Source organism: Podarcis erhardii (genome assembly GCF_964252035.2).
Source record: "Podarcis erhardii genome assembly, chromosome: 5".
Classification (NCBI taxonomy): Eukaryota; Metazoa; Chordata; class Lepidosauria; order Squamata; family Lacertidae; genus Podarcis; species Podarcis erhardii.
This window is the reverse complement of record NC_138509.1, coordinates 12379870-12878674: the sequence shown is the minus strand read 5'-3', so window position 1 is coordinate 12878674 and position 498805 is coordinate 12379870. Positions and strand designations below refer to the sequence as shown.

General features: G+C 44.0%; 5 protein-coding genes and 3 long non-coding RNA genes across 44 annotated transcripts; 3 read left to right on the top strand and 5 right to left on the bottom strand.

Annotated features, from left to right (window-relative positions):
- The first annotated feature begins 139302 nt into the window (after positions 1-139302).
- HELLS (helicase, lymphoid specific) lies at positions 139303-173890 on the top strand. The gene is made up of 22 exons (XM_081864269.1): positions 139303-139411; positions 142227-142348; positions 145689-145811; positions 147247-147303; positions 148032-148062; positions 148152-148216; positions 152497-152538; positions 153059-153283; positions 156270-156452; positions 158204-158347; positions 160173-160369; positions 161653-161749; positions 162968-163129; positions 163544-163689; positions 165623-165761; positions 167308-167391; positions 167475-167594; positions 168427-168543; positions 169663-169822; positions 172297-172393; positions 172577-172653; positions 173393-173890. The coding sequence occupies exons 1-22, from the start codon at positions 139363-139365 to the stop codon at positions 173485-173487; spliced, it is 2532 nt and encodes an 843-aa protein (XP_081720395.1). The 5' UTR covers positions 139303-139362; the 3' UTR covers positions 173488-173890.
- Positions 173891-174827: 937 nt separating this feature from the next.
- PDLIM1 (PDZ and LIM domain 1) lies at positions 174828-212501 on the bottom strand. Of its 2 annotated transcripts, XM_081864381.1 has the most exons (8): positions 212345-212501; positions 199733-199884; positions 188091-188175; positions 183334-183404; positions 181425-181730; positions 177631-177785; positions 175994-176108; positions 174828-175288 (listed from the first exon to the last, which is right to left on the bottom strand). In XM_081864381.1, the coding sequence occupies exons 1-8, from the start codon at positions 212441-212443 to the stop codon at positions 175102-175104; spliced, it is 1170 nt and encodes a 389-aa protein (XP_081720507.1). In that variant the 5' UTR covers positions 212444-212501; the 3' UTR covers positions 174828-175101. The 2 variants fall into 2 exon arrangements, with proteins under 2 accessions (XP_081720507.1, XP_081720508.1); XM_081864382.1 differs by lacking the exons at positions 181425-181730; positions 183334-183404 and adding an exon at positions 183625-183824.
- A 2977-nt stretch (positions 212502-215478) lies between these two features.
- LOC309343216 lies at positions 215479-302016 on the bottom strand. Its single transcript, XR_014157194.1, has 2 exons — positions 301709-302016; positions 215479-215743 (listed from the first exon to the last, which is right to left on the bottom strand). It is a non-coding gene; the product is annotated as an uncharacterized lncRNA (long non-coding RNA).
- Positions 277573-429023, top strand: SORBS1 (sorbin and SH3 domain containing 1). 34 transcript variants are annotated; one of them, XM_081864151.1, is made up of 36 exons: positions 277573-277759; positions 313588-313643; positions 319769-319840; positions 323723-323818; positions 330059-330181; positions 334499-334525; positions 334647-334759; positions 342370-343158; positions 343736-344143; positions 348293-348440; positions 350660-350689; positions 354612-354775; positions 356956-357019; positions 359457-359531; positions 359842-359904; positions 364600-364647; positions 364876-365005; positions 365398-365512; positions 371781-371864; positions 378822-378887; positions 379379-379474; positions 381957-382006; positions 386058-386233; positions 389238-390677; positions 391436-391521; positions 394665-394832; positions 396973-397019; positions 399473-399587; positions 400476-400601; positions 402738-402932; positions 408645-409361; positions 412010-412126; positions 420881-420940; positions 422567-422757; positions 424075-424187; positions 426402-429023. In XM_081864151.1, exons 2-36 carry the CDS (start codon positions 313634-313636, stop codon positions 426467-426469), a joined length of 6390 nt encoding a protein of 2129 aa, XP_081720277.1. In that variant the 5' UTR covers positions 277573-277759; positions 313588-313633; the 3' UTR covers positions 426470-429023. The 34 variants fall into 34 exon arrangements, with proteins under 34 accessions (XP_081720277.1, XP_081720258.1, XP_081720264.1 ...); XM_081864149.1 differs by lacking the exon at positions 277573-277759 and adding an exon at positions 306291-306713 and having other exon boundaries at positions 343802-344143; XM_081864122.1 differs by lacking the exon at positions 277573-277759 and adding an exon at positions 306291-306713 and having other exon boundaries at positions 422699-422757.
- On the bottom strand, positions 409489-413533 carry LOC309343196. The gene is made up of 2 exons (XR_014157173.1): positions 412283-413533; positions 409489-410662 (listed from the first exon to the last, which is right to left on the bottom strand). It is a non-coding gene; the product is annotated as an uncharacterized lncRNA (long non-coding RNA).
- A 2658-nt stretch (positions 429024-431681) lies between the features above and the next one.
- Positions 431682-481421, bottom strand: COG3 (component of oligomeric golgi complex 3). Its single transcript, XM_081864278.1, has 23 exons — positions 481243-481421; positions 473012-473158; positions 472325-472386; positions 470612-470777; positions 469887-469961; positions 467845-467937; positions 466542-466667; positions 465161-465241; positions 464334-464377; positions 463110-463236; positions 462517-462608; positions 461013-461152; positions 457936-458096; positions 455668-455773; positions 447609-447733; positions 446295-446384; positions 445080-445200; positions 440001-440089; positions 439758-439892; positions 437321-437396; positions 436229-436356; positions 433715-433813; positions 431682-431872 (listed from the first exon to the last, which is right to left on the bottom strand). The coding sequence occupies exons 1-23, from the start codon at positions 481387-481389 to the stop codon at positions 431843-431845; spliced, it is 2460 nt and encodes an 819-aa protein (XP_081720404.1). The 5' UTR covers positions 481390-481421; the 3' UTR covers positions 431682-431842.
- Positions 481422-484032: 2611 nt separating this feature from the next.
- On the bottom strand, positions 484033-489002 carry CBY2 (chibby family member 2). 2 transcript variants are annotated; one of them, XM_081864408.1, is made up of 2 exons: positions 488872-489002; positions 484033-485167 (listed from the first exon to the last, which is right to left on the bottom strand). In XM_081864408.1, exon 2 carries the CDS (start codon positions 485110-485112, stop codon positions 484150-484152), a length of 963 nt encoding a protein of 320 aa, XP_081720534.1. In that variant the 5' UTR covers positions 485113-485167; positions 488872-489002; the 3' UTR covers positions 484033-484149. The 2 variants fall into 2 exon arrangements, with proteins under 2 accessions (XP_081720534.1, XP_081720535.1); XM_081864409.1 differs by having other exon boundaries at positions 488868-488990.
- A 39-nt stretch (positions 489003-489041) lies between these two features.
- Positions 489042-498242, top strand: LOC309343153. Of its 2 annotated transcripts, none has more exons than XR_014157111.1 (6): positions 489042-489110; positions 489781-489859; positions 491890-491988; positions 492634-492726; positions 496493-496906; positions 498149-498238. It is a non-coding gene; the product is annotated as an uncharacterized lncRNA (long non-coding RNA). The 2 variants fall into 2 exon arrangements; XR_014157110.1 differs by having other exon boundaries at positions 489043-489110; positions 496493-496885; positions 498149-498242.
- The last annotated feature ends 563 nt before the right edge of the window (positions 498243-498805 follow it).

The following is a 498805-nucleotide window of genomic DNA, read 5'->3' as shown; positions in this document are numbered from 1 at the left end:
GCCAAACCTCTCAGGGGAGCATTTGCAACCGTTTGTAAACATTTTTGAGTGAATGGCCGAAAGTCAGATTTTTAATGAAATTGTGTCCCCAGGGCTTAGGGATTTTTTCAAAAAAATCTTTTTCTGCCGGTTAAGTTGTCGAGGGCTGATTTCTTTTCCTGTGATAAAAAGCCTTCTGTTTCGACCGCCAAACCTCTCAGGGGTGCATTTGCAACTGTTTGGCACCATTTTTGAGTGAATGACCGAAAGTCAGATTTTTGATGAAATTGTGACCCCGGGGCTTAGGGATTTTTTCAAAAAATAAATTCTGCAGCTTAAGTTGTTGAGGGCTGACTTCTTTTCCTGTGATAAAAAGCCTTCTGTTTCAACCGCCAATCCTCTCAGGGGAGCATTTGCAACCGTTTGGCAACATTTTTGAGTGAATGGCTGAAAGTCAGATTTTTGATGTAATTGTGACCCCGGGGCTTAGGGATTTTTTCAAAAAAATCTTTTTCTGCCGGTTAAGTTGTCAAGGGCTGATTTCTTTTCCTGTAATAAAAAGCCTTCTGTTTCGACCGCCAAACCTCTCAGGGGAGCATTTGCAATCGTTTGGCACGATTTTTGAGTGAATGGCCGAAAGTCAGATTTTTGATGAAATTGTGACCCCAGGGCTTAGGGATTTTTTTAAAAAAAAAATTTCTTCGGGTTCAATTGTTAAGGGATGATTTCTATTCCTGAGATAAAAAGCCTTCTGTTTTGACCACCAAACCTCTCAGGGGAGCATTTGCAACCGTTTTGCACCATTTTTGAGTGAATTGGAGAACGTCAGATTTTTGATGAAATTGTGACTCCGGGGCTTAGGGATTTTTTCAAAAAAATATTTTTCTTCCGGTTAAGTTGTCGAGGGCTGATTTCTTTTCCTGTGATTAAAAGCCTTCTGTCCTGACTGCCAAACCTTTAAGGGGAGCATTTGCAACCCTTTTGCACAATTTTTGAGTGAAATTCCAACAGTCAGATTTTTGATGAAATTGTGACCTTAGGGATTTTTTCAAAAAAATGTTTTTCTGCCGTTTAAGTTGTTGGGGGCTGATATCTTTCCCTGTTATAAAAAGCCTTCTGTTTTGACCGCCAAACCTTTCAGGGGAGCATTTGCAACTCTTTGGCACAATTTTTGAGTGAAATTCCAAAAGTCAGGTTTTTCATGAAATTGTGACCCCGGGGCTTAGGGATTTTTTCAAAAAAATCTTTTTCTTCCAGTTAAGTTGTTGAGGGCTGATTTCTTTTCCTGTGATTAAAAGCCTTCTGTTTTGACCACCATACCTCACAGGGGAGCATTTGCAACCGTTTGACACCATTTTTGAGTGAATGGCCAAAAGTCAGATTTTTGATGAAATTGTGATCCCGGGGCTTAGGGATTTTTTCAAAAAAATCTTTTTCTTACGGTTAAGTTGTTGAGGGCTGATTTCTTTTCCTGTGATTAAAAGCCTTCTGTTTTGACCACCAAACCTCTCAGGGGAGCATTTGCAACCCTTTGGCACAATTTTTGAGTGAAATTCCAAAAGTCAGATTTTTGATGAAATTGTGACCTTAGGGATTTTTTCAAAAAAATCTTTTTCTACCGGTTAAGCTGACGGGGGCTGATTTCTTTTCCTGTGATTAAAAGCCTTCTGTTTCGACTGCCAAAACTTTAAGGGGAGCATTTGCAACCATTTGGCACCATTTTTGAGTGAAATTCCAAAAGTCAGGTTTTTGATGAAATTGTGATTTTTTCAAAAAAAAATCTTTTTTTCCCGGTTAAGTTGTTGGGGGCTGATTTCTTTTCCTGTGATAAAAAGCCTTCTGTTTCGACGGCCAAACCTCTCAGGGGAGCATTTGCAATCATTTGGCACCATTTTTGAGTGAATGGCCGAAAGTCAGATTTTTGATGAAATTGTGACCCCAGGGCTTAGGGATTTTTTTTTTAAAAAAAATTTCTTCTGGTTCAATTGTTAAGGGATGACTTCTATTCCTGAGATAAAAAGCCTTCTGTTTCAACCACCAAACCTCTCAGTGGAGCATTTGCAACCGTTTGGCACCATTTTTGAATGAATGGCCGCAAGTCAGATTTTTGATGAAATTGTGACCCCGGGGCTTAGGGATTTTTTCAAAAAAATATTTTTCTTCCGGTTAAGTTGTAGAGGGCTGATTTCTTTTCCTGTGATTAAAAGCCTTCTGTTTCGACTGCCAAAACTTTAAGGGGAGCATTTGCAACCGTTGGGCACCATTTTTGAGTGAAATTCCAAAAGTCAGGTTTTTGATGAAATTGTGACCCCGGGGCTTAGGGATTCTTTCAAAAAAATCTTTTTCTGCTGGTTAAGTTGTCGGGGGCTGATTTCTTTTCCTGTGATTAAAAGCCTTCTTTTTTGACCACCAAACCTCACAGGGGAGCATTTGCAACCGTTTGGCACCATTTTTGAATGAATGGCCGCAAGTCAGATTTTTGATGAAATTGTGACCCCGGGGCTTAGGGATTTTTTCAAAAAATAAATTCTGCAGCTTAAGTTGTTGAGGGCTGACTTCTTTTCCTGTGATAAAAAGCCTTCTGTTTCAACCGCCAATCCTCTCAGGGGAGCATTTGCAACCGTTTGGCAACATTTTTGAGTGAATGGCTGAAAGTCAGATTTTTGATGTAATTGTGACCCCGGGGCTTAGGGATTTTTTCAAAAAAATCTTTTTCTGCCGGTTAAGTTGTCAAGGGCTGATTTCTTTTCCTGTAATAAAAAGCCTTCTGTTTCGACCGCCAAACCTCTCAGGGGAGCATTTGCAATCGTTTGGCACGATTTTTGAGTGAATGGCTGAAAGTCAGATTTTTGATGTAATTGTGACCCCGGGGCTTAGGGATTTTTTCAAAAAAATCTTTTTCTGCCGGTTAAGTTGTCAAGGGCTGATTTCTTTTCCTGTAATAAAAAGCCTTCTGTTTCGACCGCCAAACCTCTCAGGGGAGCATTTGCAATCGTTTGGCACGATTTTTGAGTGAATGGCCGAAAGTCAGATTTTTGATGAAATTGTGACCCCAGGGCTTAGGGATTTTTTTTAAAAAAAAATTTCTTCGGGTTCAATTGTTAAGGGATGATTTCTATTCCTGAGATAAAAAGCCTTCTGTTTTGACCACCAAACCTCTCAGGGGAGCATTTGCAACCGTTTTGCACCATTTTTGAGTGAATTGGAGAACGTCAGATTTTTGATGAAATTGTGACTCCGGGGCTTAGGGATTTTTTCAAAAAAATATTTTTCTTCCGGTTAAGTTGTCGAGGGCTGATTTCTTTTCCTGTGATTAAAAGCCTTCTGTCCTGACTGCCAAACCTTTAAGGGGAGCATTTGCAACCCTTTTGCACAATTTTTGAGTGAAATTCCAACAGTCAGATTTTTGATGAAATTGTGACCTTAGGGATTTTTTCAAAAAAATGTTTTTCTGCCGTTTAAGTTGTTGGGGGCTGATATCTTTCCCTGTTATAAAAAGCCTTCTGTTTCGACCGCCAAACCTTTCAGGGGAGCATTTGCAACTCTTTGGCACAATTTTTGAGTGAAATTCCAAAAGTCAGGTTTTTCATGAAATTGTGACCCCGGGGCTTAGGGATTTTTTCAAAAAAATCTTTTTCTTCCAGTTAAGTTGTTGAGGGCTGATTTCTTTTCCTGTGATTAAAAGCCTTCTGTTTTGACCACCATACCTCACAGGGGAGCATTTGCAACCGTTTGACACCATTTTTGAGTGAATGGCCAAAAGTCAGATTTTTGATGAAATTGTGATCCCGGGGCTTAGGGATTTTTTCAAAAAAATCTTTTTCTTACGGTTAAGTTGTTGAGGGCTGATTTCTTTTCCTGTGATTAAAAGCCTTCTGTTTTGACCACCAAACCTCTCAGGGGAGCATTTGCAACCCTTTGGCACAATTTTTGAGTGAAATTCCAAAAGTCAGATTTTTGATGAAATTGTAACCTTAGGGATTTTTTCAAAAAAATCTTTTTCTACCGGTTAAGCTGACGGGGGCTGATTTCTTTTCCTGTGATTAAAAGCCTTCTGTTTCGACTGCCAAAACTTTAAGGGGAGCATTTGCAACCATTTGGCACCATTTTTGAGTGAAATTCCAAAAGTCAGGTTTTTGATGAAATTGTGATTTTTTCAAAAAAAAATCTTTTTTTCCCGGTTAAGTTCTTGGGGGCTGATTTCTTTTCCTGTGATAAAAAGCCTTCTGTTTCGACGGCCAAACCTCTCAGGGGAGCATTTGCAATCATTTGGCACCATTTTTGAGTGAATGGCCGAAAGTCAGATTTTTGATGAAATTGTGACCCCAGGGCTTAGGGATTTTTTTTTTTAAAAAAAATTTCTTCTGGTTCAATTGTTAAGGGATGACTTCTATTCCTGAGATAAAAAGCCTTCTGTTTCAACCACCAAACCTCTCAGTGGAGCATTTGCAACCGTTTGGCACCATTTTTGAATGAATGGCCGCAAGTCAGATTTTTGATGAAATTGTGACCCCGGGGCTTAGGGATTTTTTCAAAAAAATATTTTTCTTCCGGTTAAGTTGTAGAGGGCTGATTTCTTTTCCTGTGATTAAAAGCCTTCTGTTTCGACTACCAAAACTTTAAGGGGAGCATTTGCAACCGTTGGGCACCATTTTTGAGTGAAATTCCAAAAGTCAGGTTTTTGATGAAATTGTGACCCCGGGGCTTAGGGATTCTTTCAAAAAAATCTTTTTCTGCTGGTTAAGTTGTCGGGGGCTGATTTCTTTTCCTGTGATTAAAAGCCTTCTTTTTTGACCACCAAACCTCACAGGGGAGCATTTGCAACCGTTTGGCACCATTTTTGAATGAATGGCCGCAAGTCAGATTTTTGATGAAATTGTGACCCCGGGGCTTAGGGATTTTTTCAAAAAAAATCTTTTTTTGCCGGTTAAGTTGTCGGGGGCTGATTTCTTTTCCTGTGATTAAAAGCCTTCTGTTTTGACCACCAAACCTCTCAGGGGAGCATTTGCAACCGTTTGGCACCATTTTTGAGTGAATTGGAGAACGTGAGATTTTTGATGAAATTGTGACCCCAGGCCTTAGGGATTTTTTCAAATCAGCCCTTGCCAACTTAATCCGGTTAAGTTGGCAACGCTGATTTCTTGTGGTGTGATAAAAAGCCTTCTGTTTTGACCACCAAACCTCTCAGGGGAGCATTTGCAACCCTTTGGCACAATTTTTGAGTGAAATTCCAAAAGTCAGATTTTTGATGAAATTGTGACCTTAGGGATTTTTTCAAAAAAATCTTTTTCTACCGGTTAAGCTGACGGGGGCTGATTTCTTTTCCTGTGATTAAAAGCCTTCTGTTTCGACTGCCAAAACTTTAAGGGGAGCATTTGCAACCATTTGGCACCATTTTTGAGTGAAATTCCAAAAGTCAGGTTTTTGATGAAATTGTGATTTTTTCAAAAAAAAATCTTTTTTTCCCGGTTAAGTTGTTGGGGGCTGATTTCTTTTCCTGTGATAAAAAGCCTTCTGTTTCGACGGCCAAACCTCTCAGGGGAGCATTTGCAATCATTTGGCACCATTTTTGAGTGAATGGCCGAAAGTCAGATTTTTGATGAAATTGTGACCCCAGGGCTTAGGGATTTTTTTTTAAAAAAAAATTTCTTCTGGTTCAATTGTTAAGGGATGACTTCTATTCCTGAGATAAAAAGCCTTCTGTTTCAACCACCAAACCTCTCAGTGGAGCATTTGCAACCGTTTGGCACCATTTTTGAATGAATGGCCGCAAGTCAGATTTTTGATGAAATTGTGACCCCGGGGCTTAGGGATTTTTTCAAAAAAATATTTTTCTTCCGGTTAAGTTGTAGAGGGCTGATTTCTTTTCCTGTGATTAAAAGCCTTCTGTTTCGACTGCCAAAACTTTAAGGGGAGCATTTGCAACCGTTGGGCACCATTTTTGAGTGAAATTCCAAAAGTCAGGTTTTTGATGAAATTGTGACCCCGGGGCTTAGGGATTCTTTCAAAAAAATCTTTTTCTGCTGGTTAAGTTGTCGGGGGCTGATTTCTTTTCCTGTGATTAAAAGCCTTCTTTTTTGACCACCAAACCTCACAGGGGAGCATTTGCAACCGTTTGGCACCATTTTTGAATGAATGGCCGCAAGTCAGATTTTTGATGAAATTGTGACCCCGGGGCTTAGGGATTTTTTCAAAAAATAAATTCTGCAGCTTAAGTTGTTGAGGGCTGACTTCTTTTCCTGTGATAAAAAGCCTTCTGTTTCAACCGCCAATCCTCTCAGGGGAGCATTTGCAACCGTTTGGCAACATTTTTGAGTGAATGGCTGAAAGTCAGATTTTTGATGTAATTGTGACCCCGGGGCTTAGGGATTTTTTCAAAAAAATCTTTTTCTGCCGGTTAAGTTGTCAAGGGCTGATTTCTTTTCCTGTAATAAAAAGCCTTCTGTTTCGACCGCCAAACCTCTCAGGGGAGCATTTGCAATCGTTTGGCACGATTTTTGAGTGAATGGCCGAAAGTCAGATTTTTGATGAAATTGTGACCCCAGGGCTTAGGGATTTTTTTAAAAAAAAAATTTCTTCGGGTTCAATTGTTAAGGGATGATTTCTATTCCTGAGATAAAAAGCCTTCTGTTTTGACCACCAAACCTCTCAGGGGAGCATTTGCAACCGTTTTGCACCATTTTTGAGTGAATTGGAGAACGTCAGATTTTTGATGAAATTGTGACTCCGGGGCTTAGGGATTTTTTCAAAAAAATATTTTTCTTCCGGTTAAGTTGTCGAGGGCTGATTTCTTTTCCTGTGATTAAAAGCCTTCTGTCCTGACTGCCAAACCTTTAAGGGGAGCATTTGCAACCCTTTTGCACAATTTTTGAGTGAAATTCCAACAGTCAGATTTTTGATGAAATTGTGACCTTAGGGATTTTTTCAAAAAAATGTTTTTCTGCCGTTTAAGTTGTTGGGGGCTGATATCTTTCCCTGTTATAAAAAGCCTTCTGTTTCGACCGCCAAACCTTTCAGGGGAGCATTTGCAACTCTTTGGCACAATTTTTGAGTGAAATTCCAAAAGTCAGGTTTTTCATGAAATTGTGACCCCGGGGCTTAGGGATTTTTTCAAAAAAATCTTTTTCTTCCAGTTAAGTTGTTGAGGGCTGATTTCTTTTCCTGTGATTAAAAGCCTTCTGTTTTGACCACCATACCTCACAGGGGAGCATTTGCAACCGTTTGACACCATTTTTGAGTGAATGGCCAAAAGTCAGATTTTTGATGAAATTGTGATCCCGGGGCTTAGGGATTTTTTCAAAAAAATCTTTTTCTTACGGTTAAGTTGTTGAGGGCTGATTTCTTTTCCTGTGATTAAAAGCCTTCTGTTTTGACCACCAAACCTCTCAGGGGAGCATTTGCAACCCTTTGGCACAATTTTTGAGTGAAATTCCAAAAGTCAGATTTTTGATGAAATTGTAACCTTAGGGATTTTTTCAAAAAAATCTTTTTCTACCGGTTAAGCTGACGGGGGCTGATTTCTTTTCCTGTGATTAAAAGCCTTCTGTTTCGACTGCCAAAACTTTAAGGGGAGCATTTGCAACCATTTGGCACCATTTTTGAGTGAAATTCCAAAAGTCAGGTTTTTGATGAAATTGTGATTTTTTCAAAAAAAAATCTTTTTTTCCCGGTTAAGTTCTTGGGGGCTGATTTCTTTTCCTGTGATAAAAAGCCTTCTGTTTCGACGGCCAAACCTCTCAGGGGAGCATTTGCAATCATTTGGCACCATTTTTGAGTGAATGGCCGAAAGTCAGATTTTTGATGAAATTGTGACCCCAGGGCTTAGGGATTTTTTTTAAAAAAAAAATTTCTTCTGGTTCAATTGTTAAGGGATGACTTCTATTCCTGAGATAAAAAGCCTTCTGTTTCAACCACCAAACCTCTCAGTGGAGCATTTGCAACCGTTTGGCACCATTTTTGAATGAATGGCCGCAAGTCAGATTTTTGATGAAATTGTGACCCCGGGGCTTAGGGATTTTTTCAAAAAAATATTTTTCTTCCGGTTAAGTTGTAGAGGGCTGATTTCTTTTCCTGTGATTAAAAGCCTTCTGTTTCGACTACCAAAACTTTAAGGGGAGCATTTGCAACCGTTGGGCACCATTTTTGAGTGAAATTCCAAAAGTCAGGTTTTTGATGAAATTGTGACCCCGGGGCTTAGGGATTCTTTCAAAAAAATCTTTTTCTGCTGGTTAAGTTGTCGGGGGCTGATTTCTTTTCCTGTGATTAAAAGCCTTCTTTTTTGACCACCAAACCTCACAGGGGAGCATTTGCAACCGTTTGGCACCATTTTTGAATGAATGGCCGCAAGTCAGATTTTTGATGAAATTGTGACCCCGGGCCTTAGGGATTTTTTCAAATCAGCCCTTGCCAACTTAATCCGGTTAAGTTGGCAACGCTGATTTCTTGTGGTGTGATAAAAAGCCTTCTGTTTTGACCACCAAACCTCTCAGGGGAGCATTTGCAACCCTTTGGCACAATTTTTGAGTGAAATTCCAAAAGTCAGATTTTTGATGAAATTGTGACCTTAGGGATTTTTTCAAAAAAATCTTTTTCTACCGGTTAAGCTGACGGGGGCTGATTTCTTTTCCTGTGATTAAAAGCCTTCTGTTTCGACTGCCAAAACTTTAAGGGGAGCATTTGCAACCATTTGGCACCATTTTTGAGTGAAATTCCAAAAGTCAGGTTTTTGATGAAATTGTGATTTTTTCAAAAAAAAATCTTTTTTTCCCGGTTAAGTTGTTGGGGGCTGATTTCTTTTCCTGTGATAAAAAGCCTTCTGTTTCGACGGCGAAACCTCTCAGGGGAGCATTTGCAATCATTTGGCACCATTTTTGAGTGAATGGCCGAAAGTCAGATTTTTGATGAAATTGTGACCCCAGGGCTTAGGGATTTTTTTTAAAAAAAAAATTTCTTCTGGTTCAATTGTTAAGGGATGACTTCTATTCCTGAGATAAAAAGCCTTCTGTTTCAACCACCAAACCTCTCAGTGGAGCATTTGCAACCGTTTGGCACCATTTTTGAATGAATGGCCGCAAGTCAGATTTTTGATGAAATTGTGACCCCGGGGCTTAGGGATTTTTTCAAAAAAATATTTTTCTTCCGGTTAAGTTGTAGAGGGCTGATTTCTTTTCCTGTGATTAAAAGCCTTCTGTTTCGACTGCCAAAACTTTAAGGGGAGCATTTGCAACCGTTGGGCACCATTTTTGAGTGAAATTCCAAAAGTCAGGTTTTTGATGAAATTGTGACCCCGGGGCTTAGGGATTCTTTCAAAAAAATCTTTTTCTGCTGGTTAAGTTGTCGGGGGCTGATTTCTTTTCCTGTGATTAAAAGCCTTCTTTTTTGACCACCAAACCTCACAGGGGAGCATTTGCAACCGTTTGGCACCATTTTTGAATGAATGGCCGCAAGTCAGATTTTTGATGAAATTGTGACCCCGGGGCTTAGGGATTTTTTCAAAAAATAAATTCTGCAGCTTAAGTTGTTGAGGGCTGACTTCTTTTCCTGTGATAAAAAGCCTTCTGTTTCAACCGCCAATCCTCTCAGGGGAGCATTTGCAACCGTTTGGCAACATTTTTGAGTGAATGGCTGAAAGTCAGATTTTTGATGTAATTGTGACCCCGGGGCTTAGGGATTTTTTCAAAAAAATCTTTTTCTGCCGGTTAAGTTGTCAAGGGCTGATTTCTTTTCCTGTAATAAAAAGCCTTCTGTTTCGACCGCCAAACCTCTCAGGGGAGCATTTGCAATCGTTTGGCACGATTTTTGAGTGAATGGCCGAAAGTCAGATTTTTGATGAAATTGTGACCCCAGGGCTTAGGGATTTTTTTAAAAAAAAAAATTCTTCGGGTTCAATTGTTAAGGGATGATTTCTATTCCTGAGATAAAAAGCCTTCTGTTTTGACCACCAAACCTCTCAGGGGAGCATTTGCAACCGTTTTGCACCATTTTTGAGTGAATTGGAGAACGTCAGATTTTTGATGAAATTGTGACTCCGGGGCTTAGGGATTTTTTCAAAAAAATATTTTTCTTCCGGTTAAGTTGTCGAGGGCTGATTTCTTTTCCTGTGATTAAAAGCCTTCTGTCCTGACTGCCAAACCTTTAAGGGGAGCATTTGCAACCCTTTTGCACAATTTTTGAGTGAAATTCCAACAGTCAGATTTTTGATGAAATTGTGACCTTAGGGATTTTTTCAAAAAAATGTTTTTCTGCCGTTTAAGTTGTTGGGGGCTGATATCTTTCCCTGTTATAAAAAGCCTTCTGTTTCGACCGCCAAACCTTTCAGGGGAGCATTTGCAACTCTTTGGCACAATTTTTGAGTGAAATTCCAAAAGTCAGGTTTTTCATGAAATTGTGACCCCGGGGCTTAGGGATTTTTTCAAAAAAATCTTTTTCTTCCAGTTAAGTTGTTGAGGGCTGATTTCTTTTCCTGTGATTAAAAGCCTTCTGTTTTGACCACCATACCTCACAGGGGAGCATTTGCAACCGTTTGACACCATTTTTGAGTGAATGGCCAAAAGTCAGATTTTTGATGAAATTGTGATCCCGGGGCTTAGGGATTTTTTCAAAAAAATCTTTTTCTTACGGTTAAGTTGTTGAGGGCTGATTTCTTTTCCTGTGATTAAAAGCCTTCTGTTTTGACCACCAAACCTCTCAGGGGAGCATTTGCAACCCTTTGGCACAATTTTTGAGTGAAATTCCAAAAGTCAGATTTTTGATGAAATTGTAACCTTAGGGATTTTTTCAAAAAAATCTTTTTCTACCGGTTAAGCTGACGGGGGCTGATTTCTTTTCCTGTGATTAAAAGCCTTCTGTTTCGACTGCCAAAACTTTAAGGGGAGCATTTGCAACCATTTGGCACCATTTTTGAGTGAAATTCCAAAAGTCAGGTTTTTGATGAAATTGTGATTTTTTCAAAAAAAAATCTTTTTTCCCCGGTTAAGTTCTTGGGGGCTGATTTCTTTTCCTGTGATAAAAAGCCTTCTGTTTCGACGGCCAAACCTCTCAGGGGAGCATTTGCAATCATTTGGCACCATTTTTGAGTGAATGGCCGAAAGTCAGATTTTTGATGAAATTGTGACCCCAGGGCTTAGGGATTTTTTTTTAAAAAAAAAATTTCTTCTGGTTCAATTGTTAAGGGATGACTTCTATTCCTGAGATAAAAAGCCTTCTGTTTCAACCACCAAACCTCTCAGTGGAGCATTTGCAACCGTTTGGCACCATTTTTGAATGAATGGCCGCAAGTCAGATTTTTGATGAAATTGTGACCCCGGGGCTTAGGGATTTTTTCAAAAAAATATTTTTCTTCCGGTTAAGTTGTAGAGGGCTGATTTCTTTTCCTGTGATTAAAAGCCTTCTGTTTCGACTGCCAAAACTTTAAGGGGAGCATTTGCAACCGTTGGGCACCATTTTTGAGTGAAATTCCAAAAGTCAGGTTTTTGATGAAATTGTGACCCCGGGGCTTAGGGATTCTTTCAAAAAAATCTTTTTCTGCTGGTTAAGTTGTCGGGGGCTGATTTCTTTTCCTGTGATTAAAAGCCTTCTTTTTTGACCACCAAACCTCACAGGGGAGCATTTGCAACCGTTTGGCACCATTTTTGAATGAATGGCCGCAAGTCAGATTTTTGATGAAATTGTGACCCCGGGGCTTAGGGATTTTTTCAAAAAAAAATCTTTTTTTGCCGGTTAAGTTGTCGGGGGCTGATTTCTTTTCCTGTGATTAAAAGCCTTCTGTTTTGACCACCAAACCTCTCAGGGGAGCATTTACAACCGTTTGGCACCATTTTTGAGTGAATTGGAGAACGTGAGATTTTTGATGAAATTGTGACCCCGGGCCTTAGGGATTTTTTCAAATCAGCCCTTGCCAACTTAATCCGGTTAAGTTGGCAACGCTGATTTCTTGTGGTGTGATAAAAAGCCTTCTGTTTTGACCGCCAAACCTTTCAGGGGAGCATTTGCAACCACTTGGCACCATTTTTGAGTGAATGGCCAAAAGTCAGATTTTTGACGAAATTGTGACCCCGGGTTTTAGGGAATTTTCAAAAAAAAAAAAAATTCTGCAGGTTAAGTTGTCGAGGGCTGATTTCTTTTCCTGTGATTAAAAGCCTTCTGTTTTGTCCACCAAACCTCACAGGGGAGCATTTGCAACACTTTGGCACAATTTTTGCGTGAATGGCCAAAAGTCAGATTTTTGATGAAATTGTGACCCCGGGGCTGAGGGATTTTTTTAAAAAAATATTTCTCTTCCGGTTAAGTTGTAGAGGGCTGATTTCTTTTCCTGTAATTAAAAGCCTTCTGTTTCGACTGCCAAACGTTTAAGGGGAGTATTTGCAACCCTTTGGCACAATTTCAGAGTGAAATTCCAAAAGTCAGATTTTTGATGAAATTGTGACCTCAGGAATTTTTTCAAAAAAATCTTTTTCTGCCGTTTAAGTTGTCGGGGGCTGATTTCTTTTCCTGTTATAAAATGCCTTCTGTTTCGACCGCCCAACCTTTCAGGGGAGCATTTGCAACTCTTTGGCACAATTTTTGAGTGAAATTCCAAAAGTCAGGTTTTTGATGAAATTGTGACCCCGGGGCTTAGGGATTTTTTCAAAAAAATCTTTTTCTTCCGGTTAAGTTGTTGAGGGCTGATTTCTTTCCCTGTGATTAAAAGCCTTCTGTTTTGACCACCAAACCTCACAGGGGAGCATTTGCAACTCTTTGGCACAATTTTTGAGTGAATGGCCAAAAGTCAGATTTTTGATGAAATTGTGACTCCGGGGCTTAGGGATTTTTTCAAAAAAAACTTTTTCTTCCGGTTAAGTTGTTGAGGGCTGATTTCTTTTCCTGTAATAAAAAGCCTTCTGTTTCGACCGCCAAACCTCTCAGGGGAGCATTTGCAACCCTTTGGCACAATTTCTGAGTGAACTTCCAAAAGTCAGATTTTGGATGAAATTGTGACCCCGGGGCTTAGGGATTTTTTCAAAAAAATATTTTTCTGCCGGTTAAGTTGTTGAGGGCTGATTTCTTTTCCTGTGATTAAAAGCCTTCTGTTTTGACAACCAAAACTCACAGGAGAGCATTTTCAACCGTTTTGCACCATTTTTGAGTGAATGGCCAAAAGTCAGATTTTTGATGAAATTGTGACCCCTGGGCTTAGGGATTCTTTCAAAAAAATATTTTTCTGCCGGTTAAGTTGTTGAGGGCTGATTTCTTTTCCTGTAATAAAAAGCCTTGTGTTTCGACCGCCAAACCTCTAAAGGGAGCATTTGCAACCGTTTGGCACCATTTTTGAGTTAATGGCCGAAAGACAGATTTTTGATGAAATTGTGACCCCGGGGCTTAGGGATTCTTTCAAAAAAATCTTTTTCTGCCGGTTAAGTTGTCAAGGGCTGATTTCTTTTCCTGTAATAAAAAGCCTTGTGTTTCGACCGCCAAACCTCTAAGGGGAGCATTTGCAACCGTTTGGCACCATTTTTGAGTTAATGGCCGAAAGACAGATTTTTGATGAAATTGTGACCCCGGGGCTTAGGGATTTTTTCAAAAAAATATTTTTCTTCTGGTTAATTTGTAGAGGGCTGATTTCTTTTCCTGTGATTAAAAGCCTTCTGTTTCGACTGCCAAACCTTTAAGGGGAGCATTTGCAACGCTTTGGCACAATTTTTGAGTGAAATTCCAAAAGTCAGGTTTTGATGAAATTGTGACCCCGGGGCTTAGGGATTTTTTCAAAAAAATCTTTTTCTGCTGGTTAAGTTGTCGGGGGCTGATTTCTTTTCCTGTGATTAAAAGCCTTCTGTTTTGACCACCAAACCTCTCAGGGGAGCATTTACAACCGTTTGGCACCATTTTTGAGTGAATTGGAGAACGTCAGATTTTTGATGAAATTGTGACCCCAGCCCTTCGGGATTTTTTCAAAAAAATATTTTTCTTCCGGTTAAGTTGTAGAGGGCTGATTTCTTTTCCTTAGATAAGAAGCCTTCTGTTTCCACTGCCAAAACTCTCAGGGGAGTATTCGCACCCGTTTGGCAACATTTTTGAGTGAATGTCCAAAAGTCAGATTATTGATGAAATTGTGACTCCGGGGCTTAGGGATTTTTTTAAAAATAAATTTTTCTGCCGGTTAAGTTGTCGAGGGCTGAGTTCTTTTCCTGAGATAAAAAGCCTTCTGTTTCGACCGCCAAACCTCTCAGTGGAGCATTTGCAACCGTTTGGCACCATTTTTGAGTGAATGGCCGAAAGTCAGATTTTTGATGAAATTGTGACCCCGGGGCTTAGGGAATCTTTCAAAAGAATCTTTTTCTGCCGGTTAAGTTGTTTAGGGCTGATTTCATTTCCTGATATAAAAAGCCTTCTGTTTCGACCGCCAAACCTCTCAGGGGAGTATTTGCAACCGTTTGGCACCATTTTTGAGTGAATGGCCAAAAGTCAGATTTTGGATGAAATTGTGACCCCGGGGCTTAGGGATTTTTTCAAAAAAATATTTTTCTTCTGGTTAAGTTGTTGAGGGCTGATTTCTTTTCCTGTGATTAAAAGCCTTCTGTTTTGACCACCAAACCTCTCAGGGGAGCATTTGCAACCCTTTGGCACAATTTTTGAGTGAAATTCCAAAAGTCAGATTTTTGATGAAATTGTAACCTTAGGGATTTTTTCAAAAAAATCTTTTTCTACCGGTTAAGCTGACGGGGGCTGATTTCTTTTCCTGTGATTAAAAGCCTTCTGTTTCGACTGCCAAAACTTTAAGGGGAGCATTTGCAACCATTTGGCACCATTTTTGAGTGAAATTCCAAAAGTCAGGTTTTTGATGAAATTGTGATTTTTTCAAAAAAAAATCTTTTTTTCCCGGTTAAGTTCTTGGGGGCTGATTTCTTTTCCTGTGATAAAAAGCCTTCTGTTTCGACGGCCAAACCTCTCAGGGGAGCATTTGCAATCATTTGGCACCATTTTTGAGTGAATGGCCGAAAGTCAGATTTTTGATGAAATTGTGACCCCAGGGCTTAGGGATTTTTTTTTAAAAAAAAATTTCTTCTGGTTCAATTGTTAAGGGATGACTTCTATTCCTGAGATAAAAAGCCTTCTGTTTCAACCACCAAACCTCTCAGTGGAGCATTTGCAACCGTTTGGCACCATTTTTGAATGAATGGCCGCAAGTCAGATTTTTGATGAAATTGTGACCCCGGGGCTTAGGGATTTTTTCAAAAAAATATTTTTCTTCCGGTTAAGTTGTAGAGGGCTGATTTCTTTTCCTGTGATTAAAAGCCTTCTGTTTCGACTACCAAAACTTTAAGGGGAGCATTTGCAACCGTTGGGCACCATTTTTGAGTGAAATTCCAAAAGTCAGGTTTTTGATGAAATTGTGACCCCGGGGCTTAGGGATTCTTTCAAAAAAATCTTTTTCTGCTGGTTAAGTTGTCGGGGGCTGATTTCTTTTCCTGTGATTAAAAGCCTTCTTTTTTGACCACCAAACCTCACAGGGGAGCATTTGCAACCGTTTGGCACCATTTTTGAATGAATGGCCGCAAGTCAGATTTTTGATGAAATTGTGACCCCGGGGCTTAGGGATTTTTTCAAAAAAAATCTTTTTTTGCCGGTTAAGTTGTCGGGGGCTGATTTCTTTTCCTGTGATTAAAAGCCTTCTGTTTTGACCACCAAACCTCTCAGGGGAGCATTTACAACCGTTTGGCACCATTTTTGAGTGAATTGGAGAACGTGAGATTTTTGATGAAATTGTGACCCCGGGCCTTAGGGATTTTTTCAAATCAGCCCTTGCCAACTTAATCCGGTTAAGTTGGCAACGCTGATTTCTTGTGGTGTGATAAAAAGCCTTCTGTTTTGACCACCAAACCTCTCAGGGGAGCATTTGCAACCCTTTGGCACAATTTTTGAGTGAAATTCCAAAAGTCAGATTTTTGATGAAATTGTGACCTTAGGGATTTTTTCAAAAAAATCTTTTTCTACCGGTTAAGCTGACGGGGGCTGATTTCTTTTCCTGTGATTAAAAGCCTTCTGTTTCGACTGCCAAAACTTTAAGGGGAGCATTTGCAACCATTTGGCACCATTTTTGAGTGAAATTCCAAAAGTCAGGTTTTTGATGAAATTGTGATTTTTTCAAAAAAAAATCTTTTTTTCCCGGTTAAGTTGTTGGGGGCTGATTTCTTTTCCTGTGATAAAAAGCCTTCTGTTTCGACGGCCAAACCTCTCAGGGGAGCATTTGCAATCATTTGGCACCATTTTTGAGTGAATGGCCGAAAGTCAGATTTTTGATGAAATTGTGACCCCAGGGCTTAGGGATTTTTTTTTAAAAAAAAATTTCTTCTGGTTCAATTGTTAAGGGATGACTTCTATTCCTGAGATAAAAAGCCTTCTGTTTCAACCACCAAACCTCTCAGTGGAGCATTTGCAACCGTTTGGCACCATTTTTGAATGAATGGCCGCAAGTCAGATTTTTGATGAAATTGTGACCCCGGGGCTTAGGGATTTTTTCAAAAAAATATTTTTCTTCCGGTTAAGTTGTAGAGGGCTGATTTCTTTTCCTGTGATTAAAAGCCTTCTGTTTCGACTGCCAAAACTTTAAGGGGAGCATTTGCAACCGTTGGGCACCATTTTTGAGTGAAATTCCAAAAGTCAGGTTTTTGATGAAATTGTGACCCCGGGGCTTAGGGATTCTTTCAAAAAAATCTTTTTCTGCTGGTTAAGTTGTCGGGGGCTGATTTCTTTTCCTGTGATTAAAAGCCTTCTTTTTTGACCACCAAACCTCACAGGGGAGCATTTGCAACCGTTTGGCACCATTTTTGAATGAATGGCCGCAAGTCAGATTTTTGATGAAATTGTGACCCCGGGGCTTAGGGATTTTTTCAAAAAATAAATTCTGCAGCTTAAGTTGTTGAGGGCTGACTTCTTTTCCTGTGATAAAAAGCCTTCTGTTTCAACCGCCAATCCTCTCAGGGGAGCATTTGCAACCGTTTGGCAACATTTTTGAGTGAATGGCTGAAAGTCAGATTTTTGATGTAATTGTGACCCCGGGGCTTAGGGATTTTTTCAAAAAAATCTTTTTCTGCCGGTTAAGTTGTCAAGGGCTGATTTCTTTTCCTGTAATAAAAAGCCTTCTGTTTCGACCGCCAAACCTCTCAGGGGAGCATTTGCAATCGTTTGGCACGATTTTTGAGTGAATGGCCGAAAGTCAGATTTTTGATGAAATTGTGACCCCAGGGCTTAGGGATTTTTTTAAAAAAAAATTTCTTCGGGTTCAATTGTTAAGGGATGATTTCTATTCCTGAGATAAAAAGCCTTCTGTTTTGACCACCAAACCTCTCAGGGGAGCATTTGCAACCGTTTTGCACCATTTTTGAGTGAATTGGAGAACGTCAGATTTTTGATGAAATTGTGACTCCGGGGCTTAGGGATTTTTTCAAAAAAATATTTTTCTTCCGGTTAAGTTGTCGAGGGCTGATTTCTTTTCCTGTGATTAAAAGCCTTCTGTCCTGACTGCCAAACCTTTAAGGGGAGCATTTGCAACCCTTTTGCACAATTTTTGAGTGAAATTCCAACAGTCAGATTTTTGATGAAATTGTGACCTTAGGGATTTTTTCAAAAAAATGTTTTTCTGCCGTTTAAGTTGTTGGGGGCTGATATCTTTCCCTGTTATAAAAAGCCTTCTGTTTCGACCGCCAAACCTTTCAGGGGAGCATTTGCAACTCTTTGGCACAATTTTTGAGTGAAATTCCAAAAGTCAGGTTTTTCATGAAATTGTGACCCCGGGGCTTAGGGATTTTTTCAAAAAAATCTTTTTCTTCCAGTTAAGTTGTTGAGGGCTGATTTCTTTTCCTGTGATTAAAAGCCTTCTGTTTTGACCACCATACCTCACAGGGGAGCATTTGCAACCGTTTGACACCATTTTTGAGTGAATGGCCAAAAGTCAGATTTTTGATGAAATTGTGATCCCGGGGCTTAGGGATTTTTTCAAAAAAATCTTTTTCTTACGGTTAAGTTGTTGAGGGCTGATTTCTTTTCCTGTGATTAAAAGCCTTCTGTTTTGACCACCAAACCTCTCAGGGGAGCATTTGCAACCCTTTGGCACAATTTTTGAGTGAAATTCCAAAAGTCAGATTTTTGATGAAATTGTAACCTTAGGGATTTTTTCAAAAAAGTCTTTTTCTACCGGTTAAGCTGACGGGGGCTGATTTCTTTTCCTGTGATTAAAAGCCTTCTGTTTCGACTGCCAAAACTTTAAGGGGAGCATTTGCAACCATTTGGCACCATTTTTGAGTGAAATTCCAAAAGTCAGGTTTTTGATGAAATTGTGATTTTTTCAAAAAAAAATCTTTTTTTCCCGGTTAAGTTCTTGGGGGCTGATTTCTTTTCCTGTGATAAAAAGCCTTCTGTTTCGACGGCCAAACCTCTCAGGGGAGCATTTGCAATCATTTGGCACCATTTTTGAGTGAATGGCCGAAAGTCAGATTTTTGATGAAATTGTGACCCCAGGGCTTAGGGATTTTTTTTAAAAAAAAAATTTCTTCTGGTTCAATTGTTAAGGGATGACTTCTATTCCTGAGATAAAAAGCCTTCTGTTTCAACCACCAAACCTCTCAGTGGAGCATTTGCAACCGTTTGGCACCATTTTTGAATGAATGGCCGCAAGTCAGATTTTTGATGAAATTGTGACCCCGGGGCTTAGGGATTTTTTCAAAAAAATATTTTTCTTCCGGTTAAGTTGTAGAGGGCTGATTTCTTTTCCTGTGATTAAAAGCCTTCTGTTTCGACTGCCAAAACTTTAAGGGGAGCATTTGCAACCGTTGGGCACCATTTTTGAGTGAAATTCCAAAAGTCAGGTTTTTGATGAAATTGTGACCCCGGGGCTTAGGGATTCTTTCAAAAAAATCTTTTTTTGCTGGTTAAGTTGTCGGGGGCTGATTTCTTTTCCTGTGATTAAAAGCCTTCTTTTTTGACCACCAAACCTCACAGGGGAGCATTTGCAATCGTTTGGCACCATTTTTGAATGAATGGCCGCAAGTCAGATTTTTGATGAAATTGTGACCCCAGGGCTTAGGGATTTTTTTTAAAAAAAAATTTCTTCGGGTTCAATTGTTAAGGGATGATTTCTATTCCTGAGATAAAAAGCCTTCTGTTTTGACCACCAAACCTCTCAGGGGAGCATTTGCAACCGTTTTGCACCATTTTTGAGTGAATTGGAGAACGTCAGATTTTTGATGAAATTGTGACTCCGGGGCTTAGGGATTTTTTCAAAAAAATATTTTTCTTCCGGTTAAGTTGTCGAGGGCTGATTTCTTTTCCTGTGATTAAAAGCCTTCTGTCCTGACTGCCAAACCTTTAAGGGGAGCATTTGCAACCCTTTTGCACAATTTTTGAGTGAAATTCCAACAGTCAGATTTTTGATGAAATTGTGACCTTAGGGATTTTTTCAAAAAAATGTTTTTCTGCCGTTTAAGTTGTTGGGGGCTGATATCTTTCCCTGTTATAAAAAGCCTTCTGTTTCGACCGCCAAACCTTTCAGGGGAGCATTTGCAACTCTTTGGCACAATTTTTGAGTGAAATTCCAAAAGTCAGGTTTTTCATGAAATTGTGACCCCGGGGCTTAGGGATTTTTTCAAAAAAATCTTTTTCTTCCAGTTAAGTTGTTGAGGGCTGATTTCTTTTCCTGTGATTAAAAGCCTTCTGTTTTGACCACCATACCTCACAGGGGAGCATTTGCAACCGTTTGACACCATTTTTGAGTGAATGGCCAAAAGTCAGATTTTTGATGAAATTGTGATCCCGGGGCTTAGGGATTTTTTCAAAAAAATCTTTTTCTTACGGTTAAGTTGTTGAGGGCTGATTTCTTTTCCTGTGATTAAAAGCCTTCTGTTTTGACCACCAAACCTCTCAGGGGAGCATTTGCAACCCTTTGGCACAATTTTTGAGTGAAATTCCAAAAGTCAGATTTTTGATGAAATTGTAACCTTAGGGATTTTTTCAAAAAAGTCTTTTTCTACCGGTTAAGCTGACGGGGGCTGATTTCTTTTCCTGTGATTAAAAGCCTTCTGTTTCGACTGCCAAAACTTTAAGGGGAGCATTTGCAACCATTTGGCACCATTTTTGAGTGAAATTCCAAAAGTCAGGTTTTTGATGAAATTGTGATTTTTTCAAAAAAAAATCTTTTTTTCCCGGTTAAGTTCTTGGGGGCTGATTTCTTTTCCTGTGATAAAAAGCCTTCTGTTTCGACGGCCAAACCTCTCAGGGGAGCATTTGCAATCATTTGGCACCATTTTTGAGTGAATGGCCGAAAGTCAGATTTTTGATGAAATTGTGACCCCAGGGCTTAGGGATTTTTTTTAAAAAAAAAATTTCTTCTGGTTCAATTGTTAAGGGATGACTTCTATTCCTGAGATAAAAAGCCTTCTGTTTCAACCACCAAACCTCTCAGTGGAGCATTTGCAACCGTTTGGCACCATTTTTGAATGAATGGCCGCAAGTCAGATTTTTGATGAAATTGTGACCCCGGGGCTTAGGGATTTTTTCAAAAAAATATTTTTCTTCCGGTTAAGTTGTAGAGGGCTGATTTCTTTTCCTGTGATTAAAAGCCTTCTGTTTCGACTGCCAAAACTTTAAGGGGAGCATTTGCAACCGTTGGGCACCATTTTTGAGTGAAATTCCAAAAGTCAGGTTTTTGATGAAATTGTGACCCCGGGGCTTAGGGATTCTTTCAAAAAAATCTTTTTTTGCTGGTTAAGTTGTCGGGGGCTGATTTCTTTTCCTGTGATTAAAAGCCTTCTTTTTTGACCACCAAACCTCACAGGGGAGCATTTGCAACCGTTTGGCACCATTTTTGAATGAATGGCCGCAAGTCAGATTTTTGATGAAATTGTGACCCCGGGGCTTAGGGATTTTTTCAAAAAATAAATTCTGCAGCTTAAGTTGTTGAGGGCTGACTTCTTTTCCTGTGATAAAAAGCCTTCTGTTTCAACCGCCAATCCTCTCAGGGGAGCATTTGCAACCGTTTGGCAACATTTTTGAGTGAATGGCTGAAAGTCAGATTTTTGATGTAATTGTGACCCCGGGGCTTAGGGATTTTTTCAAAAAAAATCTTTTTCTGCCGGTTAAGTTGTCAAGGGCTGATTTCTTTTCCTGTAATAAAAAGCCTTCTGTTTCGACCGCCAAACCTCTCAGGGGAGCATTTGCAATCGTTTGGCACGATTTTTGAGTGAATGGCCGAAAGTCAGATTTTTGATGAAATTGTGACCCCAGGGCTTAGGGATTTTTTTTAAAAAAAAATTTCTTCGGGTTCAATTGTTAAGGGATGATTTCTATTCCTGAGATAAAAAGCCTTCTGTTTTGACCACCAAACCTCTCAGGGGAGCATTTGCAACCGTTTTGCACCATTTTTGAGTGAATTGGAGAACGTCAGATTTTTGATGAAATTGTGACTCCGGGGCTTAGGGATTTTTTCAAAAAAATATTTTTCTTCCGGTTAAGTTGTCGAGGGCTGATTTCTTTTCCTGTGATTAAAAGCCTTCTGTCCTGACTGCCAAACCTTTAAGGGGAGCATTTGCAACCCTTTTGCACAATTTTTGAGTGAAATTCCAACAGTCAGATTTTTGATGAAATTGTGACCTTAGGGATTTTTTCAAAAAAATGTTTTTCTGCCGTTTAAGTTGTTGGGGGCTGATATCTTTCCCTGTTATAAAAAGCCTTCTGTTTCGACCGCCAAACCTTTCAGGGGAGCATTTGCAACTCTTTGGCACAATTTTTGAGTGAAATTCCAAAAGTCAGGTTTTTCATGAAATTGTGACCCCGGGGCTTAGGGATTTTTTCAAAAAAATCTTTTTCTTCCAGTTAAGTTGTTGAGGGCTGATTTCTTTTCCTGTGATTAAAAGCCTTCTGTTTTGACCACCATACCTCACAGGGGAGCATTTGCAACCGTTTGACACCATTTTTGAGTGAATGGCCAAAAGTCAGATTTTTGATGAAATTGTGATCCCGGGGCTTAGGGATTTTTTCAAAAAAATCTTTTTCTTACGGTTAAGTTGTTGAGGGCTGATTTCTTTTCCTGTGATTAAAAGCCTTCTGTTTTGACCACCAAACCTCTCAGGGGAGCATTTGCAACCCTTTGGCACAATTTTTGAGTGAAATTCCAAAAGTCAGATTTTTGATGAAATTGTAACCTTAGGGATTTTTTCAAAAAAATCTTTTTCTACCGGTTAAGCTGACGGGGGCTGATTTCTTTTCCTGTGATTAAAAGCCTTCTGTTTCGACTGCCAAAACTTTAAGGGGAGCATTTGCAACCATTTGGCACCATTTTTGAGTGAAATTCCAAAAGTCAGGTTTTTGATGAAATTGTGATTTTTTCAAAAAAAAATCTTTTTTTCCCGGTTAAGTTCTTGGGGGCTGATTTCTTTTCCTGTGATAAAAAGCCTTCTGTTTCGACGGCCAAACCTCTCAGGGGAGCATTTGCAATCATTTGGCACCATTTTTGAGTGAATGGCCGAAAGTCAGATTTTTGATGAAATTGTGACCCCAGGGCTTAGGGATTTTTTTTTAAAAAAAAAATTTCTTCTGGTTCAATTGTTAAGGGATGACTTCTATTCCTGAGATAAAAAGCCTTCTGTTTCAACCACCAAACCTCTCAGGGGAGCATTTGCAACCGTTTGGCACCATTTTTGAATGAATGGCCGCAAGTCAGATTTTTGATGAAATTGTGACCCCGGGGCTTAGGGATTTTTTCAAAAAAATATTTTTCTTCCGGTTAAGTTGTAGAGGGCTGATTTCTTTTCCTGTGATTAAAAGCCTTCTGTTTCGACTGCCAAAACTTTAAGGGGAGCATTTGCAACCGTTGGGCACCATTTTTGAGTGAAATTCCAAAAGTCAGGTTTTTGATGAAATTGTGACCCCGGGGCTTAGGGATTCTTTCAAAAAAATCTTTTTTTGCTGGTTAAGTTGTCGGGGGCTGATTTCTTTTCCTGTGATTAAAAGCCTTCTTTTTTGACCACCAAACCTCACAGGGGAGCATTTGCAACCGTTTGGCACCATTTTTGAATGAATGGCCGCAAGTCAGATTTTTGATGAAATTGTGACCCCGGGGCTTAGGGATTTTTTCAAAAAATAAATTCTGCAGCTTAAGTTGTTGAGGGCTGACTTCTTTTCCTGTGATAAAAAGCCTTCTGTTTCAACCGCCAATCCTCTCAGGGGAGCATTTGCAACCGTTTGGCAACATTTTTGAGTGAATGGCTGAAAGTCAGATTTTTGATGTAATTGTGACCCCGGGGCTTAGGGATTTTTTCAAAAAAATCTTTTTCTGCCGGTTAAGTTGTCAAGGGCTGATTTCTTTTCCTGTAATAAAAAGCCTTCTGTTTCGACCGCCAAACCTCTCAGGGGAGCATTTGCAATCGTTTGGCACGATTTTTGAGTGAATGGCCGAAAGTCAGATTTTTGATGAAATTGTGACCCCAGGGCTTAGGGATTTTTTTTTAAAAAAAATTTCTTCGGGTTCAATTGTTAAGGGATGATTTCTATTCCTGAGATAAAAAGCCTTCTGTTTTGACCACCAAACCTCTCAGGGGAGCATTTGCAACCGTTTTGCACCATTTTTGAGTGAATTGGAGAACGTCAGATTTTTGATGAAATTGTGACTCCGGGGCTTAGGGATTTTTTCAAAAAAATATTTTTCTTCCGGTTAAGTTGTCGAGGGCTGATTTCTTTTCCTGTGATTAAAAGCCTTCTGTCCTGACTGCCAAACCTTTAAGGGGAGCATTTGCAACCCTTTTGCACAATTTTTGAGTGAAATTCCAACAGTCAGATTTTTGATGAAATTGTGACCTTAGGGATTTTTTCAAAAAAATGTTTTTCTGCCGTTTAAGTTGTTGGGGGCTGATATCTTTCCCTGTTATAAAAAGCCTTCTGTTTCGACCGCCAAACCTTTCAGGGGAGCATTTGCAACTCTTTGGCACAATTTTTGAGTGAAATTCCAAAAGTCAGGTTTTTCATGAAATTGTGACCCCGGGGCTTAGGGATTTTTTCAAAAAAATCTTTTTCTTCCAGTTAAGTTGTTGAGGGCTGATTTCTTTTCCTGTGATTAAAAGCCTTCTGTTTTGACCACCATACCTCACAGGGGAGCATTTGCAACCGTTTGACACCATTTTTGAGTGAATGGCCAAAAGTCAGATTTTTGATGAAATTGTGATCCCGGGGCTTAGGGATTTTTTCAAAAAAATCTTTTTCTTACGGTTAAGTTGTTGAGGGCTGATTTCTTTTCCTGTGATTAAAAGCCTTCTGTTTTGACCACCAAACCTCTCAGGGGAGCATTTGCAACCCTTTGGCACAATTTTTGAGTGAAATTCCAAAAGTCAGATTTTTGATGAAATTGTAACCTTAGGGATTTTTTCAAAAAAATCTTTTTCTACCGGTTAAGCTGACGGGGGCTGATTTCTTTTCCTGTGATTAAAAGCCTTCTGTTTCGACTGCCAAAACTTTAAGGGGAGCATTTGCAACCATTTGGCACCATTTTTGAGTGAAATTCCAAAAGTCAGGTTTTTGATGAAATTGTGATTTTTTCAAAAAAAAATCTTTTTTTCCCGGTTAAGTTCTTGGGGGCTGATTTCTTTTCCTGTGATAAAAAGCCTTCTGTTTCGACGGCCAAACCTCTCAGGGGAGCATTTGCAATCATTTGGCACCATTTTTGAGTGAATGGCCGAAAGTCAGATTTTTGATGAAATTGTGACCCCAGGGCTTAGGGATTTTTTTTAAAAAAAAAATTTCTTCTGGTTCAATTGTTAAGGGATGACTTCTATTCCTGAGATAAAAAGCCTTCTGTTTCAACCACCAAACCTCTCAGGGGAGCATTTGCAACCGTTTGGCACCATTTTTGAATGAATGGCCGCAAGTCAGATTTTTGATGAAATTGTGACCCCGGGGCTTAGGGATTTTTTCAAAAAATATTTTTCTTCCGGTTAAGTTGTAGAGGGCTGATTTCTTTTCCTGTGATTAAAAGCCTTCTGTTTCGACTGCCAAAACTTTAAGGGGAGCATTTGCAACCGTTGGGCACCATTTTTGAGTGAAATTCCAAAAGTCAGGTTTTTGATGAAATTGTGACCCCGGGGCTTAGGGATTCTTTCAAAAAAATCTTTTTCTGCTGGTTAAGTTGTCGGGGGCTGATTTCTTTTCCTGTGATTAAAAGCCTTCTTTTTTGACCACCAAACCTCACAGGGGAGCATTTGCAACCGTTTGGCACCATTTTTGAATGAATGGCCGCAAGTCAGATTTTTGATGAAATTGTGACCCCGGGGCTTAGGGATTTTTTCAAAAAATAAATTCTGCAGCTTAAGTTGTTGAGGGCTGACTTCTTTTCCTGTGATAAAAAGCCTTCTGTTTCAACCGCCAATCCTCTCAGGGGAGCATTTGCAACCGTTTGGCAACATTTTTGAGTGAATGGCTGAAAGTCAGATTTTTGATGTAATTGTGACCCCGGGGCTTAGGGATTTTTTCAAAAAAATCTTTTTCTGCCGGTTAAGTTGTCAAGGGCTGATTTCTTTTCCTGTAATAAAAAGCCTTCTGTTTCGACCGCCAAACCTCTCAGGGGAGCATTTGCAATCGTTTGGCACGATTTTTGAGTGAATGGCCGAAAGTCAGATTTTTGATGAAATTGTGACCCCAGGGCTTAGGGATTTTTTTTAAAAAAAAATTTCTTCGGGTTCAATTGTTAAGGGATGATTTCTATTCCTGAGATAAAAAGCCTTCTGTTTTGACCACCAAACCTCTCAGGGGAGCATTTGCAACCGTTTTGCACCATTTTTGAGTGAATTGGAGAACGTCAGATTTTTGATGAAATTGTGACTCCGGGGCTTAGGGATTTTTTCAAAAAAATATTTTTCTTCCGGTTAAGTTGTCGAGGGCTGATTTCTTTTCCTGTGATTAAAAGCCTTCTGTCCTGACTGCCAAACCTTTAAGGGGAGCATTTGCAACCCTTTTGCACAATTTTTGAGTGAAATTCCAACAGTCAGATTTTTGATGAAATTGTGACCTTAGGGATTTTTTCAAAAAAATGTTTTTCTGCCGTTTAAGTTGTTGGGGGCTGATATCTTTCCCTGTTATAAAAAGCCTTCTGTTTCGACCGCCAAACCTTTCAGGGGAGCATTTGCAACTCTTTGGCACAATTTTTGAGTGAAATTCCAAAAGTCAGGTTTTTCATGAAATTGTGACCCCGGGGCTTAGGGATTTTTTCAAAAAAATCTTTTTCTTCCAGTTAAGTTGTTGAGGGCTGATTTCTTTTCCTGTGATTAAAAGCCTTCTGTTTTGACCACCATACCTCACAGGGGAGCATTTGCAACCGTTTGACACCATTTTTGAGTGAATGGCCAAAAGTCAGATTTTTGATGAAATTGTGATCCCGGGGCTTAGGGATTTTTTCAAAAAAATCTTTTTCTTACGGTTAAGTTGTTGAGGGCTGATTTCTTTTCCTGTGATTAAAAGCCTTCTGTTTTGACCACCAAACCTCTCAGGGGAGCATTTGCAACCCTTTGGCACAATTTTTGAGTGAAATTCCAAAAGTCAGATTTTTGATGAAATTGTAACCTTAGGGATTTTTTCAAAAAAGTCTTTTTCTACCGGTTAAGCTGACGGGGGCTGATTTCTTTTCCTGTGATTAAAAGCCTTCTGTTTCGACTGCCAAAACTTTAAGGGGAGCATTTGCAACCATTTGGCACCATTTTTGAGTGAAATTCCAAAAGTCAGGTTTTTGATGAAATTGTGATTTTTTCAAAAAAAAATCTTTTTTTCCCGGTTAAGTTCTTGGGGGCTGATTTCTTTTCCTGTGATAAAAAGCCTTCTGTTTCGACGGCCAAACCTCTCAGGGGAGCATTTGCAATCATTTGGCACCATTTTTGAGTGAATGGCCGAAAGTCAGATTTTTGATGAAATTGTGACCCCAGGGCTTAGGGATTTTTTTAAAAAAAAAAATTTCTTCTGGTTCAATTGTTAAGGGATGACTTCTATTCCTGAGATAAAAAGCCTTCTGTTTCAACCACCAAACCTCTCAGTGGAGCATTTGCAACCGTTTGGCACCATTTTTGAATGAATGGCCGCAAGTCAGATTTTTGATGAAATTGTGACCCCGGGGCTTAGGGATTTTTTCAAAAAAATATTTTTCTTCCGGTTAAGTTGTAGAGGGCTGATTTCTTTTCCTGTGATTAAAAGCCTTCTGTTTCGACTACCAAAACTTTAAGGGGAGCATTTGCAACCGTTGGGCACCATTTTTGAGTGAAATTCCAAAAGTCAGGTTTTTGATGAAATTGTGACCCCGGGGCTTAGGGATTCTTTCAAAAAAATCTTTTTCTGCTGGTTAAGTTGTCGGGGGCTGATTTCTTTTCCTGTGATTAAAAGCCTTCTTTTTTGACCACCAAACCTCACAGGGGAGCATTTGCAACCGTTTGGCACCATTTTTGAATGAATGGCCGCAAGTCAGATTTTTGATGAAATTGTGACCCCGGGGCTTAGGGATTTTTTCAAAAAAAATCTTTTTTTGCCGGTTAAGTTGTCGGGGGCTGATTTCTTTTCCTGTGATTAAAAGCCTTCTGTTTTGACCACCAAACCTCTCAGGGGAGCATTTACAACCGTTTGGCACCATTTTTGAGTGAATTGGAGAACGTGAGATTTTTGATGAAATTGTGACCCCGGGCCTTAGGGATTTTTTCAAATCAGCCCTTGCCAACTTAATCCGGTTAAGTTGGCAACACTGATTTCTTGTGGTGTGATAAAAAGCCTTCTGTTTTGACCACCAAACCTCTCAGGGGAGCATTTGCAACCCTTTGGCACAATTTTTGAGTGAAATTCCAAAAGTCAGATTTTTGATGAAATTGTGACCTTAGGGATTTTTTCAAAAAAATCTTTTTCTACCGGTTAAGCTGACGGGGGCTGATTTCTTTTCCTGTGATTAAAAGCCTTCTGTTTCGACTGCCAAAACTTTAAGGGGAGCATTTGCAACCATTTGGCACCATTTTTGAGTGAAATTCCAAAAGTCAGGTTTTTGATGAAATTGTGATTTTTTCAAAAAAAAATCTTTTTTTCCCGGTTAAGTTGTTGGGGGCTGATTTCTTTTCCTGTGATAAAAAGCCTTCTGTTTCGACGGCCAAACCTCTCAGGGGAGCATTTGCAATCATTTGGCACCATTTTTGAGTGAATGGCCGAAAGTCAGATTTTTGATGAAATTGTGACCCCAGGGCTTAGGGATTTTTTTTAAAAAAAAAATTTCTTCTGGTTCAATTGTTAAGGGATGACTTCTATTCCTGAGATAAAAAGCCTTCTGTTTCAACCACCAAACCTCTCAGTGGAGCATTTGCAACCGTTTGGCACCATTTTTGAATGAATGGCCGCAAGTCAGATTTTTGATGAAATTGTGACCCCGGGGCTTAGGGATTCTTTCAAAAAAATCTTTTTCTGCTGGTTAAGTTGTCGGGGGCTGATTTCTTTTCCTGTGATTAAAAGCCTTCTTTTTTGACCACCAAACCTCACAGGGGAGCATTTGCAACCGTTTGGCACCATTTTTGAATGAATGGCCGCAAGTCAGATTTTTGATGAAATTGTGACCCCGGGGCTTAGGGATTTTTTCAAAAAATAAATTCTGCAGCTTAAGTTGTTGAGGGCTGACTTCTTTTCCTGTGATAAAAAGCCTTCTGTTTCAACCGCCAATCCTCTCAGGGGAGCATTTGCAACCGTTTGGCAACATTTTTGAGTGAATGGCTGAAAGTCAGATTTTTGATGTAATTGTGACCCCGGGGCTTAGGGATTTTTTCAAAAAAATCTTTTTCTGCCGGTTAAGTTGTCAAGGGCTGATTTCTTTTCCTGTAATAAAAAGCCTTCTGTTTCGACCGCCAAACCTCTCAGGGGAGCATTTGCAATCGTTTGGCACGATTTTTGAGTGAATGGCCGAAAGTCAGATTTTTGATGAAATTGTGACCCCAGGGCTTAGGGATTTTTTAAAAAAAAAAATTTCTTCGGGTTCAATTGTTAAGGGATGATTTCTATTCCTGAGATAAAAAGCCTTCTGTTTTGACCACCAAACCTCTCAGGGGAGCATTTGCAACCGTTTTGCACCATTTTTGAGTGAATTGGAGAACGTCAGATTTTTGATGAAATTGTGACTCCGGGGCTTAGGGATTTTTTCAAAAAAATCTTTTTCTTCCGGTTAAGTTGTCGAGGGCTGATTTCTTTTCCTGTGATTAAAAGCCTTCTGTTTTGACCACCATACCTCACAGGGGAGCATTTGCAACCGTTTGACACCATTTTTGAGTGAATGGCCAAAAGTCAAATTTTTGATGAAATTGTGATCCCGGGGCTTAGGGATTTTTTCAAAAAAATCTTTTTCTTACGGTTAAGTTGTTGAGGGCTGATTTCTTTTCCTGTGATTAAAAGCCTTCTGTTTTGACCACCAAACCTCTCAGGGGAGCATTTGCAACCCTTTGGCACAATTTTTGAGTGAAATTCCAAAAGTCAGGTTTTTCATGAAATTGTAACCTTAGGGATTTTTTCAAAAAAATCTTTTTCTACCGGTTAAGCTGACGGGGGCTGATTTCTTTTCCTGTGATTAAAAGCCTTCTGTTTCGACTGCCAAAACTTTAAGGGGAGCATTTGCAACCATTTGGCACCATTTTTGAGTGAAATTCCAAAAGTCAGGTTTTTGATGAAATTGTGATTTTTTCAAAAAAAAATCTTTTTTTCCCGGTTAAGTTCTTGGGGGCTGATTTCTTTTCCTGTGATAAAAAGCCTTCTGTTTCGACGGCCAAACCTCTCAGGGGAGCATTTGCAATCATTTGGCACCATTTTTGAGTGAATGGCCGAAAGTCAGATTTTTGATGAAATTGTGACCCCAGGGCTTAGGGATTTTTTTTTAAAAAAAAATTTCTTCTGGTTCAATTGTTAAGGGATGACTTCTATTCCTGAGATAAAAAGCCTTCTGTTTCAACCACCAAACCTCTCAGTGGAGCATTTGCAACCGTTTGGCACCATTTTTGAATGAATGGCCGCAAGTCAGATTTTTGATGAAATTGTGACCCCGGGGCTTAGGGATTTTTTCAAAAAAATATTTTTCTTCCGGTTAAGTTGTAGAGGGCTGATTTCTTTTCCTGTGATTAAAAGCCTTCTGTTTCGACTGCCAAAACTTTAAGGGGAGCATTTGCAACCGTTGGGCACCATTTTTGAGTGAAATTCCAAAAGTCAGGTTTTTGATGAAATTGTGACCCCGGGGCTTAGGGATTCTTTCAAAAAAATCTTTTTCTGCTGGTTAAGTTGTCGGGGGCTGATTTCTTTTCCTGTGATTAAAAGCCTTCTTTTTTGACCACCAAACCTCACAGGGGAGCATTTGCAACCGTTTGGCACCATTTTTGAATGAATGGCCGCAAGTCAGATTTTTGATGAAATTGTGACCCCGGGGCTTAGGGATTTTTTCAAAAAAAATCTTTTTTTGCCGGTTAAGTTGTCGGGGGCTGATTTCTTTTCCTGTGATTAAAAGCCTTCTGTTTTGACCACCAAACCTCTCAGGGGAGCATTTACAACCGTTTGGCACCATTTTTGAGTGAATTGGAGAACGTGAGATTTTTGATGAAATTGTGACCCCGGGCCTTAGGGATTTTTTCAAATCAGCCCTTGCCAACTTAATCCGGTTAAGTTGGCAACGCTGATTTCTTGTGGTGTGATAAAAAGCCTTCTGTTTTGACCGCCAAACCTTTCAGGGGAGCATTTGCAACCACTTGGCACCATTTTTGAGTGAATGGCCAAAAGTCAGATTTTTGACGAAATTGTGACCCCGGGTTTTAGGGAATTTTCAAAAAAAAAAAAAATTCTGCAGGTTAAGTTGTCGAGGGCTGATTTCTTTTCCTGTGATTAAAAGCCTTCTGTTTTGACCACCAAACCTCTCAGGGGAGCATTTACAACCGTTTGGCACCATTTTTGAGTGAATTGGAGAACGTCAGATTTTTGATGAAATTGTGACCCCGGGGCTTAGGGATTTTTTCAAGAAAATCTTTTTCTTCCGGTTAAGTTGTTGAGGGCTGATTTCTTTCCCTGTGATTAAAAGCCTTCTGTTTTGTCCACCAAACCTCACAGGGGAGGATTTGCAACACTTTGGCACAATTTTTGCGTGAATGGCCAAAAGTCAGATTTTTGATGAAATTGTGACCCCGGGGCTGAGGGATTTTTTTTAAAAAATATTTCTCTTCCGGTTAAGTTGTAGAGGGCTGATTTCTTTTCCTGTAATTAAAAGCCTTCTGTTTCGACTGCCAAACGTTTAAGGGGAGCATTTGCAACCCTTTGGCACAATTTCAGAGTGAAATTCCAAAAGTCAGATTTTTGATGAAATTGTGACCTCAGGGATTTTTTCAAAAAAATCTTTTTCTGCCGTTTAAGTTGTCGGGGGCTGATTTCTTTTCCTGTTATAAAATGCCTTCTGTTTCGACCGCCAAACCTCTAAGGGGAGCATTTGCAACCGTTTGGCACCATTTTTGAGTTAATGGCCGAAAGACAGATTTTTGATGAAATTGTGACCCCGGGGCTTAGGGATTTTTTCAAAAAAATATTTTTCTTCTGGTTAATTTGTAGAGGGCTGATTTCTTTTCCTGTGATTAAAAGCCTTCTGTTTCGACTGCCAAACCTTTAAGGGGAGCATTTGCAACGCTTTGGCACAATTTTTGAGTGAAATTCCAAAAGTCAGGTTTTGATGAAATTGTGACCCCGGGACTTAGGGATTTTTTCAAAAAAATCTTTTTCTGCTGGTTAAGTTGTCGGGGGCTGATTTCTTTTCCTGTGATTAAAAGCCTTCTGTTTTGACCACCAAACCTCTCAGGGGAGCATTTACAACCGTTTGGCACCATTTTTGAGTGAATTGGAGAACGTCAGATTTTTGATGAAATTGTGACCCCAGCCCTTCGGGATTTTTTCAAAAAAATATTTTTCTTCCGGTTAAGTTGTAGAGGGCTGATTTCTTTTCCTTAGATAAGAAGCCTTCTGTTTCCACTGCCAAAACTCTCAGGGGAGTATTCGCACCCGTTTGGCAACATTTTTGAGTGAATGTCCAAAAGTCAGATTATTGATGAAATTGTGACTCCGGGGCTTAGGGATTTTTTTAAAAATAAATTTTTCTGCCGGTTAAGTTGTCGAGGGCTGAGTTCTTTTCCTGAGATAAAAAGCCTTCTGTTTCGACCGCCAAACCTCTCAGTGGAGCATTTGCAACCGTTTGGCACCATTTTTGAGTGAATGGCCGAAAGTCAGATTTTTGATGAAATTGTGACCCCGGGGCTTAGGGAATCTTTCAAAAGAATCTTTTTCTGCCGGTTAAGTTGTTTAGGGCTGATTTCATTTCCTGATATAAAAAGCCTTCTGTTTCGACCGCCAAACCTCTCAGGGGAGTATTTGCAACCGTTTGGCACCATTTTTGAGTGAATGGCCAAAAGTCAGATTTTGGATGACATTGTGACCCCGGGGCTTAGGGATTTTTTCAAAAAAATATTTTTCTTCTGGTTAATTTGTAGAGGGCTGATTTCTTTTCCTGTGATTAAAAGCCTTCTGTTTCGACTGCCAAACCTTTAAGGGGAGCATTTGCAACCCTTTGGCACAATTTTTGAGTCAAATTCCAAAAGTCAGGTTTTTGATGAAATTGTGACCTTAGGGATTTTTTCAAAAAAAATCTTTTTTTGCCGGTTAAGTTGTCGGGGGCTGATTTCTTTTCCTGTGATTAAAAGCCTTCTGTTTTGACCACCAAACCTCTCAGGGGAGCATTTACAACCGTTTGGCACCATTTTTGAGTGAATTGGAGAACGTCTGATTTTTGATGAAATTGTGACCCCGGCGCTTCGGGATTTTTTCAAAAAAATCTTTTTCTTCCGGTTAAGTTGTTGAGGGCTGATTTCTTTCCCTGTGATAAAAAGCCTTATGTTTTGACCACCAAACCTCACAGGGGAGCATTTGCAACTCTTTGGCACATTTTTTGAGTGAAATTCCAAAAGTCAGATTTTTGATGAAATTGTGACCTTAGGGATTTTTTCTGTTTCTTCTGTTTCGACCGCCCAACCTTTCAGGGGAGCATTTGCAACTCTTTGGCACAATTTTTGAGTGAAATTCCAAAAGTCAGGTTTTTGATGAAATTGTGACCCCGGGGCTTAGGGGTTTTTTCAAAAAAAACTTTTTCTGCCGGTCAATTTGTCGGGGGCTGATTTCTTTTCCTTAGATAAAAAGCCTTCTGTTTCCACCGCGAAACCTCTCAGGGGAGTATTTGCAACCGCTTGGCAAATTCCAAAAGTCAGATTTTTGATGAAATTGTGACCCCTGGGCTTAGGGATTTTTTCAAAAAAAAAAATTCTGCAGCTTAAGTTTATAGAATCATAGAATCATAGAGTTGGAAGAGACCACAAGGGCCATCGACTCCAACCCCCTGCCAAGCAAGAAACACCATCAGAGCACTCCTGACATATGGTTGTCAAGCCTCTGCTTAAAGACCTCCAAAGAAGGAGACTCCACCACACTCCTTGGCAGCAAATTCCACTGTCGAACAGCCTTTACTGTCAGGAAGTTCTTCCTAATGTTTAGGTGGTATCTTCTTTCTTGTAGTTTGGATCCATTGCTCCGTGTCCGCTTCTCTGGAGCAGCAGAAAACAACCTTTCTCCCTTCTCTATGTGACATCCTTTTATATATTTGAACATGGCTATCATATCACCCCTTAACCTCCTCTTCTCCAGGCTAAACATGCCCAGCTCCCTTAGCCGTTTCTCATAAGGCATCGTTTCCAGGCCTTTGACCATTTTGGTTGCCCTCCTCTGGACACGTTCCAGTTTGTCAGTGTCCTTCTTGAACTGTGATGCCCAGAACTGGACACAGTACTCCAGGTGAGGTCTGACCACAGCAGAATACAATGGCACTATTACTTCCCTTGATCTAGATGCTATACTCCTATTGATGCAGCCCAGAATTGCATTGGCTTTTTTAGCTGCCGCGTCACACTGTTGGCTCATGTCAAGTTTGTGGTCAACCAAGACTCCTAGATCCTTTTCACATGTACTGCTCTCAAGCCAGGTGTCACCCATCTTGTATTTGTGCCTCTCATTTTTTTTGCCCAGGTGCAATAATTTACATTTCTCCCTGTTAAAATTCATCTTGTTTGTTTTGGCCCAGTTCTCTAATCTGTCAAGGTCGTTTTGAAGTGTGACCCTGTCCTCTGGGGTGTTAGCCACCCCTCCCAGTTTGGTGTCATCTGCAAATTTGATCAGGATGCCCTCGAGTCCATCATTCAAGTCGTTGATAAAGATGTTGAATAAGACCGGGCCCAAGACAGAACCCTGTGGCACCCCACTAGTCACTCTTCTCCAGGATGAAGAGGAACCATTGATGAGCACCCTTTGGGTTCGGTCAGTCAGCCAGTTACAAATCCACTGAGTGGTAGCATAGTCAAGACCGCATTTTACCAGCTTCTTTACAAGAATATCATGGGGCACCTCGTCAAATGCCTTGCTGAAATCAAGGTAGGCTACATCCACTGCGTTCCCTTCATCTACCAGGCCGTAATTCTGTCAAAAAACGAGATCAGGTTAGTCTGACATGACTTATTTTTCAGAAATCCATGCTGACTATTGGTGATCACAGCATTCCTTTCTAGGTGCTCACAGACTGTTTGCTTAATGATCTGCTCCAGAATCTTCCCTGGTATTGATGTCAGACTGACTGGGCGGTAATTATTTGGGTCCTCTCTTTTCCCCTTTTTGAAAATAGGGACAACATTTGCCCTCCTCCAGTCTGCCGGGACTTTGCCTGTTCTCCAGGAATTCTTAAAGATGACTGCCAGTGGTTCTGAGATCAAATCTGCCAGTTCTTTTAATACTCTTGGATGCAGTTCATCTGGCCATGGAGACTTGAATACATCTAGACTAGCCAAGTATTCTTGTACTATCTCCTTAGTTATTCTGGGCTGTTTTCCTCTGCTGAATCATTTGCTCCAAATTCTTCAGGTCGGGCATTGTTTTCTTTATCGGAGAAGACTGAGGCAAAGAAGGCATTGAGGAGTTCAGCCCTTTCTGTGTCCCCTGTTTGCATTTCACCATCTTCTCCTCTGAGTGACCCCACTGTTTCTTTGTTCTTCCTTTTGCTACGAACATACCCATAAAAGCCTTTTTTGTTGCTTTTAACCTCTCTAGCAAGCCTGAGTTCATTCTGTGCTTTAGCTTTTCTGACTTTGTGTCTACACGTGCTGGCTATTTGTTTGAATTCCTCTTTGGTGGTTTCCCCCCTTTTCCATTTTTTGTACACATCCTTTTTTAATCTTAACTCAGTTAAAAGTTCTTTAGATAGACACCCTGGCTTCTTTAGGCACCTTCCATGTTTCCGTCTCATTGGTATTGCCTGAAGTTGTGCTTTTATTATCTCCCTCTTAACAAACTCCCAGCCATCATGAACTCCCTTTCCTTTTAGTATTACTGTCCATGGGATCTCACCCAGCACTTCCCTAAGTTTTATGAAGTCGGCTTTCTTAAAGTCAAGAAATTGAGTCCTAGTATGCCTGGCTGCTCCTTTCCGCTGTATAGTCAACTTCAGAAGAGCATGATCACTCGCGCCTAATGATCCTTCCACTTCTACCCCACTAACCAGGTCATCAACATTGGTTAGGACCAGATCTAAAATGGCTGTTCCTCTTGTTGCTTCTCCCACTTTCTGGACAATGAAGTTGTCTGCAAGGCCAGTGAGGAATCTGTTTGACCTTATGCTCTTGGCTGAGTTTGACATCCAACAAATATCCGGGTAATTGAAGTCCCCCATTACTACTATCTCCCTTCCTTTTGCATGCTTGGCCATCTGTTCCAGGAAGGCATCATCTATGTCCTCCGTTTGGCTTAGGGATCTATAGTAAACTCCCACAATGAGGTCCCTGCTATTCTTCTCTCCCTTAATTTTGACCCAAATGCTCTCACTTTGGCTTTGAGGTTCTAAATCTTGGATATCTTCACAGGTATACACATCCCTGACATATAACGCCACTCCTCCTCCTTTCTTGTCTGGTCTGTTTCTCTGAAATAGATTGTATCCCTCCATTATTACATTCCAATCGTGGGACTTATCCCACAGCTGATTTCTCTTCCTGTGATAAAAAGCCTTCTGTTTTGACCGCCAAAGCTCTCAGGGGAGCATTTACAACCGTTTGGCACCATCTTTGAGTGAATGGCCGAAAGTCAGATTTTTGATGAAATTGGGACCCCTGGGCTTAGGGATTTTTTTAAAAAAATTTTTAAAATTGCAGCTTAAGTTGTCGAGGGCTGATTTCTCTTCCTGTGATAAAAAGCCTTCTGTTTCGACCACCAAACCTCTCAGGGGAGCATTTGCATCCGTTTGGCACCATTTGTGAGTGGTGGATTAGTAGTAAAATAGCTTTAAAGTAGTAGTAAAGTAGTAGAAAAAATGGTAGTAAACTAATAGTAAAATGATTGTAAAACAGTAGTGAAGTAGCAGTAAAGTAGTAGTAAAAGGGTAGTAAAGTAGTAGTAAAACGGTAGAAAAGTAGTAGTAAAATGGTAGGAAAGTAGTAGTAAAGCGGCAGTAAAGCAGTAGTAGAGTAGTAGTAAAACAATAGTAAAGTAGTAGTAAAGTAGTAGTAAAACAGTATTAAAGTAGTAGTAAGAATGACCTCAGAAGTGTTCGTTGTACAAAAAGGCGCCATGTTGGTAGCCTCAATCAAGAGGTTTTTCCAATTGTTTCCATATAAAGTAGTGGGGCGGGGGGAATGGCTTCTCAGTGTTTGTATGTTGATCCCTGTTTACACTATTATGTTAAAAAGTACACCAGAATTTAGTGGCGTTGGATATTTTGGGTCCCAAAATGTCCCCGCCAGCAGTGGCTGCATAAAATCCTTTAGTCAGAACTGAGCGATGGGCAACACACTGTCGTGAGTCAGGAGCTGTGTGAGGAGCCCGTAGTCAAAACTGAGGTGAGGACAAAAGCATACCCTCCAACATTTCTCCGATGAAAATAGGGGTGCCCTGTTCTGTAACAACAATTTTACTACAGTGGTACCTTAGGTTAAGTACTTAATTCGTTCCAGAGGTCCGTTCTTAAACTGAAACTGTTCTTAACCTGAAGCACCACTTTAGCTAATGGGGCCTCCTGCTGTCGCTGCGCCGCCGGGTCATGATTTCTGTTCTCAGAAGCAAATTTCTTAACCTGAAGCATCTGTAACCCGAGGTACCACTGTATTTATAGCACATCCATCTGCCTGGGTTGCTCTAGCCACTCTGGGCGGCTTCCAAAACATATAAAAAGGTAAAAGAACAGTAAACATTAAAAAACTTCCCTATGTTGTTGTTGTTTAGTCGTTTAGTCGTGTCCGACTCTTCGTGCCTCCATGGACCAGAGCACGCCAGGCACCTCTGTCCTCCACTACCTCCCGCAGTTTGGTCAAACTCATGCTGGTAACCTCGAAAACACTATCCAGCCATCTCGTCTTCTGTCGCCCCCTTCTCCTTGTGCCCTCCATCTTTCCCAGCATCAGTGTCTTCTCCAGGGAGTCTTCTCTTCTCATGAGGTGGCCAAAGTACAGGAGCCTCAGCTTCACCATCTGTCCTTCCAGTGAGCACTCAGGGCTGATTTCCTTAAGAATGGATGCGTTTGATCTTCTTGCAGTCCATGGGACTCTCAAGAGTCTCCTCCAGCACCGTAATTCAAAAGCATCAATTCTTCGGCGATCAGCCTTCTTCATGGTCCAGCTCTCACTTCCATACATCACTACTGGGAAAACCATGGCTTTAACTATACGGACCTTTGTTGGCAAGGTGACGTCTCTACTTCTCAAGATGCTGTCTAGGCCTGTCATTGCCCTTCTCCCAAGAAGCAGGCGTCTTTTAATTTCGTGGCTGCTGTCACCATCTGCAGTGATCACGGAGCCCAAGAAAGTAAAATCTCTCACTGCCTCCATTTCTTCCCCTTCTATTTGCCAGGAGATGATGGGACCAGTGGCCACGATCTTCGTTTTTTTGATGTTGAGCTTTTGTGCTCTCCTCTTTCACCCTCATTAAAAGGTTCTTTAATTCCTCCTCACTTTCTGCCATCAAGGTTGTGTCATCTGCATATCTGAGGTTGTTGATATTTCTTCCGGCAATCTTAATTCTAGCTTGGGATTCATCCAGCCCAGCCTTTCGCATGATGCATTCTGCATATAAATTAAATAAGCAGGGAGACAAAATACAGCCTTGTCGTACTCCTTTTCCAATTTTGAACCAATCAGTTGTTCCATATCCAGTTCTAACTGTAGCTTCTTGTCCCACATAGAGATTTCTCAGGAGACAGATGAGGTGATCAGGCACTCCCATTTCTTTAAGAACTTGCCATAGTTTGCTGTGGTCGACACAGTCAAAGGCTTTTGCATAGTCAATGAAGCAGAAGTAGATGTCTTTCTGGAACTCTCTCGCTTTCTCCATAATCCAGCGCATGTTTGCAATTTGGTCTCTGGTTCCTCTGCCTCTTCTAAATCCAGCTTGCACTTCTGGGAGTTCTCGATCCACATACTGCTTGAGCCTTCCTTGTAGAATTTTAAGCATAACCTTGCTAGCGTGTGAAATGAGTGCAATTGTGCGGTAGTTGGAGCATTCTTTGGCACTGCCCTTCTTTGGGATTGGGATGTAGACTGATCTTCTCCAATCTTCTGAGTTTTCCAAATTTGCTGGCATATTGAGTGTAGCACCTTAACAGCATCATCTTTTAAAATTTTAAATAGTTCAGCTGGAATACCATCACTTCCACTGGCCTTGTTATTTGCAGTGCTTTCTAAGGCCCATTTGACTTCACTTTCCAGGATGTCTGGCTCAAGGTCAGCAACCACACTACCTGGGGTGTACGAGACATCCATATCTTTCTGGTATAATTCCTCTGTGTATTCTTGCCACCTCTTCTTGATGTCTTCTGCTTCTGTTAGGTCCTTACCACTTTTGTCCTTTATTATGGTAATCTTTGTACGAAATGTTCCTTTCATATCTCCAATTTTCTTGAACAGATCTCTGGTTCTTCCCATTCTGTGGTTTTCCTCTATTGTTTGCATTGCTCGTTTAAGAAGGCCTTCTTGTCTCTCCTTGCTATTCTTTGGAAATCTGCATTCAATTTCCTGTATCTTTCACTATCTCCCTCGCATTTTGCTTGCCTTCTCTCCTCCGCTATTTGTAAGGCCTCGTTGGACAGCCACTTTGCTTTCTTGCATTTCCTTTTCATTGGGATGGTTTTCGTTGTTGCCTCCTGTACAATGTTACGAGCCTCCATCCATAGTTCTTCAGGCACTCTGTCCACCAAATCTAAATCCTTAAACCTGTTTGTCACTTCCGCTGTGTATTCATAAGGGATTTGACTTAGATTATATCTTACCGGCCCAGTGGTTTTTCCTACTTTCTTCAGTTTAAGCTTAAATTTTGCTATAAGAAGCTGATGATCTGAGCCACAGTCAGCTCCAGGTCTTGTTTTTGCTGACTGTATAGAGCTTCTCCATCTTTGGCTGCAGAGAATATAATCAATCTGATTTCGATGCTGCCCATCTGGTGATGTCCATGTGTAGAGTCGTCTCTTGTGTTGTTGGAAAAGCGTGTTTGTGATGACCAGCTTCTTCTCTTGACAGAACTCTATTAGCCTTTGCCCTGCTTCGTTTTGATCTCCAAGGCCAAACTTGCCAGTTGTTCCTTTTATCTCTTGCCTCCCTACTTTAGCATTCCAATCCCCTATAATGAGAAGAACATCCTTCTTTGGTGTCACTTCTATAAGGTGTTGTAAGTCTTCATAGAATTGGTCCATTTCAGTTTCTTCAGCACCAGTAGTTGGTGCATAAACTTGGATTACTGTGATGTTAAAAGGTCTGCCTTGGATTCGTATGGAGATCATTCTATCATTCTATTCTATGTATAACTCCATACCATCCAACATTTCTCCCATGAACATAGGGACGTCCTAAGGAAAAGCAGGATAACATCAGAAACCAGGACAGCTTCAATAAATCTGGGACTGTCCCGGGAAAATTAGGGACAACTGGAAGGTTTGCAAAAGTGGGGAAGTTAAGATCAAGGAACAAGAGAGAAGTCATGAGTGAAGGACAAGCCAAAGGAGAGGTTGAGGGAGGAGGCTTATTGGCTTGTTCTTGTTCTTGTTTTTATTGTGTATTTTGTGTTTTTTACCTTGCATTTTTAAGTTGTAAACCAACCTTAAATCTATGGATGAAGGGCAGTATATACAATTAATAAAATAGTAACAATAGTATTTGTTACTATAGACAGGCATGCCATTGTTCAGGAAGGTCTACTGTATAAATAGGGGTATAAATAGTAAAGTAGGATAAGTAGTATAAGTAATAAAGTAGCAGTAGTAAAGTGGAAGCAAAGTGGTAGTCAAGCAATAGTAAACCAGTAGTGAAGTAACAGTTAAGTAATGGTAAAACAATAGTAAAGTGGTGGAATAGTAGTAAAATAGCAGTAAAGTAGTAGTAAAACAGTAGTAAAGTAGTAGTAGTAATACAGTAGTAAAATAGTAGTAAAATGGTAGTAAGGCAGTAGTGAAACAGCAGTAAGTAACTTTAGTAGTAGTTCTAGTAAAGCGGTAGTAAAATGGTCCAATAGTAAAGCGGTGGAAAAGTAGTAAAATAGCTTTAAAGTCGTTGTAAAGTAGTAGTAAAGTAGATGTAAAGCAGTAGTAAAGTATTAGTAAAAGGATAGCAAGGTAGTAGTAAAATGATAGTAAAGCGGTAGTAAAGCGGTAGTAAAGTAGTAGTAAAGCTGTAGTAAAGCTGTAGTAAAGTTGTAGTAAGGCTGTAGTAAAGTAGTAGTAAAGCTGTAGTAAAGTATTAGTAAAGTAGTAGTAAAGTAGTAGTAAAGTAGTAGTAAAGCTGTAGTAAAGCAGTAGTAAAGTAGTAGTTAAGTAGTAGTTAAGTAGTAGTAAGAATGGCCTTGGAAGTGTTCATTGTACAAAAAGGCGCCATGTTGGTAGCTTCAATCACAGAGGTTTTTCCAGTTGTTTCCTTATAAAGTAGTGGGGCGGGGGGAATGGCTTCTCAGTGTTTGTATGTTGATCCCTGTTTACACTATTATGTTAAAAAGTACACCAGAATTTAGTGGCGTTGGATATTTTGGGTCCCAAAATGTCCCCGCCAGCAGTGGCTGCATAAAATCCCTTAGTCAGAATGGAGCGATGGGCAACACACTGTCGTGAGTCAGGAGCTGTGTGAGGAGCCAGTAGTCAAAATGAGGGATTTGACTTAGATTATATCTTACCGGCCCAGTGGTGTTTCCTACATTCTTCAGTAGGCACCATTTTTGAGTGAATGGCCGAAAGTCAGATTTTTGATGAAATTGTGACCCAGGGTCTTAGGGATCTTTTCAAAAAAATCTGTTTCTGCTGTTTAAGTTGTCGGGGGCTGATTTCTTTTCCTGTTATAAAAAGCCTTTTGTTTCGACCGCCCAACCTTTCAGGGGAGCATTTGCAACTCTTTAGCACAATTTTTGAGTGAAATTACAAAAGTCAGGTTTTTGATGAAATTGTGAATCCGGGGCTTAGGGATTTTTTCAAAAAAATCTTTTTCTGCCAGTTAAGTTGTCGAGGGCTGAGTTCTTTTCCTGAGATAAAAAGCCTTCTGTTTCGACCGCCAAACCTCTCAGGGGAGCATTTGCAACCATTTGGCACCATTTTTGAGTGAATGGCCGAAAGTCAGATTTTTGATGAATGGGATTTTTTAAAAAAAATATTTTTCTTCCGGTTAAGTTGTAGAGGGCTGATTTCTTTTCCTGTGATAAGAAGCCTTCTGTTTCGACCGCCAAACCTCTCAGGGGAGCATTTGCAACCCTTTGGCACAATTTCTGAGTGAATTTCCAAAAGTCAGATTTTTGATGAAATTGTGACCTCAGGTATTTTTTCAAAAAAATCTTTTTTTGCCGGTTAAGTTGTCGGGGGCTGATTTCTTTTCCTGTGATTAAAAGCCTTCTGTTTCGTCTGTGAAACCTTTAAGGGGAGCATTTGCAACCGTTTGGCACCATTTTTGGGTGAATTGGAGAACGTCAGATTTTTGATGAAATTGTGACCCCGGGGCTTAGGGATTTTTTCAAAAAAATCTGTTTCTGCCGTTTAAGTTGTCGGGGGCTGATTTCTTTTCCTGTTATAAAATGCCTTCTGTTTCGACCGCCCAACCTTTCAGGGGAGCATTTGCAACTCTTTGGCACAATTTTTGAGTGAAATTCCAAAAGTCAGGTTTTTGATGAAATTGTGACCCCGGGGTTTAGGGATTTTTTCAAAAAAATCTTTTTCTGCTGGTTAAGTTGACGAGGGCTGATTTCTTTTCCTGTGATTAAAAGCCTTCTGTTTGACCGCCAAACCTCTCAGGGGAGCATTTGCAACCGTTTGGCACCATTTTTGAGTGAATAGCCGAAAGTCAGATTTTTGATCAAATTGTGACCCCGGGGCTTAGGGTTTTTTTCAAAAAAAATCTTTTTTTGCCGGATAAGTTGTTGAGAGCTGATTTCTTTTCCTGTCTTAAAAAGCCTTCTGTTTCAACCGCCAAAACTCTCAGGGGAGCATTTGCACCCGTTTGGCACCATTTTTGAGTGAATGGCCGAAAGTCAGCTTTTTGTTGAAATTGTGACCCCGGGGCTTAGGGATTTTTCCCAAAAAAATTTTTTTCTGCCGGTAAGTTGTCGAGGGCTGATTTCTTTTCCTGAGATAAAAAGCCTTCTGTTTCGACCGCAAAACCTCTCACGGGAGCATTTGCAACCCTTTGGCACAATTTTTGAGTGAAATTCCAAAAGTCAGATTTTTGATGAAATTGTGACCTTAGAGATTTTTTCAAAAAAATCTTTTTCTGCCGGTTAAGTTGTCGGGGGCTGGTTTCTTTTCCCGAGATAAAAAGCCTTCTGTTTCGACTGCCAAACCTCTCAGGGGAGCATTTGCATCCATTTAGCACCATTTTTGAGTGAATGGCCGAAAGTCAGATTTTTCATCGATTTGTGACCCCGGGGCTTAGGGAATTTTTTTTTAAAAAAATTCTGCAGGTTAAGTTGTCGAGGGCTGATTTCTTTTCCTGTGATAAAAAGCCTTCTGTTTCGATCACCAAACCTCTCAGGGGAGCATTTGCAACCGTTTGGCAACATTTTTGAGTGAAATTCCAAAAGTCAGATTTTTCATCAAATTGTGAACCCGGGGATTAGGGATTTTTTCAAAAAAATCTTTTTCTGCCGGTTAAGTTGTTGAGAGCTGATTTCTTTTCCTGTGATAAAAAGCCTTCTGTTTCGACCGCCAAACCTCTCAGGGGAGCATTTGCAACCGTTTGGCAACATTTTTGAGTGAATAGCCGAAAGTCAGCTTTTTGTTGAAATTGTGACCCCGGGGCTTAGGGATTTTTCCCCAAAAATTTTTTTCCTGCCGGTTAAGTTGTTGAGGGCTGATTTCTTTCCCTGTGATTAAAAGCCTTATGTTTTGAGCACCAAACCTCACAGGGGAGCATTTGCAACTCTTTGGCACATTTTTTGAGTGAAATTCCAAAAGTCAGATTTTTGATGAAATTGTGACCTTAGGGATTTTTTCTGTTTCTTCTGTTTCGACCGCCCAACCTTTCAGGGGAGCATTTGCAACTCTTTGGCACAATTTTTGAGTGAAATTCCAAAAGTCAGGTTTTTGATGAAATTGTGACCCCGGGGCTTCGGGATTTTTTCAAAAAAATCTTTTTCTGCCAGTTAAGTTGTCGAGGGCTGAGTTATTTTCCTGAGATAAAAAGCCTTCTGTTTCGACCGCCATACCTCTCAGGGGAGCATTTGCAACCGTTTGGCACCATTTTTGAGTGAATTGGAGAACGTCAGATTTTTGATGAAATTGTGACCCCGGGGCTTAGGGATTTTTTCAAAAAAATCTGCTGCTGCCGTTTAAATTGTCGAGGGCTGATTTCTTTTCCTGTGATTAAAAGCCTTCTGTTTCGACCGCCAAACCTTTCAGGGAAGCATTTGCAACTCTTTGGCACAATTTTTGAGTGAAATTCCAAAAGTCAGGTTTTTGATGAAATTGTGACCCCGGGGCTTAGGGATTTTTTCAAAAAAATCTGCTTCTGCCGTTTAAGTTGTCGGGGGCTGATTTCTTTTCCTGTTATAAAAAGCCTTCTGTTTCGACCGCCAAACCTTTCAGGGGAGCATTTGCAACTCTTTGGCACAATTTTTGAGTGAAATTCCAAAAGTCAGGTTTTTGATGAAATTGTGACCCCGGGGATTAGGGATTTTTTCAAAATAATCTTTTTCTTCCGGTTAAGTTGTTGAGGGCTTATTTCTTTTCCTGTGATTAAAAGCCTTCTGTTTTGACCACCAAACCTCACACGGGAGCATTTGCAACCGTTTGACACCAATTTTAGTGAATGGCCAAAAGTCAGGTTTTTGATGAAATTGTGACCCCGGGGCTTAGGGATTTTTTCAAAAAAAACTTTTTCTGCCGGTTAATTTGTCGGGGGCTGATTTCTTTTCCTTAGATAAAAAGCCTTCTGTTTCCACCGCGAAACCTCTCAGGGGAGTATTTGCAACCGCTTGGCAAATTCCAAAAGTCAGATTTTTGATGAAATTGTGACCCCTGGGGTTAGGGATTTTTTCAAAAAAAAAAATTCTGCAGCTTAAGTTTATAGAATCATAGAATCATAGATTTGGAAGAGACCACAAGGGCCATCGATTCCAACCCCCTGCCAAGCAGGAAACACCATCAGAGCACTCCTGACATATGGTTGTCAAGCCTCTGCTTAAAGACCTCCAAAGAAGGAGACTCCACCACACTCCTTGGCAGCAAATTCCACTGTCGAACAGCTCTTACTGTCAGGAAGTTCTTCCTAATGTTTAGGTGGTATCTTCTTTCTTGTAGTTTGGATCCATTGCTCCGTGTCCGCTTCTCTGGAGCAGCAGAAAACAACCTTTCTCCCTTCTCTATGTGACATCCTTTTATATATTTGAACATGGCTATCATATCACCCCTTAACCTCCTCTTCTCCAGGCTAAACATGCCCAGCTCCCTTAGCCGTTTCTCATAAGGCATCGTTTCCAGGCCTTTGACCATTTTGGTTGCCCTCCTCTGGACACGTTCCAGTTTGTCAGTGTCCTTCTTGAACTGTGATGCCCAGAACTGGACACAGTACTCCAGGTGAGGTCTGACCACAGCAGAATACAGTGGCACTATTACTTCCCTTGATCTAGATGCTATACTCCTATTGATGCAGCCCAGAATTGCATTGGCTTTTTTAGCTGCTGCGTCACACTGTTGGCTCATGTCAAGTTTGTGGTCAACCAAGACTCCTAGATCCTTTTCACATGTACTGCTCTCAAGCCAGGTGTCACCCATCTTGTATTTGTGCCTCTCATTTTTTTTGCCCAGGTGCAATAATTTACATTTCTCCCTGTTAAAATTCATCTTGTTTGTTTTGGCCCAGTTCTCTAATCTGTCAAGGTCGTTTTGAAGTGTGATCCTGTCCTCTGGGGTGTTAGCCACCCCTCCCAGTTTGGTGTCATTTGCAAATTTGATCAGGATGCCCTCGAGTCCATCATTCAAGTCGTTGATAAAGATGTTGAATAAGACCGGGCCCAAGACAGAACCCTGTGGCACCCCACTAGTCACTCTTCTCCAGGATGAAGAGGAACCATTGATGAGCACCCTTTGGGTTCGGTCAGTCAGCCAGTTACAAATCCACTGAGTGGTAGCATAGTCAAGACCGCATTTTACCAGCTTCTTTACAAGAATATCATGGGGCACCTCGTCAAATGCCTTGCTGAAATCAAGGTAGGCTACATCCACTGTGTTCCCTTCATCTACCAGGCCGTAATTCTGTCAAAAAACGAGATCAGGTTAGTCTGACATGACTTATTTGTTAGAATTCAGGCTCGGTCAGAGGTATGTGCCTATCTGCAGGCACCGGCTGAATTCCTTTGACCTCCCTCCGGCGACTCCCGGCAGGAAAAAACACACGAGGTCCGTTCTGGCGATTTTCCTCAGGCTGTGAGAAAAACACACCAACTGCTTCTCCTCCTTCTCCTCCTCCCTGCATATATCCCCAGGGAGGGGAATCAGACTCAGACAGAAATGTAACTACATTGCTTTTATTCCTGTCTATAGCAGTCATACAGTAAAGATGTCTGCTCTCTTCAACAAACAGAGAGAGACTCCAAACTCCACCTATGTACATCCTGTACAGGTCATATGTCACATACTGAGCTCATATCCTGTGCTCAATAAGGATGGACTGCCCCTTCGTTTCCATGGCAGCAGTCACACACATCCTGTTTGGCTTTCCAGCCACTAGCAGCTGTCTGAGCTGTTAGAGCCTTTGCTTGCTGCAGCATTGCTGCTTTAGAATAACATACTCCCCCTAAAGTATCAATGCGTGCTGCGAGCAAAGCGTCATCCAGAGAAGAAAACAAACAGTTGTTATACTTATAACACTCCCCTGTTGTTTCAGTTCCACCCTTGGAACTACCCGCCACTGGTTTTACCAATGTACCTCTCTGGTTGTGTGACTTCCAAGGAATGAGTGCATCTGCATTACCTTGGTTAACAACTCCCTGTTGTGCCTTTGTCTCTGACTCAGACAAGCTTCAATCTGACCTTGGTCGTTTACAATGGCAACAGCTAGGTTAGCAAACTCCTTTGAATACCTCTTGGGTGGTACACCCTTCGTTGCTCTCTCAGACCTACGTAAGAAGTGCTGCTCTTCTTTGCTTTCTGGTTCAGCCTTTGGACTCTCTGGAGAACCAGTACCAATCGTAAACAGTGGTTCGTCTTCCTCCTCTTCTGAGGGTCTAGTCATTACGTGAGATTTCCTCTCAATGACTGTGACAACTGAGCTGTCTGAGCTATCGCTGTCATCAGTACTACTGAACTCAACAAAATCAATATCATCATCATCATCATCATCAGAATCATCATTACCTGTGGGAAAAGTGTGAACAATCACTCTCTCCTGTTCAGGAGCACTCTCTAGAAATTTTGTGAGAATCACCTTACCAGATTCAGACAAAATTACTCTGTAGAGACCCTTTTCATAACCCACAAAAATGCCTCTGGCATTCTTTACTCCACCCGGAGCTTCTGTTCTCACATGAGACCCAAAAACCTTGAAATGGGCAACAGAAGGTTTTCTGTGGAACAGTTTCTCAAAAGGAGAACTTCCCAACTCTTTTGAAAACTTTCTCAACCACGTATAACAATATGACATTAGCAATTCAGCCCAGTACTCATGTGGCAGATGTGAACTAAGCAATTGCGCTTCCATTCCCTTTTGCAATTCTTTGTTCACCCTAACACAGACACATCTGTTCCAAGCTTCTTCTGAAGCTGCAATTTTGTGTCTTATCCCTTTCTTCTTCAGGAACCTCTGGAAATCCTGTAAAAGAAAAATTGGCTTCTCATCTGTGCAAAGACAATCTATGTCAGCATCATGCATATTTTTAACCTTGTCACAAAACTCCTTAAACCTTTCTAAGGCTTCTTTCGGTCTCTCCAAAAGATAAATCCAGACAAAACCTGTGAAAGAATCAACACATATTAGGTAATACTTTGCATTGCCTCTAGAAGGTGCTAGAGGACCAATCACATCAGCATACACCCGCTGAAATGCCCTGTCGACCCTCGAGGTGACCTGGTTGGCGTTCTTCTTGGCTACACCTGCAAAAGAAATCATGTTAGAATCACAAGAATTACATTCCATGTAATCACTTTGATCAAAAGTCAACAAATATAGTCCATCTTTCTCTTCGGCAGAAAGATACAACTCTCCATCTTTGTAGATCTCGCAGTGTTGATCATCATAGGACAGTTTTAGTCCCTTCTTGGCAATCTGCGAAACGCTGAGCAGATTGTACTTCAACTCTGGAACCAAATAAACATTGTTTATAGTCAAGTTCTGACTTTTAAGATACACAGTCCCAATTCCGGTGGCTTTTAGCTCTTGACCGTTGGCTTGTTGTACAGCGAAGCTTTGCTTCTTAAACGACGAAAACAAATCCTTACGATGGGTCATGTGAAATGTACACCCAGTGTCTATGATAAAAGCGTTCTCCACATCTGGCTTGGTTCCTTTCGACATCAAAGCCTTTGCAGGCTTCGCCTGTGACTTGGCATGACTTCTGCCTGACGCCTCAGACTTCGTGGAGCTTCCCTTGGCTCCCTTGTTCTGACGTGGCTTCTTGCAGTACCGCTGAAGATGCCCAGTCTGTCCACAATTGTAGCATTGGACAACGTTCAAAGCTACAGCGTCTCCTCCAGTAGCTACAGCAGTGGGGGTGTCAGAACTCCGTTCTTGTCTCCCCCTGTCCTTGACTTCCAGGGCGGCAAGTCTGTCATGTTCACAAAGAACCACGGCAAAGACCCTCTCTGACGTTTGATCAGCTGCTGGGAGGGACCCCAGCTGACTGGCAACTGTTTTGTAAGTCCGATTCAGACTGTTGATGACCATGAAGCAAAACACTTCCTCCTGCAGACGGAAATTGCGTTCCACCATCTGTTGACGCAGAAATTTCATTTCCGTCAGCTGCGCTTGGACATCTCCATCAGGCGCAAGCCTCAGGTTGGTCAGCTTCTCAAAATACAGCAACGCTGAAGAACCTGCATCTCTCTGATGTGTCCTTCTCAGCGTGTCCCAAACATCTTTCGCGTGCTGTAAATCCTGTATATGAATAAGCTGAGAGTCTGACACGCACAGAATTATAGCAGTTCTGGCCTTCACATCCTGTGACTCCCATGCAAGCGTTGGTGCTGCAGGGATGGGGTTCTCAATCACCCCAAACAGTCTCTGATTCTGCAGCAGGGCCTTCATCTTAATAGACCAAGATGCATAATTGTCACTGGTCAAAAGGGGCGGAGAAGGCAGGGCTCCCCCCTTCTTAGCATCCATTTTGAGTCCTTGCATTGACTCTCAAACACAAGCCTCTAAAATCCAATAGCTGGCTTGTTTACACTCTGTGCACCTGGCAGCTTTAACACTTGCTGCTTGCAGAGTCGTTTTCAAGAGTTTCTTTCTAAGGGCCTAGTCTAAACACTTCCAGCCCTTATCTTGAAACTGGCCTGTGTTGCTAAGCAACTGCATTCCTTTTCCTTGGACAGGAAAACCACAGGAATGTTTGGAATGCAGAGTTCTCCTCTCTCGGAGCTGTTTTTCCCAAACCTTGCTCCCTCGAAGCAGAGAATGAATCAATCTGCATTCACACTTCTAAGCCCGAAAATCTCATACCTGGGATCCGTAGCTTGGCTTTCAGCTTCTTCTGGTCAGCTCCTGGCTGCAGAGAAATAGCCTCTCACTTCAGGCTTCCATGGAGCAATGGAAACAGCAGCTCTGCCACTCTTTCTGCAGAGGTCTATGGATCGAAACCATCCTCTGCTACCACTGTTAGAATTCAGGCTCGGTCAGAGGTATGTGCCTATCTGCAGGCACCGGCTGAATTCCTTTGACCTCCCTCCGGCGACTCCCGGCAGGAAAAAACACACGAGGTCCGTTCTGGCGATTTTCCTCAGGCTGTGAGAAAAACACACCAACTGCTTCTCCTCCTTCTCCTCCTCCCTGCATATATCCCCAGGGAGGGGAATCAGACTCAGACAGAAATGTAACTACATTGCTTTTATTCCTGTCTATAGCAGTCATACAGTAAAGATGTCTGCTCTCTTCAACAAACAGAGAGAGACTCCAAACTCCACCTATGTACATCCTGTACAGGTCATATGTCACATACTGAGCTCATATCCTGTGCTCAATAAGGATGGACTGCCCCTTCGTTTCCATGGCAGCAGTCACACACATCCTGTTTGGCTTTCCAGCCACTAGCAGCTGTCTGAGCTGTTAGAGCCTTTGCTTGCTGCAGCATTGCTGCTTTAGAATAACCCTGTGGCACCCCACTAGTCACTCTTCTCCAGGATGAAGAGGAACCATTGATGAGCACCCTTTGGGTTCGGTCAGTCAGCCAGTTACAAATCCACTGAGTGGTAGCATAGTCAAGACCGCATTTTACCAGCTTCTTTACAAGAATATCATGGGGCACCTCGTCAAATGCCTTGCTGAAATCAAGGTAGGCTACATCCACTGCGTTCCCTTCATCTACCAGGCCGTAATTCTGTCAAAAAACGAGATCAGGTTAGTCTGACATGACTTATTTTTCAGAAATCCATGCTGACTATTGGTGATCACAGCATTCCTTTCTAGGTGCTCACAGACTGTTTGCTTAATGATCTGCTCCAGAATCTTCCCTGGTATTGATGTCAGACTGACTGGGCGGTAATTATTTGGGTCCTCTCTTTTCCCCTTTTTGAAAATAGGGACAACATTTGCCCTCCTCCAGTCTGCCGGGACTTTGCCTGTTCTCCAGGAATTCTTAAAGATGACTGCCAGTGGTTCTGAGATCAAATCTGCCAGTTCTTTTAATACTCTTGGATGCAGTTCATCTGGCCATGGAGACTTGAATACATCTAGACTAGCCAAGTATTCTTGTACTATCTCCTTAGTTATTCTGGGCTGTTTTCCTCTGCTGAATCATTTGCTCCAAATTCTTCAGGTCAGGCATTGTTTTCTTTATCGGAGAAGACTGAGGCAAAGAAGGCATTGAGGAGTTCAGCCCTTTCTGTGTCCCCTGTTTGCATTTCACCATCTTCTCCTCTGAGTGACCCCACTGTTTCTTTGTTCTTCCTTTTGCTACGAACATACCCATAAAAGCCTTTTTTGTTGCTTTTAACCTCTCTAGCAAGCCTGAGTTCATTCTGTGCTTTAGCTTTTCTGACTTTGTGTCTACACGTGCTGGCTATTTGTTTGAATTCCTCTTTGGTGGTTTCCCCCCTTTTCCATTTTTTGTACACATCCTTTTTTAATCTTAACTCAGTTAAAAGTTCTTTAGATAGCCACCCTGGCTTCTTTAGGCACCTTCCATGTTTCCGTCTCATTGGTATTGCCTGAAGTTGTGCTTTTATTATCTCCCTCTTAACAAACTCCCAGCCATCATGAACTCCCTTTCCTTTTAGTATTACTGTCCATGGGATCTCACCCAGCACTTCCCTAAGTTTTATGAAGTCGGCTTTCTTAAAGTCAAGAAATTGAGTCCTAGTATGCCTGGCTGCTCCTTTCCGCTGTATAGTCAACTTCAGAAGAGCATGATCACTCGCGCCTAATGATCCTTCCACTTCTACCCCACTAACCAGGTCATCAACATTGGTTAGGACCAGATCTAAAATGGCTGTTCCTCTTGTTGCTTCTCCCACTTTCTGGACAATGAAGTTGTCTGCAAGGCCAGTGAGGAATCTGTTTGACCTTATGCTCTTGGCTGAGTTTGACATCCAACAAATATCCGGGTAATTGAAGTCCCCCATTACTACTATCTCCCTTCCTTTTGCATGCTTGGCCATCTGTTCCAGGAAGGCATCATCTATGTCCTCCGTTTGGCTTAGGGATCTATAGTAAACTCCCACAATGAGGTCCCTGCTATTCTTCTCTCCCTTAATTTTGACCCAAATGCTCTCACTTTGGCTTTGAGGTTCTAAATCTTGGATATCTTCACAGGTATACACATCCCTGACATATAACGCCACTCCTCCTCCTTTCTTGTCTGGTCTGTTTCTCTGAAATAGATTGTATCCCTCCATTATTACATTCCAATCGTGGGACTTATCCCACAGCTGATTTCTCTTCCTGTGATAAAAAGCCTTCTGTTTTGACCGCCAAAGCTCTCAGGGGAGCATTTACAACCGTTTGGCACCATCTTTGAGTGAATGGCCGAAAGTCAGATTTTTGATGAAATTGGGACCCCTGGGCTTAGGGATTTTTTAAATTTTTTTTAAAATTGCAGCTTAAGTTGTCGAGGGCTGATTTCTCTTCCTGTGATAAAAAGCCTTCTGTTTCAACCACCAAACCTCTCAGGGGAGCATTTGCATCCGTTTGGCACCATTTGTGAGTGGTGGATTAGTAGTAAAATAGCTTTAAAGTAGTAGTAAAGTAGTAGAAAAAATGGTAGTAAACTAATAGTAAAATGATTGTAAAACAGTAGTGAAGTAGCAGTAAAGTAGTAGTAAAAGGGTAGTAAAGTAGTAGTAAAACGGTAGAAAAGTAGTAGTAAAATGGTAGGAAAGTAGTAGTAAAGCGGTAGTAAGGCTGTAGTAGAGTAGTAGTAAAACAATAGTAAAGTAGTAGTAAAGTAGTAGTAAAACAGTATTAAAGTAGTAGTAAGAATGACCTCAGAAGTGTTCGTTGTACAAAAAGGCGCCATGTTGGTAGCCTCAATCAAGAGGTTTTTCCAATTGTTTCCATATAAAGTAGTGGGGCGGGGGGAATGGCTTCTCAGTGTTTGTATGTTGATCCCTGTTTACACTATTATGTTAAAAAGTACACCAGAATTTAGTGGCGTTGGATATTTTGGGTCCCAAAATGTCCCCGCCAGCAGTGGCTGCATAAAATCCTTTAGTCAGAACTGAGCGATGGGCAACACACTGTCGTGAGTCAGGAGCTGTGTGAGGAGCCCGTAGTCAAAACTGAGGTGAGGACAAAAGCATACCCTCCAACATTTCTCCGATGAAAATAGGGGTGCCCTGTTCTGTAACAACAATTTTACTACAGTGGTACCTTAGGTTAAGTACTTAATTCGTTCCAGAGGTCCGTTCTTAAACTGAAACTGTTCTTAACCTGAAGCACCACTTTAGCTAATGGGGCCTCCTGCTGTCGCTGCGCCGCCGGGTCATGATTTCTGTTCTCAGAAGCAAATTTCTTAACCTGAAGCATCTGTAACCCGAGGTACCACTGTATTTATAGCACATCCATCTGCCTGGGTTGCTCTAGCCACTCTGGGCGGCTTCCAAAACATATAAAAAGGTAAAAAAACAGTAAACATTAAAAAACTTCCCTATGTTGTTGTTGTTTAGTCGTTTAGTCGTGTCCGACTCTTCGTGCCTCCATGGACCAGAGCACGCCAGGCACCTCTGTCCTCCACTACCTCCCGCAGTTTGGTCAAACTCATGCTGGTAACCTCGAAAACACTATCCAGCCATCTCGTCTTCTGTCGCCCCCTTCTCCTTGTGCCCTCCATCTTTCCCAGCATCAGTGTCTTCTCCAGGGAGTCTTCTCTTCTCATGAGGTGGCCAAAGTACAGGAGCCTCAGCTTCACCATCTGTCCTTCCAGTGAGCACTCAGGGCTGATTTCCTTAAGAATGGATGCGTTTGATCTTCTTGCAGTCCATGGGACTCTCAAGAGTCTCCTCCAGCACCGTAATTCAAAAGCATCAATTCTTCGGCGATCAGCCTTCTTCATGGTCCAGCTCTCACTTCCATACATCACTACTGGGAAAACCATGGCTTTAACTATACGGACCTTTGTTGGCAAGGTGACGTCTCTACTTCTCAAGATGCTGTCTAGGCCTGTCATTGCCCTTCTCCCAAGAAGCAGGCGTCTTTTAATTTCGTGGCTGCTGTCACCATCTGCAGTGATCACGGAGCCCAAGAAAGTAAAATCTCTCACTGCCTCCATTTCTTCCCCTTCTATTTGCCAGGAGATGATGGGACCAGTGGCCACGATCTTCGTTTTTTTGATGTTGAGCTTTTGTGCTCTCCTCTTTCACCCTCATTAAAAGGTTCTTTAATTCCTCCTCACTTTCTGCCATCAAGGTTGTGTCATCTGCATATCTGAGGTTGTTGATATTTCTTCCGGCAATCTTAATTCTAGCTTGGGATTCATCCAGCCCAGCCTTTCGCATGATGCATTCTGCATATAAATTAAATAAGCAGGGAGACAAAATACAGCCTTGTCGTACTCCTTTTCCAATTTTGAACCAATCAGTTGTTCCATATCCAGTTCTAACTGTAGCTTCTTGTCCCACATAGAGATTTCTCAGGAGACAGATGAGGTGATCAGGCACTCCCATTTCTTTAAGAACTTGCCATAGTTTGCTGTGGTCGACACAGTCAAAGGCTTTTGCATAGTCAATGAAGCAGAAGTAGATGTCTTTCTGGAACTCTCTCGCTTTCTCCATAATCCAGCGCATGTTTGCAATTTGGTCTCTGGTTCCTCTGCCTCTTCTAAATCCAGCTTGCACTTCTGGGAGTTCTCGATCCACATACTGCTTGAGCCTTCCTTGTAGAATTTTAAGCATAACCTTGCTAGCGTGTGAAATGAGTGCAATTGTGCGGTAGTTGGAGCATTCTTTGGCACTGCCCTTCTTTGGGATTGGGATGTAGACTGATCTTCTCCAATCTTCTGAGTTTTCCAAATTTGCTGGCATATTGAGTGTAGCACCTTAACAGCATCATCTTTTAAAATTTTAAATAATTCCGCTGGAATACCATCACTTCCACTGGCCTTGTTATTTGCAGTGCTTTCTAAGGCCCATTTGACTTCACTTTCCAGGATGTCTGGCTCAAGGTCAGCAACCACACTACCTGGGGTGTACGAGACATCCATATCTTTCTGGTATAATTCCTCTGTGTATTCTTGCCACCTCTTCTTGATGTCTTCTGCTTCTGTTAGGTCCTTACCACTTTTGTCCTTTATTATGGTAATCTTTGTACGAAATGTTCCTTTCATATCTCCAATTTTCTTGAACAGATCTCTGGTTCTTCCCATTCTGTGGTTTTCCTCTATTGTTTGCATTGCTCGTTTAAGAAGGCCTTCTTGTCTCTCCTTGCTATTCTTTGGAAATCTGCATTCAATTTCCTGTATCTTTCACTATCTCCCTCGCATTTTGCTTGCCTTCTCTCCTCCGCTATTTGTAAGGCCTCGTTGGACAGCCACTTTGCTTTCTTGCATTTCCTTTTCATTGGGATGGTTTTCGTTGTTGCCTCCTGTACAATGTTACGAGCCTCCATCCATAGTTCTTCAGGCACTCTGTCCACCAAATCTAAATCCTTAAACCTGTTCCTCACTTCCGCTGTGTATTCATAAGGGATTTGACTTAGATTATATCTTACCGGCCCAGTGGTTTTTCCTACTTTCTTCAGTTTAAGCTTAAATTTTGCTATAAGAAGCTGATGATCTGAGCCCCAGTCAGCTCCAGCTCTTGTTTTTGCTGACTGTATAGAGCTTCTCCATCTTTGGCTGCAGAGAATATAATCAATCTGATTTCGATGCTGCCCATCTGGTGATGTCCATGTGTAGAGTCGTCTCTTGTGTTGTTGGAAAAGCGTGTTTGTGATGACCAGCTTCTTCTCTTGACAGAACTCTATTAGCCTTTGCCCTGCTTCGTTTTGATCTCCAAGGCCAAACTTGCCAGTTGTTCCTTTTATCTCTTGCCTCCCTACTTTAGCATTCCAATCCCCTATAATGAGAAGAACATCCTTCTTTGGTGTCACTTCTATAAGGTGTTGTAAGTCTTCATAGAATTGGTCCATTTCAGTTTCTTCAGCACCAGTAGTTGGTGCATAAACTTGGATTACTGTGATGTTAAAAGGTCTGCCTTGGATTCGTATCGAGATCATTCTATCATTCTATTCTATGTATAACTCCATACCATCCAACATTTCTCCCATGAACATAGGGACGTCCTAAGGAACAGCAGGATAACATCAGAAACCAGGACAGCTTCAATAAATCTGGGACTGTCCCGGGAAAATTAGGGACAACTGGAAGGTTTGCAAAAGTGGGGAAGTTAAGATCAAGGAACAAGAGAGAAGTCATGAGTGAAGGACAAGCCAAAGGAGAGGTTGAGGGAGGAGGCTTATTGGCTTGTTCTTGTTCTTGTTTTTATTGTGTATTTTGTGTTTTTTACCTTGCATTTTTAAGTTGTAAACCAACCTTAAATCTACGGATGAAGGGCAGTATATACAATTAATAAAATAGTAACAATACTATTTGTTACTATAGACAGGCATGCCATTGTTCAGGAAGGTCTACTGTATAAATAGGGGTATAAATAGTAAAGTAGGATAAGTAGTATAAGTAATAAAGTAGCAGTAGTAAAGTGGAAGCAAAGTGGTAGTCAAGCAATAGTAAACCAGTAGTGAAGTAACAGTTAAGTAATGGTAAAACAATAGTAAAGTGGTGGAATAGTAGTAAAATAGCAGTAAAGTAGTAGTAAAACAGTAGTAAAGTAGTAGTAGTAATACAGTAGTAAAGTAGTAGTAGTAATACAGTAGTAAAATAGTAGTAAAATGGTAATAAGGCAGTAGTGAAACAGCAGTAAGTAACTTTAGTAGTAGTTCTAGTAAAGCGGTAGTAAAATGTTCCAATAGTAAAGCGGTGGAAAAGTAGTAAAATAGCTTTAAAGTCGTTGTAAAGTAGTAGTAAATTAGTAGTAAAGAAGTAGTAAAGAAGTAGTAAAGTATTAGTAAAGTATTAGTAAAGTATTAGTAAAAGTATAGCAAGGTAGTAGTAAAATGATAGGAAAACAGTAGTGAAGTAGCAGTAAAGTAGTAGTAAAAGGGTAGTAAAGTAGTAGTAAAACGGTAGAAAAGTAGTAGTAAAATGGTAGGAAAGTAGTAGTAAAGAAGTAGTAAAGTAGTAGTAAAGTAGTAGTTAAGTAGTAGTTAAGTAGTAGTAAGAATAACCTTGGAAGTGTTCATTGGTAGCCTCAATCACAGAGGTTTTTCCAGTTGTTTCCTTATAAAGTAGTGGGGCGGGGGGAATGGCTTCTCAGTGTTTGTATGTTGATCCCTGTTTACACTATTATGTTAAAAAGTACACCAGAATTTAGTGGCGTTGGATATTTTGGGTCCCAAAATGTCCCCGCCAGCAGTGGCTGCATAAAATCCCTTAGGCAGAACGGAGCGATGGGCAACACACTGTCGTGAGTCAGGAGCTGTGTGAGGAGCCAGTAGTCAAAATAAGGGATTTGATTTACATTATATCTTACCGGCCCAGTGGTGTTTCCTATTTTCCTCAGTAGGTACCATTTTTGAGTGAATGGCCGAAAGTCAGATTTTTGATGAAATTGTGACCCCCGGCTTAGGGATTTTTTCAAAAAAATCTTTTTCTACCGGTTAAGTTGTCAAGGGCTGATTTCTTTTCGTGTAATAAAAAGCCTTCTGTTTCGACCGCCAAACCACTCAGGGGAGCATTTGCAACCGTTTGGCACCATTTTTGAGTGAATGGCCGAAAGTCAGATTTTTGATGAAATTGTGACCCCAGGGCTTAGGGATTTTTTCAAAAAAAAATTTCTGCCGGTTAAATTGTCAAGGGATGATTTCTATTCCTGAGATAAAAAGCCTTCTGTTTCGACCACCAAATCTCTCAGGGGAGCATTTGCAACCGTTTGGGACCATTTTTGAGTGAATGGCTGAAACTCAGATATTTGATGAAATGGTGAACCCGGGGGCTTAGTGATTTTTTCAAAAAAATCTTTTTCTGCCGGTTTAGTTGTCAAGGGCTCATTATTTTCCTGTGATAAAAAGCCTTCTGTTTCGACCACCAAATCTCTCAGGGGAGCATTTGCAACCGTTTTGCACCATTTTTGAGTGAATGGCTGAAAGTCAGATTTTTTATGAAACTGTGACCCCGGGGATTAGGGATTTTTTCAAAAAAATGTTTTTCTGCAGGTTAAGTTGTCGAGGGCTGATTTCTTTTCCTGTGATAAAAAGCTTTCTGTTTCGACCGCCAAACCTCTCAGGGGAGCATTTGTATCCGTTTGGAAACATTTTTGAGTGAATGGCCGAAAGTCAGATTTTTGATGAAATTGTGAACCCGGGGGCTTAGGTATTTTTTCAAAAAAATCTTTTTCTGCCGGTTTAGTTGTCGAGGGCTGATTATTTTCCTGTGATAAAAAGCCTTCTGTTTCGACCACCAAATCTCTCAGGGGAGCATTTGCAACCGTTTTGCACCATTTTTGAGTGAATGGCTGAAAGTCAGATTTTTGATGAAATTGTGACCCCGGGGCTTAGGGATTTTTTCAAAAAAATATTTTTCTGCCGGTTAAGTTGTCAAGGGCTGATTTCTTTTCCTGTGATAAAAAGCCTTCTGTTTCGACTGCCAAACCTCTTAGGGGAGCATTTGCAACCGTTTTGCACCATTTTTGAGTGAATTGCTGAAAGTCAGATTTTTGATGAAATTGTGACCCCGGGGCTTAGGGATTTTTTCAAAAAAATATTTTTCTGCCGGTTAAGTTGTCAAGGGCTGATTTTTTTTCCTGTGATAAAAAGCCTTCGGTTTCGACCGCCAAACCTCTCAGGGGAGCATTTGCAACCGTTTGGAAACATTTTTGAGTGAATGGCCGAAAGTCAGATTTTTGATGAAATTGTGACCCCGGGGCTTAGGGATTTTTTCAAAAAAAAAAAATTCTGCCGGTTAAATTGTCAAGGGATGATTTCTATTCCTGAGATAAAAAGCTTTCGGTTTCGACCACCAAACCTCTCAGGGGAGCATTTGCAACCGTTTGGCACCATTTTTGAGTGAATGGCCGAAAGTCTGATTTTTGATGAAATTGTGACCACGGGGCTGAGGGGTTTTTTCAAAAAATAAATTCTGCAGCTTAAGTTGTTGAGGGCTGACTTCTTTTCCTGTGATAAAAAGCCTTCTGTTTCGACCGCTAAACCTCTCAGGGGAGCATTTGCAACCGTTTGGCACCATTTTTGAGTGAATGGCCGAAAGTCAGATTTTTTATGAAATTGTGACTCCGGGGCTGAGGGGTTTTTTCAATAAATAAATTCTGCAGCTTAAGTTGTTGAGGGCTGATTTCTTTTCCTGTGATAAAAAGCCTTATGTTTCGACGGCCAAACCTCTCAGGGTAGCATTTGCAACCGTATGGCAGCATTTTTGAGTGAATGGTCGAAAGTCAGATTTTTGATGAAATTGTGACCCCGGGGCTTAGAGATTTTTTCAAAAAAATCTTTTTCTGCAGGTTAAGTTGTTGAGGGCTGATTTCTTTTCCTGTAATAAGAAGCCTTCTGTTTCGACCACCAAACCTCTCAGGGGAGCATTTGCATCCGTTTGGCACCATTTCTGAGTGGTAGTAAAATAGCTTTAAGGTAGTAGTAAAGTAGTAGTAAAATTGTAGTAAAGTAATAGTAAAATGATAGTAAAACAGTAGTGAAGTAGTAGTAAAGCAGTAGCAAAATGGCAGTAAGTAGTAGTAAAAGGGAAGTAAAGTAGTAGTAAAATGGTAGTAAAGTAGTATTAAAGCGGCAGTAAAGCAGTAGTAAAGTAGTAGTAAAACAATAATAAAGTAGTAGTAAAACAATATTAAAGTAGTAGTAAGAATGACCTCAGAAATGTTCGTTGTACAAAAAGGCGCCATGTTGGTAGCCTCAATCAAGAGGTTTTTCCAATTTTTTCCATATAAAGTAGTGGGGCGGGGGGAATGGCTTCTCAGTGTTTGTATGTTGATCCCTGTTTACACTATTATGTTAAAAAGTACACCAGAATTTAGTGGCGTTGGATATTTTGGGTCCCAAAATGTCCCCGCCAGCAGTTGCTTCATAAAATCCTTTAGTCAGAACTGAGCGATGGGCAACACACTGTCGTGAGTCAGGACCTGTGTGAGGAGCCCGTAGTCAAAACTGAGGTGAGGACAAAAGCATACCCTCCAACATTTCTCCGATGAAAATATTGGTGCCCTGTTCTGTAACAACAATTTTACTACAGTGGTACCTCAGGTTAAGTACTTAATTCGTTCCGGAGGTCCGTTCTTAAACTGAAACTGTTCTTAACCTTAAGCACCACTTTAGCTAATGGGGCCTCCTGCTGTCGCTGCGCCTCCGGAACATGATTTCTGTTCTCAGAAGCAAATTTCTTAACCTGAAGCACTATTTCTGGGTTAGCGGAGTCTGTAACCTGAAGCATCTGTAACCTGAAACATATGTAACCCGAGGTACCACTGTATTTATACCACATCCATCTGCCTTGGTTGCTCTAGCCACTCTGGGCGGCTTCCAAAACATATAAAAAGGTAAAAAAACAGCAAACATTAAAAAACTTCCCTATGTTGTTGTTGTTTAGTCGTTTAGTCGTGTCCGACTCTTCGTGACTCCATGGACCAGAGCACGCCAGGCACCTCTGTCCTCCACTACCTCCCGCAGTTTGGTCAAACTCATGCTGGTAACCTCGAAAACACTATCCAGCCATCTCGTCTTCTGTCGCCCCCTTCTCCTTGTGCCCTCCATCTTTCCCAGCATCCGTGTCTTCTCCAGGAAGCCTTCTCTTCTCATGAGGTGGCCAAAGTACAGGAGCCTCAGCTTCACGATCTGTCCTTCCAGTGAGCACTCAGGGCTGATTTCCTTAAGAATGGATGCGTTTGATCTTCTTGCAGTCCATGGGACTCTCAAGAGTCTCCTCCAGCACCGTAATTCAAAAGCATCAATTCTTCGGCGATCAGCCTTCTTCATGGTCCAGCTCTCACTTCCATACATCACTACTGGGAAAACCATGGCTTTAACTATACGGACCTTTGTTGGCAAGGTGACGTCTCTACTTCTCAAGATGCTGTCTAGGCCTGTCATTGCCCTTCTCCCAAGAAGCAGGCGTCTTTTAATTTCGTGGCTGCTGTCACCATCTGCAGTGATCACGGAGCCCAAGAAAGTAAAATCTCTCACTGCCTCCATTTCTTCCCCTTCTATTTGCCAGGAGGTGATGGGACCAGTGGCCACGATCTTCGTTTTTTGATGTTGAGCTTTTGTGCTCTCCTCTTTCACCCTCATTAAAAGGTTCTTTAATTCCTCCTCACTTTCTGCCATCAAGGTTGTGTCATCTGCATATCTGAGGTTGTTGATATTTCTTCCGGCAATCTTAATTCTAGCTTGGGATTCATCCAGCCCAGCCTTTCGCATGATGCATTCTGCATATAAATTAAATAAGCAGGGAGACAAAATACAGCCTTGTCGTATTCCTTTTCCAATTTTGAACCAATCAGTTGTTCCATATCCAGTTCTAACTGTAGCTTCTTGTCCCACATAGAGATTTCTCAGGAGACAGATGAGGTGATCAGGCACTCCCATTTCTTTAAGAACTTGCCATCGTTTGCTGTGGTCGACACAGTCAAAGGCTTTTGCATAGTCAATGAAGCAGAAGTAGATGTCTTTCTGGAACTCTCTCGCTTTCTCCATAATCCAGCGCATGTTTGCAATTTGGTCTCTGGTTCCTCTGCCTCTTCTAAATCCAGCTTGCACTTCTGGGAGTTCTCGGTCCACATACTGCTTGAGCCTTCCTTGTAGAATTTTAAGCATAACCTTGCTAGCGTGTGAAATGAGTGCAATTGTGCGGTAGTTGGAGCATTCTTTGGCACTGCCCTTCTTTGGGATTGGGATGTAGACTGATCTTCTCCAATCTTCTGAGTTTTCCAAATTTGCTGGCATATTGAGTGTAGCACCTTAACAGCACCATTTTTTAAAATTTTAAATAGTTCAGCTGGAATACCATCACTTCCACTGGCCTTGTTATTTGCAGTGCTTTCTAAGGCCCATTTGACTTCACTTTCCAGGATGTCTGGCTCAAGGTCAGCAACCACACTACCTGGGGTGTACGAGACATCCATATCTTTCTGGTATAATTCCTCTGTGTATTCTTGCCACCTCTTCTTGATGTCTTCTGCTTCTGTTAGGTCCTTACCACTTTTGTCCTTTATTATGGTAATCTTTGTATGAAATGTTCCTTTCATATCTCCAATTTTCTTGAACAGATCTCTGGTTCTTCCCATTCTGTGGTTTTCCTCTATTGTTTGCATTGCTCGTTTAAGAAGGCCTTCTTGTCTCTCCTTGCTATTCTTTGGAAATCTGCATTCAATTTCCTGTATCTTTCACTATCTCCCTCGCATTTTGCTTGCCTTCTCTCCTCCGCTATTTGTAAGGCCTCCTTGGACAGCCACTTTGCTTTCTTGCATTTCCTTTTCATTGGGATGGTTTTCGTTGTTGCCTCCTGTACAATGTTACGAGCCTCCATCCATAGTTCTTCAGGCACTCTGTCCACCAAATCTAAATCCTTAAACCTGTTTGTCACTTCCGCTGTGTATTCATAAGGGATTTGACTTAGATTATATCTTACCGGCCCAGTGGTTTTTCCTACTTTCTTCAGTTTAAGCTTAAATTTTGCTATAAGAAGCTGATGATCTGAGCCACAGTCAGCTCCAGGTCTTGTTTTTGCTGACTGTATAGAGCTTCTCCATCTTTGGCTGCAGAGAATATAATCAATCTGATTTCGATGCTGCCCATCTGGTGATGTCCATGTGTAGAGTCGTCTCTTGTGTTGTTGGAAAAGCGTGTTTGTGATGACCAGCTTCTTCTCTTGACAGAACTCTATTAGCCTTTGCCCTGCTTCGTTTTGATCTCCAAGGCCAAACTTGCCAGTTGTTCCTTTTATCTCTTGCCTCCCTACTTTAGCATTCCAATCCCCTATAATGAGAAGAACATCCTTCTTTGGTGTCACTTCTATAAGGTGTTGTAAGTCTTCATAGAATTGGTCCATTTCAGTTTCTTCAGCACCAGTAGTTGGTGCATAAACTTGGATTACTGTGATGTTAAAAGGTCTGCCTTGGATTCATATCGAGATCATTCTATCATTCTATTCTATGTATAACTCCATACCATCCAACATTTCTCCCATGAACATAGGGACGTCCTAAGGAAAAGCAGGATAACATCAGAAACCAGGACAGCTTCAATAAATCTGGGACTGTCCCGGGAAAATTAGGGACAACTGGAAGGTTTGCAAAAGTGGGGAAGTTAAGATCAAGGAACAAGAGAGAAGTCATGAGTGAAGGACAAGCCAAAGGAGAGGTTGAGGGAGGAGGCTTATTGGCTTGTTCTTGTTCTTGTTTTTATTGTGTATTTTGTGTTTTTTACCTTGCATTTTTAAGTTGTAAACCAACCTTAAATCTATGGATGAAGGGCAGTATATACAATTAATAAAATAGTAACAATACTATTTGTTACTATAGACAGGCATGCCATTGTTCAGGAAGGTCTACTGTATAAATAGGGGTATAAATAGTAAAGTAGGATAAGTAGTATAAGTAATAAAGTAGCAGTAGTAAAGTGGAAGCAAAGTGGTAGTCAAGCAATAGTAAACCAGTAGTGAAGTAACAGTTAAGTAATGGTAAAACAATAGTAAAGTGGTGGAATAGTAGTAAAATAGCAGTAAAGTAGTAGTAAAACAGTAGTAAAGTAGTAGTAGTAATACAGTAGTAAAATAGTAGTAAAATGGTAGTAAGGCAGTAGTGAAACAGCAGTAAGTAACTTTAGTAGTAGTTCTAGTAAAGCGGTAGTAAAATGGTCCAATAGTAAAGCGGTGGAAAAGTAGTAAAATAGCTTTAAAGTCGTTGTAAAGTAGTAGTAAAGTAGATGTAAAGCAGTAGTAAAGTATTAGTAAAAGGATAGCAAGGTAGTAGTAAAATGATAGTAAAGCGGTAGTAAAGTAGTAGTAAAGTAGTAGTAAAGCAGTAGTAAGGCTGTAGTAAGGCTGTAGTAAAGTAGTGGTAAAGCTGTAGTAAAGTAGTAGTAAAACAGTAGTAAGGTAGTAGTAAAGTAGTAGTAAAGCAGTAGTAAAGCAGTAGTAAAGTAGTAGTAAAGTAGTAGTAAGAATGGCCTTGGAAGTGTTCATTGTACAAAAAGGCGCCATGTTGGTAGCTTCAATCACAGAGGTTTTTCCAGTTGTTTCCTTATAAAGTAGTGGGGCGGGGGGAATGGCTTCTCAGTGTTTGTATGTTGATCCCTGTTTACACTATTATGTTAAAAAGTACACCAGAATTTAGTGGCGTTGGATATTTTGGGTCCCAAAATGTCCCCGCCAGCAGTGGCTGCATAAAATCCTTTAGTCAGAACTGAGCGATGGGCAACACACTGTCGTGAGTCAAGAGCTGTGTGAGGAGCCAGTAGTCAAAATGAGGGATTTGACTTAGATTATATCTTACCGGCCCAGTGGTGTTTCCTACATTCTTCAGTAGGCACCATTTTTGAGTGAATGGCTGAAAGTCAGATTTTTGATGTAATTGTGACCCCGGGGGGGCTTAGGGATTTTTTCAAAAAAATCTTTTTCTGCCGGTTAAGTTGTCAAGGGCTGATTTCATTTCCTGAAATAAAAAGCCTTCTGTTTCCACCGCCAAACCTCTCAGGGGCGCATTTGCAATCGTTTGGCACCATTTTTGAGTGAATGGCCAAAAGTCAGATTTTTGATGAAATTGTGACCCAGGGGCTTAGGGATTTTTTCAAAAAAATCTGTTTCTGCTGTTTAAGTTGTCGGGGGCTGATTTCTTTTCCTTTTATAAAAAGCCTTCTGTTTCGACCGCCCAACCTTTCAGGGGAGCATTTGCATCTCTTCAGCACAATTTTTGAGTGAAATTCCAAAAGTCAGGTTTTTGATGAGATTGTGACTCCGGGGCTTAGGGATTTTTTCAAAAAAATCTTTTTCTGCCGGTTAAGTTGTCGAGGGCTGAGTTCTTTTCCTGAGATAAAAAGCCTTCTGTTTCGACCGCCAAACCTCTCAGGGGAGCATTTGCAACCGTTTGGCACCATTTTTGAGTGAATGGCCGAAAGTCAGATTTTTGATGAATGGGATTTTTTTAAAAAAATATTTTTCTTCCGGTTAAGTTGTAGAGGGCTGATTTCTTTTCCTGAGATAAAAAGCCTTCTGTTTCGACCGCCAAACCTCTCAGGGGAGCATTTGCAACCCTTTGGCACAATTTCTGAGTGAATTTCCAAAAGTCAGATTTTTGATGAAATTGTGACCTCAGGGATTTTTTCAAAAAAATCTTTTTTTGCCGGTTAAGTTGTCGGGGGCTGATTTCTTTTCCTGTGATTAAAAGCCTTCTGTTTCGTCTGCGAAACCTTTAAGGGGAGCATTTGCAACCGTTTGGCACCATTTTTGGGTGAATTGGAGAACGTCAGATTTTTGATGAAATGGTGACCCCGGGGTTTAGGGATTTTTTCAAGAAAATCTTTTTTTGCCGGATAAGTTGTTGAGAGCTGATTTCTTTTCCTGTCTTAAAAAGCCTTCTGTTTCGACCGCCAAACCTCTCAGGGGAGCATTTGCATCCGTTTGGCACCATTTTTGAGTGAATGGCCGAAAGTCAGCTTTTTGATGAAATTGTGATTCCGGGGCTTAGGGTTTTTTTCAAAAAAATCTTTTTTTGCCGGATAAGTTGTTGAGAGCTGATTTCTTTTCCTGTCTTAAAAAGCCTTCTGTTTCGACCGCCAAACCTCTCAGGGGAGCATTTGCATCCGTTTGGCACCATTTTTGAGTGAATGGCCGAAAGTCAGCTTTTTGTTGAAATTGTGACCCCGGGGCTTAGGGATTTTTCCCAAAAAAAATTTTATCTGCCGGTTAAGTTGTCGAGGGCTGATTTCTTTCCCTGTGATTCAAAGCCTTATGTTTTGACCACCAAACCTCACAGGGGAGCATTTGCAACTCTTTGGCACATTTTTTGAGTGAAATTCCAAAAGTCAGATTTTTGATGAAATTGTGACCTTAGGGATTTTTTCTGTTTTTCTGTTTCGACCGCCCAACCTTTCAGGGGAGCATTTGCAACTCTTTGGCACAATTTTTGAGTGAAATTCCAAAAGTCAGGTTTTTGATGAAATTGTGACCCCGGGGCTTAGGGATTTTTTCAAAAAAAACTTTTTCTGCCGGTTAATTTGTCGGGGGCTGATTTCTTTTCCTTAGATAAAAAGCCTTCTGTTTCCACCGCGAAACCTCTCAGGGGAGTATTTGCAACCGCTTGGCAAATTCCAAAAGTCAGATTTTTGATGAAATTGTGACCCCTGGGCTTAGGGATTTTTTCAAAAAAAAAAATTCTGCAGCTTAAGTTTATAGAATCATAGAATCATAGAGTTGGAAGAGACCACAAGGGCCATCGACTCCAACCCCCTGCCAAGCAGGAAACACCATCAGAGCACTCCTGACATATGGTTGTCAAGCCTCTGCTTAAAGACCTCCAAAGAAGGAGACTCCACCACACTCCTTGGCAGCAAATTCCACTGTCGAACAGCTCTTACTGTCAGGAAGTTCTTCCTAATGTTTAGGTGGTATCTTCTTTCTTGTAGTTTGGATCCATTGCTCCGTGTCCGCTTCTCTGGAGCAGCAGAAAACAACCTTTCTCCCTTCTCTATGTGACATCCTTTTATATATTTGAACATGTCTATCATATCACCCCTTAACCTCCTCTTCTCCAGGCTAAACATGCCCAGCTCCCTTAGCCGTTTCTCATAAGGCATCGTTTCCAGGCCTTTGACCATTTTGGTTGCCCTCCTCTGGACACGTTCCAATTTGTCAGTGTCCTTCTTGAACTGTGATGCCCAGAACTGGACACAGTACTCCAGGTGAGGTCTGACCAGAGCAGAATACAGTGGCACTATTACTTCCCTTGATCTAGATGCTATACTCCTATTGATGCAGCCCAGAATTGCATTGACTTTTTTAGCTGCCGCGTCACACTGTTGGCTCATGTCAAGTTTGTGGTCAACCAAGACTCCTAGATCCTTTTCACATGTACTGCTCTCAAGCCAGGTGTCACCCATCTTGTATTTGTGCCTCTCATTTTTTTTGCCCAGGTGCAATAATTTACATTTCTCCCTGTTAAAATTCATCTTGTTTGTTTTGGCCCAGTTCTCTAATCTGTCAAGGTCGTTTTGAAGTGTGATCCTGTCCTCTGGGGTGTTAGCCACCCCTCCCAGTTTGGTGTCATCTGCAAATTTGATCAGGATGCCCTCGAGTCCATCATTCAAGTCGTTGATAAAGATGTTGAATAAGACCGGGCCCAAGACAGAACCCTGTGGCACCCCACTAGTCACTCTTCTCCAGGATGAAGAGGAACCATTGATGAGCACCCTTTGGGTTCGGTCAGTCAGCCAGTTACAAATCCACTGAGTGGTAGCATAGTCAAGACCGCATTTTACCAGCTTCTTTACAAGAATATCATGGGGCACCTCGTCAAATGCCTTGCTGAAATCAAGGTAGGCTACATCCACTGCGTTCCCTTCATCTACCAGGCCGTAATTCTGTCAAAAAACGAGATCAGGTTAGTCTGACATGACTTATTTTTCAGAAATCCATGCTGACTATTGGTGATCACAGCATTCCTTTCTAGGTGCTCACAGACTGTTTGCTTAATGATCTGCTCCAGAATCTTCCCTGGTATTGATGTCAGACTGACTGGGCGGTAATTATTTGGGTCCTCTCTTTTCCCCTTTTTGAAAATAGGGACAACATTTGCCCTCCTCCAGTCTGCCGGGACTTTGCCTGTTCTCCAGGAATTCTTAAAGATGACTGCCAGTGGTTCTGAGATCAAATCTGCCAGTTCTTTTAATACTCTTGGATGCAGTTCATCTGGCCATGGAGACTTGAATACATCTAGACTAGCCAAGTATTCTTGTACTATCTCCTTAGTTATTCTGGGCTGTTTTCCTCTGCTGAATCATTTGCTCCAAATTCTTCAGGTCGGGCATTGTTTTCTTTATCGGAGAAGACTGAGGCAAAGAAGGCATTGAGGAGTTCAGCCCTTTCTGTGTCCCCTGTTTGCATTTCACCATCTTCTCCTCTGAGTGACCCCACTGTTTCTTTGTTCTTCCTTTTGCTACGAACATACCCATAAAAGCCTTTTTTGTTGCTTTTAACCTCTCTAGCAAGCCTGAGTTCATTCTGTGCTTTAGCTTTTCTGACTTTGTGTCTACACGTGCTGGCTATTTGTTTGAATTCCTCTTTGGTGGTTTCCCCCCTTTTCCATTTTTTGTACACATCCTTTTTTAATCTTAACTCAGTTAAAAGTTCTTTAGATAGCCACCCTGGCTTCTTTAGGCACCTTCCATGTTTCCGTCTCATTGGTATTGCCTGAAGTTGTGCTTTTATTATCTCCCTCTTAACAAACTCCCAGCCATCATGAACTCCCTTTCCTTTTAGTATTACTGTCCATGGGATCTCACCCAGCACTTCCCTAAGTTTTATGAAGTCGGCTTTCTTAAAGTCAAGAAATTGAGTCCTAGTATGCCTGGCTGCTCCTTTCCGCTGTATAGTCAACTTCAGAAGAGCATGATCACTCGCGCCTAATGATCCTTCCACTTCTACCCCACTAACCAGGTCATCAACATTGGTTAGGACCAGATCTAAAATGGCTGTTCCTCTTGTTGCTTCTCCCACTTTCTGGACAATGAAGTTGTCTGCAAGGCCAGTGAGGAATCTGTTTGACCTTATGCTCTTGGCTGAGTTTGACATCCAACAAATATCCGGGTAATTGAAGTCCCCCATTACTACTATCTCCCTTCCTTTTGCATGCTTGGCCATCTGTTCCAGGAAGGCATCATCTATGTCCTCCGTTTGGCTTAGGGATCTATAGTAAACTCCCACAATGAGGTCCCTGCTATTCTTCTCTCCCTTAATTTTGACCCAAATGCTCTCACTTTGGCTTTGAGGTTCTAAATCTTGGATATCTTCACAGGTATACACATCCCTGACATATAACGCCACTCCTCCTCCTTTCTTGTCTGGTCTGTTTCTCTGAAATAGATTGTATCCCTCCATTATTACATTCCAATCGTGGGACTTATCCCACAGCTGATTTCTCTTCCTGTGATAAAAAGCCTTCTGTTTTGACCGCCAAAGCTTTCAGGGGAGCATTTACAACCGTTTGGCACCATCTTTGAGTGAATGGCCGAAAGTCAGATTTTTGATGAAATTGGGACCCCTGGGCTTAGGGATTTTTTAATTTTTTTTTAAAATTGCAGCTTAAGTTGTCGAGGGCTGATTTCTCTTCCTGTGATAAAAAGCCTTCTGTTTCAACCACCAAACCTCTCAGGGGAGCATTTGCATCCGTTTGGCACCATTTGTGAGTGGTGGATTAGTAGTAAAATAGCTTTAAAGTAGTAGTAAAGTAGTAGAAAAAATGGTAGTAAACTAATAGTAAAATGATTGTAAAACAGTAGTGAAGTAGCAGTAAAGTAGTAGTAAAAGGGTAGTAAAGTAGTAGTAAAACGGTAGAAAAGTAGTAGTAAAATGGTAGGAAAGTAGTAGTAAAGCGGCAGTAAAGCAGTAGTAGAGTAGTAGTAAAACAATAGTAAAGTAGTAGTAAAGTAGTAGTAAAACAGTATTAAAGTAGTAGTAAGAATGACCTCAGAAGTGTTCGTTGTACAAAAAGGCGCCATGTTGGTAGCCTCAATCAAGAGGTTTTTCCAATTGTTTCCATATAAAGTAGTGGGGCGGGGGGAATGGCTTCTCAGTGTTTGTATGTTGATCCCTGTTTACACTATTATGTTAAAAAGTACACCAGAATTTAGTGGCGTTGGATATTTTGGGTCCCAAAATGTCCCCGCCAGCAGTGGCTGCATAAAATCCTTTAGTCAGAACTGAGCGATGGGCAACACACTGTCGTGAGTCAGGAGCTGTGTGAGGAGCCCGTAGTCAAAACTGAGGTGAGGACAAAAGCATACCCTCCAACATTTCTCCGATGAAAATAGGGGTGCCCTGTTCTGTAACAACAATTTTACTACAGTGGTACCTTAGGTTAAGTACTTAATTCGTTCCAGAGGTCCGTTCTTAAACTGAAACTGTTCTTAACCTGAAGCACCACTTTAGCTAATGGGGCCTCCTGCTGTCGCTGCGCCGCCGGGTCATGATTTCTGTTCTCAGAAGCAAATTTCTTAACCTGAAGCATCTGTAACCCGAGGTACCACTGTATTTATAGCACATCCATCTGCCTGGGTTGCTCTAGCCACTCTGGGCGGCTTCCAAAACATATAAAAAGGTAAAAAAACAGTAAACATTAAAAAACTTCCCTATGTTGTTGTTGTTTAGTCGTTTAGTCGTGTCCGACTCTTCGTGCCTCCATGGACCAGAGCACGCCAGGCACCTCTGTCCTCCACTACCTCCCGCAGTTTGGTCAAACTCATGCTGGTAACCTCGAAAACACTATCCAGCCATCTCGTCTTCTGTCGCCCCCTTCTCCTTGTGCCCTCCATCTTTCCCAGCATCAGTGTCTTCTCCAGGGAGTCTTCTCTTCTCATGAGGTGGCCAAAGTACAGGAGCCTCAGCTTCACCATCTGTCCTTCCAGTGAGCACTCAGGGCTGATTTCCTTAAGAATGGATGCGTTTGATCTTCTTGCAGTCCATGGGACTCTCAAGAGTCTCCTCCAGCACCGTAATTCAAAAGCATCAATTCTTCGGCGATCAGCCTTCTTCATGGTCCAGCTCTCACTTCCATACATCACTACTGGGAAAACCATGGCTTTAACTATACGGACCTTTGTTGGCAAGGTGACGTCTCTACTTCTCAAGATGCTGTCTAGGCCTGTCATTGCCCTTCTCCCAAGAAGCAGGCGTCTTTTAATTTCGTGGCTGCTGTCACCATCTGCAGTGATCACGGAGCCCAAGAAAGTAAAATCTCTCACTGCCTCCATTTCTTCCCCTTCTATTTGCCAGGAGATGATGGGACCAGTGGCCACGATCTTCGTTTTTTTGATGTTGAGCTTTTGTGCTCTCCTCTTTCACCCTCATTAAAAGGTTCTTTAATTCCTCCTCACTTTCTGCCATCAAGGTTGTGTCATCTGCATATCTGAGGTTGTTGATATTTCTTCCGGCAATCTTAATTCTAGCTTGGGATTCATCCAGCCCAGCCTTTCGCATGATGCATTCTGCATATAAATTAAATAAGCAGGGAGACAAAATACAGCCTTGTCGTACTCCTTTTCCAATTTTGAACCAATCAGTTGTTCCATATCCAGTTCTAACTGTAGCTTCTTGTCCCACATAGAGATTTCTCAGGAGACAGATGAGGTGATCAGGCACTCCCATTTCTTTAAGAACTTGCCATAGTTTGCTGTGGTCGACACAGTCAAAGGCTTTTGCATAGTCAATGAAGCAGAAGTAGATGTCTTTCTGGAACTCTCTCGCTTTCTCCATAATCCAGCGCATGTTTGCAATTTGGTCTCTGGTTCCTCTGCCTCTTCTAAATCCAGCTTGCACTTCTGGGAGTTCTCGATCCACATACTGCTTGAGCCTTCCTTGTAGAATTTTAAGCATAACCTTGCTAGCGTGTGAAATGAGTGCAATTGTGCGGTAGTTGGAGCATTCTTTGGCACTGCCCTTCTTTGGGATTGGGATGTAGACTGATCTTCTCCAATCTTCTGAGTTTTCCAAATTTGCTGGCATATTGAGTGTAGCACCTTAACAGCATCATCTTTTAAAATTTTAAATAGTTCAGCTGGAATACCATCACTTCCACTGGCCTTGTTATTTGCAGTGCTTTCTAAGGCCCATTTGACTTCACTTTCCAGGATGTCTGGCTCAAGGTCAGCAACCACACTACCTGGGGTGTACGAGACATCCATATCTTTCTGGTATAATTCCTCTGTGTATTCTTGCCACCTCTTCTTGATGTCTTCTGCTTCTGTTAGGTCCTTACCACTTTTGTCCTTTATTATGGTAATCTTTGTACGAAATGTTCCTTTCATATCTCCAATTTTCTTGAACAGATCTCTGGTTCTTCCCATTCTGTGGTTTTCCTCTATTGTTTGCATTGCTCGTTTAAGAAGGCCTTCTTGTCTCTCCTTGCTATTCTTTGGAAATCTGCATTCAATTTCCTGTATCTTTCACTATCTCCCTCGCATTTTGCTTGCCTTCTCTCCTCCGCTATTTGTAAGGCCTCCTTGGACAGCCACTTTGCTTTCTTGCATTTCCTTTTCATTGGGATGGTTTTCGTTGTTGCCTCCTGTACAATGTTACGAGCCTCCATCCATAGTTCTTCAGGCACTCTGTCCACCAAATCTAAATCCTTAAACCTGTTTGTCACTTCTGCTGTGTATTCATAAGGGATTTGACTTAGATTATATCTTACCGGCCCAGTGGTTTTTCCTACTTTCTTCAGTTTAAGCTTAAATTTTGCTATAAGAAGCTGATGATCTGAGCCACAGTCAGCTCCAGGTCTTGTTTTTGCTGACTGTATAGAGCTTCTCCATCTTTGGCTGCAGAGAATATAATCAATCTGATTTCGATGCTGCCCATCTGGTGATGTCCATGTGTAGAGTCGTCTCTTGTGTTGTTGGAAAAGCATGTTTGTGATGACCAGCTTGTTCTCTTGACAGAACTCTATTAGCCTTTGCCCTGCTTCGTTTTGATCTCCAAGGCCAAACTTGCCAGTTGTTCCTTTTATCTCTTGCCTCCCTACTTTAGCATTCCAATCCCCTATAATGAGAAGAACATCCTTCTTTGGTGTCACTTCTATAAGGTGTTGTAAGTCTTCATAGAATTGGTCCATTTCAGTTTCTTCAGCACCAGTAGTTGGTGCATAAACTTGGATTACTGTGATGTTAAAAGGTCTGCCTTGGATTCGTATCGAGATCATTCTATCATTCTATTCTATGTATAACTCCATACCATCCAACATTTCTCCCATGAACATAGGGACGTCCTAAGGAAAAGCAGGATAACATCAGAAACCAGGACAGCTTCAATAAATCTGGGACTGTCCCGGGAAAATTAGGGACAACTGGAAGGTTTGCAAAAGTGGGGAAGTTAAGATCAAGGAACAAGAGAGAAGTCATGAGTGAAGGACAAGCCAAAGGAGAGGTTGAGGGAGGAGGCTTATTGGCTTGTTCTTGTTCTTGTTTTTATTGTGTATTTTGTGTTTTTTACCTTGCATTTTTAAGTTGTAAACCAACCTTAAATCTACGGATGAAGGGCAGTATATACAATTAATAAAATAGTAACAATACTATTTGTTACTATAGACAGGCATGCCATTGTTCAGGAAGGTCTACTGTATAAATAGGGGTATAAATAGTAAAGTAGGATAAGTAGTATAAGTAATAAAGTAGCAGTAGTAAAGTGGAAGCAAAGTGGTAGTCAAGCAATAGTAAACCAGTAGTGAAGTAACAGTTAAGTAATGGTAAAACAATAGTAAAGTGGTGGAATAGTAGTAAAATAGCAGTAAAGTAGTAGTAAAACAGTAGTAAAGTAGTAGTAGTAATACAGTAGTAAAATAGTAGTAAAATGGTAGTAAGGCAGTAGTGAAACAGCAGTAAGTAACTTTAGTAGTAGTTCTAGTAAAGCGGTAGTAAAATGGTCCAATAGTAAAGCGGTGGAAAAGTAGTAAAATAGCTTTAAAGTCGTTGTAAAGTAGTAGTAAAGTAGATGTAAAGCAGTAGTAAAGTATTAGTAAAAGGATAGCAAGGTAGTAGTAAAATGATAGTAAAGCGGTAGTAAAGTAGTAGTAAAGTAGTAGTAAAGCAGTAGTAAGGCTGTAGTAAGGCTGTAGTAAAGTAGTGGTAAAGCTGTAGTAAAGTAGTAGTAAAACAGTAGTAAGGTAGTAGTAAAGTAGTAGTAAAGCAGTAGTAAAGCAGTAGTAAAGTAGTAGTAAAGTAGTAGTAAGAATGGCCTTGGAAGTGTTCATTGTACAAAAAGGCGCCATGTTGGTAGCTTCAATCACAGAGGTTTTTCCAGTTGTTTCCTTATAAAGTAGTGGGGCGGGGGGAATGGCTTCTCAGTGTTTGTATGTTGATCCCTGTTTACACTATTATGTTAAAAAGTACACCAGAATTTAGTGGCGTTGGATATTTTGGGTCCCAAAATGTCCCCGCCAGCAGTGGCTGCATAAAATCCTTTAGTCAGAACTGAGCGATGGGCAACACACTGTCGTGAGTCAAGAGCTGTGTGAGGAGCCAGTAGTCAAAATGAGGGATTTGACTTAGATTATATCTTACCGGCCCAGTGGTGTTTCCTACATTCTTCAGTAGGCACCATTTTTGAGTGAATGGCTGAAAGTCAGATTTTTGATGTAATTGTGACCCCGGGGGGGCTTAGGGATTTTTTCAAAAAAATCTTTTTCTGCCGGTTAAGTTGTCAAGGGCTGATTTCATTTCCTGAAATAAAAAGCCTTCTGTTTCCACCGCCAAACCTCTCAGGGGCGCATTTGCAATCGTTTGGCACCATTTTTGAGTGAATGGCCGAAAGTCAGATTTTTTATGAAATTGTGACCCAGGGGCTTAGGGATTTTTTCAAAAAAATCTGTTTCTGCTGTTTAAGTTGTCGGGGGCTGATTTCTTTTCCTTTTATAAAAAGCCTTCTGTTTCGACCGCCCAACCTTTCAGGGGAGCATTTGCAACTCTTTAGCACAATTTTTGAGTGAAATTCCAAAAGTCAGGTTTTTGATGAGATTGTGACTCCGGGGCTTAGGGATTTTTTCAAAAAAATCTTTTTCTGCCGGTTAAGTTGTCGAGGGCTGAGTTCTTTTCCTGAGATAAAAAGCCTTCTGTTTCGACCGCCAAACCTCTCAGGGGAGCATTTGCAACCGTTTGGCACCATTTTTGAGTGAATGGCCGAAAGTCAGATTTTTGATGAATGGGATTTTTTTAAAAAAATATTTTTCTTCCGGTTAAGTTGTAGAGGGCTGATTTCTTTTCCTGAGATAAAAAGCCTTCTGTTTCGACCGCCAAACCTCTCAGGGGAGCATTTGCAACCCTTTGGCACAATTTCTGAGTGAATTTCCAAAAGTCAGATTTTTGATGAAATTGTGACCTCAGGGATTTTTTCAAAAAAATCTTTTTTTGCCGGTTAAGTTGTCGGGGGCTGATTTCTTTTCCTGTGATTAAAAGCCTTCTGTTTCGTCTGCGAAACCTTTAAGGGGAGCATTTGCAACCGTTTGGCACCATTTTTGGGTGAATTGGAGAACGTCAGATTTTTGATGAAATGGTGACCCCGGGGTTTAGGGATTTTTTCAAAAAAATCTGTTTCTGCCGGTTAAGTTGTCGAGGGCTGATTTCTTTCCCTGTGATTAAAAGCCTTATGTTTTGACCACCAAACCTCACAGGGGAGCATTTGCAACTCTTTGGCACATTTTTTGAGTGAAATTCCAAAAGTCAGATTTTTGATGAAATTGTGACCTTAGGGATTTTTTCTGTTTTTCTGTTTCGACCGCCCAACCTTTCAGGGGAGCATTTGCAACTCTTTGGCACAATTTTTGAGTGAAATTCCAAAAGTCAGGTTTTTGATGAAATTGTGACCCCGGGGCTTAGGGATTTTTTCAAAAAAAAACTTTTTCTGCCGGTTAATTTGTCGGGGGCTGATTTCTTTTCCTTAGATAAAAAGCCTTCTGTTTCCACCGCGAAACCTCTCAGGGGAGTATTTGCAACCGCTTGGCAAATTCCAAAAGTCAGATTTTTGATGAAATTGTGACCCCTGGGCTTAGGGATTTTTTCAAAAAAAAAAAATTCTGCAGCTTAAGTTTATAGAATCATAGAATCATAGAGTTGGAAGAGACCACAAGGGCCATCGACTCCAACCCCCTGCCAAGCAGGAAACACCATCAGAGCACTCCTGACATATGGTTGTCAAGCCTCTGCTTAAAGACCTCCAAAGAAGGAGACTCCACCACACTCCTTGGCAGCAAATTCCACTGTCGAACAGCTCTTACTGTCAGGAAGTTCTTCCTAATGTTTAGGTGGTATCTTCTTTCTTGTAGTTTGGATCCATTGCTCCGTGTCCGCTTCTCTGGAGCAGCAGAAAACAACCTTTCTCCCTTCTCTATGTGACATCCTTTTATATATTTGAACATGGCTATCATATCACCCCTTAACCTCCTCTTCTCCAGGCTAAACATGCCCAGCTCCCTTAGCCGTTTCTCATAAGGCATCGTTTCCAGGCCTTTGACCATTTTGGTTGCCCTCCTCTGGACACGTTCCAATTTGTCAGTGTCCTTCTTGAACTGTGATGCCCAGAACTGGACACAGTACTCCAGGTGAGGTCTGACCAGAGCAGAATACAGTGGCACTATTACTTCCCTTGATCTAGATGCTATACTCCTATTGATGCAGCCCAGAATTGCATTGGCTTTTTTAGCTGCCGCGTCACACTGTTGGCTCATGTCAAGTTTGTGGTCAACCAAGACTCCTAGATCCTTTTCACATGTACTGCTCTCAAGCCAGGTGTCACCCATCTTGTATTTGTGCCTCTCATTTTTTTTGCCCAGGTGCAATAATTTACATTTCTCCCTGTTAAAATTCATCTTGTTTGTTTTGGCCCAGTTCTCTAATCTGTCAAGGTCGTTTTGAAGTGTGATCCTGTCCTCTGGGGTGTTAGCCACCCCTCCCAGTTTGGTGTCATCTGCAAATTTGATCAGGATGCCCTCGAGTCCATCATTCAAGTCGTTGATAAAGATGTTGAATAAGACCGGGCCCAAGACAGAACCCTGTGGCACCCCACTAGTCACTCTTCTCCAGGATGAAGAGGAACCATTGATGAGCACCCTTTGGGTTCGGTCAGTCAGCCAGTTACAAATCCACTGAGTGGTAGCATAGTCAAGACCGCATTTTACCAGCTTCTTTACAAGAATATCATGGGGCACCTCGTCAAATGCCTTGCTGAAATCAAGGTAGGCTACATCCACTGCGTTCCCTTCATCTACCAGGCCGTAATTCTGTCAAAAAACGAGATCAGGTTAGTCTGACATGACTTATTTTTCAGAAATCCATGCTGACTATTGGTGATCACAGCATTCCTTTCTAGGTGCTCACAGACTGTTTGCTTAATGATCTGCTCCAGAATCTTCCCTGGTATTGATGTCAGACTGACTGGGCGGTAATTATTTGGGTCCTCTCTTTTCCCCTTTTTGAAAATAGGGACAACATTTGCCCTCCTCCAGTCTGCCGGGACTTTGCCTGTTCTCCAGGAATTCTTAAAGATGACTGCCAGTGGTTCTGAGATCAAATCTGCCAGTTCTTTTAATACTCTTGGATGCAGTTCATCTGGCCATGGAGACTTGAATACATCTAGACTAGCCAAGTATTCTTGTACTATCTCCTTAGTTATTCTGGGCTGTTTTCCTCTGCTGAATCATTTGCTCCAAATTCTTCAGGTCGGGCATTGTTTTCTTTATCGGAGAAGACTGAGGCAAAGAAGGCATTGAGGAGTTCAGCCCTTTCTGTGTCCCCTGTTTGCATTTCACCATCTTCTCCTCTGAGTGACCCCACTGTTTCTTTGTTCTTCCTTTTGCTACGAACATACCCATAAAAGCCTTTTTTGTTGCTTTTAACCTCTCTAGCAAGCCTGAGTTCATTCTGTGCTTTAGCTTTTCTGACTTTGTGTCTACACGTGCTGGCTATTTGTTTGAATTCCTCTTTGGTGGTTTCCCCCCTTTTCCATTTTTTGTACACATCCTTTTTTAATCTTAACTCAGTTAAAAGTTCTTTAGATAGCCACCCTGGCTTCTTTAGGCACCTTCCATGTTTCCGTCTCATTGGTATTGCCTGAAGTTGTGCTTTTATTATCTCCCTCTTAACAAACTCCCAGCCATCATGAACTCCCTTTCCTTTTAGTATTACTGTCCATGGGATCTCACCCAGCACTTCCCTAAGTTTTATGAAGTCGGCTTTCTTAAAGTCAAGAAATTGAGTCCTAGTATGCCTGGCTGCTCCTTTCCGCTGTATAGTCAACTTCAGAAGAGCATGATCACTCGCGCCTAATGATCCTTCCACTTCTACCCCACTAACCAGGTCATCAACATTGGTTAGGACCAGATCTAAAATGGCTGTTCCTCTTGTTGCTTCTCCCACTTTCTGGACAATGAAGTTGTCTGCAAGGCCAGTGAGGAATCTGTTTGACCTTATGCTCTTGGCTGAGTTTGACATCCAACAAATATCCGGGTAATTGAAGTCCCCCATTACTACTATCTCCCTTCCTTTTGCATGCTTGGCCATCTGTTCCAGGAAGGCATCATCTATGTCCTCCGTTTGGCTTAGGGATCTATAGTAAACTCCCACAATGAGGTCCCTGCTATTCTTCTCTCCCTTAATTTTGACCCAAATGCTCTCACTTTGGCTTTGAGGTTCTAAATCTTGGATATCTTCACAGGTATACACATCCCTGACATATAACGCCACTCCTCCTCCTTTCTTGTCTGGTCTGTTTCTCTGAAATAGATTGTATCCCTCCATTATTACATTCCAATCGTGGGACTTATCCCACAGCTGATTTCTCTTCCTGTGATAAAAAGCCTTCTGTTTTGACCGCCAAAGCTTTCAGGGGAGCATTTACAACCGTTTGGCACCATCTTTGAGTGAATGGCCGAAAGTCAGATTTTTGATGAAATTGGGACCCCTGGGCTTAGGGATTTTTTAAATTTTTTTTAAAATTGCAGCTTAAGTTGTCGAGGGCTGATTTCTCTTCCTGTGATAAAAAGCCTTCTGTTTCAACCACCAAACCTCTCAGGGGAGCATTTGCATCCGTTTGGCACCATTTGTGAGTGGTGGATTAGTAGTAAAATAGCTGTAAAGTAGTAGTAAAGTAGTAGAAAAAATGGTAGTAAACTAATAGTAAAATGATTGTAAAACAGTAGTGAAGTAGCAGTAAAGTAGTAGTAAAAGGGTAGTAAAGTAGTAGTAAAACGGTAGAAAAGTAGTAGTAAAATGGTAGGAAAGTAGTAGTAAAGCGGCAGTAAAGCAGTAGTAGAGTAGTAGTAAAACAATAGTAAAGTAGTAGTAAAGTAGTAGTAAAACAGTATTAAAGTAGTAGTAAGAATGACCTCAGAAGTGTTCGTTGTACAAAAAGGCGCCATGTTGGTAGCCTCAATCAAGAGGTTTTTCCAATTGTTTCCATATAAAGTAGTGGGGCGGGGGGAATGGCTTCTCAGTGTTTGTATGTTGATCCCTGTTTACACTATTATGTTAAAAAGTACACCAGAATTTAGTGGCGTTGGATATTTTGGGTCCCAAAATGTCCCCGCCAGCAGTGGCTGCATAAAATCCTTTAGTCAGAACTGAGCGATGGGCAACACACTGTCGTGAGTCAGGAGCTGTGTGAGGAGCCCGTAGTCAAAACTGAGGTGAGGACAAAAGCATACCCTCCAACATTTCTCCGATGAAAATAGGGGTGCCCTGTTCTGTAACAACAATTTTACTACAGTGGTACCTTAGGTTAAGTACTTAATTCGTTCCAGAGGTCCGTTCTTAAACTGAAACTGTTCTTAACCTGAAGCACCACTTTAGCTAATGGGGCCTCCTGCTGTCGCTGCGCCGCCGGGTCATGATTTCTGTTCTCAGAAGCAAATTTCTTAACCTGAAGCATCTGTAACCCGAGGTACCACTGTATTTATAGCACATCCATCTGCCTGGGTTGCTCTAGCCACTCTGGGCGGCTTCCAAAACATATAAAAAGGTAAAAAAACAGTAAACATTAAAAAACTTCCCTATGTTGTTGTTGTTTAGTCGTTTAGTCGTGTCCGACTCTTCGTGCCTCCATGGACCAGAGCACGCCAGGCACCTCTGTCCTCCACTACCTCCCGCAGTTTGGTCAAACTCATGCTGGTAACCTCGAAAACACTATCCAGCCATCTCGTCTTCTGTCGCCCCCTTCTCCTTGTGCCCTCCATCTTTCCCAGCATCAGTGTCTTCTCCAGGGAGTCTTCTCTTCTCATGAGGTGGCCAAAGTACAGGAGCCTCAGCTTCACCATCTGTCCTTCCAGTGAGCACTCAGGGCTGATTTCCTTAAGAATGGATGCGTTTGATCTTCTTGCAGTCCATGGGACTCTCAAGAGTCTCCTCCAGCACCGTAATTCAAAAGCATCAATTCTTCGGCGATCAGCCTTCTTCATGGTCCAGCTCTCACTTCCATACATCACTACTGGGAAAACCATGGCTTTAACTATACGGACCTTTGTTGGCAAGGTGACGTCTCTACTTCTCAAGATGCTGTCTAGGCCTGTCATTGCCCTTCTCCCAAGAAGCAGGCGTCTTTTAATTTCGTGGCTGCTGTCACCATCTGCAGTGATCACGGAGCCCAAGAAAGTAAAATCTCTCACTGCCTCCATTTCTTCCCCTTCTATTTGCCAGGAGATGATGGGACCAGTGGCCACGATCTTCGTTTTTTTGATGTTGAGCTTTTGTGCTCTCCTCTTTCACCCTCATTAAAAGGTTCTTTAATTCCTCCTCACTTTCTGCCATCAAGGTTGTGTCATCTGCATATCTGAGGTTGTTGATATTTCTTCCGGCAATCTTAATTCTAGCTTGGGATTCATCCAGCCCAGCCTTTCGCATGATGCATTCTGCATATAAATTAAATAAGCAGGGAGACAAAATACAGCCTTGTCGTACTCCTTTTCCAATTTTGAACCAATCAGTTGTTCCATATCCAGTTCTAACTGTAGCTTCTTGTCCCACATAGAGATTTCTCAGGAGACAGATGAGGTGATCAGGCACTCCCATTTCTTTAAGAACTTGCCATAGTTTGCTGTGGTCGACACAGTCAAAGGCTTTTGCATAGTCAATGAAGCAGAAGTAGATGTCTTTCTGGAACTCTCTCGCTTTCTCCATAATCCAGCGCATGTTTGCAATTTGGTCTCTGGTTCCTCTGCCTCTTCTAAATCCAGCTTGCACTTCTGGGAGTTCTCGATCCACATACTGCTTGAGCCTTCCTTGTAGAATTTTAAGCATAACCTTGCTAGCGTGTGAAATGAGTGCAATTGTGCGGTAGTTGGAGCATTCTTTGGCACTGCCCTTCTTTGGGATTGGGATGTAGACTGATCTTCTCCAATCTTCTGAGTTTTCCAAATTTGCTGGCATATTGAGTGTAGCACCTTAACAGCATCATCTTTTAAAATTTTAAATAGTTCAGCTGGAATACCATCACTTCCACTGGCCTTGTTATTTGCAGTGCTTTCTAAGGCCCATTTGACTTCACTTTCCAGGATGTCTGGCTCAAGGTCAGCAACCACACTACCTGGGGTGTACGAGACATCCATATCTTTCTGGTATAATTCCTCTGTGTATTCTTGCCACCTCTTCTTGATGTCTTCTGCTTCTGTTAGGTCCTTACCACTTTTGTCCTTTATTATGGTAATCTTTGTACGAAATGTTCCTTTCATATCTCCAGTTTTCTTGAACAGATCTCTGGTTCTTCCCATTCTGTGGTTTTCCTCTATTGTTTGCATTGCTCGTTTAAGAAGGCCTTCTTGTCTCTCCTTGCTATTCTTTGGAAATCTGCATTCAATTTCCTGTATCTTTCACTATCTCCCTCGCATTTTGCTTGCCTTCTCTCCTCCGCTATTTGTAAGGCCTCCTTGGACAGCCACTTTGCTTTCTTGCATTTCCTTTTCATTGGGATGGTTTTCGTTGTTGCCACCTGTACAATGTTACGAGCCTCCATCCATAGTTCTTCAGGCACTCTGTCCACCAAATCTAAATCCTTAAACCTGTTCCTCACTTCCGCTGTGTATTCATAAGGGATTTGACTTAGATTATATCTTACCGGCCCAGTGGTTTTTCCTACTTTCTTCAGTTTAAGCTTAAATTTTGCTATAAGAAGCTGATGATCTGAGCCACAGTCAGCTCCAGCTCTTGTTTTTGCTGACTGTGTAGAGCTTCTCCATCTTTGGCTGCAGAGAATATAATCAATCTGATTTCGATGCTGCCCATCTGGTGATGTCCATGTGTAGAGTCGTCTCTTGTGTTGTTGGAAAAGCGTGTTTGTGATGACCAGCTTCTTCTCTTGACAGAACTCTATTAGCCTTTGCCCTGCTTCGTTTTGATCTCCAAGGCCAAACTTGCCAGTTGTTCCTTTTATCTCTTGCCTCCCTACTTTAGCATTCCAATCCCCTATAATGAGAAGAACATCCTTCTTTGGTGTCACTTCTATAAGGTGTTGTAAGTCTTCATAGAATTGGTCCATTTCAGTTTCTTCAGCACCAGTAGTTGGTGCATAAACTTGGATTACTGTGATGTTAAAAGGTCTGCCTTGGATTCGTATCGAGATCATTCTATCATTCTATTCTATGTATAACTCCATACCATCCAACATTTCTCCCATGAACATAGGGACGTCCTAAGGAAAAGCAGGATAACATCAGAAACCAGGACAGCTTCAATAAATCTGGGACTGTCCCGGGAAAATTAGGGACAACTGGAAGGTTTGCAAAAGTGGGGAAGTTAAGATCAAGGAACAAGAGAGAAGTCATGAGTGAAGGACAAGCCAAAGGAGAGGTTGAGGGAGGAGGCTTATTGGCTTGTTCTTGTTCTTGTTTTTATTGTGTATTTTGTGTTTTTTACCTTGCATTTTTAAGTTGTAAACCAACCTTAAATCTACGGATGAAGGGCAGTATATACAATTAATAAAATAGTAACAATACTATTTGTTACTATAGACAGGCATGCCATTGTTCAGGAAGGTCTACTGTATAAATAGGGGTATAAATAGTAAAGTAGGATAAGTAGTATAAGTAATAAAGTAGCAGTAGTAAAGTGGAAGCAAAGTGGTAGTCAAGCAATAGTAAACCAGTAGTGAAGTAACAGTTAAGTAATGGTAAAACAATAGTAAAGTGGTGGAATAGTAGTAAAATAGCAGTAAAGTAGTAGTAAAACAGTAGTAAAGTAGTAGTAGTAATACAGTAGTAAAATAGTAGTAAAATGGTAGAAAGGCAGTAGTGAAACAGCAGTAAGTAACTTTAGTAGTAGTTCTAGTAAAGCGGTAGTAAAATGGTCCAATAGTAAAGCGGTGGAAAAGAAGTAAAATAGCTTTAAAGTCGTTGTAAAGTAGTAGTAAAGTAGATGTAAAGCAGTAGTAAAGTATTAGTAAAAGGATAGCAAGGTAGTAGTAAAATGATAGTAAAGCGGTAGTAAAGTAGTAGTAAAGTAGTAGTAAAGCTGTAGTAAGGCTGTAGTAAAGTAGTAGTAAAGCTGTAGTAAAGTAGTAGTAAAGTAGTAGTAAAGTAGTAGTAAAGTAGTAGTAAAGCAGTAGTAAGGTAGTAGTAAAGTAGTAGTAAAGTAGTAGTTAAGTAGTAGTAAGAATGGCCTCGGAAGTGTTCATTGTACAAAAAGGCACCATGTTGGTAGCTTCAATCACAGAGGTTTTTCCAGTTGTTTCCTTATAAAGTAGTGGGGCGGGGGGAATGGCTTCTCAGTGTTTGTATGTTGATCCCTGTTTACACTATTATGTTAAAAAGTACACCAGAATTTAGTGGCGTTGGATATTTTGGGTCCCAAAATGTCCCCGCCAGCAGTGGCTGCATAAAATCCCTTAGTCAGAACGGAGCGATGGGCAACACACTGTCGTGAGTCAGGAGCTGTGTGAGGAGCCCGTAGTCAAAACTGAGGTGAGGACAAAAGCATACCCTCCAACATTTCTCCGATGAAAATAGGGGTGCCCTGTTCTGTAACAACAATTTTTGAGTGAATGGCTGAAAGTCAGATTTTTGATGAAATTGTGACCCCGGGGGGGCTTAGGGATTTTTTCAAAAAAATCTGTTTCTGCCGTTTAAGTTGTCGGGGGCTGATTTCTTTTCCTGTTATAAAAAGCCTTCTGTTTCGACCGCCCAACCTTTCAGGGGAGCATTTGCAACTCTTTAGCACAATTTTTGAGTGAAATTCCAAAAGTCAGGTTTTTGATGAAATTGTGACTCCGGAGCTTAGGGATTTTTTCAAAAAAATCTTTTTCTGCCGGTTAAGTTGTAGAGGGCTGATTTCTTTTCCTGTTATAAAAAGCCTTCTGTTTCGACCGCCAAACCTCTCAGGGGAGCATTTGCAACTCTTTAGCACAATTTCTGAGTGAATTTCCAAAAGTCAGATTTTTGATGAAATTGTGACCTCAGGGATTTTTTCAAAAAAATCTTTTTTTGCCGGTTAAGTTGTCGGGGGCTGATTCCTTTTCCTGTGATTAAAAGCTTTCTGTTTCGTCTGCGAATCCTTTAAGGGGAGCATTTGCAACCGTTTGGCACCATTTTTGGGTGAATTGGAGAACGTCAGATTTTTGATGAAATTGTGACCCCCGGGTTTAGGGATTTTTTCAAAAAAATCTGTTTCTGACGTTTAAGTTGTCGGGGGCTGATTTCTTTTCCTGTTATAAAATGCCTTCTGTTTCGACCGCCCAACCTTTCAGGGGAGCATTTGCAACTCGTTGGCACAATTTTTGAGTGAAATTCCAAAAGTCAGGTTTTTGATGAAATTGTGACGCCGGGGCTTAGGGATTTTTTCAAAAAAATCTTTTTCTGCTGGTTAAGTTGTCGAGGGCTGATTTCTTTTCCTGTGATTAAAAGCCTTCTGTTTCGACCGCCAAACCTCTCAGGGGAGCATTTGCAACCGTTTGGCAACATTTTTGAGTGAATAGCCGAAAGTCAGATTTTTGATCAAATTGTGACCCCGGGGCTTAGGGTTTTTTTCAAAAAAATTTTTTTTTGCCGGATAAGTTGTTGAGAGCTGATTTCTCTTCCTGACTTAAAAAGCCTTCTATTTCGACCGCCAAACCTCTCAGGGGAGCATTTGCATCCGTTTGGCACCATTTTTGAGTGAATGGCCGAAAGTCAGCTTTTAGTTGAAATTGTGACCCCGGGGCTTAGGGATTTTTCCCAAAAAAAATTTTTTCTGCCGGTAAGTTGTCGAGGGCTGATTTCTTTTCCTGAGATAAAAAGCCTTCTGTTTTGACCGCAAAACCTCTCACGGGAGCATTTGCAACAGTTTGGCACAATTTTTGAGTGAAATTCCAAAAGTCAGATTTTTGATGAAATTGTGACCTTAGAGATTTTTTCAAAAAAATCTTTTTCTGCCGGTTAAGTTGTCGGGGGCTGGTTTCTTTTCCCGAGATAAAAAGCCTTCTGTTTCGACTGCCAAACCTCTCAGGGGAGCATTTGCATCCGTTTAGCACCATTTTTGAGTGAATGGCCGAAAGTCAGATTTTTCATCGATTTGTAACCCCGGGGCTTAGGGAATTTTTTTAAAAAAAAATTCTGCAGGTTCAGTTGTCGAGGGCTGATTTCTTTTCCTGTGATTAAAAGCCTTCTGTTTCGATCACCAAACCTCTCAGGGGAGCATTTGCAACCGTTTGGCAACATTTTTGAGTGAAATTCCAAAAGTCAGATTTTTCATCAAATTCTGATCCCGGGGATTAGGGATTTTTTCAAAAAAAATCTTTTTCTGCCGCTTTAGTTGTTGAGAGCTGATTTCTTTTCCTGTGATAAAAAGCCTTCTGTTTCGACCGCCAAACCTCTCAGGGGAGCATTTGCATCCGTTTGGCACCATTTTTGAGTGAATGGCTGAAAGTCAGATTTTTGATGAAATTGTGACCCCCGGGCTTAGGGAATTTTTCAAAAAAAAAATTCTGCAGGTTAAGTTGTCGGGGGCTGATTTCTTTTCCTGTGATAAAAAGCCTTCTGTTTCGACCGCCCAACCTCTCAGGGGAGCATTTGCAACCGTTTGGCAACATTTTTGAGTGAATGGCCGAAAGTTAGATTTTTGATGTAATTGTGACCCCGGGGTTTAGGGATTTTTTCAAAAAAATCTGTTTCTGCCGTTTAAGTTGTCGGGGGCTGATTTCTTTTCCTGTTATAAAATGCCTTCTGTTTCGACCGCCCAACCTTTCAGGGGAGCATTTGCAACTCTTTGGCACAATTTTTGAGTGAAATTCCAAAAGTCAGGTTTTTGATGAAATTGTGACCCCCGGGCTTAGGGAATTTTTCAAAAAAAAAATTCTGCAGGTTAAGTTGTCGGGGGCTGATTTCTTTTCCTGTGATAAAAAGCCTTCTGTTTCGACCGCCCAACCTCTCAGGGGAGCATTTGCAACAGTTTGGCACAATTTTTGAGTGAAATTCCAAAAGTCAGATTTTTGATGAAATTGTGACCTTAGAGATTTTTTCAAAAAAATCTTTTTCTGCCGGTTAAGTTGTCGGGGGCTGGTTTCTTTTCCCGAGATAAAAAGCCTTCTGTTTCGACTGCCAAACCTCTCAGGGGAGCATTTGCATCCGTTTAGCACCATTTTTGAGTGAATGGCCGAAAGTCAGATTTTTCATCGATTTGTAACCCCGGGGCTTAGGGAATTTTTTTAAAAAAAAATTCTGCAGGTTCAGTTGTCGAGGGCTGATTTCTTTTCCTGTGATTAAAAGCCTTCTGTTTCGATCACCAAACCTCTCAGGGGAGCATTTGCAACCGTTTGGCAACATTTTTGAGTGAAATTCCAAAAGTCAGATTTTTCATCAAATTCTGATCCCGGGGATTAGGGATTTTTTCAAAAAAAATCTTTTTCTGCCGCTTTTGTTGTTGAGAGCTGATTTCTTTTCCTGTGATAAAAAGCCTTCTGTTTCGACCGCCAAACCTCTCAGGGGAGCATTTGCATCCGTTTGGCACCATTTTTGAGTGAATGGCTGAAAGTCAGATTTTTGATGAAATTGTGACCCCCGGGCTTAGGGAATTTTTCAAAAAAAAAATTCTGCAGGTTAAGTTGTCGGGGGCTGATTTCTTTTCCTGTGATAAAAAGCCTTCTGTTTCGACCGCCCAACCTCTCAGGGGAGCATTTGCAACCGTTTGGCAACATTTTTGAGTGAATGGCCGAAAGTTAGATTTTTGATGTAATTGTGACCCCGGGGTTTAGGGATTTTTTCAAAAAAATCTGTTTCTGCCGTTTAAGTTGTCGGGGGCTGATTTCTTTTCCTGTTATAAAATGCCTTCTGTTTCGACCGCCCAACCTTTCAGGGGAGCATTTGCAACTCTTTGGCACAATTTTTGAGTGAAATTCCAAAAGTCAGGTTTTTGATGAAATTGTGACCCCCGGGCTTAGGGAATTTTTCAAAAAAAAAATTCTGCAGGTTAAGTTGTCGGGGGCTGATTTCTTTTCCTGTGATAAAAAGCCTTCTGTTTCGACCGCCCAACCTCTCAGGGGAGCATTTGCAACAGTTTGGCACAATTTTTGAGTGAAATTCCAAAAGTCAGATTTTTGATGAAATTGTGACCTTAGAGATTTTTTCAAAAAAATCTTTTTCTGCCGGTTAAGTTGTCGGGGGCTGGTTTCTTTTCCCGAGATAAAAAGCCTTCTGTTTCGACTGCCAAACCTCTCAGGGGAGCATTTGCATCCGTTTAGCACCATTTTTGAGTGAATGGCCGAAAGTCAGATTTTTCATCGATTTGTAACCCCGGGGCTTAGGGAATTTTTTTAAAAAAAAATTCTGCAGGTTCAGTTGTCGAGGGCTGATTTCTTTTCCTGTGATTAAAAGCCTTCTGTTTCGATCACCAAACCTCTCAGGGGAGCATTTGCAACCGTTTGGCAACATTTTTGAGTGAAATTCCAAAAGTCAGATTTTTCATCAAATTCTGATCCCGGGGATTAGGGATTTTTTCAAAAAAAATCTTTTTCTGCCGCTTTTGTTGTTGAGAGCTGATTTCTTTTCCTGTGATAAAAAGCCTTCTGTTTCGACCGCCAAACCTCTCAGGGGAGCATTTGCATCCGTTTGGCACCATTTTTGAGTGAATGGCTGAAAGTCAGATTTTTGATGAAATTGTGACCCCCGGGCTTAGGGAATTTTTCAAAAAAAAAATTCTGCAGGTTAAGTTGTCGGGGGCTGATTTCTTTTCCTGTGATAAAAAGCCTTCTGTTTCGACCGCCCAACCTCTCAGGGGAGCATTTGCAACCGTTTGGCAACATTTTTGAGTGAATGGCCGAAAGTTAGATTTTTGATGTAATTGTGACCCCGGGGTTTAGGGATTTTTTCAAAAAAATCTGTTTCTGCCGTTTAAGTTGTCGGGGGCTGATTTCTTTTCCTGTTATAAAATGCCTTCTGTTTCGACCGCCCAACCTTTCAGGGGAGCATTTGCAACTCTTTGGCACAATTTTTGAGTGAAATTCCAAAAGTCAGGTTTTTGATGAAATTGTGACCCCCGGGCTTAGGGAATTTTTCAAAAAAAAAATTCTGCAGGTTAAGTTGTCGGGGGCTGATTTCTTTTCCTGTGATAAAAAGCCTTCTGTTTCGACCGCCCAACCTCTCAGGGGAGCATTTGCAACCGTTTGGCAACATTTTTGAGTGAATGGCCGAAAGTTAGATTTTTGATGTAATTGTGACCCCGGGGCTTAGGGATTTTTTCAAAAAAATCTTTTTCTGCCCGTTAAGTTGTCGAGAGCTGATTTCTTTTCCTGTGATTAAAAGCCTTCTGTTTCGTCTGCGAAACCTTTAAGGGGAGCATTTGCAACAGTTTGGCACCATTTTTGAGTGAATTGGAGAACGTCAGATTTTTGATGAAATTGTGACCCCGGGGTTTAGGGATTTTTTCAAAAAAATCTGTTTCTGCCGTTTAAGTTGTCGGGGGCTGATTTCTTTTCCTGTGATTAAAAGCCTTCTGTTTTGACCACCAAACCTCTCAGGGGAGCATTTACAACAGTTTGGCACCATTTTTGAGTGAATTGGAGAACGTCAGATTTTTCATGAAAGTGTGACCCCGGGGCTTAGGGATTTTTTAAAAAAAATCTTTTTCTGCCGGTTAAGTTGTTGAGGGCTGATTTCTTTTCCTGTGATAAGAAGCCTTCTGTTTCGACCGCCAAACCTCTCAGGGGAGCATTTGCAACCGTTTGGCACCATTTTTGAGTGAATGGCCAAAAGTCAGATTTTTGATGAAATTGTGAACCCGGGGGGGCTTAGGGATTTTTTCAAAAAAATCTTTTTCTGCCAGTTAAGTTGTCAAGGGCTGATTTCTTTTCCTGTGATAAAAAGCCTACTGTTTCGACCGCCAAACCTCTCAGGGGAGCATTTGCAACGGTTTGGCACCATTTTTGAGTGAATGGCCGAAAGTCAGATTTCTGATGAAATTGTGAGCCCGGGGCTTAGAGATTTTTTCAAAAAAATGTTTTTATGCAGGTTAAGTTGTTGAGGACTGATTTCTTTTCCTGTGATAAAAAGCCTTCTGTTTCGACCGCCAAACCTCTCAGGGGAGCATTTGCATCCGTTTGGAAACATTTTTGAGTGAATCGCCGAAAGTCAGATTTTTGATGAAATTGTGACCCTGGGGCTTAGGGATGTTTTCAAAAAAATCTTTTTCTGCAGGTTAAGTTGTCAAGGGCAGATTTCTTTTCCTGTGATAAGAAGCCTTCTGTTTCGACCGCCAAACCTCTCAGGGGAGCATTTGCAACCGTTTTGCACCATTTTTGAGTGAATGGCTGAAAGTCAGATTTTTGATGAAATTGTGAACCCGGGGGCTTCGGGATTTTTTCAAAAAAATCTTTTTCTTCCCGTTTAGTTGTCAAGGGCTGATTATTTTCCTGTGATAAAAAGCCTTCTGTTTCGACCACCAAATCTCTCAGGGGAGCATTTGCAACCGTTTTGCACCATTTTTGAGTGAATGGCTGAAAGTCAGTTTTTTGATGAAATTGTGACCCTGGGGCTTAGGGATGTTTTCAAAAAAATGTTTTTCTGCAGGTTAAGTTGTCGAGGGCTGATTTCCTTTCCTGAGATAAAAATCCTTCTGTTTCAATCGCCAAACCTCTCAGGGGAGCATTTGCAACCGTTTGGCACCATTTTTGAGTGAATGGCCAAAAGTCAGATTTTTGATGAAATTGTGACCCCGGGCTTAGGGATTTTTTCAAAAAAACTTTTTCTGCCGGTTAAGTTGTCAAGGGCTGATTATTTTCCTGTGATAAAAAGCCTTCTGTTTCGACCACCAAATCTCTCAGGGGAGCATTTGTAACCGTTTTGCACCATTTTTGAGTGAATGGCTGAAAGTCAGATTTTTGATGAAATTGTGACCCCGGGGCTTAGGGATTTTTTCAAAAAAATGTTTTTCTGCAGGTTAAGTTGTCGAGGGCTGATTTCTTTTCCTGAGATAAAAACCCTTCTGTTTCGACCGCCAAACCTCTCAGGGGAGCATTTGCAACCATTTGGCACCATTTTTGAGTGAATGGCCGAAAGTCAGATTTTTGATGAAATTGTGACCCCGGGGCTTAGGGATTTTTTCAAAAAAATCTTTTTCTGCCGGTTAAGTTGTTGAGGGCTGATTTCTTTTCCTGTGATAAGAAGCCTTCTGTTTCGACCGCCAAACCTCTCAGGGGAGCATTTGCAACTGTTTGGCACCATTTTTGAGTGAATGGCCGAAAGTCAGATTTTTGATGAAATTGTGAACCCGGGGGGGCTTAGGGATTTTTTCAAAAAAATCTTTTTCTGCCAGTTAAGTTGTCGAGGGCTGATTTCTTTTCCTGTGATAAAAAGCCTATTGTTTCGACCGCCAAACCTCTCAGGGGAGCATTTGCAACGGTTTGGCACCATTTTTGAGTGAATGGCCGAAAGTCAGATTTCTGATGAAATTGTGCCCCCGGGGCTTAGGGATTTTTTCAAAAAAATGTTTTTATGCAGGTTAAGTTGTTGAGGGCTGATTTCTTTTCCTGTGATAAAAAGCCTTCTGTTTCGACCGCCAAACCTCTCAGGGGAGCATTTGCAACCGTTTGGCACCATTTTTGAGTGAATGGCCGAAAGTCACATTTTTGATGAAATTGTGATTCCGGGGCTTAGGGATTTTTCCAAAAAAATCTTTTTCTGCCGGTTTAGTTGTCAAGGGCTGATTATTTTCTTTTGATAAAAAGCCTTCTGTTTCGACCGCCAAACCTCTCAGGGGAGCATTTGCAACCGTTTGGCACAATTTTTGAGTGAATGGCCGAAAGTCAGATTTTTGATGAAAATGTGACCTCGGGGCTGAGGGATTTTTTCAAAAAAATGTTTTTATGCAGGTTAAGTTGATGAGGGCTGATTTCTTTTCCTGTGATAAAAAGCCTTCTGTTTCGACCGCCAAACCTCTCAGGGGAGCATTTGCATCCATTTGGCAGCATTTTTGAGTGAATGGCCGAAAGTCAGATTTTTGATGAAAATGTGACCTCGGGGCTGAGGGATTTTTTCAAAAAAATGTTTTTATGCAGGTTAAGTTGATGAGGGCTGATTTCTTTTCCTGTGATAAAAAGCCTTCTGTTTCGACCGCCAAACCTCTCAGGGGAGCATTTGCAACCGTTTGGCACCATTTTTGAATGAATGGCCGAAAGTCAGATTTTTGATGAAATTGTAAACCCGGGGGGGCTTAAGGATTTTTTCAAAAAAATCTTTTTCTGCCGGTTAAGTTGTCGAGGCCTGATTTCTTTTCCTGTAATAAAAAGCCTTGTGTTTCGACCGCCAAACCTCTCAGGGGAGCATTTGCAACGGTTTGGCACCATTTTTGAGTGAATGGCCAAAAGTCAGATTTTTGTGAAATTGTGAACCCGGGGGCTTAGGGATTTTTTCAAAAAAATGTTTTTCTGCAGGTTAAGTTGTCGAGGGCTGATTTCTTTTCCTGTGATAAAAAGCCTTCTGTTTCAAACGCCAAACCTCTCAGGGGAGCATTTGCATCCCTTTGGAAACATTTTTGAGGGAATGGCCGAAAGTCAGATTTTTGATGAAATTGTGACCCCGGGGCTTAGGGATGTTTTCAAAAAAATCTTTTTCTGCAGGTTAAGTTGTCAAGGGCAGATTTCTTTTCCTGTGATAAGAAGCCTTCTGTTTCGACCGCCAAACCTCTCAGGGGAGCATTTGCAACCGTTTTGCACCATTTTTGAGTGAATGGCTGAAAGTCAGATTTTTGATGAAATTGTGAACACGGGGGCTTAGGGATTTTTTCAAAAAAATCTTTTTCTTCCCGTTTAGTTGTCAAGGGCTGATTATTTTCCTGTGATAAAAAGCCTTCTGTTTCGACCACCAAATCTCTCAGGGGAGCATTTGCAACCGTTTTGCACCATTTTTGAGTGAATGGCTGAAAGTCAGTTTTTTGATGAAATTGTGACCCTGGGGCTTAGGGATGTTTTCAAAAAAATGTTTTTCTGCAGGTTAAGTTGTCGAGGGCTGATTTCCTTTCCTGAGATAAAAATCCTTCTGTTTCAATCGCCAAACCTCTCAGGGGAGCATTTGCAACCGTTTGGCACCATTTTTGAGTGAATGGCCAAAAGTCAGATTTTTGATGAAATTGTGACCCCGGGCTTAGGGATTTTTTCAAAAAAACTTTTTCTGCCGGTTAAGTTGTCAAGGGCTGATTATTTTCCTGTGATAAAAAGCCTTCTGTTTCGACCACCAAATCTCTCAGGGGAGCATTTGTAACCGTTTTGCACCATTTTTGAGTGAATGGCTGAAAGTCAGATTTTTGATGAAATTGTGACCCCGGGGCTTAGGGATTTTTTCAAAAAAATGTTTTTCTGCAGGTTAAGTTGTCGAGGGCTGATTTCTTTTCCTGAGATAAAAACCCTTCTGTTTCGACCGCCAAACCTCTCAGGGGAGCATTTGCAACCATTTGGCACCATTTTTGAGTGAATGGCCGAAAGTCAGATTTTTGATGAAATTGTGACCCCGGGGCTTAGGGATTTTTTCAAAAAAATCTTTTTCTGCCGGTTAAGTTGTTGAGGGCTGATTTCATTTCCTGTGATAAGAAGCCTTCTGTTTCGACCGCCAAACCTCTCAGGGGAGCATTTGCAACTGTTTGGCACCATTTTTGAGTGAATGGCCGAAAGTCAGATTTTTGATGAAATTGTGAACCCGGGGGGGCTTAGGGATTTTTTCAAAAAAATCTTTTTCTGCCAGTTAAGTTGTCGAGGGCTGATTTCTTTTCCTGTGATAAAAAGCCTATTGTTTCGACCGCCAAACCTCTCAGGGGAGCATTTGCAACGGTTTGGCACCATTTTTGAGTGAATGGCCGAAAGTCAGATTTCTGATGAAATTGTGCCCCCGGGGCTTAGGGATTTTTTCAAAAAAATGTTTTTCTGCCGGTTTAGTTGTCAAGGGCTGATTATTTTCTTTTGATAAAAAGCCTTCTGTTTCGACCGCCAAACCTCTCAGGGGAGCATTTGCAACCGTTTTGCACCATTTTTGAGTGAATGGCTGAAAGTCAGATTTTTGATGAAATTGTGACCCCGGGGCTTAGGGATTTTTTCAAAAAAATGTTTTTATGCAGGTTAAGTTGTTGAGGGCTGATTTCTTTTCCTGTGATAAAAAGCCTTCTGTTTCGACTGCCAAACCTCTCAGGGGAGCATTTGCAACCGTTTGGCACCATTTTTGAGTGAATGGCCGAAAGTCAGATTTTTGATGAAATTGTGACCCCGGGGCTTAGGGATTTTTTCAAAAAAATGTTTTTATGCAGGTTAAGTTGTAGAGGGTTGATTTCTTTTCCTGTGATAAAAAGCCTTCTGTTTCGACCGCCAAACCTCTCAGGGGAGCATTTGCATCCATTTGGTAGCATTTTTGAGTGAATGGCCGAAAGTCAGATTTTTGATGAAAATGTGACCTCGGGGCTGAGGGATTTTTTCAAAAAAATGTTTTTATGCAGGTTAAGTTGATGAGGGCTGATTTCTTTTCCTGTGATAAAAAGCCTTCTGTTTCGACCGCCAAACCTCTCAGGGGAGCATTTGCAACCGTTTGGCACCATTTTTGAATGAATGGCCGAAAGTCAGATTTTTGATGAAATTGTAAACCCGGGGGGGCTTAAGGATTTTTTCAAAAAAATCTTTTTCTACCTGTTAAGTTGTCGAGGCCTGATTTCTTTTCCTGTAATAAAAAGCCTTCTGTTTCGACCGCCAAACCTCTCAGGGGAGCATTTGCAACGGTTTGGCACCATTTTTGAGTGAATGGCCGAAAGTCAGATTTTTGTGAAATTGTGAACCCGGGGGCTTAGGGATTTTTTCAAAAAAATGTTTTTCTGCAGGTTAAGTTGTCGAGGGCTGATTTCTTTTCCTGTTATAAAAAGCCTTCTGTTTCAAACGCCAAACCTCTCAGGGGAGCATTTGCATCCCTTTGGAAACATTTTTGAGGGAATGGCCGAAAGTCAGATTTTTGATGAAATTGTGACCCCGGGGCTTAGGGATTTTTTCAAAAAAATGTTTTTATGCAGGTTAAGTTGTAGAGGGCTGATTTCTTTTCCTGTGATAAAAAGCCTTCTGTTTCGACCGCCAAACCTCTCAGGGGAGCATTTGCATCCATTTGGCAGCATTTTTGAGTGAATGGCCGAAAGTCAGATTTTTGATGAAAATGTGACCTCGGGGCTGAGGGATTTTTTCAAAAAAATGTTTTTATGCAGGTTAAGTTGATGAGGGCTGATTTCTTTTCCTGTGATAAAAAGCCTTCTGTTTCGACCGCCAAACCTCTCAGGGGAGCATTTGCAACCGTTTGGCACCATTTTTGAATGAATGGCCGAAAGTCAGATTTTTGATGAAATTGTAAACCCGGGGGGGCTTAAGGATTTTTTCAAAAAAATCTTTTTCTGCCGGTTAAGTTGTCGAGGCCTGATTTCTTTTCCTGTAATAAAAAGCCTTCTGTTTCGACCGCCAAACCTCTCAGGGGAGCATTTGCAACGGTTTGGCACCATTTTTGAGTGAATGGCCGAAAGTCAGATTTTTGTGAAATTGTGAACCCGGGGGCTTAGGGATTTTTTCAAAAAAATGTTTTTCTGCAGGTTAAGTTGTCGAGGGCTGATTTCTTTTCCTGTGATAAAAAGCCTTTTGTTTCAAACGCCAAACCTCTCAGGGGAGCATTTGCATCCCTTTGGAAACATTTTTGAGGGAATGGCCGAAAGTCAGATTTTTGATGAAATTGTGACCCCGGGGCTTAGGGATGTTTTCAAAAAAATCTTTTTCTGCAGGTTAAGTTGTCAAGGGCAGATTTCTTTTCCTGTGATAAGAAGCCTTCTGTTTCGACCGCCAAACCTCTCAGGGGAGCATTTGCAACCGTTTTGCACCATTTTTGAGTGAATGGCTGAAAGTCAGATTTTTGATGAAATTGTGAACCCGGGGGGGCTTAGGGATTTTTTCAAAAAAATCTTTTTCTGCCTGTTAAGTTGTCGAGGGCTGATTTCTTTTCCTGTGATAAAAAGCCTATTGTTTCGACCGCCAAACCTCTCAGGGGAGCATTTGCAACGGTTTGGCACCATTTTTGAGTGAATGGCCGAAAGTCAGATTTCTGATGAAATTGTGCCCCCGGGGCTTAGGGATTTTTTCAAAAAAATGTTTTTATGCAGGTTAAGTTGTTGAGGGCTGATTTCTTTTCCTGTGATAAAAAGCCTTCTGTTTCGACCGCCAAACCTCTCAGGGGAGCATTTGCAACCGTTTGGCACCATTTTTGAGTGAATGGCCGAAAGTCAGATTTTTGATGAAATTGTGACCCCGGGGCTTAGGGATTTTTTCAAAAAAATGTTTTTATGCAGGTTAAGTTGTTGAGGGCTGATTTCTTTTCCTCAGATAAAAAGCCTTCTGTTTCGACCGCCAAACCTCTCAGGGGAGCATTTGCAACCGTTTGGCACCATTTTTGAGTGAATGGCAGAAAGTCACATTTTTGATGAAATTATGATTCCGGGGCTTAGGGATTTTTCCAAAAAAATCTTTTTCTGCCGGTTTAGTTGTCAAGGGCTGATTATTTTCTTTTGATAAAAAGCCTTCTGTTTCGACCGCCAAACCTCTCAGGGGAGCATTTGCAACCGTTTTGCACCATTTTTGAGTGAATGGCTGAAAGTCAGATTTTTGATGAAATTGTGACCCCGGGGCTTAGGGATTTTTTCAAAAAAATGCTTTTATGCAGGTTAAGTTGTTGAGGGCTGATTTCTTTTCCTGTGATAAAAAGCCTTCTGTTTCGACTGCCAAACCTCTCAGGGGAGCATTTGCAACCGTTTGGCACCATTTTTGAGTGAATGGCCGAAAGTCAGATTTTTGATGAAATTGTGACCCCGGGGCTTAGGGATTTTTTCAAAAAAATGTTTTTATGCAGGTTAAGTTGTAGAGGGCTGATTTCTTTTCCTGTGATAAAAAGCCTTCTGTTTCGACCGCCAAACCTCTCAGGGGAGCATTTGCATCCATTTGGTAGCATTTTTGAGTGAATGGCCGAAAGTCAGATTTTTGATGAAAATGTGACCTCGGGGCTGAGGGATTTTTTCAAAAAAATGTTTTTATGCAGGTTAAGTTGATGAGGGCTGATTTCTTTTCCTGTGATAAAAAGCCTTCTGTTTCGACCGCCAAACCTCTCAGGGGAGCATTTGCAACCGTTTGGCACCATTTTTGAATGAATGGCCGAAAGTCAGATTTTTAATGAAATTGTAAACCCGGGGGGGCTTAAGGATTTTTTCAAAAAAATCTTTTTCTGCCGGTTAAGTTGTCGAGGCCTGATTTCTTTTCCTGTAATAAAAAGCCTTCTGTTTCGACCGCCAAACCTCTCAGGGGAGCATTTGCAACGGTTTGGCACCATTTTTGAGTGAATGGCCGAAAGTCAGATTTTTGTGAAATTGTGAACCCGGGGGCTTAGGGATTTTTTCAAAAAAATGTTTTTCTGCAGGTTAAGTTGTCGAGGGCTGATTTCTTTTCCTGTGATAAAAAGCCTTCTGTTTCAAACGCCAAACCTCTCAGGGGAGCATTTGCATCCCTTTGGAAACATTTTTGAGGGAATGGCCGAAAGTCAGATTTTTGATGAAATTGTGACCCCGGGGCTTAGGGATTTTTTCAAAAAAATGTTTTTATGCAGGTTAAGTTGTAGAGGGCTGATTTCTTTTCCTGTGATAAAAAGCCTTCTGTTTCGACCGCCAAACCTCTCAGGGGAGCATTTGCATCCATTTGGCAGCATTTTTAAGTGAATGGCCGAAAGTCAGATTTTTGATGAAAATGTGACCTCGGGGCTGAGGGATTTTTTCAAAAAAATGTTTTTATGCAGGTTAAGTTGATGAGGGCTGATTTCTTTTCCTGTGATAAAAAGCCTTCTGTTTCGACCGCCAAACCTCTCAGGGGAGCATTTGCAACCGTTTGGCACCATTTTTGAATGAATGGCCGAAAGTCAGATTTTTGATGAAATTGTAAACCCGGGGGGGCTTAAGGATTTTTTCAAAAAAATCTTTTTCTGCCGGTTAAGTTGTCGAGGCCTGATTTCTTTTCCTGTAATAAAAAGCCTTCTGTTTCGACCGCCAAACCTCTCAGGGGAGCATTTGCAACGGTTTGGCACCATTTTTGAGTGAATGGCCGAAAGTCAGATTTTTGATGAAAATGTGACCTCGGGGCTGAGGGATTTTTTCAAAAAAATGTTTTTATGCAGGTTAAGTTGATGAGGGCTGATTTCTTTTCCTGTGATAAAAAGCCTTCTGTTTCGACCGCCAAACCTCTCAGGGGAGCATTTGCAACCGTTTGGCACCATTTTTGAATGAATGGCCGAAAGTCAGATTTTTGATGAAATTGTAAACCCGGGGGGGCTTAAGGATTTTTTCAAAAAAATCTTTTTCTGCCGGTTAAGTTGTCGAGGCCTGATTTCTTTTCCTGTAATAAAAAGCCTTCTGTTTCGACCGCCAAACCTCTCAGGGGAGCATTTGCAACGGTTTGGCACCATTTTTGAGTGAATGGCCGAAAGTCAGATTTTTGTGAAATTGTGAACCCGGGGGCTTAGGGATTTTTTCAAAAAAATGTTTTTCTGCAGGTTAAGTTGTCGAGGGCTGATTTCTTTTCCTGTGATAAAAAGCCTTTTGTTTCAAACGCCAAACCTCTCAGGGGAGCATTTGCATCCCTTTGGAAACATTTTTGAGGGAATGGCCGAAAGTCAGATTTTTGATGAAATTGTGACCCCGGGGCTTAGGGATGTTTTCAAAAAAATCTTTTTCTGCAGGTTAAGTTGTCAAGGGCAGATTTCTTTTCCTGTGATAAGAAGCCTTCTGTTTCGACCGCCAAACCTCTCAGGGGAGCATTTGCAACCGTTTTGCACCATTTTTGAGTGAATGGCTGAAAGTCAGATTTTTGATGAAATTGCGAACCCGGGGGCTTAGGGATTTTTTCAAAAAAATCTTTTTCTGCCTGTTAAGTTGTCGAGGACTGATTTCTTTTCCTTTGATAAGAAGCCTACTGTTTCGACCGCCACACCTCTCAGGGGAGCATTTGCAACCTTTTGGCACCGTTTTTGAGTGAATGGCCAAAAGTCAGATTTTTGATGAAATTGTGACTCCGGGGCTAAGGGATTTTTTCAAAAAAATCTCTTTCTGCCGGTTTAGTTGTCGAGGGCTGATTTCTTTTCCTGTCATAAGAAGCCTTTTGTTTCAACCGCCAAACCTCTCAGGGGAGAATTTGCAACCGTTTGGCACCATTTTTGAGTGAATGGACGAAAGTCAGATTTTTGATGAAATTGTGACCCCGGGGCTTAGGGATTTTTTCAAAAAAATCTTTTTCTGCCGGTTAAGTTGTCAAGGGCTGATTATTTTCCTGTGATAAAAAGCCTTCTGTTTTGACCACCAAATCTCTCAGGGGAGCATTTGCAGCCGTTTGGCACCATTTTTGAGTGAATCGCCGAAAGTCAGATTTTTGTTGAAATTGTCACTCCGGGGCTTAGGGATTTTTTCAAAAAAATCTTTTTCTGCCGGTTAAGTTGTTGAGGGCTGATTTCTTTTCCTGTAATAAAAAGCCTTCTGTTTCGACCGCCAAACCTCTCAGGGGAGCATTTGCAACAGTTTGGGACCCTTTTTTAAGGAATGGCTGAAAGTCAGATTTTTGATGTAATGGTGACCCCGGGGCTTAGCGATTTTTTCAAAAAAATCTTTTTCTGCTGGTTTAGTTGTCGAGGGCTGATTTCTTTTCCTGTGATAAGAAGTCTTTTGTTTCAACCGCCAAACCTCTCAGGGGAGCATTTGCAACCGTTTGGCACCATTTTGGAGTGAATCGCCAAAAGTCAGATTTTTGATGAAATTGTGACCCCGGGGCTTAGCGATTTTTTAAAAAAAATTTTTTTCTGCTGGTTTAGTTGTCGAGGGCTGATTATTTTCCTTTGATAAAAAGCCTTCTGTTTCGACCGCCAAACCTCTCAGGGGAGCATTTGCAACCGTTTGGCACCATTTTTGAGTGAATGGCCGAAAGTCAGATTTTTGATGAAATTGTGACCCCGGGGCTTAGCGATTTTTTCAAAAAAATCTTTTTCTGCTGGTTTAGTTGTCGAGGGCTGATTTCTTTTCCTGTGATAAGAAGTCTTTTGTTTCAACCGCCAAACCTCTCAGGGGAGCATTTGCAATCGTTTGGCACCATTTTGGAGTGAATCGCCAAAAGTCAGATTTTTGATGAAATTGTGACCCCGGGGCTTAGCGATTTTTTCAAAAAAATCTTTTTCTGCTGATTTAGTTGTCGAGGGCTGATTATTTTCCTTTGATAAAAAGCCTTCTGTTTCGACCGCCAAACCTCTCAGGGGAGCATTTGCAACCGCTTGGCACCATTTTTGAGTGAATGGCCGAAAGTCAGATTTTTGATGTAATTGTGACCCCGGGGCTTAGGGATTTTTTCAAAAAAATCTTTTTCTGCCGGTTAAGTTGTCGAGAGCTGATTTCTTTTCCTGTGATTAAAAGCCTTCTGTTTCGTCTGCGAAACCTTTAAGGGGAGCATTTGCAACAGTTTGGCACCATTTTTGAGTGAATTGGAGAACGTCAGATTTTTGATGAAATTGTAAACCCGGGGGCTTAGGGATTTTTTCAAAAAAATCTTTTTCTTCCCGTTTAGTTGTCAAGGGCTGATTATTTTCCTGTGATAAAAAGCCTTCTGTTTCGACCACCAAATCTCTCAGGGGAGCATTTGCAACCGTTTTGCACCATTTTTGAGTGAATGGCTGAAAGTCAGTTTTTTGATGAAATTGTGACCCTGGGGCTTAGGGATGTTTTCAAAAAAATCTTTTTCTGCAGGTTAAGTTGTCGAGGGCTGATTTCCTTTCCTGAGATAAAAATCCTTCTGTTTCAATCGCCAAACCTCTCAGGGGAGCATTTGCAACCGTTTGGCACCATTTTTGAGTGAATGGCCAAAAGTCAGATTTTTGATGAAATTGTGACCCCGGGCTTAGGGATTTTTTCAAAAAAACTTTTTCTGCCGGTTAAGTTGTCAAGGGCTGATTATTTTCCTGTGATAAAAAGCCTTCTGTTTCGACCACCAAATCTCTCAGGGGAGCATTTGTAACCGTTTTGCACCATTTTTGAGTGAATGGCTGAAAGTCAGATTTTTGATGAAATTGTGACCCCGGGGCTTAGGGATTTTTTCAAAAAAATGTTTTTCTGCAGGTTAAGTTGTCGAGGGCTGATTTCTTTTCCTGAGATAAAAACCCTTCTGTTTCGACCGCCAAACCTCTCAGGGGAGCATTTGCAACCATTTGGCACCATTTTTGAGTGAATGGCCGAAAGTCAGATTTTTGATGAAATTGTGACCCCGGGGCTTAGGGATTTTTTCAAAAAAATCTTTTTCTGCCGGTTAAGTTGTTGAGGGCTGATTTCTTTTCCTGTGATAAGAAGCCTTCTGTTTCGACCGCCAAACCTCTCAGGGGAGCATTTGCAACTGTTTGGCACCATTTTTGAGTGAATGGCCGAAAGTCAGATTTTTGATGAAATTGTGACTCCGGGGCTTAGGGATTTTTTCAAAAAAATCTTTTTCTGCCAGTTAAGTTGTCGAGGGCTGATTTCTTTTCCTGTGATAAAAAGCCTATTGTTTCGACCGCCAAACCTCTCAGGGGAGCATTTGCAACGGTTTGGCACCATTTTTGAGTGAATGGCCGAAAGTCAGATTTCTGATGAAATTGTGCCCCCGGGGCTTAGGGATTTTTTCAAAAAAATGTTTTTATGCAGGTTAAGTTGTTGAGGGCTGATTTCTTTTCCTGTGATAAAAAGCCTTCTGTTTCGACCGCCAAACCTCTCAGGGGAGCATTTGCAACCGTTTGGCACCATTTTTGAGTGAATGGCTGAAAGTCAGATTTTTGATGAAATTGTGACCCCGGGGCTTAGGGATTTTTTCAAAAAAATGTTTTTATGCAGGTTAAGTTGTCGAGGGCTGATTTCTTTTCCTCAGATAAAAAGCCTTCTGTTTCGACCGCCAAACCTCTCAGGGGAGCATTTGCAACCGTTTTGCACCATTTTTGAGTGAATGGCCGAAAGTCACATTTTTGATGAAATTGTGATTCCGGGGCTTAGGGATTTTTCCAAAAAAATCTTTTTCTGCCGGTTTAGTTGTCAAGGGCTGATTATTTTCTTTTGATAAAAAGCCTTCTGTTTCGACCGCCAAACCTCTCAGGGGAGCATTTGCAACCGTTTTGCACCATTTTTGAGTGAATGGCTGAAAGTCAGATTTTTGATGAAATTGTGACCCCGGGGCTTAGGGATTTTTTCAAAAAAATGTTTTTATGCAGGTTAAGTTGTTGAGGGCTGATTTCTTTTCCTGTGATAAAAAGCCTTCTGTTTCGACTGCCATACCTCTCAGGGGAGCATTTGCAACCGTTTTGCACCATTTTTGAGTGAATGGCCGAAAGTCAGATTTTTGATGAAATTGTGACCCCGGGGCTTAGGGATTTTTTCAAAAAAATGTTTTTATGCAGGTTAAGTTGTAGAGGGCTGATTTCTTTTCCTGTGATAAAAAGCCTTCTGTTTCGACCGCCAAACCTCTCAGGGGAGCATTTGCATCCATTTGGCAGCATTTTTGAGTGAATGGCCGAAAGTCAGATTTTTGATGAAAATGTGACCTCGGGGCTGAGGGATTTTTTCAAAAAAATGTTTTTATGCAGGTTAAGTTGATGAGGGCTGATTTCTTTTCCTGTGATAAAAAGCCTTCTGTTTCGACCGCCAAACCTCTCAGGGGAGCATTTGCAACCGTTTGGCACCATTTTTGAATGAATGGCCGAAAGTCAGATTTTTGATGAAATTGTAAACCCGGGGGGGCTTAAGGATTTTTTCAAAAAAATCTTTTTCTGCCGGTTAAGTTCTCGAGGCCTGATTTCTTTTCCTGTAATAAAAAGCCTTCTGTTTCGACCGCCAAACCTCTCAGGGGTGCATTTGCAACGGTTTGGCACCATTTTTGAGTGAATGGCCGAAAGTCAGATTTTTGTGAAATTGTGAACCCGGGGGCTTAGGGATTTTTTCAAAAAAATGTTTTTCTGCAGGTTAAGTTGTCGAGGGCTGATTTCTTTTCCTGTGATAAAAAGCCTTCTGTTTCAAACGCCAAACCTCTCAGGGGAGCATTTGCATCCCTTTGGAAACATTTTTGAGGGAATGGCCGAAAGTCAGATTTTTGATGAAATTGTGACCCCGGGGCTTAGGGATTTTTTCAAAAAAATGTTTTTATGCAGGTTAAGTTGTAGAGGGCTGATTTCTTTTCCTGTGATAAAAAGCCTTCTGTTTCGACCGCCAAACCTCTCAGGGGAGCATTTGCATCCATTTGGCAGCATTTTTGAGTGAATGGCCGAAAGTCAGATTTTTGATGAAAATGTGACCTCGGGGCTGAGGGATTTTTTCAAAAAAATGTTTTTATGCAGGTTAAGTTGATGAGGGCTGATTTCTTTTCCTGTGATAAAAAGCCTTCTGTTTCGACCGCCAAACCTCTCAGGGGAGCATTTGCAACCGTTTGGCACCATTTTTGAATGAATGGCCGAAAGTCAGATTTTTGATGAAATTGTAAACCCGGGGGGGCTTAAGGATTTTTTCAAAAAAATCTTTTTCTGCCGGTTAAGTTGTCGAGGCCTGATTTCTTTTCCTGTAATAAAAAGCCTTCTGTTTCGACCGCCAAACCTCTCAGGGGAGCATTTGCAACGGTTTGGCACCATTTTTGAGTGAATGGCCGAAAGTCAGATTTTTGTGAAATTGTGAACCCGGGGGCTTAGGGATTTTTTCAAAAAAATGTTTTTCTGCAGGTTAAGTTGTCGAGGGCTGATTTCTTTTCCTGTGATAAAAAGCCTTCTGTTTCAAACGCCAAACCTCTCAGGGGAGCATTTGCATCCCTTTGGAAACATTTTTGAGGGAATGGCCGAAAGTCAGATTTTTGATGAAATTGTGACCCCGGGGCTTAGGGATTTTTTCAAAAAAATCTTTTTCTGCCTGTTAAGTTGTCGAGGACTGATTTCTTTTCCTTTGATAAGAAGCCTACTGTTTCGACCGCCAAACCTCTCAGGGGAGCATTTGCAACCTTTTGGCACCGTTTTTGAGTGAATGGCCGAAAGTCAGATTTTTGATGAAATTGTGACTCCGGGGCTAAGGGATTTTTTCAAAAAAATCTCTTTCTGCCGGTTTAGTTGTCGAGGGCTGATTTCTTTTCCTGTCATAAGAAGCCTTTTGTTTCAACCGCCAAACCTCTCAGGGGAGAATTTGCAACCGTTTGGCACCATTTTTGAGTGAATGGACGAAAGTCAGATTTTTGATGAAATTGTGACCCCGGGGCTTAGGGATTTTTTCAAAAAAATCTTTTTCTGCCGGTTAAGTTGTCAAGGGCTGATTATTTTCCTGTGATAAAAAGCCTTCTGTTTTGACCACCAAATCTCTCAGGGGAGCATTTGCAGCCGTTTGGCACCATTTTTGAGTGAATCGCCGAAAGTCAGATTTTTGTTGAAATTGTCACTCCGGGGCTTAGGGATTTTTTCAAAAAAATCTTTTTCTGCCGGTTAAGTTGTTGAGGGCTGATTTCTTTTCCTGTAATAAAAAGCCTTCTGTTTCGACCGCCAAACCTCTCAGGGGAGCATTTGCAACAGTTTGGGACCCTTTTTTAAGGAATGGCTGAAAGTCAGATTTTTGATGTAATGGTGACCCCGGGGCTTAGCGATTTTTTCAAAAAAATCTTTTTCTGCTGGTTTAGTTGTCGAGGGCTGATTTCTTTTCCTGTGATAAGAAGTCTTTTGTTTCAACCGCCAAACCTCTCAGGGGAGCATTTGCAACCGTTTGGCACCATTTTGGAGTGAATCGCCAAAAGTCAGATTTTTGATGAAATTGTGACCCCGGGGCTTAGCGATTTTTTCAAAAAAATCTTTTTCTGCTGGTTTAGTTGTCGAGGGCTGATTATTTTCCTTTGATAAAAAGCCTTCTGTTTCGACCGCCAAACCTCTCAGGGGAGCATTTGCAACCGTTTGGCACCATTTTTGAGTGAATGGCCGAAAGTCAGATTTTTGATGAAATTGTGACCCCGGGGCTTAGCGATTTTTTCAAAAAAATCTTTTTCTGCTGGTTTAGTTGTCGAGGGCTGATTTCTTTTCCTGTGATAAGAAGTCTTTTGTTTCAACCGCCAAACCTCTCAGGGGAGCATTTGCAACCGTTTGGCACCATTTTGGAGTGAATCGCCAAAAGTCAGATTTTTGATGAAATTGTGACCCCGGGGCTTAGCGATTTTTTCAAAAAAATCTTTTTCTGCTGATTTAGTTGTCGAGGGCTGATTATTTTCCTTTGATAAAAAGCCTTCTGTTTCGACCGCCAAACCTCTCAGGGGAGCATTTGCAACCGCTTGGCACCATTTTTGAGTGAATGGCCGAAAGTCAGATTTTTGATGTAATTGTGACCCCGGGGCTTAGGGATTTTTTCAAAAAAATCTTTTTCTGCCGGTTAAGTTGTCGAGAGCTGATTTCTTTTCCTGTGATTAAAAGCCTTCTGTTTCGTCTGCGAAACCTTTAAGGGGAGCATTTGCAACAGTTTGGCACCATTTTTGAGTGAATTGGAGAACGTCAGATTTTTGATGAAATTGTGACCCCGGGGTTTAGGGATTTTTTCAAAAAAATCTTTTTCTTCCCGTTTAGTTGTCAAGGGCTGATTATTTTCCTGTGATAAAAAGCCTTCTGTTTCGACCACCAAATCTCTCAGGGGAGCATTTGCAACCGTTTTGCACCATTTTTGAGTGAATGGCTGAAAGTCAGTTTTTTGATGAAATTGTGACCCTGGGGCTTAGGGATGTTTTCAAAAAAATCTTTTTCTGCAGGTTAAGTTGTCGAGGGCTGATTTCCTTTCCTGAGATAAAAATCCTTCTGTTTCAATCGCCAAACCTCTCAGGGGAGCATTTGCAACCGTTTGGCACCATTTTTGAGTGAATGGCCAAAAGTCAGATTTTTGATGAAATTGTGACCCCGGGCTTAGGGATTTTTTCAAAAAAACTTTTTCTGCCGGTTAAGTTGTCAAGGGCTGATTATTTTCCTGTGATAAAAAGCCTTCTGTTTCGACCACCAAATCTCTCAGGGGAGCATTTGTAACCGTTTTGCACCATTTTTGAGTGAATGGCTGAAAGTCAGATTTTTGATGAAATTGTGACCCCGGGGCTTAGGGATTTTTTCAAAAAAATGTTTTTCTGCAGGTTAAGTTGTCGAGGGCTGATTTCTTTTCCTGAGATAAAAACCCTTCTGTTTCGACCGCCAAACCTCTCAGGGGAGCATTTGCAACCATTTGGCACCATTTTTGAGTGAATGGCCGAAAGTCAGATTTTTGATGAAATTGTGACCCCGGGGCTTAGGGATTTTTTCAAAAAAATCTTTTTCTGCCGGTTAAGTTGTTGAGGGCTGATTTCTTTTCCTGTGATAAGAAGCCTTCTGTTTCGACCGCCAAACCTCTCAGGGGAGCATTTGCAACTGTTTGGCACCATTTTTGAGTGAATGGCCGAAAGTCAGATTTTTGATGAAATTGTGACTCCGGGGCTTAGGGATTTTTTCAAAAAAATCTTTTTCTGCCAGTTAAGTTGTCGAGGGCTGATTTCTTTTCCTGTGATAAAAAGCCTATTGTTTCGACCGCCAAACCTCTCAGGGGAGCATTTGCAACGGTTTGGCACCATTTTTGAGTGAATGGCCGAAAGTCAGATTTCTGATGAAATTGTGCCCCCGGGGCTTAGGGATTTTTTCAAAAAAATGTTTTTATGCAGGTTAAGTTGTTGAGGGCTGATTTCTTTTCCTGTGATAAGAAGCCTTTTGTTTCAACCGCCAAACCTCTCAGGGGAGCATTTGCAACCGTTTGGCACCATTTTTGAGTGAATGGCCGAAAGTCAGATTTTTGATGAAATTGTGACCCCGGGGCTTAGGGATTTTTTCAAAAAAATGTTTTTATGCAGGTTAAGTTGTCGAGGGCTGATTTCTTTTCCTCAGATAAAAAGCCTTCTGTTTCGACCGCCAAACCTCTCAGGGGAGCATTTGCAACCGTTTTGCACCATTTTTGAGTGAATGGCCGAAAGTCACATTTTTGATGAAATTGTGATTCCGGGGCTTAGGGATTTTTCCCAAAAAATCTTTTTCTGCCGGTTTAGTTGTCAAGGGCTGATTATTTTCTTTTGATAAAAAGCCTTCTGTTTCGACCGCCAAACCTCTCAGGGGAGCATTTGCAACCGTTTTGCACCATTTTTGAGTGAATGGCTGAAAGTCAGATTTTTGATGAAATTGTGACCCCGGGGCTTAGGGATTTTTTCAAAAAAATGTTTTTATGCAGGTTAAGTTGTTGAGGGCTGATTTCTTTTCCTGTGATAAAAAGCCTTCTGTTTCGACTGCCATACCTCTCAGGGGAGCATTTGCAACCGTTTTGCACCATTTTTGAGTGAATGGCCGAAAGTCAGATTTTTGATGAAATTGTGACCCCGGGGCTTAGGGATTTTTTCAAAAAAATGTTTTTATGCAGGTTAAGTTGTAGAGGGCTGATTTCTTTTCCTGTGATAAAAAGCCTTCTGTTTCGACCGCCAAACCTCTCAGGGGAGCATTTGCATCCATTTGGCAGCATTTTTGAGTGAATGGCCGAAAGTCAGATTTTTGATGAAAATGTGACCTCGGGGCTGAGGGATTTTTTCAAAAAAATGTTTTTATGCAGGTTAAGTTGATGAGGGCTGATTTCTTTTCCTGTGATAAAAAGCCTTCTGTTTCGACCGCCAAACCTCTCAGGGGAGCATTTGCAACCGTTTGGCACCATTTTTGAATGAATGGCCGAAAGTCAGATTTTTGATGAAATTGTAAACCCGGGGGGGCTTAAGGATTTTTTCAAAAAAATCTTTTTCTGCCGGTTAAGTTCTCGAGGCCTGATTTCTTTTCCTGTAATAAAAAGCCTTCTGTTTCGACCGCCAAACCTCTCAGGGGTGCATTTGCAACGGTTTGGCACCATTTTTGAGTGAATGGCCGAAAGTCAGATTTTTGTGAAATTGTGAACCCGGGGGCTTAGGGATTTTTTCAAAAAAATGTTTTTCTGCAGGTTAAGTTGTCGAGGGCTGATTTCTTTTCCTGTGATAAAAAGCCTTCTGTTTCAAACGCCAAACCTCTCAGGGGAGCATTTGCATCCCTTTGGAAACATTTTTGAGGGAATGGCCGAAAGTCAGATTTTTGATGAAATTGTGACCCCGGGGCTTAGGGATTTTTTCAAAAAAATGTTTTTATGCAGGTTAAGTTGATGAGGGCTGATTTCTTTTCCTGTGATAAAAAGCCTTCTGTTTCGACCGCCAAACCTCTCAGGGGAGCATTTGCAACCGTTTGGCACCATTTTTGAATGAATGGCCGAAAGTCAGATTTTTGATGAAATTGTAAACCCGGGGGGGCTTAAGGATTTTTTCAAAAAAATCTTTTTCTGCCGGTTAAGTTGTCGAGGCCTGATTTCTTTTCCTGTAATAAAAAGCCTTCTGTTTCGACCGCCAAACCTCTCAGGGGAGCATTTGCAACGGTTTGGCACCATTTTTGAGTGAATGGCCGAAAGTCAGATTTTTGTGAAATTGTGAACCCGGGGGCTTAGGGATTTTTTCAAAAAAATGTTTTTCTGCAGGTTAAGTTGTCGAGGGCTGATTTCTTTTCCTGTGATAAAAAGCCTTCTGTTTCAAACGCCAAACCTCTCAGGGGAGCATTTGCATCCCTTTGGAAACATTTTTGAGGGAATGGCCGAAAGTCAGATTTTTGATGAAATTGTGACCCCGGGGCTTAGGGATTTTTTCAAAAAAATCTTTTTCTGCAGGTTAAGTTGTCGAGGGCTGATTTCCTTTCCTGAGATAAAAATCCTTCTGTTTCAATCGCCAAACCTCTCAGGGGAGCATTTGCAACCGTTTGGCACCATTTTTGAGTGAATGGCCAAAAGTCAGATTTTTGATGAAATTGTGACCCCGGGCTTAGGGATTTTTTCAAAAAAACTTTTTCTGCCGGTTAAGTTGTCAAGGGCTGATTATTTTCCTGTGATAAAAAGCCTTCTGTTTCGACCACCAAATCTCTCAGGGGAGCATTTGTAACCGTTTTGCACCATTTTTGAGTGAATGGCTGAAAGTCAGATTTTTGATGAAATTGTGACCCCGGGGCTTAGGGATTTTTTCAAAAAAATGTTTTTCTGCAGGTTAAGTTGTCGAGGGCTGATTTCTTTTCCTGAGATAAAAACCCTTCTGTTTCGACCGCCAAACCTCTCAGGGGAGCATTTGCAACCATTTGGCACCATTTTTGAGTGAATGGCCGAAAGTCAGATTTTTGATGAAATTGTGACCCCGGGGCTTAGGGATTTTTTCAAAAAAATCTTTTTCTGCCGGTTAAGTTGTTGAGGGCTGATTTCTTTTCCTGTGATAAGAAGCCTTCTGTTTCGACCGCCAAACCTCTCAGGGGAGCATTTGCAACTGTTTGGCACCATTTTTGAGTGAATGGCCGAAAGTCAGATTTTTGATGAAATTGTGACTCCGGGGCTTAGGGATTTTTTCAAAAAAATCTTTTTCTGCCAGTTAAGTTGTCGAGGGCTGATTTCTTTTCCTGTGATAAAAAGCCTATTGTTTCGACCGCCAAACCTCTCAGGGGAGCATTTGCAACGGTTTGGCACCATTTTTGAGTGAATGGCCGAAAGTCAGATTTCTGATGAAATTGTGCCCCCGGGGCTTAGGGATTTTTTCAAAAAAATGTTTTTATGCAGGTTAAGTTGTTGAGGGCTGATTTCTTTTCCTGTGATAAGAAGCCTTTTGTTTCAACCGCCAAACCTCTCAGGGGAGCATTTGCAACCGTTTGGCACCATTTTTGAGTGAATGGCCGAAAGTCAGATTTTTGATGAAATTGTGACCCCGGGGCTTAGGGATTTTTTCAAAAAAATGTTTTTATGCAGGTTAAGTTGTCGAGGGCTGATTTCTTTTCCTCAGATAAAAAGCCTTCTGTTTCGACCGCCAAACCTCTCAGGGGAGCATTTGCAACCGTTTTGCACCATTTTTGAGTGAATGGCCGAAAGTCACATTTTTGATGAAATTGTGATTCCGGGGCTTAGGGATTTTTCCCAAAAAATCTTTTTCTGCCGGTTTAGTTGTCAAGGGCTGATTATTTTCTTTTGATAAAAAGCCTTCTGTTTCGACCGCCAAACCTCTCAGGGGAGCATTTGCAACCGTTTTGCACCATTTTTGAGTGAATGGCTGAAAGTCAGATTTTTGATGAAATTGTGACCCCGGGGCTTAGGGATTTTTTCAAAAAAATGTTTTTATGCAGGTTAAGTTGTTGAGGGCTGATTTCTTTTCCTGTGATAAAAAGCCTTCTGTTTCGACTGCCATACCTCTCAGGGGAGCATTTGCAACCGTTTTGCACCATTTTTGAGTGAATGGCCGAAAGTCAGATTTTTGATGAAATTGTGACCCCGGGGCTTAGGGATTTTTTCAAAAAAATGTTTTTATGCAGGTTAAGTTGTAGAGGGCTGATTTCTTTTCCTGTGATAAAAAGCCTTCTGTTTCGACCGCCAAACCTCTCAGGGGAGCATTTGCATCCATTTGGCAGCATTTTTGAGTGAATGGCCGAAAGTCAGATTTTTGATGAAAATGTGACCTCGGGGCTGAGGGATTTTTTCAAAAAAATGTTTTTATGCAGGTTAAGTTGATGAGGGCTGATTTCTTTTCCTGTGATAAAAAGCCTTCTGTTTCGACCGCCAAACCTCTCAGGGGAGCATTTGCAACCGTTTGGCACCATTTTTGAATGAATGGCCGAAAGTCAGATTTTTGATGAAATTGTAAACCCGGGGGGGCTTAAGGATTTTTTCAAAAAAATCTTTTTCTGCCGGTTAAGTTCTCGAGGCCTGATTTCTTTTCCTGTAATAAAAAGCCTTCTGTTTCGACCGCCAAACCTCTCAGGGGTGCATTTGCAACGGTTTGGCACCATTTTTGAGTGAATGGCCGAAAGTCAGATTTTTGTGAAATTGTGAACCCGGGGGCTTAGGGATTTTTTCAAAAAAATGTTTTTCTGCAGGTTAAGTTGTCGAGGGCTGATTTCTTTTCCTGTGATAAAAAGCCTTCTGTTTCAAACGCCAAACCTCTCAGGGGAGCATTTGCATCCCTTTGGAAACATTTTTGAGGGAATGGCCGAAAGTCAGATTTTTGATGAAATTGTGACCCCGGGGCTTAGGGATTTTTTCAAAAAAATGTTTTTATGCAGGTTAAGTTGATGAGGGCTGATTTCTTTTCCTGTGATAAAAAGCCTTCTGTTTCGACCGCCAAACCTCTCAGGGGAGCATTTGCAACCGTTTGGCACCATTTTTGAATGAATGGCCGAAAGTCAGATTTTTGATGAAATTGTAAACCCGGGGGGGCTTAAGGATTTTTTCAAAAAAATCTTTTTCTGCCGGTTAAGTTGTCGAGGCCTGATTTCTTTTCCTGTAATAAAAAGCCTTCTGTTTCGACCGCCAAACCTCTCAGGGGAGCATTTGCAACGGTTTGGCACCATTTTTGAGTGAATGGCCGAAAGTCAGATTTTTGTGAAATTGTGAACCCGGGGGCTTAGGGATTTTTTCAAAAAAATGTTTTTCTGCAGGTTAAGTTGTCGAGGGCTGATTTCTTTTCCTGTGATAAAAAGCCTTCTGTTTCAAACGCCAAACCTCTCAGGGGAGCATTTGCATCCCTTTGGAAACATTTTTGAGGGAATGGCCGAAAGTCAGATTTTTGATGAAATTGTGACCCCGGGGCTTAGGGATTTTTTCAAAAAAATCTTTTTCTGCCTGTTAAGTTGTCGAGGACTGATTTCTTTTCCTTTGATAAGAAGCCTACTGTTTCGACCGCCAAACCTCTCAGGGGAGCATTTGCAACCTTTTGGCACCGTTTTTGAGTGAATGGCCAAAAGTCAGATTTTTGATGAAATTGTGACTCCGGGGCTAAGGGATTTTTTCAAAAAAATCTCTTTCTGCCGGTTTAGTTGTCGAGGGCTGATTTCTTTTCCTGTGATAAAAAGCCTTCTGTTTCGACCGCCAAACATCTCAAGGGAGCATTTGCAACCGTTTGGTACCATTTTTGAGTGAATGGCCGAAAGTCAGATTTTTGTTGAAATCGTGACTCCGGGGCTTAGGGATTTTTTTTAAAAAATGTTTTTCTGCAGGTTAAGTTGTTGAGGGCTGATTTCTTTTCCTGTCATAAGAAGCCTTTTGTTTCAACCGCCAAACCTCTCAGGGGAGAATTTGCAACCGTTTGGCACCATTTTTGAGTGAATGGACGAAAGTCAGATTTTTGATGAAATTGTGACCCCGGGGCTTAGGGATTTTTTCAAAAAAATCTTTTTCTGCCGGTTAAGTTGTTGAGGGCTGATTTCTTTTCCTGTAATAAAAAGCCTTCTGTTTCGACCGCCAAACCTCTCAGGGGAGCATTTGCAACAGTTTGGGACCCTTTTTTAAGGAATGGCTGAAAGTCAGATTTTTGATGTAATGGTGACCCCGGGGCTTAGGGATTTTTTCAAAAAAATCTGTTTCTGCCGGTTAAGTTGTTGAGGGCTGATTTCTTTTCCTGTGATAAGAAGCCTTTTGTTTCAACCGCCAAACCTCTCAGGGGAGCATTTGCAACCATTTGGCACCATTTTTGAGTGAATGGCCAAAAGTCAGATTTTTGATGAAATTGTGACCACGGGGCTTAGCGATTTTTTCAAAAAAATCTTTTTCTGCTGGTTTAGTTGTCGAGGGCTGATTTCTTTTCCTGTGATAAGAAGTCTTTTGTTTCAACCGCCAAACCTCTCAGGGGAGCATTTGCAACCGTTTGGCACCATTTTTGAGTGAATGGCCGAAAGTCAGATTTTTGATGAAATTGTGACCCCGGGGCTTAGCGATTTTTTCAAAAAAATCTTTTTCTGCTGATTTAGTTGTCGAGGGCTGATTATTTTCCTTTGATAAAAAGCCTTCTGTTTCGACCGCCAAACCTCTCAGGGGAGCATTTGCAACCGTTTGGCACCATTTTTGAGTGAATGGCCGAAAGTCAGATTTTTGATGAAATTGTGACCCCGGGGCTTAGCGATTTTTTCAAAAAAATCTTTTTCTGCTGGTTTAGTTGTCGAGGGCTGATTTCTTTTCCTGTGATAAGAAGTCTTTTGTTTCAACCGCCAAACCTCTCAGGGGAGCATTTGCAACCGTTTGGCACCATTTTTGAGTGAATGGCCGAAAGTCAGATTTTTGATGAAATTTTTACCCCGGGGGCTTATGGATTTTTTCAAAAAAATCTTTTTCTGCCGGTTTAGTTGTCAAGGGCTCATTATTTTCCTGTGATAAAAAGCCTTCTGTTTCGACCACCAAATCTCTCAGGGGAGCATTTGCAACCGTTTTGCACCATTTTTGAGTGACTGGCCGAAAGTCAGATTTTTGATGAAATTGTGACCCCGGGGCTTAGGGATTTTTCCAAAAAAATGTTTTTCTGCCGGTTAAGTTGTTGAGGACTGATTTCTTTTCCTGTGATAAGAAGCCTTCTGTTTCGACCGCCAAACCTCTCAGGGGAGCATTTGCAACTGTTTGGCACCATTTTTGAGTGAATGGCTGAAAGTCAGATTTTTGATGAAATTGTGACCCCGGGGCTTAGGGATTTTTTTAAAAAAATGTTTTTCTACAGGTTAAGTTGTTGAGGGCTGATTTCTTTTCCTGTGATAAGAAGCCTTTTGTTTCAACCGCCAAACCTCTCAGGGGAGTATTTGCAACCGTTTGGCACCATTTTTGAGTGAATCGCCAAAAGTCAGATTTTTGATTAAATTGTGACCCCGGGGCTTAGGGATTTTTTCAAAAAAAGCTTTTTCTGCTGGTTTAGTTGTCGAGGGCTGATTATTTTCCGTTGATAAAAAGCCTTCTGTTTCGACCGCCAAACCTCTCAGGGGAGCATTTGCAACCGTTTGGCACCATTTTTGAGTAAATGGCTGAAAGTCAGATTTTTGATGAAATTGTGACCCCGGGGCTTAGCGATTTTTTCAAAAAAATCTTTTTCTGCTGGTTTAGTTGTCGAGGGCTGATTCTTTTCCTTTGATAAAAAGCATTCTGTTTCGACCGCCAAACCTCTCAGGGGAGCATTTGCAACCGTTTGGCACCATTTTTGAGTGAATGGCCGAAAGTCAGATTTTTGATGAAATTTTTACCCCGGGGGCTTATGGATTTTTTCAAAAAAATCTTTTTCTGCCGGTTTAAGTTGTCAAGGGCTCATTATTTTCCTGTGATAAAAAGCCTTCTGTTTCGACCACCAAATCTCTCAGGGGAGCATTTGCAACCGTTTTGCACCATTTTTGAGTGACTGGCCGAAAGTCAGATTTTTGATGAAATTGTGACTCCGGGGCTTAGGGATTTTTTCAAAAAAATGTTTTTCTGCAGGTTAAGTTATCGAGGGCTGATTTCTTTTCCTGAGATAAAAAGCCTTCTGTTTCGAACGCCAAACCTTTCAGGGGAGCATTTGCAACCGTTTTGCACCATTTTTGAGTGAATGGCTGAAAGTCAGATTTTTGATGAAATTGTGACCCCGGGGCTTAGGGATTTTTTCAATAAAATCTTTTTCTGCCAGTATAGTTGTCAAGGGCTGATTTCTTTTCCTGTGATAAAAAGCCTTCTGTTTCGACCGCGAAACCTCTCAGGGGAGCATTTGCAACCGTTTGGCTCCATTTTTGAGTGAATGGCCGAAAGTCAGATTTTTGATGAAATTGTGACCCCGGGGCTTAGGGATTTTTTCAAAAAAATCTTTTTCTGCCGGTTTAGTTGTCAAGGGCTGATTATTTTCCTGTGATAAAAAGCCTTCTGTTTCGACCACCAAATCTCTCAGGGGAGCATTTGCAACCGTTTTGCACCATTTTTGAGTGACTGGCCGAAAGTCAGATTTTTGATGAAATTGTGACCCCGGGGCTTAGGGATTTTTTCAAAAAAATGTTCTTCTACAGGTTAAGTTGTTGAGGGCTGATTTCTTTTCCTGTGATAAGAAGCCTTTTGTTTCAACCGCCAAACCTCTCAGGGGAGCATTTGCAACCGTTTGGCTCCATTTTTGAGTGAATGGCCGAAAGTCAGATTTTTGATGAAATTGTGACCCCGGGGCTTAGGGATTTTTTCAAAAAAATCTTTTTCTGCCGGTTTAGTTGTCAAGGGCTGATTATTTTCCTGTGATAAAAAGCCTTCTGTTTCGACCACCAAATCTCTCAGGGGAGCATTTGCAACCGTTTTGCACCATTTTTGAGTGACTGGCCGAAAGTCAGATTTTTGATGAAATTGTGACCCCGGGGCTTAGGGATTTTTTCAAAAAAATGTTCTTCTACAGGTTAAGTTGTTGAGGGCTGATTTCTTTTCCTGTGATAAGAAGCCTTTTGTTTCAACCGCCAAACCTCTCAGGGGAGCATTTGCAACCGTTTGGCACCATTTTTGAGTGAATCGCCGAAAGTCAGATTTTTGTTGAAATTGTGACTGCGGGGCTTAGGGATTTTTTCAAAAAAATGTTTTTCTGCCGGTTAAGTTGTTGAGGACTGATTTCTTTTCCTGTGATAAGAAGCCTTTTGTTTCAACCGCCAAACCTCTCAGGGGAGCATTTGCAACAGTTTGGGACCATTTTTGAGTGAATGGCCGAAAGTCAGATTTTTGTTGAAATCGTGACTCCGGGGCTTAGGGATTTTTTTAAAAAAATGTTTTTCTGCAGGTTAAGTTGTTGAGGGCTGATTTCTTTTCCTGTCATAAGAAGCCTTTTGTTTCAACCGCCAAACCTCTCAGGGGAGAATTTGCAACCGTTTGGCACCATTTTTGAGTGAATGGACGAAAGTCAGATTTTTGATGAAATTGTGACCCCGGGGCTTAGGGATTTTTTCAAAAAAATCTTTTTCTGCCGGTTAAGTTGTTGAGGGCTGATTTCTTTTCCTGTAATAAAAAGCCTTCTGTTTCGACCGCCAAACCTCTCAGGGGAGCATTTGCAACAGTTTGGGACCCTTTTTTAAGGAATGGCTGAAAGTCAGATTTTTGATGTAATGGTGACCCCGGGGCTTAGGGATTTTTTCAAAAAAATGTTCTTCTACAGGTTAAGTTGTTGAGGGCTGATTTCTTTTCCTGTGATAAGAAGCCTTTTGTTTCAACCGCCAAACCTCTCAGGGGAGCATTTGCAACCGTTTGGCTCCATTTTTGAGTGAATGGCCGAAAGTCAGATTTTTGATGAAATTGTGACCCCGGGGCTTAGGGATTTTTTCAAAAAAATCTTTTTCTGCCGGTTTAGTTGTCAAGGGCTGATTATTTTCCTGTGATAAAAAGCCTTCTGTTTCGACCACCAAATCTCTCAGGGGAGCATTTGCAACCGTTTTGCACCATTTTTGAGTGACTGGCCGAAAGTCAGATTTTTGATGAAATTGTGACCCCGGGGCTTAGGGATTTTTTCAAAAAAATGTTCTTCTACAGGTTAAGTTGTTGAGGGCTGATTTCTTTTCCTGTGATAAGAAGCCTTTTGTTTCAACCGCCAAACCTCTCAGGGGAGCATTTGCAACCGTTTGGCACCATTTTTGAGTGAATCGCCGAAAGTCAGATTTTTGTTGAAATTGTGACTGCGGGGCTTAGGGATTTTTTCAAAAAAATGTTTTTCTGCCGGTTAAGTTGTTGAGGACTGATTTCTTTTCCTGTGATAAGAAGCCTTTTGTTTCAACCGCCAAACCTCTCAGGGGAGCATTTGCAACAGTTTGGGACCATTTTTGAGTGAATGGCCGAAAGTCAGATTTTTGTTGAAATCGTGACTCCGGGGCTTAGGGATTTTTTTTAAAAAATGTTTTTCTGCAGGTTAAGTTGTTGAGGGCTGATTTCTTTTCCTGTCATAAGAAGCCTTTTGTTTCAACCGCCAAACCTCTCAGGGGAGAATTTGCAACCGTTTGGCACCATTTTTGAGTGAATGGACGAAAGTCAGATTTTTGATGAAATTGTGACCCCGGGGCTTAGGGATTTTTTCAAAAAAATCTTTTTCTGCCGGTTAAGTTGTTGAGGGCTGATTTCTTTTCCTGTAATAAAAAGCCTTCTGTTTCGACCGCCAAACCTCTCAGGGGAGCATTTGCAACAGTTTGGGACCCTTTTTTAAGGAATGGCTGAAAGTCAGATTTTTGATGTAATGGTGACCCCGGGGCTTAGGGATTTTTTCAAAAAAATCTGTTTCTGCCGGTTAAGTTGTTGAGGGCTGATTTCTTTTCCTGTGATAAGAAGCCTTTTGTTTCAACCGCCAAACCTCTCAGGGGAGCATTTGCAACCATTTGGCACCATTTTTGAGTGAATGGCCAAAAGTCAGATTTTTGATGAAATTGTGACCCCGGGGCTTAGCGATTTTTTCAAAAAAATCTTTTTCTGCTGGTTTAGTTGTCGAGGGCTGATTTCTTTTCCTGTGATAAGAAGTCTTTTGTTTCAACCGCCAAACCTCTCAGGGGAGCATTTGCAACCGTTTGGCACCATTTTGGAGTGAATCGCCAAAAGTCAGATTTTTGATGAAATTGTGACCCCGGGGCTTAGCGATTTTTTCAAAAAAATCTTTTTCTGCTGGTTTAGTTGTCGAGGGCTGATTATTTTCCTTTGATAAAAAGCCTTCTGTTTCGACCGCCAAACCTCTCAGGGGAGCATTTGCAACCGTTTGGCACCATTTTTGAGTGAATGGCCGAAAGTCAGATTTTTGATGAAATTGTGACCCCGGGGCTTAGCGATTTTTTCAAAAAAATCTTTTTCTGCTGGTTTAGTTGTCGAGGGCTGATTTCTTTTCCTGTGATAAGAAGTCTTTTGTTTCAACCGCCAAACCTCTCAGGGGAGCATTTGCAACCGTTTGGCACCATTTTTGAGTGAATGGCCGAAAGTCAGATTTTTGATGAAATTTTTACCCCGGGGGCTTAGGGATTTTTTCAAAAAAATCTTTTTCTGCCGGTTTAGTTGTCAAGGGCTCATTATTTTCCTGTGATAAAAAGCCTTCTGTTTCGACCACCAAATCTCTCAGGGGAGCATTTGCAACCGTTTTGCACCATTTTTGAGTGACTGGCCGAAAGTCAGATTTTTGATGAAATTGTGACCCCGGGGCTTAGAGATTTTTTCAAAAAAATGTTTTTCTGCATGTTAAGTTGTTGAGGGCTGATTTCTTTTCCTGTGATAAGAAGCCTTCTGTTTCAACCGCCAAACCTCTCAGGGGAGCATTTACAACCTTTTGGTACCATTTTTGAGTGAATGGCCGAAAGTCAGATTTTTGATGAAATTGTGACCCCGGGGCTTAGGGATTTTTTCATAAAAATGTTTTTCTGCAGGTTAAGTTATCGAGGGCTGATTTCTTTTCCTGAGATAAAAAGCCTTCTGTTTCGAACGCCAAACCTTTCAGGGGAGCATTTGCAACCGTTTGGCACCATTTTTGAGTGAATGGCCAAAAGTCAGATTTTTGATGAAATTGTGACCCCGGGGCTTAGGGATTTTTTCAAAAAAATGTTTTTCTGCAGGTTAAGTTATCGAGGGCTGATTTCTTTTCCTGAGATAAAAAGCCTTCTGTTTCGAACGCCAAACCTTTCAGGGGAGCATTTGCAACCGTTTTGCACCATTTTTGAGTGAATGGCTGAAAGTCAGATTTTTGATGAAATTGTGACCCCGGGGCTTAGGGATTTTTTCAAAAAAATCTTTTTCTGCCGGTTTAGTTGTCAAGGGCTCATTATTTTCCTGTGATAAAAAGCCTTCTGTTTCGACCACCAAATCTCTCAGGGGAGCATTTGCAACCGTTTTGCACCATTTTTGAGTGACTGGCCGAAAGTCAGATTTTTGATGAAATTGTGACTCCGGGGCTTAGGGATTTTTTCAAAAAAATGTTTTTCTGCAGGTTAAGTTGTCAAGGGCTTATTATTTTCCTGTGATAAAAAGCCTTCTGTTTCGACCACCAAATCTCTCGGGGGAGCTTTTGCAACCGTTTTGCACCATTTTTGAGTGAGTGGCTAAAAGTCAGATTTTTGATGAAATTGTGACCCCGGGGCTTAGAGATTTTTTCAAAAAAATGTTTTTCTGCATGTTAAGTTGTTGAGGGCTGATTTCTTTTCCTGTGATAAGAAGCCTTCTGTTTCAACCGCCAAACCTCTCAGGGGAGCATTTACAACCTTTTGGTACCATTTTTGAGTGAATCGCCGAAAGTCAGATTTTTGTTGAAATTGTGACTGCGGGGCTTAGGGATTTTTTCAAAAAAATGTTTTTCTGCCGGTTAAGTTGTTGAGGACTGATTTCTTTTCCTGTGATAAGAAGCCTTTTGTTTCAACCGCCAAACCTCTCAGGGGAGCATTTGCAACCGTTTGGCACCATTTTTGAGTGAATCGCCAAAAGTCAGATTTTTGATGAAATTGTGACCCCGGGGCTTAGGGATTTTTTCAAAAAAATCTTTTTCTGCCGGTTTAGTTGTCAAGGGCTGATTATTTTCCTGTGATAAAAAGCCTTCTGTTTCGACCACCAAATCTCTCAGGGGAGCATTTGCAACCGTTTTGCACCATTTTTGAGTGACTGGCCGAAAGTCAGATTTTTGATGAAATTGTGACCCCGGGGCTTAGGGATTTTTTCAAAAAAATGTTCTTCTACAGGTTAAGTTGTTGAGGGCTGATTTCTTTTCCTGTGATAAGAAGCCTTTTGTTTCAACCGCCAAACCTCTCAGGGGAGCATTTGCAACCGTTTGGCACCATTTTTGAGTGAATCGCCGAAAGTCAGATTTTTGTTGAAATTGTGACTGCGGGGCTTAGGGATTTTTTCAAAAAAATGTTTTTCTGCCGGTTAAGTTGTTGAGGACTGATTTCTTTTCCTGTGATAAGAAGCCTTTTGTTTCAACCGCCAAACCTCTCAGGGGAGCATTTGCAACCGTTTGGCACCATTTTTGAGTGAATCGCCAAAAGTCAGATTTTTGATGAAATTGTGACCCCGGGGCTTAGCGATTTTTTCAAAAAAATCTTTTTCTGCTGGTTTAGTTGTCGAGGGCTGATTCTTTTCCTTTGATAAAAAGCCTTCTGTTTCGACCGCCAAACCTCTCAGGGGAGCATTTGCAACTGTTTGGCACCATTTTTGAGTGAATGGCTGAAAGTCAGATTTTTGTTGAAATTGTGACTCCGGGGCTTAGGGATTTTTTCAAAAAAATCTTTTTCTGCCGGTTTAGTTGTCAAGGGCTGATTATTTTCCTGTGATAAAAAGCCTTCTGTTTCGACCACCAAATCTCTCAGGGGAGCATTTGCAACCGTTTTGCACCATTTTTGAGTGAATGGCTGAAAGTCAGATTTTTGATGAAATTGTGACCCCGGGGGGGCTTAGGGATTTTTTTCAAAAAAATGTTTTTCTGCCGGTTTAGTTGTCAAGGGCTGATTATTTTCCTGTGATAAAAAGCCTTCTGTTTCGAACGCCAAACCTCTCAGGGGAGCATTTGCAACCGTTTGGCACCATTTTTGAGTGAATTGCTGAAAGTCAGATTTTTGATGAAATTGTGACCCCGGGGGGGCTTAGGGATTTTTTTCAAAAAAAAAATTCTGCAGGTTAAGTTGTTTAGGACTGATTTCTTTTCCTGTGATAAGAAGCCTTCTGTTTCGACCACCAAATCTCTCAGGGGAGCATTTGCAACCGATTTGCACCATTTTTGAGTGAATGGCCGAAAGTCAGATTTTTGATGAAATTGTAACCCCGGGGCTTAGGGATTTTTTCAAAAGAATCTTTTTCTGCCGGTATAGTTGTCAAGGGCTGATTTCTTTTCCTGTGATAAAAAGCCTTCTGTTTCGACCACCAAACCTCTCAGGGGAGCATTTGCAACTGTTTGGCACCATTTTTGAGTGAATGGCTGAAAGTCAGATTTTTGATGAAATTGTGACCCCGGGGCTTAGGGATTTTTTTAAAAAAATGTTTTTCTACAGGTTAAGTTGTTGAGGGCTGATTTCTTTTCCTGTGATAAGAAGCCTTTTGTTTCAACCGCCAAACCTCTCAGGGGAGTATTTGCAACCGTTTGGCACCATTTTTGAGTGAATCCTCAAAAGTCAGATTTTTGATGAAATTGTGACTCCGGGGCTTAGGGATTTTTTCAAAAAAATCTTTTTCTGCCGGTTTAGTTGTCAAGGGCTGATTATTTTCCTTTGATAAAAAGCCTTCTGTTTCGACCGACAAACCTCTCAGGGGAGCAATTGCATCCGTTTGGAAACATTTTTGAGTGAATGGCCGAAAGTCAGATTTTTGATGAAATTGTGACTCCGGGGCTTAGGGATTTTTTCAAAAAAATCTTTTTCTGCCGGTTTAGTTGTCAAGGGCTGATTATTTTCCTGTGATAAAAAGCCTTCTGTTTCGACCACCAAATCTCTCAGGGGAGCATTTGCAACCGTTTTGCACCATTTTTGAGTGACTGGCCGAAAGTCAGATTTTTGATGAAATTGTGACTCCGGGGCTTAGGGATTTTTTCAAAAAAATGTTTTTCTGCAGGTTAAGTTATCGAGGGCTGATTTCTTTTCCTGAGATAAAAAGCCTTCTGTTTCAAACGCCAAACCTTTCAGGGGAGCATTTGCAACCGTTTTGCACCATTTTTGAGTGAATGGCTGAAAGTCAGATTTTTGATGAAATTGTGACCCCGGGGCTTAGGGATTTTTTCAATAAAATCTTTTTCTGCCAGTATAGTTGTCAAGGGCTGATTTCTTTTCCTGTGATAAAAAGCCTTCTGTTTCGACCGCGAAACCTCTCAGGGGAGCATTTGCAACCGTTTGGCTCCATTTTTGAGTGAATGGCCGAAAGTCAGATTTTTGATGAAATTGTGACCCCGGGGCTTAGGGATTTTTTCATAAAAATGTTTTTCTGCAGGTTAAGTTATCGAGGGCTGATTTCTTTTCCTGAGATAAAAAGCCTTCTGTTTCGAACGCCAAACCTTTCAGGGGAGCATTTGCAACCGTTTGGCACCATTTTTGAGTGAATGGCCAAAAGTCAGATTTTTGATGAAATTGTGACCCCGGGGCTTAGGGATTTTTTCAAAAAAATGTTTTTCTGCAGGTTAAGTTATCGAGGGCTGATTTCTTTTCCTGAGATAAAAAGCCTTCTGTTTCGAACGCCAAACCTTTCAGGGGAGCATTTGCAACCGTTTTGCACCATTTTTGAGTGAATGGCTGAAAGTCAGATTTTTGATGAAATTGTGACCCCGGGGCTTAGGGATTTTTTCAAAAAAATCTTTTTCTGCCGTTTTAGTTGTCAAGGGCTGATTATTTTCCTGTGATAAAAAGCCTTCTGTTTCGACCACCAAATCTCTCGGGGGAGCTTTTGCAACCGTTTTGCACCATTTTTGAGTGAGTGGCTGAAAGTCAGATTTTTGATGAAATTGTGACCCCGGGGCTTAGAGATTTTTTCAAAAAAATGTTTTTCTGCATGTTAAGTTGTTGAGGGCTGATTTCTTTTCCTGTGATAAGAAGCCTTCTGTTTCAACCGCCAAACCTCTCAGGGGAGCATTTACAACCTTTTGGTACCATTTTTGAGTGAATGGCCGAAAGTCAGATTTTTGATGAAATTGTGACCCCGGGGCTTAGGGATTTTTTCAAAAAAATCTTTTTCTGCCGGTTAAGTTGTCAAGGGCTGATTTCTTTTGCTGTGATAAAAAGCCTTCTCTTTCGATGGCCAAACCTCTCAGGGGAGCATTTGCAACCGTATGGCAGTATTTTTGAGTGAATGGTTGAAAGTCAGATTTTTGATGTAATTGTGATCCCGGGGCTTAGGGAGTTTTTCAAAAAAAACTTTTTCTGCCGGTTAAGTTGTCAAGTGCTGATTTCTTTTCCTGTGATAAAAATCCATTTTTTTCGATGACCAAACCTCTCAGGGGAGCATTTGCAACCGTTTGGCACCATTTTTGAGTGAATGGCCGAAAGTCAGATTTTTGATGAAATTGTGACCCCGGGGCTTAGGGATTTTTTCAAAAAAATGTTTTTTCTGCCAGTTAAGTTGTTGAGGACTGATTTCTTTTCCTGTGATAAGAAGCCTTCTGTTTCGAACTCCAAACCTCTCACGGGAGCATTTGCAACCGTTTGGCACCATTTTTGAGTGAATCGCCGAAAGTCAGATTTTTGTTGAAATTGTGACTGCGGGGCTTAAGGATTTTTTCAAAAAAATCTTTTTCTGCCAGTTAAGTTCTTGAGGGCTGATTTCTTTTCCTGTGATAAGAAGCCTTCTGTTTCGACCGCCAAACCTCTCAGGGGAGCATTTGCAACTGTTTGGCACCATTTTTGAGTGAATGGCTGAAAGTCAGATTTTTGATGAAATTGTGACCCCGGGGCTTAGCGATTTTTTCAAAAAAATCTTTTTCTGCTGGTTTAGTTGTCGAGGGCTGATTATTTTCCTTTCATAAAAAGCCTTCTGTTTCGACCGCCAAACCTCTCAGGGGAGCATTTGCAACTGTTTGGCACCATTTTTGAGTGAATCGCTGAAAGCCAGATTTTTGATGAAATTGTGACCCCGGGGGCTTAGGGATTTCTTCAAAAAAATCTTTTTCTGCCGGTTTAGTTGTCAAGGGCTGATTATTTTCCTGTGATAAAAAGCCTTCTGTTTCTACCACCAAATCTCTCAGGGGAGCATTTGCAACCGTTTTGAACCATTTTTGAGTGACTGGCCGAAAGTCAGATTTTTGATGAAAATGTGACCCCGGGGCTTAGCGATTTTTTCACAAAAATCTTTTTCTGCTGGTTTAGTTGTCGAGGGCTGATTATTTTCCTTTGATAAAAAGCCTTCTGTTTCGACCGCCAAACCTCTCAGGGGAGCATTTGCAACTGTTTGGCACCATTTTTGAGTGAATGGCTGAAAGTCAGATTTTTGATGAAATTGTAACCCCGGGGCTTAGGGATTTTTTCAATAAAATCTTTTTCTGCCAGTATAGTTGTCAAGGGCTGATTTCTTTTCCTGTGATAAAAAGCCTTCTGTTTCGACCGCGAAACCTCTCAGGGGAGCATTTGCAACCGTTTGGCTCCATTTTTGAGTGAATGGCCGAAAGTCAGATTTTTGATGAAATTGTGACCCCGGGGCTTAGGGATTTTTTCATAAAAATGTTTTTCTGCAGGTTAAGTTATCGAGGGCTGATTTCTTTTCCTGAGATAAAAAGCCTTCTGTTTCGAACGCCAAACCTTTCAGGGGAGCATTTGCAACCGTTTGGCACCATTTTTGAGTGAATGGCCGAAAGTCAGATTTTTGATGAAATTGTGACCCCGGGGCTTAGCGATTTTTTCAAAAAAATCTTTTTCTGCTGGTTTAGTTGTCGGGGGCTGATTATTTTCCTTTGATAAAAAGCCTTCTGTTTCGACCGCCAAACCTCTCAGGGGAGCATTTGCAACTGTTTGGCACCATTTTTGAGTGAATCGCTGAAAGCCAGATTTTTGATGAAATTGTGACCCCGGGGGCTTAGTTGTTGTTAAGTTGTTGAGGGCTGATTACTTTTCCTGTGATAAGAAGCCTTCTGTTTCGACCGCCAAACCTCTCAGGGGAGCATTTGCAACTGTTTGGCACCATTTTTGAGTGAATGGCTGAAAGTCAGATTTTTGATGAAATTGTGACCCCGGGGCTTAGGGATTTTTTTAAAAAAATGTTTTTCTGCAGGTTAAGTTGTTGAGGGCTGATTTCTTTTCCTGTGATAAGAAGCCTTTTGTTTCAACCGCCAAACCTCTCAGGGGAGCATTTGCAACCGTTTGGCACCATTTTTGAGTGAATCGCCAAAAGTCAGATTTTTGATGAAATTGTGACCCCGGGGCTTAGCGATTTTTTCAAAAAAATCTTTTTCTGCTGGTTTAGTTGTCGAGGGCTGATTATTTTCCTTTCATAAAAAGCCTTCTGTTTCGACCGCCAAACCTCTCAGGGGAGCATTTGCAACTGTTTGGCTCCATTTTTGAGTGAATCGCTGAAAGCCAGATTTTTGATGAAATTGTGACCCCGGGGGCTTAGGGATTTCTTCAAAAAAATCTTTTTCTGCCGGTTTAGTTGTCAAGGGCTGATTATTTTCCTGTGATAAAAAGCCTTTTGTTTCAACCGCCAAACCTCTCAGGGGAGCATTTGCAACCGTTTGGCACCATTTTTGAGTGAATCGCCAAAAGTCAGATTTTTGATGTAATGGTGACCCCGGGGCTTAGGGATTTTTTCAAAAAAATCTGTTTCTGCCGGTTAAGTTGTTGAGGGCTGATTTCTTTTCCTTTGATAAAAAGCCTTCTGTTTCGACCGCCAAACCTCTCAGGGGAGCATTTGCAACCGTTTGGCACCATTTTTGAATGAATGGCTGAAAGTCAGATTTTTGATGAAATTGTGACTCCGGGGCTTAGGGATTTTTTCAAAAAAATCTTTTTCTACCGGTTTAGTTGTCGAGGGCTGATTATTTCCCTTTGATAAAAAGCCTTCTGTTTCGACCGCCAAACCTCTCAGGGGAGCATTTGTAACTCTTTGGCACCATTTTTGAGTGAACGGCCGAAAGTCAGATTTTTGATGAAATTGTGAACCCGGGGGCTTAGGGATTTTTTCAAAAAAATCTTTTTCTGCCGGTTAATTTGTCGAGGGCTGATTTCTTTTCCTGTGATAAAAAGCCTTCTGTTTCGACCACCAAATCTCTCAGTGGAGCATTTGCAACCGTTTGGCAACATTTTTGAATGAATGGCTGAAAGTCAGATTTTTGATGAAATTGTGACCCCGGGGCTTAGGGATTTTTTCAATAAAATCTTTCTCTGCCGGTTTAGTTGTCGAGGGCTGATTATTTTCCTGTGATAAAAAGCCTTCTGTTTCGACCGCCAAACCTCTCAGGGGAGCATTTGCAACCGTTTTGCACCATTTTTGAGTGAATTGCTGAAAGTCAGATTTTTGATGAAATTGTGACCCCGGGGCTTAGGGATTTTTTCAAAAATATCTTTTTCTGCCGGTTTAGTTGTCAAGGGCTGATTATTTTCCTGTGATAAAAAGCCTTTTGTTTCGACCACCAAATCTCTCAGGGGAGCATTTGCAACCGTTTTACACAATTTTTGAGTGAATGGCTGAAAGTCAGATTTTTGATGAAATTGTGACCCCGGGGCTTAGAGATTTTTTCAAAAAAATCTTTTTCTGCCGGTTAAGTTGTTGAGGGCTGATTTCTTTTCCTGTAATAAGAAGCCTTCTGTTTCAACCGCCAAACCTCTCAGGGGAGCATTTGCAACCTTTTGGTACCATTTTTGAGTGAATGGCCGAAAGTCAGATTTTTGATGAAATTGTGACCCCGGGGCTTAGGGATTTTTTTTAAAAAAAAAATTTCTTCTGGTTCAATTGTTAAGGGATGACTTCTATTCCTGTGATAAAAAGCCTTCTGTTTCGACCACCAAATCTCCCAGGGGAGCATTTGCATCCGTTTTGCACCATTTTTGAGTGAATGGCCGAAAGTCAGATTTTTGATGAAATTGTGACCCCGGGGCTTAAGGATTTTTTCAAAAAAATCTTTTTCTGCCGGTTTAGTTGTCAAGGGCTGATTATTTTCCTGTGATAAAAAGCCTTCTGTTTCGACCACCAAATCTCTCAGGGGAGCACTTGCAACCGTTTTGCACCATTTTTGAGTGAATGGCCGAAAGTCAGATTTTTGATGAAATTGTGACCCCAGGGCTTAGAGATTTTTTCAAAAAAATGTTTTTCTGCATGTTAAGTTGTTGAGGGCTGATTTTTTTTCTTGTGATAAGAAGCCTTCTGTTTCAACCGCCAAACCTCTCAGGGGAGCATTTGCAACCGTTTGGCACCATTTTGGAGTGAATGGCCGAAAGTCAGATTTTTGATGTAATTGTGATCCCGGGGCTTAGGGAGTTTTTCAAAAAAATCTTTTTCTGCCGGTTATGTTGTCAAGGGCTGATTTCTTTTCCTGTGATATAAAGCCTTTTATTTCGACGACCAAACCTCTCAGGAGAGCATTTGCAACCGTTTGGCACCATTTTTGAGTGAATGGCCGAAAGTCAGATTTTTTATGAAATTGTGACCCCGGGGCTTAGGGATTTTTTCAAAATAAAATTCTGCAAGTTAAGTTGTCGAGGGCTGATTTCTTTTCCTGTGATAAGAAGCCTTCTGTTTCAACCGCCAAACCTCTCAGGGGAGCATTTGCATCCGTTTGGCACCATTTCTTAGTGGTAGTAAAATAGCTTTAAAGTAGTAGTAAATTAGTAGTAAAATTGTAGTAAAGTAGTAGTAAAGCGGCAGTAAAGCAGTAGTAAAGTAGTAGTAAAACATTAGTAAAGTAGTAGTAAAGTTGTAGTAAAACAGTATTAAAGTAGTAGTAAGAATGACCTCAGAAGTGTTCGTTGTACAAAAAGGCGCCATGTTGGTAGCCTCAATCAAGAGGTTTTTCCAATTTTTTCCATATAAAGTAGTGGGGCGGGGGGAATGGCTTCTCAGTGTTTGTATGTTGATCCCTGTTTACACTATCATGTTAAAAAGTACACCAGAATTTAGTGGCGTTGGATATTTTGGGTCCCAAAATGTCCCCGCCAGCAGTTGCTTCATAAAATCCTTTAGTCAGAACTGAGCGATGGGCAACACACTGTCGTGAGTCAGGAGCTGTGTGAGGAGCCCGTAGTCAAAACTGAGGTGAGGACAAAAGCATACCCTCCAACATTTCTCCGATGAAAATAGGGGTGCCCTGTTCTGTAACAACAATTTTACTACAGTGGTACCTCAGGTTAAGTACTTAATTCGTTCCGGAGGTCCGTTCTTAAACTGAAACTGTTCTTAACCTGAAGCACCACTTTAGCTAATGGGGCCTCGTGCTGTCGCTGGGCCGCCGGAACATGATTTCTCTTCTCAGAAGCAAATTTCTTAACCTGAAGCACTATTTCTGGGTTAGCGGAGTCTGTAACCTGAAGCATCTGTAACCTGAAACATATGTAACCCGAGGTACCACTGTATTTATACCACATCCATCTGCCTGGGTTGCTCTAGCCACTCTGGGCGGCTTCCAAAACATATAAAAAGGTAAAAAAACAGCAAACATTAAAAAACTTCCCTATGTTGTTGTTGTTTAGTCATTTAGTCATGTCCGACTCTTTGTGACTCCATGGACCAGAGCACGCCAGGCACCTCTGTCCTCCACTACCTCCCGCAGTTTGGTCAAACTCATGCTGGTAACCTCGAAAACACTATCCAGCCATCTCGTCTTCTGTCGCCCCCTTCTCCTTGTGCCCTCCATCTTTCCCAGCATCAGTGTCTTCTCCAGGGAGTCTTCTCTTCTCATGAGGTGGCCAAAGTACAGGAGCCTCAGCTTCACCATCTGTCCTTCCAGTGAGCACTCAGGGCTGATTTCCTTAAGAATGGATGCGTTTGATCTTCTTGCAGTCCATGGGACTCTCAAGAGTCTCCTCCAGCACCGTAATTCAAAAGCATCAATTCTTCGGCGATCAGCCTTCTTCATGGTCCAGCTCTCACTTCCATAGATCACTACTGGGAAAACCATGGCTTTAACTATACGGACCTTTGTTGGCAAGGTGACGTCTCTACTTCTCAAGATGCTGTCTAGGCCTGTCATTGCCCTTCTCCCAAGAAGCAGGCGTCTTTTAATTTCGTGGCTGCTGTCACCATCTGCAGTGATCACGGAGCCCAAGAAAGTAAAATCTCTCACTGCCTCCATTTCTTCCCCTTCTATTTGCCAGGAGATGATGGGACCAGTGGCCACGATCTTCGTTTTTTTGATGTTGAGCTTTTGTGCTCTCCTCTTTCACCCTCATTAAAAGGTTCTTTAATTCCTCCTCACTTTCTGCCATCAAGGTTGTGTCATCTGCATATCTGAGGTTGTTGATATTTCTTCCGGCAATCTTAATTCTAGCTTGGGATTCATCCAGCCCAGCCTTTCGCATGATGCATTCTGCATATAAATTAAATAAGCAGGGAGACAAAATACAGCCTTGTCGTACTCCTTTTCCAATTTTGAACCAATCAGTTGTTCCATATCCAGTTCTAACTGTAGCTTCTTGTCCCACATAGAGATTTCTCAGGAGACAGATGAGGTGATCAGGCACTCCCATTTCTTTAAGAACTTGCCATAGTTTGCTGTGGTCGACACAGTCAAAGGCTTTTGCTAGCGTGTGAAATGAGTGCAATTGTGCGGTAGTTGGAGCATTCTTTGGCACTGCCCTTCTTTGGGATTGGGATGTAGACTGATCTTCTCCAATCTTCTGAGTTTTCCAAATTTGCTGGCATATTGAGTGTAGCACCTTAACAGCATCATCTTTTAAAATTTTAAATAGTTCAGCTGGAATACCATCACTTCCACTGGCCTTGTTATTTGCAGTGCTTTATAAGGCCCATTTGACTTCACTTTCCAGGATGTCTGGCTCAAGGTCAGCAACCACACTACCTGGGGTGTACGAGACATCCATATCTTTCTGGTATAATTCCTCTGTGTATTCTTGCCACCTCTTCTTGATGTCTTCTGCTTCTGTTAGGTCCTTACCACTTTTGTCCTTTATTATGGTAATCTTTGTACGAAATGTTCCTTTCATATCTCCAATTTTCTTGAACAGATCTCTGGTTCTTCCCATTCTGTGGTTTTCCTCTATTGTTTGCATTGCTCGTTTAAGAAGGCCTTCTTGTCTCTCCTTGCTATTCTTTGGAAATCTGCATTCAATTTCCTGTATCTTTCACTATCTCCCTCGCATTTTGCTTGCCTTCTCTCCTCCGCTATTTGTAAGGCCTCGTTGGACAGCCACTTTGCTTTCTTGCATTTCCTTTTCGTTGGGATGGTTTTCGTTGTTGCCTCCTGTACAATGTTACGAGCCTCCATCCATAGTTCTTCAGGCACTCTGTCCACCAAATCTAAATCCTTAAACCTGTTTGTCACTTCCGCTGTGTATTCATAAGGGATTTGACTTAGATTATATCTTACCGGCCCAGTGGTTTTTCCTACTTTCTTCAGTTTAAGCTTAAATTTTGCTATAAGAAGCTGATGATCTGAGCCACAGTCAGCTCCAGGTCTTGTTTTTGCTGACTGTATAGAGCTTCTCCATCTTTGGCTGCAGAGAATATAATCAATCTGATTTCGATGCTGCCCATCTGGTGATGTCCATGTGTAGAGTCGTCTCTTGTGTTGTTGGAAAAGCGTGTTTGTGATGACCAGCTTGTTCTCTTGACAGAACTCTATTAGCCTTTGCCCTGCTTCGTTTTGATCTCCAAGGCCAAACTTGCCAGTTGTTCCTTTTATCTCTTGCCTCCCTACTTTAGCATTCCAATCCCCTATAATGAGAAGAACATCCTTCTTTGGTGTCACTTCTATAAGGTGTTGTAAGTCTTCATAGAATTGGTCCATTTCAGTTTCTTCAGCACCAGTAGTTGGTGCATAAACTTGGATTACTGTGATGTTAAAAGGTCTGCCTTGGATTCGTATCGAGATCATTCTATCATTCGATTCTATGTATAACTCCATACCATCCAACATTTCTCCCATGAACATAGGGACGTCCTAAGGAAAAGCAGGATAACATCAGAAACCAGGACAGCTTCAATAAATCTGGGACTGTCCCGGCAAAATTAGGGACAACTGGAAGGTTTGCAAAAGTGGGGAAGTTAAGATCAAGGAACAAGAGAGAAGTCATGAGTGAAGGACAAGCCAAAGGAGAGGTTGAGGGAGGAGGCTTATTGGCTTGTTCTTGTTCTTGTTTTTATTGTGTATTTTGTGTTTTTTACCTTGCATTTTTAAGTTGTAAACCAACCTTAAATCTACGGATGAAGGGCAGTATATACAATTAATAAAATAGTAACAATACTATTTGTTACTATAGACAGGCATGCCATTGTTCAGGAAGGTCAACGGTATAAATAGGGGTATAAATAGTAAAGTAGGATAAGTAATAGAGTAGCAGTAGTAAAGTGGAAGTAAAGTGGTAGTAAAGCAATAGTAAACCAGTAGAGAAGTAACAGTTAAGTAATGGTAAAACAATAGTAAAGTGGTGGAATAGTAGTAAAATAGCAGTAAAGTAGTAGTAAAACAGTAGTAAAGTAGTAGTAGTAATACAGTAGTAAAAGAGTAGTAGTAAAAGAGTAGTAAAATGGTAGTAAGGCAGTAAGGCAGTGAAACAGCAGTAAGTAACTTTAGTAGTAGTTCTAGTAAAGCGGTAGTAAAATGGTCCAATAGTAAAGCGGTGGAAAAGTAGTAAAATAGCTTTAAAGTCGTAGTAAAGTTGTTGATATTTCTTCCGGCAATCTTAATTCTAGCTTGGGATTCATCGAGGCCAGCCTTTCGCATCATGCATTCTGCATATAAATTAAATAAGCAGGGAGACAAAATACAGCCTTGTCGTACTCCTTTTCCAATTTTGAACCAATCAGTTGTTCCATATCCAGTTCTAACTGTAGCTTCTTGTCCCACATAGAGATTTCTCAGGAGACAGATGAGGTGATCAGGCACTCCCATTTCTTTAAGAACTTGCCATAGTTTGCTGTGGTCGACACAGTCAAAGGCTTTTGCATAGTCAATGAAGCAGTAGTAGTAGTAGTAATACAGTAGTAAAATAGTAGTAAAATGGTAGTAAGGCAGTAGTGAAACAGCAGTAAGTAACTTTAGTAGTAGTTCTAGTAAAGCGGTAGTAAAATGGTCCAATAGTAAAGCGGTGGAAAAGTAGTGAAATAGCTTTAAAGTCGTAGTAAAGTAGTAGTAAAGTAGTAGTAAAGCTGTAGTAAAGTAGTAGTAAAGTAGTAGTAAAGCTGTGGTAAAGTAGTAGTAAAGCTGTAGTAAAGTAGTAGTAAACCTGTAGTAAAGTGGTAGTAAAGTAGTAGTAAAGTAGCAGTTAAGTAGTGATAAAGTAGTAGTAAGGTAGAAGTAAACCTTAAGTTGTCGAGGGCTGATTTCTTTTCCTGAGATAAAAAGCCTTCTTTTCCTGAGATAAAAAGCCTTCTGTTTCGACCGCCAAACTTCTCAGGGGAGCATTTGCAACCGTTTTGCACCATTTTTGAGTGAATGGCCAAAAGTCAGATTTTTGATGGAATTGTGACCCCGGGGCTGAGGGATTTTTTCAAAAAAAAATTCTGCAGCTTAAGTTGTTGAGGGCTGACTTCTTTTCCTGTGATAAAAAGCCTTCTGTTTGGACCGCCAATCCTCTCAGGGGAGCATATGCAACCGTATGGCAGCATTTTTGAGTGAATGGTCAAAAGTCAGATTTTTGATGAAATTGTGACCCAGGGGCTTAGGGATTTTTTCAAAAAAATCTTTTTCTGCAGGTTAAGTTGTCGAGGGCTGATTTCTTTTCCTGAGATAAAAAGCCTTCAGTTTCAACCGCCAAACCTCTCAGGGCAGCATTTGCAACAGTTTGGCAACATTTTTGAGTGAATGGCCGAAAGTCAAATTTTTGATCAAATTGTGACTCTGGGGCTTAGGGATTTTTTTAAAAAAAAAATTCTTCAGGTTAAGTTGTCGCGGGCTCATTTCTTTTCCTGTGATAAAAAGCCTTCTGTTTCGACCGCCAAACCTCTCAGGGGACCATTTGCAAGCGTTTGGCAACATTTTTGAGTGAATGGCCAAAAGTCAAAGTTTTGATGAAATTGTGACTACGGGGCTTAGGGATTTTTTCAAAAAAATATTTTTCTGCCGGTTAAGTTGTCGAGGGCTGATTTCTTTTCCTGTGATTAAAAGCCTTCTGTTTCGACCGCCAAACCTCTCAGGGGAGAATTTGCAACCGTTTAGCAACATTTTTGAGTGAATGGCCGAAAGTCAAATTTTTGATAAAATTTTGACTCCGGGGCTTAGGGATTTTTTTTTTTAAAAAAAATTCTTCAGGTTAAGTTGTCGAGGGCTCATTGCTTTTCCTGTAATAAAAAGCCTTCTGTTTTGACCGCCAAACCTCTCAGGGGAGCATTTGCAACCGTTTGGCACCATTTTTGAGTGAATGGCCGAAATTCGGATTTTTTATATAACTGTGACCCCGGGGCTTAGGGATTTTTTCAAAAGAATCTGTTTCTGCCGGTTAAGTTGTCGAGGCTTAATTACTTTTCTGTGATAAAAACCCTTCTGTTTCAACCGCCAAACCTCTCAGGGGAGCATTTGCAACCGTTAGGCACCATTTTTGAGTGAATTGCCGAAAGTAAGATTTTTGATGAAATTGTGACTACGGGGATTAGGGATTTTTTCAAAAAAATCTTTTTCTGCCGGTTAAGTTGTCGAGGGCCGATTTCTTTTCCTGTGATAAAAAACCTTCTGTTGCGACCGCCAAACCTCTCAGGGCAGCATTTGCAACCGTTTGGCAACATTTTTGAGTGAATGGCCGAAAGTCAAATTTTTGATGAAATTGTGACTCCGGGGCTTAGGGATTTTTTCAAAAAAAAAAATTCTGCAGGTAAAGTTGTCGAGGGCAGATTTCTTTTCCTGTGATAAAAAACCTTTTGTTGCGACCGCCAAACCTCTCAGGGGAGCATTTGCAACCGTGTGGCACCATTTTTGATTGAATGGCCGAAAGTCAGATTTTGTATGAAATTGTGAACCCGGGGCTTAGGGATTTTTTCAAAAAAAAAATTCTGCAGGTAAAGTTGTCGAGGGCAGATTTCTTTTCCTGTGATAAAAAACCTTTTGTTGCGACCGCCAAACCTCTCAGGGGAGCATTTGCAACCGTGTGGCACCATTTTTCAGTGAATTGCCGAAAGTCAGATTTTTGATGAAATTGTGAACCCGGGGGCTTAGGGATTTTTTCAAAAAAATCTTTTTCTGCCCGTTTAGTTGTCAAGGGCTGATTTCTTTTCCTGGGATAAAAAGTCTTCTGTTTCGACCGCCAAACCTCTCAGGGGAGCATTTGCAACCGTTTGGCAACATTTTTGAGTGAATCGCCGAAAGTCAAATTTTTGATGAAATTGTGACTCCGGGGCTTAGGGATTTCTTTTTTTAAAAAAATTCTTCAGGTTAAGTTGTCGAGGGCTCATTTCTTTTCCTGTGATAAAAAGCCTTCTGTTTCGACTGCCAAACCTCTCAGGGGAACATTTGCAACCGTTTGGCAACATTTTTTGAAAAAATCTTTTTCTGCAGGTTAAGTTTTCGAGGGCTGATTTCTTTTCCTGTGATAAGAAGCCTACTGTTTCGACCGCCAAACCTCTCAGGGGAGCATTTGCAACCGTTTGGCACCAATTTTGAGTGAATGGCCGAAAGTCAGATTTTTTATCTAATTGTGACCCCGGGGCTTAGGGATTTTTTCAAAAAAAAAATTCTGCAAGTTAAGTTGTTGAGGGCTGATTTCTTTTCCTGTGATAAAAAGCCTTCTGTTTTGACCGCCAAACCTCTCAGGGGAGCATTTGCATCCGTTTGGCACCATTTCTGAGTGGTAGTAAAATAGCTTCAAAGTAGTAGTAAAGTAGTAGTAAAATTTTAGTAAAGTAATAGTAAAATGATAGTAAAACAGTAGTGAAGTAGTAGTAAAGCAGTAGCAAAATGGCAGTAAAGTAGTAATAAAAGGGTAGTAAAGTAGTAGTAAAATGGTAGTAAAGTAGTAGTAAAGCGGCAGTAAAGCAGTAGTAAAGCAGTAGTAAAGTAGTAGTAAGAATGACCTTGGAAGTGTTCATTGTACAAAAACGCGCCATGTTGGTAGCCTCAATCACAGAGGTTTTCCAATTGTTTCCATATAAAGTAGTGGGGCGGGGGGAATGGTTTCTCAGTGTTTGTATGTTGATCCCTGTTTACACTATTATGTTAAAAAGTGCACCAGAATTTAGTGGCGTTGGATATTTTGGGTCCCAAAATGTCCCGGCCAGCAGTTGCTGCATAAAATCCTTTAGTCAGAACGGAGCGATGGGCAACACACTGTCGTGAGTCAGGAGCTGTGTGAGGAGCCAGTAGTCAAAATGAGGGATTTGACTTAGATTATATCTTACCGGCCCAGTGGTGTTTCCTACTTTCTTCAGTAGGCACCATTTTTGAGTCAATGGCCGAAAGTCAGATTTTTGATGAAATTGTGACCCCGGGGCTTAGGGATTTTTTCCAAAGAATCTTTTCCTGCCGGTTAATTTGTCGAGGGATGATTTCTTTTCCTGAGATAAAAAGCATTCTGTTTCGACCGCCAAACGTCTCAGGGGAGCATTTGCAACCGTTTGGCACCATTTTTGAGTGAACGGCCGAAAGTCGGATTTTTGATGGAATTGTGACCCCAGGGCTTAGGGATTTTTTTTATAAAAAAAATTCTGCAGGTTAAGTTGTCGAACTGGCAGAAATGACCGGCAGAATCCGAGATCAAGGAGACGAGTTGGTGGAAGAAGATTGGAAGAAGTTTAAAGCTTATCTACAAAAACATTGTAAAATTTATTAATGTTAAGGGCATTGTAAATGAAATGAAGGGGTTCTAGTGATTAAGATAAGTAAGAGTATAAAGGGAAGGATAAAGGATGAAAACGAATATGAATGAGCTTGCTCGAAAATTTTTTAAAGTGGAATACAAGAAGGGAAGGCGGGAGGAAGTAAGGAAAATAAGGTTTTGAAGGTTATTAAAATGAAAAAGAGTTTTTAAAAACTTTTTTATTACTCTTTTTTTCTCTTTATGATTCTTTGTTTTTGTTTGTATTTTTGATGTTTGTTGTTTGTTGTTTCTGTGTTTTTTGTGGACTGTTAATTTTCTGTAAAACTTAATAAATATCATTTTTTTAAAAAAATAATTTGTCGAGGGCTGATTTCTTTTCCTGAGATAAAAAGCCTTCTGTTTTGACCGCCAAACCTCTCAGGGGAGCATTTGCAACCGTTTGGCACCATTTTTGAGTGAATTGTCAAAACTCAGATTTTTGATGAAATTTTGACCCCGGGGTTTGGGATTTTTCAAAAAAAACCTTTTTCTGCCAGTTAAGTTGTCGAGGGTTAATTTATTTTCCTGTGATAAAAACCCTTCCGTTTCGACCGCCAAACCTCGCAAGGGAGCATTTGCAACCGTTTGGCACTATTTTTGAGTGCATGGCCGAAAGTCAGATTTTTGATGAAATTGTGACCCCGGGGTTTAGGGATTTTTTCAAAAAAATCTTTTTATACCAGTTAAGTTGTCGAGGGCTGGTTTCTTTTCCTGTGATAAAAAGCCTTCTGTTTCTACCGCCAAACCTCTCAGGGGAGCATTTGCAACCGTTTGGCACCATTTTTGAGTGAATGGCCGAAAGTCAGATTTTTGATGAAATTGTGACCCCAGGGCTTAGGGATTTTTTTCAAAAGAATCTTTTCCTGCCGGTTAAGTGTTCGAGGAATAAAAATTACTGCATGTAATGCTTTGCAAGAGAATGTGATGAAAATGATGTATAGATGCTATATAACACTAGTGAAACTAGCTAAAATGTATAAAGTAAGCAACAAATGCTGGAAATGTAAGGATGAAGAACATACCTTTTGTCATATGTGGTGGGAATGTAAGAAATTGAAAAGCTTCTGGGAAATGATATACAACTGACTTTAAAGGATGTTGAAATATACATTTGTTAAAAAACCAAAAGCATTTCTACTTGGAATTGTAGGTACTGAAATAAATAGACAAAAAAATATTTTTATATGCAACTACGGCTGCAAAAACATTATTAACACAGAAATGGAAACAAGAAGAATTGCTGACCAAAGAAGAATGGCAGATGAAATTGATGGATTATGCAGAACTGGCAAAAATGACAGGGAGAATCTGAGAACAGCGGAACCAGAAGTTCCTGAAAGACTGGAGTAAATTTGTAAATTATTTGAAAGACAATTGTAGTCAAATGACTAGGTTTGTAGAGTTACAAGAAGTTTTGTAATGATAATTATAAGAAATATTGTTGATGAGATTTAACAGAATTGATTAGAGGATTTTGATGACTAAGCAATAGTTATGAGATAAAATGCAGGAATAGGAGATGAATTTTGAAAATCATTAGGAGGGATTGATGGAAAACATAGGCTAACAATAGCCACCAATGTATAAGAAGAGAAGGGGTGGTTGTTTTGTTTGGAAAGTATGTTAAAACTAATAAAAATAAAATAAAATAAAATCTGCACCTTTTCAGAACCCAAACCTGCCTCTGACATGAGTCCGTCTTTGGTAGACTATAGAGGCAGAGTAAGTTAGAAGTCATCTACCGAACAGAATGGAGAGCCAAAAACCACCTCTGCCCAAGACACACGATCAAATACAATAGGGTGGCAAGCGATATACAAGCTACACACAAATTAAATACAGCCAAGTTGGCCAGTTTAGAAGGAAAATAAATCCAAATTAGGGCAACGGACTTATTAGGTCAACCAAAATGTGACAAGACAGCGTATAAGTTCTCCAGAAGACTAAATAAGACTAAATAAGCCAAGTGGAGTAAGGGTGGAATCCTTAAATGAAACAGGTTGTGAAGGAAGTAGCAAATATTCAGATGAGACTTGGTTGGGTGCTGTGCAGGTTTGGGAAGGCAAAACATATAATGGTTTATTACGCATCTTTAGAAAAAACCAAAATCTTATATGCATGTAATTACATTTCCATACCCTCCAACATTTCTCCGATGAAAATAGGGACATCCTTCCACCACTCCCAAGAACAGCAAACTTGTAACTTTAAACATTTTCAAAGGATAAGCTTTTGTAGACTACATTCCACTTCATCAAACTGTTACCCGCAGCTGGCAGGGGGTAACAGTGGATTTTTGGAGGAATGGCACCAAACTGCAATGAAATGCAAAAAAGGCGGGAGGGGGGGTGATTGTGACAATTGATGTAAAACTCAAGATAAAGCAACTATTCACAGCTGCACTGACTGGTGGTAAAGGCACCATCCCAAATTTGTTATGTTAATTAACACCTGCAATGAAACGGAGAGCCAACATCTTTATCCAAGCTTCAAAGGATACATTTCCAAGCTGAGCAGCTAAATTAAATTTCTAATTTAGCAGTTTCAGGCTAATCTCCCTCCTTTTGAAAAGCAAAGCTGGAGGATGCCGCAACATTTTTATTGGCAGGGGTTCCTCTCTCTTTTAACAAACTGAAATTTGTTAAATTTCAAATTTAAATTCAACAAGAGAAGCTTTTCAACCACCTTGGTTTAATCTTCCTGCTTGGAGAGGCTTTACTTATCTCTGCCTGTTATGCAAACACATGAACTCTGTGAGAGGAAAAAAGTGAAGAAACCTGTAAAAGAGTTGATGTGAAACAGGAAAGAAGAGGTAAAATGTGCAAGGCAGGGAGGGATGAAGATTAAAATATTTTTTGCAGGGGAAGCCTTAAAATTGCTGCATATTATTTTTCGCTAAAAAATAGAAATGGATTTATCAACATTTCTTTCCCCTCTTGCGAAGCCTTCACCCTGTACTTGTGAGGAGTGCGGGAACTGCAGTGGGCAGTGTTGGTGCAAAGGAAGGTTTGCGCACTTCTTTCACAGAATCTGGGAATGGGAAGGGACCCTGAGGGTTGTCCAATCCAACCCGCTGCAACAAGAGATCCCTTTCTGAGCAGCAGCAGCAGAGTGCATTTAACCTGTAAGGTTTAAGTGCTAAGAATCAAGGCAGCAGCCACAGGGAAGGAGGGTCGGGGGCTGTGATGGCAGAGAAGGGGACATGGCAGGACCCAAAGGTTAGAGCATGGGTAGGCAAACTAAAGGGACACGGGTGGCGCTGTGGGTTAAACCACAGAGCCTAGGGCTTGCCGATCAAATCCCCGCGATGCGGTGAGCTCCCGTTGCTCGGTCCCAGCTCCTGCCCACCTAGCAGTTTGAAAGCACATCAAAGTTCAAGTAGATAAATAGGCACCACTCTGGTGGGAAGGTAAACGGTGTTTCCGTGCACTGCTCTGGTTTGCCAGAAGCGGCTTAGTCATGCTGGCCACATGATCTGGAAGCTGTACACTGGCTCCCTCGGCCAGTAAAGCGAGATGAGTGCCGCAACCCCAGAGTTGGCCACAACTGGACCTAATGGACCTTTAGGCAAACTAAGGCCCAGGGGCCGGATCCGGCCCAAAGGCCTTCTCAGTCCGGCCCACGGTCGGTCCAGGAATCAGCGTGTTTTTACCTGAGTAGAATGGGTCCTTTTATTTAAAATGCATCTCTGGGTTATTTGTGGGGCATAGGAATTCGTTCATTTTTACCCTCAAAATATAGTCCGGCCCCCCACAGGGTCTGAGGGACAGTGGACTGGCCCCCTACTGAAAAAGTTTGCTGACCCCTGGGTTAGGGCTTCTATATCATTATGGTTCTTACTGGCACTGGTTGGAGTGCAGAGACATAAGGAAAGATCGTATTCCCTCCTCCAAACCCACCCATGTCCTGAGATCTTCAGAAGAGACCCTTCTCTCCATCCTGTGCCCTCACTGGCATGCTTGGGGGTGGGCGCGGGAAAGGGCCTCCTCCCACACAACTTTGGAACTCCCTGCTTAGGGAAGCTACGCTGGTTCCTTGCTTGCTGCCTTTCTGCAGACAGTGGAAGATCCTTCTCCGTCCACCTGGCTTGGGGAAACTGACTACTTCTAGTGAAGGGGTTGGGGGTGTGCTATATCGATTGCAATTCTCTGCGTGTTTTTAATATTGAATATTCTATTTTAGAGCCCCCCTTTCTATGATCAAAATATATATTTGATATTTATTTCTTCCCTTAACTGTTCTTATTTTTAAGCCACCTATACGCTGCTTGAGTGTAAAAATAAAATAAAATCAAAAACTCTGAAAGCAGGTATTTAACTTTAAACATGCGGCTTTGATTTTATTTTTAATTTTGCTTTTGTATCTGGCGACCAAACCACCGGTGTTTGTTACTGTCATATACAGTGGTACCTCGGGATGCAAACGGGATCTGTTCTGGAGCCCCGTTCGCATCCAGAAGCAAATGTAACTAGCGATAGCACGTCTGCCCACATGCGCGTCGCTTTTCGCCGCTTCTGCACATGCGCGTGACATCATTTTGAGTGTCTGCGCATGCGCAAGTGGCAAAACCCGGAAGTAACGCGCTCTGTTTCTTCCGGGTTGCTGCGGAGCGCAACTCGAATGCGCTCAACATGAAGCATATTCAACCTGAGGCATGACTGATATATATATATATATAGGCAGAACCCGAATATATTTCTAATGTAGTTGTTTCAAGGGAAACTGCATTGTTGTTATTGCTGCTGTTATTTTTAAACACACACACAAATTATCGGTCGTTCTTTCTAAACAAATATATCTATATATAATTAATATATATAATCTATATATAATTATATCATCTATATATAATTATTGCTAGTTATTTTAAATAATTATTGTGTGTGTGTGTGTGTGTGTGTATATATATATATATATATATATATATATGTAATTGTTTAAAATGACTAGCGATAATTATATATATATTTGTTTAAAAATACAGTTACAGATAGGTAGCCGTGTTGGTCTGCCATAGTCAAAACAAAAAAATTCCTTCCAGTAGCACCTTAAAGACCAACTAAGTCAGTTCTTGGTATGAGCTTTCGTGTGCATGCACACTTCTTCAGATACACTTCTTCAGATACACTTCTGAAGAAGTGTACACTTCTGAAGAAGTGTGCATGCACACGAAAGCTCATACCAAGAACTGACTTAGTTGGTCTTTAAGGTGCTACTGGAAGGAATTTTTTTGTTTTGTTTAAAAATAGCCATTTTATATATAATATGCAAAATGTGTGTGTGTATATCTATCTACCGTTACTTTTAAACAATTTTATATATGTGTGTGTGTGTGTATATATTTGTTTAAAAACAACAGTAGCAAGGACCATAACGCAAGTTCCCCCTGAAACCGTTACATTAGAAATATATTGGGTTTCTGCCATTTCGCCTTCGGACTGACTCTTGCCCAAGGCAACTCCCCGGAGCCGTTCCCCTCGAGAAGCCCGCAGCGCGTCCCTCTACCCTTTTTCTCCTCTGCTATCTCTCTAGGGATTTGTTGCCTCGGGAGTTTCCCGCGAAGGCGCCGCTTGCTCCCCTCTTCTCGCGATATTTGGAAAGCGCGCGGTTTTTTTTTTTCCTCCCCCCCTGCCCGCTCCGCCGGAAGCGAGGCGCGAGGCGTTCGAAACCCGGCGCGAGTCAGAAGCGGCGGCGCGATGCCCGTGGAGGAGGAGAGCGGCGGAGCCTCGTCCGGGAGCCACGCAGGTGGGGAGCCGCCAAGGGAGGCCGGGCTGCCTCCTCAGGGTCCGGCGGCGGGGGGGCGGGGGGCGGGGAATGTTTATTGCGGGCTGAGGGGTCCCCTGAGCATGTGCAGAGCGCTCTCCGCCTCGCCCGCCCGCCCCCCCCCAGCAGCAGAAAGCCCGGGAAGAAAAGCCCAGCAGCAGCAGCAGCAGCGCCCTTCTTTTTATCGCTTATTATGGAGGCGAGGCTGCCTCCCGCAAGGTTGCCCCAGAGCATGTGCAGAGTGCTCTCCCCTCCAAAAATAATAATAATAGCAAAACAAAACAAAAAAAACTCGAGAAACTATCCGAGCATCGGCAGCGCACTTATTTTTTCTCATTTATTGTTCTTTGCACGCCGCCAAAGCTTTGGCTCGATGGTAGCTTTGGAAGCCTGGAGGAGCTATATATATATATATATATATATATATATATATATATATATATATAACTATATATATGTGTGATAGGAATTTTATGGTCTTAGATATATGGCAATGTTCATAACCGCACATACATGGATCAGCACAGGAAGGCCAACCTGGAACCATTTTTTTTTTTTTTTTATAAAATATTTATTAGGGTTTTTTATAAAAGAAATACAAAGATAATAAACAGCATTGCTTTGTTTTAACAAAATTTCATAACTTCTTGGGACTTCCTCGCGTCTCCCGCTCTCACTTACATCGTTAATAAATTTTTCCAAGCAAATTATCATCTTATTTGCAAATTTATAACCACTCAATTCAATATAGTGTAACAATTCTCCAACAAATTTTTGTTTCTCTTAATCTCATTTATCGTCAATTTCCGATCCAATTTAGTGATGGCCAATTATTTATAACCAAGCATCCTTATTAACATTCCTCTAAATCACAATATTTTTGTAGATGGACCCACCAGATGGAAGCCTGGAGGAGCTCTCTCTCTCTATATATATAACTATATATATGTGTGATAGGAATTTTATGGTCTTAGATATATGGCAATGTTCATAACCGCACATACATGGATCAGCACAGGAAGGCCAACCTGGAACCATTTTGATTCCTAAACTGAGCAAATGTTTCGCTGCATGGTCAAAATGGAAAAGCCTCCCCATTGTCTCTTCCTTCACGAATCCTGTCTTAGTCTGTGTTTGAATAAAGGTGTGAGCCTGTGACCTGGCCCAGGAAATAAGTATTTTACCACTACAAAAGAATGGCCAGGCTCCCCAGGCAATCCAATCAAGTAACCTGCCAGACAGGAGATAAACAAGGACAAGAGAAAAACAACATTTAAATTTCTGTGATGTAGGTGGGATGTATCTGAGGGGTGGTCTTAGGTTACACCCCTTCTGTGATGTATGCATAATATTTCTGGGGGTGGTCTTGAGGATGGGAATTTCAAAAGTCTTTATAAGCCCTTGCACAGCAATTTTGGGGGTCCTCCTCCTCTCCTGCGGGTGAGGGGAGCACCCTGTTGCAACAGATCAATAAAGATCAAGCTTACTAGCTGCCTTGCTTCTCAATATTCTCTGGTTGGCCTCTGTTATTTTCTCCTACCAATAGGGAACCTATGTAAGGACTCTATATGGGCTCTTGGATAACTAACTTAACTGTGTGTGTGTGTGTGTGTGTGTGTGTGTATAATATAAATCTGTATCTATATCTAAATATATCTATATATCTAAATATATTATAAATATATTATATATTATAGTAAGTATATTATATAAATATATATTTATACTATCTATATATTAAATATAAACATATATCTATATAGATATGCGAGAGGGGGGAAGTCAGAGAGGTGAAAAAAATACGGGGCTGGTGTTGGTTGGTGGGATTTTAACCTCCTTCATGAGGATAAGTAAGAATTTAGCAAAGTAGGGTGAAGCTTTCCTCCCCCCCCCTCCAAAACACAAACAAACAGAGAAGTTTGTAGCACTGATCCTCAAGCCAAAGTACAACTTTTACTATGCTGCTATTATTTTCCACCTCATTTCGCTTTGTAGCTGGTGACCGGTATCCATTACTTGTTGTTTGTATTGTTCTTCATGAACACTATATTATAAAGAGACAACAATGGAGGTCAACGGAAGAATTTGGGGAAAAGATGGTGGCAAAGGGATGGAGGTCTTTTAAGATAGAGGATTCAGGAGCTAGAACCAACAAGTACTGTGTTTTATGTATGGTGTGTGTGTCTGTGTGTGTGTGTGTGTGTGTGTGTGTGTATAACACATAACAAGAAGCAACAGGTACTGTGGGGGGGGGGGTGTATACACACACACACACACACACACACGGGTGGCACTGTGGGTTAAACCACAGAGCCTAGGACTTGTCGATCAGAAGGTTGGCGGTTCGAGTCCCCGCGACAGGGTGAGTTCTGTTGCTCTGTCCCAGCTCCTGCCAACCTAGCAGTTCAAAAGCACGTCAAAGTGCAAGTAGATAAATAGGTACCGCTGCGGGGGGAAGGTAAACGCCGTTTCCGTGTGCTGCTCTGGTTCGCCAGAAGTGGCTTAGTCATGCTGGCCACATGACCTGGAAGCTGTACGCCGGCTTCCTCGGCCAATAAAGCGAGATGAGTGCCACAACCCCAGAGTCGGCCATGACTGGACCTAATGGTCAGGGGTCCCCATATATATATATATATATATATATATATATATATATATATATACACACACACACACACACAAACACACACTCTGCTGCCCCCTCCCCCGGCCTGCTTTTATTTTTGCCCAGGTTAAATTGTGCCCTAGACCCATGTTAGCGGTTTCCTAGTCATGCTTGTCTTGTGTTTTTGCTCAGGACACCTGCAGGAAGACATGGGTGCAGAAGCTGGAGCCACCGAAATCACAGCAGCGATGTTGCAGGAGGAGAAGCAGCTTGAGGCAGAAGGAATAGAAGAGGAGAGGCAGATAATGGAGAAGGTAAAGTGTGTTTGCTGCAAGTTGACTGAGGAGAGTTTGGGTTTAAGGGGGGTGGAGTATGCAGTTATTAATAAACAATAACTAGAAATCCTTTTATTTGAAGTATTTGTGTCCTGCCATTCCTCGTAAAAGGCTTCAGGGCAGCTCGCAGAATAACCCAAGACATAAACTTTATACAGTGGTACTTCGCAAGACGAACGCCTCGTAAGACGAAAAACTCGCAAAACGAAAGAGTTTTTCGTTTTTTGAGTTGCTTCGCAAGACGGATTTCCCTATGGGCTTGCTTCGCAAGACGAAAATGTCTTGCAAGTTTGTTTCCTTTTTCTTGCAAGTTTGTTTCCTTTTTCTTAAAACCGTTCATTCACTTCGAGGAGCAACTCATAGCACGCGGTGTGGTAGCCTTTTTTGAGGTTTTTGAAGACTTTGGTATTTTTGAAGCTTTTCCAAAGTCCGTGCTTCGCAAGACGAAAAAATCGCAAGACGAAAAAACTCACGGAACGAATTAATTTCATCTTGCGAGGCACCACTGTAATAAATAAGAAACACAGCTTGCGTGGAATTAAAAGCAGTCACAGCTGGCTTTGTGACTATGCTGCAGTCCAAACCAAGGTGATTTTTAGATACTTGTTTCAACTTGTAGGTTGAAAAATTTGCTGTAGGCATTGGAAGTGAGCTCCCTTCTACCTGGTACTGGCTTGTTGAAAAATTCCCATAATCTGTTAATCACTTAAGAACCCAAGAAGAGCTGGATCACACCAAAGGCCTCTCTCCCCTATCCAGCATCTATTTCCCCCGCAGTGGCCATCCTGAGGCCAGTGGTAAATCATGCCCTTAGTTATCACTTGCATGATGGAAATACAGTGGCACCTCGGGTTAAGTACTTAATTCGTTCCGGAGGTCTGTTCTTAACCTGAAACTGTTCTTAACCTGAAGCACCACTTTAACTAATGGGGCCTCTTGCTGCTGTGATGCTGGAGCGTGATTTCTGTTCTGATCCTGAAGCAACGTTCCTAACCCGAGGTACTATTTCTGGGTTAGCGGAGTCTGTAACCTGAAGCGTATGTAACCCGAGGTACCACTGCAGTGGGTCATATCTAAGGCTGTGTGCTCAGAGCTCGCACAATGGGACTTGCATTTTGTCTCTTCCCCCAACCCTCTCAAGCAGATTTCGAGGATGTGCAGGGGGCTTCAGAGGAGAGATGAGGAAAGTTCTGTTGCACATGTAGAATTGGAGCATTTGATACAGCGTAAAGTTCTAGGTTATGGGACGCAGGTGGCGCTGTGGGATAAAAACCACAGAGCCTAGGACTTGCCGATCAGAAGGTCGGCAGTTCTAATCCCCGTGACGGGGTGAGCTCCCGTTGCTCGGTCCCTGCTCTTGCCAACCTAGCAGTTTGAAAGCACAACAAAGTGCAAGTAGATAAATAGGTACCACTCCGGCGGGAAGGTAAACGGCGTTTCCGTGCGCTGCTCTGGTTCGCCAGAAGCGGCTTAGTCATGCTGGCCACATGACCCAGATAAAGCCAGATGAGTGCCACAACCCCAGAGTCTGTCACGACTGGACCTAATGGTCAGGGGTCCCTCTACCTTTTAAAGTTTTAGGTTACTTAAGAAATTTTAAGAGATTAACATAAAAGTGTAGAATGGAGTACCATCTTGTCCCTTCGAACAGCCCCATTTACAGCTACCTCTGAATGTTCTGGTGGGTCCACCACACATGCTCCAAGCAGCCTAATTCTTCAAGCCACTCTTAAATTGAGGATTTTCTTCCCTTCCTGTTCAAGGCAGTGAATGTAATAGAGCTGGTTTAGCAATGTGACCATAACTTACCCAAAATACAGAACCAGAAAAATAAAGGGGCATCGTAAGACATTTTTCCAAGGACAAAATTGTCACAGCCTTTCATTTTCTTAAGATTTTTTGGGACATACAGCCGATATAAATACAGTGGTACCTCAGGTTAAGAACTTAATTCCTTCCAGAGATCTGTTCTTAACCTGAAACTGTTCTTAATCTGAAGCACCACTTTAACTAATGGTGCCTCCCACTGCCGCCACTGCGCGATTTCTGTTCTCATCCTGAAGTAAAGTTCTTAACCTGAGGTACTGTTTCTGGGTTAGCGGAGTCAGTAACCTGAAGCGTCTGTAACCCGAGGTACCACTGTAGTCTGTAACACCCCCCCCTCTTTTTTGACTGAAGTGTCTAGTGCTTAATATAAATTATTTCCTTAAGAAAATGGGTTACTCTGATGGTTCCCCTACTTTCTTGGGCCCTTTTCTCCAAGGATGGAGGAGACGTTTTAAAGAATGGGAATAAAATGTATGGCATTTGCGGTTTCCCTTAAATTTGAAGCCTGGCTAGTAAGCGTGTGTTCAGATGCATCCTGCTTGCTAGGGCTTCCATCATTTAGATTAAGGAAATGTTGAGTAGTGTAATCTGGAACTTTAAAAAGGCCCTACATAAATTGATTGAGACAGCTCTTCCATCATGACTAGTGCTGTCCCAGAAGGTGATGTTGATTAATCCTTGCACTATGGTTGATGTTGTGACCCAGGTACAATTATTGTAAAATACCGCATTTCAGATTTAAATTCTTTGGGGCAAACTCTCCAAAGATCCTTTGAAAAAAAATTTGGTTGTGATGAAAGACAACAACCAGGCAGAGGGCCTTCTCGGTAGTGGCGTCCGCCCTGTGGAATGCCCTCCCACCAGATGTCAAAGAGAAAAGTAACTACCAAACTTTTAGAAGGCATTTAAAGGCAGCCCTGTTTAGGGAAGCTTTTAGTGTTTAATACGTTATTGTATTTTAGTGTTTTGTTGGAAGCTGCCCAGAGTGACTGGAGAAGCCCAGCCAGATGGGCGGGGTATAAAAAATTATTATTATTACTATTATTATTATTATAGCAACAACAAGGTTCATCCCTTTAGAAAGAGGAGGAAAAGGCGTCCAACAGCAGCACTAGCTGCTTTCATCTTATTAAGGCCTATGGTTAAGCTGACAAATGCAAGCTTCCCATACTCTGTTTAACCCTCCTGGTCCCTTTGGATCTCTTGTTTGTATTCCAAAGGCAGGGAATTTAGAGCATAACTACAGCAGGTGCAAAACGAGTAAAACCATGGCTTCTCATCAGGAAACTCTGTGGGCAGTTTAGTAGTTTGAATTCTCTCAGGTTTAACACAGGTATATTTCCAATACTTCTTGGGGAAAGCTAAAGAAGAGTTGAGTAACCTCGGTTTAATATTGGTTTCACTTTCTATTGACAATGTGCTGTGCATTTTAATGGCTGCAATAATACCACACCAAGTTACTGCTGATAATGGCTTCTTGTTTGTCTCCTAGGCTCGTATGTCCTGGGACAGAGACTCAACTGAAATGCGCTACAAGAGGCTTCAACACTTGCTTGAGAAAAGCAACATCTACTCGAAGTTCTTGCTGACCAAAATGGAACAGCAGCAGCTGGAGGTAAGTGTGCTCTAAAGTTGGAAGTGAAGAAGTTAGACTTGTGTGTCTGATAAAGTACATTTAAAAAGTAGTCTGATGTGAGCCTCAGGTTCACATGCCTGCCCCTCTGGCTGTGAAGAAGGGTTGAGAACCTTCCAGTTGCCTTTATGATTAGCCGCAGTTTGTTTTTTCCTGAATTGAACAATGGTTAGTTTTAAATATTGTTTGTTTGAAACAAGCCTTCAAACAATGGGTTATGAAGCTGGCTTATTGCAGCAAACCATGGTTAATATTTACCAAAGTTTAGAACTCGGGCGTTGATGCAGTTCTCAGGACATCTTAGCACAGCCATTGAGAGGTATCCGTAACATTTTGGACACTCAGCATTCATCATAATAAAAATGAAGCTATTTCTATATTTGGTCTCCTTTTTTACTTGTGTAGACTCTTGAAAGTTCAATTCTTACGCATAATTTCAACAGCATTCATTTAACACTGGCTCTGAAAGTTGCAAAACAGTACATGAAGCAGGGTAGATTTAGAGTGTTGTTTTAAACTTTTAAGGGGCGCGGGTGGCGCTGTGGGTTAAACCACAGAGCCTAGGACTTGCAGATCAGAAGGTCGGTGGTTCGAATCCCCGTGACAGGATGAGCTCCCGTTGCTCGGTCCCTGCTCCTGCCAACCTAGCAGTTCGAAAGCATGTCAAAGTGCAAGTAGATAAATAGGTACTGCTCCAGCGGGAAGGTAAACAGCGTTTCCGTGCGCTGCTCTGGTTGTCCAGAAGCGGCTTAATCATGCTGGCCACATGACCCGGAAGCTGTATGCCAGCTCCCTCGGCCAATAAAGCGAGATGAGCGCCGCAACCCCAGAGTTGGCCACGACTAGACCTAACGGTCAGAGGTCCCTTTACCTTTAAGCTTTTAACAAGTCTGCTATAAGGTCATAGAATGGTTTGTTTCCCAGTATCACATTTAAATACGTTAAATTTGTTTTGCTGTCCAAACATTCCCTTCTTTCAGATACCCACCTGCCTGCACTATTTCCTCCAGTATTTACAGAATATAGAATGTAGATGCACTGTCTCAAAATGCCACAGTAGTGGTTGAGGCGTAAAACATGCTTGCCTCTTAGTGTAAAGAAATAAAAGGAAACCAATTCTTATTTGCAGAATGGATGTTTCACAGCCATTGGGTGGCAAGTGGAATATTTCCTTAACTTGGTGGCAACTTTCAGATCTGGACCCTGGATATAAACATGTCAACATAAAATGCCTGTATTGAGGAGTTTAGAGTCTTTTTACTTGCAGTTAATAAGATTGGTAAACTGTTGTGTGCTTTCACCCTTGTTCTTAGGGTGATTGGACATTTAAATCTGTTGCGGTATTTTTCGTCCCAGTTTTAAAATGCTTGAGAGATTTGGTGGATAGAAACATGTGTGTTCTTTTTCTTTCTTTAAGGAGCAAAGAAAGAAAGAAAAGCTAGAAAAGAAGAAAGCATCACCAAACACTACAAAGGTAAAATAATTTTCATTTGGGAAATTCTTTTCTTTAGGGAAAGGTTTCTTGGGTGATAGTGGGAGAAAGTTAAATCCCTGGGTTGAAGGAGATATGAGGGCCTTAGTTACCCAGGTGGGAAATGGGTAATTTGACCCTGTTGTTTCTTTTGGAAGAACCACAGGGGGCTGGAAGAGTCCATAGCCTGTGGGCTCTGCTTTTCCTAACTGTTCCTGGGTTTTAAGCTTGTTGCTGTAGCTGGACTGCTTCTTAACAGCTTCGGTTGGCTAAACCATCTGCTGGAAGATAGAGACTCTACTACTTGAAGACTTCTAGATATGTTCTGTGTGGGGCTGACTTTGAGAAAAAAGTATTTCTGAAACCCTTTGGCTATGCAGCATTGGTCATGCACAAGAGTAGACACATTAAAATTAGTGGGTTGATACTAATTGGCCCTACTCAGAGTGTGATGCTAGGTTTTTAATTTTGTTTGCATTTTATTTTTTAAATAGGTCAACTACTGTTTGATACAGTGAAGCAATATTTGTTTTAAAACATTTATATTAAAGAGAGACCCTTGTGTGTACATAAAATTCTGTTGCAAATGCTGGTATGTCCTCTAGTTTCTGACCATACTGCAATACACTTGTAGTGAGATTGTTGTTGTTGTTGTTGTTGTTGTTGTTGTTATTAAGTCTTATATAAAATATAAGCTTGTTAATGGTTTTGTCCTAAACGCTTTGCTTCAGAATGAAAATGATGGAAGAGAAGGCAAATTGGGTAAGACTTATCAAATTCTTAAAAAAAACCTGTTGTGTTTTTGCTGTTAAAAGTTCAGCTGCTGATTCCTGTCCAATATTTTGTTGCAGCTGCAAAAAAGAAGAGAGCCAGAGAAGACGAAACCTACAGTATTTCGGAAGTCATATCGAAAGAGGTAAATAGCTAGGGTGAAAATCCACCAAGGTTATTGAGTGATTTTCATGGCTATGTGGATATTTTTCCTGGTGCAAGTCTGTCCAGTAATCAACTCTGAATTTTCAGTTAGGTAACATCTTTACAATATCTGTTTTAAAGGCATAATGAGTTGAAAGGGGAACCCATGTTATCAAGGAGATATCACCATTTATTTTAATACAAGGTGCATTCTGATTTGGGTAGAAGAGCTGGCATTCTTAAAATACAGGCATAGCTGGGATTTGATCCACTTGCCTTAGGAGGTGGTGTCTGTACCTGGAGGGAGCCTAAAATTCTATTTTGTTTCTTCCTTCCTACCTGCATGCACGGGCATGTTCCCAGGAAGCGCAACAGGATGTTGAAGCTATGAGCAGCCTGGGCATGCCTCCATAAATCTGTCACGGCCTCCCTTGCTATTCCCTGTGTCCTGGAGCAACCTAAGCTAAGCAGAGAGAGAAAAGTGGATATGGGAGATGGAGGAGGAGGAGGAGGAGTAATGATGATGATAATAAATTTTATTTATACCCCGGCCAAGACCAGGCTCAGAGCGGCTAACATCAAAGATATATTAGCAGTCACCCCCCCCAACTGTATTACCTGGGTTATGAAGGCGCCTTAAAGACGTTAAAGCAAAGATTATGGGATAATGCGCACAGTGACTTGCGATCTCAATCACACGCAGTCTAATCACACCGGCCTAACTACTGATCTTATATGAGCCTGTGAGAAAAGTTGGGGGGCCACTTTCATACAAGTTCTTATAAGGAGAGAGGGGGAGTCAGAATGGACCCTGACCAAAGGCCTGGCAGAACAGCTCCGTCTTGCAGGCCCTGCAGAAAGATGTCAGATCCCGCAGGGCCCTGGTCTCTTGTGGCAAAGCATTCCACCAGGTCGGGGCCTCTTCTGGAGAAGGAAAAAAAAAACACCTTGGGAGAAAGTGACTGCTTCCAACAGGTTCTGGAGGCAAGGTTTGTTCATTGGCTTCTTGTCTCCTCCGGTAGCTTGCCAGTTCTTGTCCTGCATTCAACAGGAGAGAAAGTGTTTGGATGCTGTGCAACCTCTCGTTGTACCCTTTTTGGCTTTTTGTTCTCAACATGTCCCCTGCGCCAGGCAGGTCATCTCTCAGAAGGGAAGATTGGAGCCCAAGTTCGTTTGCTTGGTTGCAGAGAGATTGAGCAGAGGGATCCACTATCTGCAAACCTGGTGGAGGAGTGGAGATTCAATATGCATTCCCTTCTGGGAAGCTTGCACCTTCGACTCTATGGTCCTTGAGAGCCATGCTGGATGTCCACAGCACCCTTTGTTCAAAGTGTGGCCGCTGATGGCAGTTGCCTTGCCCATTATCTGGTGCTTCTGGCCCTTCACTGGATAGCTCAGTTGGTTAGAGCATTTGTGCTGGTAACGCCAAGCTTGCAGGTTTGATCCCCACATGGGACAGCTGCATCTTCATTCCTGCATTGCAGGGGGTTGGACTAGATGATCATGGGGTCCCTTCCAACTCTATGATTCTATATAAAGAAGAATCTTTGTTTGCATTAGCCACTAGCCATAGCAATAAAATAAAATAATAATGTACTGAAGATAGAGGTAAAAACTTAACTATACAAAATGCATTTTGGAGGTTTACATCAATAATCAAATAATAGATCTTATTCTAATTGTCCCTGCTTAAAACCTTGCAGTTTTGCTGTCACCTAATCATCTTGATCTGCTAAAAGAAAAGACACAGTAGCAATGGTTTAGCAACCCGACATGGACAATAATAGAGGGGTAATAACCTGACTCCTCAAATCTTTATAAAGAGTGCAAGCCAGAAGCACATGAGCCACTGACTTAATGTTGCCATCTCCACAGGGACATAACCATTTCCCCAGTGGAATTTTTTGAAATCAACCCTCAAGTACAGCCAAAGGCAATATAGTCAGTCTTGCAAAAATGAAAGCGCATCTGTATTTTGGAATTGTTAAATTTCGCAAATAGGGTGTCAAAATGACTAGGTAGAAAATAATCATACCATGGTCAACATTTCCTTATTGTGGCCAGATAATTCTGTCACTCGATATCATATAGTCTAGTTAAATTATTTGCTTTACTGAAGCCCAGTGTTAGTAACTGTTGTGGTGATAAACCAGAAAAGTAAAGCTTTTGGTTGACAATTTTAGTCCCAAGCGCTCTCATGACAACCTGGCAATACTAAGGGTAGTACAGTGGTGTCTTGCAAGACGAAAATAATCCGTTCCGCGAGTCTCTTCGTCTAGCGGTTTTTTTGTCTTGCGAAGCAAGCCCATTGACGGATTAGCGCTATTAGCAGTTTAGCGGCTTTTAGCAGCTTAGCGGATAAGCGGCTTAGAAAAAGGGGGGGGGGAGGAAAAAAAACCCGCAGGAACTCGCAAGTCATTTTTGTCTTGCGAAGCAAGCCCATAGGAAATTCGTTTTGCGAAGCACCTCCAAAACGGAAAACCCTTTCGTCTAGCGAGTTTTCCGTCTTGCGAGGCATTCGTCTTGCGGGGCACCACTGTAGATCAGTGGGGTTTAAATTTAGGCGAAGCCAATAATTAAATGTCCTACGCCAAATCTGTAATTCGACAGAGGGGAGGTTAGCCTCTAAGTGCAATGAAGCATTTGGAAGACAGGATGGAACAGAAAAAAACTGCCCTATATAAAACAGTAGGATCGCTGTGGAGTTTGGGGTACAGGAGTGCTGATGATGCTTTATTCTTCTCATTAGTCGTCTTGCACCTGGCCTCGCTGGCCACAGGCAGATGGCTTCACTTGCAGAACAGGTTTTTCTGAACCCTTTAAAACACTCTGCTTATCAGGAGATGTCCTTCCAGTAGCTGTAACCGCACTGGCAGCAGCAATAACTGCTTCAGACGGCACAAGAAAACCGATGGTACTTAGCTCCGCATGCAGCGTTTGTATTTCTGAGAGAACTTTTTCGGAGCGCTTTAGGCCAGAGCTTTCCAATCTGTGTGTCACGCTGCAGCGTGTGGATATGTCATGCGAGTGTTCCCCACACTCCTCCCAGGGCTGGAAAGGGTTTAGTTTAACCTCTGGTTTGCTAATAAAACTGAATCACCGTGTGGCGAAATGCTGCGTGTGTCACGTTTGGAGAGTTCTGCTTTAGGCCTTCTTACAAACAGGCACAAGCCCTTCTCATCGGAGGTTTAGAATCTGTGTTCCATATTTGCAGACCAGGCAGTCTCCTTTGTCTGGTGTTCCTGGGGGGATACTATTGTCTTGTTGTCCTTCTATCTCAGGGGTCAGCAAACTTTTTCAGCAGGCGGCCAGTCCGCTGTCCCTCAGACCTTATGGGGGGCCGGACTACATTTTTAAAATAAAAAGATGAACAAATTCCTATGCCCCACAAATAACCCAGAGATGCATTTTAAATAAAAGGACACATTCTACTCATGTAAAAACACGCTGATTTCCGGACCACCCGCAGGCTGTATTTAGAAGGCAATTGGGCCGGATCTGGCCCCAGGGCCTTAGTTTGCCTACCCATTTTCTACCTGTTCCACAGGGATGAAGTTAGTCCCACTTTCATGTCATTTCACAGGTGTATTTCTCAGCCTCTTCAGAGGTCTTCCTGTGTGCACCCCTGCCAAGTGAAGGGAGACAGAAGTCCTTCTGATCAATGTCTTTTTTAGTGTTCCAAACAAACAGGTTTTGCAAACTAAGCTGCTGATTAATTGTTTCATCTGCCAGAAAGGAGACTTTTGTGCTGCATTTTCATGTGTGGGTTTTTTAAAAAACGTTTGGATTTTAATAGTCATTTTTACTCTGTTTCGTAGGGTGCCCAGGACCATATAAATTTAGTAAAAATAACAATGCACTCCTCCCCTTCCCAGATTTTAGCCAAGGCTTAATGAAATTTTGCTTCCATGATCTAGGTTAGGGGCACAGTGTCCCATAGGAAGACAAACACTTGTGACAAAAGTATTGGCTGGATGTGGTGAGTGATGAACACCCACATTCTTTCTGATTTTTTGCTAACTGGCATCGTGAGTGCTCGCATGGAGTAAATATTGTAGATGTGCATTAGCATGCTCAGCAGTGATTCTATATATTATACTGTATATGGATGGTGTGTGTGAATTATATTCATGTTGTGTTAAATGTGTGTGCCCTTCATTTCCTTCCATCTGGCCTTTTAATATCCTTTTTTGTTAATGCACTGTGGAATTTTATGTTGAAAAGTTCATTTAAAGTTGTCAACAAATGATTTCAGAGTTGTACTTTTTCTTTTTTTGGCAGGAAATCTTGTCGGCAGCAAAGAAAAGCAGAGTTGAAAATCAGGTATATCAGCTTTGCTTAAATCTTGTTTGTAAATACTGATTGCCTTGGAGTTACATGTTTCGTATCAGAGCCTCATGTTTCGGTACAGAAATGAGCATGGCGCAGCAGCCTTTTGCTTGTTTCTGAAATTTCCTTTAACAACTGTGAAGATGGATTTATTACATATCAAAGAAAAGTAGCTAGAGGAGAATCTAAACTGCATTATTTTTAAGCTATTTGGTCTAAAGACATGTCAATACAACAGAGAAAGGAACATAGAAACTCCACCCTTCCAATGGTTCAATTAAGTTTGTGGAGAGGATATATTTTAGAAGATTCGGATAAAGTGACATTTTGATGACTTGGATTGTGATGATAAAAGATGCAGCACATGAATTCATGCCTATTCCCTTTTCTTTATCCGTTTTAGTTTTCCTCCTCCCATTTTGTATCATAATGTTTGATGGCATTTGTATTTTGCCTTTATTTATAAATTTGTAGTAAGTTTGTGGAATATTTGTCTATCAACGTCCTTCTGCAGCATGAAAGCTCTCCTCCAAAACTATGTACAGAAGAACTCCAGAATAACGGGGACTCAAATAGCATCATCAAGGACAGACTGGCACAGGCGGTGCGTAACACCGCCAAGCAGTTCGTCGACCCAGTACGGAAATTTAACGGGCAGCCCGTGCCTTTTCAACAACCCAAGCTCTTCACTGGAGGAATAATGAGGTGGTACCAAGTTGAAGGCATGGAATGGCTTAGGGTAAGGATTTAACTCGACTCAAAAACTTATTCGTTGTGTTATAGAAGAGTAAAAGAAGCCATGTTTCCAGTTGGCTAGATCTTTGGTGCAGTCGCTTGCAATTAGCAAGTACTTGTGATACTGATCTCAAACATTACAGTGGTACCTCGGGTTACATACGCTTCAGGTTACAGACTCCGCTAACCCAGAAATATTACCTTGGGTTAAGAACTTTGCTTCAGAATGAGAACAGAAATCGTTCTCCGGCGGCGCGGCAGCAGGAGGCCCCATTAGCTAAAGTGGTGCTTCAGGTTAAGAACAGTTTCAGGTTAAGAACGGACCTCCGGAACGAATTAAGTACGTAACCAGAGGTACCACTGTAGTCTGATCCAAAATCAGTCATACGTGGAATAGATCCATTGAAGGCAGTGGGCTTAATTTTAGTGGATCTACTTCTGAGTTTGACTTAGCTGGATAAAAAGGTAAAGGACCCCTGGACAGTAAAGTCCAGTCAAATGCAACTGGGGTTGTGGCACTCATCTCGCTTTCAGACTGCGGGAGCCGGTGTTTGTCCACAGATAGCTTTCCAGGTCATGTGACCAGCATGACTAAACAGCTTCTGGCGCAACGGAAGCAAGAGCGCATGGAAATACCGTTTACCTTGCCGACGCAGCGGTACCTGTTTATCTACTTGCACTGGCGCGCTTTCGAACTGCTAGGTGGGCAGGAGCTGGGGCAGAGCGACGGGAGCTCACCCCTTTGCAGGGATTCAAACTGCCAACCTTCTGATCAGCAAGCCCAAGAGGCTCAGTGGTTTAGACCACAGCGCCACCCGCACCCCTTTTTAGCTGGATATCACCCATTTCCTTCACGGCTTCACTTTTTCTGTCCCATAAGCTGCTTAAATCTGCCTGTGACAAACTGTGGGGCTCTATACAAGGGCAAAATTTTGCGCACACACCCCTCAGCTCTTGAGCTGTCTTCCCAAAGGCGGTTAAAGAGGTGCTGGGCTTGGGGAACCCAAACTGCGAAAGCACTAACTAGGCTTTGGGAAGGAGGAGAGAGGACTCTAGGACCCTTCCCAGATTGTGCGCAATGCTCTTGGTTGTTTAGTCGTGTCCAACTCTTCGTGACCCCATGGACCAGAGCACACCAGGCACTCCTGTCTTCCACTGCCTCCCGCAGTTTGGTCAAATTCATGCTGGTAGCTTTGAGAACACTGTCCAACCATCTCGTCCTCTGTCATCCCCTTCTCCTTGTGCCCTCCATCTTTCCCAACATCAGGGTCTTTTCCAGGGAGTCTTCTCTTCTCATGAGGTGGTCAAAGTATTGGAGCCTCAGCTTCAGGACCTGTCCTTCCAGTGAGCACTCAGGGCTGATTTCCTTAAGAATGGATAGGTTTGATCTTCTTGCAGTCCATGGGACTCTCCAGAGTCTCCTCCAGCACCAGAATTCAAAAGCATCAATACACCGCCCTAAATCCGCCCCTAACTTGACCACAATTCATGCACCATTCCCCACGATGCCTAAGAAGCTTTTAACTGAGGTTTGATGGTAGTTCCTGACTTAACAGTAATGGTGGCTGTTCCATTTCCGGCGGATGCCGCTTCTAGAGACTTGGATACAGTGGTGCCCCGCAAGACGAATGCCTCGCAAGACGGAAAACTCGCTAGACGAAAGAGTTTTCCGTTTTGGAGGTGCTTCGCAAAACAAATTTCCTATGGGCTTGCTTCGCAAGACGAAAATGTCTTGCGAGTTCCTGCAGGGTTTTTTTCCTCCCCCCCCCTTTTTCAACGGCGCTAAGCCGCTTATCCGATAAGCCGCTAAACCGCTAATAGCACTAATCCGCTAAGCCGTCAATGGGCTTGCTTCGCAAGACGAAAAAACCGCTAGATGAAGAGACTCGCGGAACGGATTCTTTTCGTCTTGCAAGGCACCACTGTATTGAGTAAATGGAAACTGAAAGCAGCTAAGCAGCTCTAAAGCATGGTTTGCCTGTACATCGGAAGCTCAGTCCAATAATCACTGTTACCAATTGTCAGAGCTGCCTCTAGGTCCCAGCTCACAGAGGACCAACGCCAGGCTGATGTTATGTACAAAAGTCTTTATTGAAGTTTAATTTCCATTTCAAAGCCAGAGCGTGCAGCCCTACGTCTAGACTCTAGATCGGCGAAGTCCCGTCTGAGTCTCCGCCCCTTCCACACCAGTTTAAGATCCTAGCCCTGCTCCACCTCCTGCGCTGCTCTCTTCTCCTCTGGGTCCTCCTGCCCTCTGGGGCATTGCCCTTTCTGGACTCTTCCGACGCTGAGTCGCTTAGCTCCTCCCCCTGCCTCCGGCGTGCTTTAGGACCCGGTTCCCAATCCTCACTCTCTGCTGTCCCGCGCTCCTGTACATTTGAACTTGCTTCTCGCGCCAACCCAGTGACCTTTCTCCTAACCGTTACACTACTTCTATCACTGCTTCCCTCTTCCGTGACACTGGCCGGATCTGACCTCCCCTCCGTTGTCCGACTCTCCGAGGGAGGCGTGGTAGACTCTGCCTCGTCTCCTCTCCCTGGTGGGGAAAGCACTGGCCCCGATGCCTGGGACTCTTCCCCCCCACTCTGCTCTGGTGGGGAAGCTGGTCCTGATTTCCAACTACTGCTCTGGGAGTCCCTGCTGCCCCCTTGCTCCTGGGGCGTTCCCCTTGGGACCCCCCTGCCCCTGGCCACTGGCGCTCCCTTCTGTGAATCTTCCGATTTGCTGGAGAGGCTCATGGAATCCCTCGGACCACTGTCCCCTCCTACGCTCCCTTCGGATTCCTCCCCCTCCCCCTCGCTCTCCATCTCCCATCTTCCCTGTGCCTCAGCTCCTGAGCCCCTGACACCAATATTAAGTAATTCTTGAAAACAGTAGGCTACACTTGTGAAAGAACATGAACTGGATTGTAAATGTTGGGCAAGTCAAATTTCAATGATATCCATTAATCGGGTGTAAAGAAAATGTTTTTCTCTCTCTCTTGTATGCAGATGCTCTGGGAGAACGGCATCAATGGCATTTTGGCTGATGAAATGGGCTTAGGAAAGACAATCCAATGTATCGCAACAATAGCATTGATGATAGAGAGAGGGGTCACTGGGCCATTTCTGGTATGTGGGCCCCTCTCCACGCTTCCTAACTGGATGGCAGAATTCAGAAGGTTTACTCCTAAGGTAAAAAAATGACTTTTAAAGTAATGGAACAAACCTCTTTTTTATGAGAGAACCACATCCTGCATTGCAGGGGGGGTGGACTAGATGACACTTGCGGCCCCTTCCAACTCTACAATTCTGTGATTTCCCGGGGGAACTTTTAGCTACTTCCAAGGCTTCTGGAATTGGTCTGTATGTGTGTGTGTGTTAAGGAGCTTTGCCAAGCAGTTGCAATGATGGGATAAGAACTGGGTTTGCTTAAAACGACAGTCTTGGAACAAGGTCCATTCATTTCAAGATCTTCCAATCCAACTATTGTATTGCAGTCATAGACCAGCAGTTTTTTCAAGATCTTAATAAAAAAATTTTGTGCTAGTTCTTAAGGCAGGCATATCCAAAGTCTGCTTTGGGGCCCAATTCGGCCCTCCGGCCGGTTTTATCCTGTGAACTGCCCCTGTGGCAGTTCATTTATTGCTGTCAAATCCTTTTAAACAGGTCAATAAACCTTGGGGGGAAATCCCCCAAAAAGCTCTTCAATCCTTAAAAAAGCTCAACTTTGGTTGGCCCTCATGCATGTTCACTTCCATCAAATCTGGCCCTCTTTGAAAAAAGTTTGGGCACCCCTGTCTTAAGGGCTTTAAATGTCTTACCGTAATTTTCGCCCTATAGGACGCACCCGACCATGGGACGCACCTTGTTTTAGAGGGGGAGAACAAGAAAAAAAATTATCCCCATCTCTGCTCAGCGCCCCTTCAGCGAAGCGGCAGGAGAAACGGAGCCCCTTCCATTTCTCCTCCTGCTTGGCTGAAGGGGCGCTGCGCAGCTCTCCCTCTCTACTGAAGCCAGGAGAGTCTTGCTCTCCTGGCTTCAGCAAAAGGGACCCGAAGCCTTCGGAGCGTAGCGCGAGTTCCCGCTGCACTCCAAAGGCTACAGGGATAGCCACCTGAAGCCTTTGGAGCGCAGCGGGAACTCGTGCTGCGCTCTGAAGGCTTCGGATTCCTTTTGCTGAAGCCTGGAGAGCAAGACTCGCAGAGGGAGCGCTCCCTCTGCACTTCGGAGGCTTCACGTTGCTATCGCTGAAGCCAAGGAGCCTGCATTCGCTCCATAGGACGCACACACATTTCCCCTTAATTTTTGGAGGGGGAAAAGTGCGTCCTATAGAGCGAAAAATACGGTATTTGTTAATGAGGATGTCAGGGGCAACAGAGGAGGTGTTGGAGACACGGAAGAGGACCGTAACATTTAGTCAAATTAATTAAACTAAAAGGCTGACTAAAATATCCCCCTGATTGGACAGCACTTTGAAAATGCTGACTTTTAAAAATACTTAAAAACTGTAGGTGATAGGTACCATCTTAACGAAGCATCGCCTTCTGTATTTCTTGCTCTGTGTTACCTGCTTTTATTTGCTATTGGTACTGATGGCTGTTGCTTTAACCCTGTTTCCCAAACATATGGAGAGAATGTCTAAATAAATCTTACTTCCAGGTGCCCCTGAGCTGTTTTGGGGAAATTGTGTTGGGAGTTCCCCTTAAGGGTTTTTCTTGTTTGTTTCTGCAAACCTCAGGATTCCTCTCAGCTTGCTGATACCTCCCTCATGCATAAATGTGGTTTGGGGGGGGGCGGGTTGGCTACATAAGCAAATTACATTCACATCCTGAACTTTGGATACGGAGGAAGTGTTGGGGGAATTAATGGCATTTTAATACTGTACCCATGGGGTCTACATAGGATTTGGTTGACACTTTTGTTTTTTAAAAAAATAATTTTAGGTTCCTATAATGCTGTATCACGGGACCCAGCAAGAACGGCGTTCGTTGGTTCATAAAATCCGAAAGAGAGATGGGGCTCTAAATGTCCATCCTGTGGTCATTACCTCTTTTGAAATCGCTATGAGAGACAGAAATGCCCTTCAGGTGCGTAAGAAAATGCTATTTCATAAGTATGGTCACTCTTGGTCCTTGACAGAACCACAGCGGATGCTATGTGTGAATTAGGAGGGGTCATTAAGTGTTGAAGGCTCAAAGTTATCAGTCTTGTGGAAGGTGGACAGAATGAAATGGCACCATTGCAGTGGCGTAGCGTGGGGGGTGCAGGGGGGGCCGGGCGCAACATCTGGGGGGGTGCGCTCGCACTCGCAGCTCTCTGCCCCTACCTGGCTCAGTCTCTCTCACTGCTGTGCGAATCCGATCCAAGCCGCCGGGTCGCCGCCCACTGTGGAGGGGGGGGTGTGCCAGGCGTGCGGGTTAGGGGGCGCAAATTACTTGCCTTGCCCTGGGTGCTGACAACCCACGCTACGCCACTGACCATTGCACCAATAAAAAAAAAGTAAAGATAGAGGACCCCTGACCATTAAGTCCAGTCACAGATGACTCAGGGGTTGCGGTGCTCATCTCGCTTTACTGGCTGAGGGAGCTGGCGTTTGTCCGCGGACAGTTTTTCTGGGTCATGTGGCCAGCATGACTAAGCCGCTTCTGGCGAACCAGAGCAGCGCACGGAAACGCTGTTTACCTTCCCGCCGGAGTGGTACCTATTTATCCACTTGCACTTTGACGAGCTTTAGAAGTTCTAGGTTGGCAGGAGCAGGGACCGAGCAATGGGAGCTCACCCCGTCTCGGGGATTCAAACCACTGACCTTCTGATTGGCAAGCCGTAGGCTCTGTGGTTTAGACCACAGCGCCACCCATGTCCAAAGCTACTAATCAAACGGCATGTATGGCAAATGATGAGTTGTGTTGCTACCTGTGGTAATCAGTGCAGCAGTGCAGCATATAAACTACAGACACACTGAGGACAAAGTTTAAATTTACAGCAACTGTTTATAGTGAAAGACCGCCTCACCTTATGTGAACATGCCAGGTTCTGAGTTCTTTGGGGGAAGCCTTTTTCTTTGTCACCCCACCCTCACAGGCGTACTTGGTAGGGATGTGGAAGAGGGCCTACTTGGTGGTGGCTCCTCCTAGATTACTTTAGACTCCCTCCCTGGAGAAGCTAAACTGGCCGCCTCCTTGTTGTCTTTCTGCCAGCAGGTGAAGGCCTTGGTCCAATAGGCTTATGGGAACTGACTGCTTTTAATGAAAGGGCTGTTGCCATGCTGGTTTTATTGCAATTATCTGTATGCTTTTAATAGAACTTACATATTCTATCCTATTAATGTTTAATTGTTTGTCAGTGATAGGGGAAAACAATGTTTTTATTTGTTCTGGCTTTTATCTGTAAGCCGCCTTGAGTCCCTGTCGGGGGGAATGGCGGGGTATAAATAAATATATAATAATAGAGGCTGTCTCTGTTAGTATTATAACATGCTAAATTACGTTTTAATTGCTCTAAGTAATGAGTCTCATGATTTTCTCTTTTAGAAAACAGAATAAAGCAATATAAAAGCTATGGCAAATTGCTAATATATCACAGCTAACTAATGCAGTCACTATCCTTTTTTGGGAAAGTGTGCAATGGACAGATTGACACAAATGAAAAGTATATTTTAAAAAGTATGTTTTTTTTCCCTTTGCTTGTTGGAAATTTTGAATTTCCACTTCTGCTGGAGGGGAATCGTCTCTTAACACAATACACACAGTAAGAGAGAATGATGATGAAAAGTTATAAGCCCTGTTTGACATCTATTAGCTTTTGGTGGAAAAGAAGGGCATATGGATGGGTGGTTGTGTGTGTGTTTGTGTTTTTGTTTTTTGTTTTTTTGTTTTTGTTTTTTTGAGGTAACCAGTGACTTCTCTTCTCCAGAACTTGTACTGGAAATACTTGATAGTGGATGAAGGACACAGGATTAAGAATATGAATTGCCGCCTTATACGGGAATTAAAACAGTTTCGCACCGACAATAAACTTCTGTTAACTGGAACTCCCTTGCAAAACAACTTATCTGAGCTTTGGTCCCTGCTTAATTTTCTGCTTCCTGATGTGTTTGATGACTTGAAAAGGTAGGCAGTGAACTCTCCCTGCCCCCCCCCCATGTTAAAATATGATATAGCAAATGTCTGAAGTTTGGTAAATGGCCGACAATCCCAGACAAACTTCTAGTACCGGAAAATAAATATATACCTTCAGCAAAGCAGGCTATTCTTACATAGATTGCTCCCACCGCTCTTTCCAGCAGACGGGGTTATGTTAGGAGGCACTTTCTGTAGGAAGAAGCCCCTTCCATTTTTGGTCCTGTTTAGCTCCAAAGCACAATGGCATTTTGTCACATGGCAAAGTATCCTGGCTTTCCCTTTCCACCCTTCTGTGGAATAGTTGATCGGCTGCCCTTGAAGACTAATCAGTAACTTCATTTTGTCCAGAATGCAGCTGGCAAATTACTGACCAGGATTCTCATCCCCCCCCCCTTAAAACAGCTGCCCTGGCTGTCACTTGGTTTCCAGGCCCAATTTAGCATTCAAAGCCATAAAGAGCCCAAGTCCCAAATACCTGAAATTCTGCCCCCTTCCCTACAGACCCTGTCAGGTGCGGAGATTGGCAGAGACAGACCCCTTTTGGTAGTTCACTCCTGCGAAGACATTCCCTTGACGAACCATAATTCGCAGATCCCGAGCTTTCATTTAAAGACAGGCAGACTTCCTGGTATTTATAGGACTTTAGGTGTGAAGTTCTGTTTTAATTCCTTGCGGAAAAACTAGCCTGCTTCCCTGTTTCAGTGCTTTATTTGTCCAGCTCCCTAAAATAAACAAATTCTGCAGGTCCAGGCATTCAGAGATTTGGGAGCACAGTATAAACTTATCCTGAAATGACCTTATTATGCATGTTTGGTTTTTTCAACGGGGAACGTTAAGCTAATATTTTATCCAATAATTGCAGGTTTTGCTTCACATAGGTTTTCAGGAAATGTACTTTCCCCATCCTGAAACTCTGGTTAATGCTGTACGCAGGGAATTGGGTGTGTAGTGGATTTTCTTCCGGAAGGATATATTATTGCACTTGCAGGGGATTTAATTTTCGGTGTTGAATTCAGTTCCTTGCTTATCAAATTTCTAGATTTTAAGAGGTGTAGAAGCTTTTATTTCAAGGAAGGGGTGAGGATTGAGCAGTTTCAGCTCCCCGCATTCCTCTTTTTACCTCCCTTAACAAGCCGAGTAAATTAAGGCAGCAGCAAATACGTTCAAATTTGGATAATCTATACAGGCCTTTGCTTTCTTCGGCACAGAACCCACCTGCACATCTCCCCAGTTCTTAAATTTGTCTCCCAATTTTGTTTTCTTCACCACAGCTTTGAGTCCTGGTTTGACATCACTAGTATATCGGAAATAGCAGAAGACATTGTTGCTAAGGAAAGGGAACAGAACATCTTGCATATGCTGCATCAGGTCTGTTCCGATTGCGAATCGTCTGAATGGTAGCCTGTTGGGTCTGTTGAAGCAAAAACATCTTGTGGCATCTTTGACAAACTTCCTACAACACACAAATCCAAAAGCAAATGCCACTATAACTGTTAGTCTTTGTTGGGCCTCAACTTTGGACTAGCCTCACTAAACAGATTCAGCTGGTACTGACTTTTGATTGCTTTTGGACACTACGAGTATGAAATTTTCTAAAACGTTTGGCTTTAATGGTACATTTTTACAGTTGTACTCATTGTTGATGTGTGCTTGTATTGCATCTTTCTTTTGCCTTAACCTTATGTTTGCCTACATATGTATACAAATTTTGGGAACCTGTGGGGGTGGAATCGGCCCATGGATTGTGGGTTTGTAACCCCTGACTAATAATAATAATAATAATAATAATAATAATAATAATAATAAATTATTATTTATACCCCACCCATCTGGCTGGGCTTCCCCAGCCACTCTGGGCAGCTTCCAAAAAAATATTAAAATACTCTAATACATCAAACATTAAAAGCTTCCCTAAACAGGGCTGCCTTCAGATGTCTTCTAAAAGTCTGGTAGTTGTTGTTCTCTTTGACATCTGGTGGGAGGGTGTTCCACAGGGAGGGTGCCACTACCGAGAAGGCCCTCTGCCTGGTTCCCTTGCCAGAACTTAAAAGTTCCTTGCCAGTCTCTTCGCTTTTATTTAGTGTTGATCATGTCTACTGGGCCCCATGGGATGTAAGATCATACCGGGGTACAAGTACAACCTTTTCCTGCAGCTACCCATAATACATACTTCATAGTGCAGTGCAGGACATGATACCCTTTGAAAATAGTCATCTTTCCCCTGTTTTCTTTCCCTTCATAGGCTAAAAATACTTGTTGCGTTGTGTGGGCTGTTATTATAATGGTGAATAAAGAGGAGTGCTTCACTTTACCAAGGGAGATTTAGCATACGGTTAAACTTGCGTTTTATATTTATCAAAATCAGAAGTGCTGTGCCTTTTAAAGAAGCTTTTTGAGTATTATGCGTCATATATAAGGGATCTGCCCAATGCCATTATCGGACAAACAAGCATAACACTGCACATGGCAGTGTGCAGAAACCCCGCCTTTGTATATTGTTGCATTTCCCTTTCAAGCCAGCAGCGTTCTATTATTTAAGCTTGAGTTGTTGGAAACTTTCATCTTTGAAACTTTTTTCAACTCTAGATTTTGACCCCTTTCTTGCTGAGACGACTGAAATTGGATATCGCTCTAGAAGTTCCTCCCAAACGTGAAGTTGTGGTCTATGCGCCCCTGGTAAAGAAGCAAGAAACTTTCTACAGTGCCATTATAAACAAGACCATTCGAAAGCTGCTGGGAAACAGTCAGGTGAGTGCTGTGATGTCCAGGTTATCCTAATCATATCAACCTACATTTTGGCCTCGAATCAGTTTATTTTGGCCTCTGCAACTGCAGATGGGATGCCTTTCTGTTTCTGAAGACATTAATTTTTTTAAAAAATATTGCATATGACTGTGAAATTTGAGCAAAACACTAGAGCAAAGGTTCTCAAAATAAGAGAATATGAATATTGTGTGCATTTCTGCTCAAGAAAAACCCAAATGGTGCTTGTTTTCATCTATTATATGGAACGTTCAAAAGGTTTGTTATTTTTTTTGTCACTGAAGAGAGAGTTAGAAACAAGTTCGTTCGGAGTACGTGACCTATTTTCTTATCACAGCTGCTTTTTGGTTTTTCTCCAATGCATCACAGTGAACTGTAGCAATGTTTTCCGCTATTTAGGAAGAAGCTGTTGAGCTGAACTCTACAGGCCGGCCAAAGCGGCGCAGTCGGAAGGTGGCTAGTTACCGTGAGCTTGATGAAGATGATTTTCCTGATCGACTGGAGCAGATGATAGCCGAAGTGCAAGAGGAAGTTGAAAAAGAGAGGTACTTCTCTAACCATGGCTTGTGTATTTGCACTTAAACTGGTGGCATATACAGTGGTGCCCCGCAAGACGAACGCCTCGGAAGACGAAAAACTCGCTAGACGAAGGAGTTTTTCGTTTTCTTAGCCGCTTCGCAAAACGCATCTCCCTATGGGCTTGCTTCGCAAAACGAAGCTTGCTCCGCAAGCTCCGGGGATAGCGGGGAAGCGCAGCGTGTCTTCCCCGCTGTCCCCGGACCTCTTTTGAAGCAAGGGGCGGCGGGGAAAAGATCGCTTCTCCCCGTTGCCAGCCCCGCAATCTCCGGGGACAGAGGGGAAGGCGTGCGTGCCTTCCCCTCTGTCCCCGGACCCCTTTTGAACCAAGGGGCGGCAACAGGGAGAAGCGATTCTCCCCGCTGCCCCTTCCCTTGCTTTAAAACAGGTCCGGGGACAGAGGGGAAGGCACGCGGCACTTCCCCTCTGTCCCCGGAGATTGCGGGGCAGGCAACGGGGAGAAGCAATCTTCTCCCCGCCGCCCCTTGCTTTAAACAGGTCCGGGGACAGAGGAGAAGGCGCGCGGCGCTTCCCCTCTGTCCCCGGACGGTCTCCATAGGAACGCATTGATTGATTTTCAATGCATTCCTATGGGAAACCATGCTTCGCAAGACGAAAAACTCGCAAGAAGAAAAAACTTGCAGAATGAATTAATTTCGTCTTGCGAGGCACCACTGTACAAAGAACCGTCACAGTAGAGAGTTGGAGAATAAATTGTCTCTATAAAATGTGGTGTTGTACAGATGAATGAGCAGTCCTTTACTTACCTTACCTCTGAATCCAGAGATAGTATCACCAATACAGTGGTACCTCGGGTTAAGAACTTAATTCATTCCGAAGGGCCATTCTTAACCTGAAACTGTTCTTAACCTGAAGCACCACTTTAGCTAATGGGGCCTCCTGCTGCCGCCACGCGATTTCTGTTCTCATCCTGAAGCAAAGTTCTTAACCCAAGGTACTACTTCTGGGTCAGCGGAGTCTGTAACCTGAAGCGTCTGTAACCCGAGGTACTACTGTATCAGGAAGAACTTTCTGACACTAAGAGCTGTTGTGGTGTAGTGGTTAAGAGCGGTGGACTCGTAATCTGGGGAATCGGGTTCGCTTCCCTGCTCCTCCACATGCAGCTGCTGGGTGACCTTGGGCCAGTCACACTTCTTTGAAGTCTCTCAGCCCCACTTACCTCACAGAGTGTTTGTTGTGGGGGAGGAAGGGAAAGGAGAATGTTAGCCGCTTTGAGACTCCTTAAAGGGAGTGAAAGGCGGGATATCAAATCCAAACTCTTCTTCTGTTGGGATAGCAGAACGGACTCCCTCGGGAGGTGTTGGCTATCCTTCCTTGGAGATTCTTAAGCACAGGTTGGATGGCCAGCCACCTTGAATGATCTAGTTGAGATTCCTGAATTCCAGGGAGTTGGGATAATGTGCACATTTCATGCTAGAGGTTGCGGTCTTGAATCCAGGAGAGAGCCTCTCGTCCCACACAACCAGGGGCACCTGAGCTCAATGTGCAGACTCGCTGCATGAGCCATCCAGCCTTTTCAGACCACCCTTTCCCCAAGCAAGCCACCTGACCAGTCTCCCCTGCTATTGGCAGCAAGGCTCAGTGTCCTTATTTCACGCCCAACATCCATCCCAGCTTCTCTCTCCATCCCTCTTCTGCAAGCACACTTTGTTTCTGTGCTCCCAGCAGAGGAAGGAAGACCAGTCTTTGGCCTGTTTGATGGAATGCATTTTTTGCTATCTTGCCAAGAGGCTGGTATCTCTTCACTGTGGCTCCATGGCCATTGTGAAAACACAGGCTGCTAGCAGCGCAGCATCTTTTGTGGGTTTAGCTAGATTCCAGCTGTAGTTTGCGTTGTCGTTTGATTCCGTCATGCTTACAAACTTGCTTGTCGTTTGCAAGGCCAGTAATAGAAATGAGTACGCCGTTGGATTCAGAAATCAACCTGAAGTTGCAGAACATTATGATGCTACTGAGGAAGTGTTGCAACCACCCATACCTTATTGAATACCCATTGGATGCTGCCACCCAGCAGTTTAAGGTAATTCCTCCCATCGCTTACTTAGAAGGCCTTTTGTTCGTTCCAGTGTTGTTTGAAGGGCTTCGCCTGATGGCATCGCAGTTTGATTTGCATTGAACAGTTCGCCCTCGTGAATGAAGTGGATGACGAGCAGTCAAAAGACTCATGTCAGGACTTTGAAAGGGGACAGGAGAGCTTCCTTACATCCCACAACTTCTCTCGTCTTCCAACCACCTTTGCACACTATGCAAAGAATTGCTGGCGCCGCCATTAGTCCAGCCACAAGATTATTGCACGCCCAGCAGGTAGGGCAGTCTATAGAGGAGGCTGTTGCACTGGTGCCCAATTGAAAATGCCCAAGGCCACTGTTTGAGGGAAGGTACACTATTGTATCGCTCCCTCTTATTTGCCAGGAGATAATAGGATCCTAACCTCACTGGAGCAGTTTTCTATAACCCAGAACTTTGCCCTAACCTAGAAACTGTGTGTGTGTGTGTGTGTGTGTGTGTGTGTGTGTGTGTGATCTTCCCACCCATTTTTTTAAAAAAAACAGAACCCAGAAAATCAAGACACGCTGACTTTGATTTATTGTATTGGAAGGTTCAAACATCTCAGCATTTAACTTTGAGTCCAATCGGTTGTCCTTTCGATACTTTCTTCAACATTTCTTATAATTTTGGGCCCATTACAAGAAAGAAGAACACTCAAACAGTGCACTGTGTTTTATGCATAGCTTTTATTGGTGGTGGTTTAGACTTCAGAGGCTTTCTTTCCAACTCCAGGCTCTTTTCCTGGTGCCATTCTTGAGGCCTGCCAACAAGGGGACAAAACCTTCCGGGGTAAATAACCCTGGAACCACCAGGCAAGGGATGGGAGTGGATGGGGCAGTGAGTTCAAATTGTCCTTTTTAGCCCTTCACCGATGATGCTGTTGTTTGATGAAATGTTTTGGAAGAAATGAAGGCAGAATATTTACAAACATCATTGCCGGAAAAGCATGGAAAATGTTGTGTAAAGCAGAGTTGAGGAAGCTGTGGCTCTTCCGATGGGCTGCATCTCCCATCACTCCTGCTGTGCTGATCAGGGACCATTGCGGGTTGGAGTCCAACAAGTGACTAGAGGGCCACAGATTCCTCGTGCAAAGCTAATGCAAATATGATTTAATTAAGAGGTAAAGGTGCCCCTGATAGTTAGATCCAGTCGTGGATGACTCTGAGGTGGTGTGCTCATCTTGCTCTATAGGTCGAGGGAGCCGGCGTACAGCTTCCAGGTCATGTGGCCAGCATGACTAAGCCGCTTCTGGCAAACCAGAGCAACACACGGAAACACCGTTTACCTTCCCGCCAGAGTGGTACCTATTTATCTACTTGCACTTTGACGTGCTTTCGAACTGCTAGGTTGGCAGGAGCAGGGACTGAGCAACAGGGGCTCACCCCGTCGCGGGGATTCAAACCATCAACCTTCTGATCAGCAAGTCCTAGGCTCTGTGGTTTAGACCACAGCGCCACCCGCGTCCCTATGATTTAATTAGAATGTCCTAAATTGTACGTGTGTGTTCTTGCATCAAGGTCGACGAAGATCTAGTGAAGAGTTCGGGCAAATTCTTACTCTTGGATCGCATGCTGCCAGAACTAAAAAAACGAGGACACAAGGTATTGTTAGTTTGTGGTGTTACCAGAAGTTATTTGCCTGGACACATGAGTTCAGATTATTGAAGAATCTTTGCTCTGTTCAGGTGCTGCTGTTCTCGCAGATGACAAAAATGTTGGATATTCTGATGGACTATTGCTATCTGAGGTCGTACGAGTTCAGTCGCCTAGACGGGTCCATGGCGTATGCAGAGAGGGAAGAAAACGTAGGTGATAAATTTATTGGATGCTGGTTTGTTTAACTCTTCTGAGATTCCCTTTGCATCGCAGCAGAGAACTTTTGTCAGCAATACATAAAAAGGAAGCAGAGTTTAAGGAAATAAACAGCTATCCTATCTTTAAAAGACATCTGAAGGCAGCCCTGTTCAGGGAAGTTTTTAATATTTAACGCTATACTGTTTTTAACACTTGATTGGGAGCTGCTCAGAGTGGCTGGGGAGACTCAGCCAGATGGGCGGGATATAAATAAATTATTATTATTATTATTATTATTATTATTATTATTATTATTATTAATTGAGATATCAGCAAGTTCTGGCTTAGTCTATGAACTCACTAGCCTGAGAGCCTTACCACCCACTTCAGTGCTGGGATTTCTCAAAGATGATGCTTGAAAAGAGTGATTTATGTACTGCTTATTATCAGTTGGTAGCTTGCGCCTTAAAATGTATTGATGACATGTTTAGGTAGAGGCTGTCCTGACTAATTGAGGCGGTGATGAATATTGCAGTTGAAATTAAGTCTTACACCAAACATTTGTAGTCCTCTTTGAACATGTGCTTCACTTATACGATAGTCATTGTGTGACATAGAGTCTGTGGATGCACTGGCAAGCCCTGTCCCCAGGGCTCAGCGCTGTGGCCATCCTTGCAGCCCTTCATGACTTATGGGGATTGTTTCTGAACTGGGGAATCTCCACAGTTCGTGGAGGCTCCCTGCATGCTTTAGAACCCTGTTGGTTCACTGTTTAGTGAGTATTTGGTTGGCACCATAAAGGTACATTATTAACCTAATGTGTTTACCGTTTGTCATTTGCAGATAAATAAGTTTAACACAGATCCGGAGGTTTTTATCTTTCTGCTGAGCACACGGGCTGGAGGTCTTGGCATTAATTTGACGGCAGCGGACACAGTAATCATTTATGACAGTGACTGGGTATGTTTCGCATGTTGACGTGTATAAATTGCCATGGGCCCTAGTCTCAAAGGGCTGTATGCTGAGTGGCACACATGGGGAGGGGGGCTTCAGGGATCAGAGTTGGAAAGGATCCCGAGGGTAATCTAGTCCAACCCCCTGCAATGCAGGAATCTCAGTTAAGTGTTTTATGGTGGCAGCCCTCATCATTGCCCAGCAAGCTGCCTCCAAAGCCTGGTGCATTTGCAGAAATAGTTCTCCAGGGAAGCATGATGAGAGGAAGATTTATATTTTTGCCCCTCTTAAATTCAGGTTGTGTGATCTGCTATGAAGTGCCTGTTCTTATTCTGCCAGAGCATGCCAACTTCTAAACAGCTCACAGGAATGGCATGAGGCTTAGAAGATTTTGTTTCAGAAATTCCAAAGTTCAGTCAAGCAATTATGTATTTTTGATCTCTGTATCAACTAAACCAGGCATAGGCAAACTCGTCCCTCCAGATGTTTTGATACTACAATTCCCATCATCCCTGACCCTGTTAGCTACGGATGATCGGAGTTGTAGTCCCAAAACATCTGGAGGGCTGAGTTTGCCTATACCTGAACTAAACAACTCTGGTTGAGGTACAGCACTTTACATCAGATTGAAATAGCCAGGAAAAGTGAAATTAAGAAAACCCCAGCTAGTCGTTTTTGCTAGGTAGAATGGACCTGCCCTTATGTCAGAGACAGCAGAACACATGGTCTGCATGCAGCAAGTCAGATCTGGCATCACCACAGCAGCACTTTGTAAACTTTTATTATTTCTCTTTTCCGCCCAACCCCAGATGTTTAGAGGTTTCTGCATTCCTGGCAGTCAGGAGGGGTCACATTTTGTGTGTGTGAAATACATTTGTAAGGTAGAAGCCTGCCTTAGCTGTTGCTAGTTGAAGTAGACAATAATGGACTATGTGGACCACTGGTCTAACCCAGCATAAAGCAGCTCCATATATTCATATATTTTTCCTTAATCCCAAACTTGCAGAAAGCTAGAACCTTTTTTCTGGGAAAGCTGGCACTCCCTGCAAAAAAAGGGAAAACAAACCCCTTAATCTGAGGTCAATTTTATCTCTGGAGTTCATTTCCTTTCTTTCCCACTCTTAGAACCCTCAGTCTGACCTCCAGGCCCAAGACCGATGTCACCGAATAGGCCAGACGAAGCCGGTGGTCGTCTATCGCTTTGTAACTGCAAACACCATTGATCAGAAGATTGTGGAGAGAGCTGCTGCCAAAAGGAAGTTAGAGAAGCTGATTATCCACAAAAGTTAGTAGCAACTTCATTTTTCTTACCAAAATTGACAGGTTTTCCTTCTTGGGCTAATAGCTATGAATGTGGTTTCTCTAAATGTACAAGGCGTGACCGGAAAGTTCGATGAATGGTCACAGAAATCAGACAGCGAGAAATATTCGAACATACATACCTTACAGGCCTTCAAAGTAGGCCCCCTCTGATACAATGCACTGTTGACAACGTTCATAGAACTGTTGGGAACTTCTGGAGAAGTCCTCTTTCTGTACTGATTTCAGTTCCCTCGTCACAGCAGCTTGGACGTGTGGAACGTTGGAAAATCTGTGCCCTTTCAGTGCAGATTTCAGTTTTGGAAAAAGAAAGAAATCCAGTGGGGCCAGATCGGGAGAATATGGAGGGTGGGACAACTCAGTAAGTATTTCACGCAGAATATGCATTTCTTCCATCATCATTTGGACGGACAAACGCTGATTCCGCATCAGTAACTCACAAACTCTGTTGACATTTGCCACCGTTCTGCTCATCAACAGTCATTGATGATTAAGATTGAGGGTCATCTTTGGTGGCTTGCTGCCCTTCACGGAAACGCTTAAACCACTCACACATCTTCATCTCTTTACACAATTGTGAGCATTTCATGGGTTTCTGATGCCAATTGTATATTCAAATATTTCTCACTGCCCTATTTCTGTGACCATTCACCGAACTTTCTGGTCACGCCTTGTACATAACTTTGCTTGGCTATGCATTGGATTGTGTACCGTGGTAGAACCCACAGGCTTAAATTGGCTTACATTGAGAGCAACAAATGATGAATCCTTTCCGCACACTTAAGAGAGCTTTTGCCTACGGCTTTACCACAAGGGCTATTGCCATTTGCACCGCCTTGAGCAGAGTTTTGCTGCTGTGTTTCCTGGCTTCTGGGACTTGCGAGACAAAATGATTTTGGAAGTAAACCTGCCTTGTGTTCATAAGATTATAGCCCGCTTGATGGTCCTAACTAGCACTCAGCGTGTTGGGTGAGAGGCACCGTCCAAGCTGTTGAAAGGCAGAAGAAAACAGGTGGCATCCGATTGCAATGGAGATCAAAGCTCGGCCTCTTGCAAGCTCCTTGCCATGTGCGTTGTCTCCCCTGCTGTCGACAGAGAGATGCAGGGCTAGTGTGCGGATTCTACACGCGACAGGGGCTTTCAGATGTGCTGCTCTGTGGGCAGAGAAAGGACTCGTTGATGGCAGTCTCCTCCTGAAAGGAGCTGAATCTCAGATCCCTCCGTGATAAGCCGAGTCAAGGTTGCAAGTAAAAAGGAGAAAAATAGCCGTATCCAGACAGCATCAGTTTCCAGTAATCTTGACTGTAAGGCGGCACCTCGAAAATATGCAGGAACGTAATGGATATGTGTCGGTTGTGATGGACAGGAACAAGCAGGGAGGTGCTTCTGCATTTTTCCTATTACTTTGGGTCTATAAATAGTTATGCCCAGGTGTCAAAAGCAACAGGACGTTAAACCAATGATCACCTGATGGAAACAGTGACAGGCTTCAGTTTCTACTTCCTTTTTCCTTCATATGTTTGGGCGTTGGCATGTCCATCTTTGGCCGCCACTGGCCAACAGCCCCTGGAGGGTTAGCCAAGAGGAAATATTTCCATAAAAAGCACCCGTTTTGCACCAATGGCTCTTCTCCTTTTGTAGGTCAAAGACACGTATCAAACATTTGCAATCCTAGGGGGTCTTATTTGTACAAACCTACCTGGGAGAATGAGTTACCAAGACCAGGTCTTGCCGTGTAACATCATGAATGTTGCCCAAGTTGGTGAAAAGCAACTGGGATCTAGGTTAAAGGTAAAGGACCCCTGGATGGTTAAGTCCAGTCAAAGGCAACTATGGGGCTGCAGTGCTCATCTCGCTTTCAGGCCAAGGAAGCCGGTGTTTGTCCACAGACAGCTTTCCGGGTCCTGTGGCCAGCAGGACTATACCGCTTCTGGCGCAACGGGACACCGTGACAGAAACCAGAGCGCATGGAAATGCCATTTACCTTCCTGCTGCAGTGGTACCTATTTATCTACTTGCACTGGTGTGCTTTCAAACTGCTAGGTTGATGAGTTGACACAGCAATGGGAGCTCACCCCATCGCAGGAATTCGGATCGCCAAGCCCAAGAGACTCAGTGGGTTGGATCACAGCGCCACCCACGTCCCAACTGGGATCTAATGGTGTTTCCACCACGTAAACGTGCCTGTCAAATCAATTTACTCGTAAGTTTTCTTGTACTGAATGTAATGTCGCAAACCTGTTTGGGAAATGTTTCAGAAAGCTCTGATCTATAATTGTGTGCAACGAGACAAAATGGAATGTGCAGAGAACAGAATGTTTATGAACTAATAACTTTTGTACCAGTGTTGTGGCCAGATGTTTCTTAATACTATCAGAAAGCCCAAGCGACAGTGCTTTCTCTCTCTCAAAGTTTTTTTTTTTCTTGTCTAACTTCAAGATCAGTTTAAAGGTGGGAAATTTGGAATAAACCAGTCGAAGAGTTGCTTGGACCCCAAGGAATTAATGGAGCTGCTACAGTCCAGGGACTACGACAGGTATGTCTCACTTACAAAGAAACCATTTGGTTTATGTGCAAAAATGCATTATGCTTATTTAACAAAGGGTTTGTATGTTGGAGGTGCTTTAATAACTTGCGGGGCTTGGTTTCAAGTAAATAAATATGGTTGCACTGGAACTCAGTTATCTGAAATTAATATACACTTACTTTCCATCTGTAGAGAGGTTAAAGGATCAAGAGAAAAAGTAATAACTGACAAAGATTTAGAGCTACTGCTGGACAGGAGTGACCTTATCGGTAAGTATATATATCAGTGTCTTTTCTATTCATTTGAATCTCTCCAGAAATGAGCTTCAAATGTGAACTATGTGTGTAGTGTGAAGTCTCCCAGCTGAGAGATACAATTCCTTAAGGAAAAGGTGGGATTCCCCAAGTACAATTGTTTGTTGCTGCTTCTGACCAACTATCTGTTTTAAAAATATTTTTGTTTCACTGTTTTTACTGTGCAAGTTGCTTAGCACAAAATGTGCAGCTGATAACTCCGATACGTACGCACGCTTTTGCCACAAAGGAGCATTTTTTGCTGCAGCAATTGTGCTAGGAGAGAAACAACTGCATTGGTAGTGACTCAACTTTCGGCCTAGCTACTTAAGTCCGATTCTTACTACTGAATAATTGTCAATTTGATTGTGTTATCAAAAAAAGAATGCTAGAGTTTGAAACTACACAAGACAAAGTTCAGAGAGCATTGTCTTTTTATAAAGGAGGGCTAGGTTGGTTTAAAAAGAACAACCTGGCTGTTTACTGACACTCTAGTCTTTCTGAACACAGGTATCTTCAAGCTTTTCAGACCTAGGGCCCATTTTTAACCCAAACATGCATTTTGGAGACTCTTCCCTTAATCATTCACCATATATTTTGCACGATAGCACTCCTGTTGCGATCCACCTTGGATCAGGCCACAAACCACTCGAGTTTCCCGATCCACCAGTTCAAGGAAGGTGCTCTAAACTGTGTTTTGCTTCTTTCTCCCTAGACCAAATGAAAACTTCTGAGCAACATAAAGAGAAAATGAGAGCGTTCAAGGTTTTAGAAAACTCTGAAGATGTCAGCACAGAGAGTGTGTTTTGAGATACAGGCAGTTGGTGACTGTAACCTTACAGTTGCTTTGTTCTTAAGAGTTCAGAAATGCATTTCAGACTATTGTTTTGGTTGTATCATTTTCCAGAAAGAAAATAGGCTCTAAAATGTAACATTAATAAGTGTAGATGTGAAAAGAGAGCTTTTGGACTCCCCTTGGATTTTAGATCCTCTGACTTTGTACAAACTGGAAAGCTAAATACTACTATAGTTTCCTGTGGAAGTTCTGATAAATGGTAGGATTTGGAGTTTTTGGTTTTTTTACTTCTCAGTATGCTTACCCCTTGCTCTCAAGTATAGTTTTATTTGGTCGATGTATTTTGTTTCAAAGTCCAAACCTGTATGACTTCAGTTTTTGATAATTTTGCTAAATAAATTGTTTTGTAACAAGCAACACTTGCAAGATAGCAGAGTTACTGCAAATCCACGTGTTCAGTTGTCTCCTAGAAGCACTACAAAAAATAACCCCCAGCTTGAAATTGTACACCTCGAGGTGCCAGGTTCTCAGAACCTAAGTCCATGTTATTACTTAACTTATGTCTCGTTTCCACATCTTTTGAGATCGTTTTGGGTTTTGTCAGTAACGATTGGTGTAAAAGTAACAAATGATAGTAAAGAGCCAAAGAAATTTATCAAGGCAGGGGAGACAATTCAGGGTTACCTCCTTAAGATGGGAAACTCAGCTTTCCCCCCCCCCCCCCCCAGTTTGGCACTCCTGGATGAAAGTAAATTGCAAAGTTGCTCCCCTTACTGCTCTAGGTAAAAGCCAATTCTACAACAATCTGCTATCAAACCACCAGGGGAAGGGGGGGTGGACTGTTTTGTTATCTAGATACCTAGTGTTATTGCTCAAAGACGGAATTAGTTGCTATGCCCAGTGAGAAGTGTGTTTTCCTTGGCACGAGTCTGAAGAAAAGAGTTGCATCATAGTATTTCACACTAAAAGAATGAATGCAAGTACTTAAAAGCACTGCTTCAGAAACAGTTCAGTTTCAGCAATAACAAAAAACAAAGGCAAGCAGAAGGATAATAGGGAACAGGCAGTTCTTTTTATAAAACCACACCATGGGAAACTAAAGTAAGCAAGCCCTTTCCACAGACTGCAGAACTCATGAGACATCATGCAACACCCCCCAGCCCTAACAAGAAACTTGTGTAAGTGATATCAAAGTGAGAAGCAGAAAAGCACACTGGTGCAGAAGAGGCAATATTTTTGCTGACCTGGATTCTTAAAAAATCTAACTTTGAGACAGGAGTACTTTTGGTGTATACTCCCGTTTACCCGGCATCTAGTCCACACACCGCTAACTCAAACACAATGCAGACAGCGGTTTGAGTCAGCTCCTTTTATTGAGTAGAAAAAGAACAATCGTGTGGCTTGCCCTCTGGCATCCGATTTTTAGTTGCGGAAGAAGAGTTGCATTATCAAAAAAAGAGGGGCAATTCCCTCCGACCGAGCGGATTTTCTTTATAAAAATGGAAGTGGTTCACTTACTTAGCGGTATAAAAAGGTCCACTGGCAAAAAGCCTCGCTGAGCCTCCGTGACTGCCAGGAGAATTCAGAGGCAGAAGACAGTGGTGCCTGGTAGAGTGCTGGAAAAACACTCATTTTGGAAACACAGTGATCACATCGTATCCTTCAGGCGGGGTGACCCGTTCCCGGGCGTGCTTCTCACAGTAGATGCGGTCCTCCACAAAGAAGTGCCCTTTCTGCTTCAGGTTCGTTCCGCAATCACTGCACACATAGCACTCTGGATGGAGGTGCTTCTCCCGGAGTTTCACAAACACACCTCTGGGGAGAAAAACAGTACCAGGATCAAAATTCAGGAAGGTCATATAAAAAGGTAAAGGGACCCCTGACCATTAGGTCCAGTCATGGCCGACTCTGGGGTTGCAGCGCTCATCTCGCTTTATTGGCCGAGGGAGCCATGTGGCCAGCATGACTAAGCCGCTTCTGGCGAACCAGAGCAGCGCACAGAAATGCCATTTACCTTCCCGCTGGAGTGGTACCTATTTGTCTACTTGCACTTTTGACATGCTTTCAAACTGCTAGGTTGGCAGGAGCAGGGACTGAGCAACGGGAGCTCACCCCGTCGCGGGGATTCGAACCGCCGACCTTCTGATCGGCAAGTCCTAGGCTCTGTGATTTAACCCACAGCGCCACCCGCGTTGGTACCACTACAAAATGCGGTATTGACTGTTGTTTAGTTCTTGATTACCCATTCACATGCTACTCAATACTAAAACTTCCACCACAACCCTCCCTTAACCATTTTCTCAAAGCTGAAAAGTATTTCCTCAAACTACAGCAGCCATAGCCAAACTTGGCTCTCCAGATGTTTTGGGACTACAACTCCCATCCCTAGCTAACAGGACCAGTGGTCAGGGATGATGGGAGTTGTAGTCCCAAAACATCTGGTGGACCGAGTTTGCCAGTGTCTGAACTACAGCCTCTCCACAATTGCAGTCTCCAATGACTGCTCGTGCTGCTACTTACACGATGCCAGATCCACACTTATCACAGACAGGAAGCTTCTGAGAATTTCCAATCGATGCTGCAACTTTGGTTGTTGGTGCTTTCACACTTCGGAATCCGGAAGGCTTATTGGGATCTGTAGGTATTTTAAAGCAACCAGTATTACGGATTAGGAGAACTGTCTTGAGTATAAAATCAAGGCAATAATACAGGCCGTGGTTTCTGCTGAGGAAATAAAACAGCATCATTGGAGATCTTTCCCTGGCGCCATGTTGAATAATATATATATATAAAAAAATGCATGTCCAATGAAATTTTGGCCTCACACAAGGTGTTGCTGAAATCTGAAAGTCTGAAGTCCACCCCCTGTGGCTTTTGGCAGTGGTTTTGAAGGACTGAAATGTTGCATAGGTTACAACAGGGATACTATTGCAGATAAGGTTGTTTTGTATTGGGTTGCCATACGTCTGGAATTTTCCGAACGTAGCTGGTATTTGGCCCTTGTAAACAGTGTCCGGGTGGAAATTGCCGAAATGTCTGGGAAAATCCAGCCGTATGGCAGCCCATGTCGGAAGTGCAGATTTTGGTGAATTTTCACTGCTCAGTTTTGACCCTCCATCCACAGCTCGGCTTCCCCCACCAAACCAAACAATCTTGGATCTATCCCACATTCAACAGCTTCCCTCCATATTAAGTACCCAGAACGACTTAGCTGAGAACTGTTTCCCAAAGGAGGCTAAAGCACTCCTTTATAATCCCTATAAGGAATGTGGTTTGATGAGCGTGATAAAAAGGAGCTTCCCTCCTGAGCCAAATTGTCGTTTCTTGGGGGTCAAGGGGAAGGCAATTTCCATCGGGACTACCGTATGGAAAGATTAAACCCTCTCCCTGCCCTCTAGCCCCCGATTTCCCTCCTCGCAGCTGCTATTTTTAAGAACATCAATGTAACTTTGCAACATGTGTGTCCCACAGGGGAGCTGGTTCAGAGCAAGGGTCATAAGGATCAAATGCTGCTTCCTTCTCCCTCTATTACCGTATTTTTCGCTCTATAGGACACACTTTTTCCCCTCCAAAAATGAAGGGGAAATGAGTGTGCGTCCTATGGAGCGAATGCAGGCTTTCGCTGAAGCCAGGAGAGTGAGAGGGGTCGGTGCGCACCGACCCCTCTCGCTCTCCAGGCTTCAGGCAGCTATCTGCAAGCCTTCTGAGCGCAGTGGGAGTTCCCGCCGGGCTCCGAAGGCTTGCAGATAGCAGCCTGAAGCCTGAAGCCCGGGGAGAGCAGTGGGAGTTGGCACTGCGCTCCCCGGGCTTCAGGCAGCTATCTGCATGCCTTCGGACTCCGAAGGCTTGCGGATAGCAGCCTGTTCTCAGGTTTCCCCCGTCCCCAGCCCCGCAAGCTCCGGGTGCGGCGACGAGGTTGCGTGCAATCTTGCCGCCGCTCCTGGACCTGTTCTGGGGGCTGGGGTCGGGGGAAGCTCGGGCTTCCCCTGCCCCAGCCCCGCGGCTGGGGGGGGGGGAATATTTTTTTTCCTTTATTTCCCCCCCTAAAAACTAGGTGCACCCTATGGAGCGAAAAATACAGTATTTCCAGCCAAGTCTTTGAGCTTAACAGTCCTTGTTTCTTAAAAACCAACGTGTACACACAAACACCCCTTTACCTTTCTCTTCAGATTCTAAAATTTCTTGGAGGACCAAGAATGAGGTGGATTGTCGAGGCGGCTCTGCCGAATCTTGGTTCTCCTGCAGCATCTTGTAGACCTCAGAGTCTCTGTCAATCACTAAGTTACCGGCAGGCTGGTTAAGTTGTTCCAAGCTGAGGAAAAATTAAAGGAAACACCTTTAGTGAATGAAGTGCTGGGAGATCTGCTAACAGCATTTTTGCTTGTTTGTTTTAAGGTGAGAAAACAAGACACAGAGAGAAACAACTAGAGACGGAAAGTGTCTTTGCACAAACAAGCGGCAGTGAGATTAAATCTACAACTGAATGCAGGAAAAGCCAGTCATCGCCTCTTAACAGTAGTTTCTTGGTATTTCCCCTTTTAAAACTACTTTTAAGTGTATACTCGCACCATTCTTATGTTACTTCCCCCCCCCCCATTATTGGTGCTTCCAGAATATAATGTGCGATGCCTACCACTTGGGTTTGTGGTGTCCAGGTTTACTGGTCTCTCTGGGTCCAAACTAATGGACTCTGAATTAGAGTATCTCCAGAATTTTTAGTACTTTTATTTTAACAAGAGGGTTAAGGTAAAGGTACCCCTGACCATTAGGTCCAGTCGTGGCCGACTCTAGGGTTGCGGCGCTCATCTCACTTTATTGGCCGAGGGAGCCGGCGTAAAGCTTCCAGATCATGTGGCCAGCACGACTAAGCCGCTTCTGGCATACCAGAGCAGCGCACGGAAACACCGTTTACCTTCCCGCTGGAGAGGTACCTATTTATCTACTTGCACTTTTGACATGCTTTCAAACTGCTAGGTTGGCAGGAGCAGGGACTGAGCAACGGGAGCTCAACCCGTCGCGGGGATTCGAACTGCCGACCTTCTGATTGGCAAGTCCTAGGCTCTGTGATTTAACCCACAGCGCCACCCACGTCCGACAAGAGGGTTATCGATAGGCTTAAATTCCCCCTCTTGGCTGCACGGGAGAAAACTACACACTCTGCATAAGACAGGTGATGTTTGCTAATCAGATTTTCCCAGGCAGCCGTTGCTACTCACCCCAGGTGAGCAGGAAATTCACAAAACAAAAGACTGGCTTAAGCTGCACAACTGCAGACGAGCACAACATAATGAACATGAATAAGTGTGCATAACTGGCTGCCCCACACACTGGATCCACAAGACTCGCTGTTTGTGAGAGACACAGACAAGAGGAACAATAAGAGCTGATTCATGCATATCACTTGACGGGGCTGTGGCTGAATATGTAACAGGCTTCATGTAAAAACATCTGCGCTTCAGGCAATACGAGAGCAATAGGGTTTGACCTGCGATGACTTGCTTCATGTTCATTGAGTGATGAACTACATTTGTACCAGGTCTGTGAGGCAATTCAGACATTCCATTTTGCCTTGCAAAGATGACTGTCTCCTTCCAGAAGGCACCAAGAAGGATCCCTTATTTTCCTATTGGGATAACTTTTCACCATTAGGCATAGGAGCCAGAAATAATGCACATCATTTCCAGCGCATTACACGAATATCAAGCGGGCCTAAGGTGGGGGTGCTGTTTAAGTTAAAAATGTAACCATTTCATCCAAGATAAAACACAGAAAAGATAGGCTATTGCTTTAAAACATACACAAACCGCAATATGTTAAATCTGAAGAGGTTCAATCACATTTTGTTTTAACTTGCATGGTGTACCTTCTAAACTTCACCCAGTGCTCCAATGATGACACACCACCAATTCCTTCCCCTCAGAACTATCATTAGCAATCACTAATTGCAGTCTCTAAAAGCAACTCCTAACTAATCGTGGTCATTGAAGATAACAACATGAACAATGTGCAAAAGCATGGAAATTAAATCTCAGAGAATTTTCCGGGTCAAAACTAGACATATGTTTGGGCTATAGAGTGAATTTTGTACCCTCAAGAGGCATATGAGTGAGAATTATAGACCTCCAAGCTTGCATGGGACTCCCTGCATTGCAGAATCTCACCTAAAGCATCCATGACATAGAAAAGCATCTTTCTTTCTCTCCCACACCACAATACCTTCAGGCTCAACAGGTCGTAATATTTCTCTCCCAGCTCATCTTGCTTCCAAACTGGGCTGAGGAAAGGTACCTGATTCTACAAACTGTAGATCAAGGCTATTCTGTTTCCTGCTGGTTGAGCTCCACATTTAAGTGGAAGGTTTTCTGAAATTTCTTTGTCCGTTAGAAAACGAGGTTTCTACAACATTTGGAATATCTAAAGCTTTTCTACCATCTCTCTGTTCCATTATTGCTTCTTTAAAGGCCTGATCGTCTCTTAAAGGTAAAGGTAAAGGGACCTCTGACCGTTAGGTCCAGTCGCGGACGACTCTGGGGTTGCGGCGCTCATCTCGCTTTAATGGCCGAGGGAGCCGGTATACAGCTTCCGGGTCATGTGGCCAGGAGACTAAGCCGCTTCTGGCGAACCAGAGCAGCGCACGGAAATGCCGTTTACCTTCCCGCCGGAGTGGTACCTATTTATCTACTTGCACTTTGACGTGCTTTCGAACTGCTAGGCTGGCAGGAGCAGGGACCGAGCAACGGGAGCTCACCCCGTCGCGGGGATTCGAACCGCCGACCTTCTCATCGGCAAGTCCTAGGCTCTGTGGTTTAACCCACAGCGCCACCCGCGTCCCGGTTGTCTCTTACAATGCCTTATTTCTAACACTAAGTGGAACTGGCCTGTTTGTAGCTAATGGGCAGCCACAGGGCATGCGCAAAAAGCATTTAGAGTGGTCACAACTTGCCAGCAATGGTGTTCAAAATCCAACACATTCCATGGAACAGATCCTTCCTGCTTGTGTGAATAAAGCCTATTTGACCAACCTGAACCATGCGCGACAGGAGAAGAAAAACGAGCAATTGGGAAAAGCTACTGAGACAGGCTTCATGCATCAAGGGCCAATTCCAAGGTAACGTTGTCGTCCTCACCAAAGTATTTCCCCCGGGCCCATACACAGGTAATTTGCATGCTCAAATTTCTCCCCGATCCAGACCTTGCTCTCTCCTTTTCTTATCCTATTATGCTTTAGGTTCAAGCACAAGAAACCACATTTGCATGTAGAAAAGCTCCCCATACTGAGGGTGGTCTTGTTTTTGCTTGCTACCATGTTGTGTATTTTTGTGTTTTTCTATGTACGCCACCCTGTGATCCTCGGATGAAGGGCCTTTTAGGAATTTAATAAATACCACAATCTAAGTTCTCACCCTGGGCCAGCAGGGGGATACTGTAGATAGTTATGCAAATAAGGGATCGAAAGTGATGCTCAGTGATTGGATAGTTTTAGAAAATTGTTACAGTTACGTTGCACTGGAGCTCTATATAAGCAGGCTGACTGAACCCTTCAGTTCAGTTCTGTTCTGACCTGTGAATAAACAAGAGCTGTTTGGAGAATCGCTGTGTCATCTGCTATGTCTACCCACTATTTAACAGAGGGATAAGGTGATCCTCGATGAACAGGGGTGTAAAGGATTAACACAACCCCCCCCCCCAAAAAAAGAATATTAGAGAAGCATGCCCAAATCCAGCATATGTACACCACAGTGAGCCCCTTCCACTGACTGGAAGCTCCAAAACGTTAGAGAAGCAACCCCAAATCTCAGCTTGAGGAGATGCACCCATCACAAGAATGTAGAGGGTTTATTTTTGCAACAATCGACCGCGTTGAGTGAGCGATGGATGCACACAAAAGGATGAGGAAAGTAAATGTGCGCAGGGACAACAATTCAGCGGCATGTGAGGCAGGCAAATTTACCTGGGGAAGGTAGGGCTAACGTAAGAGATCTGTCCCTGCAAAGAATCCAGGATGTTTTTCTGTGAATAGAGCTGTAAAGGAGAGTTAAACTGTACGTGCCGCACTTTGAGTCCTGGCACGTCCACTTCCACAGGGCTGCTGGGGCAGATCTGAGCAACTTCCTTGAGCTGTTCTGGGCCCACTCGGATCTGGCTGGGGATGGACGAGGTACTGTGCCTCCTTCGCAAAGGAGAGGAGGAAGAGGCCTGGAGTGGGTTATAGACCGATGCAAAAGGAGCCTTGAACCCGCCAGCAGGTGACAAAGGACTGGTCACAAAAGGAGGGCGTTATAAAGGATGGGGTACGTTCGGGATGATAATTTGCCACGGAGGTGGGGAAGAAAGGACATAAATTAATTACAGCATCAATCGCAACCCTAAACCAGCTTTATTTAGACCAGAGTTTCCCAAACCTGGGTCTCCAGCTCTCTTGGGACTACAACTCCCATGATCCCTAAGCTAGCAGGACCAGTGGTCAGGGATGGTGGGAATTGTAGTCCAAAATCAGCTGGAGACCCAAGTTTGGAAAAGACTGCTTAGACCAGGCTTCCTCAAACTCAGCCCTCCAGATGTTTTGAGACTACAATTCCCATCATCCCTTGCTAGCTAGGGATCATGGGAGTTGTAGGCCAAAAACATCTGGAGGGCCAAGTTTATGGAAGCCTGGTTTAGACAGTTCCACACAGCCAAGGAGCCAGCACAATATGCATCGCAGAATAACTTGGGGCTCATCGAGACTTCTGTTTGTGCCGCGATTTCTAAGCAAAGGTCCGAGCGTGTTTTCTGGTCCTGCTGCTTTTCCCTGGGAAAACTCGCTGTTTAGCACTGAATTGGAACATTCTGCAGCAAACCTGATTGAAATCTGTTCCGATTCCGGGGAAAGTGGCGGAACAAAACAAAAAACCTACTCGGTCCCTGTCTGGAAATCCTGAACCTTTACAGTAGAAATCACAGCACAAATGGAAGTCAGGGTGAGCCCTTCATATGAATGACTGTGGATTGATGTACTAGTGTTTTACAGACAGTTATGTATTCGAAAACCAAAGCATTTACTTCCGGAAAGCTAAATACGGAAGCGGCGTGGCACGTCCGACTTCCGAAAAGCATTTGAAAAACCGAAGCAGTTCCTTCCGGGTTTTCGGTTCAAAAACCGAAACGTTCGATTTCCGAGATGTTCAAAAACCGAGGTACCACTGTAACTAAAATGTAGGGACCCGCTTCATGAGGGATGAGTAGATGAAGGCAGGAATTGCTGCCAGAATAATGCAAACATCTGCACTTAAAAAAAGAAGAAGTCCTAGCCTTAGCCAGGACAGGGGGCATTTTGGTTCCACTTCAAGAAGCAAAATATCTTGGGCCAGCAATGGTGAAGTGTACAGGAACCATGATGATGTAAAACCTCTCCTGTGGAAGGGTGATTTTTAGCAATTCAAAGCATAAGAAGAGCCTGCTGGATCCGACCAAAGGCTCATTCTAGTCCAGGACACACAATGGCCAACCAGATCGAGCACAAAATATCCCTCCCCTCCTATGGACCACAACTGGTGCACAGAAGCATTTATGCCTCCAGCAAAAATGTCACTTCTAACTTGCGTTTTCTCCTACTAAGGTACACTTCTGTTTGCTGCAAAGCTCTCAGGGGTTGGAAAAGGAAGCAATCTGTTTTACACCTTTACCTGAAGATTTAAACATCTAAGAAAAGTTTCTCAGCCCTTCACACACACACCCCAAAAAAGATGTTACTTTCAGGACCACAAAACCTTCCGTTGAAAAGAGAAGTCTTTACTTGTGCTCCCTCTGCCAGACCGTCCCATTTCGCTGGGAAGATCACAAAAAGCCACAATTATTCTCGTAATAGAAGCGGCGAGCACCTGAGCGAGTGGGGAGGCAATTTTAAAGGCTCGTACGTCATACTGAAAGCGCGCTGAAACGGCACAGGCAGCTGGGGAATCAAAGAACAAAAAGGTCATTAGTTTTTCTTTGTTGCGTCAGAAGAACTGGTGTTCTCAGGCACACGCCAGCCGAGTGGCCAATCTGAAAGAAAAGAAGTCTTGAGGTGCGTCACAGCATAAATACACTCACTCCGTGCATCTACAGTAGAGACCAGGGCTTTCCTTGTGTGGTGGTGGTGCCGTCGAGCGCAAAACTGGGGAGCCACTTACTTTTTGCTGGGCTCCTGGTCGCCCTGAGCGGACTTGGACCCCACGGCGTCGTTGAAGGTCTGTATGTTTTCCGAGGAGTACAGGCCCGCTGGGCTGTTGTACTGGGCAGTGATGACCTTGGGTGCAGTGCTGGAAGCAGCAGTGGCGGCAGTGAAGGGCATAGCGCTTCGGTTATGTGCGCTTCCTATGTGTCTTATATCCTGCATGCAAGGGAGCAGAGGGAACAATCAGATGCGCTGGGCGTGTGGGTGATAAGCAGCAGTCCCTCGGCTGTGCAAGGAATTGGCGAAAAACAAGGTCGGTCTGCAAAGGGGGGTGGAATATATTTGGATACGGGATGGACATTAGTGTAGGGATGATCGCGGAGTGGGCAGTGGGGTCCGGAGGGAGCACACTCCCCACCCGCAGGCAGCCTCAGTCTGCCTGCACACGTGACCTTGGGGTGCGGAGCACACACACCCCTCACAGACAAAGCCACGGCTGTCTGAACATCATTGCCTCTGTCTAACCTTTTGCGGTCTCAGTAGTCTGCGGTGTCCTGTCTGTGACCTTTGTCTCTGAGACCTTTTGTCGCCTTTGTCATACACTGTGCAAGGGGAAAATGACGCGGTGGAAACAGGTGCCAAAATAGCAAGAGCATTGTCAAAGACCAAGAACATGTCTCTGCCCGGCAAAAAATGGCTTGAGAAGGCTGCAGTGTAGTGCTGGCAGTGTTAGAAACTTTCTTAACCTCAAATCTCCACTCCCACCTCTGCGATACAGGACAACCACGTTCTCCACCCTTGCAGAATTGTTGTGAGGATTTCAACACAATGGAATGAAATGCTTTGAAGATTTAGAAGCTGCGCTGAGCACTGAAATGAATTATGAGCAAATCGATATGATCTGCATGAATCTGTTGCTGTAAAGGTAAAGGTAAAGGGACCCCTGACCATTAGGTCCAGTCGTGACCAACTCTGGGGTTGCGGTGCTCATCTCGCTTTATTGGCCAAGGGAGCCGGCGTACAGCTTCCGGGTCATGTGGCCAGCAGGACTAAGCCGCTTCTGGCAAACCAGAGCAGCGCACGGAAACGCCGTTTACCTTCCCACTGGAGCAGTACCTATTTATCTACTTGCACTTTGATGTGCTTTCAAAGTGCTAGATTGGCAGCAGCAGGGACCGAGCAACGGGAGCTCACCCCGTCACGGGGATTCAAACCACCGACCTTCTGATCGGCAAGTCCTAGGCTCTGTGGTTTAACCCACAGCGCCACCCACGTCCCTATCTGTTGCTGTACCCAAGCGCAAATCTGGTTTTCCCAACACCTGTAGCAATTGGTCCGACCTCCTCATAGTCCCAAATATTCGCAGCTCTTTTTTTTTTAAAAAAAAAGGAGATGCAGAGATAAAGAGATTGAAAAAATAAAGGAGGAAAATTAAAGGAGGCCATGGCAGTGTCTCAATTTTGTCTTCCAAATGGCATCTGGTTGGGAAATTTTAAATGCTCTGAAATCTGAGTGAAAATGCGAAAGCTTACCCAACTTCTTCTTCTTGGGTGGGGAGGGAAAACCTGCCTGAGTAGCTTTCCAGCTTCCCTTTCTGTGTTTACCAAGCGTTTACATCAATGCAAAAGACAAAACGATTCAGGAACAATGACGAATATGAAGCCAGATGAGGCCACCGGGCATTTCAGACAGGAAACTGCTATGCCATTCACCTCTTGACTCAGAGGTCTTGGCGCGAGGTCTACTGCGGTCTTATCAAATGTCAAAGCACACACCCAGTTTCTACAGCCTTCCATTCCCCGGTTTCTATGGGAATAGCTAAACAAAACAGCTGCAATGACCTCATCCCCAGAGGATGTGACAGGGAGCACTTTAAAGGAAAATGCCTCAGGACAATCGGTGGCCTGTTTTAACGTAGCCATGACATCAGTCTGGCAAAGGAATGTATGGCTCTGGGGCAGGGCAGAGGTACGGAAAGGGACTCACCGATTTACCCTGGGGCAAGCAGCTCAATTCTATTTTCTGGATTTCCTTTCATTAAGATGCAGGGCCATAGCTGTCAACCGTCCCTTATTTGGTGGGAAAGTCCCTTATCCCAGCGCTGTGTCCTGCTGCTGTCCCTTACTGATGATGTCCCTTAAATTTCCCGGGTTTCAAAGGAAGCAGCTCCTCTCCCTCCCTCCCTGCCGGCCAGGGAGGAGGGAGGCTCCAACTGTGTTGCTTGGCTGCGTTGCTCACCCAATAAGAAGTCTAAGAATGACTGGGGGGGTGGAGCTTGCATGCCTTGTGCCGATCAAATCGGCCGCGTTGCCTGGGGACTCGCCTTTGCTCAGCGCTTCCCAGCAGAGAGGTGACGGTGGTTTTCCTTGCTGCATCCCCTTTGCCGGGTTGCTGCACTGTGGGAACCACCGCTTGAGGCTTCGTTTGGCTGCTGGCTGGGCTTTCTGCCTTTGGCTTGGAGGGGCTCAGAAGTCAAACATACCCGTGCTGGGAAAATCCCTTATTTTGGCTGCTGATCCCTTATTTATGAGGCTGCTGGTCCCTTATTTTCAAATCTGTAAGTTGACAGCTATGTTCAGGGCACACACGTACAAAAAGGGGTATGTCCACACGACCGCTTACTCCACTGTCCAGCCCATTGAAGGCACATTCACACGGCGTTAGCCGCCACCCACAGCAATCTTGCAGTTTCGCTGACAAATCCTGCAGTTCAATATGTTTCTCCGCCACCCTCTGGCCAGCTTCAATCCGACCAGAAAACTTTGTGCTTAACTTTGTACTTAAGTTCAAAGTGTGTTCAAAGCATAATACATTAAATAATTATTTGTACAGCTTTTCTTAAAATTTTGCTGTGTTTAGAAATTCAGTCTGACTCTTAACTAAATATACTCGGCCTTTCATATTGCTGCTGAAACAATTACTAAGTGAGAATCTAGTGACATTAGATTCTTTTAGCTTTCTCGCATGTGTTTGAGTTTTCCCCGCTGTCCTTTGGTACAGGCAAATCATCACAGATTAACGAAAAATGTATTCACATAATTGGTAAATGAAACTTGGTAAGCAATTATTATGAAATGAATCATGAAATATTGTCTTCCATTTTCGATCACTATTGTGTTTTAATATTCTGTTACCCAGTCAGATGGGCGACATAATAATAATAATAATTTAAGAATGGTGCGGCCATTCAAGGCAGGTGTCGCGCTCATGTGCAGAAGACAGCTTCGAGCCTACAAGTTCCTGGTGGGGTGCGGAGGTGGGAAAACCAACCAACCAACCAAACAAACAAAAAACCCCAAAACAAAGAAAAGAAGCCATGTGCCCGGGGGGAGGCATATCACCCCCTTCTCCGATTGTGGCCCAGGGGGGGTTGGGCTAGAGGACCTTTCTGAACCCAAGGCCTTCATTCCAATTACTGCATGCCAGTAGCGGATGAGGCCAAAAGGAAGTAGTTGTGGCTGACATTGAGAGAAGCCACCCAAACACCCAAATTTCACAGGCAATCATACATTCTCACGTTAATCTAAATTCCACAATTCTGCACTGCTCAGATGCAGAACTTCATCCTCCCCACAATCTCCTGCTGCCCGATATTTTATACTACTGGTGATCGATAAAATCTAGTGGAGAGAAACCTCAACTTAATTATGTATTGTGTGATGGATTACTTCCTAGTGCTTTATGTCCTGCCAACCACTTTTCTAGAGGCTAAATTACGGAGCGTGGCCCCGTCTGGAAGAGCCTACTGTTTTGATTAGGCTTTCCATATTTCATAGAGTGAAAACCTGGACAGAAATGTTATTGAGCTTTTTAAGGCAAAGTTGTTGAGCTTTCTTGGGAGGGAAGGGGGCAATGTTGTTGTGCAAATCGCAAAAAAATGAGGTTTTATCGCTTTTTCTCCCCCCTGAAATTGCCCAAAACACCACTTCTGATATGGGATTTCCCCATACATTAAAGGCATTCCGCCCAAATGCAATTCCCGATGGCCAAATCAAAAAACATCTACAGCTGTACCTTCGAAGTCGAACAGAATCCGTTCAAGAAATACACTCGACTTCTAAAACATTCAGAGACCAAAGCATGGCTTCTGATTGGCCGCAGGAAGCTCCTGCAGCCAATCGGAAGCCGCGATGGACATTCAGCTTCCAAAAATTGTTCAAAAACTGGAACACTCACTTCCGGGTTTCGATTGTTCGGGAGCCATTTTTTTCGGGAGCCAAGGCGTTTGAGATTTAATGTACAACTGTATATGGATTCACGATACTCTTTCCTCCACCCTCCACAACTGACTTTTCTCCTCAGCCTATACTGGGCATGCATGTGTTATGCCAAACATGTGACACACAGTGCGCCTGTGCCTTTAGAATAAAACACAAGCAGCAGCTATGGGAGTGTCATTTATGCTGCGTCAACACAGTTCAGTCAATACCTGCAGCGGGCACAGTCTGGTGGAAAAGAAACAGCCTCCTTCATGTTACTCACCTGTGGCTGGGATGCCAGGTTCATCTTGTACGGATTGGTTTTCCCTTCCTCAGTAACCAGCGGCGACCATATTTTTGATTCAGTTCTGCAAAGTAGAGCGTCTGGTGGTTAAACGCTAGAATTCTCCACATTTGTTACAGTATTTTGTAGTTTCAAGACAGTTATCTTGCTCCACACAATTCCATAATTTGGAATTCCCCCACAGCAGCAAGAATATTATTGGCCCAAAAATGGAAGCAAGAAGAGTTACTGTTGATTGAAGAATGGAGGATGAAGTTAATGGACTATGCAGAACTAGATAAACTAACAGGAAGGATTCGAAACCAGCGAGACCAGAAATTCACGGAAGACTGGAGTAAATTTACGGACTATTTGAAAAGTAATTGTGAAGAACAGATGACATTTGTAGGGTTGTAAGAAGTTTTGTGAGGAGTTTTATTAGAAGTATTGTAAAAATTGACAAGGGGGAGGATGATTTGTTAAGAGATGTAAAGGCAATATAAAGTTAAGAAATGCATAAGAAGTGGTTAAAACGGTGGATCATCAGAGGTGCTGATGGAAGTCCAAAGATTGTATAATTGCTAAGTTTTGTGGTACATTTTATAATTTATATGTTAAATTTAATAAAAAATAAATTATAATTTTTTTTATTTATTTTTTTTTGCTTTCGAACTTTTTTCAGGAGTAGATGCAGCATGCCGTACTTAGGCAAAGTCACAGCAGACATTCTGTGTGTCTAGGAAATGTTGAAGTCTCCAGAATTAAGTAAGATTCCTATTGAAATTCTTTACTCCACCATCTCCAAGGCTCACTTTAAGAGTGGAAAATTTAACTTAGCAAGAATTGCACCAGCAGTTTTATGCAATCTATTTATTTATATGCCAGATTTCCTCAAGGAACTGTGGGCCATTATTCCCTTAATAACAACCTTGCAAGGTAAATTAAGGGAAGAGGCAGTCACTGGTCCATTTGAGGATCATGGATGTGAATTTTTCCAATATTCCTCATTCCATCGCAGATCCAAGAACAGTGGTACCCTCGGGTTAAGTACTTAATTCATTCCGGAGATCTGTTCTTAACCTGAAACTGTTCTTAAACTGAAGCACCACTTTAGCTAATGGGGCCTCCCGCTGCTGCCGCGCCGCCGGAGCACAATTTCTGTTCTCTTCCTGAAGCAAAGTTCTTAACCCGAGGTACTATTTCTGGGTTAGCGGAGTTTGTAACCTGAAGTGTATGCAACCTGAAGCATATGCAACCTGAGGTACCACTGTATGCCAATATGTTTTTTGTTTCTCTACAAATAACTCTGAAGAGGGCCTTTTTGCTTGTTTGTTTATTACGTTTCCATCCCATCTTTCCTCCACGGAGCTCCAGGTGGTGTACGTCAATGGTTTATAACCAGTGTTCCCTGGCACCCTCAGGTGCCTTGAATGATGGTCAGGGGTGCCGTGGGCAACACTGGCCTCTGTCCCTCTTCCCTTCCCTCCTCAGATGCCCTCTGCCTCCCAAAGCCTTGCACGGCTGTTTGTTGCAGCAGCCCCAGCTATGAGCTCCCCAGGCGAATGGTGCTTCTGGGGCTGGCCAGGCAGTGCTTCCCAGGCTCCTGTGGGGCAGTGTAAGAAGGCACCTCTCTTTGGGGCAGGAGGGGCAGCTCAGAGCAACTGTCTGAAGGACTCCCAAGGAGAGGGGAGAGGAGAGAAGGCTGAGGGAGCACTCCACAAGGGAGGGCATTCGAAAAGGGGTGAGGGGCTGCTAGCTCTGCAGGCAAGGGGTAGCATAACTGGGCTCCTGAGCCCCACAGGGGTGCCACAGAAAGAATGTACAGTGGTACCTTGGGTTAAGAACTTAATTCGTTCTGGAGGTCCGTTCTTAACCTGAAGCTGTTCTTAACCTGAGGTACCACTTTAGCTAATGGGGCCTCCTGCTGCCGCCGCGCAATTTCTGTTCTCATCCTGAAGCAAAGTTCTTAATCTGAGGTAATATTTCTGGGTTAGCGGAGTCTGTAACCTGAAGCGTCTGTAACCTGAGGTAGCACTGTAGTTAGTCAAGGGAGACATGGAGCCAAAAAGGTTGAAAACCTCTGGTGTACATAGTTCTCCTCCTCATTTAATCCCCACTGCAACCCTATGAGGTGGGTTTGGCTGAGGGCAGCGACTGCCCCAAGGTTGCCCAGTGAGCTTCATGGCTGAGCAGAGATCCAAACCCTGGTCTCCGGAGGTCCTAGTGCAGCTCTCTAACCCCTAATAATAATAATAATAATAATAATAATAATAATAATAATATTTTTTTATTTATATCCCGCCCTCCCCGGCCAGAGCCAGGCTCAGGGTGGCTAACACCAGTAAAATTACTATCTATCTATCTATCTATCTATCTATCTATCTATCTATCATCTATAAACCCCAATTAAAAATACAGGTTAAAATACAATTTAAAATGCAGCCTCATTTTAATAGTAGCCCATAGATCAAAACCATAGGGGGAGGGAAACATAAGGGTCAGACTGAGTCCAAACCAAAGGCCAGGCGGAACAGCTCCGTCTTGCAGGCCCTGTGGAAAGATGTCAAGTCCCGCAGGGCCCTAGTCTCTTGTGACACAGCGTTCCACCAAGTCGGGGCCAGTACTGAAAAGGCCCTGGCCCTAGTTGAGACCAATCTAACCAAATCTTGCGACTTGGGACCTCCAAGGTGTTGTCATTTGTGGACCTTAAGGTCCTCCGCGGGGCATACCAGGAGAGGCAGCCCCGTAGGTACATGGGTCCTAGGCCGCGTTGGGCTTTAAAGGTCAAAACCTTAAACCTGACCCTGTACTCCACCGGGAGCCAGTGCAGCTGGTAAAGCACTGGATGAATGTGATCCCGCGGCAAGGACCCCCATAAGGAGCCTCGCCGTGGCATTCTGCACCCGCTGGCGTTTCTGGGTCAGTCTCAAGGGCAGTCCCGCGTAGAGCGAGTTACAATAATGAAGCCTGGAGGTGACCGTTGTGTGGACCACTGTGGCCACTACACCACACTGACTAATCTTATCCACTGTTAACAGCAGAATTCCTTCCTTAAGGGACATTATTCCCTCCATTGCAACTTTAAATTCACAGAGACATAAACCAAAGAATCATAAAATTGTGGAGTTGGACGGGACCCTATGGGTCATCTATCCCAGTGTTCCCCAACCTTGGGCCTCCAGCTGTTTTTGGACTACAACTCCCATCATCCTTGACCACTGGTCTTGCTAGCGAGGGATGATGGGAGTTGTAGTCCAAAAACAGCTGGAGACCCAAGGTTGGAGAACACTGAATCCCAACCCCCTGCAATGCAGGAATGAACCACTTCAGTTAAGATACTTTGGAGCAGTTTCTGGCAAGAAGAATGCACCAAGGGGCATGCTACGCATCCCCTTATTCGGGAAAACATAAATAGTCCTCGCCTGGACTTGTCAGAAATTTATTTTTAAAAAGGGAGTGGCCTGCCGACCACAGTGAGCTTTGCAACCCTATTATCAGTAATTAGAAATGTTCTTTTGACCTCCTACGGAATAAGAGTGCCTGCCACATAAACGCCGAGGGGCATAATCTCAACTGCAGAACTTCCTTTGAGGATGAAATTCATGCAAGTCAGAGATATTGACCCCTTACTCCATGCTGTGCCCTGGTTAACCCTGACCAGGGAAGGAAGGGGAGAAGAGGTATACAGGCTGCGGTCCTGTATACCTGAAGGAGCGTCTCCACCCCCATCGTTCTGCCCGGACACTGAGATCCAGCGCTGAACACCTTCTGGCGGTTCCCTCATTGCGAGAAGTGAGGTTACAGGGAACCAGGCAGAGGGCCTTCTCGGTAGTGGCGCCCACCCTGTGGAACACCCTCCCTTCAGATGTGAAGGAAATAAGCAGCTATCCTATCTTTAAAAGACATCTGAAGGCAGCCCTGTTCAGGGAAGTTTTTAATGTTTAATGCTGTACTGTTTTTAACATTTGATTGGGAGCCGCCCAGAGTGGCTGGGGAAACTCAGCCAGATGGGCAGGGTATAAATAATAAATTATTATTATTATTATTATTATTATTATTATTATTATTATTATTATTATTATTATTTTAAATGAGCAAGATGACTTAGAGGCTGAGAAGTTGCATTAGCGCCAGCCCACCAATGCCTTTTCGGGGAGCTGGGTCACTTGCCCCAACTCACGGCAAACTAAAACATTTTTGGCGTGCACAAACATTACAAAGCGGGGCATTCCACTGGGCGGGAGATTCCCAGGCTCTCCATCACGGCGATGGAATGAGCGAGGAATGAAGCGAGCTCTCACCTTCCATTTAAAGACCAGCATTCCAAATATTGCAGGCTAAACTTAGCTCCCTAAAATATAAAACAGCTGCCTTTCCAAAAAAAAATCAAGAGCAAAACAGCTGCAGTTCCCAGTTACTTCGCTGGCGTTCGTGAGCGCCCAGTGCTTGCGAAAGTCAGGTGGCTGGCATGCAAACAAACTTAAATGCCAGAGGAATGTTTTAGCAGACAGTCTAGAGCAATAGCTCTAACCACCGCACATTAAAAATCTCTTTTCTCGGCAGGGTTACAGGTGTCAGACACGTTTCGAGTAAATAATAACAATAAATCCCTCGAGAACGTCTACTTTATCTCTTAAAGTAATTTTACTACTTCTCATGATGGTTGCACAGAAGTAAAAGGTTTTGGGAGATGCTTTCAGCAGCACTGAAAGTCAAAGTTTGAAGAGGGGAAAGTATTCCAGCTTCAGCTAATTGCCATATAAATTTGAACATGGCCAAGAATCCAGCAAGTTTGCCATTGAAACCTGCCGAGACAAGATTATTGTGACCTTTTTGCCCACCTGAGAAGATCAGGTTTGCTGTTCTTTATTTCTTCCTGGTGACGGTTCCAAAAAAATAATTGGCTCTTGAAAATTAGATGAGGAGGCTTGGAGCCTTCTCAGCAATTTCTTAATCCAGCCTTCTGAAGAACTAAAAGGCTAGACCAATTCTGAGAGCCAGGTGTGGTGCAACTAACTTAGACTATCAGATAAAGCAAGGAACAACAGGTGTGTCATATTTCTAATTCACTATGAGAAGAGGGAATTTAAGCTGACACAGCGCTCACTAGTCAAAATTCCCTCTTCCACACAGTTGCTCCAGTTCACCGCCATCCTTTGAATTTCATCAACCTAATAAAGAGACGCATCCAGCTTCCTTGGTGGTTACAAAGCTATTTTTCTCTGAATGAGAAAGCCTGTGGCATTCGAATCAAGTCAGCCTTTATATTTAAGGAACACAATAACAGATGCAGAGTTGATGGGGGGTTTTTTTTGCTTTTTTTTACAGAGGCTGGCATCCATGCAGACTTGTTCAGGGGATAAAAATGGAAAGGACAAAGTCGCTCTTGGCTCCGCTTTCCATCTGTACTTGAAGTTATCCAAACAAGGAAGCAAAATGTCTGATGTTTGCACTCTTACGGCTGCAAGGATAAGCTCCCTTTGTCCCCTGCGAGCAGCTGGGGCAAAATGCTTCGCTTGCTCAAAACAAAAAGTCCTCTATGACAAGAGAGTGGGCTGCCCTCTTTTAATACAGTTACCATGGAAGGAGTTTGGGGGGGGGCAGGATTTGGGGGTTCCGAGTTAAAGCAGTGTAGATGAGACGCCACGCAGGCATGGAAGGATGGGAGCTGGAGAGGGGGTCCACCAGGGTGGCGCTGTGGTCTAAACCACTGAGCCTCTTGGGCTTGCCAATCGGAAGGTTGGCGGTTCAAATCCCCGCGACGGAGTGAGTCCCCATTGCTCTGTCCCAGCTCCTGCCAACCTCGCAGTTCGAAAGCACACCAGTGCAAGTAGATAAATAGGTACCACTGCAGTGGGAAGATAAACAGTGCTTCCGTGCGCTATGGCTTACGTCACGGAGTCCTGTTGCACCAGAAGCGGTTTAGTCCTGCTGGCCACATGACTTGGAATGCTGTTTGTGGACAAACGCTGGCTCCCTCGGCCAGTAAAGCGAGATGAGCACCGCAACCCCATCGCCACCTTTGACTGGATTTAACCGTCCAGGGGTCCTTTACCTTTTTACCACCAGGGTGGCAGCCCCCCCAACAGGTCGCTATGCAACCTTCGGTGGGGCAGGGGTCCCTGTAGAAGCTGGAACCTGCACGGTTGCACCCCCTCAGCATTTTGCGCCCAGGGCCATGGCACCAACTATCTCCACCACCACTGGTGCAAAACAAGCTTCCAAAGTAACATGCTGGTTTCACCCTGTCAGTGAGCTGGGTGATGCTTTTGGTCCACATTGTGAATGTTGATTTGGGAAAAGTAGGGGCTGCGTTTCAACTGGTTTTTGGACATGCTCCACGACAGAACGGGAAATGCTGCCCGACTGCCTCAAGGTATTTCTCCCTGCTTTCTCCTGTCAAGTTCGGGCAGGTTTTCTCAATTCCAATAACTTTATTGTACTAGCCATTGGCCATGACAAATCTGAATCAAAAATAAATACACGTAAAGAGATTTTATCCATTCTTAAGGAAATCAGCCCTGAGTGCTCACTGGAAGGACAGATCGTGAAGCTGAGGCTCCAATACTTTGGCCACCTCATGAGAAGAGAAGACTCCCTGGAAAAGACCCTGATGTTGGGAAAGATGGAGGGCACAAGGAGAAGGGGACGACAGAGGACGAGATGGTTGGATAGTGTTCTCGAAGCTACCAGCATGAGTTTGACTAAACTGCGGGAGGTAGTGGAAGACAGGAGTGCCTGGCATGCTCTGATCCAGGGGGTCAAAAAGAGTCGGACACGACTAAATGACTAAACAACAACAAAGAGATTTTGCTGCGCCACAAATCATAGTCTCTAGATGTGGGCGTCTCCCAGTTCAATGCTATATTGTCCAGGGACTTCTTTCTCATCTTTTTGGCCGCCAGAGCAAAAAGGGCAACTTTGCGAGTCACTGGAATGCTTACATTGCTAAGAAGTCATAGGAGCTACTCTGCCGGGGGAGACATCATTCCTATATGGGCAGTAGGGTGAGAAATCGCCCCCTGGGTCCAATGTATAGGTCTGGGACCAGCATGCAGATGGAGTTCTGAGAGAAAAGTCTGGTTAACACTACAATGCGGAAATTGAATGAAATACAGTGTATAATTTGAGGAGAAGCAAACAAGAGAGGTTTTGCCTTTTTTAGGGCAGGCCTTGTCTATAGCAAGGAGACATTCAACTAAACATACAGAGGAAAACTCCTGACAGCTACATAGCCAATCAAAGCATGTGCTACCTGAGATGGATCATGCCCCTCTGACTGGTTGCTAGGCAACACTTCAATACCAAAACCCTCTCGGTTGGCTGTCTGACAATAAAATTAACCTTTAGGTTACTTACTAAATGACCTTTGCTGCTATACTTCCACATTATGCTTTTTTATTTGTTGGAAGCCACCCAGAGTGGCTGGGGCAACCCAATCAGATGGGTGGGGTACAAATAATAATAATAATTATTATTATTATTAGGAGGAGGAGCAGACCATGATGTCGGCTTCACACAGTGGTATATCGCTGGTGAAACCACCACCACTCCTGAGTCCCTCTGCTAGTGGTGTCTGCTAGATTTCCTTACCTCAGCTGAGCAGTTAAGGGAGACCACATATACAGAGTCTGCCTTTATACGGCACCCTTTTGTCTCACCCATCCAGGACGGCGGAGGGCATACCTTGAAAACGCAGTTCAGTAAAAGCAAATCGCAGTGAGGCTGGCTGGAGACTCAACAGGTAACTGGCTCTAAAATGGACCGTTTTTAGAAGGGGAGAGCATGTCAAGGCTTCGATCGCTGGGCAAGCTTTCTCAGCCTGGGGTCCCTAGGTGTTGCTGCACTACAACTCCCATCATCCCTAGTGAGAAGGGCTAGCCGTCAGGGATAATGGGAGTTGTAGTCTAGCAACAGGTTAAGAAAGGCTGGATTTTGCGGGAAAGGCGCTCTCTAAAGTTTAGCATCCGTTCTTCTGAAGAAGCCAGCTCTCTGAAATATCCCATACACAACATTCCAGTGCAAACGCACTTTGCCAATAGCCATCAATAATAATTAAACCTTTGAGAAGCTGCCTGTCCGTTTTAATGTCCATATATAGACAGACATGCATACACAGCATGCCAGACTAGGTTGAACGACACAGACGTTTCTCAGGGTTGAGGGAATTCTCAGGAAAATGACATGGCTGGAGTGAGTCAAGAGAATTTGTGGCATTCCTGGAGTACATCCACCTCCCTCTATTTTTTTGAGTCGAGTTCCTTGTTTTGCTCTCCCCCTTTGAGCTAATTCAATAGACCCTTAGTCACAGGCTTTTGTTAATGTAGCACATTTTGGTCCCTGATTAAAATACTTCCTTCTCAAGAGCTGTCTGGGTGGTTGCTTCACTTCTTGGACAAGTTTGTGACTTAAATTCGGCTTTTCTGTGCCGCTGGCGATTGAATGAAGAGGATATGCTGCCAGCTCCACTTCTTGGAAGTGATTCTGCAACAATAAAACTAACTTTGACACAGAAATTCACGGTGTTTGTTCCAAAGCTTTGGGAGGGAAGAGAGGAACAACAAAAGCGTTGTGCAACTATTTACAACGACATTAAAAGAGTTCACGCAAAAAAAAACGTATCTGCAGTTCCTCCCACCCCACAATAGTTTTTCTGATTACTCGTGGTTATATATTAGCCCAAGAGTTGCATAATCTTGCACAATAATTGCTCATCTCCATTCCAAAAAAAAAAAGAGGAGGGGAAGGGAGGGAGAAAGACGTTCTTGGACCATGAACCCAACTCTTATGAGCTGATCTGGCAGAATATGAAACCTTCACATAAATCTCCTACCAGGAAAGGAATGGATAGCCAAACAGCAGGCAGGCACTGGCACAGAAGCAGGAGAAGAGGAGAGGGGCTTTGGAAGGAAGGAAGGAAGGAAGGAAGGAAGGAAGGAAGGAAGGAAGGAAGGGGAGAGTCCATGATGAACCAACCAGAAGTGCTCTCCCCCCTGGAGAGAAGGAACTGCTGAGAAACACCTTGCCCTGACATGAGAATGTTCAGCAGACACTTGCTGCTTTTGCCGCAACCACAAAAGTCCATTACAAATTTCAGCCCACAGCAGGGGCGTAAGGTGGGGAGGGCTGGGGGGCCGGATGATTTGGGATCCCTGCCCTCCCTGATGCTGGGGACCTCCAGGCCCCGGCCTTGCCGCTGAATGGCCGCCAAGGCTCGCGTTGGCTGGCTGGGCCCTGTGAACCTTCTGTGCCCCACACCTGCCCGGTGGCAGTGGCAGCAAGGGTTCGTCTGGCATGGCGGAGGAGGAGGAGGAGTTTGGACTTGATATCCCGCCTTTCACTCCCTTTAAGGAGTCTCAAAGCGGCTAACAATCTCCTTTCCCTTCCTCCCCCACAAGAAACACTCTGTGAGGTGAGTGGGGCTGAGAGACTTCAGAGAAGTGTGACCGGCCCAAGGTCACCCAGCAGCTGCATGTGGAGGAGCGGGGAAGCAAACCCGGTTCACCAGATTACAAGTCCACCACTCTTAACCACTACACCACGCTGGCTCTCCGCCGGCGGGTTTTATTCGCCCTCTGTGCCCAGCCAGGCACTAAGTGTGTAGTGCATGCAGTGCATGGCATGAGTGGCGCTGTGGTCTAAACCACTGAGCCTCTTGGGCTTGCCGATCGGAAGGTTGGCGGTTCGAATCCCTGTGACGGAGTGAGCTCCCGTTGCTCTGTCCCAGCTCCCACCAACCTAGCAGTTCAAAAGCACGTCAGTGCAAGTAGATAAATAGGTACCACTGCAGTGGGAAGATAAACAGTGTTTCCATGCACTCTGGCTTACGTCATGGTGTCCCGTTGCCCCAGAAGCAGTTTAGTCCTGCTGGCTGTATGACCTGGAAAGCTGTCTGTGGACAAACGCCGGCTCCCTCAGCCTGAAAGTGAGATGAGCGCCCCAACCTCATAGTCGCCTTTGACTGGACTTAACCATCCAGGGGTCCTTTATCTTTACCTTTAAGGGTGTGAGGAAATGAACTCTCTCCCTCCCCACCAACCCCAGCCTTCTTGCATCAAACAAGAAATTCCGAAAGAGTTTTGCAGTGGTACCTTGGGTTACATACGCTTCAGGTTACATACGCTTCAGGTTACAGACTCCGCTAACCTAGAAATAGTACCTCAGGTTAAGAACTTTGCTTCAGGATGAGAACAGAAATCATGCAGTGGTGGCAGCAGCAGGAGGCCCCATTAGCTAAAGTGGTGCTTCAGGTTAAGAACAGTTTCAGGTTAACAACAGACCTCCAGAACAAATTAAGTACTTAACCCAAGGTACCACTGTATAAGCACATCCAGCCAAACACGATTACAGGCCCCTTTCAGATCTTCCTATGTTGTGCAGGAAGCAGGAGCAGAGCTGGGGAAATGTACACCTTGCCATGTGCTTTATTTGTTCAAAGCGTTCTAGCTCACCCTCTGTGCAAAGAATCCGTGGCAGGGAATAGTGAAACCTCTATTAGAATATGAGGCATAGCAATAAAACAGGCAGGCAGACGGAACTCCTCCTATCAGCACATCCTGAAACCATAATAAAACATCCCATTCCAACAAGAGACCAGAGTAGGCATTAGCCAAATTTCAGAGGGTTTCAAATTTCATCGCCAGAGTGCCACCACTGAAAAGGCCCTCTCACATGTCACAGCATTGTGTAGCAAGTAGTGGGGTGCTTAAAAGGGTTTCCTTAGCAGATTGGGGGGCCTATACAGGGGAAGTATGTAAGTATTTGAGTCGTCCAGGGCTTTGTAAGTCATCAGCGAACCCTTGCATTCAGACCAGAAATGTACTGGCAGCCAGTAAAATTATTTAAGAACCAGTGAAATGTGGCCGCAACCGGCTGTCCAGCCAAACAGCTTCATTCCACATACTCTGCAATGTTGCGTCATCCTCAAAAGCAGCCCTACGTAGAGCACATCACAGTAATCCAACAGGAGATAATCACAGCATGAATTATTGTGTCCAGGTTGTCACTGTCAGGGAATAGCTGCAGCTCGTAAATGTGGGAAATTGCAGTCAAACAGAACTATGTGCGAGTGCTAGTTAGTGCATGAAAGGGTTAAAACAAAAGATCTAGTTTCCTAGACTCAGCTTGGCCATGATCTCTCTTCTCTGATAAGAGATGAAGTGAAGTCTTCTCTTCCTGTTCTCACTCTCTCCGCGCCATGTAACTGACCAAAGGAAGACATGCCTAAGCAAACTCCAAGCTTAGGGCATGTGTTTGAAGCTATCTTGCTGTATTTTCTACCTGTGCTCTCCTTGCCGCTGCTTGGATAAATGCATGAATCTGACCTTTGGAATGTTTTGTAAGTAAAGCATTTTAAACTTACTTAACAGTGTGTGCTTTGTTCATTGCAAGAGGGGCAGAAAGAGAGGAGTGCTGTATGCAACTAAATGGGGGAAAAAGGGTCTAACAACTTACATTCCCAACACCTTTGTGAGTTTAAACTCTGCTACTGGGAGCTCTTTCCTGCTGGAGAGTGAGTTTAGCCCTGGGTCACAGGGATTCATATTTTTCCTCCTACAGTAAACCAACCATAGCTGTGATATGTGCTCATTGGATACTTGAGCCAGGCAGATTTTATTCCTCCAATCCTAATGCTACTTTACCTGCCCACGGTCAGAATTATTTCGTCTATGCAGCCCTTGATTTTGTTCTGTGCTTCTAGGTGAGTCATGCTTTCTGTATCTTCCCCATCAATAGACATGATAACATCTCCAATGCATAAATTGGCAGCTGCAGCTTTGCTGCCAGGGGTTACCTGCAAGAAGAAGAAGAAAAGATAAACAGAAATTGTCACCAAAGCAAAACTCAAGGCCCCAGGCTGTTCTTTATATACTGGTCCTGGCTTGTTTCACAAGAGGAACCGGGAGTTGGCTACAAAGAACCTAGCAGAATGCCTTTGAATATTTTATTGAAAGGCACAAACATAAAAACTGTAAATGAATCACTCTTAGGCATCTGTAGTACAGTGCTAATTTTAAAGGATCAATGAGATACTGTCTTGTTTCACACACCATTCTACAAAACGGTGACTTTATGCATATTAACAAACACTGAACGTTCGGGTTCCCAGAGGGATCGCAGGCGCTTTGCTCCTAATTCTGCTACTGCACTGCACCAAGATTTGGGCTTAAATGCTTGGCTTGGCGTGTCATCCTAAGCCAGAGCTCTCCCAGGCAAACCATGGTCCAAAAACCATACGACAAGTACTAATGACCGCTTGTTGGGCTTGCTGATCAGAAGGTCAGCGGTTCGAATCCCCACAACAGAATGAACTTACACTTTGACGTGCTTTCGAACTGCTAGGTCCAGCACCGAGGGCCTTCTGGCAGTTCCCTCACTGCGAGAAGCCAAGTTACAGGGAACCAGGCAGAGGGCCTTCTCGGTAGTGGCGCCCTCCCTGTGGAACGCCCTCCCACCAGATGTCAAAGAGAACAACAACTACCAGACTTTTAGAAGACATCTGAAGGCAGCCCTGTTTAGGGAAGCTTTTAATGTTTGATGTATCACAGTATTTTAATATTCTTTTGGAAGCCGCCCAGAGTGGCTGGGGAAGCCCAGCCAGATGGGCGGGGTATAAATAATAAATAATAATTATTATTATTATTATTATTATTGGTGGCAGGAGCAGGGACCGAGCAATGGGAGCTCACCCCGTAGTGGGGATTCGAACCGCCGACCTTCTGATCGGCAAGTCCTAGGTTCTGTGGTTTAACCCACAGAGCCACCTGTGTCCCTTAGGGCCCCCTTACAACTCTACAATTCTATCCTTCTCTCCTATCTGCCTCCATCAAGGATACTATCTAAAGGAATTTCTTTGCAAACAACAAAGCAGTAACAGGAAGACCTAGCAGCGCAGACACAACCCTCATCTACTCACCAGTGGGGGAAAACAAACAGCAACATAAAACTGGACTAAAGGAAAAACGAAAAGCCATCAATCAACCGGCTCGCTTTTTAGTTTCCCCTAGCTTTGGCTTTCACAATGGAATGATAGAATGAGTGGGAGTCCGCGGTTAAGAAAAGCACATTCATTCGCAATGAGCCATCTCTGAACTATTGCATACCAGTTTGCCATTCCTAACAAAAGAGATCCAAACATTTAGAACACAAAACATGGCACAGAAATGTTGAGTGTTTCTGGCTCCTGTGAATTCTGGCCATCTTGGCCTTCAGTACTTTTCACGAGGGTAGAAACTTAAAAAGAAAAGTAGTATTTAAATGTAGTGTGAAGGGGGTTCACGTTTCTGAGCTGTGTCTGCTGAAACCAGAGGGGTTCTAAAAGTAAAGGTAAAGGGACCCCTGACCATTAGGTCCAGTCATGACCAACTCTGGGGTTGCGGTGCTCATCTCACTTTTTTGGCCGAGGGAGCCAGTGTACAGCTTCCGGGTCATGTTACCAGCATGACTAAGCTGCTTCTGGTGAACCAGAGCAGCACACGGAAACACCGTTTACCTTCTCGCCGGAGCGGTACCTATTTATCTACTTGAACTTTAAGGTGCTTTCGAACTGCTAGGTTGGCAGGAGCAAGGACTGAGCAACGGGAGCTCACTCGTCGCAGGGATTTGAAGCGCCGACCTTCTGATCGGCAAGTCCTAGGCTCTGTGGTTTAACCCACAGCGCCACCCGCGTCCCAGAGGGGTTCTAGGAGCCATAAAACTTTGCCACACTCCAGTTTCCAACATGAGATACAGATTTATTGTTATCACTGACAAGATGCCCATTATTTCATTCAAAGCAATGTCATTGGGTGGCATAAACTGTCATCCTCAGATGCAGATCCATTACTACCCCAAAGCAGTGTTCCATAGAGATGACCCACTAGAATTAATTCACCTTCTTCTTTTACCGAAATAACACCCGATCACTTCTTTAATTGTCTGGCCAACGTTTTCTCTAGTTGTCTCCATGTGCACTTGAAAGGTTCCTGAACTGGTGAAGATGAGATGTGCTTTATGGGGAGTAGGGTGATTTGATTTAAATCATATTGATTTAAATCACTAGTCAGTAAGACTTGATTTAAATCTTTTTTTTACAGACTTATTCTTGCTGGTATAATCTTAATATTTACCACCAGAGAAAGGTTTCATTTTTGGAATAATAAATTTTCAGAGTAGTTTTCACAGTTTTATCAAAAAGTACTGATTTGGTTATACTATTAGAAATACACAGACCGATAAGTATGAAATTATTGTGAGGTTTAATAAGTTAACTGTTTATATTTGGATAACTTTTCTGCTGTACTTTAATGGAAGGAGAAAAATAATCATTTCCTTAATAACAATTTGAACAATTTATTTAACTAAAGCAATAACATTATAGCATATGTATCCATGTTTGTTATCTGATGTCGTTAAACATTTTATATATATATAAAGAAAACCTTAGACTGAGTTTTAGCACACATGAAAAACTTAAAACAAATCCTTATTTCCTGTTGAATAGCATTTGGACTATAATGTAACTTAAATAGAAAACTATCTTTAGAAAGATTTTTCCTCCAAAAGCATCTTGTTTTAAAAATCTGGTTTAAATTAAAAAAATCTGATTTATTTTTTTTTTATTTTTTTCAAACCATTGATTTTTATCCACCCTGCAAAGCACCATGATTGGATGGCATAGACTGGGAAGCTTTTAATGTTTGATGTATAACAGTATCTTAATTTTTTTTGGAAGCTGCCCAGAGTGGCTGGGGAAACCCAGCCAGATGGGCGGGGTATAAATAATAAATTATTATTATTATTATTATTATTATTATTATTATGAGATGTGCTTGATGGGGAGTTGCCTTCAGGCCCCAAGCCCGATGGCAGAACAACTCTGTGTTACAAAAATGTCCTGTATGTGGGAATCCCTCACAGACGACCGCAGTGGCTGCAGACAGACAGTCAGGTTGTGTGTCCACAGCAGTGACCAGAGGAGAAATGGCTGCTGGAAGGAGCACAGAGAGAAGAAACTCCGTGGTGCATTTGCAGCGGCAAAAGCAAACGCCTTCGTCTGCCCCAGCTGCAACAAAACATGTCTCTCCCATATTGGTCTCTACGGCTATAGCTGGCGCTGTAACTCTCCAGTGGTCTGCCTTCAGCCCCAAAGGTTGAATCATCTCTATTGTCTCCCAAGATAAACAGATGCTAATAGAAAACTGCTTAACTTAGATGACCAAAATCATACTTCTAATTCAGTTTCATTGTCACCGATTTCCCCAAAACAAGCATAATCTGTATTCTAACTGTTAAGTTGTGGGTTGATATAGCAGACGACACAGCGATTAATAGAACTGACTGCAAACAGCTCAGCCGGCCTGCTTTTATAGGCAGCCGGCTGTCAACATTGTAGCAACAACAACCCAGAGTTTCCCGCCTAAAATAACTGACGTGGACCTGAGTGAAAACTATCTACAGACCTGAGTGAAAACTATCTACAGTATCCCCCTGCTGGCCCAGGGTGAAACTTCACTACATAACACTAGCCATAATAAATATAGTGGTACCTCAGGTTACATACGCTTCAGGTTACAGACTCCGCTAACCCAGAAACAGTGCTTCAGGTTAAGAACTTTGCTTCAGGATGAGAACAGAAATTGTGCTCCGGCGGCACGGCACCAGCAAGAGGCCCCATTAGCTAAAGTGGTGCTTCAGCTTAAGAACAGTTTCAGGTTAAGAACGGACCTTGGGAACAAATTAAGTACTTAACCTGAGGTACCACTGTACAGTCGTGCCTTAGATCTCAAACGCCTTGGCTCCTGAACAAATCTGCTCCCGAACGATCAAAACCCGGAAGTGAGTGTTCCAGTTTTTGAACGATTTTTGGAAGCCAAACGTCCGGCGTGGCTTCTGATTGGCTGCAGGACGCTCCTGCAGCCAATCGGAAGTCACACCTTGGTTTTCGAACTGTTCCAAGAGCTGAACGGACTCCCGGAACACATTCTGTTTGAGAACCAAGGTACGACTGTAGCTTAAAATTCAGATGAACGATACCTTCAAAAATCCCTTATAATATTCTTTTCATTTGTTACAAGGTCTGTTACCACCAGCATACAGAATAATGAGAGTGAAAACTGGTCTTATCCACCAAGTATTGTATACTGGGCTATAATAAGCACAAGATAAGGTGGCAAGACTATTTTGTTTTTACATCTAAATTAAACAATAATGGCAGTCAGTGCCAGAAGCTGGAATAGTATTTGACTAAATCATCTCCCCATTATTTCACAAGCCGCACCCACTGTTTCCTTTGGCAGGCTGGAAACCATTCCAGTAACTCTCCATGTGAAAATGGCTTTCCTGTTTCTAACCTCCAGCTCTTTTAAAATGCTGTAGTAGAGCTGTCTGCAAGCATGGCTTTTTTCTGCTGAACAATAAATAAATGAAATACCATATTTTTCGCTCTATTGGACGCACCGGACCATAGGACGCACTGGACCATAGGAGGGGGAGAACAGGGAAAAAAATTTTTTTTATTGTTTTCCCCCTCTAAAACAAGGTGCGTTCTGTGCGTTCAAGGTGCGGGAGTTCCCGCTGGGCTCTGAAAGCTTTGGGTTCCTTTCGACCTGCTCTTTGGGGCTGGCGGGGGGGGGGAGCGCTGCTTTCCCCCACCACCAGCCTCCAAACCAGGTCGGGTTTGGAGGCTGCTATCCGCAAGCGTTTCCGTGTGCTGCGCTGGTGCTGGCTCGCCAGAGCAGCTTCATCACACTGGCCACGTGACCCGGAGGTGTCTTCGGACAGCGCTGGCCCCCGGCCTCTTAAGTGAGATGGGCGCACAACCCTAGAGTCGGACACGACTGGCCCGTATGGGCAGGGGTACCTTTACCTTTACCTTTTATCCGCAAGCCTTGGGAGCCTGGCGGGAACTCCTGCCGGGCTCCCAAGGCTTGCGGATATCTGCCCGAAGCCCGGGGCGCGCTGCGCAGCGCTCCCCAGGCTTCGGGATGAAGGCTACTATCCGCAAGCCTTGGGAGCCCGGCAGAAAATCCCGCCCGGCTCCCAAGGCTTGCGGATAGCTTCCTGAAGCCTGGAGAGCGAGAGGGGTCGGTGCGCAGGGGAAAAAGTGCATCCTATAGAGCGAAAAATATGGTAAAATTGTCCTGCCATCCCAGCACACAGGAGAACACCCTGGGCACAGAGCTCTTGGGTTATTTGCTATAGAAGCAGGTAACTTGCTCTATAGAGGTAGTTACCATCTTCAGGGTTTGCCAGAGGACAAAAATAGCCATTATCTGTTTGCATACTGTATCCATTTAAATCAGGCACCCCCAGTAGTCTCAAAACATCTGGAGGGCCGAGTTTGCCTATGCCTGATTTAAATGCATGGAAATAAACAACTCCCTATGATCTGGCATTAGCTGGGCTGAAATAATAATAATTTATTATTTATACCCCGACCATCTGGCCGGGCTTCAGTAACGCATCAAACATTAAAAGCTTCCCTAAACAGGGCTGCCTTCAGATGTCTTCCAAAAGTCTGATAGTTCTCTTTGACATCTGGTGGGAGGGCGTTCCACAGGGCGGGCGCCACTACCGAGAAAGCCCTTTGCCTGGTTCCCTGTAACTTGGCTTCTCGCAGTGAGGGAACCTCCAGAAGGCCCTCGGCGCTGGAGCTCAGTGTCCAGGTAGAACAATGGGGGTGGAGACACTCCTTCAGATATACTGGACAGAGAGCTGGACCATAAAGAAGGCTGATCGCTGAAGAATTGATGCTTTTGAATTGTGGTGCTGGAAGAGACTCTTGAGAGTCCCATGGACTGCAAGATCAAACCTATCCATTCTGAAGGAAATCAACCCTGAGTGCTCACTGGAAGGACAGATCGTGAAGCTGAGGCTCCAATACTTTGGCCACCTCATGAGAAGAGAAGACTCCCTGGAAAAGACCCTGATGTTGGGAAAGAAGGAGGGCACAAGGAGAAGGGGACGGCAGAGGACGAGATGGTTGGACAGTGTTCTCGAAGCTACGAACATGAGTTTGACCAAACTGCGGGAGGCAGTGGAAGACAGGAGTGCCTGGCATGCTCTGGTCCATGGGGTCATGAAGAGTTGGACACGACTAAACAACTAACACTTTGAATTGTGCTCAGAAATAATAAAAGTTACACATTCAAGTGATAACAAAATCAGGGTGCCTCAAAAAACCATCCATGAGTGAGGCAGTCCTTCTGAGGAAGGTGGGGCAGGCAGCGGCAGAATGTATGCCCGTGCACCTGAGGGGGGCGTGGCGCAGAGGGTGCCCTCCCAGGCGCAGGATAACCACTCAGGTGCCTGGAGCGGCGCACACACCCTGCAGCCTGGGACGGAGAGAGCCACTCACGGGAGTGGAGCGAGCCGCCCATGGCGGACATTCGCCTGTGACTCCCCAGCCTCCCCCAGCTGTCAAAACGAAGGGGGAAGGAGGGAATGTCGCTGGCAAAGAGGCGCAGCTCCCCCCTTCCCCCGACAGCTCGAGGTAGGCTTGGGACTCACGGGTGGGCGGCGAGCCCAATGTCACCCCCTCAGTGAGGGCACCTGGGGAGGTTCACCTTCACTGCCCCCCTTCCTACGCCCCTGGGGGCAGGGGGGGGTTGAACCAGATGGGCTTATGGGTCACTTCCCAACCTACAGTTCTACGAATCCATGAGTTTCACCAATCATGCCTCTTCCTACACAGCTGCTTGCAACGATTCTTCAACATCAACTTTGTTGGAATGGTCATGTTGTTCGGATGTCTAATTATCGTCTTCCAAAGCAACTACAGTGGTACCTCAGGTTACATAAGCTTCAGGTTACAGACCCTGCTATCCCAGAAATATTACCTTGGGTTAAGAACGTTGCTTCAGGATGAGAACAGAAATCGTGCTCCGGCAGCGCAGCAGCAGCAGGAGGCCCATTAGCTAAAGTGGTGCTTCAGGTTAAGAACAGTTTCAGGGTAGGAACAGACCTCGGGAATGAATTAAGTTCTTAACCCGAGGTACCACTGTACTCTATTTTGAACTTAAAAATGGAAAACGTGATGCTGGTGATCAACAAAAGAGGTTTAAAGACTGTCTTGAGGCAAGTCTAAAAAAATATAGTATAAACACTGACAACTGGGAAACACTGGCCTGTGAGAGCTCCAGTTGGAGAACAGCCTTTACCAAAGGTATCATGGGCTTTGAAGACACTTGAACAAAGGACCAAAGGGAGAAACGTGCTAAGAGGAAGGCACACTTGGCAAACCCTCAATATGATCATCTCCCACCCAGAAACCTATTACCCCCACTGTAGAAGAACGTGTGGATCCAGAATTGGCCTCCACAATCACTTATGGACTCACTGTTAAGACCGTGTTTATGGAAGACAATCTTACTCGGCCACGAGTGATCGCCAAAGAAGGCGACTGAAGAAACTTTGGGCAGTGTTAATTTTAGAGGAAGTAGCTCAGCATCTCTGTCGCTCTTGCGTCTCTTATTTTATATTTATTCTTGTTCTGTTAACCCAATTCAGAGACATGGGTTTGAGGAAGAGGGGGGTTCTCTCACCCATAATTCCCTGCCAGGCTCACAGGGCTTTAAGCTATCAAGAAGTAATACTCTGTGCATCACTTGAGCCCAAGAAGATGCCCTATGGAACCTCATCTGTGTCCAGTGGAATTGTGAACCACCTGCGACTCCTTTCCCTTTCTTCCATATAAGGGTTTTATTATATTTTTGATTTAGGAAAAGGAAAGGGGAACAGGAAGCAAAGGAGGAAGGCAGTGAAGGAGCGTCTCCACCCCCATCGTTCAGCCCGGACAATGAGGTCCAGCTCCAAGGGCCTTTTGGCGGTTCCCTCCCTGCGAGAAGTGAGGTTACAGGGAACCAGGCAGAGGGCCTTCTTGGTGGTGGCGCCCACCCTGTGGAATGCCCTCCCATCAGATGTTAAGGAAATAAACAACTATCTGACTTTGAGAAGACATCTGAAGGCAGCTCTGTTTAGGGAAGTTTTTAATGTTTGATGTTTTGTCGTGTTTTTAATATTCTGTTGGGAGCTGCCCAGAGTGGCTGGGGAAACCCAGCCAGATGGGTGGGGTATAAATAATAAATTGTTATTATTATTAGAGCCTCAATTGATGCAGCAAGGGGGCTGCCCTATATGAGCAGGAGAAAGGTGTGCATTTTGAGCCCAGCAAAGAAACAACTGTCAGCTTACTTTAAGCTCCTGACCACTCCTGTGAAACCCTCTCCTTATCTGCCCCACACCTTATGCCAGGTATGATGTCAGGTAATGGCTTCCCAAAAAATGGCTTCATGGGCCAAGTTTGGCCCATGAGCTGGAGGTTCCCCATCCCTTCCTGTGCCACAATGTCATTTTATTCTTTTTTTCACCTAGGAAGAATAGCAGCTCCCTATTCCCATTCTTCGGATGGGGACGGAGCCCAAGGCACAACTGAATTGGACTATGCACCTGGGAGAAATTCAAGATGTATCTACAAAAACATTGTAATTTGGTTGAATGTTAAGAAGGATGCTAGATTATTAAAAACTGGCCACCACTAAACTAGATTTAAATTTGATGATAAATGAGACTAAAGAAAATATAAATTTTTTTGGAAGAAGTGCTAGATTATATTTGAATGAGTGGACATGAGATTGTAAACAAGTTGATAATTTGTTTGGAAAAAATTTTTAACGATGTAAATGGGAGCGGGAGACGTGAGGGAGTCCAAAGAAGTGATGAAATTGTTGTGATAGAAGTAAGATCGTTTATTATTTGTGCATTTATATTTAAAAACTTTAATAAATATTTATTAAAAAAAAAATGAATTGGACTATGCACCAAGATTTACCAGGCGAAAACTGTACTCATTCAGCTACCCATTTGGAAGGTTTTGTGTGGCAACCCACCAAAATAGTGCACCTATTTTATGAAAACATATGCAGAACATAAGAAGCCTTGTTTGTGCGGGTTTTCTTTTTTATTAAACAAAAAAAACATCCTGTAGATTTCTGTGGAGCAGACACAAAAACAGCATAAGGCTTCTATCTTAGCAGAGAGAAATTGGTAGACTCTGTCACACACACAAAAAACAACTCCCTAAGCAAAGGTTCACCCTTTTTTCATTGTTCCCTTTGCTAAGAAAAATGGTTTCGAAACCAAACTGCTAGAGGGAGCCTGCAAATTACTCCACGGCAGATCCCATTTTGGAAAGTATGTGGTTAGGCGCTTAAGGAAAAAATATGGATTTGTTTTCTGTAATCAAAACCCCTGTTTTGCTGAAAGGACTTTGACAGAAAGCTGGGCTGCTCCTGAGAATGAGATCTGAATCAGGAGCCCATAGCCTTATTTGAACATCGGACTCAGAGCTCCATAACCTACTAGCAGCCTGGAATTTCAGCAGCAGAAACTAACCTTTTCGCCTCTGGCTATTTGAGGCTGGGAAAGAGAAAGAAGGGAAAGGTGAGCTCCTATTCACCCTTCCTGAGTCTTAAATAACCCTGCTTTTAAACTGGTGGAAGATCTCACAGCACTGCTGCTCACTCGGAATCATGGTGATATATTCCTAAAAGGTTAAAAAGGTAAAGGGACCCCTGACCATTAGGTCCAGTCATGACCGACTCTGGGGTTGCGGCATTCATCTCATGCTATAGGCTGAAGGAGCCAGTGTTTGTCCGCAGACAGCTTCCAGGCAGTGGCGTAGCGTGGGTTGTCAGCACCCGGGGCAAGGCAAGTAATTTGCGCCCCCTAACCCCTGGATTTTAGCACTCGAGTGCGAGCGCGCCCCCCCAGATGTTGCGGCCGGCCCCCCCCCTGCACCCCCACGCTACGCCACTGGGGCTGGGGGCGAGCGAAGGAGCCAAGGACCCCCCCCTTAAGGCTCAGCAGGAATTTATTAAATTTATTATTTGCGGCGCCCCCGTGGGCCGAGGCAGCCGAAGCCCCCTCCCCTCGGGCGCCTCCCCGCCCCCTCCTCTCCTTGGGCTGTAGGTGGAGCCCGCGCTCCGAGGCGCTCCAGATTGGGGCTTGGCGAGCGCCTCTCCTCCCCCCCCCCCCGGCCTGGACCGGGGGCTTCCAGCCGCGCTCCGTCCTCGCCCGACCCCCCCCCAGCTGAGAGTTGCGCTGAGAGCCGGAGCTAGCGGCGCCCCCTTCAGCCGGGAGACCCTCACCCGCCCGCCGGCTTCCTCTCGGAGGGTGTTGGGGAGCGCAGGGCGCGGCGAGGCCCCTCGGAGCTCTCCTCCCCCCCAGTCGGCAGAAGCAGCCGCCGCCTGTGGCTGGGCCGAGGGGATGGCGGCGGCGGCGGGGTGCGGAGGTGTTGGTGCCGGCGGCGGCGCTGCTGCAGTGGCTGCTCCTCTTGCGAGCAGTGAGTGGAGCGCAGCCGCAGCGGTGGCGGCGGGGGGCGCGCGCGCACTAGGGCGCAAGGGTGGCGGGGGCGGCGGGGGCGGGGAGGCCGGCGGAGGAAGGAACTTGTCCCTTCCCTCTGGACTCGCGCCCCCCCAGAAGTTGCGCCCGGTGCGGCCGGCACCCCTGGCACCCCCCACGCTACGCCACTGCTTCCAGGTCATGTGGCCAGCATGACTAAGCCGCTTCTGGCGAACCAGAGCAGCGCACGGAAACGCCGTTTACCTTCCCGCCAGAGTGGTACCTATTTATCTACTTGCACTTTGACGTGCTTTCAAACTGTTAGGTTGGCAGGAGCTGGGACCGAGCAATGGGAGCTCACCCTGTTACGGGGATTCAAACCGCCAACCTTCTGATCAGCAAGTCCTAGGCTCTGTGGTTTAACCCACAGCACCAAAAGCACTGCTCAATTGAAGGCATTATGAGACAACTACATTCAATGTGGGCTGGGGAGAAACCAGAGAAACTTAGGCGATTCACTGCAGCATAAGTTTTCGCAAGTCACTCCATGGACACTTCTGGCACCATACATCATTGTAAGTTTCTTTAAGGTGCCGCAAGACGTGTCATTTAATTGTAATTTTTCCAAAAAAATCATTTTTAGATGGTGATATCCAGTGTTACATCATACTCGGAGCAGAATAATGGAATCAGTGGAATTAAGTAACTTAAATCTACCAATTCCAGTGGGTCTTCCTGGAGTATGACTGTCATGCAAAAAATTAAATGCTAGAATTGATTAGCTTAGGCCACCCTAAATCTGTGAGTACCAAGGGACTGGAGTTTTTGAAAAAGCTAATTGCTTTTATTATCAGTCAATAAAGGTGGCAGAGGGGGTGCTAAGAACAGTCAGAAATATACATTTTTCCTACCAGAAGGATGGATGAAGTATTTACAGCGAGTGCATTTGGTACGATTCCTGCTCATTACCCTAACAAAAATGTGCAGGCAGGAATATCTAGACACTGACGAATACTTTGTCAACAGTGCTAGCTGATACCTGGAGGGGGACAGCTTCTTTCAACCCTAGGGACAGAGATTAACCCCCACCTGGGCACAGCCAAGCAGCTGTTACTGCAGCACCAGCCACTCCCCAAGTCTCAAGTAGGTGCGGCACCTCTCAGAGCGTTCCTCCTGCCTCCAACTTTGGCAATCTATCAGGCAAGTACAGACTCACTCCGCGGAAGCTGAAGGAAGCAGCCACCGCAACAACAAAAAGTTCAGTCCCCATTTAAGGGCAGAAAACTGTCAGTTTATTTCAAATACCATTGTGATCTGTAACATGCAGGCTGCAAAAATTTGGGAAAATACAGGATGTTGGGTTTTTTTAACCACCCATGTGGACGCAAAGCCCGTCACCTCCTAGCTTTTACTTTTGGCATTTGCTTTCACCCTTCCAAGTGCTAACACGCCTCGGATCATCAGCCCGATATCTGCAATGGATTTGAAAGGGGATTAGACAAAATCCCAGGAAATTCCAAGGAGCTGGGAGCATTCCTCGCGATTTTATCAACGGATAGCTAATCGACACCTCCAGACTCACCGGCACCACCGCGCGCCTCTGAGCACCAGCTGCCAAGGAGAAAGGGCCGGGGAAGGGCTGCTGCCGGCCGGCTTCCCAGCGCCCCTTGGCCGGCGGATCCCGGCCCCGATCCCGGATTTCTCTCCTTGGGTCCCCCAACCCGAGAGACCCCTGCTGAAGATTCAGAAGGGCTCATATTCAAGCCCGTCTGAGAATTGGAACGTCCTTCCCTAAAAAGCGAGGGATCCGGCTCGGGGCGCGGGAGTTGCAGTTGGCGACGCAGGGCGTTCTGCACATGTTCAGAGGCGCTCTCTTCCTCCCGCTCCAATCCCAATCCAGGTTTCTCCCAGAAGGTTCGGGGCTCCCTGCTTACCCTGGAGATGGTGAGCGGCTGCTCGAAGTCTTTGCCCCCCACCAGGCGGAAACCCCAGGGCGCCGGCCCCTGGAGGACGATACGGTGGGTCTTGCTCATGGTGCTTCGCCGCAGGCTGCGCGATCCAGCCGGCGCAGCGGGGCTAGGCTGCTCCGCCCCACCCCGGGGCGGGGACTCGGGCGAGCCCTGAGCAGGCGCCGAGCGGGGAAGGAGCTACTCCCTGCCCGGCCTGGACGGACTGACTGACTGACTCCGCCCCGGGACGCGCTGCGGGGAGGAGCGCGGCCAAGGGCTCTTTTTTGCGCGTGCCCGGCGTCACCTTACCTGATGCCGCCTCGCCAAAGGAACAAAGGAGTCCGATCCGAAGCCGCGCCCTTTCCAGCCGGCAAGCAACTTTCCCCCGCACCCGGATCGTTTGGATGCGCGCGGTCGGTTCCAGGAACGCACGTGGAAGCAATTGTGCGCAATTACGCACAAGCAATGTTGGAGACAACCTGTGGCCACGCAGCCAAGGGGGGCGCCCTGAACTGGAAATTTTGGCACAAGCAGTTATGGGGATGCGGCACAAGGGTGCTTCTGAGCATGTTCATCAGCTCATGAGGGACACGTGCAGCAGAGGGAAGCGACTGCAACGCCTGCAGCCCAGCTGCTGCCAAACGGTATTGCTCTGCTTTCATGGGCGTAGCCAGCGGGACAGCTGCCCCCCCACATCAAATAAATAAGTAGAAATTCTTAACTGACCAATTGCATCACAAATAACTCAATTGTGCGCCCCCCCAGGCCTGCCCTCCTAAAATAAATCCTGGCTACGCCCATGTTTGCTTTCCTTTGGACAACCTCAGGCCAAGAAAGAAGTCTTGTGGTCTGGGCAGTCCAGTCCTCCACACACACTGCCCTTGAAGAAGTGTGCATGCACACGAAAGCTCATACCTATAACTAACTCAGTTGGTCTTTAAGGTGCTACTGGAAGGATTTTTTTTATTTTGTTTTGCCCTGGAGAAGTCACTTCCGTGCTGCTAATGAAGCAAAAAGCAACACGGGGGGCTGTAGTTCTCTGCACCACCCACAGTCCGCGCTGTGAATCTCCAGTGGTTTGGCTTCACCCCAGAAGGCACACTCCATTGTCCCAGAGCTCGTTAAATTGGACCCACTACTGTGAAGTGGGGACACGGGTGGCGCTGTGGGTTAAACCACAGAGCCTAGGACTTGCCGACCAGAAGGATGGTGGTTCGAATCCCCGCAACGGGGTGAGCTCCCGTTGCTCTGTCGTACCTCCTGCCAACCTAGAAGTTTGAAAGCACGTCAAAGTGCAAGTAGATAAATAAGCGGGAAGGAAAAATGGCATTTCCACGCACTGCTCTGGTTCGCCAGAAGCGGCTTAGTCATGCTGGCCACATGACCCGGAAGCTGTACGCCGGCTCCCTCGGCCAATAAAGCAAGATGAGTGCTGCAACCCCAGAGTCGGCCACGACTGGACCTAATGGTCAGGGGTCCCTTTACCTTTACTGTGAAGTAAACCTACGTTGTACATATTTGTGAGAGAAATATATATAAAAGCAGAAGTCACCAACCAGACCTAAAAGGTTTCAAAAAGACTTAGACCTTTTAGGTCTAAAAGGTTTAGAACTTTAGGTTTAAACCTTTTCGAAAAGGTCTGGTGACTTCTGTTTCAGTGTATCTGAAGAAGTGTGCATGCACACAGAATCTCATACCAAGAACAAACTTGGTTGGTCTCGTAAGGTGCTACTGGACAATTTTTTTATTATTTTTATATGTTTCTACTGCGTCAGACCAACACAGCTACCTACCTGAACATTTGTGAGAGATTTGTTCTGCAGACAAACCAAATGCCTCCTTGGCTTGCACATAAATGGAACACACCCTTGGTACAAATTCCTGACAGATTCCCACCTCAATTTCTGCAAGCCATTATCTTATTTTGACTTTTGCAATCGCCACACAGAGAGGTCCATGGCCTACAGAGGTTTTAGGCAAGGCAGGGTAGGCAAGTAGTATTTCGGCAGCTTATCTCCTCTGGTGATTGCAGAATACAAGTTACGGCGAGACATTCAAACAACCCTGCTCCATAGAGGTCCCGCTGTAAAAACCAAACAGTGCAAAAAAAGAAGCACCCTGGTTGTTGAACAGCTTGGCTTCTGAACAAAATGGCTCCCAAACGCTGCAAACCCAGAAGTGAGTGTTCTGGTTTACGAACGTTTTCCGGAAGCTGAATGTCCAACTCGGCTTCCATGGCTTCCGATTGAGTGCAGGAAGCTCCTGCAGCCAATCAGAAACCACACCTTGGTTTTTGAACCATTTTGGGAGTTGAACGGACTCCCGGAATGGATTAAATTCAAGAACCAAGGTACCACTGTAATCCAAATTTGCTCCTTTTATTTTCAGATCTTGCCAACTTAGTCTCCAGGCTGTCCTGCTTAAATTTAAAACACGTTCACAAGTAAAACTGCGTGTGGAATAATAATAATAATTTATTATTTATACCCCGCCCATCTGGCTGGGTCCCCCCAGCCACTCTGGGTGGCTTCCAACAAAACACTAAAATACAATAACCTATTAAACATTAAAAGCTTCCCTAAACAGGGCTGCCTTTAGATGTCTTCTAAAAGTTTGGTAGTTATTTTTCTGTTTGACATCTGGTGGGAGGGTGTTCCACAGGCCAAGAAGGCCCTCTGCCTGGTTCCCTGTGGAAGGAGGTGCACAATTTAGGCAGCACCCTCTCCTAGGCTCCCTCTCTCCAAAACTCCTGAGTGCAGCAGAACTATCAAGAGGGTTTCCCTCTGCCAATCTTAACACTCAAAATGGTCTGTGGGGAAGGAGGCAGTCTTTCAGACATTTGGGACTTCCATTGTTATAGGGAGCATTTGGAACAATTCAAGGTGCTAGTTATGACCTATAAGTCCCTAAAAAGGTTTAGGGCCAGGCCACCTCCTCCCATAAACGCACTTCCTCAGGACTCTCAACTTAACACTGGAATGAGACATAAACATCATACTACTCTTCCAGCTGGAGGGGTAAGGACAAAGGGCCTCACTGCAGTTGAGACCAACATACAGTACAGTGGTACCTCGGGTTACAGATGCTTCAGGATACAGACTCCGCTAACCCAGAAATAGTACCTCAGGTTAAGAACTTTGCTTCAGGATGAGAACAGAAATCGCGCAGCGTCGGCAGTGCAAGGGCCCTTTAGCTAAAGTGGTACCTCAGGTTAAGAACAGTTTCAGGTTAAGAACGGACCTCCGGAACGAATTAAGTTCTTAACCTGAGGTTGTTGTTGTTGTTTAGTCGTTTAGTCGTGTCCGACTCTTCGTGACCCCATGGACCAGAGCACACCAGGCACTCCTGTCTTCCACTGCCTCCCGCAGTTTGGTCAAACTCATGCTGGTAGCTTCGAGAACACTGTCCAACCATCTCGTCCTCTGTCGTCCCCTTCTCCTTGTGCCCTCCATCTTTCCCAACATCAGGGTCTTTTCCAGGGAGTCTTCTCTTCTCATGAGGTGGCCAAAGTATTGGAGCCTCAGCTTCACGATCTGTCCTTCCAGTGAGCACTCAGGGCTGATTTCCTTCAGAATGGATAGGTTTGAGGTACCAGTGCGGTCTACGCCTCGGTTTTCTTGGGCAAAGAAGAGGAATCACCAGTAGGTGGCAGGCTGTCACCAGAAATCTGAAGAAGTGTGCATGCACACGAAAGCTCATACCTAGAACTAACTCAGTTGGTCTTTAAGGTGCTACTGGAAGGAATTTTTTTATTTTGTTTTGACCATGGCAGACCAACACGGCTACCTATCTGTAACTGGAACCAGAAATCAAATAGGCATTGGATTCTAGGTTAATACTCCTTGCAGGGAAAGCTCTTTTGACAGGCAATAGGATGGGGTGGGGCCTGGCAATCTCAGGGCATGGCGGGAGGGGAAGTTAGACAGGGATCCATTTCAAAGTCTTGTAGAAAGAGCCAGGGTGGTGTAGTGGTTAAGGTGTCGGACTAAGATGTGGGAGACCAGGATTCAAATCCTCACTTGGCCATGGGTGACCTTGTTGGCCTAACCTACCACACAGGGTTGTGAGGATTAAATGAGGAGGAAGGGAACAATGAATTCTTAGGAGGAAATTGTGGGCTGTAAATATGAGGGGCGGGGGCGGGGGGAGAGAGAAACTATGGTTGCATCCACAGAAGTGGTGGCACTTGCTGTGCCATCCTGAATCATGCATGTCAAATAACGGGTTGGGCTAGATGACCCTTTGGGTCCCTTTCAACTGCAATTCTGTGATTCCAGGTCAGAAAGCCTTCAGCAGCATTCATATTCAAGAGAAGGGCAAATAATCCAGGAGCACCTTATACAGTGGTACCTCGGGTTACATACGCTTCAGGTTACATACGCTTCAGGTTACAGACTCCGCTAACCCAGAAATAGTACCTCAGGTTAAGAACTTTTCTTCATGATGAGAACAGAAATCATGCTCCGGCAGTGCGGCAGCAGCAGGAGGCCCCATTAGCTAAAGTGGTGCTTCAGGTTAAGAACAGTTTCAGGTTAAGAACAGACCTCCGGAACGAATTAAGTACTTAACCCGAGGTACCACTGTACATTGTTATACACAGGGGAATAGAAGCCTACACACAAATAGCAGTCTTTGGGAAGTGGAGAAAACCTATTTCTGCACATACAGTGGTACCTCAGGTTACAGACGCTTCAGGTTACAGACTCCGCTAACCCAGAAATAGTACCTCGGGTTAAGAACTTTGCTTCAGGATGAGAACAGAAATTGCGCAGCGGCAGCGGGAGGCCCCATTAGCTAGTGTGGTGCTTCAGGTTAAGAATAGTACAGTGGAACCTCAGGTTAAGTACTTAATTCGTTCCGGAGGTCCGTTCTTAACCTGAAACTGTTCATAACCTGAAGCACCACTTTAGTTAATGGGGCCTCCTGCTGCTGCCGTGCCACCAGAGCACGATTTCTGTTCTCATCCTGAAGCAAAGTTCTTAACCTGAGGTACTATTTCTGGGTTAGTGGAGTCTGTAACCTGAAGCGTATGTAACCTGAAGCGTAAGTAACACGAGGTACTACTGTATCAGGTTAAGAACGGACCTCCAGAATGAATTAAGTTCTTAACCCGAGGTACCACTGAATAGGGATGAGGCTTTAAAACTGATACGTAAATGGTGTTTCACCAACACATGTTCAGCACACAAAGCAATATGAAGTTCATCAGTATGGTTGAGGGAATGTAGGCGATACAGAATGTTTACACGCATGTGGTGGAATTGTACAGAAATAATGGATTTCTGTAAATTTGTATTTTATGAGATGGATGCAACAACTGAAATATTGTGTAATGACGCAGCCCGCCTTAGCTTTGCTTAACCGATGGGGAAATAAGGTAAAGTCTTAAACTCTTATTATCTGTATACAATAGGCTGCTGTGAGACGATCTCTTGCTCCATGCTCAAAATATGTGGATGGTTTGATGAGAGACAAGTGGTAGGAAATATTACGTCAGGTGGAAAAACCGACACATCAAATGAAAGTAATTAAGTGGATAGACAAAAGACTTGGACTTCCTTGCTGTATGGAAAGATTTAATTTTCTCCCACATTATGGAAAAGAGACTAAACTTAACCTGGAGAAAAAGTGCACTAAGGGCATATCTTAAAGCGTCTTCAGCCTATCTTTTCCCTGCTGCCTCTCGTGATTTTAAATCTCTGGTGGCATTCTCTCACCAAAGAAGAAGAAGAAGAGTTTGGATTTGATATCCCGCTTTATCACTACCCGAAGGAGTCTCAAAGCGGCTAACATTCTCCTTTCCCTTCCTCCCCCACAACAAACACTCTGTGAGGTGAGTGGGGCTGAGAGACTTCAGAGAAGTGTGACTAGCCCAAGGTCACCCAGCAGCTGCATGTGGAGGAGCGGGGAAGCGAACCTGGTTCACCAGATTACGAGTCCACCGTTCTTAACCACTACACCACACTGGCTCTACAAAGAGTACTCTCTACAAAGAGTACTTGCCCCAAGCTTGCACCTTGGCCTCCAGGAATCCTTCCTTTTATTTATTTGTTATTGAACCAACAATACTTGCCTTCCTTACTCCAGAGGATCCCAGGTCAGAAGTCCTGGTGCAACTGCAGTCTCCCTTGCTGTGTCAGGTTCAACACCTGCTCAGGTAGGCTGGGCTCCTTTTAATGAACAGGTTCTTCCCGTCAAAGACAGAATTAGCTACAAGGCAGCTGCAGCACCTTTCTGAGGTTCAGTCCAGGAATGATTGCAGCAGAGGCAACTTCCGGGTCCCGCACAGAGCTGTCCAGGCTCACCTCACCTCTGCCGAGGTCGGTGCTCAAAAACAGAACTCTGTGTATATATTGTGTGTGTGTGTGTGTGTGTGTGTGTGTGTGTAAAAAGATAAAGGGACCCCTGACTATTAGGTCCAGTCGTGTCCGACTCTGGGGTTGCGGCGTTCATCTCGCTTTATTGGCCGAGGGAGCCGGCATACAGCTTCCGGGTCATGTGGCCAGCATGACTAAGCCGCTTCTAGTGAACCAGAGCAGCGCACGGAAACGCCATTTACCTTCCCGCCGGAGCGGTACCTATTTATCTACTTGCACTTTGAGGTGCTTTTGAACTGCTAGGTTGGCAGGAGCAGGGACCGAGCAACAGGAGCTCACCCCATCGCAGGGATTTGAACCACCAACCTTCTGATCTGCAAGTCCTAGGCTCTGTGGTTTAACCCACAGCGCCACCCGTGTCCCACATATGTATATGTGTGTGTGTGTGTGTGTGTGTGTACACACACACACACACCAGCATATATATTCAGAGTGAAAAGCAACCGAGAGTCTTGCGGCACCTTTAAGAATATAAAAAAGTGTGTGTGTGGCTGGATGGTTTGTGTTGTGTACAGTGAGGTCATAGAGGAATGGAATGCAGAAAGTACAGAGAGTGATAATGAAAGCAGCTGTTGGCGATATAACACAGGCATGCTGGCATTGCTTAGCTAATGAACGTGTTGTGTTGCAGAAACAAAAATAAAACAAGCCATGGGATAGCATTTAACCTCTTTATGCACTTCCACATGGAAGTCACAGGGAACTCGGTGTGACTCAGGCATGGAGGTTGTTCACAGTATCAACATGAAGTTGTCCTCCATAATGCCATTCCCACATTCCCTCTTTTAATTTTGATTTACCATGTCATCCTACAGAAGAGTTTTTTTATTTCTAGAAATGGAGTGCAGGTGTTGATTATTATTATTTTTCCATAATTACTTTATATATAATTGGCAGATAGAGAAGCAGAAGTGCCTTCTTTGTTCTTCTTCTTCTTTTTATGAAGTAATAATCGTAAATATATAAGAATAAAAATGTGCACTCCACCACTGAGACCATTCCATTGTAACTATCCAACCTCTCAAAATTTCAACACCTCTTGCAATGGTTTGACCCCTTTCCATTTTAACGGTATAAATTCTACAAACACCACCTGTATCTCCTCAAAATCATTTATCCTGAGTATTCCCAGTCTTACCTTAATGGCACATGTTAATTTATCATTAATAGCTATATTCCCCACTGCCTTCTTTTGCTTTTTCTATTCATTATTATTTTCTTTCCTCTCTAGCCTTTTCCTTTCTTCCTTTATTATTCATCTTCTTCTCTCTTTTTCCTTTGATAAGATATTTAGATTAATGTTTAAGTTTCTTGGAGGGGAGATATTTGATAATAAGTTTATTGATAATAAATTTATTCATTTTTAAAAAATAATAATCTAGATTTATTCAGGGTGAAGATCCAGCATTGCTGAAGCAACAGTGAGACAGCTCTCCAGAAAATATATATGATAAAACAGAGAGTGGCTGATAAGTAAAAGGCTTATTTGAAAATGTGGGTTGTTAGAAAACAATTTGGACAGGAAGAGCATTGAGGCAGGGGCCCTTCATTGTTTAGCTAGGAGCCTGGTGCCCTGAGAGGATCACAATGAAGATAAAAGATTAAAAGCTGAGAAAACAGTTGCACTACTATGTTGTAAATGAGATACTGTCTATAAAGGAATGCAGCTAATAAACTTCATTCACTGTCTCCAAACATGACCTTTTCGGGAGAACTTAGTGTTTTGCACCCTGGTGGCTTCAGATTGGGATAGTTTGTTTTCTCTTCTTTTTCTCCTGCCAAACAAGGACAAAGTCTAATTTTTGAAAACATTCTACAAAAGAAGAAGTCGGCAAAGGATTGTCTGGGTTGTTAGAAAAGGGGAAAGTGCCATTTTGCATGTGACATTTGTGGCAATATAATCTTTCGGCGAATTACTCATCCCTGCTTGGTATATTTGGATGCAAAACTCTCCCTGGCTTATTGACACGCCGACTTGTTGAGCAGTAGCAGGCACACGACCGGCCGGCGAAGAAAAACACTGGAGCATCTGGACTCACCATTCTCAATGCCTTTAAAGGAAAAGTATCGGTCCTATGACCTTGAATGGTGTTCCTGTCCTCATCCTGTTTAAGTACTCTGGATGTCTGTACAAAGCAGCGATGTTTCTCCTCATGGTACTCTCAGCACTTCCAAGTTTCCGAAGTGGCAGAAACTGCCAGGAATGTTTTCGGCTTTGCACAATGTGTAAAAAGGAAAAGGGACCCCTGACCATTAAGTCCAGTTGCGGACGACTCTGGGGTTACAGCGCTCATTTTGCTTTACACGCCGACGGAGCCGGCGTTTGTCCGCAGACAGCTTCCGGGTCATGTGGCCAGCATAACTAAGCCACTTCTGGCAAAACCAGAGCAGCACACGGAAACACCGCTTACCTTCCCTCTGGAGTGGTACCTATTTATCTACTTGCACTTTGACGTGCTTTCGAACTGCTAGGTTGGCAGGAGCAGGGACCGAGCAACGGGAGCTCACCCCGTCGCAGGGATTCGAACCACCGACCTCCTGATCAGCAAGCCCCTACACAATGTGTAGGTTGCCATAATAACTGATAAGGTGCCAAAGGCCTCCGTTTGGCAATTTGGAAGCCTGCAAACTAAAAACAGGAGCATTGTAAATACTTGACAGAAATTTCATGTTGCCGCCCACTGCCCCCCCCCTTCTGCCGCTGCAGTTGCCACATTGGCTCCAGTTTTGCAAAATGTAATCAAATGTGAATTGCAGCTTTGGGCATTCTCTTGCAGGCGAGTCACTATTCCAACCAAAAAAGGCTTCTTGGGAAACTGCAACATAACCTGTAGGTTGTAAAGCTAATATTAATTCACCCAGGCATTAGGAGAAGAGATGAAGAAGTCTGGGTTCGGATGAGGACTCGAGAGAAACTTGCCAGGCACTTTGAAGAAGAAAGAGACACAAGGAGGAAATACTTTAGAACAGGGGTAGCCAGTATGATACCTTCCAGAGGTTTTTTGGACTCCAATTCCCATCAGCTCCAGCCAGAAACACTGATAGTTATGGATGATAGGAATTGTATTCCAGCAATATCTAGAGGGCTCCACGTTGGGCTATCTCTGCTTTAGACATTTTTTACTTGCTGAGCAGAGACTCTGCTTTACAAAAAGGTGAGCGAGGTTGCAATCCAGTTAAAATTCACCAGAGCACAAGTACAATTTAAAACAGTAGAATTTACATTTGACTATTCATGCAGAAGAAGGTTGATCGCTGAAGAATTGATGCTTTTGAATTCTGGTGCTGGAGGAGACTCTTGAGAGTCCCATGGACTGCAAGAAGATCAAACCTCTCCATTTTGAAGGAAATCAGCCCTGAGTGCTCACTGGAAGGACAGATCCTGAAGCTGAGACTCCAAGACTTTGGCCACCTCATGAGAAGAGAAGACTCCCTGGAAAAAACCCTGATGTTGGGAAAGATGGAGGGCACAAGTAGAAGGGGACAACCGAGGATGAGATGGTTGGACAGTGTTCTCAAAGCTACCAGCATGAGTTTGACCAAACTGCGGGAGGCAGTGGAAGACAGGAGTGCCTGGCGTGCTTTGGTCCAGGGGGGGCACGAAGAGTCGGACACGACTAAATGACTAAACAACAACTTACATGCAGAGAGGCTCAGTCTTAAGGCAAGATTTGTTTTGGAGTCCATTAGCGTGCAGAAAATCCTTTTCCACAGAGAAGAAATGGAAAGTTTGCTTTTGTTTGCGTTGTTTCTGCTGGGGAGGGAAAAGGGATTCCTCACCTTGCTCAGTTGACAAAGGGTTTTCTTTTTCTGTTGTGTGCAATAAACACAATCCCCTTTCATTTCCTCTCTCCACGAGAGTAAAAAAGCCTTAATTTCTCACTCAAAGCACACACCCTAGGGTTGCCTAGGGCGATGGAGAGCAAGATGTCATTTCATTTATACCAGGGGGAATTGGCAAGAAGGCAAGAAACCGAGGCTTAGAAGGAAATAACAAAATAAAAAGTGAATAATATGTCAGTGGTTGCAAAAAGAAAATATTGACTATACTTTAAAAAGGACCAGAAATTCTAGGATTAACTTGAGGAAGTGGGCGAGAAGGAAGGATGCCTAACAGAAACCAGGTGAACATGCATAAGGCACTCAGATGTGGTAAGAGGCCGGGCATGGATGCAAGCCCCCCCCCCCAGTGTCGTCATATATTTTGTGTCTTGTCTCCCCTGTCCCCAATCATCCCTGTTCAGCATGGTGACAGTTGGGGACTAAGTGGTGGGGCTGTGGTCTAAACCACTGAGCCTCTTGGACTTGCCGATCAGAAGGTTGGTGGTTCGAATCTGCATGACGGGGTGAGCTCCCATTGCTCTGTCCTAGCGCCTCCCCACCTAGCAGTTCGAAAGCACACTAGTACAAGTAGATACATAGGTACCACTGTGGCGGGAAGGTAAACGGCATTTCCGTGTGCTCTGGTTTCCATCACAGTGTCCCGTTGTGCCAGAAGTGATTTAATCATGTTGACCACATGACCCCGGACAAACGCCGTCTCCCTCGGCCTGAAAGCAAGATGAGCGCCGCAACACCATGGTTGCCTTTGACTGGACTTAACCATCCAGGGGTCCTTTACCTTTACATTTTTACCTTTAAGCACATTTGAATGTAGGGGTAAATCTTTGTCTGCAACCCCTGAGTTTGCATATTCAGACAAATGCCTGAAGTCACCTATACAGTAAGCTGCATTTGGAGCAATAGGTCAGACCAGTGTTTTCCAAACTTGGGTCGCCAGGTGTTTTTTGGACTACAACTCCCATCATCCCTAGCTAGCAGGACCAGTGGTCAAGGATGATGGGAACTGTAGTACAAAAACAGCTGGAAACCCAAGTTTGGGAAATGCTGGGTCAGACCTGGGCAGAAACTACAAGATGGCAGGCAAAACTGACCCAGAGTTGGTGGTGGTTGTTTTCAATTGCCCAAGGCTAATTATAACAATAAGTCTGTTAACAGACAGGACTGAAATCCACTCTGGGTGCATTTTTAATTGCAAAATGTATATAGAAGTAGACCTACAATGTAGTCTTTCTAGGTTAGTGTAACAATGTCCCCAAATATTAGCTGCTTCACATTTGCAGTTTCCTTTCGGCAAACAAACAGGACCTGGGTAAACAATATCCTGCAAAATCTATTGATCAATTTGTTTGTTTTTGCTGTTGCATGTTTTGTCTCAGCCACTGTTAACAAATGTCCCCTCTAGACTGGTGTTTTAGTGTGGGCGTCTTTGGCAACATGTTATTAACGCATTAACGTATTGGGTTTATTCAGATTTAGTCTGTTCTGCGATGCTTCCCCAAAGCTACCACATTATTGCTGTAGCAAAACAGAAAGCAGCAGAAAAAGAAACTTAAACATTTGTGAGACAACAAGTCACAGGATTTCAGCAGGAAGTAATGAGATAGACACTGATTGGAAGTGAAGCAGGGTGACTGCCCCAAAACTTTTACAGCTGCAAACTTTATTGAAATGGGATTATTATAGCACCATGTCTTAGTCCATTGAGTTTTTTTGGCAGGGATACTGGAGTGGCTTGCCAGTTCCTGCTCCAGATGGATCACGTTTGGTCAAAACTCTCCACTATGACCTGTTCATCTTGGGTGGCCCTGCATGGCATAGATCATAGCTTCTCTGAGATGTTCAAGCCCCTTCGCCACGGCAAGGCAGTGATCTATGAAGGAGTAGCATCTTAGAAAGCAGAGACATCACCTTGCCAACAAAGGTCCATATAGTTAAAGCTCTGGTTTTCCCAGTAGTGATGTATGGAAGTGAGAGCTGGACCATAAAGAAGGCTGATCGCCGAAGAATTGATGCTTTTGAATTATGGTGCTGGAGGAGACTTTTGAGAGTCCCATGGACTGCAAGAATCCGGATCCGGCCCAATCGCCTTCTAAATCTGGCCCACAGATGGTCCGGGAATCAGCGTGTTTTTACATGAGTAGAATGTGCCCTTTTATTTAAAATGCATCTCTGGGTTATTTGTGGAGCATAGGAATTTGTTCATCTTTTTATTTTCAAAATGTAGTCCAGCCCCCCACAAGGTCTGAGGGACAGTGGACTGGCCCCCTGCTGAAAAAGTTTGCTGATTCCTGGATAAGTGTCCATCTTCTGAGGCAACATGCATAGTTTTGTTTGGGGAAATTGTACCCCAATAAATTGGAATTTGCCTTGGGGTAGCAAAATAATCCCCATTAAATTTTTCCTAGGAAGGTGAATCACAGATTTTATTGTTGGCCCAGGCTTGCGGGCAGGAGAGGAGAATAAGTCTTGAAGAACAGGTGAAAAGTACATTGTAGAGGTGAAAAGTACATTGTGTTTTCCCCCCTCATAAGATCACAGATGTTTGTTGTTGTTTGGGGTGGGTGCATTTTCAAAGTGGGAGGTATTTTCCGTCTTCCTTATTGTACATGAACAATAGACTGGCCTCTAAGGATTTTTGCTTTTAACCATTGTTGCTCTTGGCCAGCCCATTTCTCACAACCTCCCCAACCTTCACTCAGGACAACATTCAAACAAATGGTTTTAGCATCCGATCCACTTGGAATGTCTTCTGCTGGGTGCAAAGGTTTGGCGTTGGAATGGAATTGGAATAAAAGCAGAGTTGTGAAATTTCTTGGCCTGTTCATCCTATATTCTATGCCCCACCCTTGTTTTCAACTGCCTTCTAAAGATGCATTTATTATTTTTGCCAGAATTTAGTTGTTTGATGTGATGTGGCATTGCATAAGTCTCTAAACGTCTACCAGCTTTCCATCCTAAAGAGGGGGAGCAGGGAAAGATACTGAGAGTGAATTTTGGCTAAGGTGAACCAGGAGCACAAGATGCAATTGAAATGAGGTACCTACGGGACCGCCTCTCCTGGTATGCCCCACAGAGGAACTTACGGTCTTCAAACAAAAACATCTTGGAGGTCCCAGGCCACAGGGAGGTTAGGCTGGCCTCAACCAGAGCCAGGGATTTTTCGGCTGTGGCTCTGATCTGCCACAAGAGATTAGGGCCCTGCGGGACTTGACATCCTTCCGCAGGGCCTGCAAGACAGAGCTGTTCCACCAGGCCTTTGGCTAGGGCACAGCCTGACTCCCTCCTTTGGCAATCCTCACAGAACTCTAGCCCAATGCTTGCCATTAATCTGTTTTGAATTAATTTTATAATGGAATGATTTTAGAATGTTTTATCATTTTACTGTTGTTAGCTGCTCTGAGCCCGGCTTCGGCTGGGGAGGGCGGAATATAAATAAAATTTTATTAATTTTTTATTATTATTAACTGTGAGTGTCTGTTTCCAAACAGCAATTTACTGCAGGTTTCCCAAACACAATAACAGGTTGCGCCCCTACTGCAGAACTCATATTGCCTTCCACCGGTACTTCTGTGCAGAAGTCATTGAATGCTAGGTGAGAAATTGCCAGTGTGCATTTTTCCTGGGCAGATAGCTGCTATATTATTTGCAAACACGTTTTTTTATCCATATACTCCCCTGATAAAATGAAAGTGACATGAGATTGGCAGGACCCATTTTGTGGAGCCAACTATCCACGTGGCTGATTTGGGGCAGCAAAATTATTTTTAATTATATGTTTTCCACCACAAAGGACATCATTTGGATTTTCTGCCTCAGGCACTAAAATGTCATGGGACTGTCTCTGAATATTATTTAGTATAACAGCTACATTTTCTGTATCCACAACTGATGCACCAGATTTTTATTTTCAGTCCACAAACTACTGATCTGCCTATGCACGGTTCATTCTGAGTGAAAAAGGAGGAGAGAGGAGTAACAGTGGTTGTTGTTTAGTCCTTTAGTCATGTCCGACTCTTCGTGACCCCATGGACCAGAGCACGCCAGGCACTCCTGTCTTCCACTGCCTCTCGCAGTTTGGTCAAACTCATGCTGGTAGCTTCGAGAACACTGTCCAACCATCTCATCCTCTGTCATCCCCTTCTCCTTGTGCCCTCCATCTTTCCCAACATCAGGGTCTTTTCCAGGGAGTCTTCTCTTCTCATGAGGTGGCCAAAGTATTGGAGCCTCAGCTTCAGGATCTGTCCTTCCAGTGAGCACTCAGGGCTGATTTCCTTCACAATGGATAGGTTTGATCTTCTTGCATGGGACTCTCAAGAGTCTCCTTCAGACCATAATTCAAAAGCATCAATTCTTCGGCGATCAGCCTTCTTGATGGTCCAGCTCTCACTTCCATACATCACTACTGGGAAAACCATAGCTTTAACTAGATGGACCTTTGTTGGCAAGGTGATGTCTCTGCTTTTTAAGATGCTGTCTAGGTTTGTCATTGCTTTCCTCCCAAGAAGCAGGCATCTTTTAATTTCGTGGCTGCTGTCACCATCTGCAGTGATCATGGAGCCCAAGAAACTAAAATCTCAGTAACAGTAGGTTTTGCTATATTGGTGCAAACTGCTAGTTGAGTGACACAACGGGAAACTTCATAAACATGCTGCCCATGCCTTTGTACTCAGAAGCAAGTCTTCCTATATTCAGTGGCCCTTACCCCACAAGTAGCATGCATCAGACCGCAGCAAAAAAGGAGCTGGTCAAAAGTGAAATGGACTCCCTTGAAAGCTGGTGGACTCTTATTCCTTGGAGGTTTTTAAACAGAGATTGGATGGCTGTCTGTCATGGATGATGTAGATTTATGCATTGCAGGAACAGGAGATTGGACTATATCAGGCTTCCTCAACCTCGGCCCTCCAGATGTTTTGAGACTACAATTCCCATCATCCCTGACCACTGGTCCTGCTAGCTAGGGATCATGGGAGTTGTAGGCCAAAACATCTGGAGGGTCGAGGTTGAGGAAACCTGGACTACATGACCCTCGGGTCCCTTCCAACTCTCCAATTCTATGATTCCAAGGGCTGGTTTAAATAAATAAATAAATAAATAAATAAATAAATAAATAAATATTTGCACACACCCCATCTGCCTAGGTTTCTCCAGCCTCTCTGGGCAGCTCTCAACAGAATATTTAAAAACACAATAAAACATCAAATGTTAAAAACTTCCCTATACAGGGCTGCCTTCAGATGTCTTCTAAAAGTCAGATAGTTGTTTATTTCCTTGACATCTGATTTGCCCTCCCATTGAGAAGGCCCTCTGCCTGGTTCCCTGTAACCTCACTTCTTGCAGTGAGGGAACTGCCAGAAGGCCCTCGGAGCTGGACCTCAGTGTCTCGGCTGAACAATGGGAGTGGAGATGCCCCTTCAGGTATACTCGGCCGAGTCCATTTAGGGCTTTAAAGGTCAGCACCAACACTTTGAATTGTGCTCACAAATGTACTGGGAGACAATGTAGGTCTTTCAGGACCGGTGTTATGTGGTCTCGGCAGCTGCTCCCAGTCCCCAGTGCAGCTGCCACATTCTGGATTAGTTGTAGCTTCTGGGTCACCTTCAAAGGTAGCCCCATGTAGAGCGCGTTGCAGTAGTCCAAGCGGGAGATAACCAGAGCATGCACCACTCTGGGGAGACTGCGGGCAGGCAGGGTACCAGATGGAGCTGGTAGACAGCTGGCCTGGACACAGAATTGACCTGCACCTCTGTGGACAGCTGTGAGTCCATGGGCACTCTGATGCTGTGTGAATGCTCTCATTTGCTCTGCATCCAGTGTGCTCCCACCACTGGTTTGTAAAGCACACGGCGTTCATCGCAATCCACATCTACCCTGTAGTTTCTTGAGAAATGCTGCTTCCCTTACCCGCCCAACTAGCTACAACCCTATCTGAAAATGTCAGCTGTATCCATGCCCATTCTCCACCCACTGACAGCGGGCAGCTTGCAAACCAGCCCTGCTGATGTGTACGGCAATGTACAAATGTGATTTGAAACACAGCACTGGGAAATGACCTAGCTGCATTTAAGCCAGGAATGTGTGTGCAACCACACACTCTCTGAATAGCGAGGATATAATAACTGATGACAAAGGGCACAGCGCCAGGAATGATTATTTTCTCCCAATTGCCTACAATAAGAACCAAACTCAGCAGTTCCACCATGTACCCAGGCATAAAATGGGGATCGTAATTTATTCAAATGAGCCATTGTAGACCGAGTGCGTCATGTCAGAGATCTGGAGGGATTATGGGCCCCCGGCGACATGCAGAGACACAATAGCTGGGGTTGCATGGTCCCTGCTTTCAATGGCCTGTGGATTATAGGAGTGTTTGATATGCTTCAGGAGGTTTCAACTTCCAACCCCACAAATTTCAGATCTGCTTAACATTTGTATGCAGTAGAATTCTCAGCTGGGAAGTACAGTGGGCCAATACTTGGGTTTCCATTAAAACTTAATTTCTGATTTGGGTGGCGCTGTGGGTTAAACCATAGAGCCTAGGGCTTGCTGATCGGAAGGTCGGCGGTTCAAATCCCCGTGACGGGGTGAGATCCCGTTGCTCGGTCCCTGCTCCTGCCAACCTAGCAGTTCGAAAGCACGTCAAAGTGCAAGTAGATAAATAGGCACTGCTCTGGCGGGAAGGTAAACGGTGTTTCCATGCGCTGCTCTGGTTCGCCAGAAGCGGCTTAGTCATACTGGCCACATGACCCGGAAGCTGTACGCCGGCTCCCTCGGCCAGTAAAGCGAGATGAGCACCGCAACCCCAGAGTCGGCCACGACTGGACCTAATGGTCAGGGGTCCCTTTACCTTTAACTTTACCCAAACTGAGGGAAATGGTCTTGGGGGTGTTGTTGTTGGAGAAGCCCAGGACTGTAGTGGGTCTGGAGTGTTGTAAATGTATTGTTGTGTGATGGGAATGGCAGCTACCACCATTACAGAAGCAGTGGTGCATCTGTTCCTCAAAAACAGCAATGGGCCCAGAGCTGCCCAGTTTCAAATGTCCCCTTTTGGGGAAGAGGAAGTTGGCCATTCAGTTCCAAGTGCTCTTGGAGGAAATAGATTGTCTAGATCTATGAGGGAGGCCTTCTTGGTACTGCTGCAGACATCAGAGATACACTATAGAACAACCCAAGCAGGGCCTTCTCAATGGTGGCCCCTCAAGTGATGGAACTCCTTCTCAGATAAGGCCTGCATTGACTCTTGGTGAGTTTTAGGCCCTTGATGAATACCCACTTTCCCATCTGTTGCCTGTTTCTGTTATTGTTATTTAAATTTTCCGGTTGGTGAGAGTGAGGCTATACAGTGGTACCTCAGGTTACATATGGTTCAGGTTACATACGCTTCAGGTTACAGACTCCGCTAACTCAGAAATAGTGCTTCAGGTTAAGAACTTTGCTTCAGGATGAGAACAGAAATTGTGCTCCGGCGGCACGGCACCAGCAGGAGGCCCCATTAGCTAAAGTGGTGCTTCAGCTTAAGAACAGTTTCAGGTTAAGTACGGACTTCCGGAATGAATTAAGTACTTAACCTGAGGTACCACTGTATATTTATGATATTTTAATAGGTATTTAAAATTTTACATATTTTTAATCTTTTGCTGGAAGCCTTCCAGAGTGGCTGGGGATACCCAGCCAGATGGGCGGGGTAGAAATAATAAATTATTATTATCATCAGTGTATTATTATTATTATTATTATTATTATTATTATTATTATTATTTTTAGACCGGCTCTGGGATTCCTTTTACAGTAAAGAACAGACAATAATATTTTTTTAAATAACTAAATCAATCAATATTGACCATGAAAAATTCTGTGGATATTTACTTGAGGCCTTTGCAGAGTCAGAATAGAACCTGTGTAATACAGTTGCCAGTCCTGCTTACTAGCGAAATGCCTGTCATCAGATTAAGAGTGTTTTGAGCGAGAAGCAAGGTTTGCCATTTCCTACAGCTATGCCTTGGAGTTCAGCTCATTTGCTCTGTTCCATGGACTGCAGTGGCAGCTGAGGTCTGTTGTGTGATGGAATGTGAGGAACGGGTTTGTATTGATATAGATAGACTTATATAGCAGTAGCAGTATACAGTACATACTGGCACAGCTTGCAAACAAAGCAGAACATTTTTACTCCAATGTGCTTAAAGCATAGCTAGTGACAGTGAGTAAGATAACAGAGAAGGGAGAAATAAGCGGGGGGGGGGGGGGGGCAGCAGGGAAGTAGCCTGCAAGCAACCGAACTCTCCTCACCTGCAATTCTGAGCAATGGGTTCAAGAGTCATACTGCCTGTGACAGTAGCGTAGAACCTAACCATTGTGGCTAGCAGCCTTATGATCCATGAATTTGCCTGATCTTCTGTTAAATCATCCAAATTGGTGACCATCACTGCTTCTTGTGGAAGTGAATCCTTGCGGGAAGAATTACGGTACCGTATTTTTCGCTCTATAAGATGCACTAGACCACAAGACACACCTAGTTTTGGGAGGAGGAAAACAAGAAAAAAACTATTCTGAATCTCAGAAGCCAGAACAGCAAGAGGGATCACTGCGCAGCGAAAGCAGCAATCCCTCTTGCTGTTCTGGCTTCTGTGAAAGCTGCACAGCCTGCATTCGCTCCATAAGACACACACACATTTCCCCTTACTTTTTAGGAGGGAAAAAGTGAGTCTTATAAAGCAAAAAATACGGTATATATTTCTGCTCTTACCCAAATCTTCCAATGTTTTGGCTACACTGGAATGTCCCTGAGTTCTAATATTATAAGAGAGAGACAGAAAAATTTCCCGATCTAATTTCTCTATGCCAGGCATGGCCATAGTTAGCCCTCCAGATGTCTTGGGACTACCATTCCCATCATCCCTGACCACTGGTCCTGTTAGCTAGGGATGATAGGAATTGTAGTCTCAAAGCATCTGGAGGGTCAAGTTTGGCCATGCCTGCTCTATGCCATACATAATTCCACACACCTCTGTTGTGGCTCCTCTTACTTTTTCTTCCAAGCCAAAAACCTCCAAATGTTGTCACCCCTCTTGGCAGGAAAATCCCCCCCTTTGCTTGCCCTTTTCTGAATCATTTCCAACTCGGCAACATGATGCAGTCACCCACTGACCCCACTATTTCCACCCATCTGCCTGCTTTTGCCTGTTATTGTGTGTCACGACCAGCATACCTGATCTCTTCTCGTCTTTCACCTTTTGGAAAATGAAATTGAGAGCAAGGTAAGTCAGCAATTAATCAGTAGAATTTCATTCTTGGCTTCCAACATATATCAGGGTACTTGGTTTCCCACGCTACTGTCTCTTATCTGAAAATGTGGAAATATAATCTAGGAAGGCAACATCTATGTCTTTTTCCAGGTTTGGTCATGTAGCAGTCTCGTAGTAAAGGTAAAGGGACCCCTGACCATTAGGTCCAGTTGTGGCCGACTCTGGGGTTGCGGCGCTCATCTCGCTTTTATTGGCCGAGGGAGCTGGTGTACAGCTTCCGGGTCATGTGGCCAGCATGACTAAGCCACTTCTGGCGAACCAGAGCAGCACACGGAAATGCCGTTTACCTTCCCGCCGGAGCGGTACCTATTTATCTACTTGCACTTTGACTTGCTTTCGAACTGCTAGGTTGGCAGGAGCAGGGACCAAGCAACAGAAGCTCACCCCGTCATCGCGGGGATTTGAACTGCCGACCTTCTGATCGGCAAGTCCTAGGCTCTGTGGTTTAACCCACAGCGCCATTGTACAGTGGTACCTCAGGTTCAGTACTTAACTCATTCCAGAGGTCCATACTTAACCTGAAACTGTTCTTAACCTGAGGTACCACTTTAGCTAATGGGGGCCTCCAGCTGCTGCCGTGCCACCAGAGCTTGATTTCTGTTCTCATCCCGAAGCAAAGTTCTTAACCCGAGGTACTATTTCTGGGTTAGTGGAGTCTGTAACTTGAAGCGTATGTAACCCGAGGTACCCCTGTACTGGGAAAACCATAGCTTTAACTATATGGACCTTTGTTGGCAAGGTGATGTCTCTGCTTATTAAGATGCTGTCTAGGTTTGTCATTGCTTTGCTGCCAAGGGTAGGATTTCAGAACTCTGTTCCACCCCCACGCGTGGGCTCCCGGAGGGATAAATTGCCATTCATATATTCTCTCCTGCTACTCCATCCCCACGCAGCAGACACGTGTCGGCGGGGGAGGCGCCGGGCTGCCCGCACGCCTCCTCGAATTGCGGGGGAGCGCGCGCTCTTTGCCGAGCGCGGGAAGCGGGGAAAGGCGAGGCGAGCTCGGGCCGCGCTGCGCGTGCGGACGCGGCCCCCGCGGGGCATGCTAATGAGGTGGGCGGAGCCGCCTCCCATTGGCCGCCCGCCGCGCGTCTGGCGGTGAAGTCAGGGCTTTTTCTGGTCGCCCGAGGCGAAGCGGCGCGGATTGCTGCGGCGCGCGGCGCGGAAGGAGCTTCTCCTGCGGGGACGGAGCGAGGTAAGAGGGCAAAGGGAAGGAACGCGCGTCAGGGGCAGACTTAGGACCTGCGTGTCTGCCTGAACGTGTGAACGGGGCTGGGATGCTGCTGCTGCTGCTGCTGCTGCTGCCGCCGCCGCCTCGGACTCTTCCAGAAGGGAATCTGGCTTATCCCGAGAGAGGCTTTGCGGGGGCGCGCATGCACGCGGGGGCGCGCTTTCGCTTGCTTTAAAGGCCCGGCTCTTGGGCAGTTAGAGACGGCTGCTTGGAACGCGGAGGAGGGGGAGACGCCTTGATTAGAACGCCTCCCCCGCGCGGATTTAGGGACCTCTTTAAGGGAGTTGCAGAACCTGCTTCCCTCTCTATGTGTGCGTTTTGCAAAAGAACAATTCGAATTGTCCCCCTCCCCGTTCGCCCAGCGCGGAGATTCGGGTGTGATGGCAGCCCCACCCGGTGGATCTTCGCCACGGCAAACGGGTTTTCTTGATTCCCCCCCCCAACGCCCCAAGAACTGGGCTGATGATGGGAGTCCATCTTTAAGCTGGTTGCCTTTTATATAGACCGCGCGACCTTGACTTTCGGATGCCGGCGGTGCTGGAGGTTAAAGACCGTCGTGCATTGTTTCGCGGGAGGGTGGGGTGGCGGGAAGGAGAGAGAGAGAGAGCAAGGCGGTTGTCGCGTCCTGTATCTGTTGCTAGGAGCGGGTGAAAGTAGCATCTTCTCCGGGAGAGATCCCAGGAAGCGGCCGCTGGTGGCGCGTGGCGGTTCATTCACCGCCGTTTTGCCCGCAGGGAATTGCATCCCTTCTCCTCCTCCGCTCAAAATCCTACGGGGAAGATCACTTGCGCAGGAGCTGCGATGCATTGGTGTTGCAGGGTTGCAGAGGACCAAGGAAAATGCTGGGCTTTGGGGGAATCAGAGAGAGCCAAACATTTTTAATTTTAAAAAAATTTGGACCAAATTTCTGGAGAATAGACTAGTCCAGTGGTCAGTATAATACATTTAGGAAGCTGGTTGTGTGTGTCTCACTCTTTTCCGGGGTGTTGACCAGGAATTGCTGTGGCCTGTTTTTTCTGATTTACATGCAGAAATGTAAAATGCCTCTGTGGGTTTATTTGGCTGTTTTGTGTTCGTTCTTTTTTAAAAAAAGCAGCGTATGTTAGAGATTTATTTCCCCCGCAGAGCAAGACAAAGAGCTGAACGCTTGTGAATTCACATTTGAGTAAAGAATGAAACCTGTATCTGTGGCCTGCCAGGAACATTTACTGTTAGGCCCTTCAGCCCTTCCAGTCTTGAGGTTGGGGGGGGGGGTTAGGTTTTCTTGCTAGCCTGCTGCTGTGAACACGAAAGCTCCCACTTACTTATTTATTAGGCTATTAGTATAATGAAGAAAAGCCACCTCAGGCCTGTTGTAGGTATCCTGTTTCCATCAAAGAGTGTGCGCTTGTATTGGCAAACCTGCTTCGTTTTAGAAAGGGCATTTGCTTCTACAAATGTATTATACAAACAAAGCATTTTCAGGCATGGGAAATGTGTGTACGCTCAGGGCTATTCAGTTGCATTTCTGTTAACTGGCGAGTTGGATTTTCAGGGGAGATCCTTGCCTTTAATTTGAAACCCCTGTCCTTTCTCCCCATCACAGGATGCTGTGACAGAGACTTTATGTATAGGATTGCAGCTTTAAAACATAAAACAGCTGGGAGTAAGCCCAGTTTAATGTAAAGGGACTTCCTTTTGAGTAGATACGTATAGGATTGGGCTGTAAGTGACCCGCACTGAGACCTTCTGTGGAATAGGTGGATAATTATAATAATAATGGTAATAATTTATTATTTATACCCCGCCCATCTGGCAGGGTTTCCCCAGCCACTCTGGGCGGCTTCCAGCAAAATATTAAAATACAATAATTCATCAAATATTCATCACACCCTTCTCCCAGGCCTGTGCAGTTGTGGACTTATTTTCGAAGGGCTTATAATATACCTACTGTGGCAACTGTAATAAATTCGTTGAATGTTGCTGTTTAGTTGCTATTCAGTTGGATCAAAAGGAAAATATTGTGACTGAGTACACATTGCCAGTGTGCTCCCATTGCTGGCTTTTGAATCGTCCTGCGTGTAACATAATTCACAACGCAGCACCGTCTTGTAGGTGTATGTTGTTGTTTTTAAAAGAGATACAGCTGTTTGACGTGTTTTCCCTCAAACCAGCTTCAGTCTGAAAGGAAAACTTGAGCCATGTTTCAATTCACTTTTAAGCTGAGGTGTGTACATTTGAGGCACCCGTTGCACATGCGCAGATGACGGCACTTGTGCACAGATGACAATCTTAATGGAAAGGAGGGTTTGCAGGGCTCAGGAAACCAAACAGTAATGTGCATTGTGTAAAGCAGGGGTCAACAAACTTTTTCAGCCGTGGGCTGGTCCACCGTCCCTCAGATCGTGGGGGGGGGGCAGACTATATTTTGGGTGGGGGAAATGAACGAATTCATATGCCCCACAAATAACCCAGAGGTGCATTTTAAATAAAAGCACACATTCTACTCACGTAAACACACGCTGATTCCTGGACCATCTGTGGGCCGGATTGAGAAGGCGATTGGGCCAGATCCAGCCCCCGGGCCTTAGTTTCCCTACCCATGGACTTGATTGCCTACCTGTGCCGTAAAGACATCCCAGCCCCCCTCTGACTGTGTGCAAATGCATCTTGAAACCCAGCAGGGGGAAGATGTCCTTGCTGAACTTTAAGCTGCTAATGTGTACATAGCCTACGGTAAGTCTTTTCATCGGGTAAGCGTCAAATCCAATTAAATGCATTCAGTAAGCATCCAGATCTCACCCTCCTTTTCCTTAAAAGGTAAAGGGACCCCTGACCATTACGTCCAGTCGCGGACGACTCTGGGGTTGCAGCGCTCCTCTTTCTTTCCTGGCCGAGGGAGCCGGAGTACAGCTTCCGGGTCATGTGGCCAGGAGACTAAGCCGCTTCTGGCGAACCAGAGCAGTGCACGGAAACACCATTTATCTTCCCGCTGGAGCAGTACCTATTTATCTACTTGCACTTTGACGTGCTTTCGAACTGCTAGGTTGGCAGGAGCAGGGACCGAGCAACGGGAGCTCACCCCGTTGTGGGGATTTGAACCACCGACCTTGTGATTGGCAAGCCCTAGGCTCTGTGGTTTCACCCACAGCACCACCTGTGTCCACCCACAGCACCATTCCTTAATGGCCAATAAATACATATTTCCATGCCACAGTTATAAATGCTTTAAAAAAAGAGGGCACGAGCTGGCAAACTTTGCTGAGCCTCCTAAAATATTAAGAATTACAGAAGCGGCTTAGTCATGCTGGCCACATGACCCGGAAGCTGTACGCCAGCTCCCTCGGCCAGTAAAGCGAGATGAGCGCCGCAACCCCAGAGTCGGTCATGACTGGACCTGATGGTCAGGGGTCCCTTTACCTTTATTTTTACTGGCGAGTCCCTACGTTCAGCAAGCTCTGAAATACGCAGATTCTTGGATATAATGAACCAGCATGGATTTGAACATAGAGCACTTTCACATTACCTAGAAACCCAAAATTAAAGACATATGTACCATAAGATATCCCAGAACAGATGGACAATTGGACAATAAAAATGAGAAGGAAATGAATTGCCTCCAGATTATTAACACTTAACTAGAAAGTTTGACATTGCTCACATGCTTAAACCAAAGCATCCTATTATTAGAAAAGCAGGCCCTTGACGATTAGCAGTTAATGTTGGGGATGTAGTTTGTTTTGTAATGAACCCCATCATAGTACAAGCCAAGCCGTAAAGAGAATGGAAATTTGGCCAATGGTGTTTCTTCGAAAGCAAGGCAGTATGTGAGCCCCTTCCTTTGTGTCGTGGGGACACATGTACAGAAACTATTTGAAAATCCTGTGTTGAAAGCAAAGCCAGTAAATTACGCCAGATATTTTCATATTTACATTTTTTTTTTACCTTTTTTGCAGATAATGTTAATGAAAGCAAAGCATTAGATCATTTCATATTATTGCCATACGTCAAGGGCAGAATTTGGGTTATAGTCTTTTTCAGTTCTGCTTGGCTGAGATCCTCCAAAACGTTTTCTTTGTCAGATGGCCTGGTGCAATCTACCAGGTCATGTAGACTACATCTTCCATCATCCTTGACCCATGGCTGTGCTGGCTGGAGCTCATGGGAGATGCAGGATCTGATCTACCTTGACAGAGAGAGATATTCCAGGCTCAGTATGAAAAGGGAATCGGCACAAACATTCATGCTATTCAAAAAAATAAAATATGGGGCCCCACAGTTCTGGTCCCCAGTGTGTTACAGAGGTTAGAGGGTCAGATTTTGACCTGGGAGGATTCAAATCCCCACCCAACCATGAAACTCACTAGATTACTTTGCGCCCGTCACTCAGTCTCAGCCTAACCTACCTCACAGGGTTGATGTGTGTATAACATGGGGAGGGTTAAAAGCCGAAACCTGGTTATAAATATAAGCACCAATTCTGTGAATTGGCCATATCTCCACTGCTATTTGTAGCACAATACTACTTATAATGTCATTTTTATAAATTGCTTTCTGGTCATTGACCGTATTAAAGATATTTGAATTTGAACATGGGGAGGGGCTCCTTGGAGGAGAGGTGTAAACGAGTAAATAAATAGGCTGTCTTTTTCAGATCAGAGGAGGCAAGGAGTTGCTGCGCCCTTAGAAGCCCAGTGAAACTTCGGGGGGGATTCCTTCCTTTGCAGTTTGCAGCTAGAAGTGCACCAGGGTTGCAATTTTTGACACTGGGCTGCTGAGGTGCTCTGCTGTTTTGGCACAGTGCCCCCTTTCAGCCTGGCAGCGTGGGGCAATGTTGAATGCATGGATTGGGAGCGGAGATTTGCCACTAAGCGAGGGAGGAGGACCCTTGTTTCCGATGCGTGGGAAGGGAAAGCAAGGAGCGCTGAGTTGACGGCTAGCTACAGAGGTGGGTGGATCAGAAAAGAAGGGAAAGCAGCAGTTCCTGCCTCCCCCCCCCCCAAGTTTGGAGCTTGGGAGAAAGCTGGGCAGTCATCTGCCTGGCATTGCAACACTTCCATAAAGCGCTCAACACCAGAGGCGCTGCCACCGGTGTCACAATCTCACGCACACAGCTCTGAATAGAAGCACTGTTTTGTGCTGAGAACTGTTAGGAAGGGCAGAGGAGGGTGGTTCTCTGGTTGCATCTCCGGGCAAACTATTTAGGGCTTGAAAGTGGAGAGGGAAGATTGCGTGAAAAGGGCAATAGTGACTTTGAAAAAGAATGGGGACCTTTTATTTTTATTTTTAAAGATATTTATTAAAATTTTCCAATTTAATACAAAAAGAAAAAACAACAGACAAAAAAAGCAAAAATACACAATTAAAACAAACAAAACAAAACAAATATAGTTCCCATTTCTTATTTCTATTACCTTGTATCCCGGACCTCCTCTCACCTCCCCCTTTTGTATTCTAATTCAGATTCTTAATTCAGCAAATCCTTATTATAACTTAATATAACTTCAGTTACAGATAGGTAGCCGTGTTGGTCTGCCATAGTCAAAACAAAATAAAAAAATTCCTTCCAGTAGCACCTTAAAGACCAACTAAGTTAGTTCTAGGTATGAGCTTTCGTGTGTATCTGAAGAAGTGTGCATGCACACGAAAGCTCATACCTAGAACTAACTAAGTTGGTCTTTAAGGTGCTACTGGAAGGAATTTTTTTTATTTTGTTTTAATATAACTTGTTTTAGCTTGTTGTTCAACCTTTACATTACAGCTGGTAACCATTTAATTTCTGTCCAACATCATTCTAACATTCATTAATTTTGCAGTATTTCTGTAAATAGTCTTTAAATTTCCTCCAATCCCCTTCCGCCGACTCTTTTCCCTGGTCTCGGATTCTGCCAGTCATTTCTGCCAGGAATGGGGACCTTTTATAGTCGTACCTCAGGTTACAGACCCTTCAGGTTGTGTTTTTTCGGGTTACAGACTCACCAAAACCCGGAAGTACCGGAATGGGTTACTTCCGGGTTTCGAGGGTCGCGCATGCGTAGAAGCGCTAAATCACGCTTTGCGCATGCACAGAAGAGCTGAATTGCAACCCACTCATGCGCAGACGTGCCGCTGCGGGTTCCGAACGTGCATCTCGCACGGATCATGTTCACAACCCGAGCATCCACTGTACAATATATTTGCAGAAACAACAAGAAGAAATGGTCTTGCTGGCTGGATTTAAATAGACATTTGCAACTTCATTTATTGAGAACCAGAAGTATAACAGTGTGACAACATATTACACTATACAAACAGGCAGAATGTATCATAGGATGTAACAAACCAGAAACGGTAGTTGAGGGAAGTCAACAGGGAGCGAGGAAATTGGAAAATGTATTCTTAGTAATGTTATTTGTTATTTGTTATGAGAAAATAAACTTAATAAAAATTTTTTTTAAAAAAAAAGTGGACAAGGAAGAGCATCGCTGATCTGGCTGCAGGGAGTTCCAGAGGCTCTGGGGTTCACTGTGACATCAGTTAAAGCCCCCCCCCCCCGCAAGACAAGGGCCTGTGGATTGAGCACCCCTGGATTTAGGAAACTCCTGTGCACCACACAAAACACTAAGGATATAGATGGGCTCTGACTGGCAGTCTGCCTCTGAAAAGAGTGAAAGTTGGAGAAATAAGAGGCTGGTTGCTGGAGCCCTCTTCAAGGCTGCTACCTGGGATAAATGCTTCACCTGACCAGTGAATGGACTGGCTGTGTTTGCTGTCAACTACGCTCCCTCCAGGCCACAGACTTATAATATCACTTGGGACACGAGAAAGGCCTTAGTGAGCGCCAGTTAGCTAGACAAGGTCTGTCCATTCCTTACCATATAAGGTTTACTCTGGTACATATGCCTCTTTGCAAGAGCTTGCAGCCTTGCAAGTGGAAGGCACTGGGGTATTCTTAATTATTAGGAGAACGATCACAGCTTCCCCCCTCTTCTTTCTGGCAATTCCGAGTACAAACAGAGATTTATTTCCATTGCTGTGGCAGCGCATTCTCAGTGATGCTATCGGCTGAGATAAACAGGAAGCAAAGTAGCAGTAATAAAAGAAATACGATTTTGTAATTATGAATCGCATTGTAACTGGGGCTGCCCCTCTAGGAACACGGCGTTTCTAGAACGTTGCCAAAAATCTCTCTAAAAGACTGCAAAGAGCTAAATGGCCTTCGGTAGCTTTGCCAGCTTCTAGGAAGCAAGGACGTTTTTAATTGGGCATAGGATGTGCCAGGCATAATGGTGGTTAATGAGTTGGAAAAAAGCATCTCTGAGCAGGATGCTGGCCTTCTTCTCACCTGTCTGGAGTCAGTTGGTTCAGTGTAGAATAATGGAAGGCGTAAGTCGCAGAGCAGGGGACATCATTCGTGCCGTGGGTCTCCTAGGTCCTTTAAGACGTTGCTCTGTTCTTTGTTCCTGTTTCCCAGATGTAGCAAAACTCACCGAATCATATAATCCTAGAGTTGGAAGGGACCCAAGAGTCCTCTCATTCAATGGGTCATTCATGCAATGCAGGAATTCATGTGTGCTGAAGCTCACTGGGTGACCTTGGGCCAGTCAAAACCTCTTAACCTACCTCACAGGATTGTTGTAGCGATTAACTGAGGAGGGAGGTGTACCATGCACTCCGTGGAGAAAAAGGTGGGGCATAAATTTCAGTAAGTAAGGTCTTCTGCTGACCTGCTTAAGAAAGCTGGAGGGGACAGCCCCGATGGAGATGTCAGTCGCAAACTGGGCATCCAGAGCTCTCCATGTGGTCACAGTTGGACCTGTGCCAGTCACAAAAGGCGCCTGGCTAATTTCAAACACTGTGAAGCACATTTAGTACCCCCTCCCCTTGCCAGCAGGTCCCAAGGCAGGTGGCAACAATTTAAAATCCAGCATTTTTTGTTGTTGTTGTTTAGTTGTGTCCGACTCTTCATGACCCCATGGACCAGATCACGCCAGGCACGCCTGTCTTCCACTGCCTCCCGCAGTTTGGTCAAGCTCATGCTGGTAGCTTCGAGAACACTGTCCAACCATCTCGTCCTCTGTTGTCCCCTTCTCCTTGTGCCCTCCATCTTTGCCAACATCAGGGTCTTTTCCAGGGAGTCTTCTCTTCTCATGAGGTGGCCAAAGTCTTGGAGCCTCAGCTTCAGGCTCTGTCCTTCCAGTGAGCACTCAGGGCTGATTTCCTTAAGAATGGAGAGGTTTGTTCTTCTTGCAGTCCATGGGACTCTCAAGAGTCTCCTCCAGCACCATAATTCAAAAGCATCAATTCTTCGACGATCAGCCTTCTTTATGGTCCAGCTCTCACTTCCATACATCACTACAGTGGTACCTGTAGATGCGAAGGGGAATCACTACTGGGAAAACCATAGCTTTAACTATATGGACCTTTGTTGGCAAGGTGATGTCTTTGCTTTTTAAGATGCTTTCTAACATAAAACAGTTTAAATAAAATGAACAAAAGGGCCGTAGGTTCCACCCCAAAATGGTACCTCCGAGAAGACTAGTTTTGAACCTGATGAAACCTCAAAATCTTGGAGATGTTAGAATGGTCACACTGATATATTTTGCCACTTGGAGGTTTTATTTTGCTTCTTCTAAGATCTGCCCAGTGTGATCCACAAGGAGACGGTCTCTGGGGAAATTAATTATTGAAAGGGTCTGTTTAATATTTTACAGTTGCTTTTTGATACGGCTTTAAAATGACTTCTCTCCAAACTGGGTGAGTAGGCAATAAAATGGCAAAGCAATTAAATATAAGCAAGTTGAAAGCGATGCACGATTCGTCCCCAACCCCCCAAATTTCACATATGGGCTCATGGGGTGTGAACTGGCATTGACTTACCAGAAATGAGACCTTTATATCAGAGTGGATAGCTTGGCGACAATGTTGACCCTGTGTGCATGGCAGCTGTGGAAATGGGATTGTTAGGAAAGGGGTTGAAAAGAACACGGCAATTATCATCATGCTTTTATGCAAATCTGTGGGGTGATCACACTTGGAACACTATGGGCAGTTCCGGTTGCTTTAAATAAAGGATACCACAGAGCAGGAGAAGTTTCAGAAAAGGGCAAGCCAAATGATTGAGGGTTGGAGCAACTCTCCTATGATGAAACCAGGAGGGTTGGAGCTGCTACCTCGGGTGGTGGAACCCCAAGAGGCAGTGCCTGGTGTTTGAAATTAGCCAGGAGCCAGGTGCGGGTGGCACTGTGGGTTAAACCACAGAGCCTAGGGTTTGCCGATCAGAAGGTCGGCGGTTCGAATCCCCGCGACGGGGTGAGCTCCTGTTGCTCAGTCCCAGCTCCTGCCAACCTAGCAGTTTGAAAGCACGTCAAAGTGCAAGTAGATAAGTAGGTACCACTCCGGCGGGAAGGGAAACGGTGTTTCCATGCGCTGCTCTGGTTCGCCAGAAGTGGCTTAGTCATGCTGGCCACATGACCCGGAAGCTGTACACCGGCTCCCTCGGCCAATAAAGTGAGATGAGCGCCACAACCCCAGAGTCAGCCACGACTGGACCTAATGGTCAGGGGTCCCTTTACCTTTACTATCAGCCAATTGCGACCAAGTGAAGATGGCTGGGCCTGACATCTCCACCATCTAGAGATCCTTAGATTTGGTCTGTTTTCACACACTAATAGCACATCCTGTAGAATTCTATCAGTTATATATTACCTGCACAGTTGGAATGAATTTCAGGAACCAAAATGCTTTTTCTGTGCTGCCGGAGCAGTGAACAATGTTATGGCTAATAGTTGTCGCTTGTCTTCACTTACCCCACCTGTCTGCCATGCTCACAGTTGTGAAGAATATTCATACACCACTTCTTCTTCTTTGGTGATCACTACGAGTAAGATTGTCTTCCATAAACCACCCTTCTAAACCACAGAGCCTAGGGCTTGCCGATCGGAAGGTCGGCAGTTCGAATCCCTGTGACGGGGTGAGCCCCCATTGCTTGGTCCCTGCTCCTGCCAACCTAGCAGTTCAAAAGCAAAGTTCAAAGTGCAAGTAGATAAATAGGTACTGCTCACAGCATTTCCGTGCGCTGCTCTGGTTCGCCAGAAGCGGCTTGGTCATGCTGGTCACATGACCTGGAAGCTGTACGCCGGCTCCCTCAGCCAGTAAAGCAAGACGAGCACCACAACCCCAGAGTCATCCGCGACTGGACCTAACCATCAGGGATCCCTTTACCTTTGCCTTTTATGAGTAAGATTGTCTTCCATAAACACAGTTTTAACAATGTAAGTGACTGTGGAGGCCAATTCTGGATCCACACGTCCTTCCACAGTGGGGACATTGATTTCCGGACAGGAGTTGATCATGGTTTGGATTTGCCAAGCGTGCCTTCCTCTTAGCATGTTTCCCACTTGCGTCCTGAGTTCGAGCGTCTTCAAAGCCCATGACACCTTTGGTGAAGGCTGTTCTCCAACTGGAGCGCTCGCAGGTCAGTGTTTCCCAGTTGTCTGTGTTCATACTTTTTTAAAGATTTGCCTTGTGACAGTCTTTAAACCTCTTTTGTTGACAACCAACATTACGCTTTCCATTTATAAGTTCAGAATAGAGTAGTTGCTTTGGAAGACGATCATCAGGCATCCGCACAACATGACCAGTCCAACGAAGTTGATATTGAAGAATCATTGCTTCAACACTTCAACAATATTTCTACGCTTTGAATGGTCTGTGTCACCATTAAGAAAAAGAGGTAGGAATATGCCAATATATATGAGGACTGTGCCTGGATAAAGTGATTTCTCTTTTAAGTTCTCAAATTTCTCAAAGTTGTCACCTGAACAAGCCAGATGTTTTACTGAGAATCACAACCAGTCCATTATTTGAAAAATAAGACATTAGAGCTGTCTTGCCCCAAAATGGCAACTTGACATTCTGTTTTGTTGACTGTAACTTTTGTTTAAGGATCCATTCAGTTCCTAGCTTATGTATCTTGAGTTTCTAACGCTGCTGGCACTTCTTCAGCCTTCTCAAGCATTTTTTGCCCGGCAGAGATATGTCCTTGGTCTTTGACAATCCCTCTTTGCTTCCAGAATGAAGGATGAAGAGGTCAGTGTGCGACTCTAGACTCTAGACCCTCTGTTCAAATGTAGCCCCTGGAAGCTCTGGTCGAGAAAGATTCTCCCCTCCAGACTTATATGGCTGCCCTCCTTTTTGTAGAAGAATATCCAATATGACAGCTAGGGAGGCAACAGATCTTCAAAGCCTTGCATCACTCCTGGAAGGCACCCAAGCGAACTTGGATAATGGCCAGACTACATACGATGCTGAATGTGCCACTGAATTATTGTGTTGCTTTACTGTTAATAGCAGGAGTGCCTGATCAGTTTTCAGACTTCAAGGCAGAGGGAGCATTTTTAAACCATTTCTTCACCCACCGTGGTTCCAGTGTGTGATGTCAGGTGCGGATTGTATGCAGTATGTAGCTATGCCTGTAGTATGCTGCTACAGTTGCTTCTAGGGACACGGGTGGCGCTGTGGTCTAAACCACTGAGCCTCTTGGGCTTGCCGATCAGAAGGTAAGCGGTTCGAATCACCGCGACGGAGTGAGCTCCCGTCGCTCTGTCCCAGCTCCTGCCAACCTAGCAGTTCGAAAGCATGCCAGTGCGAGTAGATAAATAGGTACCACTGCAGCGGGAAGGTAAACGGCATTTCCGTGCGCTCTGGTTTCTCTTACAGTGTCCCCTTGCACCAAAAGTGGTTTAGTCCTGCTGGCCACATGACCCAGAAAGCTGTCTCTGGACAAACGCCGGCTCCCTTGGCCTGAAAGCGGGATGAGCGCCGCAACCCCATAGTCGCCTTTGACTGGACTTAACTTAAGGTTACCAGACGTCCCCGTTTCCCAGGGACAGTCCCTGGATTTACAAATCAACCCCCATACAAAATCCATTGAAGTTGAAATGTGTCCCCGGATTTTTAAAAAATCTGGTAACCCGGAAATGACTGGCAGAATCCGAGACCAGGGTGAAGAGTTGGTGGAAGAAGACTGGAAGAAATTTAAAGACTATTTACAGAAACAATGCAAAATTATTGAATGTTAATGATGTTGGAATGAAATGAAGTGGTTTTAGCAATAAGGCAAAAGGAATATGTAAAAATGGATTGATATTAGATGAAAATTCGAAGTTATAATATGTGAAGATAAGAAATTAAGGGTAAACAAAGAGGGCATGGATTTGCTGAACTAATTATTAAATGGAATACAAAAAAGGGAGGTGTGAGGAAGTCATGAAAATAAGTAAATGAGTGGTAAGAAAATAGAAAGAGGGATTTACTTTTAACTGTTTTTACTTTTCTTTACTATTTTTACTTTTCTGGTTTTTGTATTTTCTGTATTCTTTTTTTTTTACTATTTTTGTAACTTTTTTCTTGTTGAAAATTTAATAAAAATTATTTAAAAAAAATAAAAATAAAAAAATCTGGTAACCTTAACTTAACCGTCCAGGGGTGCTTTACCTTTACCTTTTTTCTTTCTTTTTTTTTTACAGTTGATTTTGGAATGGAAGGATTGTAGGAACTGAATGTGTGTAAAAACAAAATGCACATGCATACCTGTCAAGAACTGGCAGGACAATGGGGAAGAGGAAGAGGATCCCGGCGAGGGCTGTGGCTGGGAGGAATTGTTGAAATGAAATACAGTGAAGTACATTAATAGTGAAATACAATTAAGAAGTAGTATATTTTGGGGGAGCACCCAAGAGAGTGGAGCCCTAAGCTGTAGCTTGTTTAGCTTATACGTAAATCCAGCACTGACTGCACTGCAAGTTTAGCATTCTGTTGGGCATTACTAAACAGGATAGTTGCTTTCTTGCGCTTTATTTATGGACCGTAGGAAGGGACAGCTGATTTGGGGGAAGAACATAAATGTGTCATCGTGTTAGATACTGGCAAATAGCAGATGGCTATAGTGGCTTTGGCAACCAGCATGCCCATGAGAAGTTTATTTCTTTGAGGGATGGGCAAACTTCTGCCCACGGAAAATCCTCCAGACATGACTAGTGCTAGGAACTAGATGAGTTTCGTGCCGATTTCTACGTTGCTTGAGAAAGAACTGTGGGAAGGGAGAGGTTGTATCCAAATTCCCCGCTTGTACTTACCGTTCTTTCATTGTGTCATTTTAAGATGAAGTTGAGTAGCACAGGATTAAAAAGTGTAAAAAGGGTTTGTTTTATGGTGGGCCACTAGGGGCTGGTGGCAAACCTCCAAGTTGGGTGCTCAGTAATGGATTCAGCCTTGCCTGTAACACTTTGTCTCAAAACAGCACCAGGAACATAAACTCAGATGTTTGGAAACACAGCAATTGTGTTGGCTGTGAATAGACAATTTTTTGGCAGATACTTCAAGGAATTGATTGGTTGCAGAAGCTTAATGTGCCGTTCTTTAATACTCAAAGGCTCTCTTTCAGCTCCTCTTCTTAAAATATTAAGGGAAACATTTTTAGAGTGGCCAAACAGCTAAGAGTCTTGTTTTCAATAAGAGGTTGTCCAATCCACATTCTGGCTGCCTATTCCATATGAATCACTTTTGTGCTGTACATTATAATCCTAGGTGCTTATGCGATGAGTCACAGTGGTCTACTCAGTTCTTGACTAAGGATGGTCATGATTCTTGTGCAGCAAGATACGAAGGAGGACACCCCCTCTTGTAGCTGGCCCTCTGAGCAGATTTTGTTTTAAACAGTGGCAGATAAATGTCTGTGCTGTTAGGGTTGGGCAAGGTCTGGTTTTCAACATTGCAGTATATCATCAAGCTAAATATTGTGATAAACCAATATGTCACAACGTCTGAAATAAGGATGGAGCTAAGGAGAGACCTGCCCACCTAGCAGTTCGAAAGCACGTGAAAGTGCAAGTAGATAAATAGGTACCACTCTGGCGGGAAGGTAAACGGTGTTTCCGTGCGCTGCTCTGGTTTGCCAGAAGCGGCTTAGTCATGCTGGCCACATGAACTAAGGCGATAAAAAGCAAAGATGGCTGCATGATTAGCCTTTTGTAGGGTCTGCCAGGCTCACGCCCATCTACCTGGTCACATGAAGGAGGAGGATGCTACAGACCAGGTGTGACAGGAAGTCCTTCTGGCTGGAGCAACATTCCCCTGTGTGTCCGCTCTGGGCAAACAGGAAATGTTGTATTTGACTGCTTCAGTGATGTTACATCCCACATCTCGGAGGCAGTGAGAGGAGGAGGAGGACTTAAAGAAGGATTGCCACCAGGGAGAGAGGGAGAGATGCCTGAAGATAGAGGGCTGCAAGTTAAAGTTGCCGACTCCCCTGAATGTTCTTCTGAGAGAAAGAGAAGAAAAAGAGAAGAGTTTGGATTTAATATCCTGCTTTATCACTACCCGAAGGCGTCTCAAAGCGGCTAACAATCTCCTTTCCCTTCCTCCCCCACAACAAACACTCTGTGAGGTGAGTGAGGCTGAGAGACTTCAGAGAAGTGTGACTAGCCCAAGGTCACCCAGCAGCTGCATGTGGAGGTGCGGGGAATCGAACCCAGTTCACCAGATTATGAGTCCACCGCTCTTAACCACTACACCAGAATGCAGGAAGATATGGGCTTCAAGTTGATGAAAGTACAGCCCCCCAGGGCTCCCCTGAACACACCTCAAATCACCCCAGGGTGCCATGGCACCTTGGTTGACAACCAGTGGGATAGTAGATGTTCCTGGAAGTGGATGTTGCCTGGGGAAGGGGCCTGGCTAATCAGTCTTTAGCCACGCCCCTTCCTCAGGTATCAACCACTTCCAGCAACACAGAACTATAATGTATAGATTTTGCACTCAGATAGGCTGGTCCTACGGGATAGGAGCCTTAAGAAACACTGTGTTAATATAGAAAGTGCTTTCCAGAAACCCCTGTGAGAAATTGCATTGTTTAAATGAGCTGTCACATTTTTAAATGTTTGTGGTCACCATCTAGATCAGCAGCACAAGAATCCGTATTTTTCGCTCTATAAGACGCACCAGACCACAAGACGCACCTAGTTTTTGGAGGAGGAAAACAAGAAAAAAAATATTCTGAATCTCAGAAGCCAGAACAGCAAGAGGGATCGCTGCGCAGTGAAAGCAGCAATCCCTCTTGCTGTTCTGGCTTCTGGGATAGCTGCGCAGCCTGCATTCACTCCATAAGACGCACACACATTTCCCCTTACTTTTTAGGAGGGAAAAAGTGAGTGTTATAGAGCAAAAAATACGGTAAGTGGTTTTCAGCAGGACCTGCCTGAAATCTGTAACATTAATTCCCCACCCCCCTCATATTCTAGAGTACACCGCGCATGTGAAATTTAAAGATGGAAAGTGGGATATGCATTGAAATCCACAGAGAGCTTTTTAAAAATGACAAGTCCTTGTTTTAATTAAACACCTGCGTGAAATTGCGGGTAAGGTGCTACTTGAATATGCTTCCATTTTAAACAAGACTGCATGTGCAGGGTTTAATTTGGAACAGAGTTTGATTTGTTTTCAGGTCCCCTAAACCTAGTTTCGGACCTTTGAGCCTGAGCCTCTGGGTTAGAGCAGAATGAATGAAAAACGGAAGACTCATCAAGTTTGCACCTGTATTCTGGCTGGAATGGAGAGCACACCTGAAAAGGTGACACAGAACTCCTTTTAAACAGCTGCAGATTCTTAACACTTAAACCATGGGTATTCAGGGACCCTCATTTTACTGAAGTGGTCAATCCATTGCCAATTCAGCCTGCAGGTGGGGCTAACATGACTGAATGCTCTTCTGTGCATGAAAAATACTCTGTAGTGCAAGGGTTTGAATTATGGTGCTGTAGGAGACTCTTGAGAGTCCCATGGACTGCAAGAAGATCAAACCTATCCATTCTTAAGGAAATCAGCCCTGAGTGCTCACTGGAAGGACAGATCCTGAAGCTGAGGCTCCAATACTTTGGCCACCTCATGAGAAGATTACCTGGAAAAGACCCTGATGTTGGGAAAGATGGAGGGCACAAGGAGAAGGGGACGACAGAGGACGAGATGGTTGGACAGTGTTGTCGAAGCTACCAGCATGAGTTTGACCAAACTGCAGGAAGCAGTGGAAGACAGGAGTGCCTGGCGTGCTCTGGTCCATGGGGTCACAAAGAGTCGGACACGACTAAATGACCAAACAACAACAACAACAACAACAACAAGTGCAGGGGTAGGCAAACTAAGGCCCGGGGCCCAGATCTGGCCCAATCAGCTTCTAAATCCGGCCCACGGACGGTCCAGGAATCAGCATGTTTTTACATGAGTAGAATGTGTCCTTTTATTTAAAATGCATCTCTGGGTTATTTGTGGGGCCTGCCTGGTGTTTTTACATGAGTAGAATGTGCGCTTTTATTTAAGATGCATCCCTGGGTTAATTGTGTGGCACAGAAATTTGTTCATCCCCCCCGCAAAAAAAATAGAGTCCGGCCCACCACATGGTCTGAAGGACGGTGGACTGGCCCACGGCTGAAAAAGGTTGCTGACCCCTGCCGTAGTGTATTGGGTATAAAGGCTCTAGCCCAGCTTTCTATGCTGATTCTCTGTGTTTGATTTTTATTTTTTTCTGATGGACATTGCCTCCCCATGGGGGAACATTCAATTATATGAAGAGTCTGAAGTAGTATGACCAAACACAGGTTGGCCTGTGAAAACTAGGCTTTGGCCAGCATGACATCTATGCAATCTTGCACCATGGCAATGTTTACTTCATTTGGAGACAGCCACCTTTAAAATGTTAATAAGCAATAGTTGTGCATTCCCGTAAGGCCTGTTCTTAGCTTTCTGCTTGTGGTTTTGTTTGGGAGGGGGGGAAAACCATGCATGCTGGTTTGCATGAAATTCTAAGTCAGTGCTATGGTCGGGTTGCCGTATTTTGAAGAACAAAAGAGGACACGTTTGCCGATTTCTCCTTTTAATTATGGATCGTTCTGGCGACTCTCATGTTAAACACCCTTACTATATGTAGGCTATAGAAGCTGTGATATATTGCTTGTAGCAATGTTCTTCACTTTCAGCAACAAAATAATAATAATACATATTGCTCCCTCACTTGCCATAGGAAAGTATTTGGGCCACATCTTAGTGAACATAAATGTGCACCGAACAATTTATCAAACTGTTTAACATGTGCATATGAACTCTCCTTAAGGGCAGGCAGATGTTAACTCTTGCCCTCCCAGACTCCTCCTCCAAGATCGTTTAGCTGAGCCAGGGTCCTTTTAGTTCAGCCACAAGAGAAGGGATTTATACAGTATGTAGCAAGTTTAAGATACTGCTCTGTTACGATTCTCTGCTGCAGATCCTCTTAGCCAGGTGCCTTAGATCTGAGTCTAATGCACTAGAAAAAATTTCTTGGTGTACTGCAAACAAACAAACAAACAAACAAACTCAGTCATTTTGCCAATTTAAAAAAATCTGCCTGGACAGATATTTTAATTCTGAAAAAGAGGACATGTCCTGGAAAAAGAGGACATATGGCAACCCTATGCTGTGGTTTGTTTCCTCTGCGCTCAGCAAAGGTGGTTGTGGTTTAAGTAATGTTGTGTAGCTAGACATAGTTTGTTCCAGACTCTGGATTATGGTTATGTGTGAATGGGCCAATGAAAGGGGTCATCTTTAATTGTTTGATGATAGGAAATCAAAAGTTCAATGTCAGGTAAAGCAAAGCAATGCAGATCTATCACTCAACAAACTTTGAGATCATATTACAGTGGTACCTTGGTTTGCGAACTTAATCCGTTCTGGAAATCCGTTCTTAAACCAAGGCGTGCTTTCCCATAGCAGCGGGGGTCTCAATTTACAAATGGAACACACTTGACAGGAAGCGAAACATGTTCTGCTTCCGAGGCAAAGTTCACAAACCAAAACACCTACTTCCGGGTTTGCAGCGTTCTTAATCCAAGTTGTTCATAAACTAAGCTGTTCTTAAACCAAGGTACCACTGTACAGCAATGGGTTGTACCTACCAACCAACCAGCAGTTATATTATCTGAGCAAGATGAATTCTTCCTCTCTGCTAGTTTGATGGTCTTCCTGCAGGCAGTCCTCCATTTGAAAGCAGATTAGTTTAGGAGTTTGTGTGTTTTTTGAAAGTACGCACAAATATGCTTAAGGGAGTGGTTCTGTTTTCTTTCTCAGCTGGGTAATTGCTTTACCACACTGATAGATAGCGGCATTGTGTGGATCACAAGGTTGAGCTGGAATGGGAAGAAGGAGTGGTAGAGGCTGCTGTTTGACATTACAGATCAGACTTGTTTTTCCTCGTTTAATCACTCCCTCTGCTTCAAGTCCAGAAAGAAAACAAGCTTTAAGTTCCTGCCTCTCTGGCACACCTCTCGGGCACATACTCAAAGCTGAGGGCCCAAGCTTAAAGAACTCTAACTCAGACAACCCTGTTGTCTCAGAAAGCAGGGGCCCAGCATAATGTCTGCTTCAGTTGGGTGCTTACAGACAGTGGCGTAGCGTGGGGGGTGCAGGGGGGGCGGCCACACCGGGCGCAACATCTGGGGGTTAGGGTTAGGGGGCGCAAATTACTTGCCTTGCCCCGGGTGCTGACAACCCACGCTACGCCACTGCTTACAGACTATCATTTCCCTGCATAATTGCCTGCCCTCTCATTTATGGAGAAGAAGTAGACTACAGAGAATGTTTTTTAGTTCCAAGGGTAGGAAAAACATAGCTCAAAATGGCCACACAGTGCCAGCCCACCCATGAGGGACGGCAAGGCAACTGGATCCACAGGGACAGCAGACCCCAGTGTAGGTTTTTATTCCATGTTTGTTCCTGATACAGATCTTCACGCATTCCTCCTTCTCTAGCCAGGAGAGGGCTGCCATTTTGTGTTTCGCCTCAGTTGCCAAAACATCTTGGGCAGGCCCTGTGGTCAGGGAGCAAAAACCACCGGAGACTCTCATCTGTCTGAGTTGGTTGGCAAACCTCTCTGCTCTTTACCAGCAGAATAAATTTTATATGTGTGTGTCGCTCATAGATTGCTTATCTGTGCCCAAATAAAACATGCTTTTTTGGGAACATTTCAGTAATTCTATTTTCAGCAAGGAAACAAAGAAGCACATAAAGCTAAAGTGTCGAAGCATTTTCCATTTGCATTTTCCTTGCCCCACTCCTCTACTCAAGTAGTTATTGAGGAGCTGGCAAAATGATAGCGATACATTCCACCTCTGCGCTGGGAGAAAACCTAGGGTCAGTTTAACATTACACGACTGGTTAACCAGCTCATTTGCTTTTCATTAACCAGCCTGCCAACACATGACCAGGCTGTGGGATTTGGAGTGGAGGTCACCAGGATCGGTTTTGTGGGGTTGCTATGCAGTGCCAACCACAACTTCTTGGTATAAGCTTCTTTTGCGGGGGGAACACTCCATTGTTTGGGAGACGGATTCCCCGTCAGAAATTCAGAAGCACCTTGAGTCTTTTAGTAAGGGAAAGAGAGTAGATTAACTTTCCCCTTTCCACCACATATCTTCCTCTCCAGCGCTTTCTTCACTAGGCATAAAGGTTGTGCAGAGAGTGCGCAGAATGTAAAAGATTTTTCTTAAAACACTTAGGTACACGTGCATGTTCGTCTACACAAAACGGTTTATGCTATATATGGCTTAGGAGCACAACACCTCAAGGACCGACCGCCTTTCCCCACCTGACCCAGACCTTGTGATCATCACCTGAGGCCCTTCTTTTTGTGCCTCCTCCATGAGAGGTCCAGAAGGCGGCAACCTGAGAACAGGGCCTTTTCTGTGGTAGCTCCCAGTTTGTGGCATGCTCTCCCCAGGGAGCCTTTGTTGCATATCTTTAGGCATTGGACCCAAAACATTCCTCTTCTCCCAGTCCTTTGGCTAATTAAGCAATCTGTGGCCTTTCTAACTTTGTGAGTGGGGATTTGTTTGTTGCTATGTTATGGGTGTTTGTGTTTTTATACTGTAAATTGCCCTGGGTTCCTCAGATGATGGGCGGCATATGAATTTAACAAAAATAATCAAACATACACTTGGGATATTTATTTATCCATGTCCCATGATGTTCTAAGCTGGAGAGAGCCAGAAGCTTCACAATTGCAGAATCCACGAGACTTCTGTACAGTGGTACCTCAGGTTACATACGCTTCAGGTTACAGACTCCACTAACCCAGAAATAGTTGTTGTTGTTTAATCGTTTAGTCGTGTCTGACTCTTCGTGACCCCATGGACCAGAGCACGCCAGGCACTCCTGTCTTCCACTGCCTCCCGCAGTTTGGTCAAACTCATGCTGGTAGCTTCAACAACACTGTCCCACCATCTCGTCCTCTGTCGTCCCCTTCTCCTTGTGCCCTCCATCTTTCCCAACATCAGGGTCTTTTCCAGGGAGTCTTCTCTTCTCATGAGGTGGCCAAAGTATTGGAGCCTCAGTTTCACGATCTGTCCAGAAATAGTATCTCGGGTTAAGAACTTTGCTTCAGGATGAGAACAGAAATCGTGCTCTGGAAGTGCGGTGGCAGCAGGAGGCCCCTTTAGCTAAAGTGGTGCTTCAGGTTAAGAACAGTTTCAGGTTAAGAACGGACCTCCGGAACGAATTAAGTACTTTACCTGAGGTACCACTGTATTCCTCTTTTGGTTGGTTCCAGGGCTTGGATTTAATCTTGACTGGGTAGTTGTTTTACTGAAGTATAATTTATCATTGACAAACGACAGTCTTTGGAAGCGAGGCAGTTCCATAGTTCAGTGCTGGAACAGGTGCATTTGCAGCCAGAGGATCTCTTAATTGCAGGATTGGGCAATGCCTGCATTCGTAACCTTGAACCACGGCTAGTCAGAGGCAGGACAGTACAGAGCGGCCTGGTTTTGTGCAAGGCCAGTTTTGTTTACTATTATTATGTTGAAAATTACCGTAGATTAGCAATGGCCTTTCTTGTGTCTGCTCACGAAAGGATGGTTAAAATGAAGATACCAACAGCTCACATGCCTCACAGTCTTTTCTTTCTTGTATTACGTTTATATAGCCAGAACCTCATCCTGTTTAGGTGCCTTAATTGTGGATAAAGTAATGGAACGCCTCAGGTTTTTTTACTGCATCTGATAGTGCCAGGAAGGACAGAAATGTGCTTTGTTTTGGTCCAGGACAGATAAATCTATTGCAATCGTCAGGTTCAATGAGCCGCGCCTTTAGCATAAAAGAGCCGAGCTTGGCGTGGAACAAAGCTCACTTCTGCCACACCAACTGTATACAATCTTGCCTGTTCTGTTCTGTGTTTTTCTCCGAATTGTTTATATTGCTTCAAATATCATTGCACAACAGAACTTGGCTTGGGGCTGCTGCAGAAAGGTATTTCATTCCATGTAGGGGCTTAGTCTCCCAGTGCTATTTTAGTTTGAAGTTCCTCATGAAGCAGTGACTTCATTTCATGTTCAGCCACGGGGGCCGGTCTGAGCAGCTTCCTTGTTCAGTCGTGGATGCTTGTTGGCAACCACAGAATCAAATACAGTGGTACGTTCGTTCCGGAGGTCCGTACTTAAGCTGAAACTGTTCTTAAGCTGAAGCACCACTTTAGCTAATGGGGCCTCCTGCTGCTACCACGCCGCTGGAGCATGATTTCTGTTCTCATCCTGAAGCAAAGTTCTTAACCTGAAGCACTATTTCTGGGTTAGCGGAGTCTGTAACCTGAAGCGTATGTAACCTGAAGCATATGTAACCTGAGGTACCACTGTAATTGTAGAGATGGAAGGGACCGTGAGGGCCGTCCAGTTCAACCCTTGCAATGTAGGCATCTTTTGGCCAAAGTGGGGCTTGAACCCACGACCCCCAGCGTTGAAAGTCTCATGCTCTACCGACTAAGCTATCCCCAGGGACCTGCTTTGGTTCTTGCAAGCCCTCCTATCTGGGGCTTTTCAGGCAAATACATTAAAGATTCAACTTCTGTCCTGAGGAAAGCTAAATTCCATGCTTAAGGATAAGAAAATGCTGTGCAATCAAATAATGTTCTATTCATAATTCATGCAAGTGTTCAGAGCCAGGCAAATTTGTATTCCAGATCAGATAACTCTGGATTTCAATGACATGAGCGCAATCTACTGTTCCCCCACCTTGTTATATAACTTTCCTTCAGTTTTTTCATACCTTCTCTCCCTTCCCTGTCGGGCTTGCATCTGTGCCTCCGCTTCCTTTTCCAAAAGCCTGGAGCAGCTTCTTCTATGCCTGTGGAAGGTTCTTCATACAATCAAGCCATCTTTTCACTTGCCTCCTCTCTGTAGCCCAACTTTTTAAGACATGGGAGCTGAACAGTACTGGGAAGGGCATCCTAAGTCAATGGAAAATACATACAGTAAAGAGGGAATGGGTGGCGCTGTGGTCTAAACCCCTGAGCCTCTAGGACTTGCCAATCAGAAGGTCGGCGGTTTGAATCCCTGTGATGGGGTGAGTCCCTGTTGCTCTGTCCCAGCTCCTGCCAACCTAGCAGTTCGAAAGCATGCCAGTGCAAGTAGATAAATAGGTACCGCTCCAGCGGGAAGGTAAAGGACTTTCTGTGCGCTCTTGTTTCCGTCATGGTGTTCTGTTGCACCAGAAGCGGTTTAGTTATGCTGGCCACATGACCCAGAAAGCTGTCTGTGGACAATTCTAGCTCCTTTGGCCTGAAAGTGAGATGAGCGCTGCAACGCCATCATCGCCTTTGACTGGACTTAACTGTCCAGAGGTCCTTTACCTTTACCTTTTACATACAGCAAGCCCACAACTTACGCAGGTGTTTCCTTCCAGGGATAGCATCTAATGCCAAAATCACATCTAGTCAAAACACCTTGGGTAATATCATGGCAGGTGGGGTTGGCAAAGTAATTTTTCTCAGAACTCCAGCCCCTTTCTTCCACATTTCAATTTTTATTTTATTTTTGCCACGTGCGCCAAGCTGAATGCGCAAAAGTTAAATGGCCGCAACATAGATTATAGTCTGTTATTTAAATGAACTTAAAATGAGCTAGATTTTAAGTGCCCAATTGTTCAGCAAGGTCGGCTGGCTAGCTGTCCTACCCTACTCTGCAAAAACACCCTCATTCTATTTGTATTTCTTCCACCCCCTTTTATTTAATTTCAGCTTGATTGTTTTCTCCTCAAAGTGTGTCCTCCCTCATAGATTAGGGCTGGGTGGAACCTGGTTTTCGACCACAGTATATCACTAGCTAAACATTGCGATACATCGATATATTACTTTGTCTGAAATAAGGGTGGAGCTTTGTAGAGGCGAACAGATTCCCCCCAGATACATGTAATTTGCATAAATAAATGCAATAAACAGGGGATGCTGAGTTCATTGCTTCTAAAGTGTTTTTATTATTATTATTATTATTATTATTATTATTATTATTATTATTATTAAATTCACTTTGCTGAAGCTGGCTGCCTTGTTTCTGCGGATTCGAAGACATTATAATGTAGGGAACAGAAATGAAGCAAATGGGCTGCTAATGAGTAGGGTGATTAACAGCACTCCAAGAAGCAGTAGTAGGAAATAACCAATTAGAAGTCGGGGAACCTTTCTTAGACAAGGTGGTGAATTGCCCAAGGGAACTCAGCGAAGCTGAATGAAGGTAATTTAGGGTTGCCATACGTTCAGATTTTCCTGGACATAAACAATCGGCAACAGCGTTCATGCGGAAATGGGGAAAATGTCTGGATGTATGGCAGCCCATGTCGGTTGTGCCTTTTTTGCCATTTCCTCCTAAAAATAGCTTAAAAATGGCATTTTTAGTGATTTTGCCCAAGAAGCTCAAGAATTTTGCCCAAAAAAATCTCAACAACTTTTCTGTCTGGATTTTCACTGTTTGAAATATAGCAACCCTGGTAATTTAATCTGGAAAGGTAGAGAAAAGCGTTTGTTTTGGTTGGGAAATGGAACTCGCACACATGCACAAATCTTTTTTTTTTTTTTAAGGCACAGAATTGCTGGGTGTCCCTGGAGACTGACTAAAACTTGCATATGGTCTCCAGGTTAGGGGTTTAGCCATTAATTTCCTAGGTTCTGAGGTACCTATCGACTGATTCCATTGAAAATAAAGAGATCACGTCTGTCCCAGACAGAGTCATTGGACCAAACAATTTTTCAGCTTTGCAAACACAAAACCACAACCTCATTAGCGGCAGGAATAACATTTCATCCGGCTTATGCGGTGCGTAACTGAGAAGCCTCGAAAGAGTTGGGAGTGAAATATGATGATAATATAGGAGTGGAAACGTGTCGTTCTGAGATCATTCTCCAAACCAGCATCTGACAAGAGCTTGAGTTTTCAGTTACAAGGGGGAGGAATGAGGGAGGGAGGCAGGAAGAGAGATGAATGTGGGGCTAGAGTAGAAATGGGGAGCAGGATCTAGATCATGGGTGGGCAAACTAAGGCCCGGGGGCCGGATCTGGCCCAATAGCCTTCTCCATAGCTGTCAACTTACAGATTTGAAAATAAGGGATCAGCAGCCAAAATAAGGGATTTTCGGAGCACAGGTATGTTCAACTTCTGAGCCCCTCCAAGCCAAAGGCAGAAAGCCCAGCCAGCAGCCAAACGAAGCCTCAAGTGGTGGTTCCCACAGCGCAGCAACCCGGCAAAGGGGATGCAGCAAGGAAAACCACCGTCACCTCTCTACTGGGAAGCGCTGAGCAAAGGTGAGTCCCCAGGCAACGCGGGTGATTTGATCGGCACAAGGCATGCAAGCTCCACCCCCCAGTCGTTCTTAGACTCCTTATTGGGTGAGCAACGCAGCCAAGCAACACAGTTGGAGCCTCCCTCCTCCCTGGCCGGCAGGGAGGGAGGGAGAGGAGCTGTTTCCTTTGAAACCCAGGAAATTTAAGGGACATCATCAATAAGGGACAGCAGCAGGACACAGCGCTGGGATAAGGGACTTTCCCGCCAAATAATCTGGCCCGCAGACAGTCCAGGAATCAGCATGTTTTTTCATGAGTAGAATGTGCCCTTTTATTTAAAATGCATCTCTGGGTTATTTGTGGGGAATAGGAATTCATTCATTATTTTTCAAAATATAGTCCAGCTCCCCACAAGGTCTGAGGGACAGTGGACCGGCCCCCATGTTCAAGACCCACTGAGCAGAAGAAGGAACCTTTTGCCAGTCAACAATGGGGAGGAAGTAAATGAGGCCAAGTGAGAAGCTGGACACTCCAGGGAGGAATAGATCTTTGCATGGAGCTGGGGAAAAGGGGAGGTGCGAGTTTGTGTTGCCACCATGGGGAATGACAGGAATAAGGCATCACTCGGATTTTGCACATCTCGGCAGCCACTGTCATAGGCAGAAGAGAGAGAAGGTGCCAAGTTTTGAAACCACACTGCATGCTCAGTGGAACAGCTCCCAACCCACAAAGCCACAGTAGTAGACAGGAGATAGATGCGTCCTAGGACTTTTTTTTTACATTCCTAAGCCAGGGGTGAAACTAGGCTTTATTTCACCCTGGCCAAAAATCCAGTTTGGCACCCCCTTGTGCGCATTTGTGTACACACACACACACACACACAGAGGCTGGGAGCCTCAATGCCACCCCTCTGGAGGCTTCACCTGGGGCAAAAACCTCAGCTAGCCCCCTCGTAGCTATGGCACTGCCCAAGCACAAGCCTAAAGACCCGGTCATACATGTCTATCATATGAAGGTGACCCGGAAACTACAATTAATCCAGAATGCGGCAGCTAGACTGGTGACTGGGAGCGGTTGCCGAGACCACATAACACCAGTCCCGAAAGACCTACATTGGCTCCCAGTACGTTTCTGAGCACAATTCAAAGTGTTGGTGCTGACCTTTAAAGCCCTAAATGGCCTTGATCCTGTTTACCTGAAGGAGCGTCTCCACCCTGATCGTTCAGTGCCGAGGGCCTTCTGACGGCTCCCTCCCTGAGAGAAGTGAGGTTACAGGGAACCAGGCAGAGGGCCTTCTCGGTGGTGGCCCTGTGGAATGCCCTCCCATCAGATGTCAAGGAAATAAACAACTATCCGACTTTGAGAAGACATCTGAAGGCAACCCTTTTTAGGGAAGTTATAATGTTTGATGTTTTATTGTGCTTTTAACATTCTGTTGGGAGCCGCCCAGAGTTGGTGGGGAAACCCAACCAGTTGGGTGAGGTATAAATAATAAATTATTATTTTTATTGTTACACTGACACTTGAAGCAGAACAGATCATATAGCAGGAGAATTCTGGAAGTCAAGACCCAAATTTGGGGCAAGCACCCTTGAGTGACAGAGCCCTAGCAGAGAGTAAACGTCGCAAAACAGGCAGCAAAGCAAAGTATGTAAAACCTTTGAAATGTGCCCTTCTGGTGAGTCTCAAAAAGGTCACTTTTAAAAGATATTTCCAAGCTATCCAACATCCCTAGCACAGAGATAGACCACAAGTCATTGGAGCAACATATTTTTCGCTCTATAAGACGCACCAGACCACAAGACGCACCTAGTTTTTGGAGGAGGAAAACAAGAAAAATAAATAAATCTGAATCTCAGAAGCCAGAACAGCAAGAGGGATCGCTGCGCAGTGAAAGCAGCAATCCCTCTTGCTGTTCTGGCTTCTGGGATAGCTGTGCAGCCTGCATTCGCTCCATAAGACGCACACACATTTCCCCTTACAGTGGTGCCCCGCAAGACGAACGCCTCGCAAGACGGAAAACCCGCTAGACGAAAGGGTTTTCCGTTTTGGAGGCGCTTCGCAAAACGAATTTCCCTATGGGCTTGCTTCGCAATACGAAAATGTCTTGCGAGTTCCTGCGGGGTTTTTTTCCTTATTTCCCCCCTTTCCTAAGCCGCTAAGCTGCTTATCAGCTGATCCGCTGATAAGCCGCTTAACAGCTGATCGCTAAAAGCCGCTAAACCGCTAATAGCGCTAATCCGCTAACCTGTCAATGGGCTTGCTTCGCAAGATGAAAAAACCGCTATACGAAGAGCCTCACGGAACGGATTAATTTCGTCTTGCGAGGCACCACTGTACATTTAGGAGGGAAAAAGTGAGTCTTACAGAGCAAAACCTACAGTATGTTTGTACAAACTTCAGGGCCCCCAGTTAGCTCAAATAATTTTAGTATCCCAGACAGGGAATTGCGGGTGTCTGAGGTTGTTGTGGTGTGGTTTTTTTTTTTTAATGTAGCTTTTCTCTCACTTGTATTAGGGAAAGTTCTCTCTATGATGAAACATTTTTGCTTTGTTCCAGGGGAGAGGTGAATTTGCAAGCTCTGTATTTGTTCCCTCGCATGACTATTTCTAATGGTCATCATGTGTTTTGGCATCTGATGCTTTTGCAACAGGAAAGCAGAAAAGGGAGAGAAAGCAGGGTTGGATTCTGCTGAGAGGATGCACTTAGCATACGGTTTAACACAGCCGTTTGTGGCAGCCTTATCATTTGGGCTGCAGCGCAGATTATTCTTCCGAAGTAACTGGGAGGCCAAGGGCCCTGATGACTTGAAACAGTCCAGACCTTTAAAGGAATGTGTGCGATGGCGTTTCTCCAAGATTGTGTTAGTTCTGTGGTTGTCACACTGTGTTCACAAGGCCTACGCATCTTTCTGAAAGCTTATTTGGAACTGGCAAGTTACAGGACTGACTTTTTTCCTTTGTTTCACCTGCTGCTGAAATTTCTTACGTAATTTTAAGGTTGCTGTTTGTAAAACAAGAAGTGACTAGCATAAAAACACGCAGGGAGGAAAAGCTAACGGCAACAAACGAATCCTCAGAGTCCATTTTAAAACCTCCAACTGATCAGTTGATGGTTGGCACTCGGGAGACACTTCCCAGAGTGCTTTGCAGGCCCTGCCAGCCAGATTATTGTGCCTGCAAAGCTCCCTTTGCCAAGCAAGTACTAGGATGGGGTTCAAGATTTCTAATATGATAATTGCAACCACCAGATGGTAACTTGTTTCTCAAACATGTATTCATGTTACAAACGTTTCACTGGCACAAAGGTTCGTCCTGTGAACTGGCTGTCTGAAGCCACTGTTGGCATTGAAGGGTTTCAGGATTTATGTATGGTGTTAATGAGAGGCTTCTTCCGCTGAGGATTATCTCATCTATTTAAATGGGCGCTCTTTCAAATCAACGTGCACTTTTAATGATGAGGCAAGCCCTGTTTGTTTCCCCAAATGTTTAAGATTGCGACACGGGCCATCACTAGATGTGGTAGAATCCACTCAGGAGCTTCAACCTGTGTATCGCTTCAGAAGATGAATTGCTTTGTTGCATCCATTGTCCTTGTTTGCACATAATGCTAAGCTGAAGCATAGGTAAAGGTAAAGGGACCCCTGACCAATAGGTCCAGTCGTGACCGACTCTGGGGTTGCGGCGCTCATCTCGCTTTATTGGCCAAGGGAGCCGGCATACAGCTTCCGGGTCATGTGGCCAGCATGACTAAGCCACTTCTGGCAAACCAGAGCAGCGCACGGAAACGCCGTTTACCTTTCCGCCGGAGCGGTATCTATTTATCTACTTGCACTTTGACATGCTTTTGAACTGCTAGGTTGGCAGGAGCTGGGACCGAGCAACCGGAGCTCACCCCGTCGCAGGGATTTAAACCGCCAACCTTCTGATAGGCAAGCCCTAGGCTCTGCGGTTTGACCCACAGCACCACCTGCGGCATGGTGCAAATGTGTGGCCTCCTGGAGAGGAGATTGTGACCCCTCCTCGGTCATTTTGCTGCAGCACTGAGCCATAGTTTTGCTTAGAGTCTTGTCTGAACCCAGCTTGTGGTTTAAATCTCCCAGACAAACCACGAGCTGCAAAATGACTCAGAAAGACCAAAGCAGCCTTGATCAACTCTCCAAGAGCCTGCAGTTTGCTCATCCATGTTAAGTCCTACATGTGAACTAGGGCCATTGCCGCTTTCTGACTCCAGCAATGCTTATCAAGTGCTCTTTCCTTAGAGAGGCTGCCTGGGGAGGGAGCAGAGCCTTTTGCTATTTGGCAACACTTGAGTCGTAATTGAAAGGCGTGGGTGGCCTATTGTAGATAAGTTTTCCCGTGTGGGCGTGTGGTGTCACTAAAAACTTTTCTGACTTTGTTTGCTTCTCCTGTGAAGCTCAATCCAAACATCCTGTTGTTCCATTCGCCCCCAGAGCCTCAGCCCAAGCATAATTTCAGCTTAAGACTGCATGCAGCTCTAAGATCCAGGTCGGCGCACTTTTCATATATGTGCTGTTTTCCGTAGGTGTGGCATCTAGGATCCATTGCGCTGAAAAGTCTGGTGGCTTTTGTTTTCTGAGGCTCTGATTTTGTGTGGTCATGTTTGTGCCTGGGAAATATTGTCTCTGATGACCAGTAGGGCTGGACGTTATATTGATATATCACCCGAAACCGGTTTGAAGTCCATATCGTGCTAATGGTTTCGTAACTTTTGACCTGGCAATATATTGCAAAGCATGATGTGTGAGAGCTATGCAAAAAATCACAATGTGGGGAAAACCGTGAAGCCAGCCAGTGCGTTTACATAGTTCAATCCTTATTTCAGACATTGTGATATATCAGTAACATCAGCATATAACAATGTTTTGCTGATGATATATTGCGTTGTTGGAAAATGTCAATCACTTCTCCTATCTGGGCAGTTATCTTTCCACAAGGGCCAACATTGATGCCAAAATCCAGCATTGCCTGAGCACTGCGAGTGCAACTTTCTCCCGATTGAAGTGCAGAGTGTTTGAGGACCGGGACATTCGCAGGCAAACCAAAATGCTTGTTTACAATGCTATTGTACTACCAACCTTACTGTATGCTTGTGAAACATGGACCACTGATAAACACCATCTCCAACTCCTCAAAAGATTCCATCAATGGTGTCTCCAAAAATTTTTTACACATCACTTGGGAAGACAGGTGAACTAATGCCAGTGTACTGGAAGAAGCGAAGAGTACCACTGCTGAAGCAATGATTCTTCAACATCAACTTCGTTGGGCTGGTCATGTTGTGCGGATGCCTGACTATCGTCTTCCAAAGCAACTACCGGTACTCTATTCCGAACTTTAAAAATGGAAAGCACAATGCTGGTGGTCAACAAAAGAGGTTTAAAGACTCTCTCAAGGCAAATCTTTAAAAAATGTAGTATAAACACCAACAACTGGGAAACACTGGCCTGCAAGTGCTCCAATTGGAGAACCGCCTTCACCAAAGGTGTCATGGGCTTTGAAGACGCTTGAACTCAGGATGAAAGGGAGAAATGTGCTAAGAGGAAGGCACATTTGGCAAACCCTCACCGTGATCAACTCCTGCCCGGAAACCTATGTCCCCTCTGTGGAAGGACGTGTGGATTAAGAATTGGCCTCCACAGTCACTTACAGACTCACTGTTAAGACCGTGTTTATGGAAGACAATCTTACTTGGCTATGAGTGATCACCAAAGAAGAAGAAGAAGATATTGCGATGTCGAAAACCAGGTATTGCCCAACCCTAGTGACCAGGGGACGGGAAGAAAGGGGTGCCCCGAAACATGTGGTGGAGACTCAGATGGACCAGCTGAGGAGAAAAGTGGTCAGGCGACTTGTAGCTTTTCACCCCAACCATGTGACCAAGCTCTGCCAGCTTCACACCAGGCCTCCTTACGCCATTGAGATTGGGGTGGCAGACAACAATATATATTCAGTTGGCTCCAGCTCTCTGCAGATGCAATATATTCCATTGCTGCCTCCGAGGGAGAATGTTTCAGCCAGCAGGCTCCCTTGGAGCTGCAAAATAATCCTGTCTTGAGTGCTCAGACTGGATACTGCCTGCTTCCCCTGCAAGTCTTGAAAAGTTCAGCGAATCCAGACTAGGCAGTGTTATCTCTGCTGCTGAATAATCCTTCCTTGGATCTGCATGAACTCTGTAATCCTTTGCTGGTTGATAACATCCCTTTTCTGGACAAGGTGGTTTTGTGAGGTGGTTGGTATACAGAACAGGCACTCTTGGATGAGCTGGAATGTTCTAGGTCTATCTTTTGGTCCTAGCGAGCCTGGGTTTGGTACTGAGAGGGATCATAATCCAATGTGCGGCCCTTGAGGCATTTTCGGGTGTCCCTCAGCTACATTTGAGGCCCACAGCCCTCCTGCTGCCTTTCCACAGCGCTGGGATTTGGGAAGAAGGTGTGAGGCTCTGGCAGGGTCCTAGAGTCCTCTTCCTTCCTTCCCAAAGCCTTGTTAGTGCTTTCCTATGTTTGGGAAGAAGATGGGAGGGCTCTAGGACTCTGCCAGAGCTTTGTGCCTCCTTCCTAAAGCACAGCACCTCACTTTGCTAGCTTGGGGAAGAAAGCTTGGCTGGGAGAATCATATTTTGGCCTTGCTTCCCCACCACTATGCAACAAGGTCTGCGGATTCCATGTTGAAGTACTCTTGTGGCCCACTTGGTATGGGGGTGGGGACCTTCCCTAAACCCTAGAAATGAATAAATGGTAGGATTTCGATTAATTGGGATATGGAGAACTGCAGAACTGTTCCAGACAAGGAATCCCTGGGATGGCTTTTGCAAACCAGCCTGATGGCCTAGTGAGGAACAAATCTGTTGACATGACAAAAGGGATTGATGGACCATCAGAGAATAATTCTTTGGCCTGGGCAGACAGATGTTGCCAAGGTGATGGGGTGTGTTTTGAGATGCCAGGAAAAGTTTTTGAGCAAGGTTGTGCCCAGAAGCAGGCTACCCACTTACCTTGGAGTGTGAGCCCTATTTAACTAAAGCCCAACTCCAGAAGAAGATGAGAACAAGCTTTTTGAAATCGTAATGGTTCTTTGTGTTAAAAAAAAAAGTTTAGATGGCCTGTTGCTAAGGCAACAGGAAGATTCCAGCACCCGTTTCCAATAGCAGCTTAGTTTTGCAGTACTTGCAGTTTGGTGCCTGTAGTGTGTCCTTTGCACTTTTAGATGAAAAACATTTCATGTGACACTGGAGGAGAAATGGGACTTTTGCACAAGCCCTGAGATAACATGGCAAATGTTTGTCCATCATCTCTTTGGGGAATCCCAGTGCCATTCTATACACGTGTCTACTCAATAGTAAGCTTCATTGAGTTCAGGGAGACTTACTTCCAGGGTAACGGTATTGGATGGATGCCTCAGATGCATAGGTTCTCATCACATTAATGGCTGCCCCGTGTTGATATTTACTCTGCGGCCTTCCGAAACTTTAAAAATCATCTTCTGCAAAGGCTGGTGCGGGATTGGTAAAGTCTGAGCCAAGAAAAGGAGCAGCAGAAATGGAACACAACACGGTAGCCGTATCAGATGACATAAGAACATAGGCTCAAAACACTTGTGAGATTTAATGTGCATATGTTGTTGTCATCTGTCTGCCTCAAGAGACAATGGAGTGTACCGCTGATTCAAAGCGCAACACCGAAGTGACTTCCTGTGGTGTGCAAGCCTGGGCAGTGTGTTTGGGGGTCCTGGGCTGCCCAGATGATACAATCCTGCTCTCGGCCTCGCAGATGGGGTCCAAAGGAAAGCAGAGCAATATGATTGGCACCAGCTTAGCTGCGGGAGTTGCTGGAAGGAGGCGTACAAGGTATCATCCAGACGTCTTGTGGACTCCACTCTGGATTTGTGTAGTGTTGAAAGGTAAAGGTAAAGGGACCCCTGACCATTAGGTCCAGTCGTTACTGACTCTGGGGTTGCGGTGCTCATCTCGCTTTATTGGCCAAGGGAGCCAGCGTACAGCTTCCGGGTCATGTGGCCAGCATGACTAAGCCGCTTCTGGCGAACCAGAGCAGTGCACGGAAATGCTGTTTACCTTCCTGCCAGAGCGGTACCTATTTATCTACTTGCACTTTGGCATGCTTTCGAACTGCTAGGTTGGCAGGAGCAGGGACGGAGCAACGGGAGCTCACCCTGTTGCGGGGATTTGAACCGCCGACCTTCTGATCGGCAAGTCGTAGGCTCTGTGGTTTAACCCACAGTGCCACTCGTGTCCCTTGTGTAGTGTTTAGTCCTTAGCTTTTTCTTCTCCTGAAGATATCCCTCAAGGCAATGGAGGTTAAGGATGAGAGTGTTCCTTCTTCTAGATGGGCTAGAATCCAGAGAAACTCTGGATTAGTAATGCTGGAGACCTGGATCCAAGGAATAGTGCATACTGCCATGCCTTTTAGTGCAGGATTCCACCACTATCACTCCTCCTTCGCTGCCTCAAACATGCATATTGGAACCAATCAGTGTCGGGAAAACACAGCATGTTAACAACATTTTTAATGCCGTTATTGAACGTAAAGTATCAAAGTTGCAGGAAGAGAGAAGCTACAGAAAATATTGTCAGTTTGCTAATTAAAAGTCCACTGTGGTCAGGAGGAGTATTCAGCCTTGATTACCATAATAGGAAGCATTTTCTCTGTGTGTGTCAGCCATAGTGGGGAGATTTATTTTTGGTCCTGAGAAATTTATCTCTTTCACAGCTATTAAAAGCCTTCTCTGGCATCAAAACAATCCTTTGAAATATGTGGCAAAAGTTAAGTGGGGCAACATGCTTTCTCCATGATGTGGAGCACATCTGGGAAAACTAACTCTGGGAGAAGCAGATGGAGGAGTTTGCCTTGTCCCAAGAAGAAGAAGAAGAAGAAGAAGAAGAAGAAGAAGAAGAAGAAGAAGAAGAAGAAAGTGAAATAACATTTGCCTCTAGTGTCCCTATAATAGCAGGTAAACACGAGGGGCGCTGTGGTCTAAACTACTGAGCCTCTTAGGCTTGCCAATCAGAAGGTTGGCGGTTTGAATCCTCACAATAGGGTGAACTCCTGTTGCTCTGCCCCAGCTCCTGCCAACCTAGCAGTTCGAAAGCACACCAGTGCAAGTAGATAAATAGGTACCGCTGAGGCAGGAAGGAAAACGGCGTTTCCGTGCGCTCTGGCTTCTGTCACAGTGCCCCGTTGCTCCAGAAGCAGTTTAGTCCTGCTGGCCACGTGGCCCGGAAAGCTATCTGTGGACAAACACCAGCTCCCTCAGCCTGAAAGTGAGATGAGCGCCGCAACCCCATAGTCGCCTTTGATGATGATGCTGCTGCTGATAATTATTAATAATTTATTATTTGTACCCCGCCCATCTGGCTGGGTTTCCCCAGCCACTCTGGGCAGCTTCCAACAAAGATTAAAAATACATTAAAATGTCACACATTAAAAACTTCCCTGAACAGTCCCTTTGACTGGACTTACCTTTTTTTTAACCCTAATATAGCAGTTTTACATCAGGAAAAGGGTAGGATGGCAAACCCTCCCAAAGTGCTGGGTTTTGAATTGCCGTGCCCCACTGTCATGGGTAGGCAAACTAGGGCCCGGGGGCCGGATCCGGCCCAATCGCCAAAAAGACTGAATCCGAACCCTAAATTCGCTTTTCTGCAAGACCCTTCAGAAGAACTTAAGGTGACTTTCTAAGAATGGGTTAACAAGTTTGCTTTCTCTCTCATGGCTTAGTGCCTTTAACATCACCTGTTGAATTTCCCCCTGTAATCTAACTGAATGGCACATCTCCTAATAAAGAAATAACCCTCCCTTTCCCCACATTCTGGCTACCTAGTTAGAACTGTACAATTCTATACCTGGAATTGTTTTCGTAAAGGCGACTTACGTAGCTGCCTGCTTTTGTTTTGCCGCAACATTTGCATTAATTCAACCCTCCTTGCTCCATTTGAAGCCCATTCAATCATACTTACTTCAACTGCCTTTATCCATTTACGGCCAGCGTTTCCAAGTCTTCTGCCTCTGTCCTATTTGCATGTCATAGCACATGGAACCAGGGAAGAAAACATGAGCTCAGATCTATGTATCAAAGCAGGTTTTTCCTACCCAACTCCCAGCAATATGTCAAGCTTAGTCGCTGCCTACATATGCCTAGTTAGCTGGTAGTCAGAATCAGTTTTATTTCCCTGCGAGCATCGCTCAGGCCTTAGGAATGCAATGGTCGTGATCTTCTGAGATATCTGTAGGAAGCATATGTTTTTGGCTGAATATAATTAAGCTCTGTAAATAACCATTGTGCCTTGGCAAGGCAGTTGAAACAACATTCTTCTGATAACCTGAATTAACATTAGATAAGACTGTCTCTCTAGATGTTCCTTGTCTAATGGCTTCACTTCAAAGCCTCCCCAAATGTTGTCGCTGTCTCAAGAGCTGAAAAATTGCTGAAATTCCCTCATCTTAGTTCTTTCTAAGGAACTCGGTGGACAGGAATCCCATGTTCCCCTGCAGTTTCCAATCCAATTTAAAACAAGAACCACTCTAGGGCAAAAATATTAAAAACAGCTGGGTTATAGACAGCTGTGGAAATTGTGTGCAGTGTATTAGGGATCTGTGTTTAATATCAGGCTGTCATATTGCAATATAAGTTTACCTCCAGTAAATGGTTAATCCACAAAGTATAATATGTCCGCCAGTTGCCTGGCTCATGGAAATGGGGGGAAGGGGGTGAGTGCTGTAGAATGAGAGTTTGAAATTCAAACACCCCCTTCCGAAACAAGGCGGCCTCTTCAATTTCCATCTGCAAAGGATGGGAGCCCTTGTAGTTTGCAGAGCGTTCTGTTGGAACACTCGAATCAGCCTGATTTATTTCTGGGGCAAAGGGGCGTCCTTAATTAAAATAGCTGCTACTTTCAGTAATGGAATTTGGGTTCCTCCCAGGAGTTCCCGGTGCCCCAGTGATTCAAAACTTCTGGTGTTTTGCGCCAAGTGGAAATATTGACTTCACTGTAATGTCTTCATTGGATGTGAGGGGGAAATGGGTAGTTTGTAATCAGTACCTATGGCAGGGGTCAGCAAACTTTTTTCAGCCGGGGTCCGGTCCACCATCCCTCAGACCGTGTGGTGGGCTGGACTATATTTTTTTTTGGGGGGGGGGAGAATGAACGAATTCCTACGCCCCACAAATAACCCAGAGATGCATTTTAAATAAAAGGACACATTCTACTCATGTAAAAACACGCTGATTCCCAGACCATCTGTAGGCCGGATTGAGAAGGCAATTGGGCCGCATCTGGCCCCCGGGCCTTAGTTTGCCTACCCATGACCTATGGTAAAAAACCACCCACCCTCCCTGAAATAAACTAATTATTCTTGTTAATAGTTGTTATACACACACACATTTTTTCTAGGTTTGTTAGCAAGCTTGAGCACCACATCATTCTACTGAAAAGAGACACGAAAACTGGAAAAATACTAGCTCTGGGGCTGGGTGATACCTGGTTTTCAACATCACAATATATCACCGGCTAAACATCGCAATATACTGATATATCACAATTTCTGTAATAAGGATGGAGCTACATAGAGGCATTGGCTGGCTTCATGGTTTCCCCTCACATGGTGATTTTTGCATAGCACACACATGTCATGATTCGCAGTGTATTGCCAGATCAAAAACATATGAAACCAATATGATACGGCCTTGAAACTGCCCAGCCCTAACACGTATCCTGATTCACGAAATATTGCCAGGTCAAAAACTTTGAAACTGATATCGCTATATGGATTTCAAACCAGTTTTGGACGATATATCACTATATGGCCCAGCCCTACTCGGAGGGGGGGGGGTCCTTTGCCAATCTCCCCCTTCTGCCTCAGCTTCCTGTTTGTTCAGGAGCAGAGGAGTGCAAGGGTGGCCAAAAGCTGTTATTGCAGCACAACTGGGGCCTGGTAGGAATTGTAGTCCTAAAACAGCAGCTGGAGGGCGCCACGTTGGCGACCCCCGGAATGGAGCATCTCCTCGCCCTTTTGCAACCGCAGCCTTTCCTGGCCTGAGTGCCTTCTTTGCCCAGTGTTGTGGTTGTGGCAAACTTCATTGAAAGGCTTCACTGCTCATCTGTGTTTTTTGAGCACTAGATTGAGGGGCACCGATTTAGCCTGGTTACATACGCTTCAGGTTACAGACTCCGCTAACCCAGAAATAGTGCTTCAGGTTAAGAACGTTGCTTCAGGATGAGAACAGAAATCGTGCTCCAGCGGTGGGGCAGCAGCAGGAGGCCCCATTAGCTAAAGTGGTGCTTCAGGTTAAGAACAGTTTCAGGTTAAGTACGGACCTCCGGAACGAATTAAGTACTTAACCCGAGGTACCACTGTATTTGGCACCTTAGCGTGCTCTTAAAATCCTGTCCAGACGAGCTTGCCTCTGTTATTTTAGAGCTCACATTTTCAGGCACTAGGCAGATGCTACAATCCTGACTTTGATTACTAAAGTGGCTGTTGCGGGAAACCCTGCCTCCTTTTTCTTTGTGGCACAAATTATGGTTGATTGCCGCTGAAATGCTTAGATGCTGTTGCCCCCAAAGCAAATAGGATCTATTAGCTATATGGGCTGACTGAGTAGAGAGGACTTTACTTGAGTCCTAGGGTAGCAGGTTTTTATACTTGGACTCCCGGCTTTCTGTTTGGGATGGGATCTGGCCCACCCCTGCCTTGACCGCCTCCCAGACTCTGATGAATGTAGCAAGGATCTGTTTAAATGTGGGGGTCTGTGAAACATGGGATCTACTTCTGACTGCCTCAGTGGCACACCCCTGGAAAGAGTTAATAGGGCTAAGCCTTAGATCTAGCTGAAAAGAGAGAGCATTTAAAATCCTGCTAATTGGTGTGCTTTCTTCACACTAGGAACAGAGGAGTTGCCTAGCTAGACCTCCCACAGTGGCTAATGCTCACAGATGCAGTTGACACTCTTGGACTCTGGGTTAGCCAGAGGTCAACTCAGATACTTGCCTTCTTAATGACCAGCGAGTGACCTTGCTCCATCTCATACCATTATCCTGAAGAGGCCTAAACTGTCTGGGAGGTCTTGCTGAGCATCTCTGCCTCAGAATTAGCGGGGGCTGTAGACTGGGTTTCCCCAGCTTGGGCTGCACCTATGGGTGTGAAATTGGTCTGGGACCTAGCGCTCAAGTTTGCTGCCTTTGGAGACCCGAAGCACCTTTGCACCCAGTTCCTTCTTGGTTTCTCGACCATACAGGGTTCCTCGGGTTACAGACGCTTCAGGTTACAGACGCTTCAGGTTACAGACTCCGCTAACCCAGAAATAGTACCTCGGGTTAAGAACTTTGCTTCAGGATGAGACCAGAAATCAGGCTCTGGCGACGTGGCGGCAGCTGGAGGCCCCTTTAGCTAAAGTGGCGCTTCAGGTTAAGAACAGTTTCAGGTTAAGAACAGACCCCCAGAACGAATTAAGTTCTTTACCCGAGGTACCACTGTACATGCAATGGGCTTCCAAGTTACAAAAAAGGAGATTCCGACTAAACACCAGGAAGAATTTTCTGACAGTTTACAGGCTTTCAGCAGTGGAATTGCCTCCCCTGGGAGATTGTGGACTCCTCGTTCCTTGGAGGTTTTTAAGCAGAGGTTGGATGGCCACCTGTCATGGATACTTTAGTTGAGATTCCTTTACTGCTGGGGGTTGGACAAAATGACCCTTGAGGTCCCTTTCCAACTCTATGACTCTGTGGAAATCAGAAGAAGTACCAACATTGAAAGATTGGCAATATAATTTTTTTAAAAAATGATTGAATTAGCAAAAATGACGGCAACAATTAGAATGCAATCTAATCAAAATCTCAAACAGAAATGGAGATGTGTAGAAGAATACATGACTGAAAGATGCTCCAACAAGAATGTATTGATACGTATAGACTGATTTCACAAAGTTACGGTAAGTTAAGCTAAACAGATATATAAGGCTGAATGTTTAATTATTAAGATACAAAATTACAATCTCAATAATAAAGTTACAAAATAATAACAAGGAAGTCACACACAGGTGGAGGGGGGACACAGGGCAAGAAATAAGAAACGGATAAATGTTGGTACATAATGAAATGTGAAAATACGAATATAATGTATATGTATCAATATGTAAGGGACGCGGGTGGCGCTGTGGGTTAAACCACAGAGCCTAGGACTTGCCGATCAGAAGGTCGGTGGTTCAAATCCCCGTGACGGGGTGAACTCCCGTTGCTCAGTCCCTGCTCCTGCCAACCTAGCAGTTGGAAAGCATGTCAAAGTGCAAGTAGATAAATAGGTACAGCTCTGGTGGGAAGGTAAACGGCGTTTCCGTGTGATGCTCTGGTTCGCCAGAGGCGGCTTAGTCATGCTGGCCACATGACCCGGAAGCTGTATGCCGGCTCCCTCAGCCAGTAAAACGAGTTGAGCACCGCAACCCCAGAGTCAGTCACAACTGGACCTAATGGTCAGGGGTCCCTTTACCTTTACCTATCAATATGTAAAGATCTCATATATGTAACACAACATTAATAATAAATACATAAATAAAACCACACACACACAAAAAGATTCTGGGCTATTCTTGAATGACAGGATTGTCTGTCCCAACTGTGGTTTTGGGAGTCGGTCATCTTTTACACAGGACAATCCAACTCAAATATTGCTGAGGGCTGCCCAAAAAGGCCCTAAGGGCTGGCGTTGGACCACCCTATATACAACGTCTAATTATTTCTCAAAAACTGAATGATTGTGTCTAAATATTTTATTCATTATTTCCCCTTCAGCAAACTCCTGTGGCTGAATGTATGCAATTCCGCAAAATCAGTTCAAGGTGGGCTTGGGAAATGAGCAGGGATGGTATGGCTTAATGGTTAGAGCATTGGAGTGTGATCTGGGGGGCCAGGGTTCAAATCCCCACCCAGTTGTGCAGCTCACTACCTTCGGCCAGTCACTGCCTCTCAATCTAACCTACTTCACAGGGTTGTTGTGCATATAAAATGGGGAGGAGAACCATGGTGAGCTGCTGGGGAGAAAAGGGGGATTAGAAATGTAATAAATAAACAAATTCAACAAACATCCAGTTTGGAGATGGGGCGAGGGGTGTGCCTTTTGTAGCGTTGAAAAAGGAAAGTTGCTGAAACAAAGTTCACTGCATGCCAGGCAGTGTTTGTTTAGATTCCAGTGTCAGCAGAGCTGAGACAATAGATCTGCAATTTGCAGAAGCCCTGAATTGCCCTGGACGCGTGGTCAACTATAGCAGCATAGCAATAACCTGAAAATTTCCTTGTTAATAACGAGAACGGACAGAGTGCAACTCAATTGCCTTTGCAGAACAATTGCCTTCTTACTGGTGGAAATGATATCATGCAAAAACACAAAATCCAGGATTGTGCTGTGCAGGCGACACGTAGTAAAGCCTTCTGTTAGGATTAGGCACTTACCTTTGGTGTGAAAATATGGACACTTGTTTTGCATTTGGAACATCACTGTTTTATTTATAAAATGTTGCAGGGCATGCAAACAAATTTCCCGGTTCCTGTTTGACAGCATGAAATACGATGCCAATAGACTTGTGAGCAAGTCTTTCCTGCTTTTGCATTCCTGGGATTGCATATCCTGAGCACGTCTCTTGAACACTTTATGAGTCATGTCCAACTGCAACTTGTGCCAAATGTGAGTGCTAAGGACTATGGAATCTCAGTCGTCACATCATGGGAAACCGATGCTGGTTTTTGAATAGCGTGGCCCTAGGCAAAGCCCATTGCACAAGGGAAACCCTGTCTATCTTGCATGCAGCAGGATAATCTCTGCAAGACATCCTACCGATCTGTATTATTAGCAAAGATCTCGCCACCCTTCAAAGTGCAGCAGGACCCATATCTGTGTGATCACGCTGAGGTCAGGCAATTGCAGGAAATCTCCTTAGTTAACTGCATGTCTCAGCTGGTATGTTAGGCAGAGATTTTGACTGCATGCTACTATCACAGGGGTGGGCCACAAGATCAAGGGATATGTGCACATCCCTTCTCTGATTAAGTGAGAAATTCCAAGGGGCCAGCGCTTGACCAGGTTTCCTTCATTTTGGATGGTCACTTGGAGGCTGCCTCCAGAGCCCAAGACTCACTGCTCAGTGATGTGGTCACTGTTAGAAACTCAGATCTACAAACTAGGCACCAAGTGGCTCCTTAAACCAAGGTTACAGTTGGCAAAACAGAATGTTTAGTTGCCATTTTGGGGGCTTCTTCTTTGGCGATCACTCGTATGGAAGATCATTTATGGAAGATCACTTGTCTTCCATAAACACGGTCTTAACAGTGAGTCTGTAAGTGACTGTGGAGGCCAATTCTGGATCCACACGTTCTTCCACAGTGGGGACATTGGTTTCCGGGTGGGAGTTGATCACGGTGTGGATTAGCCAAGCGTGCCTTCCTCTTAGCATGTTTCCCACTTGCATCCTGAGTTTGAGTGTCTTCAAAGCCCATGACACCTTTGGTAAAGGCTGTTCTCCAATTGGAGCGCTCGCAGGCCAGTGTTTCCCAGTTGTTGGTGTCTATACTACATTTTTTAAGATTTGCCTTGAGACAGTCTTTAAACCTCTTTTGTTGACCACCAGCATTACGCTTTCCATTTTTAAGTTCGGAATAGAGTAGTGGCTTTGGAAGACAATAATCAGGCATCCGCACAACATGACCAGTCCAACGAAGTTGATGTTGAAGAATCATTGCTTCGAAACTGGTGATCTTTGCTTCTTCCAGTACACTGGCATTAGTTAGCCTGTCTTTCCAAGTGATGTGTAAAATTTTTCGGAAACACCGTTGATGGAATCTTTCTAGGAGTTGGAGATGGCGTTTATAAGTGGTCCATGTTTCACAAGCATGCAGTAAGGTTGGTAGTACAATAGCTTTGTAAACAAGCATTTTGGTTTGCCTGCGGGTGTCCTGGTCCTCAAACACTCTGCACTTCAATTGGGAGAAAGCTGCACTCGCAGAGCTCAAGCAATGCTGGATTTTGCCAATGTCTAGTTGTCTAGACATGTCTAGTTGCCATTTTGGGGTAAGACGACTCTAAAGTCTTTATTTTTCAAATGATGGGGTGACTGTGATTCTCAGTTAAACATCTGGTAAGTTCAGATGACAACCTTGAGCAAGGATAAGAGCTTTGAGAACTTGAAGAAAAGTCCCGTGATCCAGGGGACAAGCCACACACATATATTGGCCTGTTCTGACCTCTTTTTCTTAATGGTGACTGCTCCTTCTCAGGCCGCACAGCAAAAGCAGTTTGCTTCCCGAAATTCATTCCGATTGTACAGATAAAATATACCTGATAGAATTCTACAGGGTGTGGTATTAGTGTGCGAAAACACTCCTGATTCAGTGATCCCCAGGCATGCACTTCCAGGTGGTGGAGACTTCAGGTCCCATCTTGGCGCCCAGCCATCTTCAAGCGGTCGATAACCAGGTCCAGAATGCGCATGGCTAATTTCAAACACTGGATGGGGGTGTGCAGCAAAACGGGCACCAGAGAGGCATGAATGCAGCCCAGTTCCATGGGAAACGTAGGTGGCTCATGAGAGGCCAGCTAACTTCCGCAGGGATTGCGGTGAAGGCAGGAGTCTGAAGAAACCCGGTGAAGGCAGGAGTCTGAAGAAGATGCAGCTCTCCCCTCCGTTCTGGAGTGGTGATGATGAGCAGGAGGAAGACTCGGATGTGCCTTTGACCCCCTCCCTGCTGCACAGGAGCCTGCATTGGAAAGGAGGAATACCAGTGTAGGTTTCAGAGCTAGACTTGAGCCCTTTAGACCTTCTCCATTTGAAGATGCTACGCTCTTGTTACACGTTTTGCTCGTTTCAAAAGCGCTTTGCAATCCTGATCGTCGGCCTTCGCCGAGCAGCCGATAAGAAGTACAAAGAGGACTGGATTTGCCGGTTTCCCGTTCCGCGCATTCATGCGCCACCTGCCTTTCATGTTTGCCCTATGCAATTCTGACAGCATCACTGCGGGCCTGGGCCAGCGTCAGGAACACCCACCCACACGCCATAAGTGTGTGTGCCTGCAAGCGTTTGCCCGTGTCGCAAGCTGAGCCGAATGACGTTGCATACGGAAGCGCTCCCTCTGTAGCATAATTTTCGAGCTGTGTTAAAATCGTGACTTCTAAATAACACGGTGTCTCGTGTGTGTGTGTGTGTGTGTGTGCCTGAAACAGCCACCCAAGTAAATTCATAACCACGTTGAGGCTTGGATGGTTCCCGCACGTAGGCATTTCAAAGGGTACAAATATAAATAGAATAACTTTGATTTTGTTCACAAAGGATTTCCTCCCAGTTAATATAATCTCAGCTTCACAATTGATCAGTGTGCAGCAACTGCATGGGAGGGGAACCTCGGATCTGGGGGGGGCACACGTGGCCCCCAGACCTCGCTGTTTGGCCCTTGGGATTCTCCCCAGGCTACCCCCATTCGCTGGCCCTGTTCCACCCACATAAACACCTCTGTAGGTGTTTATGCCTGTCTGAACTGTTTCCTTGAACCCTGATAATTCCTCTTGCCTGCCTGGATGCAGGATAATAATAATAATAATAATAATAATAATAATAATAATAATAAATAGAACATCAAACATTAAAAATTCCCTAAGATTCCCTAAGAAGGGACGCGGGTGGCGCTGTGGGTTAAACCACAGAGCCTAGGACTTGCCGATCAGGAGGTCGGCTGTTCAAATCCCCGCGATGAGGTGAGCTCCTGTTGCTCAGTCCCTGCTCCTGCCAACCTAGCAGTTCGAAAGCACGCCAGAAAGTGCAAGTAGATAAATAGGTACCACTCCGGAGGGAAGGTAAACGGCGTTTCCATGCACTGCTCTGGTTCTCCAGAAGCGGCTTAGTCAAGCTGGCCACATGACCCAGAAGTTGTACGCCGGCTCCCTCGACCAATAAAGTGAGATGAGCGCTGCAACCCCAGAGTTGGTCACGACTGGACCTAATGGTCAGGGGTCCCCTTTAACTCTTTACCTTAGGATTGGTGTGCCGAAAATAGCTTGCTGTACAAAGGTAAGCTTTACACTTGTAGCCCCACCCACCTTTGATACTGGCCCCGCCCACTCCTGGCATGTGGCCCTTAGAAAGTTGCCTGGAACGGACAGCGGCCCCTGAACTGGAAAAGTTTCCCCCTTTCTGCGCTGCATCCTGAATTAGCTTCGGCAAGTGGTAACACCCCCTCCCCGCTTTCAGAAAATTGGTTGTTTGTTTCTGAACAGCCACAACGTTATCAATTTTGTCATTTCGTAACAGAAGGAATGTTTATTTCAAAGCAGGTGCTCCATTCGCTCTGTGTGTTCCCAGCAAGGTAACCACCGCTGTGACCAGAGAGCTTCCTGCCCCCCTCTCCAAAAAACACCCCCCCCACCCAATCTCTGCAAAGCCTTTTCGATTGTGTGGACAGGAAGGAAGAATGTTGTATGGCTCTCATCCTGTCTTTGAAGGCAGAACTCACCCTCCCAGCTGGAACAGCAGGCTTAGCTATTTCTGTCCCTGCCACCCTCCACAGTAATATAGTTTTATAAAGTCTCCAGGCTGTGAGGTCGCACATGAAATGTGGGTCGGGGTACACAGTTGCCAGACTCGGATCCTAAAGAAAAGCCATGCCTGCAATGAGGAAGCAGAACTTTTTAAACCCAGGGTACTTTCTGACTACTGGGAAACCGGCCTGTGTGCCAAGATTTCCAGAAGAAGCTGCTTGGAGTATTCCCTTCCTTTTCGCAGCAGCTGTTTCCACTCTGTATTTTAATGAGGAGGCTGAACTTCAGCCATGGGGGAAGGATTTCCCCCTAATGGCACCCCCTCCTGCGGCTAGTGGAGGGCTTTGCTTGCATTTCATGTTCTTTGCTTGCATTATGCAAATACCTTTGACTGCGCACTTCCAAAAAAAGGAAAACACTGCGCTCTCCGTCAGTTGCATTCCGGATTACCAGCAATGTTGGGGTTTTCCCCTCCAACTTTCTGTGGATTCTTAATTTCGATTTGCCGTTGACCTTGCCAAGTGAGTATTTAAAACTTCCCAAGGTTTGAATTAGTCTTTTTTTTAAAAAAAAAAAAAAAAAAAAAAGTTCTTCAGTGAAAATGGGATTTCCTCCGCATTTGAAGGCAGATTCAGTTGGAACTGTTGCATATAATCTTTCCGGCAAAGTTAACTCTTAAATCCCTATTGCCTTCTGTGGAGTCTTTCTAGTGCATTTAACAAGTTTTACTGACAGAAGATAAACAGGGCTAAAGGGTAGATCATCAGCAGTTTTCTTTCTTTGTGTTGTAATAATGAAATGTGGATGCAAATCTGTTAAAGCCCACAGAGTAGCCAAGATTGCAGATGTTAATCTGTGGCTCAAGTTTCTTTGTGTAGTTAACGGTTTTATGTGCATTATTTGCTCACAGCCAAATCAGGTTTGGTTGCTTGTAGAGAAAGCTACTGGTGATGCAACCCTAAGTATACTTTCCCATGAGTAAGAACAGCTGAACATATGGGATACTTCTGAGGGAGCATGCATATCTGTGCATACCTTCTGTGATTTCGTCAAACTTCATAGCCAGTTAGTAGATATTTTATTCCTTTGTGTGTTTACCATGTCGGAGCAAAACTGAGAAAACGGTGGAAGCAGCAATTCTCTTTCATGATAGTTCTAGGGTGCATTAGCTAAATTCAGCAAACAGCAAAATACTCCCTAGAGAATATCAGGAAGCAGCTCAGTTATTCTCCTTTTGTTGTTGTTGTTGTATTGCAGTTCATGTGTATATTGATGAAAGAGGGATTTTGAAAAGGAACAACTTTTATATTCTGTGTTTTAATAATTTGGAAAACATTCCTGATTGATACTTTTCTCAAAAAGTCAATTTCTGTAGGATTATGTACCACTCTTTCAACCAAACTGCAGCATGCGTCATTTGCAGCAGAAAAAAAATGTGTAGGCGTCTGGTTTGAAACCCTTTTGATTCCACCCCCCCCCACCAAAAAACCCCCCCACCACTTACATAAAAGTCATTGCATATGCGAATTATGAAGTAATGCAGGGAAGTGCCATATGTTCAGTTTAGTTTACAGCTATTTTAAAATTATCACCTTCCCACACACAAATCCATTGCTTGAAGTGTAATGCGTCGGTCCCCAACTCTGCAAAATATCCAGACTGGTGGTGATGCTTGAATGTGGCAGCAAACATGTTGATGTGGTTGTTTGAAGAGCTGGAGGAAAGAGGTAGCAGATGGGTAGGGATGGCATTGGTAGTGGAACCAGAAAGGTAGTGCTGTTCCTTCGAGGTCCCCTGTGGCCACCTTTATGTTTTAATTCAGACCCACTATTCAGAACAAGATTACCGTATTTTTTGCTCTATAAGACTCACTTTTTCCCTCCTAAAAAGTAAGGGGAAATGTGTGTGTGTGTTATGGAGCGAATGTAGGGTGCGCAGCTATCCCAGAAGCCAGAACAGCAAGAGGGATTGCTGCTTCTTGTTTTCCTCCTCCAAAAACTAGGTGAATCTTGCGGTCTGGTGCGTCTTATAGAGTGAAAAATATGGTATAATATTCAGAGTGCCAAACACGCTTCTGTTCTCTTCAACACTGATCTAAATTAAGGGCCAAACCAGACATAATGTTGAACATGGCTTTGCATTTACAGTGGTACCTCGGTTTATGAACTTAATCCGTTCCGGAGGTCTGTTCTTAAACTGCAACTGTTCTTAAACCGATGTGTGCCTTCCCTAATGAGGCCTCCCACTGCCGGTGCCCGTCCACTGTTCGGATTCCATTCTTAGACTGAGGTAAAGTTCTTAAACCAAGACACTAGTTCCGGTTTTGCGGAGTTCGTAAACCGAATCGTTCTTAAACAGGACTGTTCTTAAGCTGAGGTACCATTGTAATGTGGATATTCCTCTTAAAATGTAAATGGCAACCAGTGGCGGGGGAATGATACATTTCCGTAGTTGGTGCCAAATGGAGATTTCCTCTTGCTGCAAAAAGCCGCTTTCAAGGAGAAATCTTCTACAGTAGGTAAGGACAGGATTTACACCAGGGGTCAGCAAACTTTTTCAGCAGGGGGCAGGTCCACTGTCCCTCAGACCTTGTGGGGGGCTGGACTATATTTTGAAGGGGCATGAACAAATTCCTAGGCCCCACAAATAACCCAGAGATGCATTTTAAATAAAAGCACATGTACTACTCATGTAAAAACACCAGGCAGGCCCCACAAATAATCCAGTGGTGCATTTTAAATAAAAGGACACTTTCTACTCATGTAACAACATTTGGGCCAGATTTAACTGGCGATTGGGTTGGATCCGGCCCCCGGGCTTTGGTTTGCCTACCCGTGGTTTGCACCCTTCCCACTTGCTATGACCCCAGTAGTGCTAAGCCTTTCCAACAGCTGTTATTTGCATTTAACGCACGCACATTTGAAATCGTATCTGGTTTAGCCTTGAGGGTAAGTTGGTCGAAAGGGATTTTAGTTCGAGGGTTCCAAATGTCTTGTTGCATCTGCTTCGACGGGAGTCCTGAAAATATGGTCCTATTCCATCCGGAAAAACACCGCTAACTCGCAAGTAAATGTAGGCAGCCATATTTGAGTGAGGCGTGTTCTATACTTGCAGCAAGTAAGGCAATGTGCTACTGCATCTGAGGGAAAAACAATATTTTGGCTATTTCTGCACCGCATCGCTGACTCTCGCATGAGTTGTCCTTGGAGCATACAAAGTTTCTTTCTCCTAATGTCTAGCCCAGAATGGCCTGATCTGACCTGCAGCAAGTTCTCGAAGCACCTTTATACAAATAAACGGCACAACCACACCTACTGTTTCACAGGTCAGGTTGCATCACCTCAAAAAGGATATCTTTGGGGAAGGTTCAGGGGGGAAAGCAGGCAAAATTATAAAGGGGATGGGACATGCTTCCCCTGAGGACCAGTTAGAAATCTGGTTCTTTTTAGTTTAAGAGAAAAGGCAAGAAAGAGGTGAAGTGATGGAAGCTCATATAATTTTCTCCTCAGTGCTCGAAGTCAAGGACATGTAATGAGCGAAGACCATAAGACGCACCAGACCACAAGACGCACCTAGTTTTTGGAGGAGGAAAAATATTCTGAATCCCAGAAGCCAGAACAGCAAGAGGGATCGCTACGCAGTGAAAGCAGCAATCCCTCTTGCTGTTCTGGCTTCTGGGATAGCTGCGCAGCCTGCATTCGCTCCATAAGACGCATACACATTCCCCTTACTTTTTAGGAGGGAAAAAGTGAGTCTTATAGAGCAAGAAATATGGTACTTATTCCTGCAGCGCACAGTTAATACTATGGCATTGGCTTCCATGAGATAACCACCAATTTGAACAGGGTTTAAAAGAGGGGAGTGCTGTTGCTCACAAGTTCTGCTTCCAAGCTTCTCCTGGGCATGCCAGGTAGTGGGCAGAGGAGGAAATGGTGGAGACCCCCTCCCCATCCTGACCCTTCCAGGGAGGAGGAAGAGGAAGACAGTATAGATTTACAAAAGGGTTTTGAGGGAGGTCGCAGCTCGGAGGCAGATGTTGGGGAAAGTTGGGAAATCATGAGAGAGCCAGAACAACACCCAGATGACACGTTGTTATTAGAAAGCATTCCAGACTCACCATCTACCAGAACCCGGCAAGCCTTAAAAGTAGAAGAGCAAAGAGCTCAAAGACAGGGGCACTTAGCAGCACCCTTAAATGAGGTGATGATGATGAATGAGGAGGTGGGAGAGATAAGGGGTGGAGAGTCACTTGGAACAATGCTGTGGCGTTTGCCTGTTCTTTTGAAAATGCCTATACAGTGGTACCTCGGGTTACATATGCTTCAGGTTACATACGCTTCAGACTCCGCTAACCCAGAAATAGTGCTTCAGGTTAAGAATTTTGCTTCAGGATGAGAACAGAAATCGCGCGGCGGCAGCAGGAGGCCCCATTAGTTAAAGTGGTGCTTCAGGTTAAGAACAGTTTCAGGTTAAGAACGGACCTCTGGAACGAATTAAGTTCTTAACCTGAGGTACCACTGTAAAGGGGGAGAGAAAGAATTAATAGGAAGACCAATAGAAAAGCCAGAGGCGGAGCCTACCTGTTTATAAAAGGGCTTAGCCTGAGGGTTAGTTGGTTAGTTGGTTGGGAAAAGGCAGTTGGGAAAGCAGTTGGCAGACAGATGGAAATAGACAGTTAGTGCAGTTGGTTCTTGTGTGAGGGGAGGTAGAAGAGTTAGAGCCAGGATAAAATAAGACTAAGAGGGTAAAGGGTAACAGCATTTCAAATGCATTGAAAGTTTATAATACAATAAACTACAATCGTCATTGTTAACTTGAGAACCTGACTAAGTGATTTACTGGGGAGAACCTGGTTGGTGGCAGCAGATTAGTGGTGTACGGGTCAATAGTTTGTGAGATGACCGGGGGCTCTGTACGAATGCCACAAACACCATTATCCAAGAGGCTGGCTTCTATAGCCTCTCTCCGTAAAGTTGGAAATAAAAAAGGACTTTTCTTTATACTTTCCTGGGCAACCAGCTGGGAGCTGCTGACATCGTCCTGACACTCGTTGGCCCCTGTAAGAACAGAATGCTGGAGTAGATGGGCCCTTGGTCTGATCCAGCAGGGCTCTTAGAATCATGGAGTTGGGAGGGACCTCGAGGGTCATCTAGTCCAACCCCCTATAATGCCGGAATCTCAGCTGAAGCTTCCATGACAGAGCACTTATCTGATTCAGTCTTAATACATCTTAGCAAGTCTTCTCAGAGTTAAATAGCATCTGTAAATCATTTTCAGATAATTCTCCTTCAAAGTTTTCCCCAAAGATTAAAACTAAAATTACAGATTAAATTTAATTTAATTAAAGATTAAAAGTAAAATACATTCTTAACTAGTCCTGGCATATTGTAAAGCCATGGATGAGACTTTTTGAGCAATGCCAGCAAGATGGCTTTCTTTGTGTTCCCTGCGTTGGATATCATTGAGTTGGATTAAACTGATGAGCAGTAGACAAAAGGAAGTCGTTGTTCACATAGTGCATTGCCAAAAATGTAGCGATGGTTCATAAGCCTTTTTTATATTGGGGGGGAAAACACCAAATGATTAGGCTACTTCAAGGAGGATAAGCCTAGTTTAAAATGGGAGCTCAAATCTCATTTCTCCTCTCCCCACTGAAATCTGATTCGGCTTCCTGCTGTTCTTTGTATACCATTAAACAGTTTGTAAGTTTATTATTGTAGCCAAAGGCCATGACAAACTTTGTAGCAATAGTATTAATAAAATGATGCGGAACATTCACCCATAATATGCGCCAACATCCATGATGTTTGAGAGGTTACCAGGAGCACCAACAAACTCAAATCCTTCATGATTTCAAAGTAAGGCTTCAAATGTCAACAACAACTTATAGGAATTTTATCTAACGCCTTTTACCAGTCCCGCCCCCCCCAAGCCAGTGCTTAGGGGGCACTTTGTCTGTTATTCTAACTGAAAAGAAACTATACCATTTATACTGGGGTGTGCCTGCTTCCTTATGTGAACAAAAGTTTCAGAAAGTGATCTCTTGGGTCTCTACTGGGAGTGGTCTCCATGACCATATAACACCAGTCCTGAAAGACCTACATTGGCTCCCAGTACATTTCCGAGCACAATTCAAAGTGTTGGTGCTGATCTTTAAAGCCCTAAACAGCCTCGGTCCTGTATACCTTAAGGAGCGTCTGCCCGGACATTGAGGTCCAACACTGAGGGCCTTCTGGCGGTTCCCTCATTGCGAGAAGTGAGGTTACAGGGAACCAGGCAGAGGGCCTTCTCAGTAGTGGCACCCACTCTGTGGAACGCCCTCCCATCAGATGTCAAGGAATTAAACAACTATCTGACTTTTAGAAGACATCTGAAGGCAGCCTTGTATCAGGAAGTTTTTAATGTTTGATGTTCTATCGTGTTTTTAATATTCTGTTGGGAGCCGCCCAGAGTGGCTGAGGAAACACAGCCAGGTGGTGGGGTATAAATAATAAAATATTATTATTATTTTTCATTTATTCCACCTGAGGTTGACCACAAATACAAAATCTGCCTTTTATCTGGGTCCTTGTTGTGGTGACCATCCAAGACTGCAGTGGGCATTGCTTGGAAACAGCTCAATAAAGGCATTTCTTAAGGACACTGGCAAGAGTTTGGCCAGATAACTAGCTCTAAAATGCTCTGTTTAGAAGAGTGGATACCAAGGAGAAATTTGGGTGTTTTTTGTAAATTCTACTTTGGATTGGGGGGGGGGTGTTCAAGATTGCAAGTGGAACGGGATCTGAGATTAGAAGCAAGGGAGAAGACACTGGAGGTCATGAGGAGTTAGGAAATAGGGAGAAAACTTGATTGGCGTCTGAATGACTGGACTAACTTGAAATCGCACAAAAGGGCATAATGTATCTTTCCTCAACCTATTTTTAGAAGTCAGTTAAAGTTTAGGAAGCAGAAAATCTAGACAGACCAAGTTAGCACAAACTGTTCCATTGCTGCTTTCGCTTGGCTATGGTTCTTAGCAGATATACAGTGAGATGTGTTCTGAAATGATTCCCCTTCTTCTTGGTTATCATCTGTCTGGAACCATAAAGGGACTTATTTGACTTCTTCTTGCTTCAGTTTCTGGAACCCCTCCTTTTTGCCTGGCACTACTGCCTGGAGCAGAATACTCAGGCTGTAATGAAGTCCTCTTTTTGCTAGGTGTTCATTACCTTTGGCACAACAGTTTGCCAAAGAGCATGGTCATGACTGGGAAAATCATAGGTAAAGGGACCCCTGACCATTAGGTCCAGTCGTGACCGACTCTGGGGTTGCGGCGCTCATCTCGCTTTATTGGCCGAGGGAGCCGGCGTACAGCTTTCGGGTCATGTGGCCAGCGTGACTAAGCCGCTTCTGGCGAACCAGAGCAGCGCACGGACACGCCGTTTACCTTCCTGCCGGAGTAGACCTATTTATCTACTTGCACTTTGACGCGCTTTCGAACTGCTAGGTTGGCAGGAGCAGGGACCGAGCAACGGGAGCTCACCCTGTCGCGGGGATTCGAACTGCCGACCTTCTGATCGGCAAGCCCTAGGCTCTGTGGTTTAACCCACAGCGCCACCCGCGTCCCATAGGGAAATTATAGAATTGGAAGGGAACACAAGGGTCATCTAGGCCAACCCCCAGAAATGCAGGAATCTGTTGCCCAACGAGGAACTTGAACCCACAACCCAGAGATTAAGAGTCTTGCACACTACCGACTGAGCTATCCTACGAACGTTCATGAAGTTTGTGTTTTATTAAATTGCTTTTGAAGTATCATGTAATTCACTATTTCATGCCCTTGCTGAAATGAGTGTACACTGAGTGAGATTCTGCAAGGATCACGATGCTGTATTATTTTCAAAATATTTTTTCTTGGGGTTTTTTTGGGGGGGCGGGGGGGGGGTAGATAAATCCTGCCATGGAATCTCCTTCTCACATAGACATATATTGCGTGTCTGCAAAATGATGTATAAAATGATGTAAAATCTGTAACCTGATTACTGGTTACGTGGCTGGAAGTCAAGTTACAAAACATGCATCAGGGTTTTTTAAAAAAGAGTTATGAAATCTTATGAAGGAGCAAGGGAATTATGAAAGCAAAAGAGCTGCGAAGGAGGACCAGTTGAATAACTGGTGCAAAATGAATGAAGCGGGCCAACACCGCAAATGATTATATCCCCAGTCATGACCTTTTGCTATATTGACGGTTGTTAAGTACCTGAGGCATTATATATTATAATAATATAATAATAATTTATTATTTGTACCCCGCCCATCTGGCTGGGTTTCCCCAGCCACTCTGGGCGGCTTCCACAAAGACCAAAAATACACTAATATGTCATACATTAAAAACTTCCCTGAACAGGGCTGCCTTAAGGTGTCTTCCGAATGTCAGGTAGTTGTTTATCTCTTTGACATCTGATGGGAAGGCATTCCACAGGGTGGGCGCCACCACCGAGAAGGCCCTCTGCCTGGTTCCCTGTAGCTTTGCTTCTCACAATGAGGGAACCGCCAGAAGGCCCTCGGCGCTGGATCTGAGTGTCCGGTCTGAACGATGGAGGTGGAGTCACTCCTTCAGGTATACTGGGCCGAGGCCGTTTAGGGCTTTAAAGGTCAGCACCAACACTTTGAATTGTGCTCGGAAACGTGCCAGGAGACAATGTAGGTCTTTCAAGACCGGTGTTATGTGGTCTCGGCGGCCACCCCCAGTCACCAGTCTAGCTGCCGCATTCTGGATTAATTGCAGTTTCCGGGTCACCTTCAAAGGTAGCCCCACGTAGAGCGCATTGCAGTAGTCCAAGCGGGAGATAACTAGAGCATGCACCACTCTGGCGAGACAGTCCGTGGGCAGGTAGGGTCTCAGCCTGCGTACCAGATGGAGCTGGTAGACAGCCGCCCTGGACACAGAATTAACCTGCGCCTCCATGGACAGCTGTGAGTCCCAAATGACTCCCAGGCTGCGCACCTTGTCCTTCAGGGGCACAGTTACCCCATTCAGGACCAGGGAGTCCTCCACACCAGCCCGCCCCCTGTCCCCCAAAAACTTCTGTCTTGTACTTCTGTCTTGTCAGGATTCAACCTCAATCCATTATATGGTGAGATGTGTTGCAACTAGCTCATAGGAAAGCTGTGCAAGATTATGTCAATTGGCTGCCAGCCTTGATTTGACCATGCTGTCTATCACAAGGCCAGTGGCAAATGACAGGTGCACACATTGCAGCGCGTCCGTCTTCCAGCGTCCCAGGGCATTCCGTTGTAGATCCTGCTAAAGTTCAGGGGGATATGCAGATCTCTCTCTAAATGCCACACACATTCTGGAGGATAATTAAGCAGGACTTCCCTACCTAAACGAACCACTTTCCCCCTCTTCCTGCTGACAGCTAGAAGCTCCTATTAATGTGCCACAATGTTGCTTGGGGAGATGTCTCTATGCAGCTCAGAGCATTGGGACCCGAGCAGAAGCATACCCAAGGATACGCAATTCCTCTCACCTTCCTTTCTTGTCAAGAGATCGCTTACCAAGCAACAAAGCTGCTGCTATATTAGGGATCAAAGAATGTGGCCGAAGGGCTCTCCACAAAACCACGTACCAAAGAGCTAACCCTGCAACTATTTATTCCCAAATAAAAGTTGTTGTTGAATGGAATCGCAGTAGTTGCCAAAGAGCTTCTTAAAAGGAAGACCAGTTTGCAAACTTCTCAATGCCTGCTAAAAACCTTTTTGTTCAGGCGTGTCTCTTTATTATGTACATTCGTTCTTTAAACAGCTGATTTTATCTATATTTTGATAACTTTATTGTGTTTACTCTTTCAAGGTCTGTTTTCGACGATAATTTAAAATGAATATTTTATGCCATTTTATGTAAACTGCCTAATGGCTTTTATTTTTATTTTTATTAAGCATTGTATAAATCTTCTTAAACAAACAACTAAATAAAATTTCTGCCTCAGGCCGCCAGGGAATGGCAGGGATGGTATTAGCAATTATGCTAAGTAAAGCCCAGCATAGAACCCAAACCAAATTTGCACCTTGGACCTGCAGTTAGTTCCACCTAGGTTGAAAGCCATAATCCAGACCCTTTTCAGGAAAATCTCCTGAAGAATAGTTGAGTTAAAGCAGTTTGAAAATGTTGTATTGAGATGTGATAGTCTTGTATTTACCAACTCCCCTCCCCCCTCCTCATTCAGAACATATAATAATAATAATATAAGATCGATAATGGGGCTTGTTATGCAGCCCAGGAAAAAGGAGACAAAAGGTTTCATTTATGGAAACCTCTGCAAAGACTGTTGATTTTGACAGACTCAAAACTACAATGCTGTTCCTTCGAGATAACTGGAAGGTGAAAACATTGCAAAGGCAAGTTTTTTTTTTCCATCCTGGAGTTGCTACTTAGCTTCAAGTTGAAGAAGAACTGAGGAGGAAAATGTCATCCCTCATGCCGGCTCCCTTGGCCAGTAAAGCGACATGAGCCTAGGGCTTGCTGATTGGAAGGTCGGCAGTTCGAATCCCCGTGACCGGGTGAGCTTCTATTGCTCGGGCCCAGCTCCTGCCAACCTAGCGGTTTGAAAGCATACCAGTGCAAGTAGATAAATAGGTACCGCTGTGGCGGGAAGGTAAACGGCGTTTCCGTGCAGTGCTCTGGTTTCGCCAGAGTCTTAGTCATGCTGGCCACATGACCCAGAAAAACTGTAGACAAACATCGGCTCCCTCACCCAGTAAAGCAAGATGAGCGCCGCAACCCCAGAGTCATTCGCGACTGGACTTAACTGTCAGGGGTCCTTTACTTTTACCTTTTTAGAAACAGAACATCAAGAATCTCCACCTCCATCGTTCTACCCAGACACTGAGGTCCAGCGCCGAGGGCCTTCTGGTGGTTCCCTCACTGCGAGAAGGCAAGTTACAGGGAACCAGGCAGAGGGCCTTCTCGGTAGTGGCGCCTGCCCTGTGGAACACCCTCCCACCAGATTCTGTAAAACAAGAAAATCCTTAATAAAAAAATAAAAAAATAAAATAAAAATAAGAAGGCATCTGAAGGCAGCCCTGTTTAGGGAAGCTCTTAATGTCTGATGCATTAATATTTTATTGGAAGCTGCCCAGAGTGGCTGGGGAAGCCCAGCCAGATGGGCTGGGTATAAATAAATTATTATTATTATTATTATTATTATTATTATTATTATTATTATTATTAATAATAATAGAAGAGGAGGTTAAGGGGTGATATGATAGCCATGTTCAAATATATAAAAGGATGTCACATAGAGGAGGGAGAAAGGTTGTTTTCTGCTGCTCCAGAGAAGCAGACACGGAACAATGGTTCCAAACTACAAGAAAGAAGATTCCACCTAAACATTAGGAAGAACTTCCTGACAGTAAGAGCTGTTCGACAGTGGAATTTGCTGCCAAGGAGTGTGGTGGAGTCTCCTTCTTTGGAGGTCTTTAAGCAGAGGCTTGACAACCATATGTCAGGAGTGCTCTGATGGTGTTTCCTGCTTGGCAGGGGGTTGGACTCGATGGCCCTTGTGGTCTCTTCCAACTCTATGATTCTATGATTCTATTACTACTATATAATATATAATAATAATTACTCCAAGGAAGGAGAGAGTCCACTACCTTCTGAGGGACTTCTTTCCACTGTCAAACTGCTCTTACTGTCAGAAAGTTCTTTCTTGTAAGTTGAAGCCATTGGTTCAGGTCCTAGTCTCTGGAGCAGGAGAAAACAAGCTTGTTTCCTCTTCCATGTGGCAGCCTTGATATATTTGAAGATGGAAATGTTAAGTTGTGGGTGAACATATCAGACGACACAGCGATTCTTCAAACAGCTCTTGTTTATTCACAGGCCAGAACAGAACTGAACGGAAGGGCTCAGTCAGCCTGCTTATATAGAGCTCCAGTACCACGTTACTGTAACAACTTTCTAAAACTATCCAATCACTGAACGTCACTTTCGATCCTTCATTTGCATAACTATCTACAGTATTCCCCCTGCTGGCCCAGGGTGAAAACTTCAGTACATAACAGGAAACACTCTATTTTTCTGTGTGAACAGCCTCTTTCCAGTGTCTTTAGTGGCAGTCAGAGACTGATCTTCTCATTCATGGTGCCCCAGGTATGGAATAATCTTCCGGGGGTGGGGTGGGTTGTCTCACCTGGCATCTAATTTCTTGCCAATTTGGTTTCTGGTTAACACATTTCTTAGGCATTCAAATACATGTTTCATCTCCGATATTGGTTTATGCTGTTCTGCCAGTGCTGTTTCAGTTCTCCTCCTGCTGCTGCATCAAAATTCTGCTGCGTCTTGCCTCATGGTGCAACCACCTCTAAATGTACACTAAAGGACATTACTCACTCTGGTCTTGTATACACCAGTGGCCAAAATTGTGGAAACCTTTAGGAAAAAGTGTGTTTCTGAGGTTTGATGGCTTATAACACCATTTCTTTTTTGGGGTGAGAGTAATACCATAAAATTATATATCAGTGGAAAGATAATTTAATGAAGAATGTAATACAACAAAGTTTGTTCAATTATCTGGACAGTGGTACCTCAGGTTAAGTACTTAATTTGTTCTGGAGGTCCGTTCTTAACCTGAAATTGTTCTTAACCTGAAGCACCACTTTAGCTAATGGGGCCTCCTGCTGCTGCCTCGCCGCCGGAGAAGGATTTCTATTCTCATCCTGAAGCAAAGTTCTTAACCTGAAGCACTATTTCTGGGTTAGCAGAGTGTGTAACCTGAAGCATATGTAACCCAAGGTACCACTGTATTCTATCAAAGGTTATAGCCAAATCATCAGAAAAAAGGAAGCACAGCTTGCCTAGGTTGATATGCAGTATTCATTTGAATGTAGCCAATGAGCATGAGTGTTTAGAGAGCCAATCAGGTGTTAAAAAGGTAAAGGACCCTGACAGTTAAGTCCAGTCGCGAATGACTCTGGGGTTGCGGCGCTCATCTTGCTTTACTGGGTGAGGGAGCCGATGTTTGTCTACAGACAGTTTTTCAGGGTCATGTGGCCAACATGACTAAGACTCTGGCGAAACCAGAGCAGCGCACGGAAACGCCGTTTACCTTCCCACCACAGCAGTACCTATTTATCTACTTGCACCGGTATGCTTTCAAACCGCTAGGTTGGCAGGAGCTGGGACCGAGCAACGGAAGCTCACCCAGTCATGGGGATTCGAACTGCTGACCTTCCGATCTGCAAGCCCTAGGCTCAGTGGTTTAGACCACAGCACCACCCGCATTATGAGCCATCAAACCTCGGAAATACACTTTCCCCAAAAGGTTTCCACAATTTTTGCGCTCGCTCTCTCTCTCTCTCTCTCTCTCTCTCTGTGTGTGTGTGTGTGTGTGTGTGTAAAATCACATATACAAAAATGGTCCTGAAATATTCAGGAAGGAACCCTTGCTTCTGCTAACAACTGTTTGCATCTTATTCTCTGGGAGCGGGCGTGGGAATAGAAGGGAACCAGCCATTACTGACCTGTTTGACATGCAACTGTGAGAAATTTGAAGGATGGCTGTGTGGGAGCAAATGGTGCTTTGCAATAAATGTTAGATCTTGACAGGAACCCGTTAGTCAAAGTACTGTACTACTCTAGACCTTGATGCTTCACGTTGCTTTATTACAACTCTGTGTAGTGTAGCTCCATTTTTATTGATCACAGACCCTCAGCACCAAGTTAGGAAAGCACAATGCTTTTTGCTTTTATTTTTCTTGATTTTTATTCTTCAGCCGTGAATGTTCAAACAGGAAATATAGCCGGAAGAAGGGAGCTCGTCCATTGCTGTTTCTTTGGTAAGCACATCTTGTGCTTTTAAGAATTGTGTGGCAGATAATGAGAGGTGAAACTAGAAGTAGCCCCGGACTTTTTGAAATGATTCCGTGCTGATTTCTGAGGCCGTCTCTCTGACTGAAGTCTAGTTTAGTCTGTTGCTTGTGGGCTCCCCAGGGACATCACAAAGGCCACGGAGACTAGAAAATGCTGGACTTCTTTAAACTCTGGGAAAAGCTTTGGAAGAGCGATCTGAAAGTTTACAGTATGTTATTCTTTGAAGGAGAACTACTTGAAAATGCTATTTAACTCCAAGCAGGCTTGCTAAGATGTATAAGACCAAATCAGATAAGTGCTGGAGCTACAATGAGGTTGAGGGACCGTTCTTTCCTATGTGGTGGTCCTGTAAAAGGGTAAAAGAGTATTGGGAAATAATCCATAATAAATTGAAAAACATGTTTAGAAGCACTTTCCCCAAAAAAACCAGAGTCTTCTTTGTTGGGGATCATTCAGAGGGAAATTCCCAGGTGTCAAAAAAAACTATTTATGTATGCCACCACTGCAGCCTGTGTTTTGTTAGCCCAAAAATGGAAAATGAGCGAGGTCCCAACTAAAGAAGAATGGCAACTGAAACTGATGGAATATGCACAGCTTGCAGATCTAACCTATAGAATAAGAGAACAAGAAGAACATACGTTTAAAGAAGATTGGAAAATGTTTATTGAATATATGGGGGTGGGGGGAATTGTGTACGCTTGAAAACATGGGCAGCATTCAGATAAATTCAACACTGTAAACAAGTTTTGATGGATGTATTAATGGAATACTGAATGGTTTAGTTTATGTAAAATCGGCAGGGATTTATGATATGCAAAATGAACCATGGAAAGAGAAGAAGGGAAGTCATTGGCATTTTAGGATTGTGTAAATGAATATTCTAAAGTATAAAACAGAAAATTTAATAAAGATTAGATAGATAGATAGATAGATAGATAGATAGATAGATAGATAGATAAGGGACGGGGGTGGTGCTGTGGGTTAAACCACAGAGCCTAGGACTTGCCGATCAGAAGGTCGGCGGTTCAAATCCCCGTGATGGAGTGAGCTCCCGTTGCTTGGTCCCTGCTCCTGCCAACCTAGCAGTTTGAAAGCATGTCAAAGTGCAAGTAGATAAATAGGTACCGCTCCGGCGGGAAGGTAAACGGCGTTTCTGTGTGTTGCTCTGGTTTGCCAGAAGCAGCTTAGTCATGCTGGCCACATGACCCGAAAGCTGTACGCCGGCTCCCTCGGCCAATAAAGCGAGATGAGCACCGCAACCCCAGAGTGGGTCACAACTGGACCTAATGGTCAGGGGTCCCTTTACCTTTAGGTAGGTAGGTAGATAGATAGATAGATAGATAGAAGATCCTGGACTTCAAGGGGCCTTTCGGGTTGACCCACCAGGGCTCTTATGTTCAGTTGGAAGTAAAACCTATGCTCAATGACATGTATGTCACCTAGAAGAAGGAACTCTGAATGCAGTGTGTTGAATCCAACGATGGCTTTGCCTTGTCAAAAAGTGCTTCTGTTCATGCAAGCCAGGACACTCTGTTTTTCCTCATCTTCCTGCAAACATGCCCGTTATTGATTTCTGCGGATGTTAGGCAGACGCCTTTGGTGGTCGGCTGCAAAAATGCCTAACTCTTCTTGCCCTGCCTGTGTGAAATTAACCAGCAGAGGGTGCTTTCTTCTTTGAACAGTTTGTGCTCTACGTGGCAGTGGAGTTTCTCTGGGTCTCTGGCTGTGATCTTGCCTCTGAGAAAGGACCCTATGGCATGACGCAACACCTTTTCAGGTGCATTGTTGGGGTGTCCCCAATAGGGCAGTGGGATCAGCTGTCTTCCCACACAGTGCACCTGAGCAGGGCCAGATTTAGGTTTGATGAGGCCCTAAGCTACTAAAGGTAATGGGGCCCTTTATATGTCCAGCTGTCCTTTGTCAACAACAAATTGTTGCTGTTTTTTGTGTTGAGTATATGCTATATGGTAATTTATGGACCTAATAGGTATCTCAAGCCATTTGCACATGCAGAATGTAAAGTAAAGGGACCCCTGACCATTAGGTCCAGTTGTGACCCACTCTGGGGTTGCGGCGCTCATCTCGCTTTATTGGCTGAGGGAGCCGGCGTACAGCTTTCGGGTCATGTGGCCAGCATGACTAAGCCGCTTCTGGCAAACCAGAGCAGCGCACGGAAACGCCGTCTAGCTTCCCGCCGGAGTGATACCTATTTATCTACTTGCACTTTGACATGCTTTCGAACTGCTAGGTTGGCAGGAGCAGGGACCGAGCAATGGGAGCTCACCCCGTTGCGGGGATTCGAACTGCTGACCTTCTGATCAGCAAGTCCTAGGCTCTGTGGTTTAACCCACAGCGTCACCCACGTCCCTCATGCAGAATGTAGGCACCCTGTACATAGAAATGAGCAAACCAGTGATATTTTAGGGAGCAGGCTAACAGGCGGGGCCCATGACTTACATCACAGGAGCCTACACAACACAAAACACTGTTGCTCTCTGTAGGTTTTATTTTATTTGTTTTTTATCTTATATTTTGCAAATGTACATCCAGGGTTTTTTTTCCTTTAAATTTTTTGGAGACCCCCACAAGAGTGGGGCCCTAAGCTACAGCTTGTTTAGCTTATACGTAAATCCGGCATTGAGGGATACTTTGGGTGCACCAACACTTTCGCTTGTCCGAAAGGTTTTCTCTTTTCCTGGGAAAACCTGCTCTTTACCACTGAATCGGAGCAGACATCAGTCGAGTTTTCTGCGGATAGATGTTTGCTCCAGTTCGGCAGTAAAGAATGGGTTTTCCTGGGGGGGGGGAAGGGGCAGGGCAAATGGAAATACTCTCATATCCGTTGCCCAGAAAGCATGGAGCGCATGGAAAACCTCTTGGAGCTTTCTAGGCACAAGTGAAGAGTGGACAAGCTCCCATTGGCCGTGGCTCTCCAAGGTTTCTGATGGAGTTCATGCACAGTCCTTGCCAGGGATTAAATTTGCAGCTCCCCAAATTCTCTGTTACTGAACTGTCGCCCTTCCCCTAGCCATGGCTGGGAGAAGACACTGCTGCTTACCGTATTTTTCTCTCTATAAGACGCACCAGACCACAAGACGCACCTAGTTTTTGGAGGAGGAAAACAAGAAAAAATAATATTCTGAATCCCAGAAGCCAGAACAGCAAGAGGGGTCGCTGCGCAGCGAAAGCAGCAATCCCTCTTGCTGTTCTGGCTTCTGGGATAGCTGTGCAGCCTGCATTCGCTCCATAAGATGCACACACATTTCCCCTTACTTTTTAGGAGGGGGGAAAGTGAGTCTTATAGAGCAAAAAAATACGGTACTTGTTACACACCCAGTTCCCCTGCCCTTGAAATTCTTAGAAACTTGGGTAATTTTTAGCAGCCCTGGGTGTGCCTTGCCCACACCCTGCAAATGTCCTAAATTTTCTCTCTTGCCCACAGAGATGTGTTATTTTGAAATGTGTGGAAAACAAAAGGGAGGCGTTGGTAGGTCAAGGCAATATTCGCACTGGGAGCGGATGGTGCGAATCAGGACAGATTCCTGCCAGCAGGCTTACGCTCTAAATGGACACAAAACGCAGGAGAAGGGGAGAGATTGGAAAGCGAAAGAAACGAGCGAGAGTTCAGGTTTTGAAAGGTCGAGTCACAGCAGAGGAAATGCAGGACAAACTGCGTCCAGTATTGAATCAGTAGCATTTTGCACTGAAATAAGGGACAATCCTGTATTATAGGTGGCTACCTTAATTGTAGGGCAGCCCTCCCCTTGCAGTTTTTACCTCTGGTGAGTTAGGATTAGATTGTTTGTCTAATTATCCACAGGATCTGTTCATCCCACAGCCGGAGGGGAACAAGACTGTTTGCAATGCATGTACTGTATTTGCTCTGGCTGCAAAAGGAGAGGCTGAATTGCTGCAGCAGAACAAGTCTGTTTGCAGTCCAAATCTGTGTTTGCATTGCCTGTATTTACTTTGGGTCAGGAGAGAGCTGTTGTGCCCAGCACTTAACAGAGCGGCGGCAGAAATAAGGAGGGTATTTCTGCAGGTGAAGTATGACATTAACTTGGGTCAGGAGCAGTAAGCTGTGCTCTGCACTTGGCGGAACAGCGGCAGTGAATGAAATTTAACACAACGTATTTGCAGTTTTCCTTGGGTCAGGATTCAGGAGGGAAGAAGCGATGACGCTTGGCCCCATCACTTATCAAGGACAGCAGCGGGAGGCATAGAAATCGAGGGGGGAGATGGGACAGGTTTTATAGGGCCCATAAAATTGAGAGACAGGAGGATTTGTCACTGAACGGAGCTCTGTGTCAGCACGGAGCAAGAGGGAACTGCAATTTTTTTGTACTTGATACTGGGCTGGGAGAAAGAGGCGAGGGCAAATGGAGGTGGAGAGACAGAGAGGGTGCCTTGAAACCTGGAGTTTGCGCCTAGCAAACATCAGAGGTTGGGTGAAAGGGAGCTTGTGTTTTCTGTACTCAGGCACCGGCCCAAGACAGTAACCAGGAGCAGGGGGGGTGAAGCTTAAAACTGAACTGTGCTGTTATGGGTCCCCACAGGAATTTTTCAGGGTGGTAAATTAACAAGTACAGTGGTACCTTGGTTCTCAAACTTAATCCATTCCGGAAGTCCGTTCCAAAACCAAAGCGTTCCAAAACCAAGGCACAGTTTCCCATAGAAAGTAATGCAAAACAGATTAATCCGTTCCAGACTTTTGAAAACAACTCCCAAAACAGCAATTTAACATGGATTTTACTATCTAACGAGATTACTGATCCATAAAATGAAAGCAGTAAACAATGTGCTGCAGTCACACAATCAATCAGTAGCTGAACTGGGTTCCACACAGTCACAAAAAAGCCACAAAAATGCAAAATAGCAAAAACAGACCGACCTCAGCGTGTGTGTGGCACTCAAATCAGAAGCGTAACACTCTAAATGGAGCCCGTTCAGCTTCGGAAAAAAGTTCGCACACTGGAACACTTACAGTGTTTGGGTTCCAAGTTGTTTGAGTACCAAGGCGTTTGAGAATCAAGGTACCTCTGTAAGCATAACTAGCATCAGGGAACAGGCATTTCGGGTGACTGAGGGGTGGCAAGGCCTGGGGAGACACCTGCCCTCTGAGAAACTTGTATTCCCGGTCTTACTCCTCCATTGTTTCTCAGTGGGTATGTCTGCTGTTCATTGTGGCATACAATCCAGCCAGACCTTATTTCAGAGTGCAAAAGCCAACCCTATAAATTGTGATTCCTTAGCTTTTAAATTCTAGCAAAGTTAGCCTCTGTCTCACGCCTCGAGATCAAAAATGGCAAAGCCTGCTTTTGCGGTTTGTTCAGTTAATCTACATTTGGGCATACAAGGAAAAGCGATTTGCTCATATACATACAAAAGAGCTTTTGGGTGAGTTTTGGTGACGTACACTTTCTTCCCCAAACAAATATTGATTCAGAATTGTGTTGGATAGGGTGGCAGTAGCTAATGCTTAGTGCTTTAATTACTAAAATGAGAAATGCCCGGGTTTTATCCTTTAACCTAGAAACTCAATACCTCATACCAGGTGTGTTTGGAGGGGGCACTTTCTGTGTTGCATGGGAAAAAAACTCTGCACATGCTTAAGGATGCTTCTCCATTTGTTTGCAAAGTGATGCATTTATTTTTTTTTGCATTGGACAAGCATTTAAGGAATCTTTCATTACATACTTTTTTTACGTTTTGCGGCTTTTTGTTGATTTTATATGTTTGCGAGCTTTGAGACTATTGTTGTATAAAGCAACAAATATTATTTTTATTACCGTTACTGTTAACAAACGGCTGGAGGCAAGGCTTTTATGCCCCCTGGCACTGTTATTAAGGATTTTTTATTCCTTGTACAGTAAAACCATAGTTTAAGATAAGATGCCTTTGAATTTATGATGCAGGTGCCCCGTTGTTTATATCTCTTGGGGGAAGGTATTTGTCGATGGCTAAGAATTAATGCAACCCATTCACCATAGCTTAAGCATTTGTGAGAGTGTGTCTGCAGTGTGTTAGGATTATTCCCATACACAAATGAATGTTAGTTCCAAAGATTGTTAAATCAAATCAGTTTAAATCACGATTTAAATCACTAGTCAGTAAGAACGGATTTAAATCATTTTTTTACAGAAAGACGCATTCTTTCTGGTATAATCTTAATATTTACAACCAGATGAAGGTTTCATTTTTGGAATAATAAATTTTCAGAGTAGTTTTTACAGTTATAGCAAAAATTACTGATTTGGTTATACCATTAGAAATACATAGACAGATGATTATGAAATTATTGTGAGGTTTAATAAGTTAGCTGTTTATATTGGGACAACTTTTCTGCTGTACTGTACTTTATTGGAAGGAGAAAAATAATCATTTCCTTAATAACAATTTCAACAATTTAACTAAAACAATAACATTATAGCATATGTATCCATGTTGGTTAACTGATGTGGTTAAACAATTTTTTTTTAGGAAAATAAAACTTAGATTGAGTTTTAGCACACATGAAAAACTTAAAACAAATCCTTATTTCCTGACGAATAGCCTTCGGACTATAACGTAACTTAAATAGAAAACTATCTTTAGAAAGATTTTTTCCTCCAAAAGCATTTTATTTTAAAAATCCAATTTAAATTTTAAAAAATCCAATTAAAAATTTTAAAATCTATTAAAAAAAAAATCATATGGGTTTTATCCACCCATATGATTGGCGACTATTGGCCAAGTCACTGATCCTATCCCTGCATCTTGAAGGGGCAGTTATTTCACTGTTTACTTGAGTGGAGCGGCGTCTTTTCATAGGGATGCTTTGGTTCTGAGGACTACCGCATCAGGGAAAGCGACAAGCGGTCAGAACCACTGAAAGTTTGGGAGCTGCTGTTGTATGCGAACGAGGGGCGAATGCAAGGAAATAATCTCTGGTTACTTGTTAATGCAACAAAGGCCCCAGTGTTCCTTCTCGTCTCTGAATAGAATTTTATGTTCTGGAAAAAGTTGTCACGTGAATCCACTCGTAAGTGCATCAACTGACAGAACGTAATTACTGGACACGCAGGAAGCACTGAAAACGAATGTACTGTACCTAACTTTTAATTAAAACTCACCCCCTCTGAAAACCCAGCACCCCCCTCTCCTCTGTTCAGTTCCTGGAGAAAACAGTGATGGAAGCTACTTGGCTGTGCTGTGGAGTTGTGACTGAGAGGGAAATAGCTGGAGAGAGGCCTGAAGAAATTCAGGTCATCCTCTGCAACAAGCGACAACAATTAGCTATAACGTCGTTCATCGCTTCTGCTCAGACTGCACAGAAAAAGCATTTTGGTTCCTGAAATTCATTCCAATGGTGCAGACAAAATATACCACATTTTTCGCTCCATAAGACGCACCTGACCATAAGACGCACCTAGTTTCTAGAGGAGGAAAACAAGAAAAAAAAATATTCTGAATGAAACAGTGGATATATGATTTTTGTGGTTCATGCTGTGGCCGCAGACATGCGATTTGACAGTGAGTTTGGGGTAGCCCAATGCAAAAATCCTGAGGGTCCATGTGGATCTGTGCTTTGTAACAGTGTATGTGGTTTTTTTTTTTTTTTTGGTGCAGGCTGTGCTGTGTGATGGTACAGGTGCTATGGACATGCTATGTGATCTGATGGTGAATTTGGGGTGACCCAATGTAAAAATCCTGAGGATCCATGGGCTTTTACCTTTCCCCTCCGAGGCAGCCTCCTTTATCTCTAGAGCCCCTTATCTCCCTCCCGATCCCTTGCCAATCAGCTGCTCAGTGGCTTTGTTTCAACACCCCCTTCCCTCTTGTTTGCCTTAGTGTCTTTTCCTTAGCTGGAGCAGTTTTTTTGCTCCTCCTCTTCTTCTAATTTCTCTCCTCCTTGCTTTAATCTTCCTGTCTCCTCTCCTTGCAAGTTCGCTCTTTTACCGCCCCCCCGCCCCCGGCAGGCTCCTTTATCACTAGCATCCCTTATCTCTCTCCAATTGCTTGCCAATCCGTGACTTTGTTTCAACACCCACTTCCTTCTTTCAAAAAAAGAAGCACAATCTGCTTTTCGCCCCTGGGCAGTTTGGCTCCAGGGACCACGCATTTGCGCCATAAGGCGCACAGACATTTCCCCTTACTTTTTGGGAAGAAAAAAGTGTGTCTTATGGAGCGAAAAATACAGTAACTGATAGAATTCTACAGGGTGGGGTATTAGTGTGTGAAAACTGTCCCGATCTAGTGATCTCCAGGCACGCACCTCCAGATGGTGGAGATCTCGGGTGCCATCCTGGCACCCAGGCATCTTCACTTGGTCGCAAGTGGTCGAGAGCCGGGTGCAAAATGCGTCTGGCGACTGGCTAATTTTGAATATTGGCTAGATCTGCCTCCCTGTGCTGCCTCTACAGCAGTCTATCAGTGAATAGGTGCTGCTGGTCTCCTCCAACCCCTAGAAAGGAAATGGTGGGGGCCGTGACAGTGTTTGATTCAGGCAAGTTTGATTTTCTTCCTCCTCCCCGCCTGCCTTGTTCCTGATGTAGATCTTCACTTACCCTTTCATCCTTGGTGGAGGGACACAATTTTGTGGTTTGCCTCAGGTGCCAAAATGTCTTGGGCTGGCCCTGTTTCTTTTTTAGAGTCTTAGCCCTTATGGGAGGGAGATGTTTATACAGGACCTATTGGAAAAAGAAGGGCAGACTGATCTCTTCCGCATGCGTTCCCCCATAGCTGTCAACCGTCCCTTATTTGGTGGGAAACTCCCTTATCCCAGCGCCGTGTCCCGCTGCTGTCCCTTATTGATGATGTCCCTTAGATTTCCCAGGTTTCAAAGGAAGCAGCTCCTCTCCCTCCCTCCCTGCCGGCCAGGGAGGAGGGAGGCTCCAACTGTGTTGCTTGGCTGCGTTGCTCACCCAATAAGGAGTCTAAGAATGACTGGGGGGTGGAGCTTGCATGCCTTGTGCCGATCAAATCGGCCGCTTTGCCTGGGGACTTGCCTTTGCTCAGCGCTTCCCAGCGGAGAGGTGACGGTGGTTTTCCTTGCTGCATCCCCTTTGCTGGGTTGCTGCGCTGTGGGAACCACCGCTTGAGGCTTCGTTTGGCTGCTGGCTGGGCTTTCTGCCTTTGGCTTGGAGGGGCTCAGAAGTTGAACATACCTGGGCTGGGAAAATCCCATATTTTGGCTGCTGATCCCTTATTTTCGAGGCTGCTGGTCCCTTATTTTCAAATCTGTAAGTTGACAGCTATGCTCTTCCCGCCTTCCGATTTTGCTTCCATAGCATTCCAGGCAGTGTTAGAAACTGAGATAATAAAGCTAGGAGCTAATCGACACCTTAAACTTAGGTTATGGGCGCTAAAACAGAAAGTCTAGGTGCGATTTTTTTATACCAGTAATACGAAGCTGAAAATGAACTGTGGTTAAAATATTATGTTCATTTTTCACATGGCCTAGTCCTTCCCCTGCCCACCCCCCTAATATTCTTAAGAGGGTCTATTCTCCAGTCTTCAGAGAGTAGCTGGAAGTGGGGAGGCAGAAAAAACTCCTCCTTTCCTTCCACTCTGCAGCTTTAATCTGAAATTTCAGGTGCAGTTCTGTGCCCAGAGCTCAGAAACTGCACGCACTAATGAAATTACCCATCACAAAATGTGCCTAGAACAATGGCAGTTCCGAACACTGATTCCAAGACATTTGCAGTGGTGCTGCTATCAGTGTTCGAAACTCCCAGGCTCTGTAAATGTACAGTGGTACCTCGGGTTACAGACGCTTCAGGTTACAGACTCCGCTAACCCAGAAATAGTACCTTGGGTTAAGAACTTTGCTTCAGGATGAGAACAGAAATCACGCGGTGGCAGCAGGAGGCTCCATTAGCTAAAGTGGTACCTCAGGTTAAGAACAGTTTCAGGTTAAGAATGGACCTCCAGAATGAATTAAGTTCTTAACCTGAGGTACCACTGTATTTGCTTGCATGTATTATTATTAGTTCTTCTTTTAAATGTAGTCCCTGCCTTTCTGTAGAACGTCCAAGGCACCCACTGGATATAATCACTATCCAATAGGTATGATTGTTGCACCGAAAATGCACAACATACTTCAGGAGGAAAAACAGCACTTGTGAGGAGTAGATTTTGCGTTTCCTGTGTGCAGCTTGAATCGCTGCATGCAAAACAAAACAGAACTGTGTGAAACCGGTTTGGCCAGAGCAGGATACGAAGAATTAACATGTGTATCATAGTCAGTGTCTGAAGTTACCAGGACACCAGGAGCTTTGCGGCAATCCAGAGGCAAGGGCAGCCAGAGGACCAAGGAGCACATAAGAGCTCTGGAAGACCTAAGCCACATTCAAGCATTGTTCCTGACCAGGAAACAGCAAGATGCGTAGCAGGCATAGGGCCATGTTGAGAAGGAAGAACTCCAGCTGTCGGAAGCCTGCTCACTTCCCCAGTTAAGTCACTGGGAAGTCAGGGAAGCTCCACAAGTTTCAGTAATTCAGTTGTTGTTGTTGTTTAGCCGTTTAGTCGTGTCCGACTCTTTGTGACCCCATGGACCAGAACACGGCAGGCCCTCCTGTCTTCCACTGCCTCCCGCAGTTTGGTCAAACTCATGCTGGTAGCTTCGGGAACACTATCCCACCATCTCGTCCCCTTCTCCTTGTGCCCTCCATCTTTCCCAACATCAGGGTCTTTTCCAGGGAGTCTTCTCTTCTCATGAGGTGGCCAAAGTATTGGAGCCTCAGCTTCAGGATCTGTCCTTCCACTGAGCACTCAGGGCTGATTTCCTTCAGAATGGATAGGTTTGATCTTCTTGCAGTCCATGGGACTCTCAAGAGTCTCCTCCAGCACCATAATTCAAAGGCATCAATTCTTCGGCGATCAGCCTTCTTTATGGTCCAGCTCTCACTTCCATACATCACTACTGGGAAAACCATAGCTTTTACTATACGGACCTTAATCCGTCTTCGGTAATTCAGTAGGACCCCCCCCCCCAAAAGGCTTCTGACTAAACCACTAGACATGACTGAAAGAACCACATCTGTTTCCCCACCCCATCTCTCTCTGTCCTGTTTCATATAAAATGATGGAATCGGTTAAAAGGGCCTGCGGTCAAGGGAAGCCAAGTCCAGCCCCCCTACTTTCTCTTAGGCAGCATCACCCCAGGTATTTTTCTCCCCTAGCCTGGCTGTCACCAGATGGAAGAATAAAAATGACACAGTGGTACCTCAGGTTAAGAACTTAATTCGTTCTGGAGGTCTGTTCTTAACCTGAAGCACCACTTTAGCTAATGGGGCCTCCCACTGCCACCGCGCCACCGGAGCACAATTTCTGTTCTCATCCTGAAGCAAAGTTCTTAACCCTAGGTAATATTTCTGGGTTAGCAGAGTCTGTAACCTGAAGCGTATGTAACCCGAGGTACCACTGTATAAGGTGTCAGCAGGAAATGTACTCCCCAGTCGGTGTATTTAGGATTGCAACCCGGGGCTAGCCCTAGAAATGTTGGCCTTCGTGCACTAAATCTTGTGAGTCCTGTCAAACAAGGCTTGCTTCTGGCAACGGAGCAATTGGCAGCTCGGTCTTTAATTATTTCCCTGTTGCTTACAAAGTATCGGCTTCCGTTTCCACCAGCTTCCCTATAAAACAACAACAACAACAAGCCCTGCATTTCGAGGGAGTCTTAACCACGATACAAATAATCTCTCTCTCAACTTTGTTAGGAGACCTGAGCGAGCAAGCCCATAAATCTCCACCCTGAGGTTGGCATCAGTAGCGGAGAATTGGGGTGCAGGGGGTGCGGTCGCCCCGGGTGCCATCCCTGAAGGGGAGGTGACAAAATCCCCCCTGGGCGGATCGTCGCCATGCCAATAGGGACACGGCGTGCTGTGAGGCCCATAGCCGTCAACTTACAGATTTGAAAATAAGGGACCAGCAGCCTCAAAAATAAGGGATCAGCAGCCAAAATAAGGGATTTTAGTCAACCAGCAGCCAAACGAAGCCTCAAGAGGTGGTTTCCACAGCGCAGCAACCCGGCAAAGGGGATGCAGCAAGGGAAACCACCGTCACCTCTCCGCTGGGAAGCGCTGAGCAAAGGCGAGTCCCCAGGCAAGGCGGCCAATTTGATTGGCACAAGGCATGCAAGCTCCACCCCCCAGTCGTTCTTAGACTCCTTATTGGGTGAGCAACACAGCCAAGCAACACAGTTGGAGCCTCCCTCCTCTCTGGCCGGCATGGAGGGAGGGAGAGGAGCTGCTTCCATTGAAACCTGGGAAATTTACCGGACAACATCGATCCGGGACAGCAGCAGGAAACGGCGCTGGGATAAGGGAGTTTCCCGCCAAATAAGGGACGGTTGACAACTATGGTGGGGCCTCAGCCACCCTACAGCTGGGGGAGAGGAGGCAGCGGGTGGGATGGGCTGTCATGGGTGCTGCATCCCTATGGTGCCCAAGAGGCTTCCTCCGCCGCTAGTTGGCATTTCCACCTGCGAAGTCCCTTAGAAGCCTTGTTTGTGCCATCCGAACTTTGGGAACCAGTAGGTCTTAAGGACAGCCTTGCTGGAATGCAGACCTCTCTTCATTGCAGTTGGACTTTTCCTACTGCCTCTCCGCCTGCCCCTTCTAAATCTCTCCCTGGGTCACTCTGGAGTCTTCTTGCTGTTATTTTTGCATAGAGTACAGCACATACTTTCGTGGCATCCTAATAGGCCTCATTTATACTACGTGAAGACAAGTTGTCTCAGGCCTGTTTACAAACCCCTAATAAGCGCCAGGCCACCCAGTTTGTCCAGCTGACGGCTGTTCTCAAGTGTCAGTGCACTACCAGGTTGGACTTGCAGGGAACAAGTGCCTCAATAGAGTTGTTGCTTTGGGCATCATTATATGTCATTTATTGATGAGGAAAGATAATTTGGAAAGGGTAGAAGAAGCGAGTATCTGATCTAATTCTTGCTCATTCTTCTTATGAGCTCCAGAGGTGTTCGGAACACCTTTAAATGTGTCCCCTTAGAAGCCCTAACTTAGCTGGAACGTAACCAAATACAGTGGTACCTCGGGTTAAGTACTTAATTCGTTCTGGAGGTCCGTTCTTAACCTGAAACTGTTCTTAACCTGAAGCACCACTTTAGCTAATGGGGCCTCCTACTGCCGCTGTGCCGCTGCTGCACGATTTCTGTTCTCACCCTGAAGCAAAGTTCTTAACCTGAGGTAATATTTCTGGGTTAGCAGAGTCTGTAACCTGAAGCGTATACAACCCAAGGTACCACTGTATTCAGGATTCAAAAGCATGTAATCCTCAGTTTAGGCCATCTCCTCTTTCTTTGCCGTACGCCAGCTCATTCCTGACAACGCAATGTCTTCAGATAGCAGCCACAAATGCTGGTCCAAAGTCAGCCCAAAGCAGAGTGCCAACAGTGGCTCCTACATAGTCACAACCAGGGAGGAGTCAAGGTCCAAGGTCCAAGGAAACAGGATCCCCACCGTGAGGGACAAGTTGCTTGGATAAAGGAGCAAGTTCTATTTGTAGTTTTTTCTTTTTTCTTTATTTAACATAATTGTTACGAAATATAAGCAAAATATTGCAAATACATACATACATACATACATACATAATCTTTCAGATAAGCACATTTATATGAAAAAAGGAACAAAAGATAAGAAAAGAAAAAAGAAGAAAAAAAGTTGGAAGAATTTCTTCCAAGTTTATTCTACACATATCTCAATATGAAAATAATAATAAAATTTCATTGACTTCCATCGCTTACACTGCACTTCCTCTATACATTTTAAGCAAGATTGTATCTGTTATCCCATATTTCCCCCACACAAATATTCTAATCAGTAAGTTTTCTAAACCTTTCATAAATCTATTCTAAACATAACCAATACCTTACATTTAATCCTTGTCTACATAAATAATCATTTAGACATTTCCATTGTTTCTGGATTATATTTTTTGGTTTTTGTCTTAGCAAATCAGTCAACAAGTCAGGAGCAAGTTCTAAGGTCAAGACATCATTAGGTCTAACAGTGTTTCTCAAACTTGTAGTCCCCGGCTGTCGTTGACTACAACTCCCAACCTCTCTAACCACTGTCCCTGCTAGCTAGGGATGATGGGAGTTGTAGTCCAACAACAGCTAGGGACCTAAGTTTGAGAAACACCGGTCAGGTATGTCAAGGCTGGCCCTTGTGGGTGGTGGGCAGCTTAGGCTAGTACTGCAACTCCCTCCGGCGTCTAAGAGGATTGTGTTGTAGGCCTTAAAAAGTGGCTTAGAGTACAGTGGGTTAAGATAGCAGAGGCTTAGCGTGGTCAAAGCTTGTTGAGGCTTATGCCGAGAGTCACATTACATGAGAACCAAGTCACTTCTGCATAAGGCAGTGTGAGAATCCGGCCTGCATTTTTGTCATGTTTGGTGAATGCATATGTGCCTCCCAATGTACACAGAGGCAAGCTATGACTAGTATCTGATTCTTCCCTGTGAGCATGCAGTGAAGCAGAAATATTTTGCCATGTGTCAAACCCCGCTGAATATTTTGAGCACAGGAGCATAAGTTTCCTATGTGGAAGTTATTCCCATGCAAGGAATTTTCTTCTGGTCCGGGCGGTCCTTATTCTTCCTTGGATTACCGTGGCCCTGCCGTGGTTGCTGTCAATTCTCTCCTCACCCCCTATAAAGATATTTGCAATTTCAATTCCGCAGAGAGAGACTGTGAGCTAAAGGCTCCAGCCGTTTCCATTTCCTGTTCATTTATTTAATGTTACTTTTATGTCCCAACTTTCCTCCACGGAGTTCAATGTGTACAGGCTTCTCCCTCCACCTCCATTGAATCCTCACAACAATTCTGCGAGGTAGGTTAGGCCAGGAGATGGTGACTGGCCCAAGTACACCCAGTGGGCTGAGTGGAGATTTGAAAGCTGATCACCCAGGCTCTGGCTTGATGCTGGAACCACACAAGCTCTAGTTCCTGCAGAAAATTCACCCAGGGGGAAAAACCAACAACAACCCACCGCGAATTCCCCATTGCTAGAGAGAAAACAAAACCTACAGCCCTCCTCCTGCTGAGCTGACGACTGTAGAAATATTTGCCTGACAGCTGGTGTGATCCCTGCCCCATTGGGCTGGAACGGGTGGCATGCATAGTAGATGCCGGTTATTTGAAAATGACGACATTCAGTCACCCTCCAGCCACCATCACACCGAGGCTGAGCTTGCCTGCTTTCCTCATGCGACACATCCAGGTTTCAGCCGACTGTTTCTGCAAAGGACTCCCAGCCCCCTTTCTTCTTCTTCGAGCCGGCGAGTCCCTCTCCACCGATTCCACCCCGATCTGCCGAAAAGAATTGCGGTTCTGGCTGCTGTCCAAGTGAGAGGGGGACTGTGCCAGGCTGGCTGGGAGGAGGAGGACGACGAGGCCAATGACATGACTCAGATGAGCTCTTCTAATTATAAAGCACAGCCGGGGGTAGGATGGAGTATTTAAAGGTGTCGGAAGGACAGGAAGACGGTTTCCTGATGCCAGTTCTTCCTACACTTCAGCCAAGCAGGACACACACAGCATGCTTCGGACTCGGGGTTATAACTCTACGCCCCAGTTGAAATGAGGGGTGCAGAATATGGCACCTGCTCTGGTAGAAGAACCTGACCAAAGGTAAGGGGGCAGTGTGTCCAATTTTAGCTCTCTAGTACAGTGGTACAGTGGTATCTCGGGTTACGTTACCTTTGGGTAACGTAATTTCGAGTTATGAACGTGGCAAACCCAGAAGCGTTTTATCGCGCCGTGCGTGTGCGCAGAAGCGACGCTTGCGGATACGGACTTTTCGTATGGGCTCCCGGGACGAATTAAGTTCGTATCCGGAGGGTCCACTGTACTTTGGTTCTCAAATGCCTTGGTACTCAAACAACTTGGAACCCAAACACTGCAAACCCGAAAGTAAGTGTTCCGGTTTGCGAACCTTTTTCGGAAGCCAAACGTGCTCTGTTTTGACTGTTGCACTTGAGATTTGAGTGCCACACTTCCGTTTTGAGTGTTAATGCTGAGGTCTGTCTGTTTTTGCTATTTACTTTGCGTTTTTGTGACTGTGTGGAACACTGCAGTACATTGTTTATCACTTTCATTTTATGGATCAGTGGTTTCGTTAGATAGTAAAATCCATGTCAACTTGCTGTTTTAGGGGTGGTTTTTAAAAGTCTGGAACGGATTAATCCATTTTGCATTACTTTCTATGGGAAACCGTGCCTTGGTTTTGGAACGCCTTGGTTTTGGAATGGACTTCCGGAACGGATTAAGTTTGAGAACCAAGGTACCACTGTAAATATTTCTGGCCTCTTGCATTGATGCGGGTGCCGCATCAACCAGCCTGTGTCGTATAGTTTAATTTCTAGTCCTGTCCTGGTTTTTGAGGCATTGCTCTACTGCAGCTGTTGTTGAGAGAGTTTCTGATATTTTTATTAGAAGGCTTGGAACTGGTCAGAGCTACAAAGGTCTATAGCTATCACACATCCAAAGGATTGGCAAGGGTTATGCGAGGAGACTTGTGAGATGCCTGGAGGTGTGCTGTTCCTGTTGCAGGGTTTTTGTTGTCATAATGGCAAGCGCAGTGATCTGTCAGCTTGGGCCTTCCCAAATTCAGACCTCGCCTCTGTCATTAACCTGTTAGGCAGGCTTAGGCAGCAGCAATACAAGAACAAATTACTCACCTACTTTACAGGGTTGTTGTAGAAGTTTTCAGTACAATGTGGCTGATATTTTTTACATGGGCATTGTCCTATTACGGATTGAATAGCAGACTAATTGTTACAGTTAGATAGTATCACATATAAATAACTTTATACATTTTCTCCTTACCAATCTAGTTGCTGATCACTATAATTTACCTGTGCTTTGGATTTTGGGGGTCAGACTGGTCTGCAATTTTTTTAAAAAAATGGTTTAGGACAATTTTTAACCTTGGCTCTTTGCCTGTGTGAAGCAGGCCAATGTCTGCCAGACTCAACCTCTGTTTAAACGTTAGTTGGGGTAGATAATGTAAACTCTCCCCCCAAAAAAGTCTGGTGTTTTTATGCTCAGGTGGTTTTTGTTTACAGGAGGGAGAAATAGTCCCCATGATAGGAAGTTGTACTTTGGGGTGTTATTTACTATGTGTAATGACAATGAAGGGGCGCGGGTGGCACTGTGGGTTAAACCACAGAGCCTAGGACTTGCTGATCAGAAGGTCGGTGGTTCGAATCCCTGCGACGGGGTGAGCTCCCGTTGCTCGGTCCCTGCTCCTGCCAACCTAGCAGTTCGAAAGCACTGGCGGGAAGATGTTTCCATGCGCTGCTCTGGTTCACCAGAAGCAGCTTAGTCATGCTGGCCACATGACCTGGAAGCTGTACGCCGGCTCCCTCGGCCAATAAACCAAGATGAGCGCCGCAACCCCAGAGTCGGTCACGACTGGACCTAATGGTCAAGTGTCCCTTTACCTTTACCTTTAATGACAATGAAGAGTCACTACAATGTGTGATACACACACACCCTCCCCAATATGCATAAGAACAACCATGGAAGTAGTTTTATGTCATGATTTGTTGTTGCTGTTTAGTCGTTTAGTCCTGTCGGACTCTTCATGACTCCATGGACCAGAACACGCCAGGCTCTATATGCCTGTTGTCTTTGTCCATGGAGTTTTCTTGGCAGGGATACTGGAGTGGCTTGCTGGTTCCTGCTCCAGGTGGATCACGTTTGGTCAAAACTCTCCACTATGACCTGTCCATCTTGGGTGGCCCTGCACGACATAGCTCATAGCTTCTCTGAGTTATTCAAGCTCCTTCGCCACGGCAAGGCAGTGATCCATGAAGGGGGTCATGATTTGTAGCAAGGGCCAAAGACCTGCTCTGGAATATATTTATGGCTTGAATTGGAAAAAAGGCAATACATTAAAAAAAATACAGTGGCACCTCGGGTTAAGAACTTAATTTGTTCTGGAGGTCTGTTCTTAACCTGAAACCATTCTTAACCTGAAGCACCACTTTAGCTGATGGTACCTCCTGCTGCCGCTGCGCGATTTCTGTTCTCATCCTGAAGCAAAGTTCTTAACCCGAGGTACTATTTCTGGGTTAGTGGAGTCTGTAACCTGAAGCGTATGTAACCTGTAGCATCTGTAACCTAAGGTACCACTGTATTGGTTATGGGGTGAAATGGGGAGCAGCTGGTGTGTTATCATTGCTGAAATTAAGCAGGTACAGACAGACCTTATCACTCCCTTGGATGGGAGAACATTGGGAGAGTAGGATATATTTCTTAAAAATAAGTGTTCATGTTGCTTTCTTCACACCATTGCAATATTATCAACACGGGCCAAGGTTGTTGGCATCTTTCTTTCATTTTTTTTGGTCAAAGTTTTATTAAACTTTAAAATGTTCACATATATATTCCAGATTCCAAATTTATTATACATTTCTCTTTAAACCTTGACTTCCCGGCGTTCGCTCCACACTGTTCTTAATCCTATCCCATTTACAATATTGCATTCTAACCAACATTTCACCTAAGACACATAATTCTATTTCATGTGTTATCAACCTTCTACCACTCCTCATGTTTCAAATCCTGCTCGCGATTTCATCTGATTATATATTTTTTCAGATATTTCAAAAAGGTCTTCCATGAATAGCCTGCCATTCTGGTTTCTTACTTTTGCCGTTAGTTCTGCCAGTTCTGCATAGTCCATTTGCTTTAGAATCCATTCTTCTTTTACTTGTTTCTTTCGTTTTTAAGCAGCTAGTGCCTAGGTTGATTCAGTTGTCCAGAATAGGCCAGCATGACTTCTGATTCCTAAACAAAGCCCATGTGGAGACGTTCTGTCTCTCTGGAGCACAACAGGATAAGAAGGAAAGCACATTTCTCCTAAGCTACCTTTCAGAACAGAGAGAACCATATAAAGATCCTTAGAAGGAAGGGTAGGGGAAAATGTAATAAATACAAAAAACGACACAATTCACACTGTGTTTTAGTGCTGAGGAATATGAACTGGGGAAGAAGACGAAAAACTTGCTAACCCACAATACGTCCACCAGCGGATAGGCTGCGAGCTGAAAGTAATTTAAGAATATATTCCCATTGTTCATTTAACTAGCAACAAAGGTCCAGTGAAAGGAGGAAAGACCATCTGCCACCAAAGCCACATTTTAACCACAAGTCTATAACTCTTTCGTTCTGTGTTCAGGACCAGGATGCTGAGATACATTCTCTAAATGCAGCAACCCTGTAGAAAGGCCAGGAGTGAACGGGACAAAAGTGAATGCATTCTTTTATCAGCAGAAACGGGGACGCCAACAACATCTCCCTCTCTTATTCTTCAGTGTTTTCCAGGGAGAAAAAGAGCAGAACATTCCATTAGTTTGCTTCTTAGCAGCTTGCCCCCATGGGACCCCAGTGCTAAAAGGCCCCAGTATTGGTGTAATGGAGTCTCATCTGTGGGCAACTCTGGCAGCAAAACGATGTCACTTTAAGCTATGGCTTCATTGAATGTGATTTGATTGTTCAGTGATTTGGGGCTAGGGCTGGAAAGGGGAGCAAAATGTTTGCAGCGGAAGCAACCATGTTCCTCACTCTTAACTGAGCATTATCTGTAGGACATTAGCGCATCTGCAAGAAACACTAGGTAAACGTAAAGGTAAAGGACCCCTGACAGTTGAGTCCAGTCGTGGCCGATTCTGGGGTCGTGGCTCTCATCTCACTTTACGGGCTGAGGGAGCCGGCATACAGCTTCCGGGTCATGTGGCCAGCATGACTAAGCCACTTCTGGCGAACCAGAGCAGCACAAAGAAACACCGTTTACCTTCCCGCCGGAGTGGTACCTATTTATCTACTTGCGCTTTGATGTGCTTTCAAACTGCTAGGTTGGCAGGAGCTGGGACTGAGCAACAGGAGCTCACCCCATTGTGGGGATTCGAACCGCCGACCTTCCGATCGGCAAGTCCTAGTCTCTGTGGTTTAGACCACAGCGCCACCCACAAGAAACACTAACAGATGGTAAAGGGGGGGCAGAGAGTAAAGGGAGGGCATTTGTAAAATGTATGCCCTCTGAGTTCCCTTTTGCGCCCAATTATTAACCTTAGCTTTTCTTCAAGCAACAGGGAATATAGCCATTCAAAGGGTGCATTCAGACTTCCTTTTGCGCTGCGCTTTCCAGGCACATGTCTGGGCTTTAAAGATTCGCATTTGAGCATTTCTTTCTTTCTTTCTTTCTTTCTTTCTTTCTTTCTTTCTTTCTTTCTTTTTATCCTAGCCTTTTCCCTGTGAAAACAAGTGTTTTACCGCTGAATTGGAGCAAACAACAGTCTGTGGAAGGCCTGGCCTGTGTCTGGAACACATGCTTAGAAACGTTTCACAAATGGAAGTCTGGATGAGCCCTCAAATGTCGGCATCCATGGCAGCTCTGCTGCCACTCACCATGTTTCATGCGTAAAAATAAATGTGCAAAAAGAGCCAACATCACGGCAGCAGAATGATCCCACAATAAGACCTTACGCAACATACAGGCAAGACACAACTGGGCAGGCATTAAGAAACCAAAATGTTTCCCACAGTGCACAACACCATGGGTCAGCCCACACAAGGGCTTGAACCCGGAGCGTTACCAGCAGCCTGCAGGTAACTCCATTTTTGAGCAGCAAACATGCAGGGCTTCACCCTGAAGTCACAAGGCAGCTTGCATCAATTACAACACAACATTGATATTAAAAACACAACATTTAAAACAACAATATAGGAGACACCAGACTTGCAGCAGTAGAGACCGGGTTCCTGTTGAGTTTTTGTGTGTGTGTTTTTGTGTGGAATCCCGAGGCAGACTACCTAGAACAGTTTTGAGATAAGTGTTAACAAATACAGTATTGAAAAGGCAAATCCTTGTTGAGCCAGACCATTTGTGCTTGCCGCATCCCCCAGAACATGATTTCACCTTGGCTCTCATCAGTAGGGTTCCCACTTTTATGTTCTTGAGTTCTCCAGATGTGAGAAAAGAGTAAGGCAGGCAGCCCCATGACAGATAAACACCTGGGATGTGTGTTTTCTTGCTAAGCCTTAAATACTGCTGTCAGGGGCTCAGGAGCAGAGGCACAGGGAAGAGGGGAAATGGAGAGCGAAGGGGAAGAATCCGAGGGGAGCGTAGGAGAAGAGGACAGTGGTCAGAGGGATTCCATGAGCCTCTCCAGCGAATCGGAAGATTCACAGAAGGGGGCGCCAGTGGCCAGGGGCAGGGGGGTCCCAGGGGGAACGCCCCAGGAGCAAGGGGGCAGCAGGGACTCCCAGAGCAGTAGTTGGAAATCAGGACCAGCTTCCCCACCAGAGCAGAGTGGGGGGGAAGAGTCCCAGGCATCGGGGCCAGTGCATTCCCCACCAGGGAGAGAAGACGAGGCAGAGCTGACCACGCCTCCGCGGGACAGCAGAGAATGAGGATTGGGAACCGGGTCCTAAAGCCCGACGGAGGCAGGGGGAGGACCTAAGCGACTCAGCGTCGGAAGAGTCCAGAAAGGGCAATGCCCCAGCGGGCAGGAGGACCCAGAGGAGGAGAGAGCAGCGGAAAAGGTGGAGCAGGGCTAGGATCTTAAACTGGTGTCAGAGGGGAGGAGACTCAGACGGGACTTCGCCGATCTAGGGGTTAAGACGTAGGGCTGCACGCTGTGGCTTTGAAATGGAAACTGAACTTCAATAAAGACTTTTATACATTACCACAGCCTAGCATTGGTCCTCTGTGAGCTGGGACCTAGAGGCAGCTCTGACAACTGCGGTTGTCTCTGGCTGCAGAGTTTGATGGGTCCCTCTTCCCCTCACGGCTATGAAAATGGAGTGGGAGAAAGTGGGGGAAGGGTAGTTTCAGTAGGAACGTCATTTTTAGCTCTTGCACATGTAACATGACACCATTACTGTGGGAAACATGCAGGTGGCGCTGTGGTCTAAGCCACTGAGCCTCTTGGGCTTGCTGATTGGAAGGTCGGCGGTTCGAATCCCCATGACGGAATGAGCTCCCGTTGCTCTGCCCCAGCTTCTGCGAACCTAGCAGTTTGAAAGCACACCAGTGCAGGTAGATAAATAGGTACCACTGCGGCGGCAAGGTAAATGGTGTTTCCGTCACAGTGCTCTGTTGCACCAGAAACGGTTTAGTCCTGTTGGCCACATGACCCGGAAAAGCTGTCTGTGGACAAACACCAGCTCCCTCGGCCTGAAAGCGAGATGAGTGCCGCAATCCCATGGTTGCCTTTGACTGGACTCCTCTCTTTGTGTTTCTTGCTCATAGAAGCTAGCCTACTGTAGAAAGGCAAAATGTTATATTAGTTGTTGTGGGCATAGAATCATGGAACTGTAGAATTGGAAGGGACCCTGTGGATCATCTATTCCAGCCCCCTGCAATTTAAAAAGTGCAGCTGTCCCATGCAGGGATCAAAACTGCAACCTATGCATGATCCAACCAACTCCAACCAACTGAGCTATCCAGGCTACTGACATACACTTGTGACCTTTCCTGTCTTTCATTTCACAGAAAGGATCCAAATTCGCATGTGGAGAAGCCGAGATCCTCTGGCACGATGACTTCTGGTAAGTTGGCTCTCCCTGTATTTTTCTTCCACCTCTTGTCCTCTCGTGAATGATGTATTCTAAGATTACCCGATTTTTTTCAAAGAATCTGGGGACACTTTTTTTTTTAAAGAGAAAAATAGTTAATTTTTAAAATAAAAAATATTAAGAAGTAATATCTTATCTTCTATGGTCTCCTCTGTCACGTGGTCTTCCTCTGGGCCCCGGCCTGCTCTCTTGGAGCACTAGCCACCGTGGGGCAGGCTCGGGTTGGGCCTGGGCTTGGCCACATGTCCTTGCCCTCCTGGTGCTCTCCTACCTCTCCTCCTCAGCGGCAGCGGCGGCACAGCAAGGTCGGGGCTCCCTCTTTTTTCTCCTTCTTCTTTCTCTCTCTTCCTTCTCCTTCTCCTCTCCTCCTTCTCCTTGCGCTGTCTCCGGGGTTTTTACTGGCCCCAGAGCGCCGCCGGACAGTCGGCCGGACGCTCTTGCTCCCGGCTCGATTTGGGTCATGTGTGTGTGTGTCAGCCATTCCGCCAGTTGACGCGCCGGGCGTCCCCGGTTCCCCCTTGGCAGTGGCGGTGGCAGTCTCAGCAGCCAGGAACCAGCCTGGTAGCGCAGTTGGCTCTGGCTGGCTTCAGGAGCTGCTCGCTGCCATGGCGACCACCATTTTGGCTCGCCGGAAGTCCCCATATGACGTGTCTTGTGCTGTTGAACCAATCACACAACATTCATTCCCTACTAATAAATCTACAACACTTAAAATATAAATCCGGGGACATTAAATGAAATCCGGGGATGTTCCGGGGATAGATTTTGTCCAGTGACAGATTTGTAAATCCGGGGACTGTCCCCAGGAAATGGGGACATCTGGTAACCATAACGTATTCTGCCAGAAGCAATGCAGAGAACCACCCCAGCATTCTAGAAGTAACTTCAGGTATCACATTTGACCGGTACCTGCACCCCTAGCTACCAGGAACAGCATCCTTACGGAGTAGCTAGATTGAGGGCGAGGAACCTGATGTTGACTAGATGTTGACAGTTTTTCTGCTTGGAACGCATCTGACCTAGAATTCCAAAAAGGCCCAGAAGATCAACAACAAGTCTGGCAAGGCTGCCTCAGATGTCAAATAAGGCATTTCTCTAAGCATGCAAATATTTTAAGTCATATACTTCTGCAAGAAGTGGGCATAAACTGTGAGCGTGGGTTCTCCTTTAAGCTGCTGTTTATACTCAGGGGCAAAATGCGGGTTGTGCCCTTGATCTCCAAAGCATCTAATTTATTAGCCGAGCTTGATTTTGAGGTCCCAGAACAGTCCTTGGCTAGAGGTTGAAGGCTGCTACTGCAAGTCTGAAGTCTCAGCACAGTGTAGCAGTCTCTATGATTGAACTCACCAGATCAGGAAGAAGCAAAGTGGAAACGGCTTTCTCATTTTCCTCCTGCAGTGGCGGGCAAAGAGCAATATTAGCAAGTCTGCTCAAATTACACTATGGTGGGTTTTGTTTTGCCGAGTTAACTCTTTTTGTCCCTTTGTGCAGATTTTTCAGCCACTAACAGAAATGTGTTAAAGGTGGAAGCCTTAAGGTGTTTGTTGTGATGTAAGCCCACAGATTTAAGCTCCCTGGTAATTTTTTCAACTCAACGGCACTCTCATTTGCCCACTGTCAGAAGCACTGTGACTCTGATTAACAATTGGTGGGAACCGGTTAGGGATTGTAGGGAAAGATCTGCCAAAAAAGCTGAAAAACATATTCATGTATGCAACAACGGCCACGAGAGTTTTAATAGCACAAGGATGGAAGACTGAAGAAACCCCAACTAAAGAATCATGGCAAGAAAAATTGATGGATTATGCAGAACTGGCAAAACTTGACATACAAGCTACGGGACAAGGATAACTGTGACTTTAAAGATGAATGGGAACCCTTTACAAAGCATTTGAAGACACAACAAAGCGAACTGGACTCCTTGGCCGGTTTTGAATAAACATTCACAAACTTTTTATTGATAATAATCAGCTAAATAGTTTGAGGATCTATACAACTGTGTAACATGCAGAAAACAGCATTTCTAGAGAAATCAAAGACTGGAATTGAGGGAAATCGGGGGTGGGGGTGGGTGGGTTCTGTGGGGGGAGGGAGGAAAAATGGGGGAAATAAGGATGATATGTTTCTGGATAATATGTTTTGTTTTAATTTTGAATAAAAAAAAGGAGGGGGGAAAACAATTGGTGGGAATCTGCTTGTGGGTTTTCCATGGAATTTAGCTGGCCACCCTGAGAACAGAGTGCCAGGTTTGGGGCTTGAACCAGCTGAGCCCTTCTTATGTCATCCCATTCATGTACCCTCATCAGTGGTGTCTGATGTTTGGAGGACATGCAACACTGGAGTGATTTCTTCTTCTTCTTCTTCTTCTTCTTCTTCTTCTTCTTCTTCTTCTTCGACACATACACAATACTCATGAAAGCACTACCTATTAGCTTCTCAGGAATGTGTCTCAAAAAATAGATTGTTATTAGCAATGTTTCACTACCACCTCCCATGCTCTCCTAGCCAGAGGGTGTGATTCTTCTACCATCCTTCGACTCTGAGGATAAGCCTTCAGAAGAGATTACACCTTCCCAGCCTGTTTGAAGCAGCAGTTACAGAACCATAGAATTGTAGAGTTGGAAGGGACCCAAGAGCCATCTAGTCCAACCCCCAGCAATGCAGGAATCTCAGCTAAAGCATCCCTGACAGAGGGCCATCCAACCTCTGCTTAAAAACCTCCAAGGAAGGAGAGTCCACCACCTCTTGTGGGAATCTGTTCCACTACTGAACAGCTCGGGGAAAGTTTTCCCCGAATGTTTAATTGGAATCGCCTTTCTTGTAGCTTATAGCTATTGGTTCAGGTCCTACCCTCCATAGCAGGAGAAAGCAACCATGTTCCCTCTTCCCTTGAGATATTTGAAGATGGCTATCATATCTCCTCTTTTCCAGGCTAAACATACCCAGCTCCTTCAAGCGTTCCTCACCAGGCTTAGTTTCCAGACCCTTGATCATCTTGGTTCCCCTCCTCTGCAAACGTTCCAGCTTGTCAGCATCCTTCTTAAATTGTGGAGCCCAGAACTGGACACCGCATTCCAGGTGTGGTCTGACCAAGGCAGAATAGAGTGGGACGTCTGCTGATTCAGCCTAGAATAGCATTAGCATTTTTTGTTGCTGCATCACACTGCTGACTCATATTAAGCTTGTGGTTCACCAAGACCCCTAGATCCTGTTCACATGTGCTGCTAGTAAGCCCATCCAATATTTGTGCATCTGGTTCTTCCTGCCTAACTTCATAACCTTACATTTGTCCCTATTGGAATTCATTTTCAATAGGAGGGAAGAATTAAAAGAGGGCAGACAACTTCTCTTTGGAGATGGGGCCAACTAAAGAACAGTAGAGACATCACCTTGCCAACAAAGGTCCGTATAGTAAAAGCTATGGTTTTCCCAGTAGTGATGTATGGAAGTGAAAGCTGGACTATAAAGAAGGCTGATTGCCGAAGAATTGATGCTTTTCAATTATGGTGCTGGAGGAGACTCTTGAGAGTCCCATGGACTGCAAGAAGATCAAACCTATCCATTCTTAAGGAAATCAGCCCTGAGTGCTCACTGGAAGGACAGATCGTGAAGCTGAGGCTCCAATACTTTGGCGACCTCATGAGAAGAGAAGACTCCCTGGAAAAGACCCTGATGTTGGGAAAGATGGAGGGCACAAGGAGAAGGGGACAACAGAGGACGAGATGGTTGGATAGTGTTCTCGAAGCTACCAGCATGAGTTTGACCAAACTGCGGGAGGCAGTGGAAGACAGAAGTGCCTGGCGTGCTCTGGTCCATGGAGTCACAAAGAGTTGGACACAACTAAATGACTAAACAACAACAACAACAAAGAACAGGCTAGCTGGACTTTAATAAGGTTTCAGATAACTGCGGCTCTTTGCTGAGACAACATTCCTCCGTTACCAACACTTGGGTGTGTGAAGAACTACTGTAGCTCTAAATGCTCTCCATGGTCCTGATAAAGCTTGCCTGAATCTTGATTAATCTTGGCTAAATCAAAACGAGATCCTCCCTTTTGCTGGAGGGGGGTGCAAAAGGAAAACCTCGCCATACACTTGCGGTGAACTTGTAAAGGTGTCAAGACATTCTGCTGATGTTTGGGAATATATCACGATTTGTACATCAAGAGCAGCTTCTCCACAAAGATATCCCATTCCTCCTTACAGCTGCTGGAGTGGAGGTACCTAGACAGTAAGAAGGAAGAAAAAGAAACCTCATCTGAGCATTTGTTTCACGAGAATTTGTTTCACGAGAATTTGGCTTTGGGGAAAAGTTAAGGGGCTGTTTAGACCGGCTCTAGAAGACTGTGTGTGGAAGGGAGAACAAGGCAGCCCTCAGAGAAGGCAGGGACTATTGCAAGAGTCATTGGAGAATGCAAGAAAATTATTCTTCTCTTCTTCCTTCTTTTGTTTGTTCTGGCTCACCAGTAAGGATAGTACTCTTCTGCCCAAGCGCGCGCGCGCGCGCGCTCTCTCTCTCTCTCTCTCTCTCACACACACACTTACAGGTGAAACTCAGAAAATTAGAATATCATGGAAAAGTTCATTTATTTCAGTAATTCAACTTAAAAGGTGAAACTAATATATGAGATAGACTCATGACATGCAAAGTGAGGTATGTCAAGCCTTTATTTGTTATAATTGTGATGATCATGGTGTACAGCTGATGAAAACGCCAAATTAACAATCTCAGGCTGATAGCATCCCTGCCACGCCACACTGAGGCAGTAATTGATGCAAAAGGGGCCCAAACCAAGTACTGAGTACATATGCATGCTTCTACTTCTCAGAGGTCCAATATCGCTCTATTCGCAGTCCTTGTTTTGCTGATTTCATTTAATATTCTAATTTTCTGAGATTGTTAATTTGATGTTTTCATCAGCTGTACGCCATAATCATCACAATTATAACAAATAAAGGCTTGAGATATCTCGCTTTGCATGTCATGAGTCTATCTCATATATTAGTTTCACCTTTGAAGTTGAATTACTGAAATAAATGAACTTTTCCATGATATTCTAATTTTCCGAGTTTCACCTGTACACTTTTGTTGTTGCTGCCCAAAGCGTTTTGCATTAGCACAAGAACCCTGAACTGAACTCACCAGATAGTCAGTCGCCACTGCCCTGCTTCAGCTAGTCCCCTCCTCCTTAATGTACTTCCTTTGCCGACTCAACCTGGAATGATAGAGTCCTTTTCTGGAGAGAGGCGTGCAACTCACAGCAACAGTGTTAAAAATAGCTGTGCCACCTTTGCTTTCACAATGCTCTATGTCTTTTAACGGCTGTGTGGGAGGCAGCTGTTCAACAGGTTCAGAGTTTCGCTGGCTAGGGTGGTCGTAGGTGAGAAAGGCAGTGCTTTACCTGTCCCCTTATCAACCTTTAGTAATTAAGGGCACAACGCCTCTCGGGAAAAGAAGGGAGAAGCTGCTGGAAACTCTGAGTGGGAGAGATTGAATGAATGTGAGCAATGAGTATGATCTTTTGGAAACGACCGATTAAGTGATTTTATGGTATGTTCCAATATTAGGTAAAGGTAAAGGGACCCCTGACCATTAGGTCCAGTCGTGGCCGACTCTGGGGTTGCGGCGCTCATCTCGCTTTATTGGCCGAGGGAGCCGGCGTACAGCTTCCAGGTCATGTGGCCAGCATGACTAAGCCGCTTCTGGCGAACCAGAGCAGCACACGGAAACGCCGTTTACCTTCCCGCTGGAGTGGTACCTATTTATCTACTTGCACTTTGACGTGCTTTTGAACTGCTAGGTTGGCAGGAGCAGGGACCGAGCAACGGGAGCTCACCCCGTTGTGGGGATTCGAACCGCCGACCTTCTGATCGGCAAGTCCTAGGCTCTGTGGTTTAACCCACAAGGCAGACAATTTGCATTTTTCTTCGAGTGTCCCCTGAACTAGGGTACCCATTGCATGGGACATCATGCTCCAAGTCTGTTTCCTGTTCCTTGCTCTAGGAACCTTCCGTATACAGTGGGCACCTCAGACACTTTACTGTCCTTGTGGATGCAGCATGAGAACGTTGTACTGATCATTTCTGCTCTTCTTTCAGAATGCAAAGAAGTTGAAGTTGGAAGCACTGTTGTGAATGGCCTGGTACTGGGAAGTAATGGACAAGACAGAGGTATGTTGAATAACAATACAAAATATTATTAGTAGCATTAGTATATGAACCACCTTCTACACAAGCATCTCAAGGCAATGGCAATGAAAATCGAGGGGACGCGGGTGGCGCTGTGATCTAATCCACTGAGCCTCTTGGGCTTGCTGATCAGAAGGTCGGCAGTTTGAATCCCCGCGACGGGGTAAGCTCCCTTTGATCTGTCCCAGCTCCTGCCAACCTAGCAGTTCGAAAGCACACCAGTGCAAGTAGATAAATAGGTACCACTCCGGCGGGAAGGTAAACGGCATTTCTGTCCACTGCTCTGGTTCGCCAGAAGCGGCTTAGTCATGCTGACCACATGACCCGGAAGCTGTACGCCGGCTCTGTTGCTGTGTTCAGTGTAATGTGTAGTTTGCCCCCCCCCCCAGGTCAATATGACACTGTCATGGCAGGGTGGGTGATTTCATATGAGGTTGGCTTATGCCTCCCCTCCTGGTAATATCCCCCCAGCCCCAAGCTCAGCTGATAGGAGATTACAGCTCAAAAGCATGGGAAAGGGAGCCTGGCTGAGTCCTGCTACTGAGTTGTGGGCGGAGGAAGAGGTCTTTGCCTTTGTTTCCATGCTAAAAAAAAGGAAATATTTTCTCAGCATGCAACATGGAAACGAGTGAGCTGAAAATGTGTGAGAGTCATCGAATTGTAGAGTTGGAAGGGACCCCTAAGGCTCATCTATTCCAACCCCCTCCAATGCAGGAATGAACGTGTGGGCAAGTAGTGGGAGAGTTGGTTCTGAATGGTTTATGTGCATGTTTTGACCTTACCCGCTGATGGTGTGCACCTCACAGCCACTTCCCCCCAAAGTTGTATAGCCTTTGGGGGGTTGGAAATGAGTAAGGCTCCCTACCTTGTATTTAACAACAACTACAACTACAACAACAACAACAACAACAACAACAACAACAACAACAACAACAACAATTTATTATTTATACCCCGCCCATCTGACTGAGTTTCCCCAGCCACTTTGGGCAGTTCCCAATTGAGTGTTTAAAACAATACAGCATTAAATATTAAAAACTTCCCTAAACAGGGCTGCCTTCAGATGTCTTTTAAAGAGAAGATAGCTGCTTATTTCCTTCACATCTGAAGGGAGGGCGTTGCACAGGACGGGCGCCACTACCGAGAAGGCCCTCTGTCTGGTTCCCTGTAACCTCACTTCTCACAATGAGGGAACCAACCACCAGAAGGCCCTCGGCGCTGGATCTCAGTGTCCGGGCTGAACGATGGGGGTGGAGATGCTCCTTCAGGTATACAGGACTGAGTCCGTTTAGGGCTTTAAAGGTCAGCACCAACACTTTGAATTGTGCTCGGAAACATACTGGGAGCCAATGCAGATCTCTCAGAACTGGTGTTATGTGGTCCCGGCGGCCACTCCCAGTCACGGATCCCGTTCGCAACCAGAGGTACTACTGTTTCTCTGATGTAACCTTTCAAGCATGGGTGGCGCTGTGGGTTAAACCACTGATGAGCGCCGCAACCCCAGAGTCGGTCACAACTGGACCTAATGGTCAGGGGTCCCTTTACCTTTACCTTTAACCTTTCAAGCAGTTTATAACCCAGACTGAAGATGCTTTCTTCTGTGCAATGCATGTTGGCAAGCAAGCAGTAATTGTTTCAGACAGTGATGATGCATTGTCAATAATATGGCTGAGGGTGAGCAAAGCTTGCTGCTGTCTAGTGAACGCTTCACTCCAGACTTGCAGAAAGTTGAGGGGATTGAGATAGGAAGACCCTATAGCAGCTCATCTCAAGACAGCAAACCTCTGGGTTCACACTGAATGCCAAAGGCAATAGCTGCTCTCTTTTGCAGCTGTATCTTATTTTAGGGTGGGTGGGGGCAGTTGACACGCTGCTGTCAAATTGCAGCTCTTCTGGGATCCTGGATTTCTCAGTTGTTTAATGTGAGCATTCCCCAGTTCCACCATAGCTGTCAACCGTCCCATATTTGGTGGGAAATTCCCTTATCCCAGCGCTGTGTCCCGCTGCTGTCCCTTATTGATGATGTCCTTTAAATTTCCTGGGTTTCAAAGGAAGCAGCTCCTCTCCCTCCCTCCCTGCAGGCCAGGGAGGAGGGAGGCTCCAACTGTGTTGCTTGGCTGCGTTGCTCACCCAGTAAGGAGTCTAAGAACGACTGGGGGGTGGAGCTTGCATGCCTTGTGCCGATCAAATCGGCTGCGTTGCCTGGGGACTCGCCTTTGCTCAGCGCTTCCCAGCAGAAAGGTGATGGTGGTTTTCCTTGCTGCATCCCCTTTGCCGGGTTGCTGCGCTGTGGGAACCACCGCTTGAGGCTTTGTTTGGCTGCTGGCTGGGCTTTCTGCCTTTGGCTTGGAGGGGCTCAGAAGTTGAACATACCTGTGTTAGGAAAATCCCTTATTTTGGCTGCTGATCCCTTATTTTTGAGGCTACTGGTCCCTTATTTTCAAATCTGTAAGTTGACAGCTATGAGTTCTACTCTGGGGGTTGAGGGGAAAGGCGTTGAAGACAGAAATTCAGCAGACTCTGAGTACATAAATGTAGTCTGCTGCTGAGAATCAGAGGCGAGGAATGTTACGGTGTCGGTTAAGGAAGAGAGGATTGGAAAAGGAAGGCAGGCAGGGAGAGAATGGCAATTGGTCTGCATCTTTATAGTTTATAGTGAACATTGTGGAGGGAGGGTTTAGGGTTGGCGGTGGAGCATGTATGTGGAGCAGTTAAACAAAATGGAGAAAATTCCCTTCCCCTTTTTGTAAGATGTGGGTATATTTCAGGAAAAAGGACATCTGCCAGAACCAGGTGCACATACACACTGTAACAATAGCATATTGGCAGTGCCGAATTTACGTATAAGCTAAACAAGCTGTAGCTTAGGGCCCCAAGAAAATTTAAAGGAAAAAAACCTGGATGTACATTTCCAAAATATAAGATAAAAAACAAATAAAATAAAACCTACATACAGAAACAGTGTTTTGTGCTGTGTAGGCTCCTATTTGTTATGTGCAAATGGCTTTAGATACCTATTAGGTCCATAAGTAGGGACTCGGGTGGCGCTGTGGGTTAAACCCCACAGAGCCTAGGACTTGCCGATCAGAAGGTCGGTGGTTCGAATCCCCGCGACGGGGTGAGCTCCCGTTGCTCGGTCCCAGCTCCTGCCAACCTAGCAGTTCAAAAGCACGTCAAAGTGCAAGTAGATAAATAGGTACCGCTCCGGCGGGAAGGTAAACGGCGTTTCCGTGTGCTGCTCTGGTTCGCCAGAAGCGGCTTAGTTATGCTGGCCATGTGACCTGGAAGCTGTATGCCGGCTCCCTCGGCCAATAGAGCAAGATGAGCACCGCAACCCCAGAGTCGGTCACGATTGGACCTAAAGGTCAGGGGTCCCTTTACCTTTAGGTCCATAAATTACCATATAGCATATATTCAACACACAAAAAACAGCGACAATTTGTTGTTGACAAAGGACAGCTGGACATATGAAGGGCCCCATTACCTTCAGTAACTTAGGGCCTCATCAAACCTAAATCTGGCCCTGCCTATTGGGACTGGTAACCAGTCTTAAATCTGGGCATTCTCGCACCAGCAGGAGCATATCTCAGGGAGATAAGAAAGAGCGAAAAGTTACCCTCATTTCTCTAGTCTCCTTCGTGGTGAGGTCAGAGAAGCACTACAAGCCTCCTGTTCCAGACTGCCTGGAAATCGAAGCCTTCTTGGTCTTTGTTGGGGAGAGAGATGCGTATGACAGCCTAATGTTTTAATTATCAAGTTTTCTGACATTGTTTGAATACTTTATGTCATGTTTCCCCACATGCCCTCCCCCTTTTGTTTTTCCCTGACTTGGACGCACCATCTTCTGTACTTTTATGTTTGCAGCGAATGATGTCCCTTTATGTTCACGCTCTGTTTCTGCTGTTAAAATAATTCCTGTGAAGAAAGTGAAAAGTTCTCCTGGTCTAGTGTTGCTGACAGGTATAATTCTCTCTCTCCCTCTCTCTCTCTATTATTTTTTTGATTTTTGGTCCTCTTTCCATATATTCTTCCCAGGTCTTTTGCTTTGCTTCCTGGTTGCTAGAATAGTTTTTTGGCAGCATCCCCCCCCCACTGCTATGCCGGGCCACACATTTCATCAGTGCTCTATAAAATTAGACCAGAACAACAAATATGCCAGCAGAGTTCACCAGAGAGCCATTCTGAAGATAATTTACCATGGAGGAGGGAGGAGAGAGTTATGAGCAGGCCTCCACTTGCTTCAGTAGTGAGGGTCTGGTGAATTTTGAAAGGGGTAGGACTTTAGTGAGGGCACAAGCAGATCACGGCCAGGTCACCCCCTTTTGCTCATTCCCACTTCAGCACACACATGTATTTATTTATTTATTTTGCTTTGGGATCTAAACTTCTTCCTCTTTCCTTTCACCAATTAATTCAAAATTGTGCTTGCTTATACAGTCAATTGTGCTTGCTTATACAGGGACGCGGGTGGCGCTATGGTCTAAACCACTGAGCCTAGGGCTTCCTGATTGAAAGGTCGGCAGTTCGAATCCCCGTGACAGAGTGAGCTCCCGTTGCTCAGTCCCTGCTCCTGCCAACCTAGCAGTTCAAAAGCACGTCAAAGTGCAAGTAGATAAATAGGTAAAAGGCGTTTCTGTGCGCTGCTCTGGTTTCGTCAGAAGCGGCTTAGTCATGCTGGCCACATGACACAGAAAAACTGTCTGCGGACAAACGCCGGCTCCCTTGGCCTATAGAGCGAGATGAGCGCCGCAACCCCAGAGTCGGTCATGACTGGACCTAATGGTCAGGGGTCCCTTTACTCTTTATCTTTATACAGTCAAACCTCAGTTTTCGAACGTCTTGGCCTCTGAACGTTTCGGAAGCTGAACGCCAAAAATCCGGAATTGAATGCTTCCATTTTCTAATGGAAATGGGGGTTTTCATCCCCCCCCCTTGAACTTGCTGACAGCCCTTTGACAGCCCTTTGATCCTTGGTTTTTGAATGTTTTGTAAATTGAACGTCCGTCCGTAACAGATTACGTTAAAAAAACCGAGGTTCCACTGTATATTGTTAAAGATTTAGGAGGGAGACCCTCCTAAACCCTAGAAATTAATAAATTAGGTTTGCCAAATTTTGAAGAGCAAAAAAAGAGAGGGACACATTTGCCGACGTCTAGTTTTAACTATAGAGGGATGCGGGTGGTGCTGTGGGTTAAACCACAGAGCCTAGGGCTTGCCGGTCAGAAGGTCAGCGGTTCGAATCCCGTGATGGGGTGAGCTCCTGTTGCTCGGTCCCTGCTCCTGCCAACCTAGCAGTATGAAAGCACGTCAAAGTGCAAGTAGATAAGTAGGTACCGCTCCAGCGGGTAGGTAAACGGCGTTTCAGTGTGCTGCTCTGGTTCGCCAGAAGCGGCTTAGTCATGGTGGCCACATGACCTGGAAGCTGTACGCCGGCTCCCTCGGCCAATAAAGCGAGATGAGTGCCGCAACCCCAGAGTCGTCCGTGACTGGACTTAACCATCAGGGATCCCTTTACGTTTAGCTTACTTTTAACGATGGATCACTATGAAGATGCTTATTTCACATACCCATGAAAAAGAGGACTTGTCCTGGAAAAAGAGGACATATGGCAACTCTAAATAAAGGGTAGGATTTTGATTATTTGGCATATGAAGGGAGAATAGGAGCTGTAGTGGAATTCCTGGGCTAGTCTGTGCAAAACGACTTGGCCATTAAGAATCAATACAGGGCCATTGAGAGTCATTGGCAATGCAAGAGAAATGTCCTCTCTCCTTTCCCTGAGGTGTGAACAGAGATTGGAGGTTGGGAAGGTTGCCAAGGTAACCGGGTGTGGGGTGACCAGGAAGGAGAGATTTTGAGCAAGATGTTCTGGGAAGAAGAAGAGAGAAGGAAGACTGGCATCCTACTTGGGCAGGCTGGCTGCAGGCTGGCTGGGAGAGATGACTTGGAGCAGCTCTTCAAAAAACCGTTTATGTACAATATGAACAAATGACAGCAATCATTTGATAAAATAGTATATTTGCTTATACTAAAGGTGTCAGACATAGCTAAAAGGCTTTGCGCATGGGCCCATAAGCACAAAATTGCCTCTAAATTGTATGTGCTGATTTATGGGTATAGGTGCAAAATCATAAATAATTACAGTGGTACCTTGGTTTAAGAACAGCTTAGTTTATGAACAACTTGGATTAAGAACGCTGCAAATCCGGAAGTAGGTGTTTTTGGTTTGTGAACTTTGCCTTGGAATAAGAACATGTTCCGCTTCCTGTTGAGTGTGTTCCATTTGTAAATTGAGTCCCCCGCTGCTATGGGAAAGCATGCCTTGGTTTAAGAACGCTTTGGTTTACGAACAGACTTCTGGAACGGATTAAGTTCATAAACCAAGGTACCTCTGATTCGTGGTGGTGGGCTGCCATTTTGATTTCCCCAGTGGCCCAAGGTGGCCATGCATCAGAGCCATTGCCAGAAATTTAAAATGGTGACTGCCCAGTGTTGAATGCTGCATTCCCTCAGGGATAATCTGTAGGGAAAGGGCACTGGTGGATAGAACTGAAGCAACCCACCTCTCTCTTTCTGCCATCCCTTTTCCCCTCTCCTGCACTGTTGTTGGGGGGGACTTCTCAGTGTTGCTGGGCGGGGTCTCAGTTGATCACTTGAGGAGAACTTTTGAAATTAGCCCTTGGGCCACAGGTTGCCCACTGCTTCTGTAATCAGTGCATGGCTGGAATTTCCTGGTGGGATTTCACTTTGCATGTTCTTTAAAGAAGAAAAGATGGCTATACAAAGGGTTGCCAATTCCATCCAATATCCTGAAGTCACTAGACCAGAGGTCAGCAACCTAAAGCCCATGGGCCAGAAGCGATCCATGAGGGTCGCTTAACCGGCCCATGAGCCGCCCCCGAACCAAGCTGCCCGCTTGGCGAGTCCCCATGTGCTGCGCTAAACTGGCGCGGCGCGGGGACTCTCTTCCGTGGCTCTGGAAATCGCTTCTGTGCATGTCCAGAACCTGAAAATCACGTCTGCGCATGTCCGTGGTGCCGAAAATTGCTTCTGCGCATGCCTAGACGCCGGGAAGCGCTTCTGTGCAGATGCGATTTTTGGCATCTGGGCATGCACAGAAGCGATTTCCGGCACTGCGGACATGCGCAGACATGATTTCCGGTGCTGTGCTGTGCTGGCCCGGCCCACGGAGAATCTCCACGGGAGTGATCTGGCCCATGCCTGGTAAGCCTTGCCGACCCCTGCACTAGACCTAGTTTGCTGTTTCTCCAAACCCGTGGTTACCATTGCACAACAGGGAGTGATCTGTGGGTCCCCCTGCCACATGTTCCCATTCCTGTTGCCTCCCACCTGTTGGGACCTGAGCTTGAAGGTTCTGTTTAAGCACAGCAGTCTCCCTGCCACAGAAGTTTAGCACTTGTGCCGTGGGAGAGCTGCAGGAATGTCCAGGAAGGCATTGAGGACAGTGGACTCATCTCTCTTGTGTAATGGGAGTTGCGTTGGCCCACCTCACAGTGGTGGGAAATTAATATGCAAATTCTTATTTTGTGTGTTTGGATAATGGAGTCCATGGGGGCTGTTTTGCCTTGTTATAAAGTAGGATTTGGACTGCTTGAACTTCGACCATCCAACTGGATCATGTTCCATCTTTAAGCCTGCAGAACATACATAAGAGAGGAAGCGCCACCAAATGCAGTGATTCTTACTTCTGAGTAAACATGCATAAGATTGCATTGCAAATATTATAATTCTGCTGGAAGCCGCCCAGAGTGGCTGGGGAAACCCAGCCAGATGGGCGGGGTATAAATAAATTATTATTATTATTATTAGCCAGATACAGTGGTGCCCCGCAAGACGAATGCCTCGCAAGACGGAAAACTCGCTAGACGAAAGAGTTTTCCGTTTTGGAGGTGCTTCGCAAAACAAATTTCCTATGGGCTTGCTTTGCAAGACGAAAATGTCTTGCGAGTTCCTGCAGGTTTCCCCCCCCCCTTTTCTAAGCCGCTTATCCGCTAAGCCGCTAAAAGCCGCTAAAAGCCGCTAAGTCGTCAATGGGCTTGCTTCGTAAGACGAAAAAACCGCTAGACGAAGAGACTCGCGGAACGGATTCTTTTCGTCTTGCGAGGCACCACTGTACTGTTAAAGTATCTGTTCTGCATACCAACATTTTGTTAAACCTCCTGGAAGGATGTTCTGATGGTGGCAGACCATAATAATTAGACCCTGCCAACAAATTAAGATTCTGAAGTAGTTTGGACTGTGTAGTTTGGACTCGGGAGAGCAAGATCACACCAGGGCTACTGGTGGCAGCTGAAAGAAGAGAACGGGATGTTGGAGAATTCTGACGAAAATGGAAAAGGAAGCAGAAATTGCTGCAGTTCACATGTTTGTGGAAATCAGCCAAAGGAATACATAGTTGTTGTTGTTTAAGTCTGCAAACAATGCATAATTAATTACTATTTTTACGTAGTTTTGACATTTCCTTTACATTGAAATGAAGGAATGCTTTGAAAGTTACGCAGATACTTAAGTAAGTCATGTGACTTATGTTAAAGAATGGACAGTGTAACGGATATTACAGTGGTACCTTGGGTTAAGTACTTAGTTCTGTACTTAACCTGAAACTGTTCTTAACCTGAAGCACCACTTTAGCTAATGGGGCCTCCTGCTGCTGCCGTGCCGTGCCATCGGAGCACAATTTCTGTTCTCATCCTGAAGCAAAGTTCTTAACCTGAAGCACTGTTTCTGGGTTAGCGGAATCTGTAACCTGAAGCGAGTGTAACCTGAAGCGTATGTAACCTGAGGTACCACTGTATAGGGTTGGCTTTTGCACTCTGAAATAAGGTCCGGCTGGATCATATGCCGCAATGAACAGCAGACATACCCACTGAGAAACAATGGAGGAGTAAGACCAGGAACACAAGCGTCTCAGAGGGCAGGTGTCTCCCCAGGCTTTGCCCACCCCTCAGTCACCAGAAATGCCTGTTCCCTGATGCTAGTTATGCTTACATTGGTACCTTGGTTCTCAAACGCCCTGGTACTCAAACAACTTGGAACCGAAACACTGTAAGTGTTCCAGTTTGCAAACTTTTTTCAGAAGCCGAACGGGCTCCGTTTTGAGTGTTACACTTCCAATTTGAGTACTATTTCTGGGTTAGCGGAGTCTGTAACCTGAAGCGTATTTAACCCGAGGTACCACTGTATAGTGTTCGGCAGAAACCGAACTGCAGTAGAATGGAAACAGTACTGATTGTGGCAAATACTGGTTGGAATGGAAATTTCTGCCTTCTCACATTCCTAGATGGGAAGCAGTTGAGGATATGTGGTCAGGGCAGCAGTAGCAAGCTGTGAAGGAAAGACTGGCAGCCTGAGGGACACTGAAACAGGCAGTTAGTGCCTCTTCCGACCCAGAAAGTAGCTTTAGAAGTGGGAGATTCTCTGGAATCCCGTTTAGTTGCTTAGTGTGAAATCTCACATATCCAGAAGCTAGACAGTCTTATACGAATCAGTTTGTGTGCCTTAAGTTTATTATAGTGAAGAAGTTGTTCTGGCTGCTGCAATAGGCTTCTTAGGTGAAGTACAACTATAGCCAACAGAGGAGGGGACAGAAATATAATCCTGGCTGGCTGATACTAGTGATATATCTGAAAATGCAGCCGTGGTATCTAATTTCTATACATTATGTATTTTCTTCTTTTTTTTAGATCATGCTCTTGATTTGGAAATTTGACTCATCTCTCTGCAGATAAACTTACTTTGGCGTATATATTTTTAAAGCTGGAATCGAAAGCTAATTTCCATCCACACTATTATTGTTAAGTTGTGGGTGAACATATCAGATGACACAGCGATTCTTCAAACAGCTCTTGTTTATTCACAGGCCAGAACAGAACTGAACTGAACTGAAGGGTTCAGTCAGCCTGCTTATATAGAGCTCCAGTACAATGTAACTGTAACAATTTTCTTAAACTATCCAATCACTGAACATCACTTTCGATCCCTTATTTGCATAACTATCTACAGTATCCCCCTGCTGGCCCAGGGTGAGAACTTCAGTACATAACAATTATGACTAGATCAATTTGCTCAGATGTTAAAGTGAAGCAAGCAGGAAGCTTTCTGTGCAGACAGCATGATTTAAGATTCTTTTATGTTCCAACTCATCTTCTTAATGTTTTGTTTTGTTTTTTGCCCCTTTAGAGCTGGATCCTGCCAAAGTCTGTACTGGAAAGGGGGCTGTGACCCTCTGGGCATCTCCAACCTATGAGGAGAATCGGAGCGTCAGTCCTACAAGTCATTCACAAGACGTCCAACAACCTGAAAGTAAGTCCAAAGTGTGAGATAATAGCCATAGACTAGATAGAAAGTCAAAGTGCTTGTTGTTTAAGCTGCTGCCACTTGAGGGACGCAGGTGGCACTGTGGGTTAAACCACAGAGCCTAGGACTTGCCGATCAGAAGGTCGGCGGTTCGAATCCCCACAACGGGGTGAGCTTCCGTTGCTCGGTCCCTGCTCCAGAAGCGGCTTAATCATGCTGGCCACATGACCCGGAAGCTGTACGCCGGCTCCCTTGGCCAGTAAAGCGAGATGAGCACTGCAACCCCAGAGTCGGTCACGACTGGACCGAATGGTCAGGGGTCCCTTTACCTTTACCTTACTTGAGTTTAAAGACCTCTAGCCTTTAAAAAAAAGGATTTCAAAACTAACTCCATTTTTAAACAAAAAAATTAATTTACATGCTTGAAATGTGGGCTGTGTTTGGCTTTTGAAATTCAGGTTTCTTAAAATACAAATTGCAACGAGCAACTTTTTATCCTGCTGAAAACCGAATCCTAGTTGTGGAATGTGACTGAAAAAGAGCAAAAATGTCAGTGACACGTCACATAGTTCAGTGTCATCATGCACATGTCTGCATTAGAACTTAAGCAGTAGCACGAAACCCCCCCTTTTAGAAATTCAGAATGTGCTGTTTCAGATCTCAGCTACGTGAATTTTTGAATTCAGTAGTTTTGTATTTTTAAAACACAGTGTTTCGGAATGAAGTTAATTTTTTGTTCAGTTCTAAGCTTGAAATGGATGTGTTTTCATTGTGATGCTCCTTTACGGGGGGCAAAGCATCTTCTGCCCCCAGATGACTATGCTCTCTCACCGCAGTGGCATTTTGTCGTAGGCAGTATTCCCAAGTTGACTTTGTTGTCATTAAAGCTCTGCCTCCCTTTAAATAGCAGATCCGTAATCGCAGTAAACAAGCAAAGGCAATAAACAATGCTCAAATAAGTAACTGACCCTGATAGGACAGGATTGTTCTTGAGATGGAATTTGCAGCAGGTACAGAGGAGGAACCGAAGCACTTTTTAAACCAATGTACAGTATAATGAATTTATGGAATATTTGCTACCCTACAAGATATGGAGATGGCCATTGCCTTAGATGGCTTCAACAAGGAACGAGTCAAATTTATGAAGGGTAACATCTATCGGCTGATTGCCGAAGAATTGATGCTTTTGAATTATGGTGCTGGAGGAGACTCTTGAGAGTCCCATGGACTGCAAGAAGATCAAACCTATCCATTCTGAAGGAAATCTGCCCTGAGTCCTCACTGGAAGGACAGATCCTGAAGCTGAGACTCCAATACTTTGGCCACCACATGAGAAGAGAAGACTCCTTGGAAAAGACCCTGATGGTGGGAAAGATGGAGGGCCCAAGGAGAAGGGGACGACAGAGGACTGTTCTCGAAGCTACCAGCATGAGTTTGACCAAACTGCGGGAGGCAGTGGAAGACAGGAGTGCCTGGCGTTCTCTGGTCCATGGGGTCACGAAGAGTTGGACACGACTAAACAACAACAACATGAAAACAGCATTGAAGAGCTGTCCAGACACAAAGGCTGTACAGAAAGGTTTTGAATGTTTAAGGAGGCACAGTTTAGTCAGCAAGAAATATCTGTACTGTCCCTTAAAGCTTGGAAGAAACTGCAGACAGCACAAAACACTATGCTCTCTCTTGGGAACATCTGTTTCCCCTTTTTAATTACATCCAGGTTGAGGAAAGAGTCTGGTGCAACTCAAATGCTCACATTATGAATTAAACATCCTGATACAGTTATTATGTTCTACCCCTGAGCTTCAAACACGCTTCATCCTCAATCTTACATCTTCAGGTTTTTAATAGCCGTATGTTTTTACTGCCCAACCACCTACTTCATCTAAACAGTTGGAATAGTTAAATAACTATGACAGTTTATATGATTCTAGTAGTTCAGGCTCTTTTTTATGTGTGATAATTGTTCAAATGTGGTACCAGGGGCTGTGACTTGAATGGAAAGAAACATAATGCATTCCATGCAGCATATTTAATCCCTTAAATGGGCTTGGGATGGTTGTGATTATTTATTTGGCGACATGTGCAGGAACAAGGGGGAAAGTACAGGTGCTCAAACACTTTCAACTACCGCAGAGAATCCAGTTAAAAGAAGAAGGAAAAGGATAGAACATTAGCACAAATTCCACTGGATAGTTCTTATTGCTGTTTTCCTCTTTCTTCTTTTTAAAGCCTTCTTGATTGATTACTTTTCACCACAACTGGGCTCTGAACACATTGCCAGCTTAAAATAAAGCTGCTTCATTCCTTTTTCTCAATTCAGATCAAAGCTGGCTCGGGAGGAAATACGTAAAAATGCAAGAACAACAGAATAGATACGGATTGCAGCTAGTGTCACCCAACCGCCGTGCAGTGCAAGAATCTTAGCTTTAAAGCATCCATGACAGATGGCCCCTGCTCAAAATCTTTCAGGAGAGGAATTTCAGCTTCTTGGGGCAAGTGGCAGAGAGCAGGAAGCTGAGGAATATTGTGCTTGGCTGAGAAAAGAAGCAAAGTTTCTCCAGTTCAGTCCATGGGCAAACTTGAGTATGTTAAACACTACTAAGGCGGATGTTATGTACTGAGTTGAATAGGATCCAAATGCAGCAGTCTGATTGGTCCTAGAACAATAGGATTCAGAATGCAGCAGTCTGATTGGTCCTAGAACAATAGGATCCAGAATGCAGCAGTCTGATTGGTCCACAGGAGCCACCCAATCCAGCTCCAGGTGGAAGTGAATTCGCAACCTGATTGGCCTACAGGAGAATCCTGGAATTAGCCAATCACATGGGGCCCACTGTGTAAATAATGTAAATAAAGCAGACATTCTGGGGGAACTTCCATTCCTCCTCACCACTATGAGCTGAATAAAGAGGATGAAATCCACTCTCGACTCCCGAGTATATTTCAGCGGAGATCCCCTGCTCTCTTACTTCAGAGTAAGCCCCGCTGCACTGAACACTGGGGGAGATGTTCTTCCGAGCATGCAGCTCATGCTCAGGTTTGCCGGTGGATAATTTGAACTGCTTTCTTATTTTTTCGCACAGAGGATGCTGCCAGAAAGCTTCCACTGTCTCGTGGTGGGAGGAGGGAACAATTACCAGAAATGATTGCACATCTGCGAGGGAGAAAAGGGAGGAGAATCATGCCCACCCTTTTGACCGTGCAAAGTAGAATGTGTGTGGATGGGGAGAAGCATTGAATTGTGTAGCACTCCCCAGTGGGCGTAGATGCCCTGTTGAAATTCCAGATAGAACGTAAAATAGAAAAGCCGCAATCGGAAAGTACTTAGTGCTCTGCATCAGAGCCCTAGTTAAGCCACCTGTCTCAGTTTATCTCCCTCGCTTCCTTTCCCCTTCGTCCTCTTCTCTGCACAACGTCATCCCTCCCATCCACGCCACCCGCTGTCCTTTTTATTGCTGATGGCTTCCTAAATTTCCAGCAGTGAGTCATTTACAATGGAAAAGGATCATTGTGCTGACTCTCCCTTTGGAAAATGCCTGCCGGAGCCAGGAGGCTGCGTTTTGCATGTGCATCAACAGGGGGTTGTGGTGTGTGTGTTTGTGTGTAGTGGCACCAAAACCAGGTTCTGAAACATCTTGGAAAGGGAGCCAGTGAGAGTTCTGAACTCCCCTGGGATCTGATTAAAAACTTTCCTCTGCTGCGGCAAATTTGTTCCTAACCCTCAAAAGAGAGTGTTTGTTTGTTTGTTTGTTTGTGGTTTCCATTCTTAGGATCTCGCAGCAACGTGCGTAAGGCCAGCATGTAAATAGAAAATACTGTGTCACACCTTGTGGCCCAGACTCTATAAAGATGGCACATGTTGTACCAAGTACTTCTAAATATGTTTGTTTGTTTGCGGCTCTCTCTCCCATCTCCTCCGGCAGGGTTAAGAAAGGGCAGATTTATTTTCCACCCCTTTGCCTACATCTCCGTTTGAAATATTGAAGCCCTGCACTTGCAGCAGTGTGTGGCATTTGGGCTCCATACTGAGAGCTCCGACTGCCTTTTTGACTCTGGAAGGAAATGTCAATGCACAATTGTTTCTTCATCACTCTGAATGAATTGCCTTGTGTTTACAAAGGTCAGGAACGGCGAGGGAATCATGTTTCTATGGAAATTAGGCAGCCTGAGCTCTAAGTATCCCATGCGCAAAGTGGACTAAGTTCTTAACTCTGATTGGTAAATGCACCCCCCCCCAATGTAACAGTTGATTGTGGTGTTTTTTTCCTAATTCCCTCCCTTCTTTTCATTTTCTCCAATGCTTGCCACGAAATGCTTAAGGTGTAGAGCCAGGAACACCCGAAACAGGTATTTACTAAACGCTTCAATTTCTTACGGTTTCCGCGGCACACCTCTTGGTTGCTTAAGCAAGCACAAAACCTTGTCTGTTTGGTGCAGCTCTAGTAATATGAAGTTCTTCGTTTTGCAGATGATTGGAGGTTACCGCTTAGTGTCGACTCCAATGGGGATGCTCAGTCCTCTGCTCTGGCTGCCAAGGGCTACCGCAGTGTGCGGCCAAACCTCTCTGAGAGCAAACCACATGTGAGTACCTGCCTAAAAAAATCCTTATGTGCTAGGAAAACTTTTGAGCCAAAGTAATGAAGAGTGAAGAGACCTGTGCCATTTCCTGGCTGTGGTTGGGTGGGGAGCTTTTGTAATTCCCTTTTAATGGTTTGTAACAAGGGGTTGCGGGTGGCGCTGTGGGTTAAACCACAGAGCCTAGGGCTTGCCGATCAGAAGGTCAGCGGTTCGAATCCCTGCAACGGGGTGAGCTCCCGTTGCTCAGTCCCTGCTCCTGCCAACCTAGCAGTTCGAAAGCACGAAATGCAAGTAGATAAATAAGTACCGCTCTGATGGGATGGTAAACGGTGTTTCCGTGCACTGCTCTGGTTCGCCAGAAGCGTCTTAGTCATGCTGGCCACATGACCCGGAAGCTGTACGCCGGCTCCCTCGGCCAATAAAGCGAGATGAGCGCCACAACCCCAGAGTCGTCCACGACTGGACCTAATGGTCACGGGTCCCTTTACCTTTTTAACATGAGCATAATGCCAGGGAACATCTCTCATGTCTGTTCAAATAAAGAGGTAGCTGTAATTGGTGGAGAGCACCAGAAAAGGGCAAATTTCCTTGTTTGTTTTCCTGTTCAGCAGTAGTCTTCTTCTACTTGAGATCCATCTTTAGCCCCAACCTGCAACATGGACCCAGTGTTTGTTTGTTTTTTAAGTCAGTGTGGACTTGGAGATCACCGAGTCCAGAATGCTATTACAGCATCGCTAAGATCCAGCCATCAAGCAGGGGAGACTGTCCCAAGGCAGGCTGTTCTACTGTCAAACAACCCTTACCAGTAGGAAGGTTTCTCCTACTGCTCAGCTGAAATCTGCTTCCATGCCTTTTCTGCCTAGAAATTCTACCCCTTCCCTCTGGAGCCACACACACAAAGACGTTTGCTCCATCTTCTCCCTGCTGGGTGTTTGAAGACTTGCTGTCCTGTCTCCCCTTAACCTTAACAAAGGTGTGAGTTATAGGATTTTTCCAGAAAGGGAATTTGAGGCTTTTTTGACATTGCCTTCTCCTAGAACTGTACTTGGTCAGCAAAAAGGAACCAACGTCCTTCTTGATCTTGATTCTTGGCTCCATGTGTGTAATTTCCATTACTGAATGAAGCAAAGTAGGGGAAACCGCAGCTGTTCTCTCCCGCTACCAACCCTGCCTGTCCTTTGCCACAAACTGGATTCTTGGTCAACCAGATTCTTACTGTGCCACCCACTATGTCTGGATTGCAGGAACCATTAAGTTCTGGGTGGCTGTGCTATAGCTGGTGACAGGCAAGCTCTGCTTCGTTTTATTCAGAACAGGGTCACTCATTATGAGCACCGTTGCAGAACACAGGATTTTGTGCGTGAGAGGACAAGCTTGATTCATAATTTTGGTTGCCTTCTTTATTACATTGCCTTAAAATTTTGCTGAGTTGCATCCAATGTTGCTTGCTTTTGCTTTTGTTTTTTTTGGAAGCAGAAGGAGGCCCTCACTAATGGAAGAGGCAGTGAGGGAACTTTTTATTTTTTAATACCAAAACCTCCTTCGGGGTACAGTCCCCCAATCATCTGGAGCAGATTTTCACAGGGCTGCAGGGGGGATGGAAAATATCTCTTTCCCTTCCTTCATCAAAGACATCTGTTGGATCAAAAGCGGTTCTGTGAACTGGAAGGGCACAGTCTGATTCAATTCAGTCTGGTGGTTATTTTGTTTTCGTTTTTGTCCAAATCCTGAACCCCAGTCACACCTCAGACAGTTTCTAAGTGCTTCCAAAAGCTAACATTCAGTACATTTGAGAGGAAAATTGAGAAGCTATTGGATGTTTGGGTTGTAGACACATTATTTGGTCACACAAGCTCACTGGATACACAACACCTTCCCTTCCCACCCTCAGAAAGTCTCTGGACTTCCCAGTTTCCAGAAGCCTTAAAAAAACCCTTCTTGGGGGGCATTTATTTCACTATGTCTGAGCTGTGGTTGGTGCACAGAGCTCAGGCAAAAAAATAGACGTGAGCTAAGATTGCATTCTGCACATGTGTAGGACCCTGTTTTATATTCCAAGCTCTAGTAGAACTTATTTTTACAACCAAGTTTTATTTAAAGTTTTCCACTACAGTAAAAAGCATACTAATCTAAAAAGAAAAATAGAAAGGGGGGGAGCAAGAAAGGAGGAGAGTAAAGAAGAAAAGAAAGGGGGAAACAAGGGAAATGAAATTACAAAGTCCTCTATCAAAATTAAGTCTTAACCCTTATTCCGCACATGGAAAAATGAGCCCATGCAGCTCTCACCTGGGACCCTCGCCCTCGTCCCCCAGCCTCCCACCCTAGGAAATGCTCTCACACACAGGGTTCTTCATCTTCGATCCTGCGTGCATCTTCCTCGATATGAGAGGAGGAACTTCAGGTTACAGAACATAGCGTAAGTGTGACGAGAAGAAGGAAGAAGAAGAAATAATAATGAGATAGAAGAAAGTGAGATATAAAAAAGGCTAAAAAGAAAGAAATAGGAAGGGATTCCAATTATCTGCCTGACAATTATGTATACAACACAACAACAACAACAACAAACAAGAACAACATATTATTTATATCCCGCCCATCTGTCTGGGTTTCCCCAGCCACTCTGGACGGCTCCCAACAGAATATTAAAAACATGATAGCACATCAAACATTAACAACTTCCCTAAACAGGGCTGCCTCCAGATGACTTCTAAAAGTCAGGTAGTTGTTTATTTCCTTAACATCTGATGGGAGGGCGTTCCACAAGGTGGGTGCCACTACCAAGAAGGCCCTCTGCCTGGTAACAATGATTCAAAATCTTCAAAGTCTGCACTCCAGGATAATTTCAGGATGCACTGTTGGGTAGCTATGTCTCCATCTGCTGTAGCAGAATTTGTGTGCAAAGTGGCATTCAAGTCTTCATAATCTCAGTCACTGCAAACTAGGCAAATTCATATATGGAACAAGATCACCAACATGAGCAAAGTTTTCAGTAACATGCCTGACGTCTGAACTAGGCACTATAGGTAACTTTCCCTCAAATATTCTAGATTCAGGTAGGTAGCCATATTGGTCTGATGCAGTCAAAATAAATTAAAAAATTGTCCAGTAGCACCTTAGAGACCCAACTAAGTTTGTTCTAGGTCTAAGCTTCCGTGTGCATGCAAACTTCTTCAGATACACTGAAACAGAAGTCACCAGACCCTTATATATAGTGAGAGGGTGGGGTGGGGTGGGGTTTTTCCCAGAAGGGTAGGAGGAGATGGGTGATTGTCCTACAGGAAAAAGTAAATACATCCTCAAATAGGATTTTTTAATTTTCCATGTAACAAGTCAGTTTCATTTGTTGAGACATTAGGAAGAAAAGTCGGAAAGAGGTGGAGGGAGTAGGAGGTGGGTAATTGACATGGAAAAGAAATATGAGAGAGAGAGAGAGAGAGAGAGAGAGAGAGAGAGAGAGAGAGAGATTGCACACACTTTTGTAAAGCAAGAAAATCTTTAATAATTAAAAAAAAAGTATGCTGCACATACAAAAAAAGACTTTTTTTTTAAAGGAAAGCAACCTCTTGATGGGAATTTCAGTAAAGGGGCTGCCATTGGTGAAGGGAATGCTTAACCCTTTCTCCCCTAGCTGTCCCCTCTTTTTGCCTAGGAATAGAATAGAATAGAATAGAATAGAATAGAATAGAATAGAATAAAAAGGACATGGGTGGCGCTGTGAGTTAAACCAGAGCCTAGGACTTGCCGAATCCCCGTGACGGGGTGAGCTCCCGTTGCTCGGTCCCTGCTCCTGCCAACCTAGCAGTTCAAAAGCACGTCAAAGTGCAAGTAGATAAATAGGTAACGCTCCGGAGGGAAGGTAAATGGTGTTTCTGTGTGCTGCTCTGGTTCGCCAGAAGCGGCTTAGTCATGCTGGCCACATGACCCAGAAGCTGTACGCTGGCTCCCTCGGCCAATAGAGCGAGATGAGCGCCGCAACCCCAGAGTCGGTCACGACTGGACCTAAAGGTCAGGGGTCCCTTTACCTTTACTTAAAATAATAACCAGGTTGGGGGTGAGGGGACTACTCCTACAGAAAGTTAAGTGGCTCCTCCACGTGGTTCCTCTGCATTAACTTGCAGTATCCTGATTCCTGAAACTGCTGAAACTGCAATATATAACCAAGAAGGTTAGGGGACAGGTACACAGGGCTGCATTTCATGTTTAGTTCCAGTTTGAGACTGAAACTGAAAGGCAGATTTTTCTGGTGGCATTCTTGAAGATATACGAAGAAAGGAAAGGCCCAAAGGAAGCAGGCGTCCATCTACAACAACAGCGATAACGAACAATAAACAGCAACAGATATTTGAATGTTGTGCTCTGGGTATTGCTGTTCAAGAACTGGCAAACTGGAGGAGATTTCAGAAAACAACCAGAAAGATGACAAAAGGCCTCTTCAAGGCCCATGAATACTACCTCACAGAATGCAGCTGTGAAACCTTAGACTGAAAAAAAGCATCTTTAGGGAGTAGTTTGGTTCTCGAAATGTTTAACTGTTTAATTGACTTGCTGTTCCTGTTTCATTAAAGGGAGAGGCATTCAAAGGGCACAAAGAAAAGACTGGATTTATTTGTTAAGCTAATACATGCCCTGTCCTCCTTTTGCAGTAGTGATAATCAGGGTAGCTTACCATAAAAATAAAAATTAAAAAATTGCCCCCCTGCCTTTTTTAACACCCCCACCCTGAACTATTAATCACAGACAGTTATAGGAAAGGCAAATGTATACTGGACATGAAAGAAGACTGTAGCATCAGATAACTGCAAGAAAAGGCTGTGCAAATACCAATTTGGGATGCTTTTGTTATGGGCTATCATGTCATAGAGCAAAGCTTGGTGTGACCCAAATGGTAACTTTCAGGACAAATAGCACCTGGGAACAGACTGTCAGGAAAGCATTAACCTCGCAGTCCTGGTCCAAATTTGTTCTCCTCAACCCCCCAAGGGGGCTGCTATTAATTTCCTTTTAAAATGCTGGTGATCTCATTCATTTTATCTCCTGCGTCATGTCTTGTTAGAGCAAAACGTTGAATGGGGTGAAGCACCAAATTCCTTCCAGTTGTATCGATAATTTTACTTTCAGAGCTGCTCACTGGTGTTTTTTTAAATTGAAGTTTGCATATATGGATAAAATCTCAGTATATACAGAAATCCGTTCCAGAAAGATTTAGAGACTTACATAGCCATCTTCCAAATAAAATCACACACAGTTTCAAACCGTATCTGATTATATTTTCAAAACACCCTCAATTTTATCCCAGTTTTTTTAAAAAATTGAGTGTTTTGAAAATAAAATCAAAAACTTGTTCTACAAGTTTTGATACCTGTTTGCCCCGTACCTTTTCAATAAATAAAAATTTGAGCATTATGAGTGTTTTTCCAGTTTCCACCAAACATTTTTCTTGTGTTGATTAATTTGATGTTTCCCCTCCCCCAGCGTATAATTTGTACATCAGTCAATAAATCATCAGGCTGCAATGTTATTTGTGTACATCCTGGATAACAGCTAATGACACAGGACTGGAGGCAAGTGATAGTTCTGAACCAAATTTCCCCTAATCACCAAAACAATGTTATTTGAGAAAGACTTTATATTAGAACATGTCCATCAGGAATAATTGAAAATAGCATTCAGATTGCAACATCTTGAATTGATTAGGGCAGGGATCGCTACACTGTGGGACCACATCTCCCATCATCCTTAATCACTGGCCGCAGTGGGGCTGATGGGACCTGGAGTCCAGTGACAGGTTCCCCCTTGAATTAGGACCACTGTTAATCCCTCAGAATTTACGAGACTTATTCTGGTAGAACATGTTGCAGTATATTCAATACTTCGAAGAAGATTAACTGTGGTACTTGAGATCTCAAAATGACAGCTATTGGTACATGTTGGCTGATGAGACGATGAAAAATATCACCCAATTTTATTTTATAATCGATTTCGGTGTTCGTGATTCTTTGGCTTTTATGAAGTCTCTGCCATCTTTTAAAAAGAAACATTTCACCTCTTTTCTTTCCCCCAAGCCAGCTAAAGGAGTGTGTGTGTGTGTGTGTGTGTGTGTGTGTGTGTGTGCTGTTAAAAGCTTGCAGCAATGGAAACATAACAATGACATTTTAGTGGTCTGTCTTGTGGCACCCCCCCCCCCATTTTTTACTATGCAACTATTTTGAGTTCGGTGCAGAAGCTCACTCCAAATGGGGTCTCTGCTATAGCTGTCAAGCGTCCCTTATTTGGCAGGACAGCCCCTTATTCCAGCGCCATGTCCCGCTGCTGTCCCTTATTGATGATGTCTCTTAAATAAGCTACTGAAGGTAATGGGGCCCTTTCTATGTCCAGCTGTCCTTTGTCAACAACAAATTGTTGCTTTTTTGTGTGTTGAATATATGCTATATGGTAATTTATGGACCTGATAGGTATCTAAAGCCATTTGCACGCAACAAAATATGTATTTTATCAAAGTAATTGTTGACCCCTTGTTTTGGCTGCTGATCCCTTATTTTCAAGGCTGCTGGTCCCTTATTTTCAAATCTGTAAATTGACAGCTATGGTCTCTGCTAGTGCACTTTGTAATGAAAATCTGACTTGCTCATTGATCGAGGGCTTTCATTGGGTATCAACAAGTTTCACTCTTAAGGTTGCGTGGTAGATTTCCATCACTCTGCTGTTAAGAAGGTGTTGGTAACTCAATGATACGAGTTCATAACAGACCCGGAAAATGCATTATTGGTCTTTACATAAGCATTTTTCTTCAAAGGACCTCTTTGTTTTATGTACCTCTGGCTTTGTACAGACTCAGAAGTAATATTGTTGATTGTTTTGAGTAAGATCCTGAACTTCATTCCAATATCCAGAGATCCTGAGAGGGATGATGGGATTCAGAGCTGAAATTCACCACCTCTAAAACCGTGATCCTGAGAGTAAACTCCAGTGAATGCAAGAGGGCTTCTGCGTAGACATGGTTAGGATTGTTGCATTAAATCCTCAGGCTTCCCTGGTTAGTCAACTAAGTAGAAAACTAAACATGTTTACTGTAAGCAATACATAACATTGACTTCTTGTTTATTTATTTACTTGCTTCTTTATTTAATCATATCATCAATGCACACTGTGTTACAGTCAAATACAAAGTAATAAGAAAGAAAAACATATCTTAAATATAACACATACATATATAAGCAAGGATCACAACATAACTTATTCCTGCAATTTAATTGATTCTTATAAACCTTGATTTCAATTCCCATTCCACTCTCTCCCTGGTTTGGAAAGATATCGGATAGGAAATGCATACCATTGACTTCAGTGTGATAGACAGCTACAGCGATCTGGGCTTTGGGTTTTCAGCCAATACATGATACACTGAAATGATACACCAGCTCATCATGTGAAGATCTGGAAATCCTTCATTCAACAACGGGAGTGAATGAGCTGTGTGCCGACTTTGAAATTCCATATTAAAGTTTCGTTTCTTCCTGTTAACCTCAGTCTAATGACCAACTCATTTCTCTCTCTCCTCTTTTTCTCCTTTGTACGGTGCTGACTTTCTCCCCCTTTTGAACCCCTTAACTGGACAGACCACTTCTCCACCCCACCCCTCTCCTCCAAACGAGGAGAGCTTTGCATGGCAACCTCGCACCGGCACCGCAATAACTGTTCTGCAGCCCGTTCCCATAACGGATTGTGTACACCCTCATGCACCCAAGCCACATTTGCGACCCAGCCTTGAGGGCCGGCCCAGTTTTTCCTCCTCGCCCAAACCCTTCGTCGCGGCTCCCTACAAATCCGCCAGCTCCATCCCCGCAGACAGGGGGTTGCATGTTGGGCAATCGCGGCCGGGAAGTCGCTCCTTGTTACCCGACGCGTCATCCGAGCACCAAAACACCCTGGCGCTTGCTGAGGAACATCCGAGTGGTAAAGCTGGACTGAAACCCAACCACGAAACCAGAGCGCAGAAAAAGGTCAGCAGTCTATATGTAGCTTGTTTATCTAACAGCACTTGTTCGGCTCCCTTTGGAAATTCCACTGCCCGTTCAGATGGCCAAACACAAGGCGCCCGTTTTGGAGCTGAGGTCACTGTGGCACCAGCCTTCTCCCCTGTTTCCTCTGTAACAGATACTGGAAAATCTCTTCCTCCTCCTCCTCCTGCCCCTCCCAGGCCATTCTTTAATATTGTTCTCAGTGGAGACTCAGTTAGTTATGGTCAGAGCCATCCCTCCAGGACTCCACAGGCTGTTGGCAACACAAAGGCAGACTTCCCACATACGACTTGCAGTGAGGACAGGATGAGAAAGGAACCGTGCATTGCTCAGCCGCCGCCGCCACCACCCCAGCAACATCCATGCAAGGCAAAGGAGCACGGCAGGGTACTTTGTTTTCTTCATAACCTTTTTTTCCTCCCCCTTTCACACGGCTGTATCTTTCTTTTCCTTCTCCCACGCACCAGTGCCTTCCTTTCCAGTTTGGATGCCTCCTAAAATCTTTCCCTCTCTCCTGAATAACCGACAGCCTTTCCTTCCGCGACAGATGCATGTTTGTGTGGAGATTGCGGGTGCAAGGTTTTGGGGGGGGGTGCCTCAAGCCCAAATCATACCGGAGAGGTTGGGATGGGTGCTGTTCTGTGAAACCCCTCTGTCTTAGGCTAAAGGAAACACAGCAGCTGGCACAAAACTGCCCTCAGGTGATGACCGTGTATTCTAAGGGATTTTGAATTGCTTGATCTGTTGATGACAGGTGACCTGGAAGGTGGGTTTGGGGCCCGGGAGTTGTGTGAATTGTTGTTGTCTTTTTTTAATGGCCGCCGTGCAAAACGTGCTCTTTTGGGTAAATAATGTCGTCTCACGAGGTGTCGTCTCACGAGGTGCAGCATCTTTTGCATGTCACTGCACACCTGCACTGTTTCGGTCCCCCCCTCCTTGTGTAATGCCACCTTATCTCCCACAGGATGTGACTTGCTCTGCCGCCACCACCCCAGCTCATACAGAGGTTATAGTAGTGCCATTCCAACAGGTTTACCCCGACCGCGGGCGAGAAGCCAGCTCAAGCACACCTCCGCCGCCTCTCCTGCCATATGGCCAAAGCTCTGCATTCTCTGACAACACACCTGCTCCTGGCTTACTCCTGACCTTCCCGACATTAGACGATTTCATTCCCCCTCACCTTCAGAAAGGTTCCCAACATAACCAGCCGTCCTCTTCGTCGGGGATCGTGCCCCACGTTCGCCCGAAACTGCCTTCACTGTCGCCACCACCACCTCCTCCTCCTCCTCCTCTTCCTGAGCTGATTCCTCCTGTCACGGAGGTCTCAGACAGTGTGTCGGAGCCCGAGAGCACAGGAATGATCTTGCGCACAGTAAGCCTTGCCACATGCCACCGTGACGGCTTTGCTAAATTTATGCTCCCGGATTAAATGACCTTATTTTTTTTCTCACTGGCATACTAAACTTTGAACAAGGTGCTCTCTGCCAGCAGCATGACAACCGAAACCTTGTTTATGTGCTATTACATTGCATGTGTGTCTCTCCCCCCCCCCCCACACACTTCTTGCTCAGTCACCCTTCGGCCGTGTAATGTTTCTTCCTTGTCCTTTCCTATTTGAAAACTCTACACCAGGGTTTCCCCAAACCTTTCGGACTACGGTACCCATCATCCCTGACCACGGGTAGCTAGCGGTGATGGGAGTTGTAGTCCAAAAACAACTGGAGGCCCAAGCTTGGGAAGCCCTGCTCTGTGCCTTTGGTCATAACCAGGCACATCCCAACTTGGTGCCCTGCAAACGGTGCTGGACTACAAATCCCAGCCTCCTGACCTGATGGACGCACCAGACCATAGGAAGGGGAGAACAGGAAAAAAAAAAATTTTCTTGTTCTTCCCCTCTAAAACAAGGTGCGTTCAAGGTGCATTCACCCAAAGCCTCCGGAGTGCAGTGGGAGTTCCCGCTGCACTCTGGAGGCTTCAGGCGGCTACCTTGGAAGCTTGGAGAGCGAGAGGGGTCAGTGCACACTGACCCCTCTCGCTCTCCAGGCTTCAGTGAAGGCAACCTGAAGCCTCTGGAGTGTGGCGGGAGTTCCCTCTGGGCTCCGGAGGCTTCAGGTTCCTTTTGCCCTGCAGAGGCTTTGCACAGCTAACCCCAAGCTAGAAGAGCGAGACGGAGCGCTCCGCAGCGCTCCGTCTCCCTGTTCTGGCTTTGGGCTTAGCCGTGCAGCTTGCATTCGCTCTATAGGACGCACACACATTTCCCCTTAATTTTTGGAGGGGAAAAAGTGCGTCCTATAGAGCGAAAAATACGGTACTCCATTTTAGTGTTCCGCACTGCTTTAGACTACCTTCATGGAAGGACATAGGGTGGCTGTTTTGCCAATGTCTTAGGGCTTCTTCCTTTGTGGCAGCTTCGTATTCGCAATTTCACATCTGCGTACGAAAGCACGCCTGCCATTGTTGCGTTGCAGAATACGTGAGTTTCCTAGGCCCCATTTAGTCACCTGGCAGTGGCAGGAGGTCTTTAAAGACAGCTTCACATGTGATGCCTTTCATAGAATCATAGCTGGAAGGGGTTCTGAGGATCATCTTTGTGTGTGATAATTTTTATTATTACACTAAAAAATAATTTTTATTAGTTTTCGATTACAATAACTCAGTAAAAGCCTCATTGTCACAGTACCAAATTATAATACAATTCATATTTCCAATTGTTCAGATACCAAATTATATTATTTTGTTGGGCCTCCACGTGCTAGAATTGATGATTCGATAATTTACTTTAACTCTGCATTCCAAAAACCTATGAATTCCAGTTGCACACCAGTCAGAATAACAAACCCTTATATTGCAGCTGCAATTTTAACGACTTCCATTCACATTAACACATCAAATAATTTACAGTCCTACAGATGAAGTCTTCAAACTCTCTCTTTGGATTCTGAGCATCGTCTAATCCAACCCCCTGCAAGCAAGGAAGTTGCCCCATACGGGGATCGAACCTGCAACTTTGGCATCATCAGCACCACGCTCTAACCTACTGAGCTATCTAAGCTCAGTGAAGGCTTGTGGGCTGTCTCTGCCCATGGCAGGCTACCTATGTCCAGAGGGCCCCAATTAGAATAGCCAGACCTGGTGAAAAGTACTTTATGCCACCAGGATCTCCATACACAACTCTTCCAGCTTCAGGCTGCAAATTATGCCAGTCTCTATGGTGGTTTTCTTCTTCAAGATTCGACTTCTGCTGGCTTGGCTTCCTTGAGTCTCAAAAGGCAGCCAGACACAGCAAAAACAACAACAACAAACCTATTTTAATGATGGGGCCGGGAGCTAAACAGGTCACCTCTCTTCCAGTCCCCCCCCCCCCCGGCTTTTATATACTTGCTAAAAGTGATTGGCACTGCGGGTTAAACCACAGAGCCTAGGACTTGCTGATCAGAAGGTCAGCGGTTTGAATCCCCGCGACGGGGTGAGCTCCCGTTGCTCGATCCCTGCTCCTGCCAACCTAGCAGTTCGAAAGCACGTCAAAGTGCAAGTAGATAAATAGGTACCACTCCGGCGGGAAGGTAAATGGTGTTTCCGTGCACTGCTTTGGTTCGCCAGAAGTGGTTTAATCATGCTGGCCACATGACCTGGAAGCTGTATGCCGGCTCCCTCGGCCAGTAAAGCAAGATGAGCGCCGCAACCCCAGAGTCGGCCACGACTGGACCTAATGGTCACGGGTCCCTTTACCTTTTTAAAAGTGATTGTGGGACCAAATGGAGCTCTGGTGGTCGCTCTATGATTCTGTTGATCTTTAAATATCATGTAGCACAAAAAAAACCCCAGAGGGGCGCATTTGCATTTCCTGTGTTTCTGGTTCAAAGTGTTCCATTAAAAGAAGAGAGAGAGAGTGGGGGAGATGCAATTGAATTTTGACATTTTATCCCTCCGGGCATGTAGGAGCAGCACACATGGTTTCCCCAAACGCATCATCCTTGTGGCAACCCTGTGGCCTTAGGCTGAGAGGTGGTGGCTGGTCCAAGGTCATCCAGGGACTTTCAGTGCCCGATGTGAACACAGGCCATGCTGGTTTGAGCCCAATGATCCACCTACTGGCACTTCATGGAGTTGCTTTTACAGGAGAACCCAGAACAGGAATCCCCATGCCTTGAGATGGTCCTTCCTGGTGCACACTGGCTCATGCAAGTGGCTATGCATCATAAAGATGAGTAGGAGATCAGTATGAGCTGTATGTAGTTCAAATGCTGTTTATTGGATGTGTGGACATGGGTGGCGCCGTGGTTTGAACCACTGAGACTCTTGGGCTTGCCAATCAGAAGGTTAGCGGTTCAAATCCCCACGATGGAGTGAGCTCCCCTTGCTCTGTCCATCTCCTGCCAACCTAGAAGTTTGAAAGCACACCAGTGCAAGTAGATAAATAGGTACCGCTGCGGCAGAAAGGTAAACGGCATTTCCATGCGCTCTGGTTTCCGTCACGGTGTCCCGTTGCCCCAGAAGCGGTTTAGTCATGCTGGTCACATGACGCGGAAAGCTGTCTGTGGACAAACGCTGGCTCCCTTGGCCTGAAAGCGAGATGAGCGCCGCAACCCATTGTCGCCTTTGACTGGACTTAACCGTCCAGGGGATCCTTTACCTTTTTACCTTATTACATGTGCACACTCACAGAATGGTGGAGTTGGAAGGGGACCCCATGGATCATCTATTCCCAACCCCCTGCAATGCAGGAAACCTTTTGCCTGACATGGGACTCGAACCCACAACTATATGGCTATTCCTCCTCCCCCGCCCCACTTACAATTGTGCCCTAATTTTCTGCCACTTGCTGCTCACTTTGAACAAATCCTTCTGGTAGATTTAAACTGGAAATCTCAGGGTCAGTATGATCATTTCATCTGGACGGCCACCGCCACAAAAATTTAACAGCAGTTCTTATGTCAGTGATAACAAATAAGCAGGTTCTGCAGCTGGCTGCAGTTGGCCCAAGGATGTGAAGTCCTACCTTCCTCTCTCCTGTCTCTGCTGGTTCCTCTCCACCTGTTCTTCGCATTGTCCTGATGTCCCCGGCGTCCTGCTGTCTAACAGCTTGCAAAGGGCGGTGCGTCCTAAAGTTATTTCCCTGATCCCCCTCATCAAGTAATCCGTAACCAGCTTTCGTTCAGGAACTGCATGGGTTTTGCATGCCTGACGGTTTCGGTGAAAGGAACACCTCTTTTTAAAAGGAAGCATGGGTCTGAACACACAGATCTCTCTCTCTCTGTTTCTCCATAACCAGAACAGCTCACTCCTGCCACCAGCTGTATGTCATGTATTACAGTTTCTTTGAGCGATGCTTCTTCTTCCAGTGCAAAAAAGGGGGGTTCGGCTCTTTCCTCTGTGTGTACTAACAGCAACGAAAAAGGCGCCTGCCGGTGCATTGAACTAAACTTTTCTCGGGTTTGTTTGTTCTCTGTAGCAAAGCGGCTTTCCTCCAGGTACCCTGTCGCCCTTGGGCAATAACGGCATATGTGCCTTTCCGTTTCAGGACCCCTGTCCTCTGCTCTATGAAGCGCCCAGGTCCAGCAGTGGCACAGAGTGCTATGGCTCTCTAACTCTCACCAGCAAACCCACCTCCGGGTACCCCTCCACCACCATTGTCAACCCCACCATCGTCCTTTTGCAGCACAACAGAGGTAAGGGTAACAACGTATTGCCTTTTCCAGCTCAACTTGGGACAATTTTCAGCTAGGGCGATTACCGTATTTTTTGCTCCAAAAGATGCACCAGACCATAAGGCGCACCTAGTGTTGGGAGGAGGAAAACAAGAAAAAATTATTCTGAAAAGCCAGAACAGCAAGAGGGATCTGGCTCCTGGGATACCGTGTGGCTGTTCTGGCTTCTGGGATAACCATGCCAATACTCTTCAGGGCAGCGGGATGAAGGCTCCCCATGCTTGAAGAGGCTGTGCACAGCTAAGGCAGAAGCCAGGACAGGCGCGCCGCTGAAGGGGCACTGCGCAGTTCTCGCTCTCTGTGTAGCGCCTCTCCTTCACAGCGCCCCTTCTGCGAAGCTGGAGAAGGAACAGAAGGAGACCCTTCTTTTCCTCATCCGGCTTCCAGGACAGGCGCGTCGCCGCAAAGCCAGAGAAGGAACAGAAGGAGTTCCTTCTGTTCCTCCTCCGGCTGCGCAGGACAAGCACTGCGCAGAAGGGAGAGCTGCGCAGCGCCCCTTCAGCGAAGCAGGAGGAGGAACAGAAGGGGCTCCATTCCTCCTCCTGCTTCGCTGAAGGGGCGCTGTGCAGCTCTCCCTCTCGGCGCAGCGCCATTTGCTCCATAAGACGCACTCACATTTCCCCTTTTTAGGAGGAAAAAAGTGTGTCTAATGGAGCAAAAAATACGGTATCTATGACAGGGTAACCGCAATGGGATGGGATTAGGGCTGGGCTATATATCAATACGTCATCCAAAACCGGTTTGAAGTCGTGATATCGGTTTCATAATTTTTCAATCTGGCGATCCATCGCCAAGCATGATGTGTGTGTGTGTGTGTTATGCAAAAATTCACAATGTGGGGAAAACCATGAAGCCAGCCAATGCTTCTCTCGATTCCTGCAGCCCCTCTGCCGGCTCAGCTCTCCCCTGTCTCATGCAGGGGGCAGCGAATTACAAGAGCAGGTGCCAGAAAAAATCAGGATGCGGGGAAAACCATGAAGCCAGCTAATGCCTCTACATAGCTCCATCCTTATTTGATGCCATGATATATTGTGCATCACGATGTTTAGCTGGTGATATCTGGTTTTCAACTCTGTGATATATTTCCCAGCCCTAGTGTTTGCCTCCTTATTTCAGACATTGTGATACACATATGCACACATATATACACTCTCACCGTACTTTTCCGTCTATAAGACGCCCCCATGTATAAGACGCCCCCTATTTTGGGGGACTGAAATTTCAGAAAATGGGGGGAGATGGCAAAAAGTTGTTGGGGAGGGAAATTACTGAGGGTTGCTAAGCTTTCTTTAGAGGGGAATACCGAAAATCGCTCACCCACACGCATCGCAAAATCCGCCTCCCGTCTGTTTCCTTGCTGGCAGGGGCTGCCAACCCCCCCCCCAATTGCCGCAGCGTCAGCCAATCAACAACACCCATTGATGCAGCAACCAATAACATGCACAATAGCCTCTGACAGCCACGGCAGCAACCAATCAAACGTCCACCCTATGCACTACCCATGTATAAGAAGACCCCCACTTTTTTGCATAATTTTTAAGGGGAACAAACATAGTCTTATACACAGAAAATTACGGTATATCTATTTATTTATCTTATCTGTAAACTGCCTGAAGATTTTTCTTTAAAATAAAAACAAAATTGCAGGGAGCCATCACAGCCTGTTAACGATGAGATTAAGTGACGACCTTGGAAACCCTTCATTTTAATTTTGCCTCTGCCCATTAAGTCAATAAGTGGCCTTCGATAAGCCACCTTTTCTTTCATCCTTAACCCGCACCTGCAATCTGAATATAATAATTATTTACCAGTCTTCCAAAGTCGTTGCAAAAGGTCACAAAATAAACAGTCTAAAGTGATATATAGATACTAATAATAAACCTACTGTTTGGAGGTGTGTGTTTTTTGAGCTTTGATATTTATACATCCTGTTTGGAACAACTCACTCACAGTATCAGTGACTTGGAAACGTTGTCTAGCACTGCTGTTGTTGTGCAGGGCTGAACATTAGCTTGCTTTGGTGGGAAGACCATGGGTTCAGAATCTGATAAGGAGGCACCTAAGCCCTTGTGTACAGCATGTGTTATTTATGCCTGCCCAGATCACTGCAAGAGTTGAGAGCTCTCACGTCTCTGGTGTTTGTACCACTTATTTGTCTGTCGTTTTCTCCTCTCCCACAGAACAACAAAAAAGGCTTAGTAGCCTATCAGGTACGGTGCCCAGAATGTTGCCACCTCCTTTTCTTCTCCTGTTCTCCTGCTGCTGTGTTCACCTGAGAAGCGCACTGCTTTGTGACTTAGCAGAGTACCTTTAGTGAATCCGCGAGTGGAGAGCCTTTACTGAAAGGGGTAGACGAACTGCGAAGTATATCCTCTCTCTTGAAAGCACTGGAAGGAGCATGCAAATTCTTTTAAGACTGCCTTGGGTGTATTAGATTCTGAAAGGCAAGACTGTATACTGTAGTCAATAAATATGCTTGACAGCTACACAGCACCTTGCCGCTAAAAAAAAAGATACTGAGCTCCCCCAACACAACTATTCTGTCCAGTTCTGCTAGAAATTTGCACGTGTGTCTTTGCACAGCCACTGCACCTTACCTGAGTCAATTCCTGAGGAGGGCTCCCAGCCCGGATGAAAAATAGTGTGCCCCACATACATGCCTTCAGATGTGCTTTAAAACTGAACATGCTTTTAAATGATGCTAAACTGGACCCAAATGTAGAGCGGGGAAAGGAACAACTATATTTATTGACTGATTACACTTATGGGATGCTAACAGGCTGGGTTGCCAGTGTAAGTGCGGTAAGCTTTTCCCTTTCTGAACTTTCTTGGGTTGCCACTTTTATACATACATATATATATATATATATATATATATATATATATATATATATATACAGTGGTGCCTCGCAAGACGAGAAGAATCCGTTCCGTGAGTCTCTTCGTCTAGCAGTTTTTTCGTCTTGCGAAGCAAGCCCATTGACGGCTTAGCGCTATTAGCGGTTTAGCGGCTTTTAGCGGCTTAGCGGATAAGCGGATAAGCGGCTTAGAAAAAGGGGGGGAAGGAAAAAAAAACCCACAGGAACTCGCAAGACATTTTCGTCTTGCGAAGCAAGCCCATAGGAAATTCGTTTTGCGAAGCACCTCCAAAACGGAAAACTCTTTCATCTAGCGAGTTTTCCGTCTTGTGAGGCATTCGTCTTGCGGGGCACCACTGTATATATATAACTGTTGGCTTGCTTGCTAGGTTTCTCGCCCATTTCTTGCCCATTTCCTTCTCCTGTAAGAGAAGAGTGGTCTGGCACCTGTGTATTTATGAAATCCCCTTTTAAAGCTGTCCCAGCTTAGTGGCTTTCGCCACATCCTGTGGCAGCTCCTGCCATAAATTAATTGATCCTGCGAAGTATTTTCTTCCTGCCGCCACCAATAAATGTCACTTTTCCTTCCTTGTTGACATCGTACACAATCTTAGAAAGCAACATTGTGTGCCCATCCCCTTTATGCATTTATTTGTTATCATATTTATTATCCCACCTCTCCTCAAAGGAGCACACAGTTCGTGGTTCTCCCACAATCCATATTATCATCTCAACTCCCCTAGGAGGTAGGTAAGGCTGAGAGATGCTCACTGGCCCAAGGTCACCTAGTGAGGTTCATGGCAGAGCTGAGATACAAACCCCAGCCTCCCAAGTCCTCGTCTCACTCTCTAACCACTCTTAGTCATGTTTATTTTCTAAATGAAAAATCCTCTTTAGCTCTTATTCCACCTAGAGATGCTGGTTCAACTCCCGGCTCAAAGTGAGCCTCCTTTACCAGTTTCTTTCCCATTTGTAAAGTTTGGAGAGATCCGTTTGAAACAGTGCGCTTGTACCATTCTAATAAATTTGTTGTCGCAAGCGATCCCAACCACTTCCCTGTTCAAGTTGAACAAGTTTAAACAAGCGCAAGTCATAGTAGAGCGCAAGTCGTGGGAGAAACCTACTTGTTTCTTTCCATCTTTGAGATTTTTACTCGTAGTATGTGCTCAGTCGGGGACAATTACATTTTTAATGTTACTATCGGTCTAGATATCTAAGACCCCAGAACTCAGTTTAAATTTCCCACTTCTAAAACCTGGTGGTCTTTCTCTGGTTTGCTTTCCATAAAACAACAACTTTTTCTTAGCAAACCCATTGTGCTTCCTGGATTAGGTTATCTGCCCTTTGTAGTCAGAACAAAATTTTAAAAAATAAAAATAAAAAGATTCCTTCCAGTAGCACCTTAAAGACCAACTAAGTTAGTTCTAGGTATGAGCTTTCGTGTGCATGCACACTTCTTCAGATATATCTTTGTACTTTGTAGTATGTGTATCTGAAGAAGTGTGCATGCTCACGAAAGCTCATACCTAGAACTAACTTAGTTGGTCTTTAAGGTGCTACTGGTAGGAATCTTTTTATTTTTATTTTTTTTTAATTTTGTTTTGACTATGGCAGACCAACACGGCTACCTATCTGTAACTGCCCTTTGTAGTGAATTTAGAGGATTACCATGCTGAATTTTCAGTGATTTTGAGACCTTTCCTTCGCTTGTCAATCCTGTGCTAGATTTAAGAGCAGAGCCCTCATTCAAAACCTAGATCAACAATCAGTATTCTCATTTATTCAAAACATGTATGCCACCCTGCAGCAAACTGATTCAGGAGCAATTTACACAGGTGAATTGACAATATTTAAAAAAATTAAGAGTATTCAATGAAGTGGCTCTATACAAGATTTGCTAAGGGTACTCAATGACTGAAGCTGGCTCTCTCTGCATGGGCCTTGTCCTGCACTATTTCAATATCCCATTCTGAACCATACAGCTCTGGTTGGCTTTGGGTACTACAGCTGGGTGCATGATTTTAGTATCTGGTCTTTCTCCAGTGCATGCTACGCAGTGATATCAGAGTTCCTGCAACTTGGCAAACTTTTGATGAGGGAAGTTGTAATGTCCTGTGTCCTTTCCACCCCTGAAATCCTTCACGGGAATTTCCTCAGAGGTGGGACTTGAAGGATTCCCCATTGTAGCACTTCGTTATGCAACCTAACGTCAAGGTACGAGGGCCGAGCCAAATTTCTCAGAAAAGAACATTATCAGAGTTTCCTCTTTTGGTGTGTCTCTCGTCCCACTACCTTCAAGCTGGCTGGGGAAATCAACCAAATGGCCCTCTCAACTTCTCCACCAACATTACAAGCGGGGAAGATTTTGAGTGCAGCTGCAGATCCCATACATGGGACGCAGATGGCGCTGTGGGTTAAACCACAGAGCCTAGGACTTGCCGATCAGAAGGTCGGCGGTTTGAATCCCCACGATGGGGTGAGCTCCCGTTGCTCGGTCCCTGCTCCTGCCAACCTAGCAGTTTGAAAGCACGTCCAAGTGCAAGTAGATAAATAGGTACCACTCCGGCAGGAAGGTAAACGGCGTTTTCGTGCGCTGCTCTGGTTCGCCAGTAGCGGCTTAGTCATGCTGGCCACATGACCCGGAAGCTGTACGCCAATAAAGCGAGATGAGCACCGCAACCCCAGAGTCGTCCGCAACTAGACCTAATGGTCAGCAGGCTTGGCTCCTGTTCTTGCCATCTTCCTGTCCTAACTTTACGCTTCCTTCATCTACCAGCATGAGCTAAGAATAGAATTCTTTTGAGTTTAAGTGAGCTTCAGTGAGTTTTTGCATAATTTCCCCCCTAAGAATTCCCATTAATGCCTCCACTTCAAACAGTAAGAGAATCCCACCTTGCCCCAAAGAATATTGGGGGGAAATGTCTCCCCACCACCACAGTTTTGCCACCCACAAATAGCGTGGAGAATTGGGGGAAGCCATTCTTTGCCCAGCCCTGTAGTTATTGCTAGAATTAGGTAGTGGCTTTTGAGAACCCATGTTTAGCCTGGTTTGTGGATTAGTGGCTAGAGTCAAATCCCAGAGATGGATGGGCTGCTGCTCCTTGTAAAAATCCCTTGCTCATTCGGTCACATTTCAAATTATTTTGCTGTCTTGGGACAGTCAGACTCATCAGTGTTTCGCCAAGGATTTTGGAGTGATTGATATTGGATATTGTGCAGTGATTGTATTGGAAGTCAAAGTGATGAGTGATGAACTTGCTTCCTTTGTTTACAGAGCCAGCGATAGATGTGCCACTAGCGGATAAAGTAGATTATATGCCTGTCCAAGAAAAGATGAGCCAAAGCAAGAAACAAGCAATGGAGGAAAGGAAGAAAGTAATTAAGAGTCCACAGTACATGACCGATTCCTCGCCGGATGACATAGGCATTCCATTAAGGGTAAGGAAATTTAGCCCATTTTCCTTCCATGTAAATTCATTTGTGCTAACCTGTATGGGGTGTCAAATCTAAAAAAAATGTACAGTGGTACCTCAGGTTAAGTACTTAATTCGTTCCGGAGGTCCATACTTAATCTGAAACTGTTCTTAACCTGAAGCACTACTTTAGCTAATGGGGTCTCCTGCTGCTGCCGTGCCGCCAGAGCACGATTTCTGTTCTCATCCTGAAGCAAAGTACTTAACCCGAGGTAATATTTCTGGGTTAGCGGAGTCTGTAACCTGAAGCGTATGTAACCTGAAGCATATGTAACCTGAGGTACCACTGTAGTATAAACACTGACAAGTGGGAAACACTGGCCTGCGAGTGCTCCAGTTGGAGAACAGCCTTTACCAAAGGTGTCATGCGCTTTGAAGACGCTCGAACTCAGGACGAAAGGGAGAAACGTGCTAAGAGGAAGGCATGCTTGGCAAATCCACACCGTGATCAACTCCCTCCAAGAAACCAATGTCCCCACTGTGGAAGGACGTGTGGATCCAGAATTGGCCTCCACAGTCACTTATGGACTCACTGTTAAAACCCTGTTTATGGAAGACAATCTTACTCAGCTACGAGTCAAAACAAAATAAAAAAATTCCTTCCAGTAGCACCTTAAAGACCAACTAAGTTAGTTCTTGGTATGAGCTTTCGTGTGCATGCACACTTCTTCAGATACACTTTGGTGTTCGCCAAAGAAGACGACGACGACGAAGGGGTGGTTTGTTCATCTTTGGCTCCCACCCTGCACTCAGCACTCACCTGTGGCTCCTGGAAGCTGGCAGCGTGCAACAGTGGCCACAATCCGGGAATGGCTTCGACTGGCCAACTTAACCAGGTGAAGGTAGCCGGTGGGTCTCAAACCCTCGGTGAGTTAGGGACTTGTCTGTCTCCTGCATGCTAGGACAGACTCTGGCAGGTTGAGCAGATGAGACCAATAGTGAGTCTAATGGCTGAGAAGGAAGTTTCTGCGCATGCTTTTAGACGGAAGTGAGGGGCAGATGGGGCTCGTCCACCTGGGAAGGTAGCCCATCAAGGAGACGGAAATGCAGTGCATTGCAGTGTGCTTTTTACACACAATATCTTTAATCAGGGTGGATTTGATTTAAATCAAATCGATTTAAATCATGATTTAAATCACTAGTCAGTAAGACTTGATTTAAATCACTAATCAGTAAGACTTGATTTAAATCATATTTTTTTTACAGAAAGACTCATTCTTGCTGGTATAATCTTAATATTTACAACCAGATGAAGATTTCATTTTTGGAATAATAAATTTTCAGAGTAGTTTTTACAGTTATATCAAAAATTACTGATTTGGTTATACTATTAGAAATACATAGACAGATAATTGTGAAATTATTGTGAGGTTTAATAAGTTAACTGTTTATATTTGGACAACTTTTCTGCTGTACTTTATTGGAAGGAGAAAAATAATCATTTCTTTCATAACAATTTAAGCAATTTATTGAACTAAAACAATAACATTATAGCATATGTATCCATGTTGGTTAACTGATGTGGTTAAAAGGTTGTTTTTTAAAAAAACGTAGACTGAGTTTTAGTACACATGAAAAAATAAAACAAATCCTTATTTCCTGATGAATAGCCTTTGGACTATAATGTAACTTAAATAGAAAACTATCTTTAGAAAGATTTTTCCTCCAAAAGCATTTTATTTTAAAAATCTGATTTAAATTTTTAAAAATCCTATTTTTTTTAATTTTGTAAAAAAAATTAATTGATTTTTATTCATCCTGTCTTTAATAATTGATTTTTATTCACCCACTTCTGTTACTCACAAAAGTCATAGAATTGTAGAGCTGGAAGGGACCCCAAGAGTCCAGCCCCCTGCAATACAGGAATCTCAACGCACGGTCTCCCATCCAATTTGAAACCACACCGGACCCTGCTTAGCTTTGCAAACGTGCTGGCATCTTTTTATTGCTGCGCCACTCAATTTCCCTCAGCTTTTGCAGGTTGTTGGTCAAACTGTGACAGAGCAGCAGCAAGGGACAAACCTTTGCAATGCAGTTATTGTCACAGAGAACGAGCAGAGTGCGTGCCGTGAGGCCAGCTTCTTTGTTTTTCGAACGGCGGAATGAAGTCGCACCAATGACTTGTTTTGTCCCTTTTTCTATCAGAACACGGACCGATCCAAGGACTGGTACAAGACGATGTTCAAGCAGATCCACAGGCTGACAAAAGGTACCATTTGCCTGCCTGCTTTTTGTTTCCTCCAGAAGCCCTGAGTTCAAATCTGTGGGCAGCCCTTAGTGGATGTTGAAAGTACCCAGAGCACCAGGAGAAAGGTTGAGAACAGACTTAGAGAGCCAAATTACCCATGAGGTTACATGCGTGGTAGCATTTAGCTTGCCTAATTTTTGTCCTTTAAATAGCAGTTAAAGGAGGAGCTTCAGTTGGGACTGGGCACACAGGGAATGGCTCAGTCTCAAAGAAAACTCAGCCTTCCCCAAAGCTGCCATTAGGTCTAGAATGGAAGTGTTTGTGGGGGCCAAGGGAAGTTCTCCCCCAAGGCTAACAGCAGCTTGGAGGGAGGTGATTGGTCCTGACCCTGACCCTATGCCCACCTCCATGACTGTCATTTAAAAAGCAAAACAGGAGAGGTGTGTTGTGTTGTGTTTACACATCTTTAGCATCATCTGTACGTTGGTCCATGGATGCTGTGTGCCTATGTGTGTCTGAAGTTTTATACACGTTAATAGTCCTGGCTCGGGACAAGGGTGGTGCTGTGGTCTAAACCACAGAGCCTAGGGCTTGCTGATCAGAAGGTCGGTGGTTTGAATCCCGCGACGGGGTGAGCTCCCGTTGCTCGGTTCCAGCTCCTGCCAACCTAGCAGTTCAAAAGCACGTCAAAGTGCAGGTAGATAAATAGGTACCGCTCCAGCGGGAAGGTAAACGCATTTCCGTGTGCTGCTCTGGTTCGCCAGAAGCGGCTTAGTCATGCTGGCCACATGACCTGGAAGCTGTACGCCGGCTCCCTTGGCCAGTAAAGCAAGATGAGCGCCGCTACCCCAGAGTCGGCCACGACTGGACCTAATGGTCAGGGGTCCCTTTACCTATAGTCCTGGCATGAAAGGGGCTCCATAACTTTGCAATGCCCCCTCTGCCCCTGCCCCCTGTTAGCATGGATGTCTGAGGTGTGGAACATGTTGCACATGGACCTCCATGCCTTTAGGCTTTCGCATATCCAGGAGCATGTGGGATTTGAGGGCCCTGGGAAGGCTGCGTGCAGAGAGGTCTGCCTGCGAAGGCTTTCTCCGTGCAAACGTCCATGCCTGGAATTGGGGGGGGGGCAGAGCCAGGAGAAGCCCCACACCATCAGGGCAGGGCCTGAGATAAGGTCCCACAGCTTTCTTAGCATCAACTGCCCTCTAAGGACTGGCTGGCTGATACTAACGGACAGTGTCTTGCAGTAAATAAAAGAACCACGCAGAGTCAAAAGATCCACAAGGAAAGGAACAACTTTACTGAGGCAAAATCTTTGTTACATGCAATGTGCAAGCAAAGTAAGAGAGAGAGAAGCTCGCTGAGCGCAGGAATTTATCTCTCCTGGCTCAGCGTGACCTTGAGGTAGTCCAAACAATAAGTGAGCCTGCTAGAAGCTTCCAGAAGCTTCCAGCACTTTCCAGTTTCTGCCCCCAAAGACCTTAGTCATGACAGATACGTGTCGTGTTCTTCACTTGTCTGGTGTTGACTCTCTTGGTGCCTCTTGCAACACTGCTATTTGTTTATCCTTATTTATTTCTTAGATTTCTATATCGCCCTTCATCATAAGATCTCTGGACAGCTCACAGAATAAAAGACAGGATAAAAACATGAAAATAAGTAAAGCAAAACAGCAAAGCGATAACACACACACCCCTCCCCACAGAAACATTTAAAAGAATATTAATCAGCCCAAGGCCTGGTCGAAGAGGAGCGTTTTCGCCTGGCACCTAAAAATATATCAAAATATATTTTTCGTGTTGCTACCCTCTCATGGAGGAGGCACATGAAGAAGGGCCTCTGACGGCAAGCGGAGTCTGAGACGGTTTATGTGGGGAGAGGTATTGCGGTCCTGAGCTTTCCTCTGTGAAACAGGCTTCGTTTGGCTTCATGGGGTTAAGGAAGCGTTGTTCTCCTCCTTTTGTAGTCCGCTATAATATTACCATTGGATGAGGGGTGTTTTCCCCAGAAACTGTGGGGGCATTTCTGTCTCATGTGCTATCAGACGTTCTGTGTGGGGCAACTGGACCCCCTGTTTTCCTCTTCCCACAGTATTAGTTTCAGCTTTCTCCAACTCCGTTCCCCTTTAATTCCGCTCTCCTGCGCATGAACCCCTTTGCGTTCCTCCTCCTCTTGACAACGTGATATTTGGTGGGAGGCAGAGCGAGGAGAAGTGAACCGCCATCTCAGAGAGACCACGAGCCACCCAGGGATAGGGCTTGAAAGAAGGGCACAGAGATAGCTGGCATCAGGGTACAGCAGAATGCTAAATGGGTGTATTCTGCACTTTTTTACGTCAACGTAAAATACAATTCTTGACATGCGCGTGTGAGGAGATTCACACTGATTTGTCCATCTCTCCCTTCATTTCTTTCCTCTCTGTTCTTTCCTCCAAAAATGTGCTCTTTCTGCACAGACCCTCCTGAAGAAAACCCTTATTGCCCTACCTACAAATTCCCCGAACTTCCTGATATCCAGCCCCAAACCAAAGGTACCCACAAGCTTAGCCAGTTGTTCTGTGTTTGGTTTTTAACCATCCTCTTAAATCTTTCACACTAGAGCGTGCTACTTAGTTGAATGCCTGTCCTTTCAGCATGGCTGGCTCTTGAGTGGTGCTCAGTTTGCCTCCTTGTGTGATGTGTGCGGAGGCAGAATACTTCCTAACCTTTTCTTCTCTGTCTGGAGTGTGTGATGTAACACTGTTGTCGAACGAGGCCGCGAGAAGCTTAACGGGGATAGGAAATTGGGGGAGTGATGTTTCCTCCACTGCTGTCCAACTCCCTTGCTTTTCTCCGCTGCAGAAGAAAATCCTTATTCTCCTACCTACCAGTTTCCTGTGTCTACTCCTAGCCCTAAATCTGAAGGTAAATAGTTGTGGTTGGCCAACGTTTCCTTTTGCACAAGCGCTGCTGCTGCTTCCTCCTCCTTAACTTTCCAACCGGAGTTTTCTTCCCTCACCTTAGTTTGCTTCTTCCTAATAATCTGCTGCCAGTTAACTTTTTTGCCTTAACTGTTGGGCCAGCTTTCTTGGCTTCGCCTTGCTCTCTCTGCTTTCTAACGGTCCCCGGACTAACGCTGCGGGACTTGGATCTGCTTGGTTTTTGTGTGTTCAATCCAAGGTACCGAGCCGCGCATCTGCAGTCATTTACCTGGCACACTGAGCCCATTCCACCAACTGCAAACTGCATTGGATGGAACAGGACTGGTCTGAGAAGCGAGCCATTCAGTTGCACATTCCCCATTCATTCCATGGGGGGCTTTGCTGAAAACATTCCCAGTGAATTGGGCTCATGATGCCAGCTAATTGATCGCCCTGAAATAATAGCATTTAACCTAGTGTGTATTTTTAAAAAATATTGTCTTGCGTTTTTCCCTTCCCCTGACTACTTTTTAAAGATTACCTTAGACGGGGTCTCCCAAGCTTGGATCTCCAGATGTTTTTGGACTATAATAATAATAATACGGTAATTTATTATTTATACCCCGCCCATCTGGCTGAGTTTCCCCAGCCACTCTGGGCGGCTCCCAATCAAGTGTTAAAAACAGTACAGTGTTAAATATTAAAAACTTCCCTAAATAGGGCTGCCTTCAGATGTCTTTTAAAAAGAAGATAGCTGCTTATTTCCTTCACATCTGAAGGGAGGGTGTTCCACAGGGTGGGCGCCACTACCGAGAAGGCCCTCTGTCTGGTTCCCTGTAACCTCACTTCTCGCAATGAGGGAACCACCATAAGGCCCTCAGAGCTGGATCTCAGTGTCCGGGCTGAACGATGGGGGTTGAGACACTGCTTCAGGTATACAGGACTGCGGCCGTTTAGGGCTTTAAAGGTCAGCACCAACACTTTGAATTGTGCTCGGAAACGTACTGGGAGCCAATGCAGATCTCTCAGAATCGGTGTTATATGGTCCCGGCGGCCACTCCCAGTCACCAGTCTAGCTGCCGCATTCTGGATTAATTGCAGTTTCCGAGTCACCTTCAAAGGTATCCCCACGTAGAGCGCGTTGCAGTAGTCCAAGCGGGAGATAACTAGAGCATGCACCACTCTGGCGAGACAGTCCACAGGCAGGTAGGGTCTCAGCCTGCGTACCAGATGGAGCTGGTAAACAGCTGCCCTGGACACAGATTTGACCTGTGCTTCCATGGACAGCTGTGAGTCCAGAATGACTCCCAGGCTGCGCACCTGGTCCTTTAGGGGCACAGTTACCCCATTCCGGACCAGGGAATCCCCCACACCCGCCCGCCCCCTGTCCCTTCAAAACAGTACTAATGTCTTGTCAGGATTCAACCTCAATCTGTTAGCCACCATCCATCCTTCAACCGCCTACAACTCCCACCAACTACAACTCCCACCACCCCTAGCTAGCAGGACCAGTGTCCAGGGACGATGGGAGCTGTAGCCCAGAAAACAGCTGGAGACCCAAGTTTGGGAGACCCCACCTTAGAACAAAAAAGACTAACAAAATCAATTGAAAGAGATGACCATTGAAGAGACATTTAGTTAACACACAGAGACAGAATTTATACATATTCTTTAAAAAAAAAAATATTAACGTTCTTATGTCACAAGTGTATACATTATCATATTACATTACAGGGCATATCATAATATAATTTCCAACATGTATACAAAGTTTATGTACCAAATTTATGTAGCTAAAGAAAGAAAAAAGAAAAAACAAAGACAGAAAGCCATTTCAAAATAATATTTGTACCAACGCTACGGACTTCCTATCAATCTCTTTGTATATTCTTTTTTAAAAAATGAATGTACTCTTATTATTGTATATTTCTTTACATTTTATCTAATACATTCTTATATCAATATGTACCCTTAATCTTGTTTCTCAACTCAATTTCTCTCCAACATCAATCGAATGCTAGCATAGATAGCGAACCTTTACTATATTTTTGAACACATGAATTTATACATATTCAGGGTATAGCGGCACATTTATACTGTGCAATTTTACACATATTTATACGTATCTTAGCATTTTACGTGTCATGTATGATACGTAAAAGTTCTAAATATGTATCAATATGTATATGTATAATCATGCATTTATGCTGTGACTCAAAATGTTTAGACTCATTGAAGCTCCTCTGATTCCGGCCCCTGGTTAGCTGCCCCCTCCCCCATGGATTATCTGCACTTCTAATTAAACTTAGATATTTGTAACCCGTGTTGCTGGTGTGGGGCTTGCTGTGGGCTGTCTTTCCATAGTTGGTGCACTCTCAGTGGCAAGAAGTACAAGCTCTTACATGCGCTGAATCTGGCATGCTGTCTGTAAAAGTGGCCCATAGCTCAAGACTTTAGAAAAACCCTTTTGGAAACGCATGTGTTTTGCATGTATGAGTCTCCAGGCTCACCGTCTGACGCTGGGGGTTAAAAAAATGATCTCTGGTGGCAGAAGAACCTGTGTCAGAGATCCCAGATAACAAGATTCTGTTCCATCTTATGTGGGCATTTGAGGCCTTCAGACAAAATGCTATGCATTGCAAGGAATGCCTGTGTGATAAAGTTATTTACAACATGGACTTGGAAGCCACTTAGCAGCAAATGAATGTTTAGAATATTTCAGTCCCTTTGCGGTACCGGCAGTGTTGCATCTGATGCTACAGAGCGACCCAGGACACCAAGGTTTGAAACTGTCTGGTGTGGAATTGTGATTCTGTCAGCTACTGCGATTACTAGATGCATCATCCGTGTTGCAGGAGGAGGAGGGAGTGGCGTTCCTAAGCCCTTGTTGAGCACCATGGCAAACTATTTGTGGCAACGTCTTATAATGAGATTGCTGCCGCAGGAACCTTGCTGAGTATGCCAAGCCTAGGACGACAGCCTGCGTGCTGTTTTGGAGCATTGGGTGGTGAAAAAGCAGATTTCTAGCTTGTTTTAAAGCTTGCGGGTCTGTTTTATTGTTACAGACAAGGAACGCTTTCTGCAGCAGGAGGCTGCCATCGCTTCAAGAAGGTTTTGCTCTTGCTTGAGGCAAGAGAACTGGGGACTTGGGCAATGGACCCAAGTGCTTTTCTTCTGTGCCACAGTGGCAGCGTTCAAGCTGAGAAAACTGATAGCCAACCTAAACTGTCAGGTGCAGATGACCAGATGATGGAGTGAAGCTTTCAGCTCAGTGGGAATCGGGTGGCATGGGGAGCCAACGAGAATCCTTGTAGCCCTGTAAATAAACATCAGGGCCTGACATCTCTCTCTGAGCAAGCTGATGTTCAGCTGTGTCGGCTGGCATGCAGACAGGCCGAGTCCATCTGCCTGCCTGACTCAGAAGGCTGCTTCTTTCCACTTTAAGGCAGTGGAAACCTCCAGGTCAGCCTTCCCAAACAATTCTGTACCATGAGAATTCTGCAACAGCTAAAATGCTGCCAAGGGTCCTCAGAATATAGAGGTGTGACCTTGCTTGAGGATTATTGGATCTTCATACAAACATAGTAGAAACTGGTCAGTCAAATGGGAAGGCCGCAGAACTGTTGGTGAGTAATGGGCAGGAGGTAATGGATAGTCTTTCTAGGCATGAATGGAATGCCAGCACACATTTTCCAACCCAGCGTTTATTTATATTATTCCTTTTTTTTGCTAATCAGTGCTGCCAAGGTGTTGGGAATGAGGATATTTTTGGCAGTCCCTATGAAAAATAGGATTCCTATATATCTAGATTGATGGGCATTCTTTCACGAATGCTGTTACTCTGAAGAGGAAGAAGAAAGACATATGTACTAATATGTAATTTTGAACACAAGTTTGCTAAAACTGAGCATAATAAGATGCTGAGTTGATGTGGAGGGCCTTCTTGGTAGTGGCACCCACCCTGTGGAACCCCCTCCCATCAGGTGTCAAGGAAATAAACAACTAACTGACTTTTAGAAGGCATCTGAAGGGAAGTTTTTAATGTTTGATGTTTTGTTGTGTTTTTAATATTCTGTTGGGAACCGCCCAGAGTGGCTGGGGAAACCCAGCCAGGTGGGCGACAAATAAATAAAATCATCATCATCCAGTCATTCTAGTAGTCAAGCATGGAAGGAGAAGGAGCTCTCACAACCACATGCACAAAGGTAAACATGGGAACACTTGTGTATTTATGTATTTCGTAAAAATTATATACCACTGGATTACAGAACAAACCTCAAAGTGGTTTACAAAAAAGTTAAAACAATAAAATTATCACTGAAAAAGATATTCCCATAGTTTAAAACATCCAGAAAGTTTAAAACCAGAATAGAACAGACAAAACAAATCAAAGCTCATGCAAACTTTCTAAACTACTGTGTGGGGTCGTTTAGGCAAAGAGGTTTTCAGCTGGTGCCTAAAGGAATACCTGCGGTATTTCAAACACCTGCCTTTTCCATGGTTAGAGAGGAACCTTGCAGACCTCTCTCTCTCTTCCCTCTCTCATTTTCTCCTGCTGCCGTTCCCCACAGGGATGAGAACACTGAAAACAATACCTGCATTTGCCCTTGGAACCCTGTAAGGACAGAAGGCGAAACTCTTTTAAGTCATAGGTGCATAATGAAATACCTGTGGTGATTGTAAATCGTTTGTTTTCCAGATGAAGATTCCGATTCCTATGTGCCTCAGTACTCCTTTTACAAAGACAGTAAGTACCTGGATGTTTCGACGTCTGAAGTGAACTCATGTAAACGCTAAAGATTTGAATGTTGTGAAAGAGAACGTGTTGGTGGACTGTTTGTTGAATCCCATTACTGCAGGAGAATCGTGGTGCTTCTAGAACGCAAAACCTTTAACGTTTTACTACATTGAGATCTCGTTGTTTCCCTTTCAGACGTAACCATGTTGTGTGTTTTTTTAAATGCTCCCTTTTCAGCAAGAGCACAGACTTCAGTACCCCGTTCCAAGAGTGAAAACGACACTATCGACATGGAGAAGGTGGTCAAGAGATCTGCCACTCTGCCTTTACCAGCTCGTACCTCTTCTCTTAAACCGAGCACTGAAAGGTAACTTGGTTTCTCCTCACCAGGAGCACTTTAACTTGCGCCACCTGTTTTGCCACAAGCCTCTGAGTTTTCCCTCAGTTCAAACCAAGTGTGTTTGGAGCAGTGAGAAAGCAGAGGTGCTTGCATACTTTGTGCATGCATCTGGTTCCAAACATAAGGCAGTAATTACAGTTTGGTTAATGGGCTCCAGCGCATTTTTGACAACTAGAATTATGCTTTGGCGTATCCATGTAGGAAGTTGAAGAAACTCCCCACGCCCCTAATTTGAACCGCGCGGTGCTCCAAGCCTGATTTCTGCTTTTGATTGAAGCGTTTTTGTGATTAAACTAGGATTAACCGCCCAGTGAAAATATTTCGTTTCTGTAACAACAACAAACTATATTCCGCCCCAGGAATGATTGGGAACCTCCGGACAAGAAGGTGGACACAAGAAAATACCGCGCTGAACCTAAAAGCATTTATGAATATCAGCCAGGAAGGTCCTCTGTTCTGAACAATGAAAAATTGGTAATGTTAATTTTATCTTACTAATACGCTTTCCCCTCTTCCTGCACCGCTGGCATGCTTCCATGTGGCTAGGTTTTACAGTCTTGTTTTTTAAGTTTCCATCTAAACTTATATTTAACATCTTAAAAATCCTCCGTCCTGTTCGAAAACAGCTGCTGAATAGGCCAAGGCCCCTTCACCATTGCAAAGTTCTTTGGAGTGTGTTGAATGTGGTTGGTTCGCTTGCCAAATACTTAATAATCCATGTTGGACACCACAATCTGTTGGGTGGTGGGCCTGATTTTTAACGCCTTGTGTTATTGGTGCAATCAGTGTGGAATCTAAGCAACAATGAGTTTTGAACAGGAGAGTTTCCACAAGGTTTTTAAGTTAAGAGAAAGCAGGCTTTGTTTCTTCTCTTTTGCTTTTGGGTTCTTCCTGTGGCCAAGGTTCGGAACATAATGACCCTACAGAGTTTCAGATGGAGATGTTAGGGATCGAACCTACAAACTTCCGCATGCAGCTCCAACCAATGAGTTTTGGTTTCATAAATTCATCTGTGCTCCTTCCCCATGCAGCAAGTGTCCTGGGCAAAAGCTCCGCTTTTGGGGAAAGCTCAGCTGTGTCTGACGGAAGGTGTGTTTCAAAATACCTCGAGAGCATCATTATATTTGTAGGCTGCTGTAGAGTCAGTGCCATCTTGCAGAGATAATAATGGGCTAAATGGACCATAGAGTATCTGCAAAAGGTCCCAGATTCAGTCCCCAGGACCTCCAAGAAGGTCTTGAGAAATCCTCAGCAGTGGCCGACCTTTAGGTCTCAGATTTCTCTGGCACCCTGTGTGAGGCCAAAATTCAGCAACTCACCCACCCCGCCTCTCGCCTTCCATTCTACATCATAGGTTTTTTAATTAAAGATTTTCTTGTGTTACAAAACAAACAAATGGGGGTGGGGGGAGGTACATGTCATCTCCGCTTTCACTTCATAGAGCAGGCACCCCCAACCTTCAGCCCTCCAGATGTTTTGGCCTACAACTCCCATGAGCCTTAGCTAACAGAACCAGTGGTCAGGAATGATGGGGATTGTAGTCCAAAACATCTGGAGGGCTGAAGGTTGGGAATGCCTGTCATGGAGTCTATTTCACAGTTCGTTGATAGTGGTGTCCAATTTTTTACCAAAGAGGGCCATATTTGATGAAGTAAAGGGCCGTGAGGGCCAACCAAAGTTACTGACCTTTTTTTAGGATTGAAGTTTTTGAAGTTTGTTTTATGATTTTATCCCAGGAAATAAACTGCCATGGGGGCCAGATTAAACCGACCGATGGGCCGGATTAGGCCCCCGAAACGGACTCTGGGTATGCCTGGATGTAGTGAGAGACACTTTTGTCATAGACATCCTGCAGTTTGGGGGGAAAGAGAGGGAAGGCGTGTTGTTTTTTCATTCTGTTGCATAGTGTTAGTATAGGGGGTCGTGTCAGCATAACGCGGGTCTTTTGCACCTCACAGACATTACGAGAGGTTAGGGGGTCCAGAGTTGGGTTGGTTGTGTTCAGTTGATGGCAGCATGACTTGTTTGTATGTGGGTTGTGGTGCCACCAAAGTTCCGCTCCCCTAAATCCACCACTGTCCTCTGTCTGAGGCACTGGAGAAAAACAGTGTAGACAATTCTGAGGTGGATGGCCCAAGGGTCTGAGTCCGTAAAAGGCGGCTTCCTATTTCCCTGTGATCTGCACAAGGCAGCATTTTATGTTTGTATAGAGCTTTGTGAAGTTTCGAAGCTGTTTCTCATTAGGCAGAAGGAAGTCTGCGTTAAAAATACGATAATTGGCTCAGTTCAAATGATCGTGGTTTAGGAGGATTGTGAACAAGCCACTGACTTTCCTCTCTCGTGTGTAGCCGCCCTTTTGATTTTTTCCGTTCTTTGCTATGATGTCCAAGCAGACAAACTAGCTCTGGGCAAGCACACACATGGAACACCTTATGCCTGCAAGGAACATCATTCAGAATGTAAAGCTAGAGCCTTTGCTGTCTTTTGTTTTTGGTAGCAGCATACTCCCCTTCAGGTCTAGTGTTAATGTTTTAAATGGCTGACCCCATGTCTTCCTGCTCAGTTCTCTATTGACAGTGGTGTAAACCATCACAAGGGATGGTCACTTGGGGTGTGTTTTTTCAGCTAAGGGAGCTAGGCCTGTGCAATTTATTGGGCTCAGCGTGTCCCTTCTTCCCAGTGCTGTGGCGTGGGTTGCCAGTGCCCGGGACTGCGTGGAGGGATGGAGGCGAGGGAAATGGACAGAGGACGCGTGTGCATTCGGCTGCCTAATGGCGTCCACCTCACCCAGGAAATTGCAGCTGCAGAGATAAGAAGAGTCGTTTTGTTATCTGCAGAGGTCACTTCCTGGTTCACATGGAGAAGCCGTTTCCAACGGAGCCCAGCGATGGAAGCGTGCAGCTGTATTGAGGCAGCACTGGGTGTTGAAATTTTGCACCCAGGGAAACTGCCTCAGGGGCCCGCCCCCCAGGCTACGCCACTGATTTTTCCCCCCTGCCCTTTCCCCCATTTTTGAGAAATGTAGGGTTGGTTGGTTGGTGAAAGCTGGTAGTGTTGTTGTGTGTCAGTCGCTTTTGCACAAAGACTTTTAAGAATAAAAGCAGAAAGCACTCTGCAAGGATATTCTTGTGGACTCTTTTATACCGACAAGGGTCTGAGGACCAGGCTGAGGAGACAAAGGGGGGTCAGAACCCTTTCCTTTGTTGTTGTTGTTTTTTACAAACACTGACAGGTTATGGGCCCAGTGTTTCTGAGCATGTGCAGAGTGCAAAACGACTGACAGCATCTCAGCAGGGAGCTGATGAGTCTTGGTGGTGTCAGTGACTGTGCGTTGGAGCAGTTGGTGGCAAGCTGTAACTGTCTGCAGCGACGCTGGAGTGGCTAGGATCTGAGGATCAGGAAAGCACTCAGCGTCGGCTACTGGAACAGTTTGAACTGCTAGAAGACCCCAGTAGGCGGCTCACAGAGCAGCTACACCAGTTGTTACAAACACTGACACATTTTGTGTTTTCATTTTCATAGTGGGTGTTGTTTTTTTCTTGTACCTGTGGCCACTCACTTGTGATGCATAGCCTTCAGGGGGCCCATTCTGCCATTAAAATAAATCAGCTTCTAGCTTTAAAATCTTCTGAATGATGCTCTGGCCAGGCACAGATTATTCACACATCTGAAACCCATTCACATCTAAAGTGGGAGCCTTAAATTAGTATAAAAAGAGAGGTGTGTGGTTGAGGGAAGCTGAACCTTTTCCCCATCTTGCTTCCTTAAGCTCTGTATAGCTCAAGCACTTACTTTCTCCCCAGGCTGTTTCACCTCCAGTATCAGAAAAGCCCTCAGAACAGTGATTGTGCTTTTTTACAGCCTGATACTTTCAAAGAAGACGACTAGAGATGCTTGAGGAATTAAGTCTTTGCAGATTTCTAAACAAAAGCACCTGAATCTCTTCCTGATTGGAACTTAGCTGTCTGTCAGATCTTACACTTTTCCAACTGTCGTGATCCAGCGTTAGCTGTGCAGTTTGGACATACCAAAATGCACATTTAAATATATATTTTGAGAGAAGATGAACATTTAAATATGTATTTGGTTGTCTGTGTGTGTTGGAAGGATTCTTCTGTACCCCAGAAATTCCAAATTTATCTAAGAATGGAATGGAATGATGGGACTAAATACATGAAAGTGTCATAGGCTAGCAGTCGACAGCTTACATATATGGTTACAACATTGTCATAGTTTTGCTCGTCTCACAGGCAGAGAGGTATAGAGCAGTTTAATTCTAAACTGCTCCTAGCTCAATTAAAGTTTGTCCAGGTTTCCAGCCTTACAAGGCAAATTTTTTTCTTTAAGTTTTAGAAGGCTTTTAAGTGGTTTTGTCTAAAAACTCTCTTCTAGAACCCTAATGTGGAAAGTCTCTCTGGGGCAAATTGCAGCTAGGGTGGTAAGGATTAATCTCCTCCGCACCCTTACCAAGTCCTTAACTGGTTCAGAGGTGGGGAAAAGAGACCAGGGACTCAGCTATACAGCTGCAAATAAAAAGTTTTAATTGTGTTTTAAGGTGCAATATGCAAATGTGACACTAGATGGTGAAAGGGAGCTATGCAAAATTCAATGTATTTTTTTAAAAAAGCATTTTCACAGCGTTTTTTATATCTGTGTCGATTCCAAGTCGGAGGAAAATTCTGAGCACAGGACTCAGGCATGCGTAATATCACAAGTAGTTTAAACATTTGAGATGTGTTGAAAGTGAAAACGAGAGTTATCTGGTATTTGGTTCCTGCTAATTGGAATCCTTGTTGAACTAGCAGAAAGAGTTTTGTGGAATGCGAGAGCTTACTATTTTTATTTGCTTTTGGCTGCTAAGGGGTACTTAGAAAAATACCAATCAGGCCTGCAAGGTGTCTAGCAGACTCTGTAATAGCTTCTGGGACTTTGCTAGAGGAGGCCTGAGTCAACATGACTCATCTCTACCAAGGGCTAATGTCTTTAGCGCCTTTGACAGTTAAGGATCTCATAGCATCTTTTTACAGTGGAAAGATTGGGGAAAGCGATTGACTTACGATGAGCCAGAAAGCAAATGTTAATATTGCTTGCCCTCTCCTAAACTATATATAAAAAAAACACATCTCTGTAATTTGTCAGACAATCTCACTGCTACAGTCAAGTGACCCCAAAGCACAGAAATAATGGGGGGGGGGTGTATTCCTGGGACCAACAAGAATGTTAGTCGCTTTGTATAGCTGGAATGTCACTTTCATTTTGAGTTTGGAGTCCATCTGCGCTCGCCAAGCAAAACATTTTTCTGCTATTCAGTCCCTCGTGCTAACATCATCCAAGGAGAATGGAACCAAAACACTGTGCAGTAGCTATCGTTTGGGAAGATTAAATCACCTTTTAACCCAGGTGGAGTCAGCACATTTCCCAGATTTCAAAAATATAGTATCAGGTACACCTCAACTTGTTTTATATTTGATGCAAAGCAGTCTGCTCCACTAAGAGCCAATGTTTAAATGTGCTCAGGTATTCAAGTGTACTGTGGTTCTAATTAACTACATCATTAAGAGCTCCAGCTTGTTGCTTTAAAACAGAATATAAGTACAAAAAGGGAGAGCCTTTCTTGCGAGTCATTCTGTTCCTGTCCTGTCCTGTCCCTACTCTGTTGTTTTTGTCTGAACTCTTAACTTTTACCCTTGTATTAAATGTTGGTGGTCTAACAGAACAGAGTCTTGTGTGTCCATTCCCCTTAGAGACTTCTCAGTAACATGCTTTCTCTAACTGCGTCCTCTTTAGTTTAGAATTTCACCCTTCATCCTGTTTGCCATTTATAAAAAGGGTTTCTCTCATATCCATGTGCTGTTAAAGATGCCATGTTCTGCACCGACACATAAATGGGGGGAGGGCAGCTGAGGCGGGAGGGGTCGCAATCTAAATTGCGACCCAAAGTCTTAATTTTGCAGAAGGGTGTTTTTCAGCAATTGGATGTTCCGAGTGGATTGCTCTGGAAATTTAAGCAGGACTTAACAGGCTTTATTCACATGTTCTATTTAGTGAAAAGTTAAGTCACGTGTCTTCATATGTCGCCCCGCTGTTGCTGACCATGTCGTCTGCATTTCAGCTGAGGGGAAATTTGATTTCACTAGTTCTCCTCCTTAATTTGCTTGTCAATACAGTGATACCTCGGGTTAAGTACTTAATTCATTCCGGAGGTCCGTACTTAACCTGAAACTGTTCTGAACCTGAAACTGTTCTTAGCTAATGGGGCCTCCTGCTGCTGCACCGCCGGAGCACGATTTCTGTTCTCATCCTGAAGCAAAGTTCTTAACCTGAGGTAATATTTCTGGGTTAGCGGAGTCTGTAACCTGAAGCGTATGTAGCCTGAAGCGTATGTAACCCGAGGTACCACTGTAATGCCATTATCTGTCCTGGTTCAGAAATGACCCATCTTCCTTCCCTGACACCTTTGACACTCCATATTGAAATGGAGTTTCTCCAGTGACTTATCAGTTCAATTCTATGCCTGTCTACTGAGATGCAAGCGCAATTGAATTCAATGGTACTTACTCCCAAGGAGCTGTGTATGACCGCAGCTTACATTGCCAAGTAATGGGGTGTAGGCTGCCAACTGAATGCCTCATAAGCCGCAGTGGGGGGGACGCAGAACGCTGCATCTTTAACAGCCCTTTCCTATTCTCTGCATAATGTTGTCGTTCTCTTTCTTCCATTCCCGTATCACCAACTCCTTTAGACTCGGGATATAAGCCCAGAAGAGATAGATTTAAAGAATGAGCCTTGGTATAAATTCTTTTCGGAATTGGAGTTTGGGAAACCGGTAAGTTCTGATGGTCACAGCCATTAAAAAAAACAAAAACCCAGCCTGCCTTACAAAACGCACATGCAACACTCCCTCCTCCATTCTGATTATAGTTATGACCGTAAGATACACACAAAAAATGCAACCTTGGGGTTTTTTTTAACAACAAAAAAAGCATAAAGTATTTCTGTTTGCGCATCAAGCCACAGATGTACAGCCTCTTGATGATATCTGGAATTCACTAAACCTGTGTCAGCAGTACTAGTGGCCAGTCATATGCTGAAGTTTAGTAGGCCACTGCAATTCATGAGAAATGTGATTTCCTTTATTTTCCAGTGGGTGCTTCCCATTCCCCTAGCAACAGCAAAGACGGCCATTTTCTTTCTTGCTAAATAACTTCAAACCAGGATGCCCTCATCAACTCTTGCCAACTCTTTCCTGAAATCTTTGGCCAGCTTCCTGCCAGCAGGATGAATCCTGTACAATACACATACCTTGTCCCTCGCTCCCTGTGTACTGCTGCTTTTCTCCCAGCCACGGTGCTCCGAGGAAGCTGCAGTCACGGCAAAAATCCCAGAAATGTCCTGATGGACAGACCCATTGTGTTAATCTTTCCCACATTATTCAGTGGGTTTCACATGCAGGAGTGTCATATTAGAATGCTGCAACACAAACAACCGAACTGAGAATTTGATTCCATTGTCGTGTTGCATTTATGCACCCTGCCTAGCATATTGTAGGTGCTTGACCAATATTAAATTATTGTGGTGGTTTCATGTTCGTGTTCATATTTTTGAGAGGCAACCAGGTGGAAGAATTCTGCTGGGACGGATTATGCACCCCATTCACACAGATAGTCCTGCATGCAGAATCCAACAGAAATTGAAAGTTTTTGATGGTTAATCCATTCTTACGTAACTTTAGAACATTTCTGGTTGGGCACAGTTTTCATGGGATGACTTCTGAAACTAATCACAATCCACCCAATTTGTGCTCTTGAAATAATTTTTATTAAGATTTTCACACCTTACAGTCATGAAATGCAGAATTAATTTTTAAAAAACCTATCATAACAACTAAATTTGGGGCACATGTTTTGTATATTAACATGATAAATTAGGAAGGCGGCTCCCTCCCATTAGTTGCAGCCAAGGCCTAAACTCACACCAGAAGCTTAGGACTGAGGGTTCTTTGGCATCAAGTCTGCCCAGAAAATCCTCCTGAGCTTTTCCTCTTGCATGTTGAATAAATGGGTCCCATTGATCAGAAAAATTGTCCCTGGGTTAACGTCTCTGCTTGAGCAAGAGCCCACACCTTTGACCATGAAGGGTATTAAGCATTGCGAACTATTCCCACCTGAGCCTATTCCTCCAGTTTCGTAAGAAGTGGAACAGATCTAGGTTTCCTTTTGCACGTTATGGGGATTGAAGAGAGCCAGGTGATCAAAACCACCACTCCCTTGAGCAAATTACTGTATTTTTCGCTCTATAGGACGCACCGGACCATAGGACGCTCCTTGTTTTAGAGGGGGAGAATAAGAAAAAAAAATTCTCCCCCTCTCTGCTCTGCGCCCCTTCAGCGAAGTGGCAGGAGAAACAGAGCCCCTTCCATTTCTCCTGACGCTTCGCTGAAGGGGTGCTGCGCAGAGAGAGGGAGAATTTTATTTTCTTGTTCTCCCCCTCTAAAACAAGGTGCATTCTGTGTGTTCAAGGTGCGTTCACCCGAAGCCTCCGGAGCGCAGCGGGAGTTCCCACTGTGCTCTGGAGGCTTCAGGCGGCTACCTTGGAAGCCTGGAGAGTGAGAGGGGTCGCTGCTCACTGACCCCTCTCGCTCTCCAGGCTTCCTTTTGCTGAACCCGAAGCCTGCGGAGGGCAGCGGGAACTCGTGCTGCGCTCCGAAGGCAGCCATCCCTGAATCCTTCGGAGCGCAGTGCAAGTTCCCGCTGCGCTCCGCAGGCTTCGGGTTCCTTTTGCTGAAGCCAGGAGAGCAAGACTCTCCTGGCTTCAGTGAAAGGAACCTGAAGCCTCCGGAACACAGTGGGAACTCACGCTGCGCTCTGGAGGCTTCAGGCGGCTACCTTGGAAGCCTGGAGAGTGAGAGGGGTCGGTGCGGACCGACCCCTCTCGCTCTCCAGGCTTCAGCGAAAGCAATGCGAAGCCAAGGAGCGCGGAGGGAGCACTCCTTCTGCGCTTCGGAGGCTTCGCGTTGCTATTGCTGAAGCCAAGGAGCCTGCATTCGCTCCATAGGACGCACACACATTTCCGCTTCATTTTTGGAGGGGAAAAAGTGGTCCTATAGAGTGAAAAATACGGTATAAATTGGGGTGAAACAAGAGCAGAAATTGCCAACGTTTTCTTATTAATTCCATGTCTGGAACGGAAAACAATCCACACAATACAATTGGTATACACTGTTGTTTCTGACAATTTACAAATGATAGATAATGGGTTCTGTTTCCCCCTCGATTGCATTGTTTCCTCTGCATTTAAATTGAATGGAGTGGAACAGTGCGATGACAACATAATTTATGTTACAGATAGGTAGCCGTGTTGGTCTGCCATAGTCAAAACAAAACGAATTCCTTCCAGTAGCACCTTAAAGACCAACTAAGTCAGTTCTTGGTATGAGCTTTCGTGTGCTCATTTCGTGTGTATCTGAAGAAGTGTGCATGCACACGAAAGCTCATACCAAGAACTGACTTAGTTGGTCTTTAAGGTGCTACTGGAAGGAATTTGTTTTGTTTTAACATAATTTATGTAATCAATTAAGCTGCGTAATTTTGCCACAGCGGACAGCGATTACAAATAGCATTGTTTTTGGCGGTTGATGAACTGGAGCAAACAGAAGCATCAATGAATACAGGGTGGAATGGAAATCTGGGCTCCTTACATCCCTGGTTGTAAGAGCCATGAAATTTGTGGCTTCTAGGACTGTGAAAATGCACTCTGCAGTGTTCCGACTGCATTCCCAGTTAGCGATCAGATTCCATCTAAACATTCATTCAGTTTTCTTCTTTTTTTCACTTTTACAAAAGTGCAAAATGCTATCAGCAAAGTGAAGTTCAGCAAATTCCCCTTTGCTTACCCCCACAGTGCTAAGGAAAGCTCCACTGTTGAAATTCTCATTTTAAGATCCCTATTAAAGGCATGGGAATCCTCTTAAGTGGGAAATCTGGATACCCAGCTAGGGATTAGAAGGGCAGATTATTCCATTAGAGACAGCCATTTTAATAGGCCTACATTGAATTTATAACAGGGTCCTTTTTCAGTGTAAAATCTGCCAATATGGGTAGGAAGGAGGTGAGGTTTTAGCTGAAAGAGCAGAGAAAGAAGTGTTTTGCTGTGAAATTGTAAAAAACAAAACCCTTTGTCTGTGAAACATTTGCCAAGATGAGTTTGAAGCTGTTTCCTTGTTCCCCACTCAGCACAGAAAGGCACGAACAGCCTAGATATATATAAACTGTGCTTCTTTACATTTCCCCAGCAAAAACTCCAGTCATCATGATGACTTGTTTTTTTTAACATGTGATGCCCTCGGGTTAAATACTTAGGAATAAGGAAATCTGTGAATTACCCCCAAATTATATCCTGTTACAAGGAGACTGTTCTCTATGAGTTGCTTCTCTCAAACATAATGACCATTGCTGCCACTATATCTGTGAATAAGCAACTGGGGGGGGGTTGTACCCCTGAATAGCCCACGACTCCCCAGTACTGAATACTAGGCTCCCCCAAATAAGCTGGAACTGAAAGCCATTAGGAAACATGATTTCTGACCGAAAGCTTTATTTTGGCATGTGTTTCATTTGAGCATATTGAAGTACCAGTTTGGATTAGGGCAGGCATGGCCAAACTTGGCCCTCCAAATGTTTTGAGACTACAGTTCCCATCATCCCTGACCACTGGCCCTGTTAGCTAGGGATGATGGGAGTTGCAGTCCCAAAACATATGGAGGGACACATTTGGCCATGCCTGGGATAGAGAGAGAAACCTCTATCGGAACACCCTGAGGACCCCTTTTAAAGGTGACTCACGCCATTTTTCATTGGTCTCCGACAGTGAGCTTGGGGACAACATGGCTTTTTTCAAGGCCACAGTCAAATCTGGACAACCGTTGCCCATGGTGCATTGGTATATGTTTTAGTCCCCTATTGGACTGAAGCTAAGTCCAATGGGACAATTGCCCCTGGTGGGACAGCCAACCTCATCTCTCCTCCCTTGCACCACAATATCTCAAGACCATAGGCCTTCCAAGAGGACCTGAGGACTCTTACTGGGAGGATTTATGGCAGGCTTCCTCAACCTCAGCCCTCCAGATGTTTTGAGACTACAATTCCCATCATCCCTGACCACTGGTCCTGCTAGCTAGGGATCATGGGAGTTGTAGGCCAAAAACATCTGGAGGGCCGAGGTTAAGGAAGCCTGGTTTATGGCCTTCTTGTGCCAACAAACATAGGCCATCACATTAGGACTATTATTCCCTCCAACGTTTGAGGGACTGCCCCGTTCTGATTTGATCTCCGTTTCTGCACCATGCATTTCCTTCAACTACAATCTCTACAGATATACTCTGTGTGCTCAACATTAGTGCCTGAGCCACTGGTGGTTCAAATAGCCTATGAAGTGCTAATAATGGTGTCCAGGATGGGCTCTTACTGCCCATGTTTTATCAGCTTCTCCTGCTGCCTCAATTTCCGCTTCCACTAGCTCCAACTGGAATGGCTTTGGTGCAGACAACTCTGGCCTTGCCACCTGGGCCTATGATGGATTCCCATGACTCTTCTTTCATCCCTGCCCTCCCAGGTGTGTTAGTCCCAGTGGTACCTACTTCCCCCAATGTTTTGGCTTCAACTGGCCTGTTGACCAACATTTCTGTGGTTATCTCCACAACTCTGGTCTTGGTTTTGCTGGAAGCTCCTATTTCCTCTATGAAAGGTTAGCACATGGGCTCAAGGCAGAACAGCTCAAACTTGTTGCTGTGAATCCTGGTTTTTACTTGATTTAGATGGGTACTGCTGTTCTGGTCACGCCACCCATGCTTCTGGTATATTAGAAACCACCATCTAAAGTTGGAAATCTCCTTGGGAGGGATGGTATGGCATGGTGTACCATTCCTCACCAGCATTTAATACAGAAAAAGTACCGTATTTTTTCTCTCTATAAGACGCACCCGACCATAAGACGCACCTAGTTTTAGAGGAGGAGAACAATGGGGGAAAATGTTCTCTCCTTCTCTGCGCAAAGTGGGAGGAGAAATGGAAGGGGCTCCATTTCTCCTGCCGCTTCGCTGAAGGGGTGCTGCACAGCTTTCCCTCTCTGCGCAGCGTCCCTTCAGCAAAGCGGCAGGAGAAGCGGAGCCCCTTCCATTTCTCCTCCCGCTTCGCTGAAGGGGCACTGCGCAGAGAGGGAAAGCTGTGCAGCGGCTCTCCAGCGAAGTGAAGCCAGGAGAGCAAGAGGGATTGATCCTTCTTGCTCTCCTGGCTTCAGCAAAAGCAACGCAAAGCCTCCAGAGCACAGCAGGAGCGCTCAGGAGGCTTCGGGCAGCTTTCACTGAAGCCAGGAGAGCAAGACGGATCGGTGTGCACCGATCCCTCTTGCTCTCCTGGCTTCAGCGAAAGCTGCACAGCCTGCATTCGCTCCATAAGACGCACACACATTTCCCCTTACTTTTTAGGAGGGGAAAAGCGCGTCTTATAGAGTGAAAAATACGGTATATGGCTGCCCTCATGTAGCAATACAGCAACCATTTTTTAATTTCAAAAATGGCTGCCCCATTGCTGTATGGGAGCAGCCATATTGTTTTTTTTCTGTACTAAGTGCTAGGGAGAAACAGCATATCATGGCGTACACCTGTGAGATTTCCACCTGAGTGGCAGAATTGCCGATTTTCACAGCTTTGAGCTGCGGTTGGGTGCGGGGAGTTTTAAAAGTAAAATGAAAAATGGTAAAAGGCAGACATCAGATCATCCTTTCAGATTCATCGTCGGGGTTCAGATTCTGGAGTGGGCCGCATTCTGAAATGCAGAAACAAGTGGGTGCCTTCAGAAAAAAGGCAATCGACTCTATAGTGTAGACTTCCTAAATTTCTCCCCCAAGCCTAGTTTCTTCAGTGTACGTTGGGTTTGTTTTTCCTTTGTCTGCCACTCAGCGAACTCTTGTTGCTGGATGGCTGATAAACTGAACGAAAGGTTATAGAAGTGAATCTCCATTCCTAGTTTCATAAGATAAGGCAGCTTTGTTTCTCACAGGTGGTTTTTTCATTCTGCTACACCAGCAGCAGAAGCTGCTGCTTTTGATTCTCATCAGTACAAGTTTCTGATCCTTGGGCTCTGTGTAGCACCTCCCAAACCCAGATCTGTTGGGACCTGGGACCTGGTTTCCAAACCTGGGTCCTTAATTCACTCCTTTGACTAAATTTTTAATTCCACCTTCTGTTCCTTGCAAAAGATCAACAAGTAGCTCAAACGGTGACATGAATAACTCTACATTTTCATTGCCCCACACTGCCACCTCTGGGATTTCAGCCATTTGTTAACATGGTATGTATTTGAAGTCTGGGAAAGGGGCTGGGGATCGATATTTAAAAGAAAAAAGAAAAGGCAACCCCACAATTTGCTCTGTTTGGAAATCTTGGTTATACCCCTTCTTTTTTTCAGGGGGGAAAGAATGTGCAATTATTTATTTTTTATCCTGGTTTGGTTTCTTTAGCAAACTGTATTGGAAGTGCTTTCAAGCAAATTTCTAAAGCGAGCCCTGCAACACAATGCATGCTTCCTCTGTCCCTCTCCCATAATCTCCTGTGTTTGTGGTTTAACAGGTTGAGCCCCTGTTTCTTTCCTTCCCCTCTTCAATTTTATTTCCAGTGTTGATGCAATTTCCCCCCAATGTACTCCCTCTGTTCTAATCCAGTTTCCATGTTCTTTGTGAAGTCTTTCCTTACCTTCATTTCCTCATTTCCTCCTCTGCTTTCCATCAGCCTCCAAAAAAGATTTGGGATTATACTCCGGGAGATTGCTCTATCCTTACTAGAGAGGATAGAAAGGTAATTCAAACATACGTTGTACTATAGTATGGTTTCTGTGTGTTTGTGTGGCTTCAGCTTTCAGTCTCTAGCAATGTTTGGATTTTACGTGAGTGCAAGTGGTGGTTTGGATTTAATTGATTTTGGATTCCTTATGCCTTGTTGCAGGCTGAAAAGAAGCCTTAAAGCGTTCCTTTTAACCCTCGTTGGATCACAGCAGCCTCCTTGCTCTTGTGATCTGTAGCGATAATTGTACTAACAAGTGTTTTGTGCGGTACGAATGAATTTTTCCAGTGGTTTAAAAAGAAATATTTACAAGAAACACTACTAGATCATGGCAAATTCAGAAGGGAATCTAAGCCAGTTGTGGATTTGAGTATGGGAAAATATTTGACTTTCGTCTTGTCTATCTTTGTCACTTTAAAACAAAAGGCTCTGTTTTTTTCAGAATTAGCTTTTGTTTTGCCTCCCCTTATGTGTTGTTTCTTCCTTCTTCTTCCTTCTTTAACCAGACTGACCCAGAAAAAGACATCTACCTCTATCAGACTGAGTTAGAGGCAGATATAGAAAAAATGGAGAAAATGTATAAAGATAAGAAGCAGATGAAGGTATTTCTTCTTCATTCCACGCTGCTTGCTAATCCCTGTTCCTAAACCCTCTGCTCTAATCGGGTTGCGGCTGGATAATTAGCAAACAATGCTGCTGAAAATGGTATTACACAGAGGCTGCATTCAGATGTAACACTAAACCATGGTTTACAGTTACTGGAAGGAGTTTGGGCAAGCTTTGAGCTTGTGTACGCTCCCCTCCTCTTCTGATGCAGCCGTGAGGTGATTGAAATCTTTCTGTTTCCATTTCCAGTCAGCCACACACAGTTTAGCATTATGTCCAAACCTTAAACTGTGATCAATAAAATAGGGTGTACAGTAAACCCGCAACTTACGTTCCGGGGATTGCGCCCAAATCCAAAATTGCATACAGTCAAAACCCGCTTGGTTCAACAATGTGTGGGCCTGCCAGGGTTATTTTTACCCCTTTTAATTTTTGTGTGTGTAATTATTGTGGGCTTATTGCGTTGGGGGGAAAAGGTATCTCAAAAGCGGTCAGAGCACTTTACAGACCCTATTTTCCTGGGACATTTCTGAATATACCTAAGCTGTCTGGTTTCTGATTTGAACCCGGAACGTCTCGCTTTGCCTTAGGACATCCCTGTTTCTCATCGGAGAAATGTTAGGGAGGGTATGGAGTTATGCGACTCGCTGAGCCAAGGAGATAAATAACTATACAACCTTTAGAAGACATCTGAAGTCAGCCCTATCTAGGGAAGGTTAAAAGGGAGGGGGGCTTAATGTTTTATTATGTTTTTAGATCTGTTGGAAGCCACCCAGAGTGTCTGGGGTGGGGTAATAATAATAACAACAACAACAACAGGCAGCCCTGTTTAGGGAAGCTTTTAATATCTGATGGATTACTGTATTTTAATATTTTGTTGGAAGCCGCCCAGGGTGGCTGGGGAAGCCCAGCCAGATGGGCGGGGTATAAATAATAAATTATTATTATTATTATTATTATTATTATTATTATTATTATTATTATTATGGAATAGTACGTCCTTATTTCCATCAGAGGAATATGGGAGGGTATGGCTTTATCTCCCATGTAACTTAATTTTCAAATGTGTTTGATTATCCTTCTTATCCTTAATTAAAACAACACCCCGAAGCAATCTCATTGCAGTGTACAGAAACTGAAGTTTCAGTGGCCCATTTTCTTTGCTTATGCTTCCCACCTCTTTTTGTACAAGGCGGGTCGGGGAGGTATAATAATTCTAAATACAGCCTTAGAGCCAAGCCAGTTGTTGTTATTGTTGTTTAGTCGTTTAGTTGTGTCCGACTCTTTGTGACCCCATGGACCAGAGCACGCCAGGCACTCCTGTCTTCCACTGCCTCCCGCAGTTTGGTCATACTCATGCTGGTAGCTTCGAGAACACTATCCAACCATCTCGTCCTCTGTCGTCCCCTTCTCCTTGTGCCCTCCATCTTTCCCAACATCAGGGTCTTTTCCAGGAAGTCTTCTCTTCTCATGAGGTGGCCAAAGTATTGGAGTCTCAGCTTCAGGATCTGTCCTTCCAGTGAGCACTCAGGGCTGATTTCCTTAAGAATGGATAGGTTTGATCTTCTTGCAGTCCATGGGACTCTCAAGAGTCTCCTACAGCACCATAATTCAAAAGCATCAATTCTTCGGCGATCAGCCTTCTTTATGGTCCAGCTCTCACTTCCATACATCACTACTGGGAAAACCATCGCTTTAACTATATGGACCTTTGTTGGCAAGAGCCAAGCCAGACACGGGGCTAAATGTGCCTTTGCATTTGAAGTGCATATATATAGCTTTGTTTCTAAGAAAAGCAAATAATTTTGGGGTGTGTGTGTCCCAAGCAGGATCAGGGCTAGGGTGGTTAAGGAAGGGGGAAACTGGCCCTTGCCCTCACCATAATCCCAAGAAAAATCCCATCCACTGTTGCAGTGGGAAGAAAGCATTGAACATCATGTCTGGTTTGGCACTTAGCAGTTGCAAAGTGTGATATCCACTATCCACTCCCAACCTTTTTATTGTTCACTCTGTTGAAAAGAAAACCGGCTTCAAGCTGTTTCTTTAAACAAACAAACAAAAAATAAAGAAGCATTTTATGATCTGGTACATATGCATTTTACCTTCTACGCTAGGGAAATATAATCTTCTTTTGGAAAGTGATTGGCTTGGGCAGAAGGAAGTTGCAGAGGCCGTAATTATAAATATGTGCCTCCCACTGAGCAGTTTATTTCCCTTACTTTTCTTAAGGCTTTCTTTAAAATAAGGCATTGACAGACAAATAATCACGGTGCAAAGGCGTGGCCCAAGTTAAAATCTTTTATTTCCGTGAAGGAACCTCCAATCAAATGCACGCCAATCGGAATCAGTGTATAAAGTCCAGGATTTGAATTTAGGGTGGGAAATTGCTCAGTGGAGTCCCTCCCCCTCTCTCTGTCTCCTTTTGCTTTGCACGAAAGCTTGTGCATATCACTGACTTATTTGTCTGGAATCTTGCAGAGTACGACAGGCTCCTCTCCTCCAGAAACTTCCTCGGATCATTTGCCTCAGTAAGTTTTGAAAGCTGCACTCTGATGTTGATGTTTTGAAGCATTTATCATGTTGGGGGCTGTAGCTGCAGGTCCTTTAAGAGCTGTAGCCATGTACAACATCGCAGGAATCATTTTATGTGTGTCTAAGCGCGGGTGGCGCTGTGGGTTAAACCACAGAGCCTAGGACTCACCGATCAGAAGGTTGGTGGTTTGAATCCCCGCAACGGGGTGAGCTCCCATTGCTCGGTCCCTGCTCCTGCCAACCTAGCCGTTCGAAAGCACATCAAAGTGCAAGTAGATAAATAGGTACCACACTGGTGGGAAGGTAAACGGCGTTTCCATGCGCTGCTCTGGTTCGCCAGAAGCGGCTTAGTCATGCTGGCCACATGACCCGGAAGCTGTACGCCGGCTCCCTCAGCCAGTAAAGCGAGATGAGTGCCACAACCCCAGAGTCGGCCACGACTGGACCTAACGGTCAGGGGTCCCTTTACCTTTACCTTTAAGCTGGATTCAAAGGGTATATGGGTGACATTTCTAGTTCTAAGTGTGCCCTGAAATTAGCACAGGCAAAAGGTTATTGGAGGGACCTAAAAATGTTCTCTCTTAAAATCTTCCTCTGTAGAAATTTAGTCAGAATGTGCTTAACTCCTTCAGGCTTTCTTTCTGCCTTTCTGAATCAAACTAATCAGAGTTGAAATGAATACGCCATATGCAGTGCTGCCACAGGTAACGTAGCCCAAGGGTTGATCTTTTATTTTTCCTCACCCTGTGCACAAACTTGAGCAGGTGGGCGGGGCAACCCACCCGTCATTCATCAGAAGACGTCAGGTGAAGGGCGGGTGCATAGCCCCGCCCACCTGCCAAAGATGGCCCACAGGGTGTGTGAGGAGTGTGCTTTGCCAGCACGTGTCTCTCTAGGCAAAACAGTACTTGTAGAATCATAGAACCCTGAGGACCATCTAGTTCAGCAGCGGTGAAATTCACTGCATGTTACACCTTGAAATAAAATTTTATGAAGATGGAGTTCTGCTGGTACTTGACGCCACTAAAACTATCTAAAATGTATAAGAACACATGAAGTAAATGTTGGAGATGTGGAGAGGCGGAAGGCTCAATGTTACATATGTGGTGGACCTGTAAGAAAATTAAGGAATTTTGGGGTGTAATTTATAATGAGTTCAAAAGAATGATTAAGGTATCTCATACACACACACACACACACACACACACACGGAGGCTTTCCTCCTAGGGATACCAGACCTAGACATACCTTAAAAAGCGAGAGAAATATTATTGTATGCCACAGTAGCCGCAAGAATATTAATCGCTATGAATAGGATAGTAGAGGAAACCCCAGCAAAGCTGGAGTTGCAAAGTAAACTACTGGAATTGGCCAAGTTGGCAAAAACGACAGAAAAACTGAGAGGTCATACTGATCAAACATTTATTAGGAAATGGGACATGTACAAAAAATATCTAAAGGATTATTGTAATAGCATGACGTCAGTGGCAGGAGTGGAATGATGCCTGTGGTATGATAGATAACACTAAGGGAATATAATACTGATGGAAATTAACAAAAGAAAATGATAAATATTGTGCCAGATAGACTAAGTGGTAGATGCACGAAGGGGTGGTGGGAAGTCTTTAGAAATCCAAGAAGAACGCATTGTGATGTGACATAACAAATATTATCATTCTTCCTTCTGGTTAACCTCTTTGTTGGTTATTTCATTTTAATCTCAATTAAGCATAAAAAGTGGAGGGGGGTGGGAAACAAAACGTCTAGTCCGGCAACTATCCCGTATGGGAATCGAACCTGCAACACCACACTCTAACCAACTGAGCCGGGTTGAACTGTTCGCTCCCTAGCTGATGAGCAGAGGATTGTGCCCTCTTTGCAGGAATCTGCTTTGACCAGCTCATTGCCCACAGGGAGGGTGAGATGTACCAAGTAGGATGGAGCCCTGCCCACCAGCTGACCTCACTTGATGGACAGCTGGGTGTGATTTGGGGGGGGGGGTAGAATAATAATTTATTATTTGTACCCCGCCCATCTGGCTGGGTTTCCCCAGCCACTCTGGGCGGCTTCCACAAAGACCAAAAAAACACTAATATGTCATACATTAAAAAATTCCCTGAACAGGGCTGCCTTAAGATGCCTTCTGAATGTCAGGTAGTTGTTTATCTCTTTGACATCTGATGGGAGGGCATTCCACAGGGCGGGCGCCACTACCGAGAAGGCCCTCTACCTGGTTTCCTATAGCTTTGCTTCTCTCAATGAGGGAACCGCAAGAAGACCCTCGGCGCTGGACCTCAGTGTCCGGGTAGAACGATGGGGGTGGAGATGCTCCTTCAAGTATACTGGGCTGAGGCCGTTTAGGGCTTTAAAGGTCAACACCCAACACTTTGAATTGTGCTCGGAAACGTACTAGGACCCAATGTAGGTCTTTCAAGACCGGTGTTATGTGGTCTCGGCGGCCGCTCCCAGTCACCAGTCTAGCTGCCGCATTCTGGATTAGTTCTAGTTTCCGGGTCACCTTCAAAGGTAGCCCCACGTAGAGCGCATTGCAGTAGTCCAAGCGGGAGATAACCAGAATGACCTCATAGGCCAGTTTGCACCGCTGGCAGTCTTCCCCACCCCTGTTGGAGTGAAATGCCCTGGACCTTGATGGCTTTCCATCCAGAGGGTGCCGTTGCTTTTCTTCATGATAAGCTCGGGTTGTTTCTTTGATGGAAGCTAGAGAATTACTCCTGGCTATGCATTTCAGCACCACATAGAGAAGGAACAGCTGCTCTGCCTTTCTCTTCCCATCCTACCAAAGCCGTCTTTCCCATAGGGCTTAGTGGTGCGTCGCGCCAGGGCACCAGCCTCTCAGGGGCGCCCCAGCAAGTGGGGGAGCTGAGAGGCTTTGCCAGCGGCCTCCCCTTTCTCTGCATGCCTGCCAGCTGCACCCCATCAACCATACGGCAGGCGGGTGTGGAACTTGCCTCCCAAGCCTCCGCGGGAGGAGAACGATCCCTGCAGAGGATTGGGAAAAGGTCAACAACTCTGGGAAATTGTGGGGGGGGGGCGGAGGGATCTTTGCACCACGGAGCCAGATAATAATAATAATAATAAATTTTATTTTTATCCCCCCCCCTCCCCAGCCGAAGCCAGGCTCAGGGCGGCTAACAACAATAATACAACATTCTAAAATCATTTCATTAAAATTAATTCAACTCAAATTGATGGCAACCATTAGGCTAAAGTTCTGTGAAGATTGCCAAAGGAGGGAGTCAGGCTGTGCCCTGACCAAAGGCCTCGTGGAACAGCTCTGTCTTGCAGGCACAGTGGAAAGATGTCAAGTCCCACAGGGCCCTGGTCTCTTGTAACAGAGCGTTCCACCAGATTGGAGCCACAGCCGAAAAAGCCCTGGCTCTAGTAGAAGGCCAGCCTAACCTCCCTGTGGCCCGGGATCTCCAAGATGTTTTTATTTGAAGACCTTAAGGTCCTCCATGGGACATACCAGGAGAGGCGGTCCTGTAGGTACAAGGGTCCTAGGCCGTATAGGGCTTTAAAGGTTAAAACCAGCACCTTAAACCTGATCCTGTACTCCACCGGGAGCCTGTGCAGCTGGTATAGCACTGGATGAATGTGATCCCGCAGCGAGGACCCCGTAAGGAATCTCGCCGCGGCATTCTGCACCCGCTGGAGTTTCTGGGTCAGCCTCAAGGGCAGCCCCACGTAGAGCTAGTTACAATAATCCAGTCTGGAGGTGACCGTCGCGTGGATCACAGTGGCAAGGTCAGATATGCTTAAGATGGCCCTTCATCTTACCTTCCTTTTGATGCTTACATTCCTGTCACGTAAAATACAGGGAGCCGATGTGTGTTTTGCATACAAAAATCTCTGCAACCCCTGGAAAGGCATGTGATCCAGAAATGCAAGGTTTTTTTGCTCTTAGCAATTTCGCAGCGATGTGTTGAGCTGCCAGAACACCTGTCAGCATGGCCCGTCTACAATTTTGCAACTTATTTATTTTAATTGCTAAGGAAATTAAGTCTCCCTCCTCCTGCATACTTTTAGCTCGCCGTATTCCCCCAGCTACCATTCTGCAAAGAGAGAATTTGAAGCAGCTCTTGGAGATGTCACCGGGCCGGAAAACGAAAGGCAAATATACAAAAGTGTTTTAGAAGGTGGCGATATCCCGCTGCAAGGGCTAAGCGGTCTCAAACGTCCCTCCAGCTCGGCTTCCACTAAAGGTATGTCGCTAGAGCAACAATTTCCATGCATCTTCGTGTACTGGCTGTTGTTGGTAGAACTTTAAAAACAAATTGTGTCAATATATCTGTGCCAGGAAATGGTGTGCTTGTGTCAGGATTTGAGATGTGAGGAATAGTTTCTGGGGTGGTAATATCTGACTGCACAATTTCATACTTCAGTCAGGGTGTTTAAAATTAAAACCCTTTAAAATTTTAGCCTGTTCCCTGCATGTTAGATTTCTACTTGCAGGGAGTTTTATAAAAAGGAGCATGTAAAACGCCACATGACATCTAGGTTGGTAAAACCCATTTTGCCATCACACAATTCTCTTCTCTTACTCTGCCGCACATGTAGGCCAGGCCACAGTCAACCTACATTGGGATCAGATTGGCTTCAGATCCGGGAGTTTTATAAACCCAAGTACCCAGGAAAAGATTTGTTAATCTGCTGGTATCTGCTCTTCTTTCTGGGGTATTTTGACCCCAGGTTTCATGGGAGCAAATTTTCCTGCACACAATTGGATGGAGGGTTAAAGGGGGTGGGTTACTGATTCATCTCTAGAAAGAGTTTGCTTATCACTCATCTATCCTTTTTAAGTTGCCATGTTCGGCCCTGCTCACTTCCAAGCACAGTCCGGTTACGCTCCCTCTGAATCTTGCCCATGGTTTGACCTTCCCTTGCCACGGTATTCTCTTCCCCTCACTCCCTTCTGTCTTCAGAGCGTCCTCACGGACCCACATCACTCAAGCCAGTTTTCCCCAACCATGGTAGAGCCTTCTCTTCCGCCCATCCTCTTGCCAGTTTAGCTTCCTAAACTGGGCATTTATTTGGGATTGCCTTGCCTGTCGACCTTACTTATTCTTCCACTGCTGTGCCCTGTGTGGCTTTTCTAGGCTGGGATGACTTAATAGAGAATTAACAACACTACAGTTGCGAAAGAGCGTAATAAAAGAGCAAAATGCATTATGAGCTGCAAACACTGTGGCTAATGCAATAGTTGTGGCGAATTAATGCAAGTCAAAGTTGTGCATTAAGCCCTGCTGGTTTCGAAGAACTTGAATCATCCCTTGACAATCTGTGAAATGCAAACTTAGGAATCACTGGTGTTGAAAGCAATTAATTCTATGTTGACAGCTTGCTTCTGGGTTGCTTTTCTTTTACATTTTTGCAGTTACTTTTCCGAATGCTATCTCTGCAACTTTGCCACACATTTGTTGTAAAAAAACCCCCCAAAAAACCCTGAAATTCCCAGGAACTCACAAGTTACTCAATGGAGTCTTTTGCCTATAGAGGTACAGAGAACATTCACATTGGCCCCACATCTATAAGAAATACAAAATAATTAATGAGGTGTCTTTTGTGGAACCACCCTTTCTTACTGTAATAGTCTGAAGCTTTTCAGGTATATTTTCCTCAGGCAGAAAAGGGGCAAATTCTCAGAGTTTCAGAGGGCAACTTTGCAGTCACTTTTAGGAATTTTATCTTGGAGATTGCCATCTAATAGCAAAGCCTTTTTAACTGTAAACGTATAATAGTGTCTTTACTAGGAGTTCCTGGCTTTTATAATGTGCAAGGACACCATTTGAAGCACAGGATATAAATCTTCAAATAAATATACCTTTTATATTTGACAAGCTTGTGGCTATTAAATCTTCCAATTGTATATAATACAGTACAAAACAGTACAGCACTCTCTTGAAGACTTGGAGACTCTCAAATCTCATTTGTGCCGTCAAAGCGCTCGCCCACAAATGACAATCTGTTCTTTTCCATTGTCACTTCCAAGTGTGATGCGTGGGATGTTCAGAGCTGTTAATTTTTAGCCTTTAAAATCTCTAAAGAATCTACCTTGTGTCTCCATAGGTTTACAGGGGTGTTAAATAGCGTCACATTGTATTGACTGAAATTATTAGCAGTGTTGCTGCCTTCGGGTGCTGAGTATTTCTTTATTTTTCCTTCGAAGAAGATTTTGCTCTTAAGCAGAAAGCTTGCGTGCTGTTTCATCTAATAGCAGTTTAAACCAACAACTTGATTTATGCACAAGCGTTTTGCATGCTGGGCACAGCCAGTTAGATTGCAAGCTTTTGCTGATTTTCATATGAGCACTTACCGTATTTTTCGCTCCATAGGGCACACCGGACCATAAGGCGCACCTAGTTTTGGGAGGAGGAAAACAAGAAAAAATTATTCTGAATCCCAGAAGCCAGAACAGCAAGAGGGATCTGGCTTCTGGGATACCGTGTGGCTGTTCTGGCTTCTGGGATAAGCGCGCCAAGCCTCTTCAGGTCAGCGGGATGAAGGCTCCCCATGCCCAAAGAGGCTGCGCAGGGCTAAGACAGAAGCCAGGACAGGCACGTCGCTGAAGGGGCGCTGCGCAGTTCTCCCTCTCTGCGTCCTATGGAGCGAATGCAGGCTCCTGTGAAGGAGAGGCGCTGCACAGAGAGGGAGAAGGCGCAGAGCCCTTCAGCAAAGCTGGAGAAGGAACAGAAGGAGTCCCTTCTGTTCCTCCTCCAGCTTCGCATGACAGGTGCGTCGCTCAAGGGGCGCTGCGCCTTCTCTCTCTCTGCGCAGCGCCTCTCCTTCACAGGAGCCTGCATTCGCTCCATAGGACGCACACACATTTCCCCTTCATTTTTGGAGGGGGGGAAGTGCGCCCTATAGAGCGAAAAATACGGTAATAAACCCTGTTGCTCCAGATTCCTAAAGCAGCGGCACTGACTTGTAGAGAACTTGCTTGATCTCTGCTGCCCCTAGTTTAGAAGCTCCTCTAACGTCGCAGGATTTACCTCCCTGAACACGAACAGTCCTGTGTTACCTCGGCAGCACAGCTTGGCTCTTCCATCGCTCTCCTGCATTCCTTTTTAACATTGCCTGTCTCAAGATTGCATTGAGTGAAGCCACAAAAAGCATGTCATTTCCCTTCCCTCCCCTCCCCTCTTTCTCCACAGCTTTGCCACACTTAAGCTAACAGGTTGTATTTATTTTATTCTGCATGCTTTCCAGTGGATCGTAAAGGTGGGAATGTTCATACGATTGCACCCTCTTCAGTTAATAGCCGAACCCTTAACTCTAATAATGCTGGCCCAGTAGGTCGCCCATGTAAACATAAGAAACCCTTATCTGCTGCAAAGGTCTGCATTGCTGAAATTCTTCCGTCCAAATTCAAACCCAGGCTGGCTGCTCCACCTATTTCTGGGCAGGACAGAAAGGATCTCTTGCCTCACGAGAAAACGCAGAGCTGCGAAAACCTCCGCAGCTCTTTTGCCTCCTTTGATAGCAGGAAGGATTTCGAGAACTTGCTGATGAAGTCCAAGCGAGAGTTTGCTGTCAAATCCATCAGCACACAGAGCTTGCAAGAGTATGGATCTTCCAGCTCCAGGAAATGCTCTCGGAAGAACGAGAAGGAGTTCACCATGTTGTATAAAGACATGCACCATATCAACCGCTCTGGGATCCAGCTGGGTAGCATTTCGTCCTGCAGCGTGAAGGAAATTGCATCCCTGTTTGAAAACGAGCCAAAGGACAAGAGGGAGCCTAACCCCAGTCGGGAAAACCTGGAGCAGATCCCCAAGCACACGGTCTCCTCTCGCATCACTGCCTTTGAGTTGCTGATCCAGAGATCCCTCTCCATGCCTGCTCTCAACTTCTCCAGCTTCCAGGTCAAATCTCCCGCTCCGAGCCTCTCTAACAGCTGCCTAGCTTCAGCTCGTTCGGCCGAATACCTGTTGGATTATGCCAAGCCGGACCTGGGACCTGCCAACCTTGCCGATACGTCCTCCTATTCGTGCAGCAATACGGAGGACGTGACCTCGGAAGTCAGTGACCTGGCACCTGTGGAAACGCTCTCGGCTTGCACCGACGAGATAGATCTGTTCTCCAACATATCCAATGACAGTGGCGGCGACAGCATCACCAGTGGGCCCTCCAGATACAAAGCTAACCAGTGCAAAGGATCCTGCCCTGCTTCTTACACCAGGTTTACAACCATTCGGAGGCATGAACAGCAACAGTCCGGCAGAGGGGAACCCCAAGAAGATAAGCAGCTGCTTCCCAGAAATGTCTATCTCATGAGCCCTCTTCCCTTCAGACTGAGAAAACCCGTGCAGCACAGCTCCAGGAAGACTCCGCCTCTTCAGATCCCAGGAGACCTGTTGGCATCCAGCTGTGATATCCAGAATAATCTGGCTCTCTCAAGGGGGAGCCTGGTGGACAGGGTGGACAGCTCCCTCTTCCACGAGCTGTATATCCGACAGAAACCTCCGGCCCCCAAACGCCTCTCTTCCTATGACGTCCTCAAAAGGTTTAGCCACTTCCTGGATATGCAAACATGCCAAAATAGCTCCCTAATGGACATCCCAGGTGCCTTTAATAATGGGAATGTTCCATATGCATTATACCACAACCTGGACACAAACAACAACCAGCACAGGACGTACTTTGGAGGTGGCATTTTTGAGTATTTTACTGGTGTTACTTCATCTGTACCCCACTCTGCTTCTCCTCTGTGTTTTGTTTTGTTTTTAAAAAAACCCTTCCCTTGCATTTCATCTTTTCCTGTTCGTACCGTCCTCCTTGCATTTCAGGACTCCTTGCATTTTCCTGTGTTGTACCGTCCTCCTTGCATTTCAGGACTTGACTGAACTGAGAAATTAATTCCTACTGCCTTCCTAATCACCAATCAGAGCAGGTTGTCTCAAAAGTCAAAATTTAGGATGTGAATTATTTAGGGGAGACAGCTTAAATCCCACATAATTTGCATCCTCGGAGAATTAAATAACAAAACCTAATTTATTTTTAGGGGCAGTTTTTCAGGTTCTTGGTGTGGTGTGTGCGTGTGTGTCTTTGCGTGTGCAAGGCGTGTGCGTGCGTGCATCTGTATCTTTGCATGCTGTGATGCAACTTTCTTCAACGGAACTACATTCAATCATATTTTGTGAACAGCAAATATGTTGTTTATGCCCTCTTGTGGGCCTGGGTTTGATTTTTGTCGTTTCTTATTTCTGCGTTATTATTTTACTCCCAACTTTTGGAGCACGAAAAGGGAAAAAAAATAAATAATCCAAAATGTTAACCAGCACTTGATTGCAAATTGATCAGCAGATTTGAAGCCTTTTCTTTCTTTATTTTTATTCTCCTTCCCCCTTTTTCTAGATTTGAATCAGTTGGTTTTTTTTAAATTGCCTTTTGTTGTCTTAAAGTAGATTCAGAATCACCAAGGCATTTTGCACCACTTGATTACATGGAGAGTCCTGAAGAATTTTCCCGCAGGCGCCACAGTGATAAAGAGGTAATTTTTCCTAAAAGATCTAGTAATACTTCTCTTCCCCTCCCCCTCCCCAAAATGAGTAGAGCTTAAGCAAGATGCTCTTAAGAGGGGACTTCTGGGTAGAATTGTTATTCGCTGCCCTGGAATTTTATTTTTGATGGTTGCAGGGTTATAAATATCTAAAGAATAAAATGAATTAGAGCGGAGACTATCAGTTTGAAGTTAAATGACAACATTGGTGAAAGTGGACAGGAATGTATAAGTACAGAGTACCAGACGAAAAGGAGGTCACTACAGATTTTGTTTTGCCCTTCCCTATCCCTGCAATCCAGTGCATGTCTACTTGGATGTAAGTTCCATTATGTTCAATGGGACTTGTTTTCAGGTAAAAGCACCTGCTTAGGAGTAGGGATGGAAGGACCTGTGAATTTCTGTTCTCTCAAGTTTCTTGTCCCCCCCCCCCAAACTCATATTCAGTCATCCAGATTTGTGAGGCAATTTGCAATTAAAAGGGAAAAAAAATATTATCATGAAAATTCTTCAGCGTTTTAGTGTGATTTTCTCCAAATAATACATTCTTGAATGCAGTTTTGAAAGGTAAAAAACAGTATCGTACTCCACCCACCCAGTTTTCAGAAGTTCTTTTTAACTCTGCCTCGCAGGCTTGTTAAAAAGACGGCAAACAGGTAGTTTTGCCATTACGTGCCTCTCTTTAATGGTTCTGCAAAAGTGGGCACCCGCAACAAATGTGAAAAGCCTCTTCAATTTTTGCTGCACATTTCGGAACACTTAGAGGAAAAGGTGAATCAATTTCTGTTTGCACTTGCCAGCATTAAGATCACCTTGGATTTGCTGGTCTTGGTTTTCTTACCATGTGGCGTTTAAAACACTGGCGATTGCGATTGTGTTTAGACCCACACTGTGTTTTTCAAGCACTGACGGTCATTCTGCCAAGCTCAACCAGAGTTGAATCACATTATTCATTTGCTGGGCACACCTGTTGCTTTTGGGAGTGGCTGGATAACAGCCTAAGAACGTAAGAATTACCTTGCAAGATCAGAACAAAGGTCGATTGGACTGTTTTCTCAAACCACCTGTTTTTAACAGCAGACAGCCAGGTGCCTCTGGGAAGCAAGGCTGGAAGACAACAGTTCTTCTCTTACCGGTCCCCAGCATCTGGTCTGCAGAGATATATTCTCTCTGAACACTGAGATTTAACTTAGCTATCTCTGCTAAAACCGGTTGATAAATTGCTTTCTAAATAAATGAATGGGGCCCTGCAATAAAATGTTGCAGCGTGAAGTGCTCCTGTGTAGAGCACCAGCCAACTAGACATGCCCTTTTCCAGGGACCTTGGCCACTGGAGGTTTTTGTTTTGCCAATTTGGCCCTCTGTAGCCAAGCTACCGGTACATTGGAGGTGGTGGGGATTACTACGCAACTGCAGCAATAGAGTCCGCATGCTTTTGCGGCTTTGACTGCTGCTACCTCAAATGCTTTTTCTTCCCTGAATCCGGGGATTCCCTGTGCTTTGAAAATCCAAAAAGGAGAAAGAGGGAATTAAAGGAGTCACAATGGGCTCACAATCCACGTTAAGGCCCATAAATTTTGGGATTGCTTTCCTAAAACAAAATCTGGATAGCATTTGGAAGCAAAGTACATTTCTGAAGAACATGCAATCTTATTGAATATAAAGGTAAAGGACCCCTGGATGGTTAAGTCCAGTCAAAGGCGATGCGGGTGGCGCTGTGGTCTAAACCACTGAGCCTCTTGAGCTTGCCAATCAGAAGGTCAGCGGTTCGAATCTGCACGACGGAGTGAGCTACCATTGCTCTGTCCCAGCTCCTGCCAACCTAGCAGTTCGAAAGCACGCCAGTGCAAGTAGATAAATAGGTACCACTGCGGCGGGAAGGTAAACAGCATTTCCGTGCGCTCTGGTTGTCCCATTGCGCCAGAAGCGGTTCAGTCATGCTGGCCACATGACCCGGAAAGCTGTCTGTGGACAAACGCTGGCTCCCTCGGCCTGAAAGCGAGATGAGCACCGCAACCCCGTAGTCACCTTTGACTGGACTTAACCGTCCAAGGGTCTTTTACCTTTACCTTATTGAATATATACCATTATATATATATATTGTTCTTGTGCAAGCCTTGTGGTTCCCCCAGTCCTTCTGACACCTCCCTCTTTTGTGTGGATGTGGCTATTTTGGCTACAGGAGGGTCCACACCTGGGGAATGAGTTGGCTTTTTAGTACAATGTATATATGGTGGTTGTTACTGTGTGGAATGCTGCCATTTTCAATTCCAGCCGCTCTGTCCCACCCCCAACCCTGGTTTCCCCTTCCTTCCTAACAACCCACCCAACCCCAACAGTCACCTGTTTGTGGCCACCAAGCACATTCAGTCCTCACTGGGCTTTTCATATGTTTATGTGGATGGGGATTCTGATTTTTTTTTTTTTTTTTTTTTTTTTTTTTTGCAAAACCTTGAGGCTCCCATTGGTGGCGCCATTTTGGCTGCATAATCAATGGCTGCCTTAGCCTCGGCCTCAAAAACAGAAGGGAAGGTATTCCTGGTGATCACGGAATCACTGTATTTTTCGCTCTATAAGACGCACCCGACCACAAGACGCACCTAGTTTTTGGAGGAGGAAAACAAGAAAAAAAATATTCTGAATCTCAGAAGCTAGAACAGCAAGAGGGATCGCTGCGCAGTGAAACCAGCAATCCCTCTTGCTGTTCTGGCTTCTGGGATAGCTGCGCAGCCTGCATTCGCTCCATAAGACGCACACACATTTCCCCTTACTTTTTAGGAGGGAAAAAGTGAGTCTTATAGAGCAAAAAATACGGTATATCCTCCATGAGTTCTCCATCCTTTCTAAGCTTGTGGCCATTGCCGCAAGGATTCAGTTGTCTTGTGATCCTGCTCTCCAGACCAGACTTCTTAGGATAATGTCCAGTGTGCAGCATTTAATGATGTACTGTTATTGGGGTTGGGGGGGGGGACGACTTTCCGTTATGTTTGTTAGTCTGCATTGGAGAGAGGTGTGTTTTTTTAAAAAAAAAAAATCAAAGAGCAAACAAACAATAATAATAATAATTTGCTGGCAAATTTTGAAATGCCATAAACTAGATGATTTACTGCCCATTTTATGCAATTTCATGGCAGAAACTTTTAGAGGACCAGAGACGGCTCAGACGTGAGCAAGAGGAGGCTGACATTGCAGCTAGAAGGCACACAGGGGTCATTCCTACGCACCATCAATTTATCACTAATGAGCGGTTTGGGGACCTCCTAATTGTAGACGATACCGCAAAAAGGAGATCTGGGTCAGAGGTCTGTTGTGGTTGCCTCAGTCTGTTGCTTGACCCGATTCATATTTGCCTCTCATAGCGTTGTGCTTTTAGGCCAACATTAGCTATCCAAGAAGTGTGTTACTTTTTATTTTCCCCATCCGCGCTTGACTTAGAAACTGCTTTTTTTCGACTTTGTTAAAACGAATTAATAGCTCTGTACCAAAAGCTGTATGTACGTGTTAAAAAAGCATGCCTGCTGAGGATTGCTAGTGCACAACTTGTGATGCATGCCTTTGAAATATCCGTTAGTTTTATGGCAAAAATCAGAGGGCATTTGCTTCATCTTTTGCATCACGTAATGCTACATTCTCTCCTCGTCTCTGCCTTATGCTTAGAACTTCCATTGTCTTGTTGATCCTGACCATGTGATTGTCTTGTAGTGGATTAAACACTACTGTTCTTTCTCTCCTCTCCTTTCGTTAATATTCTTCCGGTCAGGAAAACCAAAAAATGACACACACACACACACACACACACACACACCCCGAATATCTCGGCACATTTCATTTACAAACAGCAAAAAGAGACAAAAGGGGGAAATGGTTTTTCAATGAGTCATATTTGACAGGAGCTATGCCACCTGCATGTAGCCTTTCCGCCAGAGCAATGTTGTATTGCAATCAGTGGTCATTTACCCCTTAGCTTATATGTGATGAATGCTGGGAATTGGCTTTTTTTAAAATAATAAAAATAAAAATAGTGATCCTTCAATACAAAAAAGCATTGCCTTTGCTTAAGATGCCGACTGGGTAGTATTTATTGCTAGAAGAATTTCACAAGGAGTGTTAAAAAGCAGTTCTGCAACGTTTCAATTAGCCGGTAAAAGAACCCTGAAACGTTGTTCTACTACGCTCATCTTACACTTTGATTTAGAATGGGTATGAGTGCTGGTATAAATCTGGAGGAATGTGTGTATGCAGCCCATAGGCAGTTTAAAATTGCCAACACCCCTCCTCTCTTCTCTGGATTAAAATATTATATATTATTATAGGGACGCAGGTGGTTCTGTGGCCTAAACCACTGAGCCTCTTGGGCTTGCTGATCGGAAAGACGGCAGTTGCTCAGTCCCAGCTTCTGGTAGCCTAGCAGTTCAAAAGCACGCCAGTGCAAGTAGATAAATAGGTACCGCTGCGGCAGAAAGATAAACGGCATTTCCATGCGCTCTGGTTTCTGTCAGGGTGTCCTGTTGCGCCAGAAGCGGTTTAGTCCTGCTGGCCACATGACCCAGAAAGCTGTCTGTGGACAAACGCCGGCTCCCTCAGCCTGAAAGCGAGATGAGCGCCGCAACCCCAGAGTCGCCTTTGACTGGACTTAACTGTCCAGGGGTCCTTTACCTTTACCGTTATAGATATTATTCCCTCAGAACTATAGAAGTTATTTCAATTAAAACCTCAGTTTTTTTCTCCATTGGCTTCTCCCTTTTGTCTCTTTCCTGCCGATCAAACTGACAATTCATGAGTGCAGTTCAGGTGAACAGGTAGCTGCCAGGAGATGCTTCCTTGGTAAATATCCAGAATGCTGTGTCAAGAGGGGCTCCTTGTCGTCTAGCTCCACCAAGCTTGCTGATATGCATATCAGAAGGGGATGTCACCCTAAATTCTGTGGGTCCCTGGAGCCATGTTTTTATCAGATGCAATGCATCTCTGCTATGCAGAGTGGATCGTAGCCTGTTTAGCAAACCCTTATCACTGGCCTACACAAATCTGCTTTGTGTTTCCTTCCGAAACTGGCTGGAAATGGTTTTTCTGAGACTTATTGCCCATGGTACTGACGTTCATTTTTGTGCATGGTCTCCAATCAGACTGGTTTTGCAGAAAAGCTGAAAAGTAAGCCCCCTCCCATTATTCACACCTTTTGCTTTTCATTTAGAGTAGAAACTGAGATTTTGCCACTGGCTGTTGAGAGATTGGGATTTCCCCCTCCCCACCTAGACCCTTAACATCCAATCAGGACTCCCCAGTCATTTAAGATAGCAAAACATCTGAACGAACCCTTCATAGTATTTTTGCCCCCATCCCACACCTGACCTTAGCATTTCTGTGGCTGGGATTTCCATACTATTTAAGGCCCTGTCCCAAGGAGTTGGCAATTGCTTTAAATGTGTTGTTTTTAACCCTTAGATGAGAGCTGCCAGAGCGAAGTTTGACTTTAAAGCCCAGACACTCAAGTAAGTATACATGTTTGGCTGCTTGCTTCCCTCCCCAACGATAGACTCTGGTTGTTAAACCAACAAAATGCTTCCCTGAGCTCCAGCCAATTTCTGTGCTCACTTCCAGTGATTGTTAACAAACAGAAGAGTATTGCTCTTTATCTTCCTTGTGACATTTAGGGGTGTGTTTAGGTTTTTAATGGCATAACATACGGAGGAGTTTAGGTTGGGAAAAGCTAGTACAGGGTAACAGCCTTCTTGTTTAACATTAAATTGAAGAGTTTCTCTTGAGAGCCAGTGTGGTGTAGTGGTTAAGACCCTTGGGTATAATGTCCAGGTTCTTGCATTTAGTAAGAAAGAAGATATCAGTCTGTACCTGTGCAAGTTTCTTGGTGAGGTTGATGGACTTCCATTTCATGCGGCTCAATGTGGTGCCTTCCATATTATCAGTTATAGATAGGTAGCCGTGTTGGTCTGCCATAGTCTTAGAATTAAGAACCCTCTACAATATGCAAGAAAACTATGCAGCACTTTCTCTAAGAAGCTGCTCAAACATCTGATCAGCGTTCTCTACTCTAAACAGAAGCTAATAAAGGAGGAACTCCTTGTATTGGATTGCAGTCGTTAAGAGTCGTCAACAGGCTCATCACAGCTATCTGCCAATCACCCATTCCCACCACCCTTCTGAGTAATACCCCTCCCCACCTTCCCACTATTTAGAAGGGTCTGGTGACTTCTGTTTCAGTGTATCTGAAGAAGTGTGCATGCACACGAAAGCTCTTACCTAGAACTAACTTAGTTGGTCTTTAAGGTGCTACTGGAAGGAATTTTTTTATTTTGTTTTGTTGTGGGGGAGGAAGGGAAAGGAAATTGTTAGCCGCTTTGAGACTCCTGAAGGGGAGTGAAAGGCGGGATATCAAATCCAAACTCTTCTTCTTCTTCTTCTTCCTCCACTGCTTAGAATCTGCCCTTCATGTACAACTCTAGGTAGTTTCATCTGTAAAGCGATACCCTCCAACATTTCTGCTATGAAAATAGGGAGGTCCTATTCAGTAAGAGGGGGTGCGGGTGGCGCTGTGGGTTAAACCACAGAGCCTAGGACTTGACGATCAGAAGGTTGGCGGTTCGAATCCCCATGACAGAGTGAGCTCCCGTTGTTCAGTCCCTGCTCCTGCCAACCTAGCAGTTTGAAAGCATGCCAGTGCAAGTAGATAAATAGCTACCGCTCTGGCGGGAAGGTAAACGGTGTTTCCGTGCGCTGCTCTGGTTCACCAGAAGCGGCTTAGTCATGCTGGCCACATGACCCGGAAGCTGTACGCCGGCTCCCTCGGCCAATAAAGTGAGATGAGCGTCGCAACCCCAGAGTCGGCCACGACTGGACCTAATGGTCAGGGGTCCCTTTACCTTTACCTTTATTCAGTAACAGCGACAACAACAACTTTATAATTGATAATACTTTCATCATTTCTACCCTGCCCATCTGACTTGGGTTGCCCCAGCCACTCTGGGCAGCTTCCAACATATATAAAAGCAAAACATTAAACATTAAAAAAACTTCCCCAGCCTTCAGATGTCTTCTAAAGGTGGTATAGTCACTTATCTCCTTGGCTCGGAGTTGCGTAACTCCATACCCTCCAGCATTTCTCTGATGAAAACAAGGGACGTCTTAAGGAAAAGCGGGACATTCTGGGATCAAATCAGAAACAGGGACGGTTTCTGTAAATCCGGGACCGTCCCTGGAAAATAGGGACACTTGGAGGCTCTGTAATTTAAAAGCTATGTGAGTGAGGTTGCTTCCAAGCTAGTTCTTCCCTCTGGTTTTTTAATCTTTTCTGCACTCACTTTTTATCAAGTAGCCAGACAGCTTGTTTGCCAGCCCATTGCATTCCACGGTTTCACACATTATCTTCCTGCAGGTTTTTCTAGACCCAATTTATGGTGATTTTTTTTTTGGTTACAAAATGCAATTGTAGCACCAGCCATCCTAGATTAGCTAGTCCAAGAGGCTCTTATGGGCTCCTTTGCCCTCAAGCATTTTCTGTTTGCAGATTCAGTCCAATTTATTGCTTCTTAAAAATAGTGGGCGGGGATTAGTGATGGAGAACCTTCATGCCAGTTTCTGATTCAGCTAGCTTCATCTAATTATTTTCATTTTTTAATGGTGAAAAAACTCTGGAGTGGAAGGGTCTTGAATATCAGGAATGCTGAATAATAATAAAGCGTTTTGTTAAATGCTTATGCATAATCTCCATGTTAATTCCATTTAATTGTGGAAAAACAAGTTGACTGGAGGGAGGAATTATTGAGGAAGGTTCTCTAGGTCTAGATGTGCCTCTTTCTGCTCTGCAAGAATTTGGATATGGGAAATCTCCAATAGTGCTTTCAGATAAGGGCATGCATATGCTACTTGAATTAATATTTACAAGAGATGCTAATTGCGCATTAACACATAACCTGTATGTTTTTAACAGGGAGCTCCCACTGAAGAAAGGGGATGTTGTTTACATTTATAAGCAAATTGATCAGAATTGGTTTGAAGGCGAACACCATGGCAGAGTTGGAATTTTCCCACAATCATACATAGAGGTACTTGTTTTTGTTGTGCAGATACAATGAGTCAAAGTGGTGAGACTTGGTTTGTTTCATTCAATTTATATCTCGCCCATCTTCCCAAAGGAGCAATTTCAAATAAGCCACAAGGTGGAACATTGGTGAGAAATATTTTGCGGCCACATTCATTGTTTAAAACTTACCCAAGATGCTTGAACCATTAAAACTGCTTTACAGTCACCCCTTTCTAGAACTATGCTTCAGATTTGTTCCAGTGTGTAACACAGAAGTTTTGATTCAGATGCAATGATAAACCACCACTGGATGTTTCTTGGGACTTACATAATTCATCCTTTTCTCATTTTTTCCCCCACAACATTCCAAAGGGATGGTTTCCAATTGCCAAACCATGGTTTAGACATTGCATCTCAACCGAGCCAGTCAGAAATACGGTCAAGCTATCTTGCACATCCATGAGACGCGGGTGGCGCTGTGGGTTAAACCACAGAGCCTAGGGCTTGCTGATCACAAGGTCGGCAGTTCAAATCCCCATGACGGGGTGAGCTCCCGTTGCTCAGTCCCAGCTCCTGCCAACCTAGCAGTCTGAAAGCACATCAAAGTGCAAGTAGATAAATAGGTACTGCTCCAGCGGGAAGGTAAATTGCGTTTCCATGTGCTGCTCTGGTTTGCCAGAAGTGGCTTAGTCATGCTGGCTACATGACCCGGAAGCTGTACGCTGGCTCCCTCAGCCAATGAAGCGAGATGAGCGCCACAACCCCAGAGTCAGTCACAACTGGACCTAATGGTCAGGGGTCCCTTTACCTTTACCTTTATCTATCTTGCACATCCACATCTAACCTGGTATTGGAATCCAATGACTGGGGTCCTCATATCTGCCTTTTGGTGTGTGTGTTTTTTTTATAGCTACTCCCTCCCACAGAAAAAGCTCAGCCTAAGAAAACATCACCAATACAAGTCCTGGAATATGGAGATGCTATTGCCAAGTTCAATTTCAATGGTGACACTCAAGTGGAAATGTCCTTCAGAAAGGTACAGGTGTCTTTGGATCATGGAAATCAGTGAGAAAGGTCCCCCCCCCCCCCCGTTTCTTTCAAAGGAGGTGTTCTATTTTGTTTCCCGGCTGCCCTTATCTTGCTCCTTTGTAGCTTGTAGTCTACGGTGACACTTACCCATGGTTAAGCAAGGCTGCTGGATTCACATGTAGTGCCAAGCCATAATTGAAAGAAACCAGGCTTTAGAGTTTGGTTTGATGGCGAACCGTGGTTAGGGTTAACACATGCTGCGAAGCTATGTGTTTTCTCCAAGGCTGGGACGCCCCATCGAGTGGCAGGAGGAGACCTGGCTCCCAAGAAGGAGCACCAGGCCTGAAGCCAGGAGCTCTTGATGGGATAAGCATTCTTGTGAGCAGGTGGACTTTGCTGCCTCTGTTCAGAAGTGTGGCGGGTAGGCAGGATTGTTTGCACAACTTCATGTTATAATAATAATAATTTATTATTTGTACCCCGCCCATCTGGCTGGGTTTCCCCAGCCACTCTGGGCAGCTTCCACAAAGACCAAAAATACACTAATATGTCATACATTAAAAGCTTCCCTGAACAGGGCTGCCTTAAGATGTATTCTGAATGTCAGGTAGTTGTTTATCTCTTTGACATCTGATGGGAGGGCGTTCCACAGGGCGGGCACCACTACCGAGAAGGCCCTCTGCCTGGTTCCCTGTATCTTGGCTTCTCGCAATGAGGGAACCGCCAGAAGTCCCTCGGTGCTGGACCTCAGCGTCCGTGCAGAACGATGGGGGTGGAGACGCTCCTTCAGGTATACTGGGCCGAGGCCGTTTAGGGCTTTAAAGGTCAACAGCAACACTTTGAATTGGGCTCGGAAACGTGCCAGGAGACAATGTAGGTCTTTCAAGACCGGTGTTATGTGGTCTCGGCGGCCGCCCCCAGTCACCAGTCTAGCTGCTGCATTCTGTCACCTTCAAAGGTAGCCCCACATAGAGCGCATTGCAGTAGTCTCAGATCCCGGTTCCCTGATCCTGAAAGCCTTGTCCCTGAGCTGTGTTTAGGGAACCTTGGAGCTCCTCTCCTAAGTTGGCTTGATCCTTGCTACATTGCTGGCACCCACGGGCATCTGGATTAATTCCTGCTCTTCTCCTGTTGCAGAGTTTGCACGGTCAGTCTGCTGGAGAAAAGCTTGGCTACTTCATTTAGAAGAAAGTGCACCTTGTCATTGTTCTTGGGCGAGAGCCAGGGCAGTGATCTTAAGCATACAATAGTTGCCTTTTTCACCTTGTGTTCTGCTTCATTGTTGGGTCTCAGACTGGAATTCAGCAAGTACCAACGTCTGACAATAGCTTTGTGGCTATTCCTGGAATCCTTCCCTCTTGTTCCCCTCCCCAGTATGTTCCATTGCAGTTTGGCCACTGGTCCAGGAGTTGGGTAGCCGCAGTCATGCTCTCTGTTGCCCCCTAAAAGCAAACTAGAGGGTCTGCAAATCTGATTTCAAATTGGGATCATGTGTCGAATCCCTTTTAGCCATAGCTGTCAACTTACAGATTTTAAAATAAGGGGCCAGCAGCCTCGAAAATAAGGGATCAGCAGCCAAAATAAGGGATTCTCCAGGCACAGGTAGGTTCAACTTCTGAGCCCCTCCGAGCCAAAGGCAGAAAGCCCAGCCAGCAGCCAAACGAAGCCTCAAGCGGTGGTTCCCACAGCGCATTAACCCGGCAAAGGGGATGCAGCAAGGGAAACCACCGTCACCTCTCCGCTGGGAAGCGCTGAGCAAAGGCGAGTCCCCAGGCAACGCGGCCGATTTGATCGGCACAAGGCATGCAAGCTCCACCCCCCCAGTCATTCTTAGACTCCTTATTGGGTGAGCAACGCAGCCAAGCAACACAGTTGGAGCCTCCCTCCTCCCTGGCCGGCAGGGAGGGAGGGAGAGGAGCTGCTTCCTTTGAAACCCGGGAAATTTAAGGGACATCATCAATAAGGGACAGCAGTGGGACATGGTGCTGGGATAAGGGAGTTTCCCACCAAATAAGGGACGGTTGACAGCTATGGTTTTAGCAGTTCTGTGCAAACCAAAAGCATAGGCGGATGTGCAAATTCAGCTTTCCTACCTGAGCAGCAGATCAGGAGCTTGATCTGCCCATTCATACTTTCTCCGCAGGGTGAGAGGATCACACTGATTCGACAAGTGGACGAAAACTGGTATGAAGGGAAAATTCCCAGCACTCACCGCCAAGGCATCTTCCCCGTCACCTACGTGGACATTTTCAAGCAGCCTGTGCTGAAGAACACAATAGACTACAGCAGCCTGTCCTTCTGCCACTCCCCAAACCGCAGTCTGACAACATCCCCGCAGGTACCTGCTCTGAATCCAGCCTTGCGAACCCGTAAGGCGTTGCTGTTTTTTTGCTAGAGAGTCCCTTCCCCTGCTAATAACTCTTGGGTAGTAAGGAGAACACATTTACCAGCGGTATATTCAAAAGATACATCTTTTGCCTCGCCCCGTATGGAGTGGCAGTTGTGGAAAGTGTTGACAATAAACTCACCGTTTAGGAAAGTTCAAACGACCTGTTTCACACACGACACTAAATCAGGCCTTGCTCTGAGAGAGGAGATTGTGGTGGCCTTTCTCGGTTCTGCTGCTGCAAGCTAAGCATGTTGGCATAGCCCAGGTTTGTGTGTTTGCCTTGTTCCAGACAAACCATGACCCATAACCCAAGAATTGTTCTTGGTTTACAACTTGTTGTTTGGGGAAGGCAAACCATGAGCCCAGGTTCAGATGATACCCTGAGTTAAATCACGGCTGTTCTTAAAGCAGCAAAGCAGCATCGGGAGCAGAGGAGCAAGGTAGCCCCAAGCTCTTGAGGAGCCTGCACGCCCATTCATTTGCATTAAGCCATAGTTTGGCTTAGAGTTACATGCAAACTGAGCCAAAGCGATTTCGGCAAGAGTCATACAATTGTACCTTAAACAGGGTCATACAATTGTACCTTAAAGGACTTTGCCTATGCATTCCTCCTTAACTTTGAGCAGGAATTGGAACTTTGCACCAATAATTCTAGTGCGGCAGAGTGTGTACATTGCTCAGAGGCAAGCACAGTTTTAGGAAATAGTTTTAGAAATGGCAAAGCCCAGAGGATAGCCTTATACTTTTTTAAAAAAATAAGCAGCCATGTGGTAAAATTGGTAAGCACCCACTTCTTAATGAATCACACGGACATATTTTTAAAATAGTTCCTAAACAGCATAAGCACGGGTAGAAAGTAATTATACATTTCCCCCTCCTGTTCCAGCTGCTCAGTATCTACCAGAGCAATGCTGACTTTGTTCCTAGAAGGGTGTTGTGTTATGTTTGGGATTTTAAGAGACGCTTCCCGAGCCGCTACAGAAAATCTCCTGGAAAGCAGTTTGGCAGTGGATGAGGAACAAAAAAAGGAAACAAGCACATGCGTGATAAGAGGGAGGCTTCCGTTCCTATGAAAATATTTTGCCTGCCAAGCCTTTAGATGACAATCATGAATGCAGTTAGGCAGCTTTAGTCTTTCTGAAGACCACGAGATGGATTCCGCCTAACCGGTAGGATTGCAGCTTTAGATGGGCAGGACCGACTGGGTCAAACTAGTCCTGAAATGAGCAACTGATTGTCACTGCAGTTTATTGTCCTGTACCACTGGCCCAAAGGAGGGCTCTTAGGAGTTGGGTTCACAGGTATCAACAGCGCCAGAGTGATCTGTTCTAGTGCTTTTATTAAAGAAGGGTGTAGACTTACAGCAAAGCAGCCTGTTGGGTCTCCTAGCTTTGTTGGACGGACACTACACCCAAACATACATTCTGTATATACACAAAGCAGCATATATTATCTAGGACTCCCCATCACTTAAGGGACGTGGGTGGCGCTGTGGGTTAAACCACAGAGCCTAGGACTTGCTGATCAGAATGTCAGCGGTTCGAATCCCTGTGACGGGGTGAGCTCCCGTTACTCAGTCCCAGCTCCTGCCAACCTAGCAGTTTGAAAGCACATCAAAGCGCAAGTAGATAAATAGGTACCACTCTGGCAGGAAGGTAAACGGTGTTTCTGTGCGCTGCTCTGGTTCACCAGAAGCGGCTTATTCATGCTGGCCACATGACCCGGAAGCTGTACGCCGGCTCCCTCGGCCAGTAAAGCAAGATGAGCTCCACAACCCCAGGGTCGTCCGTGACTGGACCTAATGGTCAGGGGTCCCTTTACCTTTACCTTTTACCCCATCACTTCCTCTGCACAGGTGGCAAATACCCATGTCTTACAGATAGCTCCCCTTTTTGGACTCAGAACTCAGCACCCCAGGCCCACAGAGAAGGCCAATTAGACGATATCAAAGCAAATGAATATTAACCCATATGAGCTTATTGCTACAACTACTACCAATTAACTGTGGGGTTTATCTTGACTACCAAAATGGCATAAGCAGAGCTTGCAGAACAGTTCACCTTCGGTTCCCCACTGATTTTCATGAGCTTCAGGTCTGATTACAAATGATGCTTCTGTAGCATCAAGACCTACAGAGCCAGAAAAATGCCTTTGTATCAAGTGTAACCTGCTGGTTACAGCTCTCAGGGCTGGCTCATGGGGCAGTGTTGGGCAGGCTGCATCACCCTTTGTCCTGTGACATATGCAAAGCTTCTGGAGATGTTCTGACCTTGGGATTTTCACATTCGTTCGCCTTTTCAGATTATAGATATATACATGTGCGCAGTTGGAAAAACCGGAAGGATGGGGGGGGGTTTGAAACTGAGTCAGCTTCAGATTAAAATAGGGGTCATATAGTTTGTTGCATTTATTATGTCAACAGACATATTTGGTGAATAAGTCCCCTGTCTATTGAACAAAGCCAAATTCACGCAAAACAAGAATTTAGAGTTGTATCAAATGTTAGTCCTATTCAAGATTAGGCCTCTTGAAGGTAATGGACACAATTAACCGAGGACCATTGATTTCAGTGGGCCTACTCTGATTATAACTTAAGAGTTTCTATACGGCAGACATTCAGACATGGTGGAAAAAGGAAGGCGTGGGCCTCATTGGCACCCCTGTCTTTAAGTACTTTAAGAACAGCACAGGTGTAAAGTTCTCTGTTGTTCCACGTCCTGTATCCCACAATGCTTCCGGGAAGCACAGAAGCCATAAAGGCATTAGCCATCCCTTGCTCTTCCTCCCCAGAAACCGCTAGTCAGTAGCCAAGCGCCACTCAACCTGGCGGTTCCCAGAGAGAAGGTTGTGGTGGCCTTCCTCCTCTGTTCTGCCGCTGTGAGCTAAGCCTGCCAGCCGAAACTCAGGCTTGTTTTTTTGCCTTGCTCCAGACAAACCACGAGCCACAACCAAGAATTGTTCTTGGTTTACCACTTGTAGTTTGGAGAAGGCCCGGGTTCATGGCTGATCTCACCGCAGCAGAGCAAGGAAGTGTTGTCAGGCTTGCTATCTAAATCCTCTTGCACTGTCACGTCTTGTGATTGCAAATTCCAGAGATTACGTGTAAATAAGTGTTTCATTTTCTCTTTCCTGCATCTATTCTTACTCAATTTAGTCTTTGCATAGAGTCTAGGATTTTCACGGAGGTAGAAAGAATTCTTTCAATGCCCTTTCTCTACACTGTTATAAATCTCTTATCATGTCCCTCCTTTTAGTAAAGGGACCCCTGACCACCAGGTCCAGTCGTGACCGACTCTGGGGTTGCGGTGCTCATCTCGCTTTATTGGCCAAGGGAGCTGGCGTACACTTCCGAGTCATGTGGCCAGCATGACTAAGCCGCTTCTGGCAAACAAGAGCAGCGCACGGAAACTCCGTTTACCTTCCCTCCAGAGCGGTACCTATTTATCTACTTGCACTTTGACGTGCTTTTGAACTGCTAGGTTGGCAGGAGCAGGGACCAAGCAATGGGAGCTCACCCCGTCGTGGGGATTCGAACCGCCGACCTTCCGATCAGCAAGTCCTAGGCTCTGTGGTTTAACCCACAGCGCCACCCGCATCCCTGTCCCTCCTTTTAGTCACCTGCATCTATAAGACCCCAAATGCTCTCAGTTTTTTCTTGGGAAGGCTGACCCTGGTCATTTTTTCTGGATTTTTGTGCATCAAAGCTCTTACCATTTTTCTAGGTGGGGTGACCAGTACTGTTCCAAATGTCACTACACCAGGAAGGCATTAGAATCCTGGCCGTGTTATATCCCGTGGCATTCGACATTCATTATTATATTAATTACTCTCCCTTCTCCACAAGGTCCCAGGGGTGGGTTACAACAATGTCAAATACAACATAGAAAATAGTTCAAACCAATTGCAATCGCAAACAGAGCTATTGCTGCAGTACACAGATGTAACATTTTTCGCCACCCCAACACTTGTTCCTAGTCATCATCAGTATAGATGTGAAGCTGCAATATCTGTCCCAACATGTATCACTTTACACTTCCTCACATCGAAAAGGAAGAACAGGAGGACAGATGGAGGCAAAGTAGGAGTGCAGATGGCTGTTTACTCTGCCAAAAGCATTCTGACACCACACCATATTTTTTAAAAAAAACCCACACAAAATGTAGTGAAAACTAAACTCAGGAATATAATTCTTAAAAGGTAATAAAGGCAGCTATAAAGGGGAATGACCAAATTAATGATGATGATGATGATAATAATAATAATAATATGATAATATAATAATAATAATAATAATAATAATAATAATAATAATAATAATAATATAATAATAATAATAATAATAATAATAATAATAATAATAATAATTATTATTATTATTTATTATTTATACCCCGCCCATCTGGCTGGGTTTCCCCAGCCACTCTGGGCAGCTTCCAAAAAAATATTTATACATCAAACATTAAAAGCTTCCCTAAACAGGGCTGCCTTCAGATGTCTTCTAAAAGTCTGGTAGTTGTTGTTCTCTTTGACATCTGGTGGGAGGGTGTTCCACAGGGCGGGTGCCACCACTGAGAAGGCCCTCTGCCTGCTTCCCTGTAACTTGGCTTCTTGCAGTGAGAGAACCGCCAGAAGGCCCTCGGTGCTGGACCTCAGTGTCCAGGTAGAACGATGGGGGTGGAGATGCTCCTTCACATATACTGGACCAAGGGATTTTGATAGCCACCTTCCCATCTCATGAAATCTCCCATCAGACTATGTTGCTCAGGCCAGACCTCTAACCAGACTACATTTCCTCCCCCCACCGCCCCCCATCTTTTGGCTTGTAAATATCCAAGAATTACCCCAAAGCTTTCCTCAGCCAACAAGCCACAGTTCCGTAATGCAATACGAAAAGAAGATGAGAAATCAGGAAAGGGGCACTAGCATTATAACCAGTAAAAAAAAAAAATACAATATAAACACGATGTCTGAAGGTAGGCTGTGTAATTCTGTTAAACGAACAGAAACCGTTATAAACTTCATGTGAAAGAAATGTTAAATTTTGATATAGGGCAAGACGTGCTGAATCTTACCACTACCGCCTACGTGTCTTTCCTCCCCCGAAAATCAGTATCTTTAGCTATTTTTCTCATGGTGGCGCCCCAATACCAGCAGTAACATCTGGCACAGTTTCAGGGATCATGAGCAGCAAGAGGATTTCGCCTTCCTCCCACCCCACCCATACTGGATTTTTAAATCCCCCACTCCCAGCTTTTTAGGGAATTTGCTGCAGCCAGCTTGCATCCCTCCTAGAATCATGTCTTCATGGCACCCTTATTGAACCATATACTGAAACCTGCATATATCTACCTTCATGTATCTGCAGAACTTGATGCCCGCTGTCAGTAGTGCCTGTATGCTCTTGTTTCCATTCCTCTATTTCTGAAACTTTGAAACACCCTAAATTGTCAGTGCTCAGCCATGCACTGGCTTTTCCACTTTCCTCCATTCTTTTGCTGTACATGCTTCATTTTATATTATTATTTTTAATAACCTTTTCTTTCTTTCTTTCTTTCTTTCTTTCTTTCTTTCTTTCTTTCTTTCTTTCTTTCTTTCTTTTTCTCTCTCTCTCTCTCTCTCTCTCTCTCTCTTTCTTCCTTTCTCGTGTTCTTTTTTGTCAAGTCTCCCAGTTCTGAGCTGCTTTTCACACCAACTCCTCCACCTTTGGCCCCCATGCGCCCAGCCCTGTCTCCCGAGTTGCAGGCTGTCACCTCCGAGTGGATTTCCCTGACCTTGGGGGCGCCCCGTGGCCACGCTCCACCTGTCACCCCTCCATTACCACCTCTTCCCGACGCTTCCCTCTGCAACGTTGACTATCTCACCCCTTCGGCGGTGGCCAGCCCCTCGCCTTCCATCAGCCTCCATCCCTCTAACATGTCCAGTTCCTCGACCCCGACCTCTTTCGTCTCCCCACTGCCTCCCTCCCCTTACGAGCCACAGTCGCCCGCCCAAAACCTCAGCCTGGCGGCCCGGCAGAGCGAAGAGAAGTTTGCTAGCTCCCCTTCCCCGCAAATGAGCTACTGCGATTCGCCTTGCAGCCCCGACAGCTTCCTCTCAGAGCTCAGCGATGCCACTGAACGCCAAGGCAAGTTGCAGAAGAGCCGAGGGCCGAGCCGGAGAATGGAGAGGGAGGATTGCGTTACGGCCAACAGAAGTTGCGGTGGCATCCCTGAGATCTGTAGGGCAAGGGGCCTGTCAGAGCCGGAGAAGGCCGTTAGCTCACAAAAGAAATCTCTTCACACCATTGAGGAGAGCATGCTGTATCAGGAGCAGGGAGGCAGCCCCATGTGCAATTATAAGCAAGTTGAACAGATGGAAAATCAAAGCAGGCCCTTCAAGGTATTTCTTCTGCATGAGTGTCCAGAGGTTAACATTGCTCTACGTTTTGAGTGTTGCCTGTGTGTGCTACTGACCCGGGTTGCAGCTCTCACTAGGTCAGTGTTTCCCAGACTTGCGTCTCTAGCTGTTTTGTTTTTTGGGGATACAACTCCCATCATCCCTTGCTAGCAGGGCCAGTGGTCAGGGATGATGGGAACTGTAGTCCAAACACAGCTGGAGACCTAAGTTTGGGAAACACTCTCCTAGCTGGTATATTCCTTCTAGCTTGACGGTAACTAACAGCAAAACTTTGTCCCCTGAGCCGGTTGCGTTGGAAAAGAGTCAACAGAGTGAAGATCATTATGGGTCCCAGGTTGAGAAGTGGTTCTCATATATAGCCTAGTCCAGGGTGTTATGTACTGAAGTTCTCACCCTGGGCCAGCAGAGGGATACTGTAGATAGTTATGCAAATAAGGGATCGAAAGTGACGTTCAGTGATTGGATAGTTTTAGAAAGTTGTTACAGTAACGTTGTACTGGAGCTCTATATAAGCAGGCTGACTGAACCCTTCAGTTCAGTTCTGTCCTGGCCTGTGAATAAATAAGAGCTGTTTGGAAAATCGCTGTGTCGTCTGATATGTTCACCCACAACTTAACACTGGCGATGAAGGTGGGATGGATGGACAGCAGAGCACAGCCGGTTGCAGCCACCGTCTGAGCAGAGCTGAATCACTGAGCTGAAACACCGAGCGAAATCACTGAACGTCACTTTCGATCCCTTATTTGCATAACTATCTACAGTATCCCCCTGCTGGCCCAGGGTGAGAACTTCAGTACATAACACCGAGCTTTCCAAACTGTGTGTCGGCTGCAGTGTGCAGCTGTGTCGTGCGAATGCTCCTGGAAAGGGGTTAGTTTGACCTTCGGTTTGCTAGTAAAGCTGAATTGCTGTGTCCTGAAAGGATGCCCGTCTAAAAAGGGCATCACCGACGTGAAAAGTTTGGAAAGTGTGGCCTAGTCTGTAGGACGGTGGCTCTCAAAGGATGTGTCTTCAGAGCAGCTTTGCTTTCGTGATCCAAGGAATGCTGTAGGCAAAGTAGCTGTAGTCCGCATTCCCGCAAGATGTTAGGACCCTGATCAGGTATCCCAAATGGAAAACACTCTTTAAGCTATGGTGTCATTTAGCAAAACTGATGCACTCACCCAGATAACTGCTAATGGTAATCTTGAGGGGTGGGGGTGGAGGAGTGCAGTGAAAAAGCTTCTTCTCTGGTCCTCCAGGGAAAGGGCTTCTCCTTGCCTTCCTCTGCGTCCAGCATATATCTATTGCTTTTCCAGCCACCCAATTTCATTTGAGGGTTTGAACCTCAGAACTGGCAAACCTATGGTACTATCAGCCAGACAGTGAAAGTACCGTATTTACTCGAGTCGAATGCGCCATCGAATCTAACGTGCACCTCAGTTTTCAGAACCTTGAAACGAAAAAAGAGAGCGTTTGCCGATGAATGTAAACGTGCTGTTGAATCCAATGCGCACCTTAATTTTCACAATGTAATTTGGCCCCCAAACGGTGAGCATTAGCTTCGAGTAAATATGGTAGGCAGTTGGCTGCAAGGCTGGGTCTTTTGCATAGGAGGACAAAAAAAAATGGTTGCTGTGGGCCTGTTTTAGTAGGGATGGGGTGTGCAAAACTGGAGAGGGATTCATTAGTCTGCGTCCATCTCAGGAGGGGAGATGATAGTACTTGCCAACAAGTTGTAGACCTGGACTAGTAACATGCAGGCTGGGAAAACTCTTAGAAGCACCAAAGGTGTTTATTTCAGCTGGATGAAATATACTCGGAGTCGAGAGTGGATTTCATGCTCTTTATTCAGCTCATAGTGGTGAGGAGGAATGAATGTTTCCCCAAAGTATCTGCTTTATATACGTTATTTACACAATGGGCTGCACGTGATTGGCTAATTCCGGAATTCTCCTGTAGGCCAATCAGGTTGTGGATTCACTTCCATCTGGAGCTGGATTGGGTGGCTCCTGCAGTCCAATCATACTGCTGCATTGTTCTAGGACCAATCAGACTGCTGTATTCTGAATCCTATTGTTCTAGGACCAATCAGACTGCTGCATTTTGAATCCTATTCAACTCAGTACATAACACCGGATCTCATACATTGGTTTTGGCATAAGGCTGCATACACACAATACATGAAATTTGCCTCTCTCCTGCCCCAAAGAATCCCTGAAAGTGTAGTTTGCCCTTGCAGAGCTACAGTTCCCAGACCTCTTACAAACTACAGCTCTCAGCTTTAAAATGTACTTTTAAAATGCATGGTGTGTGCCTAACCCCTTGAGACCTGTGGAGGAACAACCGGAAAGGGATAGAATTTGTAAGTAAATATATTTCCAGGCGCACACTAATTCTTGTCTCAATGTTTTCAGGGGAGTCATGTCATTGACCTAACAACATTCATTCAAAGCGCATTAAGCTTGCGATACTAATATGGGTCCTGGCAACTTTGAAAAGGCATGCCTGTTTTTTTGCATGGACTTGTTGACGATATTTGCACCGAGTTCAGAAGACGTTTTCTTGTTTGTAAGAGCATCATTGCTGCAGTGATGTGTCGACGGGTCATTTCCCTTTTTTGCTGACCAACTTTTCCTTCCTTTTAAAAGTCTGTCAACGCAAAACCATACTGTCCATCTACTCTTCTGTCTCCCTCTGCAATTTCTTCCTTTGCGGTTAGAACCCAAGTACCTCCCAGACTCTCACGCACAGTCAACGTCCCACAGGTAATCACGGGAGTTTGGGAGCTGGGGGGAATGTCATCGATTGATATTTCATGCTCACTGCTGTTGCTTATCAACATGTGAATTTCAGAGGTCAAGTACATCTTTTATATTTAGTAAATTGCTATGTGTATTAGATTAGATTGGACTGATAAATACCGTATTTTTTGCTCTATAAGACTCACTTTTTCCCTCCTAAAAAGTAAGGGGAAATGTGTGTGCGTCTTATGGAGCGAATGCAGGCTGCACAGCTATCCCAGAAGCCAGAACAGCAAGAGGGATTGCTGCTTTCACTGTGCAGCGATCCCTCTTACTGTTCTGGCTTCTGAGATTCAGAATATTTTTTTTCTTGTTTTCCTCCTCCAAAAACTAGGTGCGTCTTGTGGTCTGGTGCGTCTTATAGAGCGAAAAATGCGGTACATTGTTGTTGCCTTAATCTGAGCCAGAGACCATCTAAGACAGGCATAGGCAAACTCCAGCCCTCCATCATCCCTGACCACTGGTCCTGTTAGCTAGGGATGATGGGAGTTGTAGTCCCAAACATCTGGAGGGCTGGAGTTTGCCTAAGATCTAAGATCCAATTGTCTGCTCTGACTAGCAAAAGTATAAGAAATGTACAGCACCAAGCATGAAAGGCGTGAGGGAGGAAACTTTAAAACAGTACTTGAATTTTATAAAATAGCAGAAAGGCCTTAGGAAACGCTCAACCCATTTCAGTTCAAAACCTCCTTCAGGGTCACAATACAGTTCCAATTAAGGCAATAGCATGTCTTAATTAAGGTATTGTCTTAACAGGAAAACGGTATTCCTTGTTCCCCGCAAGGAGACTTTAAATAAAACATATCGGCCATTTTATAGGTCCTTCCTACTATTTTATACCATGATGTCTTTTTAGTACTGTTTTGATATTTTTGCCTGTGTTTTATTTTTCTGACTGTTATTCTGACTGCTAGCAGCCTCTCAAGATCTTCCTTTTTCAGCCGTATAATTTGGATCCTGTCTTCATTGAGTATTAATTGGTCAGGTTTAAGGTCGTTAGCTTCACAAGTGGTTAGTTCAAATGGTTGAACTAACCCTGTGGGGTGGCAAACATTTTCATTACGAGTGACGTGGAAAAAGCTGTATCTGGTGTTAATTAATAGGTAATAGTGGCCTAGATGGGCCAAGATCTGACACAACGTAAATCATTTTTCTATGTTCAGTGATGAATAAGGTGCATTTAGCTAATGTGCTAAATTAGCACAGGCCCTATTAATCTCAGCCAGGATTCCATGTTACTATCCTTATATAAACTGTGCATAACTTTTTGGCAAGGCAAGGTTTTTGTGTCGGAATCACGTGGGTAGGTTCTCTTGCTTATTTGTTAAGCTTTCATTGGCAGTGAGAGAGGTTGGGGGTCCCAGGGCATTGCTTGTGTTAGGGAGGGGTTGTTAGGTCAACTTACCTATGCTATCAGTAGGTTCTTGCTGTTGTCTTGTTGGGCTGTGTGTGTAACAAAGGGGGGGAGCTACACCGGGGTGAAGGTGTCCTCTTTTATTTTTCTCTGTGCTAGTTTCAGTTTGTTAGCTTTTCTGAGAGGGCTGTTTCCCATATGGTTTGGTACCAGCGGTCCATGTTCACTCCTAACAGGTCCAGTACGGCAAAGTACCTTATTTTTTGCTCTATAAGACTCACTTTTTCCCTCCTAAAAAGTAAGGGGATATGTGTGTGTGCGTCTTATGGAGCGAATGCAGGCTGTGCAGCTATCCCAGAAGACAGAACAGCAAGAGGGATTGCTGCTTTCACTGCGTAGCGATCCCTCTTGCTGTTCTGGCTTCTGAGATTCAGAATATTTTTTTTCTTGTTTTCCTCCTCCAAAAACTAGGTGCGTCTTGTGGTCTGGTGCGTCTTATAGAGCGAAAAATACGGTACATTACAAAGAGAGACTTTGTCTGTGTGGACAACCCTGCGTGGGGGTCCTGTGCTACCATTTATTGCAGTGCCCGTTATATATAGACCCAAGAGGCTGATTTATAAAACCCCTGTTTATGAATGGAACACATCTGAATAGGGTGGAATGGGCGAAATGGCTGATGAATGACACTGACGACTTAGTTACTTATAAAGTAGCACTCTATGCGTTGACAGCTAAGAAGATCAGGAGGAAAGAACTAGGAAAAAATAGAGGTCAACTGCAAAGGGGATTCGGATATTTAATTTGGCACATCTTACCTAAAAATTTTCTGCCATTCTATTTAATGCAACAAATAATTTTAGTAGCCGCGGCCGTGGTTTTATTGTATGTGTGGTGCCTGATTATTTTTATGGTTATTGTTGTCTTTTTTTTTTTGCTCTCCTTCTGAATGCCACGGCCTATGGCTAGTGCTATAAAAAGTTTAACTGGAACTGGAACAGGTCCCGCCAGTGTCTAGTTATGACGCTCCTGGCTGCTGAGAGTAGCTGGCTTAAGGGTTTTTTGTAGCGTGAGTGTTCATTATCTTCTTAGAACATATTCAGTAAGGCCAGTTCTAGGGTGTCTACTAATACCTGCTTTGTTCTTTTGCATATTTCTAGTAGGACTGATGTCCAAAAGTGTTTGATTTGGGGGCAATTCCACCATATATGGAGGCAAGTGCCTGTTGAGGGGCAACCTCTCCAGCATTTTTGTGAAGTTTCTGGGTATATTAGCACCAACTTACATGGTGTTAGGTACAAGTTTCTGGGCGAGTTTCCTTTTTGGGGGGCTGATATTAAAGGATGGTTTTGACCACAGTTTAGTCCATTGGGTAGGGTTTATTTCGTAATGTAAGTCACGCTCCCGTCGTTTTTTGATTGAGATGAGGAGGTTTGTGGGATTCTGGAGCGGTATTTTGTTATTTGTGTGTACCATCCTTTTGCCATGTCCCTCTGCTGTCAGGAGAAGTTTTTTGAAGGCAGTCAAAGGCCTAATGGCTGCTGTTTTTACTGCTGGGATGTTTAAGAAGGCATGGAGCTGGTAGGGTGTTAGCCAGGGTATTTGGGTATCCCCGAGTTTGTCTTGCATTTCTTATGTCGGTATGGGTTTGTAGACATCTGTTAGGTGGTGTAAGGCTTGCCAAGTTTTTACTTGGAAGTTTGGGGCTGTGTGATGGAGTTGTGGATTGTGGGCCCAGGGGGATTAGTTGGGATGGGGTTGGAGACAGTTTGCCTACTTTTTCCTTCCATGCTTTAAACATGGACTGTGTGGACCTGTTTAGTGTTGCGGGGATTTTCCTTAGTTTGCTTTGGAAGAATGAGTATGCCGTGGCGGGGGTGTTTTCAATTGTGCCTATCTTCACGTGTGCCTATTGTTTCGTCTCATCTGCTAGGATATACGGGATTAAGTGGTGCACTTGGTTGGCGAGGCGTAGTTTGGTCAGAATAGAGTCAGGGGCGCCGACTTATAAAAAATATTGGGGGAGCCCATACCGGGGTCCTGCCCCGGGAAGTTTTCTAAATTTTAGATGAAAATTAGTGAGTTTTAAAGTTTTTTTAAAGTATTTTAGAGTCATATGATCAACATTAGAACCCCGAAAACTCGACTCTCTATAACTCCACACTCCGGGAAACTCGACAAGCCTGAAACACTTTTTGGCTTTGAAAAAAGAAACAAAACATAAACACGCACGGTATTTTCGTAAAAAGCTAATTTAATTTACAGTAACAATTATGCTTATAGACTATTACAGAGCAGTGAATATATAGCTCTGAAAAGACTGAAATGATATTTAAATAAATCCTAAACTGTCATTAAAAGAATAAAACATAAAATATTGCTGTCGCACAGTAATAGCACTTTGATTAATAAGTGAAATAGCTAATTTAAGCTTACTTTGAATAAGGCTGAGGGTTCATTAAATAAAAATAATATCTCAAAGTTAATGCTTTAATACAGTTAATAAAGTTAATACAGTATGCCTAATACTGTATGTAAATACTGTAATACTGTATGTAAATAACGGGCTTTAATTGGGTCTTACACCCTAAAAATATTTAAGTATTTGAAAATAACTAATACAGTACTATAGTAATATAGAAATACAGTACTAAACTAGTACTAATATTTCGAAACTGAAAATTTAACATTCTGTATGTATTTAATTCTCTATTTTATAAAGATTTTTAATATCTGACAGTGAGTTTGGAGTAGCCCAATGCAAAAATCCTGAGGATCCATGTGGATCCGTGCTTTGTAACCACGTTTTTGCACCACTGTGACCCTAGGCAACAGTGGGTGCGTGGTTTTTTTGGTGCAAGATGTAGCCATGGACATGCTATGTGATCTGATGGTGAATTTGGGGTGACCCAATGCAAAAATCCTGAGGATCCATGTGGATCCGTGCTTTGTAACCACGTTTTTGCACCACTGTGACCCTAGGCAACAGTGGGTGCGTGGTTTTTTTTGGTGCAAGATGTAGCCATGGACATGTAATGTGATCTGATGGTGAATTTGGGGTGACCCAATGCAAAAATCCTGAGGATCCATGTGGATCCGTGCTTTGTCACCGCGTTTTAAATGGGGAGGGAAGGAAAAACACAGAAGGGACAAGAAGCACAAGAGGGGTGTGCGGAGAAGCAGCTGGCTAAGAATGCAGGGGAGGAGTTTAACGGGGTGGGCGGGAGGAAAGGAAGGCAAAAGTCCCCCCCCCCAAGCCAGCCCTCTCTCTCTCTCTCCCACCTGCGAGTCCCTAGAGCACGGAGAGGAGGAGGTGGTGGGCTGGAGCCTGCACGCAGTGTGACTAGGAAAGAATTAGAAGGAAGGACTCGATCCTTTCCTTAACCCTCTGCTTGCCAGGAGGGCAGGGGATTCCCTGCTCTTTGTTGAGTTTGAGCAAACGCAGCAACAGAAGCGGGTGGGCAGTAAGACCCTGAGGCAGAATGCAGGAAAGCAGCAGCTTCCGCCTTCCCTCCGCCCGACCGCCCGATCTTATTTTTGCCTGATTTTTGCCTATTTTTGCCCCTGCGCTCCGGCGAGTCAGCTCCAGGGACCACACATTCGCTCAATAACACGCACAGACATTTCCCCTTACTTTTTAGGAGAAAAAATCTGCGTGTTATAGAGCGAAATTTACGGTAATAATTTTCTTAAATTATTGGGGGGGCAGAGCCCCCCCAAATGAATTTTTGAGAGGGCTCGGGCCCCCTCAGGCCCCATGGAGTCGGCGCCTATGAATAGAGTATACACTTCCAAAGTTAATGCTGAATACATTACATCTGGTAAACGAGCTGCATAACCGCTAAAGGGCCATGAAAATTTGTGTCCCAGGATTTTTAGACTCGTCTACCCATGTACTATCTGAAACCAAAGGGGCTCGCTGATTGCCGGATGTGAAATATATTGCCATTCTTTTTAGCTCTCCAACCTCGCTATAATCCTATCTCAGTGTTTCTCAAATTTGGGTCCCCAGCTGCTGTTGGACTACAACTCCCATCATCCCTAGTTAGCAGGTCCCATGGTCAGGGATGATGGGAGTTGTAGTCCCAAGTTTGAGAAACACTGCTAGATTGCAGCCCCCCAAACACAGGGTCACAGGTTTGGAACCTTCCCCCAAACTCATAACAATAGTCTTAGAAAAGAAAAACCAAAGTGACAAAGAGAGAAGTGTGTGGTTTTTTTAAAAAAAAGGAAAACACAAAGGTGTGATCAGTTGTCTGTCCTTTTCTGAATGGAGGGCACTAAACACTGGATGTGTTTGTGTGTATGTCATGCTACTAGCTGGAAGATCACATAATCCAGACTCTCAACAGCTAATTAGTGAGTGGCAAGGTGTTGCGCTAATTAGAGAGCCAGTGTGGTGTAGTGGTTAAGAGCGGTAGTCTCGTAATCTGGGGAACCGGGTTCGCTTCCTCGCTCCTCCACCTGCAGCTGCTGGGTGACCTTGGGCTAGTCATACTTCTCTGAAGTCTCTCAGCCCCACTCATCTCACAGAGTGTTTGTTGTGGGGGAGGAAGGGAAAGGAGAATGTTAGCCGCTTTGAGACTCCTTAAAGGGAGTGAAAGGCGGGGTATCAAATCCAAAAAAACCCCTCTAATTGCATTAGGATGCAAGGCACAAGGTCTTGTCTTCCAAGCCAATGGATGATGCAGCGATTTGCCCTGCAACACACAATGTCTTGACAAGCTAGAAGAGCCCTTGCCAGCTAGCCATTACAGACATCGTAGGAACTGAGAGACAAGTTGGGAGCTGAGTAGAGAGAACAGAGGTGCTCTTTGGTAACAATACAGCTGAAAGGACCTTTTTCGCCTGTTATGAAGCCGAATCATAGAAATCGTAAGGGAGAGGTTACGTATCATAATTTCAACGATGCGAAAGACCACTTTACCCAATTTGTTCCCCCCAAATTCTGTCTTGAGAGTTTCAGGAGACTGGTTAAAGTCTCCTGAGGTTATCTCTTGCTTAAATGGATGTCACTGCTGTGTTGGGTTCTTTGAAATGGGAATTGAAACAGCATCCATCGAGAGATTTTTGTATGTGAATGAATAAGCGCCATAAAAAATGAATCTGACTTGTGTGCCTGAGCCCAAAGGCATTCTTCTGCAGCTGACATTTATGTCTGTGAATTGTGACGGCTTGTGCCCAGTAACTTGAATGTACTCTCCTTCCATCTAAGTGGAAAATTGCCACAGTAGACATTCCCAGTTACCGTATTTTTGACTCTATAGGACGCACTTTTTCCCCTCCAAAAATGAAGGGGAAATGTGTGTGCGTCCTATGGAGCAAATGCAGGCTTTCGCTGAAGCCTGGAGAGTGAGAGGGGTCGGTGCGCACCGACCCCTCTCGCTCTCCAGGCTTCACGAAGCTATCCGCAGGCCTTCGGAGCCCGTGGGAGCGCTGGGCTCCGAAGGCTTGCAGATAGCAGCCTGAAGCCCGGGGAGCGCAGTGCCAACTCCCACTGCACTCCTTGGGCTTCAGGCAGCTATCCGCAAACCTTCAGTGCGCTCCCCCAGCCCACAAGCTCCAGGAGCGGCGGCAAGGCTGCACAACCTTGCCTCCGCTCCCGGACCTGTTCTGGGGTCGGGGGAAGCTCGGGCTTCCCCCACCCCAGCCCCGCGGCTAAAAACAAAGCCGTGAGCAGCCTCTCCCAGCTGGAGAGGTTGTGCGTGGCTAAAGAGGAAGCCAAGACAGCCAGCGGGATGGAATTTTTATTCTTTATTTCCCCCCCCTAAAAACTAGGTGTGCCCTATGGTCCGGTGCGCCCTATGGAGCGAAAAATACGGTATATAAAAGGGAGGGAGAGAGATACAGAAAAGGGAAATGAGTCGAGACCAGCAGCAAAGTGTAAACTTGGAAGCCGCCTTTTCTGCATCACTTGTGCCTGCTTCTCATATGCCCAGAAAGGACTCCAATTTGTTCTTTTCCCCCCAAGAGTGGCAGCTGTGCTCGTAGCAGCTTAAAGGCAAATAAATATATATTCTGGCCTGAGCTTTTGTGGCTGGAGTACAATCTTAAATTGGCAGGCGTACATACCACTTTGTAAAACCGTGCTGGCGTGGGTTTGCCACCCCCCCCACCCCGCTTTACAATCAAGCGGTTTATAAATTTTGTGAAATAAAATAATAAATGCACATGTTTAAGGGGAGGGATGAAGAGGTCCGCAGGTTCAGAAATGCTTAAAGCATAAGAATAATATAATCTAATAATAAATAAGTAATATAATCCTTAAATAATAATAAACCACAAACCATGACAATTGCATTAAAGCAACATAAACACCCTAGCTCACAAACTGGTGAGCTAATTAATTAAAAAAATAGCATAATCTTGATTAATCTAGGTGACCTAATTGCATTTCCTAGTCAGTTATATTTTAGCCATTTCGCACAGTTGTTTCCTTTGTGGGCCCATTTGCTTGGGTGCATCCCACTTTCATAAAACAGTGGTACCTTGGAAGTCAAATGGAATCCGTTCCGCAAGTCCATTCGACTTCCGAAAATGTTCGAAAACCAAGGCTTGGCTTCCGATTGGCTGCAGGAAGCTCCAGAACACTCATTTCCGGGTTTGTGGCGTTCAGGACCCAAACCGTTCATCTTGCAAGTTGTTCGAGATCCAAGGTACGGCTGTAGTTTATTCATTTACCAAAAATCCCCTTAATAGGAAACATGGGTGATCAAATGCCTACCTGTTTGTAAGCAAAATGGTCCCACATGAAAAGTAAAGAACATACCTAAGGGCCTCCATAGGTGTGTAAATATAAATGAGTAAATTAAAAGAAAAAGTTAACATGCTCGATGCTTGCATGTGCTTCTATATATAAAAAGCCCCCCCCCCCCCGTGACCATCTGGAGTTACAGAATGTTGAGGACAAAAGAATAAGAAAATTCTAGGTTAATTCATCTCATTGTCTGGCAAATCCTATCATCAGGGGCTCCAAAGCACATCTTCTTGCTAAAAGCAGTGCTCATAGGTATTTGGCATGTTTCCGTTTCCTCCCCTGGTAATTCCCCTTTAAATCACAGAGTCTAGAGGTTGTGCTCTTTTGTGTCCTCCCAGAGGAACTGTGCCATAATATTTTTTTGAACATTGGTCTTTGTTTTGCTAACCCATCATTTCATCTTCTAGCTCTTCTTCTTCTAATCCTTCTTGCCAGAGTCACAATGTGCTCTACGGCACAGCTGTTTAATAATATCCAGCGGCGACTGTCATTTATGTCAAATTTTCCTTGTTTATTTTTGTTTTGCTTTCTTCCTATGATTTGAATTTGACTTGCTAGTGCATTTGCTAAAATGTCTCCCTTACCATGTGCTTTGGTGATCACACAGCCTTCTCATCATTCATTGAGGCCAGGACCAGATCTCACAGAATCTGAAAAGAGCTATGTGGTAAGATCGCCTGAGATTCATATCTGCAGCTCCATTTTAGCATTGTTCATACAAGCGCCATTCTCTCTTATTTCCATTTCATACTTCTGGAGGTGTAAGCAAAACAATACCGTGTACAAGAGGTACCAGCAGACTCGCAGTAATCCTGAGGTTTGCAGGTGCTTTTTTTAAAAAAAAAATCTTTAGAAAGGAACCCTAAAGGGAGCAAACACCCCCTAACCATTTTCATAGGAACTCAGTGGCATGAAATGTTGTCTGACTGAGGTTGGGTGGGGTTGCAAGAACCACCTGGGAGAGGGAATGGAATGGCTGAAAAGTGAGGAGGAAGAGATACATAGATGTTGACATGAGGTTGAAGAAACCATCCCATTTTCTGGACAGGTCATTTCCTAATTCACCCTGAGAAGTTATTTTAAATGTTTCTGGAGGTAGAAATCTAAAGATTGTTATATAGTAGGGATTGAGAAGAACTGTGTCCTCATTCAAAACAAACACAAAAATGGAAGGAGGAAATCAGGAGACCCTCTAAGTGTCCCTATTTTCCAGGGACAGTTCCAGATTTTCAGAAGCTGTCCCGGTTTCTGATTTCATCCTGAAATGTCCATTTCCCCCCTTAGGATGTCCCTATTTTCATTGGAGAAATGTTGGACGGTATGAAATAGGATGTCCCTATTTTCACTGGAGAAATGTTGGAGGGTATGGAATAGGATGTCCCTATTTTCATCAGAGAAACATCGGAGGGGACGTACTCTTATTTATATTGGAGAAATGTTGGAGGGCATGGAACAAGCCCCAGGCCAGTGAGCATAGTCACTTGACCCAAAATGAGGCCTGACTTGTGGAAGGAGAGAGCAAAAACCAGAGTGACCGTATCCCTGAACCAGAAGCACTCATAAAGCATCTGTTACCTGCTTCTTGACATCGTAGTCTAGACGTGCCAGTATTTTGGGGGGAAAGGAGCCCCAAATGCCAGAGCTGGGCAGAGCGGGTTTGGTTATGTCAACAGTGCACAATGATTTTTTTTTTTTTTTTTACTCTCAACCCTAATTCTTTTGCCACCACTGTCCCAAGTACACAAGATGGAGGCTCTGGTGCAGGGCAAGCTGAACCAGCTGCCATCGCAAACACCTGGCTTCTATGTGGAGTTTTGGTGCGCAGTTAGGCCATTGGAACAGCAGCTGAAATTTTCTGAAACAAAGGCTACTGTAGACAAAGGAAACACAGGCATTAAATATCTGTAGCATTGGGGGGAGAACTTCGGTTGCATGCATGTGATGTGTTTTGAAATGACGCACTCAAAGCTGGAAGATGTGAATTTGAGGTCCTTGCTAATTCCAGTATCTTTTGCTGCTACTGCTTTTTTACAAATATGTCAATCTATATATCTAAAACTAAATAGCAAACTCTTCTGTATCTTGCCTCTGTTTTTCCATGCTTTCAACCTGGATTCCTCTACACTTCACTGGCTGGATCTACCACTGTCTTGTCTTACTGGATTGCTACAACTGGATTTCCCCATCTCTTACTGACTATCCCTCCCTCCTCCCCACTTTCCCCTGTTCACTGTCCTCTGACGTGTTTCCCCCCCTCCGTGGATGTCAACCCTGCACTGTCTCTACCGCCCAGGAAACCGTTTGCAATGAGATCTTAAACATTGCGGAAAAGTCCGTTCATTACTGCAGCACAATTTCTCAGCCTCTTGTCTCTTGCCACAAGGGGACCCATAGTGACAATAAATCATCTTTCATCATTTCTCAGCAACCACAAGTCCTGCCGCTGGGAACAAGAGTCGACAGGAACCACGCGCCACAAGATCTGTAAGTTGGTCCGAAAGGGAACGCATTCGCCACCTCATTTCAGCAGTTGTCGTACATTTGATGGATGGAATGCAGGAGACAGCACAATTTTTAGTTTGATGGCTTTTCTTATTTAACACAAGGGACCACCAGTATTTTGGTCTTGTGGTCTTGGCTGAGATCACCAGAGGAAATTGTGCCCTATTGATCCTACCAGACTCGTCTTCATATTTTAAAATATCATGGACCAGAGGTCTGGAGATGGATGCATGGAACATTGGTGTGGACTTTTGGAACTTCCTGCTAGTTGGAAGACTTCAGAAGGGCAGTGGCAGCTCATAATCTCCCCCGTGAGGTCCTGTAGACACTTTTGCCATCAAGAGTGCCACAGGGCCACTGGATGAAGTTTTACGTGCCACTCCTTGCCACCTGATCTGGTCCCGTGGTTTCAAGATTTACCGTATTTTTTGCTCTATAAGACTTTTTCCCTCCTAAAAAGTAAGGGGAAATGTGTGTGCGTCTTATGGCGCGAATGCAGGCTGCGCAGCTATCCCAGAAGCCAGAACAGCAAGAGGGATTGCTGCTTTCACTGCGCAGCGATCCCTCTTGCTGTTCTGGCTTCTGAGATTCAGAATATTTTTTTTCTTGTTTTCCTCCTCCAAAAACTAGGTGCGTCTTGTGGTCTGGTGCGTCTTATAGAGCGAAAAATGCGGTATTTAGGGGCTGGCTGTGGTGCAGAATAGGGTACAAGGGAGCTGATGGGAACTGAATACGGTCAGAATATTGTTGGATAAAGTTGAGAGGGCAGAGGAAATTTAGACTCCTATCACAGCAGATCTCCTGTTTGTGGAATGCTCTCCCCAGGGAAGGATGGTACCTTCATTATACACCTTTAGGTGCCAGGCAAAAATGTTCCTCTTTAACCAGGCCTTAAAGACATGCAATGCTCTTTTAAATGTGTTGGGGAAGGGGGGATTATTGGGTTGTTTTTTGGTTTTATTATGCATTTTGTCTTTTTATATTGTGACTTTTATCTTGTAACTGCCCTGAGACCTGTGGGTATAGAGTGGTATACAAACTTGAATCATGGTCATTGGATCTGTATTTGAAGAAAGTTAGTTACAAGAGGGATACTGTTACAGATAGGTAGCCGTGTTGGTCTGCCATAGTCAAAACAAAATAAAAAAATTCCTTCCAGTAGCACCTTAAAGACCAACTAAGTTAGTTCTTGGTATGAGCTTTCGTGTGCATGCACACTTCTTCAGATACTGTTAGTAGTGGCTGACAATCTCTTCCCTTAATTCTACCCCCCCCTCCACTGTTTCTGTGCGTTTTCAGGCTTAGCTACCAAGCATTGTACAGCTATGTCCCGCAGAATGAAGATGAGCTGGAGTTAAGAGATGGAGATATCATAGATGTCATGGAGAAGTGTGATGACGGCTGGTTTGTTGGTGAGCATGTCATCTGTCATTTCAACTCATTTTTAAAACGTTAACGGGAACATTAATTAATATCATCCATTTGATTCACAGACCTATTTACACAAAATCTGCAGTTAACCAGAGCAGCATACATGCTATAATTCTAATAATCTGCTTGACTCAGAGTGATTGCATATATTCTGCTGTGAGTTTGCTATGCATTTTAGCAGTAACAGCAGCAGCTACAAATCTTAATATTTTTCCCTGTGACCCCCCCTACCAATAGAAAATTGTCTTGACAACCCAAAAACTTTCCTGGGCAAGATTCAAGCAGCAGGTCTATCAAGCTACTGTAGAAATAGCACTGGGATGGGAAAGATCCATGAATCAGTTTCTACTTCCTCAGACCCCAACACACACTGATGTTCTGCAGCAAGAAATTCTGCCATATGACCCACCAGTTAAACAACTGTACAGCATTAAATCTCATTAAGCGGAAAGGCTTATCTGAGCCACCACATTTAGTAAATATGATCCTTTCCCTTCCTTCCCAGCATGTATAGATGGAGAACAACATTTCCTGGTTATGTTTAGATATAAACTTATTTTCCTCAAGCATGTTTTAACTGTAGAATGCCTCAAAATAGCCATTAATTCCTTAGAAAGGCTCAACGGTAACCAGTTTTGATTGCTAGGTGTTCAAGAAAGAACACACATGCTGTTAGTGCATTCTGATTTGTAACAGGCTTTGTGGATGTAGACAAAGTAAATATAGCTAGTAGTTTAGAGAGGATATTCACTCTGAATTTTCAGCCATTGGGAAACCGACCTCCAAACATATAACACCATTGGCCATGCATTTTGGTACCCCCAAATAGATTTCTCAACACCTTACCTTAGAATCTTTCCAAAACACTAAATTTACAGTTGACCCCCATTGGAATTCCGGATAGTTACGGCACATGTAGACTGCTCTAAAACCTTCAACTGTTGCAAGAGGCTGTTTAATTGATCCAACTATTGTCTAATAAAGGCAATTATTATTCACATGCTCATCCAAAAACAATTTATAAACAGAAATCCTTTGGGAGAAGACCGTTATTTTACTTTTATTGTAGTTATGGATAAGCCAATCACTCATGCAATAGGTCGTAAAGACCTGTTTCATACCAATAGATTAAAAAAAAAACCTGTTTCAGACTATTTTAGTCTTTTCAGCTCAAGCCCAAGCCCTTGAATCTGGTGCTGTGCATTCACAAGCCAAATGCCCTCCGCTTGGCTCCAGTTTCCAACTCTTCCTTCCCTGCCCTTCCGCCCTGTTCTTCAAACATTGCCAGACTGACACCCACTCACTGACTCTGTGGCTTGAAACCAATACTTTTATTTTGAAACGGGGCCTCCCTCCAGCTAATCATTTCAAATTGGAGCAATCAGTGTGTACGAGGCTTTCGAGCAATTTTAAAAAGTGTATATTGCCCAAGGAATCTTACAAACTGAATTTTGATGCGGCAGAAGACAAAAGGGCAGGGAGGCAAAGGACCAAAAAATGTAGAGTTATCGGTACATGGTCTTTTACCTCAGCTAGGATTAAAATTTATTTTGAGGTGAAACTTGAAGAAAAAGAGGGAGCTCTTCTGGTATGGATTTCCAATGAGAAGGGGCATCACATCAGATCTCTGTCCCATTGGGCAGCATGTGTTTGAGCATTCTTGGAAGACACAGTCACAGGCCATTGGTCCACGTAGCTCAGTGTTGTCTACAGACTGGCAGCAGCTCTCCATGATTTTACAAGGGTTTCAGCCTTACCTGAGGATAGGTAGGGGTAAAGGGACCCCTGACCATTAGGTCTAGTTGCGGACAACTCTGGGGTTGCGGCGCTCATCTCGCTTTATTGGCCGAGGGAGCCGGCGTACAGCTTCCGGGTCATGTGGCCAGTATGACTAAGCCGCTTCTGGCGAACCAGAGCAGCGCATGGAAACGCCGCTTACCTTCCCGCCAGAGCAGTACCTATTTATCTACTTGCACTTTGACGTGCTTTCGAACTGCTAGGTTGGCAGGAGCAGGGACTGAGCAACGGGAGCTCACCCCGTCACGGGGATTTGAACCACCGACCTTCTGATCGGCAAGTCCTAGGCTCTAACCAAATAAGTGGAGGATCCTTTCACAGGATCAAGTTGCGTGTTACCACCAGCCTACTTTTTGGGCCGCCACGCCCACATTTGTTCTCATTTTCTTTCTCAATAGGCACATCCCGGAGAACACAACAGTTTGGTACTTTCCCAGGCAACTACGTGAAACTTGTATCTTCATAAAAGCCACTGCTAGCCCGTTGGTGATTTCACCAGGAGAGAGAGACAGACAGACAAAGAGAAGGACCTGGGTTTGAAACAAGACTTATTTCATGAATGTAGCCGACAAGCAAGGAGACGCGGATGTGAATGTGGTAAAGTGTTGGACTGACTCGAAGCCCTTGCCTCCTTTAAAGGTTGTCCAGAGCAAAGTACCGAGCCACTTACAATGCTGCCTTTGTGTCTGCTTTTATCCTTCAGGGGTGGCAAGATAAGACTTCACTTTTGTTCAGTATTGAGTATTGCTCTCTGCGGTGTGAAACTGGGGGAAAGCAATGAGATGGGAGTGTGAAATAATGTGAGCAGGGTGGGGAGGGGAAGAGAACACGAGAACAGTGAATGCATTTTGGTTGCAGAATCTGTGACTGCAGTCCGGCTGGCAGAGGGTGATGTTGGTGTCTCATCCTGCTAAAAACCTCATGCAGCTCTTGTTCCCTTCCTTTGGAATGTGCACCTTAACACATATGAAGGGGAAAGGAATTTACGGAGACCCATTTTATATAGAAGGGCACATTGCCAAGATCATCCTCCCATTATCTTTTAATTCACTACACCAGATTTAAGCAGGCTTTTCTGTGTTTCCTATTCCTCCCTTTTATTGAGGTTGCAATCTTCTATTTTGTTTTACTGGTCAGTTGGCTGTCAAAAACCTACTTTTACTGCACTTAACTGAAACAGCAAGTAAGGCAGCGGTCTTGACACTGTGCCTTGAGGCAGACAAAAAGAACTGAGCCTGGATCTTTGATCGGTCATTAAGATTTGGTGTTACCGGCCGATAAAATGTTGCATTCTATTCTGCTTGACATTATCCAGTCACATTCTAGGCATTTTGACCCAGCTTTTCCACACATATCCTGAAAGTTCTGTCCACTGCATGTTCTGGGCCAGATCTACTCAGAATGTCATCTGCACAAGCTTCCTAAAGCTACATTTCTGCCAGCGGCGCTTGTGCTGAAGTCATTTCCAGTGGTTTGTGCCTTTGTGAGAATTTAATGCATTCTTTTTGAGTGTGCTTTGGAGGAACACTGCGTTAAAAAAAACACCCACGCCAATCGTGTGCATTTTAAAGCATAACTGTTGCCACTAATGCTTCCTCGTCCTCTTAGCTGGAATAGCTCCTGCCGGAGGATATATCTGGAAGTCACTTGCAGTGATTTCAGGTCACCTGATTTCCTAAGTGGACTCCTACCAGCCCAAATGGCACACCAGACGATTGGTAGGGTAAGAAAAAGTGATCCATTCATTCACAACTCTCTACCTTAGAGAGCAAGCAGCCAGACTCTATCAAGGCATCCTTCTCAGTTGTGGATATATTCTGGCAAAATATTCCTGAATTTGGCTTTCTAAAATTGGTGGCAAATGTGATTTTTCTGCCCGTCTTTTCGAAAAGAAACACAGAAAAGTACAAGCAACCTGCACGTCTCGATTTCCAAAGCCACTTTGTTTTGGATCTCCTTGAATTATACACTTCTCTGACTGCAATCCTTTGCACACTTACCAGGGAGTAAGCCCCATTGTGTTCAATGGAATTTAATTCTGAGTAAGCATGCATAGAATTCCAGTGCCAATTTCCCATATTTTGCACTTCCGTGCAAAACGAACCCGTTGTTTTTTTCATAGTCATTTTGTTTAAAAAGAAAAAGGGGGTCATGGACAAGTACAACTAGCAAAGATTTAGACTGCGATTTTGTCATAAGCTGTATTTATTAAATATAAAAAATCCTATTTTTCTGCTGGTGCTTTTATACAGTTTATTCATAGTAACAGCAACTAACTCACAGTCAGCATGTTTGCAGTTCGTTGTATTAATAGCCATGCTCCAAAATAGCAGGATTTATCTTTTGCTGACTCTTCCCCACCCCCCCACAAGATCAGCCAAAAAAAAAGTCAATTGAAGTGCTTTAATATTATGACTGTATATATGTATATTTGCCTTTGTATAGACTTACAAATAACTTATATTGAAGAAAATTAAATTCATTGAAAGCTTTTTAAAAAGGGCAGTAAAGAAGAAGACTTCTCCATTTTTATTTATATTAAGTAATTATTCCATGTACGATCATACGAGGGGTTAGCAAAATTATAGCTCAGTTACAACTAAGCCACAAAATGCTGCTTCCATCCATTTGGAGAGCTAACATTTCATAATGAAGGATTGTTACCGCTTGAGTCCCATTGAAATGATTTACAGTCTCCTGCAGCTCTTGCACAGGAGAGGGTCCCAGAGAACGGCTTCCCTAACGTATTTTAATGGGTTTCTAATGCTTTTTTATTTGCATTTTTATCTGCAGCATCGTTTAGACGTGGCATTAAAATTGAAAAAGGATTGGATAGGTGCAAATCATGAGCTTAACCATATTGGCCGTATGTAACCATCTCGATGCCATTTTTAGTTTTAATAATACACATGCGTGTTCCGTGCTCACCCATTACCCATCAAGAAGTCACTTTTTTTGCATTTTGTTTCCTCATTGCAGTGGATTATTATTTGACAATAAATGGAAAGATTGAATTAAAAGTGTGTTCCTTTATAGAAGTGATTTAGTAACTATCAAGCCCAGTCTCTGGTTGGTGGTGCCTGTTATTCGCAAAAATGTAAGAAAATCCCTTGCTGATTCAGGATCCTGGGGCTCTCCAAGGCCGGAGGGATGCCTGGGGGAAAGCTCACACCCAGGACCTGAGCACACCAGCGCTCTCCTCAATTGTGATTCTCTGCAACTAGTAGCCACTGATCACCTTATTTTCCAATAAGTTGTCTGATCCTCTTTTAAAGCTGTCTCTTTAAATTTGCGGGAACATTTGGAATGAGAAATTGCCAAGGCAGTACAAATGAAGGTGGCCAATCCTGGCCTGAGCTCCCCTAGTCCTGCACAAATACCATATTGGCCCGAATATAAGCCACACTTTTCCCCCAAATTCTGACCGTGAAAAGTTAAGGTGCGGCTTAAATTCGTGACCTTATAAAAATTGGGTTTTACGATATTGCTGTAGGATTTTACAAAAATTGGGTTTTACGATATTGCTGTAGGATTTTCTTCCACGTTTGCCATTTGCAGGTGTGAATGCCTGCAGAATTTTAAGGGAGTGGCTTATATTCGGGTATTGTCTTTTTCCCCCTTGAATTTTAAAGGTGCGGCTTATATACGGGCCAATACGGTACTCCCGCATATGGGTTTATCATGATGGAACAGAGGACCGAATGCACACTTCCCCTCACATTTTGGGGGGTGGGGGGTGTACAATGATTACCCTTCAGGAGTGCCTGGAGTTCCGCGAGGCTTGCAAAAATATACTTTCGGTTGGAAAATCAACAGGAACAGAGTGCACACCTTCCATTCCACAAAGGAACAACCAAATTATCATGACGATAATTATCCGCAACACAGGATACAAAAACCGGGGCTGAAAGGAAGCTTAGCTAAAGCAATCTGTGTGTTGTATGTCTCAAGAGGTGGCAACAGCTCAAATAAGTTTTTAAATAAATAAATATAAAAGGAACTTGCCTTCAGAAAATACCGGGGAGGACTTTTCCTGAAGAAGCCATTCCTTTTTCGAAATCACATGCAACTAGCCCAGCATAGACAAAACGAAACTATCTCGAAGTAAGAAAGCAGAACTTTTATTTAAAAGGGGGGAAAACAAAGAGGAACATTAGTCAAATAATATAAAGAATCTTTGATAACGTTTTAAATTATGTACACTATTTTTATACGTAAATATCTGAAGCTATAGCTTTATACAAGTTTGCTACAACAGGACGACACAGAGTGGGTGGGATAAAGGCATTCTGCTTTAGAAACAAAAGGATTTGATCAACTGATTCGAACGCTTAGAAAATCTGATTAAAATACACTATAACTTCATATACAGCAATCATGCCATAATTCACTTGAAAAGCATGATAAGATGTCCACAGGACGTTATTTTACAACAAATGTGTTTTGCAGTAACAGCTTTCAACAGGTGCCTATTGCCTTGTCAAATGGGAGGCAGGCAAACAGCTTGAAGCTGCTTTAAAAACACACCACTAATATGCAGAACCGCACCCCTCCCAGCCACCAATTTATGAATAAAATCAAAGCGGTAATGGGAGCTTTATTTCTTTCTACAAATTTGAACTCGTAACTATAAAAGCTTTCTTATTAATTCCACCCCAACCACAAAGATGGCTTTCCCCTCAAAGTATTTTTTCGGAATTACCTTAATGTCATATATGTTTGTTGGAACTTAAGTTTTATTTCCTTCTCTCCATAACTAGTGCTGCCTCCTTTTGTTCCTCGTTCCTCGTTCACGCTAGCCTCCTGAATTTACAGTCATTTTAGCATCCAGGTGATCTTGAAAAGAGAAATGGCTGGGAAACAGAGCCTCTATGAGCCTCCAGTTGGCTAGAGACAGGGAGGGTGGCAGGTTAGGAAACTGGTTTATCGTAAACTAAACGTGAGATAAAGTTGCCACAAGCAAGAAAGCACAGGCAAGCTAGAACTCCTCTCCATCTCCACTCCAATTAAGGTTTTCAGTTGCTGCTTTTTTTTTTCAAAAAAACGAGAAGTTCTAATGGAGCTTCATTTTTATAAAATGAATTATTTCACATATCAGTAATTCAAACTTAGAAGGCATTTCTCTATGGAAATTCCTCAATTGCATAGCTTTCTCTACACATCCTATGGACACAATTTTACTGTGGCAAATTGGGTTTCTTTTTAGAGTTCTTAAGAATTGGTGTCAGCACACCAGTCAAATACTGGAGAATTTTTCACAATGTGCTTCATTTGCACGTGCAGCTAAACCATTTGATATACAGCTGAACAGCTTCAACTGAGACTTATTGCCGGAGGGGAAATGAAAACTTTTCCACAAATACTCTCTTCACCGCTCACTGACTGTGATGCCGTGATGACTTGTGAATGTGCAATTTGGAGGGTATTATTGAGATAGTGTGGGAAGGTTTGTACATACACTTATGCCTTTTATTAAAGAGATTCTTGGGTCCCTGCCTTCTCCAATTTATTTTCAGCACATCCCTTGGAAAAGAAACAAAACACATATTAACAAAATTGGGTAGGGGAGCAAATAGAATTTAACCCCAACATGTTTTCAGTCAAGGTAGGTAGATGCTAACAAACAAAAAAAGCTGACCATTGTTCTGAATAAAGCAGTATTTCTGCTTTTTTTAAAAAAAAAAAGTTATAACATACTGGGGTACATCCTCTTCTTGTTCACCTGACCTTCGGATAGATGATGCTAAAAGCAGGTAGGATGGCACACCTCAAGTCTGCTTCAGATAAATGTCCATTTCACTGCCTGACAGACAATTTGAAGAGGCTTCTCAAAGAGGGACTACTTTGCCGTTGACAAAAGGAGATTTACCTGGAAGGAAAATGGCAAGGGGGTTTCACTACTGTGGAATTCATAACGCCTGTTTTACAAAAGCAGTAAAATTTGGGGATGGGGGTTTGCACAGGAAAGGTCCTGCATATGGAGATCTGAAACTATTTGAGGGCAATACATAGGGCTGCTGCCCAGAGCAGCGCTTCTGTTGCCGCAAGGAACCAGAGGAGGAAAAGAGGCTTGTTCAATGGGAGTACAATCTCGTTCCTGTGCGTTGGGCAGGGGTGCGGGCTTCCCTCTCGTACAGACACACACAGAGGAAGAGTTTGTGGCTTCCTAATCGCTTCTGCACACCATACCACAAAAATCCCAGACTGCATAGCCCAAGGGTCAGCAAACGTTTTTAGCAGGGGGCCGGTTCACCGTGCCTCAGACCTTGTGGTGGGCCAGATTACACACACATACAGTGGTACCTTGGGTTACATACCGTATTTTTCACCCTATAGGGCGCACCGGCCCATAGGGCGCACCTAGTTTTTTTTTTTGGGGGGGGGGGGGATAAATAAATTTTTCCTCCGACCCCAGCCCCCAGAACCGGTTTGTATCCGCAAGCCTAGGGAGCCCGGCGGGAACTCTTCAGATACCTGCCCGAAGCCCGGGGCACGCTTCAGGATGCAGGCTGCTATCCGCAAGCCTGGGGAGCCGGACAGGAACTCCCGCGGGCTCCTCAGGCTTACGGATAGCTTGCGCACCGACCCCTCTCGCTCTCCAGGCTTACGGTCGCTGCGCACCGACCCCTCTCGCTCTCCAGGCTTCAGCGAAAGCCTGCATTCGCCCCATAGGACACACACACATTTCCCCTTCATTTTTGGAGGGGAAAAGTTGCGTCCTATGGGGCGAAAAATACGGTACTTAATTCGTTCCGGAGGTCCGTTCTTAACCTGAAACTGTTCTTAACCTGAAGCACCACTTTAACAAATGGGGCCTCCTGCTGCCGCCACACCGCCAGAGCACGATTTCTGTTCTCATCCTGAAGCAAAGTTCTTAACCTGAGGTAATATTTCTGGGTTAGCGGAGTCTGTAACCTGAAGCGTATGTAACCTGAAGTGTATGTAACCCAAGGTACCACTATATGTGGAGACTGAAAGGAGATGCAATCGGGGATTGACCTCAGCCCTGGGCAGCACGGATCCCGGCAGAGGGGGGCTTCTCTCTCCCCCCAGCCCCTCCCCTCCCTCTGCTTTCCTACCTTCTCCACCGCTCTGCCTGCGATTGGGAGCCAGCAGCAGCGCAGCCACCTCTCCTTTCTGGGCCAGCTTTCCTGGGTGCCAGGCGTGCCCATGGCCAGACAGGGTGGGTGGCGGGTCTGGGCATGCAGATGGCGAGACTTCGAATTGGCTGGCACCAATCAAAGCCCAGCCCCCTACCTCCGCAGGGCAGGGAGAAGCCAGGAGGGAGGAGGGGCCGCTGTGATTGGAGGGGAAATGGCGCAGCCCAAACAGATCCACATGGTGATTCCCGGACCGTCCACAGGCTGGATCCAGAAGGCAATTGGGCCTGATCCGGCCCGCGGCCCTTAGTTTGGCATAGCCTATAAGCAAAGTTTTGAGCAAGGCCCTTGTACCAGTTACAACGGCTGGCTCACGCCTAGATCTGAGACATCCTGTAGCTTTGTTTCTGGATGCTCTGCTAGCCTGTCAATGTAACCCAAAAGCAAGCATTTGTACTGCTTTTGTCTTAAAGCCATCTCCAAAATATATTCAGGGCCAAACTTCCCGTGCTCAGAACATTTAGCTAAAAGAATATATTGATCTGACCGAATTTCACCCAAAATGCAGTTCGCACAGAATGGATTTTTAAAATAAGAGTTTTCTTACATACCTGTTCCATTGAAGGGCAGGCTACAATCTGGAGATCTTCTTTGCTAAATTCTTCTTTCAGTAGCGCATGCAGCTTCTGGAACACTTGCTGAATATTGTTCTGAGGAAAGGAAGAAAATATTTTAAACCTTCCTTTTTTTAAAAAAAAAAATACTTATTATTACATTTTCCATTTTTTTTGTCATCACAATATCCATACATAAATCAAATATTTTTAAATAAAATATTTAAAACTTTCCTCACCCTAAGACCAGCCTTCAAATAAGAACGCATACAGAGAACGGATATCCAGTTTGGGGGGAAACTAATCAGTTAAGGTGACTTAGAAGCTTCATTTTTTTGTTACTTCTACATTCTCCCATTAAGCAGTTAAAACTCAAGGGGTCAGAGATGTCACTGTGTAAGAAAACCTACATTAGCAGCTGGCGGTCTACATAAGCTCCTAAGATGAATAAGGCCCCTTATGCAGTGTTTATCTTTAAAGGCACTGCCTACTGGAAGGATGCAGGAGTGATAGAGCATAATAGCAGCCTTGCTGGATGTGCCTGGCCTAATCCAGCATCTTGTTAACTAGATGCATCCAGGAAACCCACAACCAGGCCTTGAGCAATACTGTTGTTTTCCAGCAACTGGTATTCAGAGGCTTGGGGTCTCTGACCCTGAAGGTAGCGTATAAGGTAAAGGTAAAAGGACCCCTGACCATTAGGTCCAGTCGTGGCTGACTCTGGGGTTGCGGCGCTCATCTCACTTTATTGGCTGAGGGAGCCGGCGTACAGCTTCTGGGTCATGTGGCCAGCATGACTAAGCCACTTCTGGCGAACCAGAGCAGCGCACGGAAACGCCGTTTACCTTCCCGCTGGAGCGGTACTTATTTATCTACTTGCACTTTGACGTGCTTTCGAACTGCTAGGTTGGCAGGAGCTGGGACAGAGCGATGGGAGCTCATCCCGTCGTGGGGATTCGAACCGCCGACCTTCTGATCAGCAAGTCCTAGGCTCTGTGGTTTAACCCACTGCGCCACCCGCGTCCCTTGAAGGTAGCGTATACCCATCATGAATATCAGTTGCCGATAGGCTAATTCCCCTTTGCAGCCAAAGTTGGAGGCCATCATCACATCCTGGAAAGCCAAATTTCATAGTCTTGCTACGTGTTGCATGAAGAATCAGCTTCGCTAAGTGACCCCAGATTCTAATACAGTGGTACCAATTAATCCATTCCTGAAGTCTGTTCTTAAACCAAATCCGTTCTCAAACCGAGGCGTGCTTTCCCTAATGAAGCCTCCCGCTGCCGGTGCCCTTCCACTGTTCGTCTTCCGTTCGTAGACCAAGGTAAAGTTCGCAAACACTACTTCCGTTTTTGCGGAGTTCGTAAACCTAATAGTTCATAAACAGGACTGTTCGTAAACCGAGGTACCACTGTACTATGAAAGAGAAAGGGGGGGGGACTGCTTTCCACACTGTGAATAATTTTACGCATCTTTATCATGTTCCATCCTTAACTTTCCCGCCCCTGAACCCAAAGACCCCAAACGCTGCAACTCTTCATCATACAGGAGTCGCCACAGCTCTCTGATCATTTTGATTTTCCTTTTCTGCGCCAAAACTGGCTCTACAAGCTACATATGGCTTATAGGCAGCTTCAGGAAGTAAACGAAAAGAAGATTAAGAGGACAAATTCTGTCATGAACTCAGCTGCAGGCATTTGCTCCTCATCCACAAAATCATCTTTCCTGGTCACTTGCAGATATCCCTGGCCCTACAAGGGCAGCAGAGCAGAGAAGTATAGGTAGACTAGAGGAGAAGAAGAGGAGCCAGGATGCAGCAGGAACTGTGGTGTAAGAAGTGAGGACAACCAAAGACCTGGCATTAGCTACAGGAAGATTTTGCAGGCCACTCCAGTATATAGGGGACGCGGGTGGTGCTGTGGGTTAAACCACAGAGCCTAGGACTTGCCGATCAAAAGGTCGGCAGTTTGAATCCCCACAACGGGCTGAGCTCCCATTGCTCGGTCCCTGCTCCTGCTCCTGCCAACCTAGCAGTTCGAAAGCACTTCAAAGTGCAAGGAGATAAATAGGTACCGCTCCGGCGGGAAGGTAAACGCCGTTTCCGTGCACTGCTCTGGTTAGCCAGAAGCGGCTTAGTCATGCTGGCCACATGACCCAGAAGCTGTATGCCAGCTCCCTCGGCCAGTAAAGTGAGATGAGCACCGCAACCCCAGAGTCGGCCACGATTGGACCTAATGGTCAGGGGTCCCTTTACCATTACCAGAATATAGTACCATATGTTTGTCCAAGAAAAGGTACAAACTTCCACAGAATCACCAAAGGGATGAGCTACAGAGGTTGCTTAGTTTGAGGCAAAACAGGATCACTTGACTTAAAACACGTTGTAACAGTTTGCAAATATGAATAAGCTACTATTAAAGTAAGCATTCAAGTATGTAAAGTGAAAAACCCCTTAAAACTTTGGTTCTCATATTAATATAAAAAAAGAGGAAATGCTACCGAAATACTAACCCTAACGGGCTTGAACAAGATGAACTCTGTGTCCTTGTTGGATAAATACAGCGACATGCTCTGCAATGTCGAGGGCAGTTTTGTTTTGATGGTCCTGTATGTCGAAGACACCAAGTCGGCAATCTTTGCTGCGAAACAGAATTCAAAGACATATTAGTGGCAGAGAACTTGTCCTTTTGAAATCCAGTCACGGTTTATTGGCTGTCTCTTATACAAAGCAAGAACCTGCCCTGCTATATGCTTGTCACAGAATCACAGAACTGCAGAGCTGGAAAGGGACCCCCAAGCCCCGCTCCCTGCAATGCATACATTTCTTTTTTAAAATAATAATAATAATATTTATTACTTTTAAAGCTTACAAAAAATAAAAGGAAGAAGACAAAAGAAAAAAAGAAAAAAGAGAAAAAACAATACAATACATAAACAATACAAAACACAACCTTAACACATTAAACTAAACCAAACAAAAGAAAAACAATTTAAAAACATACATCATACCTTTTCCATATTCTATCTTTCATTCCCTTGTATCATTGACCTCCTCTCACCTCCCTCATTGTATTCCACTTCCATTAATTGTTTCAGCAATTCCTTTCCATCTTTCTCTATTTTCTATCATATAAATGTCTTAACATATTTTTAATCTTATTTCCATTAAAGCAATGCATACATTTTTTTCCATACACTGCAGATATCTAAAACTGCTGTGTCGGTTTCTGTAAAATATATATTTGCAAGCAACCCTAATCCTTCTGGAAATGATGGGATGAACATCAAAGCAATACATATAAATTGCATTTATATCCTGCCTTTCCTCCTGGGAGAATACTAAGGTGTAAAGGAGATGGCCTTCCATCCAGTAACTGACTAGACAAGCGAAAGGGGTTAAGTGAGGTTCGTTAAAGATGGGTAACGGTCAACCCTTTGAATAGTTACTCCCCTGAATTAAACTTTTACAAATTAACGTTTAAAATAAAATAAAAAGGTCTGGAATGGCGAAGTCTGCAAGCCAAACGAGCTTCATCTCGCAGGAGGCAGAAAAGAAAGGTAAGCATGTACAAAGGGCTGTGAGATTGCACCTAAAGAGATTACCTGGTTGAGCCCAAGGTTGCTGTAAAAGGCTGTATTTAGGACCGCCTTGAGTAGCCATTGCCTTCAGAGCAGAGACCTAAAGTAATGAGATGGAAAACGAGCAATGCTTAGCAGTCCCGTTGGTATTGTAAAGTGTTTAAAGGTCTTCATATGCACCACCCCAGCAATACCTATAACAACCATATAAGAAAGGCCAGAATTATTATTCCCTTATTGCATCTGGGCTGAGTTATGCGAAGGCCACCAAAGTAATTCTCAACAGAGGCTGAGATTCAAACTTGCTGCTTCACAGAAAACTACTAGACTGAACCAGATCTCAGGAGCCACTTGCCAAGAAAATCTAGCTATTAGGCTTGCAGCTATTAAAACTAGAAGAAGTGGCAATTTCACAATGCTTTTTGGTAGTTACGAAAGAGCGCCCAGGAACCCTTCCAAAAGAAGCAGGTTATAAAAGGCAACTGTTTGGGCTTTCTTTGAATGCCTCTCCCAAAGTCATATCCAGTCAGAAACTGGAAGAGAATGCAGTGAGGAAAACACAATTTTTCAAAGGCTAAATTGAGACTTGTTTCATTATCCCCTCCTTCCCTTTAGGGCTCAAAACGAGAAGAGCTACTGGGGTGAGAGATGAGCTAGCTGGCACTCTCATGAGGTTGGAGGAATTTCAATTAGGACTTTACATGTCCAGTTTATACAAGCATAGAAGTAGTAATGTAAAGGTAAAGGGACCCCTGACCATTAAGTCCAGTCGTGGCCGACTCTGGGGTTGCGGCGCTCATCTCGCTTTATTGGCCGAGGGAGCCGGCATACAGCTTCCAGGTCATGTGGCCAGCATAACTAAGCCGCTTCTGGCGAACCAGAGCAACGCACGGAAATGCTGTTTACCTTCCCGTCGGAGTGGTACCTATTTATCTACTTGCACTTTTTGGTGTGCTTTCGAACTGCTAGGTTGGCAGGAGCAGGGACCGAGCAATGGGAGCTCACCCCATCGTGGGGATTCGAACCGCCGACCTTCTGATCGGCAAGTCCTAGGTTCTGTGGTTTAACCCACTGCGCCACCCGCGTCCCTGCCTATGGAAGTAGTAATGTCACAGCAAAACAAGCCTTTGGTTTATCCTTATACCCCATTATCACTTACAGGGCTTTTTTTCAACCAGAACTCGCCGGGACTCAGTTCCGGCACCTCTCAGGTGGATGCCGTTGCCATTAGTCATACCTTGGTTTTCAAACAGCCTAGTTCTTGAACGTTTTGGCTCCCGAACGCCGCAAACCCGGAAGTGAGTGTTGCGTTTTGCGAACTGTTTTTGGAAGCTGAACATCCGATGGGCTGCAAGAGCTTCCTGCAGCCAATCAGAAGCCACGCTTTGGTTTCCAAGCATTTTGGAAGTCAAACAGACTTCCAGAATGGATTCCATTCAACTTCTGAGGTACGACTGTATAAGAGAACAAGGGAGGTGTTCCTTGCCAGTTCTGGCACCTCTTTTTCTAGGTGTGAGTGTTGCCGAAAGGCATCTCAGTACAACTGACTCGGACTGCTTGTGTTGATGACATATTGAATGGCATTGAGGTTACTAAGCCCATGGCCCTACAGAAGTTGCTGAGCTCTAGCTCCCATAATCCCTGAACACTGGGAGGGCCACAGGTTATTCTCCTTTCAGTTAGATATACCAATGTATTCACATAAGGCAACCTACACCCTCATGCAAATTAATTGAACAAAGCATGTTTTCTATCTTACTCGTAATCCTGTACTCAAAACAAACACGAAAAATCAGTTGATCATTATGGTGTCGGAAGCCTGCAGCCAACAGAAGGAATGATGCACTCGCCACAATATATTGAGGTTCTATGAAAGAGAGTTATTCCGGAGCTGGAAAAGAGGTATACTGGGATATTGCAGCAGGACCTAGCCCCCGTCACACATTGAAAGTGGTGAAGAAATTCATGACAGAGCAGCAAAATACAGGTACTTGATTGGCCAGGGAATTCCCCGGACATAAATCCCATTGAGAATTTGTGGGCTATAGGCAAAAGTCGCCTCCGTGCTGTAGACTGTACGGCTATGGAGAAGCTCATTCAGGCGCTGATTCAAGTGTGGTACAGGGATCCGAAAATCAACAGTGACTGTTTAAAACTAGTAGACTCCATGCCAAATCGTGTTCAAATGCTGCTTAAAAATAGCGGAGGTCATATCCCTTACTAATGTACGTATATGTGAGTTTTGTACACATATATGTGAGTTTTGTACAATAAACTACATTGTTTGTTTCAATTAATTTGCACAAGGGTGTAGGTATGACATTACAGTTCTCTAATGATTTTGGGATAGATGTTCCCTCTACAATGTCTATGTTCCTTTCTGTCAACAATCCAACCAACATAAATATACCAAACACAGCCGTTTAAGATACCAATGGTGCTACCGTAGGATCTCGCACACCTTCGCCAGGAATTCCTCCAGAGGCTCCACAAACTGCTTGGTCTGTTGCTGAATGAACTGCTCACAGGCAAACTTCAAGTGTCGATCCACATCCTTCTTAGAGTCAATATAGTGCTCTCTGATTTCGGGAGTGCCCTGCAACACAGATACAGTAGTTTCTCCCTTTCTCAACTCTTCGGAAATGGCTACACTTCAAAAAAATAGACTTTTTTTTCAAATGCACCGTTAACAAATGCTCTTTACCTCCAACAGGAACTGTATCAGCGCATTGTTGCTACTAAGCCTAAAGAAATGTGGAACAGTCATAGGGTTCAGGATTTTAAAGGCAGCATCTGTGGAAACAAAACCGCTTGCATGAAGTTCACATTATTTTAAGGAGTGTTCTGCTTCTGCCCTTGTTCTCCCTTGACCCAAGAATATGAAAACTGTGTAGAGTTTTCTATGACACCTCAAAAATTATCCCATGGAATTACTTTCCTTCACGTGTCTAGAATGTGTACTTTGAATACGCAAATAGGAAGTCTACAAATTGTAATTGCTGTGCGTTTAAAACACAAAGAGATTTATTTGAACCTGGTGAATACAGATTTATGTATATTATAATTAGCAATATATTGTTGAGGACTACATTCTTTGCACATCCGCTCATCTATATATTGGTTTCACGAGAACAAAGTAGTTTGCCAATTTTGCATTATTACATAAAATCATACGTTCGTCTTTTGAGAAGTTTTAAACTGGCCAGTCTCTGCTTCCACTGATATTAAGGTAAGGCATTTTATATACTGTGATTTGCTATTGGTTACGTAGGAAAGCTGATTATTTTTAAAATCTTGTCAATATATTGACTTTGACACCATCTACACAGCTGAGAAGCCCCACTTGCTTTTTGGACACAGACTTACCATATTACCCAGGTCTGGTTTTTGGCGACACACTTCTGGGGGGAACGACGACTATTTACCTGTGCCCACTGTGACAAGATGGCAACAACAAGAAGGGAGTCTTTTCAGATCACAATTCCCCTAGAACCTCCATCAAGAGTTCTGAGAGCTAAAAGCAGTTGCAGAGGCTTCAAGGAAGGCAGTAGAAAAACTTTATAGAGTAAAAGTGCTCAAGGATGTTTTAAAGGTCTGATTTTGCTGTATAAACCTGCTTCAAATGTAATTTTATTGATGAAAACTAATAAAAATTAATGGGCAAAAATAATAATTGAAACTTCCTTAAAAAATGAGACTAGCGCTTTCACTTATATTTTTACTGGAGCTAAATTTATTTGGATTTTGCTAAAAAACAAAAAAAAATCCATATTATTTGTTGTCTGAATACTAGATCTTTTGCAGATCTCCTGAAGAACATTTCTGTTTCAAAATTGATCAGCTAATAAATACCCTACAATAATAATCCAAAACAAAACGTGTCAGGGAACTGACATCAGAGAGAAAAGCGGAGGCAGGGCTCCAGAGCGATGCCGGGGAGGGAACCAGTCGGGGGGAAGGAATTCAGTGTGACACCCATAGAGAGGAAAGGGAGATGGAGGAATCGGTGTCAGGGCTCCAAGACCCTTCAACCGAAACCAGCGGAGAGAGCGCAGGCACGCCCTTGCCGTCCCCTTACTTGCGCAGACGCGTTCCGCGCAGGGAACATAGGAGGAGACTTGGGGTCAAACAGCTTTTATGCTGGAAGAGGTTCAAGAGACGCCCACTGTCGGATTCTACAAGTGACTAACAGGTCACAGAGAGGGAGCTCTAACCCTAAACATGGCTGAGCAACGATCCAACTGAACTGGGAGCAATTCACGCACGAGTAACCCACCCATAACCATTACAAAACGGAATACAAATACGGTCTAATATAAATAGATATAATTTGGTTATGCAAACGTCGTCTGATTTTTCTAAGCTGCGGATATATACAAAGCAAGTTTTCGTTAGCAAGTAACGAATTCTCTCTGGCTCTCTCTCTTAAATGCAATTCTGCCCATGATAAACAAAAAAACCTTCCCATGGGAAATGGGTTTAATTCACTACAATATATGGCAGCTGGGGTCAAGCCCATGGTATATGAGCATATTGCCAGAATGCAGCCATTCCTATCGCTTAATTCCCATCTTATCTGTCTAAGGCTGCCGTGCTGGCAAAAGCTAGCAATCAAATATGAGGATGCTAGACTGTCAGCACTGGCCTCCATTCTCCACCGAAAGGGAGAAGAGAGCATCCTAACCCCCCAGACTCTGAAACTCTTATACCCACTAAAGCCAAGGCAGCACTCTGCAAATCAACTGACTGCACTAGCAGACTGGAACACTTTGGTAGCCTTCAGCCTAGCACCAAACACACCTGCTCAGCTTCCGGTGCCCCCTTTCTTAGAAGATCTCCACCCCCTTTTTTCCCACAAGGGAAAAACCTTTTCAGCAAGTTCCCTCGGGTTCACTGCCCTTGACAACTCCAGCCTCCTTCCCTCCTGCTTTGCCTTCTCTCCTTCCCCCAAGTCTGGTTGTGGCTGATGTCAGGAACTGGCTGGGCGAAGAGGAGCGGTGGGAGACAATAGCCAGGGAAACCCCAGAGGAGGAAGGCTCTGAGCCAGGGGGTTGGTGGTGGGATGCTGAGAAGTCAGAGGGAGAAGATCGGGAGGAGGGGCTGGATGCTGAAAGGGCAACGGGCTTTAGTGAGCAGGAAGAGCCTGTGGCAGGGAGCAGTTCAGACTCAGAGGCTGAAGCAAAGGAGGTGGTCAAGAGCCTACTGAAGAATCCAGAGAGTCTCCCTCTCCTGCTGAGACAAGCTCTCCTCTGCCTGGTCTCCAAGAACATGCAGAATAATGCTTTCTCGTGACCAACAATCTCTCACTATAACTGTGTATTTGCCATACTCTCATGCATTTTCAGCTTGGGGGAGGGAGAGACAGGTATGCATTTCGGTTACTTACCACCTTCCATTATTAACTGGCTGGTATAAAATTTTTATTCATCTAATAAATACTCAGAACAAAATTATATATCAGCCAGCATAGGACACCAGCAGGACATATTTACCCCTTTGCTTGTTAACTAGAAACTACTTAACACAACAGAGGTCTCATCCATGTTCAGCTGCAATGAGTAGAATTGTTAGTTATAAGAGCAAGTTTGTTCAAAGCAAGATAGTAGCATATTAGCAGACAAGCAACATAACTGCTTCAAACTACTGAGACAGAACAGATAGAAGGTATTTCTAATCCCCATTCACTGACTCATAGGCAATAACATTTTGAGGCTTCAAGTATTCCTTCCTTTTCTTACCTCGCCTCCATTTTTCCACTTGCTTTAAAATGTATTTGCAAGAATAATACACACCTCGGCGTATTCTTTTCTTTGTATATTTTGTCCAAGTGACATTTGATAAGCACATTTGTTTTAATTATACAATGCAAATAGCTTTGGCAGTCAATTTTCTAAGTGGGAAAAAAAAAGAGCTTCCCAATTTTTTCTAGGCAAGTGATTTTTGTGCGTTTTAAGCTTCAATCATTAAACAAACAAAGCAAAGCTCATCTGCAGAAGCAAATGGAATGGAAAACTCAAATTTACCATAAATTTTATTTCTCAGCAGTGGATAGACTCATAGTATCACAGAATTGTAGAGTTGGAAAGGACCCCGAGAGCCATCTAGTCCAACACTCTGCAATGCAGGAAGCATCCAAGGCAGATGGCCATCTAAGCTCTGCTTAAAAACCTCCAAGCTAAGTTAAGAGGGTACCCAGAGTGCCACAGAATTGAAGAACTGTAGATGCTGGCAGCAGAGTCCCCCTCACCCAGCTTGAGGAAAGTCCCCTTTCAACCAAGCTTTTTTTAAAAAACAACAACACAGGAATGAAAGACTCTCTTCCCACCATCACTAAGTGCTGGGGAAATAAGGAAGGAAAAGGAAGGAAAAGGTCCAAAATAGCCTGAAAGCTGAAGCTGGGAGAAACTCCACCATCTCAAAAGAGGGAGGATTAAAAAAGTGAAGAGGTGGTTCCTCCACAAAAGAGGAGAATAGGATGCTTAATTTGCAGAAGCAAGGCAATAACTCACTCTGGGTACCCTCCTCCACCACCAGAGAAGAGACTGTACAGTACGAAGCTTACTAGATACTCAGCTGTTCTAAAAACCTATTTATTTCTAAAGCCTCTGGACATAGCAGGGACCACACCTGATAATCCTGCACCAAGTCTGCTAAAGCCAAAGACCCAATTCCTCTGCTTTCAGAAGAGGTCAAGATGGCGCAGAATGCTACCAGCTGCAAAGAAGGGTTAGAGCAGGAAGCTTTAGCAACCACCAGCCAGCAGCAACCCTCCCCTTATATTGGCACCTGCCTGTTGACTCTGTCCCTTGGTGGAGCACGCTAGCATAGAAGAAACACTGTGTGAATGGAAAGCAGGTTATCCAGGTACCATTTTTAACAGATAAGAGTTAGGAGGATTTGAGTTTAGTTTTTTTAAAAAGAGAAAACCACCAGAACTGATGTGAAGGAATATTAAAGGCTTTCCGGGAACTTTCCCATCCGGCCCTCAAAAGAAAGGCTGAGTTCGAGTTAGTTCAATGCAAGAGAATGCACAACAGCATGCGGGCGATTGCAGGTGAACATAAACAAACAGAGGGACAAACAACAGGCTACATGGAAAAGCCGCTCTTGGGACCTCCCACACTTTTTCTTTTACATAAAATCAGCCACGTCTTTCTCCACCCTGAATTGCTTCAGGCCAGTAGCATTGGGAGGTTTCGAGTCTTTTCTTCCTGCACCACTTCCCTGATTGAAATCGCCACCAAAAAGATAAATTACCAACTATAAATTATAAACAGATAGAAACATTGGCAGGATTATTGTAACAACCTGCAGTTTTGTAAGAGTATATATTGAAAGAAGATGAATAAATGAGCAAATTAAGTTAATTTGGATAGGCAGAAGATATTAAAAACAAATTTAAGGAACCACAGAAAGAGGGGGATGGAAGTCAAGTTTTTGAAATGTCAAAATGATTGTAAAATCACTGAAATGTATAAACCTGAAAAGTATGAATGAGTAAGAAAAGCAAAGAAATCTCCACCAAAAAGATAATAGCAACTTTCGGAATGGGTCGATTTTGATCAGGGATATGGTGCAAGAAGTAAACCCTTTTCCTCCAAATGTCGCTGCCCTGATCCAATTTGAGGGGTGCCTGTGGTTGCTTTTAAAGAAAGAAAAAGATATTGGGAAACCTGGTAACGGCTCTCCAATGCAACATGTAGCTTGGCCCTCAACCCTCGTGGCTGGCACATCGGAGGAGGGGCAAACCCACTCGGACTGACCAGTCAGCACAATGCAGTACCTCTAGTTTTCTTAAGGTCCAGGGAAATTTCCTTAATGGTGAATTCAGTGTGGAAAGGAGCAATTTGTTCACGAAGAATCAAAAGATGTTTGATTAAGAAAAGCTGTCCGTCAACCTGGGTCTAAATTGAAAACATAAAATTAATGTAAAAAATAAAGAGAAAAGGGATAGACACTGGTCAACCGGTTGTCCACTTATTAAAAAGCAGTTTCATCCCCTTTGTATCCTAGGATACCTACCTACTTCCCATTAAACCATATGCACATCTCTTACAAACACGCTACAGAGAGGCAGAAATTCATATTCGTGCCATGCACTACTGCTTAAAAGAGGGCAGAAAGATCGCTGCAAAAGTAGGTGGGGTCCCTAACAGCATTAGAAATGTTTGGATCCTTTTGCCATTGAATTGTTCTGTTTTTGAATCGTCACATACAAATTTGTAAGCACCTACATTTTAAGTCTGAAGGGACGTGGGTGGCGCTGTGGGTTAAACCACAGAGCCTAGGACTTGCCAATCAGAAAGTCGGTGGTTTGAATCCCCGCGATGGGGTGAGCTCCCGTTGCTCGGTCTCTGCTCTTGCCCACCTAGCAGTTTGAAAGCACATCAAAGTCCAAGTAGATAAATAGGTACTGCTCTGGTGGGAAGGTAAATGGCGTTTCCGTGTGCTGCTCTGGTTCGTCAGAAGCGGCTTAGTCATGCTGACCACATGACCCGGAAGCCAGTAAAGCGAGTTGAGCGCCGCAACCCCAGAGTCGGCCACGACTGGACCTAATGGTCAGGGGTCCCTTTACCTTTACCTTTTAAGCCATTTCAGCTAATTTATACTGCTGAATGGAAAACATCACCATGCTATCAAATATGCTTTTTCTTCAGCTTCCCCACTCTTTCACAGTTACCGTACCCCGCTCATATCCTTTCTTGCCAATCTCAATCACCACCAGAAATATCCCACATCTCCACCCGTCTTTATTTTTTTGAAAAGGAAAATCTCATCACTGTTCTTTCCCCATTTGAATGAAATAGCGGCTAGGCTAGACATGCACCTTCCCGAAGGCATACAGAATTCAGATCTCCTAAGGAAAAACAGAAGTACATGCACTTCAACTATTTTTCAAAACAGTCTCAAATTTGGTGCAGTGCACTCCTAGGAAAAGTTTATAGAGACCCTCTTTATATGAAAATATTACACATTAGCAATATGAACATTACCCAACCTTGTTTTTAGAAATGGAATCTGCAGCTGTTAGCAAAGACTGTATGCAGGCAGATAAGGCCTCCTGAGATAATCCTTGGAAGACTGCCCTCTGGAGAGGAAAAAGAATGCAAATGTTCATAAAGGTCAGGCCTTTATCCTTGAGAAAGGTCATCTAAAGCTGGCACCTTCAATTTGCAAATTTAAGCACTATCACCCCATTTGTATTTCCCCTCAGTTCCTCAAGACACCGGATTTAGAAAAAATAATATATACTATGGCCACAATTTATGCAATGCGTGAAACAAACAGTGACTCCAAGAAGGTATTGAGAACTTCAGAATTTATTGCATGGGTGCATCCAGAGCTTTTTTTCTAAAAAAAAAAAAATGTTTAGGAGTACTCTCATTTTCCCACTCATATTGAAATACTGCCCCTCAATGAGGCCAAACTTTGATTCACAAAATGTTTAGCCTCCCCCCCAAAGCACTGGATGCAGCCACAGAAAGAGGCATTTAACACAAATCGAGTCATGCTCATCATTTATTCTCAAAGGAAGTCACAGAATGTGTCTGATCTTGTTTGTGAACAGGAGTGTTGCAAATCTGGGTGATCTGGGAGGGCCAACGATTTAATGCTATTTTGTCTATTCACTGCAGCCATTCTGAAAGACCTTCCAGCATCTCAAACAAGGCTGTTTTAATCGCAAGCTTCCACAACATTTCAGGTACAATGTTACTGGAAGAGTAAACAGGTATATATTATGTCTTAAAACAAAGCTGGATAGGCAAATTCAAAGATACTGGGCCAGGATTCAACTAACCAGGCAAGCTAGAAGAAACCAATGCAAGCATTTCCAGTAGCGAAACAGGATTTCTGCCCCTCTCCTCTCCCTGTGTGCCCCCACACCTCCCACAATCTGCTCTGGAGGGTCAGGAGAATGCTCAGAACAGAGCACAGAGGAAGGAAAAATGCTTGCACTGGTCGAATATTAAGAAAAGTGTGAATTCCTCCAACAGCGGCACACATGACCAAAGCCCACATATAATGACTAGTTAACCATGGTTAAAACCAACAGGAGAGAGATTGTGCATCTCCTCCACCCCAACCCCTCACTTCTGGAGCACAAATTTCAATTGTGCGTTATGATCTTTACTGCTATTGACTGCTAAGGTTATAGAGTTTCTTTTGTATAGGGTTTCTTTGGAGTTTTCTATGGGTCTTGCTTAATCAGGATTTGAAACAAGGTCTCCGGCCGTGGAGGTAAAACAAAGCCATCTTGGTTAGCAGCCACTGATGGCCTTATTTTCCAGGCTAGACATAATTCTATACCTACATCAATACATCTGTAAAGCTTGGAGAGGCAGACAAGTGTTCTTCTCACAGTAGGGTACCACATCCCATGCAGATCTGCGGGTGAAATTGTAGCATGAAGTCTAGGATGGCAGGATTCCAATGCATCTGTAACACAAAGATCATATTCAAGGCTTGCTACTACAGAACTTAATATGCAATTACAGATAGGTAGCCGTGTTGGTCTGCCATGGTCAAAACAAAATAAAAAAAATCCTTCCAGTAGCACCTTAAAGACCAACTGAGTTAGTTCTAGGTATGAGCTTTCGTGTGCATGCACACAAAAAGGTATGCTCATACCTAGGTATGCTCATACCTAGAACTAACTCAGTTGGTCTTTAAGGTGCTACTGGAAGGATTTTTTTTATTTTGTTTTAATATGCAATGATAAACTTTATAGTAATCAATTACAGACATGCTCCACCACCCCCCCATTATCAAAAAGGGGTGTCTTTAGGTTTTTGCACTTTGTATTTTAAGAGTTTGCACCTGTGGTTGGCAGCCTTGATATCCAATACAGCATCAGAGAACATGATACAGTATCAGAAAGTATACTAGCGGGAAGTGTCTCCCTTGGGTTGACAAGTAAGGCTTCCAGCAAAACCACCAAGGGAAGAAATTTCCTCTCAGGTCCCAGACTGAGCCTGGAACATGGTAGGCCGTTTTAGGCAAGTGAAAAGCAAGATATGAAAACACAAGGAAAAACATTAAATAGTACAAAAGCACTAAAAAGAGAGAAAAGAACCATTAGGCGATTCCACTGGACTCAGAATGTCTAAATTGGATGCTGATAATTCAGACATCCAAGAATACTATTTGCACTGACTCCTGCTTCCCTTAGGGACGCGGGTGGCGCTGAGGGTTAAACCACAGAGCCTAGGACTTGCCGATCAGAAGGTCGGTCAGCGGTTCAAATCCACAAGACGGGGTGAGCTCCCGTTGTTCGGTCCCAGCTCCTGCCAACCTAGCAGTTCGAAAGCACATCAAAATGCAAGTAGATAAATAGGTACCACTCCGGTGGGAAGGTAAACGGCATTCCGTGCGCTGCTCTGGTTCGCCAGAAGCAGCTTAGTTATGCTGGCCACATGACCTGGAAGCTGTACGCTGGCTCCCTCGGCCAATAAAGCCCAGAGTCGGTCACGACTGGACCTGATGGTCAGGGGTCCCTTTACCTTTACCTGCTTCCCTTGCTATCTTAAGATGGATAGGGAGACTGTCCCAACACGAAAAGCAGGCAAGTCAGTCTCCTCAGACCTAATACAGCAATTTTCAGGATGTGTGACAATAAATCTCCCCCTGCTTGGGTGCCAGCAATATGAGGAGTGTTTCTGCCAAGTTCTTATTTATGTATTTATTTATTTATTAACCCAGTACTGATGGAACCAGTTCAATTTTTTTATTCATACTTGATCCATCGCACTAATCTGCACTAAATGGATAATCACTTTGTGGGTTCCAAGTGGGAACCAGGAAGCTTTGAGGGGGAAGGGGGTGTAAGTGAGACTGCCCCAGGACTACTGGATAATGTCTTCATGATTCCACAGCTAGGCAGAAACCAAGAAATCTATCTTGTCATGCCTCTTTGCAACCCCTTTGTAATAGGAATCATGACCAAAAAAAAATTTCAGAATACAACTTCCGGAGGCGGCGCGTCCGGCAATGGCTGCCCTTTCCTAATCGGGAAGAGGGAGCTCCGCAGGAACGGGTCGTCCGCTACGGCGCAGCGGAGACCCTCACCGGAAAACCACGGGTAGCGTAAGCCCGTGGCCGTGGGACTCGGCGGGCACCTGGAGCGCCCCCCGAAACGCAGAAGGGACCTCGTAAGAGGTCCCGGAACGTGGAAGGGTTGGCGCGGTGCTGTGAGTCAATCGCTCTTTCTGCGGAGTGAAGCCGCGAAGCTGCTGCCGGTGAGCGCTGTCCTCTTTTCTTGGGAAAATTCGGCGTGAAACCAACAACTCGTGAGTAAGAGCAGAAAAGATAAGGTTTGGAGTATAAATTTGCTGCAAATTTGGCTAAAAGCGAGAGATGTAACCAGGAAGTCCGTCTCTTGCCACTGCTTAAGATCTAAAGCAAAGACTTTGATGTTTGGAGCCTCTGAAGAGGTGTCAAAAGGCAATCAACTCTCACATCTGTTTAAGCTATTTTAGGACTTAACTTTTTAAAAGACTTACTTAATACAAGAATTGTGTGATACCTGCACTGTTGGACTTACAAATTGATAAAGAATCCCAGGCAGTCGGGCTGCCTAGACAAGAGATCTGTCAGTTTGCGAGATTTGGATATTTTGTTGCTGGAACCAGCATTAGCTGAGCTTTACTGGAACTGTTGCTTTGAATTGTTACATTTTGCACTTATTGAGACACTGTTACAGTCTGAGACCAACTCTGCTAAACACAACTGCTGAAGGTTTCAAGAAATTAAAGGCTGTTTGGACATTGCTGTTAAATACTGAAGTTTGGGAAAATTTTAATAACTAATATTAAATAAATAGACTTCTTCCCTATAATAGAACTGGGCTCCCCCTAGAGGATTTTTGGATTACAGTTAAATGTGACTTTTCCTTTTGGTTTCCTTTCCTCCGATTTGGTTTGTTTATCTTCTGGGCTTGTGGATTCTCATGAGAACATATCCAGTTTGACCTTGACTAGCAGATAGAAGTGGAATGAGCGGTACTGGGAGACAAACAAGCTCGGCTAGAGGAGGGAAAAAGCAAACAACTTTGACTTTACTTTCCCAGCCGCGTAGATCATCTGTCCCTGATGTTTTGGAACTAAAGGAAAGTGTGCAGTTTCTGGGAGAAGACATGGCAGCAGGTGGAACTGCTTCAGTATTAGACAAGATACTTGAAAAATTGGAAGGCCTAGATAAAAAGGTGGATGAACAAACGTTAAAGATTGACCAGACTAGAGATTGTGTCACCAAGTTAACAGAACAAGTTACTTCAAACGTTCAAGCAATCAGTAACTTATCTGAATCCACTGCAGAAAATCGGAAGCTGGCAGAGGAAGCCATTCAGAAAACTGAAGCACTGGAGCAGGAGGTGAGACCACTGCATAAGCAGGTCGGGGATCAACAAGCCTATCTGTCTATGATTGAACTTCGGGCACGGGAAAATAACCTGAAACTGAGGTTCATACCAGAACTTGAACATGAACAAGGGAATCTAACTGAGTATTTAACAAAAGAATTTTCCAAGTGGTGGAATTTGGAGGAGGAAAAGGACTTTAGAATTGTGACTGCTTTTAGGCTTGGAAAATTTACAAGGAAAGACAGGCCCAGAGATTGTTTGATCACTTTAAGATCCAAGGAGGAAAGGGACAAAATACTAGGACTACACTACGGAAAGTCACTTGAAATTTTGGACAAAAGAGCAGAGGTGTACAAGGACATTCCTAAACAACTTTTGGACCTTAGGTCCACTTATCTTGAACTAGTGAAGTTGTTGAGGAGCAATTTAATCATCTTCAGGTGGGAATTCCCACAAGGACTATCTTTTACGTTTAGGGGGAAGAAGGTGAAAATTAAAACGGCTGAGGACAAAGATAAATTTCTGAATACCTACGGAGAGGACCTTCAGAAAGGGATTGAAAGACCCTCAGGGGCTGGACCACAGTCTGCACCTACACCGGCGGGGTCTGTAGACCAGGATAAAAAGACACCACCACCAGAACAATAACAGATTTGACCAGGATGTCTCTGCAACTTCTAAGTTGGAACATAAATGGCACCAACATCCCGGAGAAAAGGAGAAGGATATTTCATATTTTGAAAAAAGAACAATTGGACGTTATTTGTTTGCAAGAAACACACGTGACTAGGCTACATAGAAAAGTGTTAATAAATAAAAGATTAGGCCAAGAATTTATCTCTTCAGATCGAGTAAAGAAAAGAGGTGTGGTGATATATGCAAAAGAGAGCCTGTCACCAAAATTTTTATTCAAGGATGAACATGGACGAATTCTGGCAACTGAAATTCAGACCCAAGGTGAGAAGTTTTTATTAGGAATTTATGCGCCAAATGAGGGAAAATCGGAATTTTATAAGAAGCTGCATGAGATTATGCTGGACTATCTGAACTATGATAACATCATCATGATGGGAGATATGAATGGAGTGGTATCAACCAACATGGACAAGTCACACAGTCAAAATGTGACAAAAGACGGCAGACTACCAAAAACATTCTTTGAAATGACTGACAACATGGACTTGATTGACATCTGGAGAACAAAGAACCCCCTAGGAAGAGAAGGAACATTCTTTTCTGAAGCCCAACTGACATGGACAAGAATCGACCAAATCTGGACAACTAGAGGCCTGGCTCCCAAGATAAAAAAAGTGGAAATCTGCCCAAAGACCTGCTCCGACCATAACGCTGTTAAGATGGATATGAGATTAACTCCAACCGGCTCCTTCAGATGGAGGATGAATGACAATTTGTTTAGAGACCAGGATATTATCAAAAAGGCCCAAAAAGTTTTGAAGGACTATTTTGAGATAAACCTGAACACTACGGTGGAAAAAAGAACTGTCCGGGATGCAAGTAAGGCGGTGATGAGAGGGTTTCTGATACAACAAAATACAATTAAGAAAAAAGTACAGAATGACAAGAAAGATAAGATTTTGGAGAAAATTAAAGAAGGTGAGAAGAAGCTAAGATCGAGACCGAAATCAAAGGAGATTTTAAGAGAAATTAAACATCATCAAGCACAATATTCAAAATTGATAAATCAAGAAGTGGAATGGAAAATTAAGTTAATGAAACAAAGATCCTTTGAATCGGCAAATAAATGTGGAAAGCTGCTAGCATGGCAGCTGAAAAAGAGGCAAAAGTTGAACACAGTAACAAACATGGAAATTGAGGGAAGAAATATTCAGAACCCGGTGGAAATCAGAAAGTGCTTCCAGAAATACTTTAAACAACTATATACACAGGGGCCGCAAAATGAATCAGAGATAGAACAATTTTTAAAGAAGAACGGTTTACCAAAGTTGTCTCTCAAGAACAGAACAATCCTGAATTACAAAATAACACAATTAGAAATTGAGGAGGCCATTCAGAACATGCAATTGGGCAAGTCTCCAGGGCCAGATGGGTTTACCTCCAAATATTATAAGACATTGAAAGACTATTTGATGCATCCATTAATGGAGGTTTGCAATGAAATTATGGAGGGGAAGAAGGCACCAGAGTCGTGGAAAGAAGCTTTCATCACATTGATACCCAAATTAGAATCTGAAAAGACGCAACTTAGGAACTACCGCCCCATCTCCCTTTTAAACGTGGATTACAAAATATTTGCAGACATTTTAGCAAGAAGATTCAAAAAAGTCCTTAATGAAGTAATTCATAAGGACCAAGCAGGCTTTCTCCCAGGTAGACACTTGTTTGCTAACACAAGGAATATTATTGACATTTTGGAACTTTTGCAAACAAACATTAATACAAAAGCTGTGTTAATTTTTATAGATGCGGAGAAGGCCTTTGACAATATCTCTTGGAAGTTCATGAAGAAAAATTTGGAAGGAATGGGAGTGGGGTGGGGGTTTCATAATGGGATAGAGGCAATCTATTCAGAGCAAAAAGCAAAATTGATAGTTAACAATGTGGTGACAGAAGAGTTTAGAATTGAGAAAGGAACACGACAAGGCTGCCCTATATCCCCTTTGCTGTTTATATCGGTCCTGGAAGTGCTCTTGAATATGATTAGGGGAGACCGGTTGGTGGAAGGTATTCAGGTCGGAGCGAAACAATATAAATTGAAAGCATTTGCAGATGACCTAGTTTTGACCTTACAGGAGCCAGAGTCTAGTACTAAAAGGGTATTGCAACTGATTCATGAGTTTGGTCGAGTGGCGGGATTTAAACTTAACAAGCAAAAAACAAGGTTTTGGGGAAAAATTGACTCCTTTAGAGTCAGAAAGGTTTCAGAAAGAGACAGAATTAAATGTGGTCAAAAAAGTAAGATACCTAGGGGTAAACATAACAGCGAAGAACAGGAATTTATTTAAAGACAATTATGAAAAATGTTGGTCTGAAATTAAAAGGGATCTAGATGTATGGTCAAGATTGAAACTTTCCTTGTCAGGACGTATTCCTGTTATCAAGATGAATGTATTGCCAGAAATGTTGTTTCTGTTTCAAACTTTACAGATAGTGGATAAAATGGAGTGTTTTGGGAGGTGGCAGAGAGATATTTCTAAATTTGTCTGGCAGGGCAAAAAGCCCAGAATTAAGTTTAAGATATCAACTGATGCTAAAGAAAGAGGGGGCTTTGCCCTGCCAGACTTAAAGTTGTATTATGAATCAGCAGCTTTCTGCTGGTTGAAAGATTGGCTACTTCTTGAAAACACTGATGTTTTAGATTTGGAAGGATTTAATAATGCTTTTGGTTGGCATGCATATCTGTGGTATGACAAGGTTAAAATACATAAGGCTTTCAAGAACCATGTTGTCAGAAAAGCAGTGTTCAATGTCTGGTCAAAATATAAAGACTTATTGGAAAATAAGACCCCAAGGTGGCTATCACCAATGGAGGCTAAGGCCCCGAAAAGACTCAATATGGAGGCCAAATGGCCGAAATATTGGGAAATAATAGAAAAAGATGGAGACAACTGGAGGTTGCAGAGTATGGAGAAATTAAAGGGGAAAGTGCGAGATTGGTTACATTATGCTCAGATCAAAGAAGCTTTTAAGTTACATTTGATGCTCAGATCAAAGAAGCTTTTAAGTCAGATAAAAAGTTAGGATTCCAGGTGGAAAAATCAAAGTTAGAAACAGAACTGTTAGAACCCAGCTCTAAGATACTTTCAAGAATGTATAACTTGCTGCTAAAATGGAATACACAGGATGAAACGGTCAAATCAGCTATGATAAAATGGGCACAGGACATAGGGTACAACATAATGTTTGCTGACTGGGAAAAGTTATGGACCACAGGTTTGAGATTTACGGCATGTAATGCCTTGAAAGAAAACATTATGAAAATGATATATGATATATAGGTGGTACATGACTCCAGTCAAGCTTGCAAAGATATACCATTTGTCTGACAATAAATGTTGGAAGTGTAAAGAAGCTGAAGGAACATTCTTTCACCTCTGGTGGACTTGCCCTAGAGTGAAGGCTTTCTGGGAAATGATATACAATGAGCTGAAAAAGGTATTTAAGTATACCTTCCCTAAGAAACCAGAGGCCTTTCTTTTAGGCATTGTCGGCCAGAGTGTGCAAAAGAAGGATCGAACTTTTTTTATGTATGCTACAACAGCAGCAAGGATACTCATTGCCAAATGCTGGAAAACTCAAGATTTGCCCACACTGGAAGAATGGTAGATGCAACTGATGGATTATATGGAACTGGCGGAGATGACTGGCAGAATCCGAGACCTGGGAGAAGAATTGGTGGAGGAGGATTGGAAGAAATTCAAGGACTATCTACAAAAATATTGTAAATTGTATGAATGTTAAAGAAAGATGTAAGATTAGTAATAGTTCGGCTCCTACAAATTAGTTATAAGGAATACAAATCTAAATGTAATTGAAAGAAAAGACAAATTTTGGATAAATAGTATGTTATAATTAAGTCTCCAAAAGAGTGATTTAAATTCTAAAATTTGAGATTTAATATTGGAAAATTATATCATATGAATTGAAATAGGTTAATAATTTGCTAGCAAAATTTATGAGTTTAGAATGCAGGAACAAGAGATGTGAGGAAGTCCAAAGATGAGAATAAAATGTGGATATTGGAAAATACTATGTTATTATGTATGTTTTTTATTGTTTAAACAAAAACTAAATAAATATCATTATAAAAAAAATTAAAAAATTCAGAATATAACAGCCACAAGTAATTACAACTACAGGTTCAAGAATGATATTTAAAATACCCAAAACCTAGTCCTTGTTAAAATATAAAATACTTCATTTTCTGTTTGCTTCTCTCTAGAGAGCTCTCCAAATACTGAAAAGCCATAAGCAAATACAGCTGTCATTATTAGCATGTTATTACAAGTACAAATTACTTCAAATAACCACACACCATTTTTTACCACACTGCAGTTCTCCGAATCTTCCAGCTTCAAATCTGAAAATGAAGGATCTGCAGGCAATTTTCTCTCTTCATCTTTTAGACTTTGGGCAATTTGCTAGCAGGAAAAGCAAAACAAACATTTCCCATAAGTTCCGCAAGGGTCTGGGTGTCTAAGAAGCCACATCATTGCAGTTGGGTTTGCTTGCCAAATTAACAACCCTCCGGCAAATGAGAAAGTTCACCTTGAAATATTTTCATCATCATCATCATCATCATCATCATCATTTCATCATTTTTAATTTGTATACCACCTTTCTATCTTACAATACTCAAGACGGTTTACAAGCTGAAGAAACAAAAAATGTTCATCTTATAACAATCTAATGCAATACAAAAATGTGATAATAAAACATAACTTTAAAAACAGGCAAACTCCATAAAAAAGTAACATTCAACAATCATTAGAATAGTATACAATAATAACCAACAATATAAAAGTTAAACAGAAATCCACGCAACCATTACAATAATATCTAAACTATAATCAATAAAACAACGGCAAGCCACAGTACATAAAACAATACACCTTGAGAAGCAGAGGGTAGAACAAGGCAGGTGGAAGGAGGCCTTGCCTGATGGAGTCTCTCCCCTCACCTTTCATGTTTTCCCCCACCTTTCATGTTTTTTATTTAGATGTATGTCAGAAACGATGATCGGTTTACCGGTTAATTATTCCACCAGTGTGCTACATAGTGGTCCAGTCAATGGGTGTCCATCCGATTTAGCTAGGCTATTTAGAAGAAACACCTGTTTGGGAGGTAGCCTCCCTCCCTTCCTCTCCAGAGCCAGTCACCAAGAGCAACACCTGCCTAGCCCTAACTATCAATATTCATTTTTTTGACTTATATGCCACCCTTCAACCTGATGACTCTCAAAAGTTGCTGAAACACAGTCCCAACTTTCCGTACCATTAGCAAAATTCAACAATCTCCAAAGTGCACCAGGTTTAGAAAGTCTGCCCCCAATGAATCATAAGGGTTGGAAGGGACCCTGAGCGTCATCTAGTTTAACCCCCTGCAATGTTGGAATCTCAGCTAAAGCATCCATGACAGATGGCCATCCAACATCTGCTTCAAAACCTCCAAAGGAGGAGAGCCCACAAGCTCCCAAAGGAGACTGTTCCACTGTCAAACAGCTCTTACTGTCAGAAAGTTCTTCCTGATGTTGATGGAAAACAAGAATAATCGCCAAGCCTAAGCTGGGTGGATACTGGCAAACGAGTAAAAGGAGAGTTCCAGGGTCAATTGTATTTATCTGTCACCATCTAGTCGTCCAAGGGACGCGGGTGGCACTGTGAGTTAAACCACAGAGCCTAGGACTTGCCGATCAGAAGGTCAGTGGTTCTAATCCCCGCAACAGGGTGAGCTCCCGTTGCTCGGTCCCTGCTCCTGCCAACCTAGCAGTTTGAAAGCACGTCAAAGTGCAAGTAGATAAATACTTCCCTCTGGCGGGAAGGTAAACAGCATTTCCGTGCGCTGCTCTGTTTCTCCAGAGGCAGTTTAGTCATGCTGGCCACATGACCCGGAAGCTATACGCCGGCTCCCTCGGCCAGTAAAGCGAGATGAGCGCCGCAACCCCAGAGTCAGTCACAACTGGACCTAATGGTCAGGGGTCCCTTTACCTTTATCTAGTTCTCCAGACACTGGGGCTTTACAGAGCACTCCTCCAATTGCACAGTGAGGGAACCTGTATTGTTTGGATTTAGAATAACTATATGCTTTGAACCACCCTTCTACTGAAGGCTGCTTCAATGAACACCTTTACATTTCATTCCTAATGCTTGGTGAAGCTATTGAAGAAAAACCAGGAAGGCCTTGTGCATCTCCTAGACATATTCTCTTCATCTGGTTGTCCAGAATGTAGGAGCTCCCCTAAAGGCCTGTCTTTGGATTTCACCAGGTGGTATAAACATAAAGACATCAAAGAGCTCTGCTGTATCAGGCAGGTCAAAGGCCCACCTAGACCAGCATCCTATTCTTACAGTGGTCAACCAGATAGCTATGTGATGCCCCAAAGGTGGGCAAAAGCACTCTCTGCACTTGCAACTCCAGCAATGGGTCTGGAGAGCCATAAAGTGGAGGCAGTACATAGCCATTGTAGCTAGCAGCCACTGATGGATGAATTCGACACAGCTGGGGCACAGTTTGGGAACTCCTAGCTTAGTTGAATGCAAGGGGTTTTGCCTGTTCAGAATCAGACAAATGCATGGACCCTTACCGCCATCATTTCCAGCTTAGCCGGATAGGCAAGATCACCCGGGGCCGGTTTGTAGCCTATAATGTCAGTCTGAATGTAGATATGCGTTCTGTAGACCAGACGTTCTTGAACATCCTCCAACATCTGCCTAACTCCAGCAGCAAATGCAGCCAGCTGTTCCCCTGTTAGAAAAAGGCACAAAATTAAAAGCATTAATTTCTCCTCATTGAACTTCACTGTTTATGGCTAAAGCCTTAACAATTAGTGTTGGTCAAATCATCGCAAGAGGTGCTGAATTTTTGGGAGGTTGGATAGTTACAATGGAATGGACTTGGTGGTGGGGTGCACATTTTTATTCTTATTTATTTATGATTATTACTTTGCAAAAATATATATATTATGAATGAATTAAAAATTATTGTAGTTGTTGTTAAAATTTCTATACCACTCTTCATCCAAGGATCACAGGGCAGTTTACAATATAAAAACACAAAAATGCATAACATAGTAAAAGAGCAATTAACAATAATTCCCCCCACCGACACTGCATAATTATAGTTGTGAACCGATGCACAGATGTTATAATACTGTAACACGTATTATAATAATTTCTATCCAGATTAAAATCATGGTGGGTTTCCAGCTTTACAATTCACACTTTAATGTAAATACAGTTTGATTTTGGCTGCTGCAAATCCAACCCCATCTACGCAACTGCTGAAATACACTTTAAGCGAGAAACAAAATAAAAATCGGTTGTCTTTCTTGGACACCAGTGATTAGGCTGCGGAATCCTGATTTCCAAAATCAGGATTCACTGGACAAAAACGTATGGTGTTATAGTCAATGGCATACTAAAACTAAGAACAAGCTCAAAGAATCGCTGTAATGTTTCTAAGCAATCCAACAACAACAACAACAACAACAACAACAACAACAACAACAACAACTCTGAGTGGCCCCCAACAGAGGACTAAAAACAGAATAAAACATCAAACATTTAAAACTTCCCTAAACAGGGCTTTCTTCAGATTTCGTCTAAAAATCAGATAGCTGTTTATTTCCTGGACATCTGGTGGAAGGGCATTCCACAGGGCGAGGGCCACTACCGAGAAGGCCCTCTGCCTGGTTCCCTGTAACTTCGCTTCTCACATGGAGGGAACCACCAGAAGGCCCTCAGAGCTGGACCTCAGTGTCCGGGCTGAATGATGGGGGTGGAGACGCTCCTTCAGGTATACTGGGCCGAGGCCATTTAGGGCTTTAAAGGTCAGTACCAACACTTTGAATTGTGCTCGGAAACGTACCAAAAGCATGAAAGATTGGTAAGTATTCACCGATACTCATAAATATATAAATTATTTGGGTATAATTCACAATGCCCCACAGAGGAACTTACGATCTTCAAATAAAAACATCTTGAAGGTCCCAAGCCACAGAGAGGTTAGGCTGGCCTCAACTAGAGCCAGGGCTTTTTCGGCTGCGGCTCCAACCTGGTGGAACGCTCTCTCACAAGAGACAAGGGCCCTGCAGGACTTGACATCTTTCCGCAGGGCCTGCAAGACAGAGCTGTTCCACCTGGCCTTTGGTCAGGGCGCAGCCTGACTCCCTCCTCTGGCAATCTTTACAAAACTTTAGTTTATGGTTGCCATCAATTTTGATTTTAATTCATTTTAATCCATTTTTATAATGTTTTATAATGTTGTACTGTTTTAGTGTTGTTAGCCGCCCTGAGCCCGGCTTCGGCTGGGGAGGGCGGGATATAAATAAAATTTATTATTATTATTATTATTATTATTAATTTAAAAACATTACTTTTAATTTTTGCAGAGGTGGAATATGACCTCCTCAAGCCCTTTAGCTTTTTTTAAAATAAATAAATAAGAAAGAAAAAAAGAAAGAAAACTAAGTACAGTGGTACTTAGTGTTACAAACACCTCGGGTTACAAATACTTCAGGTTACAGACTCTGCTAACCCGGAAGTAGTACCTCGGGTTAAGAACTTTACTTCAGGATGAGAACAGAAATCGCATGCCAGCGGCGCAGCGGCAACAGGAGGTCCCATTAGCTAAAGTGGTACCTCAGGTTAAGAACAATTTCAAGGTGGACCTCCGGAATGAATTAAGTTCATAACCAGAAGTACCATTGTACCTAGTCATAAATCAAATAGTTCTGGGGAAAGGGTGTCTGTGTGATAAAATGCGTTCACCTGAAATATAGGTCCATTATCTACTTGACATCAGAAGGCAGTTTTGCTAGGAATACTGTGCACCTTGTAAACTTCAGCACATCTGAACACTTGCAGATGGCAAGCAAACAAACTGGAACTCAATGCACATAATAAACGAGGGAGAAATGAATCACATCAGCTTAAGCTACTGAAAGTCCCTGCCCTCCATATTCGTTTTGCCATGTGGAAATTTCCTTTGGAGCAGATCCCCTGTATGCCTCCACCCCATCCAAACAAAAGTAGTTGCCTAACTTCTCCTTCAATTCCACTGCTAATATCAGCTCACATTTCGACTGTGCATGAACGTACTGGTTTCCAAGAGCTCACTTTACAGTGGTGCCCCGCAAGATGAACACCTCGCAAGACGGAAAACCCGCTAGACGAAAAGGTTTTCCGTTTTGGAGGCGCTTCGCAAAACGAATTTCCCTATGGGCTTGCTTCGCAAGACGAAATGTCTTGCGAGTTCCTGCGGGTTTTTTCCCTCCCCCCCCCTTTTCCTAAGCCGCTAAGCCGCTTATCAGCTGATCCGCTAAAAGCCGCTAAACCGCTAATAGTGCTAATCCGCTAAGCTGTCAATGGGCTTGCTTCGCAAGACGAAAAAACCGCTAGACGAAGAGCCTCACAGAACGGATTAATTTCGTCTTGCGAGGCACCACTGTACTTGATTTTGGGCACTGCATAATTTAATGGAACTTGGACACTGTAAAATCGGATTACAACGTTGGACGTTTCAATTTAAGAGATGTGTGTTGAAAAGGCACCGGTGGTAAATCCTATATATTCTAAAGTACATGCCATTCCAGTCTGTTAAAAAGATACGTTCTAACTTTTGATCAAGCGTTTGGTTTCGAAATCTTAATTTTACAGTTACCGTTGTTTTGCACGTGATCTTCAAGCATTTCATTTTTGAGAATCCCACAGAGCTCAGACAAAGTTTCTAAGTGAATTACATGGATGATCAGTGGCCGCAAGACATCATATAATGACAGGCATAACTTCTCCAAAAGTTCACTGTAAGACAGAAAAACAAATCCAGTATGGACTATAAAAGATTGTGTAAACTGACACATGCATCTCTTATGACAGTAGAAAACGACATGCTAAACCAACATCACTTACACTCTGGGCCATGCCATGACTATCACTAATATCAGGAGAACTTGATCTTTTGCTTCACATCAAATGCTGTCAACCAGCACTCCCAATTGAATAAAAAGCCATATAAGCAGCTAAAACATTTTCATTTATTGATTCATTACATTAGCTTAAGTATTGTTAAAAACTCTGGCATCAGCCTACTTGACTAATAGATTAAAATTTATATGACTGACTGATCAAGTCTGCATTTAATGTTTTGTTTCAGATGATGCAAGCAACATCATACGAGGCAGGAAACTTGTAAAAGGCGTTCCATGCTATGAGACTGAAGAGTTTTCGACACTGATCCCAATACAGTGGTGCCCCGCAAGACGAATGCCTCGCAAGACGAAAACTCGCTAGACAAAAGAGTTTTCCGTTTTTTGAGTCGTTCCGCAAGACGAATTTCCCTATGGGCTTGCTTCGCAAGACGAAACGTCTTGCGAGTTCTTGCGAGTTTGTTTCCTTTTTCTTAAAGCCACTAAGCCGCTAATAGCTGCTAAGCCGTTAAGCCGCTAATAGCCGTGCTTCGCAAGACGAAAAAACCGCTAGACGAAGAGACTCGCAGAACGGATTAATTTCGTCTTGCGAGGCACCACTGTATTTCAAAAAGCAACAGAGAAGGAACACTCTTCTTTTTACAATAGAAGACACTCAGCCAGCTGAGCTATGTTAGGAGCAAAAGAACAGAAGCCCACACAAAAGTACATTCAGCAAAAACAATCCTGATGGCTAGTCAAATCCCCACACTTTGGACCGGATCCACACTTAGGCACAGAAATCAATAGGACTTGAATTGCGACTAAGCTAAGTCCCATTGATTTCATTGGATCTACTGACTACTGTAAGCACAACTAAGTTCAGATTCAACCCTTTATGACAGGCATAGGCAAACTCCGGCCCTCCAGATGTTCTGGAACTACAACTCCCATCATCCTTAGCTAGCAGGATGAGTGGTCAGGGATGGTGGGAATTGTAGTCCAAAAGCAGCCAGAGACCCAAGTTTGGGAAACCCTGGCTTGGAACATTCCTCAGACCCTTAGAACCCTCTGCAGACTGTGGTGTGCATTTACAGGAGCCCACATGTTGGGGGACATGGGAGCGGGACCTGCAGTTGCCCCCCACCCCCGCCCCAAGGTTATGCTTGCATGCTGAAGCAAATGCACCAACAAGAGTTCGAGACATCCTTATGTCAACAGTGTCGTGCAACAAAAAGCGATGTCACGTGTGATACCCACTCCAGTTTGGGTGTTGGTTTTGTGAAGAACTCATCAAACAGCTGGTGTTCATCCTGGCACACATGGACCATAAAAGCACAGCCACTTCGTACCTGAAATGAGAGTAAACAGAAGGGCAGCCCGTGTGTATTTAGAAAGAAAGATGCAAATGATGAAAGTATTTAAGTTTAGTAAATGCTGTTGATATCTGTGATGGTCCAAAACACACTTCAGGCAACTCCCCGTTTAGACTGTGCATCAGCGGGACGTGTGTAAGCCCACCCTGCTCCCCTGCAGTGCCAAAAACGGCCTGTAATTTAAAAAGCAATTATACAATCTCTTGCAGCACCTTTGGGCAATTTTGATTTCATTAGCTTAGGAACGCTGGGAGACAGGGACAATTTTATTTTTTTAAATCAGGGTGTTCTGAGATACAGAAACGGCTGCAAGGCAGACTGATCTCCAGGAAGAAAGTGAGAAGCCAGTCGTTTGAACTGAAAGCTGGCTGGGGTGCAAATGCATTATTAAATATTTAGCAAACATTGCTGATTTTCTAATGAATTCGAAAGGAATCCAAGGTTCAAGAAAATGCAAGTTCACACAAAGCCTCTTACCAGAGCACAATGATCTCTGCTGTTTCGGTTAGTTAATTCTGTCACAGTGCTAGTAATACTAGGCCCTAATAACAGCTCCCTCTGATCAAGGTAGCATTGATGGATTTCATTTAGCAGTTGCCGGTACCTAGACAAAGAGGAGAGTTAGGAAGCATCCGCCTTCACAGGAAGGTTTAATCTTAGAGCTATTAACTTATTGCTGCTTTAAATAGTAAAAACTTATGCATTCTTATGGCTGATGTGACAAATTTGTGTCTGGGAGGAACCCGTCTAGACTGAGAGCGTGGTTTTCTTTAACACTATAAGACGAACTTCCCACATCTCTCTAGGGCATTTCCCCAAACTTGGGTCTCCTGCTGTTTTTTTGGACTACAACTCCCATCATCCCTGACAACTGGTCCTGCTAGCTAGGGATGATGGGAATTGTAGTCCAACAACAGCAGGAGACCCAAGTTTGGGAAACCCTGCTCTAGGGCCACGTGCCACAAGGGACAGCAGGGGTCTTATTCCTTTTACATAAAGGTAAAGGGACCTCTGACCACTAGGTCCAGTCTTGACCGACTCTGGGGTTGCGGCACTCATCCTGCTTTACTGGCCGAGGGAGCCGGCGTACAGCTTCCGGGTCATGTGGCCAGCATGACTAAGCCACTTCTGGCGAACCAGAGCAGCACACGGAAACGCCATTTACCTTCCCGCTGGAGTGGTACCTATTTATCTACTTGCACTTTGACGTGCTTTTGAACTGCTAGGTTGGCAGGAGCAGGGACCAAGCAATGGGAGCTCACCCCATCGCGGGGATTCGAACTGCTGACCTTCTGATCCCTTCTGATCGGCAAGTCCTAGGCTCTGTGGTTTAACCCACAGCGCCACCCTCGTCCCTTATTCCTTTCATAGTTGCATTTTTTAAAAATACATTTTGGTAGATAAAGCTTGTCATGCAGGTGTGAGATAAGTGACACATACTGAAATTTCCTCTTCAATTATTAAATATACAGAAGATCGATCTACCTTTGCCCTTGGCCACCTTCTCTCTTTCTGTCCCCCAAAAAGAAAAACCTACTGTAAGTAGAAAAGGAATTGGTGATTCTACTGTTACAACACACCTTATGCTGGCCCCTGATATATCAGAGGAAGACTAAATCGACTTAATATTTCTGTATCAGACTCAATATTTCCAAGCACAAAACACAATCCTTGCCATTGACTTAGTTTCTGCATACTCACTCTGGCATCTTCTCAGACCGCTGCTCGATTTGCTCAATAAGTGTCTAAGGAAACAAGAAGAAAAAAAATTGAGAGAATTCTGATGCTTCCCTTACACAGGGATATTAGAAACATTCAAGTACAGTGGTACCTCTAGTTACGAACTTAATTCGTTCTGCAGGTCCGTTCTTAACCTGAAACTGTTCTTAACTAGAGGCATGCTTTCGCTAATGGGGCCTCTTGCTGCTGCTGTGCCACCAGCGCAGATTTCTGTTCTCATCCTGGGGCAAAGTTCTCAAGTCGAGGTAACTCTTCCAGGTTCATGGAGTTTGTAACCTGAAGCATTTGTAACCTGAGGTGTTTGTAACTCGAGGTACCACTGTAGTCAGTCTGCTGGCCGTTTTCCTTTTTCTAAAGAACTTGCAGCACACAGTGAATATGAGAGTAATTTATACTTCTAGGCTTCTTCCAAACCATAGGCACACACAATAGTATCCTCAAGAACTGGATCAGGGATTTGAAGACTACAAGCAATGTCGTAGTGAACATATGTGTAAGATGTTACACTGTTACACTATAAGACTTAGAGTTTCCCAAACTTGGGTCTCCAGCTGTTTTTGGACTACAATTCCCATCATCTTTGAGCACTGGTCTTGCTAGCTAGCGATGATGGGAGTTGTAGTCCAAAAACAGCTGGAGGCTCAAGTTTGGGAAACCCTGCATTATAAGCGTTTGCGCATGATTCAATAGTGTACTGTACAACATAGAAATTCCACAAAGGTGACCAACCCTTCATTATGAGCATATCTTTGAGTACCCCTTCCATCTAACATAGTTTGGGAACTTACTCTGACTTTGGGTGCAGCAGCTCTGAACTTCACATAAAATAACGTGAAGGCATTGTCTGAATTTGGTACAGCTGAAGGGTCCTGAAAGAAAAGAGAGAGAAAGAAATGTCATTCGCAATATGAGCTTACTAAACAATAAACTATTACACAGTGACTGCAAAAACTCCATGCACTGTAAAGGTAAAGGTAAAGGTAAAGGTAAAGGTAAAGGGACCCCTGACCATTAGGTCCAGTCATGACCGACTCTGGGGTTGCAGCGCTCATCTCGCTTTATTGGCCGAGGGAGCCGGCGTACAGCTTCCGGGTCATGTGGCCAGCATGACTAAGCTGCTTCTGGCAAACCAGGGCAGCGCACGGAAATGCCGTTTACCTTCCCGTCGGAGCAGTACCTATTTATCTACTTGCACTTCGTGCTTTTGAATTGCTAGGTTGGCAGGAGCAGGGACCGAGCAACGGGAGCTCACCCCGTCGCGGGGATTTGAACCGCCAACCTTCTGATCGGCAAGTCCTGGGCTCTGTGGTTTAACCCACAGCGCCACCCGCGTCCTTCCATACACTGTACTGCCATGCATATAACTAGATGCCACTGGGAAAGGAGGACACAGAAGTAGTAAACTGTGTGCCCAAGGAAAATATAAGTGGCATGCAGACCTCTTCAGAAAAACAGCCCTCTAGGCAGCCTGCCCAGCCAGGTTTAATTTGTGAAATTCGCATCCTTCTCGTTTGGGAAATTCACATCCATTCCAGGCAGCTGAGCAGTGAGTGACCTCAATGTGGAAGCCCAGTTAAAGTATTAGCATATTCCCCCTAGGCTGATCAGAGGCTGAGGTGCCGTCTCCATTGTACAATTCTCTCCTGGTCAAAGAAAATACATACAAATTCTCCCTTTTGCATATCTTCTACAGTCCTGCCACCTCTCTCCCTAAAATAGGTTTGTTGACATTCTAATGAGTCACCCCAAACTCTTACAGCCTGCAAGATTGCATCTTCACTGGATTCATGGAATCACAGAATCTTTAAAGAGTTGGAAGGGATCCCGAGAGTCACCCCCTGCAATGCAGGAATCTCAGCTAAAGCATCCATGACAGATGGCCATCCAACATCTGCTGAAGGAAGGGGACTCCACAACCTTTCATGTTCAATGGATTGTTGAGGAACAAACACATTGTTCAAGTTATTTGCACACCACAGAAGTCCATACATCATACAAGTGTGTGTTGGATAAGACAACTATTAAATCTGCCAAACACCCAACATGCTGTTTCAGAATGTAAAAGTGCAGTGAAGAATCACAATAAGAAAGGTAAATTATTTGGGAGATATTCCCAAGATATTTTAGTTCAAAAGAAACACCTACTCATTATTGGTTCTTCCAACTTACCCTTTTAATGAACTGGTTTGTGAGGTTTTGTAGTGTATTCACAGTGTATGTTTTCATGAGGTGCATAGCTCTTGAAAGACATTGTTTGGACTTTGCAAAATACACAGGATAATCCCTAAAGTTTGGCTGGAAAATAAGAAAAAAAATAACATTTTAAGCAAAAGCTAAGAAAAAGTGAATTGGAATGGACACAACACATCTTCATCTTTGAACTGAACAAGGTTATTTCTGTCTTGCACTAAATACACATGTTTTAAGATTCAGGAATAACACTATTTATCCCAGGAAAAAGCAAACACTCTTGTATCAGCAGACTTGGTGTCCCAAAAGAAAAGAGATGGACTGAAAGGGAATGATATGAAGCACACTGCCTTGAAATATGCAACAGAATGAGGATCAAACGCAGATCCTCTTAGGAAACTAACCATTAAGGCTGGCAGAGGTTTGTGTGAAGAAGTTAATAAGTCCACATTCTATACTGTAATGGTTCTAGGGGGTTGCTCATGCGTAAGTCGTCACCACCTGGCTGAGTTACCTGGTGAACCCTTTCTGTCTGGACAGCCACCCATCCGTGGCTGTCTCAATCGCTGGCAGAATCTGTGAGTGGGAGTTTCTTGAACTTCTTCCAGCAAAGAAGTTCTTTGACGCCAAGTCTCCGCCTACTCTCCCTGCGCGGAAGTCTTCTGTGCAGGTTGGGTGTGGGCAGCGGAGGACCCGTGCTCTCCCCGCTGGTCTCCGGCGAGGAGTCCTGGAGCCCCCTCACTGATTCCCTCCTCTGCCCCCCTTCTCCACTGGTGTTGCGCTGATTTCCTTCCCCAGCAGATGGGGGTTCCTGCTGGGACCCTCTCCGCCATCCCTCTGGAGCCCTCTCTCCTCCTCTGGCTCCGATGGCAGTTCCCTGACATATACCAAGGGAATTGTATTCAGAAGTTGTGTGATTGTGCTAGGGGGATGTAGAGGAGGGGAAAGAAGAGAAGAAATGTTTGTTAATTCCTCCTCCTTCTCCTTTCTATAGCCTATCTCATGAAAAGCTGCTCTGAATGTTGGGGAAACCTCTGTAACAGCATGGGAGACGGCATTGGGATCTACAGAGGAATTAGGAATTAGAATACCCGCTGGGGCAAAGTCACTTCCATCTACAGAATGAAGTGTAGGGATTTATTCCATAAGGATTGTCACGGAAAGCATGAGGTCCCTTTTCCAGTTCTGTCACTGGATTTCCTCAATTTAAAAACCCATGGGAAACAGACTTGTGCACCACGAAGTAATGTAAACAGGGACAAAAAAACTGAGCCCAACTTACATGCGATGAAATATATGCAATACAATCATCAAGTTTAGCCAGCATAGGGATGAAACCATCACTGTTTACTGACAATGTAGGGGAATTCAGTTTCTTGAAGAGAGAAAAATAACATGTGATAGAAGTATCAGTAAGAAAAACAACAAAAGAAATCTGCATTCAGTACTATTCATTACAAGTCTTCCAATAATTAAAAGAACAATCAAGGAAACTAACATTAAGGACAAGTATTTCATCCAGTCATGTCCGATGCCTCAAGTGATGAGCATCTGGGTGGCTGCATGTTCTCCACCCCTGATATATAGGGTTAGATTCAGAGTTAGAAAACAGAAATCAATGAGACTTAGGTTAGTCATGACTAATTTAAGTCCAATTGATTTCAGTGGGTCTACTATAAATACGACTAAGGCTCGTGTCACACTTTAAACCAAACCATGGTTTAGTGCAGACATAGGCAAACTCCAGCCCTCCAGATGTTTGTGACTACAATTCCCATCATCCCTGACCACTGGTCCTGTTAGCTAGGGATGATGGGAATTGTAGTCCCAAACATCTGGATGGCCGGAGTTTGCCTATGCCTGGTTTAGTGTAAGTGTATGAGTCCAGTCCAACTGCTGCTGCACTTCCATGAGCTAAGCCATGGTTTGGCTTTGCATTATTGTTCGAGCCAGAGCTTACTGTTTGTCTTTTCGTTAGTTACAGCTTGTAGTTTGTCTGCAGTGAGACAAATCATGAGCTCAGGTTGGGGTAAGGTTTTTCCCCCCAAGTGAAAAGAACACTCTATTGCTGTCAGCCCACTCTGCACATTCAAGCTAAGGTACGGGTTGGTGTAACATTATTCCAAGATGCAACCCATAATATTTTTCTTTTTAAACATCCTCAGAATAAGTTTCTTCTCATCAGCCCATGGAACATAAATGCATTTCAAAATTATTTTCCTCAAATATCACCCAGGATGCTCTATATTAATACTCTCAAACTGCAGCAACAAAAGTTCAATGAACATGGCAAACGGTGCCCAGAGTTGGGACCCTTACCTAGTTCCTTACTATTTATACTCATCAATATCTGCTTACTTACTGTAAATTGGTTTAAAATGTTTTAAGTAAGCATTTTCCTATGCGGAATTTCCCGAACTTTCAACATAATTGTCTTTTGGCATAGTCACAGCATCAAGAAACATGAATAATGGTGGACCATTCAATAAATTGCAGTAAATTTATAGCCCCATCACATACTGATCATTTATTGCATGTAACTGTATGCATATTTTATATTTGATTTCACCCTCATAACAAGAGAGAGTGACTGGTTTAGGGTCAGCCACTGAGCTTTAATCTGAGTGGCGATCCAAACCTTGGTTTCACTGGCCCCAGTTGACACTCAACTCACTGCTATTAACTTCGGTTGCTGCATTTCCTGAAGTAATATAATTATTTGTAATTGTATTATGATTAAACAACCTTCAGGCCCATTCTATAGGTTATCATTACAGTGGTACCTCAGGTTAAGTACTTAATTCGTTCCAGAGGTCCGTTCTTAACCTGAAACTGTTCTTAACCTGAAGCACCACTTTAGCTAATGGGGCCTCCCACTGCCGCTCTATTTCTGGGTTAGCGGAGTCTGTAACCTGAAGCGTATGTAACCTGAAGCGTATGTAACCTGAGGTACCACGGTATTAATGTTCTTATTGAAATTAGTCAGTTATTCTATAATGCCCTGGCCAAAGAATCTGCACTTGACAACAGTTGGGCCTAATAAACAACATTTCTCCAGTGCCCCATGGAAATTTCCTACTTCCTTGTTTTTGAAGACCAAACATAGACAGAGGCTTAAAACCACTTTAACAGAACAATCTTATGCATGCTCACGTAGAATAAAGTTCGGTTCAATTCCATGTACACTTACTACAGGATTTTAACATAAGAATGATAATTACTAATCAGAGCATGCGACTCTTTAAAGAGTCTCTAGAAAGACATGACTCTAAAGTGGAAAAAGTTTTTTGGTCTTTTTGTGTGTGTTTCAAAACAATTACTTACCGTATTAATATTTTCCAATTCATTAAAATATGACAGTTTCTGCTGGATATTTTCTGCCAGGTCCACAAGCTCTGACTGTTCAAGGAGAAATATAAATTATTTTTAGAGGCAGGTGAAAACATGGAGATGCACTGTATGTCAGGAGAGGACAACCTGTGAGCTGATTATACTAAAACAATTACATACGTTTTGTTACATTTTACTTGCATATAAAGGTATAAGGTGAACTTGGTGAATCAACTATTTCTATTAGAATACGCTTACATCTGAAGCCATTTGCTACAGTGGGCATTCATATATTTAGGTTAGAAAGCATAAATTGAGTTTAAAACCTGGAACTTTAGGTCAGACCTTTTTCTGGTCCAATTTAAGTCTGATATCACCCTATTAAAAAAGTTACGCTCTGCCAGGATATAATCCGTTCTAGAAAGGGTCCACTGCTCAGAAGAAAAGATAAAACCCTAGCTTGTCAGATGATCTTCTTGCCACACATCCCTTGTTTCCTTTACAACTGGTTATCATAGGAATTGTAAAGACTAAGAACTGTTCACTGTCTGCTTTTTTCCTCTTCCCTCCCCATCATTTTTCCTTTTATGTATCATGCCTTTTGGCTAACTGTGTTTAGCCTTTTGGGCTAAAGAGCAGGATAAAAAAGCTTGCAATAAATAAATAAACAATGCAGCTACAGGAAGCGGAAGTGTTTTTCTAACTAAGTATGAATTTACCTGCTCTTTCAATAGCTGTTCGCAGGCTTCATGCAGCGTTCCTGTCTTGGTGGAAACAAAGAGATATTGCTTCTGTAATGACTCCAAGTGCTCAAGGGCACTGTTGACATCACTCAAGATAGAATCGCATTGCTCCTCAAATCCAGACAAGTAAGCTCTTGTCTGCCTAGAGAAATCAGAACACAACAGTTACATACAGGCACACATTTATCCTTTGAACTGATAGAAAGATTCAGGATAATAGCACGGGCAACCTGTGTAGCTGAACCTATACTCTACAGACAAGCTTCCGAGTGATCAGGTTAACGAGTGGCTATCTAAGCTATCTAACCTTTTGCGCAGAAACCGGTCAACATCTGCTGGAAGCCAACACATAGCTTATTACAATCAAGGCCTGGCGGAACATACATTACAGAACAATACCAAACTCCTTTTCAACTTCTATACTTGAAGACCGTACTTCATGGTACATAGAACAATTCAGGACAAAATACGTAGTTTGGGTATTGCTCTGGAGAGCCTTGAAGTATTTGATGAAAACTACATACACCAAACAATTAAGCAGCGGCGTTTTATGACCACGAAAAACAGTGTTCGTCTCCTCACACTCCGAGACCCTGTTCTCCGGAGGCCCTAGGGATAGCTATTTCTTATGGATTTTGTGCCAATTACCTAAAAAACCTACTAATTCCTTCCCAACGAAGAGCTTTTATGCTTTCCCCTCTGCAGTGGCCACAGGTAAAGGTAAAGGGACCCCTGACCACTAGGTCCAGTCGTGGCCGACTCTGGGGTTGCAGCGCTCATCTCGCTTTAGTGGCTGAGGGAGCCAGCGTACAGCTTCCGGGTCATGTGGCCAACATGACTAAGCCGCTTCTGGCGAACTAGAGCAGCGCGCGGAAATGCCGTTTACCTTCCCGCCAGAGCGGTACCTATTTATCTACTTGCAGTTTGACGTGATTTCGAACTGCTAGGTTGGCAGGAGCAGGGACCGAGCAACGGGAGCCCACCCCATCACAGGGATTCGAACCGCTGACCTTCTGATCGGCAAGTCCTAGGCTCTGTGGTTTAACCAACAGCGCCACCCGCGTCCCATGACCACAGGTAGATACTCACAAATTTCTTATCAAGTCCGCCTGTGTGCCTGCAATCAGGGAGTACCAGATTCACTGGACCATATTCTTTTGGACTGTCCTTTGCACAGCAAACTCCACAAACAGATGCTGAGCAAGAAGTTAGACCTGCGACCCACGGCTCTGAGAAAGCCAAACGAGGTTCCTCCTAGCGGATAGGGACAAGGAAGTTACTGCCTCAGTGGCAGTAATTTCCATTTTACCCAGAAGGCTTCTTAATGAATCATCCCTCTAGGGAATAGACAGGGTGAAGCAGAACAACCGAGTGCATTGTGACCCTCGACAGCCTCACTCCTGTCCCTTTTAAATTTATCCCACTGATTTGAAATATCTTAACCTGTAATGCCAATAAAGGTATTGTATTGTATTGTATTGTATTGTATTGTATTGTATTGTATTGTATTGTATTGTATTGTATTGTATTGGTGTGGAACAGGAGGAGGATGAAAACGTAGGCATAGCACACACCAAAAGCACACAGGCAAGGCAGGACATTCTCATAGGATGTTTGGCAAGTTGCCACTGTTGAATGCTATGCCTTGATATTCACAATGCAACCAGTGGGGTGGGGAGGCATATATACCTGTATTTAGCCCCTTCATCTTGATCCATCTGCGTATGGAGTTGATCAAACCATGAGAAGAACTAGAGCAAAGAAGGGAAGAGATTACTTAGGATGCTCTGGGAGAATGGCATCAATGGCATTTGGGCTGATGAAATGGGCTTATTAGGAAATATAATCCAGTGTATTGCAACAGTAGCACTGGTGGTAGAGAGAGGAGTCACTGGGTGATTCCTGTCCATGCTTCCTTACAGGACGGCAGAATTCAGAAGGTCTATTCCTAAGGTTAAAAAGTCCCTCCCAATTCTATGATTCATTCCTTTGCAATTACACAGAGGGGATAATAAAATACTCTATTTAAAAAATAAAATAAAAGCAACTGTCGGACAAAAAAGGAGGTCCGCAGTGTTCCCATCACCAGCCACTCTCACCCAGCCCACTTCTCCTTTAGAAACTGACAACCTGTACAATGTCACCAAGTTAAGCATTATGGTCCAGCTTCTCTTCCTGGCCAAGTACAGGCACCTCTGAATAGGGAGAGGGACACAGACAGGCCTCAGAGAAGGAAGAATAAAGCAGACATGCACAAGCATCTAAAGACAAAAGCCCAGCCAGAATTTTTGCCTATGTATTAAATAACATCACATTTAACACCTTACATTTTGCATTTGGAATAAGAGAAGGCTTGATTTTTATGTTTTGTTTCACCTGCTGTGCTGTTTCGATTCTTTCATTTTCCATACGCAACATGGAAAACCCTTTCAAGAGGATGTCCTCTGTGGATTCTGGCACTGTTGCTGTCAATGTTACGGTTAATGATTGCTGACCAAGACTGCTAAAATCTTCAATAGGAAGCTAGACACATATAAAAAATAAAAATGAATGAGTTGAATGCCTTAAACTGTTGTTTTAAAACTAGTTTCTTCATTACTTACTTCCCCCCACTGAATGTTATAACACACAGTATCCTTCATTCAAAACCGGATCAGAATGCTATTATGTCAAAATTGCTCATTTAAACAGAAACAAATGCAACAGATAGCTTTTACACCCTTTTCTTTTCTTTTCTTTTCTTTTCTTTTCTTTTCTTTTCTTTTCTTTTCTTTTCTTTACAACTGGATGCATCTGGAGTTCTGTAGCTCTGTTGTGCTCCACTGGAAGTTCCACTGGAACTCCAAAGCTACAGTTTAACTTATTGATCTGTAAGCTAATATAATATACTCTGTACTGGTGTCCAAAATCATAAACAGCTGGTGGTAGAGAGAGGAGCCACTGGGTCATTCCTGGTGTGGGGGCCACCCCTGTCCATGCTTCCTAACTGGATGGCATGGCAACATGGGACGGTCAGAATTCCACTTGGAAGAGGACACGCCTGCCAACATTTCTGCAGGATGCGCTTAGTACAGATTTATGAATGAGCACCCCAACTGAATGAGCACCCCAACTGAGGGACGCGGGTGGCGCTGTGGTCTAAACCACAAAGCCTAGGCCCTAGGGCTTGCCAATCAGAAGGTCGGCGAATCCCCATGACGGAGTGAGTTCCCGTTGCTCAGTCTCTGCTCCTTGCCAACCTAACAGTTCGAAAGCATGTCAAAGTACAAGTAGATAAATAGGTACCACTCTGGCGGGAAGGTAAACAGCGTTTCCGTGTGCTGCTCTGGTTCGCCAGCAGTGGCTTAGTCATGCTGGCCACATGACCCAGAAGCCATACACTGGCTCCCTCGACCAGTAAAGCGAGATGAGCACCGCAACCCCAAACAATTCTAAATCCAGAGTTATGATTAAAGCATTGTTTGAAATGTGGGGCAATTTTTAATGGAGGTGTTCCATCACCTCTATGCACAGCCCGAATTGTAAGGTGATCAGGAGCGAGTCAGGTGAGGTTTTCACATACCCGAATCAGATTGTGCCATTAATGGGATGTTGAGTTACAACTCCCTAAAGTCCAGAGCTGTTCTACAGACTTGGGTGCTGCAAAATGCTGCATTTTGCCAGTTAAAATAAAGCGACTGCTGCTTTTTAAGAAAAAAAGCAAAACCTAGCTCAGGGACCTTTACCTGGGAACACATGGAATAAATGTATTTGGGATCAGGCTGCAAATCAATTAATATGGAAGATAGGCAGCCCTGACTGAAAGCTGTTGGAGCCCCTTACACTAACATGTCACAAAGACATACAAGCCATCACGAATATCGTCTCTGTTGCTGCACATCTAGTCACCAATCTCTGGCACTTTATTCTCACAGTTGTGAATAGCATGCAGCTTCAGATCAAGGACACTGACATGGCGACTTGCATAGCTCCACCATATGCCAAACAATTCCCATGGCTTTCTCAGCTGCTCTCCCCCAAAAAACCTCTCCTCTGCCCTTGATACACTGATGGCATCTTTGGCATCCTGAAGCCACAGACAAGAGGCAGTGGAGAAGCTCTACCAGGACTTTAACAACTGACACTCTCCACCACTGCTGGATTTACGTATAGTGGTACCTCGGGTTAAGAACTTAATTCGTTCTGGAGGTCCATTCTTTACCTGAAACCGTTCTTAACCTGAGGTACCACTTTAGCTAATGGGGCCTCCCACTGCTGCCGTGCGATTTCTGTTCTCATCCTGAAGCAAAGTTCTTAACCTGAGGTACTATTTCTGGGTTAGCGGAGTCTGTAACCTGAAGCGTCTGTATCCTGAAGCGTCTGTAACCCGAGAAACCACTGTATAAGCTAAGCAAGCTGTAGCTTAGGGCCCCTCTCTTGCCCCCCCCCCACAAAAAAGGGTAAAAAAACCTGGATGTACATATCCAAAATATAAGATAAAAAACAAATACAGTGGTACCTCGGGTCACATATGCTTCAGGTTACATATGCTTCAGGTTACAGACTCCGATAACCCAGAAATAGTGCTTCAGGTTAAGAACTTTGCTTCAGGATAAGAACAGAAATCGTGCTCTGGCGGCACAGCAGAGGCTCCATTAGCTAAAGTGGTGCTTCAGGTTAAGAACAGTTTCAGGTTAAGAACGGACCTCTGGAACGAATTAAGTACTTAACCCGAGGTACCACTGTAAAATAAAGCCTACATATCACAACAGTGGCAAATGGCCTTAGATACCCATTAGGTCCATAAATTACCATATAACATATATTCAACAGAAGAAACAGTGACAATTTGTTGTTGACAAAGGACAGCTGGACATATAAAGGGCCCCATTACCTTCAGTAGCTTAGGGCCTCATCAAACCTAAATCCAGCCCTGCTCTCCACCCCATTGATCTGAATCTAGCGCAGTCCACAAAGCAAGTATCCTCTCTGGACCCTACTAGGCAACTACATAATGAACATAGAAGTACCACTTAACGTTGGAAAACTAGGGGCTGCTATGCGCTTCCAACTTCCACCCAGAACACATCCCAAAAACCATTGTCTACAGCCAAACCTTGAGATACAACAGGCTCTGTTCTGATCTGTCAGACCGAGACTCCCTATTAAAGGATTTACACCACACATTTCTACCAAACACAGCCAATGAACTGACAAAGCAGATCAAAAAGGCCAGACTGATACACAGGAATAACCTGCTACAGGTCCAGAAAAGAAAGTGACAGATCATTACTTGCTGACTACCTGCATCTCCTAGTTAAAACCACTCCAACATATCATCAAGGACCTACATATCCAGGACAGTGAAATGCCCCTCTCAAAGGCCTTGGGTGGCAGGCCTGCTCTTGCTAACAGACAGCCTAGGCAGTTAACTAAAACCACTTATCACCAGCAACAACAGCAAACACCACATCTACTCTCATAGCACTATTAAAAAGTTAAAGGGACCCCTGACCATTAGGTCCAATTGTGGACGACTCTGGGGTTGCAGCGCTCATCTTGCTTTATTGGCCGAGGGAGCCAGCGTACAGCTTCCGGGTCATGTGGCCAGCATGACTAAGCCACTTCTGGCGAACCAGAGCAGCAGTTTACCTTCCAGCCGGAGCGGTACCTATTTATCTACTTGCACTTTGACGTGCTTTTGAACTGCTAGGTTGGCAGGAGATGGGGAAGAAATGGGAGCTCACCCCATCGCGGGGATTCGAACTGCCGACCTTCTGATCAGCAAGTCCTAGGCTCTGTGGTTTAGACCACAGCGCCACCCGCGTCCCGATAACACTATTATAGAACTAATAAAGTCAGCTACAACATCAGCGTTTCATGCACTTGCATGTCTCCCAATGCAACAAAAACGATCATCTGTCAGTAATGCTCTTTTGCATTACTAAGACAAACAGACTAGTCTCTGCACACAGAAGAATCAATGGGCACGAATTGAAAGCAGGAGATCTATCATGGCATTTTGGTCCAAATAGAGGCAAGGTTTGCTGTTCCACTACTCCTGCTAATTCACTAAGCAATGATGAGGATGTTTCTACATGGACCTCACTCCAGGTATCTGATGAAGTGGTCTAGTCCACAAAAGTGTATGACGTAATAAATTTTGTAAGACTTCTAGGTACCCAAGACTTTGGTTCTTTTTACCTTGCTAACACTGTAAATCACTTGGAGACATAAGTTTGTGCCTGGAAAAATGCTGGAACCCACTCTAGGCTCCTGGGAAACAGTGGACTATAAAGTAAACAAGCGACACAGCACAGCCATCCCCACAGCCTTCCTATCTGTAATATTTGCAACCATACCTTCCTCCAAGAAGCTCATGGTGGTGTATATGAATTTGAACCATTTTTATTCTCACAACAACTTTCTGAGGTAGGTTAGGTTGAGAGTGTATTACTTGCTCAGTGCACAAAACAATACATAAATTCCTTTTGCTTTTTAGAAAAAGTGGCACCTGGATTCTGAGCAGAAAAGCGGCAGAGGCGAGAGAAGAGGCTAACCTTTTCTCCACCGGCAGTTTTCCCTGCTCCACGTTGCCGGATGTATGCATCTGAGGGCAGGTCCTTTTTTTTTTTGGCAGAGTGCCCACACTTCACTATTTTTCTATATACTTCTAAACACAGATAAATAAATACCAGCCTTGCAGGGCTTACAAAGATGTTTTTTCTATCAAACTCCTCTGTTCAAAATTTCAAAAAATTTGAGAGGGGGAGTGAGAGAGAGAATGAATTTTAATTCTATTCATGTTTAATTGTTTTTAATTATTGAGTCCCCTCCTCCAATGCTTTTCGCTATTCTTTAGCTATTTCTTATTTTATTATTGAGTCCCTCTCAGGCTCATCACATATCACAGCCTGAGAGGGGAGGACCAATATGAGATGACTGGACCCTCTTCAAAGAACTCTCCCTAACTGGTGTTCGGCTTAGCATTTATTCTCAGGACACCAAAGAATAGCAATTGGCTGGGGAATTAATTAGCAAGTGAAGTCAGAGCAGCAAAAGACAAGCACCATCCCTATAAATGCATGGCAAATGTACTGGATACATAAATTGTTCAGACTGTGGCAGGAATCCAGCTGTAGCAGCTGTAGAAGGAGAAGAGAACAGGGGGTGAAGAAGGAGCTATGGGTGGAGGGCAGGGTGGATAAAAATCAATGATTTTTTAAAATTTAAATTGGATTTTTAAAATAAAATGCTTTAGGAGGAAAAATCTTTCTAAAGATAGTTTTCTATTTAAGTTTCATTATAGTCCAAAGGCTATTCATCAGGAAATGAGGATTTGTTTTAAGTTTTTCATGTGTGCTAAAACTCAGTCTACGTTTTTTGTTTTTGTTTAAATGCATCAGTTAACAAACATGGATACACATGCTATAATGTTACTGCTTTAGTTAAATAAATTGTTTAAATTGTTATTAAGGAAATAACACCCTTCCAATAAAGTACAGCAGAAAAGTTGTCCAAATATAAACAGTTAACTTATTAAACCTCACAATAATTTCATAATTATCTGTCTATGTATTTGTAATAGTACGATCAAATGAGTAATTTTTGAAATAACTGTAAAAACAACTCTGAAAATTTATTATTCCAAAAATGAAACCTACATCTGGTTATAAATATTAAGATCATACCAGCAAGAATGAGACTTTCTGTAAAAAATATACGTATGTGATTTAAATCAAGTCTTACTGACAAGTGATTTAAATTGTGATTTAAATCAAATCCACCCTGGTGGAGAGAGACCCTCCCATCCTCTGGACCCCCTGGGAAACTCAACAAACCTGCTGCACCTGGAAGTGTGGAGAGTGCAACTGAATGGGACACAGCTGTGAGCAGCCGGAGGAAGGACCAGCCACCTTGGGTCTGCCCATAAAAAGTAAGGCTAGAGTGAGAGGAACTTTTCTCATTGTAAGATTTCTGTGGGTGAGCTGGAGGGTGTGTCAGAAGGAAAGTGAAGTGATGTTGATTTATAGATATTAGTAACTTTGTATTAATGTAACACTACATGTACAGTGGACGCTCGGGTCGCAAACATGATCCGTGCAGGGTGCACGTTCGCGTCCTGCAGCTGCGCATCTGCGTCTGCACACCCGCCGAAACCTGGAAGTAACCCGTTCTGGTACTTGCAGGTTTCGGCAGTCCGTAACCCAAAAAAAACACAACCTGAAGGGTCTGTAACCCAAGGTATGACTGTAATGTAATGTTGTTGCTTCAGTTTTCCGTTTACCGCTTGGAGACATTTGTAATACATTAAGTAGTATAAAAATTAAATATTCGTGGGATTGAGTGTAGGTATGTTTGAACACTTTTAAGGACTGTATTAAATGGATGTATGTTTGTATATTTGTAATATATGTGTATTAAAAATTCTTTTTAATAAATAATAAAAATTTTAAAATTAAGTAATCCATCAATCACCCAACACTCATGGTGAAATGTGGCACAACCTTTCAGTGTAACCAAATGAAACCTTATTACACAGCATGACAGAAATCTGTGGTTTTATCAAGACAAGTTGTTTGCAGCTTGCTGTGGTTAACGACCATTTTCACAAAATGCATACCTGAATTGGAGAGGGTTGAACTCGATGACCCTTCCCACTCTATAATTCTATGATTCTGATTCTATGAAAATGCACCTTCTGTACCATGAAAATATACTATTATTATTATTACCACTATTAAAATGAACTCTCCCTAATTTAGGTGCCAGGCAAAAACATTCCTCTTCAACTAGGCTTCTGGCTGGTTCACATCTTATGTTCTTTAAAATGTGTTTGTAGGAGAAACACCAGATTTAGGGAGGGGAGGGCAGTTCCCCCGCATAGAGTGCAAGATTGAGAAGATCTATAACTGATAAGATCCATTTTGGGGTTGCTGATTCAAATATTACCCAAGGCTACCCTTCATCTTCCGATGAAGGACAGCATAGCAATTTAATAAATATTATTAGTAATAATGATGTTAGCAGACAGAGCTGCCCCCCCCCAACTTTCACCACCTTGTGGCAGCATGTGTGTAGGGTTGCTGCCTTTGGTTGGGCAAAATACAGGAAGGTAAAAGGTAATTTGTCCCTTCGGGCAAAATACAGGCCAGGTGTGTTGAGGGGGAGGGGGAAATGGGGGGGCTTAAAAATTACCTTTTACCTTCCTGTATTTTAACATATAGAATAAAGAGAACAAGAAGAACATAGGTTTTAAGAAGATTGGAAAATGTTTACTGAATATATGGAGGTAAATTGTTTACACTTTAAAACGCTGGTAGCCTTAAGATAAATTCAACAGGGTAAATAAGTTTTGATGGATGTAAACAATGGAATACTGAATGGTTTAGCTTATGTAGAATATGCAGGGATTTATGATATGCAAACTGAACCACGGAGAGAGAAGGAAAGTAATTGGTTTAAGGTTGTTTAGATGACTATTCTAAAAATAAAAATTACACACACACACACACACACACATATATATATATATGAATAGTCATCTAAACAACCTTAAACCAATTACTTTCCCCCTTTTCTCTCAGTGTTCAAGTTGCATATCATAAATCCCTGCAGAGAGAGAGAGTAGTTTCTGCACTGGGCAAAACAATTTATGTAGAAGGTAAGATAGATAGCTTATGTAAAATATGCAGGGATTTATGATATGCAAACTGAACCACGGAGAGAGAAGGGAGATTTTATATATATATATATATATATGCTTTCGTAGATTTTCACGGGTACAGGAATGCAGGTTTTGGTGTCCTCGGGTGTCTTCCCGTGTAAAAGTTGGGGTGTCTAGGCGACGTTTCGACGAGGTCTCACTCGTCATCTTCAGGCTGGTGCTTTCGGCTTCTTGTTACTGGAACAGAGCAGGATCTCAGTGTTTGAGTTCCTATAAATACTGTAGAGGGGGTGTGGTGTATAGCCTCCAATGTTCTGGGCAGAGAAACGTCGCCTAGACACCCCAACTTTTACACGGGAAGACACCCGAGGACACCAAAACCTGCATATATATATATATATATATATATATATATATACACACACACACACACACACACACACACATACAGAGTGTATATATATAATATACATATGCATATATATGTATGTATGTATGTATGTATATATATATATATATATATATATGTATACACACACATTCACACACAGTTTGTGTGTGTGTGTGTGTGTGTGTCTGTGTGTCTGTGTATACACGCACACATACACAGACTAGATGTAGATATAGATATATTGCTTTGCCCGGGACAGAAACGACTTCAAAGCAATCCGTTGCAATGGTCAAACCGAAGCTTATCTTGAGTTTAAACTTTGCAGCAAGCATGTTGGAAGGAAAAATCCTCCCTCTGCCTGCTGAATTTCTGCCTGCCAGGAGGAGGAGGAGGAGGATAAACGTGGAAAACCAGAAAAAGAGGAAGGGGAAAGAGGGGGAAAGAGAGAGAGCGAGAGCGCGCACCACTTTCTGCCCCTCTTCCTCGGAGCTTTTCCCTCCGCGGAGGTTCGTGGCCCCACGGAAGCGCCGCCTCTCCCGCTTCCCGGCCCGCCCGGGACCCTCCGCTCACCTCAGCCGGGGCGGGCAGGCAAGGCAGCGCTTCCCGCAGCTCCAGCACCGCCTCCTGCTGCCGCTCGGTCAGGGGCGCCAGGGGCCTCAGGGGCCTCTCCCACAGGCTCAGCCGCTCCCGGGCTTCGCTGGGCAGCTCGGCCGCCATCCCGCCCCCGCCGCTGGGCTTTTCCTTCTCCCCGGAACTCTAACGCTGCCCGGAATCGTTTCCGAGGGGGTGAGGGACGCAGGGCAGCGGAGGACGCGTCACTTCCGCCTCCGGCAGGAAGCGGCTGGCAAAGCCTGGGTCCTCTAGACTCAAGAGAAAAGGTAGACTGAACTCGCCAGCCGACTTCCGGGGTCCGTAGAAAGAAACGCGCAGAACGCGTGACGCTTCAGTTACCCAGCTTGCAAAATGTTTAAATGGGTTTAAATTTAAGCGGGTTTCTGGGGTTTAAATGGGTTTAAGCGGGTTTCTGGTGTTAACAGGACGTTGCTTCTCTCCCCCAGAGCAAAAGTGGGGAATTGCCCATTTTATTTTGATTATTTCGCGCTTTTATGTTGTGTTTTTATCTTGAGAGCTGCAGGTATAGGGTGATGTAATAATAATAATAATAATAATTTTAAAAAACCAAAATGTTAAGGTGCCTCTGACTGGGTACCAGTGTTGGAGCTGAACCTGTTTCCCAAGCCTGAGTTGTGACTGAAAGGTCTTGCTGGCAATGAGAGAAAGAAAAATCAAACTCGGCATCTGCTGTCCTCTGCTGTTTCTTCAACAAGCTCTGCCTTAAGAGTGCAGATACACTGGGTTTTTTAAATATAAATTATATAAATTATTTATTTATATGTATGTGTGCATGTATGTATGTACTTATGCTTTCCAGGTTTATACATTTCACTAATTTTACAATCATTTTAACATTTCAAAACTTGACTTCCTTCCCCATCTTTCTGCGGTTCCTTAAATGTGTTTTTAATATCTTCTGCATATCCAAATTAACTTAATTTGCTCATTTATTCACCTACTTTAAATATATACTCTTATAAAACTGCAGGGTATTACAATCATCCTGCCAATGTTCTTATCTGTTTACAATTTACCTGTAAATATTCAATAAAACATTTCCATTCTTTTATAAAAAGTTAGTTCTCTTGATTTCTTATTCTTCTAGTAATAAGTTCAGATGCAATGTTAAAGCTCAAGGTTTAGCATTGTGTGAATAAACCTGGGCGAACCGTGATCACGAGTAAGAAACTGGAAACATTCACTTCTAGATTTTAAACTAACCATGGTATCTTGTTATGCCTGACAAGGACAAACTGTAGTTAGTTTAAACTACAGCTCATTGAACCAAACTTATGATCAAGACATAGTTTCTGTTCTTGGCTTATAGTCGTCAGTTCAGATGAGTCAGCAACTATGGTTAGTTTAAGCCTCTACTTCCAATCGCCTTTCATGTAGTTTTAATGTCATGTCCAAACTGGGCTTATGAGTAGTTTACATTCAAAGGGTGTGGAGATTAAGGAATCTGAAGCTTAGCAAAAAAAATCCAAATAATAATAAAAAATGCAAAGCCTTTCTGAGCCTCATCCTTGTTACCACGGTGACTGTGGAAAGTTGCATTTATGGATTCCTGCATTTCAGTGGGTTGGACTAGATGATTCTTGGGGTCCCTTCCCACTACAATTCTATGATTCTGTGATCTTTCCTTACATGTTATTCAAACCTCTTTGTAAAATGAAGGTATAACCATTGTTGTAAACAAAAATCTGCCCTTTTTCCCTTATGGGGTATCCAAGAGCCCATATAGGTTCCCTATTGGTAGGAGAAAATAACAGAGGCCAGCCAGAAAATATTGAGACGCAAAGCAGCTAGTAAGTCTGATCTTTATTGATCTGTTGCAACAGGGTCCTCACTCACCACACGAAGGAGGGAGGAGGAACCTAGAACAATGGCACACAAGGCCTTATATGGACTTATGAAATTGCCACCCTGTAGATCAAGACCACCCCCAGAAACATCATACATACATCACAGAAGGGGTGTAACCTAAGACCACCCCCCAGATACATCATACCTACATCACAGAAAAGGCGGTCTAAAACAGAAATTTGAATGTTGTTTTTCCTGTTTGCCAGGTTATCTGATTGCCTTTCCTGATACTCTGTCACCCATTATCTGATTGCATTTCCTGATAGTCTGTCACCCATCAAAATGCTGATTACTCAATTCCTGAGACAATGGGAAGGCTCCCTGACCCCCCCCCCTCCCTCCTTGCAGGGAAAACATTTGGTCAGTTTGGGAATCAAAAATGGTTCCAGGTCGGTCTTCCTGTGCTGATCTATGCACGTGCTTGCTTGGTACACTTATGAACATTTAACATACAGTGGTACCTCGCAAGACGAAATTAATTCGTAATGCGAGTTTTTTTGTCTTGCGAATTTTTCGTCTTGCGAAGCACGGATTTTGGAAAAGCTTCAAAAATCACCAGTCTTCAAAAACCTCAAAAAAGGCTACCACACCATGTGCTATGAGTTGCTCCTCGAAGTCAAGTCACAACTGCACCCCCTGAATGCACCCTGGGTATTAACGGTTTTAAGAAAAAAGAAACAAATTTGCAAGACGTTTTCATCTTGCGAAGCAAGCCCATAGAGAAATTCGTCTTGCGAAGCAACTCAAAAAACGAAAAACTCTTTCGTCTTGCGAGTTTTTCGTATTACGAGGCATTCGTCTTGCGAGGTGCCACTGTATAACTAAGACCTCAAAATTCCTATCACAACATTTAAAACATTTTTACAAGCTCATCACTGCTTTCCTGAATCCACAACAGAACTTTATTCAGGTTTAAGACGCAGGAGAGAGATAATTTTACAAATGTGAACTGCTTGCTATGCACCCTAACATCTCTCCCTGCAGCTAACTCAAGTTTCAAGCACTTTCGGGATTCTTCATTCCAGTCTCGGACTCCTCCATGGGGTCAAAGGAGTGGAGCTCCTCGTGCAGAAGATCCATCTGAGCAATGATCTTGCTGATCGCAACTTTGATCGCTTTTTGCTGGAGCTTCAGTTTTTTGTTCTCCTCCCAAAGCATTTTGTTTCCTCCTTGGATGGTCTGGAGGTCCTGTTTTTCTTCCAGTAGTGCATGGTTCTCTCTTAGGAGCCACAGAACAGTTTCGTTCAGTTTCTGGACAACTTCAAGTGCCTCGTTCTCCTTCAGTGGCAATAAGGCTTTGTTTCTTTCTTGAACTGACAAAACTCTCCTCTCCCCTTGGCTTTCCTGGACAGCTTCAGCTGCTTCGGCCGGTGCAGTCGTGTTACTGGCTTCCTGACCTACAATTTTACTGGTTTCCTGGGCTGGGGTAAATTCATTTGCTGATGACTGAGCAGGTTGCTTTTCCTGCAGCAACGGGGAGGGCTTCTTCTCCTCTGGGTAGACCTTCAGAGCCATATTCTTTTCCCGGAAGATCTGAAGGGCTTTCTTCTCGTCTCTAAAAACCTGAAGGGCTTTCTCCCCCATACCATCCTTGAGCCCTGCTATGATCGGAAGGGCTGCTAGAGGGTGGCTTTCTTTCTGGAGGACTTGCTGGAGACTCTCGTCATAAATAACCTGGATGCCCTTGTTCTCCATCCGAAGGGACTGCAGGGCCTTGTTCTCATCCCGGAGAGCCCTGTTTTCCACTCGGAGGGCTTTGTTTTCCTCCCAAAGGGCTTTGTTCTCTTCCCAAAGGGTCCAGTCATTGTGCATTTTCTTGCCTGAGTGCTTCTGTCGGGCTTCTGTGGCGGAAGAGAGTGCTGACTGAATATAGGTTTCGTTCACCCACTTGCCGTCTATGAAGATAAAGGTGTCATCGCTCAGTTTGACCCGTGGTGGGATGTAATCCATTTTTAGCATCTAGCAGCTACCGGTCCTTGCATTGGTTCAAAAGAACAACTGAAGGGCTGGATTACTGCATGAAACAAAGAGAGACAAGTCAAACAATTTCCTTAGCAGTTCAGCAACAGTATTTATATGCAAGCAGTACAAAAATCTACCACTGGCACTTCAGAAACAACAGATGGGGAATCAAAAGACAATGCTTTCATTATTAAGACGATAAATTACATGAAATTAAGCAATGAAACAAAGCTGTTTTCAAGTCTACAATGGTACCTCGGGTTACGTACGCTTCAGGTTACATACACTTCAGGTTACAGACTCCGCTAACCCGAAAATATTACCTCGGGTTAAGAACTTTGCTTTAGGATGAGAACAGAAATTGTGCTCCGGCGGCGCGGCGGCAGGGGGAGGCTCCATGAGCTAAAGTGGTGCTTCAGGTTAAGAACAGTTTCAGCTTAAGGACGGACCTCTGGAACGAATTAAGTACATAACCTGAGGTACCACTGTATACAGGGACCACAGCCATAGCATATCCAAACTATGTTTACACTTTCTCTTTGTGAATTCCTTGTTTGTTTGTTTGTTTGTTTGTTTGTTTGTTTGTTTGTTTGTTTGTTTTAATCCTTATTGATCTTTTGTGTCAGGGGAGTTTATAAAGTCACTTTGGGGGAGAAGGGCCTTGAGAGAGAAACGGCTAAGGGAGCTGGGCATGTTTAGCCTGGAGAAGAGGAGGTTAAAGGGTGATATGATAGCCATGTTCAAATATATAAAAGGATGTCACATAGAGGAGGGAGAAAGGTTGTTTTCTGCTGCTCCAGAGAAGCGGACACGGAGCAATGGATCCAAACTACAAGAAAAAAGATTCCACCTAAGCATTAGGAAGAACTTCCTGACAGTAAGATCTGTTCGACAGTGGATTTTGCTGCCAAGGAGTGTGGTGGAGTCTCCTTCTTTGGAGGTCTTTAAGCAGAGGCTTGACAACCATATGTCAGGAGTGCTCTGATGGTGTTTCCTGCTTGGCAGGGGGTTGGACTCGATGGCCCTTGTGGTCTCTTCCAACTCTATGATTCTATGATTCTATATAAGCTCTTGCAAAGTTTTAAGTCAACTCTGACACTACCTAAGCAGCCTCTTCCCTTTGTGTAATTTTTCCTCCCAACATCATTGCTTGTTCATTTGAGGCCCAAACCAGCCATGCACTTAAATACACAGCTATGTATCTTGTTTGTCACAGTGTACATGTATGATGAAGCAGCTTGTTTGGGGGCTTTCCTTTGATTATTATTATTGGTTTTTTTAATTAGCCCAACTAGCCACACGTCCAGGTTTTCCCGGACATTTTGCTGATACAGCAGAAATTCACCCGGGCGCCATTTTGCTAGCCGAATCCCAGACGTGTCCTGGAACAACTGGATGTATGGCAGCCCTATCTTCAATATCTCCATATTGAGATGGCAGAGCTAGAAGCCTTATGGAAAATATCCCCAATGGACACCAGTTCAGAAGTCTAGGCAGCTTTGTTCAGACAGCTGACCTGTATGTTGAGTTTTCTTCCTGCGGAGCCTCCAGGCTGTCAGTATTTTGCAGGAGGGAAGCAAGCTCATACCAGAACGTTCGCAATTAAAAGTGGATTAAAGCACTCTGTTGCCGTAGTGCAACAAATCCACTTAAAAATAAATAAATACAGAGGGACTTTTTGTAGCTTTGCAGGAAAGTGATGGGGATGAACTGATGATAAACAGCAAGGTGTGTCAACACCCTACAAGCAAATTGGGATGAATGTAGGCTGTTGTTATAAAACCATCCAGTAAACAAATCGGAAGGAATACTCAATAAAGGTCAGGCGTAGGCTGGGTGCACACAATATCTTTAAAGCACATTGGAAGCTAGTTCTTTCCCTCAAAGGATTCTGGGCACTGTAGTTTGGTAAGGGTTGCTGGGAACTGCAACTCATGAGGGCTCATCCAGAAATCCTTTTGTGCTCTTGAGTGCCCGATGTTGAGGGCCTGCATACAATTATCATCTTGCCAAGCTTGTTACTGTATTTTTTGCTCTTTTTCCCTCCTAAAAAGTAAGGGGAAATGTGTGTGCGCCTTATGGAGTGAATGCAGGCTGCGCAGCTATCCCAGAAGCCAGAACAGCAAGAGGGATCGCTGCTTTCACTGCGCAGCAATCCCTCTTGCTGTTCTGGCTTCTGAGATTCAGAATATTTTTTTTCTTGTTTTCCTCCTCCAAAAACTAGGTGCGTCTTGTGGTCTGGTGCGTCTTATAGAGCAAAAAATACAGTAACTTCTTAGAAGTGACTGGCTGCCAATGGGTGGACAAAGAACTGGCAGGGCTTTTTTAATGGGAAATGCACAAGAACTCTGTTCTGGCACCTCTCAAGTGGGTTCCAGCAACCCTTTTCCTATAAAAAATAGCAGTGGCCTTGGAATCACCCAGCACAGGTGAATGGAGGATGTTATGTACTGAAGTTCTCACCCTGGGCCAGCAGGGGGCTACTGTAGATAGTTATGCAAATAAGGGATCTAAAGTGATGTTCAGTGATTGGATAGTTTTAGAAAATTGTTACAGTTACGTTGTACTGGAGCTCTATATAAGCAGGCTGACTGAACCCTTCAGTTCAGTTCTGTCCTGGCCTATGAATAAACAAGAGCTGTTTGAAGAATCACTGTGTCGTCTGATATGTTCAACCACAACTTAACAGAGGAACCTTATGTATTTATTTTTGGCCTTATGAGGAAGGGTTGAAGGAGTTGGGTATGTTTAGCCTGGTAAAGAGGAGACTGACAGGAGATACGAGAGCCATCTTCACATATCCCAAGGGCTGTTCCATGGAAGAGGGAGCAAGCTTATTTTCTCCTGCTCTGGGGCGCAGGCTCCAATGGCTTCAAGTTACAAGAAAGCAGATTCCAACTAAACATACGGGGAAACTTTCTGACAGTAAGAGCTGTTTGACAGTGGAACGGTCTGCCTCGGGAGGTGGTGGGCTCTCCTTCCTTGGAGGTTTTTAAGCAGAGGTTGGATGGATATTTGTCATGGATGCTGTAGCCAAGATGCCTACATTGCAGGGGGTTGGACTAGATGACCCTTGGGTCCCATCCAGCTCTACAATTCTATCAAGGCGATTAAAGTGTCCCAGCACCCTTTATTTTGATCCGGAGCTTTCCCCAAAAACATCTGAATTGACGTTTGCTCCGAATTTAAAGAGCAGGTTTTAAGCAGGGAAAGCTCAGGTGAAAAAAACAAAACAATGCTCAGTCACGGAGTGTTAAAATGTGGACTTCTGCCTGGAAAGAGTCTGGCAAATGGGAAGTGTGGATAAGCCCTCAGCCTTGATTCAGTTAAATACAGTGGTACCTCGGGTTACAGACGCTTCAGGTTACAGACGCTTCAGGTTACAGACTCTGCTAACCCAGAAATAGTACCTCGGGTTAAGAACTTTGCTTCAGGATGAGAACAGAAATTGTGTGGCAGCGGCAGGCCCCATTAGCTAAAGTGGTCTCTCAGGTTAAGAACAGTTTCAGGTTAAGAATGGACCTCCAGAACTACCGTAATTAAGTTCTCAACCCCAGGTACCACTGCCTGCTACTGAGTCATAGATGGGCTACAGCTCAGGTTACTTGTGCTGTATGTATGAGAATAGGTAAGAGGACAGAAGTTCAGCTCTCCAGGGGAAAAAGTCTCTGCAGATCTGTGAAGGATGTCTGCTGAGACAGAAGTCTAGGGGGCAGTGGCTGAAGTGTGTGGCTAAATTTGGCTGTACTTACTTACTTTCTCCTGAAAGTGGTCCTCCTTACGCTTTCAGATACTGTACATGTAGCATGGACCACGAAGGGAGGGTTGCCGCCACCTTTCCTTCCTTCAAACTGGTTTCCAGTGCTGCTTGCTGCTACAGGAACAAACTGTTCACAGGTCCATGCAACAAAAGGGGGGGGGCGTGTCAGATCCATTGTGACACTGAAGCAGCATCTAAGCACATCTAGAAACCAAGCAAGTGCTGAAGGAGGGAGGTAAAGTATTTTGTAAATGGGTTTTCATTAAAGTCGGATTCAGAGTCGAGAGTTTCTCAACAATAACTTCATTGCAGCACATCAGAGCGTTTATCGAACCTGGGATGATACCCCTGTTGTGGTCATTGGTGATGTTAAGTTATGGGTGAACATATCAGACGACACAGCGATTCTTCAAACCGCTCTTGTTTATTCACAGGCCAGAACAGAACTGAACTGAAGGGTTCAGTCAGCCTGCTTATATAGAGCTCCAGTACAACGTAACTGTAACAATTTTCTAAAACTATCCAATCACTGAACGTCACTTTCGATCCCTTATTTGCATAACTATCTACAGTATCCCCCTGCTGGCCCAGGGTGAGAACTTCAGTACATAACAGGTGACCTGAAGTAACACATTACTGCCTTGCTCCAGTTTCCCCATCGTAAATAGAAATTATAATGACCGACTATACTATGTTGCTTTGTTGATTGAGTGGATAATTATTAAAATGTGCACTAATGGTGCCTTTCAAAGCTGTCTGCTCCCCTTCTATATTTTAAATAGTTCTCACAAGTCCAGCCACTGCCATTCCCCATGTGTGTGCAGGTGTGCTGTAGCCTTAGTTCAAAAGACCTTGAAACTTTCACCCAGCAACTCTCTCTTTGTCTCCCTAAACCACCCCAACAGAATTCTGAGAATGGAATAGCCCTTCATGAACTCCCCTGTGAGTTCCTCAGCGGAGGGGTGCAGGATCAATGGGACAGCTGTAAGTTCTTTCAAAACTGTTTTTAATATTGTGTTGTGACATTGTGTTTTAATGTTGTAACCCACCCTGGGACCTTAAGTTAAAGGACCGGGTAGTACATTAAATAATAAAGAACAATAACAAAGCTATTATTATTATTATTATCACCACCACCATCATCATCATCACCTTGTTGGCCCAAATATAAGCCACACCCACAAAGAAGCCACACCTTTAAAATTAAGGGGGGGGGGAGAATAATACCCGGATATAAGCCTTAAAACTGGGTTACAGGCTGAAAATTGCTGCAGTTGGTAGAATTGTAATGCCAAGCCAATTTAAGCCTTTGATCTCAAGCCCGCAAAAGTTACCATACAATTGCTAAAATCTCAAATTGCTATTCAATTGCTACAATTCCACAGGCATGTAAATGGCAAATGTAGAAGAAAATCCTATGGGTACTAGAGAGTTAAACACCTGTTCGTAGCAGTGTAAATGCAAATAAAAGAATCAATACTGCACTGTAAAATACAGGGAAAGCGATGAATGACATTAGAATTTATTGCATAACAGCCTCAAGCTTGCAATTCGGCAATAAAACTTTTTTTTCTGTTTTACCGTATGTAATTGTCTATTTCAGCAGCGTTATCATAAAAGCCAATTTTTGTAAGGTCACAAATGTAAGCCGCACTTTAACTTTTCACAGTCAGAATTGGGGGGGGGAGTGTGGTTTATATTCGGGGCAATACAGTATTATTATTATTATTATTATTATTATTAGTGCTTTACCAAAATCTTCCTCTGCAAAAGAGGTTTCCATTTTACTGCCTTGCTCTTGAGGCACTTGAGAATTTCTTTAGCATTTTGATCAGTGTAGGATTTTGATCAGGGCTGGGCAATATCTGGCTTTCAACATTGTCATATATCACCAGCTAAACATCGCAATAGGGGACACGGGTGGCGCTGTGGGTTAAACTACAGAGCCTAGGACTTGCCGATCAGAAGGTTGGCAGTTCGAATCCCCACGACGGGGTGAGCTCCCGTTGCTCGGTCCCTGCTCCTGCCAACCTAGCAGTTCGAAAGCATGAAGTGCAAGTAGATAAATAGGTACCACTCCGGCGGGAAGGTAAACGGTGTTTCCATGCGCTGCTCTGGTTCACCAGAAGCGGCTTAGTCAGGCTGGCCACATGACCCGGAAGCTGTACGCCGGCTCCCTCGGCCAATAAAGCGAGATGAGCGCCGCAACCCCAGAGTCAGCCGCGACTAGACCTAATGGTCAGGAGTCCCTTTACCCTTACCCTTTAAACATCGCAATATACTGATATATCACGACATCTGTAATAAGGACGGAGCTATATAGAGGCATTAGCTGGCTGACAATGTTTTTCCCACATTGTGATTTTTGCATAGCACACACACGATTCACAATATATTGCCAGGTCAAAAATTATGAAATCGATATCACGATATGGACTTCAAACCGGTTTTGGACAATATGCCGATACAGTGGTGCCCCGCAAGACGAACGCCTCGCAAGACGGAAAACCCGCTAGACGAAAGGGTTTTCCGTTTTGGAGGTGCTTCGCAAAACGAATTTCCCTATGGGCTTGCTTCGCAAGACGAAAATGTCTTGCGAGTTCCTGCAGGGTTTTCCCCTCCCCCCCCTTTTCCTAAGCCTTAAGCCGCTTATCAGCTGATCCGCTGATAAGACGCTTATCAGCTGATCCGCTAAAAGCCGCTAAACCGCTAATAGTGCTAATCCGCTAAGCTGTCAATGGGCTTGCTTCGCAAGACAAAAAAACCGCTATACGAAGAGCCTCACGGAACGGATTAATTTCGTCTTGCGAGGCACCACTGTATATCGCCCAGCTCTAGTTTTGACCTTACCTGATTGTTGCAAGGTAACCAAGGTTGGAGTGTGTTTTTCTTTCCACGGGACGTTTATCCAGTACTCCGAAGCGTCCCTGGCTGACAACACTTCCTGATCCAGAAAAGTCCCGGGGGAGGAATTGCCTCATGATGTCTTCTTCTGGGCTTTAATTGACGTACAGGTGCCTGGGGAAGACTGCAGAGATCATACTTCTGGTGAGATGATATGTAGAATGAAAGAAAGGGCACTTGCATACCCATTAAGCCACCTCAAGAGTAAGGTAAATGCAACATAAGTTCTGCACTTGATTTCCCTGGAATTTACTCTCCCCATTGATGATGGTTGTTTTTTAATATATTTTTATTAGTTTTTACAACCAGAACATAACATCTCTTCTTATCATATACAACATTTTGGCTATATGCCTAAGACTTCCATCAACCACGTCTAGTGATTTTCTGCCTTCATCTCTTAGTCTTGCATTTCATTATCTTAACTATTACTTGTAATAGTCCACTCTCGTAGATTTTTTTCTGTAATATTTCATATAGTTCTCCTTACAAAACTTATTGTAATCCTACAAGCGTAGTCAGCCCCATTGATGGTTTTCAAATACAATTTATTTTCTTGTTTAATTGACTGAGAAGCTTAAAAATAAAATAAAAAATCCACAACAGAGTGCTAAACTATTTCTGTGACTGAAGCCAATTGCTTTCTTTGCAATCCCAAGCCCTCGGACCGCACAAATTCAAAAGAACTATCCTGCTTCCTGGGAATTTCTGTCTGTCTGTCTGTCTGTCTGTCTGTCTCTCTCTCTCTCTCTCTCTCTCTCTCACACACACACACAAACATGATAAGTGTAAGAAAGATATATTTTATTTATTAACAACAACAAAAAAAAACCTTCTGTAACTTTTCTTTATAGCATAGATCCAGTGCAACGATCTCAGTGGATAGTGACTGGAGAATGTTTTTGTACCATTAAGAGTGCTGCTACAGAAATTTCAAACCACAAGTGGTAAGAGAGAAACAAACCATTAATGGCAAATCAGGTTGCTGGACTACGCCGAAATGGCGAAAATTAACTGGGAAGCTCAGGAATCAAAAAGACAAGAAATTTAAAAAAGAATGGGAACTGTTTATAATCATTGTAAACAGGTCAAAACATTAGCAGGATTTTAAATACACTTGTAATGTAACAGAATGTATAGTTAACGTAGGAAGATGAAAAATAGGAGAAGTATTGTTATGCAGTTGAAAATAGTATCAAAAGGACCCATGTCCTTTTGTAACCTGAAGCGTATATAACCTAGGTACCACTGTATTTGGATTTTGTGCTGTTTTGATATGTTTTTTTATAATACAGTGGTACCTCGGGTTACATACGCTTCAGGTTACATACGCTTCAGGTTACAGACTCCGCTAACCCAGAAATAGTGCTTCAGGTTAAGAACCTTGCTTCAGGATAAGAACAGAAATTGTGCAGTAGCAGCAGCAGGAGGCCCCATTAGCTAAAGTAGTGCTTCAGGTTAAGAACAGTTCAGGTAACCCGAGGTACCACTGTATATATTAATTTTTTTCTCTCTTTTTTGGAAAATCAAATAAAAAGATTATATATATATATAAAGAGAGAAATAAACCATTAGCCCAGCTAATAGGAATGTCCTACCATACCCTCCAACATTTCTCCAATTAAAATAAGGACATCCTAAGGAAATGCAGGGCAATCTGGGATCAGATCAGAAACTGGGATGGCTTCTGTAAATCCAGGACTATCCCTGGAAAAAAGGGAGACTTGGAGGGTCTGAGATTCCACTGCCCAAGGTAGCTGCTTCAGTCTGCTTCATGGGCAGGCCAGCCCTGACCTGAGGTGTATATTTTTAGGATAAGGTTACCAGACTTTTTCAGTGAATCTGGGGACACTTTTTTGTTTTGTTTTTTGAAGCTGAGTAGCAACAGGGAGTCAGTAGAGGGGATGGTGAGGCAAAAGACCCTGGGCCCAAGCACACATGCATATTTTTTTTTTATTTTTTTTGTTTTTTAAATATATTTTATTAAGGGTTTTCTTGTTTTACAGTGCAAGTGTAATGCCTCGTGTATTTTTTTTCCCCGTGTAACATTTTTACAAATCCATTTCATTTGTTGAGGCATTAGGGGGAGAAGAAAAAAGAAAAGAAAAAAAAAAAGAAGAAAGGAGGGTGGAGGGAGGGGAGATGGATGGGGGTGGGGTGGGGTAGCGGTGTTTCTATTATGCTTAATGTATGTAGTTTGGTGTCAGCGTGCTTGTGTTGTTCACTTGTGTTCCTTTGGTGGTGAGAGAGGTTGGGGTTGGCCTAGGATGTGATTGTTTGTTTGTGATTGGCTGTGGTGATCTTTGTTTTCGTGTGTGAGTGAGGTGGGTGGGTGTTTTGGATCAAGTTAGCCATATTGATTTGTATGCTGTTGGTGGATTATTGTCATTGTCCTGTTGGGCTGTGTATGTGATAAAGGGGAGCCATACCGGGGTGAAGGTGTCTTCTTCTGTTTGTCCCCGTGTCAGTTTCAGTTTGTTAGTTAATTTTTCTAGTAGGGCTGTTTCCCATACTATTTGGTACCATTGGTCCATGCTTACTCCTGACAGGTCTCTCCAGTGTCTGGTTATGGTGTTTCTGGCTGCTGAAAGTAGGTGGGTTATGAGTTCTTTGTGGAGTAAATGGGCATTGTTGTCTTGGAAGATGTTTAGTAGGGCCTATTCTGGGGTGAAGTCTAATACTTGCTTTGTTATTTTACATATTTCTTGTATGGCTGTTGTCCAGAATAGTTGGATTTTGGGACACTCCCACCACATGTGGAGGTATGTGCCTGTGGAGGTGCACCCTCTCCAGCATTTTGGTGAGGTTCCTGGGTGTATTAGCGCTAGTTTCCTTGGTGTTAGGTACCACCTGTAGGTGAGTTTCAGTGTGAGTTCTTTTCTTTTCGTTGATATGGATTTAAAGGAGGGTTTAGACCACATTCTGGTCCATTGAGTGGGGTTAATCTCATAGCCTATGTCATTCTCCCATTGTTTTTTGATTGCGTCTAGGGGATTTGCGGGATTTTGGAGTAGTATTTTGTATATTGCGGATACCGTCCCTTTACCATTTCCCTTTGTTGTTAGGAGGAGGTTTTCAAAGGTTGTCAGGGGCCTAGTTGCTGCTGATTTTACTGTTGGGTTGTTTAAGAGGATAAAAGCCTGGCGAACCAAAGGCTTATATCGCCTAATAGACTTTTATAAAAATAACAAACCCTTGTCAACACAAGAAATACAAGACAAACTAGAAGACACCCAAATGCCCTGGTTAACACAACACCAACTACATGCCCTCTTAAACAACCCAGCACACATGCATATTGTAAAAAGGTGAAAGCCATGAGGCAGGGGGTCTGGAAAGTAAAGGAGCGGACATTTAGATCGTATTTCATCGGAAGGACAAGATGGCGCATCTGCTCGAGTGAAAACTTAGATTGTTGGATTTTTGTGAGAGATATACGAGAGAGCATTACAAAGCCCACACAGAGACAAAATAAGACTGTTCCTTTCAATCCACTTGTGAGGAAACTCGGAGGTGACTACAAAGAAAATGAGTAATGACAAAGATGAGAAGATGGGATTGGAAACATCATTGCAAATAGGAAAGCAGCACGAATTTGGATGTTTGGATTCCTGACGATCGAGAAGCATGGGTACCCCCCACAAAAAATTTTTAATCTGGAATACATTTGGACTTTATGAGGTGTACTGATATAATTTGGACTAATTGGTATGTTATGTTTAATCTGGCAAATGGAAACTTAATAAAAATTATTGGGGGGGGGAAGGTGCAACGCCCTTCTTTTGCACCCTGTGAGACATAAATGCGCAGTTTTCAAAAAACTAGGCAACGGTGCGCCGCGTGCCCATGACTCCCAAACCTTCCCTGATCTCCTGCCCCCTGCCCCCCTTTTTTTTTTGCAGATCAGGGGAGGCTCGGGAGTCACAGGCGGGCAGCCGTTGCCCAGGACTCTTCGTGACCCCCTGGACCAGAGCACGCCAGGCACTTCTGTCTTCCACTGCCTCCCGCAGTTTGGTCAAACTCATGCAGGTAGCTTCGAGAACACTGTCCAGCCAGCCTGGTAGTGCAGTTGGCTCTGGCTGGCTTTAGGAGATGCTCGCTGCCGTGGCGCAGGAAAAATGGCGGGCGCCACAGCAGTCAGCAGCTCCTGAAGCCAGCCAGAGCCAACTGCGCTAACAGGCTGGCATTGGGCTGCTGAGGCTGCCACTGCCACATTTCCCAGGGACAGATTTACAAATCTGGGGACATTCCGGGGACGGAATTTGTACGGGGACAAATTTGCAAATATGGGGAGTGTCCCTGGGAACCGGGGACGTCTGGTAGCCCTGTTTTAGGACCTGTTTTTTGTGCTCGTAAGTGGCTTTAAAATGTTTAAATATTGTGTTTTAATACAGTGGTACCTCAGGTTACATACGCTTCAGGTTACAGACTCCGCTAACCCAGAAATAGTACCTCGGGTTAAGAACTTTGCTTCAGGATAAGAACAGAAATCGGGCTCCGGCGGCACGGCAGCAGCAGGAGGCCCCATTAGCTAAAGTGGTGCTTCAGGTTAAGAACAATTCAGGTTAAGAACGGACCTCCAGAACGAATTAAGTACTTAACCTGAGGTATCACTGTAGTTGTAACCGGCCCCAGGAGCTCAGGGTGAAGGACGGGTAAATAATATTAATATTTATTATTTCATTGTCCCTTTGTTTCCTTTATTGCTTTCAGAGCTCAGTCTCCTTTTTTGGGTTGACAATATGTCAAGCGGACAGAAGCTCCCTGGGCCTGGTAGTAAAGACCGTTTGGAATCAAAAAGAATCCCTTCACTTTCTACATCCCAGCCAGCAGATCCCAACTCTTCCAGCTTGCTTCTCACTGAAGAAAATGTTAAGAAACTGCAAGAGAAGAATTCTGGTTCTAAATCTGCCCTTGCTAGAGAGTCAATAGAAGCGTTCATTACACAGAGCAATCTCTTTCTGAATAAGAGCGAAGCTACTACAAGTCAAAGCAAGGAGCAAAGTCTGTCCGAGGAAAAAGAACCAAAGGCAGCTTCTGTTGTTATCCATGTAGAGGACGCATGTGAAGATGTCTCAGAAAACACTGAACAATTCTCAAAAAAAGGTACCTGTATATTATTCCCTAGTGAGTATTTGAGACTTTCTGGTCACAATGCATAAAATACAAATAATTGATTTGAAATTGAACAACAGCAGCAAAGTGAACGTACAAAAATGCAAAAATCACACCTGCATAAGTTTAGCACTCCGCATCTTACACTCCTTCTTATGAAATTTGTCTTGGTGCCTAGCTCTCAACTTACCGTATTTTTTGCTCTATAAGACTCACTTTTTCCCTCCTAAAAAGTAAGGGGGAATGTGTGTGCGTCTTATGGAGCGAATGCAGGCTGCGCAGCTATCCCAGAAGCCAGAACAGCAAGAGGGATTGCTGCTTTCACTGCGCAGCGATCCCTCTTGCTGTTCTGGCTTCTGAGATTCAGAATATTTTTTCCTTGTTTTCCTCCTCCAAAAACTAGGTGCGTCTTGTGGTCTGGTGCGTCTTATAGAGCGAAAACTACGGTACTTGCAGCCAAGGCAAATGTTGCAACCAGTGCAGTAATAAATACATTACTGTCAGTCAGCAAAATAGAGATTTGCTCAACTACATGAGTTATGGGAAGTCTACAATTTAATCTAGTATTTTATTTTATTTTATTTTATTTATTTATTTTATTTTATTTTATTTTATTTTATTTTATTTTATTTTATTTTATTTTATTTTATTTTATTTATTTTTTAAAAGTCTCAAAAGCAGTTGGGGAACCAGGAGCTGAATAAGATTGGGGCAAGGGCTCTGGGTTCATCCACCTGGGAGTTTAATGTGGATTTGAAGCTGCTTGTGTCTCTATTATTTATTGCTTTATTATTATTTATAATATCCTGGGTAGATGTTTTGCTGAGTCAAATCTGTAGTCAAGATGACCAGTCCCACTAGCCCAGGGATGGGAAACATTTTTGGCCCCATGGGTCAGAACCTCACCTGGATCAGCCATGCAGGTAAAATTTGGCACGTGAGCAGGTTCGCCGCACCTGAAAATAACGCGATGGCATTATGATGTCATGTGAGTGACAGGCGAGTTGTTCCAACCAGCTGCCCAAATCCCTTGTGTTGGTTCCCAATTGCCCAACAGCTCAATGGCTGTTGCTGGTGACCTACAATACAAGGTGGGTTGCTAGTTCTATGCTCAGTGCTTTGGGAATCTCCCTTCATAGCACTCTCCCCAGGAGAGGAAAGAAGCCTTTATTCTGAGCTAATGAAAAGGAGACAACTTTTACCCCTGTTTTATTCCGTTGATTTTAAAAGAAGTCCCTTTCTCTCTTCCTTCAGATTCCCAGATGAGATCTCCATCATCTTCAGTTCTTGAGTCTCAAACATCAATGAAAGCAGAGTTGCCAACAATGTTAGTAACATTCTGCTCTACATTTCATTAACACCAATAATGGTGCTGTGTCCAGCCACCCAGCCTATTACCGTATTTTTTGCTCTATAACACTCATTTTTTCCCTCCTAAAAAGTAAGGGGAAATGTGTGTGTGTCTTATGGAGCGAATGCAGGCTGCGCAGCTATCCCAGAAGCCAGAACAGCAAGAGGGATTGCTGCTTTCACTGCGCAGCGATCCCTCTTGCTGTTCTGGCTTCTGAGATTCAGAATATTTTTTTTCTTGTTTTCCTCCTCCAAAAACTAGGTGCGTCTTGTGGTCTGGTGCATCTTATAGAGCGAAAAATACGGTGAATCAGTAGTTTAAGATATGGTTTAGCTCAGAACTGTGCTGACTTGTTTCTGATACTGAATCCAAAAAGCCGCCAGAACAGGCCCTCTTCCATCTGAAAATTGACATCTGTGCATCACTCCTAATTGACAAATGATCCCTTGTTGAGGGGAGGGAAGAAGCAAAAACTAGTTCCAAGGAAAACCATAAATACACTCTGGCAACGCTATTGCAGGGCCTGATAATGTTCTTTGATAATCACCTGTTCATCTTCC

What these genes read in the sequence shown, in the direction of transcription:
- CBY2 (XM_081864408.1), bottom strand. Translation starts at nt 485,112, where the DNA reads ATGCTAAAAATGGATTACATCCCACCACGGGTCAAACTGAGCGATGAC.
- SORBS1 (XM_081864119.1), top strand. Translation starts at nt 306,679, where the DNA reads ATGGCACCTGCTCTGGTAGAAGAACCTGACCAAAG. An exon ending in TGGTCTAGTGTTGCTGACAG is followed by an intron (nt 323,819 to 330,058) that starts GTATAATTCTCT and finishes TTGCCCCTTTAG; the next exon opens with AGCTGGATCCTGCCAAAGTC. An exon ending in CAGCTCGGCTTCCACTAAAG is followed by an intron (nt 386,234 to 389,237) that starts GTATGTCGCTAG and finishes CATGCTTTCCAG; the next exon opens with TGGATCGTAAAGGTGGGAAT.
- HELLS (XM_081864269.1), top strand. Translation starts at nt 139,363, where the DNA reads ATGCCCGTGGAGGAGGAGAGCGGCGGAGCCTCGTCCGGGAGCCACGCA. An exon ending in AAGGCATGGAATGGCTTAGG is followed by an intron (nt 153,284 to 156,269) that starts GTAAGGATTTAA and finishes TCTTGTATGCAG; the next exon opens with ATGCTCTGGGAGAACGGCAT. An exon ending in GGACAGGAGTGACCTTATCG is followed by an intron (nt 172,654 to 173,392) that starts GTAAGTATATAT and finishes CTTTCTCCCTAG; the next exon opens with ACCAAATGAAAACTTCTGAG.
- PDLIM1 (XM_081864381.1), bottom strand. Translation starts at nt 212,443, where the DNA reads ATGAGCAAGACCCACCGTATCGTCCTCCAGGGGCCGGCGCCCTGGGGT. An exon ending in TTTAGAATCTGAAGAGAAAG is followed by an intron (nt 176,109 to 177,630) that starts GTAAAGGGGTGT and finishes AAATACCTACAG; the next exon opens with ATCCCAATAAGCCTTCCGGA. An exon ending in AAGTGTGGATCTGGCATCGT is followed by an intron (nt 175,289 to 175,993) that starts GTAAGTAGCAGC and finishes TTTTCTCCCCAG; the next exon opens with AGGTGTGTTTGTGAAACTCC.
- COG3 (XM_081864278.1), bottom strand. Translation starts at nt 481,389, where the DNA reads ATGGCGGCCGAGCTGCCCAGCGAAGCCCGGGAGCGGCTGAGCCTGTGG. An exon ending in AGATCACGTGCAAAACAACG is followed by an intron (nt 458,097 to 461,012) that starts GTAACTGTAAAA and finishes TTTTTCTAACAG; the next exon opens with GGGAACAGCTGGCTGCATTT. An exon ending in TCTTGTTCAAGCCCGTTAGG is followed by an intron (nt 433,814 to 436,228) that starts GTTAGTATTTCG and finishes TCCTTTCCTCAG; the next exon opens with AACAATATTCAGCAAGTGTT.